Source organism: Elgaria multicarinata, chromosome 4 (assembly GCF_023053635.1).
Source record: "Elgaria multicarinata webbii isolate HBS135686 ecotype San Diego chromosome 4, rElgMul1.1.pri, whole genome shotgun sequence".
NCBI lineage: Eukaryota > Metazoa > Chordata > Lepidosauria > Squamata > Anguidae > Elgaria > Elgaria multicarinata.
In genome coordinates, this window is record NC_086174.1 from 121292479 (window position 1) to 121869194 (window position 576716).

At 41.0% G+C, this 576716-nt stretch overlaps 3 protein-coding genes across 5 annotated transcripts; all 3 read right to left on the minus strand.

Moving 5' to 3' along the window:
* Positions 1 to 238: 238 nt before the first annotated feature.
* On the minus strand, positions 239 to 111181 carry ARHGEF10 (Rho guanine nucleotide exchange factor 10). 2 transcript variants are annotated; one of them, XM_063125096.1, is made up of 29 exons: positions 111138 to 111181; positions 95784 to 95874; positions 85180 to 85350; positions 83332 to 83631; positions 81727 to 81793; positions 79140 to 79219; positions 77671 to 77727; positions 75083 to 75246; positions 73493 to 73609; positions 72126 to 72240; positions 70010 to 70116; positions 65948 to 66025; positions 65584 to 65763; positions 63809 to 63925; positions 62434 to 62526; positions 61158 to 61328; positions 58822 to 58967; positions 57362 to 57534; positions 46161 to 46276; positions 43558 to 43685; positions 42613 to 42713; positions 42139 to 42260; positions 40927 to 41013; positions 38208 to 38431; positions 36341 to 36498; positions 29462 to 29604; positions 16049 to 16223; positions 4843 to 4965; positions 239 to 1445 (listed from the first exon to the last, which is right to left on the minus strand). In XM_063125096.1, exons 2-29 carry the CDS (start codon positions 95821 to 95823, stop codon positions 943 to 945), a joined length of 4056 nt encoding a protein of 1351 aa, XP_062981166.1. In that variant the 5' UTR covers positions 95824 to 95874; positions 111138 to 111181; the 3' UTR covers positions 239 to 942. The 2 variants fall into 2 exon arrangements, with proteins under 2 accessions (XP_062981166.1, XP_062981167.1); XM_063125097.1 differs by lacking the exon at positions 73493 to 73609.
* A 14524-nt stretch (positions 111182 to 125705) lies between these two features.
* On the minus strand, positions 125706 to 136209 carry CLN8 (CLN8 transmembrane ER and ERGIC protein). Its single transcript, XM_063125100.1, has 3 exons — positions 136058 to 136209; positions 132561 to 133230; positions 125706 to 126882 (listed from the first exon to the last, which is right to left on the minus strand). The coding sequence occupies exons 2-3, from the start codon at positions 133101 to 133103 to the stop codon at positions 126559 to 126561; spliced, it is 867 nt and encodes a 288-aa protein (XP_062981170.1). The 5' UTR covers positions 133104 to 133230; positions 136058 to 136209; the 3' UTR covers positions 125706 to 126558.
* Positions 136210 to 171898: 35689 nt separating this feature from the next.
* Positions 171899 to 477438, minus strand: DLGAP2 (DLG associated protein 2). Of its 2 annotated transcripts, XM_063125107.1 has the most exons (14): positions 477361 to 477438; positions 402115 to 402147; positions 327613 to 327645; positions 287022 to 287087; positions 259282 to 260354; positions 250899 to 251110; positions 243022 to 243169; positions 237957 to 238176; positions 206442 to 206791; positions 195724 to 195809; positions 194767 to 195182; positions 183272 to 183363; positions 174279 to 174431; positions 171899 to 172117 (listed from the first exon to the last, which is right to left on the minus strand). In XM_063125107.1, exons 5-14 carry the CDS (start codon positions 260281 to 260283, stop codon positions 171899 to 171901), a joined length of 2898 nt encoding a protein of 965 aa, XP_062981177.1. In that variant the 5' UTR covers positions 260284 to 260354; positions 287022 to 287087; positions 327613 to 327645; positions 402115 to 402147; positions 477361 to 477438. The 2 variants fall into 2 exon arrangements, with proteins under 2 accessions (XP_062981177.1, XP_062981178.1); XM_063125108.1 differs by lacking the exon at positions 327613 to 327645.
* Positions 477439 to 576716: the final 99278 nt, after the last annotated feature.

The window sequence follows — 576716 nt, forward strand, 5'->3', positions numbered from 1 at the left end:
CTACCTCCATCCCAATGTTAATCAAAACATATATGCTATACACATAAATGGCATACATTCTGCTGCCAGCAACAGGATGTACTATAATTAAATGAGCATCAAGACATGAATCACTGACGGTACCTACTAAAATCTGCATTCAGTATAGTATTGGTTTTTTCCTTACTATTAGAAATGACCAAATGATAATAATAAAAAACCAAACAAAAACCCTACCCATGCACACACACACAAATGTCTTAATGAGTAAAAGGTGTAAAACATGTATTCCATGTTTCAAATTTTTAACATTTATTTTCTGCAACATTCATTTTTAAATACTGAACATTAAAGTATTAACTGTTTGCTTCAAAAGATATAACTCTAAAGTAGTATTTTTCCTAGCTACACATTTTTGTTTTATCTGACACTTCCTCAAGGAAATATATTGCAAGTTTATTTATGTCCTAGAATTAAGGTAGTACACAATTATTGGAATAATTATTGCTAAAAAATGTTTGGTAAAATGAACAGCATGTGCTTTCTATTGCACTGTAAGATTACTTAAGGAAGACCCATCTGTGGAATGCTAATTGATCTTTGCCCTTCATTTCGTGTTCCCTAGTCCATAACATTTGAATATAAATAATGGCAAATGGTAAAAAATACCTTAAAATAAATCCATATTTCAATTACAGAGCTTCCACTAACAGCTAAACATTTTCAAATACAGTTCTGATAGGAAATTCTTAGGATATCTTTAGGAATATTAATCAAGAAAGCCAGCCCACTGAATTCAAACAGACTAGTCTTACAAGAAGGCCTTTTCAAGAATTGACAGTTAACTGGGAACTCATATTGAGATGATACCAGAATTCTCTTTTGAAGGAGCTTCATCATAATGAAATTAGACTTTTTAAGCTAAAGTAGAGGTCTTTTACAAAGTCATAGCATATCATGATTTTAGATCTTTAATAGTGGAATCTGCCAAACCATCACAGATGAAACTAGTTCATCTGGTCGCTGTTGCTTAGACTTCTTGTTCACTCTTCTGTGTCCTTGTCCTCCAGAGATGACTAAGACAGATATTGCTTTCCCTTCTCTGGATTGACGTTTTCTACTCTGGTTAATAGAGACTTCTTTCAAAAGCTCATAGATAGCACTCTCCTCAGGCCTGTGTTCAGTTGTGTTTGATGTCACAGATCCAGAAGATGAAGACAAGTCACTTCTTTGAGCAATGGATCCTACTGAACCTCCCAGCCAAATAGCACTTTCATTTGGGTTGCTTAGAGAAGAACTGGGCCTCTCATTGTGAACAATGTTCTTCTGATCATCATCTTTCAATCCAGAACGAGGACGATTCAGACTATGCCTGGATTTGCTTTTACTTCGCTTGTTTGTCACAGAAGCCATTACAAGGAATTTAACAGGACCATTATGGGCATGGTAAGAGACCATTCCTCTTCCTGCAGCCAAAAGAAAAACTTTATTAGAAAAAAGAATTTATTACCTTTTTTTAAAAAAAGAAGGGATGTCTTTATAGGGAATGTCTGTATTGAGTGAACAAAAACATTACCAAGTTATAGTATCTTTTTTACATATTGTTAGATCACTAAGGTTTTAGGGACCAACTTCCTTGCTGTTGCACATCACTCTTTTGGGGGAAACTCAATGAGATGATCTACAATAGTCTTTCTCAATCTGGTGCCGTCCAGATGTTTTAGATTACAGCTCCCAACAGCCACAATCAGTATGGCCAATGGTCACGGATGTTGCAAGTTATAGCCAGAACATCTGGAGGGCAGGAGGCTGGAGAAGGCTGATCTATGTCGTGAATATACCTAAACATTATGGAAGAGACCTCATAACACAGAAATTGTTTTTGGCACCACCCTCATGGCAGATGTTTTCTGGAGTTCTTGGTTATCTTCTTTTGACTCCACGACCACTCATTAGTTCAAGCAGATTCCTGCTGCCCATAAATACTTGCAGATCACTCTCCTGCTCTTGCTGAACTACATGCAATATTTGTACTCCCAGCTCTCCTGCCATACCTGTGATACTTCCCTGCTACTACCCTTCCTTCCTGCTTGCCTAGCCCTCAGTCTACATATGCCATAAATTAAGCTATAGATTCTAAAATATCCGGCACTGCTTCGGATTGTAGGTGGCATATGTTATTTTTGAATGCTCCTCCATATAAACAAATTCCCAGCAGGCCGAGGACTAGCACATCATAATGGAGGAAGCCCTTTACCTGCTGTGCTGGTTTTCTATTTAAAGGATATAGGTAAACATTAAAAAAAAACCAATTTGCCATCTACTGCAGCCCATTTGACCACCTAATTCTGTTACATAAGTAGACCAAAGCCTTACTCCAGTCTAGATGGCTTCCCAAATTCTCACCTTGATCTCTCCCTTGCCCTCTCTCACAAGAGTAAGGCTTAGTTCAGACAACATGTTATTCAACCCAGTGTGAAAACTCCACTCAACGGCTGACCCCACACAACATGTTCTAACTCCACCATTGTGTGACTGTGGGCTACCATGGATTTGAGTAAAATTCATTGCGGTGTTTGATTGGCAGTTCCTCCATCCTCTCTGCTCTGCTGGTTTTCCCAATAGTATCCCAATCATCCTTTGCTGCGAAAACACAATCCCTGCAGCTCTCCTAGAGTGGCACTCCCTCCTTTCACCACTCTTGCCAGAGAACTCTGTAGCCAGTGGGAAAAGTCAACTCAACACAACGGAAAACTCCATGGAGCCCGTCACACAACACAACGGCTGTACAGGAACTCTCCTCTGCACAGCATTGATATTCTGCGTGGAGTGTCTTCCAAAAAATCTCCACCGTTGCGTGGAGTTTTCCCGCAAAACAACACATTTCTCAATGGTGGTGTAAAAACTTCACTGTGAAGTTCTAAAACCACCACTGAGAAACGTGTTGTCTGAACTGTGCCTAAGTCAAGTAAACAGAACTAAAAAATATTGGGAATGTTTTCAAAAGTAGCCTATTATACTGAAGTTACCTTCTGGCTCTAAAACAAATCAGCAAATATTAGAACATGCAGAGCTGAAGTTGACATACAGTTCATGCTTTGTTCTCTGTTTTCACAACAGTATGAGTAAGGGAATCAGCTGACTTGTTTTAGTTGGCTTTTCACGATCTCCACATTACTAGCTCTCTCCACAATTCATTGCCAAATATCTTGTTTTCAATTACACTTACTTCACATAGCATATATACATGTCAATGAAGGCAGCAGTGAAATAGATTATAAATTTTACTTGCAGGCCAGATAAAACGTTAAATAATTCAGGATACTGAAATGCAGTGACATTTTTTCTGTAAAGTATTATATTACTATGATGAAATAAAAAAAAATATAGCATTTTAAACAACAGGACATTTAGCAAGCTGCCTCTTTACCTAGTAACATATGGCTTGGTCTTTAAAAGCAGTTGACTAGCTCCTTCCTATCTTTCCTCTCTCATCTCACACTATTGCCCCGCTCGTGCTCTTCGCTCCTCTGATGCCATGTTTCTCACCTGCCCAAGGGTCTCTCCTTCCCTTGCTCGGCTTCGTCCATTTTCTTCAGCTGCCCCTTACGCCTGGAATGCTCTTCCAGAACATTTGAGAACTACAAGTTCAATCGCAGCTTTTAAAGCTCAGCTAAAAACTTTTCTTTTTCCTAAAGTTTTTAAAACTTGATTTTGTTCTGACTTTTATACTGCCTGTTTGGTGCATTCTCTTTCCCTCCTTATTGTTTTATTATGACTTAATTAGAATGTAAGCCTATGCGGCAGGGTCCTGCTATTTATTGTTTTACTCTGTACAGCACCATGTACATTGATGGTGCTATATAAATAAATAATAAATAATAATAATAATAATGTAACAACATATTAACAGAAAAACAGGGTTTGTGGAGGATCCCTACTTATTTGGAAACCTCCACAAGTATAGCTGTATGTGTGAATGCCTCCTCCCTGCAGATGCTTGCACTGTACGAGTGAACACTTGGGGATGGGCTACTTGGCATGGCCCCATTCCTGCTCCTGTGTTGAGGTAACTAGTTTAAATAATATCTGAATAGAGCTAATATGTAGAATGGATGGCAACTTGTATTAGTTAAAGCCAAGCAGATACCAATGTATTGGGGATTCCAAATTTTATGTGCACCGCCAAAAGATCCCCAGCTATGAAGTGTAGCCATCAAATAACATGTCTAATTAAGGTGTAATTACTGCCAGTCCTTTGAAGTTTCATAGACATGTATTATATTTTATTTTTAAACTCAAATGCTCAATTCAAAAGTTTCTGCAGCAATTACATTGAAGCACTACAGAATATTGTGTGAGGTGTGTGTGTGTGTGTGTGTGTGTGTGTGTGTATAAAGCTTTCAAGTATAGATCTCCAACCTTTCAGATCAGAACATCCACTTAATTTCAGTCTATCAATTTCTAACATACCCAGGAGTTCTGATATGAACAGGATCTTCACTAGTAACTATTTTCCTCATTCAGGTCACTTAGAAGGGGAAGAGGAACACATGAAGAGGAATGCTGATGCTAACCTCTCCAATGAAGTGGATGGGAAAGTTCATTTGCTACCGGGAAGGGCTTACCTTTAGATGGTGTATGTATGGCTTTCACAAGAGTATCAGAAATATGAGGGTGAGCTATAGTTTAAATAAAACAGCAACAAGAAGCTAAAACAATAGCAAAGACACTCCTATAAGCACCTCTCCACACACACCCTTATATGTATTATGTTGAAAGCGGCATGTTTGACTGAAGAACAATAGTTCAATGTATGTCACTGCTTGCTTGAATTATTTATACCTCAACTATTCTACTTACCAGTTACTTTCGGGATTCCCTGCAAACGAGGAACTGGGAGGGCTACTATAATCCCCAGATTTGTTCCAACCAGTAGTAAGCCATGGCATACCAGGAGGCTGGTCACAGAAACACGTTGCTGTCCTGCAAGATTTAGAAAGGACTGAATTACTCCAAAACCAGGATGTTTGTTATTATAAAACTGACCCTATTGCAAAGGATTTTAAATCTCTGCATTATTAGTGTTTTTTTTTAAAAAAAACACACACACACACACACCAGGTGTTTGAGGTTTTGTTTTAAACAAAACATGAACAATGAATCAACATTGCTGGTTACACGTAGCATCTGGTACACATAGCATCTGGTAAGGGCCCATCTAGCCAACCCTTAAGTTATCCAATGTTTATCGGATCTAGTTGATCTATACTTTCAAGCTGTTGCCGTATTAAGGAAGGAAACAAAAATGCTTTTACACATGCAATTAAAAAAAGGAAGTACCTACCACTAAGGTAAAATAGAAGAGGATATATTAGTATATTGTAAGAGATTCAGTTCTCTCTGTTAAATTTGCACACTGTCTACTACTCTATTATAATTAGCAGTACATATGGCATTCTGTAGACCAGCCTTCCCCAACCTGGTGCCCTCCAGATGTCTTGGATGACAACCCCCAGCACCAGGTTGGGGAAGGCTGCTGTAGATTAGAGCATGAGTGAGTTTCTTCTATTTACCGTACTATTGAAATTGTTCATTTAGGCAACTGCAAGATTATACCTAGCAGGCCAATCTATGCATGATTACTTGGAAATTAAAGCTGCAATCCTAAAGCAATTTATCTGGGAGTAAGCCCCACCGAACTCAATGGGGCCTACTTAGGAGTAGACATATAAAGGATTGCGCTGTAAGTCTACTGAGGGTTGTCTATATGCTTTGTATACCCTGTGGTGGCTGCACAGTGGTACTGTATAGTTTATAAGATGCAGCCGCCAACTCACACCCACCATCGGTTCCCCCCACGAAACTGTGCACTTAAAAAGCCACTGACTTACTGCAACTTTTTGCTTTAGTGTGAAGCCACCTTCTTCTTTGCTAGCACTATCGATGGTGACCTTGCTTTGCACTGAGGCTGGGGGCATTCCAGGGACAGATCAAGACCCACAGTACATCGGGGGATGTGTAGGAAGGCCAGGCAGATGGCAGGGGTCGGGGTCGGTGGCCGCCAGCACTGCCCAGAAGGCTTTCACTCCCTCCTGCCATGGAGATTTGCCACTCCTACTCCGCAGCTGTGATGCCACTGGGTTTTGAAGGAATGAGCAGGAAAGTGATACCATCAAGATGCCCCCTAGTTTAGTAATGCTTGCTCCAAGCATTGCAGCCTTAGTTGTATATGAACTGCAGAGCTCTCTGATTATTTTGTTTTTGTTTTTTAAAGTTTGCCATGGCTATAAAAATCCAGTAGCTTTTGGTCATCTCAAATACCCATGTTTCTACTTTTTTACATTTGCACCGAAGAACTTCTCCCACAGTACCCCTCCAAATGGCAACCTCACTTAGGGTGCTTCCATACAGAGGGGCTCCTGGTGGTACAGTTACAAGACATTGGGCACTATGTTGCAATTCCACCTTTCTCTCTTTAACAGATGTTCTGTGGTTAGAAAAAAGGCAGAAGCAGCAGCAGGAAAATATGGGAGAGTGATGAGTGGAAGACAGTGTTATCTGGACCCCCTGTTAAATATAATCCGTAAAGCAGAACAATGGCACAATAAAAGCCTCATCTGGAAGCATCCCCAGCCATCTTGTAGATATTTGGCAAAAATCCAGGTCTTTGCCAAATGGCTACTTTGGCTTTTATCCCGCACCTTTACTGCACCTTCTGCTTCTGGATTCTTTGTGGGATTAAGATAGATTCTTTACACAGCCTGTTTTTCTTTAAATGCATAATGCTACCTGCCATTTACACTGGTAGGTGGAACCTGGCTGGATGTTATATCGGATGTCAGCAGCGTTGTACACCTTCTGCCTACCCCCTCTGGAGTAGCCCCTCTCCACTTTCGGCATGAACTTTTCCATTTCCTTGCCTCTCCTTTTCACTCCCGCTGCCTCTGAGTTCTACCTCGGCCACTTTTATACAGAACCCACAGTACATTCACAACTTCAGAAGTCTGATCTACCCCCTCCCTCCCCCCCAGAAACAAGCAGTTACACTTTTCTCATTTGTGTGTACATCGGGATTGCGTAGAAAGGGGTTAAAGTTTTCTGGGCAGCAACTGCAGAGCAGAATGAAGCACCAGCTACGACCACCCCCCATCCCATTATAAAGTGCTCCAGTCTTAGCGGTCCCAGCAATCTCAGCCATGCTGCATTACTGCTGTGCCACTCAACTGTGCTTACAGAGTCCCCCATGTTGTGTTATGCAGGCCAACCAATAGCAGAATGGTGAAGAGGCAGGCTGAGGTGACACTCCCACCACCACACTGTCATCTTTGGCGATATCATCACAACTGCATCCTCAAGAACTGTCCACACAAAGTGGCTCATTGCACAATGGCAGAAGTATACGTGCAGGCAATGACAGTTTAATGGTGCGGCTGTAAAAAAATACTGCATTTTCCGCATTCAGAAATAACATGGGCGAAATGGAGATGGCACGGAAAAATAACTGGAGCTCCCAGAAAATATCTTGCATGAGGAATGACAATTGCACAATAAAACCCTGGTGCAGAGATCCCCTAAGAGTGAAGGGGAGAGAGCTAAAATAACACTACACCATAAAGCAAAATAAAATGTGTGAATAAAGACTTATGCTAACCTCCTACCTTAGTGACAAATGATGACCCAAGTAACATGTACCTATTTGCTATTTTTAATCTCTTTTGTCCACATTTTCTAGTTCAAAATAGTATACTCCAACCTACGGGAGGTTATTTTCCACCAGATTTAGTCAGTCTCCTCTCTCTCTCTCTCTCTCTCATTGCACAATTGAACAATTGTGTAAATGTGTGCTTCTTCCACAGTTGTATAATTCTGAAGTCATTAAAAGAGACAGAGAGGGAGAAAGAGAATTCATGCATCTTGAAGGACAATTACCTTAGCTGTAGAGGTATTTTAACTTTTCCCCTTCCTCCACTTGCAGTATCATGTATAGGAGTTCTAAAACTACAGATTTTAGCCTTGTTTCTGTTTAGAGTATTACTTATAAACTTGACATCATTTCATTTTGCGGTTATAGGAAATTTCTTATGCATCTCCAAAGGACAAATATTAAAACCAACAATAAAATATTAATGAAAGGCTCTGCATGGGGCAAAATGCCCAAGTGTTCCATCAGAACTGATCAGAGGGGCAGCCCTTGAGTAAAACTGAAAAGTCTGCCTTTGCAGCCACAGAAGGTGAATGACACTAAGAAGATCACAGCTGGAAAGAAGTAGAATACATCCATCAGAGGAAAGTTACTGGACCTCCCAAATAATGTCAGAAGCTCTAAGCTTGAATTGTTTGCAAAGGTCAAAATATATAAACATGGAATAATAAAATATTTCCTTAGGAAACAAAAGGCTTACACAGTGCAAAGGCCTGGTGAAGAAGTCATCATTCTGAATAGTAACCTGTCATTATTTCATTAGCATGTAAAAGTTTATACTTTTAATATAATCTATATAAATAATAAAGTCCAAATAAATAATCACATAAGGTGCTTCGAAATAAAGATTTGATTGTGTAACCAACTGCTTCTAATACAGAATTTTATAGGGGGCGGTCTAGATGACATCCACAGTTTCTAAAATAAAAATGTAAAATCATGCCATATTGTATACAAATCAGGTACTTAAGCTGGTTTTAACCTCTTCCCAGTATTCAAGGATGCACATGGGAAAAGATCTTGGTTAGACACATATCAGCTTCTGATTATGGTACTTCCAGATGGAGAGATCCTAACACTAATAATTGTGTTGCTATTATGGCTGGGTCTAAATTTTAAGGTTTAAGTTACTTAGACAAATCCAAACCCACCCGCCCCCATAAAGTCCTTCCTCTCTACAGCTACAGTTCTGCGTGTAGTTATGCACACTCAGACCCACCGATGGCCAAACTACATATTTATGAGAGTTCCATAACTTGATCTCTCAATAGTTTTGTTTTTGCTGTGACAGAGCTACTGAACTGCCAATTTCTTCAAAGCAGATGCGGGTCGGAAGAGATGTTTAATCCTTTCCCCAATCAAAATTGTAACTTTCTCCCAAGCAGATGTTTTTCCACTGAGAAAGAAATATCAAGGAACCTGTGTTTTTCCATTGCTGAGCAAATAGAAATGTGAAGGGGGCATTTTAACTGTAAACATGGCACAAGAAGGAAGAGTTAGGCTCCTGTTCTGCTGCACAGCTGCTTTGAAGACATAGGCAGCACACTATACCCACACCCTCTGCTGTTGCATTTCAGGAAAAGCAAATCACAATGCAAGCCTGGCAGGGTTGAACTTTGTATCCAGCCCTATTTTCATACATTTGGTGGCTGTATGAAGGGACCTTATATTCATACAGATGTATTTATGTAAGGCATTTTGGGCCTATTCGCTTTATGTCCAACTGCATGGCTGACAAACACATTGGCAGGACAACATATCGCAACTCCATGATCCCCTTACACATTGGGTGAATGTGTGAGGGAGAGTTATGTGTACACCCACCCATCCCCCAAACAATAGGGTAATCAAATTATGGATCTCCCATATAGTATGTAATGTGGCCCTAATTTTGATTGGACTAATTTAAAAACACACAAAAACACCTCTGCATAATTCCACACTCATATCCCTCAGTGTGGTGCCTGCCAAGTTCCCTGCCCACATCTGATTTTTTAAAAAACTTGAAAAAATGTTTGAGGCAGGTATGCTGCAACTGTAGTGCCAGCTTTAGTGCCATCTATATTTCCAAGAAACGTATTTGGGACACACATCAGCCCCGGAGGTAAACTTTTGTTTTGATATGTGCCCAGCCACCCAAAAGGAAAAGAGCCAGAGGTATGGTAGTAGGGCATTCCCCCACACTTCTTCTTGCTTTAGTGTTGCCCACTACTAGCAGCAGACAGAAAATTGCCAGTTGTTTCTGCAGCCACTGCCACTCAGTTCCTGTAAATTGGCAGGTTAGTGACAAGGAAACCCAAGCACCATAGCTGCAAATGTCAGCTGTTTGGACTGGAGGCAGTAATGGTAGCTGTGCTTTGGGATGCCAAACTGCTCATTTTCTCAGTAGGCCTGGTAGCTCCCCTCCTTCCTGCCAACGAGCAGTTTGGTTATAAAATTAAACACTCCTACATAATCCTTCTGTCAAGTTATATCATTTTCTGAGATATTATATTGTTCACATCTGTGGAGAGGGTGGCCTGTGGTACTTCACTGCCCACCTTATGCACGGCATATCAACACACGCAGTTGATAATCAGAGTTTACATGGTGAATATCTCCCTTACACAAACAGTTGGTGGTAAGGATTTACTATAGCTATCACACCCTCTCCATCAAGTTTTTGGCAGGAATGAGGCTGCAGCAGCTACACAGTAAAACTTTGAAGTTCTGCTTCCCCACAGTGCTCCCTGCCCCCCAGCTGCCAATAACTGAACTCAAAAGTGCAGACACATCTATCACACAAAAATGTGTGCTTGGCTCTATAGCATTCACTTTAGTATTTTGGAGACATCAACATCTTGGGGTGGGGTGGGGTGGGGAGGAAGACTCAAGGCCTGTCATGTCACATCAGGACTACAGAATGTCTAACTGGTGATTTGTACCAGTCAAATAACACTATTTCCACATGTGAAAATTGGAAGTGATTATCCAGCAATTTAACATCTTGAATGCAGAAGGCAAACTTGAGAACAAACAATAGGAAGTGAGGTCAAACGGAAATCCCCTGCTCTTAAAATGACGGAACAGTTGGGAAACAAGGAAACACCTGTTTTGGGATGTGAACATCTAAAATGTATAATTAATGTAAGATGGTAAATGCATAAGATTATTTCTTTGGATGTTTCCAGATAAGTACATATTGTTAGAGAGTATGCAGCTTTGTGAATTTTATAACTGCTATTCTCTGGAATGGTTCCTGAACGGTTCAGTTTATGATCTTCAGCAGTTCAAAATAAGCTCTTTTGGGATAAAGTAACACAGTATAGGACTTAAACAGTTAACTAATGAGAGTAAAACTCTCAAGGAGCCACAACCCTACAATACATTTTTAATGTTAAATTGTCTGCATTAATGTCATCTTTGACTCAGATGCTCCATTCACATAAAGATGGTCATGGTCATAAGTATGCACATACAATAATCCAATTGGATTTTTCAGGGAGAACATGAATTGCTATATGAAAAATGCTTATACTCTAAACTGAGTCTCTTCTATTTTATATAGCATAATTCAAGTGTTCAAGTTGCTTCACATGCATTTGCACCTTTACTCACTATACTGCACCACCTCTCACATAATTTATTGTCTTCTAGGATTCAAGTTAAAGCTTTTCTTCAGGCCTAATCCTAGAGAGACAACTGATGAATATATTCTGCAATCCAAAAGGTATCTGAAGGCAATATTGGGGTGCTACAAAATGCTAAAACTGTATTGATAAATCTTGCACAAAATCCTGTTTGATTTTCTTTGCAAAAGAGAACTCCCAATATTATTAAATTACATAACCTTCAAGTCTTTATGTTTCATTATTTTGTTCAAATCCACCCTCTTCTATAGACATATTTAAAATAAAGGCAAGTTGATATTTACAAGGGGTGAGAACTTATTACTGTTGTATTACTTTTTTCCAAAAAGGAGGAAATGTTATATTTTCCTAAGCCCCACCAGTTTCCAGGAAACACATGTCACACTACAAGATAAAGAATGGAAACCACCCTTTGTTACATAGGTAAGCTCTCATCAGTTGTTAGACAAAACCCAATTTTTTATTCCTGAGTCAGCATTGTTTTGAAAGGACACATGTTTATCAAATTTCTCTTTCTTTCTCACACAAAATCATTGGTGTTACAATATTACAATGTATACAAAGACAGCTCACTATATAATAAAAAAAAGATGGATTTATGAGAAGTCCACAGTGTTCATAGCAATATGGACTTGGCACATTCTTACAGCTAAACATGAGTTAGTTAGATCAGACTAACAGGCATGATTGAAAGGTGTCAAATTTATTGTAGCCTAGAATGATGTAACCTAGTCTTTCCTGCCTTGAGCTGATCTACTGGACAAATGGCCAGAATATGCACTACAAAGCATCCTATTTCCATAAACACGCACATTGGTGCACTTTTCTGCCTGTGCAAGACTTCCTGTGCCACTGCAGTGGTCATAGGATTGGGGGATAGGGGAGATCTACATTCGTGCAACGTATTTATTTATTTAAAGTATTTTTATCCCACTGCTCAGCTAAAAAGGCTCCCGGAGCAGCTCAAGTATAATCAGTAAAAGAAGACAGTCCCTGACTGCAGGCTTTCAATCTCAAAAGACACGACACATAAGGAAAAAGTAATGAGGAAAGAGATAAGGAAACAAGAGAAGGTATTTTTGTTGCTATCAATAGCAACATTGTTATTGGTTGTTAATGACTTATGGTGCGGGGGAGTGTTAGAAAGAGGTTTTAAATGTCTACAAGCTGAGTAAACTTGGAGGGTCATCAGACAAGCGTTTTATAGCATGATCGTTACTGGCCATTCATGGATGTTCACAGGTCCTTTTGATAATGCTGTCCACCTCCCACTCCCACTGCTCTTCCATCAAATAATATGACCTGAAAAATCCATATATTTTTTACTAAAACAATACCTGCCACCATTTCCTGCTGTGTGCAGGAGAAGTGGCCAGATAAAAACGCCCACTGAATGGGCCATGTGGTTGTTGCTTGCTTCCTCTCTCTTCTCCGTGTGAAGAAAGAGGAAGCTACTCATCCCTATTGTGGGACAGTAGCAGGAGGCAAAACAACGGTGGGGAAACATGATTCTCCCCCCACCCTCCCGTCTGATGAGGCTCTAGATCAAGCTGCTATAATGTCACCATGTTATATATATTTTTAAAAAATTAACTCAAGAACTCTGTAGGAATGGTCTGAAAGTACATGATGACACAGTTGTACAGCTGAGGTGAAGCAGGTCTTATGAGAGGCCTCCTATGAACTCTGTAAGTTAATACATAATTATTTAAAGGAAGAACGTGGTTTGATAAATAAATACTCTTAAGTATACCATGGTCACATTTACATGACTGCATGTCTCCTTGGATGTTTTCTCTAGAGACTAGTAATAATGTGTTACAGCTTAAGGAGCTCTTTCTTTAGCTCAAGTTTAGAGGAGATTAGACAGACAGGAGTTCTTCACTCACCATGTTGTTCCAAGGTCAATGAAACAGTCTGGGCTATTTTTAAGTTTTCCAATATTTTTGATTTTGCAGCTCCCCACTGGCTAGTTCTATTTCACCAGATCCTACCTTAAGCTCTTATTCTCCCCCTGTGGTGCATTAGCACAACAAAAAGCTAAGCTCACTGATATTGCTGCTCCATGGTTCTACTTATATTAAAGAGTGGTATTAGTAACACATTTATGGCTATAATTTCCAGATTATTGGGCTGCCTCAGGTTGAGCCTGCAAATATATTTCCTCAAAGATGTTCTGCTAGTGAAACAGAGCACATCACCGATACTGAGAGCCAAGCTAGACATGATTTGGCAATTGATAATAGTCTGTCTTAATGAATTGTGGGATGTTGAGAAAATGAGCACTGAGAAGTGAGCGTTCACTGAGTCAAACTTTTGGTTGCTTATTCCCGAACAACATGGAGTTCCAGGTTCAGATGTCACCAAAACCAATCCACAGTGGAAGCAGGCAGATGCATGGGAACCAGCACGCACATTCGCTGGCTTGAGCTTGTCTTCTCAACCACTCATAGTTTGTTAACCATGGGTTGTTACAATGTGCGAAAATGTGAAAAGCAAATTTCTGCATTCCTAGCAAATGGATTTTTTAAATTGTGATCCATGGAATAAGCACATCTAGCAATGCCACCTGCTGCTACCTAGCAACAGTTCCCCTTCTCCCTGTGTGTTCAATACAGCTACAGAGGTAGGAGGAATTGAGGTTTCATTTAGAAGCTTTTCATGTGATGATTATAAAATAAGATGTAAGGGACCACAAGAAAACAGGACAGGGGCCTGCAATACAGAGTTTTAGAAACAGTTGTCCTAGGAGAAAACTGCTTCTGTTTCGAATGCTGGAGAGGCAGAATTGAGGGGCATGATTTCCAATTTCTATCTTTGGCCCCTTTTCCAGAGTTAGTTTTAACAAAATAAGCCCATTAACTGCAGAACAATTATAACTGATCTAAAGGGTCTAAAGTGGAAGGAAAGGAATATTAAAAGCAATCTTAAGGCAGCTGGTCAATCTGGGTTTACACTCCATTTTGCTACAATCTGACGCAAAATGCTTACGGATTGATTTCTCTTGCCCTCTCCCTCCCCCCCCACCAATCTCTCCAAAATATTTTCTATAAACACTGAAAATATTTCAGTCTCTGCCTATTTTTCCTTCTACACTGAGGTACTTTTGCCCCTCAGCAAGTTCTATAAATTATCTGTGTATGTTCGCACCATATCCTATTGTTTCATGAAGAAGATCTTCTTTACTAAAGTAGCCTGATCAGAAGAATTAGCAAACAAAATATTTAGTACAAACGAAGTTCCACTGAATCCCCCACAGGGTCCTCAAAAGTGCAATGAATGCAGATGTGCAGGAAAACTACATTAATTCAGCATTGATGATCGTTCGCTCCTTTTCACAAATATTGTATATTACATAGAGATCAATGCGTATTTCTGTTTTTGTTTTCAACTTTCGCTGGCTTTTACCAGGGTACAAATGATTTCACAGAGAACTCCCAAATCTATGTTTAACATAAAATGAAACACAGCTGTTTAATCATTTTCGCACAGTGTCTATCTAGATATAAAGAACTCTACTAAAACTTTTAAGTAAACAGTCCGAATACAGTAAAAAGAAAAAAAAACATTCTTCTGACAAAATTGAAGCTGATGGAACATAATGTTAGTGACACCAGGGGATATATATAATTAACCAAGCTCTTCAACAGAAAGACACAGTTTACGTTATATTGTTTTATTGCCATGGCAATGACAGCTAAGACTAAATATTTTGCAACTACCGTTTTCTTCTTCCATTAAGCACACTGAAGTACTCACTTCTAACCACAATATAAAAACAGTTCACCCCTCAGAACACATATTAAATCCTTTTGCGCAATGAGAACAGACTGAATGAATCTCCACTAGAACTCAGGGCAAGGATAAAAATGATTGGCTGGAAAATAACAACCCAAAATGTAATTTTATTAAAATGAGAGCGCTAACATTTTGAAGTTAATAGAAAAAGTAAAAGCACTAGCAGTGGATGGGGATGGTTCTACCATATTTGTGACCAGTTAAGGACTGCCTGCATCTGCTGCTCTAAATTTAGTGGAAAACACACAAACTAGAAATTACTTTTAAAATGTCTGCTATGTTTCCAGCTGCAAATAAAGCTGGATAAAGTTGAATTTGTGGACTCCATACTATTTCTACAAAAATAGTAATTGTTGGTGACATCTAGGTTACAAAAATGAAAAAATGCCTGCAAATGCCCTTCAAGATTTAGTTTTACTAAGGAGACAAAGGAAATAAAAGCATCAGGATTATACATGACATGTAACAATCATGAAGGCTTTACAATCATGTTTTATGCAATGTTCTTAGCCTGGTCTGTTAATGAGATACATTTTTCCATTCCTTTGTCAAGAATTAAAAAGACATCTTAAAAATAAAACAACTGGTGCATTTTTGTGGTGTGTTGCTTTTATTGCTGGCTGGCATAAAAAAATGCCTTTCATTTTTAAATCGTAAATTATTTTTTGCGGGGAGGTTGCATGGAATTATATTACCAATTTTTCAACCTCATCATGCATTTTCCCTAAAAATAAAAAATAAAAAATATTTTAACACTCCTGTTCCAGCAGTGGTTTAGTTAACATCAGACCAATATTATGATTGAAAGAAAACTTGCATTTCTGATTATTATTTTCCTGTTTGGGTGTCATGTCCATGAAGTACTAGAGCATTGGCAAGAATTGCACAATCCAAACAAAACAGTGATGCCATTGCTAAGCATATATAATATTGGTACCTGACAACATATTGAGAACAAGAGTAGCAACGTTAACGTCTTGGAGATGCTTAAGGGTTTCGGTGTGGAAAAGGCGAAGTGTAGATCCTGATGTGAAGGCAATCCAGATCCCAACTCCTGCCACAGCCATATGAGAAATTACCATCCCTTCCTCTTGATGAGCTTCAAAATGGCACTGCATAACAGACAGAAGTCATTGAATATTATATAGTAGACCAAGCAATATCAGTAGTCAATATTTAGTTGTTTGCTTAGGGAAAAATCTTGTACCCATTATAACAGGGTCCCTAAAGTTTTTGGACCCATGGGCACATTTGGGAATTTGAGAAAACTGCTGGGGGCACCACCACAAAATGTCTAATAAGTGTATCTCTGCTTTGGCAACTACCTGTTGTATCTATGGATCTCAGGCTGCATCATATTTAGCAAAACTTTTTGTTTCATGTGTATTGGCACCAGAACGTCTCTTTAATAAGGAATTGTCTAATTCAGCTAATTGCTGGTTACAATTAATGGTTCTTTTAAACATGTTTTGGCAGTGTCCAATAGTTGCTTCTTTTTGTGAGATTATTACACAGATAAAGTTTGTACTGCAACTGTCTTTAATATTCACTGATGTACACGTGTTTAAATTGTTTACCTGCTTCATGGAAATTAACAAATGGTGAGTATAAATAGATTCTCTGTGCCCTTTTGACAGTTGCAAGACTGATATTACAACATTAGAAAGATAAACACCTCCTATAATGCAATGGACTGAGAACACTTTCAATATCTGAATGGGTGGCATATAGATCCCACCTTCAAATGGATACATATTTGGATATTTGGTCCATTATTGTTGAAGCCAATGTATAACTGCTAGAAAGCTCACATTTCATACAAACCCATGTACATATATTGAAAAATGGGGGGGGGATTAAATATTGAGTGTCCAAGGGCTCCATGTTGGGGACTGCTTTGTGGGCATTGTTTTGGGGACACCTGCATTATAAGCTATACACTCTTTTGCTCCCCTGACACGTATGGATTTTCTAATAATTATTAGAAAATCCCAAATGGTTGTCACTCAGTGCCTAATGAAAAATTAATTTGAATATTGAGATTCCGATACTCCTATTACAGGGTTGTATCTCCATGAATGAAACAGCTCCCCGCATTTGCACAATGGATTAGGATCAAATGGAATCTCCATGCTGGGGAAAGGGGATTTTCAACTATTTACCCTTCCCTCTGCAGGCTGCTCCCATGTTGTTCCACAGAAGATTCCCCAACCTTCCAGAGCATTTTGGGGGGAAGCCCAGGAGAAAGGAGAAATCAGCAAAAAATCACCTCTCTACTCACTATGAGCTAAATTACAAGTCTGGATCCAACTCTTAATCTCTTTCCTAAGGGCCAATTCACAGCTTGCTTTTTGATCTTGAGTATCAGCTTAATCTGGTTGAGGACAGAGTACTGGACTTTGACTACATGGCTGCACTCAGCCATGGAAATTGCCACCTTCTGAACCTGCCTCGGAGGAGGCACCTGGAAGAGGGCTTTAAGATGACGATATTGTAGGTTCACTCATCCCTAAATACCTTAACAAGTTGTGGAAAAGATGGCCTCATACTTGTAATACCAACCCATTCAAAACAAAAAACATGGATGCAGTGGTTCAAAATAGATCCCACGTGGATATTTTTCTGAAACGATACTGAACTTATCCAGATAAGGGTGTAAGCAAAAAGCTCCATTTGAAGGATTAAATGTGATAGCCTTCAGTTATGTTATCCTGAAGGCAACAAAACAAAACAGTTCCGTAGCCACTACTTCAGAACTATGGGAACAGATGGCACCCCCAAAGTAAAGAACAAGGCAAGAAGAGGTGGGGGTGGAAATCAATTTACTCACATTAATCATGAGGAAGTTCAATGATGGAAGAGTTTTTTTTAACCTAAGTCATGAAGGCAATTAATAAAAGTAATTTCTTTCCTGTTAAAAGGCATTTAAGATAAGTAAAAAAGAAAAAAGAAAAGAGCAGTACAGGGGGAGAAATGCTGATATTAGGGATAAATCTTTAAAAGTGGATTATTTTAGGATCGTTGGTTGCTGTGATACTATCATCGTGCGACACTGTGCAGTATTATTTCTTTATGATTAATATATGGTAAGAGAACATGATGAATGTTAGTACACTTCAAAGCTGACTTTTCAAGGGAAGAGAAGAGTTTGCTAGCCTAGGTGCTACTTGAAAAACGAATGACTGTATTATTCCAATGTAAGATACTAAGGGTTTGACCACATGGTAGCCTTCTTGTGGGTGCAGCTTGCTGTGTTCCATTTTTTTTTAAATGCAGAATTTTATGGTATTTATCACACTGCCAAAGTTTTCTTCCTGCCACCCACCTCAGTATGTAACACAATCTTTTCGTCGTCCCCCCACCACCATTTCCCTCCCATTTCTGTGTTCTTTTGTGGGATATTTAAATAACTGAAGAGGATTTATGGTGGAAGTTTACAAAATAAAAAGGGAAAACAGCCATGTTTGTACTACACCAATTGGAAATGAAATGACACAAAAGGGGAGTGAAATTGTGCTACATGGACAGGCCATTCAGAAATATCACAGTAAATAACACAACTATGTTCCCCACAGAAATACCAAAAGGCTCTAAAAAAAAATAAAAGAATCACACCAGTGATTCTTTGTGGTACTATGATGTGCCAGGGGGGGAAATAGGCCCTTTAAATTACTAGTTTCAGCTTTGTAGCCAGCACAATATATTCATTGTTTTTATTTATTATTCAAATATTTATTATTCCAACTTCTCTAGAAATGAAAATAATTGTGGGGATGCTCACGATGTAAATATAAAAAATAATTGAAGGGCCAACTGTGTCCAAGAGATACCACAAAATAACTGACTAATGGACCAGTGGCAGGACAGAGGAGTCACTTTAAAATACAAAATGTGGAAGAAGGAAACAAAGGGCCAGAAACTGAAAGAAACTGGACTTGACTTGTGTCTGTGGCCTTAGCTAGACCTAAGGATTATGCCAGGCAAATGGAGGGGTCATCCCTGCCTGCTCCCGGGATCCCCTGTGTGTTATTTGGATGTATAGGGATGATCCCAGGATATAGGCTTGGTCTAGCCATGGCCTGAGTCAACACATTAGGATCTTAACTGCAGTGATAGACATTGTGGGGATGTTATAGGGAATATAATGCTATATTGAGTGTCATGAGAAGCCACTGTTTCTATTTCGCTTCCAATTTATTGTGGAAGAGCAATGCCTCAGCAATGCTAAAAGGGACCTAGAGTGTCGTCAGATGAGTGTTTTATAGCATGCTCATTACTGGCCACTCACGGATGTTCGCAGGTCCTTTTGACGATGACAATGCCTCCTGAGCGCCTCCTGCTCCTTCTGCTCGTTTTCCCATTAAAAAATAAGACCTGGAAAATCCGAATTCTTTTACTGCAACAATACCTGCCGCCATTTCCTGCTGTGTGCAGGAGAAGCAGCATAATAAAAACGCCCACTGAATGAGCCACATGGTTGTTGCCTCTTTCTTCCCCATGTGAAGAAAGAGGAAGCTGTTCACCCCTATTGTGGGATAAAAGCAGGAGGCAAAGCAACGGTAGGGAAACACAATTTTCCCTCGTCTGATGAGGCTCCTAATTTGGTGATGTGGGGCAGATAATTTTCCAGTCCTTTATTTTTCTGCAGAACATTGTCTATGCCATAACTTCATTAGTAAAAATGAATGTATGCTAACTGCAAATACAATATTAGGAAACCTTGGCAGTTATACAATTGAAATTATTTTTTTCCAGGTGATAATTCCTAGAATATGTATATATGTCATTGAAATGCATACAAATCTCAGAGTGAAATGTAACTAATAAATAGTGATAGCGAAACTACAGGTACCTCAACAACCTTAGTGGAAGAGAACTAAACTCTGTTGAAATAGATGAGTGGTTGTCAGCATATTATGCACAGTTCTTTGGATTGCTAAAATTAGTGGGTCTACAGTTTTCAGTACATGCGATTTTTTTTTTTTTTTTAGTTTTGTCGTTTACTGAACGCAAGTAAAATAAGCATGCTACATTAGACCTCCCTAATTTTCATCAGAAACTTGTGACCCTTCGGATGTTTTGGCCTATAGTTCCTATTAGCTCTAGACAGCATAGCCAGTAGTTAGGGATGATGGAAGTTGTAGGCCAAGACATCTGGAAAGCCACAAGTTGCCCACCCCTGCTCTGGGGAATCAGAATTTTTTCCAATGCAAACTTCATTTTTCTTCTGCAAATTAAGGAACATTTTCCAGAAATATTTCCAATTCAAAATTTTCCAGAAAACCCACATCACTGGCCTAGTTAGAAGCAAACATTCATGGTATTATTTCAGGGCTCCACAAATGCATGTAACATGGAAGGGGAAGAGAGCAGGTGTGGGAATTTGAACCAGGGGACGCCCCCCCCCCAAAGAAAAACATATATCTGCTCTACAACGTAACACCTGATCCCCAGGTGTTTGGGTTGTTGTTGTTTTTAAAGGAAGGCATATAAGTACCTTAAATAAACAAAGAATGGTGTTGTCTACTTTCTATTTAAGATCTGCTTTCACCATTATTTAAATTACAACTAGCTAAGCTTTGACCAGCTCATTGGAATTATATGAAGTTGCTTCTAATTCACACTAAAGAGAATGGCACTAAAACAAAACAAAAGCCATTAAAATAGTTTTGCTCTGTGGGTTTCCACACAAATTATAGCTGGTGTTACTTCTTTTAAAAAACCTGTCAACCAGCAACAATGGAATTAATCAAAACAGATGTCAAATAAAATGGGGAGGTAAGAACAAATCTCAAGCAGGCTGTTTACTAACACATCTTCAGGCTAAAATCATATACTGACTTATCTGGAAGTAAGTCCCAGGGGCTTACTTCTGAGTAGACATGGATTAGGGCTGCACTGAAAAGCACATACATTTGCATGCAAACACACACACTCGCTCCAAAAAGCCCAGCTGGGAAGAATGTTTTAGAAGACAGAATAATATCATTTTTAAATTATTTGAGTGTTGTAAGACAATACAAATCAGAGTATAAAAAATCACAATCAAGCACCTTCAAAAATATGTAGGCTGATATAATAACTACGTTATTATAGCAGCTGTGAGGTTAGACTGACGTAAAAGACTCAGAATTCACTGAGCTGGGGAAGTTACATAGAGCTGCCATCCGTGGCAAAAGCTGAGAATGTGATCGTCAACTGGACAAGACAGGAATATGTCCCACTTTTGTAGAACTCTAACTGGAAGTGCATTTTATTTTATTTATTTATTTATTTATTTATTTGATATCCGGTGTGGCCTCCCCACACCGCCTGACCCAGCCACTAGAATGAATCTTCCCAGGATTATCACAGATGTCCCTCACTGTACTCCAAACACAACACAGACTTCTCCCTTCCCACTGACCCCTGCAATTATAGTTTTACCTCTCTTAAGCAGAGATTAAATAATTTGGGAGGAATGCCATGGCCCCCAGGTGGATAGATTAATGTTAATTGAAATATCTTGGTGTAACAAGGGATGGTAGTTTTCATTATAAGCATGTGTTCTCTGGTGCAAGTTGCCTTTCCACAGCTGTAATGGTTCTTCCCTTTCATCCTGCCCCAAAATAAATACCCCAGCCCTTGGCATCTGGCCTAGATTGAAAATGGAGATGAACTCCCTGAAGAACAACTTTCCAAGGCAGTGAGTTATTTTATTTAGATTCCTCTGTTCCAGGTTGGGGTGGGGACTTGTGCCATATTTGATACAATTCAGGCCCCAGCTATTGTCACATCTATCAGCAAACTCATACTAGGTTCTTATTAATTCCCTACCAGTAGCAAGAAGAATATTTCTCACTGTCTAGGCCCTTAGATGATTACCCTTTAGGTTTCTTCAGCAAACAAGCAAGAATCTATTCTGTTGGTACAGCTGCTAGCAATTTTTAAAGGCGTTTCTCTTATCACATGCTGTATTTACCAGCTAATTCATTATACTTCCAGACAATGCATGCTTCAGTTTGTAAAACTCTCAGCTGAAATTTCAAGGGAGATTGTAAACTGCCATGGACATATTTTAGGTAGATCTATTTTGCTCACTAGTTACTCTGGTCTCAGTGTTTTCCCTTGTCCCGATGTCCCCCCGTGCCTTAGATTATACTGGAGCAATGGGGATGGTCCTTATTTATTTATTTATTTATTTATTTAATTTTATTACGTTTATATACCGCCCCACAGCCGAAGCTCTCTGGGAGGTTTACAACAATTAAAAATGGTAAACATTAAAAGTATATAAAATTTAAAAACCATCAAAAACAGTATAAAAACATCAGTATCCACTTAAAAACAACAGTTCTGGGGTCCATTAAAAACAAACTTAACGTTGTTAAATGCTGTTAAAATGCCTGGGAGAAGAGAAAAATCTTGACCTGGCGCCGAAAAGATAACAATGTTGGCGCCAGGCGAGCCTCATCAGGGAGATCATTCCACAGTCGGGGGCAACCACTGAAAAGGCCCTCTCCCTTGTTGCCATCCTCCGAGCTTCCCTTGGAGTAGGCACTTGGAGGAGGACCTTAGATGTTGAGCACAGTGTACAGGTAGGTTTATGTTGGGAGAGGCGTTCCATCAGGTATTGTGGTCCCAAGCCATGTAGGGCTTTATAGGTTAAAACCAGCACCTTGAATTGGGCTGGGAAACATATAGGCAGCCAATGCAAGCGTGCCAGAATTGGCGTTATATGCTCAAACCTCCCTGTTCCAGCTATCTATCTGGCCGCCACATTTTGCACAAGCTGCAGCTTCCGGACCGTCTTCAAAGGCTGCCCCATGTAGAGGCTAAGCCACTTAGGCTAAGTGGCTTGGTTTCGCTAATCTGCCACCTTCCTAGGTTGCCATTCCTAGGTTGTCATTAATGCAAGTTTTTTGGGGAGGAACTGTGCTTATATTGCAACATAAACATCACATATGCACGTCCAGATAAATAACGTTGCAAAAAAAGATGTAGACAGTGTTCCCGTTTCTCTCTGGCTCTCTAATTTGGCAGTCTCCTTAAATCTGGAGGGCCTAGAAACCAATAGAGATTTCCTGGATGTCATACAAAAGAGCATCCTGTCTAAGGACATTCAATTTGATGAAGGGATTACTATTACTCAACAGTAATCATGTTAGAAACAATAATGCAACTATAACATATAATATGACAGAAAAACTGTACCACACTCCTGCCTTGCAAAAGCCATCTTGCTATCTATTATCTGTCTGAAGGCAAATGAGATGTATCGCTAATAGAAACCTTTTTCTGCACAAAAAGGAACACTGTTTCCTCACTGATTTGGGGAGACTCTCTTTCCTTCACTTTCCAGAAGAGAAAGTGATTATGGACATGCACTGCTATAGGCCCTCCACTTGCATTCTCATCTCTGCCCTGGGAAAACCCATAATAGAACATTATGTTTGTTGTCATGCTCAGCAAAATGAAGTGGCCCTAGCATTCGGCTGGTTTTCTACGGAATCCCATCTCATCTGTACTTTTCTCCTCCCCAAAGAGGCCTGTATTTCACTCCCAAGCTCTCTTTCTCTAGCTCTATGGCAACATCAGAGCTCTCACACACATTTTCAATGCGACAGCCAAATCCCAAGCCTCTTAACACAGTGGCGTCTGAGGTGACCAGCCGCAGTTTCAACGGCACATAGCATTGCCGCGTCTTTCTCTTCCCTGTTACTTACACCCAGTACAAACTCCTTTGTGATTCCTGGCCCAAAGAGCTGTGCCAAGGACTGAACTGGGCTTTCTCAAGCATAGAAAGTTCTGTATAATGGGCCCCATTGTTCAGAAGAAGTGACTGACTTTTACTACTTTTAAGGGGGAAAGAAAAAGCAGTGTTTAGACATGCTACCGAGGAACACAGGGCATTTTGTTTATTCAGACGGCTTTGCTTGTTTTTAAAATGAAGTTATATTTCATCCCCCACAAAAATGTGCAAGATGGTTTTACACATCTATGTTGTGTCACATTTTCTTCCCCAAATACTGAGAGGAAAGCCCATTTCACAACCCCCATGAATGCCAGTCTTTCTGTGCCCCAGACACCTAGAAGAAAGGAACTGCAACAACTCCGAGGAAGCAGATTTTTAAATGGGAAAGCAAGCGTGCCAAAGCTGCATGCTTAAAACACACATGGCAGGCAAGTAAATCAAGGACAGTGGAAGTAACAGCCTTGACCCAAGACTGCATTTTTAAATCTGCTTGCTTGTTAACAGCTTTATTTCGGAAAGAGAAATACCTTACACATACTGAAATTTTAATAATACTACAATACTAACATCCCAATCCTAGACCCTGCTGTGCTTGCACAGTAACCTTGAGGAATATGGACTGGAATGCTGATGCTGGAGCTTCTAGATTTGCATTGGAACGTGGCACCAGGGTACTTAAAAAAGCAGTCAAAGAAATGGCTGAGATGGGGAGGGGAGGGGTGTTCCTGCTGGAATCAGCAACGTGGTACCACAGCCTTCCCCAACCTGGCTCCCTCCAGATGTGTTAGACCCGCAAGTCCCATAATTCCAATGACTCTGCTGGCTGGGAATTATAGGAGTTGCAATCCAACACATACATCTTGGGGGAACCATGTTAAGGAAGGCTGTGGTACTGTATAAGGGCACTTGGACTTACTTCTCCCCACTCTTGCCAGTACATTTATGTCCTGGCTTTCTTGTGAGCAGCCTTTCAAGCACATTAGAATTACAGAGGTTGGTGTGACGTTACCCCACAATTGAGTAACTTGTATATATCTAGATTAATATGTCTGGTAAGTATGGAATGTTAGAACTGAGTGGGTGTGGTTTATGATGTAATAGGGGAGGAGTATATAAGGAGAGTGTTGGGAGTTTGTGAGGTATGTGAGTTTGAGTGTGTGTGAGGAGAGTTGTTTAGTTGTAGAGTAAGAAGAGTTTGGATTCTAGGGATTTAGGATTGGTGTGAAGAGAGTGAGGTGGTTAGTATGTGGAGAGTTTAGATCAGGCAGGATTGAAAGTATTACATTTTGATTTAAAGTTTTTAAATAACAATAAACTTATTATTTTGTTAGCTACCAAATACCACATGTCAGCTTGGCATTATTTACCTGCCTTACAGTTATTAAACACCAAAACCAGAGTATTCCCACAGTATAGCTTGAGAGATCCTATATTAAACCGGTTTCCCTCATAGCTAGGGGAAAGGTTTTATTTAACCCTCCCTCAGGTTTTCAAGTGGTGGTGCTTGGCCTGAGAAGGGTTTATGCGACGGGCCTAGTGTAAGTGTCTGTTACGTCACAGTTGGCACAACCCCAGTTCGCAGTAAGCATTTCTGGGGACTCCCTCATAAGGATAGTTCTTATGAGCAGTACAACATCCTGGTGGAGAACTATCATTCCTAAAAAACAAAAAAACAAAACACCTATTTCTAATTACACACATACTACAACAATCGAAATCAGGGATGGAATGCAGTTCTAAGACTGCTTAGACCAAGACATATTTAAATCCAGCCAACCTCAGCTTGCAACTAGGATTCCAAGAAGAGGATTCCAAATGCCATAAACACACAGCAAGGAAAGAACAGTGGGTAGGAAGCAACAGAGATGCAGAGCAATGTGCCAGCTACTTTCTTCTTTTGCCTTGAAAATATTTAATATGTGAGAAAAGCTCAACTGTGTTGCTGGTTTGTTTACCAAGGACTGCTGCCAGTCTTAAGCAGAGACATGGTTGCATCAGTGCTGGGAAGGCAAGGAAAATAATGATGGGACAGATATGAGTATGTGTGGTGCATTGCAGCCAAAATGGGTGCCAAGCAAGGCACCTGAGAGTCCTAGCCATGGGGCTTCTTCACATTTAGCAAAAATCCTGCAGCCTTACTGAGGCTTTGTCTTCCAGAGGCTTCGTGGATTTAACGATGGACACAATACCTCCCCCCCTCCATTTTTGCCTGTTTTTCCCCATGTTTCAATTATGCTGCCTGCAGATGGTGCTCTTTTATTGCATGATTTCGATTTATTACAGCATTTCCAGGGTTATATAAAATGGTAGATTCCCGCTTGAAAATGGCAGGACAGGCATTGTAGATTGCCGACATCAGGGACCCACGAACTTCCATGATGACCAATCATTCGCGTGCAATAAATCACTTGTGTGGAGAAGCTCACAGATTCAGGAATGTACTACCTTGGACAGGGCATAAGGGGGGTAGACCAGAGTGGAACTGCCATCTCTGCTCAATTGCAAGGGTGTGTAAAGTGTGGTACATGGACCTAAGGCATAGCTGCAGCACATTGTCCCATATTTTTGTCCTGAATTTCTAGCTCTCCTTTGAGCAGTGTTTACTATGGATACAGGACTGGCTACTCTTTATCAGCATCAGAAAGGTGTTTTTTTAAGAAAACCAGAATGACTAATTAGCCATGGTGTGTGTGTGTGTGTGTGCATGCATTTCATTTTTCTCAGTGAGGTTGGGAGAAGAGGGTTCTGTTCTTCTTGACACTATGCATTTATTTATTTATTTACAATATTTATATACTGCTCTCCATTCAAAATTTTGGAATGGTGTACAAGATAAAATACAATAAAAACAGAATTAAACACCTTAAAATAGATTTTTAAAAGAAGCAAAATGAAAAGTGAACCGTGAACCATGGCTGGTTATTAAGGAAAGGCTTCCTGGAACTATGTCGTTTTCAGGAGGCACCAAAAAGAATACAAAATTGGTGCCTGCCTGACCTCCAGACGCAGGGAATTCCATAGGACGGGGGCCACCACACTGAAAGTTCTTCCCCTGGTGCAATGGGTGTGTGACAAAATCACTTGCTTGTTATATTAATCTGTTTATTGTATTGATATTAACGTATTTCATTTTGCAGGAAATGTTTGTACAAGTAAGAAAGGGTTAACAACATATGCTGAGTTTTTTAACTGACCCCAGAAAAGCTGTTTTAAATGGATATTGCTGTTTTTATGCTTTTTAAATTTTTGTATGTTTTTAATGTTCACAGTTTTTAACTTCTGTAAACCGCCCAGAGAGCTTCGGCTATGGGGCGGTATATAAATGTAATGAATTAATTAATTAACTTTGGGCAGGATGGAGCTTGTGTGTGATTGGCCGTTTTAGTTCTACCTTCGGGGAGTGAGTGAGATCACAGGAGGTGTTTTTTTCTGTTTTGACATTTAGCTGGGTGGGTGAGAGAAGTTTGGGGTTTGGTGGAGCACCATTTTGGATGGGGAGGATTTAGAAGGGTAGGGAGGCAGGCTTAAGCTAATTAGCAACGTCTTGTAAATTATAAACTTTCATTTTCATTTTTCTGAGTTAAATCCACGTGCCAGCTTTGTCTTCGTTTACGCTACCTCATATATAAACACATAATAACCAGCACCCACTTCCTCAAATTAGAAGTAACAGTGATAAATTCAACACACTTGGCATTAATTGTGGGTAAAAGGTTAGCTAAGTCAATGGGTACAGCTGATTTGGCAGTGATCTCCCACTCCTTAGGCTTATTATTCTAGGAGCGAAGGGATAATAGAGGAATGACTGGGTAAATGAAGGGGCATAGGTCACAGTGTGCTTTTACATCAGGCATGGATGCTAGCAAAGAGGATTTGGGGATCTTAACTCATCTGGTGATTGGGAAGCGCCATCAGCACACAGGCAAGTAGTGGTCAGCCTGTGTTGACTTCTGCCTTACATTCATTCTCCTCCCAGCCCTTCCTGTAGCAACAGGAAGTCTGTGGTGGTGTCTCACTTGCAATCCTGTCCTCTAGTCGCAAAGCTGTTCATATCCATTCATAATATTTTGAGCCGAGTTTCAGATAGCTCAGCATATTGCCTCTGTATTCCTCCCCACACCCTCTGCAAGTACAACTTCAGTACTCCTTCCCATGCTGCCAGAGTAATGCAAGGAGTACTGATTCAGAGAGGAACCTACACACTGCATCCCCTCCCATGTCAGATCACACGACTTCAGAGGTATGGGAAGGACCAGCGGTACTGCAGCTCTCATGCTCCCAGGGCAATGAGTGTAGTAGACTTGAGCACTGCAACAGTTAATGTTGGGGAAAGGAGGGATACCAGTAAGTTTATATTCTGCAGCAAAATTGCATTACTTGTATATCAAATTGGTATGTCATCATCAATGTCCATGCAGGAAAAGTACTGATCATATTAAAAGCAATGTGATAAACAAGGCACACCCATAGCACAGAACAGCTAGAACCTGGGAGATCTATAAAAATCAATTACATTACTGCATCTCATCCAATCTGAATGGCTCAGTGTTGCAGATACCATTCAATATTGATACTTGGTCTAATAATTGTGAAATTAATGTTAATACTGCTGCATTATCTACCCCATCAAAATCTCATCAAAGAAACACTTCTTTGTTATTTAAGACAGAATGAAGAACACTCATACATGAAGACATTTTCATGCTGTATCCAATGGAGTCAGGAAAACAGTAGGAAATTGTTGGATTTCAAGTTCTTTGAGAAGCAGATCTCTTAGGTCTCATCATTACTTCAAAACTCATTTTAAAATGCCCTGCCATTATGAGATGCTCCATAACAATCTGAAGGGGCGGGAAAGAAACAGTGGCCAGATCTACACCAAGCAGGATATTGCACTATGAAAACAGTATATAAGAGGCAGGAGCCACACTACTGCTTTATAGCAGTATCAAAGTGCACTGACAACTGTTGGGGCCCGTTGACACAGACCATATACCGGTTTCATAGTGCTGCTATATCCTGCTTGGTGTAGATCTGGCCAGCGTCTCCAATGTGGCAAAGACCACAGGGATGCCCATGTCAAATATTTCAAATTGTAGAGAAGCTGCTAATGAAAAGCTAAAAACTGGTTTTCACATTATTCATCAAGCCTCAGCTGGGGAAGCACAAATTTCACAGCAGTGCTCTCTTCCTCTCCTCTTAGCCTACAATCAATTAACAATGGGAACAGGGAATACCAAGAGAGGGGAAGAGAAGGGTAGACATGAGAGCACTGCTTTAATCATGTATGATTCATGTTGGCATCCAACTTGCTTGATTCAATTTGCCAAGTGCTTACACTGCCAGTTCTAAAGGAGGAACAGCAAGTGTCGAAAGCATTCTGCTTGCACAGCCTGAAAGCATCAGTCATGTAAAGGAGTCCTTTCCTTATAGCCTGAGCCATGGTGCAGCATGAACAAGCCAAACCACCATAAAGTAAGACTTTCTAAAGATTATGTCTGCAGGCATAATGTCTGCAGGCATTCATCTCCATGAATGAAAAGCATACATTTCATGTAGGAAGTAGCTCTGTAAGTTACAATATAAAAGGCAAACATCTGGATAATATTCTTTTACCTCCACAGTATGAGTCTCGGTGCTAATTATAAAAATTTGTCCACCAGAAGCAGCCCAGATGGTTTCTTCCATGACAAGGAGACTTCTTACCGGAAGAACGCCCAGCTTCACTACTTTCTGAGGTTCTGAGTTCCAGGCTCCGTCTTTAGCAAGAAGAGACAAAATATATTAAAAGAAAATTGTGTGTGTCATCACATGAGGGAAAATCATGTTTCTTTACCATTGCTTCTCCACCCCCACTTCTGTCCTTCATTACTTCCTCTTTCCTCCCAGAGAGGAAAGAGGAAGTAAACAAAAACCGCATGGCCCATTCAGGGGCTGTTTTTATCACACCACTTTTCCTGTGCACAGCAGGAGATCGCAGCACATTCCAATTTTTAAAAAAGTCGGATTAAAAGGGGTCTATTTTGTGACAAAAAAACAAGTGGAAGGAACGGGAGGCACACAGGAGGCAGACGTCGTCATCTAAAGGATGTGCGAACATCCATAAGTGGGCAGTAGCAAGCATGCGATAAAACTCTCGTCTGATGACACCCCCGATGAACGTGTGTGTGTGTATTTGTGGATATATATGTATAAAATGAGACACACCTCATGCATACTATGAGATGGTCCTGCTTACCCAAATGCTCTCTCCTATTCTGGGACCTATGGTGACATTGATTTCATGAGTTTTTGTGTTGCTTCACAAACCTCAACCAGAGACCACAGTAGGGGTGAACAAATGAACGTATAAAGCCACAGGCAACAAACACAGCATTTTTGAAACTCTGAAGAGATTTTGTCTATCAACCTAAGTCAGGAAGTAAGTAAGCAGAAAGCATTTCCCAAAAGCCATGGGGAGAAAGGCCTTTGCATTATAAAATAAAAGCACAAGTAGTTGCCATGTGTTAGAGCACTAATCCTAGGGTCCAATTTACTGGAGACCGGAACTGTTCCACTAATTGGGCTGCCTTCCTTTGAACATTTGGCAGCTCCCTTTGCACAACACTCACAGCACAGAAAAAAGGAGGATCATATAAAATATAGGTTAATTCTTTGACATTCATTCATGATTTTTGTCATATACTAACTTCAACTAAATGTAATATGTCCCCACCCCAATTCTGCATAAGATTTCTATCCCTTCTGCTTTGATTTAGCTAGAACTAACATTCATCTTTATGTTCGATAGCTTCCTTTTTTCTCTCTGTAGCACCGCTGGTATTTCAACAGTGTTGCCAAAATAACCCTGCGAACAGCTGAGTTTAACTGAGTTGTGCAATGGAGCATAAACATTTGTACATTGCATTATCAAGACTGGTGACTATTGACTAATTTTTTTATGGCAAGGCAATGAGATTAAAATACAGGCAATGCTTAAAACAGTCTATTTTATTTATTTATTTATTTATTTATTTATTACATTTCTATACCGCCCAATAGCTGGAGCTCTCTGGGCGGTTCACTATATGAACCGGTTTAATATATTACCAATATATTAAAAAAAATATTCTACTGTCTACTTCTGGTTTGCTATTATCACCAGCTATCCAAATGATCCATGTAAACCAGGGGTGGGCACCTTTTGGAGGTCCAGGGAACACTTTCCCCTCCCCCTTCCTGAGGGACCTGACACACCACAGGTGCCAAAAATGGGACAAATAATAATTTTGTTTAAAATGGTGTCCAGAACTAATACAGAGTGCCAAAAGGATCAACATTAGCAAACAAATTAGCTTGTTTCAATGCTAATGTTGAACCTTTTTGGTATGAACATTTTTAGGGTCCCTCTGAATTTCCGGGGGTGTGGTGGCACATGGGGACGCTGCAGGGGGGCACTATTCAGTGCCTTGCTTCTTGAATCATTATAGCTGTTGTGGTGAAAATACCAGACAAAACACTGGCGACGTGTGCTGTTTTCACCTGCACTTCTCATATATGCTTCTTTGGATTATGACCACCTTCAGTAGAAGCAGCCTACAAAACCCTGTGCTGAAAAATAAGGTAAACTATTTCTGATATGTAAAAATGAGTTATCTACTACCACATTGAATTAAAATATTTGACTTTAAAAAGCTTCCATGCAGAAAGCTGAAACTAGACAAAGTGAACCCACTAAAATAAAGTCTTATTGGTTTCAATGGCGCTACTCCAAGCATGAATCCAACCCATTGAATTCTTCCACAGGGGACAGAAACCACCCCCTGAGTTATTGCTAAGTTTACTGAGGCACTGGAGAGGTCTTCAGAGTAAAGACCATGGGATCAATACTCCAGGATCAATTATACATGCTCTGTTATCCTTAGACTTAAGCCTTCAAGCGTGGTGGACATAAACAGGAACATTTCTATAGTGAAAGTAGCTGGGACAGACTTATTGCCTGTTCTTGTTATCAGTTAGCTGGACAGAGCGTTAAAACCAGGGGAGTTATTTTTTTCTTGAAGCATGGGAATGAATAGCTGACCATGCAACACAAGTGCATGGACTCTCTTACAAAGTTTCAAGAAATAATAGCATCCAGTACTATATTCCCACAGAAGTAGATGTATTTCACTTTCAACTCTATTTAAATTTATGCAAAAATTTCGAACACCATGAGCAAACTGTTGGCAAAGTGGAGGAAGAATAATTCAAGTTGTGGAACTAAATGCTGCAATTTCGATTCTCTGGTGATAACTTAACACCAATTATTATTAGGTCTAATTCTCTGTTCCATTACACTTCAGGTTTGATTTATGTATCTGGCAAAATAGGTCAGCACTTCATAAAACTGCACATTCTGAGATGATTGGAAAAGCAGCTTGAGGCCTACAAAGATTACAGTTACAAATTGGAAAGAAAAATAAATTCTTATGTTGGGAGGGGAAAAAAACAACCCCAGATGACTGAATATGCTTTGTAATAGACATAGAAAAGAGCTGCAATTGTAGCAATTTGTAAGTGAAAGGCATGCAAGCTGAGTCAGACTGACATACAACGAATGCACTTTGAGCTCTCTTTTTAATGTATTTATAACTGTGGCAAATCAGTAAATCAAGCTACAATATATGCTAGTCATTAGTCAGCTATTCTGTTGTTCCCATGTCCTCTTCCTGTTGGGGAAGGAAGTACCCTGTAGCCAACTGCCAGAGACCAAGAGCATCTCTACATTAAGGGAAATTGCGTTGTTTGCCCAGGGCTTTTGTGCTTCCTGGTTGTTTGGAGAGATTGTTATGGGCTACATTACATGAGAGGAGAGGGTCAACAAGGGGTTTGAATTGAATACTTCCCCTCTGTTCAGTTCCACTGAGTTCTATTGAAACAGTGCCATCTAGTGGTGGAGGATCCTGCTGTTTCCTAGCTATTGCCACTTTAAAAGTGTTTTTTTATATACCAGAATTTCCTGGAGGATTCGGTGGGAAGCGTCCTGGTTGTTCATGATGTCATGAAATCAACCCGATCATTTCCATGAGTGTCCTATTACGTGTGCAATAAATCATTTGCTTAGGGGAGCTCCAAAGGGAGGCTGCATTGCTTTCATCTCTGGGGTGCCTTCTTTCCAGCCACAAGACCAAGAGGCAGTGGTGGCAGCAATTTTGAGATATTTCAGATTCTATTAATTGCTTATCTGAATCAGAAACTCAAAATGGATATAAACATGTATAATTTTTTTTCACTGTTTATGTAAATATCATATTATAGGATTCTCTCCTTTATGGTACATATAAGGTGAATGTTGATCAATATTATATAGAAAAGATTGATTAGTGTATTGATATATGTTTTTCATCTGTGCTTTGTTATTTATCTTTTGTATATTTTGTATGCCTATAATAAAAGAATTAAATTAAAAACAGAAAACACTGAACTTTAACACTTAGAAGCACATTACAACTGATGCAACTCATTACATTGTTCTAGCACAGTGGTTCCCAAACCTTTTCAGGTAACCACTCCCTTGGTTACACAAACTCATGCCGAGTGCCCCCTATTATTATTCAGAATAGCAGTTTTCAACGACCCACTAATGAAGATAATAATAATAAAATTCAAAACAGTAACAATTTATTGAATATTTATTCAAAATCCAATTACATCTTTTCCCTCCTTCCCTCGGCAAGCCTGTGGCGGGTGCTTCCCATTTAAAGGGTCCGCGCTCCTTGGGATCCTGCTGGTCTGGGCGCCCGGGCTGAGCAGCGGTGGTGGCAGCTGGGTGCAGGAGCTGAGCTGAGGAGCTGAGAATGAAAAAGGGGCCACACTGCGCACAGCCCCTTTAAATGGGAAGCACCCGCCACAGGCTTGCTGAGGAAGGGAAAAGAGAGCGAACGCCTCTGTTTTGCAGCCAGCGTGGCAGGGCACACCAATCAGGTTATGTCTCTTCATTAGCGTTTTGGTGCTTTTGAAACATTTCAATTCACCGTTAAAAGGACTCTTCTTAAATGGTATTAATACATGTGTGGATTCTTCTCCTATATGGCTTGGGACCAAACTACCTTCTCCCATAAAAATGTCCCTGGGTTTTAAGACCTTCTGGAGAGGTGCTTCTCAAAAAAGACCACCTCAAGCATCCCCTTTGCCTCTTAATGCCCCCCTATGCAATCCCCCCACCCCCCCAAGGGGGCAGTACTACCCACTTTGGGAACCACTGTTCTAGCAGTTGAAGTGTGGATGTAACTGAGAGTTTCTATAGGTCTTCCAGCTGCTTCATTCAGATGCAACATCTCTTCTTTGCTAGATACAATTTGCTTTGGAAACCATTTCTAACCCTACCTGGGGATGCATTTGCAAATTTCAGCAATGAAATGAAGAAACAGTATTAGGGAGCTGTACATCTGCTTTGCATGCTTCTGATGTAAAGGGGAAACTGAGGACATAGGAAGCCTTATACTGAGTCTGACAATTGGTCCATTTAGCTCAGCATTGTCTGCACTGACTAGCAGTGACTCTCCAGGGTTTCAGGCAGGAATTTTTCCAGCCCTATCTTGGAGATCGCTGGGATTGAACAGCCTTTTCCAGCTATAGCATCCATCCTGTGCATATGCATGTGGAATTTGAACATCTTCTGGTGAGGCAGGAGGTGTGAAAGTTTCTCTCCCCCCCCCCCCCCATGAACTTTACTCCAACAACATGCAAGGCAAATGTGTAAGTCACTAATTTTTAATACCTCTTGTATGAGTGCAGCAGCGTTGAGATATGCCACAATATCAAACTACAACCTGCACTTATTGTAATAGGAACTTAAGAGGTCGTACTGAGCCGCTCCTGAGACATCTACCCACAGATGAAATTATAGTCATTATTTTGATCTGAATCTATTAAAAATTAATACAGAGAAGCAGCCAAGAATTTTTCATTTCTTCCCAGGGATATGCACACACCATATTTCTTCATTCAGATTCAATAGGGTGGACTAGTGGGTAAAAACTCAAATTTATACTATATTTCAGTTTATGCCACAGTAGAAAAAACAAACAGTAATATGTAAATACTTGGAACACATGATAAATTACAACTTAGAATAGGTATCTCTACCCTGTCTCATGGAAAGACTAAGTGCTACTTCACACACAATGCATTATCTATACTGATAACACTCCCACGTTGGAAAAAATGCATCAACCTGGTATGTGCACACAGTCACATATGCCAACACATGCATGTCTAACAGACCAGAAAGCTGCTGCCAATTAGGGCATTCCAACTCTATGCACATACATGAAACAGAGTCATTGTATTCCACGTACATGACAGCAGACACAGCTTTTCCAACATCAAAGTGATTTCCATGTAGGCAATTTGAGATGTCCAACATAGTTATTTATCAATAATTATGAAATGCTTATACTGAAATAAATTTCTAAGTGGCATAAAACACAATACAGTATAAACCCATAATAAATTACTGTATATTATTACCATTGTGGGAAAGCTTGATGGAACAAGTAAGTTTTCACTAGGTGCTGAAAACCCAGAAGACTTGGTGACAGAGTTCCACAGAGCGGGGGCTATGATACTAAAGGTCTTATTCTGAGCCATCATGGACCAAACCTCTAAAATATTGGGCACCACCAGAAGGATATCTCCTGATAAGCACAGCAGATGAACAGGCAGGTATGGCATCAGGCAGTCTCTTAAATATCCTGGTCCTAATTTATTTAGGGCTTTGGAAACAAGAACCAAAACGTTAAGCCTATTTTGGTAATATATAGGCAACCAGCACAGTTCTCTCAACATCGGTGTACTCTGCTGGAAATAAACCACAACTGCAGCTTCTGGACCAACCTTAAGGGCAGTCTCACATAAACGCACATTGCAATGATCCAGTTTTGAGGTTACCAATGCATGGGCCACAATGGTAAAGCTATCCCTGGTCCAGGAATGGCCATAGCAGCTGAAGTTGGTTAAAGGCACTCCTAGTGATTTAAGACACCTGTGATTTCAGTGACAGCACTCAGTCAAGGAGCACCCCCAGACCACACACCTGTTCCTTCAGGGGGAGTGAAACCCCATCCAGAACAGGTAACAGACCCAATTCCCAGATATGTGAACCACTCACCCACAGAGCCTCTGTCATGCCATGATTCAGATGCAGTTATTTTGCCCTCATCCAGACCATCACTGCATCCAGGTATCAGCCCAAGGGTTGCAGAGCGTCCCCCAATTCAGACATGACAGAGAAAGAAAACTGGGTATCATTAGCATACTGATGGCTTCTTGCACCAAATATCCTAATGACCATTCTCAATGATCAGTGGTAGTTGGTGACAGAAATCTAAAGGGCATACTAAAAAAAAAAGCCCTTCTTTATTGTCAATGTGAATATGAACTTAGAAAAAGGAAAAACAGAGCAATGAAATCTGCTTTTGCCAAAAAGCTTCAGAAAGCTATTCGTTGGAATAATGCATATAATTTCTGTACCTTCCAACTTCGTGTAGATGGTGATGTTCCCATTGACCAGACCAGCAAACAAGTGGTTGTTCTTGTACGCCAGGCTCATAACCGTAGACTTGTCAGGGGTGAAGAAGTGTTGAAGTCGGACCTTCTTTGAGCCTTGACTACTTTTGTAAACAGAGATGCTATTTAAAAGTAATAGGAAAAGAAGAAAACCTTTAACAGACGTTTATATTCATTTTTAAAGTGGCATAGTATCCCTTAAGAGAAACAGAAAGGAAAAAGCATTTCAGCATTACATTAAGGAACCAAGCTACACATTAGAAGAAGCACTGGATTGCTGCCTCACTGTCTGACTTCAGCCTCTCATTCTTATAACATCTTATACAAACATGTGATGTCACACCACTGCATTGAATACCTCTCCGCAGGTGGGCAATGAGACTCACTGTAATGCTGTCATACCATGTGTTGTTTTTACTAGATCTTACAAGAATCAGAGATTAAAGATGCAAACCTATGAATGATTAGATTAAAGCCAGTGTGATGTAGTGGCTAGAGTGTTGGACTGGGAGTCGGGAGATCCAGGTTTAAGAATCCATTTGGCCATGGAAGCTCACTGGGTGACTTTGGGCCAGTCACAGACTCTTAGCCCAACCTACTTCACAGGGTTGTTGTTGTTGTGAGGATAAAATGGAGAGGAGAGGGATTATGTACGCCTCCTTGGAGGAAAAAAGGGCGGGATCTAAATGAGATAAATATATATATTTAAAAATGACCATCTTGGCTGAGTATTGTGGAGGAGTCTTAGGAACTTCTGTTTAAAGTTGCATAGGATTGCACCCTAGAATGGTATGCTATTCTAGAAGTATCAGCCCATAACTTAATCCAAAACCCATTAAGGACGAGATAATTCTACTATTTCTGCATCACCTCAATGTTTAGAAAAAGTTATTTTATCAGCTACAGAACACAATGGCCAAATACTTTTTAGTACTGCTGCAACAGTCCAAGGACATGACAATTACATCAGCACAAATGTTTAGGGTCACGATGCACATTTTCATTAATTGTCTTTGGAACATGGCAGCATGAATGAGAAAAGGAAATAAGCGCTTGATACTGACACAATTACTAGTCATTGTCATGAAAAACTAAATGCTGCAATAATGGGTTTGTATATCTCTGTCTGTGTATCTGCCATGAAGTGTAGTTTATTTGCACTGGTAAATTAAATCTTTGAACTTGGAAAGCCATAACTTACTTACTATGCAGTATCTTTAAAACCTAAATCGACATCTCATATCAATAAGGCTTTTAAATAGATGATCTCTTCCTTTTCCTGCCTCCACAGCAGCTGTAACCATTGTGTGTGGAATTGAGGAGAAAGGCTGACGCAAAGTTTTAGGTGTTGAACATCTCAACATTACCTAGTTTATGTGCCTTTAATTCTGTGGGAGTACAGCCTTAATTGAATATTAAGCAGAATAATTGACAATATTGAACCAAAGAAGATAATTCTGTGGCAGTTCCCAGGGTAGATTCCAGTGCCCAAACAGAATGAGCAAGTTTCTCCATTTATTGCAATACTTGGGGCAGTACTTTGTACAGGGATAAACAGAGACAGTTCAAAATAAAATCCTTTTAAAATAAGCAGTTTTAAGTTTAGCAACTGATAGGTCTACCACAAGAAATGTATGGTCCAAGAGCAACTCATATTTTTAGAGGAATCTCTGCTCTTGCTCTCTCATGCGCATGTGCTCGCTCTCTCTCTCTCTCTCATACACACACACACACACACACTCTGACATGCACTCATACACATAAACCTCTACTGTAAGGACAAACAATTAATAGGCAATCAAAGGAAGCAATTGAAAAATGTGAAAAGCACCTTCCTTCTTCCATGCCCAGGCAAATAGTAGAAACACTGGAGGGCTTTGTTGGATTATCTTCAGGCTCTGGAGGCACGTTTGATTCTTTATGTTTCTCCTCTCCATGAATATAGACCATGCAGAGGATTCTCGATTCCACATTGAAGCATTCAATAACTTTTGGACTGGAGTTTTGAAATGATACAATGGCAATTTGGCCCATTTGATTAGTACAACTGCCAATCTGAATTAGGGAGAAACGATTAATATTCTTTCATAACCAAGGTCTCTCTCTGAACAATAATACATGCATGGCAAAACTAATTAAAGAAAGCTTCTTTAAGGTCGCAGCAGTTAAATAAAGATTTTCTGGCAACTGAAGGTTACACAGAGATAATGAGACGGCATACCTATTATACTGAATGAAAATACCGAAAAAGAAAAATACATGCTATCCCTAGCAGACAATCTGTGAGTGTCATTCTTATAAAACAGGGGTGCAGACTAAGGATGGGCAAAATCACTCGGGTCCGACTCAGAGGATACGTGCCCCACCGCTGCCGCTATTTGAACGCACTCACTTGCTGCATGAGTTTCTTTGACAGCTCACAAGCATCTGACAAGCAGCCAGCAGCCGTCTACCCCCATCTAGAGCCTCCATTGCGCACAGGGGAAATGTACAATTTCCAGAACCTCCATTCTTGCACACAAAGAAGGCTCCTGGCAGGGATGGATGGCTGCTGAGTACTCAACCCGCAGGTCCATGAATGTGCCACAGGCGCCTGATTGGGTCCGGGGTGGGGGTGGGGAGGTGGAGGTGCCCATTGGACTCCCAGACACATGGCCCAAGTCCTACCCTCTGGGGATCCCAATCCAGCCACCTAGGATTCCCCAGAAGGCCCAACCCCCTTTCCCCAACCACAAATCATTTTTGGGGTTTCCTGGCTTTTGTGCAGCTTTTTCTCTACTCTAAAAGGTCAAAATTCCTCTCCTAAGGCTTAGTTACTGGCAGTAAGAGGTTTAAGTTAAAATATGCTGGTATCAGGGAGGGGGGTTGGCTCCCCCTTTGCCCCCACTCACCATTGGAGTGTGGCCCCCAAGATCTCCAAAATTCAGCCCTTGGGCAGAAAGAGGTTCTGCACTTGTTCTAAAAATGGTCATTATATTCCTCGAAGAGCCTCATCACACAGGGGAAAATTGTATTTGCTTACAGTTACTTCTCCACCTATGCGTTTGTCCTTCATTACTTCCTCTTTTGAAAGAGGAAGTAAACAACCTACACGTGGCCCATTCAGCGGGCCGTTTTGATCCCGCTGCTTCTTCTGCACACAGCAGGAGATAGCGGCTACTTCCGTCTTTCAAAGTAAGTCCGACTTATTGGGGGGGGGGTTGTCGTGCAAAAGTGGCTAGAAGGGGCGGGAGGCGCTTGGGAGGCAGACAACATTGTGAGAGGGACCTGCAAAAAAACATGAGTGTCCACTAATGAGCGTGCAATAAAACACTCGTCTGATGGAGCTCTAAGAGCACTGATTGCAAAATGGACTACAAATATATATACCCAGTGATACTTGGAGCCTTTATTTATTAAGTCTTTGCACTTAAACATAATTTTAGTCTAGATTATGTTGGCTGTGAGAGTCACTGGAAATGAACAATAGTGAAGATGAGCAGGCTTTGGAAGAAGCATTCATGTGCCTTTAGCATCTTCTAGAGCATCTTTAGAGTGCGTTTTATCACACACTCATGACTGGCCACTCATGGATCTTTGAGGGTCATTTTGATAATGCAGCAATCCTCCTGCGTGCATCCCACTTCTTCTGTTGTTTCTTCTGCTACAAAATATTACCCAGAAAATCTATTGCTTCTTGGCTTTGACAATAGTTGTCGCCATTTCCTGCCCAGTGCAGTAGAAGCTGCACTACAAAATGCCCACTGAATGGGCCACATGGTCACTACTTGCTTATTCTTTCTTCCCTGTGAGAAGAAAGAGGAAGCTGCTCATTCCTATGTTGGGACAGAAGCAGGAGGCAAAGCAACGGTAGGGAAATGCGGTTGTCCCCCATCTGAAAATGCTCCTAGAGAGGCATGCAAATAGATGATGAATGATCAAGGCATGGGCCCAAGACCACTTCCTATGGTTGCTCCCTGCCCCACCCCCATTCCATTCTGTCCCCAAACTCCTGAAGAATTTGAATGTCCTCTAGAGGATGACATTTTGAGAACAAATGAAACTTACAAGAATTTCCAGGGATGGGGCAGAGGGATGTACCTAAACTCAAGCCTGCAGCACCGACTGCTACAGACTTTAGAAGAGCTAGGAACCCTGACAACAAAATCCAACTTCCTTTAACCTGAACCCCAAGGGGCAAAGTACACTAAATGTTGGGGGAACACTAATTTCCCATTGTTTCCTTTGTTGAAGTGTAAAGCAGCTACGGCACGTGTGTGTATGCACACATACATGTGGAGGTGCAAGTTGGGTTGGGGGAATAAGTGCTTAAACCTTTCCTGACCCACCCCATTTTCCCGGTATAATCCTCCTCCCCAAAGCTGTTCTCAGGGTAAAATGTATAGGATGCTCTGCCCAACAGGGCAAAAATAAGCTGGGGGTTGGTAAGAGGGAGAGCATTACATTAACAAAATGGCATGGAACGGGGAGTTAAAACACCCCTACCTCCATGCCAGTTCTCTGAGGTAATCCCTCCACTCAGTGGGGCTTTGAACTAAAAAAATTCTTACCCACAGAAAACCATGCTCTGTAGAAAGAGAATCTGGATCAGTTTCTTCACATGAGTATGGCTCAGGATTATAAGCTGCACATTCAACCTTAACAGACACAAAATAACATTTGTTAGCTCAAATCTGGTGCTCTTGGTTAAGCTTTATTGAAATCTAAGCCTAGAATTTAGTTCTAGCAAAACAAAAATAACAAAGTAGTTCTAATTATAACAACTTGATTTGGCGTAATCAAGATCTAGTTGCATGCTTTCAGATTTCACAGGAAGGTAAAAAGAAGGAAGTTGGAAGAGGAGGATCTCATGAAACTGTATTGGTGTGACAGAATAAAGGCAATAGAAAATCAATTTTGAGACATTTCAGATCCTGTTAATTGCTTATCTGAATCAGAAATTCAAAATGGATATGAATAGGTATAAAGTTTTTTCACTGTTTATACAAATATATTGTATAAAAATTATGAATTAGAGGGGTGAAGGTTGATCAATATTAAATAGAAAAAATTGATTAGTATATTGTTATATGTTTTCCATGTATGCTGTTATTTATCTTTTGTGTTTCATAGTTAATAATAATAAGAAAAATAAGAAAAGAGAACACAAAAGATTTAATCCCTCCTCCCAACTGTAATTGAATTAAAAATAGCTCCGTTACCCAGTGCGGCTGCAAAACTAGCACCCATGGAAACCTTTTTGGAAATTCACAGCTATGCTGGTGTGGAGGGGGTGATTTTCATCTCAATCACAGCTGCGGAGGAAAGGAACGAACCTCACATCCCTATATGACAGTGTGGTGTAGTGGCTAGAGTGTTGGACTGGGAGTCAGGAGATCTGAGTGCTAGTTCTTACTTGTCAAGGAAGCTCACTGGGTGATTTTGGGCCAGTCACAGACTCTAAGCCCAACCTACCTCACAAGGTGGTTGTTGTGAGGATAAAAATGGAGAGGAGGATTATGTACTCCACCTTGAGTTCCTTGGAGGAAAATGGGGGATATAAATGCAATAAATAAATAAATAAGCTACGGTTCCTGTAATAATTGATACCTCCATCACATCCCTGTGATTAAAGAAAGAACAAGCACTATGCATTCAGCTGAATATGCACTTGGGCCTCCATGAGACATATGGTGGGACACACCTGCAAAAACATAAAGTTTTTTTCCCCATGCATATTTCAGTTGTTACATTATTTCCCAAACAAAGTTAATGTTATTCACCTTAAATTCCTGTTGCTTGGCCATCATCACAGGCATATGCTTAACAAGAAGAGGATGCTTCTCTTTTTTTATCTGATTGCCATCGTCATCTATACAGAACCAACCCAGCAGATTCTCCTCAGCTGTAATGGCAAAGGGGGGGGGAAGCAATGTGTTTCTATTTGATAAGTTACTCCAATATGTAAACCATTTTCTAATATCAGTCTCCATTCCATAGCACAAGGCACTAATCAAAATTATATGCCTTTTTTTAAAAAAGCCACTTTTCCCATACCAACACACAGGTAGTCCCAAATGCCCAGGTTGGCTTTTGACAAGATAAATGGGGAGAGGAAAAGGTAAACACTGGGGATGGGCAGTGGAAAAGTCCAGGGTCACTATTTTAAATATTTTAACTTGAAAATTATTGAGAAGCCAAAACTCCATCAATTTAATATATAGCTGTTCTGAGCATACTAAAAAGGAAAATCTTACCTAAGCCAAGTTTAGCCATTTGTAGATTTTTGATCCAAGATTGTTTGATGGAAGGGGTAAACGTATTGAACACTGCTGTAAAGAAAGTAGGCCGTCCCGATCTGTTAGAAATAAAAGAAAAGATGTGATCCAACACATTCCTTTGGTGGGACGAAAACAAGGCTTTCTAGCTTGCACGGGTAGCACAAAGTAAATTATTGGAAATCCCATACAATAGCCTGTGTTCTTAATATTGAGATGAACTCATTATTATTATTATTATTATTATTATTATTATTATTATTATTATTTACATTTATATACTGCCCCATAGCTGAAGCTCTCTAGGCGGTTTACAAAGATTAAAGAGATTGGATTAAAAAGACTGAACATTAAAAATCAATATACAAAATTTAAAAACGTTAAAAAACACTGTTAACATTTAAAACAATTTTTAAACACTCAGCCAGGCCAAAGCTATTGGAGTCAGTTAAAACTCAGCATATGCTGTTGAATGCCTGGAAGAAAAGAAAAGTCTTAACATGGCACCGAAAAGATAATAATGTTGGCGCCAGGCGGGCCTTATCGGGGAGATCCACAATCTGGAAAGCAGTATTTATTTAATGCTAGTTAAAGATTTGTCAAGTCTGACGGTGAGGGAGGGATGAAAAGGCAATTTGCCCCTGTGTCTGTGGGACCAGGCCTGTTTTTCCAACACATGTCTCTGCTGTCTTTGCCCCGGCACAAATATGACCCTCTACACCCCATCCAGAAGCTGTAGGGTTTTTTTGTTCTGGCTTGCCTTCCCCCTACAAATCCACAGCTGCCTTCAGAAGGTAAGAGAGAATGAGAGCATTCCTCTCTCCTCCCATAGTACCCCTTTTGGTGAAGGCTCAGCCTGGGTGTTAGGCAGCCTTTGCCCCATTACAACATTGCCCTCAATCGACATGGTAGATTGTAACTAACTTGTCCTGCTTCCCTGGAAGCTGAAGTTGAATTCTACAGCGGTCTGCAGCTCTTATTTCATCTTCTTTTTTCAAAATAAGTTTTTGTAAACCTGAGGTCCAATCATGTGCCACGGACTGATTTAAATTCTGTCAAAAAGCAGAGGGAAGACCAAAAACAAGCTTATTTTAATTTCATTTTCAATCTCCCCCCACCTCCACAATAGTATGAAAGATAGTGCTACCCTATGTGACAATGCACTTAAAATACAACAGTGTTGTTTAAGATTGTTTAGCTTCACTGACAGCAATAAGACATAGGCGCTAGCTATACATTATGCACAAATGCTATTGAAGAAAAAGCAGCTTGGAGGGAGAAATTTGGATTTAGGATCAGGTCAAGCACTTCCTCCCTGCAGTCCTTTTCTTGGCCTAATCTACACCAAGCAGGATATTGCACTATGAAAGCAGTATGAAAGCAGCACATGGGTATGTGTCAATGGGCCCCAACAGTTGTCAGTGCACTTCAATACTGCTATAAAGCAGTAGTGTGGCTCCTGCCTTTTATATAACACTTTCATACCACTTTCGTAGTGTAATATCCAGCTTGGTGTAGATTAGGCCAATGCCTCAACTGCCCTCTCCCAAAGAAGCTTTTATAAAATGAGACATATTGTGGCTCTAGAAAGTCCACTGATATGGAGCAAATTCCATTAAACACAGTGGGAATTAGCATCATGCTACACAGCAGGGGTAATCCAAGTACTCTGAAATATAGGACTGTAGAATAAACTGAAAGTTGGATTAAAGTGGTACCATTTACTTTTGATCACGGGAAACTCAGAGTCTTGAAATTCGAGAACAGACTTTCAAATCTTGCTTCTACACAAACACTAGAAGTGGTACCTAACATATAAATCAAATTTATCTTTACCTAACAACATATAAATCAAATTTAAACCATTTTCTGTCCACAACTAGAACAGAAGAATGTTTCAGATGAATTCAGCAATGCAAACAGAAAGGGTTCTGGCATCAATATTCCACTATCTTGACTATATGCATCTAAATCTTGAAAGAAATCTGTCTTATGTAAATACTATTTAAAATATAACTCAGCTGTTGGAATCATTCAGAAATATCTCCCAACATGGTTGCAGTGAGCATTCTGTTTTGTTAATAAAAGTGTACTAATGGACCAAAGCCTAAAGTACATATCAGTTCTGTCTCAGTTGCACCTGAAGGAAAGGGGTGAGGCATTGCTAGGCACTTAAAAATTCAGGCCCCAGGCCCCATAATTACTCAAATAATTTGAGTAATTATTTATATTATTCAAGTAATATAAAGCCTTCAATTATGTATTAATTTATTTATTAAATTTATATACCGCCCCATAGCCAAAGCTCTCTGGGTGGTTTACAAAAGTTAAAAAAACAGTGGACATTAAAAAGTATACAAAATTTAAAACCATCAAAAATATAAAAACAACAGTATACAGTATCCATTTTTAAACAACAACAGTTCTGGGGTCCAGTTCCCCCTATCCCAGTTCATCCCAAATCAATAGCTTCTCTTCCATTACAATTAATTTGCAAAAAGCTTTTTTCGTGAGCAGTTTCACACACACACAAACCTAAAAATAGCAAAATCTTCAGCAAAATGTAATTTTAAAAAATGTTACAGGGTGCTAATCCAAAAGCACCCTATGACTGAGAGGTGTTGCAGCTGCAATCTCCCTTTCCTTCAGCATCTGCAATCTCCCTCAGAATCACTCCCACATGGCAATTAAGCAAATAAAAATCATTCCATTGGCACCAATGGGCACTCAGAGCTTTAGGAAATATATCCGAGGCCAGGACTCCATGGGCTCAGGCCTAGCAACTCCCTCGGTTGAGGGGGTGATTTAAAGTGCCAACAGGGCATGTGGGGGGGCATCTGCAGCTTGCTCCTCTTACCCCTAAGTTTCCTAGTCCTTTTTCTCCCATATAGGCTCAGATACCAAAAGCGAGTCCAGCTGAGAGCAGAGCCATGAGGGTGGAAGGCAGGATAGAGGCCTCATAGGGACAGACAGGAAATGGGAAGAGTTCACCCACAACCCCTTTAGCATGTCAAAGAGAAATGTACGTTTTAGAGGACAGGATCAGGGCCAACCTGCATTGGATAACATATGTCTGGTGCTGTTGTCATGAGTAGTTTGTGCCTGAAAGGAACACACACATGCACACACAGTCACAAACTATAGTAACGATCAAAACTTAAAGGGAGGCTAGATGGTACAGTACTCTGTGTTAAAGCAGTATTACCACCAACACAAGCTCTAATTTCTATGATAGTATTTTCTTCACATGCCATGCTATGGTCTTCCACAACAAATTGGCAGCTACTGAGAAGACGCTGTTATTATTGCACTGTAATGCACACATAAGAACTGTAGAGTAAAACAAGATCAGCAAGGCATCTATAATCTACTTACAATTCTAAAGTTAAACATTTAACTACAAATCAATTAGGGTATGAACAGATTGTATGTGCTTGGGCACACATTCTCACACTGAAGACTACTTTAACCATCAGGAAGCTTTAGACCTGGAAACAATTCAAGCTTTATTAGTTGTTATATGTTACCTGGTAGTTTCCTTTAAGGTTGACTATCAGTTGACTGATTTGTCCAACTACATTCAAGTCATGCAAGAGATTCTGCAAATCATGGTAAAGTTGCCCTGGTCCCATATAAAGCTTATCTGAAACACATAGAAAGATGCAATTATGCACATACAGTAGGGCCCTTTCTACATCTAAGGGTTATCCCAGGAAAATGGAGGGATCGTCCCTGCCTGCTCCTGAGATCCCATGTGGCATTTGGATGCACAGGAACGATCCCGGGACAATCCTGGGATATAGGGCTGGTGTAGACATGCCCTAGGTTAAACACAGCTAACTTTGTGGCCAAAAATATATGAACAAGCATCCTGTATTTAAAACTACGAAAATAAAAATTTTACTCATTCAACTTTACAATATTCAGACTCTCCTAAGGTTGACACAGAGCTGCAAAACAGACTGTTTAACTTAAAGGAGATTCCTTTTGTTTGTGTTCTTTTCCAGTTGAAATCAATGCATTATTAAATTGCATTTGAAATAAATAGATTAGTGAGGGGTGTGTGTGGAAACAATGTGGATAATGCTAGGTGGAAATCCTGCCCTTTCTTAAGTGTTCTATCAAAATTAAAACGTGATTGAAAAATTGCTAACTGCCACAGGACTCTCAGATAGTTGCTTTTTAAAACTTAATGGTCACTTGGTTTTTTTTAAAAAAAAAACCCTGAACATGGCTTGTTCTGTGGCCTGCAGAAGAAACAATAAGCAAACTCTGGTTGCATTCACGCCTGTGTCTTCAAGATTTTGGCTACAGAGTTTATTTTTCTACTAATGAAGTCCAAAATATAACACAGTAAGGGTGCCAGGGTCACAATCCAGACCAGTCTCTCTACACCTGTTTAATAAATTAATAAATAAATACACAGAATTGGTAATAGTATGAATGGTGTCATATCTAGTTTGGTCCTAGGTTATAGCTATTAATTGGGAGGCAGTGATCAGTACTACAACCAATCAGAAAGTACTTTTTTTCTGTTCAGAATTTGATTCAAAATGTGAATCCCACTTAACACCGTGTTTGCTATTATATATGCAATCATGTTCTTCAGAGAAAAACCGTAAAGACTGCCCTGATCTATCACAGTGTGTGTGTGTGTGTGTGTGTGCGCACACACACACACACACACACACACTCCTCTTTCCTACCCAGAGAAAGTGCAGTGGGGGGAAGCGTTCAGCCTCCTGACAAACTGTCAAATGCAAGTGGAAATGAGAAAATACTGAAGCAAAACACATACCAGAATGAGTAAAAACAAAAGCAAATTATTTTGCTTCAGAATATATACTAGAAAGCAATTAGAAGGATAACTGTACATTCTGGTTAAGCACACCAAGATGTTTTTAATTAAGAGCATTGTTACCCAATTACAGAAATCTTAATCAATTTAGCACAGTAATTTTAGTAGATTTAGAATTTGGATTAGTATAAAATAGCATGAGGCAAAACAAATTCTGAGGCAAAATGCATACTGGTTTTAAATTATGTATGTATGTGTCATCACAGACATCAACAGTGTTATCGCCTTTGATGTGTAAGAAAAAGGAAATTATTTTACAGTGCTGCTTTCTATCTGTAGTTAATAAAAATACTTATAAAACAATCTCCTTTTTTATTAAAATCAAATCTGCCACCTGATTAATCAGGACACTACTACATTTGCAAGGACTTTAAAAAAAAAGACTAATTTAACTGATTAAACAGTGCAGCTCAAGTAACAACTTAAAAGAAATAGATATAAAGACTTTAACATATTACAGGAATGGAAGATAACTCCTATTAATTTGTTTTAATATATAACAGAACAGTGCACATTTAGCAAGATTATCTGCATGAACGCAAATAATAATATCTACACTGGTTTTCTTTCATAATAAGTGGAATAAGTGGAGTAGCAATTACTACCTCAGAATCAGGGAAAGAAGCCTAAATCTGCTTTTTGTTTTCAGAAGTTGGTAATACTTATACTTATAAAAATGTAATAAATAAATAAAATAAATATTGATATTTACTCCTAACCTACTGGAGAAGTTGCCTGCTTTTTAAAATGAAAAATAAAAAAAATCACACCGGCTTTATAACACTTTGATAAGTCCCCAGTAAATGCTTGCAATAAAGATAACAGAACAGGATTCAAAATGGCATCCTTCAGAAATGTTAAAAGGAAACTACTGCTTGGAATCTAACAACTAAATGTTCATAGATAAAAGTGGAAGTGAAAAGCAGTGGAAGAAAACGTAAATAGCAACACATTTACAACAGTATAGGAATCTAAGGCAACCAAAGCCCACTTCATCCATTTGGATTCTGTGTACAATAAACAATATTGTGTACAATATTCTGTGTACAATAAACATGAGAGGAGGAGCCAGCTAGCTCCACCTTCCTCCATTACAGCTGGAGTGCAGCTTTCTGAAGGGGAAAGGCGCTCCATGCAATCCCAAATGCTGGAAATTCAGCTTTCAAAATTGCGAAGATACAAGAGACTCTCCCCTTCAGAAAGTTGCCCTCCACATGCAGTGGGCAATGGAGGGGGAGGATGTGTGCACAGCTACCCTTCCTTGTGCATTTATTGTACACAGACTCCAAATGCCTAAATAGGGCTCCAGTTTGAAAGGAAAACTTTGTACTGAATTTGTGGGCACGAACTGAACTTCATTAGGGACATGATTTAGTATATATCAGGGGTGGGGAATGTGGGGCCCTCCAGATGTTGTTGGGCTACAACTCCCATAATCCCTGACCATTGGTCATTCTAGTTGGGACTGATGGGAGTTAGAGACAAACAGCACCTGGAAACCCACAGGTTCCCCACCCCAGGTATAAATGATAATTTGAGTGCATGGCAATAAATAAAGCCAAAAGAAAAGTGGGGTTTCTTTCCTTTCCACTATTCCTGTTCTATATAATATAAAATAAATAAAGCCGTATTTGTACACGAAGGGAGAGAATGCTGTTTTCAGGAGGAGGAAAAAATCAGTAAAAATATTAGACGTTACCAGGGGATGGTGCTACCGTGTCCCTTCTGCCCTTCTCCATGGACAATCAGATGACCAAGTAGACTCTGGTTACAAAAACCCTGCCACAATACCTCTAGAGTGGCCATGTACCCTACTTTACAGAGGACATTCCTCTATTTGAAGGCATTCTCTATTTTAAGAACTGTCCAGTCCAAGTTCAAGTTTGGACAGGAGGGGCCTTGAAGCTGTCCATCAACAGAAACTGGACAGCAAACTGAGAAGGCACACAGGTCACCGTGTCAGTCTTCCCCACTTTGGTGAGATACACTACTGTATTTCTATTTAAATTATAGTAATTCACATTTATACATATACATTAGGAACATTTTATGCAGGTCTATTTCTTCTTTTATCCTCTCTTTTGATGTGCTTCCTCTTTTTTGGAGAAGCATGTGGCCACTCTCAATTCTTCTGTTTTATCTTTAAAGGACTTGTGATTTTTAACAGTTGAACCTACACATGATCATTGCGTAGCCACACAGCACTTATATAAATAGCATCAAAACAGAAGCAATGAAACCCTGAAGAGAAAGAATAATGCTCAAGGAGCATATGAACTAAATTAAGTGTTTCGAATTTAACCTTTTGTTAAGATGTGACACAATTTTCCTGTTAATAGATTTGACAATTAATACTCATGTGCTAAATACAATAGGTGCAATAGGAAGAGAAGATTTTCCTGACAATATACAGTATTATGGAGATGAAACACAAAGTCAATTGTATGCTTGAAGGTGATGTCAATTGTGAATAATACTGTGAAGGATGGTAGGGCAAGATGCGACAAGGCAGCTACAGTTCTTGCAAGGGCAAGTATGCACGTCTTATTCCGCCTACTGAGCCATCTGCTTCTAATCAAGCAACATAATGAAATATGCAAGAATTCAGGGCTGCAAGAATGAAGAAATCAAAAGATATGTGAATGTGAAAGCTCATAGGCCTATAGCGAACATTTAAGATAATGTATTATGTATTAAAAAATAATTGTATGTGAGAAAATGATGCAACTGGTATAAATCTGTACAAAAGGGAAGGAATAGCGCTACATAAAATACCTTATAATAAGATTTGAAGCCAGAATTTAATCAACTGAACTTCAAATATGGATTCATATTTATCTTGAGTTTTCCCAAATGGCAAGGTTAGTAGCACAATAGTTATGAGATGATCAGAAGAAAGTTTTAGTATATGCAGCAGTGCCCAAGGGAGGCAGCAGTGAAAGCTTTTCCATTATTTACATATTCTATATCTACACATACACATGTGACTAAGAGATGATCAACATGTTCAGAAAAATACAGTTGCACAGTCCTCCTGAGATTGTACTATTTCAAAATACAAATGGAGACTGCATAATTATATACTCTCCCCACCTCGTCATTTCCCCCCTCCGATTGAAAAATTAGGCTACTTGGGTTTTATTGTGTATGGGACTAGCCAGTCGCTCCCTTTGGAGGGGGGTCTGAGTAGAAATTTTTCCTCCCACTAAATGGTGGATAGGTTTTTGCCTACTACATACTTGAAGTTATAATGAGGATGGGGATAAATAGGTTGATTTGTTGTTGGGATGTGCAGGAATTTGCTCCAGCAGAATAGGGATGGTGACCACTCTGGCGCCTTCTGGTGATTAGCATGTCCAGAGGTCCTGCTCCTCGTGGGCTTCATGGCTGTCAGGATATGATATGCCTTTGGAGATCCTCCTGCCTCATCTGCTCAGAGTTTTATGGCTCCGAGTGGGGGTGACACAAGGCAGTCTCCCTACACTTACAAAAGTGGTGCATAAGAGAGGAGCCGGGTTTACCTGACTCCTGGCTTTGGAGAGTACTTGTCCATAATGCCAGGCAAGTAGCCTGAGGTAAGGACATTGATTCCCACACTTTCACATATAGATCCAGGGAGGGGTGAATCTTCCTTATTGTTTAAATTAAGAGGCCCTAGTTTATTCCCAAACTCTGGTATTCGTGTCTTTGTTCTGTTTCCTTCTCCACTCGCAAAATTGGTAACAAGATACTTCTGAATGCAAACTATGCTCTGAGAATATGGATCTTAGACTTTTGGTGGCCACTTTTCACTACATTCTCCACATTAGAAAGTGTCACACTTAAATGGTCTTGATTTTGTCTGTGTCATTTAAAACAGCATATTTAAGATTGGAATCAGGATTGGTTGGGATTTATTCTGATATGTGTATTCAAAACCATGCTTTAATACATTGGTTTCTACTTCTTAACATTTTCAGCATAGGCTAATGAATATGCTAAGTGGCATGTAACACACTCCTTGTCTGTGTGCACACATACACACAGGGAACAACATAAATACACAGGCAGGACAGCTCATGCAGGAGGTCATGCAAACTGCCCGGAACTTGAATGAAGGGCAATACGTTTCGGGTTTTTTACACTACACGTTAGAGGAGTATATTCCTGTAATTATTACTAATTTTATAAAATGATTCTCCAATTTCTATGCTTATATTCTCTTCTCCTGTCCCCACCCTTTGAACCTATCCACCATGGCTTATACTTTTGAATGCAACTCCTTAGTTATACAATAATGTATCAGCTTTTCACCTTATCAAGTGTCCTCAAACATACCCTTTTGTTATAAAGCCAGCTGTTCCAGTCAATAAAAAAGAAACCAAAAATCCCTCAGAGCTTAGCTAAAGAGAAGGAAAAGCTTCAGTAGTGATTTAGATGTCGATTTCTACTCCTTGGCCTTAAAGATTCATTATTAATGTCAAAGCCAGCGATAAAGCAAATGAGGTTTATTTTTAGCACTTGCTGCTCCACAAACTTCCTGCACATTTTGTTATGTAAGTGATGCTCTTTACATCTGTACCACCCCCAACAATAGTCATTTCAGTTGTCTTTCACTTCAGCAGTAGCACCATTGCTGTTTCCATAGCTACCTCTGAAAGCTTCCCCACCCCCATGACAACAGTTGAATAAGCAAACTGGATGCAGGAGGATGAAACCATATGAAGTTCTGGCTTTTGCTCAGCATGGTAAATCCACTTATGTTTCATAGGCTTATTTCACAATAAGTCCGAATGCTGAATTGGAAAGAAATATTGATGTGTATTAAACAAGCTCAGAATCAAAGAATGAAGTCTTAATTTACAGATTCAGGCCCACAGTTAGCTAACTTTATGAAATTAAAGTCAGTATCAAATTTGTTCAAATCACATTTACTACAGTTAAATACAATGGGTTTTAGCCAATGTTAGTTCTACTTAGAGTAGACTCATGAAACAAATGGGACTAATGTTGGCTACAACCCAGGGATTTAGGTGATTAAATACTTTTTAAATACAAAAACATAAGCAACATCTTTACACTAACCTGATCTCTCAAATTAACATATTTAAAACACCTGGAATACAGCAAAACAGCAAAGTATAGCAACAATGAAGCTAAATCAGATTTTCCAGGAACAAGTATTGCACTAAATGGAGATGTGGTCATGTTGAAAGTCTCTTTCTAGAATTCCACGCATCATCAAATGGAGCATATGTGCATGAAAATTTATCCTACTATGGATACTCAAGCACACATAATCACCATGTACTTGGACAATGCATGAGCATAGAGCATTGTCAATTACAATTAGGCAAAAAATTCTTCTTATTGCTGGGAGGAAAAGATGAGGGCAGCAATATCAACCTGAACAGAATCAAATGAAAGCTTCATCACAACATCTGTATCAATGCCACAAGTGACCTTGGAAACCCAGAGGGTAAGTCAATCAGAGCAGTGAACTTGGAGATGTGACAAACATAACATGTGCATATATTATTCCTGAAGATCTGCCATCACAACTGCAACATATTTTGTATTTGTATACCCCCACAAAAAGTCTACTCCAATTAAAAGGAAAGGAAGATTTTCTAGTTAAGTTAGAAACAGTTTTTGATTCCCCTTTAAGGATAAGAGGATTTAAGAGATTAAATCCTGTGTTCACAGCTAGTTAGGATAGTATTAATGCTTCCTACAGATTGCATTTTAAAAGAAAGTCAAATCAAGCCAATTTCATCACAATAATTCCTTTTGTTCATCGCTGGAATGTAGATTGGCATCATTCTATGACACAGTAGTTCAGCAGGACAGTTTTAAATTGTACTGCCTTTTTACCAAAAGCAAGCCAGCTACCACTGAGCTCCAAGTGTGTAATCAGCTTCTTAGAAAGCTACTAAACCACTAAAAGCAACAATCCTCTCAGCCATAACGAATATCTAAGATGAAGCAACGCAGCTCCACTATAGAAACCTTTACTGCAGGGGAGGAGGACCTCTTTCAGCCTACGGGCCGAGTTCCACTTTGGAAAAGCTCTCAGGGGCCATATTACAGTGAGGCATTGGGCTGAAATGTCAAGGGAACAGAGCCAAGCAATACTAGCATATTGTAGCTTAAAGCTCTTACTACCAGTCATCAAGCCTTAAGACAGCCAGGTCAACATTTTAGAATGAGGAAAAAAACAGACAAAAGCCAGGAATCCACCAAATGATTGATGGAGGTTGGATAACAGAAGGTAGGGCCTGGAGAGGGGTGTGTGGCCATCTGGGTACCCCCAGAGGGCTACGTTTAGTGCTCAGGCCTGAGGTTTTCCATGCCTGATTTACAGAGCCTTTGTATTAGCTTTGTACCAGTTACCTGTTTGATATTTACATGTCATTTATAGTATTTATCAGATATCTCTGTATTACACAACTATATCTACCTAATATAGGACTCCTGATCCCACATGGGGCTACTTTCAAGGGTCTTGAAGCCTTACACCGTGACACGTTCTTCAACTTCATTTGGCCCAACACATAGTGGTGGCCAAGAGCCTTAATTCACTCTATGGCAGGATGTCTAACATGTAGATCCTTCAACACACAATGCTGCAAACCCATGGGGATAATTAGTCTTTTGCTCCAAAGGACACAACCCTTGTGCACTGATAGTTCAATATTGTTTTGATATACATCACCTGGGTTTATCCTCAAGCTTCCCTAACAGTCAATCCCTCTGCACTCAGTTGAGAACGTGGACAAGGACTGGGTTGACAGAAACAATGGCTTGTAGTCGGCCAATAAACATAGATAGACCAACCATATATGTAGCCATGGAATTTCTTAACCTTAACTACAACAGCTAGGGGCTCCTTATTAATTTGAGCATAGTCCCATTCCATTGGAGATAAGGTTCTGAAGTAGAAAGCTCCCAATGTGAATATACCCAGTCACTACGTTCAACATCTAAGGTCCTCCTCCGGGTGCCTACTCCGAGAGAGGCTCGGACTGTGGCAATGAGGGACAGGGCCTTTTTGGAGGTGGCCCCCAGACTATGGAACGATCTCCTTGACGATGTTCGCCTGGCGCCAACGGTGCTATCTTTCCGATGCCAGATTAAGACTTTCCTCTTTGCCCAGGCATATGGCGGCACATCTTAATCACCCACATGTTTAGTTTGTTTGTTTTTAACGGTTTTTAGTGCTTTATGCGTGTATGTTCTGTGTTTTAAAATTTAAAATTTTGTATACTCCATTTTAGAATTTCTGTAAACCGCCCAGAGAGCTCTGGCTATGGGGGCAGTATATAAGTGTAATAAATAAATAAATAAATAAATATTGGGTTTTTAGATTGTTGGATGTTTTATTATGTTCTTAATGGTTTTAATTTTTGTGAACCGCCCAGAGAGCTTCGGCTATCGAGCGGTATAAAAATGTAATAAAAAATATGCACTCATGAGAGGAGTCAAGCTCGTGGCTCAGAACATGACATAGAGATGAATTACAGGTGAGAATCAGTGGCTTCAGCTTATCATGGTCTTTCATACAGGCAGAACTCTAAACCATAAGGATTTGTCCAAAATCTCTGAAAAGCAGTCTATAACTAAATTCTTCTGCATCATTGTAGCATTTGACATAACTAATGTAAAAGTAAAATGGAATATAGACTTGTAGAAGTCAGCTAAGACAGTGATACTATTACAACAGGGGCTCTCCCTAAATAAAGATTTTTGTAGATTCGGGATTAGGTTGTGTACAGGCGAGGAAAATGTGGAGATATAGGTGATTCAAGCTAAAGACACAAATGAAAAAAACATGTTCACAAGATTGTTAGTTACATGTTAATGTCTCTTTTATAAAAAAGGTAAACATCTCCCCAATCTGTCCTAGTCAAGGTAATCCTGAATATATTTAAATGCAATTAGAATTATTTCCGGTCTCCCTTTCTAGCTGAGGAGGTACAGACAAGGACAAATCAAGTGGTTGAAACATCTTCATGAAAAATAAAGCCTAACATTGTGGAAAAACTTTTATATAGAACGACTACTCAGGGTCACCCAGTAGAACTGATTAGCAGTAAGTTCAGAATAGACAACAGCCCTGTTCAGAAGACATCTTTAACCACGGCTTTAACCATGGTGAATAAGGCTTTTTGCCTTAGTCACCATAGTTAAAGCCATGAACACGGCCCAGTTTTCTGGCTTAACCACTGTGGTTAAAGCTGTGGTTTAAGGTGTCTTCTGAACTGGGCCAATGTATAATTAACTTAAGGAACTCACTACCACGAGATGCGCTGATGGCATACAAATTCTAAACAAATTCATGGAAGCTAATTACCATTGATAGATCCTGTTCACATGTTCACTACGGTGAAATGCACAAAAGCAATGCATGCACTACTTATTTAAGTAGAAGGAAAAGGCACATGGGAGATCTGTGCCAGACATCCCAAATGGTGTCTCTCTGTGTGTTTACTTCAAAGTAGCCAAGGGGTGGGAGTTGCTAATTAGATCATCCAAGAGGCACCAGGGAAAGGAGTGTTTAACCCCTTCTCTTCATTTTATTTCTGCAATCTAAATTGCCTCCCAAAGCTACACTTTCTGTTTCCCCACAAAAGGCTAAATAGCAGTTTCAGGAAGGAGGCACAATTTAGATCAGGAAAATAGAGTGTGTGTCTGTGAAAATTAGCCCCACTCCTCTTGGCTGATTTAAAGTAAAGAAAGCAAAAAGAAAGCAAAAAGAAGATACTTAGTTTGGCCCATGTGTTTTGTTTGAAAATCTGAACCTTTTCCACTGTAGGCAATACTCATTTATCAATACACCTAGTAAGATTTTAAGAACTGGATAAAGTTAGGAGGACTAGAAAGTAATGCTTGTTCTTTTTTCAGACAGTTTGCATCATGGGAAGGTTGTTGTTTTTTGCTTTGAGAGAAGGATGCCACCTCTCCATAGTTCAATCTTAAAATGAGAGCTATAAGGGTCTATTCCAACATATGTTGAGAAGGAAAGCAGGGCAAGGTATGCCAGAAGATACAAGCTTTCGTATTAAGTGGAATTATTCCAACATTAGTCTCAAACAACTTGCAGACCTTGCTTCAGAAGCTTTGCAAGTTCCATCTGTTAATTCTGATTCATGCATGGCTGCAACTGAGAAGATCAAAGCATAAGGGGCCCATTTTATATTGCAAGCTGCAGATTTAAAGCATTGCCCACATAGACCCAGTTCATACGTAACAGCAAACTGTGGGTTAATCAACCCACAATTTGCCACACACGAACAGGGGGAAGCAAGCACACTGACTCCTGCGCACACATCACTTCTGCTTTTAAGCAACAACCTACGATCATCTGGGTCTTAGGTTGCTAGGGTGTTGTACGAACATGGAATGCTGGTTTGTTTAGGGGCTTTAATTCCCTGTTTATCAGAATAAGGGAAAGCAATATCAAACCACTTTCAGCTCTGCTCTACATGAATAAAGCACCCTTTTTGAACTCAAAGGAATTTCTTGAGGATGTATGCCCTAAATACAGTTTCTAGCAATCTAAGAATAATCTTTTTTGGTCAGAGTGCAAATGCTTATTTCCTTCAAACTGTATTTAAACAGAGGTGAATTAGACATATTTCATGATTGCTCCTTGGAGCTTTTTGCTCAGCTTCCAGTCCCAGTCTGGTGTTAAATCTTTTACGCTAGGAATATTGCATAATCTAGGATTGGGCCTAGAAGATCACATTTTCTAAATTATGCTTTTCGAACACTAATAACAAAAGCATAATGTGCTATGACTGCATAATCATGCAAAGGTCTCATTAAACACTCCAAGTTCACTTAAAATGAGCAAGTAGTAGCCACAAATAATTATCAAGCAATACTTACTTGGCTTAGCATTAATAACGATATTCTCAGAGGAATGCTGTGAAGAGAATCTGCAGTTCTCGTCTTGCCCCTCGCTGCTCCCATACTCTATGACATCTACATGCCCCAGGGGCACACTCCATTTTAGTAAGTACCTTTGGCCAGTCACAATGCCACTGCTTTCATGGGAAGAACTGGAAGAAGGTCACAAAGGAATATTTTACATCAAGAAAGCCATTTTATCCATCGTTTAAATTCAGGCATATGCTTTTCCATTTCATAGTTCACAATTGTATATACAATTGTGTATATACTATACATACGTGGAAATAAGCCCTGTTGAACTCAAAGGGACTTAATACTAAGTAGAGACACACAGGACTGTACTGGTCTTATTTTTGTGTTTAGAAATTTGAAATTAAAAAAATCACAAAGTGAACTAGAACTCTAAAATGTTTTACTTGCTTAAAATTTTTTTTTCCTGAAGATGTCCCACTATTTTAAGCTGTTTCCTTAACAACAAAAAGTTTCCAAGGAAAAAGTTATTTTTTTTCTAGTTAAAGGACAGCATGCTATCATCCAAAAGGAAAAAGCAATTTACAGCCTTCCCTTCTCTCTCCCGTGTCCCATAGGACACTGTGCTTTGAGGAAACACCTTGTGGAAAAATTCCGAGATCTTTGTCATGGATTGCCTTTATGCTTTCCATAGCCCCATTTACCTCAGAGTATGCATATAAAACATTCCCAAACCACATAATGTATTGGGGAGTGGGGGATGTCAACCAAGAACGATAAGAAAATCTGTACATAAAAATGTTACATGACAAAAAGAGCTAGCAGAAAAACAAACAGAATAAGAAGAACCGCAAAATCTCTTATTTTTTTACAGACAAGTAACAGGACCTTAAACATTAATCCATACTCCTTCAAAACCCAAGCCACTCACAATGACCGTTCAGAAGACATGCTAAGCCACAGTGATTAAGTATTTTGACCATAACATTATGACATAGCACGTCATGTGAACCATTCCTAACCATGGTGGCTTCATAACCATGATTTAAACACACTCACGAACCATTTACTGCAAAAGGGTTACTGGCCTAATCATGGCTTAGCATGTTGTCTGAACAGGCCCACTAAGTTAGGTGTAAACAGGAAGTTAAGATAACTTGGTCAGACAGTTGATCCATCTAGACCTACTGGCAGATGGTCTCAAGAGGACACCTCCTCCAGTCTACATACACAGAAACTGAATATGGGAACTTACAAATAAAAATATGTGCTCTATCACTGAGCTAGGGCCCTGTATCACATTCACAGTATCAGCAGAACATAAAGTCACATAATAGAATGCAATTACTGTAAGTAAAAAATGAATGTTTCTGATCAGTATTACCATGCCTTCTCTCTTTCTCTCTCTCTCTTTCTCATCTTGTGTTCCCAGGCAATTACTTTAGAGAATGTGACTGGAACCTTACCGGACATTCACAGTAGCACACATTAGGACGTCATTTAACATGAACAGCCGCCGTTCTTTGGTTTTGACGATTTCTCCCTTGTCATTGTAAACAGTTTCAAGCATGTCATCAGTTCGGATGAGGTATCTGTTTCCGCTGCTAAGTAACTGAAGTTTTTTAAAAAACAAACCATTAGCTATGTCATGATATATAACACTCTTACAGCTACACCTTTAGTGCTTTAAAACGTATATGAATCAGCATCAAGTGTGGATAATGCTTTTGTCAATTTCGTTGACTTTTGTTGAACTCACATCATTTCTATTAAAAGCCTCTATTAAATTTACTGTTTCAGCACTATACTGTCTTTATTCAAAGAAGATAGCTGATGACAATCACTTTGAAAATGGAGGAAAGAGGTATTGGTTCCAACTCCAAGCCCTCTTAGTAGCCTGCTAACAAATCATGTTGCCATAGAAAACATTTCCTCTGCAACCTTCTTTTGCCTTATGTTGGCAATCCAGCTCCAAGGCCTTGCAGTTGTTGATTCCTATGATGGCATATTCTTAAGGAAAGAATAATGTCGACTCAAAGACTATGCAGCTTCTGATTGGTGACAGATGTAATACAAAAAAGAGGGCTCAGCACGGCAAGGCCATCAGAGGAGCCTACTAACCCTTTAGTTTTGCCCCATTTGACTGCCTCCCTTGCTCACTACTTCTGCTTCCTCTTCGCCTTCTGCCTGGGGAAAGCAAACCAAGTGCTGCCCAGTCAATGTGATGGTAGTGATGGCAACAATAGTGAATGAGAGTGCAAGCAGCCAAGGACAGGGTTGAACAGCTGGACTGCTGACCTGACAGTGCCACGGTGAAGGCAAGCTCATAGGACCACTGAAGAATGTGACATGAGCGGGCTTTTTAGACTGTACCCATTTTAGGAATGTAAGAGCAACCCTGCTGGATGAGACCAAAGGCCTACCGATTCCAGCATTCTGTCCATAGGCATGTGTAGCACATTTCATTAGGCTGTGCACCTGAGGGGGTTATTACGCACTTTCTGGAGGTCCAGAAAGCACGTTTCCCCCTCCTCCACTACAATAGGGGCCTTAAAGGGCCTGATTGGAGTGGAGGAGGGGAATATGTACTTTCTCCCCCTACTACCACCACTGGGGGCGGGAAAGCCCCACCTTCCGGGGCCTCCGGAAAGTGCATAATTTCCCCGGGTATGGTAATGATAGCTGGAAAGCACTTTCCCTCCCTCCTTAAAGGCCTGAATTCGAGCAGGGGGGAGAGAGAAGCGGGGCGGCCCCAGAAACATTAGGGTGTATCTGGGAACACCCGTGCATACACCTATGATACTGCTCAAACAGTAGCCAGTAAGATGTCTACTGATAGCCTACAAGTAGGACATTAGTGCAAAACCACCCTCCCTGCTCATGTTCCCCAGCAACTGGCACTAAGAGGCATCCTGCCTCTGATACTGGAGGTAATATATAGCCATCATTACTAGCAGCAATTAAAAGTCTTATCTTCCATGAATTTGTCTAGTGCCCTTTTAAAGCAGTCCAAGTTGGTCACTCTCACTGCATCTTGTGGTAATGAGTTCCACAGTTTAAAAATGCACTCTGTGAAGTACTTCCTTTGGCTGGTCCTGGATCTCCCATCATTCAGGATTTTATACATCGCTCCTACTTGCCTTTTTTATAAGCTAAGAAGCCCCAAATAGGGGGAGCTGCTCAAGCCTCTTGTTCATTTGGGTTGCCCTATTATGCAACTTTTCCAACTCCACAATAACTTTCTTTTCTTTTTTGGGGGGAGGTTCTATTTTAAATAGAAGAGCTGGGAATGTGTTTAATCTTTAAGTGGAACGTAAACATGTTTAACTTTAATGTGCTCATGCTATGCCCACTTATATTTATACTGGTTTACCACAGCATTTTTTAAAAAGGGGGTATTGAAACATTTCTAAACTTAGATTTTGCTGCTACAACATTAGGAGGAAATGGCCAAGGTGCCTTCTCCAGTTCAGTTTGAAACTTAAATGTGTTTCTGAAACTATAGGTTGGAAATATGGAAAGGGTAAATGCACACTTTTTTTAAAAAAAAAAATCTGCTGAGTATACAGAACACCACAATTGTGACCATACACCATAACACAAACTACAAGTAGTAGCTTTGGAAGATGACTTGTCACCATTACTATGCAGTTGAATCAAATACATCACCCCGAAATGCCATATTCCAGTACAGAAAGAATAAAATAAAATGCCCACATCCTCAACGTGGAAAGCCTCTGCTTTGTCTAATCCATTTCCTCTATAAGAGAAATCAGGAAGGAGCAAATGATGGTGTTCCAACCTTGTTTAGATAACGTTCATTCATGGCTTTTGCTATTTGTTTTATTTCACAGCGCTGATCTGCATCCCTTTTCCTTTCGTTTAATTTCTCTGCCAATGTCTCGAGCTCTGTGAGCGCCATCTGTAGAGGCAGCCTGTCATGGTGGCCTTTAGTAGTGTTCTTCAACATATCCTTAAGAGACCAAAAGAAAAGAAGAAAGAAAAAGCAGAATTGTCATGGTTTTCTTCAAACTTAATTCAAGATGCTTTTTTTCTAGTTCGCAACATACCCGGCAGGTCGTCTCAACCCTTCTGTCCCATCACCACCTTATTTAAAGTCTACCAGTATCATCCACTTGACAATACGATTGGTATATCAAGAAGGTACCCCACATTTACAAATCTCCATTCTCATGTACAGGTTCTCAAAGCCCAAGATGTGTTCTTGGGCTTACAGCTGTTCAAATGAATTGGCTTTTGTGGTAAAGGGGGCTGATATAAAGAGACTGGGGTGTTTTCACCATATTTTAATTAGATAATACTTTTCAATCAATTGCTCTTTAATACATTTGCACACACCCTGTGGTATCGTGGGCTGTACATCAGAATAATACAGAGCTTTTCTATATGAGGGTGTTAATCAGCTGTTAATCCACTGTATCTATTTTCATTTTCATTACAAAATGTGATGAAACTGCCTCTAGGCAGGGTATCACTGTTTTATTTGTATATTTTGTACAGCACCAAGTACATTGTTGGTGCTATATAATAATAATAATAATAATAATAATAATAATAATAATAATAATAATGAGATCTGAGCACTACATGAGTGTTTCCTTTCTTGGTTTTCTGCTACACAACCTCTAGGTGGCACTTTCAAAATTAAATGCCACATTTTCCTTGCTCTTAAAAAAAAAACTCACCAAAATTAACGGTTACACACAGAAGTAAAACTAGAAGATCATGACGTTGTCTAAAGAACCCATAAACAATCATGAGTAGGGAATAACATGCCCATGATAAATGCCCATTCAGAAAAGCACAAAGTTGTCGTGCATGAAATGGTGGGGAGAGGAGAAGAAAAAATTAGCTATATAATTCACAACTGAAGTAACTTTTTAGACACATGGTTGTAAAAAAAAAAGGGGGGGGTTAAAGCCTACCCTATGCTATGGGCCCAGACCCCCTGTGCTTATTATGTCTTCAAAGTAAGATGTAGTTTGGCTCAAAGCCTTTGTATTGCCTTTAGCCTTTGTATTGCCTTTAGCCTTTGTATTGTTAATACCATGACTTGCCTGTAGCAGGAGGATGAACTGAGGAAAGCGTTGTATGGGTTTCATCATTAAGCCATAGAGTGTAATTCTATCAGGACTAGATTCTTGGCATTGCTGTAACGAGAAAGTCTTAACAGTTTATTTATATTAGCCACACTAATTTCCCCAAAGGAACAGAGATAAAGTGCAGGTTTTTTAATGTGGATTTTGGCTAAAGCCTAGATTCCTATAGCTCACTAACCAATACTATGAAGATTTCACTATTACAAATGATCAGAAGGTCGAGGTAACATAGTAACGTATTTCCAGTAAGCAACGAGAAAATGTAGTTAAGCCCTAATACTGCAACATAAAAAAGCTGGAAATTAGAGAGAGTATGCACACACACACAGAGAGTAATATTATTATTTGTTTATTTATTCTTATTTTAAACAATTATACTCTGCCTTTCAGCCCTAACAATATAACATGGAACCTAAAACAGTGGGGGGCCCAAGGATATAGAACTTTAAACTAGATTCAAAGCTAGACCTTGTTGGATATTTTCAATTAAAATAGTAAAGTATTGCACATCGCATTGCTTCAGGTACCACAGATGTCAGTTCAATAAGCAGGAAGCTAGAGGAATTAGTAGGATGATGTGCTGAGAATCCTCCCTCCTGGCTCCTACACTCTCAAGTCGGCTGCCACCCTAGTCAGCTGAAGACGCCATCTCCACTCCTGCTGTACTATGCTGACATTACAGTACAAAGAGACAAGCAACTGACAGGAATATTTGGGATCTCGTGTACTACATGCCCTTGTGGCTAAGCAACTTCTGCAAAGATTAGTACCCATTGATCAGAGCACTAGCAACTGCTTCCAGGCAGAAGGTGGAAGCTTATGGCACCCCAGTTGGCTGAGAGCTGTTGAGACTGCTCAAACTGTAGCAGCCTTATCAGAGTGCCTATTTCCAGGGGCATATGGTATCCTATATATAAATGCAGATTTTTAGAACCTGCTGGCTATGGTGGTACTAAGTGAGGTCGTCTTAGGACAGCATGACAGAATATGTTAATCACAGCCTTTGTCAGTCAGGAAGGACAGATGGTAGACTTGTATGTTTCACTTAAAATAAATGCATAGTGACTAGCATTGTTTTAATGACCTATGGAGTAACACTGGTACTTTCATACCTACAAGTCTGACCTAAACATGGATTTTTCAGAATCTCTCAGATAATGGCCCTCCATAGGATGGAGAGTTCACATCCAGCCCATCACGGTTGCCTTGACAGCCCATAGAACTGAGCTGTGCAGCAATACTCAAAAGGAACCCATCAAACAAGTCAGTCCTCAGTTTGTGGACCCCCATTTTCCCCACTTACATAAAGCATTTCAAATCCAAATGCACTCACCTTTAAAAACTCAAGGAAGGAAGGCTTTGTGGCACATGTTTTTTTGAGAATCCCCACAGCAGTACTAAAATTGTTTACGTACTCACTGTAAGCATCAAGCACCATAGATTTAGAAAACTGAAAGACATTTTTAAAAATGCAATTAGAAAGTGTTCTAGATCCAAAGCAAGAGCTACAAGTCAGAGTACAAAGTTTCTATAGTTTCCAACAGACTTCTCTGCATAAATATTATCACCATCATCATCATTATTAAGACATTTGTATCCCGCCCTATATCACAAGGATCTCAGAGCAGTATTATTATTAAGTCAAATATGTGTGGTGTAGGGGTTAGAGTGTTAGACTGGGATTCGCCATGAAACTCACTGGGTGAGACTGGACCAGTCATTGATTCTCAGCCTAACCTACCTCACAGGGTTGTTGTGAGGACAAAATGGAGAGGAGGATCATGTGAGCTGCCTTGAGTTCCTTGCGAGAGGAAAGAAGGCAAGATAGAAATGTAGCAGTAGTAATAGTAATAATATAAGAATACAAATAAGAACTTGCATTTCATAACAAAAGGAATGAAATGCAAATGTGCATCACACATCACAATTCAGCCATGTTATGACTCTGAAACAAGGTTCTACCCAGTTTAGATCTGCCCTTACATTGACATTTGATATTAAGAATATGCTCTAAAGCATAATGGGCTGTACTTGAGGACTTTCACAATTCAGGAATACAGATGGGAGGGGAAGGTAGCATGAGTACAATCACTCCAAGAATTCCTACATAGGACGAGCGGTGTTGCCAATGTTTGTAATATGAACTTCAACCACTCATAACAATGCAGCACTCACGCTGAAGCCAAGCACGTCTGGTCAGTGCCTGGATAGAAGACAGCCTGTATGTGGCCTCATATTCCATTGGGGGGGGGGGGGGGAGTGGGATATAAACTGAACTTAAAAAAAAAAATTAAAACCCTGACCATTAATCTGAGGTGAGCATGATGTTCCTGCAAATTCTTCTCAGTTTTGATTTTTTATCTAAGCTAGAAAAGAATTCCTCCCACTTACTTGACATGGTAGCAATCAGTTAAATGTGGCAGTAGGAAGGTCTCACTGGAAGAATTCCAGCTTCCCTGCAACAGCAGCATCCAAAACACCATGGACCCAGATTAATATTATTTTCTTACGGTGCCCAAGTCCTTCGTATGGATATCAGGCACTTGGGGGAAATTATACTTTCTAGGGTCTCTGGCATGCTGCAACTGCGTTCCAGCAGGTGCTATGGAGGGAGGCCTCCAGAAAGATGCCCTTGCTGTTCCCACTGCCAAGCATTAGAGAAGGCTGGGCTGTACGAACACACAGGCAGTGATGGCGGCAAAATGCTGCAACCCTGTTTTGATGTTCTTCATGAGTGCCAGAGAGGTGTAATAGTTTGAGCGTTTGACTGGGACTCAGGAGATCCAAGTTCTAGTCCTCACTCAGCCATTAAGCTCACCGGGTGACTTAGGCCAGCCACTGACTCTCAGCCTAGCCTAACTCACAGGGTTGCTGTGAGGATAAACTTGAGAGGAGGATGACCATGTAAGTCTCCTTGAAGGATGAAAAAAGCCAAGATATAAATGTAATGATAAATAACTAATGAGCGCAACAGGGATCTGAACTGAGTTTGGAACAGAGCTATTTTTCCGATTTTTTTGCCAAACTAGCTGGGTTTGCTGAGCTGAATGGAGCAGACAGGGGCTAAGTTGGTTGGGCTATTCTACATAGATGTGATCTTTTACGTACTGATGCAACAAAGACATCTCCAATCATTTCGACAGAATCCCACTCAGAGACACGACTGGCCAATGCTATTTGAAACATTGAATGGCACTGAAGAATTTCCTTAATTCGATAAAATACAATCTTTAGTTTTCTCTCACTCAATAATTTGGGTTCCATCTCTGAAAGAGGCTTCTCATATTGCTGAAATTAAAAAAAAGAATATGAATTAAATAGTTGCATCATTATCGTAATGTCAAATTAAAAGTTTTTCATTATAAACAAACATATCAGTAACAATAAATCACACCAGTGACATTGGTGTCACCTTACTTCTAATAAAAAAAAATCCATTAGCTTTCAAAGGTGCAAAAAGGTATTTAGTTACCTCCAGAATCCTTTTGAGAGCATCCACATAATTTTTCTCACTGTCAACCACAGCACCTAAAATATACCTTCTCACTACCTGTTAAATAAATAAAAAACACAAAAATCACACTCAGAACTGTGATTAAGAGATAACTTTGAAGAGACCTTCAGTTAATAACAGTCAGATTCTCTCTCAACAGGTCTAGTTAGCCATCTTCAAACTCTAGCGAAGAGTTAGAGACAGGAAAAGGGAGGAAAGAAGCTGAGAGGAGTCAATGCACAACCGCGGGGCCTGCTCCTGCTCCTTCAGTCACAGCTAAGACACAGCCAGTGGCACAGCAGTGGCGCATGCTCTTGTGTCACCTGAGGTGGAAAAAGAGGTGCCTCTGATGCTACAGCTGCCACATGCTCCAAGACACCATGAGTCCTGCCTGCCCTCTGGCTCACTCTGAGTAGGGTGAGCTTTCTGAAGAGCTGTGTTGGCCAGTGAAAGTTGCAGGCACAGCTCTTCAGAGTCTGAAATGCCTGGCTCTGAGGGGGGTCCTTCTTCACAGCCAAGCATTGACTGGAAAGGTGTCCCAGGTAATCTCTCAGGACACCTCTGCTTTGGAACAGCTGTCCACCCCTGTTGCTCTGACTAAAAAGAGGATCAGGCGGCTGTTCAAGAGGATGGTTTCACTCCACCTCATAGGAGGGCCAGGCCTGCAGTATTACACTTGCAACATCCCCATGAAGAATCATCTAAAGCTGCCTCAGCTTGACACTGAAGTTATGGAAACTAGCCCTAGGAAAAGGAACCACAGATAAAACTTTCAGAGAGAGAAAGGAAAGAGTGCTCAACAAAAGGGGCACAAGATGATATCTGTGAGGCAAAGATATCAAAAAGAGAGACCATAGCTAATTTCCTTGCCTGCCCAGCTAATTGGTATAACTTTGTGAGAATTCAAAAGTTGGATCTTGGAGAACAACTAGAAACAGCTAATATCAAGAGTGCTACAGGGAGTCCAGACACATGCCCTCTCTGATTCCAAACTAGGAATGGGTGAGAATTTTGATCATTTTTAAAATATAACTTTCCAAAATTCACAATTTCTCCATAAATGCGATGGGAGGAAATGATTTTTTAAAAAATAAAATAAAATCAGATGTTAGAAAGCAAAACAGACTGATTTGCCCCATCCAGGCAGATGGGTAAATCCAAGTTTCGGATTCGCTCACCCTGGTTTTGACTTATTTTTAAAATTCTGGGGTTGAATCCTTGTGTATTTCACTAAGTTTGCGGTGCTGAATTAGGGGTGATACCTCTTTCTTTCAGTCTGTCAGGCTCCTCATATTTTTCTGACAGGCTGCTCATCTTTTGACAGTTAGATGGCAGGCAGGTACAACATGGTACTTAATGAATTTGGCCAGTGGCAGGCTGAGAATTTGATTCAGTTCATTTTTGCTAAAAATTTGAAAAAGTTTGCAAATGCTTTCATAAGCAGAAGATAAACAAACTTGAGATTTAACACACAAAAAATTATGAAAGAATGTAAAGCTGACAGATTTATCCATCCCTACCATAGACATAGGACTAATACAAGGTTATTTCTTCCTGATTTCATCTCACAACTTAAAGATGTGCATCATGTTAAAATAATTGTATGCCTGTGACCTAGTGAGGGACACATTAGTTCAATCAGCCTCAACAATGAAAGAGGCATGCATTTACCCATTCTAAAAAGATGCTCTCGCACATCTAAGCATGTTTTAAGATGTTCTGATGAACAGTAACCATAGCAGCCCATATTATGTTTCACATCATGCCACCCCAATTCCTTGGACCCAGAATTCCCTCAGAAGCCTTAATCATTAGCAATTTTAGCACAGGGCTGCAGCTGGACCTGCTGCTTTGCTGAATTACAGGTTGTTCTCTTTACACAGAAGATGACAGATGGTGGGATCAAAGTTCCAAGAACAGTGCTGGTACCTATTTTAACCATCTTTCAAAATATATTATAATGAGTGCCCAACTAGATGCACCACATTTTAACACAAATCTCACTTTATGTGTTCGGAGTTTCTATACACCTAAAACACTTAAAATAAAGAATCATATATCATGCATATAAACTAAAAGAGTCACAGAAAAATGTTCATGACTCTTGGTCATATAGGCACTTACAAGTACAATTATGTCAGCATGACCAAATAGTCTTAACTATTCCTGTTTGAATGTACAATAGAGATCAGGTTTTAGCTTATTATATTATTATACATGTGGATTTGGAAGTTCTCAAACAGGTGGATTTGGAAGTTGAGCTTGCATCCTGCTGCACCTAACGCAGGGTGAGAGGAAGCACTTCTTACGCCAAAGAAAGGGAGGGAGGAAGAGATGGGGAGAGGAAAGGGCTCTTCCTGCATTATCTCAACGAAACTGGGAGCATTCAAAAAATCCCCTTTCATGTTTTGCTGCAGAGGAGGAAAGTGCGCCCTGCATTTCTCACTTGCCCCAAAGCCAGCATTATCACAGTATTCATTGGATTTGGAAGGAATGAAAAGGGATTTGGAAATGAGCCCAGGAATCACTTTCTCATTGAACAGTTGAAGCATTTATCTATGAGACTTGGAGAAAGGGCAGCGGTGATTAGCCCAACAGATGATCACCACTGCAATAGCCATTTCTCTTCCTGTCTCTGCATCTCTTCCCACCAATAGCATACATCCCTTTCCTTCTCTGTGGCCATTTATGCCAACAGCTTTAACTTCTGAGCAATTAGAATGTTGGCAAACATTCTACAACAACAGAGAGCTTCGGCTATGGGGCGCGGTATATAAATGTAATAAATAATAATATGCCCCAAGCAATTCAACTAGTGGCTATGGGCACTTATTTCACTAAGCTGAAACAGGAACTTTCACAGGGAGTGTGTTTGGAGGTTTCAGAAAAAGCAGCCGCTGTTATTATTTTTCCCAATGTTTGTAATCTCTCTCTACAACCATGATAAATGCCTTAGCAGATTATCCACAGGCTTGATACGAATTCACTATTACTAATTCACTAGTCACATGGGGAAATGGTTAAGGATCTATCATTATGTGATTATTTGGGGTTCAAAAAACAAGGTTAGTTCACCAAGATCTTTCTGAACTAAAAACCATCCCAAGAGCCAAAACAATTAAGTGATCTAGCATTTCTTGTATCAGTAAGTGGCAAAGCACAAAGATATATAGTTAACCAAGAATCAGGTATCCTATTATGCCACCCTGTGGAAAGCAGCAGCATGTACAACTTTACATAAATTTCTTTTTTTATTCAGACCTTATCAACAGGGCTGGCTCTACCATTAGGCAGAGTGAGCTGGCTGCCTCAAGCAGCAGGTGCTAGGAGCAGGTAATGGAGGACAAAGCTGTCCCCCTTAAGCTAACCTGCAGTCCTTAGGTATGACTGAAGATGTTGTTCTATTAACTGTGTCAAAATAAGTGTCAGCTGTAGTTTCTGTACATAGAACGGAGGTAGGTGCACCATCTTGTCCTTTGCTTAAGGCAGAAAAATGTCTTGGCCAAGTCCTGGTTATCAAATACAAACTTGCAAATAGTCACTAGCTTGGTCACCTGTGGTGAATACAAATTAACTTAAGGGAAGATTTGGAAAAGGTTTGTTAATCCAGAAATGTCTAATATAGATATGAGTGGACAGATATGTTGGTTAATGAAGTGCTATGGAGGGACATATGGGGCAAATTATTTATTCAGCCAATTTTTGGGTTTGCTGTTTTTTGAAGTTTAGATTTCACAGATTTGTAAGAAACCACCACAGGAAATAAGCATGTCAAAATGTAATGTGTATTAACATGTTGTATGCATAGAGTTAAATAGAACTATAATTATTATAGAGGTTTGTGCAACTAAGCTATATTGTCATTTTCTTTTGAAGAACCAACCCACTGGCTTATCACATCAGGATTTTGCTTCAACAAATAGTACTGAACCAATTTAGTTTGCACATCCATTTTGTGAAAGGCAAGTGAACAATGTGTCAATGAAGAAAGAGAAACAATACCATTTTGTGTCACATTTCAACAACATCTAGTATACAAACCTGTTGCTGTGATAATCCATCAGGCATAGGAGTCATGATTGCCTCTGTATGCACACAGTCTACATCAATAAATAGCTCCTCTTCTTCCAGACAGGATGATCTATGATCTAGAAATAATTTACTTTGCTAGAATTTCATCCATATGTGTGTATATATATATACGTGACAATGGCATTTTTATGTTTTGGATCAGCATCTCTGCACTGTAACATCTCTGCATTTCTTTCAGCATTACTGTATATGATTCGATTCCCACATTCATATTTATTGTTCTAAAAATGACCATGGTGTAAATTTACCAATAACCTTCATGCAATAAAATTGCATAATTTTATTGCATAAAATTTTATTGCATAAAATTCTGAATATTCATCCATATGGAGAGATTTGAAGCTCTGAAAGCTACTGGATGTCTGGGATACCAGCTCACCATAGTGTGTATCTATGTGTACATTCAGAAGAAGCATTCACTACACAATAGCTATAGATAAGAAATCTCAGGGTGCCTTTTCTACAGGTGTACAGAAACTCTTTCAGCCTGATGAATTCCATTTCAGACAAGCTCTCAGGAGCCACATTCCAGTGGTGGGTGGGGCAAAGGCAAAAGGGGAGAGGCCAAAATACAAGCATAATTCCGAGTAACGCTCTTACTCACTAAGCCTTAGGAGAGGCATTTCAACCTTTTAGAATGAGAGGAAACTGCTGAAAAGCTGGAACCATCAAACAAGCAGTGATAGGGAGAAACGTGTGGGTCTAGGGAAGATGGCATGGCCTTTGGGAGAATCTCAGAGGGCAGGATTGCCCCCGCCCCCTGAGATTTGGCCCCAGGGCCTGAAGTTCTACATCTCTGCTTTACTAGATCAGAAATTAATAAAAGAAAGGGCATGAGACAGCTTTTAATGCCATGTTTGCTGAAAAGGGGGGCAAGAATTTGTAGAGCTACGTAAAACTATAACCTGGGCCGTTTTTACTCCTGCCTTTTTCCCCAGGATCGTCCCTGGATTGTTCCTGTGCATCCAAATGCCACACAGGGGATCCCGGGAGCAGACAGCGATGATCCCTCCATTTTCGTGGGATAACTCTTAGGTTTAGAAAGGGCCCTGGTGTCTTTTCTACACCTTCCTGCTGATTTCTCCATGTTAGAGAAAGGGTTACCTTTTATATAATCAGCATAGCTTGCAAGTCAACCAAAATGAGGGAAATTGGCAACTAAGGATATACTTAAGGCCACTCTACTCGCTGTGGATTTAGGACTGAGTTTATAATTTATATAGCAGACACAAGCACTACATGCACACCAATGTTTGCTGCAGTGAAGAACACATATGTGAAGGAGGGACATGCAAATAATCAAGCAATAAACATGAAAGAGAGTAACCAAGAGAGTATATCCCTGCTGCCAATCCACAGAAACACTTTTGACATTATTTTTATTAGAAGAGATCTTAGAGCAGTCTATGTCAGCTTGGGATACTTGTAATTTTAAATCAATTTCCTTTCTAAACCGCATATTCAAAATTCAGCTAAGTCCATGTCCTATGAATATTTGACATGAGAGATCACCAAAAACAAAACGCTGGATTTAGCAATAGGTCTGACTTTTTATGCTTAGTAAGAAAAGAGATGGACTGGAGCACATCACACTCATTTACAACAAGTGCATTTTAAAAAAAAACAAGCAGAAGTTACTTCAACCAGCACAACCCTGATCAAGCTAATCTTTATCTTTTTGGGTTCTGGGAGAGATGCTAGATAAACCACCTGATTTGGCTCACAAATGAACACAATATATTTTGCACACACTTAGGCTTTATATGATTTAATGCCTCACTAAAACAAAATTAAGCACTATTTGAAAAGTCAGCATTTCTGCCATTCAATTAGTCTCATCTAGAAAAAGATAAGAAACCGCCTTGATTTCTCATTACTACGTGGTACCTCTTGCCAAGGGCTGAGATAAATCAGCTTTCTAAAGCACTTTTGTTGATATACAGGTTACAGATGCAAGGAGGAAATAATGGCACTGGGTCATTATTCCTACAATGCTAGTTTTACCAAAATAAATTAGTAGGCACATTTATATATATATACATATATAAAAATGGTTAACACATACCTTGACTAATAAATGACTTGGTTCTAATGAATGACCGACCTTTCTTCACAGCAGCCTTCGTCTTTTCAAGTCCATCTTTGGTGCCTTCCCTAGCTGCCCTCATGAGCTTTTGCATCTGCAAGACAGTACCAAACACATCCTACAAATTCAGTGAATATAAGCGTGGAATTCAATGGCTTATTGTAACATTGTGGCAAATACAGCATGCAACTAGTTGCTCTTTAAAAGAACACTGTCAAGCCGTGAAGGCTAAAGACAATAGACCATGCTATGTAGTGATGTATGTCCCTTGTTATGCAAACTTTTACCCTTTATGGGTTGTTTTTTAATAGGTCTTCCATATTTTTCACATATGCTATGAATGCATGCATACAATGTATGCATGTTTTCCATTAACAATAAATTTTCCTCCTTAATAGAACCTGAATTTCATCCAACAGTGTTTTTTTTTAAAAAAATGAAATCTGATAGGCATTCAATACCATATTTTCAGCGCTCAGTTCTCTTGATAAAGACTTCATATCTACCGAATTGTTTTAAATGCACTCAAAGTTGCAGAACTGCAATACTACATTTCTGAAACAGTATTACATCTTCTAATTACTCCACACCTTGAGCTTCATCTGACAAAAATACTGTCTTCAATTTATTTTTAAGGAACGGTATTTCTCTTGACGTTCTCTAGTGGTGAACAATTAGCATAAATTAATCCAGTTCCTATTTTGCAAGAAGGAATCTCCCTGCACAATGGTACGGGATGGAGAGAGAGAGAGAGAGGGCGGATAATCCTCTAAGCTTTTGCTTACATTTGCACAGAGTTTCAAAATCTCCCTTCCCTTTGTGGAAACTTTTCTTTTCTATGATGCCTTTAAAAGTATAAAAATAATGTTGCATAAGAACAGAGCTTATATATCCAATTAGATATTAATTTATTTAGTTTTTACTAGAATGTGTTTGAGCTGAAAAAGAGAGAAAACAACTCAATTTATTACATCTCCATTCAAAATCCAAAAGAGCTAAGATATATACAGTCTTGCTGGAGAAAGTCGCCTTTGCCACCTCAGCTGTCTTGAGCCACAATGATACATCCATGTGGAGCAGCTTGTGATAGAAGAGCTAAAAATCAATACAGAAAATTGCTTGGTATCTCACTTTATAAGCATTATAAGCAGAAGGGCAAAGAGAAGTTAGCTGGCATAAAAGTCCTTGACAATGCTCTTTTAAGGCCAGCGGCAATGCAGACCGCTCAGTCTGAATACATACTGTCCAATTTTTCCCATCTGTTTTGTTTATTAAAACACGCATTCATTGTGTTTGAAGAACAATAACGTTAACATTTATCTTGTTACAAAAGTCAACTACACTACCTTCAGCTCATGTTTTTGCTTTAGTTGCTGAATCTCTACCGCTCCCACCGTGTTTGCCATCAAATCTTTCATCTTTTTCTCATAGTGCTCCTTTAAACGGGTTAGGTCATGAGAAAGCTATAGCATACAAAAAGATACAATCTTAAACTTTACTCTAAAGCGCTTGAGCTGTATCACGCATGCTGGTGGCCAGATAAGGAAAGGGGTTGTAACTAGTAAGAAGGTAGTTGCCTTCTGCTTTTATTAAAACTCAAATTCCAGAATCAATCTGTTTCTGCTTCACTCCATTCTCCCTTAAAGGCAAATAATTTTAAATAAATAAAAATAAATTCATAGACAAGACTAGTTTTCCAAGAGTGTTGAACATAGGTTTTTCTGTTCACCTGAACCATGATAAAAAAAAAACCCCACTATGCTACATTTTTTAAAAAAAACATTTTGTTCATATCTTATGACCATCAATTTTTTAAAACTGGAATTCGTCTATGCATCATTATTGAAAAGGTCTACACTTTAAAACACATCTAAACCTATCTTGTGTTTTGAAGTCTCCTGGTTGTTTATTTAAGGAACCCCTTTATTTATTTATTAAATTTATATACCGCCCCATAGTCGAAGCTCTCTGGGCAGTTTACAAAAACCTTTACTCCCTTTCTCAATCCTTTGTTCCTAGTTCTGCTGTCTACTATGTTTTTAAAATATATATAAGGTGAGGACTGTCTCTACTATAGACTTGTCAAGAATACAAAATTCTTGATATCTCCCTTTATAGGCATTCTATCATCTGCTATAAGTTATACTAACATATTATAGGTTCTAATCAGCTGGCTATTACAAACTGTGATAAGTTAATTAAGTGGACTAGATTTAATTTATAGAAAGGAAGGACAATGATACATTCTAGTAAGTTGGGGGATTTTTCCAAAGCTTGTCTGGAAAGAAACTTGTGCATCTTTCCAGTCTTGTCTCTTGAGTACAAGCCACATCTCTTAGACAGTGCAGCTCTGTGGATATCCCCAAAATAAAGTGAAAACTTAGTTTCCATAGAAGGAGGAAAGGAAAGGAACCTCTCGTGCAAGCACTGAGTCATTACTGACTCTTGGAGGGATACCAGCTTTCGCTAACGTTTTCTTGGCAGGCCTTACAGTGGGATGGTTTGCCGTTGCCTTCCCCGGACGTTATTACCTTTCCCCCAGCTAACTGGGTACTCATTTTACCAACCTCGGGAGGATGGAAGGCTGAGTCAACCTGAGCCAGCTGCCTCAGAACCAGCTTCCGCTGGGATTGAACTCAGGCTGTGGGGAGAGTTTCAGCTGCAGAAACTGCTGCTTTACTGCTCTGCGCCACACGAGGCTCTTTTCCATAGAAGATAGAGCTCATATTTTGAAATTCCACTTGCATGCATTTATCAACCTCCTTTTCTGTCTCACTTTGCCTCAGTTCGCTTTTCCTCTCTCATTTTAAATTACAATGTTTGTGGTTTAAAATCAGATGCATGAGAAAAACTGGACAACATAAAGCTTGGGCAACTATGGCACTTGGAAGCGTATCAACAATATGGTAGAAAAATGCTGTCAGAAAGTTACATACTTGTTTTCTGTGGTTGCCACGCAGAAAAGAACTGGGTATTCCATTTTTACACTCTGAGTCACTCTGTTCTTCATAGCTTTCAAACTCACTTGAACTCCACCCATATTCTAGAGAGCTATTTCCACCTTCATCTCCATTCTCAACATCATCGTAAATCATCTCCTCTGTATGCATTAATATGCAAAATATAATTTATTAATCTATGGAGAAGCTTAAATTTATTACAAATTACATGTGGTTATTAAACAAGGAATATCTCTCTACCATTGCCAAGTTGAAGAGGCAAAACCTTATAGGGAACGCTTACAATTTTCAGTCCAGGTGGTAAGAATGAGTAAAAGGATTTTTGTATTGTTTTTTAAATCAACTTATTTATTATCACATTACAGATTTTAGAATTCAGCTCTACGTTGGAATCTGGCTCAGTTCAGACGACTCGTTAGTCAATGTAGAATGAAAACTTCACTCAACAGTTGAGTTTTTAGGAGGTACTCCCCACACATGTTCTAACTCCACCGTTGTGTGACTCTGGGCTACCATAGGGTTGAATAAAATCCATTGTGATGTTTGATTGACAGTTCCTCCACCCTCTCTCCTCCCCCAGTCCTCCCTATAGTATCCCATCAGTCATTGCTGCAAAAAAACAATCCAGGCAGCTCTCCCAGAGCAGCACTCGCTCCTTTTGCTGCTCTTGCCAGGGAACTCTGTAGTCAGTGGGAAAAGTCAACTCAATGCAGTGGAAAACTTCACGGAGCCCTCCACACAACTTACAACATAACAATTGTGCAGGAACTCTCCTCTGCACAGCGTGGATATTCAGCATAGAGTGTTTTACACACACACACAAAACACCTCTACCATGGTGTAGAGTTTTCCTGCCAGACAACACATTTCTCAACAGTGATGTAAAAACTCTGCTGTGGAGTTATTAAACCACCGTTGAGAAATGTGTTGTCTGAACTGAGCCTCTCTCTCATATTATAGGTTCTGGAGAGTGTACTTTTCAAGTTTGTTTATTAAATGGGGAATGAACTTCACAACTTTCTAGCCTGTTTTGTGGAGAGACACTTAAAAACCATAAATCTAATATATTTATTCCTATGCACATATGGCCATAAAGTGTTTTAAGAATGACATTCTCTTTCTTTCCATTACTCCTTTTCTACATGTATTCATTTATAACGAGTTCCTAAAATCTTCTCTATTATGAACTGTAATATCAGGAAAACTGCAGTCATGCTTAAATTTAAAAAAATCAAACAAAACCCATGCATTCTATGAGAAAGAATTAACCACTGACATGTGAACCTCCCTTTCCTGTACCTTCTGCCATTTCAAGCAATTACTTTTATCATGTATGTTACAAAAATAGTTGAAACCAGGCTATCAGTCTAAGTGATCCATAGCAGTTATAAATAGAATGAAATTCAACAGGGACAAACATAGAACTTAAAACCCAGAAGGAAGGAAGACCTAGATAAATAATACCAACACATGGGATAAGTGGCCATGAAGCATCACTAATGGAAAAATAAGTATAGGTTACAGTGGACAAGAAACTGTACATGAATCAACATAAAGAGGCACACAAAACTGAGTTTGAGACAAAAGGGGTGGGGTTGCTTTTTGCAGACATTTCACTAATTTAACAAAAACCTTTTCAGGGATTGGGTGTGTATGTGGATTGGGATGAAGGAGATAACAATTATAACCTCCACAGTCAAGCACTAAATAGCCAGTTAGATTTGACAATGTGATGTTAATAAAGAGGTCAAACAACCTCACTTCAGAGTGAGGGCAAAACTTTCTGATCACATTGGTTACCACAGTGTCATGATGGCATCATGCTCACAACATGATCCCTGACTGGCTGGGATCAAATATGGAGAACTAGACCTTATGAATGGCAGCAGCAGAATCAGGAGAATGGCTGTGAATAGCCATGAAAAACAAAATGAAAAATGCATGTTTATGGGTTTTCGGGAGAACGTTCCCTACAACCATCGAAACCACTGCTTATGGTCTGATAAGTAGACATACGACCAATTTGCTGAACCCCACAAAAAATAACCTAAAATGGCATTGATAAGACAGGAACATACCTTGGGTTAAATCCAACATCACAAAAGTGGACTTATGCTCATTTAAACTTATGCTCATGTGACTTACTCCCCTTTCTCTCCTCTCCCCTGCAGCCCCCTCATGCATACCCCAAATCTGCTCCAGAGGGTTCCCCAACCTTCCATTCTGCCAGTGGTTTTCATTCCACAGGCAGGCAGCTAGCACTGGTTATAACCCTATACATTTGTAAATGGAAAAGTAGGAGTGCTCCCTTCACTTGAATACCACTTCCTTGCTCCAATTCACCCCGCAACTGGGTCTTCCACTTTCCATGGGGTGTGACCTGTATGTTTGTAAATACGTAACTGGAACACTATGGGAGGAGCTAACAGGAAGTAGGAAGTGACGTGGAGCAGGTAACTGTCAGGCAGGGAAAGGATTAAGCATCTTCTCTTTTTGGAATAGTGCTTTTTCCTGTGCATACTATTAATAATACCAAGTCTAAAAGGTCGAATTTAAGTCCATACCTGGTTCAGAGTCTGAATTTTCTCTTGGTACATCATCATATATTACCTCATCTGGATCTAAAAAATGATATTGAAAGACCTTAATACATTATGAGAAATTCCTTTAAAAAAGACTTTTAGCAAGACATATGCTTAAAGACAGATATGATAAAAGAAAGGTTAAGGAGAAATAATAGCTGCAATGCATCACATAATCTATTATATGAGAGCCTTCTTCACTAGATGGGAGCATGTAGTCCATTCTGATGCCACTCCACAACTTCATATGCAGGGCTGATTTATGCATGCTGGCATTTTATACGTACAAATGCATATTCTATACGGCTGGCTGCCCATGCCACAATCTACATTTTCAGTTCCATATGCTTATCGGTCCCTGCACAAAGACTGCCTAGAGCAACCCCTTCTCAACGGACAACCCCCTGGTCAGTTTCATATCTACATTGTTCTAGGAATGGATGAGCAGTCTCTTTCCAGTAGGTCACATTTGCATGTATTTACCCACAAGTTTGTTCTGTCTTGTTTCCCATTAATAAGTAACATTTAAATGTGAATTTTTGTGCAGATTTTAAATGCATTTTCATTCAAAATTCACATTTTAAAATGTTAAAATAGTGTATTTTCAGAGAGAATGCATGTATTTGTTCCTAAAACTGTTGAACATTTCAGAAGTGCAAACACTACTGGATAACTGAATTCCAATCCACACATTAATCCTGAAGGTGCAGATGAAGTCTGTTCATATTAGAATCCACAAAGATCAAATTCGTGGATGGCCATTTCCAGACTCACTGCAGAAGTAGTAGGAAAAGCATGCCAGGTACAATTCTGTACTTTGCAGCCTTTGTAAACACATCTTTGATTTTGCAACAAGATTTCCAACTTTATCTGTTTCTTTCCTCTCTCCAGCATGCGTGCAAGTTTGCACATTCAGCTGTTGATAAAATGCTTTTTCCCCTGATAGAAATTAAATGAGATGAAATCAGACATGTCATCTGGGATATTTGTCCATACCAGAGGAATTACAGGGCAGTATACAATGTAATTGTGATGTTGTGCTAGTGGAAACTAGGCTATGAACTATACGCAAGAGGAGAATCCAACTAAAGTTGCAAACAGTTGTGCACTACACTCGTGCAACCTGTTTTGCAAGCGGTTACACCACAGGTTGCACAAGCAAAATGCACAACAACTTGCTCAACCGAAAGAGCTCCACTAGAAATATTTGAGTATTCGGATACTGCTCACAATATTCACATTTGAAGTAGATTACTGCAGCATCCCTACAAGCAAAGAAGTTCTCGAATTCCCAAGTCTAACCTGAACAATGAGATCAGTCAAAGCATCCAGAAATGTGAAGGAATTCATTCCAAAATTAAATCCCACATTCTAATATAAGCAGGCATTTGGGCCATTACCTGAGGCTCACCAACTCATCATACAGAAGAACTGTGGTCACCAGTACTTACTCTCCATCCACTCAGTGTTTGCAGGATCAGCAGCCCATTTGGCCAAGGTATTATCAGCTTTATTCCCCTGATTATCTTCACTTTAAAAAAAAAAAAAAGCACACAGAGAAAAAGTAAATTTTAAGTTGGATTTACAGCATACATTGTCTTAGAAACCCCATTTACTTCAATGACGCTTTACTCTTTCTGAGGATGTGCAAAAGTTTGCAATCTTAATGCTAAAAAAATCTCTTTCTGTCTGAAATGCCTCCATACATCAGTTGCTGGGGAACATGAGTGGAAGGTGCTATTGCACTCATGCCTTATCTGTGGGCTTTCCAAAGGCATCTGATTGGTCATTGTGTGAACAGAATGTTGGACTAAATAGGCTTTTGGTCTGCTTCACCATGGCTCTTATGTTCTTATGGGCCTAGGATACAGTTTAGCCCTCAACGATTGACAGAATCCAATGCTGCCCCCTTGTGTGCGCGGCCAGCACTGCAATTTAACACGTCCCAAGTCAAGCCAAAACAAGTGGAAACACTCATTTCTGGAAGAGGACAGGTTAGCAGAGTTCATGTAAGGGAGCTCTTCCAATCTCTCCCCTTCCAGAAATGAGTGTTTTGGGGCTTACCTTGGGGCTACTTTCTGACTGAAAGAGGTAGGGCTGGCTGCACACAGATCAGAATCAGCAGTCAGCTCTGCTAGCGAATGAGCAGCACTGGATTCTGCCCTATATATGTTTATTATTTAAAACATCCTTCTTTTTTTACTACCATAACACATATTCCCATGCAGTTGCTCATCTAACATTCATTCAGTTTGTTTCTGAGTGACAAGCGTAAAGCAAGACGGACTCATTTTGATTACTGAAACCGAAGTCAATGCAGGAAAAAATAAAACACACAAAACTAGAGATTTCTTTTAGACATCTAAAGTGCAACTAATATTGGCTCCAGTCATGTACATGTACAGATCCCCCACTTAAGAGTATTGTGAGCACACGAAGCAGCCTGTCAACTGAGTGGTCTGTGCTTTGTTTCTGACTACTACTACTACTACTACTACATACTAACAGGTGCTAAAAGTTTCATCCACAATTCTACCCTTCCTAGTGTGTGCAGAGAGGCTGGAAGATGTTAGACACAGCTGTTGAGGATGGAGGGGAGGGATTGCACAATCACTGCAGAGTGAGTGGCTAAAAATATCCGGACACATCCTGGGATATAAAAGAGTTGAAGGGAGAGCAGCTCAGCAGAAGTCTTGTGGGTCCAGCAACCACACATCAATCACAACAATTGCCAGGAAGTTACTGAACCAATGGCCTCCCTACTGCTCTCCATTTCAGACAGGATGAGCCCAAGACATTTTGCTGCCCAAGGCAAAGAACAAGAAGGTGCCCCCTCCCATTCCATGTCCAAAAGCTGACTGGGCTGGCAATGGCATCATTCTTCAATAAGGCAATGGGACAGCATCCTCCACTACACCTGAAGGCAGCACGCTAGCTTAGGGGGCACAGAGCAGACTGTATGGCTCATAACTCGCCCTTTCAACACCTTGCTGCTGCCTCCCAGCATCTCACTGTGCCTAATAGTAGGGCCGGCTCTGGGTTCATGATACAGCCTGGTGATAGGGCAATCACCTCGGGCATGGGCTCCTTCCCACTGAACTGTGCTGCAACTGCATCAATGCTATTTTGGTCACAAAGCGGCAGGGCAAGGGGAGGAGGCCAGACTGCAACCCTTCTTTCTACTCAGGTTGTGCTTTCACTCCTTCTCATAGTAGAAACAGAAAAAAATATTCTCTCTAGGCAGGGTTTATGTCCAGTCACTGCAGGACTTTCTTCCTTATATGTCTGCTTGGAAAGACAGTCTGGGCATCACAGCTGGCTCTTGTTCAAATATGGTCATGTGGATTATTGCCAGTATGTTTCCATGGAAAGCCTAAACTTGGCTAGTTGGTTGCTTTGCCTAAGAAATGTTTCCCTTTAATCCCCCCTCCCCAAATATTTCGGTTTAAAAAAGCACCATATCCCAAAATGAGTCACAATGATAGTAAAATAGAAGCATAGCTGCAGGTAGGGCAAAGTTAAGCCGATTACAGAAGGGTTGAAGGGTTGGTGGGAACTGGGTTGACAGAGGAAGCAGCTGTTGTAGGAATAGGGAATAGGACTGCAGAAATCAGAGAAAGGAGAACTGCCTGCTTGTCCATCTAGTCCATCATACTCTTTCCAACAATAGCAAACCAAATGCCTCTGGAAGAGCCACAAACAGACCCATAAAGGCAGAAACCCCCAAAGGAGAGAAGTGTAGATTGGAAAATGCCCAAGACAAGATGAAGGAGCTGATTTCCTACCACTCTTACTATAAGGCAGCCTTCCCTGACCTGGTGACCTCTAGATTTGTTGGATTGCAACTCCCACCATCCCCAGCTGGCATGATGAGAATGATGGGAGCTGCAGTCCAACACATCTGGGGGGCACCAGGTTGGTGAAGGCTGCTGTAGGGGATCTGTTCCCATTTAAAGACAAGACAGGTAAACGAAAGGGCATTATTGCTCTACAGAGGAACTCTCAGACAAATACATTCCAGTAAGTATTTGAACTTACCAATTCTGAGGTTCTTCTGAACTCTGAGAATTCAAATGGCAATCCTCAGTTACTATGTGAATGGTTGCTGAAAGAAACAAAAGTTGATATTCCGTCAATGGCACCAATGTTGAAATACAATGATTTTGAATTAACATTTGCAAAATAAAATTCCCCCTTCGTAAATGCATTTCAGTGTAGTTTTTGAAGCTTCTGACAGTAATATAGCATTCTCTACTTTGCAATGTAGTATAGACAGGAAAAGAAAAGAACAGGAAGGCAAGCCTGTGAAGCAGGGTTGAGCAATTTATGGGCCCCCCAGATGTTTTGGCCTAACAATCCCATCATTCCTCACCATTGGCTCTGTTGGCTAGGGCTGATGGGAGTTGTAGGCCAAAACATCTGAAGGGCCAGAAGTTGCCCACACCTGCTGTTAGAGCTATGAACCAAACTCAAGCATCCTACATCTTCCATGTTTATGTATTTCTAACCACTAAAATTTTACTATTCCTGTTAGCAAGAGATATGAATATACAAGAAGTGATCTAACTCTAGGCTAGAGAGAGACACCATGTTCAGCAGTGAGAAAGATATTACTGATAATGAAGGCAACACATTTAAACTAGAAATATAAGACTTTAATTAGCGCCCCTCTCCTATACACAAACTATTTTTATTTATTTATTTTGAAAAAATGAAAGCTGGCACTTCAGAGCATCAGCAACCATATTTGACAGAGAGGGACAGGTTGCCCATTCCTATTGTAGATCACTCTTGGGGGCCAAAATAATAATTGTTAGAGTCTGATCCAGAGAAGCTGCATCTTGGAGTGCAAGAATAAAAGAACAAAAAGAATAATCTAACATGCTAAATTTTGGATTACACAAATTGCCTAACACAAAAAAACATAGTTGGTAACGAAGGAAACAGTGAGAAGAAAAAGACTGCTAGCTTGGTGCAGAAAAGGGCAACCAAAATGATTAAGGGGCTGGAGCATCTCCCCTATGAGGGAAGGTTACATCAACTGGGATTGTTTAGCTTGGAAAAAAGGAGGCTAAGGGGAGACCTGATAGAGGTGTACAAAATTATGCATGGTATGGAGAATGTGGACAGGGAGACATTTTTCTCCCTCTCTCAAAATTCTAGAACCCAGGGTCATCCCATGAAGCTGATTGGTGGGAGATCCAGGACAAATAAAAGGAAGTACTTCTTCACACAGCACATACTTAAATTATGGAACGCGCTACCGCAAGATGTAGTGATGGCCACCAATTTGGATGGCTTTAAAAGGGGGTTGGATAAATTCCTGGAGGCAAAAGCTATCAAGGGCTACTAGCCCTGATGGTTGTGTGCTACCTCCAGTATTCGAGGCAGTAAGCCTGTGTGCACCAGTTGCTGGGGAACATGTGTGGGAGGGTGCTGTTGCACTATGTCCTGCTTTGCTGGTCCCTGAGCGACGGCTGGTTGGCCACTGTGTAAATGGAGTGCTATAGTAGATGGACCCTTAGTCTGATCCAGCAAGGCATTTCTTATGTTCTTGGTCCTTTTCTTCTTGAATGTAATTGCCTGTAGAGTATCTGAACTATAATTCTACTTCATAAACAATACATTCTAAAAATACACTACCTTCTTCGTCTACAGACACACTGCGTATTATAACAGGACTAGAATATGCTGACAATATCAGTGGCAAGTTGGATGGGACGGCATAGCCACAGGGCACTGGAACGGAATATCCACTTGAGAGGGTAGGGCTTATACATCCATCTTGTGGACTTGGTTCTGGTGACAATGATGGCTCCTTTTCTTGCACTGGCGAAATGGTTATGACAGAGTATGGATTTACTCTTGGTAGGACCCCCTCTGCACTTGCTTCAGCTGTCTGCATTTTTTCAATTCCCTCCTGGTTTTCTAGATTTTCATTCCCTTGAATTCAACACAAAACCAAAAACATGTAGTGAAAATGAGCTCTCAAAACCAAGAAAAATAGAAGTTCCCTTGTAGGAAACCAAATGTGATGCTTCCCACCCATTTCAAATCCATCATCTATTCTTAATCCAGAAGCTAGACATAGAAGTACTGAGTGGAAGTAAAACAGACAAGCAACTCTAACATACAGTTTGCCTGATCGTTTGGATGCTCTGGGGCTTGGTTTGTAACTTATACTTTGTACAAACTATAGATTGGCATGATGTTCAAATACAGCCTTGCACTACTGGGCCTTGTACAGCTCCTAAAAGAGCATTTTCAGCCAACGGTCCCCTTCCATATCAGTCCCCCATGTCCCCTCCCAAGAGGCTTTCCAGGGGCTTGTCTTGACGGAGAGTTTGCCCTAGGGTGGATTCGGAGTGGCGGCAGGTTATCTACATGATGCAGCGATCACTGTGAAGCCATCCAGGGGCAAACCCCAGAAACTCCACTTTTAAAAAGTCGGGCATTTACCCCGACTTTTTTGGTTGTGGAGCCGATGGCACTCCCTGATTGGTTGCCTTTGGCTGGGCTGGACAGGGAAGGGGGTGGACCGGCAGCTCCAACTCGGGCTCCACACTGTAAATAAATAAATATTTTTTTAAAAAAAAGGTGGGAGGTGGGAGGAGAGGAATGGGGCAGCCTGAAGGCCACCACTGCTGCCAGGCTAAGCACCGAGGTGTGGGGAGGAACGGGAGCTGAGCACCAGGGAGGGGGAGGAACGGAGCAGCCAGAGCGAGGTCACAGGGAGGAGAGCCAGCTGCCCTGTTCCTCTTCCCTCCGAGGTGCTCTGTCTGCCGGCGGCGGCAACAGCAACTCTGCTTTGGTGCTCCTTCCCATGCAGATGCTGGGAAGGAGCGCCAATTCGGGAGCTCAAGGTCTTGTGGTGCAGACCCTCTGCTGTCAAGATGGGGGAGCAGGAGTTTTTGTTGTTGTTGCTGCTGCAGTCCTGTAAACAACAAGCAGAAAGAAGGAAACGAACCAGCGTATTGGCTGAAAAGAGTGAGAAAGGTCAACCATCTCAGGCAGTGGGTTCTATAAATGATACAGCTGTTAGTTGAATATGTGATAACAATCAAACATGCTTACGTGTATTTTAACAGGATTAGAAGACAGATGTGGCAATTTCTTATATATCATATCTTCTCATCTGTTTTGCATGTCAGCTTTAGCGTGTCTGTTCAAGTATTCATTTGGGGTAGAAATAAATACATACATGAAGGTGGGGAAAGAGTGAGAGTAGAGGATTGGGATTGCAATTCCTGGCTCTAGCACCATCCCTAATGCTAAATGCGCAAGGTTTCATTTGCACAGGAGTCTCTATGTGCAATTTGTGTCGTCCATTTTACCAGAATACAGATTACTTGCAGACTCCTGTACAAAGGACCCAATGAAGAGTCTGTGTGTACTATTCTGGTTTTCTCTCCCTGCATTCATTCTTCCATAGAATCAATCAAATAAAATATTAGCAATGCTCTCGTGGCTTATAGGCATGGGCACACATACCTGTGGAATTTGTCTCTTCTTGTTCTGTGTTACTGTTCAACACAGGATTAGGTGGCAAAGTTGTTTGTCTGTCTGCTTCTGGTATCTCATCTCCACTATCAAAGTCAAACTGTTCTCCTTCCTCTTCCTCTTCTTCATTAGCAGCACTGGTTGTTAAATCATTTTCTAAAACTAAAAGCAAACTTTTTAAAACCAAAACAGAAAAAACACCACTACCACCACCAATGGTGCAGTGAAATTGCTAATCAGCCATTCTTATAGCAAACATTCAAATGTTAGGGATACAATATCACAATAATAATAATGATAATAATAATAATAATAATAACAATAGTAAATTTATTTCTTACCCGCCTCTCCATCCTGATCGAGGGGGGTAACAACAATAAGTATAAAATACAGAAAACATTGATTAAAAGCACAGTATACATTGTTAAAACTTCCTAAAAATCGTACTAAAAATCGTACTAAAAGCATTCTAAAATTCCACTGGATAGGCCTGCTGGAAGAGATCAGTCTTTATAGCTTTCTTAAATGCCAAGACTGTTAAGTTGACGAATCTCCTCCGGCAGGCCATTCCACAGTCTGGGAGCAGCAGAGGAAAAGGTCCACTGGGTAATACCTGTCAGCCTAGTTATGGCTGGCTGAAGGAAGTTCTTCCCAGTGGACCTGAGTGTGCAGGGCGGACTGTACGGGAGAAGGCGATCCCGCAGGTAGCCTGGACCCAAACCATGTAGGGCTTTAAAGGTGATAACCAACACTTTATACTTATGCATATGTAAACCTAGATTCCGTAGATTTCATATAGCTGCCATCTAGCAACAAGCATTGAATTCAGCATCCTAATTAAAAAGATAAAATAACCTCATTTATACCTGTTGAACTGTGAAGTTAGTGCTAAAAGCATGTAGAACATGCTTGGTGAAATCCCTGAAGATGGCTGTGCAGCAATGCCACTGGTAAGTGAGCAAAGACTTTTTAAAATTAATTTCATTTAGGGGGGAAAAACAGGTTTATGAACAAAAACTTCTGTTCAACAAGGTAAAATTATAATCTGAGTTCCTTCCAATATATTATTAAAGCATTCTATTTATCCAACATGGAGACTAATATAATGAGACCATTCTTTTTTGTATTGCACAACTATTCAATTATGCCTTCATTAGACATTCTGTCATGGGTGATATTATTGGATTTTTTTTTCAGTAAAGGGCTACTACAATATTGGCAGCAAATCAAAAAGATTGAATTCCATCATTCAACATAATCAGTAATGCTCCAGAAGAACAATTAAGCACAATTTGATCTATTTATTCTGAAAATTTGCAACAAGTATCCCTGCAAGAAATCAAAATTCCACCAAATGGTTTTATAAATGAGTATGGGGCCACTGCCCACTTTCAAAACTAGAATTGTTCATTTGAAATATTTTTTTAATTACATCTGGAGTCAAGAACCACTTCTAAGCAATCTTACACTGAGGCCCTTGAAGCCCATAACATAGTGATGAAATTCAGTGCTTTATATTCACTACTGTGGTACTTTCATCAGATTTCTAAAGTGTTTTGAAAGAAATGGCTTCAGCTATCCTTTTTCTATACCTTGCCAAAAAAACCTCTTTCCATTCCTTCAGAAATCCCTACTGTTTAGAACCTGCAGAAACTTCCATGTAAATTTTTCTTGCCTGTCTCTTTATATATAGTGTAAATTATATTCCTGTTAAGGCTTTCAATGTGACTCCAAATGTAATTTGGGGGAAAACATTCCAGGCAGATATTTGCTACTCAGGTCATTTAACATTTTTCAGGTAAGATGAGGTCAAGGCAAACCCATATGAAGCTTATTACATTTCTTGAACTGTAAAAGATTTTATCAACTTATCTACCAGCTAGGACATGCTCTGCACATTCCTCATGGTGAAGCCCACATGAACTCACACCTTTCAGGTGTTCAGATTGTCACAGCAATAAGCATTTCTGCAAGATATTATATTTCTGCAGCCAAGCTGAGCCAGCATGTTTTATTACTGACATTGTAGTTAAACCTTTAATGCATTATTTGCATAAGGAAGTTAGGTTTCGTTTTGCCTTTAAGAACAAAAGGAATATTCATTACCTAGCTGGTGCATGTTAAACAGCTGAGTTTCCTTGTATGCTTTTTAAAAGCTTCAGCATTCCAGTGCATTTCAATACAAAGCTGAATATCCCCTCCCACAATCTTATGAGGATTGAAACAACATCCACAAAGGGCCAAAGAGAAAAGGCTTGTAGCCAGCCTAAAAGTTGGTGAGGCAAAAACGGGGACAGCTCATCTGGGTTGCTAGGCTTTTAAAGACAAAATTGTAAACTATTTTTTAATTATTTGTTTGTAAAAAAAACAACTAGGGGATGCAGAGAAAATTTAGGGGGGCAGGCCCCTCCCCAGCCCACTGCTGGCTACAGGCCCACATGACACGCTCACCATTTAACCCTTGCATAACCCTCAGTGGCTGGGTTTAGACAACATGTGCGTTGCATATTCAAAATGTCACCCGCAGGTGCCCCAACTCATCATAGGTTAAACAACCCTCCATGGCCTGCTGTGTCATGCAAACCAGGTCACTGTAACAAGCTGAGTAAACCAACTCCAAGAGACCATCAAGGAAACATATTACAAACTATCTGGGGAATATAGCAGATATTCTGCTGGTTGCAGAACATAATTTATCTTTATTCACTCTTCCTAACATATCTTACATAAGAAACTCCTTGTGGAACTGGGTCATCAAAATTGGCAGGTGAATCTAATCTTGTGGTATTGCATTTTAGGATATTTACAAAATTAAAAGAAAAGACAGATGTGTTAATGAGGCTTTCTGTACAAGCTTTACCCACACATTTGTATATGAACACAGATTTTGAATAAAAATCTTGTCGGATCTTTGAAGGTATTGTCTGTTAAACTATTGCTTCAAATTTCTTATTGCAGGTATCTCTGTGTCATGCAGGAAAAGTGGGATTTCTTGCATGAGACAGAAGGAGTTGCACCAAGCCTCTTTATAATGAAGCCCATCTGCTCACTGAAAAATCATGTTGGCTGGGGGTGATAGGAATTGTAGTCCAAGTTAATTTTCTACATATTTATTTCTGTTGCTCTACCATAAATAAAGAAGTTAAATGCGGACACCCCAAGAAAACAACAAGACTGAACCCACCCTGAATTCCACCCCTGCTAGTTCAAGTCAGCAGGTTTTGCAAAATTTCTCCTTTCACAAAGTATGTTAGATGGGCTGCACTGTTGACTTAATTATGTAGACTCACACTCCCTCACTGTACTGGCCTCCTTTCTTCTTCTTTTGATGACCCATAATAATGGCTTTTGTGGCCTACATAGCTTTCCTTTCAACTCGGGAGCTCTTTTCCTTTTACCTAACATTTTGACACGACATACATTTTGGCTTGGTTCTCATGATCACTAGGGTTATTTGGGAGGAATCAGGAGGTTGTTGATAGCAATACCAACTGCTTCTGGCCTGAGAAGAAAGAGGCCACGAACTGAAAGAGCACAGTAGAAAGCTTTGTATATTTAAAATGTAGGTAGCTGTGACTGAATACTAGACAGAAGAATAAACCGTGAGTTGACCAGACAGCAGTACCACCGTTTGTCCTTAAGGTGGTCCGGGCTATGAAACTGATGAAGGTACAATTCCAGAATGTAATGACGGTAGGTAGTGGAGTGACGGAAAATTCAGATGAAGCTGGAATTATGAACAGAATCAGATGGATGTGTTTGACGGAGATGGAGAGCTAGATGGAGTTTACAAACTAGGGATTGATACACACGTGTAAAGCCAGTTAAATCACCCAAGAGGAAAGTACCGGTAGCTTTAGTACAGCCGTTGACTAAATAGCTGCAATGTCTACAACAGTGGGGAATCATTCAACCAGTAGAGAAAAGTAAGCAGTCTGGTGATGATCTGGAAATCATTTGGGAAACTCAGAATATACATAGATTTAAAGCCCATAAATAAAGCACTGAGAGGAATAAATTTTCCATTGCCCACTATTAAAGATATATTTCCAAATCTGTCAAAAGCCAGACTATTTTCTGCCTGTAACGTCAAAAATGGATTCTGGAATATTGAGCGGGATGAAGAATCCAGTCATTTGATGACATTCACCACAACCTTTGAGAGATATCACTGGCTAAGAATGCCAATGTGCATTAATCCTGGTGCCCAAATGAGGAGGGGGTGTTAGGGTGTTATACCACCCTGGCACAAATGGGAAACCTGCAGGTAGGTGGCTAAGTTTAACCCTTTTCCCCGCCTCTATACAAAGGGCACAATCAAATAAGACAATTATATCCCCATCAATTCTCTTATACCCTGCCAATTCCATTGTACAAGAGGACCCCATCACTTGCACAATAGTGATTTAGCTCTTCCAGACAACCTGAAACAAACAGAAACAACCCAAAACAAGCGGAAGGCAGGTCAGCAGAACGTAAAAGAGCTCTGCCAACATTCCTCTTCCAAAAACAAGTGTTCCTGCTCAATTCAGGGCTTCCCCTAAGGAGTGCTAAATCTTCCTCATATAAGTGATGGATCCTGCTTGTGCAACAGAATTTGCAGGACCAATCAGCTGTGGAGGGAATCGGCAAGTGGGAAAGGAATTGGTGGGGGCATAAGTACCCCAATGGATTCAGCCCCATCTTACATTCAGAACTATATGCACCAATGGCAAGAGAGTTTAGTATTCTAGTTCCTCTTTTGTTCCTTTGTTTTGCGGAATAACCTCTATCCAAGAGGTTTTTAAAGCACCCTGTTTGATTCTGCCCTCTGTGCAGATGTTCTAGGTTGCACTTGGTGTCATGTGTAAATCACTGTTAATGACTTGCTAATATGCTTACCAATAGTGGTGGCTCTGTTCCATTCAGTTGTGGTCAATGGAACATTTTTCTCTTTCTTAGGGATCTGGACTGGGGTAGCTTAATTAGGATAGTGACTCAGCATTCAAAGATGTTTGCAGTTTACAGAATTTCAAGAGAGGGGTGTTGGTTAGTCCTTGCTCAGCTTCTACTTGCAATTAACTATGCTTTCCTCCCCTCCTACGCTCCTTCCCCAGTCTTCCTCCCTGCATCTATGTTTGTTATTTTTCTTTCTGTTTAGTCGGGGCTCCTATGAAATGTGCAACCTCATCCTTTCTCTCCAAACGTTTCCAACAAAATCCTTAGAACATGCAAAGGCTAAAATGACCTGTCAGAGAGCCTCACTAGCCTCAGTTCCCCATTGCATAACCACAGATGAACTATTCCCAAACCTGAAACTGAGATCCCTACAGAATTCAAAATCTCCTTTTCTATCCCTCCTCCTCTGGAACAGATGAATCTATGCTTTATACTCTCTCTCTCTCTCTCTCTCTCTCTCTCTCTCTCTCTCTCTCTCTCTCTCTCTCTCTCTCTCACACACACACACACACACACACACACACATACTTTCTCATTTTTCTCAATCATCTCAGTTTTGTTCCTCACAGTGACCAACCACAAGTTATTTACACATATGTAATTATAAGAAAAGCAGCTAAACAGCACTGCAATTACGTAAACCATGGAATCCAGAGGGATGCAACGAAGAAGACAGAATAACCAATGCCAAAACACTTTAATTCTAATTCCGACAGACTTTCAGACATGGCAATATTTCCAACAGAACCACCATTTAATCTGGCAATCCTTGAAACTAGGAAAAACTTTTGGATTTATATACAGGACACATTGACTCCAAATGGCATGAACGTGGAGGGTAACACCACTTCCTGGACTTCTCTTGCAATCTGGGAATTCCATCAACAGCAGTAACATTCTATAACTGTCACTCTGGGTAGAAACTGTGTTTCAGCTCATCTATTTGGTAATCTCACATATTTTGTCATAAAGCCTATATTCTTTTATTTCCGTCCATGTCTTGGTATGACTGGAAGGCGCAACCTCCAATGGCACTTCTGATCTCCAGTTCCGTAATCAACGGTTACACATTTTGGCTGTTTATACATGTACCATTGCATATCAAGGTTCACATGTGACTGGAGACACATAGTAACACTACAACACTGTCTATCAAAATTACTGTAGTTATTTTAATACAAATGAGTTGGAGAAATAGCTATATTTCAGGAAGGAAATACTAAATACAGAAATAGGAGACCACATTCTACTTCTCTGTCTTTGGGTAGATACCTGCTATTAAATAGATAGCAGCCAAAAGCAGCTTCTCTCCTGGAGCAAAACGCTTTAGAGGAGGAAATTTCCTTCATAATCATGTTGTAAACCACCCAGAGAGCTTCGGCTGGGGGGCGGTATATAAATGTAATAAAATAAATAAATAAATAAATAAATAATCATGGCACAGGGAAAGGGTTTAATTCTACTCTACTTGTACCATGATCTCAATTTCTTAAAAACACATATATACAAATACAAAGGCATATTTAATGTAGTGTATATTTGGGGACATGTTATTTTATGTATATGCACACCATTGACCCTGTTCAGACAACATGCTAGGCCATAATGGTTAAGCATTTTGAGCTAAACATTATGGCTTAGCATGTCACATGAACCATGATTTAGCGTGTCATATGAATCTTTCCTAACCATGCTGGCTACATAAGCACCGTTTAAACATGCTCACTATTTACTGCAAAAGGTTTAGCGGCCTAACCATGGCTTAGCATGTTGTCTGAACAGGCCCCATTGAATATTTACTGTACCGAATCTTGGTAGAAAAAATAGATTTTGGTTCCATGACTCTATTATAAAAGATTGCTGTTAAATAAGCTGTCACTTATTTACTTTTATCAAGTTTATTTTTCCTGTTATTTAAATGAAAATAACAGGATCTTTCTCTTTTTAAGGCATCTTTCTATCTGAAACAGAAATACAGACACCAAACAAGCTACTAACAGCTTCCCAACAAAAGACTATTGATGATTACAATTCAGATGCTGTTCTCATTCATCTCAAATCTTGGCTCCATTTTTACCATCCTTTGTAACTGTCTGTGTGCTTAAATTGGCATTTCTCACAAACAAACGCAGCATAGAAAAAGATCAACTCCCTTTACTGTTGCTGTTCAGTTCAGGCAATATTCTTACCACCCTTAAAGCATGCTTAGTCATGCAGACTTAATTTAGTTCTAATATAAAAGTCCTGATACTAGATGACATGAACTAAGAAAATGCAGCCCATACTTTACAAGCATAACATCCAGTGTATGCTTTAATTTTAATGAGCTATTTAGTCCTTTGGAATCATACTAGAATGCAATCCTATGCACACTTACCTGGGAGTAAATCCGATTGAAGTTACTTCTGCACTGATGTATGTAAGATTACACTATTGATCACTAACATGACTACTGTAGAAAAAAGTTACTTTTGCTTTATTCAGAAATTATTGAAAAGGTAACTAATGTATATACAGTATGTCCAGTTCTGTCTTCCTGGCTCTAAATATATTTTTTATTTAATAGCAATAGTAAAAATGCAACATCAAAGTAAATACATCTTGCAAATTCCATGAAATAGTTCAAAGTTATGGCTGCAGGTTATGTTCTTTCACCATCCCAATACAGTCCCTGTGCTGTGCTGTTTTTAATAACACTGGCGTCTGGCCCAGGACAAGGGCTTGGACTACCTCTTAGTGTCTGAGATATGGGAAGGAAATGTATATTACCTGCACAGGAGAAGACTGTACAATAAAATTATTAAATCTGACACTCTAAGATACTTATTTAATTATTTATTTATTTAATTTGTTTAATTTCTATACCGCCCAATAGCTGAAGCTCTCTGGGCGGTTCACAAAAATTAAAACCATGAAGAGCATAATAAAACAACCAACAATTTAAAAACACAAATACAGCTAGACATGATGCAGAAGATCAGTTAATATAACCGTCCATTCTTTAAAAAAAGAAGTTGAAACAGGACAACTTCAGGGGGGAGTTTCCTGTAATAGGTTATGTAAGCAGTGTTGGTGGGAAAGGTTTTAACCCCTCTCAGTGCCACATACTGCTTCCCCAGATCTAAATTGCTTCTCCCTCTAAACTAGCCACGTAAGGAAGACATAAAGGTAATAAGATACTGGCCTGGTTTGCACATAATGACAATCTCAGGGTTTCTTTAAGCATCCCAGTTTGGACATGAAGGTACCTCCTAGCTGGAAAATCTGGTTTGTTCCTCCCCTGACAAGACAGATTTTTAAACCAAGGGGATTTCTTCACGGTACCGGGTTGGCACTGTGTCCTCAAAAACCCTGTGCTTTCCCTCCCCCAGGGTGATTAACATAGACATCATATTAAGCACCAACAAGGTGCTTAAATCCTCACCAATTCCCTTCCACTCCACTGATTCCCTTTTGCAAGAGATGGGGCCCACGAATTCCATTGTGCAAGCGGGACCCACCACTTACACAATGGAGATTTAGCACTTCCGAGAGGAAGCCCCAAAACTAGCGGAAACACTTGCTTTTGGATAGGGGCAGGTCAGCAGAATTCCCTTTTGTGAGTTCAATTGAACTGCCCCCTTCCAGAAACTAGCATTTCCACTTCTTCCACTCGTGGAAGGAAGAAACAAGTGGCGTTCTGCCCATGGAAGATTTCTCAAGCCAAACTAAAATAACTGTTTACTGGTTATTAGCAAAGTATGAAAATTGTTTTCTAAGCATTGACAAAACAAGGCATACTCTTCTAAATATGTGTTACACGTGTATTTAACAAAGTTAAAAAAATGTATCTTTGTATAATCCTTCATATATATATTTATTTTTCATCAAACTGTCTTAGAACATTTAAACCTAACACTACTTCCTAACTCAGTTCCCCTATCCCCACTCCACTTTTTAATGCAGGCAATACCTTTAACAGATTCCTTGTGCCAAGTCTAGGTTGGTTCAATCCGAAGCAGCAATAGAAATGTACAATGCAGAACAATGCTTGCAGCTGTACCTTTCTTGGATGTTGAAGTGGCAATGGCTGCTATTGACAAAGAGACAAGCTGCTTTTTAAAATAAGCAGTGAGCTATCAATATGGAAAATATTACAATGTCTAACAATGCCGTGGCTGCATATATGGTTCTGCTTCAGGAGCACGCATTGTTTCTTTTAAATTGTGGCCTTTGTCTTCTGGCAGGGCCAGCCTAAAACATTTTGCTGCCTGAGATGAAGGACAAGATGGTGCCCCCTGCCCATTCGACATCGAAAAAAAAATCTTTACTGGCAGTTAAATATTAATTCAACGTCGGCGATTGAATAGGGTCTTTCACCACACCTCAGGCAACAGGGTGGTTTAAAGGACAGGCTGGGTGACACATAAGTTCTTTCCTCCAATAGAAAGGAACAGCCGGGAGGCTGTCACTGCTGCTCCCCAGCATCTTCTACCTGAAATGATTGCCTCACTCTGCCTAATGGTAGGGCTGGCCCTGTCTTCTGATTTCAAAGTGGCTGTATTTTGAATGTCCTTTCCACAAAGGAAGACCTTTTTCAACTCATGTGTTCACTTTTACACTATAGCAATAATATAGTAGTAGGAGTATATGTAACTCGGAGTGAGAAAAACATCCAGAACAGAGTTGTATCCATAATCTTCTTCCTAACCTATCAAGAACTCAAGAACAGGGAGGTTTTAATCATCTGTGTGAAAGCTGCAAAAGCACTAGCTTGAAGTCTTCCACGTAGGGAGTTAGAGGAGGTGCACCAGCTAGGTCATTCTTAAGCTAGTGCTTACTTGCCAAACCTTAAATGGTGGGAGCATCCAAAGCAAGGTCTCCTTGGATAATCTTAAACCATGCTGGAGAACATGGACAGAAATATTCATCTCAAGTTAAGCTGAGAAACAATACCTTGATCACGATTTTGAGTGTTAGATATTGCTGATCCAAGTCCAGGCCTATTTATTACACCACACTCTGAAAAACCAGCTACACAACAGGCATAACCAAAGAGCTTAAACCAAGATTCTCCAGAAAATTCTGCATTCATCACACAACATATATTCCTCTCTGCAGCTCTGTGCCAGCACATTTATTTGAATTGTAATCAGCTGCATAATCAGGCAAAAATACAATGGTGGACAAAGGGAAACTGCAGGATATAGATTCCATTTAAAAATATATTATGTTTAATACATTTCTGTCTACTTACAATAAAAACAACATATCCATTTAAGCAATGTTTTGCACTTAGTACACCACCCTATAACATCCCAGATAATAGGAACCAAATTCCAGGCTTCGAATAATACACAACAAATGGAAAAATTGTTAGCAACAAAGCTTCATCTTTAAAGGTTAGTAGTGCCAGGGAATGAAGTCACCAGATAGAATCTCATCAAATTCAAAACACATGCTATAAACAGGCCCTTATGCCTATGAATTCTTTAAAATAGATAAAGAAGTTAAAAAATAATGTAAATTAAAAAAAAATGCTAAAACCATACCAAGAAAAATGGCTTTATATCAAGAATAAGTAGACAATGGATATAAGCAGTTTAAAACAATAACTCCCCAATATTCTCAGTTTAAGAAAAGAAAGGAAGAAAAATACAATTTTGATATTGTATTACCTGCAGGAGGTGGCGGGGGAGGGAATCCTTCTGTGTCCATGCTATCGTGTTCTCTCACTAATGTGGCTTCTTTTTAAAACACTAAATGATCCTGCAATAAAGCATTTTTAAAAAGAAAAAAGAAAGAAAGATTAACATCTTTGAAATCTGTTAGAATATATTACAGTTGCTACTTAATAGCAAAATGGGTGCATTTTGAAGAAATAAGAGATTTGAGATTAGCGACGACAGAGATCTAGAGACATATTTTCAGTTTGTTATAGTCACCAGCTTATCTCCTTCTGCAGCTTTAAACAAGCGTGCTTGTTGCAGAGGGACTGTAACTCATTCGTTGAGCATTTGCTTCGCATGCAGAAGATGCCACATTCACCTGACAGCTCCAGTTAAATGATCAGGCAGCAGGTGAGACATCTGCCTGAGACCAAGGATAGGCAATACTGAGCCAGAAAGACAAATAGTCTGATCTAGCATAAAGTAGGTTCCTATGAAGTTCTATTGCAGCAGTGCAATGTTCTGAAATGCAGCGCATAAACAACAGGGAAAATATGTGGATGAGCTACCTACTTTCAGCCCAAGACACTGCATTGAAACATGCATTTAAATACCAACTCAGTGACCCTGTTAGATGACATGCTAAGCCATGGTGGTTAAGCACATTGAGCTAAACATGATGGCTTAGCGCACCATGTGAACCATGGCTTAAGAGTGTCGTGTGAGTCATTCCTAACCATGATAACTACATAACTGCAGTTTAAACACGTTCACTAACCAATTGCTGCAAAAGGGTTAGTGGTCTGGCCATGGCATAGCATGTTGTCTGAACAGGCCCAGTCTATACCAGCTATTTATCCTGGGACCATCCCTGTGCATCCAAATGACACGCAGGGGATCCCGGGAGCAGGCAGGGACGATCCCTCCATTTGCCTGGGATAATCCTTCGGTGTAGAAAGGGCCTAAGTGTTGGGCATACAGCCACCTGTCAATTCAATTCCCTGTATTAAATCATTATCATCATCATCAATTTTAGATGTGTGTTTTTTAAAAAAAACACCAAAATAAGGATAAGAACACACCTGCTTAGCATTTTTTTAAATAATTAAATATTAAATTATTGAAGAATGTGGTTTATGTGGTCAATAGCGCTTAATATGCTTCAACCTCCCTCCCAGGAAAAACACCAGTCGAGCGTTGCCAGTCTGATCAGCCTTCTCTACCTTTCCTTTCCGTTTCTCTTGTCTGGCATTTCTGTCATTTAGTTCGCAATCATGACGGCCAGGTCTGGGCCTTATTTTCATTTATGTACAGTGCCTGCCGGATACTTCAACATAGGAACATGCTACTTTCCATCAAGTTAGAGCATTGGTCCATATCGCTCAACATTATCTGCCCTCTCCAGGGTTTCGGGCAGGAGTCTTTCCCAGGCCTACTTGGAGATGCCAGGGATTGAACCTGGGACCTTGTGCATGCTAAGTATATGCTCAAAGTGTGTGCCTCTATTTGTCAGATGCAGCTACCCAACAGCTGGCACCCACTCACCCACAGTAACCAAGAACAGCAGCACACACCATTGCAGGGGTGGAAAACATGTGGTCCTCCAGATGTTGCTGGATTATAACTCCCATCAAACCTAGACAACATAGCCAATGGTGAGGGATGGGTGAAGCTGTAGTCCAATAATCTCTGTGGGGGGGGGGGGTAAGGGCACACATTCCCCACCACTGTGCTTAACCCTTTCCTAAAGCTGTATGTGGGGCTAATCCAGCAATGAAGAAAAAGACTGCAGTAGTCTCATTACTACTTTACAAGATACAAAGCCAAGCCAAGATGAGCCCTGTTTCCTGACAGCGAGCAACAGGGAGATTATACAAGTTAAGATTGTTGGGTGGGTGGGGAACCCATCACTTTCTTATTTATTATCCCACATTTATTGCATCTTTTTTCTTCTTATAAGGAGTACAAGGTGACTTACATAGTCCTCCTCCTCTCCATTTTATCCTCTCAATGACCCTGTGCAATAGGTTAGGCTGAGAATCAGTGACTACCCCAAAGTCATCTAGGGCCGATCTACACCAAGCAGGATATAACACTTTTAAAATGTTATGAAAACGGTATTTGTAATGTGTCCTGGGCCTGAACAGTTGTCATAACCATTATAAACCGCTATAAGCAGTAGTGTAGATCCTGCCCTAGTGAGCTTCATAGCCAAGTGTGGACTTGAACTGGGCTCTCCTGAGTCCAGTTCAACCTCTAACGACTACACCACACTTTGGCTTAATCTACACCAAGCAGGATATAGCACTATGAAAGCGGTATATAAAAGGGAGGAGTCACACCAAGGAGGATATAGCACTATGAAAGTGTTATATGGTATGTATCAATGGACCCCAACAATTGTCAGTGCACTTCAATACCGCTATAAAGCAGCAGAGTGGCTCCTGTCTTTTATATACCACTTTTATAGTGCAATAACCTGCTTGATATAAATTAGGCCTGGCTCTCTTGTGGGAATGTACCAATATGCTGATGCGTTATGTTTCTTCCAGAGCCTTGTGTGGTGCAGAGTGGTAAGCGGCAATTACTACAGCTGAAACTCTCCCCACGGCTTGAGTTCGATCCCAGCGAAAGCTGGTTCTCAGGCAGCCAGCTCAGGTCGACTCAGCCTTCCATCCTTCCGAGGTCAGTAAAATGAGTACCCAGCTAACTGGGGGAAAGGTAACTGTGACTGGGGAAGGCAATGGCAAACCACCCCGTTACAAAATCTGCCAAGAACACGTCAGCGAAAGCAGGCGTCCCTCTAGGAGACAGCAATGACTCAAGTGCTTGCATGAGAGGTTCCTTTCCTATGTTTCTTCCAGTTTAACAGAACTATTTCTGAACACTGCAGAAAAGCAGAGTCATTCCTCCCACCTTTACTTTGAAAAATGTTAAGCCTATTTTGCCAGTTTTCCCATCTTCACCATATATTTGGTCAGTAGTAGAAATGCATGTTTACAAAGTTTTGCTTCCTAAAGTTTTTAAAACACAGAAACAATCCTAGGGTTTAAAATATGTCTACTTTCCCTTATTTGCTTTTAAAAACAATTCACAAGTCAAAACATCACAAGTCAAAACATCTGCCATAAACCTTATAGCCTGTTTGTTCTACATTTCCAAGCTCTTTCTCTGTAGAATCCTTTTAGCACTGTGTTCACTTGTCCAACAGCTTTCAATTATAAGCAAGATGACTAGCAAACCCCCAGCATTTGTCTCTGAGTTGTTTATGGGGAGAAGACCAGAGCAGACAAATTCCCTTCACGACAGTATTAACAATTGTGGTCATTACTATATATAGCTCTTTCTTAATGAGTTCAGACTACTGGTGTACTAAGAATCCCATATGTGAATACTATGCAAGGAACAAACAGAACTTTTCAAAAGAAGCCAGGCTGCATGTAATTGGATTAGAACTTGCCAGATCACGTAAAATATTTCCCCCCACAGATACCATTTTCATGTGGAAAAAGCATATGCAGTGCATATACACAAACCAACTAAAAGAGAAGTCTATTCTGTTGTACATCTACATGCTGGAAAAGTACAATGCATCACAGCTTTCCATTACATATACATGGGTTCACGTGTATAATCTTCGATTACCTTTTCATTGAGGACAACCATGTGCATAAAATCTGCATGTGGGAACAGACCTTGACTCTCATACAACCGTAAAGCTTCCCTCAAGGCAATGAGCAACTGTGTTTTGCTTTTGCATTTGAACTACACAGGTACATAGCAGATTTTTTAAAGGCCTCCCTTGTGTCAACACTGGCTATTAAAAAGACATTCAAACTATATTTCTTTCCTGTGGGGCTTGTATAGCTGAAATCTTTAGTGGAAGTTTAAATTAAATATCTTAAAAGCTGAACACACTGAAGAGAAAACAAAGAACTACTTGTATTGTATCTTAGAACATCGTAAAGTTGTTCTGAGGCCTCAATGCAGAAGCAGACAAAAGGTGTTTCAACTGCATTTTACTCTTACAAAACCTGAGCATTCAACAATAGCATGAATGGAGATGGGTTGGGTAGCTTACAGCAAGGGCATAATCGTGCTAGTCTTTATTCCCCTCCCACCTTTTATTTTTGTCTGGATGTGTATTTCTGAATTAGGGAGACAAACTTCATAGCCAAGTGGTATATTTTTAAAGCCTCATAACATGGCAGATTAGCATGTGTGTGTTGATATGTGTCTATACATGCAGCAAACCCAAGAGGGATAATGCATGTTCAAATGTTTCTCCAGGGGGGGAAAAAACTGCAGCACATAGAAACTAGGATGTTAGGGAGAAGAGCTCTTAGCTAGCCTTCCCCCTGACATTCTAGCTCTATATACTGTATGAATGGAGATTGTCTCTCATCTCTTAAGCAGATAACAATTCTGCAGTCACATAGACTTGATGATTATGCTCCTAATTTGAATTTTGGTTCTATTTTGTTGTAAACAATTCTGATTTAACTGTTATAGAAGCCATTTAGCATAGTATGCTTACTTGTAAAGGAAATATAAAACAGGAGTTGTTTTTTAATTTAAATTCTTCTTTTAGTCCTTATCTACCATTCTTCATTCATTTTAGGCTTGTTCCTCTCTTCATTTATAAAGACATCTCTGGGCTCTCTGTATGTTTTTCCCCCTTTCCAATTTCTCCATAGTCTCCTTCTTGCTCTTAGTCCAATATACTCTCATGGCAAGATCGTGATAGTAATTCTTTAAGTTCTACTTGTTAAGCCTCAAATCCCTTATTCATTTTCTTGTCTACATTCTCACTCTGTCCAACATCTTGCTACTGTGGGGATTCAAAGCCTTGCTGCTCACCTTCCCCATGTGTCATGGCTCCATCTTCATAATGATTTCCCCTCTCCCATTTTTCCATCTTGTCCTTTTTGAGCAGCAAATGCTGTGGTTTTGTCCCCCCAACTCCCCTTAATCTTACTTTTTAGCAATGAAACTTCTGTAGCATAACATCTGCACCACTTCCAATTACTTTATTTTTCCCATTCCTTCTCCTCATCCTATTTCCTTGTGACATTATTTTAACTGTTATAAGCCAGAAGACTTGCTGAGTTTTTACTATTATAGCAGCACATAATGCAATTTTAGACAACCCTGTGAATAATTATTAAAATTGCATGACTGCCTTAAATGCATCTTGTATGTTCACCCTCCATGGCACCCAGTTTGGTTGTGTAAAGTAATCCTAGAACAACCTTTCTCAAATGGGTGTTTTACAGATGTGTTGGCCTGGCCATGCTGTCTGGGAACGATGGGATAAAACTCCAACACATCTGGAGCCTACCAGGTTGGGGAAGTCTATCCTAGAACATGAACTATGTTAAAAGCAAATACTGAAAAAAATAATCAATATACATTTTTAAAAAATAGAAATAAGGCAGTCATATTCCGGGGGGAAAATCCTAAATATTCCTTTAATATTAAAAGCTGTGGAAATCCAGAACACTCACTCAGCCATCTCTTAGGTTCATACTGCGATAGTCTTTAACCCTATACTTTGGAATAAAATAAGTGAATAGTTACCACCTATTCCTCAGTTTACCCGTTATAATGAACGTGCCTAAAACTGTTTTATATTTGTTTAGATTTTTCTATTTATTAGAAATATATGGGGGGAGGTGGAATGAAAAGCATTCCACACTTCTGGAAAACAGTTCAAAGTCACTCTTTATACTCTCGTTTAATGTATTCCCATCAACTTTAAGGAACAGAAGGCAGTGCAAATTCTTAACCTTGAAAGTTACCATAAAATATTCAGGGGTTTGTTTCAAGAAGCATAACCTTTGTACAATATAACAAATAATTGAAACAGATTTCTAAACATAGGACTTCTATTCATCATTAAATAAGTAGGACAGTGTTGCTTGGGTGGGTTAATAGCCTACCCACACATCTATCAGAATAGCTAATGTCTAGGCATGAATAATGGACTAAACACTGTCTTGCAATGCATTTTCATTGATACTGTTAAGGTTAAAATATTAATATAATGTGCAGATACATTCCAGTTCAGCATTGTTCACATTTGTAATTTCTAACAAGACATGTATTACTCAGAGGTCCTCAAGAACGCTTTGAGCCTGCTAGGGTCATTGTCACACACATGGCTTGTTAGTATTGTTTTAAATCAGCAGATAATTCAAAAAATGGAAAATCCCACTTTGTCTAGTATGTAAATTCATTTAATACTCTTTGGCATTGTTAAGTGTTTATACATGAGAGAAACTCAAACTTCTTTTTGCAATGTATGAAAATAACTTAATGGAACTCCAGTGGCTCAGTTTGGACATGCTAAACCATAGTTTAGTGTTACATGCACAATCCTCAGGCTTGTGTACAACCCATCCAGCGTGGCTGCAAGGAGGAGATTGGAAGCATTCACTCCCATTTTCAACTAATTGGAGTTTGTTGCTACATGCAAACCAAGACAAACTATGGTTATTGTTTACTGTGATCTAGCAGGGGTAGGAAACCTGATGCACTCCAGATGTTTCGGCCAACAACTCCAATCAGTCTCAGCTAGCATGTCTAATGGAAATGGATTATGAGAGGTGAAGTTCAAAACATCTGGAGAGAACCAGTTTGAGTATTCTTGGTTTAGGTTAACAAATCAGGATCATTTCATCACAATTTAAAATTAGCTCATTGCCATAGACTGGCTTTCCTCAGCCTTGGTCCTTCCAGAAGTGTCAGCCTACAATTCCCATCATCCCTGACTATCAGCCAATATATCTGGAAGGACCCAGGTTGGGAAGGCTGTCCTGACTATAGTTAACAGTGGAAACGTGTTTTTTTTCTCATATCACATAAAACAAATAAACTGCTGTTAATTGAAACAGATGCTTTCAATCTCCTCCTTGCAATCATGCTGGAAGATGGGGGAGCACACAAACCCAAGTCTCATGCATGCAATGCTAAACCCTAGGCATGCATGAGCTAGTTCACTGAACGTTCTATTAGCACCCTAAAAATGTTTGCTAACAGCTAAAAACTGTGTGACTACCTCAGCCTTCCCCAAACAGGTGCCTTCCAGAGGTTCTGATCTAAAACTCCCAGCATTCCTGGTTATTGGCCATGCTGGCAGGAGCTGATGTGAGCTGAAGTTCAAAACATCTGGAGGCCGCTCAGGCTACATAAATCTTGGGATTTTATTCTAATTGGTTGTTTCGGTTGCCAAGGGATGGTGGGGGTGACTACTTACAATGTGGAATTGCCGAAATGAAGAAAGGGATGAACCCTGAACCCGTTTACACTTGAACTGCCTGGAATTCCACCTCATACACCATGGTTGGTTGGCTTTTTTTTTTTTAGCAGCTTGTTATACAGGAGTGTGAAGAAAAATGGAGACCATTCTAGGAAGACATAGAAATGAAGTATGAAGGAAAACTGGATAAAAAGGAGGTTTGGAGATGGGTCATTACAATTTTTAACATGAGAGGTGGTGTGCTTTATAGTTACTCAGAACAGTGCCAAACAATTCAGCTTGAATGCCATACATAGCAATCTGATAGGTTTGCAAACACACACTGAATAAAATAGGAAACAGGAGTTCAAGATTTTAGTTCTCTTTAAGCTGCAGATTGCTTAGAGTTGTTCAGCTTTAGCAAGGCAATGCTCTTATTTTTCTACTGGGGAGTCATCAGTGCTTAAGCTGACAACAGCATCTGCAACTTTTAACAGCTTCAGAACTTCAAGTACACCTGTTTTCTGCCTGTGGCATGTTGCAGTATAGATCATGAAGATTGATTATAAGAGGCTAGTGGGTTGAGGGCCCTGCCTGTGGGCGCATAGTTTGGTTAGATGGCCTTTTGATCCCTTCTAATTGCATAATTCTAAGATTTCAGGAAAAGCTGTTCCCGTCTAGATTTGCATCACTACATCCTCTTATCCTAAGGAGCACATGCATGGGATTGCATTGCATAAGCTAAAATGTTTGACAATACTTAAAGAAAACAAAAGTACAAGAATATCAGATTCATTATGGTTTTAATAAGGTTTTTTTTTGGGGGGGGGCAATTTGTATTGTTTTAAGGTAGTTGAAAAGGCAGTACTTTTTTTGCTACCTTAACTCTGTTCTTCTTACACTGATCCAATCACTGTGAATTGACAAAGCATTAGCAGTTTTACAGTGCAGTAATTGAAAGTGCAAAATCCCTACTTTCAATCTCTCAGCCTTAGCATTCACCCCACCACCTCCCACACACACTTGTTATATAGACATGATAATACAGACCTTAGAGGGTTCCTCCCTAGGTTACTGAAAATATACCTGATACATTTTGAACACTCAAAATATCATGACAAAAACTAAATTAATAATAATACTACCAGTAAAGGAATTTATATTATTAATAGTACATTTTACGCTTTTTTTTTTTTGCAAAACATTAAAAATATTGGTTCCCATGTTATCTACCATATGACTGTATACAGCAGCCTTTCCCAAGCTCTGAAAGCTGTAAGGTTTAGTCCCATTATAAATGGCCATTCTAGCAAAGCATTTTCTTGAACTATAAGACTACTCCCGTCCAAATATATGGCTTTGTCTGTTTAAAAGTTAGAAAACCTATTTGGGAGACAGAACCTATTATGTGAGATCTGGCAAAGAGACTTCAGTACTCCTAGTTCAATCATAGGCAGTAACTACAAAAATCCTTTGGCACAGGGGGTTCAATCGACCTGCTCTTTACCCAACAAATGAATACCAAATGTAAATCCACAGCATGCCCACAGATTTAGGACATACCTAAAACCCACAGAACTCAGGCCCATATAGTTCAGTATCTTCCTTTTACCCAGATCCCACATATTCCCCAACTCCAGATCCATACTATACATGTTGTCAGCCGTACTTTCCCCATTTCCAAGGCTTAGCCACACCCAGCCCTGCAACTTCATGGGGTTGTCTACATGAGAATGGAATGAAAAACGTATTGGGGTATTATTATCCAGATTGGCTTTGATCCACCAGGAGCACACAAAGAAAGAAAAATGGAGCAAGCAGCACCAAAAAGCCTTCTTTCATGGGTCACATGAAAGCACTTCTCATTCCTGGTGGACAGAGTAGAACTGAATGTCATCATCAATGCTGCTAAGCAAATGAGAGAGGCTGGTTTCCTGCCCTTCTCCATGTTCCCCTCTGCTACTGAGGTCTGAGATAAGGCTGGTGAATTATCAAAACAATCCCTTCACAATTGCAAAGGGGAAAAACATCACTACAGCAATTCTATGAATGAGAAAGATGGGCAAAATACTCTCCTGGAAGTGCTGCGGGGAAAGGGGAGGAGGGACAGTCCCACATCTTGACCACATCACGGCCAGGTCGCAGCCACCTTACAGAGGCACGGCCAGGAGTTAGGAGGGGCACACTCCAGTGTAAGCGCCTGGAGCCACTTTAAGAAGTAAATATGGACTAAAAAGACTTTCAGAAAATGCCACTTTTCAAGAGGAAAGCTGTAGATTAACAACAACATCATGTGTCGCAATAGACTTCAAACTGCTCTCCCTTCACACTAAATGACTTGTATAGACACTTCCCATGTCTCCCAAAATTTCAGAAGCTGTTGGCTTGTCATCACGATAGACTTCTACTATCCCATGTTGCACCTCACCAAAGCTTCCCAACATCCAAAAATCCACACCACCACATACAAATGGCAACAGGCTTGGGGTTCAGCTCCTCCAGCCCTTCCACAGCCTTATTTATTTATTTATTACATTTCTATACCGCCCAATAGCCGAAGCTCTCTGGGCGGTTCACAAAAATTAAAAGCATAATAAAACAACCAACATGTTAAAAGCACAATTACAAAATACAGTATAAAAAGCACAACCAGGATAAAACCACGCAGCAAAATTGATATAAGATTAAAATACAGAGTTAGAACAGTAAAATTTAAATTTAAGTTAAAATTAAGTGTTAAAATACTGAGAGAATAAAAAAGTCTTCAGCTGGCGACGAAAGCAGTACAATGTAGGCGCCAGGCGGACCTCTCTAGGGAGCTCATTCCACAACCGGAGTGCCACAGCGGAGAAAGCCCTCCTTCTAGTAAACTTAAGACTTCCTTGCAGCTCCTGGCTTACAGCTACCCTCAGATATTGTACCTTCCAACTAAAATCTTCTACTGTCCTTTCTGTTGCTTGCCAAGAGGGTTTCACATTACCTTTATCACTAGACATCTTGAAATCCTCCAAACAATCTCTGTTGATTTTCCAAAACCACTAAAATCCTTGGGAGAGCCTCTAAACTCCCACCACCACTACATCACACTAGATAATATGTTGGAGGTTACCTGGCTCATTTACTCAATCTGGATACAGTTTAGTACCTGCAAAATGCACTAAGTCTCTCCACTTTGGCCTGCAACAAGGTATGATCCCAGCTGGAAGGCCTGATCTTTTGCATCAAATATTAGATAAATAATTGTAACTCTGCCTGCACTACTTGGAATTTTAAACCTTGGGTTTGACTGAGGTAACAAATCATTTCTCAGTAGATAGCTTCAGCACAAAGGTAGTTTCTACACAAAGGCTTTTCTTATTTTTCAAGCCTTAATTATTCTGGGAGTTCCCCAACAATTCTGAATGTTAAAGTAAGTGGCAACTTGTTAGATGGGATATTTTAACAAACTATCTATAAAAGGAACTATAGAACCAAACAGGATTAGCTTTGTTAAGCAAATATAAAGAGCTATAACGAATCTTGGTTGGGCATATAAATATGAATAACTTGTGAGCAATGCTTTTATTAATATTTAATACCCTTACAATGTATTTGAAAATAATTAACTTCCCAAAATTCTTTATCGAAAGGCTCTATACCCATCTTTCTATCACCTGATATCCAGAGTAGTTTACACAAAACCATACAATTATACATCCCTCTGTAATGTAATATTCTAAGTTTTATATGCTTTTAAATATAGGTGCACCATAATGGCTAAGAGACTGAGATATGAAGCTGAAAGTACCCAGTTAAAATATTGCATCAGTCATAACTTCTTAAATTGTCTTACGACTTAAGACAACATTTCAGGTAATAGAGTGTGGACTGTCAGGATCCTTCAGCAATTAGAGGAGGGGAAAGGGCTAGGACACATGTTTCCTGGATGACCAGAAGGTTTGAGAAGAGAAGATTCTGGGAAGAGTGTTAGTTTTATCTGATCAAAGCAGGTGCCAGGCCTGTGAAACACCCTTGGGCAGCAGTTAGGGGGGTGGGTGGGTGCGTGGGAGAGACAGAGAGACAGAGAGAGAGAGAGAGAGAGAGAGAGAGAGAGAGAGAGCAAGCAAGCTGTGAGAGCACTGAGTTGTATATGAACGTACACATACATACAGTCCCCCACCCCAGCAGATACCCAATGTGGCCCCTGGAGCCAAAAACGCTGTGCACTCCTGTATTAAGCAAACCATTGACTTGGTTTGCATGTAATAACCATCCATGAGTTAATTAACTAATTAATTAATTAATCCATGGTCAGGGCTGTGAAAGAGCAAGCAAGATGCCTCCCACCCACTTGCCCCTTTGCTTAGCATTCGGTTTAGAATGATCCGTTCTTCCTGGGTTGTTTGGTGTGAAGTTTCAACCCAGAATTCTTGGTGGTTAGGAGGAAACAACCCAGATTTTTAACACAACAGCAAACCATGGCTTTGCATTTCACAATGAACATTTCTAAAACTGATGCAAAGTGGGGGCAGGAGGAGGCCTGCTCACTTACTCCAATGCAACCCCAACAACCCATAGCTTGTCGTTAAATGCAAACAAGTAATTGTCTCTCAGGCTCGGATGCTCTGTCATCAATATAGAAATAATACTAATCTACTTTATAGGGTTGCTGTAAGGCCACTAGAAGATCAGAAGCTTTTGCCTGTTTTCAGTGAACTATAGTTTGCTGTTATGTGCAAATCCAAATACGTGGTTAGTCTTAACTACGGGGAAAACCCCAAGATCAGAAACCATGGTTCGAATTCAGCTTGTTTTCCTAAATAAGGAGTGGGTACCTTCTGGGAGTCATGAGGCCGTGTAGTTTCCCCAGGGGATTGCACCCTTGCTTGGAACTTGTGCCATGTTTTTAGGAAAAAGTGGCATTATACAAAAGGGATTATACAAAAGGCCTGGGAGATTACATTCAACCCATGGGCCATATGTTGCCCATCTCTGCCCTAAACCATAGTTAAGAATAACCAGTTTGTCCAGGTTTGCATGTAACAAGATGCAAATAATTGAAAATGGAAGCAAAAGCTTCCAATCTCCTCCTTGCACCCACTCTAGAGGAGCAGAAGAGAACCAAAAACCCTGTGGCTTGTTCACATACTCTAATGCAGCCAGTGTATGTGAAACACTTTGAGCATTTTACATTTGTATTATTATAGTATTTGGCAAGAGAATTTTATATGAATGACATCTACAACAGAACAGGTGAAGAGATATCATGTCAAGCTGATGGAAACCAGACCACCCCTTTTGAAAAGACTGTATTCTGAGGCCATCCTGAATAGCTATTTATTCATCATCTCAAATTGAGCTTGAGTAAGTGTGAGAATTCATGTCCTCACGTCAATATTTCAAATGGAACAGCTGAGTAATTAAAAGCATCCTCTTCTTTAGTTAAGCTAGCAGAGAGATTTTTCTTAAAGAAGATAAATCTTTCTGTTTCAGGGACAATCAATTACTAGTGGGTCAAGAGTTAATGGGTCAAAATTAGAAGAATGTAGTCTCTGTGATTATTCTCAGCCACTTTGTCACCTTTTCAAGTATCTTTTACTAATTTCAGTCAAACCGACTTGCAGCCTTTAGTGAAGCTATGGCTATACAGACCTATGAGCACTTAATTAAATAATCCACTTAACTCATGAGGTATTACTTCTGTGAGTTGGTTTTGACCAAATGCCAGCAGCTAGAAAAACTTGCCCATGCAACGGGCTTACTCAAGTAAGCAATGTAAAATCAGAGCTGCAGCTTCACACAGAGCCATGGCTCTGCTTCCATGAACAAAAATTACAACTTTTGCAACTGTTAACATTATACCATTCATTCAAGGAGACTGTCGATATGAATAGTTTTAGATGCAAGTCAGTTGCCAGCATATTATCAGAATCAGCTGAGTAAACATGATTGTGATCAAGCTCTTAGCATCTCATCATTCAATGCATTTATGAAATATTATAGAGATGTTAACACCACCAAGAAGAACACTATCTGCATATTGGACAAGTAGAATTCTGAACATATACTCAGAAGTTCTTAGTAAAGAACAAGCCACATTGTTATAAGAAGACGCAAACTTAGAAAACAAGCAAGAGGTAAAACAACAACAACATTTATTTTGTCTATAAGCTTAAGGAAACAGAAAGAACTGCATGTTGAGACCAGAGAGAGAATATAGTCCAATCCTGAATTTTAAGTTTATCTAAGACTGCAAGTAAGACAAAAAGGCTCAATCTGAGGAATATCAGATTCATGTACATATCAGAAGGCACCTGTCTGCAAAAGCCACTTAATTTCCATCATCAAACCAACCGCTTGAAATAAGAAGATGGATTATTATTAAACAAAACAGCTGTCATAGGCTTCATCAACACATTTCTATAGGGAAGACCAATGCAGCAACTTGTGGTATTACTGTGGTTTAGCATATTCATTCAATACAGGGAAACGTGGCAAGTGAATGAAACAGGCTCAGTGAATGAAACAGGCCCAGTGAATGAAAGAGCAGATGTATTATCTCACATAATCAAAGTGGGCATGGTTTTGTGAAGATTCCACAGTCCATGCTGGGCCCATAAGGGACCCCCTTTTTCTCTCTGTTCAGAGGTGAGGGACCTGGGAATATCTAATGTCAATGATTCATGTTATCAATATGCATGCTAGGTTAGGAATATGAGGACTTTGTAAAATCCATTCAGTTTGCATTTTGTGGATTGTCAGACGTCTTTCATTTGCTCATTGATAGAATTGGATTTTTTTCCCCAATTTCCTGAATTTGCACAAATTCAGACTTGGAAAAAATATTTATTTCATTTCTATGCTGCCCCATAGCTGAAGCTCTCTGGGCAGTTTACAAAGTTCAAATGCACAAATACCCCCCAAATGTGCATTTTCATGCTCCATGTGTACATTTTTTTCTACAACTAAATTTTCATAAAAGTTCCAGAAAGAAAAAACATAAAAAGAAAAAAGCCTGTCCACAGGTCTGTGGAATCTGTGTGACTCGAGAAAAGGTGGTCCACTGCAGAATCCACAGATCGGATTCATAGAAATCCAAAATCATTTATTCTTTTGTGGATTTCTCCGACATCCCCTATGCTGGGTACAACCAACGTTTCTGCAGCAGACTTGTCATAAGGCTGCATTCGAGACTATGGTTAGATGTATACCAACACTATCCTTCACATGTGTACTCAGAATTAAGTCCCACTTTATTAAATGGGACTTATTCCTCAATAAACATGCACAGAATTGCAGGCTGCAGATGATTTTAATGGGACTTCCACAGTTGGACCACAAGTCAGCACAAAGCTGGGAATGATTAAGTTTGTTAACTTCTATAGTCTTAAGCACACCCAACTCTATACCGGATTGTAGCCAAAGAGAAATGCAATTGAGATACAGATCAACATAAATAATTAGACATATCTTATTAAGCCACCAAAAATTAAACAAATATCCATTTTTAAAAACAACAACCAGAATGTGTTTTTTTTTAATTTAAGAGAATCCTTCCTCCAGTTCATTTTTCATTAAAGTTGCTGAGCAAACAAAACCCCATAAAGTGCTGTTGCTTTGGCATCTGTACTGTTGTGTATATACGAATATTTCTGCCATGACACCATCAGTTTCTGAATCCAGAAGAGGCTCCACACCCACTCAGAGTTTATGAATCACTGCTCCGTGGGGGGATTAAAAAGAAGAGGAGGAGGGAGACGAACAGGGAGAGGCTTCCAATACAAAGCCAACCTTAACTTTCCTCTTGGAGGCAAAGAAAACGCAAGCTGCATGCGCAAGACAGACATTGCTGATGAAGGTCTTTTGGCATCTGCCTTCGAGGGATGCAGCAGTTGCGTGTGGGGCGGGGATGGGGGGAAGCGACTGGAGGGAAAGCAGCTCAGGCTGAGCACTCCAGAATACAGACACGTCACTAAACTTTCCCCTCGCCTCCAACCCCTCCTTTCCCTCCAGACGCGTAAAGCTCTCGCATCCAAGATGCCCCAAACACCCACACACAAACACCCGCAGTTCAGCCCTCGGACAAGCCCTGAAAGACATGCGCTTCTTATCATAGGTTTTAACGAATAAGCAGCCTCTTTCACCTTTCGAGCCTCAAGCAGCGACTGCCACCTCCTCTTCCTTCTCCCGCTTCACTGACACAGGCTCGGACGCCCCTTCCAAAACAGATATGCATTCAGCATTTCTTACACACAGGATACCCTGCCTAGGCGAGGATGTCGTGTGGAGCTCAAGCTTCACGCCATTGGAGGATGTAGGGAGCAAATCCCAGTCTCCCGTTGGTTCTCCTGACTGCCAGTCTTCTCGTTGCTGCTGCTGCTGCCGCCGCTGCAGAAGAAGAACAAGAAGAATAGGGCAGGCACTGACTGTGGTAAGCAGAGTTGAAAAGCCGCCCTGGTCTTTCCCTTCCACCCCCGTGTGCTCATGCATCACATTCCTAAATGCCCACGTGACCCGCCTAATTGCTCTCTTTTGTACAGCTGTGCAGTGCGGAGCTGTCTGTCAGCTTATGCTATTTGAATCCAGTCCAGGGCGCTCCAGCTCCCATCTCTTCCCCTCCCTCCTCTCAGCGACTTACTGATAGACCAACCTGGGAAGAGCAGGCTTGGTTTTTCCCGTACTCAAATAGTACTGCTGCTCCAGACAGATGCACACAAACCCTCCATCTTACTATGCATTCAAACAGACACAAAACCTCCTTGGCTTCTTCACGGGATTCCAAACAACTTCCCAGGCTGTCTCTATTTTCCACTAGGTTTCCTATTAAGGTGTGAAGAAATACAAAAGGCATATGGATAGGGTGACCATATGGAAAGGAGGACAGGGCTCCTGTATCTTTAACAGTTGTCTAGGAAAAAGGATTTCAGCAGGTGTCATTCCTATGTATGCAGCACCCGGAGAAATTCCCTCTTCATCCCAACAGGATCCCTGCCCTCTTTTTGTATCTGGTCAGAGAGCAGGGCTCCTGCAGCTTTTACTGTTGGGATGAAGAGGGAATTTCACCAGGTGCTGCATGCATACAAATGACACCTGCTGAAATTCCCTTTTCTATGCAACTATTAAAGATACAAGAACCCGGTCTTCCCTGTCACTCTACATATGGAAATAAGCCCAGTAACATCCCATTCTTTGAGGTGATGCAGATGGCCCACCTGAAGGCTATACCTCAGTGTCAGCAGCGCACTCCCCTATTTAATATGAGCAAGGGTGACCATATGAAAAGGAGGACAGGGCTCCTGTATCTTTAACAGTTGTAGAGAAAAGGGATTTTCAGCAAATGTCATTTGCATGCATACAGCACCTGGTGAAATTCCCTCTTCATTGCAATAGTTAAAGCTGCAGGGGCCCTCCTCTCTTTTGTATCTGGTCAAGAGGGCAGAACTCCTGCAGCTTTAACTGTTATGATGAAGACAAATTTTCACCAGGTGCTACATATATTCAGATAACCCTTGCTGAAATTCCCTTTTCTATACAACTTTAAAGATACAGGAGCCCTGTCCTCCTTTTTATATGGTCACCCTATGTGAGCATCTGTTTATCCAGTTCTTTTGGCTAACAGGTCTTATTTCCCCCAAATCAAAAGCTGCATGGGCTGCAGGTCCCTCTGAAGACATTCCAGCAGTTGGTTGACTAGGGGATGCCTTAATGATGTTGCTTTGGCCACGCGTTCCCTCACAACTCCGCAGCTTCGCAGCTGCGTGGTGGGAACATTAAATCTCCACGGCAGGAGGGAGCACAGGCTTTCTGGTGGCCCTTCAGCTCATCGAGCCTGCCCTTTGCCCAACCTTCCTGCGTTACCCGCGGCCTATCTGTGGCGCAATCTGCCCCCGGAACGCCCCCAGCCTCATGCTGAGGTGAGGTCACCACTGACAGATGGAGGAAAGACAGTGGGGACTTTGGAGTAAAGAAAAATGTGGTAAGTCTGCAACTTTTTAAAAGTGCAGTTTTGGGGGAAAGCCCCATGGTGGCTGTGTCATATCAACAACGCAGCACCACTGCGCAGCCACCACAGGGTATACAGGGCAAATAGACAGCCCCTGGCAATATTTTAAAAACAGAACAGAAATTTATCTTTTTAAAAAAATAGTCAAGTAGATAATGTGCAGGATTTAGCCCTGAAAAGCGGCACAGTGAGGTAGGTTGCTGCCTGCAGCACTCACTATTTTTGCTGTTTCCAGCTCATAGCAACACTGAAGACTATTTTGGGGTACTCAGAGGTATTGCACAGAAATAGTAACAGGGTTGCTATCTTTCCCTCCCTAACATTTTTTTTTAATGAAGTAATATATTTTATTGGTCCATCTTTTGTGGTTTAGCTAGGAGCATGCAAGGTTTCAAATTTCACAGGATTCTTTATCAGGGAAAATGAAAACTAAAGCAATGTCAGTCTGGAACAATGACTCAAGGAGCAGGTCCATCATTAATCAAGCCAATTCCTAATGTGGCCATTCAGAACTTTTGAACAACTGGGAGAAAAGTGTTTAGGATCAGGGTCACTAATAGAAATGGGAATAAGGTTGGAGCACATGTGGGGAAGAGTTGGGCCTTTTCTACACCTAAAGTTTATCCCAAGAAAATGGAGGGATCATCCCTGCCTGCTCCCAGGATCCCCTGTGTGTCATTTGGATGCACAGGGATGATCCTGGGATAAATGGCTGGTGTAGGCATGCCCCTGGACTCTCTTGCTAGATTGTTTACTATTAGTTTTAGCTAATCTGCTCCTGTATTTTGTTGTGGTTGCTATTAATACCATATTGGATTTGTCTTTAACTGCTGCAATAGCTGATATTCAGCAGGCACAGTTTAGCTTTACCCCATTGCTGCATCCTTATGCTATAAAAACTACACCTGTTGAATTTCTGCATGCAACACAGCTTAAAGCAAAGATGTCAGACTCAGGCCCACAGCCACAGGCACAGCCAGCCCACCAAGGTTCCCAAGATGACCACCCTCCTTCCCCAGGCCCCAGACCACTAGTCGTTTAGTGGTTTCCTGGCTTTTGCACATTTCTTCCCTTTTATAAAAGGTTGAAATGGCTCTCCTAAAACTTCCTGGCGGTAAGAGCTTTAAGCTAAAATATGGTGGTATTTTGGTCCTGTCTTTGGCTCCGCCCACCACTGGAATGCTGCCCCCCTCCCCACCTTCTCCAAAATGGAATTCAGCCCCCAAGGTTACAAATGGGTCAGCATCCCTAGTTTAAAGGCACAGAATCTGTCAGGAAAAAAAGGAGCTTAGCCCTACTGATATTAAACCGATTCCAATTCTTTTGACATGCCGCTTTGTTAGGCAATAGAAACCATTTTTCATTTTTAAGCCAATTAAAACACACAGTGAGACTGCAGCCCTTGTCTTCTCGATGCGGCATAGACAAAGAGGCTCTATCATGCATAGTTGCACGCAAAAACTCAAAACCAATTTGCACAACTTGTTTTGTTGATAGCAGTTACGGTGCGTAAAATCAGCACATTCTTTATAACATCAGTGAGCAGCATGCATGGTTCTAAACACAGTATTTTATAGTGGACCTCGCATGATGAAGGAATGATAGTCAAACATAGAGCAGGAGACTAAATATGTTCTCACAAGTTTTTGTGGTTTGGTGATCAACATCTCTGCTGCCCGCAGAATGCTGGCAGAATGCAGATTACCACAGAGGTCTGCAAGAAAGGCAGCTGCTGTCAGGTTGTGCTGTGATCCTGAGGCTTGGAAACAGAATCCATTGTGTTCATTCAGTGTGCCAAAGTCACATTCAGAATGTTTAGCAAAGCCCTTCCCCCTATTAGGAATTACAAAAAACACCCCAGCTTTGAATCGCGGAGCAAATTTCTGCAGTTTCTTACATGGAAGTGACTTCCACATAACAATTTTATAAGTCTGTGATATGACCCTTGCTTGTCACATGTGATTTGCCTGACAGGGTTCTGCCATCCTCTATCTTGCTCAGTATTTCCTGCCCTTCATTGCGGGATAGGAGGGAGATGTTGGAATAACAGTGGTAGATTCCCTATCCCTGGAATCTACCACTCTCTACTGTACATGTGGGTAAGCTGTAGCTGCATACAGCCCTTGGAGGCCTTCTCAGGCGGCCCACATCACTGCTGCACAAATCATATTCTCACAAGCCTGATATTCAGCAGGTTAGGAAGAGTGATAGCGATGGGAAGGACAGCATGGGGAGGGAGTCATTCCCTCATACACCATTCTCCCCATTTAAATTGTGCAGTTCCCCACTGTCCAGCTGATTGGCACTGGGATATTTACCTACCCAGACATTAAGATAATCATCTAGTGATGCAGGCAAGTGAGGTGAGGCAGGTAGATAAGAGAGGGGGCCTTTTCAGTGGTGGCACTGTGTCTGTGGAATGCTTTCCCAAAAGAGGCTTGCCAGGCACCTATGTTATGGTCTCTGTGGTAACAAGTGAAGACCTTCTTATTCTCCCAGGCGTTTTAAGAACTGGTTCTCATGTTTTGGTACTCTATTATGATGCTGATTTTAATTTTGGTTTATGGTGTTGTAATGTAATGGAGTTTTTATGGTGTGTGTGTGTGTTTTGTTTTAACTGAGGAGTTTATTTATTGGACAGTTTAAAAATACAGTACATAAATAAAATAAAAGATGAGGAATGCGCTAATAATCTGAGCAGCGGGGAGGGGCAGGCATCCTGGGATTTCAGTGCAGAGAGAGGGGAGGTTTAAAATTCCTCATCCACATATGTTAAGATGGGGGTGGGCAGAGTGAGAGAGAGTGTGCATGCATGTGCATGTGGGGAAGTGCGCCCACGCATACATATATAAGTGAATGTGTGCTGATACATGCATGTTTATGTTTGAGAGTGGGGAAAAGGCTGTGTGTATGTGGGTGAGTGGAGGGAGGCAAGCTGTGGGGATGCTGCAGCCCACTACCACCTTTGATCACCCCAGTACCAGCATACAGCCCCCAGCACATCACCCATTAACCCACCTCTGCTCTAATAGTTTTTAAAAGTCACTTTTCTTTATTGTGCTTGAGACATTTTAGGCAACTTCCACCATTCTCCATGTGGCCTCTGAATGCTGGGGCAATCATGACTTAGTCTCTAGTCCCTCTCTGTCAGGAGCCAGTTCAGGCTCGGGCGTAAGCATAGTTCAGAACTACCCTTGCACTTTCGGAATTGTAAGAGCAGCAAAGTGTTTTTGGTAGTGTGCCAGGGCCACCTCCATTTCATTTCTAAATGTAATAGATGCAGTCTTGCCCACTCTCATACTCTTTGAAGTTGTTTTGTTTTTCTCCAAGTTCGGCAGACACCTGCAAAATATGGCTGTGATTGTTTTAGTTCAAGGCAGCTAGGTCTGCCCAGGGGAGGAATTGTAGTTCACCCTAAAGGAGAATCAGATAACAGATGACCTTCAGATACATTCTAGTAAAAATAAAATTCTATAAATTATGTATGGCTTCTCAATCAATATCAGGCTCAATGCCAGGGACCCCCCGCTCCAAACAAAACAATGTCACCAACAACAGTATTGATTCATTCATCTTTCATTTTTATCAATTAATACAGGATTTATTCATCCACTCCCCCCCCCCCCCCACACACAAAAGGACATCTTAAAATCAATGAGAAGGATACAGACTAAGTTAGTTACTTAGGTCCCATTTATTTATTTAAAAATGCTATACTACTTTTTAGCCCTCATAAAGGCCCCCAAGGCAGTTTACAGAATGAAACACAACTGATTTAAAACTAGGTGTTAAAATGAAGAACAGCAGAGTTACATCCTTCAAATTCAAACTATTAAAAGCCAGGTGGAACAAAAAAATGTTTTCTCTGCTTGCCTAAAAGTCAATAGGGATGATATGAGTCTAAACTCCCTTAAGGAGGAATTCTATAACCATGGTGCTGTCACAGAAGATACCCCATTCTATATTCTCACCAACTGAATACCTTTTGCTGATAGGACATACAACAAGGCCTTAGAACAGTGGTTCTTAACCTTTTTTTGAGTCACGGACCCCTTTGAAAATCTGGTGAAAGCTATGGACCCCCTCCCTAGAAAAATGCACATAAGCACATAAACACAACTTTGCATGCAATGAATATACTTTATTTTATTGAAAATTGATTGCCTCATACATACACAAAGTATGAATAAAGTGAACAAGCTTAACAAAAAAATATGTTTCTCACTCTTTTTCATGCAAAAATTAATGGCCACTCCATACAAAAATGGACCCCAGGTTAAGAACCCCTGCCTTAGAAGATTATCTAAGAGGCAACGAGTGGGGTACTGCAGGGCTCAGTCCTGGGCCCAGTGCTCTTCAACATTTTTATTAATGATTTGGATGAGGAGGTGCAGGGAACGCTGATCAAATTTGCAGATGACACAAAATTGGGTGGGATAGCTAATACCCTGGAAGACAGAAACAAACTTCAAAGTGATCTTGATAGGCTGGAGTGCTGAAAATAACAGAATTAAATTTAATAGGGATAAATGCCAAGTTCTACATTTAGGAAATAGAAACCAAATGCACAGTTACAAGATGGGGGATACTTGGCTCAGCAATACTACAAACGAGAAGGATCTTGGAATTGTTGTAGATTGCAAGCTGAATATGAGCCAACAGTGTGATATGGCTGCAAGAAAGTCAAATACTTTTTTGGGCTGCATTAATAGAAGTATAGCTTTCAAATCACATGAGGTACTGGTTCCTCTCTATTCAGTCCTGGTTAGGCCTCATCTAGAGTATTGTGTCTAGTTCTGGGCTCCACAATTCAAGAAGGACGCAGACAAGCTGGAGCGTGTTCAGAGGAGGGCAACAAGGATGATCAGGGGTCTGGAAAAAGCCCTATGAAGACAGACTGAAAGAACTGGGCATGTTTAGCCTGGAGAAGAGAAGATTGAAGGGAGACATGATAGCACTCTTCAAATACTTAAAAGGTTGTCACACAGAGGAGGGCCAGGATCTCTTCTCGATCCTCCCAGAGTGCAGGACACGGAATAACGGGCTCAAGTTAAAGGAAGCCAGATTCCAGCCGGACATCAGGAAAAACTTCCTGACTGTTAGAGCAGTACGACAATGGAACCAGTTACCTAGGGAGGTTGTGGGCTCTCCCACAATAGAGGCCTTCAAGAGGCAGCTGGACAACCATCTGTCAGGGATGCTTTAGGGTGGATTCCTGCATTGAGCAGGGGGTTGGACTCGATAGCCTTGTAGGCCCCTTCCAACTCTGCTATTCTATGATTCTATCACAACCAGCAGGTTCATATGGTAGGAGGGGGAAACCGGTGAGGGATGCGAGGAGGCTCAGTGGTGCTCATGCAGTTGGGAGCACAGGGCGGCAGTGACTCTTCTTCCCCGTCCCATTAATGGCTACAACCCCTGCACTCAGTCCTTGGCGTGGGGACAACCTCCAAGGAGGCCAGGCGTGGGGGCTCGCAGCACCAATGGGCCCTCAAGACACCCCCTAGAACTTCGTTAAACCAATGAAACTGGTGCTAGAGTCAGGACAGACAGTCAAAACTAAGTCCTTCTCACACAATGCATAATTGGTTTATGGAGTTTATTGTGATAGAATGTGGTGCTGATGGCTACTGGGTTAGGTGCCTTTAAAGGTAATTAGACAAATTCAGGAAGGGTAGGTCAGTTGATAGGTATATAGAACCTCTAGTCAGAGGCAGTTTGCCACTGAATACCAGCTGCTGCCAGAGATTTATTCAAGTCTTGCACAGCGGCTCCATTCTTGCATGTGGGCCTTCTGGAAGTTCCTGAGCGGCCACCATGGAAAGCAAGATGCAGGACTAAAACTTCTGGTGAGACTGTTCAAAGCACAGGATTTCAACATCAAATGCATTCGAGGAAAAGTGATTGAACTGCAAGCAATTAAAAGAGGGTGCTTTTTCATTGAAGGGCTAATAGGAAGCTCTTAGTGCGTAGCTATACAACTGACTACACAAATATGCCAATTATGTTGACTGCAAGCAATACATTGCAAGGCTTGTTAAGCCACTACCATTTTAAAGGAAGAGTAGAGAAAACATATTTTAAGGAACCGAGCATTACGTTTAGGAGGTTAAGAACTTCATCTTCTCTTAGGCATTTGGAAGTAGATGATGATGTTTTAAGCAGCTCCTGAATGTTTCTTATTGTTGACTGTTTAAAATTGTTTGTCTCTGTGTGTGCCGTTGTTTGTAAGTTTGCATGTAATTTTTTTTATAAGGTATTTTTAATGGATTTCAAACTTTGTAAACTGCCCTGAGAGCTTTAGCTGGTGGATTATCTAGAAATGCAATGAATGGATTAGTACAATCACTGATTGATGAGTGACCAAAACGAAAATAACCTCCCTCCAAAAAAATTACACACAGCCTAAAATATCAAATACTCTTTATTATACAATTATACTTTAAAAACATATTTCTTATTATCTTTAGGAGGCATCTTAAATTGGTGTGTCTACACATATTTTATAGGCAATGTCTCCCCAGGTAAGGAGCAAGTGACAGATAACAACTCAGGAGGAAAAAGAAGAGAACACAAATCATAACCTTTCAGTTGCTAATTGAGTCAGAGGTTGGGTATGGGATGCAGGAAAGAGGAGATCCATTACAGTTCAAGGGCATGAAACAGAGGGCAACTGTCTCATATTCAGTCCTATCATTACCATCCAGGTTCAGCATTCATATCAACTACCGTTTATGATGGTGCATATTTTCACAGCATTGGTTCACAGGGCTTGGTCCCACCATTGCATCAGCCACATAGTGGAAATAGTATATTGACAAACATACATACAAAGATAACTGGAATGCAAGGAAGGTTTGAGAAGAAGGAGAGGTGCTTAACCCCATCCACCTGCAAAGTGTCCCCAATGGGGCTCACGTCTTGTTTTGGACCCCACTTGCGGGGGGGGGGAATGTTTTAAAACTGCTTGGAAGCATTTACACAAGAGAATATTTATTTATTTATTACTTTTCTATACCGCCCAATAGCCGGAGCTCAGGCAGGCAGGAAAAGGATTGAGCACCCCTCCCTACATTAACAGTAAGAGCAAAACAGCACTGGAAACCTCGTGTCAACCTTTTGGGAAATAGTTGGATACACTAATTCTTTTGGTGCCAAGCAGAATAGACAGAACCTTATCCAGTCTGGCACCCTCCACATGTATTGGACTACAACTCCCATCATCCACAGTCAGTACATCCCATGACCATGCTGGATAGGGATGATGAAAGTTGTAGCCCAAAACATTTGGAGAGTGTTGGACTGGAGAAGGCCAGACCATGGTCATATAAAGCAAAGCTATGGGATATACTGTCTCTGTCCACAGGTCAACTGCAATGGCAGAGTATGGATTAAAGTCCAGATTCCTGCCTCTGCATGTTTTTGCATCATGCCAACCTTTACCCACTTTTGATGCAACACAGCTTGGAACCACACAACCATGATGTACACAATTTTCCTAGGTTTCTTTTCTTATGTAAGTCAAATTCAGCTTCTCTCTTATCTGAAGTAAGCTCATATGGCAGGTCAGCCTTTCAGGTCATTTCACTTGCTCCCCTTTAGACAAAGAGAGAGCAATCTCTGGGGCAAACAAAAACCCATGATTTTTTTTCTGACACCAAAACAGATCTCTTCACTAGAAAATATGATTTGAGATGTGAGCATCAAATTCCAACAGTGACCATTCATATTAGAAGGAAATTTAGGTAACTGTGTACGCCAAGAGAAAAAAACTGTACAATCATCTGGAGGTATGAAATTTTCCCCTGAGGGGCACCTAGAACTGAAAGGGGCGCTTATGCAAGTCTGAAAGGAAGTACCCTGATCAGAGTCCAGGATAGAAGCAGCCATCTTAACTGAACTATTGGACTGGCCAACCCAGTAAGCAGCATTTTAGAATAAATAAAATTGGAAACTGAGACCAAGATACAGCACTGCAGGACTGAAAAGTGACAAGCTTGCAATAAAATAAAATGTTTTGCATAATAAGCTACTCAACAGGGCAGAGGGACCAAAACATATGAAAGTATGCAAAAAATTAGCAAGTGAACAGGCATAATTAAATTGATTCATTAGAAGAAGCATTCACCCAAATTGCCTAGCATGTATCCAAAGTGGTTTTAAAACTTTCTATGCATTGCCGGAGTAAGCACTGTAAATTATTCCTGCATAGAGTAGACTTTTTCCACAGACTGAAGCATGAGTAAAACATTTCATACAGCATAGCTACAATTCAGCTTTACCACAGACTGGGTTCACACAACACACTAAACTATGATGGCTTATTTTCTGGAACAACTCATGATGGGTTAGCATGTTGTCTGTGGGATGTTTTTCCCTCACCAAAGTTGGTTATTTCCCCAAATAAGCAAGTCAGAGAACCTACAGTCTGTAACAAGGGCTATTTTACCTATGGTGGGTTAGCATGCTGTCTGTTGCAAAGCGTGGGTTATGGAGATCACCTACAGAGTTCTTGGCAAGAGCAGCCAAAAATGCTGTCTCTGCTCTGTTCCTCTCAAGCAATCTCTATTCCTGCCGCAAAGGAAACTGGGATACCTGACTGACTGGGTGGAGAAATAAACTGTGCTGTGTAGCGTATTGGCCCGATCACCTGACGAAAGCCCAACAAGTTGTTTGCATAACCACCTACCCAGTGTAGGTTAGTATGATGTGTTTCTTAAGTCTTCCAAGGTGGATTGGGTACAATGAGTTAAGGTAGTACTTGCTGTTCAGCATGCCACTTAGTTGCTTTCTCTTAGGTCAAAAATCAGAAGAGTTCTAATGTCTGGAAACATCACTGATCACAGATACAGTCATAAGTCTCTTGGTTAATTAGTAGCATTAGAATTAAACATTAAAAAAAAAAGCTTTTCCTGGAGATCTTATGCACATCTTCACAATTTTCCATTACTAGTGAAATACCAGTCACTAAGACAGGGAAGGTCAGCATTTTGCAATTAACTTGAGGAGGATGCAGTTACATCTCTCATGGGACCTGCTTGTGGAAAGCCAGGTCAGTCACTGACATGGCTTCTGTCCAAACCAGTGTTGTCTAAATGTGAACCTTAACATTCACACATATGGAGAAAAATAGACATTTACCGACAAGTCAAATTCACCTTCAACCTGCAACCCCTGACCTCATGCCCAACCTTTCTGGGTCTGTGAGTACACATGGACATTCTTGAAAAGTGTCAGGGGCACAACTACAAAATGGTTGCTGCAGGGGATGTGGCTAGTTACAAAATGGCTGCTGTGGGATGTGGCCAATAAAAAAAATTGGGAGCACCTCCCGCTCTTCTTCGGTTTTCTCTCTGCGTGTTGTTTTCTCTCCCCCCCTTTTTTTTTAATGACTGGACAAATCACTCCATTCACTTCCCTAGGGGTAAAAAGCAGTGGGAGGCAACAAGAACCCGGCAAGCACCTCAGCATGGATTCACAGCTACAGAGGTGCCCAAGGATGCAGTCTTGGGAATACTAGTCATGGGCCAACCTTTACCTGGAATATGTGACCTATAGTCATGAAAAGCTGACTAATGGCATCACACTGTCTAGTCACAATTATTCCATTTGGATTTAAGGACGCTATACTAAAAGCACTCTCTTATATTTTAAAACATTGCCATTAAGAATACCAGGAGTCAAAATTCTTAGAACTTTAATTTCTGTCCACTGCAAGAAGAATTAAAGTTCCTACCAATTGCCATCTCTGCTAGTTGCGTCTAATTTGAAATTCTATGGTTGTATTTAGGGTTCTCCCAGAAAGAGGGCTCTTCCTGCCTGTCTGCCAATCAAAAGACATTGTGCTGATATTCCATTTCTTTGTTCCTTAACTTTTGTTGTTGTTAAGACGAAAAGATGGAAGAGGCTGTGAGGAAAAATAGGAGGGCTCCAAATTGAAGACAGTGTCATCTACACACCCACCCCTAAAATTCCGTGTTTGAAGTAGGATGATTGTATAATAAAAATCTCATCTGCAAACACCCTGACACTACAAAAAAGACCTTCTTCTCTCTACTTTATTCCCTCCAAGTAATTATTATGGTAAATGTACAATACTCTGTCCATAGGACATTGCATGCTGTATGCTAATGTCTATCTACTGAACAAAGAGAAGAGAAATTTTTACATTTTGTATTTCTGCTCAGTCTTAACACTTTCCTAATCATGTGAATTTCCCCCTCACAAATTCCATGCATTAGTATATAGAGGATGTGTGTGAAACGATGTTTCATTTAAACCTTTACATCATAGGTTTGAGTGTAAAAGCACCAGGAAGCAAAGATTCTTATATACCCCGTATTGCTTTTCTCTAAAAATAAAAAAATACCAAATGTTATATTCTTTAGAGATTGTGCATGCATGTTCCCTATATGGTTTCAGATCCTGCTTATCAAAATAGGCCGGCTATACATCACAACAGCCATTAGGTGTCAGTGTTCTACAATATTCATCTGGAATATAGATTCTTTCCCTAAGACAGTATTTTGGAATCTTTACACTAGATCACAATTATTGTGGTAGAACCATTATGGGACTGCTTCCCTTTGGAACTTCAAAATTCCAGTGTATTTCAGAAGCATTTTAAGACTTGCCAGTTGAGGCTGGATTTCAGGGACTGGGGTTAAGAAGGCAGAAGGATAAAGCTCTTGTAATCTAACTTTATTTTGTCATAACAGGATTTTATACATTTTAATTGCTATCTCTCCAAAAATGTTGGGATATGGCAAGCTATAAGATCAATTCAGTTCTCATAACGAAGTTTCTGAGACAACAGAGCAGCTTTCCTGAGGTGCCACAGCTAAGATGAAACTCATATTTGTCATGCACTATAAAGGATCTTGCAACTCAGGTTTGGACAAATTGTTCTCCCTTCATGTATAAGCTGGTAACTAGTGTCAGGATCAAAAGCTCAACGCTGGACAGGAAGCAGCTACCCAGACTTTGCCTCCCACAAACAAAAGGGCTTCTTCAGTCTGTGCAAGGTTTTTGGTCCAGGAGAGGAAACACACTCACAGAACAGAGGAGGTGGTGATTTTCATTCACTCCCGGCCCCCCGCAATCCTGTATGCCCCCCCACCTGTTCTAGAGGGTTGAGGGACCCCCTGGTATAGTGTGGGTGGTGGCACTAGGGCCTGTATATCCCCCTTTGCCATGGGAGCATCCTGATCAGAACTCCACTCAAGGAACTGTATCCAATGTTAGTCCTACTTAAAATAGATCCATTGAAATGAATGGGACTTAAGTTAGCCTAACACTGGATACAACCCAGGGAGCGCTCCTAATGGCAGAAACGATGTCTAGAGTGAACGTTAGAGGGAGAAACCTATGTGAAAGCAGCCTGAGTTAAAGGAAAATATGAGAACATACCAGAGAACGTATCCTAAAGAAGAGGGGTGGTCTTAAGTCTTGTGTGGTCTACTTTTTACTGGGATACTCTTGGTGGTTTATATTTATAAAGGAGGAGTTAAGCACTCAGGATCTTTTAACCAGAACTAATCTGCGTTGAGTGCATACCTGAGGATCACTCTTTCCCATAAAATAACCCACTGCAGTGTTCTTTGCAAGAATCCCAGCAACTGCCAGGCTCTACTGCAGATTGGCCATCCATCCACAATCTCCTTTCCGCCCTCACCTGTGAAACAGGAGACAAATTGAAGAGGTGCCAAAGTTTATTTGAAGGTGATCCTGCTTCACAAAGTCTACCAAGACAGCGGCTGTGAGATGCAAGAGCATGCCTGAATATTAGATAATAAACCTTGCGGCAGAAGGAATGAAACCTGTAATACCAAGGCCGGCTTATTAGGAACTTCCTCTTAAGACTGTTGAGGGACAACACATTTTTTCCTTAGTATTTAACCTATATTTCTCCATAACATTTGAATCGGGAGAGGCCGTGCACGTTCTAAACCAGTGCCCGGATGCAGTTACAGCTGTATCAGGGGTAAAAAAAACTGAATCCTGACAAGATAGAGACCCTATGAGTGGGTAGTTCCCAGGTCTGGGAATTGAGATGTTCTCCTATTCTGGATGGGGTTGTACTCTCTCTGGAGGAACAGGTATATAGTCAAGGGTGCTTCTGGATCCATCTTTGTCACTAGAGACTCAGGTGATCTCAGAGCACCCATACCAGCTTCACTTGGTACACCAACTATGCCCATTTCTGGAAAGGGACAGCCCAGGCAGTGTGATCCATTCACTGAAAACTCACAGTTAGACTTCTGTAATGCTCTGTACATGGTGGGGCTGCCTTTGTTATTGGTTTGGAAGCTGACCTTGTGATGAGTTTGGAAGTTGCAGTTAGTTCAGAATGCAGCAGTTAGGATGCTAAGTGGAGCACCTAGACATACATATCCTATACCTGTGCTAATAGAACTGAACTAGCTACAGAGCCATATCCAAGGTGATACAAAGGTTATGTTACACAACTTGGAACCTGGATGCCTAGCTGACCGTCTTCCTGTATATATACCCAATTGACCCTTGAGATCTTCTGAGGAGTCCCTATTGGTCACTCTGCAGCCAATGGGGCATCACCCGGTAGCAGTACATAAGCCGGCCTTCTCCGTGGTGGCACCCCCTCTTCGGAATACTTTTCCATGTGTGATCCAAGAGACAGAAATGGTCGCAAATTTTAAAGGCCTCCTAAAAACACATTTGACCAGTGAGATGCTCCTACCACCCTGTTTTATTGTTATACTGTTTTAAACTGCTTAGGGGTTTTAATATATTAAATGGTATAGAAATATTGTAAATAATGAAATAAATTAAATAACAAAGCACTACTATATTTTGAATATTCAGCCACTCATCTAGCTAGAGATTGTATTTTATATACTTCAGCACTAGTGTATTCTATTTCACTTTCTAGGAGAAACTATTATTTCATATCTCTTCTCATATTAAAAAGTAAAGTGAATTAATGTTTAGTATCCATTGTAAGGCTGAGGCTCAAGTTACTAACCTAACATAGAAAACTGTAAATGGCATGTAAATCTGAAAGGCAAGTCTTGTGAAGATGGACAACTATAGATTTATGTTAACTTATTCAATTTATATCCCACCTTTCTGCAAAATATGGCACTCAAGGCAGTGATTGTCTGAACCAAATTGAGGAATGTCTACTGTCACTGTCAGCTTTTGAGACAAAAATTGGAATAATGGTTTCCTGGCTTTCTCCCTGAGCCAATGTCCTCAAGTGGTAAGTCTTAAAAATGGCAAGTTGGTCTCTGAAACCAGCCAGAACAGCCAACTTCTCTACTACATTTGCTTGTTTCCAGTATCTAGACTTCTCCAAACATATCCCAACATGCCCAAAATTCAAGATTCATCTGCAACATAGATAATTTAAATTAAGACAGAAACACCGCCTTTTCGTAATTAATACTGATAAGAAAACCAGAAAGAAGTGATAAATGCGATTTAGATCTCGTAATATGCCAGGTTCACGATGCTAGATGTCTACCTGTATTACATCCTTCCGACCATGTTTTATTGCTGCACAGGGAGACCCAAATTCAGCATCACAACGCTTTCTTCTGGTATGTTTCTCCATTTAGTTTTTTGGATGAGCCATTTCTCATTGTTCTATTGGTAAAATTCCAGTCAATTGGGCAGACAAGCTGCTGAGTCTTTTTGTATGTCCAGTAAGGATTAAGTACAAGAGTGACAGCGCTCATTCCTATGAATACAACTGCAAAATGTAAGAGTCCCAGGTTCTCCAGCACAGCGTTCCAATTGGAAATGCACACCCACCACATGTGGTAAGTAAGGATCATGCGGCAGTGAAACATGTGGATCATTACCCACTGGTTTGCTTTCCAAAATAAAGTTTTCGCCCAGCCAACCTGGAAAAGAAGAAAATTAAGAGTTTAGACAATGCAGTGTTTTTCAGATTTACATACAAAACATATTTTACATATAATGACCACCCCTATCACACTTGCTAAGTTAGACTCTGGCAATACAAACCCTTACCTACCAGACTGAGAGTCAGGTGTTTCAAAGGACCTGGAGGCATTTGAAATATCCTTGTTCTAACTAGGAGAGGCACACCCAGCTTGAAAGGGAATACGGCTGGTCTATGAGCAAAGACTCAGTCAAAGTACAGAGATCACATTCGTCTTCGAAGAGCAAATCCTTAGAATTAATTCTTCAGGATACACATCATGGAGGGAGACAGCCTTTTCTTCATTTTTTAAAAACAGAGATGCTGGGCTCCTCTTTAGTGCCAGAAATTCCACGTCTTTTGACCAGATGACTAGCAAGGATCACTCATGGTGGAACGGCACTATACACAATGCAAGGCATCCACGTAACACTTAAATGCCCTAGTGCTAAGTCACAGTACTGGAAAATATTGGAGGCTTATTCCCAATACACAAGTGAAAGTTCTAAGATTATAGTGAACAGCTGGCTCCAAATACAGAAGCCTATTAATTTAGCATTTATCCAACAACAGAAAAGCCATGTTTGATCTGACAGCACGTCAGTGTTTAACAAGTCTGCAGAAGTTACATTACAACCAAAGGCTACCACTTTAACTCCTTCATTTAGGTAAAAAAAGCAACACCTACTACCAGATTGTCTCCCGTTTGTGTCACTTGGATGTGGGATTAATTCTCCATTTAGTATTTCAAAAAGCACACTGTTAAATATCTTTGTGTTCTTCGAATTTCCTCCTCTCTTAAGAACATTGTAACACTTCTCAAGCTTTATAATTTGGATATCAACAGGCTCCATTAAGCTAAATCCAAAAAACCAGTAGCTTGGATCCTAGCATAATTTCAGGAACTTTACGGAAGCAGTTCCCCTGTCTACTCCTTCCACATAAACCCAATGTGGCCCATTCCATCTTGTTCAGGAGGGGGCTCAGGTCTTAAGCTTTTCAAGGGTGACAGGTGGCAATAGGGGGAAGGAGGGAATGGGAAGGGAAGCTCTCATTCCATCAACTTCAAGTTAACTTAGTATCCATACCTGTATCTCTAGAGAAGTCCTGGATGATGATGGGCTTAGTTTTCAAAGCTGCAGCTTATGTTATATCAAAGCAAAGTTGATGGTTACTATGCTCTTCCTCTGTAATAAAGGTGATTCTGCAATATCTAAACAAGCGACAACTTGGTGACCTTAAAGTGTATTCAAGAGGAAGCAAAATGACCTCCAATGCTTTCATTGAACATAGTCTGATTGTCTCTGTGGTATCTAATCTTTGCTTAGTTTCTTGAAAGAGGAGTAAATTTCCCTTTCCCTGAAAGTGTGGAAAGGTCACTTCCTTTTTCTCTCTCCAACCTATTAGGCAGATAGTTTTGAAAATATGCTTATTATTATTTGCATTTGTATACCGCCCATAGCTGAAGCTTTCTGGGCACTTCACATAAATGGGAGGTGGGGAAACTGTGGCCATTCTGATGTTGTTTGAGCACAAACCCATCAACTCCTGGCCACTGGTTATGCTGATCGGATGTCAAGTCCAACATCTGGAAGGCCACAGGATCCCCACTGCTGCACAAAATAATAAGCATCTTCTAGAAGAATTTGAAGAATGGTCTTTGACTTGGCTTTTAGGAGTAAAGCTTACAATGTTGCAGAATTTAGGGGAGTTCTTTTACAAGCAGTAATTGCACTATTGTAGAATCGAATTGCATTTCTATTATAAGTTTTTTACAATGCATTATATTGCTGTTTATTCAACTGGCCAATCCAAAAATATGTACTGCAAGTGGAACTCTGTCTCTTTAAACAGAGGCTGATGGAAATAACGCCTCCAGTAGGTGTGTGCACAGTGGGTCTTCTCTGTCTCGAAATTCGATCTGGAGCTCCATAGAGGTGATTCTCTGCCTCGATTTCGGAGCTGCTCCCCTCTTTCCCCCTTGTCGAATTACCTGTTGAAGTACCATTCAGCATTCGGGTAACCAGTATTAATAGAAATGCTTACAGCGCCCTCATTTTTAAAGATAAAGAGATAAAACTTGGCACAGTGATAGCTCTTAATGAGGGCTTTAGCCATGCCAAGTTTGAATCAGATCCATTCATGTCTTGACTTTTAAAGATTTTTTTATTTAAAAAAATCCTCACTCCAGCCTTCTCCAACCTGGTGTCCTTCAGATCTATTGGATGGAACCCCCCACCCCCTGCATTGCAAGCCCAGCCACTGAAATAAAGAGCCTGCCTGTGCCCGATTCAGGTGTAGAAGCTTTCTCATTCTTCATGCCAGCCAGCCCAGCAGCACTTTCACACTGTGGAAATGTGGATGATTGACTTCTATGAGTCCGAGCAGAAACATGCTCCCTCTCTCGCTCCCCCTCATGGCCAGAATCAACAGCCAGTTAGTGTTTCCCACTCCCCCAAACACTGCGATTGGAGGAGAACACGGTCAGGGACAGCGCTGTGGCTATTTCTTATTGGTTAGCCACGGAAGTCAATATTAAAGCTCCCACTCAGCATATTCCAAATGTGGAGATATTTAATTTAGATACACACACAGCAGGATAATTCTGGAGACTTTAGAAGCTCCAATTAGGCTATGCTGTCTGGGAGAAATGGGAGTTGCAATCAAACACAGCTGGAAGGCCACAGGATAGGGAAAGATGGTCTTAACATAGCTGGATAAAACGTTTGTAATATTACAAAATAAGCAAGGTAAGTTTAAAGTAAATTTCAATCAATGGATATTTTCTTAGGGACACATATAGCAGTTCCAATGAAAATAAATAAGAGTTATTTCCACATGATGGACTGGATGATTACCATTCAGACTTTGCTCTGCGTATCATACTATTCACAACACATTAGCTCATGTAATAAATGATTGTTGCCTACTATCTATGTTGAAAGACGATAGAGACACAGAACAAGTTCATTTCAAGGGTTGCTCAGGCAAACACATACATTATAGATGCCAACACCCAACTCTGGAAAAGAAAACATTCAACCTGACACTTAGAAAGATTCTTTCATATATTTTCTCTCTATATAGCACTACATGCCAGAAACACCTCTATACTGAAACTTCTTAAAGAAACAAACCTTGGTTCTCCAGCAATATCTCCACACATACGTGTGCTAACGCAACAAGAGCCATGCTAGATCAGTCCAAGGTACATTTAGCTCAACACTGTTTAGCTAGTTCAGTAATAATTTACACAAATAAAGATGGATTTGATAAATTGTTACTTCTCCCACAACTGGCATTATGTTTTAGAATATGCTTCCCTCCCCATAACCTTTTAATTTGAAGCACTTTTAAAACTATAACAATTCCAAATACAATTTAAATTACATTCCTAAAAGTTTGCAGGATACATTATTGAATGAATATATTTAATACTGTATTCTGGAAATATTTGGGTAGATATTCTAGGTTCTTCTTCCATACAGTAGTTGAATTTATTTTATAACTGAAATGTAGATTGTGAAGTATTTTCATTTCAATTAACTCAAAAAATATGCTTTTCTCAGCTGCAGCTATACCACAATTGTCCCAAATGTGTTGATCAGTTCTTACCTTCAAATGAACATGTGTCAAGGTATTGGGTACTGTGGGCAGCAGCTCTGACTTAGGGACCAGCCAGATCAGAAGGCACAGCAGCAAAGGCCACTGAGAGACTAAGATCAATTCTCCCCAACCTGGTGCCCTCTGGATGTTGCTGGATTCCAACTCCCATCAGCTACAGCCAGCATGGCCAATGGTCAGGGATAATGGGTGGTCCAAAACATGTGGTGAGCACCAGGTTGGAGAAGGCTGTTCTGGACTCAGGCACTGGCCTCAACAGTGATATGGTTCACACAACAAGCCAACCTATTGATGGGTTAACCTGGACAGCTTCTCACGGAGTGGGTTAATTTTTAAAAACAAGCCATGGCAAAGGCTTGTTCTAGGATTTGTTTTGCCCACAATTACTTGGCATGTCATCTGAACCTGAGTCACCAAATCCATTGTGGCTTGCGGGAAATGTTGAGTCGATTGGCAAGAATGGCAAAAACCTCAGATCAGGAAGGTAAGGTGGGACAGCATGCACTTCTCTATGAAAAAGAGGGGATGCTGACACAGGGAGGTGTGAACTACGAGAAGACGAAAACACATACACACCCTGGGGCAGGTGCCTTAGAAAAGTTGGCAATGTGAAGTGCTTTTCCCTTAACATGAAAAAAAAAATCTTTATGGCGCTATATCGCTGGAGTGACTCACAGCTGCCAGGGATTTCTTGTTCCTGCTCATTTCCCCCACATTGTATTGTACCTGATGCTTTCACTACTTTCCCCATTATGTCAATATCTTGGTCAGTTTCACCTCTGCTCTCCTGGACTGCATTTCTCCTTTTCTAAAAATTTCTTCATGGTGTTATATTCCGCCTAGGGTATTTTGTATATATGCAGGATATAAATTAAATAAATAAACAAATAAACACTATTCGGCTTTTGTGAAGAAATAACAACAACAGCCCCATTGAATGATAAGGAGTAGTGATCAGAGCAGGGAGAGGGTTGGGACAGGCAGACAAGAGGGGTTCTGCCATGTAGAGCCCTGGGATACTGGGTGAAGGACCAAGATAGAAAGAGGGGGAAGGAGGGAGGGGGAAAAGTCATGCTAAGCCCAATCATCTGTTGGCCGCACAAACTATGCACTACAGTTTACTTCTGGAAGTGCATAGCTCGACACCCACAATGGGCTGTATGTCATCAAATGTGCCCAGTCTGTCCAAAGACTTCTGTACAAGGATCCCTTGTGTGAATGGAGAGCAGACAAGAATGCAAGGCTGCAGGGCAAAAGACTGATGCACTCTCCAGGAAACAGGAAGAGTCTGAGGCCATAGCTAGACCTAAGGTTTATCCCTGGATCGTCCAGGGGTCAAACCTGTTCATCTAGGTGACACCCAGGGGATCCAGTGCTCAGGCAGGGGCGAACCCTGGATGATCCCAGGATAAACCTTAGGTCTAGCTGTGGTCTAGTTTGGGCTAAGTAGCATCAGAAGGCCTCATTTGGATTCCAGACCTGGCCAAAGCAAGCTGCTCCCTCAGACCTCTATGAGGTTTCGCGATACTGCCCTTTAGTCAGCTTCAGCTGGTGTTTTATACCGAAATGTTTCACATTTTAAAATCTTTTTTTTTAAAAAAAGGACTCTATAAATTTATACACTGGATGCACTACTGGTGGCCATTTACTTTGTTTTGGAGTGTTTTATCAGGCGCATTGTATTGCCTGCATAACAGTTGAAACACTCTCAAATTAAGCTGTTGGCTCACCTATAGCCTTAGTTAAGGCAATCTTTCCTATTTATATCCTGATGGTTAGAGATAATAATGCATTTGAAAGTATATTCTATAGTTATCAGTCTCGTTTGGATACCCATTCAGATACACGGACTGCTTATACTCATGTGAAAATCTCAGATATGACTATTGAATTTTTGTTCATGGGAACTGACACATTTTCCCTTGATTTTTTGTTTAGTTTGTTTTGTTATATTGCAAATTAATAAAAGTTAATTTAAGCTAAACAAAAGGCAATCTTTCGTTAATGTCTCACCTTTAAAAGCATCCATGATATGCAAGTGAAAGGTGTACTCATCTCAAGTAGCATTCCCATCAAGGGTATGTAATGTCCAGACTTTATGTTGGTTACCAGACCAAAAAAGCCACCAAAAGCAAGAAAATGGTGAACCACTAAGAAGAAGTCAAATGTTCTGAAGACAGCGTTGGAGACATGAACGGCTACATTTTCAAGCAAGAAGAAGCCAGAGGCTATGAGGCAGTTGAACCAGCTCCATTCCTGCTGGGAATACACCTTGTCAGCCTGAAAAACTGGATCCAGGAGTAAAGCCCACAAGCCAGCCACGCAACTCTGAATGCCAAATATACCTCGTGTAGCAGCGAGATTCCAGAAGACTTTTTCCTTTGCTGGCAGTGAACGGTAAGTACTGCTTATCCGTGAAGAAAGGTAGTGTGAGAGATAAAATACTCCCAAGTAGAGAAAAAATCCAGCTGCCACCAGTTTCAAGCGGACTTCCCACAGAACATAATCCCAGGCAAATATGGATTTGGATAGCACCCCATTATTTTCAAGATTCATTTCTTCTGCCTGGGTTGCAAACAACTCGGGAGAGGTGTTTGAGGAAGTCTCACCCACGTGTCAGGTCTATTTACAGATGTTGAATTTTTGTCCTTACATTGAGCGGGGACCAGATGCACATTGCCATCTGCAGAAAAAGACAAAGAGAAAATATATAGAAAACTGTACGCGCACATGGACACACCACTTATCACTCACCTTACTGGTAGCTCTTGTATGTCACACATAGGGCTGATGTGTGTGTTACTAATAGTATAAAGGAACAGCTTCTGCAGAAGCATCTGGATCCAATAATCAGGCGGGCAGAGTTGTTGATGTGGTTCCTTACCACCTAACATTGGACACACCAATGTGTTTTCTTAATCCTAATTCTATAATGTGTGAATGAGTTAAATTGTGGCACTAACCATGTTAGATATTATGGCAAAGGTAGGCAACTTATTTCCCTTAGGAAGTTTCAAACTACAACTTCCATCAGCCCAAGACAGCATACCAAATACTCGGGGATTTGTAGTCCAAAATATCTGAAGGGCACTAGGCTGTTTGCTGCTATGCTGAACATTTATTTATTTCATTTCTATTCCACCCACTAGCCAAAGCTCTCTAGGCAGTTCACAAAAACATGGCTGGCAGGCATCCAACTGTAATGTAAATATGCACTTGTTATATGTAAAAGCACTAGACACCACACAGAAGCCTAGAGCTACATGCAAGAAACTGGGGAAATTGGTAACGTGGATCCCAGGAAGCAAACTAGAGAGGGAAATGATATGGCAATTGCGCTACTCGTCTAGAGCAGAAGTGGACAACCTGTGACCTGCATGCACACCACCCTCAGCCCCTGGCCTGATCATACATGATCCACAGCATCTCCTGTACCAGCTACTGCTGCCATGACAGGAGACTGACAAACACACTCCAAGGCCTACCATCATGGAGCACAGTAGCGAGAGCAGTGTGGCATCCTCCAGCCACTGCACTTTGTGGTAAAGTCTTTGAATCCACACATGCACCTTCTTGCCTCCCAGTCTGTCTCATTCTCCTTGCTTCAGGAGTCACTACCAGGTAAGGAATATTGTAGATTTTGTTTGTTTTTTTTGGATCTGCCAGGGCTTGCCAGAATCGTACCACACTCATAGCCATTACACACTTATACGTAAGTGTGATTCAGATAATGGTCTTCATTATATGAGTGTGATTCAGATAATGGTCTTAAATGTATGAAGCTTAACATGTAGAACCTCGTCATAACCTAATTACTCAAACACATAAAGCCTTCAGACACCAAGTCTGAGACATCTGAAGATATATTTATCTATTTATTTACAGTTCTAAACCACTCAATAGCCAAAGCTTTCTGGACAGTTTACAAAAATTAAAACTCAACATGATAAAACATAATATAAAGCCTTGAAAGTTTAAAACAGATCTAAAACCACCAGTAGGGAGAGAACTAAAGGCACAATTGCATATCTAAAAACAAATCTGACGGACTAAAAGGCTTGGGGAAATAGCAAGGTATTTGCATGGCACCAAAAAGTGTATAATGTAGGTGCCAGATGAGTCACTCTGGGGAGATTTTCCTGTCAGTGTTCTTACTTCTCTTATTTCTACATCTGCAAACAACTTTTTAAAGTGTATTTTAAAGGCTTGTAGGAAACAATAACGATCAAGGCGGGCATGATGGTCATTGTTATCTGATGAACAAAAAGGGCAGATATTGCTAGAATTACGTTTCTTTAAAAAAAAGGGTTTTCTTATTTTAATGGAGCTCCTGTATACTCAAGTCCTTTTCTTCCCCATATCACATTAGGAAAATGCCTTCTACCAGGTCAAAGTATTTGTTGATTTAAGGTGCAATCCTACAAATGTTTCACGGACTCAACCATCAGGTTTACTACCAGATCGTTTCAACTTGGGAGGCACCAGGGATTGAAAGTCAGACTGTCTGGGTGCAAGCATATGCTTTAGCACTCGACTTTGATCTATCTCATAAAAGGGAATGCAATAAAAACACAACCCTGACAGCCTACTGACGAACATGCCACCCTCGGGTACCTGTCCCAACCCTCCCCTGCCTAATACCACCAGTTAACGCAGGGGGCAAGAAAGACCACGTAGCTTTGGTAGGCCATTCCCCTATTACAACAAAGGTACAATGAAGCTGAAGTGTCTTGCTCAACTCTTCTCCAGTTTAACGCAACCAGTCTCCAATGGACGCTGTTACTTGTAACTTAGCCCTGCTGAGTTCAGAGATCCTCACCAATTCCTTGAGGGAGGAACGTGTAGAAGAGAGAGTAAGTTTACAAGAGGGCGCCAGCCTCAAAGTTTAAGACACAGTCAGCTCCATTTAACACACACACACACACCCAGACTAATACTTTGCACCGAGGGCTTGACTCCTACTATAAGTTCGACCCACTCGCTCGTCTCACTGCTCTTTTCCTTTGCTTTAAATCGACACGAACTTTTACACTTCCCGAGAACAGCCCTCCAGACCTTAAAAACCAACAACACCAGAACAACTTTCTTATTAGGACTTACCGAAATAGCCACTAGCGGTAATTGTAACGCGTGTGCGCGCGCGTGTGCAAACCATTAACATTTGAAATGTTTGTTTACTTATTTATTTATTTATTTAAAACATGTGTATCCCGCCCTATATCACCAGGATCTCAGGGCGGCGTACAGATAAAATCATACAATACAAAACAATCAATATACACAGCTCATAACAAATTAAATAAACCCTGAATCGAGTTGCTACCCACTCATAGCTACCCTTTCGTTCCTCGCCCACCCCCTTTCCTTGTCTTTATTGCAACGAATCTAACAGCAAGAGAGATGCAATTCACAAAAGGAAGTGCCTGATTTCTGTGGTTTGGGGCGGCGGCGGCTGGGTGGGATGCAAATAGGCAAGCTATTAGCATTTTAATATTATCGGCTATACTTACTAGCTACCGATGTTGCAGGGAAACAGGCCCCAATCGCCTGCGCTGCTGCTGCTGCTCCTCGGAACTGTTTCTGTCGGCGCTGCTGCCTTCCCGTCATGCGCTCGAGGCCTCCCGGCTCCCGATCAGCCGACTACCCGAACCAGCCGAGTCGACAGAAGTCCCAGGCAGCAGGCTGGATCCGCCGCAAGAACGAGGCGCGCGGGCGCGCAAAGCCAGAAGAGCCGCTTCCTCCTGCCGCCTGGCATACTGTTACCGCTGCAATCTGGAGCGAACCATTTGGCTCCACCAGGAGGGGAGGAGGAGGAGCGGCGGGCACAGCCGGATGCTCCGTTCCGTTCTTCATCCCTGGAGGGGATCCTGCCTCCTTCTAGAAAGCCGTCCAAATATCCTCTTTTAAATCCACAATTGCCAGTTTTGAGCCGACGCGCCTTGCGAACCCCAATAGAAGCGACGCGCGATTTGCGGTCGAAAAGGAGCCCTACCTCAGTTTTAGCGATAATAGGCCCGCTTACGTGTTGTAACTTTACTTCCAAGTAATCGTTTATAGGATTTTCACGGCTGTAATCCCATGTATGCTTATCTGAAACTGAGCCCCATTAAACATAATAAATAATGAGACTTCATTGCGAGGAGTAAACACGCAGAAGATTGCGGCCTGATGCCCTGCGCATTTAGTCGGAAGATACTAAATAGAATGGGATTTACTCCCAAGTAAGTGAGGACAACATCAGGCAACACACCGGCGAGAACATTAACCACAGTGGAATTTACTTCTAGAAAACATGCTGCAAGCCTGTATATGTTTACTTGGATTCTGAGTCTTGAATTAAGATAGGGTGACCATATGGAAAGGAGGACAGAGCTCTTTAACTTGTCTAGGAAAGAATTTCATCGGGTGTCATTTGTATGCATGCAGCATCTGGTGAAATTCGCTCTTCATCACAACAGTTAAAGCTGCAGGAGCCCTGCCCTCTTTTGTATTTATTGTGACCAAGCGGGAATTTAACCAGGTGCTGTATGCATATAAATGACACCTGCTTAAATTCTCTTTTCTATGCAACTGTTAAAGATACAGAAGCTCTGTCCTCCTTTCCATATGGTCACCCTAATTAAGGACAGAGGAAGCACAGTACTGGAATCAAATCGAAGGTTTATCTAGTCTAAGGGCTCATCTACACCAAGCAGGATATTCCACTCTAATCCCCTTTTCAAGCTGTCTAAGTTGATGGTTATAACTTCATGCCCCATGGTTTTCACCGGGATTTACTCACTCCAAAGTACAATTTCAGCTGTGGCGTTACCCTACAATTGATTATTTTGTATATGTGCAGCTTAGTATATCTAGTAAGTATAGAATGTTAGACCTGAGTGGGTTTGGTTTATGATGTAATAGGTAGGGGGAGAAGAAGAGTATATAAGGAGTGTGTTGAGAGTTTGTGAGGGGGTTTGAGTATGTGTGTTATTATTATTATTATTTATTTATTTATATAGCACCATCAATGTACATGGTGCTGTACAGATTACACAGTAAATAACAAGACCCTGCCGCATAGGAGTAAGAGGAGTTTAGATTCTAGGGATTTAGGATTGGTGTAAAGAGAGTGAAGTGGTTGGTGTGTGGAAAGTTTAGATTGAGCAGGATTGAAAGTATTATATTTTTATTTAAAGCTTTTAAATAACAATAAACTTATTATTATTTTGTTAGCTACCAAATACCACGTGTCAGCTTGGCATTATTTACCTGCCTTATGGTTATTAAACACCCACACCAGGTTATACCCACAGTATATTTAGAGCAGATCCTATATTAAACCTGTTTTCCTCATAGCTAGGGAAAAGGTTTTAATTAACCCTCCCTCAGGTTTTCAAGTGGTGGTGCTTGGCCTGAGAAGGGTTTATGCAACGAGCCTAGTGAAAGGGTCTGTTACGTCGCATCAGCCTTTTTTGGGACTAAGCCCAGCTATTCAATGGCACTTATTCATGGGGATGAAGTTGCATGCTCTATATGATTCATATTCACCCACACACACACATCAAAACTACAGTGTTAACCACTCCTGTATTAACAGTACCACAGTGAAGCCTAAAAATGAGGCAATACAAGTGAATTAACAATTAGCAAATTACTTCAAATAGCAAGCACGAGACTAATATAATTTTATATAACACTTGAAGAGGAGAGCTTCCACGACACTCATTAACCATACTGGTGACCTCTCAGACTTGGTGCTACCTTTCTTAACCACCTATGGTATATATTATTGCTGAGTTTCTACCATTGTAGCTTTGAGTAACCTTTCTACTTCCTTTTTCACAGTTCCCTCATTTTAGAGATGTTTCCTCTTTTGAAGTCAAATATCACTATATTGAACATCTTTGACAATTTCCCTTTTAGGTATAAATTAGATTTGATAGCAGTGTGGTCACCATTTCCAAATTGGTCCAATAATACACTTAGCCCTGGTGGCACCACTTAGGATTAAGCCCAGGGTCTCCTACCCTCTGGTCAGTTCCTTGATCAACTTGTTTGTTGTTGTTGTTTTTTGCTAACAGCTTTTTTTGCTTGTTCAGGGGCCTTTGGGGCCATAGTTTCCATGATTACCTTCTTTTCAGAACCGGAATTTCTTACTCTGACCATATCACTTTGGTTTTTTAAGGCTGCAGTTTTAAGTTTTTAATCTTTTCTGAACTAGCTTTTTGAGGCTAGAGGCCTAGCTCCTGAGGAGCTTGGTTCAGTCTATCCTCACTGTTTTATTTTACTCACTGGTGAGTTTCAGGCCATGGCTTGACCAGGCCTATATCCCGGGATCATCCCTGTGCATCCAAATGACACTCAGGGGATCCTAGGAACAGGCAGGGATGACCCCCTCCATTTGCCTGGGATAATCCTTAGGTCTAGCTAAGGCTTCAGACTTCACCATTGTAAACATTCTCTTCACTTCCTACTAGAATTAATTGGGGGAGGCTCCTGGCTGGCCCCTGTGGGATACAGGATGCTGAGCTAGTTAGGGCTGATCCAGCAGCAGGGCTGCTTCTATGTTCAGCACAACTGATGTAACCGAGAGGCTCACATGCTCCAGAAATCTGTCCCTGTCAGCAGTCTTAACTGCTGCATTTTGTACTAGCTGCAGTTTCCAGGTGGTTTCCAGAGAAAGCCCCAAACATTACACCACATTAAGCCACTGGTGATGTAATGAGGACACACATGACCATGACCAGTTGGCACGCCAGCTGAAACTGGGCAACAGTATTCCTGGCCGTATGTTGCCTTCATGTATACGGTTTGTGTGCTTTAGGTAAATCGTTTTTAAACTTTATGTTCTGTAATTTTAATGTTTTAACCTTCGTAAATTGTCCAGAGAGCCTCGGCTACAGAGTGGTATAGAAATGCAGTAAATAAACGGTAATAACAATTGTTGCCTCCTGAGATTCTAGTAGCAAGGCTGTATTCAAGAGTATCCCCATAGTGCAAACCTGCTTCTTTAAAGGGAGTACTGACTGAGCCTCTACCTTTGAGCCAGAGGGGTTCTAACTAGGTGCTCTTCTGACTTGTGGGGTTAAGTTTCAATTTATTCACAACACCCAGTCTATTTACAACTGTCGGATATCAATCCAGGACCACTACAACCTTCAAAGAATAAGAAGGAAAAGAGTGGTAAAGAGAGGTGCCATTCCTTTTTCAATGGTACCAACTCTCCATATGATTTCCCCCAGAATTAGTGACGGAGCCGGTGTCAAGAATAGGCACAGTTGAGCAACAGACGAGGGAACACACCCTGGCGGGAGCCCACTATTCCCTTGGAGTTGCTCCATCATTGCAACCGGTTTGTTCACTTGTCTCTCACTCTGGCCCAAAGAACGGTGGTGATGAGAAAGAGTAGCAGTAGATGTTCCTGCCTCCTTGCCCACTGGTTCTCTGCCTTTCAGTCAAGCTAGTGGTAGCCAGGGCCGGTGCTACCATAGAGGCCACTCAGGCGGCTGCCTAGAGCACCAAGGTAAGGGGGGTTACCGCACCGGAAGCCGTTTTCCCACAGCGGTTCTGAGAGGGCAGCTTCCGGGCGCACCATTCCAAAGCCACCCGCCCGCTCCAGCGTCCTGGTTTCGCTTCGGCTGGGCACCCAGCCAAAGCAAAGCCACGCACGAACGCCCCCACTCCAGCGTCCTCGCTTCGCTTCAGCTGGGCGCCCAGCTGACGTGAAGCCAGGATGCTGGGGCGGGCGGGTGGCTTCGGAATGGCGCGCCCGGAAGTCGCTCTCCCAGAGCAGCTTCCGGCCAGGCACGCCATCCTGGCTTTGCTTCGGCTGGGTGGGCCTGCAGCTGAAGCGAAGCTGGAACACGGGGGGGGGGGGGGGGAGTTTGCGCGGGCAGGCGGCTTCAGAATGGCCGCCCGGAAGTCGCTCTCCCAGAGCGGCTTCCGGCTGGGTGCGCCGTTCCGAAGCCGCCCACCCCACCCAGTGTCCTGGCTTTGCTTCAGCTGGGCGGGCAAGATGGTGCCCCGCACCCAGGTACACTGGGATGGGGTGGGGGGTGAAAGCAGCTCACCTGCCTAGGGCGCAAAATAGTCTGGCACCAGCCCTGGTGGTAGCAAGGTTGAGAAAGAAGGTGAGGAGCAATAGCTGCTGGTGAGACTCACTGAAGCAGGGGCCTCACTGAGGGTGTCTTGCCTGAGGGCCCTCAAAAACCTGGAGCTGGCACCGATTCGCAAGGATGTTTGAGGCATGGAGGCCCACCAGAGGCACGGCCTCACAGCCCCTTTCTATCTGTGTTGCTTCATCACACAACTAAAGCATGAAGGGGGCTTAGACTTACCTGCAAGTAGGTTCCACTGAACTCAGTAGACTTACTTCCAAGTAAATACGCTTAGAATTGCACTGCAAGTCTAGTACTCAGCACAGCAGGAACTATTTGATATTCTATTCCAGAGGAATGCATATAAAGGAGATTCTTCCCCGTTTCAATTTCTGAAGTTGTGAAAGAGCAGGGCGTGCCTGTAAACCACCAAGCTTTTACTCATAAATCTAAATTAGCCTTTACAAAATGCATCGTCTATTCATTTGTTTTGTCATGTGTATGTTATTGGGCTGGGCAGGTGCTGCGTCCCAATCACCAATACACTGGTAGAAAAACTCAAGAGGAAATCTGAGATCACCGGAAAACTGATCAGGGCCTTAGCCAAATCTGTTGCAGCATGAAGAGCACATCACTTGCATGTATATATCCTGACCCTCCCATAGAAATTGTATGTTGTATGTATCCTGCCCCTCCCATTAAAGCCACTATAGATCTTTAAAATCCCCCAATGTCAGATTAGGATGCTTTTAGGATTTTTTTTAGGATGTTTTAACAATGTATACTATGTTTTTAATCAGTATTTTATGTATTTTATAATTACTGTTCCCTGCCTCGATCAAAATGGAGAGGTGGGTAAGAAATAAATTTTTTATTATTATTATTATTATTATTATTATTATTATTATTATTATTATTATTTCAATGTCTCTATTTATTAAAATATATTAATCTGCAGCAATCAAAATAAGTTTAAAACTTTCAAGCAGGCAGCCCTTGTTCTGTGAAACAAAGCAGCTATAATAAATCATTATTATGCATTAGAAAATCCTGAAAGCCTTACTCAACTGTACAATCCCAGTTTATGCAAGTTCCTAGAACTATTCATTTGTTGAAGGGTTACTCACACCACTATACATTTCCTCCCTCACACCTGTAGAGTAGCTCCCTTGCATCCACCTGTTCTTAATTTAGATTCATGTGCCAATACTGCAATCTTCTCAACGTGTTGCAGTCATGGGCATCTGCTCATTGGGGCAAGAGGGTTGAACGACCTTCCACCCCCAGATTTCAGATATAATACCATGCTAAGAGCAGCTACAGCAGCTGTTCCTATCCCGCCTGTCTCTACTTTCAGTTTCCAGCCACAGGCCAAGGCTCTGGACACAACAGAAGGTCAGTAAATTAAATACGGGGACAAGGGTATGCCCTCAAGTTTAACTGGTGCTACGGGGGCATCTCTTTGTAAGGCAAAGAGCAGGCAGCGGCATGAGCTCCATTTCGAGAGTGGCACCAGCGCCTCATGCTGTGCTAAGGATGGGCGAAGTCATCTGCGTCCAATTCGTTGGACCCTCACCCTGCCACTGGACCCCGCTCACAGCACCACACGAGCTTCTTCTGTGGCTCGGCGAGTGTCCAACAAGACCACGAGCCTGTCCGCCCTCATCCAGAGCCTCCGTGGGGCGCAACAATGGAGGCTCTGGAAATTATGTATTTTCTCATTGCAGAAATGGGCTGCCTTTACAGCTGCCATTTACACAACAGGGAAATTACGTAATTTCTGAAAATTTCTTTGTACAAAGGTCCCTCTCCCTTGTCAATGTAAGGGAAAAGGCCCGGAACAGAAGTTTACGTTTCATTTTAGACAGGGGGGAAACATTGTATGCAAATAATTGGTTGCTTGCTCAGATCGTCACAGCTGATCCTCCTCCCTGTTTTCTTGACATGCCCAGATGGGTGAGAGACCCTATTGACTTTGCAAACTCCATTATCACATGATTCCCTTAGTAATGAATCCTGGGACCTTCCTGTCATGTATTCCATTGTCTTTAACTAATCCCTGTCCACCACTCCCTCCCTGGTTCCTCCCACCTCGCAATGTCCCCTGGGACATTCCTGTCCCACCTTGCCTACGTGGCAGAAACCTTCCTGCTTCACCCTCCCTTGGTGCCTGACATTCCTTTCGATAGGCGAGCTTCCCACCTCTTATTTCTCTCCCTGGTTTCCCACTGAGCTGTGGGGAAAGGAAATAAGAGAGGTGTGTGTGTGAAGCGCCTGGTGATTTAACCAGCAGCTAGGGCTCATCCTTACCCCTGAGTAAGCGACCTTACCCAAATAGGTAAATGGGACTTTTCTCTCCTACCTGGGAGTGGGGGGTCTATTCTACTCATCTAAATCACCTAGAAATCACCCAAGGGTGGCATTTTGGGAAAGGGGAATTAGGGATCTTGGAAGAAGGACAGGAGAGAAGAGATGGGCGAAGGGAGTAGCGGGAAATCAGTTATTTTTCCATAACACGTTGTCGTGCACAGTGGAGAATTCAGATGAGGCTGGATGGCTGTCGGGCGTGCTTAACCTTTGTGGGTGCTTAAACTGCGGGCCTGCAAACACTCTGTGCAGGCACCTGACTGGGTTTGGGGGCCCCCAGCCATGGGGGAGTCCATCAGACTCCCTAGACCCAGTCATGCACCTGTGACATTCCTATGCTGCTCTACTCTCCAGTTCCCTGAAAGATGGGCAGGTGGGCGAAGCCCAGCCAAGGAAGGTAAGTAAATTAAACCAGGGCTGCGGTTCCATCAAATTCAGTGGAGAGTAGCTCTAATGCAAATAGTAGAATGTGGACCTGGAAGGGGAAGTGAGGCTGGCTCTCTGGCAGGCCCTGGCAGGCAGTACCCAGGGCGATTAGGCCTTCAGTTGGGTAGCCTGTGGGAGCACCTACCTTGTGAAGCATCCCTGACTATGACTACGCAAATCACTGTCTTGCCATCTTATTCCACTGAGCATGGAGTTCTGGCTGAGTTCACTTTAATCTAAAGAGAACTAATGAATTGTTTTCCAGCCCACAGGTGAGGTAAGGTCATGTGAGGTGGGTGGGAGGAATACATGAATGTTGTCCATCTGAGAAGTGTATGTGTGTGTGTGGTGGGGGGTTAGCTTGTAGGGACAATTTCTGCCAGACCCAGAATCACAAGGGAAGATGCACTTATTATGTACACTGACTTTTGGTGGCTTAACATCCCCACCCCTGCTTTCTAAACATGCAAAGGATTAATGTTGGTATGTGAAAGCACCTTAAAACCTTCTTGTGAAGGTACTGGCATCTCTGGTGGGTCGCCTGTAGAGCCTAGCCTGGCTATGGGTGCCTGCAGTGGTGGGTGGGGGCAAAGCTGTACAACAGTTTCTAGTTGCAATTGTTGGAGTTCATGATACTTCTGGAATATAACACTCTTCTGCATCAGTGCTGTTCAATTCCCAGGACCGTCCAGTGTAGGCTTCTAAATGTCATGGGAAGTGACACAAGGAAAGTGCACAGGTGTGTTGCAGCGGTTCATGCTATGTTTTCAAATTACAACTACAAACTGCTGTGCACCTTGGCCACCCTCCCCCCACCGGGAAAAATTCCTGCAGCCTCCCAGGGGTGGAGCAATATGACAGAATGAGGTTATTGCATCATTGGAGTTTGTCCTCAAGCATTAAGGAGAGTCAGATCTCTCCTTAATAGCATGAGCTGGTGGGAATTTCACCAGTGAAAAGCCTGATATAAATGCAACCACATGCTCCTCTAAGCAATTCATTAATTTCAGCCTCTGAAATCAAGCATTTTCTCTGATGTGGCAACTTTGGAGTTGTTAGCCATTTCTACGTGAGGCATTTATCCTGTGCTCATGACTGGAAGTTTGGAATCATGGAAGTTTGCAGGTCCTATACATGACAGTGTCATCCTCTAGAGCATGTCCTGTTCTTTGCAAACTTTATTGCTTTTTTTTCATGATGCCAAAAGTCTGGCAGTTCCCCTCCTCTTGCTATGAACCGTGGTAAACCTATGGTGTACAGATGAAATGGTGCTTTATTGCAGCAACATCACAGCACAGTACCATCTAGTGGCGTTGTAATAAAACATATAAGACTTCCCTAGAAAGAAAGGAAGGGGTGGGGGAGGAAAAAGGTGCCAGTCATAATCCTGGAAGGAAACCGGAAGCAGGAGCCTGATAAAGTTGTGCGATTTTAGCTTCATGTAGAGAAACCGTTTTTCATGAGACAAACCCCTTCCTACATAAAAAGGAGATAGGAAAGTCACCGTATGCAGAATCTGCTACCTTAGATACATATGTATGAACTAGACAACCCCCTATGTTATTATTAAAGACAAGAAAATAAGAGACATTTCTACCAGGGCTGCTACACACTGAGCCAGTTCATATGAAATGCTAAGTGCTACATGAGTGAGTCTAGGCCTTGCATGTGCTTAGATTAATTTAGAGAGTTCATGTTTAGGCCAAACCATTGTTTGCTATTATTTTTGAACTGATAAACAGTGGTTTGTGTTTGCCCCCCCCCCAAAAAAAACACAGAATTGCAAGATATGGTGCTGATTTGGCCTGCTAGGAGCCACAGAATCCAGCACACAGCAAAACAGCCATGATAGAATAAAATGGAGGGAAGCAGTACAAAATTCCAGCTCTTTGCAACTGCTGCTAAACAAAGCGATAGCCAGTATGAGGACATACCGTATTTCTTCGATTGTAAGACACCATCGATTGTAAGACGCACACTAATTTCAGTACCACCAACAGAAATGGGGTAGTACCCAGAAAGATGAGAAAAATAGTGAGCACAATACGAAGCTGCAGAAGATATTTTCAGCACAGTAGTTGCTGCAATATCATTGGTTTTGTTTTGAGAAAATGCTGTTATGAAATGTCTTTACATAAGAGATGCGACAATCTGCTTAATGCAAGAACCTTACATTTCCCCCCTAATGAATTCTGAGTACATATAGGAAGTTCAGCCTCTCGATTCAATTTCCTTCCTTCCTTTCATCTCTGCTCTCTTGGATCCTTAGACCCAAAACATTGGACTGGTACTTTCTCTTAAATTTAATACCCAAATGCCATAGCCAGAACAGCTAGTAAACTTAAAGATGCTTTTGGATTATTCAGACAGACCTTTACGCATATGTACATTCGTTATGTCCATTGTAAATATTGTGCAACTGGTTTAATTCATTATCACTTTTTGATTGATTCTTTGCACCTGCCTTGTTTATTTGTTTTTCCCTTTGTATTTTACTGCTGCCTAATATGTGGACATTTCCTGTGTTTTTGTGCCACTGGTGAATCCGTCCTCCTGAAAAAATAGGCATCCCTTTGTTATCACATAACCCTCCCTAACTCATCATTATGAATACTAGCACAAAGTCTCTAGACATGAATCATGTGTGGAAGTGTATCCAAATTACTCTTCTGCTTGCCAACATTTCTTTCCCATGACTGTATGGCCTGATGCGTTTTGCAGCAGTGGTATTACACGATTGACCTGAATCTTGAAGGCATGCCAAGGCCAATATGTTCTAAGGTAGGAGCAGTCTCAAGCCACATACTTCAAGGGAGGTCATGGCATCCATCACAGCTCATGTACTTTGAAAGCATCTCTGTCACTTATTAGAGGTCATTACTACTTGAATGACCTCTAGTATATAATTAACCTTGGGTTAATTTTATATTAGAGGTCATTCAAGTAGTAATTTACAGAAGTATTTGCCATTATCTAGAATGACCCTGAAGATGCATCAGTCTCTTTAGGTCCTGAAAGGGAACAATGAGCTCCATCATAACTACACGTTTGCCCTCAAATTATCTGTCTTCGTTTCCATAGCATATGAAAGCCTGAGCACTTTCACCTTTGCACTTTTACGTTTCATTCATCTTTATACCTCTCCGCTCCTGCGCACCATCGTATCGCTGTTGTTCCGTTGTGATGCACTCTCAGATCGCCTTTGTACCTCCCCCTACAGTTCATTGGATGGTGGTAGTTGGACCCCTCGCCCTCCCTAATAATTGACATGGGGCACTCTTGGTCTTGCACTGCTTTTTCCTAGGAAGTAGCTGCTCTTGTTACTGAACTCACTTTGGGAAAACTGTGTCTCTCTCCTACACACTTTCATGGTTATTCCTTGTTGCCTAGGCTACGCCCGTTTCCCTAACCCTGCCTGGAGGTTTTGGAGCGTGAACTGGAGAGGGTTGCAGGGTTGTGTAAATCCCATTGATTTCAACTGCATTTACATCCAATTCATACTAAAATCCAATGTATGCTTACCTTTGAGTAAACCCGATTGAACAGAGACAGACTTACTAAAATGGGGTTTACAAAGGTGATTTTAGTATGAATTGGATGTAAATGCAGTTGAAATCAATGGGATTTACACTTGAGTAAGGGAACCAGCAGATCACTATTTTATTAACTTGGAAATGCACAGTTTAGCATGATCAAAGGATCGATCCTTCAAACTTGTGGACTACCAGGAAAAGGGTTTAAGGGGGGAATTTAAAAAATCAAGGGATGGACCAAACTCATTCAAACTTGGCATGCTGAAAACTATATTTAAGAGCTATCACTGTGCCAATTTTGATCTATTTATCTTTAAAAATGAGGGAGCTGCAGGCAAGGAGGGGGCATCCACATTTCTTTAAGGTGAAAATGTACCCCTGGTCGTGCCTACTCAGAAGTAAGAACATAGAATTAAATGGGTCCTCTCTCCCTCCCCCTTCATGGTTGAGTGGAGGATTGCACCACCCTCCTCTTTTGTTAGTGAGACCGCCCTTAGACACACACGCCCCCAATAAAGAACGGAATGGTCAATAGAACACAACCACAGAAATACACAGGAGGGAGGAGAGCTTTTATTTCACAGGGAGAGAAAATAATCCAGACTTTCTGCGCTCCAAAAAGAAATGAAACATGGAGGATAAGAGCCAAAATGGGTGCAGGACGTGAACGATGTCATTTTGCCAGGCTGCAAAACTGCATGCCAAGCATGGGGAGTGTGCAATAAATCGCTGGTGTGATAGAGCCCAACATCTAACATCTCTGTCACTTGAGGCTCAGGTGGCCTCGGTGGCATGGAGTGCTTTTTACCAACTCCGGTTGGTGGCCCAGCTATGCCCCTATCTGGACCGGGATAACCTAGCTTCAGTTGTCCATACTCTGGTTACCTCAAATTAGATTACTGCAATGCCCTCTACATGGGGCAGCCTTTGAAGATGGTTCGGAAGAATGCGGTGGCCAGATTGATAGCTGGAACAGGGAGGTTTGAGCATATAACACCAATTCTGGCCCGCTTGCATTGGCTGCCTATACGTTTCTGAGCCCAATTCAAGGTTTTAACCTATAAAGCCCTACATGGCTTGGGACCGCAATACCTAATGGAACACCTCTCCTGGCATGAACCTACCCGTACACTGCGCTCAACATCTAAGGTCCTCCTCCGAGTGCCTACTCTGAGGGAAGCTCGGAGGATGGCAACAAGGGAGAGGGCCTTTTCAGTGATGGCCCCCTGGCTGTGGAATGATCTCCCTGATGAGGCTTGCCTGGCACCAACATTGTTATCTTTCAGGCGCCAGGTCAAAACTTTTCTCTTCTCCCAAGCATTTAACAGCATTTAACAACACTAAGTTTGTTTTTTAACAGACCCCAGAACTATTGTTTTATAAATGGATACTGTTGTTTTTATGCTTCTGATGGTTTTCAAATTTTGTATACTTTTTAATGTTTACTGTTTTAACTTTTGTGAACCGCCCAGAGAGCTTCGGCTGTGGGGCGGTATATAAATGTAATAAATAAATAAACAAACAACGATTATGGTAGAGATTATATTTGTGTAGTGCCTACAAGTGTTCAGGTGCTTTTTCTGTGGGGGTTCCAAGCATGGATTTTGTCATGCAATTGCCCTGCCTCATTTGTAGAATTTTATGGGGTAGGTGGGTCCAAATAATGTTGTGTCAACTTGTAGTCCTCCCACCACTTTTTCTAGAAGAACATCCACTAAGGAGGAAAATATGGAATATCTGTATAATGTCTCTTGGTTGATAACTCCAGGAGCCCTCTGTCCGTAAGCACCCTTAGTTATAATCCGTATAAGCCAGTATTACTATCCCCATATTCCAAGTGGGAGAACTGAGGCTGAAAGAAAGCAGTTGGCTTAAGGCCACCTAGTGAATTTATAGCAGAGGCAATATTTGAACTTGAGACCGGCTGATTTATAGCTCAGTTTCTTAGTCAGCAGCTGTAGTGATGGTGTGGAGGGGAGAGGAATCTGTGGTCCTCCAGATCAGGTTCGACTCCAGCTTCCATCAGCTGCACCCTGCACAGCCAATGGCCAGGAATGATGGGAGTTGTAGTCAAAAGGCCACCAGTGTTCCACACCAGACTGGACTCCTACATGAGAGTACCTAGGATTATGGTGGTGGTAGTGCAAGTCTTTGCAAAAGCAGGACCTTATCAAAGCAAATTAATAATAGAGTCTACATCAAGCCGTGTGTCAATTCCAGATAAGCCAGACAAGCTGAGGCAGCTCACCAACCGGAACATTCAGACTCATAGAGCTTCATCACACCTTGGAAGAAATGCTGGCTAATGCTGGCTACCGTCACTTCTTTGTTTTCAAACAGGAAGTAAACAAGGTGCACGAGGGCCATTCAGTCCCTCGTTGTGAACACACAGCAGGAGAGGGCAGGAGAGAGCAGCAACCAGATTTTTTTCTGTTTTTTCTTGCTGCACAAGGAAGTTCAGAAGGGGCGGAAGACGCGTGAGAGGCAGACAATGTCATGTGAGCTACCTCCGAGGAATCCATGAGTGCCAAGTAATGAGCATGCAATAAAACGCTCATCGGATGGAGTTAATAGTCTAAGAGCCATACCTCTTTGGCTGTTGTAGCTTTGGCTATAGGGCGGTATATAAATTTAATAAATAAATAAATAAATAAATAAATAAATAAATAAATAAATAAATTGTAGCCTCTATCCAGCCTTGAACGCTGGATAGCTATACGAGTATTCATAAAGGTGAGAGAGGGCCTTCTGCTTCTTGGGTGGGTAGGAAGAATGAATAGAAGTCTTGCTGCAGTTAGAGGAAGAGAGAGAGAGAGAGAAATTTGTACAACACGACAACTCAGAGTCTAATCTGGTTCACACAACAAGACAGAGTATGGGTTGTTGTTGATGAATACTGGATTGTTCTGTTGTGTAAACCCAGCTGTGCTAACAACCACAGTTTGTTAACAATGAGCAACCCATGAAGAAGCCCCATGGTTTGCTATTGGGTTGCGAACGCTGAGTTGTTTGTGATTAATAAGCCATGTGTTAGCATGTCTAGGTTCACACAATATTACAACCCATGATTTAATGACAACCCATACACAGGTTGTTGTGTTGTGTCAACCCAGTCAGAGAGAGGGTGGGCCTGTTTGCATGATCATGGGAGGGTGGGGAGGAAAACCATGACAAGCCCACCCCCCACACAATCAGCAGCACAGTTTCCTCACCCCTCCTCTACGGTCTTGCCACTGTTCTCCCACCAAAGCAGTCATATTTCCCAGTGGCCACTGTGGTGGGAATGGGGTTGCGACGGGCGCTCCAGACATTGCTCATGACCATAGAGGTCAGTCGCACAGGCTACAGCATTACCAGGACTTCCAGGTGCTCTAGGCAGCCATCCCTATGGTTGCCCAGATTTATCCACAGAGAGCCTGACAACCAACAGGGTAAGCCACCCTGGGGGCCTGTACCCACTTTGAAGAGGGTGGGTAGTGACGGTAGGTAGCAGACCTACTGTGGGCACAAAAAACCTCCCCAACATAACACACTAAACCCTCATGAGTCACTCCTGAATGAGACCCACAATGAACCCAGCCAGAGAAAAAACCCAGTTCAGATGATACCACCCACAACACACCATGGGTTGTTGTGAATAAGCGGGAGCGCTCTGTCATATGGTTGTTTAGTACAACATGTGAACCCGGAATTGTGGGTTGTTGGGGGAGCGACAACCAAGGGTCCCAAGTCACAGAGGGACGTGTTTATCACAGTAAGAGCAGAAAAGTGGGTTGGAGCTAGCATGCTTCCAAACAAACCACAGTTGTGTCATCTGAACTGGACAAGACAGAGAGAGTATGGATGGGCTATGGCTCACATGTGCTGCATGAAGAAGGACCCAGGTTTGACCCCCAGCACTTCCAGGTAAGGCTGGAAAAAATCCTATCTGAAACCCTGGACAACCACTGCCAGTCCGTGTCAACAATACTGGGCTAGATGGACCAAGGATCCAACTCAGTAGAAGGCAGCCTCCTATGTTCCTGTGTGATTTTTCACCTTAAAAAATATTTTCCAGATGTTCAGTCTAAAGCCAAAGAATGTTGGCTTTAAACCGCCCAGAGAGCTTCGGCTATTGGACGGTATAGAAATTCAATAAATAAATAAATAAATAAATAAATAAATAAATAAAACGTTAGCACTAGAACTAAAAAGGGGAAAACGACAGGTGTTCCTCTTCGAAAAAAAACGTTTATGAAGGACATCTTCAAATTCTTAGGAAATGTAGGCAGCCTCAGTCTGCATTCATGTAGCTTTTCTTTCTAAAACTGTTGCAAAAATGTTCCAGAGACAGGGCAGTTTTGCGCTGTTCCGGGCACTAGACAACCAAAGTCATACACGTAATTCTTGAATTAGCATTCGCCTCCTTCTCAGAGGAGAAGCTGCCTTCGTTAAAGCCGGCAAAACCAGTTTGTTCAGAGCTTGCTAGAACATAGAGGAAAGTACATGCGTATTGTGGCAGCAACACCATCATCCGCCCCACTGTCCTTAAAACGTTGCACCTGATTCCAACATTTGAGTCAGAGTCAACCCTAGGGCTGATAGGATGGGCAGCGGGGGTGGGGTGAGAATTAAATGGAGCCGGAAGCAAGGCAAGCAACAGAAGAAAAAATGGATCTTAAAAGGAGCCGTCAGTCTGCAAAATAGGGAGAGGAACTTTCACAGGGGGTGGATTTTGACAAAAAGGAGGGCTGGAATATTTTATGGGCCTGTTGGGAACATTTGGCCCCAGGAAGCATAACAGGCTTCAAGGGAAAGAGAATGAACAAAGGGAGCAGGTTTCTTGCTTTTGGAGGACACACACAAGTCTATTCTGTTATTCCTAGTAGTGCCATGTCTGCCTCTCTCATGGGGAATCCCTGATATAGTAGTTTCTTTGTTTTTTAATATGGAAAAGCATTTTTTTTTTTAAAAAAAAAAGGCACCTTCTTCTTCCAATAAAAATAATATAGTACGCAGCAGTCTACCACCCCAGGGTCAAACTAAATGTTACTTTAAAAATGTAGCTATAGCAGCTACATCTTTCATTTTATTCCTTACTCAAATGTAAATGTGGGGGACCCGATCCAGATCAGTGTGGGGGTAGGGAATCTTTAATCCTTAGCCTCCTGCTGTGGTCCCAAATCCAGATCAGCGTCCCCGTGCCTGGAATTTGTATTGCCAAAAAAGAATTGATCAAAGCAAGCAGATCCTTCCCTGACCATGAAAGTTGCAGGTGTAGACCCCCACCGCCCAATCTGGAACTGGGACGACACTGTTGAGGCAGACAAAGGTTTAAAGCTTCTGCCCCATATACTAGGCTCCCAATCAGGTCCTCCACACTTACTTTTCAATAGAAAGAATAAGAATAGTGATAGCTGTTAGGTCCATCTTTAAAATAACGTGTAGTTTCGTCATTGTTCTGTTGCAAATGTAGATTCAGGAGTCAAGCTACTCATTACATTATTCATGTAACAAGTAGCCCTTCTCTGCTTGTATGGAAGACCGAATCGATTATTGTAGAAAAGGATGTTGGATTCACATGAAGTTAGCTCAAATTGGTTCCCACCGAAATCCATTGGACTTAATTCATGACTAATTTATCCCATGGATCTAACTGAAGGCTGGCTAGAGAGGCTTGGAGTACTGGGCTCGGCTTTCCAATCCCTGCATTTCTGGAAATGAGGCAAGCATATCAGACTCTCACTTAGCTGAAGGGTTTGTTAGAGGGAAGAACGCGTTGGCTGGCAAGGATATATTTTCTTCTTTTGTTATGCCTAGAGTCTAATATCCTCTGCTCTTCCCCACCCAATGCCTGCCTATAGAAGCTTGCAGAAGGAGGTAGTCACTAATACTTGCCACACAGGTAAGGCACTGTCTGATTCATACCCTGATCCTATCAGTGTAGTTTTAGAGAGAGTATCAGGCTGACTGTCTTCAATCACTGTTTCTACACATCTCTTTAATACTCCCCCAGGTACATCCTATGAGCACCCATGCTAGTACCGACACATGAAGATTGGGGCAGGTTTCTAAAATGACGTTGCATGCAAATATTCAATGCAGTCATATATTCACTTAAGTCATAAGGTGAAAACTTGACAAGCATGTTTAAGATCTAGTTTTGCTGTGCAATATGATTGCTCCAGGGAGGATTTCCTTTTCATTAAATGTTGCCACCCCATAAACTCTTGATATGGTGATCAACGTTATGCTGTACAAACTATACGTTGTGCATAACCACAATCTGCTTATCCACTTTCTCACAAGCCATAATGACAGTAACTCTGAGAATAAAGTTTTGGTAAATATTTCAGATATTCAACATTTTAATAAACATTGCAATCAAAATGTATCACCTCCATAATATACAAGTAACCATTAGTACATTATTTAATGGTGGCAGCCACTAAATAATTATTAAGATCTAATGGTTTTGCTTTCTGAAAATTATGTGTTGCTTTTTTTACAGTAGGCTTTTTTAAAACTATAATCCTAAACATGTCTACTAAGAAGTAAATTCTGATTAGTTTAATGGAGCTTATTACCTCATATGTGTGTATAGGATTGCAGCCTAATGCTGCACACTTTCCTAGGAATAAATCTCATTGAATACACTGGGACTTACCTCTAAGTAAACATGTACAGGATTGCACTGCTGATCTCTTACTTCTCACTGTCTGGCTTCTTAGCTCTGTCTTCAGTAACAGTTAGCCAAGGTGCAATAAAAAGGAACAATGTATTTAATAGATGGATTTAAATGGGAGTGCTAAAGAACTGGGCATGTGAGAACCAATTCTCTTAATTTATAAAGTGGAAATGTATACATTAAAATAGCTTATTTAACAATGGAAAAATGATTTATTAGAAATAAAATTATTTAGAAGAATATTTGATTAGCCCACTAGAAAATGATTGTTTGAAGAATACAAAAGTATTGTACGACGTATTAAAAAAAAGTTGGACTGTGCATGGTTTGGGCAGAACAGTTTCTTGTTAACTTTGGCCTGGCTGCTGTTATGAACTTTCACAGGGGTGGTGGGCTAATTAAAACAGTCTTCCCCAGGAACTTGATGGGTCCAAATGGTTTCCTGAATATGTTTGGGGAGTTTCCTGCCTTATCTGCTGGTAGTGCTGTCAAAGCCCTGGCTCATCTGTAGAACATGGAACTGCCTAGGCAGTTAACACGATCCCTCTTTAAGTGCCTTCTCCCTCCTGATAGAGCCAGGGCCGGATCTACACTAGTCTTATAGCGTTGCTAGTGTCCCTTTCTAACGTGGTTCTCTGTATCGGTTCTCTGCAGCTGTAACGTTACTGCAGGGCACATGGTTCAATCCTTCCGTTGTTCTCCCTCCCTCTTCTCTGAGAGCTGCTGCATTTGCTCCGCCCACTGCCTGCCTCATTCCTAGCCAGCAGTGCAGGGCAATAGTCATAAGCACACACAAACTCCCTCCCTCCCAAATCATCTTAACACAAGTCCCAGGGAATTGCCTGAACACATAGGAGCCAGCCACTTTGCTGAAGCTAAGCAGGGTTGGGTCTGGTCAGGGTTTGGATGGGACACCAAATTGAAACGTTTTAGCAGCAGCCGCATTTAAGCCCCGCTGGTCATGAGTTTTGGACTGGGAGCAAGAGACCCTTGTTAATTTTCCTGCACGGAGTTTGAGCGCTCCTCAGCTCCTTTGCAAAGAGGGAGGAAATGTTTAAAAAAATCATTAAAAATCAGCCGATGTCCCAATTTGATTCAAATTTTAAGGCAGGATGCATGGGAGTACTTCACAATAAAAGCAGATTCTAAAGTGGAAACTTCTGAGTCCTTTGCATGCAATTGTCAGTGATTGCACAGTATAACGCTGGTGTGATTTATCTGCTGTAGCAGATAAGATAGCAAACAGGGCGAAGGAATGAGAACAGGAAGTGGGTGGAGCAAACCCAGCAGCTCTGAGAAAGGGAGAGGAGAATTACCAGTAGGACGTGGCACATGAACCTGTAGCCACGCTGGAACTAAGAAACAGAACCTGTAAGTAAGACTCATTTACAATGTTGGAGACCCAGGGTCACGTGATGCTATGCATCACAGTAACCCATTCAAAATGTTAGAATAACACCAGTGTAGATTCCCACCAGGTCAATTTCCTGGTTCAACAGGAAAGCTGAGGGCAAGAAAACAGCAGACCATGGCAAGAGTACCAATGATGAAAAATTGGGATGAATCAGACTGAACACAGACTAGAGTACGATTGGAGACTTGCTTCATAGTAGAGAAAGCAACAAAGAGAGCTTATTTGTCAGCTGCTGTTGAATAGCCCAGTGATGTCTTGTTTGCCAGGATGCTGGAGAAGGGGAGCCATAACAGTTCAAAGCTCATTGTAAACAATTTGCTTCATTCTTTGTGGATAAAGTCAGTTGGATCTGCCACTACTTCGGCTCTTAACATGGGGACAGGTCAGATGGTTCTAATCTTGCCATCCCAGTTGTTCTGGATTTTTTTTTCAGCTGGTAGATCTTGACGATTTTCAACTGGTGGAACTTGATGATCTGTAATCCTGAGGGTTACCACCTGCTTACTAAAGCCTTGCCCTTCCTATTAAGTCGGCCAAGGCTGAACCAGCCTTAGGGTTAAGGGAACTGATTAATGGCTCTTTGCAGGAAGGGTGTGTTTCCGCTGGCTTAAAGGTAGCAATAACAAGATCTTTATTAAAGAAAACCTCCTTTGATCCAGAACACCTCAGAAATTAAAGGCCAGACTTTCTTGGCAAAGGAGACTGAAAAGGTGGTGGTAGTGCAAGTCCAAAGAGGCCACGAACAACAGAGCAAAATAGTCCTTAACAACATGTACCATCAAAAAAGGCAAAGTTAAAGAAAATGTATACCTCTAAACAGTATTGTTTAATACAGTTGAATACAAATACTGCAATAATATAGCAATAACCAATAAATCAATATGAAAAAATTAAAACCTCAATGTATAGAACCTAAAACTGTATCATAATAAGCCAAACATGTTTCAACAGCAGTACCAGTGGGCTAAATGGACTTAAAAAAAAAAGGCCCATAACAAATGAAACTCAGCACTGGCAAACTGTTAGCAAGGTTTTGCACGATGCAGAAGCTAATCAACTTACATATTTGTATACCACAAATCATATCATTGCTCTATTGAAAGACCTTCACTGGTTGCCAGTTGCCTTCCAGGCTCAATTCAAGGTGCTAATCTTCTTTTTTTAAACTTTAGATGGCTTATTATGAACCTGTCCAGTTATTAAGATCTGCAGGAGAGGTCCTCTGGAGGGTACCATTACACACCGAACCCCATTTGTTACACATGTGTGAAAGAGCCTTCTCCTGCATCTCCCCCAAATTGTGGGATTCTCTCCCTTCTTCAGAATTAAGCTTGGTCCCCGACTCTCTAGGCTTTTCAGAAGACACACACCTCTCTTTAAACTGGCTTGTTAAATTGTGAACAGTGGTTTTAATGTTGTTTCAGCATTGTTTAATGTCTTAATTTGTTTCTATTAGTTTTATGTTTATATGTATTGTTATTGTTTTTTAATTGTTGCATACCGTCTCGATGATAGTTTCTTTATTTCTATAAACATAGAAATGAATAAATATAGTGCTGTTGAGCTATTTCCAAGTGGGAGCAGAATCTGTCCTCCTGTGCCCCCTTGCATTTCTCTTGCAGATTGTTTGAGGCTGTACCATTTGTGTTGCATGGTTGGACTGGTGCCAATGGAATGATTAACTTTGTCTTGATCATGTCTCCTGTTTGTTATGTGAGAACTACGTGTGATGCTTCTCCTGCTACATTCCCCAAGCCCCACCCAAATGCATAAGAAAACTGCAAAGGTCCTCTACAAAAAAAGGGCTTGTGAAAAAGCTCATGAATTGGCCCAGGGTTTAATAGGCATTCTGCACCAACTGCAACAGACACATGTTTTGTTTTTGTTTTTTTAAAAAAGCAGTGGTGGGGGCCAGGTTGACATGTTATACACTCGCTCTATTGTGTGAAAGGTAAATACAATTGACATTGCAGTGATGTTCAGATGATGTATAAAGCTCTCAATTCATCTACTGCAATTTGATATACATTGGGTAGAAATGTTCCAAAAGGAATTGACTAGTGCAGTAGTTCCCAATTGGTGGTCCGCGGAACCCACCCAGGGGGTCCATGGCACCATTCATTTCTGGAGTCCACTGGCGATGAATTCCTACCAGAAGTAAAACATAATATCACTGAGCACCTGTGTGATTTAGTGACTGGCTTCAGAGATTACTTCCCTGCGCCTAATCCTGAAAACTCAAGGAGAAGGAATCCTTTTGAATGTGGTGATGTATAACTAACAACTCTCTCTGTGGAAAAGCAAGATGCACTTGTTGACGTGACTTGTGATGGTTCATTAAAATCATTTTTCAAAGAATATAGACTGGACCAATTCTCGGTGAAGGTTTTTCCTGATTATAAGAAGTTAGGTGAAAAAGCTTTGAAACATCTAGTTCCCTTTTGTTCCACATATCTTTGTGAACAAACATTTTCGACATTTTGTTATGTGAAGAACAAGCATAGAAATCGGCTCGATGTTGATCCAGATTTGAGATTAAAAGTAGGAAACATTGAACCGGATGTGGAAGGGATTGTTCGGGACAACAAGAGGCATGATTTCTCCCATCACATTTAGGTTTAGTAGCTGCTAGACAAGTCATAATTTGTTCAATTGTAAACTAGATGTTAGTAAAATTAAATTCGTCTTTATATTCCTAACTAAATCATTGTCATTTTTGCGTGGTAATATCATAAATGTCACAAATTTTATGGTCTGTTTTTTAGTATACCTAAAATCCTTTGCTTATTAGGGGCTACCCCTTATTTTCTCCAAAAAATTGCTTTGCACAGGTAACTACCATAGAGATAACAAAATTTTCAAAAGTAGGGGGTCCATGGCTTGGCATTTGAAAAACAAGGGGTCCGCAGTACATAGCTAATTGGGAACCACTGGACTAGTGTGTCTCTATAAACAATCCTCCAAGAATTAAGAATTCAGTGACTGAAAGGCAGAGATGAAAAGTATTGGGTTTAGTGAGCCCCCATCTCAACAACTGAAAGTTGCTGCAAAGTTTTTACATTCTGGTTTTTATTTTCAGGGGCTGCTATTTCCTATTGTTTTCCATTGTGAGGAGTGTCAGGTATTTGATTTGAAAGTGTTCATATCTAAGTGGAAGTTTTTCTGGAACTGAAGAACAAAGTGAATAATTTCTGAGATAGCCATCTCAAGGTCTTTGAGAGCGGCCAGGATGTGCAGCTGGATGGCTCTCTGACCAAGGCTGTTTGCCCATATATTTTTTTCTTGAGGCATAGCAACACAATCCTGGTGATGCAATCCGGTGTTCATATTGCATGTGGACACTATGACTGGCTCACAAGGCTATTAATATGAGACATGTGATTGGAGAGTGTGGAGAGTTTGTGTGAAGAGCTATTGTGTAAAGTTCCTCAACTATGTTATGCTCTATGTAAATACTTGTAAAGTAAACTTAGATTAGTAGTCCAAAATGCTGTGTCTGAGTATTCCTTCACTTCGTGAACATCTGCCTGCTGCCAGTGACCTCTGTCTCTGCTGACGTGTGCTTGCACTCTGTGCACGCTCTGAGGGAGTACAATACATCAGACTCCTAAAAAAAATCTGTCAAAATGAAGGTTGTGATATCAAAACTAGGAATCAGGGAAATATTCAAATGTTCAGGATCATAAGAAATTGCAAACATTTATAACCTTGAAAAATATATGGACATTTATTCCATTTAAGAAAAGAAAATGGAGTTTGCAATGTCTATCAATGTGATGTGACTCAGGAGGATCCAGTTTATGCTTCCGGCACTTTCATCAGCCAGATGGAATCACCATGACCTTTGAGTTGGCCTAATAAAGGTATTTCACTAATATGGATTATGAAGTTAAACAGTTAGTGCTTTAGAAGCTCCCTCTGCTGGTCATCTGTATCCACAACAGCGGAAGCTGTTGCCTCTGTGCTCTTGAGTGTGAAATTCTTCTTTTATTATGCAGTCAAACAACTCTAAAACTTCAGGCCCGATTTTGGGACAGAATCAGCCTTGGTCACCCTGATGAATGACCTTCTTCAAGAGAGGGACAAGGGGAGTGCTACTTCTTGATCTCTCAGTGGCTTTTGATACTGTTGACCACCGTATCCTCCTGGAATGCCTCCGTGAGTTGGGAGATGGAGGCACTGTTTCACAGTGGTTTGACTCATAGTGGCAGAGTCAATTCCAGAGAACAGCTTTGGGGAACTGTACCTCTGCCTCATGGCAGTTGAACTGTGGGGTACTACAGGGCACCCTCCTCTCCCCAATGCTATTTAATATCTATATGAAGACTCTGGGAGTGGTCATCAGGAAATTTGGGGCAAGGTGCTACCCAGCTCTGTTTCTCCGTAACATCTGACTTGGGAGAGGCCATGCACATTCTAAATGGGTGCCTGGATATAATAATAATAATAATAATAATAATAATAATAATAATAATAATAATTTATTTCTTGCCCGCCTCTCCATTTTGATCGAGGTGGGGAACAACAATAAACGATAAAATACATAATACTCAATTAAAACATAATATACATTGTTAAAAACATCCTAAAAACATTTTAAAAACATCTTAAAATTCCACTGGATAGGCCTGCTGGAAGAGATCAGTCTTTATAGCTTTCTTGAATGCTAGTAGACTGTTAAGTTGACAAGTCTCCTCCAGCAGGCCATTCTACAGTCTGGGAGTGGCAGAAGAGAAGGTCCTCTGGGTAAAAGTTGTTAATCTAGTTTTTGCTAGCTGAAGTAAATTTTTCCCAGAGGACCTGAGTGTGCGGGGCAGATTGTACGGGAGAAGGCAATCCCACAGGTAGCCTGGACCCAAACCATGTGGGGCTTTAAAGGTGATAACCAACACTTTATACTTTGCTTGGAAACTAATTGTCAGCCAGTGAAGAGATTTTAAAACAGTTATGATTTGGATGAGAGCCAACAAACTGAAGCTGAATCCCAATAAGGCAGAGACCCTATAGGTTGGTAGTTCCCAGGTCCAGGAATTGGGGAGTTTGCCTGTTCTGGATGGGGTTGCACTCCTGGAAGAATGAGACGCCTACCCAACATGATTATCTAAGTTCTGCAAACCATGCTTGCCAGATTAGTAGCTATAAGGTCTTAATGATGATTGCTTTGTTGGTTGAGCGGAATAGACCTTTAATTTTACTAAAAAATACATGCTAGCCACAATTTCTATTATGCTTCCTAATTACTTTGTATATAGTAATGTATTTTGCTGCTTTTATCATTGCATGTTTTGTTATTCTCCAATAACTGCTTTGAGCAATAAATGTCTGTTTTGTGCTAACACTTCGTGTTACTTGGCTTAAGAGTGGTTTCAGGAACCACAACCCATGTATATTAATTCTTGATGCCCAGAACGCTCAGCAGGATTAATAAATCTGTCATTGAGTGGGGCCTGTCCTTTAAAGCTGTTGTGTTCTCTCTTGATCTGGTGAATCTCAGATACACTCGTTCAAATTAGGAAACAAGCTAATCAGACGTAGAGCTCTATCAGACTAGTGTTTTATTGCACGCTCGTCACTGGGCACTCATGGATTTTCATGGGTCCCTCTCACGGTCATCTGCCTCCCACGTGCCTCCTTCCCCTTCTAATCCTTCGCATGATAAAAAAAAAACCCACGCCATTAAGTCTGACTTATTTGTAAAGACAGAAGTTGCTGCTATCTCTTGCTGCATTCAGCAGAAGTTGTGCAATCAAAATGGCCCACTGAATGGACCACATGCACATTGTTTACTTCCTCTTTCAGAAGAAGAAATAATGACAGACAAATGCACAGGTTGAGAAGCAATGGTAAGCAAACACAATTTTCTCCTGTGTGATGACGCTCTTAATGGGAAGGAGTTACCTTGCACAGCCCTTTTGTGCTTTAAATGTGGTAACCCACTAATCCCTGTTTCACACACCATTCGGGTGCACCTTTGTTTAAAGACACAGCTCTGCCATCATAATGAATAGGTTGGCTATCCATATGCTAAAATTTCTAATAACCTCCAGCTACAAGAAAATATGTGACTGCGAGTGCAGGGCCCAATAATCTGTTCATATAGAATGTCTTCTAATCCGTTCCTTTGGATTTTAGGTATTTTTGCTTTACCTTTCACAATCACTTCTGTCACGTCTTCCATAGCAAGGAGTGTCAGTATTAGGTTTCTTCACAGATGCTCTACCCATTCCTAAATTTAGGAGACTTAGGCCATAGCTAGACCTAAAGTTTATCCCTGTATCGTCCAGGGGTCAAACCTGTTCATCTAGGTGACACACAGGGGATCCAGTGCTCAGGCAGGGGCGAACCCTGGATGATCCCAGGATAAACCATAGGTCTAGCTGTGGCCTTACTTGATGTTCTGAAGCAAGCAAGGAAGTAAACATATTGTTATATCATAGACGTTTACACTAAAAAGAATCCATGCAAAACTACAGTGAAATAGCAAGATGTTAATTCGTTTATATTGCAAAAACGAAATTTATCAAGTTCTTTGTATCAATTGGCTTTAAATGAATTATTCTCTGTGTTAATGAAGCACGGTGCAAATAAGATTCTATATTACTACAATATTGTTAATAAAATAAAATGGCATAACTAAATTGGTTCCACTTCCCATCAGATTCTTTGGTATTATCGTTTGCTCTGGATGCTCTGGATACTAAAATCAAACATTTTGGCAGGGGGTATCAGTGAGCTAAAGATTTCAGGCTACAATGAGCACATGGAAGGCTGGAGGCAGGCAGTTTTTCAGCATTGAAGACAGCTTGAAAGAGGGATCATGGGATGTGATGTTTGCATTTATTCTCCTTTGCCTCTGATGAACAGATTTTGCAGAGTTTTATATCATTTTAAAAATCCTAACCAACCTATTTGAACAAAGGTAACAGTGGGACAAAAAAAAAAAAAAAAAAAAAAAAGAACGCAGGTGTACGTATACCATGGGAAGCAAAGCCTCTCTCAAACCACTTTCTGTTCTCTTAGGCTGCAATCTTATGGACATTTACTTGGGAGTAAGGCCCAAGTAATAGACATGTAGAAGATTGTACTGTTAAAAATTACTGCTTGATTCCATTGCAAATGTGGTATAGAAGGCAGATTTTTTTTAAAAAAAATGCAGAGGTGTATGTGTGTAGCAGTCCCCATGTATACAATGGAGCCAGTGAAGCTGGGGTCATTGGGATGTCATTTATCATATAGGTGAAATTTTACATCTGATGAACTACAATTGGCAGACGAGCTATTAATTTTGGATTCGTGTATATTTTCACTGGATCAAGACTGTGTTAATAACGAGGAAAGGCAGTTTTCTCAAAAAATTTAATCGCAGAAGTATTTACAGAAGATGATCATAAACAATACAGGAACCAATTGAAAGAGGCAGCTTCATAAAAGAGCCGTGGGGGTGGGGTGGGGGAATTGTGAAGCACATTTTGTTTTTCTCCTTACAATTAGCTGAAGGCAAGTAGAGGATCATGGAAAAGAGTAATTCAACTCAAGAGTAAAACAATTTGCAAAGATGTTCCAAATAAACCAAACAACATTTTTGGTAAATAAGATATTACTGAGTAGCAAGAAATTATTGTAGCAATGAAACATTATACTGTACATTCAGTTTAGGTATCCTGCATGCTACTAAACAGAACTTCTCAAAAGAACCATAAAAACATGAGAAATAGAATTACATAAAATAGTTTTAACTCTAGTAAAGTGTAGATTTATACAGATGGCAAATATTTGGCACTCAATTCATCCTCATTGCTGATATGATTTCGTACGTGTATATATGAAATCATATTGTTAAAGAATGTTCTTTAACAATAAACTAAAGAACTAGTTTCCTGTTTCTAACACTCCTTGAAATTCTACAGGAGGCATTTAATTTAGTCCTCAGGCCACACTTGAATATTTTGGCACAATACATACTATGTGAACCTATGAATTGCTGTACAGTAATGGTGGCTTTTCATTTTTACAGGATAGAACAATTCTGGAGCAGTATTATTTGCACTGTTTCAAAGTGATTTTAAAAATAATAATAATCAATCCCCGCCCCAAAATCAATGGATGAAGTGGAGAGAATGCATACATGCTGAGCCCTTTAGAAGTGAAATGGAGACAAATATTAAATCTCAGAGGTAAATCAATGCACAGTTATGAATGAAGATTCCACAGGTAATTGATAGCTAAGAAGTGGAGGAAATGGACAGAGACACACAGGTGCAGAGTACCAATGAAATTATGATGTATCAGCAAAATAGTTCAGTATTGTGTACATTATGAGAGTTTTGCAAAACTTTTAATCCAGGAATTACATGACTGTGAAAACAGCTGTTTTATAGATATGAATCTACTTAAAACACACACACACACACACACACACACACACACACACACTTTGTATTGACTATAGCCTATTTGGAATGAAGGTATGGCTACTACAGATGATATGCCCTTGCGTCCAAACAAGATTTAGCTGGCTTCCAATCTTTGCCTCATATCGAGTGTGATGCCCTTTGGATATTCTGAAGGCTTCCCAAGCACTAACACTGGGGTAAACACTATTAAGGCCGAACATTTTGTTGATGCCAGTAGCGAAAATAGCATCAGACATCTATTATAGCTGCCATTTAAAAGGAAACAAACTCCTCAATTTCCCCCCCTTACATCTGCACTAAATAATTTACTAGTAGGAGCAGGTTGGAGTTGAAGAAACAATAGGGAACTACACTCATCTTTGTGGTTTTTGTGGATATTAAAATCAGGATATCCCCCGATTTTAACTAAATGGGCAACCATCCTTCCCCCTTTGCCATTTTTATCTAATGCTATACATTTTCTATAACAAGAGTTAGTCCACTCCATCTCGGAACTAGGAAAACCTCAGCAACTTGATAAACTTTCAGTTGACTTGTATATGCTTTGTTGATCATCTTGGTCTAAAAAATGAAGAATCATGTGTGGAACAAGCTTCCTCACACATTTTCCTTAGAATCATATCATAGAATAGTAGAGTTGGAAGGGGCCTATAAGGCCATTGAGTCCAACCCCCTGTTCAATGCAGGAATCCACCTTAAAGCATACCTGACAGAATAGAATCATGTCCTTGCTGATTTCCCTGGTTGAAATCAGCTTTCCTTTCCTCTGGAGAGCCCTTTGGCCAGAGAGGAAGTAGCATAGGTTCCTGGGGCTGAGGAATGTGCATGATAAAGGAATGATTCTGGGCAGGAAGGGTAGAAAAACTTAGGAAAAATGGTGCAAATCTTAGCAAAATTCAAGAAATGGCAAAGAATAAAGACAGAGGGTAGTTTCCAATGCAACACCAGCAGGAAAAGTAAAAGAGGTGGCATGATTGTAGGTCCCACTAGCACATGTGGAACTGGTGTATAATGGAAGTTGTAAGGAATTCTGAAAGCACTTGTGAAACTGAACATGCAACATGGGTACTGCCCGATTTCTGAGGCTGAAAAGAACCATGCAGCATCTGAGGCTCCAATCTGTCAAACCAATTTGTCATTAGTGCCAATCACTTGTACAGGGGAGGGGGAAGTATGGCAGAGCAATCAATCCAGTCCTCTGATTTCCCCTCCCATCACACAAACCAATGAGCAGCACCCTGACCAATAATCTAACTGTGACTGCTAGTTGAGATTTGCAGTCAGAGGAACCACTTGTGTCATTCTTTGTGTAGCTGGGATGCACATGCATAGGCTTGCTACCATAAATACATGCCCCTAGCTGGATCAGAGAAAGAAAAGAAAAAGGGAAAGACTGATAAAAGAGCCTTTCTAAAGGTGCAGGCACTTTGAACTCAGTCAAGCAACATGTAATCACACCTAAATCCCATTGAAAGCAATGGAATTCAAGTGCAGCCTTGAATGTTTAAATTGCTTTTTGTTGGGATTGAGGTTCAACTAACATTCTCTGAATGCATAAAGCCCAGCCCAGTACTGTCTATTCTAGCTGATGGTAATGATGCAAGGATTTTAGGCAAAGATGCTTCCCAGCCCTGCTGACTAAGATCCTTTAAAATGGAGCTGGAAGGGACTGAATTTGGGGCTTTTTGCATGCAAAGTTTGTGGTCTGCCACTGAGTTATGGACCTCTGGCTTGTGAACATTTCGCAAAACTCATATAATTTCAACACTATCAATAATGTTAACTGCAGCCCTATAAAACTGCACACAAAAAGAACTGAAGGCTAAAAAAGAATGAAAGCTTTAAAAATCTCAAGGTCACCTTTCCCTTTTGTTTTTGTAGTACAATAGATGGTACTGAATTTTATATACAGTGCAGTTAAGGATTTCATGCATTGCCTTTGCAAGTTATTTTTTGGGTGGTTCAAACAGCTGAAGTTTCTCTTTGGCACACCTCTTCTAGGAAAGAATTTCAGAAACTTCAGCAATGAAGGATTATGACAACATTATTTTTTTCCTTTCAGTAATTAAACTAGAGTGCACAGCCTCTGAGAAACATAACCTCTGTCTTCCATTATTGCAAACCAAGATAACTTCATAAAATCTGTGGCTGTATGATCCAGACCCATTATGTACACTGGTACTTTCAGTTGCTCTCTCCATTAGTGAACTTGGATGGTTGAATACCAATCCGTTTGAGAGTGAAACAGGGCTACCTTAGGATAAAATGGAGGTTTCTACAGACTTGGGGGAATCCTTAGGCACAAGGAAGTAGAGAAGTCTGTAAATTAGAAGCAAACTAAAAATTTAAAAAACATAAATGGCTTGACAAGGACCTGTGGGTACAATTGTAGTGTAGCCAAGGGGTCGGGAGAAGAGAAAGTTTGGTCAAGAGAGAGGAGGGAATTGACCTGCTCAAGTCCCCAACAGCTTAAAGTAAATATCCTGGGTCATGGTGGGAGAATGTGTGCTGTGAAGTTTTTTTAAAACACACCCACACACCCCAAAATCCCACCTTATTTCCTTGCATTATTCAGGAGGAAGGGAAAGAAAAAAAGATACCTTTTCCCTCTCTCCAGAATGCTACCCCTTCCCACCTTCCCATACTATACAGCTAGGGTGACCAACTATCAGGATTTCCTTGGATTTGTCCTGGTTTTGTTCTCTCCTGGGTGTCAGGGGGGATTTTCTGTAATTTTCTATAATGTCCTAGAATGACATGCGTTCCCCTTTAGGGCCACCATTAGTGTGTGTGTGTCTGGGGCGGGGGGGGGGGAATGATGTGCTTCCTGGAGGTAGTCATTCCCCCCACTTTTCCAATTGGGGCCTTAAAGGGGAAAACAAAACATGTCATTCCTTGGCATTATAGAAACGGCCCCAACTGAAGCAGTTGGGGGGGGGGAGTGGGAATGACATGCTTTCCCCTCCTCTGCCCCAATTGGGGCCTTTAAGGACCTGACTGGAATGGAGGAAAGGAAACAGCACTTTCCAGGATCTCCAGAGAATGTGTCATTACCACTGCCATGCTTCTGGGAGAGCCTGGAAAGTACATCCCCCACCCCCCGTATCCTCTTTTTTTATTTTCCAAATATGGTCGCCCTATATATAGCCATAAATGCTTAAATTCAGGGCTGATAACTATATAGTATATTGGGGAAGTTCTTGAGGGAAGGGAAAAGGGCATCCTTGTTCTCTTCTCTCTGAAACAGACTCTTTGACTTGAACAGCACTATAGGGTTCCTGTTCCAGTCTGTGTGGAGGACTGAACAGGAACACTCTTCCTGGAAACGGGAAAACATTGCAACATTTTGCAGTGAGTCCTACTTTTTCTATTAATAAAAGATTCTGCTTGAACTAATGTGAGCCCAAATCTTCTTCTCCCCCTTTTGTTTGTATGGAGGGACACCAAAAGAAAATGCCACCAAAGTTTGAGGGGCAGGTAAACAACTCAGCAAGATATGCATGTTAGCTTATTTCAGTTTAGATGAAGTGGATAATAGGATTTTAAAAAAAGCTTTAAAAATGACACTGCCACTTCTACCAGTGGTGAGACTGCCTACAGTCTCACGGCCATGTTTCCTGGCCCAAATATCTGTAGGAGCACTGTTAGTAAATATGGCAAGAGAGCTGCAGGCAGCCTTACCACTGCCACAAATCTGTGAGGTTCTTTCTTAAGTATAAAGGGAACTCCTTGCATGCATAGATTACAGCCCACATAGGCCATTTTAAGGACATATATCTATGTATACATAGATCATAATGGAACAGCCAATCCCATAATCCAAAATACTTCCTATGTATCTGCTACATAAAACAATCTTTTCTCAGTATTCTTTTTAGCTAATTCTGAAGTAGCTTTGAATTCAACATATGATAAACAATTATGTTGCTGTTGATGAATTAAAATGCCATTACAAAACACTTTTTGGTTTTACACTTAATGACATTTCATTCTTGCATATATACACAAAAAGGCCAACCAAGTAGCAAATCACACACACACTCACACACTAGTTTATTGTAAGCCACCCTGATAATGTATTTGAATTATCAGTTATCAATCTAAATAAAAAATAACTATATATATATGATCACACATGGCTGATAAAGAACGGAATTGAAATCATACAAAGTACAGCCAGGACCCTGGAAAGCAAGTCTAGAATATTTTCTGACTTTATTCAGAGAGGTTTTGTTCCATGCATCTGATCCTTTACATGTTTACTCAGAAGAAAGTCCTGCTGTTTTTAATGAGGTTTGTTCACAGGTATGCAGCATAGGATTGCTGTGTTGCAGTGCAACTCTAAGGATGCAATCCTATGCATGGTTAGAAAGAAAAATGTCCTATAACTCCCAGCAGTCCTCAGCCAACATGGGTGACAGGGCAATGCTGGCAGTTGTAGGATTTATTGTAAACATGCATTGGATTGGGCCCTAAGCCTGTTTACTCAGATGTAAATCTCACTGAGTTTAATGGAACTAACTACCTAGTGGTACATGTGCAATCCTATGCACACTTGCCTGGGAGTAAGCCCATTGTAAACAGCAGTGCTTACTTCTGAGTAAACACACATAGGATTGTGCTGTTAGTAAATGTAACAGCCTTGAGAATTGTTTATTACACTAGATTTTTTACAGTCAATGAAATAGCAGGTTGCAATCCCATGCTCACTTGGCCTAGGAGTATGCCCTATTAATCTCAATGGTACTTACTGCTGAATAGCTATGGGCAGTGTTGTGCTGTTAGCCTGTGTGTCCAATATTATTTTGTAGATTCTGGTTCCCTACATGGTTCTCATGTCTTGAAGAAGGAAGGATTCCGTTTCCCATGTCTTTAAAACAGAATATGGTTATGTTTAACTGGAAAGTGTGGATTTTCAGCACTATTGTAGAATACACTTGTATTATATATCTTAACCATATAAGAGACTTTAAATCTGAAGCATATCAAGTAATACTCTCTATAATATTTAGCATTTATTCTAGACTGGGGCTGACTGACTAGCAACATAATATTATAAACATTAATTTTGTTCTCCCTACACCCACCCCCTTCCAAATTAAATGTACAATACATGAGAAGCATGGCTTATTATTTGCCATTATTGATTTAATCTTTCCTGTACAAAAGAAATTGAATATATTGCACTTAAAACTTGACTTGTGAATAGGTAACATTTTATCAGAGCTAGCAGAAGGCATCTGGTTTACATTTTAAATATTTTTCTTTGGAACAGAAGTGAAACAAACGGGGACGTACGGAATCAAAAATGTACTGTCAACGTATTACTATCATTGCATGAACAACATGCAATTTAGCTTGCAACTTACTCACAAGAGCGTAACTTGCCCTGTATGAGTTTTGCCTTCCTTATTAATAAGAGTACAATGGAAGTAAAATAAAAGTTATTATGGACTTCTTCAATTCAAACAAGTTATCTGCATGGGAAGTTAAGCTTCCCTTTAAGGAATTTCCCTTATTAAGAACGGGCAACTTGCGGTTCTCCAGATGTTGCTGGATTGCAACTCATACCATTGGCTGTGCTGGCTAGGGCTGATGGAAGCTGCAGTACAATAACATCTGGAGGGCTACTGGTTGCCCACCTTAAATACTAGAGACAGGATAAAAAACTACATATTACTTTAGTTGTGTGTGTGATCTTGTGTACACACTTTTCCTTCTTGCATGGTTGAGTTGTGTGCATTGATGTGTGCTTTTACAATGTAGCATAGAAAAATGCCTGGCTGTTACGTTAACGTAGGTTGCAAGTGAACAAAACAAAATGCCTAATCCAAAACTCCAGCAAAAGATTTACTAGGATTTATGTGCAAATAATATTTGATGCACTAGACTTTACATTTCATAGGTATCAACTATTTAAAACTCTTTGTCTCTGTGTGCAGGATATGGTGGGAAATCAAATGCAGATTACCTTATTACCATCAGTCCTTGATCTACATAGGATTACTTAAAGGAGAAAATCACATTAAATAAAATGAGTTAAAAGCACAGCAGCAGCCATAATAGGGATGTAGTGGGACAAAGAAGAGGAGAGAAATATATATTTCAAATCCGCAGTCTCTAGGAAATGCATATACTTTTCCTTTGCTTTCATGTGGATATTTCTCATTAGCAGCTCCACTTGAAATAAAAACTCATTTTTAAAGATGCTTATACCTTGCATTTAAATAGAACAATAAGCAGCATTAATATTGTACACTACCCAGGAATCAGCTCTTTCCATGTACAGAAATTCTTTGAACACTTTGGGGAAGGGAATATCCTAATTATTACAGAATAATAGTTTAGGAGTATTATTATCATCATTTTTTTTTTGCATTTTAATGATATACATTCTTCTTGGTTTTTGTTGTTTGTTTGTTTTTTTTGCTTCCAAATGCAGTTTAAGGCTATTTGGTAAAATCTACATAAGAGATTAGGCTCAATTTACAGTATTTCCTCCTTTCTCAAACATTCAACTCTAGTTTCATATCTTGAAGCTAAACATGCTTATATCAGCTTTGCCCTAAAACAGAACGCATGCGTAACAAAATACATCGGAGGAAATGGGGGAGGGCGCAAGATGAGAAAACCCGACGTCAGATTTGCTTAGCCTCCTATAACTTCTAGCATGTTCAGTCATGTGACAGGCTAAAGAGCTTGCAAAGTACATATTTAAAGTGCTCATCAAGGTGAAGAACCAAAGTGCTGTAGTATAGTTTAAGTAGCTGTTCTGCCTATGGCTAAATACATATCGTTCAAATAAGACTGATAACAGAAATTTGTGTCATGGATTTCATTCAGTTTTGATCTCTTGTATTACTCAAAAACCTGATTTCACTATTTGTGGAATATGTTTTCTTCTGTCTTCACCTGAAGACATTCAGAAACGAGGCTCATAACCTTTGAGAAGGTAGATGACAGTAGAATAATGCTATTACAGTTTATTTAATTCCCGAGAGCATTATTTCTAGCTTTTGCCTTGGTGTTAATCAAGGGCTGAGAAATGTACTACTTTCCTTACATTCCACAGCTAGAAGCCACACACCTCTTGAATTCATGCTTTCAAAATCTGAAACAATCAAGAGAGCTTCCCTTATCTTTAACTGATACTGCATAGGAAAAAAAGAAATCTGGAAAAAAATTACAAATGTAAACCACAGTTCACCTTTTTACCTTAAGATTACCATTTAAACTGAGATATACTTACCACTCACATTCATATTTCTTAAACTGGTTACAACATCACAACTGGTATTTTAAACAAGCAAACGTGTTTTGTTTTTTTTGTGTTTTTTTGTATTTTGTTTTGATCTAAAGGATACCCTGGAAACTCAATTGATATAGCATTTTGAAACTTCAAATATTACATGTAGCATCGCTTTTGAATTTTTTTAAAAAAGTGTTTGTAAATTAAATAACTACAATGTAAAAGAACTGTTTAAAATGTAATGAATGTTCCAAAGGAGTAAATATAACTTTTCACGTCTTGCTACAGATCTAAATTCTTAAGGCTTCCTTTTTTTCCTTTTTATTCAAGTCCTTTTGCATTTTCCCTTTGACTTCTGCATGCTTGTCCAAACAGACATTTCTCTGGGCTGGACATTCCCAATATGAAAGGATTTCCTTGCTTCTTTGTTCCTGATGAATGTTGGAGTTTAATGGCTGGATATCCCTGTTCATCTCCAAAAACTCAACTCAACATGATATGATAGGCCTAGTGTTATTTTGCAGTAACAAAGATGAGCAGAATGGTAGAGCATATGGGTAGAAACTTTAGCCAGGTACAAGGCAAGGGAACCAGGGATCAGAGACTCTAGTGAGGTACAAGGCAAGGAAACTAAGGGTCACAGAGAGAGAGAGAGAGAGAGAGAGAGAGAGAGAGAGAGAGAGAGAGAGAGAGAGAGAGATGGGTTCTTTCTTTCTTGCACTTTACATTTGTAGCACCTTCTACTTGGATTAGCTAATGCCTCTGGTGAATGGTGAGATGCACCCATTTAAAAGTTTGTTATTCTTATCCCTAGTTATCACATCATTTATAAAAATATAAATAACAAAAAAAGTAAGCTGGGTTCCATCTCAAGAGGTGTTTCTTGTTGTCCTCTGAGAACATATTGGATAAGTAAGGTCTCAACAAGCCCTATCCATTGGAGCTGATTGTTTAGTCTGATAATAAATACAAAAAGAAAAGAGTAAGTAGTTCTTGCAATGGGCTCAGCAAATTCCAAGGAAATCAAAAGCATTCCACTGTGCGTATGGCACAAAGGACACAACACCAAGGGCCATTCAGTGGGGGGAAGTGTGACCAAAATGAGCAGGGAGGAGACAAACTGTACAAGCATTTTGCTTTTGCGTGGTTGTTGTTGTTGTTGTTTTAAAAAAACATGAAGAAACTATGCAGCATTCTGGTCTTTAAAGCCTTGTTTGGGCCTCTGGGATATATATCTCAATGCTGTCTGCACGCTCTGTGGCCGAATTCTGCCGAAAAGAGGCTGCCCTCTTAGCAGCCATTAGCCGTCTTCGAGCTTCTTGACGTTGTCTGTCGGGCAGGTCTAGGGACTTTTCTCGCGTAATAGGGAACTTTCCTTTAGGGGGCTTCTTTGGTACAGGAGGAGGAACCTTTCTTTCTTCCTAGAATTAATGTCAAAAAAAAGAGAGGAAAATATTAGAGTCAGATAAACAACAAGCACTTTTGTAGGGTCAATCCGACACACACACACACACACACACACACACACACACACACACTACACCATCCTAAGTTCATAGCAGGTTAAAGACATTGTGGATGAAACAGACTAAGGCCATGCTTAAAGACCTCACCATCAAAATGAAACAAATAAATAGACATGGGGACAAGTAATGATGGAATGTTAAAATATCGATCCAGATGTATCTATGTGACAGTTGTTCTGAAGGATATATAGGGGAGACTCAGGCATCAGTCCCAGATGATCTGGTAGCAGACATACCTAGGCGTTTCAACTTTTCCTTACAAATCTCACTCTTAAGCATTGAAAAATAAATACTTTTGGTGTTTTGATCACCATTAAGCACTTTAAGTATATTCCAGTTCTCAACATGTAATGAAGAAGGGTGTAGTAGACAGCATTATGGTAATATTTCTGCAGGTAGCTATCAAAAGAAGTGAGTTTTCAAGAAATGTTAATGGGGGAATTCAAGGTGTTGTACACATGGATGCAGTCTAAGAAGAGAAACTCTGCTAGAATTAAATGTAAAATAAAAGCAAACAAATTAAAGAGACAGATGAACATAAAGCACTTTTGTAGGGTCATCTCAGACATTTGCCAATAATTCGTATTTCCCCTGGAAAGCAGCTGCATGGAGGAAACGATATCTGAAGCCGGGTAACCCAGGGCACAGATGCTGCTTCCCCTTGGAGACTGGTGCATGCATGGCAACTACAAAACACACTGCTACATGTGCATCTAGTCTAAAGCTGCTTTTAAAGCATCAACATTCTCTTCCTTGATGTGCCACAGAAATATCAGCTGCAAAAGGTTGTCTTCTCATATCTCTGGACATGTTCACAAGTAAATACAAAGAATGCATCCATTATTAAAGTCTATGGAGGATTTTAGCCAAAGGGATTTTATCAACACTGAAAACCGCAAGCCATGTAAATGTGTTTTTACTTCCTCTGCAAGCAAAAATCCAAAATTCCACATATGCCACTTGTATCCCCTATTAAAATTATAGAAGCAAATGTTATCTTTGGGAACAGATGGTGCAATCCAGAGTAAGTTAAAAGTGCTTAACTCCCATTGAGTTCAGACAGATAGACAGAGAGAGAGAGAGAGAGAAGCATATTTGTAACTTTCCCACTGAAACCAATAGGACTCAAAAGTGCCTAGCTTTGACTGGATGGCACTCAGGTTTCATTAAACATTCCATAATTGAAGAGGTGAGGAAAAACTGCCTAAACGACAGGCTTTTTAGTTAGACCAGTTTAGTTAGATACCCTATCCAATGGCCAGTCAGTTTTGCGTTTCTGTACCTGGTGTGGGACACCTGAGACAGGATAGGGATTTTGTTGGTGTACTGCTCAGCTGACTGATGTGGTCTCGAGTGTGATGTTGAGGATCCCAAAGCTTATGGGTTTGGGGGACTTTAATATTCATGCTGTTGCTACTTTGTTGGAATTTCACAGCTGCCAGGTCAACCATGGCCTGTCTCAAATAATATCCTGCCCAACACATGTAATGCAGGTGACACTTTGGACCTGGTTTCTGTGCTGGATTGGGAGAAATTGAACTGTGGATGGTGGAGCCAGCAGTGACTCCTTTAGCAAGGACAGATCTGATCAGTTTTGACTTTCAGGACAATTGTAACGTCTGCAAGTGTGGGGGACCAAATTTGATGGTCTACCTGAAGAGGCTCATGAATCTGGATGGATTGTATGGAGTAAGGCGTTCAAGCCAAAAATTAATAAATTGAAATGGCTCTAGGTGGAGAGCAGGTGTCATGTGTGATTCTTCCTGTGCAGTCATCCCTTGAGATTACCTTTGTTGAATCAAAGACTCAAATTATCTTTTGGTCCTAATAAATGATTGTCAACACTAGGAATTGCCAATTGAGAGAGACTGGACAGACATTAATGACTTATATTGTGTTTTTCATTTTAGAACTGGAACTCCTTGTTTCTGGAGCATGTTGTCCCCAGTAACTAGCTCAACAGGGAGTAATTGCAGGATTGAAAATCAATGAGATGTAACACAAGAAGGCTGACAATGCAAACAGAAGTGAATTGTTCTGCCCACATTCTGCTTACCTTCCTTTCAGGTGATTCGATTATTTTCCACTCATTCAGTTTCAGCTGGTGCAGTTCATCAAACTTCATACTGACATCTTCAATCGAAAGCTGTAACAAGTCCCAGAATCCTGCTAGGTCCTGCGAAGTTGGCCGTGGCATAGCACTGGGGTCCTGACAAACACATATAAAAGAAGGGGTCATTCATTTGAGAGGCAGAATATAAAATATATTTGGTATAATGTAAAATGTTTGCAGAAAACAGCTGCTTCCCACATAATACAAAAGGTAATGTTTCTAACTTGGTTGAGTAGACACAAGGGCATAGCAGGATATAACCAAGGCCTCTATATGCTATATACTTCATGAGAGACTGGGCTTCCGATTAAATGAAGTACAAGATTCTAGCCTCATAGTTATGGCAACAAATTGAAAAGAGGAAGGTGGTGTCTTCTAATAGAAAAGGATGAAAAAGAGCTTCTACATTTCCATAGATCAGAGCTTTCCAAACTGTGTGTCGCGACAGTGTGTCAGCTGCAGTGTGTAGGTGTGTCATGCGAACGTAACGAGAAACCCCTGAGTCTATGTGAAATAAGCAATACCAACTTGCATGCATTTTTACGCAGCAAAGGTGCCGATTAGTATGGTGCACTAGTTTACTCCCCTTCTGTCGTATCCGTGTATGCACACCACGGTCGAGGGATCATACAGGTACTGCGCATGCGCAGTATGCATAATCGGGTCAAAACAGCTGATTCTGCGTCACTTCCAGTGACGCGGCTGCACCTGAAGTGATCCATTTGAGAAATTCCATGGGTCCAGTTTTTTGATAGAACACCATCTCAACCGCCAAAATTGACAAAATTGGTTCAATGTGAAAAGTCATGGAAATGTATGTGATTATCTTGCAAATCATATATTTTTAAAAATATAAATGAAAGGTTTTCATGAGATATGTTGTGTCCCCATACATTTTATTATGACAATTTATGTATGTGTCCATATCTCTTATAAGGGGTTAGTTTAACCTCCGGTTTGCTAGTAAAACTGAATTACTGTGTCACGAAATGATGCATGTCTAAAAAGTGTGTCACCAACATGAAAAGTTTGGAAAGCTCTGCCGTAGATCTTTCTTTCCCTTGACAACCTACATTCACAATCTCTCTCTTCCCTTCCTAACAAACGTCCTGTAGGGTCTGTATGTGAGTCTTGGTTCACAGTTTTGGAAATTTTGCCTTAAGGCTTTCCAATCAAAAGGCAACTCCCCCCCCCCCCCCCCAGGAAACTCTTGTAATTATTCAGAATTAACTTTGTCATTTAAGAAACCTTTAATGGAGGAGGATGCTTTTGAATGTTTACATTTACTTCATCCAAAATTGTATCAAAGTTCATACTCTGTGCCAGACCCCTAGCTGATAGAAATGAATGCAGTTCTGTTTATTGCAAAGGAGATTTAGAGCTTTATCACACCAGCGTTATACTGTGCAATCTCTGCGAATTGCATGCAAAGGACTCAGAGGTTTTCCACCTTATAATCTGCTTTGATTGTGAAGTACTCCCATGCACCCTGCCTTAATTGTGCAATAAAGCAAAAAGATTCACCGTATTTAGCCCCTACACTTTGAGCGCTGCCACTGGGACGCAGGGGCAGGATTTTAAAGAAATGCTTACATCTGCATAAGCTTTAACGATAAAGTCACCAAAATTGGCACAGTAATAGATATTAGGGAGAGCTTTAAGCATACCAAATTTGAATTGAATTGGGTCATCTGTTGATTTTTTATGATTTGTTACATTTCTCCCCTTAAACTCACTTCCTGGTATGCAAAGGATCACTGTCGTCCGGTAGCAAAAACAACAACAACCGCGAAAGCTTAGCGCTACGGGGATAATCCGAGGGAAGCAGGTAGGTGGGATGAAGCTCTTAATCAACTGCAGCATTTAATAGATATTTTGCCATCTGTGGGGCAGCCTACCTGGTAATGGGTATTCAATAAAATGTGTATATTTGTATTTCAGTTATTCTCCAGTCATCTTACAATGTCATGTTTTAAAAATATATGCAGTCATAGCTGTTGGAGGTACCCTATTGTGGTGTTCCACTCTATCCTAATTTAAGGTGATTGTACTTCTTTCCTTCGTGATCCAATCAGAAACAGTGAGTTGGCATACATAATATCCAGTGCTGCTCTTTTATTGAATGGACCTTGCTTTACAATCTCTGAGCACAAGAGGGCTGTCTACTGCTGCTGTATATTAACTCCAGGCCAATAACATCTGCCCCCAAAGCATAATAATAGAGATACTTCATCTTTAGGCATTCTTAAATTTGATCTTATTCAGGAGCTTATGTATCTTCTCTAAAACCACCACAACAGAGAAATGTAATTTTAAATAAATTGATTATGTCCAGTTGGAAAATAGCTAACAAAAAGGGCATGGATAATGTTTGCATATCTATATTGGCCTATAACCGCATTGCCTTGCGTTGCGATCTCATTCGAATTCAGAAGGCTAGCAACATCCATCTCTTTTAGGTACTTGCATGACGAAAAGCTCTAGTTTTTGAGAAGCATAACACACAGCATGCAATTCTTTAGAAGCAATATAGCCAGAAAATGTTAGTTTTTATTCATGAATGTGTAACTATGCTAGCACAAATAGTGCACCAAATTAACTTTTGAAATTAATCACTAATTGAAATCACCAATTGTTGCGGTTCTTTAAATTCTGGCTCATAAGTATAAATCAAAAGAGAATATGGTCTGTACTGCTGTAAAGTGGGTTTATATAGTCAGGTTTGCCACTGCACAACAATCTTAGAATCACCGCGCAAATGGATCCATAGATGATCAGGTGAAGATACTATTCTGTGATTGACTCTAAAGCCTCCTCCCACCTCTTTCGGTGAGTTTAAAAAATCTGGCTTGTGCAAACATAGTGGTCTTAGGGCCATTTAAGTCTTTTATTCTTTCAGAAGCCTGGTCTCTCCAGTAGACTACCGGTACAGTGATTAAACAACAGCCCTCATCCTACTCAGTTATTTGATAGTTCCTTAACAGCTATTTAAAAATTACTGCATGGTAAATGTAATTAGTGGTGTCTATGGCCATGGCGAGACCAGGCCTATATCCTGGGATTGTCCTGGGATCATCCCTGCGCATCTAAATGACACACAGGTGATCCTGGGAGCAGGCAGAGACGACCCCTCCATTTGCCTGGGATAATCCTTAGGTCTAGCTAAAGCCTATAACTATGTAGACAGGTAGTGTCTATAGTTGGCAATCTCCATGATTCCTTCAGGTATCCTTATCATAAGCAATACAGGGCTTTGAAGGTAAACACTAACGTCTTGAATTGTGCCCAGAAACAGACCTGGAGCTGTTTAAGCACTGGTGAGACATAATTCCAATGCCCTAAGCTTGCAAGGCTGATGGGTCAATTCTTTGGAAATTTCCAACTTGGAGAACTGTGTTCCATTAACCACTTCCTTCTTGCCTACTTTTAGTTTTGTTTATAAAATTATTGATGTTCAACATCACTCTATTAATTCCAGTCCAAATGAGAACTGCCACTGTTCTTATTCTAGATGATAGTGCTGAAGCCAGGAAATATGAACTGTGCCAAATCTGTGTTTGATTTATGCTTCATTCATAGAATAGCCTTTCTTTCTCTTCCCCCTTCCTCCAGCCATGTGCCTTCCTTGATTAGTCAGCTGTGAAAAAATGACGAACCAGATAAATGCTGACAAGCTTGGTTGCTAGAGTATGTTACTGAGGGCCAATCTAGAAGGGACGGTAGTTGCACAAATTGTATTGTTTTGGCTCTGACAAGACACACACACCACTAGCAGCTAGTTACAGTTTTAGAAAGCGCATATTAACTGCATTCACTCAATTAATGTCATACCTTCTACTTTGACCCTGACTCTTCTCTTCCACCTCTAGAAGTTGCTTGCAAGCTGATTTTCATGCAGATGTCCAGTGGTGGGAAACATGTAGGCCTCCAGATATTTTGGACTAAAATTCCCTTCAGCCCGAGCCAGCATTAACCAATGGTGAGGGATTATGGGAGTTCCAGGACAAAACATCTGGAGAGCCACAAGTTGCCCACCCCTAGTGTAGACACACATGCACTACACCATCCTAAAGTTCAGGGCAGCTTAAAGACATAGTGGATGAAACAGACTAAGGCTATGTTTAAAGGCAACAAATAAATGAAAGAAGTAGGCATGGGGACAAGTAATGATGAAATGTTAAAACATTGATCCAGATGTATTTATAAAACAGTTATTCTGTAGGGTGTATAGGGGAGACTCAGTAATCAGTCCCAGGTGATCTGGTAGCAGGCATACCTAGGCTTTCCAATTTTTCCTTACAAATCTCACTCTTACAAATCAAGCATTGGAATATACTTTAGATACTGTTGGTGTCTGGATCACCATTAAGCACTTTTAAGTATATTCATGTTCTCAACATGTAATGAAGAAAGGTGTAGTAGACAGCATTATGGTAATATTTCTGCAGTTAGTTGTCAAAAGGAGTGAGTCTTCCAGAAGTGTTAATGGGGTAGGTCAAGGTGTTGTATACACAGATGCAGTCTAAGAAGAGAAACGTTGTTATTTGTACTTTAGAATGAATGTGAGGTTTCTACACTTCTTGTCTGGCACTTTAGGGTACAATGTAAATTTGATACATAGCAGGTCCACAGATATTTTTTTAAAATAAAAGGTATAGTGCTATATCCAATGATTGTTTTGACTTGTCAGAGCATCAACACACGGGGGGAAATCGTGTTTCCTTACCATCGCTTCTCCACCTGCACATTTGTCCCTTATTACTTCCTTTTTGAAAGAGGAAGTAAACAAAGTGTATGTGGCCCATTCAGTGGGCCGTTTTGATTGCACTGCTTCTGCTGCACACAGCAGAAGATAGCGGAAGGTTCTGCCTCAAAAATAATTCAGATTTACCGGGGTCTTTTTTTGTCACATGAAGAAGGCTAAAAGGGGCAGGAGGTGCAAGGGACACCGACGACGTAGTGAATAGGACCCGCGAAAATCTGTGAGTACCCAATAATGAGCATTCAATAAAATGCTTGTCTGATGATGCCCTCAGAAAGAGCTTCTGCTAGTGGAAGTCACTGCCTCTGAAGTTTTCACTGATTCTCTTCCCCCTTTGTCCACTTAACCTCTCATTCCTCTAAAAGATGCTCCTGAAGTTTGGGGGACTGTCTGGAACAGAATGAAATATAGAATGGAGAGCTCCATCAGGTAGGAAGGATTGAGCAAAAATAGGATGTCATGTAGTGTGAGAGTGGAAGCACTTCCACTATGGTAAACCTGCTATTGGATCTAACCCATTTATTTATTTATAAACTATTCTATATCTAAAAAGACTCCTGAGTGGTGAGTAGTAAAGAAAACACACACAGTTGAAATATACAATAACAAAAATATTTTAAATCAATTTATGCCAATGAAACTATGGCTGGTCATTTTAAAATCTCTTCACAGGCTGCCGATTAGTTTCCGGGTGAAGTACAAAGTGTTGGTTATTACCTTTAAAGCCCTACACGGTTTGGGTCCAGGCTACCTGCGGGATTGCCTTCTCCCGTACAATCCACCCCACACACTCAGGTCCTTTGGGAAGAATCTACTTCATCTAGCAAAAACTAGATTAACAACTGTTACCCAGAGGACCTTTTCTTCTGCTGCTCCCAGGCTGTGGAATGGCCTGCTGAAGGAGATTTGTCAACTTGACAGTCTTTTAGAATTTAGAAAAGCAATAAAGACTGATCTCTTCTGGCAGGCCTATCCAGTGTAATTTTAGAATGTTTTCAGGATGTTTTAAGGATGTTTTAACCATGTGTGTTTTTAATCAGTTTTTAATGTGTAGTTTATATCATGTTTTTATAATGTGTTTTATACTTGGAATGGTTTTAGTTTTTGTGAACCGCCCAGGGAGCTTTGGCTGTTGGGCGGTATAAAAATGCAATAAATAAATAAATTAAAGAAAAGCCTGTTTAAATAAAAATGTCTTCAGCAGGCAGCAAAAACGAAACAATGTTGGTACCTGCCCGACATCAACTGGCAGGAAATTCCACAGAGAGGGAGCCTGTGTACGAAAAGCTCTGCTCAGAGTAGAATCTAAACAGATCTCAAGTCCATGTGGAACCGCCAGAAGCACTTCATCTAAGAACTTCAATGACTGGGGAGGCTGCTAAAGGCGAAGGCGCTCTCTCAAATATCCAGGTCTCAAGTTGTTTAGGGCTTTATACACCAATAACAAAACCTTAAACCTGGCTTTGTAACAAATTAATGTCAGGCTTCTACACTTCCTATCTGGTGACTCAGGGCATGATGTAAGTCATTTCACACAGGACTGGGGATTTTGTTCCACCCTGTGGACTGAATATTTGCTCTGATCCCATCACTCTGCTGGTGGCCTGTAGGGATTAGATTCAAGGCTCAAAAAAACCCTTAAATGTTTTAGTAAAAAAAAAAATACTAGCATGACTGCCCACAACCTTAAATCAGTTCAAACCAATACAAATGGCTGAGTAGCTGCAACTCATAGCGTTTCCAGATGCATTTCAAAAATGTTTTTCAAAACACTTGGTTGATCTAACCATACTGGGTAACAAGTCTCACATAGGCACACGCAGAATGAATGCCTTGTCATGTCAGTAAAGGTTAAGCTGTAAATATTATGGAATGATTGATTTAAAGCAAGACAGATTTATAGGTCACCTCCTGTAATGCCAACTCAAAAATGTATTTAGTTCTCTCATTCTAATAGGGGAAGTAAATGTAATGGAAATGCTGTCCTTTACTGGCAATGTATTCCAACAGAAGCTTCCCTCATCGCTAATTTAGAACTGAAACAGAAGTGGTAGGTGGAAGAAGTCATAGGGATTTTTTAAAACGGATATTGTTTTGGACTATGCTACCAAGACCAATTCTGCTAGCTTCTTGTCTGCCATTTGGGCTAACAACCATCACTTCAGGATTGGCACAGTCCATATAAAACTTGCAGTGTATCAGCATACCACAGGAATGAAACCACTGATTGGGATCCAAAACTCCCAAGGGGGCCTTTGGACTTCAGTCTTTTTTTAACAAAATGTCACATGACCTTGATGGGGAGGGAACTTTCAAAAACAGATTGTGATATGGGTGGGGGGAGAGGGAGATGCTGTTCAAAACACACACACAAATAAACAAACCCTCTGGGCATGTCCAGTCCAGTCCAGTCCCTTGTAACAGCTCTTGTGATTCCGTCCTCTGTCTAGAATTATATTATATAGCTTTCTAGTTGATATTCACAAGTTTCATGTTGTTGATTATTACTTGCAAGGGGGTGTCTATATGAGGGGAAAGCCCCAAGGTGGCTCCGCAGTGCCTTTGTGTCATTTATATGACGCAGCAGCCATTACGGAGCTATTCCAACCCCCAAAGCTCCAAATTAAAAAAGTTGGGGACTTACTCCGACTTTTTTCTGTGGAGCAAGGCGACGACGGTGTATCCACATCTGTTGCCTTGCTCCAGTGTTTCAGCGGAGGCTTGGGAGGCCAATGGTGACCCCTGATTGGTCACCATTGGCCAGACAGGAAAGAGGGAAAGGGCCAGCAAGCCGAATGGCTGCCTCCACACCTCCTCCAATGTGGTGAGAATGGCTTGGAAAACCCCGCAAGGTATGAGGGGGAACCAGTGAGGGACGAGGCTCAGAGGTGCTCATGCGGCGGAGCAAGGGGCAGCAGTGGCTTTTCTTCCCCCTCCCATTAGTGGCTACAAACCCCGCACTCGATCCTTGGCATGGGGACATCCCCAAGGAGGCCAAGCATGGGGTTGGTGTGTGTGTGCTCACGGTGCCAATGCATCAAGACACCCCCAAGATTACAGTCAATGAATAGAAATGAAAAATGGCTCAGGCATGCAGGAACTGCAGTGGGGAGGGGGAATCCATTCCACCATTGGTGTTTATTCCACTGGCAGATGGACACAGTTGGATACAACCCCAACTCTTCAAGGTAGCATTCATGGGAGATTCCTCCTAGTCTTAAGAGGGTTTCCCTTTAAACAGGATTCATTGCATGTATTGAGGGGTCATGCTGTATATTTTTCTCCCTCACCTCTATATTTCCAGGTGAGGGGAGTTTGTACTTTTACTATAGATAGAATGACATGGATTTTTAAAAAGCGTAATCTATCTGTCTATCTATTATTTAAAAGATTGTTTAGGCTGCCTTCGAGGACCGTGCCCCTTACTAGGTGATTTCCAACATATAAAGCACAATACATCCACAAAATCCAAATCCAAACATCCTACTTTCATAAAACATCATTTTAATTACGTTCTTATCATATTGTTATCTTGTTTACAGTGCTTCCAGACCGACAGCTCCTAGTGCTACCAAGCAAAACACATTACTCAGCTATTCTGTCTTGCCTTGCTCAATAGATTTTCTATGATAAAAAAAAAGATGGGAGAATTTTTTGTATGTTTTAATCCCTGTTGTAAGATGCCTTGAGTTTTCTGAGAAAAGTATCTAAGGATGATGATGATGATATGGTGGGGGTAAAACATGGAAGGGTTCCAAATAAGGCAGAGTGATTTCACAGTAAAAGCCTCATCTGGAAGCACCATTACTACACACCAAGCACTTAGGCAGGTCATGCTGAGACGTACTGATTTGCTCAAAATGAGTTAATAGGTTTCATAGCTGAATTTGAGTCTCCACATTGAAACCTAACTCTCTAGCTATTGTGCAACACACCTACACAAACACACACACACACATCCTATGGGAAAGTGGAACAGGTTCCAACCTATATTGTGTAACAGCATGCTCAATAGATTGTGGTGGAAGACTACAAAATAGTCACATACAGTTCGTTACATAGTTGCACTTGCCAAATAGGTTGCCTAGTATTTAACAAAATAGCACAAAACTTTTGAGGTAGGACAATAAATGACTTCACATCTACTGAGAAATGTTTAAGAAGGTTGACTTACCAGATTCTGTTGACATAGCCAATAGAATTGCTGGAATTTTTGAGACATAAGTAGCTGAGCACTTCCCACGGCACTGCGGATCTTACCTAGAACTGAACAAGCAGGGCGATTACCACCACTTCGTGTTTTTTGAAGCGAAAAACAAGGCACGTATATATTTATGTGACAGAAATGTTAAGCTGGAAAATCCTATTATTCCATCATTTTAGCAACTATTCAATTAGGTGCGAAAGCTTTTCGTTGTCAAGCTGTGTTCAAGGAAGACGGAAACTCAAGGACCAGATCAGCCTTTCAGATCCTTAAAAAGTATTAGAAAAAAGTGCTTTGGAAAAAGCTTTAGAAAAGGAAAGGAAATTATTTTCTCCGCTGCTAAAAAAATAAAAGTGAAAACACATTAGCAAAGCTTGATGGAATACAGCTAGGTATTGTTTTGTTTTCAAAAGAGCACTCTTTGTTACCTGGGTGGCTCTCGTATTAGCTGTTTTTTGTCTGGAATTTCTATTCTTTGTTCACTCACTTTTTACGGAGCATCCACATGGCATCATCATTAGACCATTGCATTCAGGTATTTATTTACTTTTTTCAGATCTAATTTTGTGGCATTTTTTTAATATACTTAAAAGGAATTGCAGCATCATTCTTATCTAGCGTGGATGATCAAAGTTCTATTGAGAGTTGTCATGGAACTGTCTTTTTAAGTAGTAGATTCCTTCCCAGGTCTAGCACATTAGCCACTTAATTAATCATTTCCTGCATTTTCCAGTTCAGTAGAAGCTAGCTTTTAATTAGCAAATTTCTCCCCACTTTCCACAGCCAAGCCCAATGTTGGTACCTGTCCTTTGATAAGAGGAAGAATCCTTTGATAAAGGATAATGACTTGGTACCCATCCATGTATTCATCTGGTAAGTCCAAATAAGATTGGTTCGGTTAAAACTATGGACCGAGCACCCCCTTCTGCATCCCTACCCAGAAGTTATATTTCCTATATCTTCCGGTGCCCCCCCCCCCCCACTGCCCAGCAGAGCACAAGCGAGATGAACTAGGCTTAATTGAGATAGGAAGTCTGAGGCTGCTGCCACTTCTTTCACTGCTGCTTCCAAACTCCTCGCATCTCCTAATGGAATCCCTGGCTGGCAGAAATCCCAGCCCCCGACATAAGAGCTGCTTCCAGCTGCACCAGTATTTTGGTACTTTGCTAGTTCAATAGTTAAAGCATTGTGATGCTAACAACTCAATGAATATAGCTCTGGTTTTCATGATTTCACAGCTTTAATCCTGGTGAAATTTCCTGGTTACTTGGAGCAAGTAAGAATTTTCTCCAGCCAGCCAAGATAAAAAATTGCTACAAATGATTAATATAAATATATTTATTAGGGGGCTTTAATAATTTAGGTGGACTACCAGTGGACTGCAAGTCTGGTGTAATGAGAAACTCTTTACGAACTTTTGTCATACTGGCCAGTAGATTACTCTACACTAGTAGAGTATACATGTTTACTCAGATATAATCCCCATTGCTTTCAATGGAACTGATTCTGTGTATAGGGTTGCAGCCATAGTCATAAAGTATGTTTTATTGGCTTTCTGATTTTCATGGCATTCTGAATTGTTTTAATTATACGAATGTATTAAAAAATAGTTCATGATATTTAACTAGGCCATATATCTTTATATGTTCTGTGGACCTGGTTCCTACGGGCAGAATTGGGGAATGGTAAAAGTAATGGAATATTTGCCAGGAAATAATATTCAGCATTTCTTAATCTTCATTTTCAGAATATATTATGTCCTGTCAATCTAATGGATCTCCTTGAGGATAAAGTGTGTGTGTGTGTGTGTGTGTGTGTGCGTGCATGTGTGTTTGGGGTGGGGGGAACAACAATAACAAAAACTGAACTGATTACCTATGTCCAAAATTGTGACTTTTAACTTTACCCATGACTTAGCATGTTTAATTGTCATTGCAATGAGCTAAGAAACTGGGAGGGATTCCATCAGCAAAGACTTAAGTAACTTATAGTAAGCGTCTATTTTGCGGTCTTTGGTAAACCTGTTAAGCTTTGTTTTTTTCAGCAGGACGTAACAGGATCCTCAATGACTTTTTAAAACTTTGCACATCATTTTGCAAATTTAGGCTGCTACAATCTAACAAAACCTAGTTGTGACTAAATGCTATTGAAATCACTTAATTTTGAATATCTTCCATTATGCTGTTTTCAATGGGACTTATAGCATTTCCACTGTATTCAGTGGGGCTTATCCACAGGTAAGCATGCATAGGATTTTAGCCTTAAGTCATGGCTAATGTTTGCTGGATTTTGCCCATATGGTGTGAGTTTTCATATGGAAACTGCAGACTACCAGCTTCAGCTATATCCAGATGGGGAATCTGTGCCCCCCCCAGATGTTGCTGGACTCTCAACTCCTCAGCCCCAGCCACTGTGGCCAACAGTCAGGGATAGTGGGAGTTGTAGTCCAACAACAAATGGAGAGGCTCAAGTTCCCCAGCACTGAAATACATAAGTAAACTAGATAAGAAAGTGTGGCTGATAGGCAAGCTGGTTAGATCATAAAACTCTTACTGAATTTGGGATGGTTCATTGGTTATTTCAACTCAGTGATGTTGAAACAAGGAAGGGCCACTTCACTTGTTATATCTTCTAGGTTCACTCAATTATACTTGCTTAATTTCATTAATTAAAAAGGTGTAGGCTTGTAGCCAATGTTTTTTTTAATGAAAAATATTGTTCATTGGAATGCGTTTGCCCTTGACCCAGTCTAATGAACAAATGCAGAGAAATTACTGAAGAGGAAGAAAATGGCATGAGAGGATGGAAGAGGTTGGCACTGAAATGGCAGATGGATGATAATAACAAGGATTTCTAGTGGATTTTTTAAAAAAAACATAAGCAGCACTTATGTGCATGGTTAAATATCTAAAAAGTAAGGAGTCATCATTGGACACTGAGTTCTGCTTTATTAAATGTAGACCTCATTCATATTGATTCTCAAGCCAGTTCATCCTGAAAGCCCTAGCTGAGATTGACCCTTAATTAATTAATTTATTTATTACATTTCTTTACATTTCTATACACTTACATCAAGCATTGTAACTGTTTCAGTTGTAATGTAACTTGTAGGACAGCGTTAATTCAGCCCAAATAGGCATTTTCTTTCTATTTGAATAAGAGAGGTAGAGGCCATTTTCAAGTACTGAAAAGGCTGGATCCAGATTTAGGCTGGATCAACTGCCCTGTTGGTAATGGACTTCCCCACACCCTACTTCCCACCATAGCCTCTTCAACCCCCTGAAAAAGCTACACAGAGAGTGAGAAGACCCTACTGAATGAGGTGAACAAGTATGTGGAGGAGGGGTGATCCCCCCAAATTGGGGGGAGGGATCTTCCATGAGAAGAGCCCTTCCTCTTGTGGAAGGTCCCTTCTGTTCATGGAATGCAGATCCTGGATCCAACCCCATGTGTTTTCCTATCCAGAATTGGCATGCTGTGCCTAGAAAATTACCTGGTCCTTCTCAACTTGTCCCAATGAGACACTTCAGAATCTGGGAAAAGATTAGGAGTGTCATCACACGGGGGAAAATCGTGTTTCCTTACCGTCATTTCTCCATACTTCCTCATTATTCCCGGAGGGGAAAGAAGAAATAAACAAAGACCATGTGGCCCAATCAGGAGCTGTTTTATTCATGCTGCTTTTCTTGCATGCAGCAGGAGATCATGGCAGATTCCGTTTAAAAAATTAGTCTGATTAAAAGGGGTCTATTTTGTGACAGAAAAACAAGCAGGAGGCACGCAGGAGGTGGGCGTCGTTATCTAAAGGATGTGCGCACATCTGTAAGTGGGCAGTAGTGAGCGTTTAATAAAACACTCATCTGATGAACCTCTAGAAGAAGGCCCAGTCTGGCCTAGTTAGACTGTATAGTCATAGCAGCAGTAAAAGCACAGGCTCATCACCAGGATTAGGTGACAAGGAGAAATGGCCCACACTTTTTCCTTGCTCCATGAAAATAGTTCAGTGGCTAGCCAAAATCGGCAGCAGTACAGAATAGTAGCACATGCTTTTATTTTCCAGTCTCAAAATCCTGTAATGTAAAACTGGTTCCAATACAGCCAGAGTCCTGACATTGGGTGACATGCCACATTGTGTGAGAGGATTACCCCTTCCTTCTCAGCCTGTTGCACTTTGAACTGATTGCCTCGAAGTTTCTTGTTTTTCTCTGTTCTCACTTGGACAGCTTTGTCAGCACTTGCGCTAGTGATAAGAGTCTAATTGGCTTCAATGGGACGGCACAAAGCTCCAATCAATGTTCTTAGCTATAAATGGATTGTGGGTATTGCAGCATAGGTAGCATGTATGGTAGAAGTAGAGTGCATTGATCTAAATCAAAAGCCTGATCTAAAATGTTGGAAACATCATATTGATTTTCCTTGCGTCAAAAGGCTGTAGCTGTATAGTCTGGGCGACTGTAGTTTTTATAGTCAAAACAGCCTGCTGGTATTCAGAATGGCTGAAGAATGGCCCAAAGGGAATGATGCTACATCACGGGGGGGGGGGGGGTTGGAGTGGGATGGCGGTGGAGGAAGGATGGCAGCCAGGCATGTTACTACATGATGACACTGTTTCATCCTCATTTGATTATCCTGCAGCAAATGGGAATGTTGCCAGACTGCTTTGACTGCAGCACTACTGTAGCAAACCTTTTTATTATTATTTTAAAGTAAGTGGTAAAAGGATAAAGCCCTCTGCCACCTCATCTTAAATAATGGTAAACACACACAGCAGTTAAAATTAATGGATGTCTAATAAAAAGTGTTGTCTTAAACCAAAAACAAACCTGAAAGCAAAATAGGTTTAAGGAAACTGGTAAAAACAATATATCAAAATTTGGTATAACTATGCCTGTTAAAATAAAATCATGTATTCGTAGAAAATACATTTAATCTTAAAACAAGTATGTACACTTAAAATTTAAACAGAATGGACCACATTTTGTTGGTCGGCTTGAGGAAATTCTGTCGGCTTGAGGAAACGAGAATGATATGGTGATAAACCCTGGTGGGTTCCTTTCTAATTGTGTAGCCGTGGCTCCTTCTGTAAACTTAGTTGCGTCATACTGAGGAAGAATCTTCGAAACAGCAATTAGTACTGGACTACTGTTTATATAAAAGACGCTTCATGTGAATAGTTCACTACATGTATATTAGATGTTGATATTGCAGGCTTTGTTGTGAATGTTAGTGTAGGGTGACCATATTTGGGAAACCAAAAAAGAGGACACCTAGTGTGTGTGTGGGGAAGCATCTTTCTGAGTCCTGCAGAAAGTACGTTATTCCCCCGCCACCTTAAAGAACCCGATTGGAGTGGAGGAGGGGAAAGGATTTCATTCTGCACCACCACCATCCACTCCAATTGGGGCCTTTTCTATAATGTCCAGGAATGACCTGCTTTCCCCTTTAAGACCTCAATTGGAGCTCGGGGTGGGGGAATGACGTGCCTCAAGAAAGCATGTCATTCCCTCCTGCCATGCTAATGGCAGCCTTAAAGAGGAAGGTGTGTCATTCCAGGACATTATTGAAAATTATAGAAAATCCCCCCTGACACCATGGAAAGAACAAAAACCAGGACAAATCCGGGGAAATCCTGACAGTTGGTCACCCTATGTTAGTGTGAACATCCTATAAATATTGTTGATGTGCCTGTTCTTTATTTATTTATTTATTTATTTATTACATTTTTATACCGCCCAATAGCCGAAGCTCTCTTTGTACATTTCTAAAGTTTCTGAATTATTCATCTATGAAAGTTGTTTTGATGTCTTTGTGGTTTGAGTGTTATCACTCTTATTATGTTGTTTTTGGTTTAAGACAACACTTTTTATTAGTCTTCTGTTTTTGGGGTGTGTGTGTGTTAACCCCCTCTTGTTTGAAGGGGTTACAATAGCAAAAAAATAATAATGGATTACAGACAATAATGTTTGGGGACTACTTTTGCCCCCCCCCTCTACCCGCCCTCCCCAACCAATGAAGAAGCCTGGGGTGAATATTTGCATTAAAACAAGCACTTTGAATTGTTCCTGGAAATGAACAGCAAGTAACTGAAGTTGTTTCCGAATTGGTGAGATATGTTCTGACTGACCAGGTCCAGTCAATAACCTTGCTGCTGCATTTTGAACCGCCATTTTGATAGTAATGATTGCCATGGTAACTTCAATAGGAATGGGAAGCACATCTGGTCTGAGTACAGCACACTGAGCCATATAAAGAATGCCTGGTTTAAAATGAGTTAAATGACATTTCAGTGCATTGATGTTAGCTCTTCACTTTTCCGAACCTGGTTATAATGGCTGGGCAGGGGATGGAATGGCCTGAAATCTACATTTAAATCTTGTAGGGTTGTTTTTAAATGTCCATTTGAGTGATCTGCTGTCTGCTTCTAGCAACTGAGGCATTACCTGGGTGACAAATGCCTTATAGAATGAATTGCATCTTAATGCCTACTGGCATAAATGTTATTCAATAAAGTAGAATGAGATACTGCAGATTTATCCCCCTGTGCCTACTATTATGCTGAATTCAGAGGTCTTGCTATATGTTCTATTTGATTTTGCATTACTGTTTTCTAAAGTATCATTTTCTCAGAAGTACTTTTTAAATATATATTTGACTTTAAATCCTAATTACTCCGTGATAGATGTTTAATTTTAAAAGATTAGTTAATTAAATATATACTGCCTGACATGCACAGTGTATCCTGGTAGTGTACAACAATAAAACCATAAGAGAAATGCAATATACTACAACATACTAAAACAAACCAAGGCCTTCAACTAAAAAATCAAATGGCAGCCATCACAAATCATCAAATGCAGAGGAAAGAAAGCTCCTTTAATATATATCCGGGTAAATTGTGTGAAAGTCTTGTGTGAGTTTATTGATGGATATCCTAAATTATGTATTGATCAAGGATTTTATTGCAGGCAACACATATTCAATTTAGTTTAATTAGAAAAATTAATGACTACACTATTATACAGTGTACTTTGCAAAGTGTGCAATATGTGCTTCTAACCTGTCAGTCACAAAAGCACATCAGGCACATTATTCCTGATCCTTTCTTGCTTTTTGATGCTATTGCCACTAGAGATGTATGGAAAATTTGTTTCAGTTCATTTTTTACCAGAATTTACCAAGTTTGCATCTCCTGGAACAAAATGCAGACCCAAATGCAAAGTGCAGTTGAACTCCCTACTACTCTGGGGTGGCAATGCAGTTCGCAGTACAAAAAAAAAGCATAAAAAATGCATCAAAAATGCAAAAAATTGCAAAACACCTGTGCAAAAAATAGTACTTTTAAAAAATGTGCACAAACACTCTTGAATCAATGGCAGAAAATGTGCATAATTGATGCGTACACTTTTGGGAAAATACACATGAAATACGCACAAAATTCCATGCAAAAAGACCAAAAACAAATTTTGCAATCTGATACAAACACAAGCTTTAAGGTGGAATTTGGAGAAACTTCACGCACTTGAGTTTTTCTGACTCGTACATCCCTAACTTCCACCAAGCTGATTAAAGGACCATCTTCTTTAGAACCTGTTTTGTTTGTGTATCTACACAGAAGGGGGGGGGGAGTTAGTTTCTGTACTCTGTTATACTATGCTATGTTATAGACTAGAAGGAAGCAAACCTAGCCTGTTCCTTTAACATAACAATGGGTATGAATATGTAGGTAGGAAAAAACAACATTTAACATGGACACAACTATGTGTGCATAGACTCTTGCCATGTGACTAGCGGCCCTACAAAAGGTAGGCTTCCTAGTCACATATAATAATAATAATATATTTATTTATTTATTACCCACCTCTCCTTTTGGATCGAAGGGGGGAACAACATTAATACAGAATCAATACATCTTAAAAATTCTTGATTTTACATTGATCTGGATAGGCCTGCCGGAAAGGCTAGTCTTTAAAGCTGCCTTAAAATTACACAGAGAGTTAATTTTACGAATCTCCTCTGGCAGGCCATTCCACAATCTGGGGGCGACAGAAGAAAAGGTCCTCTAGGAAACTGATGTCAGCCTAGTTTTAGCTGACTGAAGTAAGTTCACCCCAGAGGACCTGAGTGTGTGGGCTAGATTGTATGGGAGAAGGTGATCCTGCAGGTAACCTGGACCCAAACCATTTAGGGCTTTAAAGGTAATGACCAACACTTTGTACTTTGCCCGGAAACTAATTGGCAGCCAGTGGAGTGACTTTAATGTTGGATCCATTCAAACCTTCTATTGAATTCCAGAAGTCAGAAACAGAGTCAATCAGTATGAACTGGACCTTAACCAAGTGGAAATTCCTTTTACAGAACCAGTATACCTCAGTCACCAGAGAGAAATAGTAATGGCCTGCTGCCCTCAATGTGCTTGTGAGTTTCCCAGAGGCATCTGGCAAGTTACTGTCAGGTACAGAAAGCTGGACTAGATAGATCTTTGGTCTGATCCAGCCAAAATATTCTCTGAAATTGTTGGATTGTAGGTATGGATTGTTTCTGCTTTGAGATTAACATTGCTTTTCACATCCTAGATATAAATTTTGGAAATCCACATACATTTTAGCAAACATACAGTCAGATTTTAATGTCCTTCCCTCCACAATATGAGCTGCCTTAAAACATCCCACTATTTAGGGAATAAAGAGCAAAACACATGAACCAAATGAGTTAGACTGTGGGTCTGTTTTCATTAATTTTGGAAATCATTCTCTTCTAAGAATGCAGAAAAATATGTTTGTGACCAAAAGTGAATTAACTATACATTGCAGATGAACTATTACTGGTGTTGCTTGGCTGCGTATTTAGAGCCCTGGAACCTCATTGTACAAATATGCATTCAGAGAGCAGCCTAGTCTTTCAAAACATATTTCTGCTTTGACAAACCCTTTAGTGGTAGAAATAAATTATAAAAGGGTAACAGCATAAATGTACTATCTCTTAAATATAATCTAGTTATATTTTAGAAAAGATCTTCTTGGGCTGCATTAATATATAGAGATGAGCAAGCATTGACATTTTAAATATACAGATTCTCCTATAAAAACCTGCTGGAAACCATATTTCACCATAGAAAATGGTGGCAGTGTAATAGAGTTGCCTTGAGTCAAAATAACTTGCTCTCATCCGGGAGTATTCATATCACGCATGTCGATCAAGATGCATTTCAAGCTGTGACAAAATCCAGAGTCTGTCACAGCAAATGACAATAAAGAGACCACGATAAATCTGTTAGCCTTTAAGATGTCACAGGAATCTCTGTTATTTCAGGCTGCGATTTCACTACCATATCCTGGTACAAAAGTGTCAAACTGTATGTGATAACACTCCCCCTACCCACACCATGAAAACAGGTTTTTTTAACAAGCTTAAATGGATTCAGAGACCGCATCAATTTATTTCCCTACAGATGAATTCACAATTCCTTTAAGAAGTCTTCCTTCTGAGATAAATAATTTTCTATATTTTGGTTGCAGTCATACGTACACTTAACTCATAGTAAACCCCACTGAACACAACGGGAATGACTTTTGAGTAAATGTGAACAGGATTACGTTGCAGAAGACGAAAGGAATTCTTATGTTAACTGGTTATATATGTTGCATACATAACTGACTGAAGTACTGCAACTGCCAACAGCAAGATTTTCTTCATACAAAAAGACAAAATAGATATTTGAATTGGAACTAGATTGAGCAGATTTCCACAACTTTATTCATCCACAATTCTGATATTCCTTGGGTTTTGGCCCACTTGTCTTTATTTATTTATTTATTTAATTAATTTATTGCATTTATATCCCACCTTTTTTCCTCCAAGGAACCCAAGGTGGCGTACATAATCCCTCTTACTCTCCATTTTATCTCTCAACAACAACCCTGTGAGGTAGGCTGGGCTGAGAGTCTATGACTGGCCCAAAGTCACCCAGCGGGTTTCCATGGTTGGGGGCTAGAACCTGGATCTCCTGACTCCCACTCCAAAACTTTAGCCACTACACCACACTGGCTCATCTTCAGGCAGGTATTGAACCTTTTGGAATGCTGATCATAGCTTCTGCACACCAGGCAGAATTCATTTAAAAAGCTAAAATTACCTACCATTTCCCCCAAAATATTTATTATTAAAATATGTTGTAATTATTATACAGAATGCAATTGCACTCCTTCAGGAAGTAAAACACCCATATTTAAAAACATACACATGCATCCATGCTCTTGTAACTTGCAAAAAATGTTGGTGTGAGCAAAAAAACCCAACCCATTACATTAACAAACAAACAACACTTATTCTGCGTGCGCTTCAGTATTTTTTAAAAGGTATGTCATTTATCTTTTAAAAATGGCAGGAACACAATTCATCTCCTGTGGGATTGTTGTTGTTGTTTAAGTAAAATAGTAAGAAATTATCTTGGGTCACTTGAAGTTTTAAAAAACTGTGGTAGAACCCAACATCATAAGTTTTAACTAGGCTTGCTTAGCTTTAGATTGGATCGAAATAATTTTCCACTGATGGAAGGAGCCGTTTTCTCCTCTGATGGAGGAAACTCCTTCCAACAAAGGAAGCGCCACTGTTACCATCCCATTGTTTTTAGTAGCAAGCAAAGCTTGGCTTTCCCACTTCCTGTTCTACAGAGGCAAAGTGCCCTCTCTCGGGCCTTGTGCTTCACGACATTTTACAGGGAAGGAGTGGATGTGTCTTATAACTATCCATCTGCAACAACTCTACTAAATTGCTATATCAGGTTTAACACTGCGTTAGATTCTGTTGCTGTCGGTTTGAGTCGATACTTTGCACTAGGGAGGTCCTGACACTTCATCTCGTGCTTCCAGTTTTCCACAAAATGCTGTGTATATAGATATATGATGTACAAATATATTACTGTGCAAAGATTTCAATGTGTAGATATATCGATTTACAGATATATCGACATTTGGCTAGTTACAGGGAAGCGTTCTTGGGATACCTCCCACTATTGTTTAGAGGGAAAATGGGCTAGCAAAATTGTTGGGTGGGGAACTGGCTACTCAAGAAGGCTATGCTCTTTTCTGAGGAGGCCTCATTTCCTTTTCCATGGAACAGGGAACAGAGGGAGGTGGGAGAAGAAGGACCCCAGGATGACGTTCATGTAGGCTGCCGGGACTCTGCCCAGACCGTCGGAAAATAAAGCAGAGTAGAGCGCTGTGTGACTACTGTAACTGCCTGATTTGGGAGAAGCATAATCTGCTTTTTCCAGCTCTGTGGACAAAGGTCGGATCAGAGCCAAAATCAGAATAAAGCAGAGAAAAGGTGGAAGCGGTTCTCACTGGGTTGCTGTGAAGACAACCCTTACCCTAGTGATCACAGCAACAATATAAAAACTGAAGTTTATAAACATCTTAAAATAAAATTAAGAAGGGATGGCATGAAACATATAGGTACGCTCTTACTTTCTTCTGAAAGATCATTTTCTTCTGCTTCTCTCTCCATCTCTTTACACCATCCTTCCATCCTCTTAGTCTCAGTATGTAGCAACTTCATAAACCAAGATCCATCCCGTCGACATGGAGACATCCGTCCTGTTTCAACGGCCTCAATAGCTGGTTCCAACCAGGGCTCAGGTGGTGGGAGATTGGAGGTGTCTACCTGGGTCCTATAGTCTTCTCTGTAACTAAACAGCCCCTGTGTCCGTACAGTTCTTACCGCACCATATTGAGTAGGGGTGCTAGGTTCTGAATGCCTCTGGAAAGAGCCGCCAAACTGAAGTCCCTTATCTTCCATTGTTATATGTCCTGGAAAGCCTTCAAGTTCCAGGTCAGCTTGAACAGCTGCTGTGACACTATTTGAGCGCTTAAACCGTCCATGTCTAGGGAGGAATGGAAAACAACATATAAATTGAGATAGAGACAAAAATACAGAAAATAACACAGTCGCTCCTGCTGCTGTTCTGGAATCATGATAATTCAGAAATATTAATAAAAACGGTCATGACGATTTGAACGAAGTATATGAATGAAGCACAGTCCACATAGGATAGGTTGTTACTATTGATCTAAAGAAAGGTATCAATGAAAATCATTCAAATCACATTTGGAAGCAAATATTGATTTCTTCCCACAATACTAAACACAACACATCATTTTGTAAGTGAACTGGAAAAATCTTGCAAATGCTGCAGTGACTCACTTTATCACTGAATTTAATAAAGGCAAATAAATGAGTTATAAATCTTAAGGTTTAAAATAGAGGGTGGTGCTGAGAAAAGGTTGTTCATAGTTTGTAACAACAGTAAAATACCAACACTTAAACACACTTGGGCATGTCTTCATACATGTGCATACATATAGTACCTCATACATATTATATATCACACACACACACCTTTTTTGGTTCTTTTCTTGACATACCTCTTATCATCTTCCACTTGCACTCCAACAGAATGATACTCCCGAAGGCCTCTGCTCTCTGTATCTGAATCAGTTGCTGTTTCCACCTAGTTCAACACAAAAGATAAATCTGCAGAAGTGAACATTGAAGATCCGGAATTATTATTATCACACACATTTAAACTAATGTTATATTGTTTCCTTGTGTCTAACAAACAAGCATGTTTACGGATAAGGGTGTCATGCTGATTTCCATGCAACTTACTTGCAAGTAGGTGTGCTTTTGATCACAGCATAGGAACTGTCTCATGAAGTACAATATTTTGAAACATTTAGTGCCTGGTGTAAATAGTGTGGTTCTTTCTTTTACAAAACTGCAAATAACCTCTGTTGTTTTGCTTTGTAATTTTTTTTCACAAGGTTTGGAAACTGTGTAGGCTGAACTCATGGAGTGGGATTGTGGTTGCTATCTGCGCTCCCAACCTCCACAGGTTCAAGGGCCCTGCCTGTAAGAGAGCCTACGCATGCACAACGGATATGCACAGAGGCACTGTCTTCACATTCTGAACTCCTGCAGAAAAAGGGTGTTGGATCCACATGTTCTCTTCCGTGAATGGAAGGGTGCCTTCTATTTCCCCTCACAGCTCCCAGTACCACCTCCCATGCTGTTCCAGAGAATCCCCCAATACTCCATAACTGCGTGGGAAGTGGCACTGGGACTTGCAGGGGCAAAGAGAAATCTGAGAAAATTGCCAGCCTGGCTCCTTCCTCCAGCAGCATCAGAACTGCTGAGCACAAGTCTGGATCCAACTCTCGGTTTCCATTTACATGAAAAGGACCATCACACATACAACTTGCTCTGTACACCCAGAGCCCATGAATACGTGGAGGTCATCAGAGAGGATAGCAGGCATGATTTGCTCAAAACATCATTACCCCAAGAATTTCCAGTCTTGTAGTAGCTGATTAAAATTGAATTTTAATTAATATTTCAAAAGTTCTGAATGTTAAATTCTTGGTGCCAGAAAACCAATACAAGAGATGTAGTTATCATTTTGTGCAGCTTGCCAATGCTGACACTGACTAAATACCCCAATGATTACTTCCACATTTTAATACCTTTCGTTTGCTTGCCATGCCTAGAAGCAGAAACCAATGCCAAATGAGGATTTTCTATGCAATTTGGCAAAGTAAACATTTTAGTGCCAAGTGCACAAAAATAAATCTGGGCAGTGAAGAGAGAAGGAAAAACACTAAACAATATATGGAAATGGGAGCTTTTTCTTTCCAAGTAGAAAAAGGGTTACCTATAATGGTCACAGGTTAAAAAAAATCATGGTCAACTTTGCAATAATCATAATCATAGTAATAATGATGATGATGATGATGCAACACTTTAGAGTGTTCAAATCAAAGTGTTCAAATATATTACATTGTTGTAATTATGCTTCACAGACATTCCCCTAGATGTTGTATTTGAGAAACTGCTATTTGGATTTAGAGTTTGTCCCATCATCTCTATCAAATATATCAAGCTGTCTTTAAATCTACAAATGCTTGTATACCTTACTTAATGTTCCATATTTATTCAGTAAATAACATGTAAGGTCAAACCAATCATCTGCAGTAAAGTAGACTCATCTAAAGTAGTGTGTGCCGAATAATTCTTTCACCTTTCTAGTCTAAACCAGTATGCACTGAAAATTTCTTCCACCGTTCTGGTCCATTCTCATTCATTTTGATAGAAAATAACGTGTTTTCCAAAAAAAAAAAAAAATGTTTAAGGAGAAGAAAATTTCAGAGAAATTCTGATGGGTTGGGATTGGGATCCTTGTGCTTACCTTATTTGTGAGGTGGCTGAGGGGTGTGTGTGAGTGTCCTGTCTTTCCTTGTACAATCATCGCTCCAGTGGTCTGCAGCCTCCCTGGCTTCAATTAAATCCAGGGGACGTTGTCATGAGGTAATTCCTCCCATGGGCCTTTTTCCGATCAGGAAACACGGGCAGCTGGGGAGGCTGCAGAGTGATAGAGTGAAGTGTAGTAGAAAGGAAAAAAAGAATACACACAGCACCATTGGCCACCTCACAATGATAAGGTAAGCTCAAAAGCAGCACCAAAAAGAAGTCTAAACTGCCCTAAGACTGAGCCAGAAAAACAGTTGTCTGTTTCATGGGAGAACAAAACTTTCAGGAACCTGGAATACAAGTTTTGGCACTCTTCTCTAGCACTGAACACAACACTGTCCCCCACAATACCCAGTACAGCGCTTGCAAGGAAAGAGTGGCATTATAAGCATCTGCATTAGACACAACCAACCCACAGAAATATTCAATGTTAGGAAGACCAGGGGGTTGGTGCTAAAAAATAATAACTAGAGCTGAGCCAAAATTTCTCAGAATACATTTTTCTGAGAAAGTTCTGAGTTTTTCTTTTTCTTAGAACTGTCCCCCAAGTAGAAGGTCACTTTGAAGGATTTTCTCCACCGTGTGTGTGTGTGTTGGCTACCTTCAAACCACACTTCTCCCCACTCTCTCTCTCACACACTATACCCTGGAGCAATGCTAGGTATGGGGAATTGTGCGGGATGCAAAATGGTGGCCAGGCTGCCAACACAAACCCTTAGGAAAAAAAGAAAGAAGCTGTGTGCTACAGTTACTGCTAATGATGAGCCCCACTTCCAAGAAACATCTGGAACATTTTTCCTTTCCCTGGAGTACTTTGGTGAACTCCCCCACATTTCTTTGTCTACAAATAGGATGAGAGTTGAAGTCCTTGGTTTATAACATACATACATTCCAGGCTGTTAGGCCATTTTTATAATCCACTGCAAAGGGTTCAGCTTGTGAGTCGGTTCTAGGGCTTGGATGCTGTAGCTTCTGGTGGAAAACTATACTTTCTGAACCCCACTGGTACTGTGTGTGAACAAGGCTTCTTCACTAATCTAAAATATGTCATGATGTTATTATATCACATTCTGTACATTGTTGTAATCTCCCCATCATCCAGGAGTATCATTTTATTACTTGCACTATTTTGCAACAGGAAGTCTAAGTCACTGGCATATATTGTGCTACAGAATGAGTACTAATTATCTAATAAACTATTCATAGATGCCGTGGCAACCAAAGCTTTAGTGGGCTCTGATTGTATTTCCCCCTCTGCAATTTGAAGTTCAAGAAAAACTGGAAATAATTTGGAAAAGGCAGTGATAAAGGAAAGGTGGATACACATTTTTGCAGACAGCCTACTATATTCTATTTCTGCTAGTGTGAAAGATTACCAACACAGTTATTTAACACCATTAAGACAGGAAAATATACTGTGAATTATCAGACTGCTATTGGAAATATGACATTGTATCATAATAATACATTTAATGCATTGTTGGTAGAATTGTAATAATATATCTGTTCTTTGGCAAGATTACTAAAAGGGAGGTATGAAATGACAGGATATCATTTATCACTGGAAACTCTAATTCATTTTGCTTGATTCCTAGAAAAAATGTACTGAAAGTATTTGACATGTATTATTGACCATAGCTAATATTAAAACGGAAGTGACATAGACATCTCTAGAAATATGGTTGTATTTGTGTTTATTACATTTGTAATATCTTCCTTAAACAATATTCAGAGAATGTCTAATCCTCACAGTAACCCCGGTAGTCATGTCAGGATGACAGAGAATGGCACATCAACCGCCATCCAGTGAGTTTCACGCTGAAGACCAGCCTTGAATTTTCTGCATCCAAACGGCTGTACTTCAGCCCTTTAGAGTGTAATAGGCAACTAAATTCATTAACAAATTCTCTAATTAGTTAGCAAAGTAAGAAATCTGTAGGAAGATGAAAAGGATGGCAAACAAATTAGTCGTGAAAAAAATGACTTAATCCCATTGGAATGGATCTTGGAATTGTAATCCAAAACATACCAAGTTGGGGAAGGTTAGTCTACTCTTAGAACACGATGACATTGTCTTTTAAACGAGCCCATGCCACATGAGACTTAGGCGTGTGGTGACAGTCTCAGTGCAAATGGCAAGGTAGTGGTATGAATCCATGAATGAAGTCTTGTGACCTTGCTGTTGGTTGCCCCCCCCCCCAATATAGTGAAGAATAAAATGAAGCATTCAGTGTGGATCCATAGTTTAGCAGAACGGATAATAACACATATGTATTGCGTATTATGAAATATTATGGTCTCAGACCATGGCTGCAACAGAACTGCTTCAGACTTTATATGGCAGCTGGGTTACCCTAGTATCATCAATTCCTACAGTGAATATATAAGATGTAAAGAAGAGGTGTACAACCATTAAGCAGCTGACTGCAACTTTTTTTCACGTCCCCTAACTGTTTAGAGGTCTGTTTAGAGCATCAACTTCATGCTTCACATGATTACTGTAGGAAAATACCAGCAGAACCTATCTCCCATGTAAATTGTGAAGTGTGTCTAAGGCCATTTCTATACCAGCCCGAAAATCCAGGCTGGTCACGGCCGAGTCCCTGTACATCGAAATGATGCACAGGGATGTCCGGGGTCAAGGGGGGATGAGCACGAGTTTTCCGAGGGATAAATAATCCCTGGGAAAACCCAATTCTTCCTGTGGTCTTGGGATCATTCCGAGACGATGGGATGTGTGGGCGCCCATCCCAGCTTCTTTCTTCCTCCCCGTGAGTAGCGGGGGTCAGTAGGGGGAAGAAGCCGGGATGGGAGGAATTGGGGGGGGGGAGCTGGGTCGGGTTTTTTTCTCTTTTCACTGGGACTCAAGTGCTCTCCAGCTCTTCTTCTTTTTTTAAAAAAAGGTGGTCGCGACGGGTGTGACGCCTGGGATGTCGCATGGCCGTTTGGATGCACGGTAACAATCCCAGAAGCAGGTAAGTCCAAGTTCGTGTCCCCTGTGTCCCTCTACACCCTTATGGTGTAGGAAGGGCCTAAGATAAACCTTAAACTAAAAGGAAAATAGAGGTGGCTGGGAAGAAAGCTCAGTTGCAGTGTTACAGATATTCCTGGGTGGATCTTTAAAACAGAGATAACATTTTACTTATTTTTTCTAGTTGACTCTGAAACTATAATGTGGAACAGCGTTGATGGCACTATTCCCACTGTCTTGAATACTGTATGCATGATCGCTTATTCGTCTAAAACTTTTGGTTCTGTAACTGCTCTGTACAGAATTCCTACTAGACACAGTAGGTGATTTCCACTGCATCACTAAAAAGTTTAAATGAACAGTGTCACAGCAGCTTATTGCCTTAAGTTAAGCTGCATTCCTTCATACTGTGACTGTTGGTTTGCAATCCGGAATATAATTTTTATAATTCAGTAATTAACTATCCTGCTATGAATGGAAATATATACAGATGCAATGCAGTGCCACTGCACAGCCATCTACTAAGGAAGCTAGCGGTGTCGTTAATCAAATAAATATGTAAATAAAGCCATTTTCTCAGGTGTTTTAAATGCAGGCTTCCCTGGGAAACCAACCAGGTTTATGATACACCTGATTCCTGCATTGTAAACATTAAATGTCACACTATGCTTATCTATTGCAGCCATGGCAATACGTATGGCAAAATATATTTTCTTTCACAAATGGCATAGCTATGTAGGGTTTGGAAGTGACTGCAGGAATGATTTATCTGCAGATAAATAATTTGGCTAATTTTGTACTTCTAGTTTTGTGGGCTCCGTATTCTCAGTGGGATCCGCCAAAGGAATAGCTGCAGGAAGTCTTTGTCCTACTGAAAATATACAGTTCAGCTCGTTGTTCTATTTTTAAAGTAAGCCTATACCTTTGACAAATAATGTTTGTAATTTGCTGTACTTGAAAGCAAGCCATAAGGGCTGAACATTAGATGCCTTGTTGCTATAGAGATTCAACTGTGTCTGTGTAAATTGCTGGACAAATATATTTGCAGATTTTGTAAGTATATAAAACCAAACCAGCTAACAGAAATACCGATATAGCCTTTGTAAGGAGCATCACCTTAAAAGGAGAAGGGGGGGGGGAGAAAAAGCATTAAATGATGAAATGGGAATGTCAGTGTTAATTGTGCTGAAACAGCGATGGACAGGAGATGCTGGTCTGATCACAGCTTAGGACCCAGCCACCATACAAAACAGATGAGAACAGCTGTCAGCATTTTCCCTGTTTGAGCAGGGAAGTCTGAACAGTCCCTGAGAGTATCAAGCGATCCTCTGAGCTTTTCATTATTATCTGTCAAAGCCCTCCTTCTTTAAAAACAAAAACAAAACCTCATTGCAGTGTACTGCAGCGTGAATCGTTACAGCTCCACACTTAATTACTGCCTAGGCATACAGAAAAGAGCTGACCTGATCATTTTATGTTTATGCTAAATTGCAAGCCCTACATTAGCTGTAGCAAAGTCACCTCACAGAGGTAGAGACATGGATTTCTATCAGTGGCATTTTATAAGTCCAGGACGCTGAATAAAATTGTACATTATGAACCCCTGGAATGTTCATTGCAGAAGTGCTTTTAGAAGATCTCTCTTAAATGAGACATATCTAATCATGGTGCTTTTTCATGGCATCTCTTTAAACCCAGCAATAATTATTGTCAGCAGAATGGCTTTTGTTTAAAAGGGACAGTAATTCTACTTAATGAGGATGGTTTTTAACAGGGCAACCACCACTCTCCATTACGTTTGAGACAGAGCAGAAGATGATTGTACTATCTTGGGACCTGCATACAGTTTCAGCATTTACAATGCTGCCATATTGTGATCAGGAACAAGGTCAAAAATGCAGGAGCTGAAACTGAATCAAATATTTGGGGTGCATGTTTATTATGCAGCATCAAGGATTGCCCTCCTGTTCATGCTTAGGAAGACCTTGAATCTTTATATAGGTCACACAGATGACTTTTAATTAATTGTTAATTATTTTCTACAGCCTTTCAGTGACCATACATCTGATATTGCGACAGCTCCTTAAAAAACCCCACCCTACTTTAAATTGTAGGTTAGCATATCCAATCCCTTGAATTTATTTATTTAATTTATTATTACATTTATATTAGGGGTGTGCACAGACCCCCCGCTCCACCCCGTGGGCCGATCCGAAAATTTCGGATCGGCCCGCTCCGCACCGCTCCGCCCATACTCCGCTCCGCGCTGCTCCGCGCTCCTCCGCCCATACTCCGCTCCGCCCATACTCCGCTCCTCTTCGCTGCGGAGCTCCGGCTCCGAATCGGAGCTCCGCAGTGGAGGGGAGTGGTGCCAGGTAAGGCCGGGAGAGGAGGGCGGGGGGGGGGTAGCGGGCCCTGCTGCCGCCGCCGCCTGTGCGGCGACGGCGGCAGAGCCTGGTAAGGGACCAAGGGGGAGGGGGGCTTTACCTGCCTCCGTCCGCGGTCCGTCGGCTTCTTCAATTGAGCCTGTGGTTCAACCAGGAAGTCTGGGCCGCAAGTGCGGCCCAGACTTCCTGGTTGAACCGCGGCTCAATTGAAGAAGCCGACGGACCGTGGACGGAGGCAGGTAAGGGAGAGGAGGGCGGGGGGGGGTTTACCGGGCCCTGCTGCCGTCGCCGCCCGTGCGGCGATGGCGGCAGAGCCCGGTAAGGGACCAAGGGGGAGGGGGGCCTTACCTGCCTCCGTCCGCAGTCCGCAAGTGCAGCCTAGACTTCCTGGTTGAACCGCGGGCTCAATTGAAGAAGCCAAGGGACCGCGGATGGAGGCAGGTAAGGGAGAGGAGGGGGTTTACCGGGCCCTGCTGCTGTCGCTGCATGGGCGACAGCGACAGCGGCAGGGCCCAGTAAACCCCACTTACCTTTCCGGCGGAGCTCCGGATCGAGGCGAAGGATCCGCCTTCACCTCGATCCTCTTCGCCACGCTCCGCCGGCCCCCCAATCCTCTTTGCCTCTGCCTTAAGGGGAGGCGAAGCACCCCGCTCCGCTTCTAATTCACCGGTCCGATTAGAAGCGGAGCACATCCCTAATTTATATCCCACATTTTCCCTCTTGCAAAGAGCCCAAGGTGGCTTACATAGTCCTCCTCTTCTCCATTTAACCCTAACAACAGCCCTGTGAGGTTTGTTAGACTGAGAGTCAATGACTAGCCTAAAGTCACCTAGTCAGTTTCACAGTTGAGTGGGGACTAGAACCTGGATCTCCCAAGTCCCTGACTGACACTCTAACCATTACACCATTAGGTAGACATAGGAGTTTTGTACCAGCAATGTTGTCCACTCCTTTCAAGAGTATACAAAAGTAGTTATTAGCAGTAGTTATAACTCTTCTGGCCCATGAAGCATCATATCTATGATGCCTGGTAATTTGTCACCTGTGCTAAAGGAATCATCATTCCCTCCATTTCTGATGTTCAGAGGTGAGTGCTGGTGTTTATGTAGTGAAACCAGCACCATCCACACACAGAAGTGATGTATTAGCAGGCTGTGGGAAACCCCTTGATTTGCAGAAGGCTTTAAGGGGGGGAAAGTACACTGTGTGGGAGGAATCCCGTCCCCCCAAAAACAAACTAGTGAGGACCAAGAGTGCTCTTTATCTACAGAATGCAGCCTAACTGTTGGGGGAGGGGACAGAAAACCAGGTGGGAGTGGAAATGGAATGGTCAATCAAGGAAAAGCACATGGCTGACTGGAACAGTGAACAGGGGCACTTCATGCTGCATCACTTTGTTGCAGACAGGGTTGGCATCAAGGGTAAGCATGATTGGGCACCTGTTGAGAGCCTACATCTAAGTAGGAAGCCCACTGACAAGTTCCACCTGCACTTGCTCCTCCTCTTCACCACTGCAACCTGCTTGTTCATCTGCCACTTGCTCTGGCCCAGACAATAGTAGTGATGAGGGAAAAAAGCAGAAAATGTCATTGCCTACTTGCCCACTGGCTTTCTGCCCGTTAAGCAAGCAAGTGGTAGCAACAATGGGGAAAAGGATGCGAAGCAATAGCAGCTGGTGGCAGTGGGGGTGAGAAGGTAGACTCAGTGACAGGGCCCCCCATTAAGGGTGTTTTGCCCAAAGACCCCCCCAAAATCTGAAGTGAACACCAGTTGCAAGTCCCACTTGTATGTACAAAGAGGAGCAATAGCAGCTGGTGACGATGGTGGCTGAGTGCGTATTAGTTTGGAAGCAAAATGGGGCCATCTCAAAATTAGGTTGAGGTTTCTACACATTTGGGAGACTAGGTGCATAGAAGTATATAAATTGGTAATTTAAAAGCAGCAGTAAAGGGGACAGAACATCCCAAAGAGCCCAAGGATTACGCACGTCCAGTAGTCTCCAGGAGCCACGGGATGCATCAATTGGAAAACAAAACCAGAAAACCAGAGCAGGTGTGGCTGGCCTGCTGGAATTATCTAGATTACTCTCAATATCCTGGAAAAGGACATGCCTGGCTGGAACCCTGAACAGGAATGCTCCTGTTAGATAGTGAAGACATATTGCAATGTTGTGTTGCACGTCCTATTTGTAGTGCCGTAAAACCCACCAAGTATAAAAAGTATGATCCAACTTTTAATAATAACTCCAGTGTGTTGAGTATGTTGATAGCCATTCACTCTGTTTATCAGTGTATCTAGGGTGACCATATGGAAAGGAGGACACGGCTCCTGTATCTTTAACAGTTGCATAGAAAAGGGAATTTTAGCAGGTGTCATTTGCATGCATGCAGCACCTGGTGACATTCCCTCTTCATCACAACAGTTAAAGCTGCAGGAGTCCTGCACTCTTTTGTATCTGGTCACTCTAGTATAGCTCGTGCAGCTTTCACCTGGTGAATTCCCTTTTTTATGCAACTGTTAAAGATACAAGAGTCCTGTCTTCCTTTTCATATGGTCACCCTAGAGTATCACCAGTGGTAACATTACCATTTTGTGCTAAAGAGCATTCTGAGGCTTGATTCAAATATGCAGAATGGGGTGGCCCAGTCCTAACATGGGGACAATATCATAAGTTTCAAGCAGGGAAAGCATTCATTTGAAAACAGCCACTTTGTCAACAATTCAGTATGTCAGAGCTGGTGTGGAACAGCTTCCATACAGGGCTGTTTTCAAAAAATTGTCTGAATGCTGACGTTCTCAGATTTTCATGTGGGTGCTATATTACCTCATTGTGAACATTCAGATATGTTCTCTTTTTCTTAACCAATTACGGTCGGGGGGCAGAGAGAGAAATGTCACAATTAATGTTCTCTTTTCACCCATGCCTTCAGTAGTGTATATGGGAACATAACTGCAACAAACATCCTTAAGTATCAGCCTACAATGGATATGTACTTAAAACCCTACCATAAAGGACATACAGTGCAACGCAGTGTTCTTCCTTTGGTGGCGAAACAGGGAAGAACAATCCGCATAAGACAGGACCTCTCCTTCAAGGTCAAAAAATAGGAACCACTGACTGTAGTCAATGACTTTACTGCTGGCAGAACTCTATATAAAGGACTCTGAATTGAGAGTGAGAAAGAGAGATGAACATATTGTTCACCTGTGGCTGAGCAGTATAATTTTCATATCAAGCATTAATGACAGGTAACTCGCCTAGAGATATATTCATTCATTTTATTTCCAGGCACTGCACACTGGCTGAACCCTGTTCTGCATGGCTACATAGCCATGATGAGAATTACAATTAATGCTAAGCAGCCTGGGATTGTTGCTCAGGTTATTAGGAGCTGCTGAAGCCGAATGACTCATTTGGTTCTATTTACGGAGCTAAGGTGAACAACTCATCACAGAACAGATGTTAATGGCAGGCTACCTGAATCCCTATAGACGAACGCCGACTCCTAAGGAACTCCTCAGCTTTTGTCACAAGGATGGCCTTGTCGCTGGTTCGTACAGAGGTGCTCTGGCTCTCAGACAGGTGGCGTTGTGCAGCTGCGGTTTCCATGGCAAGGTTCATGGCCTTGTTACTGTCCAGACTGTCTGTAGAGTTGTACATCCCTCGACTGTCTTGAGGCCATGGGGAAATCCTCTGAGTCCGGCTATCATGATAGGCATCCTGGGTTGATTCTGTGCTGCTCTGTGCTGTAACTGAGATTAGTGGCTTAGAGGTGGTACGAGGGGGTACAGGCGGCGGTGTTTTTTTGTAACTCGTGTAAGTTACAGCTATGAGAGAAATTCAGAAAAAGAAAGAGGAGAAAAAACATGATTAATAAAAGAAGCACCGTTGTGATTTATGGGAGGGGGGAAATGGTCACAGACTGACTATGCTACTTAAAAGCTAGAGGCAATTACAAAGTATACTCATCTGTGGACCTCACAATCAGCACAAATTCTCATATACAGAATGGGTAGCCATAGCAACAGGTTCATTTCATTTCAAACAGGAAGCAATGACTGTGAATGTTCCTTTTGCTCAAATGAGAACCCTTAGCCACGATGAACATTAAAAAGAAGCTATTCTGAAAATAAGTTTAAAGGTAAAGGGAGGGCCAGAAATACGGATCTTGAAAACACATGTTGTTGATTGATGCACCCTTGGGCTACAAATAGTGTAATTCTCTTCCTAACTCCATTCTACAATAAATTAATGGATGAAGGAAAGTTTGTGGCAATACTCTAATGCACCCAGCTTCTCAAGACTTGGAGCAATAGAAGATAACTTATGTAACTTTTTCCACTATGGCAGGAATTAAAGTCTCTATAGAAACCTCCTGCTTGTACTTCGACTTAAGGAAGAGAATTTTTGCAGGAATTAAAGTTGGGGATGGGGACACAACAGTAACAAAAATTTTCTGTGATTTGACAGGGGGAAATGGTCAAAAATGGAATATCGTACTTAAAATCATTTTTTCTCCTGCACTAGGAACTGTTTTGCCCCTAGTGAGAAGGATGGCTTGATCAGTTTTAATTCTCCTTGTTTTGGCGCCATAATAAAGGCCTGGGAAAAACTGTGCAAACATTTGACCAAGTGGCAAAACATCCATTACACTGCAATCACTTGTAATGAAGCCCCAGTGTGATTCCTTCTTCACTACAAAGCCTCTACAGGAGGAGTGAAGAAAGAGTGGAAGAGAAGGGAAAAACTCCCCGCTGTAACTTACTTTTGCCTCCACTCCTTTTGGGGCTTCCCCCTCTTCAGAGAACCCCCACAAGTGCTTTGCAAAAAAGAAGAGTTAGTCATATATTTGCTGTCTAAAATTTAGCTTGTCCCTGGGAGGAAGCAGTACTGGAAGCCTTGAAAAGAAACATCTGTTGTTATTGTCATCCATATAAACCAGGCTTTTTGCTCTTGACATCTTCACTTCATTCACATTTCAATAATATATTGCCCAACTAGGGAACAGACTCAGCTTTACATGGGTTGGAATAGTCCTTAGTTTGATATAGTGAAGCCTTCAAGCAAACTTATCAGGTATCAGTTGGACACATTGTGCCCACCCTGGGTGTAGGCAAGCCCAGTAGCACCCCTAGGCATAGACCCTGCCATGGTGCACCCCCATAGTCCATAAGGGTTACTCCATGTCATGTTTATAGAGTCTTATCATCCCTGTCTGGGAAGCTGGCCAGCAGCAATGCTCCTAGTTGCCAGGAATAATGGGCAGAGATAGACAAGCTCCTAGAACAGTGCACCGAGTCCCAGCAGCAGAGATGCAGAATCAAAGTCCGAAGTCAAAGTCCCGATAAATCCCAAGGTCAAGAATGCAGGAAACACAGCATAGATAGTGGATCACAATGGTTGTTGCCAATGCTGAGTGCTTCTTCGAAGCTTCCTTTTATACAGAGCCTTAGCCTGGACCTACCCAGCTCCAGCTCTAGCTCATTAAGGAAACTTCCATCTCAACCAGCAATATAAGAGCAGTGTTCACAGAGCTGAGTTTCTGGCCTTCAATTGATGACTTTTCCTTGCAGGCCAAATTTGCTCTCCACGCCTCAGTCGCTGTCTTTCCCAAGGGTTGGGTGGATGACTTGCTTCTGGCTCAGAATCTGCAGCATCAGAGACTGGAGGAGGAGGGGAAGGGCCTTCACGGGGGGGGGGGCATCGTCCCCCTAGGGGGCCTGCATCCTCTTCAGCTGCATGTCCCTTCTCTTGCTATAATGCTGCCTCTGGAATATTCTCGGGGGAAAAGAGAGTCCACAACCTTAGGTAAGTCAGGTTCCTCCTCAGAAGAAGACTCCTCAGGAGGGGGCATGACATTCCAGTAGTAGGGAAAAGGCAAATGTGTACCTCTGTCCTTTCATATACTAATATCCCTTGGCTTCAAACTGTATCAACAGCGAAGCTATGCACTGATTAGGAAAGTTTTAATTTTTGTGAACCGCCCAGAGAGCTTCGGCTATTGGGCGGTATAGAAATGAAATAAATAAATAAATAAAGTCTGTCCCAGTGACTGAAAATGTTGCTACATGTTTCAGCCACAATTAATTAAAATCAATTAATTCGTTTAAAAAACAAAATAACCCAAGGTGTACACTCCACGGGTCTCCTTAGTATGCACACCAAGTTTCAGGTGTTTAGGTTTCATAGTCTTGGTGTTATGGTACTGACAGACAACCAAACACAGAGCCTCCTTTTTTATTGTTGATGAAACACAATATGTTAGAACAATTCGTAGCAGTATATTTTTTTATTGTGGAAAAATATCTTAGGTTTATTTGAGCAGAACGTTACGAGTCAAAGCAGCACTGACGAAAGATATTTTTCTGTCTGGGGTAGAACTGCAAAGTACATCCCCACTCCCACCCTATCCCAAGTCATGGTGCATAGAAGCCAAGGCCAGTCAAATAATTTTGGCACCTGAGGCAGACAATTCTACAACCACCAATTCTGGAAATAAAAATACAATAGTTACATATCTATCAATTTGGTGCCCTTTCATGACACCCAAAATCAGTTGCTTGAGGCAGCTGCCTCATTCTGCCTATTGGTAGGGCTGATTCATGTTTAATCGCACAAATATATTATATAGAAAACTAGACCCAAGTTGTAAATAGACCCTCAGCTAGTTTGGAATTATTGAATTAGACCCAGAGCTTTGCAAATTGAGTTTAAAGAGTTTTTTAAACCAATAGAATAATAATATAAAACATTATCCACTAGCCTGTAGCATTACCTATTTTTACAGGCAAATTGCAAATGGTGATTTTCAAAAAGCATGTGCAAATGGTCACTTTTATTCTGAAGAAAAAGCAGCAAGGGAGTTTTAATCTAAAATGTCCTCCTTATCTGGATCATGTGATGGTTTCCTACCAAAAATCCCACCCCCCAAGGATTTGTCCCTAAAGATGCTTTTTAATGAGGAAAAGCACTTTCAAGAGCAAATAGAACGGAGGGAAGTTTTGATGGAAAATTGGTGCACCAATGATTGGGAGATGTTGCTCTTTAATTAAAACACAAGTGGACATTAAAAAAAAATACTTTTTTAAAAACTGTATTCATCAGAATGTGTACTTTGGACCTTCTTTTTATCATGTTTATAGGATTTTCATGTGGCCACACTTGGTTTATTTAAAGGTGCCCCAAAAAGGGTTTTATCTTTTTGGTTTTTTTTTTGCTTGAGTGATAAACTGAGCACATGCAAACCTGTAAATCTAGAAGTTGAACTTGAGGACGATCTTTTATTAAGGCCCATTTTGTTTGTGATGCACTGCTGTTCTGGTATTTTTTTCAAAATGTAATTGCTGCTCTGGAGGCACATAGTAACGGATATAATGCAGTATCACCTGTTTTTATAATGTGATCAAGAGCACAGTATTGTATTTGTGGGAAAAGTTGAAAATGTTTGAATGGTAATGTGTGTTTTATTTTTTGTGTTTATAGTGTGAGCACATGCCACAAGTCAGAGAGCCAGTGTGGTGTAGTGGCTAAAGTGTTGGACTGGGAGTTGGGAGATCCGGGTTCTAACACCCACTTGGCCATGGAAACCCACTGGGTGACTTTGGGCCTGTCATAGTCTCTCAGCCCAACCTACCTCACAGGGTTGTTGTTGTGAGGATAAAATGGAGAGGAGGAGGATTACATATGCCGCCTTAGGTTCCTTGGAGGAAAAAAGGCAGGATATAAATGTAATAAATAAATAAATAAATAAGAGTAGAGTGCTACAACTGCAGGAGAAATAGGAGAGCATGCGACCGTTTGTTTGCTGCTTTTTTTTTTTAAAGTCTGCTAACACCATGTGCACCTGGCAGTTTAAAAATGAAATGTGTGGTTATTCACTGCTGTGTAGGTGCACCGTGAAAAATAGTTAGAAAAATCAATAACCTTGTGTTTCTTTGTTCCTCATTTTTCCAGGAAATGTGTTTTTTAGTCATGGAGGATAGTCGTAGGCTGGCAGTACTGCTGCATTTTTCAATTGATCCTGCATAGTGTGGTGAAGTGGTTAGAGTGTTGGACTGCGTGTCGGGAGATCCAGGTTTTAGTCCCCGCTCAGCCATGGAAACCCACTGGGTGGCTTTGGGCCAGTCACAGGCTCTCAGCCCAACCTACCTCACAGGGTTGTAATTGTGAGGATAAAATGGAGAGGAGGAGGGTTATGTACGCCGCCTTGGGTTCCTTGGAGGAGAAAAGGCGGGATATAAATGCAATAATTAAATTAAATAAATAATCTCAGATAAGGACATTTTAAGTAGGGGCTGGGTATTACAGGTTTGCTCTTCCCAATTTGGGTTTTTGGTCATGATCCTGAATGCTTGTTAGTCAGCTGTGTCTTTTTGAGGGGGAACTTATGTACAGCAGTTGCTGGGGAACATGAGCGGGAGGGTGCTGTTGCACTCATGTCCTGTTTCTGGGTTTCCAGTGGGCAGCTGGTTGCACTGTGTAAACAGAAAGCTAGACTAGATGGACCCTTGCACTGATCCAACATGACTCCTCTTATCTTGTTATGACTCTGAGGTTGAAAGAGTGTCACTTCACGCAAGGTGGCTGAATTGGAGCTAGAAGCCTCTTTGGGGACTCAAGAGCACAGAAAGAGAGAGAGAGAGAGAGAGAGGTCTTAGCTAGACCTACCTTATAATCCAGGATGGAGGAGGGAAGATCTCACATTGCGATTAACGTGAGATCCTCCCTCCGTTTACATGTGAGGCACGATGACCTTAGGAAGAGAGGCGTTGCACCCACCACTTTTAATTTTTAAAGGAGAAGCAGCACATGAACACTCGTGTGCTTAAGGTAGGTCTTTTTTAAAAAAATTAACTTAAATTTCCCTGCTCCCCTCACCCTACTCCCAATGGGCGCAGCTCCTGGCTCTGCGTGAGGAATCGTGCAGAGCTGGGTCAAACTGCGGCAACGGGCCACACGTTCCACGGTCTCAGGCTCAGCCCGAGACTTCGGAAAAAGCAGGCCCAGAGGGGAGGGCTGATCCCTCCCTGATCCCGGGATGCACAGGGACGATCCCAGGGTTTGCCCCGTGATAAAGCCCAGTCTAGCTAAGGCCAGAGAGACCATTGAGGACACATTGGCTCACCAAACAGGACTTGTGGCCATCCCTTAAGAAGATGGCCAGCTTCCAAGTGGCCTGCCTGTCCACAAGCCTTTATTCTGTTCATGCCAACTATTGCAGTACCCAGAAATGGAATTGCCTCTTCATGAACCATGTGAGGTTGCTACCATTCGTAAAGAACAAGAAAAGGATAGCAAAGGACTTGGTGCTTGCATCAGCCACTGTGGATGCAAGCACATCCTTCTCTATTGCTACAGATGAAGAGGAGGTCCCAGAGGAGGTCCAGGTTAAAGGAAACGGCCCAGAGGCAGAATTACATTCAGAAATGGGGAGAATACCAGGCAAAGTATTCCTTGATCCAGAAATAACCTTTCTTTCTTTCTTTCTTTCTTTCTTTCTTTCTTTCTTTCTTTCTTTCTTTAAAAATGGCAGTAAAAATATTAGCACCATTAATTATACACTAAAATAAATTAATTTAACCTTGCATTTGAAATAGTTGCATTATGAGCATAAAAAAATAAAATAGGTATATTTAGTTATTAAGAACATTGGATGGTTAATAATTATTTTTACATTGCATCATAAATTATAAATAACCACATCATAAATTGTAACTTACACACGTTGAGTTATTCTACTGGATAGATTTAATATGTTAGCATAATTACTTATCTATGACCTAAATCAAGGGTAGGCAGACTTCAGATGTGTGGGATCTATGGTGGTTTTTTTTTTATTACAACCCCAAGATCCATCAACTGGAACCAGATGCAAAAGACATACATTTAACGAATCCTTAGATCAAGGATTTGTGCATTGTTGTTGTTGTTTTGATGTGGTTGTTGTTTTAGGAAGAGCTCACAATCCTTTCACACAAAAACTTATTTCAGCAGTATAATTTAGGGTGTGAGGGGTAATTTTGTCATTGCTATTGCGAAATAATTGGGAGTTGTTGTTGTTGTTGTTGTTATTAATATTACATTTATTTGTATCCCGCCTTTTGCCCAATGGTAATCCGTGCCCAGTCTACTGTCAATAACCCCTGACCTAATGTACCTATCCATAAAATAAATACTATTTTCTGTAAATAAAATAAGTAACACAGTTTAAAAGTTTTTTTTGAGGGGGAGGGGACAGTAAAAAGCAGTCCACAGCATGAATTTCCACTTTTTTTAAAAAAGTAGTTCACTTTTATTTTATTTTTTAAAGTCTTTCCTTCACCGGAACAAAGTGAATGTCTTTTGTGCTGCTTTTATGAGTGTCTTCTTTGTCCCCTTTGTGGAAGTTCTGTTTGGGGAAAAACAAATGAGAAACACTATCATTTACTTATATGCATGAAACAATTGTTACACAATCTGTACAAAATGACGTGGAGATAACTTAAAGATGCTCAGAGTGAAGTTGCTCAACATTAACTGTAATTTGCTTGAAGTTAAGTAAAGGCACACCTTTAAAAAGGAAGGTTTAGGGTAAATATTTCCTAAACTGTATTAATGTTGGTGTTCAAAATATATTTATAGATATTCAATCAAGTTAAATCTGGTCAAAGTCAAGTTGTGTTCACTATGCGTTCAGCATAGTTACAGTTTTTCGATCAATAAAGTTACAATTGTATAAGTATTTTTCAAAATAATAATAATACTCACATTGATGCTGAGTGTGTCCAATATGCTGAGGGGAATCCTCTGGTATCGCTGGGACAGGCTACTGCAGAAAGGAAAGGGTAAAAACTACATAATTTCAAATGAAGGATTACCATTACCTAAGCAGTGTAAGGGACTGTCTTTATGGTGGTAGGTTGCCACCGCAATGGTCCAACCCCCCGCGCTTTCGCTGCTGTGGGGGGGTGGCAGCTAATCTTGATGCCACAGGGAAAGCGTGGGGTTTCTGGCACTGGTCCCGTCCCCTGCCTGGGCAGACGGCAACCATTCAGTGGTCACCATCCCCCTGACTGTGCCTCTGCTGCAACTCCAAAGCGAGGCTTAAGGGCTGGCTTGATGTCATCTTGCACATTCTCATCTTGCTCTGGAGAAAAAAGTTGGGGTAAGTCCCTGACGTTTTTCCTCCGCAGTTTTGGCGGAAAGCCCCGGGGTGGGTGCGCAATTGCTACTGCATCCCATAATTGACCCCGTGCCACTGCTCACCCACCCCAGGGTTTTCCAAACATTTAGACAGCCCCTAAGACAGATATAAACCCACTGATTTTCCAATAATCTAGGATTAGACTTCTAACATGAAACAACTTCTAATATAAAGGTATGCTCTCTTTCAGCCTGAGGGCCAAATTATATTTCAGAGGAATTCTCCACGGTGGCGGGGTGGTGGTGGTTTACATACCAGTGCTGGATGTGATTGAAGGCAAAAGGGGTGGGGCTGAAATACCAATAGAGTTTACCTTAAAGGTTCTTGCTGTCTGTAACTAAGAGCTCCATCACACCTGGGGGAAAATGCTGGCTACCGTCGCTTCTCCATCATCGCTCAATTACTTCCTGTTTGAAAACAGGAAGTAAACAAGGAGCATAAGGCCCATTCAGTCGGGTGTTGTAATCACGCCGCTTCTCCCATGCACAACAGGAGAAAGCAGCAACCAGACTTCTTCTGGTTTTTCTTTCAGTGCAAGGAAGGCCAGAACGGGCGGAAGGGGCGCGAAAGGCAGACAACATCATGTGAGGAACCTCTGAGAAATCTGTGAGTGCCCAGTAATGAGCGTGCAATAAAATGTTCAACGGATGGAGCTCTAAGCCTTAGGAGAGGTGTTTCAACCTTTTAGAATGGTGGAAAAACATGCAAATCCAGGAAACCTTCACAGGATTGTTGATTGGGGGTTGGTTTTATATGCTCTTTTATTTAATTTTATGTAGTTGATTTATATTGTATTGTTGTACTAATGATGATGATGATGATGATGATGATTAGGGAAGGGGGTGTGAATATTGGGGATCCAAGGAGGGCCAGATTGGGATCCTGTTCAACCACCTTCCCTAGAGACAAAGCTCTAGCCTGAGCAATTGCTCAGCTCTGGCAATGTGCTGTCAAGTCCCCTTTCCTGCCTCTGGCTGCCTTGAGCCTTTGGGTCATGCTACAACTAATGCAACTACCGATGATGGCTGCTTTTGGTGGGGTGTCTTTAAGGAAACAGTGATGCCTTTCAGTTTCCTCTGAGAACATGCAGGACACCGCCTTCTTGTTGGCCTCTTTGCTCAGTAGAGAATGGTTTCCATGCATTGGCAGCTTGTGCACCAAAGATGTCTGTGCCTCAGCAGCATTGTGCTCCTTTCACCTCTTTTCTATGCAGCCATCGTGGTTGGTTGGGTGGTGGAATGGTAGGTGACTGTAAGTAGTGTGTCTCCCAAATATTTATTTTACTTTTGGAGACACACACACACACATCCCCAGATACCATCAAGGCTAAGAATTACTCCCCCACCCCTATTCCCAACTTCCCCACCTCCCCAACCTGGTGGTGGTGATGGGGCAAAAATATATGAAGCCAGCACTTAATATAATGGAAATAAAGAACTGAAGTTAGTGAAATTCACCTCACCAATTGGATCCAATTTCTTCCCTCAACTCACCTAGCCCTTAATTCGCTAGCTGCCAGGCAGTGTGCAGTGAACTCCTTGTGCATGTGTGTAACACCAGAAGGGGATATAAGATCCAGGTGCGGTCTGGATCGTGAAACAAGTGGAGCTTTCTCCTCCTTACTGGCCAAGACAAGAGTGGCTTGACTCTGCTGTAGCGGAGTGTTCTGATTCAATGTGGTTTTGTGGAGATGCCTGCTCCCTTGCTCACCCCATCATCCCAACATGATTTGGGAAGAGTTGTTACTTTGTTCTGGTGGTGGTTTTGTGCATGCCGTTTTAGGAAAGGCCCAAGCTCAGAGTTTAAGGCTGTCCAGACTCCATCCTTCTCCATACAACCTTCCCTAATTGCAAAAAGGATTTTGCCCTCCCAACCTAGCCACCATTCTCTTACTCCCAAAGAGGCATGGGCTACTTTACACCCACTATGAGCCACTCATCCCCCTATCTCTGCCCTCCCAAAATTAAACCCATGCATTCAAACCCACCTCCAGGTGTATAGCCTTCCGAGCTGCTGCCACTATCCACTCTGCTGCTGCTTTGCTGCCATGCTGCCAATCTTGCCATTGTAGCAGCTGCCATAGGAGCCACCTGCCATGGGAACAGACACCATGGCTTCTGTGACCCATGATGTTAGGCTGTGAGGTATAATGTTAAGCTTTGTTGCCAGAAGTAATCCTGGAAGCAACGTCGCATGAAGCCATGAATATGTTCAGCCACTTTAAAGCCCAATTCTCCAAAACAAACAAACAAAAACTTCAGCAAAATAGGGAGGCCTTTAATATTGGCCAAACACTTTCATGAAATGTGACATCCCATTTCAGGTCCATACTATTCCCAATTCATTTCCTAGCAATTTTGCCTATGAGTACACAATGGCATCCAAGCGCTTGCACAAGTGACATTTACCAAATGTTCACACCAAATAGCTTAACAGACTATGCATGGTTCTTCTTCTTCCTCCCTCCCTCTGTCCATCTGGGGAAAAAAATATCATATTTGATGTAGTTCTGTGAAGTGTAAAGTTATCACATACAAAGTATGCATGCTCAACACAGTTCAACTTCACTTAAGAATAGAGAAAGCTGTCTTATACCAAATCATGCCATTGATTGAACTAGTGCAACATTGTCTAGAAGCTCTCCAGGGTTCCAGACAAGGCTCTCTCCAACCCCTACCTGGAGATGCTGGGGACTGATGCTTAGAAACTTCCCCCCAACATGCAAAGCAGGTATTATACTACTGAACAATTATTTGTCTAAGCCACAACAGAAATCAAGATTATAAAGTACATTAACACATATTAGTTGCAATATATACAGAATTGCAAATTCACAAAAGAAACAATGCAACCATTGACCGCACATATAACATTTGCAATCTATTGCCTGGGTGGGTTCAAAAACGGTCAAAGGGTGAATCCCAATTTAGTCATACTTCGGTATGAAATCAATGAGATAAGTTAGTCATGACCTGGGCCCTTTCTACACCTAAGGATTATCCCAGGAAAATGGAGGGATCATCCCTGCCTGCTCCCAGGATCCCCTGTGTGTCATTTGGATGCATAAGGATGATCCCGGGGGGAAAAGGCAGGTGTAGAAATGCCCCTAGTAATTGATTTCTGTGGGTTGACTCTGGGTAAGTCTGAATCAAATCCAAATTATCAAGAAAGATCATTCATCTGTGCAGTTGCTTTGGATTGCAGAGAAGATGGTAATACAACCACCACTGTGTTTGGTCCAACTGGAATGATATCAACAGGACTATGTTATAGTAACCATCTTTGAATCATACTCCAATAACACTGAGTCTAAGGCTTAAGCATTATTACACTGGCATTGCTAGCAAAGCCAGTAACTGAAATTCTGAGTATCATGTTGGCAGGCTGCTTGTCATGAAAGCCTGAGAGAACCCCTGCCCCAATATTTTGTGTGACATGATGCTGTCACTTTTTCAGCCTAGCACCCAGTGTAGAGACAGCCCAAAGGAACTTCTCTGGTTGGAATAGGTGACACAGTCAAAAGAGCAATTGCCTCATAGGTCACAAGCATCTGAGCATGTACTCAGGTCAAGATTCAGCAATATGACTTAATGACATTAAGCCTGAGTGCTTCATGATTAGATTAGGCACAGTAATTAGGAGGCAGGCAAGAATACACTCCAGCAAAGAGTGGAGATTTGAGTGGAGATTCCCTGCTCTTAAGCACCACAGTGTTGAAGGGCTCCCAGTTTGATTGGATTTTGACAAATGACTGCTGAAATGTAAAAAAAAAAAGTATTCTTGCATAATTCATTTTGCCCAGAGATATGGTTCTTTTCCAAACACTATAAAAACCCTGGTTTTCAATGCCCTCCTAAGGGCCTAGAACTATTTCATGGCAAGTTCCATTGATCACTGGCCGTCCCAAAGGTGGGCTACCATACATTTCTGGTACGTGGGAAACTCAGTGTATCTAGCTGTGTCCATTCACTCCCACTCCTTATGCTGAAATCAGTCTCAAACCACCAAAACCAAAGTTCTGCCAGAGAGCTTTGTCAGTCCTTCTCCCCAAGAACACCTGGTTCTGGAGGCCTAAGTTCACATAGTCCAAAAGTAGCAAGTTTCCAATGGGATCCCTGGAGAGGTATCCTTTAAATCCTATCCTATCTTCTGGAGATCTTTCCCCTAGAAATTATAATCTCCATCCCCTTTATCTACTTCCCTATCATGTGCTTGCGTTAAGTATTGAGCAGTTAGACCCAGTATATTGGCTAGCTCCTGGATTACACATGTGGATTACACATAAACAGCTGAAAATTCCTTTTTATCTCTTGAGTTTGCAGTTCTCTCTCTCTAATCTCCCCCCCCCACACACACAAGCTTTAGAACCCCATTTTGCTTAGCCTGTACCCACAATAGTGCTCTTGGAACTGGAGTGAAGGCCATCTTAGGTCCAGACTCACCATGCATGTCAATGGCCTCAGCTTCCATGCACGACATCCTTTGATTTAGACACTAAGTGTATGAGTCTTTGAGCTATTCCCATCTTTCGAACTCTATGCATGTCTACAGTATTCATTTTGTTTTCTCTTATAAGCCAAATATACTTAGGTTTGTTTGTTATATATGAACTAATAAATTCCATCCTGGAGTTCACATAGTGTCTAATACCAACTAGCTAATTCCCAAAGCAATTATGTACGTTTTTGTTCCTCTGTGTTCAATAAAATAATCCCCTTTTGGAAAAAATGTGTGTGTGTCCATCACTGGGACAAATCTACTGAGACATGCTACTATCAATATTAAAGGATCTGGGAAAGTATTATACTTATTCACATGTCAGAGAGGACATTAATTAACAATCGGGATGGTATTCTCCTGGCAACCCTTAACTTATCTCATGCATAACTTGAGAATGTGATATCTATACATGCATTTCTCCCATTACATGGGTTGGATCCAGACTTAGACATGCTTAGAGTAGACCCAACTGAACTCAATGGGGCTTAAATTAGCCATGATTAACAAGTCACATTGATTTCAGTAAGTCCACTCCAACCCAATGCCTTTAAAACAAAAAATGGGGGAAACATTTTGAATTTTTTAAAAAATCATAATCATTTGACTACTGATGAACACCATAAAAAGAAAAGGTGGGATATAGTAAGATTTAAAACCCAAACACAAAATAATCTACATTAATTCTAGCTTAAATGTACACAGACTTCTTCTCACTCCCTTAGTGAGAATTAAAGTAATCCTATCTTCTGGAGAGTGCTAAATTTTGTAACTGGTAGCAACTTAATGTAATTTAGGATATGTTTGCTGTTTGAAAAGGGCACAGGTTAGGCTCCTGGTTCTTGATAATCCTGCAAACTGTAAATGCTATTTTGGAGAGTTGAAATTCATGGAATTAATTTTGCTGATATCCTTGCAAAAGAATCATTCACAGGAGTCCTCTCCGATCCTGCACATCTGAGATGTGATGGGACACAAGGTCACTCTTGCACTCGTACTTGTATAACATGAAGCAGAACTTTATCCCCTGCGTTCAGTCTCGATTTCTTGACTGCCTCAGAAAGCACCAGACTACTCTCCCCAAACATGCATTTTGCAGGTATTGCTCTTTAAATTGGGGATTATAATGTAGCTCTGTATAGGTTTATCTGAATGCATCAAAATATCCACTGATGAAAAGGAAAAGCTCTGTGGTAGCAGTTTTAATTGGAATTTTAGCCAAGCGGAGGTCACATTTGTGAAACCCTCAAAGGCATGCTGCATTCTACTAATCCCTCTACTAAGTCCCTCTTATTTGAAAACAGTAATCATCCCTCTTCCCATGAATCAATATAAACACTATCCTAAGTGGAAAATATCTAGGCTGACAGAGATAAAATTTCACTTGGATTTCACTTACTCCCTATTGCTGAAAAGGCACGGGAACATATTGCATTTTCTGTGTAACAAGCCTCATTCATCAAAGGCTCAGTCGTGCTTCGCCTTCGAAGTGTAGCAGCCTTGAAATGGGGTGGGTGGGGGGACAATCTAAAGCAAGTATCCTTTATGAGACAGTCAGGAGGATTTGTGTTTCAGCCAGAGAGAATTTACCCTCCACCCCAGATTAAGTTGCGACAATCAAGAGTTTTCAATTAATTTTCCATTTTCTTGGCAAGTTGTGAAGGAAAGGTGAGACAAGCCCGTTCGAGAGGTTAATAGTGCCTTGGATCTTATGTGCGGCTTCTCTGAATTCAAACTCGCTGCGTTTCTTGGATTATCAATCTTCATCAACAAAAATGGAAATGAAACCCCCCCACACACCAATTCATGCCTCAGCAAAGATCAGTCCTAAATAGTTGGTACCCTCATTTAATCAAATTTATAATTCAGTGTACTTTACGAGAAAAAAATAGGGCATTTCCAGACATTTTTGAACACATCTGAGGTAAATAGGATTTAGCTCACTGATTTATAAATGATTCATGTTCAATACAAATATGGAACTCTCTCTGTTCTGATTTATGGCTCTTTTAGAAAGCAAATTCAATTTTGAGTTATGACAGTTTTAGCTGTAAATATTTCATTTTCTAATTAAATAATGGCCCCCTTTAAGAATCTCCTCTGACGTCCTGTCTCATTTTAGAGATTATACTGTCATGTTCTACCAAGACATTTGTAAAATTTAAAAAAATAAAAACACTGTGGCCATCTTCTTTCACAATCTGATTTTTATGAAAAGGAGGTATAAAAAAATACACATAGAAAGACTGGAAGAACATGAAATATGTTTTATATTTTACAAATATAAATTCTTCGTTTTGTAAAAGGTAGCCTAAATGTGATATCTAGCTATTTCTTTCCTGTATTATGAAATCTCTGCAATAAAAAGAAATAGACATACTTTGATTCTCATCAAATTTCATTCCTGGCAATTTAAACAAAATGTTATGTATGTAATGCTGTATGGACAGCAGGCCCAGCTCTACCATTAAGCAGAGTGTGGCAGCTGCTTCAGGCAGAAGGTACCAGGGGCATTGGCACCAGCCTCCCACCTATTCCTCCTGCCTTGTTCTCATCCTTCCAAGATGGCACCATTTTTGTAATGGTTGTGCATTTTATTTATTTATTTATTGCATTTTTATACCGCCCAATAGCTGAAGCTTTCTGGGTGGTTGTCCTGGGCTGACTACCATCACATCCAGTCGCTTTCTCTCACCCAGCACATAACAGACAGTGCCATTGGGAAAGGTCCATTACTGAGCAAGCAGGCAGCCAGCCCAAGCCACACACTCTAGCAGCCACCATGCGTGCACATGTCTCGCTCATGACCCCTCCTGCCACTGCTGCTGCATTGCATCGTTTGCTTGAGTGGACAGCAAACAGGTGCAATGCAGAGTGATGAGTAAGTGCTGGCAGTATAATGTTGGAGGAGAGAACTCTGTCTGCAACATAGGCCTTAGCTAAACTGGGTGAAATCCCGTGGCAAACCCTGGGATCGTCCCTGTGCGTCCACATGATCCCTCCCTTGCCCCGGGATCTTGCCCTCCCCTTTGAGCCCACTTTTTCCACGGTCCCAGTCCCGGGCTGAGCCCAAGACTGCAGAACATGTGGCCCATTGCCGCAGTTTGACCCAGCTCCATGCAGAGCTGAGCGCTGAGCCCATCGGGGGTAGGGTGGGGGGAGCGGGGAAATGAAGTATATTTTTTTAAAAAAACTACCTTTAGCGCATGAGCGTTCATGCACTCTGTCTTCTTTAAAAATTAAAAAATGGCGGGCGCGACACCTCTCTTCCTGAGGTCGTCGCTCCTCATGTGTAAATGGAGGAGGGATCTCGCGTTAATCACAACGTGAGATCTTCCCTCCTTCGTCGCGGACTATGAGGTAAGTCTTAGCTAAGGCCATAGTCTACACTCTACTTTGCACCTCCTAAGCTAGCCTGCTGCCCTCAGGTGTCCTACTGCAAGTTCTGAAGTCAGAATCAACTGTTAGTGTATGTAGGATGGGGGTGGCTATCTTGTTTTTTGTTTCAGGTGGTGAAATGTCTGTGGCTGGCCACAACAGACAGAAAGGCAGTAATGCATGGCTTTCTCTTGGCCACTGTGATTCCACCCTCCCAAGGAGGCTTACAGCCACACATAAAACAGTTTAAACATTAAAAGCATAGACAGTAAAATATTGTTAAAAACAATAAAAGCTAACAGTGAAAGGAAAGGAACCTCTCATGCAAGCACTTGAGTCATTACTGACTCCTAGAGGGTCGCCTGCTTTCGCTGATGTTTTCTTGGCAGACTTTGTAGCGGGGTGGTTTGCCATTGCCTTCCCCAGTCGCAGTTACCTTTCCCCCACCTAGCTGAGTACTCATTTTACCGACCTCGGAAGGATGGAAGGCTGAGTCGAACTGAGCCGGCTGCCTGAAACCAGCTTCCGCTGGGATCGAACTCAGGCCGTGGGGAGAGTTTCGGCTGCAGTAACTGCCATTTACCACTCTGCGCCACACGAGTTAGTAAAAACTAACCATAAGAACAAGGGCAGTAGCAGCAAAACAGTATTCATTTATGAGAAGGCTGTAGTAAAATAAAATGTTTTTAAGGCCTTCTTGAAAGCCTGTAAGGATGATGCATGGCGGACTGCTAGTGGGAGTTTGTTCCACAGGTGTGGGGCCACATCTGAGAAGGCCCTCTCCCATGTGGAGACCCACCTAATTTCTCTCACTGGTGGACAGGTCAGAAGGGCCTTTCTCTTTGATCTTAAAGTGCAGGCAGGCTGATATGGGTGAAGGGGATCTTTCAAGTAGCTTGGTCCCAAACTGTTTAGGGCTTTAAAGCTTAAAACCAGCACTTTGAATTGGGCTCGGAAACACACAGGTAACCAGTGCAGCTGGCGCAGTATAGGCATTATGTGGTCAAACTGCCTCTCCCCCACCAATACTTGGGTGCCTGCATTCTGCACCAGCTGACGTTTCCGAACCATCTTCAAAGGCAGCCTCACATACAGTGCATCATAGTAGTCCAGCCTGGATGTACTAGTGCATGGATAACTGAAGCAAGGCCCATCCTCTCCAGATAGCTGGTGTACCAGCCGAAGCTGGTAGAAAGTACTCTTGGACTTCCTCAGTTAGCTCAGAGTCCAAGAGGACTCCCAAACTGAGGACTTGGTCTTTTAGGGGGAGTGCAACTCCATCTAAAACCAGTTGTAAACCTCCATCCGAAGTAGTTGCTTTCCCCACCCACAGCACCTCCATCTTGTTTGTGTTACTGTTTTTCTACAAATTGAGAGCCAAACCAGGGATTACTTTAAATCTGTATCTAGCATGGGACTGGGTCAATAGCATGGGAGGGGGAGCAGGATCTTTTAAGATCTGGATTGGAGCCACTGCATTTACTCCAGAATAGAAAGCAGGGAAAATATGTAGATGCTAGATAGGAATTTAAAGTAATGTCTTAACGATGAAGCCCAGAGTTTATACATCGTTAAAAATTAACATGAAGAAATCTTACCTTACGTACGTGTACGTGTGTGTTTGTGAGAGAGAGAGAGAGAGAGAGATTGAGACCATGCATGTGAGTACAGGACTGTCCCTATCATTAAGCAGAATGAGATAATGGCCTCAGGAGGCAGATGCCCGGGGCAGCAGCAGTATTCCCCTAGCTGTTTCTCCTGAGTGCATTGACCCTTCCTTGCTGTTAGAGGACAGATCTGTGTGTGCCCAAATGCCAGTCCTAATCCCCTAAATTGGCCTGCTGCCCTCAGGTGTGATGGAGGATGCTATCTCATTAAGAATATTGGAGTAAGTATCAACTGGCAGTCTAATCAGCTTCTGCATGTGGAATGGGGAGGGGCAACCATGTTGTCTTTTGTCTCAGGCAGCAAAATGTCATGGGCAGGCCCTGTGTGAGAGAGATGTCTGAATCTTTACAAGCAACGCAGCTTTTGGATGGAAGAAAACTTTATGTAGAGTGTGGGCGCAAGAGATTGTGGGCATAGAGGACTATGCATCTTTAGCAGGAAGCAAGGACGTTGGCCAAGTACTTGGAAGATGGATGGCAAAAGGGCTTTGGAGTTAGGGGTTTAAGAAGCAGGAGGTGAAGTAGCTGAGGCATATGATAGGAATACAAAGCAGTGCCTTGAGAAAGCAGTGGGTAGAGGAGGCAGGGGTTTGTACAAAAGAGGGCGAAGGCCATCTTAAGGCATCTTTATGACTCAATACAGGATGAAGCCAGTCCTAGCTGATGAGTGCACCTGTGTGATATATTCATACATGACATTCTAAAGTGTATATTTCCAATGTTTTGGATGTACAACTATAATGAAGGGGCTGTATGCACCACTGACAGGAATCCAAAATGAAACTACCCAGGACATGAAACCACTGAATTTAAAACAAAGGAATAGCATGAAATGGATTCCTCTTATCAAGACCAGGAAGGCATAAGAAGGAGATGGAACCCTTGCTTGGGAACTCTTTGCTGGCTAGAGGCTCATTGTACTGCTGCCCTTCTTTTTGGGGCTGGGGGGTTGTCTTTCAGAGCAATATTTCACACCCTCTTTATTCCACAGAGCCTTTGAAGGGACTAATTAGACAACCATTTGTTAGCTCTGCTCTAGCAATGTGGAGCTTTTAGTTATGTGTGGTTTTAATTGTGTGTTAGATAGTTTTAATTGTAATTGCATCAGTGTAAACTGCGTTGAAGTCCTTTCTAAGGGCAGAATACAGTACATAAATTAAGAAGCATTGCCTCCTTGATGGAGAAAGAAGGTGGAGAAAGAATGATGCTATAGATTTGTTTATAACAGAGGTGTGGTACCTCCTGATGAGGACCATCAAGTTGGTTCACTAGCTTATCCTCAACACCCACCCACTCTCCTTGGATCCCCTTCTTCTTAGCCCTGTTTTCCATGCTTCTCAGCTGTTTCCTGCAGAGTGGAGATCATAAGGGAAGGGAAGGTTCAGCCCCCACTGCTCAGTTGATCTGTAAGAAACAGCTTAGAGGGGAGGGAGAAGCAGATAACAACAGAGGAGAGAACAGAGAAGGTGGGAGAGAAGGAAGGACAGACAGATGATAAAGAGATAATAAAGACAAACAGGTGGATGATAGATATAAGGGGAGGTAGAGAGAAAAAGACAGAAGGAGGGAGATTGGGGAAAGAACAGGGGACAGAAAGGAATGTAAAGAGTGCAAGAGAAAGAGAGAGAAGTGGAGAACCAAAGCAAGGGGGAACAGAAGATAGAAAAAGAAGGGGAGATGCAGAATCTTGCTTTGGCCTATATACTTTTAGCTTTGGTCATGCCCATCACTGGCAATTACACATGAATGAATGTGGCTGGAACTCGTTTCCACCCCTGGTTTATACAGTGTAGGTAATGATACTTTGCAAAAGCTGTAAATCAAACAAGACTCCAAGGTCACCCACTCAAACACTTGTATTACAGTTAGAGAGATGTGGGCAACACTGAAGCCAAGGAACGGCTGACGGACGACATACAAAAGGTTCTATTTTAGTTCTTTTAATTAGCAATAAATTATAGTATTGCAAGCAGTTATTTTCCTGAAGACAGCTAAGTATTGACAGCGGCTCCATTGTTTCCCCCCCCTTCTCTAGACAATCCCTATTTCCATCTGATAGAAAACAGAATTTACAGTTCTGTGCACTAAAAGCTGGCATAACATCAGAATCCATAAACATTGTGCCACACATGCTTTCTGCAGAGGATGAAGCATCAAATAATTCCTTAGAGTTCTGGCAGTATTAATTAAGTCAGTGCAGTGTGGATCATAGAAATGGAGACCATGGCATGTATTTATATTATTGATTATATATATATATATATATATTTGACATGCACACCTACAGTGATCACTATGATATCACCAATTTTAAACAGCAGCCCCAGACAACCGCATGTGTATGTGTAAAATTCCCTTTTCTGAATTTGAAAGTTGAATATCCTCCAGACACTCTTCCTATTTGCATATTTGTCAAATACTAGATTCTGTATTTGACACACAATGACATTTCATTTCAGTATTTGGTATATGGCACTTGATTTTTGACAGTACTTGTTGCAAAATGTGGCATGTACCAGTGCATGGTATTGGGATCATATTACAGCTGTCTTCAAAAACTTGCTCTGGTTGCCAGTTGCTTTCTGGGTACAATTCAAGCCCTAAATGGCTCTGGACCTGGCTGTTTATAGGATCATCTGTCTCGTTTTGAATGAGTTTAGGTATTACAATCTTCAGGAGAGACCCTTTTGAGGCACTATTTGTTAGGCATATGTGAAAGGACTTAGTCTTAGGTTGGTCCCTAATTGTGGAATGTGCTCCCCCCCCCTCAAACTACAACTGGCCTCCATTCTCTTGGCCTTTGGAATTGGTGTGAAGACAGATGTTTTAGTCTAGTCTTTTAAATTACGTAGTAGTTTTAATATTCTGATGTTTTACAATTTAAAATGTTTTGTTTTTATTGTGTTACAGTTGAACTATCTTAAACTGTTGTGCATCTGATAGGTTTCTTAAGCAAATAAAGTGGTATATAAATGTTAATAATAAATAATAATTGATAGTTGGCATGCAATGGCATTTAATACTAGATAGTACTGATATCTGATGTAGCAAAACACAATGAGCATCTCTATATTAAACCACAATGAGCATCTCTACATTACACAACCCCCACCCCACTCCATTAATGAGCTTCCTTCTTGTGCAGCCATTCTGGGATTACAATGGGCACAGTAAACATGGCTCCCCATTTTCTCTCCCCCACCCCTTGGCAGTTCCTAAGGTGGGGAAGTGCCATATGTTCCATTTAAAGAGCCAGCAGATGGCACTGCAACATTACAGGAACATTTTGCTATCCAGGAAATACACCAGCTCTTTCATAGCAGTACTGTATATATTTATTACAGGATTTTCCGCAAGTTAAATCTCAATAGAATGAACTTCAAAAACACTGGAAGAGGCACCCAAGGATGACAACATCATTAAAAGGATCCGGAAACTTCCATGAGTTACCAAACTTGATTGCACTCCATACGCTCCATGTGAAGAAGCTCAATGATTCATCTTTCTGCCTTCAAGGAGCACTTTTTACATTGATTGGTCTGCCATTATGGATCTCTGCACATTACAGAGGATTCTATGTGCACACTCAATTCACCCAGTCTTTCCATCGCAAAAGATGATTAGTATGTCTTCAGACAAGTGTTTTATAGCACACTCGCGACTGTCCGCTCATGGATCTTCGCAGGTCATTTTGACGATGCAGCAATCCTCCTGTGCATCTCCTGCTTCTTCTGTTGGTTTTTATGCTACAAAATGAGTCCTGGAAAATCTGTTTCTTCTTGGTTCTGAAGATAATTGGCACCATTTTGTGCTGGGTGCAGGAGAAGCTGCGCTATAAAAACGACCCCTGAATGGGCCACGTGGTCGTTGCTTGCTTCCTCTTTCTTCCCCATGTGAAGAAAGAGGAAGCTGCTCATTCCTATTTGGGGAAAGAAGCAGGAGGCAAAGTGACAGTAGGGAAATGCGATTCCCCCATCTGAAAATGCTCTAGAAGTAGTGGTCAAGACCAGAAGACACGCTACATCCAAGAAGGCTGTCCAAAAGACAGTTTAAAACCTTAAAACATTTGATACTATTTGATGGTTGCTGGGGTCTAGTATTGAACACTGAACAGTCATTTAAAAGTTGACATGTAATAGTATCCTTAAATTCTGACATTTGATAGGTAGCATGCAATGGTAATTAGCATATGACAGCATTTGATTTGTAATAATGGTTGACAGTTGGCAGCTTCTGAGATTTTTCATCTGAAGCCTGCCAAAAGAATAAAGAGGCACCAAAATCTCAAGTGTTCAAAATTTTGAATGTTGAGGTGAACCCGGGGAAGACAACAGAGAACAGCACAATCTAATTGTTATGAGCTGGCTAAATGTATAATGAATCAGATAATTCCAAATTTGATTATCATTATAGTTTTGTGTAGGTTTTTTTTGTTTTTTTTTGTTAACAGATTTATATGAAGCTTACTTCAGATGAATAACAGAAAGTATTGTTGCCTGGCTTTGCCTTAACTGTGGAAGGAAAGAAATAGTGCTTCCCTTAACATAATGAACCATATTAGGGATGCCAAGACCTCTCTCTGACGTAGGTGCTTTGGGTTGTCAAATTCAATACAGGAGCAGATTCTTATGCAAAACATTTTTCTACCACTGGCAACCCACTACCACCAGTGCAAAAAAAAAAAAAAGTTTGGGTTCTTAACCTGTGCTTTTAACCTGTCTGGTTGTTTTATTGTGGTTTTAATTTTTGTGAACCGCCCAGAGAGCTTCGGCTATTGGGCGGTATAAAAATGTAATAAATAAATAAATAAATAAATAAACAAACAAAATAAATTAAACAAGTCCTCCTCCTCCTCCATTACATTTACATCCCACCTTTCTTCCACCATGGCACTCAAGATGGCTCTACCTGTGGTTCCCAGGTGGTCTCCTTTCCAAGCACTGACCAGACCCAGACCTGTTTAGCTTCAACAAGATGGCTGCCTCATGTGCCTTCAGACCATGTCCTGGCACTTCTTTCTTGCTCAATTATTGCAGATCCATTTAGTAATATCCTATATGGAATCGTACTTTGCCAGATCCAGTAACACATAAAGATAGACACTAACCATTTTGTTGCAGTGCAGTCTTCTGAATGAAGCGGCTAGGACCCTGGGGGCTAAATATTATGTAAATCTTCTATTTTTGTTAATGACAGACGTGTGTTTGTTCCACTTCGTACTTTAAATGTGTACACAATGAGGGGAGGCGTCTCTCTTTAGCTCTGATAAGAACATAAATATTCCCTCCCATACAGCTAGGGGCTTTAGGGGGGAAAAACCTAACATTTCCTATTTGCACTATGTGGGAGGAGCAGTTTCTCTTCTGATCAGGTCTGGAGAAGCAAGCCTCCCCTCCCTGAGCGTTAATAAACAAAAAATGAAGGGACAGATACATGCTACAGAGAAAGCTTAATGTGTGTAATTTGCCCTGAGCTGGTGGGAGTGGCCCCCGAGTGCAGTATTTGCAGGGGGAGGATTATTCCTGAGAGTTTGCTCCAGAGGGTTGGGGAAAACTTTGGAACAGGCTGGCTACCTGCAGAGGGAAGGAGCTATCAGCGAAAACCTTCTCTCACACCTTTTACCAGTGGGGTCCTCCTCTGAATCTCAGTCCCATCCATGAATGGAAGGAAGTGGATTTTTAGTAATATGGATATACTTTAGGCCTCACTAGCATCAGTGTCACTGGGAACTTAGCAACATCCAATACTTTGCATTGCAAGTGACCTTGAAGGAAATATTTGAAGGCCTGACGATGCTAGCAGCATTGTGTTTCTTCCTGCCATGTGAACATGGTTGAATCAACTGTATTTAGAAATACAGGCAAATATATATATAATTGCATTTACAAGATCTGCAGTAGCTAAAAGTGTCTGCAGCAGGGCTGCATGTTGTCGTTGTTTTTAAATGATCCCTGCTATTCACCTGCAGTTAGAAGAGACTGACTCCCCCAAAGAACTGACCTCCTAACAGCTGGTTTTATGGGGTCAGCAAGAAGACTGATTGAAACTGATCTGCATAATTCCACGGGGCACGACCTTCCAGAATGCTATCTTGCTACTGCTCACTCTATCAACCTCAAGAGCAAAGGGTCCTGGCTCTTTCTCAATAACCTTTTAACTGCAGTCAGAATGGTCAAGGATGTTTGTTTTAAAGAGAGCCTTTCAAGTTGAATCCCACTAATGCAGCTGAAATCAACTGCAAAGCTCTCGTTACCAGTCCCCAGGATCCAAATTTAAGAAGCCAGAAACTGAGCTTTTTCATTTGGGGCTTTTCCTTTGGGACTCATTCCTCTTGATGGTCTGCCAGGACCGCTTTGACAATTTTCAGGATGTACTACAAGATTCATTTATTTCCTTTAGTACCAAGGAAGGCTCTTTAGATTTTATGTTGCTTTCACTTTGAGCTAGTAAGGGCATTTTATTTTTGATTTTGGCTGAAATCCCAAGTACATTTACTAGGAATTAAGAAAAAAAAGTTGTAATATAAAAAAGGAAAGTTGTTGTTGTTGTTGTTATTATTATTATATTTGTATTCTGCCTTTTGCCCAATATTGGGCCTCAAGGCGGCCAGCACTCCCAACCCCACAAATATTTCTTGCTACCCCACTTGCTCCTCCAGGTTTCAGTCTGAATATTCCAGGGTCTTATAGCATGTATTAAATCTTTGCTCCCCTAATAATGTTCTTTGTCACCTCTTTCCCCCCAAACTAGTTCCCCCCCCGATAAAGATGATTTACTTCAGTATGAGGTGGCATCAAACTGATAATAAAATACAACCTGCTAGTCATAATGAAATTTCAAATAATGTGGGCATCATTTATTTTGTATATTTCTTCACAGAATTTGTAACCCCACTTTCTAGTTGAAAACAAACTATTCTTTGTCATTTGCAGTTGAATGACTCTGAATTCCTGCATAATGTTCTTCTTGAGCAATTGTATTAAGTGGCAATGTTGGTTATAGGGCTTCTAGAAATGAGCAATTTATTGCATGCTTGTGTTTGGCCACTCACGGAGTTTGTTGGTCCATTACACAACGTCATCAATGTCCAGGATGTCTCCCACACTATCCCCCAGTAATCTCAATTTTAAAAAGATAGGAGATAATGCAGTATTCAAAGTTATCGCTGGGATATTGTAGAAACGTCCCAGTGTGTAAAGTTGACATTGTGTTATAATTCTGCCACTAGATGGCACTGTTTCATTAAACACAATGGAGGCTTGGGAAGAAGGGATGTTTTCTATTCAAAATCATATGGTCACATGTAAAGAAGCATGTCATAAACACGGAAAGACTGTGAAAGATGAAAGCCCCCAGTAAGGCAGTGGGATTTTTCCTATGTGTAGAGAAGTTCATAGTATAGTATGTAAATGAAAGCTTCCACAGCATCCAACTGAAGAGCAGCAGACTGATACAATTTTGTAAACTATGATTATGTAGAAACGTACTCAGAAAGTGCTTTAGCAAGGAATCCTAATTTTAAAAAAGGCTACTATGGCACCATAGTTTCCATTTACTTCCTGTGTAGAAACCCTTCAAACTTCTGATCAATCAAATACAGCTGCCTATATATTTTTTCTGACTAAACACACACACACTTTATATATGCTATATAATTTAAATATCCAATATTTAATTAGGAAGTGAGCTTCTCCTTAGGCTATTTTATTCTAGCTGATCCACAAACTTATCCATCTCTACCTATAAAGCGGAAAGTATGTGTGTGTCACATATGTCTACCCACTTCCACATATGGTACTGCCTTAATGCTGTTCACCCAGACAGGACTTCGTGCATATGAATCAGAAAAAAATCTAAAAACATGAATTGGGGGGGGGGGGGTTAAGTATTTTTAAAGAATTTAATAAAAAACTAGGTTTATGCCTACAACTCCCAGCATGCCTTGGGTGGAACTCCCAGCATACCTTGGGTAGGAGGCCAGACTTACTGGCCTTTGGTGGCCACTGTGATTCCTAAAGTTAGATTGTAAATCTGTGGGCAGGGGCTGTCTTAAGAAATATTTTTGTAAGCCGCCTTGAGAGCCTTTTTGGCTAAATGGTGAGATAAAAGTGCTAAATAAATGTCACACAAAGCTACCCTTAAGAAAAGCCATGGTGGGTTGTTTTTTCACAGGATAATCCATGTTACTACTGACAGATGATTGGGCACACTGCAGTTTTCCATGGGCTGTTTCCTCCTCAGTCCTCCCATCTGCTCTCACCAGGCAGCTTTACAGAAGCACTCTTGATTTCCTTGTTCCCTAATATCAGCTCCCTTTCTGCTATTGGTCTGCTAGAGTTGCCAGCTCATGAGGGACCCCCACACACACATACACTGCATCACATTTGAAAAAGGAAATAATTTGCTGAACCCTTAATTTTTTCCTGTTGGTCTTGCACAAGTGTGTAGGAGCGCAAGAGGGCCTATCTGCTGTTCCCAGCATAGTAATATACTCCACTTGTCAATGTCCTTGTCAATTTCATCTTCCATTTTGGCACTTGCCTTGCTACTGAACAGCCTCTCACAACAATCCACAATGAAAAAAATGCTATGGGTTCAGACATCATTACAAGTTACCCTGAAACAACTGACCAATGCTGTATGAACCAGGTCGTCGTCTGGCTCAGGCATAATACCTTGAATTCTCTTTGCTTTCTTGAGATGTACTGTTAACACACACACACACACACTTTAGAATTGATCTTTACTTTCATAACTATCATTCCTCAACTATATCACTGAAGGCTGCAGGAGGGAGTTACAAGTTTGAAAGTTCTCTCACATCCTAGACTCCTTGAATATAAGAAACTAGCATTTCCTCATGCTGGGAAGCATTCCAATTTGTGATCCCTCACTTGCAATCTAAAATTAGGTAGTCTAGGAATGGCTGTGGTATTTCAGAACATGCAATCTGATCCTATTTAGAAACGTATGTCCACCAAATATGATCATGGAGCGGAGCACATAATTCTGTGCTTTTCCAGCAAATTAAGTTAATGATTCAAATGACTGAAGTTCCAGTTATCCACATCAGACTTCAAGCCAATGTAGATGGATTTAAGTCTCTTCAACTTTTGAAAGCCCCTTTAGAACCTAACACTGTTCCACAATCCCAGATAGCCTCAGTTAACATGATTTAGAAATGATAATTCCTACCCCTTAAATCTTCTGATGTTGAAAGTTTGACCTTTGCCTATTGCGGCAAGATAGAAATCAATACCACCATAAGGAATGGATAAGGCAGAGGAAGGCACAGGGGAAGGCAATCAGATTTCACGAACATCGAAAAGGTCATGATAGCAGTTGGCAATCAGAACATGGTCGCCTTCCTGAGCATATTAGACCAATGGTAACTCCTAAAGCCGTGTTCCTTCATCATTTTGAACTTAATGACTCTGGCTTACTACATAAACACCTTCTTAAACAATTGTATGCAACAGCAAAGTCATGTGTACAGCACATAAATGGAAGTATCCCAAGCAACCTTCTAAACACTAGTGGACTGATAAAATTTGGGAGATCATGATTATGTACAAACTTACTCAGCAAATACGGTAAGCCAAGAACCCTAATTTGAAACAAAAGTTATTTCAAAAGATAATTGGAAATAAAAAGAAATACAAGATTTGAAATAAAATATAGAAGTTCAAATGCCAGTCAAGAACAGATGCCTATATATTTTTCTGATTATGAAGACACACAGATACATATATAATTTCTATATACAAGGTGTCATTAGATAATAACTTTCTCCTTATGCTGTTGTAGTCTAGTTGTTCCACAAGTGTATCTGTGATATATTAGGGATCATCTTCAGGTTTTTTTTAATTTCATTAGTGACCTTGTTGTGTTGTTATGTGTGTTCTTTTGTATTGACTCTATTTTTAATTTTATTTCAAGATAAAACAAAGTTCCAGGGCAATGGGGAAGGCAACAACTCTCTTATGCATTGCAGCTAGCTTGGCAATCCAGCTGAATCCCACATAAATCAGGAAACAAATGTGAGCAAAACACTTAATTGTCTTCTGGGGTTTGTTTAAGCACAACCAACTAGGGTATTTTGTATATAGGCAGGATATAAAGTGAATGACTAAATAAATAAATACCTGTTTACATGGGACAAGATAAGCTACAATTGGTTAATTGTGGGATTAACTGTGAGTTGTTTAACCCCTGACTAACCCATAGTGTACAGGTTCAGATATCATGAACTACTTCTGAGCGGGCCAGTCGGAGACTGCATGTGCAAAATGGCAGTGGCATGCCCAGCAAATCATGGATTAATTAGCGCAATTAATCATGGATTAATTAACCCCCAATTTGCCATGGGTCGTTGGCCTAATCTACACCAAGCAGGATACTGCACTATGAAAGTGGTATATGATACTGCTGCTGTGACCCTACTCATTTTATTGTGCTTGGGGATCCACTGCTAGTGCAATAGTGAGTTAGCACTTCCTAAAGTAAACCTGGAAATGAGCGGAAACACTTGTTTCCAGATCAGGACAGTGGAGCTTCCTTCTGCGAGCTTTGCTGATCTGCCTTATTCTAGAAATGAGTGTTTCCATTAGTTTCTGCTTGCTTTGAGAACTGCTAGGTCCTTTTGCACTAGCTCACAGGAAGCATGGGAGACCACCTAGCTTCAGCAAGCAACAACATTACTTTTCTAAGAAACCTCTTTTATCACTTGCTATATTAGCAAAAAATAAAATAAAAAATTAATCTGACAAGTGATTAAATTTTCTAAATATGAAAAGCAACTCATTTTCAACAAATTCCAAAAATTAAACTCTGACCTTCCTGCCTTTTATATAAAAGACTCGATACATATCCAATTTATTTCTAACACACTGCACTATATTTAATTTGGGTTGCTTCAAATTAATATGTTAATGGTCATTTGAAGTGTGAAAATAATGTGCAAAGAAACTGCTGTCCACAGCATTTGGCGTGCAGAAATATTAAATAACTCTTCCATCGTTTCAGAAGCTAATAACGTAATTTGAAAATTGAAAGTTTCACTTAACACTGTAGCATATAATTGTTACAATTCTTTTGAGACTCCAAAATATATTGCCATTTGAATATTTTACTCATTGTAGTACTCCCACAGAAGCCAAGAGCTGAATTGTGCAATGGTATGGATAATTTATGTAGTTACAAGTTACAGCGCCTGCAAGCAAATCCAGATTTTCAGCATTCTAAATTTGGAGATGTTTGGAACGATGGTCCCACTTCTTCCTCCATAGTGTTTACACTTAGTTTAACATGTCAGAGAGATGAAGTATTTGAGCAAGAAATGACTTGATACGTTCAGGAGACAAGAAAGATATCTTTCATGTGTGTAATGAGAGTTAGACATATTTCAAATTCAAAAACACTTCATTTAACCAGAAAACTGCTAATCACAGTTGCACAATTTCTCATGAGGCATAAAAGCATCAAGATAGGAAAAAAATGAATGAGATTTAAATGTGCTTAACTTTGGATGGATGGCGCCTTATATGATTTACAATGCCTCGCCACAGTTCAATCCAAACGTTTAAGGGCAGCAGCTAGGGCTGAGTCAAAATGCCCCCCTCCCCCTCCCCCATTCATCACTGCATTTCCAGGCAGCAAATCTGGATCAGATAATTTTAAAAGGTTAAGGAAGGGCTGCTGGCCGGGAGCAACAGTGGGGGCAGCCCCTTTCTTCTTTGTTAAATAGAAGGTGACAATGTGGAGATCCTCTCAAGTGAGCAACAGGGGGCAGACACCATTCACCCCAAATGTCCCCGATGGAATGCAATTCCAGGGTAGGGATAGAAGAATCAGTGAGTTCATCCAAATTCCACCTTGCAGCTTGGTTTACCTCGTTCCCATTCCCAAGTTTCCCCCGCCCCCCAGTTTGGACAGGGAAAAGTTCACATTTGGGTGCATGTTTCTTTTATTTTTAAAAAATGCACCAAATGAATACTCCCCCCCCACACAATAGACTAAAGTGTAAAAGTGCACATTTTTAAACTGTGCTTTTTGTGAATAAGTGTTGCAAACTAGGTCATGTGTGGTCTATGCCTGCTTAATATGGGCACGAATGAGCCAAGTTCTGGTCTTAAATGAAAGGAAACAAAAGCCTCGTAAATCCCTTTTCCAGGGTGTTCTGATGGAAATGGCAGCCACCCACTGGCAGCCACTATTATTATTTATTTATCATATTTTTACCCCACTCCACAGCCAAAAAAATGCTCCAGGAGCGGCTTACAATCAGTCAGCAAAGAAGACAGTCCCTGCCCTCAGGCTTACAATCTAAAAAAGACATGACACACAAGGAAAAGGAGGTGGGGAGGGAAGAGGGGAAAGGAGATCTACTACTACTGCTGCCAAGTGTACCCCCTTCCAAACTTATACCTTCAATATTTCCCCCCCTGACCCACCCAAGTTATCTAGAGGTCCTGATTCCCCACCCCATCTCCAACACTGAGCCAAAAAATTAGAGAACTTTGGTGTCCACCTTACTATATATCATAGTTATTTCACATTATAAATTTTATTTATTTATGTATTTAAGAAAAAATATACTACTATCCATTTTTAAAATAATAATAATAATAATAATAATAATAATAATAATAATAATAATCCCAAAATGGTTCACAAAACAAAAGCACAATAAAATACCCACACATACACACAAAAACACGCACACCAGCCATATCTACACCAAGCAAGATCGAACACTTTGAAAACGGTTTGAAAACAGTATACGTAATGTGCCTGGGCCTGAACAGTTGTGAAAACCATTATAAACCATTATAAAGCAGTAGTGTAGATCCTGCCACCAATGAATAAAGCAGTAAAACTGTAATAAAACAATAAAATGTTGCATTAAAATAACAGTGGGTCACGAGCAATACTAGCGAAAGAAACACCTGGACAAACAGATGTGTTTTTAATTGTTGACAGCAACTAGGAGCCTGCTTGAATCTGATCTCAACAAAGAGATCATTTCACATGACGGGTGCCCACTGAGAAGGCCCTTCTTCGAACCAAGGCCAAACGAACCTCAGTAGGCCGCATTCTGATCAGCCAGCCCCCCCTTTCACAATGCAGAGAATGGTGTTGCCAATACAGGAGAAGGCAGTCTTTTAGAGACGAAAAGGTTGTCGAGATCTATGGTTTGGGGTAACATTTTTCTGCTTCCACTGCATGAGGTAATTTGAAAGAAAAAGTACCACAGCAGCAAGGCCCACCCCATCATCACTCCATTAGATCAACATGCTTATATTTGGAACAGGATAATAATAAACAAGTCTACAGAACATACCATTTATTTATTTATTTATTTATTTTAAAGGCAACTTGCAAAACAAATAAATATCATATAAAACCATCAACAATACACTAACAAATAAGACAAAAACAAACAAAAAACAGCATCAAAGTCATCATCATGGACTACGTAGTAGAGAAAACAAACAACATTTAGGTAATATAAAAAGTTAACAGTTTATAATAGTTCTTATTTGTAGCTTTCTATTTTATTTGGGAAAGTTTTCATTTTCCTCTTCTTGCTGTTGGGTTCTAAAAATAATGAAATCAATTTCCTTTACGAGCAGTTTCTAAGGAGCTGTAAAGGTATCTAAAGCCCCTTTCCCCCAATGAGTGGTGTAAAAATGTTAGTTAATAATTTTTGACCAATAATGGATAATATGATACATTAGTCTCTCCGGCTAAAGACTGCTTGCAGGTTTGCTTAGAACTGTGCTTTCGAACTCTATGCTTGGTATCTCTTTCTCTCCCCCTCCCCCAGCAATTTTATGAAAACAGGGCCTATAAAGCATTTGGTGTCAGCAAGATGTCTACTTCAGACCATCAGGTTGTTATAATTCCTGGGCTAAAGGGTGTAAAACAGCAAACATAAGCAAAGTAAATATTGAAAATGATGACGGTTTTTTCTAAGAAATGTACTTTTGGAGCAAGAGATATCCATCACTGAATAATGCTTGCTATCATTTGCACTCACCGTACTGTGGAACTGACAAAGCAGCCCAGGCCTAAAAGATGGTTGAAGGTTGGAAGTCAATATTAGGGCTAAACCCTCCCCGGTGTTGTTCAGTTAAGGGCTTTTCTGTACAAAGAGTCATGGTTGTGTAGTACACATAACCTGCAGTTCATGCACCAGCTTTTGCATTTTCATCTTTTTGTATCTAAAACTGCTCACTGTGAAGGGAACAACGTAGAACATCTTACCTGTGGTTGACCTGATTGTTGAGGTGATATTGGAAGATGCCATTGCAGGGATACATTCATCATCTTGAGAGTAACCTGCCTGAATGGCACGCAAGTAACTGTGGCTTCTGGTTCGGAAACAACCTGGCAGGTCGAGGGCGTCCATTGCCTGAGCTTCAACTTCACTAAACACTGATTCACAAACAGATTCAAATTGCCCATTGACCTCTGCTTCACTCATCTAGATAAACAACAACATTGCATTTGGTTTTGTTTGTTTGTTGGCTTGCTTTCTGAGAAACGGACTCCGCTGCAACACTTCAAAAACAGGCACTACCTAACATTAACAACCAACCCCTCTTGACACTTCTATCATGTAGCAAAATGCATCAAAGTAACTGAACTGTGCACCTTAGCTTTGCTATTATCTGTGTTGCAATGTTAGTTTGGGAGGAAATTTTAAGAGACAGATTTTTATTTAGGAATGGTAAGTAAATAGTAAAAAAGAAAAGGAAAAAAAAGGAACAGATACAGAATCCCCTCAACATTAATTAGCAAGATCTAGGCATTATAATAACTGGATAGTTGAGGCTAGGCCTGACCTGTTTTTCTCCCCCATCCCCATATTATATCTTTTTTCCAGGAAGCACCTTCAAGGCAAACAGGAATATAGCTTTTTTTAAAAAAGGAACATAGTTTTGCTCACACCCTAATAAATTAAAAGAATAAGCAGCTTTTGGAAGTAGACATATCAATTAATCATGGTTCAACCATGGTTTCCTGTCATCAGAACACAACAGTGAGCCATGAGCTCATGTGTGCCCCAGTCCCCCTCCTTCTTTCATTGCATGTGAGGGGAGGAAGTTCAGAGCCTCCACTGGTTTAGAACAAATCACACTTTACTGTTACGTCCAAAAATACGACACTAGTTTGTTCAAACCATAGTTGGTTCACGAACCAAAATCTGAAACCAATCTGATCCAGGTTTCTTACCATACTGTGGTTGGACAAAACCAGTTCCTCATACCCACATGTAATGAAAAATGTTTTTTGTTCCAAACTTTTACTCACTAATGCGCAAAAGAGGAGGGGAACATGTGCAAGCTCAATGCTTGTGGCACATCCTCATAATAGGAAACCAAGGTCTCTCATTACATCTGACATGTTTAATCTCTATTCCAGCTTTCAAGTTGTTAAGTCATGTATCCATCAAAAGTTGCTTATTCAGTACATGGGGCGGGGGGACGACCAGAACTCAAGGGAGTGCACCTATGGAGCAAAATTGGATTTCATAATAGGGAACCACGTTCTAGCACCATAGTTTGAGGCAGCTATACTGCTGTTGCTGTTCTACCCTATGTATTCAAAATTGCTCACCCTTGAGATTTCTGCTTGTGTTGCACTGTATTACCAGAAGAGCAGGATATTGTCACAACACTAGATGTGAGGTGCAAAGAGGGGGGCTGCAAGAAGAAAGAAATTGTGTGTTGTAGCCCCAGAGTAGCAGACTAGAGGAAATGGCCCAACCCCTCAAAACCATGTTGGGATTCCCCATGTACATTGTTACAATTGCTTTCTCATTGGGTTATATCTTGCTTTGCCACCATACTGTATGGGTGTCTAGAAGCCCTTAAGGGGATCTATTGACTGTGAAACAGGGAAAAATATAAGTGATAAACAGAAATAACTGCCTAGAGAGCTTCAGCTATTGGGCAGTATAGAAATGCAGTAAATAAATAAATAAATAAATAAAATTAAATAGCAGTATGCCAGGGGCAAAAAGTTCAGCAGGGAATTTATTTCTTCAGAGAGAAAAAAAGCAGCCCTGCCAAAACTCTTGGCACTGGGCACCAGAACTGTCTTTGCTTTAGAAGTTGGGAACTATCTAAGGGTCATAGCAACACCATCATCTATCCCATATTTTTCAAAATTAATATGGACAGAAAGTCCTGGTATCTCAGGTATTGTTATCACGTAAAACTACTTATGTCAGTACTCGGTATACAGCACACTTGGTTTGCCTGCAAGCGTGATGGAAAGTGCCTAGACCTTTAAAGCTTTCCTCAGGTTCTGGAGTAGCATAATTTCTCTGTGCCATCCAGCTGCCCTCGCCGGATTTGGGGCTCTGAGTGTATTACTAACTTAGTGCTAGTTTACACAATGCAGTTTTGTTCATGCAAACGGTTCCAACTGTCCCCAGGCACACCCTAATGCGAAGGAATCTAGCGTGTGCCTACAATTCCACAGCAATGCCTACGACTGTTATGGCACTTTCCCGAGGAACTGCGAAGACCAGAATTTCTAAAGACTGTGTTTCATGGGATTTCCTATAGATTGCATCCCAGCTGACAGACATTTCATTTGCTCACACCAGTGCGTGCCCACAGACAATTGTGACTCCTTGCATATAGCTCCTCTCACTGCAATGGTTCTATAACCTCGGCTAATATAAAAATGAAAATAAATCCAGTTGAATAAATACAGATTTTTTTTATTTTCAGTGAAGAACCCCTGTCTGCATTGAAAGGCTTATCTATCATTTTCCATGAATACACTCCCATAATTAAATTAGTCTGAAAATAATTCTTTCTGACCCTTGTAATTATTATTTCATTTCTAATCAAATTAAATAAACTAATGTAATAGAGGAAGACAAACACGCCTATTCTCAATGGCCTTATACTAACAACATTAAGAAAGATGGGATAATAAAGTTATAAGTATGATGAAGATTTTATTTGCTAATTGCTAATTACAAACCCAGTTTGCTGGCAGAAAGAGTGACAGGAGGGTTGGGGGGGGAGGAGCAGAAGTTGTATATACATTTCCCTTCTGTAGCATAAATTAAAGTTTAGAGAGGCATGAAGAATGCATATGCCATGCGTTAATTGCGGGTGGAGGGCCCATGTCGGAGGTGCATCCCTCAAACCTGCCCTACCCTCAGCTATTCTGCATGGAGTGGGGGGATGGGGTGAAGAGACATATTTAATATGAACTAGAAGCAATGTGGACATATCATCCTCTTACCCCGTCTCATCCCTGATCCTAGGAGGAACAGTGCCTTCTGATCCCATTTCTAGTACTATGAAATAACGTGGGAAAGTGCAACGTTTCTCTGCAGACATATCTGGCCAGAACTGGACGTTATTAAAGATGCATTGGAGCCCATGTCACCTTCATAACCTCCTCCTCCTCTGTAATGTCTATTAATACAAGATGTGTGTTGTGATGTTATGGGACTCAAATGCTCTCCTGCACCATCCACTTCATTGGCTGCTGCATGCAGCACAAAGCTCTAGAAACACAGGAGGCAAATGTGAATACGATGATGTTGTATTTGGTGTTTCATTTTACTTGATATTTAATTTTATTCAACTTTTAGTGCAGAAAGGTAGAGGAAGAGGTGAAGGGTTGCTGTTTTGGGGGTTAGCCCACACATCTTCTATAATTTATAATTATGGCCAGAGATGAACCCAGGAGGTCACGCATGGCAAGAAGCCTGTTGCACAAATGCACCACTGGGATTTGATTGGAATCTCTATCAGCTAGCCTCAGTTTTGTCCTTTAGGTCTTGTTATATAGGAAGGAGTTCTACAGAGCTCATTAGGGCCTGTCTTTCTTTTCCTATTTAGGACTCATAATTTGCTAGGGCTGAGACAATCAGTAATTTTCATTGTCTGGTCTTTTCTTTTTCCTAACTGTGACTCTTTGATATGACAGTGGTACAATACTAATGGATGTTCAGACCCCCTTATAACTCAATTGCAACGAATAGAAGATCTGATTATATTGGAAGGCTCATTGAATGAAATAGATTAAGAGCTTCTTATTCCAATTTAGCTGACATTCCAACATTCCTCACCCTTGAATACGAGAGACATCAGCATATTCAGAAACCAGAATGATCAAAACTTGATACTCAATAGCATAATATCCCACAGGTTTTTAATGCAGTGTAAGAAATAGAGTTAACTGTTCAGCTAGTAGCTGCCTCTTCCTATCTCACACTGTCAAAAGATGAGATGTAAGATGTGTGCATGCTAACTACTCCCAATTACAATATTATTTAACAACTTACACTCAGTGCAACACAGACACTGATTTTATGATGGGCTTATTGAATGGGCCATTCCACACATTATATAGGGCCTGTTCAGACAACATGCTAAGCCATGGTTAGGGCTGCTAACCTTTTTGCAGCAAGTGGTTAGTGAGCATGGTTAAACTGTGGTTACATAGCCACCATGGTTAGGAAAAACGCCGTTCACACAACATGCTAAGCCATCATGGTTATCTCAAAATGCTTAACCTTAATGTGTTGTCTGAACAGGACTACAGTGTCAAACCAGTGTTTGAATCAAGCGTATACTCGGCATGGACGGGTCAATGAAAATCCCCTGGTAAGTCATCCAGTGTTTACAAACCAGTGTTTGCCATTTTTATATATCTTATGTTTGAAGGTGTACAGGTAAAACATTTCAACGATACACCTTTCAAACTGCAGTGTGTAAGCAGGCCCCAGATTCTTCTTGTTTTAGTTACAACACAGGATTAATTTGCACATAAGCAAAGCTTCCAGCTTAGGGAAATGATGGTAACCACAGTTCAGTATTTTTCTTTAGGGCATTTAAATACCTGAAGTCCTCAATGCTCTACTTGGTTGACTTGGAACTGCTCAAATTCTCTGGTGTTAATAGCCCTCTTCAGGCATTCTTCCTACCGTGTTCAATGAATACGAGTGCTGCAGCCCCTGCCTCCTCCATCACCGCATCCGTCGCCCTGTAGGTGTGGAAGGAGACAGTCTGAACAGGAGAGCCTCCTGTATCCGCGGAGAATCTCCATGTGTTTAGTAACTCCAGAAAATCAGGGGCTGGAGGGCTCCTTGTCTCACACATTCATTGAACATGGTAGAAAAAACACCTGAAGAGGGCTAATTAAGAAATACAAACTGTTAAATTGCTGATAACTAGCCTGGGATATATGATCAAGTCCAGGGTGGTGGCGGTGGTAATAATAATAATAATAATAATAATAATAATAATAATAATAATAATAATTTAAAACCTTAAAAAGAAAAGTTTCCAACCTGGCTAATGCAGCTGGCCTGACTGAGCATGCTCACTGCTCTCATATAGCTCTGATTCCTTGATCGGAACTTGGGGGAATTGTAGTTTGCTGACGGATCCAGGTTGTGACCACCAGGCACATCACTTGCAGCTTGCAGGTAGCTCTGACTATTAAGAAAAGATTGAGGGAAACAGAAGTTTGAAAAACAATGGCTAGGAAAATTAGGAGTTGGTGAAAGAACAGTCTGTAGAGATAGATACTCCTCATTATAAATATATCTTAGTAAATAAAACAACACTTTCCCCCCATCATGGGATATTTACTGTTTCACTGAGATAGCAAAACGTCACTGGGAAAAATGGATTTTGATTTCTTACTCATACTAGAGAAACAGGTCCTGATCCTACTGGTCACTCGTCTGCACTCGTCTGCTTTCAGCTCTTCCAGACCCAATCTCTTATATGGAAAGGAGCTTGGGCTAGATCTAGTCTCTCCTACTCTTAGGCATTATTTATTTATTTATTTATTACATTTTTATACCACCCAATAGCCGAAGCTCTCTGGGCGGTTCACAAAAATTAAAACCACAATAAAACAACCAACAGGTTAAAAGCACAATTACAAAATACAGTATAAAAAGCACAACCAGGATAAAACCACGCAGCAAAATTGATATAAGATTAAAATACAAAGTTAAAACAGTAAAATTTAAATTTAAGTTAAAATTAAGTGTTAAAATACTGAGTGAATAAAAAGGTCTTCAGCTGGCAACGAAAGCACTACAGTGTAAGCGCCAGGCGGACCTCTCTGGGGAGCTCATTCCACAACCGGGGTGCCACAGCGGAGAAAGCCCTCCTCCTAGTAGCATGTGATTGGCACCATCAATACTAAGAACTCTAACCATCTGGTCAAAGTGGGAAAATTGCTGGATTGTGTCTTCAGTGCCACAATCTCTAACTGCATGAATGGAGATCTGAAACTCTCAAATCGATTAGACTCCTCTCAGAGTTGCTAACATCTTGCTTCAGGACATACTTGAAGTATGGCTAAGTGCTCCAAATCTTACCCAGTGCTTACAACAAAGCCAAGAACCATCTCACTTACATGTTTTTGTGCACTGTGTAGCACCCAGTTGGCAAAATGGTAGTAACAGAATATATACTGTTATAAAAGTAACCGTTATAGCAATAAAAAACAGCATTAATTTGTTATGCCTTAACGCATCGGTAATTCTTGCTTGGTTTGCCACTGCCCATAATATCAACCTTGGTCCCAGAAATACTATCTGCTAGTTCTCTCCTGACTTATGCTTTGCAATTAGGATCTTTTTTCTCTGTTGTGTAATACTTACATTTGAGGGCTGTCTATATGCGGGGAAAAGCCCCATGGTGGCTGCAAATCTGTACTGTGGCAGTTATATGATGCAGATGGAGCTTCACAGCCACTGTAGGGCTTTCCCATGAATCTGTGCTTTGAAAAAGTTGGTGACTTAACCCAACTATTTCATTTGGTGTGTGGTCAGTATGGCTCTTTTGCTGTCTGACTTTGTTCCTGGGGCCAATCACGGGGGCGGTCCTGGCGGTTGGCAACCAGCAATTGGTGGCCTTCCACCAGGAAGTGGGCGGGGGTGGCTCTGGCACCCAGATGACTGCTGGAAACTCCATACTCTGTCCTTGGTGTTGGGATTACCCGACACCACCCCAGTTGAGTTTTGAAGGGAGGCAGCGCCAACTTCACGCCGTGAACACAGGGCCTTTAATGTGTTGAACATGTTTTCAGTAGACTTTCCAGTATACTGAGATCATTTTTTAATTCGTAGTCTATCATTTTAATCATTTGCAATGTTTCCCCTGAGATACGTGCTGCCTATTTTATTAATGAAGATGTTAAACAGCATCAGACCCAGGGCTGATCCTTGTTGAACCCAAAGGACACCTCACTGCAAACTAATTTAAACTGCACACATATATTAAGTGAGATATATATTAGGTATTCCTGTTTAACTTGTCATCAGTAGAAATGCAGTCTCCTGGTTTAATTAATAAACTTCTTTATTGTCCTGCTTAACAGCATGGGGTAAATAATTTACTCCCACATTTAAACTGTGCCAACTGTTTCTTATCAAACTGTAATATTGCCTATATGACCCATTCAGACATAAAAATTTTCCAGTACAGAGACATGCACTACTAAGGCTGAATTCCCATACGTACTTACTAGTAACTAATTATGACTGAACATTGTGCACCTTATATCCAAGTAAAAATGTTTAGGATTAGGCTGTCATGAAGACCTGGGCCAGATCTACACCAAGCAGGGTGTAACACTTTGAAAACAGTTTGAAAATGGTATATGGAATGTCCTGGGCCCCAACAGTTGTCAAAACTGTTAAAAACAGTAATATAGCAGTAGTAAAGACCCTGCCCTGTTGTCAGTATAATACAGTTTTAGCAAAGATGGGGACGGACGGACAGGGAGTTAAAGCCAGACATAGATAATAAATCACTTTTAAGTTCCTCAATGGAAGAATTAAGTATTAACTCTTTTCCATGCTTAATTATTTTCCAGTGACATCAATTGGACCAAAAACTGCCTAATTTTGGTAGGACTGTGCCTACATACTTCAGATTATAAATTCTAGTATTTCTGAATCTCTACTACATCGCTGAAATCCTAGCAGTCTGGTTAAAGGGAACTTCAATGTACATATTTAAACTTAAATTCGAAAGTACAAATTTTAAATTTTAAATTACTTAACACTACAAAACAAGGAAGGAGCTTTGGAAAAGTGAAAACCTGAGCAACAGGTCTGACCAAATGACTAACATGATTCATAATTTTTAAAAGTTGTTACTAATTTTTGGTCTTATTTCAAATTTATTACATCACAGAATAACATCAAATGCCTTTCATTTAATATCCTAGATTTTCCTGATTCAGTCCACTAACAAAGCCTTTGATAGTTAAATTCACTAAGATGGCACATTGTTTTAACTGCTTTTAAATTATATATTGTTTTTAACTTGGTTCATGGTTTAATTTGTTTTTAACTGTGTGTATTTATTGTTTTATATTGTTTGCTTTTATCTGTACACTGCCCTGAGATCTTAATAATATAGGGCAGGATACAAATGTTTTTAATAAATAAATAATAAATAAATATAGTGCATGAAGTTCAATATAGATGGATACCATACTTAAGAAAACTTTCAGAATAAGTTTTTGCAACTTTATCCACATGTGATATATCAGAAATAATGAATGCTATTCTATTCTTAGACATTCTTCTGCTTAAAATGAGGATAAGAGGAATAGTATGTAAAAGTAATCTGGTGGAGAAAATTGGCAAACTCACGTTGAGTATGCCAAAGGAGCAAATCACATAAGAATTGTGAATATCTCTGATAATGCTGCTTAAAGGAATAAAGTTTATATCCCCTGTATTAAAACGTACCACATATTCATTCTGGAAGTTGAATGCTGCAATAGATTTATTGACACAAAATGTCTTAATTGAGGTCATATCATCTTGACACTTCATTCCTAATTGCTTCCATTGAGCTCAGCAAGAGCTGTTTGTGTTCAGGCATCACACAAGAAATGAACACATTTCTGTAGCGCTGGGCCCATTCTTTAACTCCATCAAAGCATGCTAGAATTAATATTACTATAAATTATTGAAATTAAATTAAATTGATTCACTTTATCCATAAGCATGGCTTAGCATTATTAAGGTCAGTTGAAATGATACTGTGATTATACCAATTGCATTGGTAGCATCGCAAGATCTTCAATTGCACAGGACTCTTCTCCAGGTAAGTCGCTAACTTCCTAACATAGTTACAGTGCAATCGTATACACGTCTACTCAGAAGAAAGTCCTACTGAATTCAATTGGACTTACTCCAAGGTAAGTGTGTGTAAGTGGCTGCAATCCTATATCCTCCTAACCAGGTGTAACCCGATTGAATTGAACCACCAGATTCCTTGCTGGAACTTTTTTGCAGATACTAGGAGATATAAACTATTTCTTTCTTTCTTTATTTATTTGGGCATTTTTATCATGCATTTCTATGATCAAACTCAATACAACTTACAAATAAATATTAAGGGCAGCAGGATTCACTGTTAGAGCAATGGGGAGCTAGCAAGTAAAAAAAAGCAACCCAAAATGAACATAAAAGCTGGTTTCTAGAACAGGACAGGTCAGTGGGGGTTGTAGAAGGAAGCTCGGCTGGCCAGGCCTGATCTGAAATGAAGTGTTTCCATTTGTTTTCAGGGTTGCTTTTTGACCAATTAGTTTTATGTTATGCAAGGAATGGGTCCCAATTGTGAACCAGAATGAGCAGCACCACAGTGACAGAATTGGATACTATCCATAAATCACAGAAAAAAAATAAAATCAAACTTAACAATAAAAATAATTAGGGCCACCAAAACTCTAGAGTGGATTGTTAAGTCTGGAGCAGATTATGCCATCTGGCCTTGTCTCCACAAAGAGTTTGGAATTTCAACTCAGATTCTGATCATGGTGTCAAAGCTGCAAACACATCTTGAGCTTTATCTTAGCATAAGCGAAGCCATGTTGATACTGGAGTTGAACTGTTCATTAAAAAAATCTTGTACGGGCGCAGAAATAACATTCAATCTGGGTAAGCTTTGAAACGTTCGATTCTTAAGCAAGCTCCTCTTACAGGACAGACAGGAAAGTTGTGGTCAGCTAGAATTTCCATCTTTGTAATGCTCTATTCGCTTCTGCTGAACTGGCAAATAAAATAGGTAGCATTCCCAGCAAGCCTCAGAGAAGGGTGCTCCTTGGCAGAGGTACATCTCTCCATTGCAATGTGAGTTCCTTTCTATCAATAAAAGTGTGTTGGACCATAAAAAGCATCTTCGTAATGTTTGGGCCACAACAATGGCAAAATTCAACAACATCCTGTTATACCTGCCTTGGTTTGGGACTAACATGCCAAATACTTTATTAACAACAAGTAACTCTGATATAACAGATGAGTCGATGGTAATGATTACTGGAGTTTCCAAACATAAATGGCATTAGCATACCACTGCAATCAGAAGGCAATGCTGATAGAATGTGCATTTGTCAATTTACATCCCAAGGTTAATCTCCAAAGATAGACTTAGCTCCTAGTGGATTCCTCTTCAAAAGAAAAATAACTTACATTACTTTTTTAAAAAATCTTTTTATCCCACATTGCTCCCACCAGTCATATTAGTATAGAAGTGACTGCTTGCTGAGATAGATAGTTGATCAAAACTCTAAAACCATAGGCTTTGGTACTCTCTGGTTTAATGTCCTTATTAGCATCCCCATCAGATCATCAAAGTGTGAGAGTGGCACATTTGCGGGCACCATTTTATTATAATAGATCATTCAAACAAAGCAACAGAGATTGCAATCCCATAGAACTCAATAAGATTTACTCTAAGTCTCATAGAACTCAATGAAGTTTACTTCTGAGTAGCCATGGATAGGATAGTTTATGATCTCCAAATACATATCTAACCATTCACAAGACCAGTATGAACCACCCAGGGAGCTTCGGCTACTGGGCAGTATAAAAATGCAATAAATAAATAAATAAAAATAAATAAATATGGTTAGATATGTATTTAGATAAGAACAGAATATTAGTCTGTCCTAGGGCTATTTATTTATTTAAAACTTTGTATCTCGCCCTGTATCACTAGGATCTCAGGGCGGTGTACAGATAAAATTATACAATATAAAACAGTAAATATACGCAGCTAAAAACAAATTAAACCATTAAGTGCTTGCAATTCAGGATAACTTATCTACAGTCTAAACTTTGGCTCCTGTAACTGTCATTTTTGGTCTGACTTGATGAGATCAGTTTTTTTTTGCCAAATTAAAATGAAAGTATTTAGTACCTAGAGAGCCAGCTGCGGGTTTCCCTTTTCTCTAAAATAAATAAAACTGTTAGTGGGTGGTGGGCAATTAACTTAATAAAATCAGATTGTGTTAGGAAAGCAGAAGTGTTTATGTTTTTCTTCTCCTTCTATGAACATAATCATTGAACTGCGACAGGCACTTTTTCTGTTAATTTTTCCTCTTTCAAAGAAATTCAACGTTCCTCATTTTATATTAGTATCCTTATAAAAGCAAATGCTTGAGAAAGATTCCATTAGGATAAAATGAAGGGATGGCAATTCTGAACATTAATTTAGACAGAATTAAGTTTGGTTTTGTGTCATACGACACATTAAGCAATCAACATAATCTATACTGGTTTTTTATATATATTATTGCAGTATTCAGGTTACAATGAAAACAATTACGTTTGTTAGTGTATTCAATAATTTTGTTTAAAAGCATTTGCCTTATTCATTCGATATACTGGGATTATGTTCCAAATTCCCTAAAAGCTGTTGTCTTTACAAATAAATAGAACGGGGGCTGTTCTTAAGTTCTTATATTATCTTCCAAGCACTAACGATTTACAACAATATCGTCTCCACACACGGGCTAATGTAAGAGCTAAACAATACTTTCCCTCAATCTCTTCTTTTTTTAAATAACAAAAAGCAGCTTCAGGAGGCTGTTTTGAACTGAATAATGGTGAAAATGGTCACCCTTTCCCTTGGGCCATTTTCCCATTCAGAATTGCCTCCCAAAGCAGTTGGGGAGATAATTTTGAACAGAAAAACATCTGAAGAGGAAAAACGGCCCAAGAGGAAAAAGTGTTCTTCCTGTTGGTGATTTGCTCAACATTGCATTGAAAGGTTGGGGTGGGGTAGGGTGGGGTGGGGTGGGGTGGGAGGAGGAGAAAGTATGTAACGTGTTGTTTGGATCTAAGTCAAACCACTTGTATGACAACCAATTTCTTTTTAAGCTAATTTAAAAAGAAGATATAGTAAAGTAAAGTACATGTAAACATTAAGGCGGGGTGGGCAACTGGAATGGGTTGGGAGATTAGGGCCATGGCTAGACAAGGGGCTAAACCGCCCAGAGAACTTCGGCTATTGGGCGGTATAGAAATGCAATAAATAAATAATTAATTAAATAATAAAAGGCCGATCTTGCGATTTTCTGATCACAAGACCGTTGCCCTCGTTTACACGTGGCGCATGACATTTGCAGCCACCATTTTGTTTTTGTTTTTATTGGAGGGGGCACGCACCAGCACTCGTCTGCAAAATGGTAAGTTTTTTCTATAAAAAAAAAATATTTCCCCGCTCCCCCTCCACCCCTGATGGGCACAGAACTCCTGAGGTGCTCTGTGGCCCGTGCCCGGCTCCCAACTCCTCGTGGTTACTTGTGAGGAGCTGGGACAAACCATGATGGCGGGCCACACTTTCCGCGGTCTCAGGATGATCCTAAGACTGTGGGAAAACCATGAAAAAAGGGTAGGGTGATAGCCTTGGGAAAGAGAGGGATCATCCCTCCCTGCTCCCGGGATCCCCTGTGTGCCATGTGGACACCCAGAGACGATATCGCCCTGTCTAGCTATTCCCTAGATCACACACACACACTGATCCTACTGCTGGGTCCCCAACTGACGCGCCAGCTGGAGGAGTTTCAGCTGGCACTAGCCAGGGATCAGGGGGCCTGGCCCCACCTACTGATGTTATCTGGCCTGTGGAGGGCTTCAGTTTTGTACGCTGCAGGTAGATACTGACATTTTCCCTTAGAAATAAAGTGAATTGTTTTATTTAACAGGCTTCTTACTTACTTAAGAAATAATTCATTCCCCCCACTAACAATAGAAGTGTCCACTTAAATTGAGAAAGTAAGAGTATGTCCAACTAACATTTATTTGAATAGTATCAGAATTTTGGCTGAATGTGATGAAATTGCAGAAAATTCTTGAGATTTATACCAACAAAGCATAGGAAAAAGTTTTGAGAGGCTTACTTTTGGTGGTCTCCAAGAGCTCTTTGTCCAAGAGATTTTAACAATGACTCCGGATGGACCGCTACCTTTGGCGATGTTTTGGGACTAGTGTCAGAATCTCCGCTTTCCTCATCTCCCATGGCTTTAATATAACTTCCACTTCTCATTCTTCTGCAGGGAATCTCCTCATCTTTACCGCCGGCAGGGTACCCTCCCCATTCATCTTGAGGCACCTAGGAGAGTATATTACAATAAGCACAAAACAGAAATAAATCTGGCGTTGCTATGGAACCCTTTTAAGAATAAACAGCTATGACCAATGATGAGTAAGCAAGGCCATTGGCTGTGTCTGACCTGTGGTGAATTACAATTTACCAAGTGATAACATGTTATGGTGGCATATAGCCACCATGTGAGTGAGAAGAATCCACCATCCTCTGGTTCCCCCAATTGTTTCAAAACATGCAGATGTGTAATAAAAATTATGTTTGTCATATTGATGGAGATGACATATAATAGGCTCTCGCCATAGCTATACGCTCACCTTATTCACCCTTTAGCAGTCTTTCAGATATGTGCATTTAGATACATGTTTAATATAGAAACTGACAGAAACTAGAGTGAAGGCTAACACAATTGACAACTGAATTTCACAATAACACAGTGAATGAAATAACCATAGTCATGTGAGCATTTTGACTTGTGACTGTCCAAGCTAAACAGAATTTAAGGCAAGAAATGAAAAAAGAGGGAGGGGGGAAGCTACAGATGGTTTATTCTGGTCTTACCTTCTATGTTACACCTTTTGTGGCACTTCTGTGAATATAAAGGTCAGGGCAGAGGAAGATCCCCCCCACCCGATCTTTTTACACTTCCTCTTCCATCTCGTTTCTTTGCCCTGAATCAACTAAGGAGATCCACTTGCATGGAAGGAAGTGTGTATATCACTCGTTGGGCCACGCACATAAATCAGACATGCATCCAAGGATAGATGCTGTCTCTCTGGACTGCATTACTTTAAATGAGATACACATTCAGAGGCATACTGATTTGCCAGGATAATTTGATTGTTCCTCGGTATGAAGGAACCCACCATTGCAGCTTCCTCAGGTCTCACCTTTTATTAATAAGGGGAGTGTTGTTAATTCTCCCCAATAATCAATTTTGCTGAATATATTATTCAGTTTGTATTAGAAAGCCAGATACACAAGTCATCATGTATATATGCCGTTTTTAATAGTAATAATAATAACTTGCATTATGTTTGGAATCAGTGGATGTCAGCCAAGTTTCCAACTTCGTACCCAAGTGAAAATGTGTGTGATGATATATGTTATCTATCCAGTATTTATGACTGTCACACCCAACCTCCATGCACTAGTCATGCACAGAGCCTACAAGTTATACACATATAGATTTTGTACATACTATCAGGGACTCTGCAGTTTGCAAGGTCCCTAAATTGTGTGGAGAGAGCCTAAGCATGTTCAACTTGTACACACATAGGTCCTGGGCATTACAATCTACATGTGGGGGAGAAGCCTGTGACCACAATCCATTCCTTCCTCCATGTTTAAAGTGTGTCCTACTACAAGAGTTCTGAACAGGGCAAGTGTTTGCACTGTCGCTCATCTGACAGGGAATACCCAGGCTACTATAACATTGTAAACCAGTGGTTCCCAAACTTTTTCAGGTAACAGCCCCTTTGGTTCCTCAAACTCATGCCCAGTGCCCCCTGCACACAGCCCCTTTAAATGGGAAGCACCCACTGCAGACTTGCTGAGAGAGGGAGGGAAAAGAGAGCAAACGCCTCTGTTTTGCAGCCGGCGTGGCAGGGCACACCAAGCAGGGTATGTATCTTCATTAGCATTTTGGTGCTTTTGAAACATTTCAATTCATTGTTAAAAGGACTCTTCTTAAATGGTATTAATACATGTGTGGATTCTTCCCCTATATGGCTTGGGACCAAACTACCTTCTCCCATAAAAATGCCCCTGGGTTTTAAGACCTACTGGAGAGGCGCTTCTCAGAAAACACCACCTCAAGCGCCCCCCTGCCACCCCTTTGCCTCTTAGCGCCCCCTGCCTCCACCCTTACCTCTTAACGCCCCCCTATGCAATCCCACCGCCCCCAAGGGGGCAGTACTGCCCACTTTGGGAACCACTGCTGTAAACCTATTTACCTAAGAAAGCCAGATTCTAGGCTACTTTAAGCAAATAAAACTGTTGGATTGTAGCAAAATAAATTAATAGCAATACAACAAGAAGTCAGCTCATGTTAGGAAGTCTTGCTTTAGTCAACTGTTGTATTGTATCTCTCTCTACAAACATTCCTTTGTAAAACACAGCCAACTTTGAATGGCCTTCATCAAAATGGCCTTTGTACAAGCTATTTCATCCTAGCCTGCTTGCTCTGGAAATGGTTCCCTTTCTAACTCGTCTATATCTTCTCCCACACACCACACCACACATTTGGAACCTTCTCTCCTTCCCACCAGTATGGGAAAAACACACATATAGGGAAGCACACATGATCAGGACAATGAAAAATAATATAAAAATGCAAGTATAAGAAGTGAGATTTTGAATCCTCCCAACAATGATTTTCTGAAAATGCTTCACCAAACACAGGACCATAGAAACCTGCCTTGGTCCAACTAGCCCAGTACTGCTGACACTGACTGGCAGCAGCTCCCCAGGGTTTCCCAGCCCTACCTGGACTGCCAGAGATTGAACCTGGGAATTTCTACATGCAATACATGTGCTCTGCCACTGAGCAATGCCCCCTCTTACATGTTACCTGCATGAAATATATGGAGTTACATATTACAGGCGTAATTTAAATTACATGTTTCAATGAATCGACTGAAAAATGTTGATGAGGGAGCAGGGACTGATAGAGGAGTGGGCAGAAGCTTTAAAAATGTGATTTACATTATGTAAAGTCTCAGAAAAGAAATCCACTGTGTGGTAGTTACCGGTTGATAATATAAAGATTCAGGATGCAATCCACATCCCACTGAACTCAATGTTAGAGCTTCCATTGATTTTAATGGATCTTTGGCCATGATATAAGGGGACAGGTTTGTTTTTCCTTTGGCACTTGATAAAGGTTGTATCTCCAGTTTTAATGTAATTAAAGTACAATTCTATTGGGCTTTCTGAATGATACTCCCACTGCGGCAAGGGGTGCACACTGGACGCACGAAATATCAGAATTCCATATTATGGACACATGTAAAGGTAAACATGAAAGAAAATTTCCAACAAAAAGTGACATGAGTGGGCAACAAAATAAAATGAAAACAGGGAAGAATTCCAGTTTATAGAACAGGCACCTCATCACATTATCTGAATAATAGAATTAGAATATAGTTGAATAAATGGAAAACATTTTTTCCTGCCAGAATCTATTAACCTTTTTTTAGAAGATACAATAAAAGGGGAAAGTATTATCTGAGTTTTAAAAAAATGAATACGACCCAGCTCCAAACTTAAGTGAACATTTAATATATTGATTTGTAGCTCGTCAATGTTGGCCATCAATGTCTGATTGAAGATGAAAGTGGAAGAGTAGGAAGATGTCATAAAGGCTTTAAAGAAAAATATTTCAGAGACTGCAAATGCATACATCTCTTCATTTTGGAGCAGCATGAACAAAGGAGGCCTTTGCATTGAAATTTCAATTTAGTATCTCACTTGATCATGCTTATGTTGCACAGATTAATTCGTTCATTAATTTGTCCACAGCTTTATAATGATTATTTACACATCTGAAATGTAATCTTAACAGCCAGCCTCTCTGATATGCCTTCCTTTCTCCCTTCAGAAGGCTTCTACACTATATAAGTAAACATCTCTTTCTTATTCATTCAGATCACTAGCAAAAAACTATATATGTGTACTGAAAATCATCAATTTTGGTTTTATGGCTTGTGCAAATAGTTATTGGTGCCTGAAATTCCCATCTGCAGAGTTTGCATCTGCTAATTGGGAATAATTACCCTAATTACTTACTTGTAACAAGTGCTGTTACTTTTAATTTTTAAAAAGCCCCTTTCCTGTTCTTTATATTAAATCCTTGTATATGCCTTTTTTAATACACGGAGGAATTTGTATGTCCATACTTCAGAACCTGAGTCATGACAGTAGTAATGCCTACATAAGAACAGAGACAAACACTTGGAAACACAGGACTGATCACCAGTTGAATTCTGTAGGTAAATCACAGCAATTTATGTAGGCAAATACCCTTTATTCAAAAGCAGGATCTATACTATTGCTTTATAACAGTTTATAACGGTACTGACAACTGTTGGTACCCATGACACATTCTATATACCGCTTTCAAACTGCTTTCAAAGTGTTATATATCTGGCTCAGATATGCTACATGCATGTATTTTATTCTCAAAGATTTCAAACTGGGTATAAAATGTCTGTTGAGAAGCAAAGTACATTTGAAAGAGTTCAAGAAAATTATTACCTGTCAGACCCATGTGCACGTAGACATACGCACACACTACTCGAGCATCTGCAACAGGAGGCATAATAATATTGAACTACGATTCTGGGTTGTTGTAAGAATTACTGAGATAATGATGTGAAGTGCTTTGATTGTTTTAGAAAAGCACAATGCAAATACTAAGCAGATGATGATGATGATAAACAGTAATATAATTTAGAAAATACATTTACTATCTTCTTATTTTAGGAGAAGTACAATGCAACTATTTGCATTCAAACAGCGTCAGCATAAGAACAGACTGCATGTTATTCTGTGTTGGCGGCAGTAGAGCTAGGAAAACGTCCATTTTTAGCAGATGTGCTTATTATTTAATCACTGCAGCATGGTTATTTATCTTTGTTTTGTGGCATGTCATATGGGAAAGATGACTTTAAAAAGAAAGCCGATAATACATGATCATTATATCTTCTAAGTAGTAGTGGGAGTAGTTGTGTTTGTACCTATGTTTGTACCTTTCTTGGAAGCCTTAGTTATTTATATGCTGCAAACCATATTTATATTTACTTTACCTTTTGTGGCAATAATGTGTTAGCTAAGGCACTTTCAGCTGCTCTTTTCACAATCATTTGTTTCTCAGATGAGAAAAGTTCACATTCTGAGCATGCCTCCACCCTAACTAGCCATATTGGCTGTGTTCAAGTGTAACACTAAACTACAGATTAGTGGTATGTGAATAAGTCTCAGGTTCTTCTGTCACGCCTGTGGGAAGCAAAATACCTCTATATTTGTCTGGGTGAGGATATAATGACAAATCAGGTAGCTGAAAATGGAAGCAAAATACAGAAATACTCTCACAACAAAATACCCTCATGACAGCCCCACAAAGTAGGCTTATGCTAGGCCTGTGAGGTAACTTTAAAACAAATTAAATTCTTTTCTTTTCTTTTTCTCTCTCTCTCCCTTGATGCAGGCCAGTCTGCTTTAAAGCAGCTGCTCTCCTTGGCCCACTTAACCATCTTCTGCTCGGGGCTCTTGGCAGGTGCCGGGAAGCCTCCGAGGGCGGCTGGGTTGAAGGCCTGTGCCTGCCTTGGCCCGTGCTTCTCACCCACTAAGTGCTCCAGCATGAGGCTGTACTGAAGTGCCGGGGCCAGCAAGTCTGGCCGAGCTGGTCCATGGTGTCCATAGGTAGGCCATGAGGGAGCCACCTGGCTGAGTGACTTACAGTTAGCTCAGTCGTTGCTGTCAACGAAGGGGCCAGAGCTGCATCTTCCCGCTCCTGATGGTGCCTAGCGATGAAGTCAGCTGGCCCCAGGCATTCTCCCTTCAGGTCCAGGATGGCAAGCCACTTCCATATGATGGCTGCCAAAGCCCAGTAAATCTTCCCTCCCACCCAAGGCATGCTGGGAGTTGAACACCATCTGAGGGGTGGTGGGAGACAACTGGAGAACGGGCCTCCTTAGTTGTGGCACCCTGATTATAGTTTTTTTTTTCCCCAGGCAGGGTTGCCTAGTGACCGCATTAATGGCTTTCCAGTGCCAAATGATTTTTTAAATTGTTTTTATTTTCCAAGGCTTTTTAACTAGATGAGATTTTTTATGCTGCGTTCCCCCACTTCATAACTAAACCACAACATTCCAAGACAGATGCAGGAATTACTGAATAAAGTGTATGATTTTTAGGTAAACGCCATTGAGACAGAAGACTGAATGGAGGAATGACTGACAGCTGCGGCTAGAATGGAATAGTGGGCGGGGTTAGTGGCAGTTGGCAAAAAGGTAAACAAAGACAGTTAGTGAGAGGTCAGGGAAGTGGGAGCTGAGTTAGGATTGAGAGATAGTGACCTGGTTTGCTAATCCATACTTAAGTTTAATTCACTCTACATGCCAGTACTACACCTCCCAGCATGCCTTTGGCAGCCCACAGGTGCCCACATCCTTTGAGACATCCTCTTGTCACCAATGCTGCTCCTCGACAGAGCATTGAGGAGTAGCATTGCCAAGGAGGAGAGGTAAGCAGCTATCAGTGAATGTGCCCAGCTCCAGCCAATCCTGCTGGGCCTGCCTCGGCCTATGCTTCTCGCTCACCAAGTGCTCCATCAGGAGCCTGTACTGAAGGGCAGGGACTGGGCCAGGCACTTCCCCCCCTTTATCAGGTCTGTTTCTGGGCATACGCAAAGTGCCTCCCCTTCCTCCCTCCCTCTTAAAGGTGAAGGCTTCACACTTGCTTCCCCCAGATTCTGAGAAAACAGTGATATCAGTGATAACAGTGCCTTTGAACATGTTCGCCCCCTCAAAGTCATGCTGCTGTATCTAGTTACGATTTTAAAACCACGAAAAGAGCGGGAGGACGCAGCCCATTTATGTGGGTTGTTTCCTTTTATGTGGAATTGGGTTGCCTGCTTGGGACCAACCTTAGGAGTTGGGGTTGTGAAAGAGATGCAGCGGCAGCCTGCCCATGCACTCACAATGGCCATCAAATGCCGGTAAGTCTAGCCTCCCACACAAGGCAGGCTGGGAGTTGTAGACATAAGTCGCCACTAATAAATCAGTGAAAGACATTTGTTGTAAAGAAGAACTCTGTAGACTACTTCTTACAACCCCCTGAGGAAGGCCTAGAAAAAATACAGGCCAAAACGCATCGAGCTTCTCAACCTAATATAAAAAAAATTAAAGAGTTCAGCATCTTGAGAACTTGTTTCTCCCCGTTTTTGCACCTTTCTAGGATGCTTCTCTCCTCCCATTTTTGCCATAAATAAATAAAACAAACAAGCTGGTGTTTTGGGTATTTTGCCTTGCCCCCTTTCTCCTTTAGCCCCGCCCACCAGTGGGATGGGGCCCCTGAGAACTTCTCTGAAATAGAATCTGGCCCTCAGGCTGAAAGAAATCCAATGCCCCTGGTTTAAAGGAACCTTTTCCCACCATACCACTTCTTTACTCTAAATCCCCCCCTCCTAAAGCTATCTTTCTTTTAAAGAAATAACATTGGGTTCTATAACATGTGCAGTGTGTAGGTAGCTGAAACAAAGGAGTATCAGTTGGATCCTTTTTGATGATCAAGCATGGCAAAAACTAAATGCACCTACTATTCAATAGTGGAAGATCCAGGATGTAAACATGCTCCACCCATGGAACCCAATGGTATACTCTCCCATTTGGTTATCAGGCAATGAAGGGGCAGGAGTGGCATTCATGAGTCTCATCACCACTTGTACTGGGTAGGAGTTTGTGAATGGTCCAAACATGAAATAGCAACTGAAGATGCTAGAAACCAGGGAGGGGAAAACCAGGGATGCTCAAGCTCGCTGAAATTCTTTTAACTTTACTTAAAAGCTTGGTTCAGCTCACCCCTGTTCTTGTTGGTGACTTGTTTTTCAGTTTGTTTGAACAGGAAAAGTTGTGCAGTTTTTGAAAGTTGTGATTTTTTTTTAAAAAAAGTTGCACTTTTTTTTTTTTGAAAGTTGCACATTTTCAATGTGAATGCAAATTCAGGACTTTGGAAATAGTTCTGGATAACTTGTGTTTTTGTGTTCAGAGCAACTGGAGCCACTTTGAGTGATTTGTGAACTGAACTGAAATTCCCACACATCCCTACACTGAGCTCAAAGAAATAATAATGAAGATATTTTTGTGAAGTGGTTAAAGCCATAAGATGATGATGGCATCTGTTATGTTTAAATTATGACCTACTACAATTCTAATTTACATGGCCAATTTCATTGCATTTTACTTTTGGATTTTACTAAACATCTATCATTGATAACGTATTAATAAGAACAATTCCCTTTCTCTCTCTCATGTTTTATTTCCAGGTACAGATGGGCTGTGCAAAATTAAGGAACTGAAAAAATGTAAAGCATGCAGCTAAGACACCTCTGTGGCCAATTTGATAATAGCTTGTTCCTTTCCAGTTAATAATAATTAACTACATTTAGCTCTTACCTGAAGGTAATGGCACGGCCTCAGGGAAGGTTTTATTTCCTGATGAACTAGAGGCTTATCTAGGTTAAGGGATGACTTGCGATAAGCTTCTTTAGCCTGGCTTACTGTAAGCGTGGACCAAGAACTCCTTTTCATATATTTGCCATCAGGGGCCATTGCAAGCCCTTCACAAGCTGAACATTTTACATCATTGTTACTTTTTGAAGTCTTTAATGAGAGATCCCCAAAGTGTCCCTGAAGTGCTTCCGGGTAGCAATGAGAGATATGGTCCACATGATGCCTGTTTACAACACTCGGTGTTCGGTAAGTGCTATCACTGTCCAAATTATCATCAGAGCTCCACCAACTGCTCATTCCAGTTTTATGCTTACTCTCCGGTTTCCGCTCTTTGCTTTTACTTCTTTTGCTATGTTTAGAATGATGGCCATGATGATGGTCATCCCCCCGGCTATCTCCCTTTGTCCCGTTTACATTGCTCTTAGAAGATCCTTCCAAAGAATGAGATTTCGTGAAAAGTTTTTGGACGGAATGGACAAGGTGACGTATTCTCCCCGGGCTTTCACTGCGTTGTTCAGCGGCCGTTGAGGTCCTCTGGTACTGTAAAGTATGAAAGCCATCCCTGTGGAGAGGAAGTTGCTTTTCAAACTGATCCAGCAGATTCGCAGGGATCCGGTTCATCTTTGTGTTGGTGTGAGACATGGTGCAATCGTCCCGAGTATCGTAATGTGAGGTGTAGTGCATTCTGGGGAAAGTGCTACTGGACATATGATCGCCCATAACCATGGGCACCATCATGCATTCTGAATGGATGGAGCTTCGCGGTGAGCAGCGATGGTGGTCCATCGGGCAGCTCTCCGTTGGGCTGAGAAGATAGGATTGCCTTGACTCCTGGCCATGGTGAATAAGATCGTGGGCGTGTTCACAATCTTCAGGGGATGCTAGACCACACGTGTGAGCAGAACATAGCTGTGGTTGATTGCGACTGCCAGATAATCCTTTCATGTTCCTTGAAACAGGAGAGTAACTTTCCTCATTGAAGTTCTGCTGAGTAGGAGACCATGAGTACGGCTGGTCTGTTAACAGAATACACAGAGACATTAGCTAGGACAAATGCACTGATAGTCTTGAGCATAATACCAAGAAATATTGCTATTTGATTTCTGGCGTAACTACAGGTTTTTACTTAATAGGTAAAAATTACAGTTAACTTATTTTCCTCCTTAGCAAACTATTTACCAACTGTTTATGAGTTTCTGTGTCATTCTGCATTGAACAAATACAATTTTATCAAAAATGAACTAAAATCAACGACATTATCCAAACATTTTGTTGTCTACTTTTGTTTCCAACCCACTGTCACTCAGGCTATCATCTTCCTCCCACTGTTCACAAATATCTCCATAAACCGCCATTCCTTTTCTGAAAAAGACTTTTGAAAATGGAATCAGTCCAAATCCACAATCCTATTTCTACCTTTGCACTGGCAGAGGCTCAACTTCTAACCAATCATACAAATGTAGCAGTGAACATTACTGCTTCTATTTAATAATTATTACTACCCATGCTGAGCCTAATGGAAAAAGATGGGTTCACGTGTAATATATATATAATTCTTGCCTTCTCACTAGCCAAAGCAGACACATGCTATGGAAGTTGCAGATTCTGCTAAATTTATTAACTTTTCCTCATGACTTTCTGGGTGAAGTTATGCCTAACAAACAAACAAAAAGCCTTCTAATTAAATGTCTCTTCTATAGAACGCTCTGTTGTTTTTGCCATTGGATGAATTCTTTTGCTCAATGTTATACAAGATCTTGCAGCTGTGAAATTTTGCAAACAAATCAGGGAAAGCAGAGAACGCTTCAGTTTGATTTAGGTATTCAGAGACCTTCTCAAATTTCAGTTTATTAAACTTTTCAAAAGATGAACATCTGAAATGTAAGAGTACTGCTTTTACAGGAGCAGAGACACATTTCAGTAATTATACTTTATATTGGCTTCTTCCCAGCCTTTTGACATGTTTGCTCTAGAAAACATAGTTATTGAACGTTATTACAAGTGCACAATACTAATAAGTAGTAGATTTCAAGGGAAATTGAAGCCAGAGAATGCAGTCCTTGTCCTACAATAGCTTCAATGGATTGACTCTGAAATAGCCTCTGATGGGACACATAGAATTTGATCTAATGGATGGCATCTGCTCCTTGACTACAGTGGAAATGGCAACCTTCACAAATCTAGGATGCCATTCAGATAGGGGATAACTTGCTGAAAATGTAATTTGGACCCTTTACACAAGGCTGAAGTTCACATAGTGACTGAAAACAGAAGTGATGCCTTCAGACCTCTATTCCAGAGCAGAACAAAAATGCAACTTGAGATCTTTGTGAAATACAGGCACTGAGCCCTAAAGTGAAGTTCATTATTCTACTAACAAGTATGTTGTTTATATATAAATATCTATAGATTCCTCCATATCGAATGTACTTTAATACAGAAAAAACGCATTACAGTTGGGAAAACACACATTGTATACACAGGAGATGGATAAAAAGGCAAGTTCTTTGCTTTCCTGTTGCTCCACTTGCTACTCCTTTCAAGGCCACAGCTAGACCTAAGGTTTATCCTGGGATCATCCAGGGTTTTCCCCTGCCTGACCATTGGATCCCCTGTGTGTCACCTAGATGAACAGGTTTGACCCCTGGACGATCCAGGGATAAACCTTAGGTCTAGCTATGGCCCAAGTCCCCAGTGCAGATAGGGACCTGGTGGGATGGTGATGGTTGAAGCAGGGAGGAAAGACTATGGGTACAAGGGCAGCAGCATTGCATCTGTCTGCCCTTGTGATAGGGGAATAGGGTGGGATCTACCCAATAGATCAAGGAAGGATATTTTCCACACTTCCCTTCTACCTTTTGCTGGTCATCACTTGCTGTTACTCCTGCAAGTAGTTCAAGAATATTCAAGGATGAACAACAATCAGTGGGCACTTGGGATCTCTTTGTGCCCTCCAAAGAGACAGCATGCAAGGGGAAGAGTCACTCAGCAGCTACCATTGACACCAGACAGTCCAGTTCCCATGATCATGTAGAGACATGCCCCTTTGCCAGGCCCTTCACCATAGAAGGCAAACAGAGGGGCTATGGGATCTGGGAATTACTGCACCAGCTTAATATAATGAACCCCCTTTTCCCTGCCTCATTGGTCTATTTCTAGTTTGTGTGCTGCTAGGGCCCTCCCTCTGACCCGTAACTAGCCTGCATTACTATCTATTGACTGTCAGGGGACTAGGGATGGAGACTAATTTTGGAAACGGGCAGGCTTTGAAAAGGACCCCATCCACAATTAAGAAATCCATGGGCCATTATGAGCTGAGCCCAATCTTCTACTCCAAATTTCAAAGTGCCAGTGCTTCCATCTGCCAGTTTCTCTCCACCCCCTTTTCCCAAGTCTTATCAAACTTAACAAGTTGTGGGTTGAAGGGGAGAAGGTTGGGTGGGGAAGGTGGGAAAACAGTATTGTATTTATTAGTTACGGTCACAGACCAACCACTAGAAATACAAAATATGAAATTGAAACTAGCAAATACAAATATACATAGAATCATAGATTAGTAGAGTTGGAAGGGGTCTATAAGGCCATCGAGTCCAAACCCCAAATTGCAAATACAAAAATGTACATAAAATATGGAAGTCAAGATCAAAACTAACTTCAGAGAAAGTGTCTATTAGTATCAATTAATGCTAGAGTGGATTATGATGGATTTATTTATTTGATTCCTAATAGAACATTTTACTCTGTACAGCACCATGTACATTGATGGTGCTATATAAATAAATAAATAAATAAATAATAATAATAATAATAATAATAATAATAATAATAATAGGTGCAAAATTTTGCCACTGGTAGAGTCTGAGAGAAGAAGAGAGGAATAAAACTTATTAGATCTGCCTGGGAATGTTAAAACTGGAGCAATTTAATGGGATTAAACGTAGTATAATACAGACAGTATAATAAGTCATGTTCAACTGTTCAATCAGCCATGCCTGATTGGCTGGGGAGGAGAGCAAATAGCAGTCAAGGCTAAACCTCCGGTTCAAATATCTTCTGCGTGGACACTGCATTGCTTCTTTCCTGCTTTAAGTCACCCCACACTAAGTCCCATGTGGGTTCTGGGAAGTGTAGCCTTTAAAAAAAAACCTTCTGGCTAATTGAGGAGGAGGACTAAGAAACTGGAGCTGGAAATTTAGAATTTTTTTTTTCCAAAATTCAGAAAGATTCAACCAATTTCAAATTGTGTGTGTGTGTGTGTGTGTGTGAGAGAGAGAGAGAGAGAGAGAGAGAGAGAGAGAGAGAGAGAGAGAGAGAGAGAGAGGATCATACCCCTCTCCACTGGGGATATCAGCTGCAGGGTCAATCCACATTTAAGTTTCTCTTATTATACTGTTTATATGATAAATAGTCACCATTGCCAAGCAAGAATTACTTCCAGGTGAATAGGCAGGAAGACTTTGCAACTCTTTTTTTTCTTTTTAAGCCATAGTTACTCACTTAGGTTGGTGGGTGGCCTAGTAACCACTCTGGATGTTTGTGTAAGGCGAATTTATTGTAACTGTACTAAGTCTATTCAAAAGATGAGGATTTCTCCCATTTGCAGATTCCTCAACACTCCCCCCGCCCCCCCAGAACCCCCAAACAGCTTTAATGATGCAGCCTCATAAAATAAATAATCGCATAACTTCAATGAAATCATTTTCATCAACAAATCAAACAGCACTCATGTAATAAGCAATCAAATTCAGAATGGTTAATTCCAGTACTTTGTACTGTGGATTTTAAAATGGCTAGCTACAATTGGGGTTATGGGAAACTTTAAAAACAAAAATATATATCACTAAACATCACTGGAATGGTTCTTTTGCTTCTGGGTAAGAGTAGGCCTCTGCAATCTGAAGCAGACAGTGAAGGCCTGTTTAACCTTGGATAGCATCCCAGTGGGGTGGGGGGCGGAAAGGCCTATAATAACTCACTGCTTACCCACTAAGGAAAGAACAAGGCTCCGTCTGCAGCATCCATTTGATTATTCAACTGGGAGAAACATTAAACATTTAGAGCCACTTCCCATTTTTACTCTTATGTTGTGTTTTCCTTAAAACGATTGAAACCAGAAACAATTTTTAAATGATTTTATTATAACAAATGGATTGCCGCCTGCCCTTAAACAGCCTAGTTCTTTCTTGCGCAGGCTCTTTCTCCTAGGCTTGCTGGCTCACACTGGCTGCTGCATGTATTTTGTTTTTGTAGAGCATCCAGAGCAATTTTTGCTCCAGGCCTTTAAAATTAGTGGTTTCCCCAATGATTGTCATCCCATTTGATGGGAAAGTCACTGCTTTCAAAAACGTTTTCAAAGGAGGGAGACAACTTTGGTCTTGTGTGTCTTGGGCCAGATCTACACTAAACAGGATATAACACTTTGAAAGTGGTATATGGAATGTGTCATGGACCCCAACAGTTGTCAATACCTTTAAACCCTGTTATAAAGCAGTAGTGTAGATCCGGCCTTGTTCTTGCACTTCATTTAGTTACAAGGCGGCTGAGGTGTGTGTTTATATACGTAAGTGACTTGTCTTTCACTGTATGTTGATCTCTCTGATGTTCTGCACAGCCTCCCCACTTTCCTGCACTTCAACTAAAACCCCAGTGAAGATGTCATGAGGCAATGCCTCCCATGGGCCTTTTTCAAATCAGGAAGTGTGGGCAGTCGGGGAGACTGTGGAGTGATGGCAAGATCTGCAATAGAAAGTGTGTGTGTGGGGGGGGGAACCATTCAGCACTCTCAAACACCTATGACCAATAAGCTCAAAAACACCAGCAACTCTAAAACACCCTGAAAATGTGACAGAAAACAGGAACTTCTTGCTCCGGGGAAGAAAACTTTCAAGAAAATGGGGGACAGATTTCAATGCAGCAGTCCCTAAAAGGTGGGAATGGTTAGGAAAGGGAGCGGACCAGTTACTTCAGGCAGTGTGCTTTTACTTCTGCACTGCCTTCCTTTGTTATCACTTGACTGACCCATCCCAGCAGGACTCATGTTTGTAATATTCGCCTCTGTTTAGGAACTGTAGGGAGGAGAGGAAGCAGGGGGATGAGAGAGGGATGGGAAAGAAGGGAGTAGATTTGCTAAAGCAGTTTTTAATCTCCACATGAGTCCCTTCAGTTGTCCATTTGTTCACCCATTGGTCATGTTCATGTTGCTCTAGACTACATGTTCTGCTAATCACACATAGTGTAGCTCACAAAAATATCCCTAGGGAGCACCGTCTTTGTATCTGCGGCTGTCAGGCAATAGAGGATACTATACATTATGCCCCATATTGTAAATTTTACAAAATCCCCAGAGATAAACACCTAATGAGGCACCTGGCCCTGACTGCTAATCTCACAGATATGGGTAAAATAATATACCTAATACAAGAGAGAGTACAACCTTGCTAAATCTGGCAAGGTTCGCTGCAAATGCAGCAAGAATCAGGGAAGCTCTAGAGGGTTTGGACGGAACCTGAGAAAGGAGGTTTATAATTTGGTACCCCATAAATTACTCTGGTTATGTATATGTCTTCTGTTCTGCTCTATTATGTATAGCTTGTACTGTAAGATGTAATTGTGAATTTTGGCTAAAACCTATTTTGGTGGCCTCAATAAACTTTGACTTGACATAGGCCATAGCTAGACCTAAGGTTTATCCCTGGATCATCCAGGGGTCAAACCTGTTCATCTAGATGACACACAGGGGATCCAGTGCTCAGGCAGGGGCGAACCCTGGATGATCCCAGGATAAACCTTAGGTCTAGCTGTGGCCATAGTGTAGCTATACACAATAGTTTTCCTTACATTTGTATAAACACACATGGTCCCAGTTAGGATTCCCCCCCAAATTCTACACACACACATCTCATGGTTAAAAAAAGAGGGGGGGAACCTCCAATGGACACCTTTATTTGTTCTAACCTTCTTTGGGGCTTAGGTTTTTAGGAAAAACAGATGGGGAGAGTGACATGGCCCTGATACAAATAGGAACCATGCATGCTTACTCAAGAATAAGGGAAACTATCACGCATACTACGTGTGATTAGCGGAACATTAGTTTGGCCCTCGGGGGTGCTTTTGGATGAGGCTTTTACTATGCAATTGCATGTCCTCATTCACAGAATATTAGGGAAGGTCAAAACAATAACATCTTCAATTTGTAGACCTCTAATACTTTCCCTCTACTTTCCCCATATTTTTTTCTTACGAGGAAAAAACAACAACAACAATAAGGAAAAAAAATGAGATGGAATAGCTGCATGGTAAAAGGGGAACATGCTAGCAAAACCATGTTCACGAAAGCTCAGATACAGAGCATGTGCTTTGCATGCAGACGCTCCCAGGTTCGAACCCCGCCATCTCCTGGGCCAGATCTACATTATTGCTTTAAAGCGCTTTATAGCAGTTTTATAGCGCTTTAAAGCAGTTAAAGCGCTTTATAACTGTTATAAAACGCTTTAAAGCAGTAGTGTAGATCCGGCCCAGGTAGGGCTAGGAAAGACTCCTCCCTGAAAGCATGGAGAGCCATTGCTGCCAGTTAGTGTCGGCAATACTGGGCTAGGTGGACTAGGAATCTGACGCAGCATAAGGCAGCTTCCTATGTAAGCCCTGGGTGGACAGCAGAAAAGGGTAGAGCAGATGGGAGACCATTACCCAAATGAAAATGTGCTCCCTTCTACAACAGTGGCTCCTAATCATAGCTGGCTAGAGGTTAAGAACATAAGAAGTGCCCTGCTAGGCCAGCATTCTCTCTGGTACTGCGGCCTGCCAGATGCCTGTGGAATGCCTCAAGCAGGGTATGAAGTTTCTCCTCAACATCTGGAGATACATGGCCTCTGGACATATTGGTTCCGTTTAGCTGTCATGGCCAGACATATTCTTGATGGTTTTTTCCTAATCCTCATAAAAGCCATATTATAAACTAGGTTTTAATGAGCCCCTGAGGAGGAAGACTTCATTAGCCCCACCTCAAAGGAAGAGTACCACTTTTCTTGCAGCTCAGTGCTGTTTTGCACTAAGAAAATTCCCCCACTTCAGAATTTGACTCTGAATCCTTGTTCTCTCAGTACTAGTCACCTCTTGGCAGTGATGGGAAAAAAAGAGAACAAAGGCCTCACAGATGCAGCTGAAGTCAGAGTTTGCTTCTGAGGGTGGGGGTGAAAGTGATGTCCTTGATCATCACAAGCAACTGGAAACTCACGTGAAGGCAGAGGAGGAAGGTACCGTTTGGAAAACGTGCCTCTGCCACTGTCTCAAAGCTTTACAAGGTTATACAATATATCATGTCAGTGCCTGTCAGCAACTGCTGTATGGAGCATGTGCTTTCTCTCTAAGGGCTAATATTTGGACAAATGAGCAAAACTGTCTTTATTTTGATATAGTTAAGGCAAAGCACCAGTGCAAATTACTTTTTCCTTCTTTTTTTCTTTTTACACAACCACATTTTCTTGTATCTGAAAACCAGTTACTCCAGGCAGCTTCTTCAAACAAAAAGAATATATAAGCAAAGGATTGAAATTCAAATGCAATTATCATGGAAGCCAGTGTGTAAAAATATGTAACTTGGCACCATTTGTTTTATTTGAAAGAAAACTAACATTTATTTTAAAGGAAACTGACCCACCCACCCACGCCCGGTTATGGAACAATCTCCCCACTGAGGCCTGCCTGGCACCAACACTGTCATCTTTTTGGTGCCAGATCAAGGCCTTATCTACACCAATCAGGATATTGCAGTATGAAAGTGGTATGAAAGCGGCATATAAAAGGCAGGAGCCACACTACTGCTTTATAGTGGTATTGAAGTGCACTGACAACTGTTGGGGCCCATTGACACATACCATATACCACTTTCATAGTGCTATATACTGCTTGGTGTGGCTCCTGCCTTTTATATACCGCTTTCATACTGCAATATCCTGCTTGGTGTAGATGAGGCCTAAGACTGCCCTCTACTCTTAAGTAGAATCATAGAATCATAGAATAGTAGAGTTGGAAGAGGCCTATAAGGCCATCGAGTCCAACGTGGCTCAATGCAAAAATCCACCCTAAAGCAAACCTGACAGCTGGTTGTCCAGCTGCCTTTTGAATGCCTCTAGTGTGGGAGAGCCCACAACATCCCTAGGTAACTGGTTCCATTGTCGTACTGCTCTAACCGTCAGGAAGTTTTTCCTGATGTCCAGCCGGAATCTGGTTTCCTGTAACTTGAGCCCATTATTCCGTGTCCTGCACTCTGGAATGATCGAGAAGAGATCCTGGTCCTCCTCTATGTGACAACCTTTGAAGCATATGATGGGCATTTATGTCAGAGGTCTAGTATCTTTTTGATTTTTTAAAATCTATTTACATTGTTTTACATTTTGTATGTTGAAATATTTGATGGGAGTTGTAGTCTAACCCCTTTGGAGGGCACGAGGTTGGGGAAGGGCTGCTCTAAACAAAAAAAGAGAAGTAGGCGGCTCTAAGTTGTTCGTCATCAGTTTTCCACAACCCCACAGTCACCTCTGCATATCCTATTCTCCATCTTGTCCTCATGGTTTATATCTGCTTTGGGAGAATGAGAATTTCACTGGTACTTTCTGCCTTCTTAGGGAGGATGTGGCATTAAAGGCTTGTGAGCCTTAACTCCCAATTTCCCTGCTTTTTGGTGCTTGGTTGAAAACTGTACAGTCTTAACGTTGTTTTGTAAACCGTAGGTTTTTTATTGAATATAGCCATCATGACTAGTAGCCATTGATAGCATTATCTCACCACCACCACCCAGCTTACATTTGCACAACTCAGAGAGCTTCGGCTATTAGGCAGTATAAAAATGTAATAAATAAATAAATAAATACTCTCCCCACAGTCTTAACATTTTAAATTTAATACTATATTTGTTCACAATGAATTTCCTAAGATTTGAGAAGCTGTGCTATGCTATGTTTCTGATCAGATTTTTGGAGTGGCAGGAAATAGTTTTTTGGAAGGGCAGCTGTTATTCATTGGAGTTATTTCTGATTCAAACCAAAGATGTTCAGTATTCAAAATGTCTATTAAATTGTAGGTAATAGTTTTGCTCCCACTTCCCTAAAAAAGAGAAGACTATAATATGTACAATTACCCACACACATGCACAGTACATATTTCTACACAAGGTGGCAAGGCTGTTAATCCACTATATCAACTTTTGGTTTCGTTGCAGAATTGAGATCCGGGCTCTATGCAAAGTGCTGTTCCTTTCCTGCTTTTCTACTAGATAACCTCTAGGTGGCACTGTGCTATAGCATACTAACATAATTTTACAATTACGAAAATATGTTTTTTTCACTTTCACAAATAATACACTATTTCCTCCACTCAACCACCCCCACCCCTGACTGCTCTTAAAAACCAGAAGGGAAATAAGGATTAATTATGTCATCTAAAGAACGCATAAACAACTGTGAGTAAGGAATGACAAGTGTACAGTAAATGCTTTGTGTAGAAAAGTTCAAGGAAAGTTCAAAATATACAAGGATTTGTTTCCAACCCATCAGATTTTAGTTGACTTTCATTACTATTCCATGTGAGATTTCCAAGGTAATTTACCAGCCTAATGATGAATTCATTCAAAGGCTTCCATACTCTTCTCCTTTCTCACATGAGTGGTCAGAATTCCGCAACTTCTCATGTGTTGCCCTTTCCCTGTGGTTTTGCTAATTTCCCCCTCACTACCTTTATATCCTCACTATCCTGCACTCAGTCCCCTTGCAAATGTTTAAAACATGACTGCAAAACTTCAAGTGGCTGATACGTCTCATTTCTTTTTCAGTTACTCAGTCTGCCTTTGGAAAATGTTTGTTATGCAGTACCACAAGTAAGTAAATGATGTTTCCGATGAGCTTTAATCACTGAAAGCATGGTTTGAAAACTGATGTAGTTCAGCTAACAACAGAGAAATAATTTCAACGCTATTGGGGAATTCAAAATTATGTTTCTTTAATTATTAGCATGGATGCCCTAGAACGCAGCTCGTGGCTAGCTGAGAAACCGTGAAAATAACTGGAAATTTTGAGGCCATTCAAAAGAAGTTTGCAGTTTCAATCTGAATGCTAAAACCAAGCTCTCTGTTACTAAATAGAAAACATCCATTGCACAGACTAATTGCACCACCTAGTCATGGACAGCAAACCCATGTGTAATATATTTCCAAAATGACTCTAATCTTGATAACATATGTATTGGACGCCAATATAACCTGGCAAGCTAGTTGTCTATGTTATTTCAAATGCAGCATGCTAATAGAAGAGTTCTTTAATTATATCATGACATTAATTCAAAATTGTAAAAACAAAAACTTCAAGGCATAAAAATCCAAAGTTGTTTTTAAGCATAGTTTTTTATCTCATCTGCAGACACAGCTACACACACTTTTTTGTGGATCTGAAATGAGTTTCTGGCCTTTGTAAAATTCTTCCTTGATTTTATATTCATTACCCAACCAGCCCTTCACAGCCTACCCTGAAAAATAAACTTTATCCATGGGATTCAATATAGATGTTGTGGTATGACTTGGAACATTAACTGCTGCAATTTATATATGACATGCCAATTCATATAGAAACATCATCTCATCAATGAATGGAAATGTACAACTAAGAAGTAATGGTCTCAATGTGCTGCCCTGCAGAATTTCAGAACTTGAAGAAAGGAAGGGGAATATGAACTGGAAGCATCACAAACAAATGCTTTCCTAACAGGATGCCATCTTCTCCCTAGTTACTGGCCAGTGCTCCTGGGTACAGGATGTGGCACAGAATTAAAAGGTGTATGGGTCTGATTTGTCCATAACTCCCATAGGGGATTGCACTAATTAGCTTATGGGTTAATTAGCATGGTATGATTTCTTCTCAAGAAGAGAGAGAGAGGGGGGAGAGAGAGAGAGGGAGGGAGGGAGAGAGAGAAACAAATCTGATACGTGGTACCCATTTTGTAAAAAACAAACAAACATATGAAGTAGTCTTATACTGAATCAGACCACTGTTCTATCTATTCCTTTACTATCTATTCTGTTCTGCCTACTCTGACCGGAGGTGCTTTCAGATGAGGCATTAGCTGGCCTCATTTGCAGAATTTTATGGTGTGGGTGTGTCCACACAACGTCTAATCTGTAGCACTAGGAGCCTTCCATCTGGAGCACCCAGGCAGAAGTTCTCCAAGGTTCTTCCCTATGTTCTGCTACCTGATCCTTTAACTGGAGCTGCTGGTGTTTGAAGCTGGGACTTTCTGCATGGAAAGCATGTTCTCTTATCAGTGAGCTATGACCCTCTTTGTGTATAATGGCTATTTGCTAAGACACAATAAATCTCTCTGTGTGTGAGAGAGACAGAGAGCTATGGCCATCCCCTTTGAATTTCTTGTGAAGAGGTCAGGCAAATAACACATTTGAAAAAATATATTTTACCACACACATGCCTCATGTTAATTCTATTTTCTCAAACACACCTAATATTATTTCCAGCGTGAGCCCTGCCTTCATTCTGGCCTCTCCTCATTTTTGTTGAGGGGACGTTGCAGGCACAATTTGTATGTGCAGAGTCACCTTGTCACTGAAATAAGTGGTGAATCCTCCTGCACGTGGAGAAGTTTCAGATGGGCCTCTGCCCGTACAGTGGCCTCTAGACTGGAGCTAGGTAGGGTGACCATATGAAAAGGAGGACAGGGCTGATGTATCTTTAACAGTTGCATTGAAAAGGGAATTTCAGCAGGTGTCATTTGTATATATGGAAAACCTGGTGAAATTTCCTCTTCATCACAACAGTTAAAGCTGCAGGTGCCCTGCCCTCTTTTAAATCTGGTCAGTCTAGTACAGCTCCTGCACCTTTAACTGTGGTGATGAAGAGGGAATTTCACCAGGTTCTCCATATATACAAATGACACCTGCTGAAATTCCCTTTTCTATGCAACTGTTAAAGATACAGGAGCCCTGTCTTCCTTTTCATATGGTCACCCTAAGCTAGGGATCTTGGAGAAATCTGCAATGGAATCAAATGAGGTCAGATTTCTATGAATCTGACCCACAGATTCTGCAGTGGACTGGCTTTTCCCATATCTTGTAGATTCCATAGATGTGCAGACCAGTTTTTAGTTTTTTTTTTTTTACTTTATGGGATTTTAGGCAAATTTGGTTGTAGAAAAATACATTTAAAAAACTGGCTAAAAATGCACATCTCCCCTTCAGCTAAAGTATAAAAATGCAAACTTTTGGCGGGATTCATGCATTGGGGGTTTTGCACATTACCTCAAGTGTGAATTTGCGCAAATGTGAATTTGGGAAATTTGAAAAATCTGATTCAGTCAATGAGTGGACAATGGAACAAAAGGCACCTGACAATCCGCAAAACACAGATGGAATGGATTTTACAAAATCCATACTTCCCTAATTGGAGCACAAGACTTTCTAAGACTTAGAAATGATGCACAATCTAGTTATACTATAGGCCAGCCTTCCTCAATTGGGCACCAGATGTTCTGCCATCAGCTCTAGCCAGGATGGCTAATGGTCCAGAATGGTGTGAGTTATACTCCAAAACATCTGGAGGGCACAAGGTTGAGGAAGGATGGTAAGGATTAACCAAAAGCCCATAATTTCATATAGAGACGAGTTTGGTTGTCCTCAAATTATTACAAATGAAATGTCTGAGCATTTTATTGATGCAGCGTACCTTTTATTTATGACAATACTAGTCATTTAACAGGCAATTAGTATCTCATGTATAGCATTTCTTGCAGAGTTACATTGCTTACAGACCTTTGCACAAATAACTGCCTAGTCGTCCCCTTTGAGAGTAAAAAAAAATCTACTGTGTGGTCTCCAATCTCAAAAGATCCCCAAACCAACTGGATAGTTTCTTCACAAATATGTGGAAGTCAAGGGATGTAAGAAGCCAACATTTGGAAGAGTTAACTAAGGTGTTCATTTAAAATAAGAACCTTCAAAGAATGTTTTCAAAGATTATGCTGTGGGGTATTAAACGTGAGTATTTTACCAAAACAAGGTACTGGAATTACAATTTTGTTGCTCCTGCAAGGCCTTAAAAATGTAGAACTTCAATGAAAATTGCTGATCTTTTTCATATTTTATGTACATAAAATCTAGATTGAATCCAGATTTAGGCACATGCAACTGGGTTGGCAGAAGCAGACCTTCCTGCCGCCCCTCTCTATAAGGAACCCCCATAAATGGTATGCAGATGATCAGGGAACCCTACAGAATGGGGTAGATTGTGTTACAGGGTGTAGGGCGAATTCCTGAACATTGGGCAGAAGCTCTGCTAACAGAAGGGCCTTCACCTGATCTGGAGGGATCATTCCTTCAACTATTATGTCTCCCCCTATACACCAGAGCCTACTCTATTCTGCAGGGTTCCCAACTATGTAGCCTTTTGAAGGGTGTGTGGAAGTTCACTTCTAGTAGCCTATTTTCATGTGCCTAAATCTGGATCTGACCCACTGACCCTTTGCATACCCCAACAATCAACAAATCCAGCAAAACATCTCATGTGAAGTTTGTGAATTTGTACTGTAAACTATAGGACGTCAGCACATGGAAGGATGTGAAACACTGCCTACTACTTGCAAAGTTAAAAGACATTTGTCTACAAAGCTAACTGCACTACAAAGCTATGGTACATTTAACTACAGAAGAAATATTACCTTTTCAAAGAGGAGGCCCCCAAACTCCATTTTTATATGAAAAATTGGATTCCATAGAATACAACAAAATCTGTGAAAGTAATAATAATACTTAATGCTTAGTGCTTTGGATAGTGACTAACAATTTTCAACACGCTACATGTTAACATTTCATCAACCCATATTTCAACACTGCAAAGGAAGCAGAAAAGCAAACCAGAAGATACTACTGACTTTCCACATCATGGCCTTGTTCGGATGTAATGCTAAACCAGATTTTGCCAACCTGTGTCAGACTATAACTCCCATTATCCCCAGTCAGAATGCCGGCTGGGGACGGTAGGAGTTATAATCCAACACACCTGGAGGGCACCCAGTTGGGAAAAACTGCACTGAGCCATAGTTTAGTGTTAAGTACTTGAGCCACAGCAAATCTCACTTTTAAACTAGAGTTCCTCATTCTGTCCTAACCCCCCAAAAATTGGATTAGTTCAAATTATAGTTAGTTAAAACAAACCTGGAACAAACTGTGGCTTACAATCCTGGTTTGTTTGCTAACAAAGTTCCCTGAGTTCAGACACTATGGGGAATTATGGTTGGTTTAAAACTGGAAGTGAATGCTTCTGATATCATCCTCTGGTGCATACCAAAGGAGAAGAGGGGAGGGAGGCGAGGAGAAGTGTGCACATGTTATGTGGAGTTATAATTTAGCATTATGTCTGAGCCAGCATAGAATGTTAAGTCAAATATTGGACATTCGTTTGATTAACTCAAATCTGGGACATTCAGTGGCAACATTGCACAAGTAATTTTTGTGAACTGCCCAGAGAGCTCCGGCTATTGGGCGGTATAGAAATGTTAAAAAAAAAAAAAAAAGTAACTTGCTTCCAGTATACTTAATTATTCTATGGAAATATTCCTGTTGTCTTAGATTAGCTAAGAACTACTCTGATGACTCTTATGACCTAATAATGGCATTATAGTGTGTGTGTGTGTATGAATGGGAAGCAGTCTGGAGATGCTGGAGATACTCAATTGTTCACATTGTTCCTCTATTCGGGTGACCATATGAAAAGGAGGACAAGACTCCTTTATCTTTAATAGTTGCATAGAAAAAGGAATTTCAGCAGGTGTCATTTGTATATATGGAGAACCTGGTGAAATTCCCTCTTCATCACAACAGTTAAAGCTGCAGGAGCTATACTAGAGTGACCAGATTTAAAAGAGGGCAGGGCACCTGCCGCTTTAACTGAGGTGATGAAGAGGAAATTTCACCAGTTCTCCATATATACAATTGACACCTGCAGAAATTCCCTTTTCAATACAACTGTTAAAGATACAGGAGCCCTGTCCTTTTCATATGGTCACCCTACTTCTATTAAACATCTGTCAGTTTTGCTAGATACAGCTTTGTATCTGATTTTACAGGATGGGAAGTATAAAACCTGCACAATTATAGAGTCCTAGTGTTGAAAGGTTGAGAGTCCTCTTCCTGGGTTATATCAATCCAGCTCCTTTGATTTGTGCAAGCTATATGTATCATGGGCTGCTCTGTCCAACTGCAAAGATGGAAAAGTTCTCTTATTTGGGAGGATCACATGAATATAATTGTTTTGCAGTTCTCTTACATTGCCAAGAAGAACCCTACAATAAAAACATGCAGCCTTACTGATGTCAACTAATTTGAGTTATTTTGGTCATTAATTTCATCATGAATCTCTACAAAACAAGAAAGGAGAGGAAAGGAAAAGGGAAAAGAAAATAGGAAAAGCATGGGTGAGGTGAATTATAACAAACTCCACTAGAACATGTACTTTACTCTCCATATAGGTGTTTACCAAGGAGAATTTCAGCTGCCTTGAAGGACAATGATGATAACAACAGAATCAACTCTAGGTAAGGGATGGATGCAAATATACCACAATGTGCTCTTGATGAAAAGAAATATGATAGCAAGCAGGACAAATCATATGACATAGAAACAATCAATGCAACAAACCAGACAAATACACGAAGCAAGTAAGGCTCGATTCAAATGAGTGTGTTTGAGATTAAATTCTTCACATTGGGACTGTAACACCTAATATTTAGATGAGGAATCTTGTCTAAAGCATCCATATGTGAAAATCATGTCCCACAAAAGACAACCTCATCATGTTAAGAGAAATGGTGTCTGGTGTTGGTGTTTCTCAGATGCAAAATACATGACCAGTGGCAATGTTATCAGTTGCTAGACTGTACATTTCAGACTGCAGGTGGAAGATCTCATAGAAGAATGCTGCCTCCTGTAAACAAAGAAAAGCAAAAGCTTCCTCCAATACAGAACTAGCATGTTTTGTGAAACAGTCAGCTAGTGACTTCTGCTTGAAATGCTAGTTTTATATGCCCAGATAATAGAGTCAGTGTGGTGTAGCGTTTAGAGCATTGGACTGGAAATCGGGAGACCTGGGTTCTAGTCTCCACTCGGCCATGAAGCTCCCTGACCCTGGGTGACTCTAGGCCAATCACTGACTCTCAGCCTAACCTACATCACAGGATTGTTGTGAGGATAAAAGGGAGAGGAAGATAATCATGTATACCACCATGGTTTCCTTGGATGAAAAAGGGCAGGATATAAACAAATAATAAATAAATTATTGCCACAATCCAGCACAATTTTAAATATGTTTAAACCTTCTTTGTTTGTTTGTTGTTTAAAAAAACTTAACTCTGTGTTGGATTGTGGCCAAACAGTAACATTTGTTGTATGACATTTATACTGGAGAATCAGATCTATGCATGCTATAATTCCCCCTGCCCCCCTGGAGGAATCCCATTGCCATTGTCATGTAGGCGAAGTAATGGATAAGCTGACAAGACCATGCAATACTGCAGCAGATTTGTGACCTGCCATGTCTATGCTCACTATCACCAGGAAGCCATGTGGTTTCCTCTGTTTATGCATTACTTGCTCCAGGCAGCTGTGGCTTTGGGATCACTCTGTGGGGATTTTAGCATATACGAACGGGACATTGTGTACATAGAGGAATGAACTAGAAAAGAGTGAACAAAATTCACTTCTGATAACGGGAACTTTTGATTTTTTTTTTATCTATATCAAGGAAGGCAACCTAGAGTTGTATCCAATGTTAGTCCTACTTAGAGTAGACCTATTGAAATGAACGGGACTTCAGTAATGTTGGATACAAACCAGACGTTTTTGACTACAACTCCCATGTTTATTGATGAGTCATCTGGCTGGGGCTGATTTTAGTTCTAGTCTAAAATCTCTGGAGGACACCAGGTTGCCTAAACCTGTTCTATACTTTATGAGTGGCAGCCTATTTTTGTTAGCTCATTATAAGAAGCAGTGACTCTTATTCTGGACAATACAAATTACTGGGCAACGGGAAGATGTTAGTGTACCAAAAAAGTAAATAAAAGCAACACAAGACACTTTGTGGAAAGTGGTATACAATTATAAATTCAAAAAGTGACACTTTAAAAAAAATCCACATTCAACAGCATGTTCAGAGACTCGTAAGAAATTATTAATGGCATGGTACTGATAAACATGACAAGGAAAAGCATGACTGAATACTGGTTCATAAGAAAAGCCATGCTGGTTCATAAGAAGCCCTATCTAGCCCAGCACTCTGTTCCTTCAGGGTTCAAGGAAATGCCCTTTGGCAACCCACGAGCAAGACATGAGTCTAATAGCACCCTTCTACTCATGCCTAATCCCTTTTTAAAGGTGCCCATGGCTTTAAGTGGCACAACAGACCCCTTTCATGAGATTCCCTCTACTTCTCAGGCTCCAACCCACCCACTGAGGATCAAACCAGAGGTGATATTTATGCAGCCAGCCCGTTGTCCTTTAAGCTGGGTTGCTGTTGAGGGGAGTTCTAATCTGCTTGGCAGTTATGAGCTCTTCTTACTGATCTGCTTTAATTGTGTTTTTAATCTTCTTTTTTAATGTGTCATTGTGTTTTATTGGACTACTGCATGTTTTTTTAGCTGCCTTGAATGCCATTTTTGTCAGAAAGGCAGCATATATATAAAATTAAATAAAACAATAAAGAAATACATAAAGAAATATTGCATGAATGCAATTAATGGGCCAGGTTTAAGGTTATTGTACTTGTGTACAAACCCCTAAACAACTTGGGACCAGGATACCCAAGAGAGCACTTCCTCTCCTACCAAGCTGCCTGGTCACTGAGGTCATCCGAGGGGCATGTTCCTGGTGGTTCCACATAGACCCATCCTACGACTGGAATCCACCAGGGGAAGAGCCTTCAACGTGGTAGCTCCCTCCTATGGAATTCCCTGCCTCTGGAGGTCAGGCAGGCGCCAACTTTGTATTCCTTTCGGCGCCTCCTGGACCAAATGTCATTGTTCCAGGAAGCCTTTCCTTAATGACCAGCCACGGTTCACTTTTTGTTTTGCTTCTTTTAAAAATCTATTTTAAGGTCTTTTATTCTTATTTTATTTTATCTTGTACACCGCTCCAAAATTTTGAATGGAGAGAGGTATATAAATATTGTAAATAAATAAATAAATAAATAAATAAATAAATAAATAAATAAATAAATTTATATCTATAAACAGCAGCTCAGGGGATGCCTGAGAACCTCAGGACCTCTTTCTATCCCTGTCACAGGAATGCTCTGACAATTGTGGGGGAAAAGAAGCCATTGCGGCATCTCCCCCCACCCTTGTGCATGCTGTACCTGCATCCATCCTTTGCATAATTACCCACGCTGCAGCACAGGTTGACGTGTCGTTCAAACCCAGCACATGGTACAGCGGAGTGGCTTCATACTCACTCTACAACCTCTAATACAATTCTTGAGTAGTAGGCTTGGTATGAAGCCATCCTTGCTGTACCATGCACTGGGTTCAGACGACACACCAACCCACGCTGCAGCACAGATAATTATGCAAAGTGTGGGCACGTCCATAGCATGCATGGGAGCAGGGGGAGAAGCCACAATGGCTTCTTTTACCCCTGTGATGGTTCAAATCCTGACAAAGTCTGGACAACCTCTCCAAAGCTGCTATTTACATTTCAAGGGAAGCTCTTCTCTCTGGGACACTTCCCTAGAAATGCAGATAGCAGCTTCAGAGACGCTATTTTTCTCAGGACCATGGCAGGGAAAGAAAGAGTGAAATCCCCCCTCCCCCAATTCTGAGGTGGTTCACGCTACGCTGTGGCTGCTATTTTCATAACAAAATTATGAGCATTAATTGCATTCATATAGTTAATGCCACACAAATGTCTACTGGCTTTATGAATAAGAAAAAAAAATCTATAAACAAAGAAGTGTAAATGGACCAAAAAGCACAGCACTTGTGGCATATAGTCAGAGATGCACACAACTGGGTTGTCATCGCCAAGGAGTTCACACCTGTGGCCTTTCTCCCTGCTTCCAGAAAGCCAGAAGGTTGTGTAATTTCATCTCCTTAATAGAAGTTCACCTGGAAATTCTGACATCCTCCTCTCAATAGAGGGAAGAGAACAAATTAATGAAATGTTCACTGTCAAATAAAAAACCTCAGATATTTTTAAATAATTCTTACTAATGTGTGGTTCTTAGTGTCAGAAATTATTCATAAATTTATTCAGACAGGCCTTAGACATTTGTGCAATCTATTTAAAATACCCATAATAAACCTGAAAGCCGACCCTGATAAAATCTCAGAAGGCAGCAGTGAAAAAAAAAACACCGGCAATTAAAGCTGTAATCCAAAACAGCCTTAATGGTGAGTAAGCTCCCTTGAGAACAGCAAAGACTTCTTCTGAGTAAACATGTATTGGACTGCACTGCCCTTCACCAAAACTCTTCATTCAGGGGACATACTTCATTTTAAAAATATATGTTAAGCGGGACCTGAAACAAAATGTTGGGGTGTATCCAGGGGTGTAGTGATCAATTTTGAAGTGCAGGGGCTCATCGTGACAATCCCTGTAGCTACATTCCCAAGGAGAATCCAAGAATTCAGGTAAAGTGGTTGATCCATAGCAACCATCAAGTTCTAGAAGGGTGGCCCATACTACCAAGCCAGCTGGTTACTGGGCTTCCACGGTGTCATCTGATAGGAACTGTGGGAGTATTCTTCTCATTTCACCAGAAAAAAAAGAGATGGTGACCATAGTCTGCCAGCAAGGGCAACCACCACTTTCAGTGACACTCTTGCCACTGCAGACATTTTTTATGGTCGGCAGTCATTTCCTCCCCCCACCCCACTTTCCCAACAGAGTGGTTGCCAGCTGGCATATGGAAGATGGTGGGATGCACAGTTAAATTGCACTGCAGTAAGTGATCTAACCATGGAGGTGGGTGGGTAGCAGAATTACAGGCCAAAGCGTGATTCCACGATTGGGTGGCAGGCCTGCTTGTTGTAGTTCCATCACCTTCCCCTCTCCATGGTTCCCTTACCCACCCCCCTCTGTGCATGTCTGAACAGGCCCTATTTCTATTTCGGTAAACCACAGAGATCTCAAAAGCATGCCCCCCTCTTCTTCCACAGTAGCTCTGTTTTGTCTTCATTGCGGTCAGCACTCATCAGCTGAGTTGGCTAATAGAAGGACTGACCACAGTGCCCAAAGGTTCCAGTCATCATTCTTAGATCTATGCAGGTGTAGACATATCACAAAACAGATTTTCTCTAATCTATGGCTCCATGTACACTTCAAGGCGCACACAGAGCTTGAGCATATGAGTCTTTGACAAATTGTTGAATCAAAACAATTGAACCAGCTGGAACATTTTCTACACAAATTCCAGAGAAATGAATGGAATCACTCAATGGAGCACTTCAACTAGCCTAGTGGGGCAGTTTTTGTGGTTTGTGCCCATTAATGGTGTCCTTTGAATGCTGTTTGACTGGATACTGCAGGATTCAAGGGTTACTGCAAGCTGATTTGGATTGGATCCCAGAACCTTTGCGTTCAAAAAAATCTTCTTTTCATACTCTGCAAAATCAGATGAAATCAGATTGACAAAATCTGTTGCAAAAGTGTATTGTTGCAGTTAACACATTCCTATTCTGAAGATGAATAAACAAAAGTTAAGATGGGTAATTATAATGATTTCACATTAAAATCCTTTCAAAAGTATAATACTTGACTGTCAGGAAAATGACAGCAGAGGGTGTATCATTAATAGCCATATATATCTAGTCTTGTAGATGTTCTTTTGAGGGGGGGAAAATCCATGTATCGAGGTTGTTCCCTTTGTTAAAACAGTGTCCCTTTATGATACACCTGATCAAAACAAAACTATTACTGTCCTGATATTATAATGGAGGAATGACATTACATAAAATTATTTAAAATCTGCACGATAAACTATGTAATTTAAGGGTGTCAAGACTAAAGGGGCTTGTGTTGTAAAACAAAACAAAACAATGTAATGTTTCAGCTGATCGATATAATCCAGATAGTGTGTTGGCCAGATTCTTCTACAGGTAGGTTTTCTTCTTCAGTTCTACATTCACAGCAGCCGATACATGGTTCTTTACATGTTGCTTTCAATAAGACATAGAGGGATGCTCCAATGAACAAGGAATGAAAAAGGTCCACCTCATAATCCATCTGTAGAGATGTTAATGGACTTGCTGGTTTGTGGCCTAAGTGCTGAAGAACAGAATGAAACAACACATGGTCCCCCTGCCTCTTAAAAAAATAACTTTCAAATCCAAATGTGTAAAACCTATGATGTCTCAAATAAATTGCTAGAAGCTGCCAAGGTAATTTACTTCCTCAATTATTAATTAAGATATTTTAGCTCTGCGTTCACTAATTAGAAATCAAAACACGCCACACAAATATAGAAGTGGATCTTTAGCGCAAAGGGAAATGTTGTGGCTAGAAATAATTCTTCAATACACTTTAAAAGGATTTGAGGAATACGGAGACAATATATTAGTGGGCCATTTTCTTGCCACACAAACCTAAAAACAATAGCTACAAAAGAAGCGAACAACAGATTGAAATTCTGCAAGGAATTGTGGAAATTCCCAAACTTGCCTCATTGAGCAGCAAACCCTGAAACCGAGTTCGACTGTGTTCACTTTAATGTGAGTAGAACAACCTCGCAGGATTGAAGAACCTGCATTGTCAGGGTCCTCGAGCTCATAGAGTGCTCTACTCATGTTCATGCTGCTCAGTGCAGAAAGGTTGGGGATGGAGGTGCAGCAATTACTGTGCACGGAGATGGAGGAGGAGGGGCAGCGTGCACAACCCTGCCGCCCTGCACACTTTGAACCAATACAGGAGAATACCTATATTAGGCTAGTGTCTTATTTAGGGCCAAATTACATGTGATCACATAGTTTGAGTTGGTGTCGAAGGAGTCCCACCTTTATTTAGTGTGTGTGTGTGTGTGTGTGTGTGTGTGTGTGTGTGTGTGTGTGTTAGAATGTAGGGGGGAAGCAGTTGGGAGGGAAGATTTAACCCCCTACTAATGCACAACAGTCCTGATCCAGAAAGGAAATTTTTGAGCCAGGTACCTGGTTTCTCTGAGAAATTGTCCCCCTTTACACCAGTGGCCTCAAACTCCTTAGTGTAGGGGTGGGCCAATTATGTCTCGCCAGGAGTTTTAGAGCTTTGATAATCTCACCTAGGGGACTGATGGGAGTTTTAGGTCAAAACGTCTGGAGGGTTCTCCACCTGTGCTCAACACCACAGGCAATGCACAAGGCAAGAGTTTGGGGACATAAGAATCTGCCTCATACTGACCTTCTGCGTGAAAGCATGTGCTTTATCACACTGAGCTAAGGCCCCTTCCTGTTTCCTGAAGGGGCCTATATTCTAGTTGCGTTTCAGTTTATTGAACTCTATGCTCCACGACAGAGGGCTACCCTTGTAAGGCTCTTCATGATTCATGAAGGGGCTGGGCCTGAAGAGACAGTCTAGCCCAAGTTGCTCAGACCTTATTGGAGTAGGTTGTATGCCTGGAGAGATCCAAGGTTCTGCTTCTTGCTTTTTATACTGTATTTTGTATTTTGTGTTTTTAACCTGTTGGTTGTTTTATTATGGGTTTATTTTTTGTGAACCACCCAGAGAGCTTCGGCTATTGGGAGGTATAAAAATGTAATAAATAAATAAACAAACAAACAAACACATTCAACTAACTCAGGTGTGTTATCCTCTCATGGACAAGACGCCTACACAGTACAGAACTTAACCTATCCTCATAACAAGCATACAAGCTGTATTTTGTCCAGTGGCTTTAATTCAGAATTCCGTGTCATACACATGGAGTTCTCAGATGTTTAACTGTGGGAAAGGAAAGCATCTCTTCTGCTCCCAGAGCTGCTATGTGGATCATAGTCTATGGGTATAAGAAATGCTCAGGACCAACGTCATTGTGCAGTTGCTGAGGGTCCACACCCCAGTAGGGGCCCTAGAATAAGAGCCCTTGGAGTCGTTCTTCCTCTTCACTATTGCAACCTGTTTGTTCATCTGTCTCTTGCTCTAGTCCAGGCAATGGTGGTGAAGAGAAGGGGGAGCAGTAGATGGCACTGCCTACTTCCTCACTGGATCTCTGCTTGTCAAGCAAGCGAGTGGTACCAACGATGAGAAAGTGGTTGAAGAGCAATAGCAGCTGCTGACTATGGGGATGAGAAGGGAGGCTCATTGAGGGACAGGGTCCATTGAGGGTGTCTTCACCAAGGGTCCTCAAAGACCTGGAGCCAGCACTGGACCGAAATGAACAAAAGGTTTAGAATGCTGAAGTGTTTTCCATTTTGCTATTCACTAGCGTAAACAATATGTACTGGAGAAAGGTATGAAATAGTACTCTGGAGAATAAAGTGGGTGTGAAAGCTTTTGTAACCTCCTTTAAAGAAATCCAATACAATCTCTGCTTTCTTAACTAATAAGCTATTTTAAGGAATCAATACTGGAACAAAAGTTCATCTCCCTTGATAGGTATTTCCCCTGGTAGCTGTTCTTGGTTCAGAAGGAAATTCATGGACTATTCTATCAGCTGGTTTCTGTGAAAATGAAAATACTCCCAGTTAGTATCTTTGAGCTCCCTGATTTCATAATTGTGGCCACCTGGAAGAGTTGGCTTATGTCAACTCAACACACAGTTGCAACATCCAATGGTGTTCTTATTGTTTGTTGTCAACAAAACACCGATAAGTGTCTGGGCTTGAATTTACTGATTTGCCTACAAAATAATCCTACAAGTTCCCCCCTCCCCCCAAATTAGGATGCTGTAATACTGATCCACCCAATACAACATATTCACACAAAAGCTTGCTTATTGTTTTACATATTTTACACTAATTAAAAAGAATGAAAGAGTTTTGTACCTGATTATATATCCCTATAGATGATGTTCTTTCTCTCACCCCCACCCATTGCTCCACTCCACTGTCTGTAATAGAATTAGTACTTTATATATTTAAAAAGTATATACGTGAAATTTGTATGTGTAAGCCACCTCAGTGTTAGAAAAATGAAAATTGGTAGGGAGAGCTTGCTGGAATAGAAAAGAGCAAGGGGAATGCATGTGTTGTTTTAATTTGCACTGTAAACTGCCCTAGGATAGGTGCATTAAATATATGAATTAATGTGCAGGTTTCATCAGCAAGAGACTTAGTAGTAGAAATTCAATCAATCGTTCACAGAATTTTTACAGAAACAGGAACATCTTTATACTGGCTGACAATCATGGGGGAGTGGATTGCCTGGAACCTACAATAAGTGAATATACTCCTGTTGGAAAGTACATGAAGTTGAAAGAGATATATGTATGTATACCATATATCAGTGTGAGAAATATCCAGCCAAGTTTAATCACCTTTATATTCCATTGGTTACAGTTAAAAAGTTAAAGATATGCTCAACTCTCGCCCATAAAAAGAAACTAGAGGCCTGCAACCAAAGGTTCAGCCAGATATTTCAAATCAATATGCAGTTTCCCACCTCTGCAAGCATGACCTACACATCTCACAATATGCAATTCCTCTGCCTGTTCCCTCTCCCACTTTTCCTTCGCCTCTTAGATGCCTGCCTGTGGCCTTCTCTTCCCTCTTCCAATCTTCATTTACCTCAGCCTCTGCTTGTTTGGCTCCTCTTTTCCTAGAACATTAAGCATCAGCCCAGCCCATCCAATAGCAAGCAGAAAGAGTCCTTAGACTCTGTGACAGACAGACAAACAACTGAGGCCATCCCTGCCAGGTTTGTTTTTATCTCTTTCATCACATTATCACACTACAGCAACCCTAATACATTACCCTAATGACTAAAAATGCCGAACTTTGCCTCAATTGGCCCAGTGTGTCCTTCCAGATGTTGTTCTGACCACAATGTGCAACATTTAACTGTACTATCATCAGTAGCATAGAAAAGACCATTGACTTTCTATATTTGCCACTCCTGCAAATATAATACAACTATTGTGTAAGCCGTTTGAACATTTTAAATGAAAAAAAAAAAGATCCCACTACTTGAATGAAGGCTATAGTGTGGTGAAATTCTGCAGAAATTCTCCAATGCAGCCCCGCTTCATTACATTTTAAGTGATAATAGCCAACTCACAGAAATATTATGTTACAACATATACATGCATATGACTGACAAACAATGTATACATCTTGTACTACTTCAGTGGATACATGTATTTAATGGTTCTTTGAAAAATTAAAAAAGTGATTCTTTTAATTTTTTAACATGTAACTCTGAAAATGTAACTCTGTAAAGTAAGGGCTTTTTCATACTTAATACATTCCTGTGAAGGAAACAGTAGATACCATATCATGTGAGCACACCATCCTATGAGATAAAAGCACATGTGCAACCTCAGATGGTTGGCAGGTTCCCACGTAGTGCACATGTGGGAAAGTAGACATTTGGGAAGCACATCCCATGTGATGGTGTACGTGAGGGAACTCCTTATGCCAATGTGAGAAATTGATCCTATAAGAAATGGCGCTGAATCATTAGGTTAGTACTCAAAGTGTTCCAAACATCTGTGCTTAGGCAGTGGCACTAGTTAAATGTCCCCCAGAGTGATTCTGCATTGGAACACTCTTGCAAAATAGAGTAATGAATTTTGTCTATGTAGAAAGAAATTTACTTAGAACTGGGTTGGGGAATGTGCAGCCCTCCAAACGTTGTTGAACAAAACTCCCATCATCCTTCACCACTGTCTATGCTGGCTAGGGCTGATGGGAGTTGCAGTCCAACAACATCTGGAGGGCCACACATTCCCCACCCTAAACTTAGAGCATTTCTTTTTAAATCCTCCATTTTTTAAAAAAATGGCCTGGCATTTTTGGTTCAGCTTTTCTGTGGCCCTTACAAATAGGGAGAGAAGATGGGGAGGGAAGAGACCAAACAACTTTTGGAGCATGTGAGAAGTGCAGAAGTTCAGCAGTTACCTTGTAATTATACTACTGCATTACCTGATTCTGGATTAAAACAAAATGGTGCATGTCATCTTACACTAGGTCTATGTCATCACCCATCAATGAATGAGCGATATTCGACGTTGAAGAAATTCTCCAAACATCAGCTCACTGGTCATCTCTTCTTGCGTTTGCGCTTTTGAGAAGAGATGACCAACATGTAATGGGGAAACTGCTCAAAATGAATAGCTATCAAATGTTAAAATTGTGTAAATACCTCAAATTTACACACATTTCTAAAATTGTGCAAATTTCCCCCATAGACTACAGTGGGGGTTATTTAAAATTTGCACGCTTTAAGAACATCGTGCATATTGAGAACTTTGTGCAATTTTCAAATACGCATTTTGTGGACACAAATGCAAATTTGCTAAAGATTCAAGGATTTGGACACTATTTTAAAGAAAACGTGCTTCTGTTTGTATTCAGGATTGTGAATGGGGCATTTCTGTGTGATTTGCAAATTGAAACAAAATTCTCATACTGTACATCCCTATTATACACTCAGTTTTAAACAGTTGAAGGATTGGCTGGCACCTAACATTTGTTTAAAACAAGTTTGTTTCGATAAGAAATAACATCTGTACCTAGCTCTTCATCTGGCGTTCCTGGAAAACTGATCCCCGTCTTGAGGAGGTCACCACCGTCTTCCTCTGAAAAGACAGAAACAAAATAAACAGCACAGATATTATCAGGTTCAAAGATATGTACCATTCATGCACTTTCATGAAACTCAATGCTTTTCAAATATCACAGGGTAAAAATATTTTTTTGTTTATTTTGACTTCTTTCTTAGTTTCTTTCTCTTCCTCCTCCTCCATTTTTGTTTACCTTAATGCCTGTTGCCATTTGGAACATTAGACTTCTTCTTGTTCATGTCTTGCTAGTACTATTACTTTAATTTATTCCAGACAATTTCCCCCTGATTTTCTTTTCTTTTAAACACTCTTTATTTTAGTGGGGGGAAACCCATTACAGTTTTAATACAGTCCCTCTTATGTGGGATGCAATTTAGAATAACATAATATAAAAAGGAAATCAAGCTTTTCTATTAGTGATATTCAACATGTAAGCTGCTCTGATTAAGAGACTTTCAAAAGCGAACAAAAATTGAATCAGACACATTGAAGAAACCATAATCTACTCCACAGAGTAATGGTTGATAAAACAGGCAAGTGTTACACTCCAGAGCTATGCATGTCTACTCAGAAATCAGGTCAAATGAGTTCAATAGAACTTATTCTCAACTAAAGAGTTAGTTATTCTCAACTAAGACTGCATCCTTAAACACAGTGTGAAAAGCAGGCTGAACAAAACATTAAGCAGAGTGTTGGGCCTGATATAATCTGAAATAGGCTCGTGGTTGCCACAGAAGCCAGGGATAGTCATATCTGGCTGGTGAAGATTAGGAGTAAGGAGCAAGTACCAGTGTTATACCAAAAGACTGCCCTAAGGTCTTGTCAAAAGAAGGTTATACAAGCAGGCAGTAAAAACCCTGATAAAATGTCCAAGCAGCTAAAAATACAACAGGACAAGCTTTGGTGTGAGAAGAAGACTGTAACCAGAAACCGGACCTGGTTGTAAGGGTATTTAGCTGGGGTGTAGGTTTAGAGAATTTGGCCAGAGGTTAAAAAAAAGTCCGTAGAGTCTTGTAGGAGCAACAGTGGCCTTAGCTAGACCTAAGGTTTATCCCGGGATCATCCCGGGGTCATCCCTGTTCATGTAAATGACACACAGGATATCCTGGGAGCAGGCAGGGACGACCCCGGGACGCTCTTGGGATAAACCTAAGGCCAGTGTCTCTTGAGTCTTAAAGAATAGTCACTAAGCAGCCCTTTGAAAATCCCAAAGATAATATTAGTAATCCCTTATGTAAAAAATATCTCTTTAATCAATTACTTGTTTAAGAGCTCATCTTGTCTCTAGAACCGCACTAGCAGGAAGTTTTAAAGTATTCTAAGAGAATTGGTGGCAGCAGAAAAGTGTCAGTTTGTGGAACTTTGGGTTATACTGGTTGAGAGTTCCTTAGGCCCAGAAATATAAGCATTTGCTATATATAAGAAATCCCATGACTAGGATTGCCCATTAAGGGAGCAGTTTCCCCATAGGTGGTGGCAGTGCTGGTGATGGGAAATCCCCCACAGAACATGTTGAAGGGGTGGGGGTTATAGATCTAAAAGCCTGTGCTCAGAGTTTCTGGTTGTTTAAACACACACACACACACACACACACACACTGATATGATATATGCAGCCTTCCCTAATCTGGCACCATCCAGATGTGCCAGACTATAGCCCAGTATCCCCAGCCAACATGGCCATTGGTGACTGAGTGTGATGGGGGCACATTCTGGGGAAGGCTTCCCTAGCACTTTTGTCTAAATTGCAACTTCTGCTTTTGATTTACTTGATTTACTTGAAACAACACATCTGTAAATGCTAATTCACACTGTTTTGCTTCTAGCAGTGACATACCCTGAAGGTCAGCTAACATGATTTAGGTTATAAAAATGGGAAACACGGTGCAAGGAAAAAACAACTGGTGAAGAGCATATTGTTATTTCTTCTGTCTAAAACCCTTTCTGCATATAAAATGAAACCTCTTGGAAATCCACTCACTCAATTTGCAGATTAGGTCTAATGAATCTTTTAAAATGTGACTGGCACATACATTCAAATTAAATTCTATTTGGAGATGTAATGGACAACTCTAATTAAATACAAACATAAATCAGGCAGTTTCCATAGAGATGGTGCATGTGATCTGTCTACATGTTAAAACTCACAAGTCGAGCCTCTAATTTGGCTTCACAATAAAAAGTCTAACGATAACTGGGGAGGGGGGCACACAATATGTATGGCCTGAAATCCTAAAAAGAAACTAAATTGGAGCACGCTAAACTTTATATTAAAAAGAAGAAGATAAAATGGTAAGCAGTGAGCCAGATAGATCCGCTTTTATTTCTGAGAATAAAAACTATTCTACCTCACAGGGGTGTTCTGTGGACAAATATAACCAAGATTATAAGGTTCCATGCAGTTTTGAAAATAAATAGGAACAAGTGGTGAAGGGGCGATTTAGCTATTATTTTCCAAGATCAAGTGTGTGCCCCACTTCTAGAGGTGCCTGGTATACCTAATTCCCATTCCCACAATTTCCTCATTCCCTGTGGTATTGGCGAAATTTGCTTGATATGAGCTATGTGTGGAGTAGAATTCCACCTTCCTAGCCCGTGAAAGCCTAGTGCCAGTATTGCCATGTTTGGAACAGATTCATTTCAGTCTTATATAGCATAACTTATGGGTCACCTTGGTAACCCTTGGGGCCAGGTTTAGAGCAATCTGTCAGTTTTACATTCTCCCACATTTGATTTTTTTCTAAATCTCAAATTCTCTTTGTTCTGTTTGCAAATTTTAGTAAATTCTTACCAAAAACAAAGCAAACAAAATTCTTACTTGTTTCCACCAGCCAAATTCAATTACTAAAGCTATTCCCAGCCTGCAGGATGCCATGTTATACCTGCCTGTCATGTAGCTGGTAAAGCTGAGGACCCTGCCAGAAAAACAGGTGACACAACCCTAGTTCAGCACCACAGAGTTTTAAAAGTTAGACAGAGTCCTGGGCCTGGACAGATAGATGTCAGTTTTGCTTCCTCCCACATTCAACTTTTTGATGGTCATCATCATCTTTATTTTTTGCTTAGCCCACAGTCCATTCGCATACAAAACAACTATGACAAAATAAGACAAATATCTAAAATGCTTAAACAAAATCTAAAATGCTTAAGCTATAATAGGTTCATAATGTATTGTTTAAAATTCATTTAAATTAAACCACACCCATTGTTGAAAATGGATAATTATAGTCTGAAAGTTAAAACATCTAGCGAGACCATTAAGTCAAAGCATCACCAGGACAATCAACTGCATTGTCAGAGATAAATTTTGCCCAAATTCTTGATGCTGCCAAACCCTTATAAGCACAGTAAAATCTAATTCCGACTAAAGAGAGGGGGGAAAGAATTGTCTGGGACAGTATTACCATACAGATAGAACAAGATAGAACCCAGAAATTTAGACAGCGAATAACTTTTTTAAAATATCAAGTTATTTGCATTCCATTTATGAAGAGAGTTGCTAATTCTGATAAGTCATTATCAAATACTGAAACTGAACAATTTTTTCACCCATCTGATTGCAACTATTTGTCTCATTGGAGGCATAATAGCTCCATATTCTGCTGTGTGTTAATAATGTTCTTCAGTCCACATATCCTGTGACTTGCGAAAGTTTTTTTAGGCAGATAGATGGATGCAGGTACCCTAAAGACATGCTCTGGCAGTAGCAGCAGAAGGTTTGGAAGTGTCAGCTCCATGTGATAAGCATGAACCATAGCAAAAAATATTTTTCCAATTAACCAATTCCAAGTGATTTCCAAAGTCCCAAGACAAAAAGGACTGAGATCATTAATGAAGCATTTTTTATTGTAAAGGACGCTCAGTTCTCTTGCACATACCTATGAAATCTTACTCTTCCCGCTTAATGATCATGGATTAGTACAAAGCAACATCCAAAACATGCCCTCTGGCTCTCATTCAATCTATCAAGATTTGCTGCAGTGTCAAAAAGAAGACACACAGAGAGAATAGCCATGCTTAATGAAAATCTATGGCTGTTTGTTTGCTTTGCTGAAATGTAAGATTTAGATAAAAGGATCCTGTAATACTGGGCTTTTCAAATATCGTGCTTTTTATAGACCATTGCATCCCAGGACTTCCTTCTTTGATTCACATCTGCTCATTACACCAATTATTTTCATTGCTTACCCACAGCACACCAAACAGATTCTGTAGCTTTTCTTTTTAATAAAAAATATGCAGGGTATGCTATTAAAAGTAAACCTGAACAGTTTGCAAGTTAACACAGATTTCTATCACCACTGCAGAAAACTGACTGAAAAAGCAGATGAGCCAAAAGTCCCCAATCAATAATTTATTGTTTTCTTTGCTTTTTTTTGTTTTTGTTTTTTGTTGAGAAAAGTAAAACGGCTTTTTTAAAAAAAGTGTTTTATCTATTTTTCATGGTTCCATCTCCTTTGAAGTCTGAAAAATGCTGAGGGTACAACTCTTAGGATCTCCTTGGTGTTGGCTCCTGTGTATCTGTACTAATCTAGATTAATATGCTCAGCTGAGAAGGCAGTTCTGCAAGATATTTAAGAAATCTCAGTCTGAATTGGTGCACCAACTATAAAAGACTGGATTGCTAAGGTTTGGCATGTGGCACAAGTACCCAAACTTTCTGAAATAGTGACACTGTAAGGTGGTAGACAAAAAACAGAAAGTGTTGTCAATATGTAGTGCCATTAGGAATGGAACCCAGTTTCTATGGCTCCTCAAACTTTTACCAATTTAAATTAACACACTGGAAAAGGATCTATTTTGATGGGATATGACCCTTTTAATATGGTTTTAGTAGGTTTTCCTAACAGGGTCCTTCCAACTCTTCAGTCACATATATGTATAACAATAGCACTAGCAGGTACGCAAGACATGGCAGACTCCAGTCAGAAGATTTCAGAATGTCCAAGGCAAACCAGTGATATAATAATAACCACATCTATATATTAAGGAAGTAGAATACAGACAAATGGAGTAGCCTGAATGCTGTGTTCTAGCTCAGTTGTTCTTGTTGTAGTTGTTTTCCTAAGGCTATGACTAGCCTTGGAGCCCTGAACTCAGTGTGATTTCAAGAGAGCAGCCTTGCTCACAGCAAACAGTCCTACTGACTTTTAGAAATGCCTTGGGGTGCCCATTTCTGCATCCTATCAACCCTATCTTTCTTATTCATTGAAGCCTTGCCATACTTCAGGAAACATGCTCTTCCTGCCTTCTTTTGGACCCACCAAAAAGCTGATGAATCCCTTGCCCTTTTATATGTTTAGAAGGATAGGTTTACAAATGAGACATCCTGCTTGTCCTACATTCCCCAGATTTCTTTCCTCAATAGGAAGGTCCCGCTCGATCAGACCAAAGGTCTATCTAGACCAACATCTTTTTTTCTCACAGTGGCAACCCAGATGCCCATGGAAAGTCCACAAGCTGGACACAAGGGCAATAAACTTCTCCCACTATTGTTTCCTGGCCACTTGTATTCAGACATAAACAAAACTGGAGAACATCCAAATTGCCCAATAAGTAAAGATTCAAAGTCTTAGGATCTTGAAAAAATTGATGCCATTTTATTGCAAGAGGTTGCCCTCCGCATTTCAATAACAATATGGCCAGTCACAGGATTCATCTTTCTCAGAGATCTTTACAGGCACTTTTAGAAATATACTCCCTTGAAGAAAGCCCATACATATTACTCAGGACCAAAACACATAAGGCAACTTATTGGAATAAAACAATATCGATTTTTCAACATCCTGAGACTTCATCTCTTTATTGCACTGGTATTCAGAGGCATGCTGTCTCTGATCCTGGTTCTTCTTCCCACCTCTCTCTTTATCTCTAGCTTTTAATCTTCCCCCACTTTTCTCTGTACACCAAAGCATCACCAAGTATCTGCTCTTCTCAGTAAAATCTCCTTTCTGTTACTCCCACCTGACACTTTGCTATCTAAACCAAAAATTCCTAATGTTACTTATCCTATGTTCCTGTGTACACATCCCAGCCCATTCTCTGAAAGAACATAGTCAGGGCCACAAAAGGAAGAAGTTCCTCTAGCTACTCTCTTCACCCTGGGTATTTGAGTTCTAGAACAGCTTATCCTCCAAACATGGAAATGTTGGTTTCAGGCATGAGAGAGACATAAGTCCCATGCAAGCATGAGACAGTATTGCATCCAGTTCTAGGTACCACACTTCAAGAAGGATGCAGACAAGCTAGAGCGTGTTCAGAGGTGGGCAACCGGGATGATCAGGGGTCTGGAAACAAAGCCCTATGAAGAGAGACTGAAGCATGTTCAGCCTGGAGAAGAGAAGATTGAGGGGAGACATGATAGTACTCTTCAAATACTTGAAAGATTGTCACACAGAGGAGGGCCAGGATCTCTTCTCGATCATCCCAGAGTGCAGGATACGGAACAATGGGCTCAAGTTAAAGGAAGCCAGATTCCGGCTGGACATCAGGAAAAACTTCCTGACTGTTAGAGCAGTACAACAATGGAACCAGTTACCTAGGGAGATTGTGGGCTCTCCATTGTTAGGTATGCTTTAGGGTGGATTCCTGCATTGAGCAGGGGGTGGGGGGTTGGACTTGATGGCCTTATAGGCCCCTTCCAACTCTACTATTCTAGGATTCTATAAGCCAGGAAATCCTTGGTTGAAATGTCACTTGCGTTATGACCCCACAAGGTAACCTTTAGCAAGTCATTTCTCAGCCAAGTATTAAGTATCTGCAATATGAAGATAGCACTACTGACCTTGCTGAAGGGGTGTCACAAGGATTACCAAGAAAATGCTTCTGAAGCACACTGAGCACACAAATATGCTATCTGAATGTTAAGTATCATTACCCTCTTATTGTTCCTCGCTTATTACCTATTACCATGCTACTGTCTTAACTTAAGCTTGTACAACTTGTGACCTGCCATGTGGGGCTCAATGGGCAGCACCCAATGGTGGCTGTGGACAGCGAGACCCTCCACTGGTGAAACAGGAAGTCAGCACTTCCTAAAGCAACCCAAAATGAGCCCAAATGTTCATTTCCGCTGACCTGTCACATTCTGAAAATGAGTATTTTGGCTTGTTTCTGGGGTTTGTTCTAGGAAGTGCTAACTTCCTGTTATGCTGTCGGTGTGACACAGCAGTGTAACACGAAGGGGCAGCATTGGATACTGCTCAATAACCCCTTTTGTTGGCAGCTGCAGTAATGGGAATTATCAAGCACCTGCCAAGCCACAAAGCTTTGGTTGCAGAAAAAGAAACTTGCACCTATCAAGGTATATAGAGTTAAAAAAAAAAGATGTCTCTTTGCAAGAAAAGAAATACAGAGGGAAAACAACCTCATACACAGCGCAAATCTGTCTTTATGTTGCAAACTCCAGCAGACTAGCCTTTCAAGGAAGCTACAATATCTTCCATTCAGTCAAAAAAAGGAAAACAAAAACCCTAGGTACCTCTTCATTTCTACAGCTTAGTTATATTTTATGCTACTTCCCCACTCCTCACCGCTCCAAATCAAAACCATTAAAATAATTTAAAGGTGTCTTGAGCACAGCTGAAAAACTCAGGATAATAATAAGAATAAATGCGAGTCAAATGACTCCATTTGAATGGATATGAATGTAAACTATTCTTTAAGCAGCCTGTTTAGCTACTATTTCATTATTCTATTCTGCATCATTTTCTTCATGAGAGAGCAAAACATTCTGAAGGCTCGCTCCGCTTTCATTCAGACTATACACTCCATGTAAGTTCTAACTTAAAGGATTTGCAGGGAGAGGGTCGGAATGAGGTATTGTGGCCTTTACATCTGCTCTATTCATTCAAACACAGGCCAGATGTTCACGTCTATTTTTCCCATCACGATAAAGTCATGACAATGAGAGTTATAACCATCATTTTTGTGTAGTAAACATTTCTTTTCAATGGACCGACACAGACACAGGTGGTAGCATATGAGATTTAGTATGTCCTAGAAAACACTCGAGAAAACTAATGCTCTTCATGTCATGGTAATGCTCAGACCTCAATATATAGAGAAAAATATTCAAAAGGAAACATTGGACAAAAAATAAATGAAAAGGGGGGGGGGGAAGCAAATCTCCAGTTATGATTTTTCCATGTATCAATCATTCTTTTCATTATGATAAATTCTTCTTTGTGAATGCCTCTTCTCCCAGGCATTTAACAGCATATGCTGAGTTTTTTTAAACTGACCCCAGGATAGTTGTTTTTAGATGGCTATTGCCTGTTTTTGTTTGTATTTTATGCTTTTTATGGTTTTTAATTTTGTATATTTCTTTTTAATGTCCACTGTTTTTAACTTCTGTAAACCGCCCAGAGAGCTTTGGCTATGGGACAGTATATAAATGTAATAAATAATAATAATATGTAGCGCTATCGGTAAACCTGGTAATTTACAGTGCAGAACAAGCAAAAGACAGGTAGGAATAGATGAATCTGTCTGCTCCACTCTCTCCTGCATTAAACTGTTTAAAAACTCAAGTTTTTTCCATCACATAAATGAAGAAATTTGCAAATTTTGGTAAATCCTTATAAAAAATGAAATGAAATGTACAAGCGAAGTATCCTCCTTGAGGTTACGTATGTAGTGCCTGGCCAATTAAACAGAAATAGGGGTTTAGATAAGCACACAAGGGAAAAGGAAAGGCTACTCTTATAACCTTTTGTGGATATGGTACCCATTGTTTTCACTGAGCCTCCACAGGCACTCGTCTGCTCTGTCACATGGAAAGAACATTATGGGAATGGCAGCAATGTGTGCTAAGTAATATGGACCAGATGTCCATCAAGGTTGCAGGAAGCTGCGTTGTGCTCTAGCATATTTATCAGGAGCAGCTTAACTTTCAGGAGAGTGTTTTCAGAAATGGCTGAGAAGTTGCCTGCACAGCAAAGTTCAATACACTCCCCTGCTGTGTTGAAGTTGCTTTAATCCCTTTGTTTACTGTGCTGATGTTTCTGAGATCTAAATGCCATTGCTGAATGCACTTTAGATAAACTTATCTGTTGCATGTGAGTATTTAAGGGCATGTCTGCACCATAGGGTGTAGAGGGAGGGAGGGGGGACGATCCCAGATTTCCCTGTTTACAGGATCGTCCCTGGCCATCTAAACAGAAGTGCAACATCCCGGAAGGAAAAAGGGACATCGTGCCCGCCATTGGTTTTTTTGCTTCAGCGAAAAAGTAAGTAAAAAAAGAAGCCCCAACCCCACTCCCTCCAATGTTCCTGGACTCGCCCCAGCCTGGTTCCTTCTCTCTGCTGACCCTCGCTACTCGTGTGGAGGAGGGAAGAAGCTGGGATGGGCACCCACAACACCTGCAGTCCTCATGATCATCCCAGGATCGCAGGTAAAACTGGGAAAAAAGTGGTCCCAGAAATCCTGGGGAAATGGAGGGACGGTCCCAGGGAAAAGGCCTTAAATGGGTAGACATGCCTTAAATGGGTAGGCACACTGTTTTCAGATTTTGAATCTGAATCCCTGCAACTACATTTTTTGGTCTCTGCTTGTCTTTTCTCCAAAACTGAATGAGAGCAGTACTAATGCCCTCTTTTGCCATTTATAAAAATCAGCATATTGCCATTTGGACTCTGGACCTGAAAAGAACATTTTATCTGATAAGAAGTGTTCACACAGAGACTACTGCAATCAACATGGCAGTGGAGGTCTGAGCTTTACATTTGAGAAGAACTCTTATTTAAATACAATTAGTATTAAATACGATTAGTAATAGTGAATATTACTTTTATTATTCAAGTGACATTTCATTTAGCTTTCTTGCTAGTCAAGCTGTCTACATTTCATTTTGAAGACAAAGGCCTAATATTTCTCTTGGCATTTTTTTTATACTATTTGAACAAAAGCCACACCAATGGTTTTCTTAATCACAGTCAGATCTCCTTTATGCCTCTTCTTTTCCTGTGCACATCTGCTGAGAATTAAATTTGTTTTTAGCCCATAGTCATGGTCAGCTTCCTTTTGATAATTATTTCATAGTTTGTGTGTAAAAAAAATGCTGCCAATGTGACCCTCTTTTATAACCTGTCAAAGCTTTTGAAGGAGAGGGATCTAGAGCTGTTTGACCTTTTTTTAAAAAAAAAATACCTCAAAATTGTGTTAATTTGCTTCCCTTGATTTTAGCTGCTGTCTGTTCTCATGCAGACCTGTTCTCCTTATCTGTTGCTAGGAGGTTATCCTAGGATTTCTCTTTTAACTTATTTTAATACTCTTTTAAACAGTGTGGTATTGTGGTAGGTGAATTGCATACAGGTAATGCCGATATACATGGCTGTATTATTCCCTTTGCAATGTTCTATTCAGAAATCAGGATGGCAGCTTTACTGCCAAGAAAATCCCATTTGCAATCAAGAGTGGGAGTTGAGCAGAGCCCTGGATGTACAGCTGTGTTCCCAGCGGAACTGAAAGTCAAGATATTACAGCTAATCACTGACATTGTCCTGCTAGAACAGAAATGGCTCATTAATTGAACATCCCTCTTGTCTTGCCATGGGCAGGGGAAAGAGATCATGTGCTATAAACACATGATGCCTTAATTCAGGATGTAATGAGAACTAGAAACAAAACAGAGACATTTACATGATTTTGAAGTAAATGCATTGTCTGTGTAGAGCCTCCAGATGAAAGGTCTGAACCGATTTCTAAAGAGGCAAAATTGTTCCAGTCCTCCCAATTCTTCTATATGCATGTGGGTAACTGATAAGAATAATTGCCTGCTACTGCGTGCATTTGTGTATGCGTATACTTATGTGCTGGCAACAACTATGTACATATACACCCTATATGCAGTTGCATTGCCAGTCTGGATACCTTTAGTACATCTCGACACACATAAATATACATTAATAGCTTAATAATAATCCAGTTCTTATGGAGTCATATAACTGAAAATGGCCAAAGGTCCTTTACTAACCACTTCATGAAATCCTTGCTTGAGTGTGCCCTAAGCAAGGAGACAGTGTCCTGCGAGATCGACTGTGAACCCAGCTAGGAAGCAAAAGCATCTTTGAATAAGCTGATACATTATTGGAGAAAAATGTAGCATAATAATCCTCTTTCCTATGCTGCTGGAAAATAAACAGTTAAAAAGAACTTTAAGTGACCATCTATCGATATATTGATGACAAATATTTAGAAAACACTGACTAAGGGCTATGAAATATTTGTCATTCTCACCTAATAACATCTGGCAGGAACATATTTTAAACCTGATGGACAATGTTATATATTGATAATATGAAACAATCACACATTCTGAAGTGCTATAAGCAAGTGCAATTGTGCCTAAGGACGGGGACGAAATTCACGGAGTTCACGTTTTGTCTGAACTTATCTAATTTTGCCCTTTCAAACCACTATGTGGACTGAAACTTAATTATTCTTCTCTGAATTTTGGAATAAAGTTCTCCAGTCAAAGAATGCACACACACATACATACATATAGGGAAATAATAATGTGTATATTAGGAAATGATATGTACAAAAATGCATGTATTTGGAGTAATGTTATTATTATTATTATTATTATTATTATTATTATTATTTATTTATATAGCACCATCAATGTACATGGTGCTGTACAGAGTAAAACAGTAAATAGCAAGACCCTGCCGCATAGGCTTACAATCTAATGTGCACAAAAATGTTTATAAATTTTCATGTGAACCTTAAAAAATAACGATGTTTGGGATACGCCAAATTTAAGACTTCAGAAATTTTAAACATTCATCTTCTAGACAAACTAAATGTAAGATTAGAAGAATGAGAAACAGAGAGAAACTGAAATTGGCAGATTTGTCCAGACCTAATTGTGTCTTCTATAATTTATTCATTTAAGGATGCTTAAATTCTTAATTTGTAGCAGGCTTCTAATACATGATATTTTTAAAACATTGTTTCACAATATGTGTCAAAACATATTAAATGAATTAATATGACTGGAATTCAAAACACCTACATTAAAAAAAATGAGAATAGTATTTAGTTCTTAAACTACCTGGAATAGCATGTGTGTCTCTCCAGTTCTCCTATACTTCACAAAACCCAAAGTGTATTACTATTTGGGACAATTATCCAACAGCATGTCATTTCTAAAGAATCAAGTGATTTCTATTTGAATTTCAAATAATTTTAAAACTGATTTTGTCATTCATTGATGATATTGCAAAACCTAAAAATCAACAGCAACAGTCAAAATCATGAAAAACCTGACTTCTAACAAAAACTTTTGTTGTTGTTTTTGCAAATATAAAGTATCAAACACTATGAAAATGAAAGAAAGAAACCTAGAACAATTCACAAGTTGTTGTTGTTTTGTTTTTTACCCAAGTTTTTCATCTGTTAATATTTCACAAGGTTACTAACTTTATAGAGGCATGCATTCTTATGTAATGCAGAGACAGAAGAACGTGATTAGCACATCAACAGTTTCACTAACAATATATTTGCCTTCAGCAATTTATGTTGTAGAGAATGAGAACCATTCCACTTGGCACAACATACTCAGATATTATTCACAGCAACAAGAAGATAAATATTCTGCCACTAATGATGCTGCTGCTTCCCACCATGTTGACACGCTCTCAGCTGTGGTACAGCTGATACTAAACTGTTATTAAGAAAAATCAAGCAACGTAAATAAATAGCTTGGGTGGGAGAGGTGAAATGGGACTGTCAGAATGTGTTAAAGGGGAAGGGGCTTTACCTGGGATTCCTTTTAATATCTCAGAGGGATGGCCAAGTCCCAAGTGAATTCTTTCTGCAGCCAAACACCGACCTTCCTTACTGGTTCTTTTTGAAAGCTTGCTTTATATTGTAGCCTTACGTATATATTTGGAAATGCATAAAGCTATAATTAAGGGGAGGTTGCAGACTTTCTCTGACTGAGCCCTCCCTCCTACTCTTGTACTGATACAGGAAGGAACCCTCTGTAATTTCAACTTGGGTGCATTATTCTCTTTCTGTTTCAACTCGGGTGCCTTATGCTATAAAGCTATATTATCACATTCTTGGTGGGAAAGTGCTTAGAGTAGCAATAGTTTTAGCATAGTCAATGAAGCAGTGTGCAATCTAAGAGGTGCTTCTCAGAACCCCTTATAATATTAATGTCACTGTGTAATGGCCCTGGCCTCAGACTTCCTATGTTTGTGGAATGATGCCATGGACTCTGAGAAGGTGATGGGATGGAGTGGGGAATTACCCTCGGCATCAATCCTAGATGGCCCCACTGCTTCAGATGTCCCAGTGAAACCCACAGTGGTGTAGTGGAGCTGTGAAACCACAGGGATGCAACATCAGCACTTCTTTATTAGCAGGGATGCTGACATCGTCTGCCACCCCCTCCACCCTCAGACTTCCCTACCTTCATAACATCCTGTTTAGATTACTGCAATGCACTCTGTGTGGGGCTTCCGATGATAAGCGTTTGGAAATGGCATCATTGCAAGATGTGGCGAGTGCTTTGATGACAACATTATACTGATTCTGTACCAACTGCTCTTGCTGCCAAATTGGTTCTAGGCACAATTCAAGATGCTGGTAGAGATATGTGAATCAGCAAAACGTGAGTTCATCAAGGTTTTCCTAATTCCACCTCAAAGCTCATTCTGACTCATGTCTGCATCAGTTCACAAGCTTTGTTGTTTCTTTTAAGATTAAAATGTGTATTTTTTTCCAAATGTATATATCCATTGTGTGCCTTTTTGAAATGTATGCATTTTTCTCCCATCGATTATAACGTGTTTGTGCACATTTCCCCCCCAAAGTATGCATTTTTCTTGCACGTTTTTCAAATGCACACATTTTACTAACACATTTTTTGTGAACTGCATTGCAAGCTCAGAAATGTATGGACTTCAACTTCAGAATGCATTTTGGGTCCATGTTCAGTTCTGGCAAGTGGGAACTAGGTAAACTCTGGTTAAAAATGATCAGAAATGAATTTCTCATACATCCTACATATTCACCAGTCTTTTACCAACTGTTCTGGCTCCCCATTTGTTTCTGGGCTTGTGCTTACTTATAAAGCCCTAAGTAATTTGATGCCAGGATATCCAACAGACTGCTTCATTCCCTTGAACTTGCCAGTTATTTAAGATCTGTTTTGAAGGCCCTGTTGTGTGTCCCACCACTAATAGTGCTGGAGCACTATCGTTTGGCCCCCAGGGTCTTTGGAGTTTCTCAAGGCTCTGAAGTAAGTGTGCATAGGATTGCAGCCCCAATGAATGAGCCTGAGTGGCTAAGATGATATGAATCTAAGGGAAAGAAGTTCATCTCACCACCACCATGTCAACGAGCCTTCTAACCTTCATTACTCCAGTCTTACTCATATTTATCTTCAACTGGGCTGGTTGAACCTAGTCCTTAGCCATGGCTAAGCTCTTAGTAAGCCTCAGAACAATAGGGAATGAGTTAAGAGGCACAGCAGAGTATCATCAGCATGCTGAAGTTGTGTAATGCCAAACCTCAATATGATCTATTGTAACCCAATACAAACATGAGAATGGAACAGAAATGATTTTGGATGAGAGAGACGAAGGGAGAAGAATGTGGGAAAACATATTAACCATCCCATCAGAATGCAAAATAAATTACTGAACAGATTATAAGCCTTTTAGTACAGAAAGCTAGTGCTCAGTGGTCAAGAAAGGTTATATTATATCCGTTGTTTGAAATCTTTTCTAAGTGTATTCTTACACATGCCTCCACAACATAACAGTGTTCTAAATTGTCAAGTCATTGCTAATATTAACCAAAGGAACTATGCTATTTTCTGTGAAGTTACATACTATAAAAGCAGCCACTCCGTCCTTTTCCCTTACACTGAGCGGTAACCAAAACATCTTCAGAAACATAGTTCCATGGAGGCCCCAGCTTCTGTAAAAGGTGAAAGATTTATACGATCTGAAGAGAAACTGTATACTTAAAAGGAAGGCAACTTTTACCTTTATAGTGAATGTCTGTGTTACACTTGGGGATTTTCTTAACACCCAAGTGCAAACATGTATGATTGAGCCTATGACTAAGAAAGGATCTTTGGAAGCTCCTTCATCCTTGCTTTATAGGACTACTTTGCAGAGACAGAGCTATATATGCCACTGGCATATGGACTGAATCATCCCTGTTTGAATGGCAGCACCAGGGGGGAAAAAGTGTTCTTTCTTCTTAAGAAGGGAGGAAGGTCAGGACCACTTCAGTGGGAAACAGGAAATATTTTATAAATTCCATCATAACCTTTACCACCCTCAATATCTCAGGGCCTGCTTAGAGATTGTTTTTTTCCTCTTTCAGGCACCATAGAAATAGAACAAGTACCAAGTGATGCAATGGTTGCCATGGAGAAGCTGTGAAGTTTTCTTTATTTGGAGTTGAATAGCAGAGAACTGTAAAATACAGCAGCTGTACAACTTGCTAGGAAATAAGCAACTGCCAATCAGTGACTACAATAATTGGCAACTTTTAAAAAAAACAGTTAAAAAAACCTGCATCTCATTTTTTCAGGCCTACTCCTTCCAATTCTTTTGAAAATGAGATACAGCCTTAGGAGGGTGTTGAATAAAATATCCACTGAAACATAATTAAGGCTTTGCCTGCATTAGATTTAGTAAATATTATTTATGCAAAATAAGGGCCATTGCAAAATTTGCTCTGTGGCCCATCAATATGACCTGTACACAGACATAGAGCTCATGTTGTTAGAATTTACAGGTCTCCATTTCATATGGCACCTCTTCTGATTTTCCATAGACTATTCTGTTTCATTCATTCATACACACATTGTGGAGATTTACAAGCAATTCTTGTGATTTTAACAGGCCTAGAGAGAAACGCCAGAACTTTCTCACATTTAACCATATTTATTTATTTTATTGATACCCCATCTTTCTGCCAAAAACAAGTAAGTGAAAAACACAATTATGGTTCCTGGGAGAGTGTCCCATGGTCCATAGGATATGCTGGATTTCCCGTCCCAGGGCCGTAGATACTCTGGCCTCAGAAGCGGGTATCAAGGATCAGATCATTCCATCATCCCCCTCTCTTTTATGGTGGCTGCTTTCCGAAGTCATACTGGCAACCTTGGCTTACCTCATAAAGGTCACAAAGGGGGCATTCCAGGGAGCGGCCATGATCTGCAGGATCCATGGCCTCTCCTTCACTCTGCCCATCTACAACAAGGTAGGTTAGCTAAATGGGCTCATCCAACTGGAGTTGTTATTTTTAAAGAGGAATGGGAGGTGAAATGGTCTCTGTCGTCCTCCCACCCTATCTGGCTCTTGCCAGTAGGGCACAGGACAAACAGAGGCCTCCAGTCTCTGATAGGAATGCTGCCTGCCCGAGCACTTGTGAGCCCCCGGCAAACACTCAGCTGCCGCCTGCCCATATGCCGAAATGCTGCATTCATGCCTTTACACTTGCATCAATGGGGCCTTTAAGGCTACCATTGGGTGTGGGGGGGAAGTATGCAATTTACAGAGGCTCCCAAAATTGTGGAATCCCCCCATTGCATCAATGCCAGCCGCCATTGATGCAGGAAGGAAATGGTGTGATTTTGGCGCATGGGTGGGTGGCTACAAACCGAGCGTCACGCCTACTCTCTGATCTTTTATTGTTGTATAAAAATAGAACAACAAATGATGATAAGCAGCACCAACCAATTCTAAAATCCCTTCAGCAGCAGACCAGCTTATATGCCAAAGGCCTTCCTGAATAAAAACTTTACACTCAGCTGAATGTCTTCAGGAAATGGAAATAAGTGTACATTGAGCATCATTTACAATTAACATACATTTATCATGGATGTACCTATGAAAAAGCAAGTTGATATCTGACATTTCTCAGTGATCCTAGTAAAATCTTAAGACATGCATATAAAAATTGACCACATTTCTGTCATCTTCCACTGTTTGAACCCCCCCACCCCCCCGGAGAGAATTATCTTGCATAATTGAAGTTGACTTTTGTTCTCACATACTAGCAGGAGTCATAGGACCTCTTCTCGGGTCTATTTAAGAGTGTGACAAATATCCAAATAAGGGGGATATTAACAGGTTGGCCAGGGCTAGGGAATAGAAATAAAAGTCAACTATTTAGAGCAGTACAAGAATCAATTCACTGCTAATCACTTGCCAAATTACAGTAATTTGAAGACTACATGGCAAAGGTAAGATTTAAGGGGGTTAGCAGTACAGCATCTAATGTTAACTGTTAAACAGTGAAATCTATAATTGCATTTTAAAATTGCTACAGTTTTACTTTAATTATAGATTGGCACTGTGATCATATAGCCTATCTATCAAAGTATGATATTTATCCAAGCTCTGCAGGCTTGGAAGTGATTCATGACCTTATTTTGATTTCATATGTTAGTTGCAATTATTTCAGAGTAACTTAGTATTGTGTTGGCTTTCTCTTCTATGGTATTAGAGAGCCCAAAGGTGGGGTGACCAGTTGGAGAGTGGGGGAAACCAAGGTACACTGACACTTCTATGGTGTTTACAGTGCCAGGCTAAAAGCTGCCCCTGAATGATAGTAGGGGGAAGCCAAGCTCCATTTGAGAACACTCCCAACAAAAGATGAGAAGAACTTGCAATCCCTGATGTGCCAGCAGTTGAAATAGCATTCTGGGTGGGTTGATTTCCTTCCGTTCTGCTGCATGACAGTTGCTATGCCACTATATACATTAAATGTGTGGGTTTCTATCATTGCAGCTGGCTCTGCACTGGCTGAGAGGGCCTTTACGATGATATTTATGTAGCAATGCTTCCATTGTAGGCTGGAGCTTGCAGTAATGCTATTGCTAGGCATGGCAAGGCAAAGAACAGGACAGAGAGCTCACTGTGGGACTGGATTTAAAGTCAGGCGAGATACAACAATTCCTTACAAGCAGGAAACCTGGAGAGTTGCTGCAGCAGCAGTGGTTTGGAGAAACTTTTGTTTGAGCTAGTCTTGTATGAGAGGATGTGTGAAGCCTCTAGATGGAGCTTGCTGGCTTCACAATTAAAGGAACTATGCTCTATTAAGTAGATACTGTATGTTCTCTCCAGCAAAGCTGCTTATTTCAGGCCCTGGGCTTAGAGGAGTGAAGGAGAAAGTCTGCCAAAGGCACAGTGGTCTAGGAAGCAGTCATCAAAGTCTGAGCAGAGGTACTCCTTCAGAAGCTGGAGATGAAGTCCCCACTGTTCCCTGGAGTAGTGCTTGGCTGACTGCCTCCTGGGATGCTCCAGTAATCCAGTCCTCCCCATATTTTTGAATCTGAAAAGCCCTCCTCTGACCCACAGATGGTGAAGAGGAAAGGGTAGGTTCTTGGACCATGACAGTAAATAATCCTCTGTTGTTTCCCTTTCCTGACTTATCTTCAATCATTTCTGTTCTACTATCAGCTTTGTAAGGCACCACACTGCTATATATGTTGGTAGCAGTTGCTCCCAGTACAGCAACATCAACCAGGAGTCTGCAAGATAAGATTCTACAGTACTCTAAACTTAATGCTGTGCTGAAAATGGCCTCCACTTTCATAGGTCCCTTCCATTAAAATGGAGTGGGGACATTTTCCACATCTGTTGAAGGGAACGGGGGGGAAATATTATCACACTTTCAGAAGGGTAGACAGTTTTATCTTACCAGGGGTATGGGAGAATTCAGAGAGGACAAATTATTTTAAAGGGTTTCAAGAGGCATAACTACAATTTGCAACTTGGCACTATTAAAAGTTTCTGGTTCCAGGGCATTCTAGGGGGTGGGGAGGGGGATAAAGGCAGCTGACACTTACATTCCACTATGTGGATATGATAAGATGTTTATAAAATTATGCATGTGTGGAGAAAAAGGAAAAGGAGAATTTTTCCTCCCCTTCTCATAATTATAGAACCTGGGGTCATCCAATGAAGTTGAATACCAGGAAATTCGGAATTGCCAAAATGAAGAACAACACATAGTTAAACTATAAAATTCACTACCACAAGTTGTCAGAATAGCCACTACCTTGGGCATCTTTAAAAGGGGATTAGACAACTTCATGGAGAATCATGGCTACTAGTCATGATGACTATATATGCCTCAGTATACCAGTTGCTTGGGAACATGAGGAGGAGGAAGCTATTGCATTCATATCCTACTGTGGGCTTCCCATGGGGAATTGGTGGGCCTCTGCGAGAACATAATACTGGACCAGGTACGCCTTTGGTCTGATACAGCACAGATCTTCATAGGTTCTTTATGATCACAGAAGTAACTGAGATCCAGGGGAGGCTCCTATTGAATGCCTCCCCCCACTCTTCCAGGGGGAGTGTTCCAAGAGTGGGAATTCATAGAAATCTTAGAGTCTCTGACTACATTTCAAGCAAAAGGGCATATTTTAATTAACACACAGTATCTTCAGAGAGATAGTCTATATTCAGGGATGTGATAAAAAGGTTAAACTAAGCTTTGATTACAGGGGGCACTACTAGAACTTAAAGTTATGTACAAAATGGATGTAAGAAAGAATATAATGGAAACCAGATTGATATTTCAGCTTTTGTCAGAGATATTTCGCTAGAACACACACAAACTCATGCAAAAGCCACATTTTTAATGAGCTCTCCACTATTACCTCATCTTCTTTCATTTTGTTTGTTTCCCCGGGTAGCTGTGTCTTCTATCTATAAAATAAGATCTCTGAGGCAGGGATTGTCTTTTTTATGGTCTGTTTTTACAGTACACAGCACAGTGGTTTTTATGGATCCCAGAAGGCAAATAAATAAATAAACAAATAGCATTTGAACTACAACCATTGCTTGAGTTACATCTTTTGTACCAATGGAAAGGACTGTAGGATAAACACCCCCCATCCACCCAAGACTGACAGATGAAAGATAAGGCAGTATATTTCTGATGACACAGGCTTCAGCCTTAGAAAAAGTTACTTCAGAGAAGTCCCACTGAAGCAAAAAAGACATTAAAGAAAATGTGCTGTACTCAGCTGATCATTTCAGATGGCCAACAGAGAGGAAGCAATTCTGGTAAAACTTCTACTATTGTAAATGAGAAAGTCATTGCTTGTAAATAAGGTCAGTAAATAATTCTGAATCAGATGGTCAGAACCATTTGTTTTATGGGCCCTCATTCACAACTTTTTATGTTGTTACAACACCAAAGATGCTGTCAAGGCAAGACAGCAATTAAGAGTGACACTGTGGTAAATAAAACATGACATTGTCTTTACATATTTGGGGTGAAAGCAAAATGTTCCCAAGGGCACAGTCTGCATACTCATTTATAGAAGCACCATACTCTGGCAATGGAGTGGGAAAACTTCTCTTCCTCTATTTTGCCAGGGAGATCAGTTCTCTCCATTCTTTGTAATTGCACTGTTATATTTATGTTGGTTTTAAGGCAAAACCAAGCCCATTCCTTGTATCAGGATACTTCTGGTGTGGAGGTTTATTTCAATAGGGCTTCCGGATCACAGCTCTGACAGCATGTCAGTCTTCTGAGCACCTCTCCAACTGTGAATTAAAACGAGTTTTTGTTTATCTCAGTTTAGTCCCATCAGTCATGTGGGACTAAACTGAAGGTAGGGAGAAGGTGCGCCACAAAACTGGGGAAACTGAACAGTGCTAGCTCTCAGTTTTGGGGAGCACTTGGATAAGTTGTCTGGCATGCCCCCCCCCCTCTCTGCATGCCTCCCTTCTGTGTGTGGGCCCAGCTCCTTCTCCCACTCACCTGCCCTCTCCCTCTGGCCTACTTACACACTGATCAAAAAGAGGAATTACATCGCCAAAAAGAAAAAAAAAAGAGGGGAGGGGAAGGACAACAGGAGACCCCAATATACATTATATTTGCATATGCACATTTATATGTACAAATGAAAATTTAGAAATAATACCTTTATTTTAACTAGAAATACAATACATCTCACCAAAGTGAGGAAGTCTGACTAGGTGATGTGTGTGCCTGATGAGTCTGCTGCCCAGGTGCTAACTGTAGATGGGCACTTTCAAGGCTCTTCCTTACTCTCCCTTCTTATGGTTATTTTATTTATTTATTGCATTTTTATACCGCCCAATAGCCAAAGCTCCCTGAGCCTTCCTTAGCGACCTGATTTTCAATCAGATCTCAATTGGGCAGCCCATCAAATAGAGAATGCTTTCAAATAGAGGACTGTCCTCTGCCACCTCTTCAAAATGGGGACAGTCCTCCATAAAGTAGGACACCAGGCCACCCTACATGGCCCTAGACTATACAACTGCGAAGAGGGAGAATGCAAGTCAAGTAGAAGATGCTCCTCCTGCACCTCACTGCTTACTCACTTTGGGAGGGCAAGTAAGGCAGAGGAGAGCCGGAAGATCAGCCCTGGGGCGGCCCTGAAGAGGTGCAGGCCTCAGCAGGTCCCCAGCAATACTGACCTCTGAGGCTGGCCCTGAAAATGAGCCCAGAGGAGTTCCGTCTGAACCCCATTTTGTGGCTGTGGAGCTGTTAAAGAGAGAAACAGGCTGCCCAGGTTGCAATCTGACAGTCCTGTGGTTTGAATGAATATGTTCTCTCATTTTCTCTGTCCTGAATAATGTGCATATCTGGCTTTTTCCAGGAAGATGAGATTCTCTCAAGAGCCACAGAGCTCCTAGAGCAGCCTCTCTCGTTCCCAATCCACACACCGGCTTCCCCTTTCCCCTTCCTTTTTTCATTTTATATGCTGTCTGCCTTCTTCAACAGTCAGCACTCAAGCAAGCTGCTGGCTCAGCCATATCGTTGCAATTCTACTTGGCCAGAATCCTCTATTTAATCATCAACAGCTGTGAGGCAGTTGTTGTTTTTTTGGCTATGGGCATGGCTGAGCTACCACTGTTCTTAAAGAGATACACACACCCCAAGAAAAAACACCTTGTATTCAGCTCCAGTTCTGTTCATCTCCTTTGTCCCTAATTAGTAAACAGATTTTTGAATTTTCCTTATCAATTACAATATACACTTCTTTCCCTTTTCTTTTAAAAATACACTCTAAATGAGTGCATAAACACTTGTTTAGGACAAAGTGTGTTTGGGGGGAACAGACACTTTGAGGGTGTTCGGATGATAGTGAGAAGCCACTGTGGGTTCTCCGCCCCCCCCCCCACATCACGCCATGCCCACACCCGTTGTTTATATAATAACAGGCCATTGCATGCCAGGTTAGCATGTCCTCCAAATATGGCAAGCAGCATGGCAGGGGTGGGTTCTTATGCACCTTACAACCTCGAATGCAAGTCTTGGGTTGTAGGGTGGATATCTGCATGCCACACACTGAGTTCAGACGACATGTAATTATGTATACAGTGGGTGTGCACACAGCACACACTGACGGGGGGAGGGGGGCTTTTAACACAATTTTTAATTACTTCAATTCTCCCTCCCTCCCTCTCTGTCCCTTTTTCCTCATGTGTCAAGTTTTAAATCCAGATTGTAAGCCTAAGGGCAGCAGCTGTCATGCTACTTAATTTTGCAAGCCACTCTTTTGGGCTAATGGATGGGGAATAAATAAATAAATAAATAAATAAATAGTCTCAATTAACGGCAGGAAGAAGTGGTGTGTTTTGTTTGTCTGATGGGGTGGGAATTCTTCATTCATACCACAAATGAAGAATATATATATATATATATATATATATATATATATATATATATATTTCTCTTTCTGTCTCTGTAAATAACAATTACACTATCTTTGCATTGCACGCCTGACATATTTCTTCAAAGCACTAATAAATTACTGTTAACCACTTTATTTTTTTTATTAGTGCACAGGTTATAATGCGTAAGTCAGCTAAAACTAGGTGGCACCTTACACGTCAAACACCAAAAGGCACTTGTAAGTACATCCTACTCACAAATGATCCATTTCCTGCCTAACACATCATTTGCTAAACCAATCGCATACAATCACTTTACATTGTGTTTACAGTGTGTAGGATTTGCTTGATTAATTGAATGAGTAAGGTTGTTTCCTTCTTTTCTGGAAAGCAGAAAGTATCAAAAAGGGTGGTTTAGGCTTAAACCCTACACACACACACACGGAAGTAAATCCAATTGAACTGAGTCAGACATACTTCTATATAGACCTACCTAGGAATGTGTTACTTAATACAAAGCACCTTGGTTCTCAGTGCACAGATTTTCTGTCAGATTTTACACTGGTTAAAGAACAATGACTTAGTTCAGATGAAATGGCAGACCATTCTGCATCAATTGAGCCTTGAGGAGCTGAAGTGCCAGCCTGCCATAATTAGGAATATGCAATCCCCAACTGAGGGCTGTCAGGGGCTGTTGTGTCATGTGAAACTGGTGGTGGAGCTTGTTTGAGGGTAAAACAACCCTTCTATAACCCAAAATCGGTTGTAGGATTATGCAAGGCTTGTTTATCCATCAAATAACCCCCACCAGCTGGGTTCAGAATGATATGACAACCACTGCTTGGGGGTTGCACATTCATAATGGTGGCCGACACATGATGAACCAAAGGTAAATTAACCCATGATGGGCTGTCGTGTTGTCTGAACTGAACTAATGTTAAATCAACCCTTGGGGGAGGGGGTACAAAGCTGCTCCTGCCATGCTGTGCGCTGGGTTCAAATGACATGCCAAGCTATGCTGCAGCGTGGGTAATCATGTACATGACAGGCATGTGTGCAGCACATGGGAGGTGGTGGTGGTGTAAGGAGAAGCCATGATGGCTTCTTTACCCCCTGTGATCGTCTGAATTCAGACATTAACATTGACTGCACCGCACACAGTTTGAATCAACCACTTCCCTTTTGAAAGCCAACTTATTTTCTTACGCCATTGTTCTCCACAAAGAAAGCTTATTTAATGGTGTTTTCCTTGAAGCAGTACTTTTAAAGAACCCTATGGATTTTTGCTAGCTGCAGACTACACATGTTCCTGGGCTTTAGTTAACAGCAAACTTATAGGTTTAAAGAGAAATTTAAACCTAAATTTCTGTCGCATGGAAGCGTGGTGTAGGTTGGAAGCTGTAAAGCCTGTTTTATTGTTGTGCTGATGTAATGTTTTAATTGTTTTTAACTGTTTTTATTTATTATTTTTATCTTGTTTTTATTTTGTCATGTTGCATGTTAATGTATACTACTTAAGGATTTTAATATATTAAGTGATATAGATGCATTTTAAATAGGTTTCTTTGTTGTAAAGATATCATACACATTCCTGCTCTAGTCAAGAGTACCTACATGAAGTAGCAAGCATGGGGGTTATTTCCTGCCCCATCAGAGTAATCTTCATGTGTGACAGTGGGTAATATCCAAGTCCCAGTACTAGTGCATGCAACATTGCACTAGCATCAAGTAATGCTTTAGCAATGTAACTAGTGTAATGAGAAAAAAGCATGGTGGCAAAAGTTCAGTGATTTTTTCTTCGAAATGAAGCACACACTTGGCCACTGTCAAAACTTGGACATCCAAGTTCAGGGCTGGGTCCAGGAGCACACCCAAGCCTGAGTCTTCAGAGGGAGCATAACCCTACTGAGCACAGGATGGGTCCTGTAAGGATTTTCTTCACTTTGTTTTGCTCACTTAGTATAGATATATTATGAGAGGTTTGCAGAGATGGGGAGGGGGCTGTAGGAACTTAGGTCCCTGGAATTTTAACCTCGTTTCTCCCCCCCCCCACTTATTCTAAAGCTCAGCTTATAGCCTAGGTGTAGGCAACTTTAATATATGCAATTGGAGCTAGAATTACACAGCTGCTGGCACCATATTTGCCCTCCAATAGATCATTGTTAAAGGATTTAAAGTGTCCTCCTCCATGTTGCAGGGCGTCAGAAAGGTGCCCTGTATTGTAGGAAGGCCCTCTTTACTGGTAAAGTACTTGTGAAAGGCTCTCTTCACCAGTAAAGTGTGAGTGGTAACCATATAGCTTCTAGATTTGTAAGTATCTCTTATCTTTGCTTGGATGGCTGAAGGTTTTGTGCGTGTGTGTGTGTTAAATTTTCTTTATTTTAATAACATGCATTGAACCAACCTAGGCCATTGTTTCAGTTTTGATTGGTATGATCTGAGTGAATATAATTCTATTTCAAGTTCTTGAAGGAATCTCACCGATATTTGGGCCAAACCAGGGCTGTTTGAGAAGAGTTTGCCTGAGTAACTAATACCAGGGACCCTGGGGTTTTAGCCTTGGGTTTTTCCATTTACAGTCCCTATTCCCTCATTTGCCTTTTGACTAACCAGGAGCACCCAGTGCACTTTGATGAAGCAAATGATGACCATGATGAAACAACCGCTACCTTTCCATGGGTGATTGGGCAAGGTTCCTGATTGCATGGAGTGCTATACTTCAGAATAGGTAAGCTGCTATTTTTCTAGGCCCAAGACATTTTTCTGTCTGAGGCAGAACAGCAAATGGTCAATGTGCGTAGTGCCCAATGCTGATCCAAGTTATTTTGGTACCTGAGGCAGAAAATCACACAAGTACTTCTTCCCATTCCTGGCAGTAAAAAAAATGACAAGAATAAATTAAACAATTAACAATTTTCTGCATTTTCAAGACACCCAAAATCTGTTGGCTGAGATGGCTGCCTCTCACTGCCTACTCTGCTACCTCAGGCCAGCCCTACTGTGTAACTGAGAGACTGGGGCACCATTTCTTCCTTTTGTGAAGTTTGTTTCTTGTCATTTCAAAACATCCCCATATCCTGCCAGCTATACATATGGCAACATCATTTAATTGGGATTTCACAGACTTACTTTCCCTGAACACATGTCCAAATTCAGAAATACATAAATATTCCAACAGCAAAAATAACTTAACATCTGAACAGTCAGTTTCTATGGAGACTGAAATAAAAGTGAACAGTCTAATGTGAGTTTTTTTTTTAATTCAACCTGATGTCTTCGAGATTATTAGGAGTACTTCTTAATGCCTCAGGGAGAGTTATTATTCTGAAGAGCGCCTTTAATATGTGCGACTGGCTGTTTTCTACAGCAAGGTCTTCTCCTCTAACCCTGTTTACTGAAAAGCAGCTTCTGCTACATCCTAATAAAAATGCTTGCCTTAGGATTGCCACTCGGCTTACATAAGAATGAGTGACAGACAATTCCCCTTCTTTTATGCCAATCACATGCCATCTTTGCAGACTACGTTTTTATTTTTGGAGCAGAAGAAATCAGGAATACTTGATGCCAATACTCTAATACCAAAACTTTTGCCAGCACATAGAAAAAGTGGAGAGAGAGAGAGAGAGAGAGAGAGAGAGAGAGAGAGAGAGAGAGAGAGAGAGAGAATCAGGACTCTTACATCTTTGGGCTACATTCCCAAAATTTCAGTTCCCCAGGTAAGAGTGAAATCGACAGAACATGTAATGCTGTGGGCCATAAACTAGCATATACTACATGTAGTGCCTGATCTTTACAGGCAATAGCAGCAACTAAAAGTCCCTCAGGGGAAAAATCAGTGTGGAGATCAGAGCAATTGTGGGCTTCCTGAAACTTTTTGGAAGATAGCTGGATAGGAAGGGGACCCTGCCTTCATTTGAAGTTAACACTTTTTCAGTCTTAAACCATTATTTTAGAAGCTACTGTTCCTGCCTATGCTTGGCCTATTAAATCTTAATAAGTCTGGAAAAATCTAAGGGACCACCAATCTTTGTCATAAACCTTCCTGAATATTAAGATCTACAGGAGAGGTCATCTTGAGGGCAACATTGCCCAGAGTGGTCCATAGTCACCCTCAAACTATGGAATGTGCTCCCTCAAGGATTACAATTGGCCTCCACTCTAATGGCTTTTAGAAAGGGTGTGAAGACACATTTTAATTTCGCCTTTTAAATGTCATAGTTGTTTTAACATTTATTTAAAGTTCTTTTTTTATTGTGTTAAGGTGTTACTGTTTTAAATTGTTGTACACTGCCCTGATGGCTTTTTAGCAGATAAGGAGGTATATATCAATGTTAATAATAAATTAATACAAATAAAAATCCCAGGTTTTTATCACATGGAATTTGTGTGATGGAATTTTTCTGGTAAAATGTGGCTGAATATCATCATTTGTCCCTGTGGACTGTTATATGTAGGAAAAACAGCATGTAGCATCTGAACACAGGTCGTAGAACACCGTTCAAAACTAAGCTGCCAAGTTCTGGATGCACCCTTAGTCCAACATTTTATTGATTATTCCCACCATTATAATGATCTCAGATTCTTGGTTATTGATGGAGTCTATGCCCATAGATATAACTGGTGTGACTATGACAATCTTCTTCTAAGGAGGGAGGCTGAATGGAACTTTAAATTATACATGGTACAGCCCAAGGGTTTGAACACGAGCCTTGAACTTGCGTCATTTTTGGGAAGGTAATTACCTTTTTGAATTCCTTGCAGTTAGATAGATGTGGCTTTAAGGAAGATATATAAAAGACACGAGGGTAAAATGCTTGAAGAAAACTCACCACCTCTGAAGTTTCTCAAAAAAACGTGCCTGGGATTTGAGGTCAGAAGAATAGCTAATTGTTTACAATTGTTATATTTCTTTGATTAACCTTGCAATTGGAAGTTCATATTTTTCTTTAGTCAATCCATCTTGGAGGACAATTAAAGAACAATTTAAGAATGGCCTCACCTTTTCTCCCACAGCACATCCTTATTAGTGGTGGTGAGTTGCAGATGTTTAGCTGGTATTCATATTACCCTTATCTTCAAATTCCTGATGTATAACCTCAGTTTTGGGATTTATTTTCATTTCTATTATGTTATGTTTTTCAGTAACTATAGTGAGTTTCTGAGGAAGCTGCAGTGAAACAGGTGTAAAATCTAGAGTCCTGTAAAGTTGTCACTCAGCATTTCAGTACTAAATATATGAAACTGATTTTTTGAATCTTTGCTATGTTACGAATATATGTAATTGATTTAAATGCACCTATTCTGTTGTAATTTCTTTCCTGCTTATATATTATATCAGTCCTTTTGCCCCATTGTTTCTGGCTTTTTCAGATTGTTGTGCAATTGTGTGCTGTTTAGCATTGTCTTTATCGGTTATTTGCAACTGCTGCCTGTTTTGTGCTTCTGAATAGTGATGCAGCCAGCCACATTTTACCTGCAATTATTTACTATGGTAATTTTTCCTGAATACATATGCAGCATAAACATAAGCATTCTTACAGTGCAATCTTATACAAATTCAAATTGTTATTTATTACGGCTGCAGACCAGCAAAATTAACACCAAAACATGCAAAGGATAGATAAAAAGTGACATAAAAACAAAATACAGCTTAGTGAATTACTTCTCTCAGAAGGATTGCAGCGTTATTTTTCTAATTTGCATTGCGGTCATGAGAAACTTAGAGACCCTTTCAGTAATATGGGAGGGAAAAAGGTTCACTGATTTCAATGGGGATTATTTTCAGGTAAATGGGTTTAGGAATGCAGCCTTAGGGTTGAAAATAAATCCTATCAAATTCAACGGGACTTCTTACTTCTGAGTAGATGTGCCTAGTATTGCAGTATGAAGGTCTTTTGACACAATCAGGCTTGGATGTGTGTGCGCGCATATATTTTTGTTGGGAGGGGAAAAGTGTTACAATAAATTGATTTATTTTTACATACTCATTTGTTGTTTCCCATTGCTAGCATTTTTGTCATGGGGATAGTACATTTTCCAAGCACTTTTGTAAGTGCTATTACAAAAGGCAAAAACATCTCCTGCCACACCCTGATATGCATCCATTGCTGTTGCGCTAGTAGAATTGTGTGGAATATGGTTCTGCAAATGTTTTGGGGTAGGCTGTCATCTGCACAATAATTACTGAGCAACATATCTCCCCCATTCCGACTGGCACCATTTTGCAATTGGTAGTGATCTCTTTGTTATAATTTTAATTACTTTAAGTATTTGGAGGTACCCTCTTGCTAAACAACCACATTGTTGTCATATCATTTTAATCAGGCCTGCAGAACTTGCAACTAGGTTTTTGGTTTTTTTAATAGAAAATATGTTTAGAATGATGATGATGATGATGATGATGATGATGATTTATATAGCACCATCAGTGTACATGGTGCTGTACAGAGTAAAACAATAAAATAGCAAAACCCTGCCGCATAGGCTTACATTCTAATAAAATCATAATAAAACAATAAGAAGGGGAAGAGAATGCACCAAACAGGCACAGGGTAGAGTAAAACTAACAGTATAAAAGTCAGATCAAAATCAAGTTTTAAAAGCTTTAGAAAAAAGAAAAGTTTTTAGCTGAGCTTTAAAAGCTGCGATTGAACTTGTAGTTCTCAAATGTTCTGGAAGAGCGTTCCAGGCATAAGGGGCAGCGGAAAAAAATGGACGAAGCTGAGCAAGGGAAGTAGAGACCCTTGGGCAGGCGAGAAACATGGCATCAGAGGAGCGAAGAGCACGAGCAGGGCAATAGTGTGAGATGAGAGAGGAAAGATAGGAAGGAGCTAGACAGTGAAAAGCTTTGTATGTTAACAGGATAAGTTTATATTGGATTCTGAGGTGAATTGGAAGCCAATGAAGAGATTTCAGAAGTGGAGTAACATGGTCAGAGCGGCGAACCAAGAAGATGATCTTAGCAGCAGAATGGTGAACAGAAACCAACGAACTGATGTGAGAAGAAGGAAGGCCAGTGAGAAGAAGGTTGCAGTAGTCCAACCGAGAAATAACCAATGCATGAACAAGAGTCTTGGCAGAAGAGACAGACAAAAATGATCGAATCCTGGCAATATTATACAGGAAAAAACGACAGGATTTAGCTACTGCCTCAATATAAGGAATAAAGGAGAGCGAGGAATCAAATATAAAGCCAAGACTACCTTGACTGGAGTAAGTGTAACATTATTGACAGTAAGAGAGAATGAGAGATGAGGAGAAGGTTTAGGAGGAAAAGCAAGCAATTCAGTCTTTGCCATATTAAGTTTCAAACGACGGTGAAGCAACCAAGCTGAGATATCTGAAAGACATGCCGAGATACGATCGTGAACATCAGGAGAAAGATCCGGAGATGAAAGATATAATTGTGTATCATCGGCATACAGATGATATTGGAGGCCATGAGATTGAATAAGATTACCCAAGGACAACATGTATAAATGATGTATTTTGTGTGAAAATGTGTTTACAAATATGTATTTAAATGTGAGTTTTTATGTGGATCTTTAAAAACAACAATACGTGTTTTAATAATCTGAATCTGAAAATGGAATGGAACAGATTCATAAATGAACATATCTGAAAGTGATCTGAGCCAGATCTATACCAAGCAGGATATGAAAGCGGTTAGAAAATGGTATATGGAATGTGTCATGGGCCCCAGCAGTTGTCAGTGCACTTCAAATCCATTGTAAAGCGGTGGTGTAGATCCTGGACTGGAATAGACTGATCAGTCCATCCCTATTTTGACCCAGCAACCTGACTACAGTCCACCAACCAGTTTACAGTTGAGATTATATTATTTACAAGAGAGGTGAATGACTTCTGGCCCTCCAGTTGTTTGGCCTAAAACTCCCATTCTCCTTCACCATTGGCTGTGATGGCTAGGGCCAATGGGAGTTGTAGGCCAAAGCCTTTGAAGTAGCTCACCTGTTGTACAATTTATTTTGCATAAAAAGGAAAAACCTCCTAGTGACAGTTATTACAGGTGTTTTAAAAAAGAAAGAAAGAATGTAGAAAATAAATGACGCTGCATATTTAGGATTTCGATGGCTAACAGTCTTATACATGGAGTATTTGTGTGTATGTGTGTTAACTATAAAGCTGCTATTTACTTTCCTATTACATTTCCACGTTAAATAGGCTTTATCTTTTCATGGCATATATTTTAAATTTAAAACGTTTATTTGCTTATACTTGTTTTCCTATAAGGAAAGGAAAACAACAAACTCAAAAGCCGCAGGACCGGTTAATATTTGAAAAAGATGCCATATTTCAGCTAAAGTTCTTGCATAATTTTTTTGTGAACTGTGGTTCCCATAGAAACAGGAAGCATGCTTTAGCTAACATTGCTAGTTTCCATTCTAGGCGCTCCATTGTCATCTTAGAATACACATACAGAACTGATTCCCCTCCACTCCTGAAGAAGCTGCTATTATGACAGATGTGACACCAGAAAAATCTCATGAGTGTTCACTGAAATGTTTCTTCCTCCATAACAACTGGTAATTTGTTCTCCCTTTGCTATCTGTTTAGCTTAGCATTGTCAGTCCTGCCCCACCACAAGGAAACATGTTGGGTCAAAGTCTACGTTCCAGCTAGAAATGAATCTCACATGTAGGCTGAATTTCTCAACGCCTCCACATTGCCTCCACCTACACATCTGGCTGTAATAAAAGAGTGAGGGCCAAACTTCAAATGACATTAAATCAATGTATCTTCACATCTAATGTGCAGGGTTTTTTTTTTTAAAAAAAAATGCAAATTGCACCAGATGTGTGCATGTGATAATAATTTATGGGATCAGAGTAGGCATTGTGGGTAAACATAATCCTTTTAGCTCCTACTGCGGTCCTGAGGAAAGCCCTTCTTCTGAATCTCTTGGACAAATCCAGTTGAATCTGTCTCATTTATTTATTTATTGCATTTATAACCCTCCTTGAAAGGAAATTCAAAATGGTCAAAATCTAAATGTGTTTTAAGCAGAATTGCTGAGGATTCTCTATAGCCGTTTCTACACCAGCCCGAAAATGCGGGCTGGTCACGGCTGAGTCCCTGTGTGTCTAAATGATGCACAGGGACTCCTGGGAGGAAGGAGGGACGAGAACAGGTTTTCCCAGGGATAAGTACTCCCAGGGAAAATCTGATTCTTCCCACAGTCTTGGGATTGTCTCGAGACTGCGGGAGGTGTGGCTGCCCATCCCGGTTTCTTCCCTCCTTCCTGCGAGTAGTGGGGAGCAATAGAGGGATGGAACCAGGCTGGGGTGGGGTGGGGGTGGGGATGGAGCTTTTTTAAAAAAGACCAAAAATCTCACGTTTTGTTGGAGCACACGTGGACTAAGGCGAGGAGCTCGTGAGATCTTACCCCTCCCTCCCACTACACTGGGCTGGGGTAGAAATGGCCTCTCTCTCTCTGCTGAGTTTTAGTTATGGTAAATTTCAAGTTATCTGTGTATTTTCGGCGTATTTGTATTACTGTATATATGTATGTATGCTTTCTTTTGATGTATTTGTCAAAGTCTTTGGCTAGTACAATAAACTTTGGATTGATTGACCTCAAGCTTTATAAAGTACTAAGTAGTGCTGTTCTGAAAATACCTCTCAATTTTCTTGAAACTTTTTGCCTCCCGCGAAAGGGGCAGCTCTTTTTCTCCCATTTTTGTGCGGGTGGAATAGGAATTTCACTGTGCTGGAATAGGGGCAAGCTATACGTTCACAAATACTGAGGGTAATCTTACTTATTTTGACAAGTTGTAGTGCTTTACCGCTGGAATCCTGAAGGGTGTTTGGGAACCAGCGTCCGTTCACTCTCCTGGGAGTAAGTGCCATTGAACTCACACGTTTATTCCCCCTGCCGGCGATAGGGACCTTAAATGCCCTATTACCACTTAGGGCTTTAAAGGCCCCATGGGCAAGGAGAGGAAACGTGTGATTTCCACAAAGTTGGGGAAATTGTGTTTTTTTTTCTGTTGCATTAATGAACTTAGGAATGTAGCAAAAGTCCACTGGGTATTGCATAGTCCTTCTGCTGTGTCAATTGCACACTTATCCTTGCGTTAATGGGGCCTTTAATGCCACCATAGAATCATAGAATAGTAGAGTTGGAAGGGGCCTACAAGGCCATTGAGTCCAACTGCCTGCTCATTGCAAGAAGAGTAGGGAGCCTACTGCACCCGGTATTCCCAGGCAGTCTCCCATCCAAATACTAACCAGGCCTGACCCTGCTTAACTTCCAAGCTCAGAGGGGAGATGGTGCATCTCTCACCAATGGACCCATCAGCATGGGGTGGGGGGAAAGCACACTTTTCAGGGCCTCTGGAAAGTGCACAATTTGCCATGCTGTGGTAATGGTGGCTGCCATTCATGCAGTGGGGAAAAGGGGCTCACAAATCTCACAAGCACTCTACAGGGGTTCACAAGGCCTGGCTTGTGGGGGGCAGACAGCATGAGCGCTCACAAGATGAGCAGTTCCCGGCTTGCCAACCACTAGGTTCTGCTAGGTATTTTGGCTAGAAGAACATGAGTACAGGTTGTTCTTATAGTCATAATATTTTGAAGCTTTGTATATTGCGATTGAGCCACTACGTTGAAGTGGCTGTCATTTCAAAATAAATGACTGGGATAGATTGAGTGGAAAGAAGATATGTTAAAAAGGGGCATAATCCTTATTTTTTAAAAAGGAGGAGCAGTTAAAAAGGGGCATAATCCTTATTTTTTTTAAAGGAGGAGCAGTAACAACCTACGGTAAAGGTTTTTATGGATGTTTTCCCATCAAGCAGATAACAACATATGCAATTTATGCTGCAACGCAGCATTAATATATGAGATGGAATTTTAAATATTTTCACTGAATATTTTTCATTTGACATTCATTTTTAATGTAAGGCAGTGTAAGAAAATGAAACACTGCATATCTAAAGCACCAGGGTGTAAATGACCATAGCATGGTCAAAATTTTAATTTAACAGAACAATAGCAACTTTATAATGATGAAGCACTTGAGAAAATGAGGTGTTAACCATGCAGTACTTTCTTTTTCTTTATTCATAGTTCAGAAGATTTCATATTGAAGGAAAAATAATGTGTAAATTTAGGGGTCTAATTAAACTCTGTAAAAATTAACACTGGGGATCATTAGAGACACCAGCTACCATCAATGTATAGTTGTATAATTGTACCATCAACTATAAACAATAGCCCATATTATAAGTTCACGTTCATATTTAAAAGTTCACATTCATATTTGAAGTCCTGTCAACAACATTTATTTTAAAATTATGACTAAATTGAGGTCTATTTGACCCTGATATCTCCTTAGTAAAATGCTTCTTACAACTGTTGGAGGGTTAAAAATCTGAGATCTTCTCTAATGTAGCAAATACCAAGAGTGATCACAAAAATGTTATGATCAGTTGTGGTCTACATTTGCATGATTTTTATTAATGCTTAAAATAATTGCCCCATATCTCTTTGTCCTTCCTCTACATTGGTTGCAACCAGAACTAATCAGGCCAGATGTTAGCACCTGGAATACTGTGGCATTTGCTAAGTCCCATGTAGCCTGGCAGGGGCAGCAAGGACTGACACCTTGCCTGTCCCCGCCCTCAACACCCACTGCTAATTGGGCCCCTTCCATCTGTGTTGACCTGGTAGTAGCACTCGAATGGGTCAGGAGCCATTGCTGGGCCAGCCCACTTGCAAATGTGAAGGGAAGTCTGGCATCGGACCTACCTGCTTGCACACAGGGATGTACATACACACAAAACTTGAGCTTGCCAAATTTCTCCAAATTCTACCTCAAAGGTCATTTTGTCTGTATCAGACAGGGACCACATTTGTGCATATATTTGTGCATATTTTGTCAAATATACACATCAATTGCATAAGCTTTGAAATGTGTGCATTTATCCCCAATTGATTAAAGCGTGTTTGTGTGCATTTTTTAAAAAATACACACCTTTTCATGTGCATTTTTCAAATGTATGCATGCTCTTGAACGCCACCGTTTTGGTCTGCAAATTGCATTGCAAACTCGGAAATGTACGGACCTCGACCGCAGATTGTGTTAGAGTCCATGTTTGGTCCTTCTCAAAACCCAACTGAAACTAACTTCTCATACTTCCCTACTTGCATAGGAACTTACCCATAGACAGTGGTGCTGTATTGGGCAGGGAAACACAACGGTTGCTCAGTTCCCCAGCCCAGTACAGAGCCGTTGCCACTGAGTAAGCCAAGCTTGTGAGCAGAATGGGGATAGTGATGGCTAGTCCAAGAAGTGATGGGCACTGGTGTGATCTAACAAGAGCATCTTGTCCAGCCACCCTCCCCACCACAGAATCTTGAGGCAGGCTTTGCATTAAGACCATAAGAAGGGCCCCGATGGATCAGACCAAGGGTCCATCTAGTCCAGGACTCTGTTCACACTGCGGCCAACCAGCCATCAGCCAGGGATGAACAAGCTGGACATGGTGCAACAGCACCCTCCCACCCATGTTCCCCAGCAATTAATTCTAATGAGGGCAACTGGATGATGAACAATTAGCCAAAATTTATTGCTGCTAACTAAAGAAAAAGACAACAGCAAGCACACCAGAATTATACTCAGATTTCCCAGTCTGTCAAGCAAATCCTGAGACAATTTAACAAATGGAACACATTTGTAGCTTAAATATGCCTTATTATAATAAAAGTGAAAAAATGGCATATGGTCTTAAATCTTTATAACAAGCAGTATAACAATTATAGGCTGTGCTGTATCAGTTTCTTTATAGTTTTGTGTTAGCAATTCCCCCCATTTTATAGTTTGGGATATGTACAAGTAATGGCTGCAAGCCAGGGTTCCAAATGCTCTGTGCAGAGGCAAGGGCCCACAGTTGTGCAAATTTGCCTGTAGAAAAACAGATCTTTGACAGAGACATTTCTGAAATTGTCACTTGAATTTCTTCCCTGATTTTAGGGCACCGAATTCCCTGGTCTTGTTTCCAATGGAGAACTGACACCCTAGGAAATCTCTACTGTTCCATACACCAACAGCTTTTCATAGCTTTCAATGCCTTCGATTCATTTGGGTGCTTTCCCTCCTCTGCATTGCTGATGCACACTTGCACATTGATAGAAGACTGCCAAAATACCACCTTGGTGTGAAGCAGACTTCTACTGTTACTTTCTACTGTTAGTTTTTCCCTACCCTGTGCCTGCTTACCCTACCCTGTACCTGTTTGCATTCTCTTCCCCTCCTTATTGTTTTACTATGATTTTATTAGATTGTAAGCCTATGCGGCAGGGTCTTGCTATTTACTGTTTTACTCTGTACAGCACCATGTACATTGATGGTGCTATATAAATAAATAATAATAATAATAATAATTCTTAAGTACAATTACAACAACGTTTCAGGAGAGATCTGGGATCAGGATCTCTTTTGGGGTTTTCTTGTTAAAGCATTCAATCTGTCTGTATCTCTGTGTGTGAGTGTGTGTGTGTGTGTGTGTGAGAGAGAGAGAGAGAGAGGGGAAAGGCTGATGTGTATGTGTGTTTTTGAGAGAAAGAAGGCGAGAAAGAGAGAGGTGGGGGTATTGGCCCTGGTCTCCTCCATGAATGCCTTCAACCATAACTGCTGGTGACTCTTGGGGGCAAAAAGGTTGTCTATCCCTACATGAAGCTATGGCTTCAGATCAAGCCAGGATCTGAAGCCATAACTTAATACTGGGTTGTTTTCACTTCACCATAGTTTAAACAAAACAGAATTCTTTGAATCTGGACTTCATCAGGGGGGATTCTGGTTTGTTTAAAATCAAAAGTGGACACTTCTGATCTCCTTCCTGGAGGGGTGAAAGAGGAAAAGAAATGAGGTCTGTGCAAGCCCAAGATTGCTATGTCTCATTCACAGAGCAGGAGATCATGGTTTTCCATTACATCTGAATTAGAATTATCTATTCTTAACCCATCTCAGTCCAAGGCCTTGAAGATGCAGCCGTTTTTCACATTGGGGACCAACAATGAACACGGTCACAAGGAAGTTTTTAAAAATACTGGAGCTTTAGTTACCAAGGGAAAGGAAGTGAGTTTCACAAGGTTCCATGGAAAATGCACTTCTGTGCTTTGCTGGTGTAATTCATGAATGGTTCACTTTGACAGGATCTACACTACTGCTTTATAACAGTTTATAATGGTATTGACAACTGTTTGGACCCACAACACATTCCATACACCATTTTCAAACCGCTTTCAAAGTGTTATATCCTGCTTGGTCTAGATCTGGCCTTGGTTTGTCTAACTGATTATATTGGGGCATAGGAGAAATGAAATATAAGAACTACATTCATTATGCTTAAATTTTGATGAAGACATTAGATGCATTAAAAAAAATCCTACGTTGTCTGATCAATGACAGTTTTATGCCCTTAGCAAGACAAGTTGACCACTTCTATGAGCTTTAGTTTAAATTACCTTCTTTACAGATTTGCTCTTGGCTATAAAATCCAATTTCATGGAGCTATGTGTGACATAAAATTAGCATGCAAAACGTGAATATATATTCTTTTAAGGGAACGCAAAGAATTTTTCACTCACAACCATGGGATTCTGAGGCACTATCTTTCTCCTCCTTTTGTTGATTTCTGGTTCACTTTGTCCCTTTCTGCCTTGGGGGCTCTCCTACTTTCTATTTGGAATTGTCATCCACCCTGTCCTTCATTCCCTCACTCTTTAGTACACTCTTGGACTTCTGATTTGCAATCATGGTTTTGGCTATTATCTCTATACTGGCTACTCCCAAGTCTATCTCTGAGCTTTCAATTTTGCCCACTCCAAGTCTTTCCACCCAAACTTTCCTTCCTTTGTCTGGCATTTTCAAAGATTTGCATAGAGCCTTTAGGATACTGGCTCACCAGTCCTTTTCCAACTTCACTGGCTGCCAGTCCAGGTCCGATTCAAAGTGCTGGTATTAACATTTAAAGCCTGAAACAGCTTGGGGCCAGGCTATCTGAAGGAACACCTCCTCCCCTATGTACCTGCCTGGGCCCGAAGGTCATCCTCAGGGGTCCTTCTCCTGAGCCCCTGCCAAAGGAAATGCTCTGCTGTGAAGGAACGCCTCCTCCCCTATGTACCTGCCTGGACCCAAAGGTCATCCTCAGGGGTGCTTCTCCTGAGCCCCTGCCAAAGGAAATGCTCTGCTGTGAAGGAATGCCTCCTCCCCTATGTACCTGCCTGGACCCTAAGGTCATCCTCAGGGGTCCTTCTCCTGAGCCCCTGCCAAAGGAAATTTCTCTGCTGTGAAGGAACGCCTCCTCCCCTATGTACCTGCCTGGACCCTAAGGTCATCCTCAGGGGTCCTTCTCCTGAACCCCTGCCAAAGGAAATTTCTCTGCTGTGGCACCCCAGCTGTGGAATGAGCTCCGTAAGGAGGTTCGCCTGGCATCTACACTATATTCTTTCAGATGCCTTTTTATTCTCTCAGCATTTTAATAGTTTATAAACTTAATTTTAACTTTGCTTTTTTAAATATGTATTTCTGAATTGCTGCTGATTTTATCCTGGTTGTGCTTTTATATTGTATTTTATATCATGCTTTTATACTGTTTTATACTTTGAATGGTTATTATTATTATTATTATTATTATTTGTTACCCTCCTCTCCTTCTGGATTGAGGCGGGGTACATCACATAGGTTTTAATTTTTGTGAACTGCCCAGGGAGCTTCAGCTATTGGGCGGTATAAAAATGTAATAAATAAATAAATAAATAAATATGATTTCTCTCTTTCTTTGTGTCTACAAACATCTAAGCCTCTTTATCCTCGTCATCATGTCCACAATCTGTCATATCCTTCCTGTGTCTAAATCACCTGTGTAATTATGTGATGTCACTTCTCACTGAGTTTACTACAACTTCCTCCTGCTTGTGCTTCCCTCTGACCATCTCTGCGAAAATCACTCTGATCATACAATCCTTCAGTCCTTGTGGTTCCATATTGCCATCCACATCAACTTTAAGATCAAAGTCTTTACTTTAAGGCTCTTCTCCCTGTCTTTAGCTGGGAGCCTTTTCTCATCACATAGGTTCTCTGTGTGATTTAGAACCTGATCACAGTTCTAAATTGCATGGGAAGCCTACACAAGTTCAGCAGGCTCCATGCTGGAAGTGTCCATCCTTGATTATGTGGATGGCAATGAGGACGTGACAGGGGGGTGGGGGGTTGAGGCTGCACTTGTCTGCACTCTCTCATGCGGTTCTAATTGTGCCAGAGATTTTAATGCATGACTAGGGTCTCTCCCTCTTTCATCTGTCTTTACTTTTCTTCTCAACGTCTCCATTGAAAGCATGGCCACCATTTGTGTGTCATCAGATAAAGAAACCCCCTTCATTTTCTGAGCCAAACAGGAATTTTAAAGGCACATGTCAAAGGAAACAGCTCCCCAGCATTAAACACAGACATACACAGGCACAATGGTGTTTCTATGATAATGAAATTAGAGCACACCCTTATATTCCCTAACATTTATTTATTTATCACATACTTAGCTTAAGGTTAAGTCAGCTCTATTCAGAACAAAAGGGTGGGATAATTCATGGCATCGATATAGCATTTAAATAGGGATGATTAAAACATTCATTTCATTTTGTTCTTGACCAGAACTTACCCAATTTGCACTTTCCAGACGTGAACGCACAATCAAACACAATCTAAAGTTGATACATTTCCAAGCTTGTGATGTGATTTGTGCAAGAAAACTAAGCACAGGTACTTGAAAAAGGTGTTCCCTGCCCCCAGGTGCATACATTTTTTTTAAAAAAAAAAATCCATACAAGTACACTTAATTGGAGAAAAATGCATACTTTTGAAAAATGTGCACAACTGATGCATACATTTGAAAAAAAAAGTGTTCAAAACTACTTTTCATGTGAACCCACTCCCCCACAGTTCACTCTCTGATTCAAGTCTGATATTGGAGACCTTGATGAATACAGGTTTTGTTTATTCACACATCCCTACATTTGAAAGGTTCTGTTCTGAATGAGTTTCAAGTTGAAATAATACAAATATGAGTTGTGGGGATTTGTTTGCTTCCCTATCCAGATCATCTCAAAAGCCATTTGGGCTTTTCGTGTATTCCTGTTGAACTCAAGAGGTTTTTCAAGCATTTCCTACGAATGGTCAAAAAGCACAAATGGGTGAAGCACAACGGTCTTTTCCCTGCCAGCCACCACCTCTCTTATGGGAATCTATTTTGAATCCAAAATTAGCACTATCACAGATAGTAATACACAAGAAAGCCAAATAATTATAAAGGAAGCCAAACAGGAAAGCCAAACAATCTTAACTTCTGTCCACCTCTTTACAGATTAGATCATGCCCTATTGAACACCTTTAGATGTGACCCAAAAGAACAGTTCCCATACAAATGCCACTGAAATGACTAAGGAATTGAGGTATTGTCTTTGGGGGACTTCATCCTTTTCAATGGATTTTATATACTTATTTTGTTTCTTACTGTCCTATGTACTGTATTTACTCATTAGAATGTCCTAATGAGTAAAATGGGACTTACTCCTAGGTAAATGTGTGTAGGATTGCAGCCTTATAGAGTTAATTTTGAATCTACATGTGTATAATAAAATATCCATATATTTTACTAGATGGAAATCTATATCCAATAATTTCAGATGGAATCGGACTTTAGTAGTAAACACTTCAATTTTGTAAGACATCATATGGAATGTTTTACTTGGTTAAACCCTGCTTTCAGGCATTTGATAGGTGATACAAAATGCATGATGTTACATACACATACATAAACTCACAAACACAGTATACAGTAGCACACATGTACAACATAATTCCAGTCTAACTTTACCTGAAAATGCATGCCCTGTTAGAGAATCCAAACCTGAAATTAAAACAGTAGAAGTATATAACTTTAGCACTAGTTTGCATCCAATCATAACATCCACTTCTGCCATGACCAATAATAATTAGGACATCAAATGGATAAGAACGTGAACTGCAGTTCCTTAGATCAATGCATAATAATTACACATTAAGAAAGCTAAGCGGTCTTATTTTAGTTGAACAGGTTTTAGAAATTAATATCATCACTTCCATAGCACTTTAAAGAAGCCTAACAACCTTTGCTTCATTTGTTTTCCATAAAACCCTTGAGGAAGGTCACAAGTATTCACAAGTTATAGATGGAGAAGTGAAAGCATGATTTTTCAAAGGCTGCACAGTGGATGGATTTGAACCCGATTATGGTATTAAATTAGTAGAGTTCTAATTGTGGCTGGTTTATGGAAGATTTTCCTCCATACAGTAGTGCTCCCATACCTGTCTTTTGTGTGTTTATGTTTGAGTGTGTGTAACAGTTTACCCCTCTATCGTAGAAAAAAAGTTCGCTTCCCAAGCCTCATGTAGGCTGGCTAAGCGGGGGTGGGGGAATTTATTTATTTATTTTATTTGTTACCGCCCCGCAGCCGAAGCTCTCTGGGCGGTTTACAACAATTAAAAGTAGTAAACATTAAAAGTATACAAAAATTTTAAAAACATAAAAACAGTATAAAAACAACAGTATCCATTTAAAAACAACAATTCTGGGGTCCATTAAAAACAAACTTAACATTGTTAAATGCTGTTAAAATGCCTGGGAGAAGAGAAAAGTCTTGACCTGGCGCCGAAAAGATAACAACGTTGGCGCCAGGCGAGCCTCATCGGGAAGATCATTCCACAGTCGGGGGGCAACCACTGAGAAGGCCCTGTCCCTTGTTGCCATCCTCCGAGCTTCCCTCGGAGTAGGCACTCGGAGGAGGACCTTAGATGTTGAGCGCAGTGTACGGGTAGGTTCATGTCGGGAGAATCATGTTATCATGGATTTAAAACAGCCGTGTCTTTCCCCAAACAGTTAACAGTACACTGGCAGCACCCCCACTTCCATCAGAGCATGGAAATTATTTAAGAAATTTCTTGCCTGCTTTTCATCATAAAATAATCCTAAAGTGTGTTAGGATTATTTTATTCTGTCGTGTTATATGGACTCAGTTGTTGTTTATCTATTTTTTTATCAAACTGTTTCTGTCTCACCTTTCCACTGTGAGAGACATTATGTCCTTCCCCATTAAACAGCTTTAAAAATAAAAGTGGTGGTTTCAGTGTTGGAGGAGGGGAAAAGACTTAGGGAACTTTGGTGAGCACACTGAGGCATCAGAAAGTATACCCAAACCAACATCTCTCGGCTTTCCAGAGAACCAACATCTCTCGGCTTTTTTCAAGAGGTTCAGTCTCAGGGCTGAAGACCTGACTGGGTTTTCTGTGGACACTTCTCATATGTGGGGGATAGTGAAGAGTAAAGGCCAGCTACAATAGTGGCTGGAGCTAGTTGAGATCACTCACACAAGGTGAGTAGCGGGAGTGATTCTATGATTCTATGTGCTCCCTCTGGTACTAAGGCGGGGAAGTTCCCTTTAACTTGTTATTATGTGGCAGATCAAGATATGATATGATAAAATTGGGGGCCAGAATTCCACCTATTTATGGCATCTTGTGTCTCCGTCTCAGGGTGTGTGGGGCCGATAGGTATTTTATACTTCTTAAGACCATACAGAAAGTTTTCACACTACTCCAGTTCAATGTCCAGTTGGGCCTCATTGTGCCAGATCGTGATGTGTCCCTCAGGTTCTTTCCCACTTGTGACATATCCCCCCTCCCCCCACCCAATTGTTTGCAGTAGGAAAAGCCTAGCCGTTCCACTTTTCATGCAAGGCAGCCTCCTGGCATCGTATATTTCCCCATGGCAAAGAATCTGCTTCCATCTAACCTTATGAAGATCCAGCTACCATGGGCTACATCATAAGGCTTTTAAAGGAATCCAGTGCAAGGAAAAGATGGATACACTCTTTTCTTGCCAGGTAATTTTCAGGGAACTTCACAGTGTTTGTGGCTCAGTGTTGATAATGCACTTAGAATAATAAGCCAGAAAAGCACAACTGCTCTTGCATAATAATCAGTGTTTCTGGCATCTGGGGAAAATGCTTTTACTACTCTACCTCTGTGTTAAAATGAAATCTTTCCCTCTCTCTTGGAGACCAGAAAGCAGATGTGTCATGACTTTTGCTGCAATCTTTCTTTCAAAGAAAGTTGATTGTTGCTCATTTGGACATGTGAACACTTCTAAATTTGTACACATTTAAAACTGACAGTAGAGTGCACTTGAGAAACATGTGGGAGATACAGAAGACAAAATGTGTTGGACAAAATGTGCTAAGTCAATCTAGCCCTTTCCTGACCTAGAAGTATGGTAGAGGACCTGAACTTGTTCCTCAATTATACATATTAATTAGGATTGTAAAAGTAAAGGGCCAAACATTTTTAGTTTTAAAATATGTGATAAACCACTTAACGCCAACCACATCTTTATACGTTTATAAAATTAAAGAAATTAAAAAGTTCTGAGATTTCCACAGTGTAATATGATAGGTATTGGTAGAAGGTATTTGAGAATATTGAGTTCATTAATACCTACCACTGCACACACTGAAATAGAACAGAATCATTTTAAATCTGTTGTTAACTAGGCATTCATAATATTCTCAATATTATGAAAGATGAAAGCACGCAATATCCCTGCTCTAGAAATGGCACCTTTGCAAAGTCACATACAACGAACCAGCATGCTAAAAATGAGCATAAAAATTTTGGCACACAATTTCAGTTTACTTGACTATAGTACCAGTAGTGCTGAATCATCCTCATGATTTGGGACAGGTTTTTGCAGTGGCTGAGAAAGATGATCCCAAGTTGCTTGTGGGTTTTAGGGTAAGCACAAGGAAAATTCTCATCATGTGAGCCCTTTTCAGAAGTTATTGGGGCTTAAAAGGAAAGCAAACTTCTTTGGGAAGGAAATAGAAAACATCTTCCTTACCTCTGTGCATTCATCACCATGTGTAGAGACACCTGCACATACATTTGTATGCACAGAAGGATCCCTGCACATGTACATGATGAATGTGGCCACATAGGTCGGGGAGCAGTCGGTTACTACAATGTTTTCCCCACCTCATATGCATTCACTTAAGATTATAATATCTGAAATGAGTTTATTTATTTATTTATTTTATTTATTACATTTTTATACTGCCCAATAGCCGAAGCTCTCTGGGCGGTTCACAAAAATTAAAACCATAATAAAACAACCAACAGGTTAAAAGCACAAATACAAAATACAAAAGCACAACCAGGATAAAAACCACATTCTGGTTTATGTCTGCTCTGACTCATAATTGCATGAAAAACATTGGTACCTATTTGACTTTGGCAATTAAGGGTGCTTAGAAGAACTCAGTTTCCTGGAACTTTTTTACCTGGAACTTTCTACCATTTCCTAGAAGACAGAACTAATCTTCTAGACTAATATTAAATTCTTTCTTTCTTTCTTTCTTTCTTTCTTTGATTTGTACTCCACCTTTCTACCCAGAAAAATAGAACTCAAGGCAGCTCACAATCATAAATAAAACTTGATTAAAACTGTAATAAAACAATGCATTGCACTATTTGTAGGTTTTAACTGTATATGTGTTAATTTGGTAAAACTGCCTAGTGGCCCAGCACTGGGCAAAAGGCAAGATACCACTACTACTACTACTAATAATAATGCAACAACAACAACCAAAACTCATCCACAGCAACAACAGAATAAAAACAGCACCCAACCCAGCAGCTTACTGTATACACCTAAGGCCAGCTTGAATAAAGTGGTCTTTGCCTGTAGTGCAAAGACAGCAGAGAGGGAGTGAACCTAGCTTCCCTTGGCAGGGAGTTCTACAGCCTGGGAGTGTCCACCTACAAGGCCCTCTCTTGCAGTCCCACAAAATGTGCCTCTGAAGGCAGTGGTATTGAAAGAAGAGCCTCTCCTGAACATCTTAAGTCATGGGCAGGCTCATATGGGAGAAGGTGGGCTTTCAGGTAGCTTGGTTCCAAGGAGTTTAAGGCTTTATAACTAGCACTTTGAATTCTGCCAGGAAGCAGACAGGTTGCCAGTGAAGCTACTGCAACAAGGGAATCACATGCTCCCTGTAACCAGTCCTGGTCAATGCTGTAGTGTTCTGGGACCACCTGAGGTTTCTGAACAGTTTTTAAAAGCAGCCCCACATATAGCCCATGGCAGAAGCACAATGGGATGTATCTAAGGCCTGTGGGACCATGGCCAGATCACACATCTCTAGGAATGGGTACTGTTGGTGCACTACCCTCAACACTCTCAAAGGCCATTAGCAGCTTATGCTCCAGATGCTGCAGCGAAAGAACTTTGTGTTTTATTTTAGTCATGTATTTTTATCTTAATTATTACTCCAATAATTTTTAATACTTATCTTAAATATTACACCAATTTTAAAATAATTTCACTGGCTGCCAATTAGTTTCTGAGCAAAGTATAAAGTGTTGGTTATTAAAGCCCTACATCATTTGGGTCCAGGTTACCTGTGGGATCACCTTCTCCTGTACAATGAGCCCCACACATTCAGGTCCTCTGGGAAGAATTTACTTCAGTCAGCCAAAACTAGGCTGACAACCATTACCTAGAGGACCTTCTCTTCTTCTGCTCCCAGGCTATGGAATGGCCTGCTGGGAGAGATCCGCCGACTTAACAGCCTTTCCGCATTTTAAAAAAGCTATAAAGTCTGATCTCTTCCAGCAGGCCTACGGAGTCGAATTTTAAGATGTCTGTCTGTTATTTTAATAATGTATCAGTTTTATATATTTATATGATGATGATGATGATTTTATTTATAAAGCTGTACTGAGAAAGTACTGCCTACATGTTATACAGATGAAATAAATATAAAGGAATTCCCTAGCGAGCAAAAGCATGAACTGAGGAAAGAAAGTTATACACAGAAATGCTGTGCTCATACTACACATACTGAGAGGGACTGGCAACTTATTTGCAGATAGTGACTGAAGAAAGAGCACACTGCGGTGGCCTGCCACTCTGTTTACTCAGGTACGAGAAACCCCCAGGAAAATCTCCATGACAATGTCTGTGCATCAGAAAAGATGGAGCTCAGGTGTATATAATGTAAAGCGGCAGTCAGACCCGGCATCAAAAGTAGGCCTTCTGAGGCCCCACACTCCAGCTGTGGCCCACTGTCAAAAGCCCTTCATTTTCAACACTGCAACCTGCATTGCTTGCCTTTTGCTCTGGCCCAGTCCATGAAAGTGGTGAGAAGGAGGAGCAGTAGACAACAGCGCCACACAATCCTTCTACCCTCTGAGTAGTGGGGCTCTGGAAATGGCACGGAGCTGCACGGGGGCAGTCCTTGCCCATCGGGGGCAGCAGTTTCAAGGTTGTTGTTTTTAACTTACTTGCAGTGGAGCGCAATTGCATTCTGTTTCTGGGGGTGGGAAATGGTGCCCACAATGTCCCTCTTGATTTCTGGGATGGCGCTCTCAGGCATGTGCACACAGGGGGACGATTCCAGAAGCTGTAAAGCCTGGGATTCTCCCCCTCCCTCCTCGAAGGCTCATAGGTGTAGATGAGCCCATAGTGTAGTTTTATTTACTTTCATGTAAGTCCTGATTTGGATCAGGGCTGCAGCTCTCCACCTATTTTTACCTGAAATTCCACCCCGTATTGGGGGGTGGGGGCGTTGTTAAAAAAGAAAAAAGTCTTCAGTGGAGTCAATTGAGGCTTTTTTCCTTTTCTTTTTAACCCCATGGGAGGAGGGCATTTTGGAAGAAAAAGATTTGAGGAAGGTTTAACCAACTGAAATTGGGATCACACACATGCTTACATGCAGGTAAATAAAACTATCACTCATAGCTACACTATGCATGATTAGCCAAACATTTCTTTTGGCTCTGATTCTGTGAGTACAGGAACATTCTCTCACATTTGTGACATGGGCTCCTAGCTCAATGGTTATGCAAGCATATGTTCTGTCCCTGCAATCTCTGTTTAAAACAGCCTACATTGGAAGGCGTAGAGATCTATGTTTGGAGAGCCACAACCCATCAAAGCAGGAAAAATGCCATGCAAGATGGATCACTGGGGTGACCCTGTGAACTAGTTTAAAGGTGATACCATGAATTAAAACAAACACACAAACAAGCCTGTGGCAGCTTTCAGGTGGTTGTCATCTCATTAAACTGAGTTGCCAACACTTATGCATACAGGATCCATTGCTTAGGTTCCTGAAGCATGAACTTCCTAACACTGTGTATATAGGTGCCAGGGATCTGGTTTAAATGTGAGGCTGCTTGCCTGGAACTCCAAGTTTATTTATTTATTTATTTACACCAGGTGTCACATTTTAAACCTGATCAAGACAACTGCCTAAATGTTATAATGATGAAATAATTATCTCAGCGAAGAGGAGGGAGGTGAAAGACAAATAGTGGCCATATGGAGGTTGAAAAGCAATGTAGCTGAAGCCCTTAGTTTAATGAGTTCTAATAAGTCTGATGTCAAGATAAAGTAGGGGTAGTTCATTACACTACATGCATAGTTAATGCAAACACCTGCATGTTCATTTCCTGGAAACTAGATTTAATGTTGCGGGAAGTGGGGAAGGGATAAAACGATAGTCACCTTTATTGCAACACTCCCATGTGAAGAATCAACTGACCTTCTTAGCTGGTTCAAAGCAGCAGGATCTGTGCAGCATATTGGACCCACAAATCATGCTACTTCCCCTAATTACTTTCACATACAAAAATGGATGCTATTTGACACCACATGAGGAAGGCATTGGAAGTTTCCCCCCTTAAATAAAGATAAATACAGCCTGATACAGTTCCCAGCTAGACTTCAATATATGCAATTACCACAGTTAACAACAAAATGAAATCTCTGCTGTGACTATATATTAAGTGCTTGCTTTAGGGATTCTAGCAGCCTCCCCTGAGAGCCGACGGCCAAGAGAAGAGCAATATTCCTAGTTCTTAACCAAAAGCTGTGCATTTGTTGGGCTGATTTTCAATTAAGGAAACAGTGTCAAGCAGAATACCAGTGCCTGCAATTCATTTTGTCTAATATATGACTCCAGTTAAGCATTGTTCACTACATTCTTTATATGCAGAATCTGATTTGGGTAGGTGTGTGTGTGGGGGGGGGGGGGATAGAAGAAGACAACAACCAGCAACAGGGCTTCAAGTTTCAAAAATAATAATCTCACAGCATGCATAAGGATGACCATGCCAGTTGTAACATTTCAAATTGCAATAACTAAGAAAAAGAAGCCATGTAAGGTGTTTGATAAACTGCACACCATGGTGTCGTTGTTTTAATAGTTATTTCATATAGCCATGTAAGGTTTTTCCACAGAGGTCATCTCTGTTGCTTTCTGGGGAAGAAGGACAATGCAATTTTTAGCTGATTTTGAGCATGAGGACAATGTATTCTGCTGTAGTCAACAATTTCAACACCATGGTTGAGGAGGTGAGAGCTTTCCGAAAGACTCTCCTGTCCTGATTATAAATCCCTGCCAGTTGCTTGGGTAATGGTCCTCTAGCAGCAGGACTGCTCTCCGTGGTCCTGAAACCACTCCAACTTCTGGGCTTGTAGCAAAAGCGCTCCTGTTCCAGCCACCTGCCCTATGAGGACAGGTTGAAGGAACTTGGGATGTTCAGTCTGGAGAAAAGAAGACTGAGGGGCGACATGTTAGCAGTGTTCAGGTATATAAAAGGGTGCCACAGGGAGGATGGCCAAGAACTATTTTCCATGGCCACAGAAATTAGGACCCCAAATAATAGGTAGAAGTCACAGCTATCTAGATTCTGATTAAATATAAGAAAAAACTTCCAGAGGGTAAGATCTGTACAACAGTGGAACAGTCTACCTACGAAGATTGTGGGATCTCCATCTTTGCACATGTTTTAAGAAGAGGCTTGACAGCCACCTTTTGTGGATGGTTTAATTGGTTTTCCTGCATGTTGCAGAGGATCTTATTATTATTATTATTATTATTATTATTATTATTATTATTATTAATAATAATTTATATAGCACCATCTATTTTCATGGTGCTGTACAGAACAAAATAAAACAAAATACAAAACAACCTGCCATATGGCTTACATTCTAAAATCACAGTAACAAACAAACAGGGAGGGGAAAGGCCAACCAGCGTGGGGACAATAAAACAAATAATAAAAACTAGTATTGTCACACTACAGATTATAAGCTTTTGAGAAAAGAAATGTTTTGAGAAAAGAAATGCTGGAAGAGAATCCTTGTGGTCCTTTTGGTCCCTTGCACCTCCACAATTCTATAATTCTGTGATTCTATGATCATGCCTGCTTGCCTCTTGCCCAAAGTATATGATAGAATCCCAAATCGAGCAGGACAGAAAGTGGATGACGTATCTACAACTGCTGGTTTCCCAGCCACATTTTAAGAACAGCTGCTGGAAAAGAAACTTTATAGAATGTAAAAGGGGTGATGGCTTTCTATGTTACATAAAGTGGCAGAGTACGATTGTCATTAAAAGAACAGCTCTGCAGTGTCTGCCTATAATCTTGAAAAAGTATTTGGAATCTAACATTAAGCAAAATAACCTCACTTCTGCAATGTGGAAGCACAAAGAGCGTGTGCTGTTGCTACTGTAAAAGCTTTGCTGCAGATTGCAAAGATGCCTGTGCATTATTCATTAAAAGAGCATTTCTGAAGCAGCAGCAACAACACTTCTTGCTATCAAGGCAATTCCCACACCAAGTTTTAATCAGCACTGTAGCCTACTCCTATTCATCACGATTCCACTTCTTGCTGCCTAAAGGTGCTTGCCACAGATAGTAGTTTTGGAATCTTTAACACTAAGCCACAGGGATTTCATTTGTGCTTGCAAAATAGGCAGACATGCCCTTTTCGCAACCTGGAACATGAGCTCAAGCAGGAGAATATGTTCTCCAAAAATGTTCACAAATTCTTGAACATGCTCTCACATTTTAAAACTGCACGAATTTCAGAGAAAAGCAGTTCAAAATTGTGCCATTTGAAATATACATAATTTCATGCTTTAGTCTATGGGGCACAACTTTGAAAAATACTCAATTTTGCACAATTTTCCCGTTTGATCATGCTCAATTTGTAGTTTTTCTGTTCATGCAAAGTGAAAAGTGACTGAAAGCACTCAGGGAAATTGAAGGAGAGATAAGCATCCCAATTAACCCATTTATTTGCTACTTTTTTGTCTTTACAATGTCCATGTGGATTCCTTTTCTTAAAAAGCTCAGCTGATGAAAATGAATGAATATAAAAGGATTTAAACTCCTGGAGCATAGATCCAGGAATGCCTACTAGCTGTCATAATTAAATGACATGTTCAGAAGCAGTGCACCTCTGTTTATGAGATTCTGGGGACAAAGCAACAAGGGATGGCTGACAACTTCATGACTGTGAGTTTCACAGTGTGTCTTTGATGGCCGCTGTTGTACTGGACTAAATGGATCTCTGCTCTTACATAGAAAGACTGTTCTTATTTTCTTAAAATCACATTGAGTGGTCTAAAGAAACTTTATTATGTGCAGAGTTCTATCAAAATCCATTATCTTACCTCTTGGAAATAATTCTAGAAGAAACAAACTGAAATTGATAATTTTGAAAACATGAAAAATCAGTTAGAATCAAATTGTATTTACTTCTGCTTCTTGTGTCTAAGTATGAGCAAACAAATAATTAAAAGGGACACAAAAATAAGTAATTAGTTAATTACTTCTAGTTTTTGGAGTTGCCTGGAAATTGCAACAGAATGTGGTTATGGTTCAGTTAATAGTAAGGTCTATTTGTGAAGGCTAGTTTGGTTTCAGATTAAATTATGATCTTACAGAACAGTCTGGACAGCTGTAGCATCGGAGGCAATTGAAAGGCTACTGGTATTAAAAGCCCTAGTGGTGGAAGGAGGAGATCCAAAAAATTCTATGGACCCTTTGACATCCCCCGAAGGACCATAACATTGCAGTCTTAATTATCTTAATTTAAATGTAAGGACAGACAACAGTGGAAAACATTTCCCTTAAAAGGTTGTGGAGTCCTTGTGGATATTGTGGAGTTTTTCCACAATAGTGGAAGAAGTTTCCCTTAAAAGATTGTGGATAAGTATCTGTTGGGAATATCTCCAGTCTAAAGAGACTGGCCTGCTATCATAAAGAGGGAATTAGATAACACTTAAGGTGCCTTCCAATACTTTGATCCTGTAAGGAATATTTATTAATAGTTTTACTTAGTCTCTTAGCAGCACCTTTTTGAGCAGAATATTTGCAAACCTCTGAAAAACGCTACTCCTAGAGTAGTTACTGAACATTACATGCTGTCATGTTCCTTTTAATCAAAGAATTACTTTTCCAAATCAGAGTAATTATTTTATCAACATACTCTTGGTTGATGATTATGTGTGGGGAAGCATCATATTTAGGACATCTTTGAAGTTCCCTGGTGTTCACATCCTCATGGGAAATAAATGGGGCTTTAGAAAATTTCTACTGCTATTTTAGCACATGATCAAAGGAAGAGAGCTGACAGAATTGCTCAGATTTCTTTTTTCCTTTGGTCATTGAGAACCATTAAGGGAATATGAACTGCCACATATACTAGCACCTGAGAAAAGCATTTTAGCTATTGCAAATCAAACAGATATGTGAAGGCTCATTCCCATATATTGGTTTTGAGACCACTGCAATGCTACAAGTCCCTTCTGTAGCTAAAACTGTAGTTAGAAGTGTGTGTTTTAAAACTATATCTATGGGGTGGGGGACTTATAGAGAAGACTGGGCATGTCACTCCCAGATTGAGGTCTCTTTTTATTTTGTATTATAAATCCACAGAAGAAAAAACATTACATGTCTTAAATACATACATTTCATCAAATCTGGAAAATTAGGCAGACAAATGTATGCTGTACAATAATAGGCTTTGCTTAGCAATTTAACCTTTACTTATCAATTTAATAATTATCTCCTCCTTATAAAAGAATGCATGACAACAGTCCAAGATGACAAAGTAAAAAATAGCTTAGATGATCCCAATCTTGTTGGCCACATCCAGCGCATCGTAATCTGGAGCAAGACGGATGAACCTTTAATCCATGGCTTTTATCTTGCTGATTGTTTGTTTGATTAATTTTTATACCGCTCGATAGTTGAAGCTCTTTGGATGGTCATAAAACCGATACTCCTGCAAGTTTGGTAATGCCCCAAACTTTAGCCATTATTTTGTAAGCATAGGTGTGTGCAGATAATTTCATTAGGGTGTGCACCTTAAAGGCCCCAATTGGAGCAGAGGAGAGGAAAGCATGGTTTCTCGCCCACCCACCCCCACTGTCGTAGAGAAGTTGAGGGGCTGTGGGAGTGAGACACAGGGATGGTGGCCAGGATGTTAGCAAAGAACAGAGGGAGCGAGGAATGCCACATCATTGAGTCCGCTCCTGAAGCTGAAACCTGCCACACATCTCTCCCCCTCCCCTCCCTCAGCTATGCGATCCCTTGCCCTCCCTATTGGTCTTTCTGCCTTCAGGATTTGCACTGCATGGATCCTGAGCAGAAAGACCTTACACAGAGAGGCAGTGTGCTGGTGATGCAGGCACACATGTCCCTGCTAAGGAAAACAAAGTAAACCAGCTGGCTGGCATGGTCGGGAGGCAAAGCCTCTCCTTCGTTCCTGGTAAGTTCAACCCTGGAAAGTGCACCAATTAGAGCAGTAGGGGTGGGGAGAAAAGTGGAGCCCCCCCAAAAGATATTAGGGTGTGCCTGAGTACACCTGGCACACCCCTTGTGCACGCCTATACTCGTAAGTGGGATTGTGGCAAATTTCCACCACTTGTATTCTTGTATTGGCACCATTTAGAAAATTCATTGTACAGGCCAAACTACATGTTCTCCTAATCATGTAGTAGAAGTGATGCAATTAACTAATTATTTATTTTTCTATCCTTTTTAATTACCAGTTTGTTCATACAGAAACTTCTTGTGTCTAAGTATGAGCAAATCACTGTGAGGTGGTTGGGGGCACTGTCTGTATTTTTCCTTCTATTACATATCTCTCCATTGCTCTACAGCCTCCCAGGCAGCCTGCACGTCCTGATATGAAAAGGTCCTATGGGAGGAATAAATTCATTATATTTTCTTCTGGGTGAGAAGTGAGGGAAGCCAAGGCTGTCAGAGAGATGATTGTTCAATGAAAAACAGGACACTCTCACACACACTCTTCAGCCATCTCATGAGTAAGGAAAGCACAAGAACCCCTGAACCAAAGCCGTGAAAATTTCTCTGAAATTTCTTTTCCTTTGAATTTCTTTCCAAAAGCAATTTCTTTTCTATCAAATTAAACGAAAATGGTCAAAATTTTCATGGGAGAAATTTTCGGCACAGCAGTAATTTTTACTTCCCCTAGTGCAGTAGGAGTCTTCTGCTGCCTGTTGGGCTCTTTCAGCTGCCCCTTCTCCTTGCTCTTTGTGGACACCTGGAATCCTGCTGGTTCCAGTGGATAGGGAAGGAATTATACAAAAGGACCAAGTCCTTGGGAAGGATGGAAAAAGAAGTAGGATAAGTCATGACACCTTCAGCTCCCCCTGCATAAAAAAATTCAAAGGAACACTACAGATAGATTTCTGGACTGAAATCTGATAAGTAACTCTACCAGTGTCACTGAAAGGTATTTCATTGGGAGGGTCAACCAGATTTTTGGTAAAGCCTCTGTTGAAAAAATGTTGATGGATATGAACAAATAGAACAAAGCAATGTCAGTACAAGATTCGTGGTCTGTGTTTTTGGTTTTCAGTTAAAGCATGCCCAGAAATAGGCCCAACAAGTAGGTATGCCAGCCCTGACTCTTCAGTATAGGCTCCTGATGGAGCACTTGGTGGGCAAGAAGTGCAGGCCAGGGCAGGCCTGGCAGGATTTGGCTGGAACTTGGCATGTCCACTGACAGCCGCTTGCTTCCCCTCCTTTGCAATACTCCTCCTCAATCCTCTATCGAAGAGCAGCATCAGCAATGAGAGGAGGGAAGTGCTTCTCAGAGGACATGGGCACCTGCGGGCCGCCAAAGGCATGCTGGGAGATGTAGTACTGGCATGTAGAGTAGCTGATTTAAAATAAACTTTAAAAAACCAGGAACTTTCTCCCAACCCCTAAAATTACAGCAGTGAAACGGAACAACTGGGTTGGGTACACTGGTGACAATATATGCGGTGCTAATAACAATTTGATGACAATAATGATAAAACCATTTTAAATTATTTAATTTTTCAATCTAATTAAAAACTCAATAGTATAACCTTTAAAAACTGATACCAAACGTGTTTCGACGAATGGTCTTCTTCAGTGGTAAAGTAAACATACTCTTATAATAGATAGATAGATAGATAGATAGATAGATAGATAGATAGATAGATATTCACAATACATACAACACAAATAACACTAAGCACTATTGAAGTTGCAATAGTATTTAGACAACACAGAAAGGCTCTTCACAGTCCTTCCTTCCCTTTTAAATCAACCATCATTTTGTAGGATCACTGTGAACACACTTGATACACTGGATTAAAAAACAACAACACTTCTGTTGAGGAAATGAGTAGGTGGGCTGTTTTATCTGTGCCCACCCTGTTTTGCTATAAGCCCCTTCTATTATAAATTAAATCTTCTGTAGCAATTTGATCAAAGCTGTAACTGAAAATATATTGCTCAACCAACAAGAAGTGTTCACATTAGTCAGAGTGTGAGCCTCCCGGTGAGGACAGGAAAAGTAGAAACTGCAAAGAAACAGGATTGCAATACCCATCAACGTTTTGTTTTTCCTATCCTTAGAACTCTGCACATGCATATCAATCCTTGCCTATCATTAGTTGAAAAGCTTACCTATTACTTTATTATGACTGGTTTATTATATGAGGAAGTTCTGCCATTGTTTCTGAGGATGTTACCCTATAAGTACATTAGCTTTGCCTGAAACTAGTGGGCAGTCCTTCAGATCCTCTAAGGCAGGGGTCCCCAACCCCCGGGCCACGGGCCGGTACCGGTCCGTAGCCTGTTAGGAACCAGGCCGCGCAGGTGAGCTGCTTTCACCCACCCAGCCCCACCCCAGCATACCTGAGCACGGGGCGCCATCTCGCCTGCCCAGCCGAAGCGAAGCCAGAACCAAAACCATCCCCTCAAACCCCCCCCCCCCCCGGGTCCGTGGAAAAATTGCCTTCCATGAAACCGGGCCCTGGTGCCAGAAAGTTTGGGGACAGCTGCTCTAAGGGGTTGCCACCTTGAAGCACTGCAGGCTGTTCATAATAAACTTTTTCTAAAATTAGAGAAACCGTGTCTTAGAGTTTTTGGCTGCCACTCAACGAATCCCAGTTAGAAGGAACCTGCCTTTTCAGTGTTCCTCCACAACTTCCAAAGCAGAAGAATTCTTAGTAGGAATAATAATAATAATAATAATAATAATAATAATAATAATAATAATAATAACCCGCCTATCCCTCTGGATTGAGGCAGGGAACAACATCGAATACAAAAATACATGCTACACCCAGCAAAAAAGAAAAGAAAAGGGTATATTCTGGATCTAACACATGCTGTCAAATTTGAACTTAATTACATAGAAAGTTATGAATTATTTTTAAAAGGTAGAGCATGCATCGTTCAGGTTAATTAATTCTGTGATTGAAATAGAATGTCAGGTGAGATAAAAATATGCATTGATCAGCATAATTGAATTAATCCATATAATGTGAACATTAGTCAGTGAATTTTGTTGAAGGAAGGGCAGCAAGATGGAAAAATGGGAGGCTAATACATTTTTGGTATTTGTCAGTGGCATATTTTGGGGACCAAGCATTTTAACTTTAAAAAGCAATTTAAATGTAATGACTTTCATGGCACTCAGTTGAAATACTGATTAAATTGAAGATCATCTTCATCTAACAGTCAATGTGGATGTGTTTCAGTGTGGAAACTTGTAGGACACAGCTGGGTACAATTCCTAAAACAGGATGCTCTTTGAGTTGCTGTGTTGCATGCTACAGTTGTGTATGTGTGTGTTTTAACACTTCAGCTTCTGTTTATTAATACGATCAAGGTGGAAGACTCATTTACATGGGTACCAACGAGGAATAGTGTTCATCTGAGCTGGACTCAGATTTTAACCCAGGACATTCAGAAAATGTATGTCCAATCAGTACATCATTGTAAGAGTCTTCAATGAACTATCTTCCCCCTTTAACACTGGGCAATAAGGGAGAGAAAGTAAAGAAGCATTGCCTCTCCTTTCCATCAGTCCTGTTAAGGATAAGAAAATTTGGAAATGGGAGGGGGAAAGCAAAGTGTGTGGACAGTGGGAGGGTGGAGATGGCTTTGGGGTGACAGGAGGGTGATGGATGAAGGCAGCAGGCAGGCTGAGCCCCCTCCAAGCACTCAGTTTGGCTTGTGGGGGGTTGTGGCATCACCAGCTTCTGGGATGTGTCCTTAAACCTCTCTTTCACAGCCACCACTCTAGTCTATATATTCTAAAAGAATGAAGGAACAATAAACCTCCTTTTAAGTAATTATTTGTGTGTGAGTGCATATTTACTAAATGAAGTAACGCATATGACTGAGCAAACATGGTTGATATAACAAAAGATGAATGTACTTTATTTATAAAGGAAAATATTTTAAAAGACACTTTAAGTTTGTTCCACATTACACCCATACATCTACTTCCCTGAATCTTCCAGGGAATACTAACCACCTCCAAATCATTCCTACCCTCCCTAACTGTTACTTTACGCCCCACCCTTATTCTCTCTCTCTCTCTCTCTCTCTCTCTCTGAAATCAACCAACCAATCAGATGACACCAGTCACACAGCTCACTATTCTTAACTCCCCCCTCCGACTTACTTACCATTTCTTGAAAAAGAAAAGAATTGGCCACAGCAAATCTAACCTTGAACCAAACACTTAAATATACGCATATAAACAATAACATATAATAACATTTTGTCACAGGGGTGCTTCCAGTTTGTCATGATTTTAGGGAGAGAAACTCAGAAAGTGACTAAGCCAAATCTTGGGAGAACCTCAGGGAGTCTGCCCAGCAATAGTACAAACCAGGATTAGAAAGTGGTATTTCCCACTTCCAAAACCTCTTGGTCGTGTTAGTAGAATTTCTGATTTGCAGCTCTATGCTTATCTATAATTTGTGAAGGAATTTCCCCCGCCCCCATGAAACTTGCCAGCAAATCTAGGAATATTTTTGCCTCTCCTACAGTGTAAGGCAGGAGAACAGAACCTCAGGACCAGGTTGGGGGTGGGTGGGCAAATCTGTCCCTCCTTGGAACCTGATCCATCCCTCTGGGTTTCCCCAGAAGCCCCCCCCTTCTCCCCGGCCCCACCCCTTCCTCCCAATGACCAATCTTTCAGTGTTCCCTGGGGCTGGATCTACCCAACAGTTGTCAAAACTGTTATAAAGCACTTTAAAGCAGTGGTGTAGATCCTGCCCCAGTTTCTGTGCAGCTTCTCCCCTTTCTAAGAGTTTGAAAGGCCTCCCCTAAGGCTTAGTTACGAGTATTTGAGGTATTTTGAGCCTACCTTTTTCAACTTTGGCTCCTGCCACCACTGGAATGCTACTTTGAAATGAAATTCGGCCATTAGGCTGGAAAGAGGTTAAACATCCCAGGTGTAAGGTCTGACTCAATTACTTGCCCCCATCTTATTCTTGTTGCTTGTAGGTACCCCTCACACCAACACAGGGTAACTTCCACTCTCCTCTCTGCTTGTCATAATGAATAACCTGACGGATGTGGACTGGCTCAATTTTGCATGCAGAAAAGCAGATATTATTATGGCAAGGAGCTGGATAAGATTATCTTAATGTCTACTCCAGCCCTGTGATTATCTGATTGCTCTTTCTTAACAGGCAGGCGATTTTGTAATGTGGAAGTAAAGAAAGGCATTCAAAAGGCCCTTTGGGCCAGTAGCAGCTGTGGATTTGTTTTATTGGTCATACTGCACTGCTTTTCAGCTGGGCTGCTATAGCTGGGCTGACAAAGTGACTTTTAACTCCATAAATCTTTAACTCAGCACAGATTGTTGCATTTCAGCAGTTGCCATTGGGTGCCAAAATCCCATTGGGGAGCAGTGGCAGTCATGTGAGTAGCTCATCCAGAGGCAATCTGGCTAAAACCCAGCATAAAAAAACTTCACCCAACTAATGCTAGTTAGTTTCATTTAAATGATATTCTTTAAACCTGTAAGGAAAAATGTATGAGTAAAGAGAGTGAACTAAAAAAAAAAAAAGCCCAGCAATTTTAAGAAATGTGTCAGTGTGGCTTCTAATGTAGGAGGTTCCATTTTGATTTGACTAAAATAACTTTTAGTATATGACCAAAATATAATTTGTGACTCTTTTAAGTACTAATTTCCTTACTGATTTTGTCAACTGTGTTATGTGATCGTCCATGCTGGTTACCTAGCAACCTTAACTCAGTTTCTAAAGAGGAAGACTTTTAATGCTGGATTTAGAGTGTATAAACCAGTACAGATATACTCAACTCTACAAATATGTACGCCATAAGTAAAAATAAAGCAGGCTCAAATATATTTGTGAAGGCAGCATGTTAAAGCACTCTGAAAAACAACCAGTAAGCCTGCCCCTAAATCTTTCATTAGCCTTTTGACAAGCGTTTTGCTTAGCTTTTACTGTATGTATTACTGGCAAATTATACAGCCACACATTCTAGTTGTGAATGTGCTAAAGTATCTATTTCTAACTGTATGTTCCACACACCACAAAAACATTTCTTCTAAATGTATTTATTTGGCTAGAGGAACACTTACTTTGTTATTTCACTTATATTTAGCAAGTTTTGAAATTCTGGAACTTTGTAGAGCTTTCGAGCCAGAGTTACCTAAACTACTGAAAAATATAGCTTTGCAGTATTAAAATGTTTAAATGCGTAAACATTTAAATGTGTAAAGATAATATCTATTTTGAAGTTACAATTTCCAAATTTATTTTGATGCTATGTCAGTCAGTAGATTAAACATGATCTGGCTTACTCCAACTGCCCAATCACTTACATTTCTTGAACCAGTATGCTGTCTTTGGCCATTTCTACACCTACCTTTTTTACCGGGATCATCCAAATGACACACAAGGGATCCCTGGAGCAGGCAGCGACGACCCCTCCATTTGCCTGGGATAATCCTTAGGTGTAGAAAGGGCCATCCTCTCACAAATGCAGAAGGTGATAACTGCAGTTCAATACACCCTGACTTTACCTTTGAGCAAGTCCCGTTGAATTCACTCCAGGCAATTCAATGTACTTTTACCAGAACTTCAAACTTGAGCATTTCCCCCCAAATCTATTTATACAGAAACAGTGTCCTTGGATAGTTTCAAGCAAAGGATAACCAACCAAGGCCGATTTCAACAACAAGGGACAAGTTTCAACTTAGCATGGTTGTGGCCAACTTAAGGAATATATCACATGCTGTGTGATTTATTTTTCTTGTTTGGAGCTAACATTACATAACTAACATTACAAAAGGATAGTTAATATCACAATGTCTTCTCTACAATAAAAGATGGGGCAGGAAATACATGGGGAGTTTAGAAAAGCAAACATTGAAACAAGATCTAGTTGATTTTGGCCTCCTTGAATTGGGCAAAGGGCCAATTTGGCCCCAGGGCAACAGCATGGCTATTCTGAGCTTTCCCTGATAGTAAATCAAACCCATGTTAACATAAGGGTTTAATTCAGCTTCAGAAGAATTGCACTTGCTTCATGAAGAAGCATTCACTCCAAGGCTAAGTGATTGATTGATGCTAGCCTATACTTGATGCTAGCCTATGCAACCCAGGCAGATCCTCATTCACAGGTAAAATGGCCTCACTAAGGTCAGAAGTGCTGTTTCCAGAAAATTCACAAATTTCATCTTTCCTGTCATGTAAGCAGGCACTGCTGGCATCCTACGTAGATGATTTGCTTTGCCATCCCTCATCACCGAGGACACAGTTTTTAATGCTTTTTAACCCCCCACCTCACCCTTGCCATTTTATTTCTTCCGACACATGATTGCTACCTCTTTCCCTTTAAATGCACCACATTCATTATAGACAAGGCTATAGAACCTCTTTGGCCCCGAAGGTCACATGGCATTCTAGGTCAGGGTACACACCAGCAATCCTAACACAGATAACTGTTTCCTCACTGTAGCAGTAGCAGGGAGAGAGCAATCTGTATGAAGACCTGTGGTGGAGAGATTGGAGAGTTGGAAGCAGGGTGTGTGTGTGTGTTAGAATTAGTGGTTTGGTCAAGGCATCCTTGGGGGCTGCATGCAACTCTTGTGTGACCATCTCATAGCCTACACACACACACTAGCTTGGATGTGTGCATATCGGTGCATATCCAAGCCCCACCCCCTACATCTCCATGTGCCTGGCTGCCAGTTCAATGTGAAGCTCTCTGGAACTGCATTCTGTTGAATCTTCTTGTAGAGCTCCCATAATCAGAAATCCTGATAGGGCAGGGTTTACAATCTCAGCATCTTAGAAGAACACATCTAAAGGGCCCTTTACAAGCCTTCACACTCAAAATGCAAAGGTCTAACTGGAAACTGGGCATGCGGGGCAGGTGTATACACATGCTGACACCACCCTTCCTACTTTAGGCCTACACTTGAGCAGGTAAAGCTCTGTATAGGGCTTCTTTCATTCTAACATGTGGGGGAGGTAAGATATCACAGGCCTCTGAGATCTCCTGACACCTGTGAAGTACAAGGTGCCTTTAATCTGGTTGGAGAAGGATGCTATAATCCATTTTAGCTTTCTGCTCCACTGACACAGAAACAGAAAAATGTGTCCCTCAAATGTTTACATCTCTGGAAAATTAATAAAATGCACCCTTTAATTCAGTCATTGGAAAATTCCATATGCTATCGAGGTAAATTAAACAGTCACTTTAAAAAAAGGGGGTGAAGCAAGTTATGTTTCTTCGCACACAGCACCTGGAGCAAAACAAATTTTCCCCCAACTATAATTATGTGGGCAAATTTATTTTCTGAGAAAGCATTTTAAATTTAAATTCAGGGGTCAGGGAACACAGATAGGGCAGCATATTCCATTTCCACTAAGTCAGCTTTTGAGACTTCCATTTTTCCACAGGCAATATGGCCACAGCATGTTTGCTTCCCCTCTTGAGACAGATTTTGATGTAAAGATAATCATAGCGATCAATGTGTAGGACTAGAAGCTGGTTTCTCTGCATGGCTCTGTCGTCTCAACTTGGAGTTGCAACAGTATATGTTGGGGAGGCCTCCCTTATGTAAGATTAGGACTGTGAGGAGCTTCAGAACAAATGCCTCATAGTATTGATCAACTCTAAGACGAAGTAGGAGGATTGGACAACTGATAAAAGCCATTAGATTTAATTCAGCTGTTCCATTCCTGCTCCTCGATTCCCAAATCATACCATTAGTTCTATGAGAGGCTTCTGAGATCAGAGATACACGTTACAAAGAAAACCATCACAAAAAATGGCCACCCTAAATCAAATTCCCCACTCTCAGCGAAGTGTCTTTAAATGTACCCCAAGGCATCACTTTATTACAATGTGAATTTCTCTATGCTCCCTAGTGCAGGGAGCAGGGAAAGACACAGTATGAGGATGTCAGGATATGGATAAATCTTACTCAGCCTTCTGACATGACCCCACCCATAGGTTATGATCATCAAGAAAGGCTTTCCTCCAGGTGCTTCCTCTGAGGGAAGTTCAGAAGGCAGGAACAATGGAGAGGGCCTTCTCAGTGGTGGCCCCCAATTATTGATTTCCCGATGAATCCCGCCTGGCACCAACATTGTTATCTTTTTGGTGCCAGGTTAAGAACTTCTTCCTCTTTTAAAATATGATGACATTTTAATCTGATCCTGGATTTTTCTTATTGTTGATTGTTTAAAATTGTTTTAGAGACATGTGTGTCTCTATGTGTGTTATCTGTTTATATCTTTGTATGTAGATGGTTTTTATAATGTATTTTTAAGATGTTAATCTTTGTAAACCACCCAGAGAGCTTCAGCTCTATTAGGCCATATAGAAATGTAATAAATGAATGAAATAAAATATTATAGAGGGAATTAAATACAACATAAGACTGCCATTGCTTCTGAGAACCCCATATTCTTTGTAACGTGTGATTCTGCCCTGATGGGAGCTGCTCACTTGTTGGGGTGGGGGGGGGAAAGGGGGCAGCCAGATTGCACTAAGTCACCTTTGAATGACTTTTGAAGGCTTTGGCTCTCAAGCCCTGATCACAGAAAGCCACCCTTCCCCAACCTGGTGCCCCCCAGATGCGTTTGACTACAACTTCCAGAATCCCTGGATTTGTAATCCAACACATCTGGAAGGCACCAGGTTTGGATGGGGGAAGGCTACAGTAAGTGCACAGTCTTCTGCATCACTCATGGTTTCTGGATCAGGAATGGATCAATGACTGGAAGGAAATACACAGCAAACGGCCCCTTAGTCTTATTTGTTTTAATGGACACCCTGCTAGGCAAGCTCATAGAGCTGGTATAATTCAATAGAATTTAAGCTAATAGAATTGGCATAATTCAATAGAGTTTAATGCTTGTGATGCAAGTTGCTGAGCAAGGTTTCTGTGTGTGTGTTTTTAATGCACAAACCGCTACATAGGTAGACAGAACTTAATTACAAAATTTCCGGGAGAGTTCGCCATCAATATGTTTGCTTTGTAAGATGTGTTCATGTCTCAGCAACCTCGTATTATTTCCCTGTACGCCCCTGTTACAACTTTCCTTCTCTTCTTTTGTTGTTTCCCCTGTCTTGAATTTTAGTCTGTAAGCTCCTTGGGGCAGGGTTCTGCCCTTTTGCACTCTCTAAAGCACCATGCGCATTGAACGTGCTGTTATACAAGTAATAATTAGACAGCTTGAGCTCTCTTGGAAGGTCTTGAATTATACTGATGGTGCTTGCCATCTCAATAAAACCAGCACCGCGACTCAAGCAGCACTTTTTCCAGAGCAACTGTCTAGAGTTCACTAATGCTCAGCATGTGTTAATTGAGACAGCATGCATTGAGCCACATGGATTGTGATTTATTCAAAGTGATGGCTAAAATGGGCAGCACCCAAGAAAATATAGATTGCTACTAAAGCTCCCTGTCTTGTGGTGCAGTTACTGCAAGAGCTGATAACTTCAAGCAGGATGCCTGGGTGAGAAAGGCAGCTAGTTAGTCTTTCCGAATTGTAAAATCTGTTCCTGCCATTTTGTGTAAGAGACTGAAAAGAATCTAACCACACTCTAAGGACGTCTGCAGTTGTCTGACATCATCGTAGGCCAGGGACTGGCTATCCATATTTGAAATGTAAGGAAAGGCTGCTCTTTATTCAGGCATAAGCACTGGCACTGAAAAGCAGTTATAGAGCTAAGCCAAACTGGTCACAAAATAAGCTCTGTTGGCCATCCACATAGCAACCTTGGGGAACCACATAATGTAAGCAGCATGGGAGATAATACAAAACCACTTTCAAAATGACACCATGGGGGAGAAGGTTGTTGCTTCCTAGGTTTCTAAACATGTTGACTGGAGCTACAACCACATTTCACAGACATTTCAAAATTTGATTTTAAAAAATTCCAAATCCAACTTTTTTTTTCTTTTTAAAAAATAACCATTTGCTTTTGAAATTTGATTTTGAGATATTCTTTGAGAAATATGAGCTGCTGGTGATAACTTCTAAGGCAATTTTTTTAAAAAACAACAACCCAACAACACTAATCCAACAGCATCCCTAATTGGAAACAATGTGTATGTTTGGGGGTGGGCATTGGAATTAAAAGGATAACAGTTTTGAATTTTTGGTAACAAATTCAAGATAGGAGAATTGAGGTATTCCCTTCTCCTCCCTACACTAGTCCAGAGCGGTGTGTACATTGCCCTAATGTTAAGCAGGGAAGCATATAGAAGAATCTGTTGAAACACTAAGCAGCAGTTACACAGTCCGTTCTAAATTAGTGGAAGATTTAATATGGGGAAGCAATATCCTTCTAAAGCATTCTTTTCACACAATTTGTGAAAAGTTTCCCCAACAATCAGGTTTTTATCATAGTCTTACAAACCAAACATCAAATATGGTTTACTATTTCCCCATGCTCATGGATACTGTGAAGATCCATGAGCATGGATCTGTAAGTCCCTTTCAATACAATATACAGCTCTAGGTAAAGAAATAAAAGGCACAATCCTATGCATGTTTAGACTGAAAGAAGTTCTACAACTCTGAGCATTCCCCAGCCAACACGAACGTAGTTGAAAGACACCCCACCCCTCTAAATATGCATAGGATTGTGCCTTAAGGCTGCAATCCTATGCATACTTTCTTGGGAGTAAATGCCATTGAATACCAAGCACTATAATTCTGAATAATATCCTTAGGATTGTACTGCAATCCTAAAAGAAAACGTATTAGGGAATAAGTCCCATCAAATTCTACGGCTGTTACCTCTGAGTAAACATGCTCAAAATTATACTTGTAAACAGTATGCAACGAATCTAAGTCACACTCAAAGCAAACCAGACCCTTTGGGTAGGATCCTTCTCCTTCTCCCAGAAGTAAAGGTATCAACAAAACAGAGATGTCTAAAAACATCCCCACACTGCCTGGAAATGGGCAACATCTGACATTCTTACAATTTTAACTCAAGCGTCACAACTGGACTCTATTTTAAAATGCTACACACTTCTGAAACCTGTAAAATATTTTTAAACGATTAATCATTTTCCTGTGGTCAGAGGGGAAAAAACCCCTAAAATATATGACTACGTGATTTTTATCTCAAAATGCAAAAGCTTTAATTGATTTAATCAGTACATTAATCCTCCCTATATTAATCGTTTGACCAGCATGCTGCTTAAATATCACAGAATAACATTTGCTTCCTCTGGATTAACTAGTGGAAATGAAAGAGAATGGTGTGCAGCCATGCAGGATGCACAAACACTCTGTCTTCTCCTTGTGCCAAATATAATGGGCAAACAATTTAAAGTGATAATTTGTCCTACTTGTATCGTGTATTTTAGGAAGCAAAACACAAACTATTTCCAGTCCACATCTCAACAAGCCTTAACAACAGTGAAGAAAAAAAGTTGAAAGGAGAGGCGCTGAAACTGTGGGTAGTTTTGCTTTGGTTTGAGCAACATTTGGACTGGGACAATAATAAAGGTTGTTCAACCAGCAGCTTTTTTGTTTCCTGTGTATCTTTAAAATCCTGATCATCCACAATATTGATGGAAATTGGAATATGTTCATCCTTCAACCAATTATGATTCCAGTATGTTACTGTAATATTCTGTACTGCATATTTTATATTACAAATGGATAAGGAAGATGTTGATCAAAGGTGGCCTGTCCTAACAATAACAGAGAGATTACAATTTCTAGGGTGACCATATGAAAAGGAGGACAGGGCTCTTGTATCTTTAACAGTTGCATAGAAAAGGGAATTTCAGCAGGTGTCATTTGTATATATGGAGAACCTGGTGAAATTCCTTCTTCGTCATCACAGTTAAAGCTGCAGGAGCTATACTAGAGTGACCATATTTAAAAGAGGGCAGGGCACCTGCAGCTTTAACAGTTGTGATGAAGAGGAAATTTCACCAGGTTCTCCATATATACAAATGACACCTGCTGAAATTCCTTTTTCAATACAACTGTTAAAGATACAGGAGCCCTGTCCTCCTTTTCATAGGGTTACCCTACAATTTCATCAACAAAGGACAGAATCCTGTGTGGGACCCATCATTAGCACAACAGGGCTAAGCAACTGGAAATGAGAGAAAATGTTCATTTCCAGAATGGGGCAGGTCACTGGAGCTCACAGAAGGGAATTCTGCTGACCTGTTCTCATCCAGAAATAAGTGTTTCTAGTCATTCCTTCAGGAAGAGCTATCTCCCCATTTGGTAAGCGGTGGGGCCCATTGCACAAAGGAACAAGTGGGAGTTCAGTGGCAGTATTGGATACTGCCCAAAGGCCATATTTGCACATTAAGATAAGCCAAGGATCTTTGCTTAATAAACCATGATGTTTATTAAGTATATTATTCTGTATTGGTATATGCAGCCTGTGTACCACTGCTTTGCCCTTCCCTTTGTATAAGCAGGTAAACCAACCAGGAAAGGGATAGCTTCAAATGATGTCTGAAACTTGGGTTATGGTTAATTGCACCCAACCAAGCCAGAAGCCTAATGCTTTAAAGCAAGATTTTGTAGTTGGTTTACAAATCCTGGCTTGTTTGGCCAAGGCCTTACTTGGTAACCCGAGGACTCTCTTCCCTCCCCCTCTGACAGGCCCCAGCTAGACAGGCAAAAGAGCCCATCTAGCTGTCTTCCTGCATTGCTTGGAGGCTTATGAGCATTGAGGGTGCAATCGATAGGATTGCGCCCTACATCAATTACAAATATTTACTTTGTTGTCAGTACTATTCTTTTATAAGGTCTCTTTCTTTAAAGTTACCCTTATTATTTTTGAGGCTAGAATATTGACTTTTAAGTACTGGAGGTTGGCAATCTTGACTATAGGATGATAAATCATCCATTGCTACATGCCTAATGAATTACTTGGCAGAGTTCTTGCAAGCTAGCAATAAATAGAAAATGAGGCTTGAAGGAGGCGCTTTTTTTTTTTGCGGTTACGTGTAGATATTTTGCGGCAATATTTTATCTTGCAGTTTAAATTACTGCATACAGTTTCATTTTAATTTAAAGATTTTGAAAATAGATTGAACAAGGAATTATAATCCATCAGAATAAAGGCAAGGGAATGGGAAGGCAGCAGTTACAGCAGCTGCAAATGCGGTCTTGTATTACTAATTAGCTCCTTGTTGTAGCCTGGACTAATGCAGCTGCTATTTTTGCTAATCATTAAAGCGCAGAGATACCAAGGCAGTGAAAGGATGACCTTCTATATGTCAAAGTAAATTGCTGAAGGCATCTGAAACTAATGGCCCTATGCTTGAGCTTCCTGAAAGAGTAAATAGGTTTATTAGCTTACTCAGCTGGAAAATATTTGGCAGCTACTGGTCATCTAACAGCAAATTCAATTCACGGATGCTTTAGGTATAAACATGAATGTGATCTTTCTATGCAATTATTCAAAGGTTTTGAAACAAAAACTTCTATATTCAGAATGGTGAAGACAGCAGCAATCTTTAAATACTGGAAGCATAGAACATACTCTCTTCAGTGCCTTGCATTTTTGCAATGCCCTAAAGGGATATTGGTTTCAATTTTTTTAAGTATACAGCTTGATTTTATATAGCATAATTGGCTTATGCTTGAGCGAACAACAAAAAACAGAGGTAATAGAGGTTTGTTATATTTGAATCAATATTGTAGTACTATGTTTTCTTCTTGCACTTTAGATGGTACAACCAGAAATTGGCACTTAAGATGGTTTAGCACCTTTGGCCTAAAATCAATGCCTTAAATGGAACCCGGAAAGTGTTTGTCAATTGAACTAATGAATGTAAATGTAAATATGAAGATAAACATTAATATTTTAGAGTGAAATTGTTATGAAGGCATGCTTCATGGATCTTCAGAGCTGTGATAGCTTTACTGAACACTTCTCATTACTTATCTATTAGCCTTAAGCATTTGAATGAAGGGACTTAAGTATACGAATAGAGCTCACCCCCACACCCAAAATATCCTGGCAGCATGGTAAATGTGTAGAACCCCTTTTGGAAAGAGATAACACAGGCATAGAGAATATATCTGCTCTCTCCTTCAGTCTTTTATGAAGGTCATGGAATCGCCAAGTTGCAAGTGAGAATAAATGATAATCTGTCTGCCAACCTTTCTGCTTCGGTATCAGCCTGTACAAGGCAGACCTTGATACACTTTACAGTGGTGTGGAAGCCACTAACAGAAACATTTCTCTCCTCTGCCATGTTCCATAGAAGAAGACATGAATGAAAGGGAGAAGATATGAAAGGCAGAATAATGGATTGAATATATGAGGACCACATGTATCTTGCCTAGGGTGGTTACATGAAAAGGAGGACACGGCTCCTACACCTAATAAAATTTGCTCACAATGATGACAGGTGCAGGAGTTTGGTCCTCTTTTTTTACTTGGTTATCAGAATTTTACCACCTTTACAAGAGAAAACGATAGCTGGTATTCCAGTGAAGCTGGAAATAAGGAAGCTGTGCTTGAGTACACACAGTTGTTATACTTCATCTAGATCCACCTTCTCATTGAAGTTTTTCTCTGGAAAGTACTGACCAGGGCTGGGCAAAGCTGGTAGTAGGCCTGGGCCAGATGGGAAATGTAGGCCCCATTTCAAACGTCTCATTAAGTATTTTTAATCAGTTCTAAATACATATGAACTAGAACGATTGATAAAAATGGTAATGGCAAGCATTTTTAATCAAGATGTATATAAGACATCACTTCTTCACATTCAGAAATGCTTTACGTTCTTTTCTTTGGGCAAATTCATCATCAACAACAGAAAAATCAAGCAACTTTGCCGAGGGGGACTTGGAGTAGGGCCCCTCAAAATTGTAGGCCCATGCCAACTGGCCCCACTGCCCCCCCCTCTGCCCAGCCCTAGTACTGTAAAATCTTACAACAGATGCAGTGATCTTGCCATTTTAACTTTGACATTAGAGAGGGATGGTTGAGGGAGGAATAACAAGAATATGAGCAAATGTATTGCCATCCATCTAACAGAAACAACATTCAGATTTGCTAAAGGGAAAATAAAGGACTTCCTTTCATGGACATCATGCAAGCAAGCTCAAGGAGTACAAGGGCAGCAGGGATGCTGCTTGTGCTACCGCCAACATCCATATGTTGAGAGTGGATATCTGCAAGAAGCAAACCTATGCACAAAGACCATTAAGCTTGCAATTCAGAAACCTATGCGTATCGACCGCTGTAGGGAAGCTGATGCACATAGACCACTAAGCTGTAAAATAACTAAGGAAATGGAGGTCACCTTTATTTAGTTAACCCCCTTTTTAAATCAAGGGTCTGATTCCCTAATATCATTCCATCACAGCCAATACTTGCAGAACCAAGGTGGTTTCTGGACTGAAGTTTTCTCTCAGTTCAGACTTCACTTTGCTTCTCCTTTGGCTTGATGGATTTTCAACTAATGCAGAAACCTGAGGCCTCTGCAGCCTCCTTCCCTCTCTCTCCAAGATGCTCCCTCTCCCTCTTTATTCTCTGCTGGCCACAGCCTCTGGCCAATGACATGCCACCTCACAGGACCCTCTTCTATTGGTATAAATCCAAGGAGCAATAGAAGGTTTTAGAGAGAACTTCTAAAAGGTATCAATTGGGCCTGATCAGATACACGTTTAACTCATGTTTCATTTCAAGCAGAGGTGTTAAACATTCAACAAGACTTATAACCAATCTTAAATCTAAACACTGTACCTTTTACATTAAACAGCAATAAATAGTAAAACAGGGGGGGTTTTTAGTCTGAAACATCTAAAGAGCCTGAAAGGAGGTAATGAGTCAGACCACTGGTCTATGTAGCCCACTAATGTCTCCTCAGATTGCCAGAAGCTGTCTAGCGTGTCTGGAAGAGGTCTTTCCCACTGAGAGGGAGAAGATTTGAAGGTGGACAAAGATCCTTATCCAAAGTCATACCGATCTCATAATAGCAAAGTGGAATGGAGGGAACAGAGCCATTTTTCTTTAACCCCCCCCCTCTTTTTAAAAAAATTCTTAGGATTATTTATGTCAGCTCCACAGCTAGCATGTATTCTCCCAATTATGGGGAGCAGGGTGTCATGGAAATGAAAAGGTATGGATCCAGTTCTTCCCCTGATCTGCCCCTAACACAACCAGTGAATGTCCCTTTTTTCCGCTCTACTGACATTGGAGATGGATGCTGACATGGAGGTTGTGAGGTCAGATCTCTCTCTCTCTCTCTCTCTCTCTCTCTCTCTCTCTCTCTCTCTCTCACTCTCACTCTCTCTCTGGTTGAATCTCCCTCTTGCCTTGGGGTGGGGGAAGATTCCCAGGGCCCATAGGATACAGCATAACTGGAAACCCAGGGATTGAATTTGAGACCTCATGCATGCACACATGTGCCCTGCTAGTGAGATAAGACCTAATCAATGTTATTTGATGACTCCTCTGTGTAGTCTATAACACATATTTGATTGTACTGAGACCACAGGATGGAGAAAACAAAAACAAAGTGTGAAGAACTGTGAAAGAGGAACACACAGGCTGAGAAATCAGAAGTGCCCATAGAGGTTAGTAAAAATGAAATTGACTCTAGGGCATGGAACAGTATATATTAAATTGATTTGCTCAATCTGCTTTTTGTGACTTTAGTGGAGTACTTTTGGATCAAGGAATTGAAAACAATCCTGCACCTGAACACCCACATTGATAACTTTATTAAATTGCTAAATGAGGGAAACCTCTCTCTCTCTCTCTCTCTCTCTCTCTCTCTCTCTCTCTCTCTCTCTCTCTCTCTCTTTGCAAGTGGAGTAAATTGGGCTGCTATAAAGGCTGTTTTACAATACAACTTCAGAACAACATGGAATTAGTTTTGACATTAATCTTTTATCAAATTGAACTTCTCTTGATGCCAGTGTCAATTTATGGGAAAAGTGTGGTGGTACTTTCACAAGAACCACTCAAACCATAATGGTGACCAAAATGAAATATCATTTAAGAATAGAGAGAAGAGACACTTTGAATTGTGTAAACTCTCAGAGATTCAAGGGCTTTTTCAACTTGCCTCTCCCTTGAATTTACCAGTGGGCTCTTCGGCCCCAATTATTATTTAAGTATAGATGGCAAAGCAATATTGAATAATGTCAACCCACTTACTGCAATGTTCAAGTAACACTTCTAGTGAATTGCATAACTGATAGCGCCCCCCCCCAGACCACACTCTTTCTATTGCAAAATCCAAATTGGTGCATTTTATGTTCCTAGTTCACCTAGACTAATGGAGCAGCTTAGACATTGCAAACAGAGGGAAGAGTGGGGATTTCATTTCAGTTCATAAGAATTTCCCAAAATTTGCACATCTCTTCATATCTAGGATGGAAAGAACTTGAGATTTAAAACATTCAAAAGTGGGAGGAAGTGAAACTGACAGATTCAACTATCCTTACGCAAATGTATTTTCTTTTGTAACACAAATCATTATACAGTTCTGATTATTTTATTTTGAGTTCTTGCTCACTGTGTCAACAAAACATGGCAGTGACTTTTAACAAATTTCTGCCATGTATGTGGAACAGCCAAAGAGAGAGCTGAATTTCAGTTTCTCATGTTTAAGAAGAAGGAAAGTCAGGCACAAACGGCTGTTTGTAAGCATTTGTGAACCAAAAGTCCAGTGTATCATTTTGAGATGGAGGAATCACTCTATTTCTGGACTATGTCAGCTTACATGAGTTCAGTTGTAAGTCTGATCATGCAATTTCCACATCAGCTTGGGAATTCTAAATTTAAAAACGTTGCAGAAAAATGCACGTTTATTTCCATACTCAACTTTCCCTATCATGCATTTTTGCAACATTCCCTAATATGCACATTTTCTTTGTATGCAATACTTGAGATGAGGACTATATCTCAACATTTGGAGAACTGCACAGTCCAAAGGATAACTGTGCTCCATTCTGCATATTAGTCCAGAAAATTAGAGACAATAAATATTTTGGCTGGGAAGAGCCACAAACTTATTCCATGCCACCAAATGATGATTATTATTTTTGAAGATTAGTCCCTTCCTCTCAAAACAATATGACAAATAGCTTTTCTGTTATAATAGTTTTTAATTTTGTACCTCCTGGGCAGCCTTCATTTAACTATTTAATTGCTGTTTATTATTATCCTTCCACAAAAACTTCATTTTCTCGAAAACTCTGGCTTGTCTTGGTTAGTCCCAAGGAGGGCACTTTAGGAGGGCACTTCACCTCCCTGACCTAACTATCTCAGTTACATACATTTTGGCTAAAGATTTTGGACTACTTTCACTGTAAAGGCAATAGCTCACATTCTAGCAAACTAAACCCAGAGTCACATTGAGAATTGTTTCTCTGGCACACATTTGAGCTCACTGTCCTCACCATTTATGTTCTAGAATGGCTTATTCCTTGAAGACTGAGAAGTAGTCTGCAGACACGTTTAGAGGCATGTGTATCTGAGCAAGCATGGTAATAAAGTATAATTGAGTACAGATATATCAGTATGTTAAAAAAAAACTACTTGTTGATGTGGGAGAGAGAGAGAGAGAGAGAGAGAGAGAGAGAGAGAAACTATATTAAGGAAGCAGAACAGGAATTTAACGTATCATGATACGAAATTCTTGAAATCTTTCTTTTTTTTGTCTGCCGCTAGTACTTGTGTGTCTTTGTTTGTGTGTCCTGATTCCTAACTGAGCCAGAAAACAACATACTAATACCTTCTTTTTACCCCCTTCACACTCTGACTTCCCACAAATCCATGCTAAATTCCAAAGACACCAAACCAGTATTAAAAACCCAGTCTATTCTCACTCCATGTTGTTTCATTTGGTTTAGATCATTCTCTGGGCATGTCTAGATGGGGCGATATCTCGGGGATTGTCCCAGGATCGTCCCTGTGCATCCACATGACGCACAGGGGCTGCAGGGAGCAGTGAGGGACAATCTCTCATTTGGTACGGGATATCACCCTACCCTTTCATTCCGATTTTTCCCACAGTCTCAGGATGATCCTGAGACTGCAGGACATATGGCTCACCATCGTGGTTTTGTCCCATCTCACGAGTAAATGCGAAGAGTCGGGAACCGGGCATGGAGCTCCTCAGGAGCTCTGTGTCCATTGGGGGTGGGGTGGGGTAGCGCAAGGTGTTTTTTTTTAAAAAAAAAAAACCACACAACTTACACTTTCATTGAAGCGCTCATGCGCTCATTTTTCTTTTTTTAAAAATCCCAAATGGCGAGCGAGATGTCCTTTTCCTTCTGGGACGTCGAGTGCCACATGTAGACGAGGGGGCGAGATCATCCCCCTCCACCCCCCTCATCTAGCCATGCCCTCTGTCTCTGTTGGCCAACAGCAGGCTCTGTGGGCCAACCCCTGGATATGTTTGGGCCCTGATCTCCTCCAAAGGACCCACACACACCGCTGCTCAAAGCATGGCAGCCACTTTGAAATAAATAAATAAATAAATAAATAAATAAATAAATAGGTTTCTCATAGGCCAGGAGATGGGACAAACAGGTAGAAACACTCAGCCTTTAGCTGGCTGAAGTGGTAGAGTTCTTCACTAGGCTTTGACATCATAAGGCTGTGTCCTGATGTAAATCTCAGGATCTGGATTGTTGGAGACCTGGCAACCCAATCCCTTAACCATCATTGCCCCCCACCCCAAAATGGAGCAAATCTTATATGTGTGGAATAACCACTATATACAACCAAATTATGCTTCCCCTTCCTTTAAGATGAAACACAAGAACTTTCTATAGTAGATCCAGTCTCTTAATGCAGCAGTCTTGCAGTTCTATTTCTTATAAATTGTTGCATCAATTATAAAAGCAAACACTTAAAGAAACTAGATTACAAATCATGATCTTTGTTGCAAGATTTTGAGATTTATACTGCAATTCATATCTGTAAAATTTATATGCTATCTTAGAAACTCATTCCTGCCTGTTTTATCCTTTCTCAATATCTTCCTTGCAGTGAAATGTAAGATTCAAAAGGCCAGAGCAGTTGCCTTCTGTATGCAGACTGTCAGATCTAACCACCCCCACAAAAAACAGCTTGCATGTGAATCACTTTCTGCAACAGAAAAGACTCACTAGGTTTTCATAAGGGACAGATGATTGTTGTTGTTTTTAATTACCTTAAACATAACCATGTATTTGTTTAAAAGTTTCCAATGCAACATATAGATTTATAGCTAAATTCTGCTGCTAAAAATGGAAACTCCTATTTTTAAATAAATAAAAACAAAAGATCTTTATGTTTTACTAATCCCTGATGGAAAATAAAAACAGCTGTAAAATGAACATATATTTTCAGTTGTAGAAATTTCCCATCTCCCGTGATCAGAAATCACAGATACATTGACCTGGTTCAGACATAACACTAATCAATGGTTTATTTAAGCCGTCATTAATCCAGGGTTTGTTGCCCTACTCAGGGTTTGTCTGGCAGGCAATTGAACAAACTGTGGGTTGTTCTTTTAATCCTTGGGTTGTTTCCTTCCTTCCTCTGCTTCCCTGTATCCCAAATGTAGTACTGACATTGTATGCACTTTTTTAAAAAACAAACAAACACTGGAGAACTCCATTGCAAAATTGGAAGACATGCCAGTTTTGACAGATAACTGAGTTTTGGTTTGCATATTGGTTCAAAAGTGTTAAATTCGGTAAATTTGCATGCAAATTCAAACTGAAAGAACTTCTCTCCCATCCCTAGCTGTGACTAGTGTCCAGGACTTGTAAAAAATTAAGCCCTGTAATATGAGTGGAGATGAACAGAAGCAATGCATTCTTTAAAATAATCCAGAACCGTGGATTGTTCTTAGGTTGTTTCACCAGACTACAGAAGCATCAGGCAAGAGTAGTTAAAATAAGTATATTAGGGGAAATTATGTGAAAATGCATTACATTACTTGCAAAAATAATAGGCAAAAAAGCATAGAAAATGTATGTATTCAGAGAAATGTGCACATGAATGGTTATTTTCTTACAAACTTAAAATTGCTCAGGGTTCAGGATGGACTGAAGACTAGAGAAATTCTCAAAGTTCAAGATAAACCAAACTTAAGTTTGGAAAAAATGGGAAACTGCGGGAAAACAACATTGACAGTTTCACCCATCCTTAGTCACAGCCCATACAGAGCTGTTAAAAAGCCCCCAGAGTTTTGTTTTAAGGTTCCATGTGTATGAGTGCAAAGGAGCTGTGCAATTCTTAAGACAGTCTGACCAAGCTCCAAGAAGCTTCACAACCTGACAGGGTTGAGGCAGCCTCTCTTTATTATATCTGAAAGCCCTTTCCTTGCTCAAATGGTTTTATTTACAGCTGGGGGGATGGCTATGGTGGGCCTTTTTCGGTCTTCTATATTCCATATTAGTGATCATAAAGCCTCCATAGGATTGATGGGTGTACTTGCTAGCATCTCTCCAGAACTATGGAAACTAGCAACTTTAAAAATAATATCCTAATCAGAATCCTATGAACATTATCAGATTATCAGTATTCAGAGACAGAATCACTGCCATCTAGGTATTCAATACATGCATGTGTGTCCACACATATTAATCCTTAACAGGTGAATACATGTCATGTAGGTTCAATGAACAGTTGAAAGACAGGAAATCTAGAATGGTTTGGGGCTCAGCCCTCTTGACTCAAGGTGGTTGTGTATTTTATTCAAGTGGCAGTACACATTTGCTAGAACCAGAAATATGTCCCAAAAGGAAGGGCTATAGTGATTTAAACATCTGCTATTCCTTGTATCCATATTATAGACAGCACTAAAAAATTTGTATTCTATATTAAAATTCAGCTGTACAACACAGAAGGTTTAAGGTGATCAAAGGTAACATATCTGTTTGTAAGCAGAGAATCCTCTGTGGATTATGGTTTGGTTAAATGCCACCATCACCAACCAACAGCCCAAAGAGATTAGGAGGTTGTCAGAAAAATGTAAGTGATAGGTTCAGAGGCTGCCTTCAGAAGTTGTTTGAAATAATGAGAAAACAAATTAGCTATTTTGCAAACCTACTAACTTATGTCAAGTGGAAGAGAGAATCTAAGAATGTATATGCATTAAAAGTAGGGTGACCATATGAAAAGGAGGACAGAGATCCTATATCTTTAACAGTTGCATAGAAAAGGGAATTTCAGCAGGTGTCATTTGTATATATGGAGAACCTGGTGAAATTCCCTCTTCATCACAACAGTTAAAGCTGCTGCAGCTTTAACTGTTGTGATGAAGAGGGAATTTCACCAGGTTCTCCATATATACAAATGACACCTGCTGAAATTCCCTTTTCTATGCAACTGTTAAAGATACTGGAGCACTCTCCTTCTTTTCATATGGTCACCCTATTAAAAGAGCAAATAATGCATTGTTCTCTTCCAATATAGCTTCTCTGGACTTTATTTCCAAACTTTCGTTTCTAATATTGTCATTACTATTAAGAGTATCCTTGTATGTTTTCAATCTAATGGAGGCAAGGGCAGAACATGTGTCAGCAATAGCCCTGGAGCCAACACACAACTACTTGTCCTGTGATTTGAAGTCCGTGTCTTTGGTGCATCATTTAGGATAGCACCACTCAGATCATATTTGGAAAACTTGTGATGGTAGGTAAGAAAAAGGGAATTTGTGCTCATGGTAAGTAATTCAAATGATTCCTCAAAATCAATTTGCTTGAAAATTCTTCACCAGAAAGGGAGCAGGGAGCAGCCAACAAGGAGAAGAGCACTATGAATCAGCCCATAATTAACACTTTTTATGGCAAATGTTCAAATGCTCCCCAAAAGCATATACAAGTATTATTGGAAGATACTGAATATTAAATATAGGCCCCATTCAGAATTTGACTCCAGGAATGGGGTTTGATAAAATCAGGTGAAATTCTTGGCTGCTCATAAGAACTTAAGAAGAGCCCTGTTAGATCAGAGCAACAGCCCATCTACTCCAGCATTTATTTCCCAGTGTCCAAAAAGATGCTTATGGCAAGCCCATAGGCAGGAAATGAGGGCAATAGCCTAGCCCTAGATTAATGTTAAGTGATGGAAAAGGAAACAGAAAATTAAAACTGAGAAGCTAAATTCTAATTCATGCTTCTGGCTTATCCCAGAGTCCACCAATCTACTTTCATCTGATGTGCGGAAATGGCTGCTCAGGTATAATTGGTGCTAAATCCCTAGCAATTAGAACCTTCTGAATAGGATGCTAATTGACCCTTGTTATAGCTTGTTGCTAATACTATGTGTTTTACTGCCAAGTCTTGCTAGAAAGCATTCTTTTTATCCACCTTGCTCTATGATCTTTATGATGAAAAACAAGGCAGCTGGAAACACCTGGCAAATGCTACTTATTCGCAAGGTATTGGATTGGTTAGAAAGTGGAGCACCCTTGCCCAGTAATCATGGATAGGTGAGAATATCTTGTATCTGGAGGGGGCAAGTCACAAAAATGAATAACTTTTTCAAGTACAACTTGAAGGTCGCCATAATCAACCATGATCAGCCACTAGGATACAAATTACTGAAGCGATAGTATCAGATTAAAGCTGGGAGCATTTGTTATTACGACAACCACTTCTTTCATTCATTAGTGATCTGTACTGAGAAATTGCTTTCCAGAATTCACAGAAATTCATTTCTGATTTTCATTCTCGCTGAAAATGTGACTGTATTGCAGGAAAGAGCATGAAGAGCAAGCTTAATGAGACAATAATTACTTCTCATACTATCTTTCCCAAAGAAATTGGTGTTGTGATACAAATTACAGTGCAATGAGGTTATTAAAAAAATATTGTTTGAAACATGGCACACTAATAGAGCCAGCCAATTTCCTTTCTTCCTCACTAAAATTCAGGACATAAAAACAATTCTAACCCGCGTAATGTAGTGATAGTTTGAGCTGTAATAGTTTTGCATAGCCATTTTAAAATACATTTTTTGTTTCCTCCCTGGAGATATATCTTAACATTTAATAGAATGAACCATAGTGCTGAAAAGGAACAGGCAGCATCTAGTAGGACTCTTACACCTTCCTTCCACAACTTGGCACCCTCCAGTTGTGTTGGACTACACAGTAATCTACACATAGTATGCATGAACACCCCCTACGCTCAGAGAGGGGGGGGAGGGAGGGAGATAGATAGATAGATGCATGTGTTAATGTCCCTAGAGTCGGGACTAGACCTTAGTCATCTTGATCCTCCCACGAATCTCCTGCTCCTTTTGCTATTTTTTCCATCACAAAGTAAGACCCAGAAAATTCTTTTTTGTTGTTGTTTATTTTTGGCTGTAACAAGAATTGCTGCCATTTTCTGCTGTGTGCAGGAGAAACTGTGTGATAAAAACACCCACTGAATGGGCCACATGGTCACTGTTTGCTTCCTCTTTCTTCCCCATGTGAAGAAAGAGGAAGCTGATTGTCCCTATTGTGGGACAGAAGCAGGAGGCAAAGTGATGGTAGGGAAATGCGATTCCACCGCCACCCCCCATCTGATGATTTTCTATATGTGTCAGTAGCAGAGAGAACAGAAGATATAGGCATGTTGCCCCAAAGAGAACTCCCCCTTCTCCTAGCTTCTCCCTTTACTCCTGAAACATATAAGAATACCCACCACACCGTATCAAGTGACATCCCATTGTGACATTTCATCTCTTTGACCTGCGACACTGCAATGGATGGAGAAAGTCATTAGCATGATGACAGTAGTGAATATTATAACTATTATGGAAGAAGAAGCCCAAGGGATGCTGTTTTCAATGCCATTCCCATGGCAAGCGTGTCTGCTCCTGCTCAGAGAAGGATCAGAAACTCCATCCTTTTAGATGAACTCCAAGGCTTGCTTGGCATGCTGGAGTGATTGAAACTCTTTTATTAGAAAGCACTTTAACATAATAATTTAGGTGCAGCCAAACACTTCAGTTCCATCAGGAAGGATGTTTCCTATCCCAAAACACACCACTGTTTTAAAGTGATACCCATCCATTAAGTTTGCCTAAGAGAATATTATTTCTCCGAAGGTACAGGTGCATTCTGCCCACCATCATGCCTCCCACTGTGGCAATTTATTCAGATGTATCTTATGCCCTACACCTGAACCCTCCGAGTCATTAAAAACATTTGACAGTTTACAAAAAAGCACTGAAAAATGAAAACATCCTATCTTCTAAAAATAAACTGCTACAGTGTCTTCTGCTCATTGCTAAATCTTCGCCACGTTTTTGTAAAGTAATGCATGGCCCACATTTTTCATCAAGATGGCTTTATGCAATGTTTACCTTGGTATACTGAATGCTATTTATTTTGCACAGGAGCCCAAAAGTCATGAGACTAGTCTGACACATTAAATGTGTTTGGGGACTTGTGTTTCTCTAGCAGCAGCCGTCTATGCCACATGCACGCAGCAAATTATTGAAATACAGGGGAGTTTCAAAAACACTTTGTGTTATGCTATGGGATGTCGCTGTCTGCAATTAAAAGAAAAATTAATCCCAGTGGGCATGTAAAGAATCCTTCAACATATCTAAAGGGGACCTTTATATCCCAGTCTTTATGCATTTTAGCTTGGATCCAAGGAATACAACTAGATACTGTAGATATACTGAGGAAATTTGGGACTCTAGTTTCTTGATTAGCAGCCCCTCTCCATGCCATATGGCCAAACCACTTCTGAAGCTGAAGGCCGTTCCAAAATATAATAGTTTGTAAAATGAAGTGGGCACCTGCTGCTCTTCAAGTATCAGTGGTAGTAAGCCTATGTACACCAGTTGCTGAGGAACATAGGTAGCAGGGTGCTCTTGCACCCGTGTCCTATTTGTGTGTTCTTGCTCTCCTTTCTTCTCATAATACACAGGATGAATATTTCAAAGTCCATACATTCACACCAAAGCATCTGAATTGTTTATGGAAGGCTGTGGTAAACTACTGTAGATTCTGGAACATTACAATGGTTGGGAGACATGCTCTCACGTTCTGTAATTCATTCATTCATTTTATTGCTATAATACCCATAGCCAAAGCTCTCTGAGCAGATCACAAAAATTAAAATAATTAAAAAATACCTTGTACAAAGTACAAAACCATTCACATAAGAACATGTAAATAGACAGCATACACAAGAGGGGTGTGCTCCACTCCGTTTCGGATCCCTGAATCCGAAGTGGAGCGGGCTGATCCAGACCTCCTAAACCCGGTTCCAGAGTGGATTGGGGAAAGTCTGGTTTGGAACGGTTCGGACCATTCCGAAGCTTCAGAGCCAGGTAAGTGAAGAGGGGCGCTTAGCTGGCTTCCCATCCGCCACCACCGTGGTCCGTGTGGCGACGGTGGTGGACCCAGGTAAGTGGGGAAGGGGGAGGGGCCTATTTCTGGCCTTAGGCATGAGCGGCAGTTGAAGCCGCCATACAGACCATGGCGGCAGCAGATGACGGAGCCAGGTAAGTGGGGGGGGGCTTATCAGGCTCCACCGCTGCCGCGGTCCATGCAGTGACGGCGGCGGAGCCAGGTAAATGGGGGAGGGGGCTTACCTGGCTCTGCCGCTACTGTGGTCTGTGTGGTGATGGAGGCGGAGCCAGGTAAGTGGGGGAGGGGGCTTATTCGGACACCATTTTGTCCCCCCTTCCCCACTTACCTGCCTCTGCCGCCCGCAGAGGCAGATAAGTGGGGAAGGGGGGGAAAATTGTATCCGAATATCGATCCGGAGCAGGTTGGGAGGGGGTCTAGATCAACCCAAAGCAGTTTGGGCCCAATCCGGAAGGTCCAGATTGGGATCTGAAGCGGTTCGGGGGGCATGCACAGCCCTAATACAAGCATAAAACTAAGAATTCTTTTAAACTATCAACCAAAGACAATCCAGGACCCAATTAAACACTAATTGTTTGCTCCCAAATGCCTGAGAGAAAAGGTCAATTTTAACTTCGCACTGAACACATAAGAATGGCAGCACCAGGTGGGCCTTATTGGCCCTATGAAACATAAGAGCAACAATGACAGCTATTTTTTTTAATGTGAAGAAAAGGAAACATCAGTTAAAGCAGGGCTAGAGAACACAGCAGGATCTACACTACTGCTTTAAAGCAGTTTATAACCATATTGACTACTGCTGGGGCCCAGGACACACTCCATATACAGTTTTAAAACCATTTTCAACGTGTCATATCATGCTTGGTGTAGTTCTGGCCCTGGTTTTTGCTGGGATGGGGAGCAAATTATCCCCACCCAGCCCTTTGTGGGCTGAATTACATCAATACGGTGGGAATACACTTCTGTCAGTGAGCAGAGCCATGGCCCCTGACATCATTTGGTCCCTGGCTGAAGCACTATTGGAGCTCCTTCAGGGCTCAACTTCACTGCATGATTGGGGGGGAGGGGGGAGCAGCCTGCAGGCGAATCCTTGCTGTTTTCTATGATCACTGACAGTGGGGATTCCCTTCTCTGCTTTGGGGAGAGGCCTTGTCCAAGGCCCCATGGGCTGGAGCATCTCCATCCCTCAGTTAGAATGCTAAATCCATTTATGCTTACCACTGCCACAGTTCCTTGAAGGCTGGAAGATTCCAAAATTGTGAACTAAATGATCAACAGAGACCAAATCCCCATTATTGACAGTATCCACAAATCCTTCCAGGTCAAAGCGTCTGCTAACCATTGCTATTCCTACCTGCAACAGAATTCTCAGAACAATTCTTCCAGTGCATTAGAGCAAAGAATGCTGGGACTGATGAAAGTCTGTGGCTCAGTCATAGAATACAGGCTTTGCATGCAGAAGGTCCCAGGTACAATCCCTGGCATCTGCACTGACCATGGATTACTGTAGACAACACCATGATGGACCAAATAGACCAAAGGTCTGACAAGGTACAAGGCAGCTTCCTACGTTCTTGCAACCATCATCAGAGGCGGTATTCCTCTCAATCCCAGTTGCTATTGCATTCATGCCGTGGTTGTGGAATTTCGATAGGCATCTGGTTGGCCATTATGGGAACAGAATGCTGAACTTCATTGGTCTTTGGTCTGATCCAACACAGCTATCTTCTTATTTGCATATCAATTTGCATATTAAAAACCTCCCACTGAAGCAAACGGGGCTTTCCCCTATGCAAATTACAAGCAAGGGCCCCCAATCTGGTTTGGGGAGCAAAGTGGGATACAAAGGTTAAAGGCCACTAATTGCTCATGTCAGGGTCTCAAACCAGATGATGTCCTGTGCTTATTTTTGAGTAACAAACAAGCAGTGACATAGCTGAATGCTATGTGTTAAAGGTAAGGTGTAGTTTGTCTCTTCAGTCTCTCTCCCACTTTTCCCCATCTAAAACTTTTGTTAGAAACTTCCCGTGATACATTCCAGATCAGGTTCAGTCAACTGGCATCAGTAAATTCTATTCCAAATTTACAATAAGCATTAAATTTGCTTTAGAATCCGATTTCTGTGAGAGCCATTTTAGAGATTATAGGAAAGACTCTTTGAAAACACTTCACTGTTATACAAGGATCGTTTATTACCATCAATAGGCAATTTGTTAACAGAGAATATTACACAGTACATTACTTGCAAGCATTTGATTTGAAGGAGTGAAAAATGGCAAACTATTATTGCATCAATTTTTTATTACATTTGTTCAGTCCACAGCATCTATGGCAAGCTGAATTTGTTACTAATTAATGTGAAAATGTCACTGCTACAAACCACTGCTTGAAAATGCAATGGGACCAGTTTTGCTTTAACTATTGACCCCAGACATTTAGCAAAATAAGGTCTGATAACACGCCTTCCAGATTTATACTAAAAGGCATTTATATATGCTGTAACACTTTTACTTACAGCATCTGCGCCTTTCAATATATTCAATTTCTGACACAGCCACATATTTGATCATTTTTGCAGGCCTCATTTGTTAGCATGAGACATCTTCTTAGGCATATCCTCAACAAATTTGTTTAGGGATGGCTATTGCCCATGACAGTTAAACCTATGTTCACGGGCAGTGTACTTCTGACTACCAGATGCTGACAAGAAATAAGACTACCATCTTCTCGTCCACCTACTCAGGCATCTGGCTGGCCTCTGTTGGAAGCAGTATGCTAGACTACATGACCCTTCATCTAGTCCAACTGAACAGTTCTTATTACGGATGGGTGAGCAATCTCCCCCCCACCCCAAAATCCATCAGACCTCTAAGCATTCTTATTAAACCCTTGAAAAGCCTCCATTAGGGATGGGAGAATCAGTAAAGCTCAAGCTTATTGAGGCATTGTGATATCCCCATCAAAGGTCAATTCGCCTTGTTCCAGTTCCTAAATGTAAGCATTTTTGTATTGTTTCCTAATAGGAATGTCATCACTGGATACAACCCATTCCATCAGTCATTGATGAATACCTACTTCAGTAGCCAAAGTGCTTCTCTTCAGGCTACTGCTGCCTCATTTCCTGATATAACTGCTATGTTTTCCACTACTTCTTGCTTAAGCAACAGTAAGGGAGGAGTGTTCAACCCAGAAACCATCAATGAATGCAATTACTTCACAGTTGGACAAGACTTATTCCTCACAAGGATCTTCTTCTAATTTGTTTGCCAGCTCCTATTTCTTTAATGCAACATTCTTGGGGGAATAATTAATCAACATCCCTTTTCCCAGATAAAGTAGGAAAAATGAAAAGGAGGACAGGGCTCCTGTATCTTTAACAGTTGCATAGAAAAGGGAATTTCAGCAGGTGTGATTTGTATATATGGAGAATCTGGTGAAATTCCCGCTTCATCACAACAGTTACAGGTGCAGGAGCTTTACTAGAGCGACCAGATTTAAAAGAGGACAGGGCACCTGCAGCTTTAACTGTTGTGATGAAGAGGAAATTTCCCAGGTTCTCCATATATACAAATGACACCTGCTGAAATTCCCTTTTCAATACAACTGTTAAAGATACAGGAGCCCTGTCCTCCTTTTCATATGGTCATCCTAGATAAAGTCTCATTGTTTTTTTAATATGAGGGCTGGTCAAACATTTCAAATCTGTTAGGCTGACCAGAATTAATTTATTTATTTATTAAATTTAATTTAAGGGCTTCGCCCCATAGCCGAAGCCCTCTGGGCAGTTTACAAAAGTTAAAAACAGTGGACATAAAAAAAAAAGTATACAAAATTGAAAACCATCGAAAAATATAAAAACAACAGTATAAAACAGAATCTATTTTAAACAACAGTTCTGAGGACCATTAAAAACAAACAAACTTAGTATATGTTGTTAAATGCTGTTAAATGCCTGGGAGAAGAGAAAGGTCTAGACCTGGTGCCAAAAAGATAACAATGTTGGCGCCAGGCGAGCCTCATAATTGGGGGGCCACCACTGAAAAGGCCCTCTCCCTTGTTGCCATCCTCCGAGCTTCCCTCGGAGTAGGCACTCGGAGGAGGACCTTAGATGTTGAGCACAGTGTACGGGTAGGTTCATGTCACGAGAGGCATTCTGTCAGGTATTGCGGTCCCAAGCCAAGAATGACTACATCACATCCTCCATAATTTAACTATGCATTGTCAGCAAGGTCACAAGCCTAAGGGAAATGAGTAAGGAACAGGAGGGAGCAGAGAAAAAGAATGGGAAAGTGCATATTATGAAAGAGGGGATTTTTAAAAAAAACCTGACTGAGAGTATAAAAAACAGCTACTTTATGCATTCCCTGAATGTTGATTTTGTACACATAAAATCAATTCAATAGTATAATATAATAATGTACACAGTTAAAAACATGTTAAACCATTAATCAAGCTAAAATCAGTCGCAAATTTAAAAGCAATAACAGCAATTAAAACAAGCTTTAGGCAAATTTAGCCCTCAAAGGCTTTGATAAAAAGCCACATTTTAACTTGGCGCTGAAACAAAGCAAGCATCGGTGCCAATCAAACTGCTAATGGGAGGGCATTCCACAGTCGGTGTGCCATTACAGAGAAAGCCCTGCCTCATGTCCCACCATAATGTATGTCTCATGTTGGTTGGACGTAGAGAAGGGATCCTCCAACAGATCTCAAAACTCCGGCAGGCCTATAGAGAGAGAGGTGCTCCCTCAAGTATCACGGTCACAAGCCATTCAGGGCTTTAAATGTCATTGCCAATATCTTGAATTCCAACCAGTAGCATATAGGCAGCCAGTGAAATTCCTTTGGTGTTATATGGTCTTGTCATGATGTTTCAGTCAGCAGCCTCACTGCTGCATTTTGCACTAGCTGCAACTTCCCAGTCGTCTTCAAGGGTAGCCCCACGTAGAGTGCATTGCGGTAGTCTAATCGAGAAGTTAACAGCACATGTATTACTGTGGCTAGGTTGTCCCTGTCCAGGAAAGGCTGTATAATAAATGATAATATCTTTTCGAATAACGTTCCACATGTATGCAAATAAACGTGTTTCCTGACTGACACTGCCTGAACTATTTCACCAGTGTGGACGGGAGGGGTAGTCTTAGACAACAGAAAGGAATGGGTCAACAGACTCTGGCCTAGTTCAGCTGAGATGGTAACCCTATGGGGTGTACCATTTGAGACTGCAGATGAAGGCTCAATTGAGTGAATCCTCCTCTATATAAAATGGAAGGAAGGGTTCCATTCTTATAGAAAACTACACATCAGACATAGGGTAAGGCTAGAACTCTTCTGCCTGACATCTAGTTTTCAATGTGCAGGGTTTTGGGTGGGTGGGATGGTGGAAAAGTATTCACTCAGTTGAGCCCTTACCTGCTATCTCAAGTGGTATAGCTCAGAGTTTACCACCTTACTGACAACTAGGCCTGAGTTTTAGGGAACTTTGATGTTTAACGCAAAACATGCTCCCAAAATGCAACATCACCCTAGGAAGAGAGAAAGGCAAGGCTCTCGTGATGCACAGTTTGAGTTATTTTCCCATGTGCAGCCAACAAAACAATCTAATAATAATAACAACAACAACTACAACATATTTATTTGTTAATAATATATTGATTTGTTACCCGCCTCTCCCTCTGGATTGAGGCAGGGTACAACACAAATGCAAACACCATAAAATACATATAACTGATGAAAACATTTAAAACTAATACATCATTAAAAGCAGCACATTATTAAAAGGCAGCTTAAAATTCAACTGGGTAGGCCTGCCGGAAGAGATCAATCTTTATGACTTTCTTAAATTCTGGAAGACTGTTAAGTTGATGAATCTCTCCCGGCAGGCCATTCCACAGTCTGGGAGTGGCAGAAGAAAAGGTCTTCTGGGTAATGATTGTTAGCCTAGTTTTGGCTGACTGAAGTAAATTCTTCCTAGAGGACCTGAGTGTGTGGGGCGGATTGTACAGGAGAAGGTGATCCTGCAAGTAGCCTGGACCTAAACCATGTAGGGTTTTAAAGGTGATAACCAACACTTTCTACTTCACCTGGAAACTAATTGGCAGCCAGTGAAGAGATTTTAAAACTGGTGTAATATGGTCACCCCTAGGTGTACCAGTGACCAGCCTGGCTGCCATATTTTGAACTAGTTGAAGTTTCCAGACTAGGCACAAAGGTAGCCCTGTGTAGAGCGCATCTTCATCCCCTCCTTTCCATTTCCATGTTGGAAAGATTCCAACAGTGTAGTTATCAGACTGCTAGTGCATAGTAAAACCCAATAATAAAACTAGAGAGTAAAAATATAAATAAAAAAATACAAAATTTGTATAGCATTTCATGAATAATGTGTTATCCACCTTTTAACATGAACAACATAATACTAAGAAGAGGGCCTTTTCTGTTGTGGCGCTCCAATTGCAGAATTATGTTTGGCTCTTTTCGGCACCAGGTAAAGACTTTCTTATTTACTCAGGCATATTATAGTGCAATTCTATGGGCTGTGCCCGTGTTACTAAGAAGTCCCTGAACTTGGAGACTTCCAAGATTCCTGTGCCCTACTGGGCTGATATACTTCACTATCCTCCATCTTTGGCAATTTTCACTAGAAAATCAGTTTTTCAGATGAGCACTTCAGAGGGAGAGGGAAGGAGGAGGCTCAAGATTCTCCTTCCCTCCCCCCAGGAACAGCCACTTTTCCTCTTCTCTGAGGTTGGTTTTCCAACCTTGGAGAGGCAGCTTGTATGGTTGTCCTTGTGCCAGCTGCAAGTGGGCGGGGGGCAGACCTATAACTCCTCCTTCCGAGGTTGGAGTGCTGTCTTCAAGCTTAGAAGGGTTTTTAGAGCCATCCTGAGATAAGACCATAAGATCGCTATCTCTGTCTTTCTGTTGTTTTACATCTGTTACTGTACTTTAAATCCTTGCAATGCTGCTAGGCTTTATTTTATACTGTAGTTTTAAACTTTTATATAATATTTTTCATTTTGTATTTTATGTTTTTAATTGTTTTGAACTGCCTAGAGAGCTTTGGCTATTGGGTTCTATAGAAATGTAATAAACAAATAAACAAATAAATAAATAAAGCATTTATATAGTTTTCCAGTACTAAATGTACAGTAGTCATACAGTATCCCACCATAAATAGTTTATGGCTTTCATTCCTAACAAGAACAATGGGAGAAGAAACCAAACAAACAATAAACAAATGTGAGTATTAGAAAGAAAATTCAAAAGATACTTATTCTTTGACTTGAGACTTGATATCCCATTAAGCTACGCATTTGTACACTGTCAAAACTTCAACTTAATATATGACTTAGGTTCACCTTAGGTTCATCACATCCCAAGTTCCTGCCTCAGCTGTCAAAAATTCTACTGTGATGTTTCTAAAGGTCCTTGGACTGGATCCTGAATGCTTTAGAGAAATCAATGTTATTCCAATACAAACTGGTGTATCACAGTTCACCACTTTTCTTAAGAAGTATTCTTTCATGCCTTAACTGGCTTTTCATCCATCTTTAACATAGCAAATAGGTGACAAAATGTGGATGCAATATTTGAAGTGGGACCTCAATGCCATGTATAATTGTAAAAGTACATCTAATACATGAAAGCTATGAAACAAAACAAATTATCTTCTAGAAGGAATGTGGATTGCTCATTCATGGTCCATTAAGCTGTTTCTTGAATAGCCAGGAGCATTTAGCATAGAAAAGTAATTTATAGCAATGCCTGAAGATTTCAGAAAAAGTATTGTCGTGCTACTACTTGTTGATTACACTGGATTTAAAATTTAATCACAACAGGTAAGAATAGCCTAAATCCTACATTGATTTTAAATGCTACTACACATCTGTGCAACATGCATTTTATGATTTTTATGTATTTAAAGCAGGATAAATTTTAAGCTCCTGCTTCCTTCATTTTCCTTGCAGCGCTTGGCTTATTATTTGAGATACTGTCTAAATATCAGTGTTTCTGTATTCCATTTTGTTTTCTTTGGAATTAGTATCTCATTGTCACTTGATTGCTTTTGTGCTAATACGTTTTATACGGAAAACAATGGAAAATATTGTAATTTTCTCTCTCCAGAGAATTAGGTATGAAACAATCTTATTACTAATTAGCTGCACATAATAGAAATATTTATTGTAGTGCTGCATAAGAATTCATGATACGAAAATTGCTTTGCTCTGAGTACGCATGCTTATCTATTAAATAATGTAAAACCAGTGCAAAATTGGCTTTTGGTCCTAGGAATATATGATAGTCTGCTTAGCCTAGCATATCTTGATTGTCTTAAAAGTGAATATTCCATGAATTATTTCCTAAGGACGACTTGTGGTAGCACTACTTTTACAAGTTTTGGCTCTTATTGGTAATAGGCCTGTTCAGACAACATGCTAAGCCATGGTTAGGCCGCTAACTGTTTTGCAGCAAGTGGTTACTGAGTGTGTTTGAACCGTGCTTATATAGCCACCATGGTTAGGAAGCTTCAGCCTATTTGTGTCTGCTCTGGGGTCGGTGTCAATTTCCCCCTGTATTGGGCGCATATTTGGGGACTGGGAAGACTTCCCCTTTGCAATTACACTACGCATCCCTCATCCACTGACTTTGTTCCTCTCCCAAGATCTGGAGCTCGGACACCAGGAAGGAAAGGGCTGTGGATGTTTCCACAGGGGCTGTGAGGGAGATCCAAACAGTCCTATGGCCCCTGGGATGCCCTCTCAGACATCCTAGGGCTGCAGCCTGAGCTGTGTTAGATCCTTTTCTCTGCTGCATGTGTCTCTATTTGTTTTAGTCCCTCGTTGTTTAGTTTTATTGCTATTATTAATTTTATTTTTGATTTTCATGTTACAAGCTGCACTGTATATTGCAATTGCAATAGGAAGGTGGGATATAAACTAGCTTAATATAATATGAATAAATCAATAAAATAAACTGAAGGTGTGCTGTAGTGTTTTGTGGGCTGCACCCTCATTTCTACACATGTGGCTTTATACTTCAAAGTTCAAAGTTAATTCTTCATTAAGAAGCATTTTAATTAAAAGCACAAAAGATTTTGTTAAAATCCCATATAAGATTTAGGGCTGATCAGGAGCCTAAAAATGTTATTGAGCAAGGAATTTATCTCCTAGGCAACTGAGATATGATTACTGTGGGAATGCATCCAAACAAGAAAAATACAATTAAAATTAAAGAAACTACATGATACTCAGCAACTGCTTCTAATGTACAATCTTAAAAATCCTTAAGTAAAGATTGGGTCCTGCTTTTATACCTATGCCATTCCTAGGTCAAATAAAATAACCTATGTTGCTGTTTGCAGGAGAAGAAAGCATCAGTTTATTTTATTATTTTCAAACTGTTATCACCTTTAAAAAATAATAATTAAAAAATCACCCTGGTTTGCAAGGTAAAGAACTTGCATGGATTGTGATGACACATAAGGTTTTTTTTATAACTATAAATCTAAATAATTATTTGCTACGTTAATTTATAAAAGATACTAATTCTGATTTCTGCAGGAGTGGAAACAGATTTTAGCTGGTGGTGGAGGGGCATGAGATCCACTTCAGATTACCAGCAACCACCTCTTTCACAGACCCAATTGTTGAAAACAGCTAAAGGGAAAAGTTAGCGGGACTAGAACCTGAATCTTTTGAGTCCTGGTCCAACACTCTAACCACTATACCACACGGGCTCTTGGTTAGAATAATGCTTTCCTAGAATAAGACTTGGAAAGTAGAATACCTAGAAACATTGTAGGTAGGAATGGTCATTTTCTAGGAATGTCAAAGATGTATAGCAAGTTAGGGTAGCAATAAGAGGCATGAATATCGTCAGTCACTGATGTCTCACATTAGCAACTGGCAGTTCATCTGGAACTAAATAGTACGCAACAAATATGGTTATTAATGATATCAGCAGCCATGTTTCTCCTGCTCACCTCTCACCTTTAACACATAGTACAAAAGTCTGACATGCCATTATCACATTGTGAGTTTCCTCCACTCAACTTCATTGGCTGGCACATATGGGGAGAGAAACTTGCAATATGGTGATGTCACATCTACCTTTATGGTAGTAGACATAGCTGTACTAGAGGGATGGGGAAAAGACCTGGGCTACCAGCAATGCTCTAGTTCCAGACTTTGAGTTTCTGCAGCTGGATGGTTTTCTTGGTCAGCAAGAAACCATGATTTCTCCACTCTAGAAAATTAGCTGTCATGAGAAAGGGATGTGGAGCTAAATAAGAATTTATTCACTGTTTTGTTTGGTAGCTCTCATTAAATTATGAGCAAAATTACCTTGGTTTATTGCACATTATAAATACAAATATCCATAATAATATTTTTATGAGATAGAGATCAGAAATAAAACAAAATGCCTGTAGATAGTTGTTGAAAATCTCATGATTTAAGACATGGTCACATATGTTTGTTTTTAAAATTGCTTTGAACAATTAATAGAGGTATTGTTTTCATCATAATTATATTTTGTTAAGAAACAGAGTAAGGCTGCCTCTTGTTCTGCATCCTCAGAAGAAATAATGTTCCAAAACTATGATGGTGGGAAGAAATAATATAAGAAGTCAATTGTGCAGATAAGCTAGGTTCATGCCATGTTCTATCTTTTCCCACATGAGTATTATGTAATTAATAAAGTGCAGAGTTTGGGTAATTCTAAGAACAACAAATGTTTAATCTGAAGGCGCATGAGGTTAGATGGCAGGAATGCAGTGAAAATGGCGCAAAACCCCATCTGAAAATTATGAAGACGTATGCGCCCAGATCTCTGGTGGGCAGCTTAATCAATTCACAGTAAACAAATTCTGAAGGCAACGTGGGAGCGGAGAGCCAAAGTGTTGGCATGTGCCACTATATTACAATCTAGAAGGTGATCATTAGGTACTTGATTTAACTAAAGAAAAAAGACAGAAAAGAAGCTGGTGGAGAGATATGGCTGCAAGTTGACATGCAAACAAAATAATGAACAAGCAAAGAATGTATTATTTATTTATATATTTTATAGAGTTCTATACCACTGAACATATTTTAAAAAAATCTTTAAGTGTGAAGGAACGTTGAATTGAATTGGTAATGCTTGAAAAAATTGGCCTTGTTGCCACAGAACATATATGTCAGTATAGCAGTGTGCAAGGTATGGATGGGAATGAGCTGTTAAGTATCAGGATTATGGCTTTTTATCAAATAAGGCAGTATATAAATAATAATAGACAATAAAATATATGTATATATAATGGATATAATAAGAATGGTATGTACATTACTAAGAGAGCAGTCCCAGGGACCCTAGATAGCAACCCAGGATGTAGTGGGTCTCTCCCTCTGAGGTGGAAGACAGAGCTTTGAACTGAGAAGAGGAAATGGAGAAGAGGGCCGAAACTCATCAGCCCAGCATGGCGCTCTTATTGGTAAATGGCAGCCATTATTCCATTCCACCCCCACAAACCCCTGAGAATGATGCTATACGATGATGGCGTGTAACTTTGATAGGGGCTTCTGGGTAAACAAATACGTCAGCTCAAATTAGCATATTAATATGACTCAATAACAGGCTGTTACCTGACATGCCAGCTCTGTTTTGCACATACATAAAACAGATGGGTCAAGCAATAAACAGCAAACACAAAGAAATAAGCCATACTACACTGCTGAGGGAGGGGATCTACGAGGTCTGTTTCATATGCTGTACAAGCAGCACAGGTCCTTCCAAAACCAGAAACAAAAATAAAACCACTCCGTGTGATATAGGCCTTAGCTAGACCTAAGGTTTATCCCAGAATCGTCCTGAGGTTGTCCCTGCCTGCTCCCAGGATCCCCTATGTGTCATCTACATGAACAGGGATGACCCCGGGACGATCCCAGGATTAACCTGAGGTCTAGCTAAGGCCATAGTCTCCCATAATATAAGGTGCTATAATGTACATGAAGGCTTCACCTCATGCACCTATTCAAAAGCAACTCCATTCAGGAAAAGATTTAACTGTTGCTCGATTGGGTCATTAAAGCATCTGTCGATCTTTAAATAATGGCAAACATGAATTTGCTACAGTGTATTTTCTTTCCAGTAGCGTAGCTACTTCCTTTTGATCCAGAAATGCTGACAGCCAGGTACTTCAGAATGTCTCCAGAGGTCTTCTTGAAAGATTTCTTTCATTTTCTCTTTTATTCTCCTCATGGCTCCGTCAGTCAGCAGTGTACTGTTAGAGTGTTTTATGATAATGATCCCCTGAGTAGCTCACAGGCCTACCCACTTTAAAGTATGGCATCAACAATGTTTTCTTTGCCGTGATGCTGCTCATCTCCTATGAAACAACATTTTGATTCCCCTCCCTTTTCCACAAAACATCTCTTTTTTTAAAGAAAGTTTCATTATACCACCCACACCACCTCATCTTCCCTAAGAAGATTTTGATTTTGTTTTCTCATTTTGGGCTATAGGGGCATAAACATTTAAGTAGGCAATCCTTCTCCCCTCATGTGAAGGACTGGCTGTCGAGGCCCATGTGTGTGACAGATGTGCTATGCTCAAAGCCACAACATGGCAATCCATATTCTTCTTAACCATCCTGTGGGGGGGGGGGGAAGGTGAATTTCAGCAGAAAAATAGGAGAGGGGAAAGTTTAAATTCTCGCCCCACCCCGGTCATTGTCCTGAACTGGGGCTGCACTTGCTTACCCAGAGGTAAGTCAATAACGCACACATGCATAGCTGTGCTAACTTGGCTCACAAGGGTATAAAGCCACTCACTGTCAAATAAAGCCTTGAACTGGAGGAGGAAAGGCAGAAGAGGGCTCTTCAAGGAGTGGTTGGGTGTTGTTGTTTTTACCACTCTTGCCAGGCATCTCTGTAGGCCTTTCAAATAAGCCATGCAGAACCCATCCTGCTGGGTTCACATCCTGTTTCCATGACAATCCAGCCTAAAAAACAAGCTGGTTTTTTTAGCCATGGGTTCTCAGGTTGGTTTGTGCATGGTCAACAACCCATTCTTAAGACATATTGCAGGATTCAGACAACATGAGAAGCCACTCTGAAACAAACAAGGGTGACAACCCATGGTGGATTGTCATGTCATGAGAACCAGGTCAATATATCGAAACATATGTCCATACAAAAGTTAGGATAGCAAACCCATTCTGGGACAGAGCCAGCCAAAGACATTTTGTTGCTTGAAGCAAATAATAAGATGGCACCCACCCACACCATACAATGTACGAAGACTGACTGGATTGGTGAATGAATCTCTTCAACATTGATTACGGGATAGCATCCTCTAGTGTATCTCTCTTCAACATTGATTATGGGATAGCATCCTCTAGTGCACCTGAAGGCAGCAGGCTAGTTTAGTAGGCATAGTACCAACATCTTTCTGCTACTTCCCAGCACCTGCTGCTCGAGACAACCGCATCAGTCTGCCAAATGGTAGGTCTGGAGGCCCTTGGCTAAGATCATGCCTCCCCCTGAAGATTTGGCAAAGGGAGAATCCAAGGATATTTTGGAAATGTAATGATTCATTTCTGGGGGTGGCTTCATAATTAGGGCTTAACTGGTATGGAATTGGGATTTTAAAACTTGTCAGGTTTTATTTATTTATTGCACTGACGTTTCTTTGAAATATTTTCTTTCATAAACATTTGGATTGTGCAGGTTATAAATAAAAATAAAACCCTACATCTGCAGTTCTATATTTGCATGCACAGAAATGTTTACATAAGGATACTTTTGGACAGGGATGTAGTGAATCTAGATTAGAAGGATTTTCGTTTACTGGAGTTAGTCCCTCTGTATTCTTATTACATTTCTTATTCTCTTTCAATAACCCAAAGGTAAGCAGAGTCATAGCTACCTTATCTAGGAGTGTATGGCAATTTTGTTTAAGTTTGCAAATCACTCAAAAATGCCATGTTCTAAACTGTGAATGCAAACAGGACTGCAAATGTTTACTAATTCCCAAACTTGTATTTGCAAAATGTGTACGTTAAAAAATGTGCACTTTTATAAATGCCCAACTTCAAAAATGCCAAATACACACAATTTTTAACATGTTTAAATTAAAGTGTTCATTTTTTAAAAAAAACGAACATTTAAAAATGCACACTTTTAAATATTTGCATTTTATGCTTTAATGGGAGAAAAGTGCACACTTTTAAAAATGCACACTTTAAATTGTGAATTTTTAAAGTTGTACATTTTTATGCTTTTGTCAATGGGGTGCATTTGGAAAAGTGTGCACTTTTCCCATTCAAACAAACTGAAAAAACGAGTCAGAAATGAGAAGAGAAAGCTGAACAAAGCTCTGAAGTAAAAATTAAGAGAATTTCAGAGAGCTTGAGCATCCCTGGTTCTCTCATCCCTATGTATAGCACTTTTCTGTGTGCATTACGCTCAAAGAGGCTCACAACAAGGACTTTTTACATCCCATTCATTTCCATGGGAGAGAATGAAGCACAGACTGAATTTTCCACTTTCAGTCAAAGTGCTTTAAATGAGTTGAACATTGGCTGCATCATGCCCATTGGTACTTAGCATATTAGTATTTGCACCACAGCTGAAAACATCACATGCAGTTAGCTCTGATCTTTCTTTCTTATTAATATCCAACTACAAAACAAACCCTAAACCTTTGAGGACAAACAAGCCCTGGAGTGAAGCACCCGGTCCTTAATAGGGATGACACAGTTGATCAAACAACCGCCGATTTCCTCCGAGCCTTGTTGCACGTTTCATTCATCAGCACGCTGCCCAAGCCATTACGAGCTCAAGGGCAACAATGTCAACTGTCATACTTGAAGGAGCAGAAGAGTTGTGGTGTTGTCATGACTACAATGCCAGGGACGCAAGGTAGATTAGCTGGAAGGTAGATGAAGGTGACTGTATTTTGAGCAGGTCCTCTAAAGAAAAGGGGTGTGCGTTTGTACTGAAACTTTCATCCTAACATTTATTTTATTTAACTCATTTCAGGCATTTATTAGAACCTGCTTTTTCAATTTAAACCCCAATTTCATAGCAGTTGACAATATAACTGTACAACACAAAATTAAAATGTCACAGTCAATAAATGTAATATCAAAATGAATTAGCAGATTGGAAGAGTACTACAAAGCAACAAAAATAAAGCAGTAAAACAGTGTTGCAGAGCAATATACTGGCTGAAAAGGTTAGGATGGGGGAGGAAATGTCCCCTTGTTGACAGAGAGGAAGTCTGCCAGCACTGTATGCTCCTGCAACACCCTCTCTGCAAAGAAATGGGGCAGGGAAGAACTGGATAAAAATAATAATGGTAAGACTGCCCCTCCCCTCACCGGCTGGCAGGGCTCTGGAAGTGACAGGTGATCCCCTTTCACTCCCTTCTCCACGTAGGATTGCTTCATCCGTCAATCCAATCCATACCCCAGATAAAACAGCAATCAAACTATTTGTTGTAAAACTTCCTATCAAGTCGCTGTTTACTAAAACGATTGGGCAATCAATAAAAACAAAGGATACTTATTCTGGAGCCTGAAATTTAGTAAAGTAGCTGCGAGATGTGTAGGCCTTCACTACCACAGTGTTCAGCATCTGAACTCCAATGGAGGCAATATTTTTTAATTTGTTAAGGACGCAGTCATGTATGTTTAGATAAGGGGGGAAAGTCTTACAACTCTGAGCATTCAATGCATCTAAACATGCACAGGGTTGCATCCTAAGACATGTCAAAAAGAGATGGCCAGTAATGTAGTGGCAACTACTAAGTTTGTGTATCTGAACTATCTGGCACCATTTTGCAAGCCATCCTCACTAGAAAGAATGGTATGGGCTAAGATTCAAATTTCCCAAAGTTGTAAAACTGTTCAGACCCAGGGAAATTTATTTATTTATTATATTTCTATTCTGCCCAATAGCCAAAGCTCTCTGGACAGTACATAAAGAGAACACAACATATGGGTTTTTTTTAGATACAGACTTAGGAAAAGAAAACCAGTACTATTCATGTGGGCAGTACATGGATATAACAAGCAGCAGCCAACAGCAACTCCTGTGATAACAACTGCTGAGGAGGAAATTTGCCACCAACTCCAAAATGGCTACCAGCTTCTAGTGGTCAGCACAGCTCAGTTAAACCTGACTTTTCTCCATGTTGTGGTACACAATTGTGTGGTTCAGGATGGCGCAAGATATTCACAGGTCAGAAGATTGTGGTATTTAGAACAATGTTTGTATTTACATAGAGTAGGGTCCAATAGTGCCAGTTCACAGCCATTGTTTCTGTTGCACCAGTGGGACCCACTGGTGCAATGTAGGAAAGAAGCCAGACTAGAAAGAACATGGTCTTCACTGTCTATATACTAATGTCCAGAGTATGGGGAACAAACACAACGAACTTGAACTCTTAATACGTGAAGGCAACTATTTATTTTATTCCACACACAGTGCAACCAGCACTAATAGTAGTCAAGATACTGAATGGACAGTCTTTTACGTATTTGTTTGAAATGATGTGTGTATACTATTTATGAGTAAAATCTGTGGATCCAGGCCTTTGTTCTGTAATGTAAAAACAACAACATAGAAGTCACCAATTAAAGTGGTGTTGGTGTCAAATAACTCCAGCTAAGCTAAATCTATGTTTCCTACTCCACTAGGTTTCAGCATTAATTAGAGGCACGTTATCAAGCATTTAATGACGAGGCTTGCTTGAATAGCAGAGTGTAATTTATTCTAAAAGGTTACATTTCAAATGAACAAAAGTTGAAGCTGAATGTGAGAAACACATTAGACTTCGACCTTAAACTGCAGATTTTATATGGAATTATTTGTGCATGTTACAATGACAACAATCCCTCGCCCAAGACATTTTGCTGTCTGTGGCAGAGCAGCAAATGATCCCCTGCACAGCCCCATCAAAGTACATCAAATTTGAGGCAAGACAAGTTGTACTTGAGGCACAAAATCCCACAAGCCTCTCTCCCCCTCCTTGACAGTAAAAAAATACAATAATAATACATGAAAAGCATGATCCTATTCATGTCTACCCACTGAGTTCAATGGGACATCCTCCCAGGTAAGAGTGTAGCCTAAGTAACACAATTTTCTGCTCTTTTGTGGCACCCAGAATCAACTGTCTGTGGTGGCTGGCTTACTCTGCTTAATGACAGGGCCAGGGGCTGTCTTTACAGTGGCGGGTTGCCACCATGATGATCCAAATCCTGTGCTTTCGTTGCTGCAGGATGGTGGCAGCTAACCATGATGCCGCAGGAAAATTGCAGAGTTTCCAGTGCCGGTCACATCCCTTGTCCTCTGCCTGGGCAGACAGTGACCAATCAGGCTTATGGGCTGTCTTGACATTGCCTTGCACATCTTCACCCCACTCCAGTGAAAGAAGTCAGGCTAAGTTCCCGACTTTTTTCTCCACAGCTTCAGTGGAAAGCCCAGGGGTGGTTGCACGATTGCTGCTGTGTCGTATAATTGATGCTGCACCACAGCACACCCACCCTGGGGCTTTTTGAGCTATTAGACAGCGCCCCCCAGACACCACTGCCCATGCTGAATGACCACGAAACAGCATTATGGCACTTGATCCAATCCTGCATTTCATGAACTCCGCAAACACGGATGAGCCACAAGGTCCAAATTGCATTTCAGAGAAACTCTCAGGGACCACATTCCAGTGGTGGGTGGGACTGAAGGCAACAGGTGAAGGGCCAATTTACCAAATACACCAACAACGTTTGGCATTATTTATTTTTTATTCATTGCATTTATATACCGCTCCCATAGCCAGGGCTCTCTGGGCAGTTATTAAGCTCTTACAGCCGGTAATTATGCAACAGGAGAGAATGGGGTGGGGGGAATACACAAAAAATGGAAAACCACCAAACAATTGAAAGTGGGGTGGGGCCAGAGGAAGGGAGCATGGCCATTTGGGGGACTAAGGAGGGCCAGATTGGGACCCCAAGTGGGCCAGAATTGGCCCGTAGGCCTGAGGCTCTGCACCCCTGGTCTAAGAGATGTATCTTATTATTTGAATACATGCTGGGATACCACATTTGTCTCCTAGAAGCCCCAAGAGATGTACACAAGTCAATGAAACTGATGATGTGACTTCAGCACATCCAGGGCCAGATCTACACCTTTTGTCAAATTATTATGAATGTGGAATAAAAAGTAGGATATAACACTATGAAAGCAGTATACAGCATGCATAATGTTTTCCCAACAGTTATCACTGCACTTCAATGCTGCTATAAAGCAGTAGTGTAGATATAGGGCTCATCTACACCAAGCAGGATATTCCACTATGAAAGTGGTATGAAAGTGGTATATAAAAGGCAGGATCCACACCAAGCAGGGAACTTCAGCTGTTGGGCAGTATAAAAATGCAAACAACAACAACAACAACAACAACAACAACAACAACAATATGGCATGTGTCAATGGGCCCTAACAGTTGTCAGTGCACTTCAGTAATGCTATAAAGCAGTAGTGTAGCTCCTGCCTTTCATACTTCTTTCATAGTGGAATATCCTGCTTGGTGTAGATTAGGCCAATGTGTCATGGGCCCCAACAGTTGTCAATGTACTTCAGTACCACTGTAAAGCAGTAGCATAGATCCTGCAATGCATTTCAATACTGCTATAAAGCAGTAGTGTGGCTCCTGCCTTTTATATACAGCTTTCATAGTGGAATATCCAGCTTGGTGTAGATGAGCCCCCAGCCCAGGTAGCATCTCAAGGGGATGCTACACACACACACACACACACACACACACACACACACACACAGAGAGAGAGAGAGAGAGAGAGAGAGAGAGAGAGAGAGAGAGAGAGAGAGAGCAGATGCTTGCAGTAAAATTAGCTTCTGGACTGCATGACTTCAGTCTACAGGTATGATGGGAAGGAAGATCGCCCTGTTTGATTGCTCCCTCGTTGTTTTAACATCATACATGGAAAACTAGGAGAAAGTAGTGCTGCATCCCTTCTCCCAGACATCTGGTTTTCTACTGTATAGAGAGAGACTTTGTAGGGAGCATTCATCTTGCTCCCTATAAATTTAAATGAGGGCGCATTCATCTTGCAGTCTCCATCTACAGAGTGAAGTGGTATGATCTAGGAATGGTTTTATCACATGATCTACTTTTTGGATACATTCATTCCAGAACAGGCTAGACATCCAATTCTATCGCCCCTTCCCAGTGGAGACTAACACCAATGAAATGCTAAAGGGTCATCTGGGAGATCATACACCCTCACATTGTGGCAAGTGAAGGGTAACATCTAGGACATGTTAAGAATGATTGTGGGTTTTTAAATATAGTGATGCTGAAATGCCAAATTCTCAGTGTCCAGTTAGACAGTTCCTATCTAGAAGCTACTGTGCAAAAGTCCAGCCATGAACCAACTGACTGGACTCACATGTTTGTTTTCCTCCTTCCCAACCCACAGCGCAGCAGTATTCAATGGCTAAATGTGCTTTACTGTATAAGGCTGCAGGCACAGGAGTAATGAGAAACTGCAACAGTGTCATCAGTGCTTGAATTATAGGGGAATCTAATGGGGTGGGGTTAATTCAATCCACAAGCCTGATTGCCCTAGTTTTACCTAAATCATGTCCTCCCCATGATTCTTCTAAAAATAGTAGATAAGGGGACATCACAAAAGGTAAGGGGATGGAGCCCTTCTGCCCTTCTTAATTTGATCACTCTGCTGGCTGGCTTCACTCACTATGTCTCTAAGCAAATTGTTATGACTTTCATATACCACTTTGCAGTGGGGCATCTTAATTGTTCTATATTGACAAGAAAACATTGAATAATTTAACATTGTTTTTCTTTAATAACTCTGAGTTTATTGCATGAACCGAGACACTGATTTTCCTCCCCTGTCCAGTTTGCATTTGAGATAGATGCCCCTATCATTCCAACTGAGCTATTCGACTGCTGTATATAATAAACCAGTTTTCCCCAACCTGGTGCCCTCCAGATGTGTTGGATTGCAACTCCCATAGTTCCAAGCTAGCATGGTCAATGAGGTAGGCTGCTATAAAGCATGAGCCTGTGGTCTTACCCTATACACAGCATTGCCACTAAAAGAACTTTCACATGGCTAAATTAAAAAGATGCCCCTTGGTATACTATTACCATAATGGTAATTGGTCTCACATATTACAAGTTTGTGTATTTCAAAATTAACCTTTAAAAAACTACTCTATGACTGTTACACCTCAGTATCTTCTGAGCTGTAAAAGAAAAGAAGGTATTTTGTGAGCTATTTTAAACCCCACCTATGAAAAGGATTTAAAGGATGCTGGAATGTTTGCCCAGGAATCAAGCATCCAGAGCAACAATATTTTCTATAATTACTCCAAACAGAGTTTCACTAACACTGAGTCATTATTAGTCTTTTAATTTAATTTTTGTGTTGTCCAAATTCTGTGACACACACATATATAGCACTAGAACTCTGGGATTTATACCAAAACATGCTTTTTCCATTTGTTCTATCCATGCCGCTATTCATAGAAAGCAAACATAAAGAAGAACAACAATTTGAGGTTAGCCAGTCATGACAAAACAGAACAGTTTGCCAAATCAGTTACCTTCTCTAAATAAATATAACAGTTCTAAATCATAATTTGTTATCCTTTATCCTCACATTTTAAAATAAGGGTCTAGGTGGCTATAGAACAATGATCTGGTTATGTATTTCCATTAAGGGCCATGCATCTGTAGTGGTGATATAAGAAACATCTGTGCTCAAGATACATTGATGTGCATGGTGGTCCAAAAAGCCATGCACTCTAAGGTAAATGGCAGTAAAGATGTACAAGCTGTTGATAGTGAAGTAGGAAACACTTTTCTATTCACTTCCACAGTCCAGAGATCATTCTGAATGAGTTGTTTCTAGGGATGGGTGAAAGAGCAATGTTCGGGTTTGCCATCAGCTCAATGATCATCTCTCTGGGAAAGTTGTGCAAAATGAACAGCTTTTGAATGTGAAAGGTGTGCAAAAAATTCTCAAATTTGTGCAAATTCCCAACATTTCCCACAAAGTTGTGACTACATAGGCATGACAGGAATTGGGCTGGTGAAGGGGGTGGAATTGGGTTCCCTGCTCCTTCACGATGAGGATTCCTGTAAGGGATCTCAGAGATGTGGTGCCAAGATGAGATGAGCATGGGGGCTGCAAGCTGGCCATGTCCATGGTGGTAGAAAACGGTTCACATTAGGGGTCTGCACTATGGGCCTTAGCTAGACCTAAGGTTTATCCCGGGATTGTCCCGGGGTCATCCCTGTTCATGTAAATGACACAGGGGATCCCGGGAGCAGGCAGGGACGACCCCAAGACGATCCCGGGATAAACCTTAGGTCTAGCTAAGGCCTTTGTGTGCCCCTGGCCCTTCCAACTGCCACCAGTGCTCCTGATGCGGGCCAGGAAGGGGAATCGGTCAGCAGGCAGGCAGGCAGGCCGATTACAGCATCCACGCCCTATACCACTGCAAAGCCTATTCAAGTGAATCAATAAAATTGTGGCCAATGTATTATCCCAGCTATGCCTGTGTGTCTATTTGTTCTCGTCCCTTCACCAGCCGAACCTAATTACGGCTGCCCACACAATCAGTATCCAGAAGTATCAGTCTGATGTGTCCAAAGTTGTGATTGGGTTGTAGGTGAAAGAAGATATTTACCCAACAGCTTCCTTCTCTGAAGCTGGTGCCCAATCAGGCTCATACTATTCAGATTTCCCTACTATCAGTAGTGAGAAAAAGACAATGTGGTAGATCACAGGTTGAAATACTTGGAGAGGGAGCAGAGAAACAACTCCCAATTTCTTTTTTCTACTATTTCCACCCACTCCCATTCACAGGCAAATATAAAGCTATGACCTTAGAATGAGTAAGAAAGTTCACAGAATAAGCAATGGAACAGACCTCTCCAGAACTGCAGATTATAATGCTATGGTATAATGCCTATGTAAGCAGCAAAAACGGTATGCCCACACTGCAGGGATCAAGACTGGAATTTACCTGAAATGCTGCCAAAAAGAAACTTCTCTTGTTCAGTCTGCCTATATTCTTTACCAGTTTTCTTTAAAAGGTCTTTTAGAAAGCTGTTACAGGCTGTATGGCCCACCACAGATGTGGAGTTTCCCTAGAACAGTCCCTCGTTAAGGACCAAAAAGACTTCCTTCTGAAACATTTTTCTAGTCGCAGTTGAATTACCATGCTTTGGGAAAATATAAAGTATGCATGAAGGTTATCACCCTAGCATTGGAGTTGTGCCACAGCTGATAATGAAACATCCAGAAGCAATTATATTTTCCCAAGGCAGAAATGTTATGGCCTTTGTTAAGTGTACCCTGATGGCAGAGAACCATTAAAAAGTAACCACTGGATACCAGTATTGGTGAGGCCATATTGCAGCTATAAGTAAGTATTAAATGCATGTGCAAGAAAAAGAAAAGAAAGCACTGCTTTTAAAAAGCAACAAGGCAATGAAAGTTTTATATGCATTCTGGCATGGATGCCAGTCCAACGGGATTTACACTACATTGGCCTTTAATATTGAAGCAAGATCAGATTAAAGGGAAAAGAGAAATTACCAAAGATGCACATGGGTGAAACAGCAATATCAAAGTCTAAACAGGCTGGATTGACAGCAATGTGAGGAACGCGTGATACCTGCAGCTTTACATGTACACTTTGGCTAGATGCCACCAGAAGGGCAAATACAGAAGTTGCTGCTGCTTCATCATTTTGAACATAATGACCCTGGATTCCTGCAGAAAGACCTTCTTAGGAAATTGTATGCAGCTGCAAGTCATATGCATAATTGGAAGTCTCCCAAGCAGCTTTCTAAACAGCAGTGGATTGATAAAATTTGGTAAATTATGGTTATGTACAAGCTTGCTCACCAAGTGCAGCAAACAAGGAATCTCTATTTATATTTTAAAAGATACCTTGGAACTATTTTCTATGTGCAAGCCTTTCAAACATCTGATCACATTCCAATCAACTATACTTGTATATTTTTTCACACACACACACACACACACACACACACACACACACACACACACACACAGCCTTTATATGTCCTATATAACTTAAGTATCCAACCTTTTATTAGAGAGTGAGCTTCTCCTTAGGCTGTTTTGCTTGAACTTTCCTACAAGCATTTGCATGATACACTAAGAATTATAATTAGTGTCTTTCTTTAATTCTTTAGCGATCTTGCTATGTAGTTATGTGTGTTCTTTTTTGTTGTCTCTCCTTTTAATGAGTGAATATTTTTGGCCCTTCAGATTGCAATTCCCATCGTCATTCACCATTGGCTATGCTGCTTAGGGATGATGGGAGTGGTAGTCCAACAATATCTGGAAGGCTACTTTGCTCCCTGCCCCCACTCCTGGCCTAAAATATTTTATGGCAGTATGGATAGTTTACCAAAGCAGCATACATGAATATCTCAACTTAATAATGATATGGCTGCATTAGAAGTGCCAGTGAAGATTCCAGAGAAGCAGATCTGGTAATTAACTAATTGGCAAATTTAGAATAATACAAAAGGGTCAGAACAAGGTTTCCCAATGCCATGGAAAAGGACTGCAGCTCTATGTCCTAGAGAAGGATGAAAATACAAAATGAAGATGTGATTTCAAGTGAGATAATGGTGAATAATGACAGCAGTGGTGCAGTTTGAAGCGCAGATGTTCATCATGACAATCCTCATAGCCACACCCCCGAGGAGAGTCCAAAAGTGCAGGCAGCTGTGTTGATATATATCCACAAATCAGTTCTAGTGGTTTTCATCTCCATGAGGAGCAGGTTTATTTTAAAGCTAATGTCATACTGCTCTAACAGTCAAGAAGTTTTTTTCTGATGTCCAGCCAGAATCTGATTTCCTGTAACTAGAGCCCATTATTCCATGTCCTACACTCTGGGATGATCGAGAAGAGATCCTGGCCCTCCTCTGTGTGACAACCTTTTAAGTATTTGAAGAGTGCTATCATGTCTCCCCTCAATCTTCTCTTCTCCAGGCTAAATATGCCCAGTTCTTTCAGTCTCTCTTCATAGGGCTTTGTTTCCAGACCCCTGCTCATCCTTGTTGCCCTCTTCTGAACACGCTCCAGCTTGTCTGCGTCCTTCTTGAAGTGTGGTGCCCAGACCTGGACGCAATACTCAAGTTGAGGCCTAACCAGGGCTGAATAGAGGGGAACTAGTACCTTGCACGATTTGGAAGGCCCAAATACATTGCATTACAAGTGGGATAGCTTGCAATTATATATTGTTATTAAGAAAATCTATCCCTTTCCCACCCCCAGCTACTGTGAGGATTGCAGCTAAGCTCAAGGGAACAGGGAAGTCTGAGGGAGGTGCCAGATGATATATCAGTGTCCTTGCTAATAAAAAGTGCCAGTGCTCCACTACACCACTGCTAATAGATGTAATAAATATCCCATGAACTAACCCAAGTTTTTGCTCAGGTTGCTGCTAAATTAATCCTCAAACAACATACATACATGATGGCATTTGGAATCCAACAGTTGATGTCTGTCATTCTGAACTGAGATTAGGACTGCCAAATTTAGGTTAAATTAGGTTTAAAAAACTAATTGGGACAGAGTTTGGGGTTCTGTTAATGTAGCATTCTAACCAGTGCTTGTACTTGAAGTACACAACTGTTAACTGTTAAGACAAGCTGAAGTTCAAAAGGTGGCTGGATTTTCTGCAGAAATCAAATGCTTCATTCAGGGGGGGAAATGGATTCATGGTGACTTCTTCTCCTCACATCTCAGCATTGTCATGAGTTTAAGGGTCAGTGTAAAGGTCAACCTAAGATCAAAAAGGCATTCTTTTAAAAGAATCCTTCCTGGCCATTAAAAAAAAATGGTTCTAACGTGTATACTGGAACCATAAATGAACTGCTTTCGTGGAAGATGGACAAATTTTCACTTCAGCTTGCTGGATATCATGTTTTAGAAGGGGAAGTGGATTTGGGTTGACACCTTCTTCACAGTGAGACAGTAATGGCCCAATGGAAGATGCCTTCATTTCTCAATTTCTGTGGGCAGCTGGCAGTGCTGGCCCCTGACATTCTTCAAGGAAGTAACTGGTTTGCTTTACTGAAACCAATTATAATTTTAGAAAAGGGGTAAATGTGACTATTAACTTCTGTAATGCTTGACAGGTGTAAATAAATGCATCCAGAACATCTTAGGATTTCTGAATGTATTTCTGTTTAAATCATGTAACAACTTTGCTAATGGGTTTCTTTCATAGATGACAAGTGAAGACAAGTTAATTCCATTTAGTGAGATGCCATACTGCACTTTTTGAGACTGGTTTTCAGACTGATGCATCTCCTAATTTGTCCTCCTTTTGACATTTTCCCCAAGTTCCTGGAGATACAGAACAGCTTTGAACATTTCAAAGAAGCACCCACCACAATTATCACACATTCTTTTAACTGTCAACAGTTCTTTGTAACCTCCACTCAACTAGAAGAAACGCAAGAGTTAGAAGTAGATACTTTGTAATGTCCACAGCCATTCACAGTTTCATAGATGGCAGTTTCTAAAACGTTTGGTCCAGCTCTTTTCAAGATACCAGGAAATATCAGAGGTTACTTCCAATAAGTTTTCCTTCATAGGTCTTTTTGGAGATGATTCCAAGGAGGAACGCATCACAAGCATTATACTTGAGTTGAAAACCAATATTAGCAAAGACCAGTGCTGGCTCATGTCTACAATCTTACCAAAGAAATCCATGCAATTTTTAAATTCTCGCACAGAATTTTCCATAGCCATTACTACCACCACTGCCAAAATCAGCAGTCAAGGACAATAGTACTTAGCCTCCTGCAAAGAACAATTTGTATAAAGACACAGGTCAACAAATAAAGCATGTTAAAAGGTGGCCAAATTAATGATTACGTAGTGAGTGTTCCCAAACTATTTGTTGGAAAGAGGATGTCACAGATTTTCTGGCTAGATCTGGCTAAAATATAAGGCATTTGTTGATTATTGCACTTGTTTCCATATTTGTACATACAAAGCGCTGTGGTTGGTAGCACAATTCTATAAAAATAAAACAAACAGAAGGACAAGGATTGAACTGGAACACTGTTTCTACTATCCAAATGTCAAATATTGCTGCATGGATATAAGAAGCGGGGAATTTTGGCCTTTTACTAACGATTACCCTCCAGCTGCTCTGGGCTTCTCCACTGATGCAAAGCAGCCATTAACCTGGTTTACAGAAGCGGTTATGCCAGGTTTACAGCTGCTTTGCGTAGACAGGAAAGAACAAAATGGCATATCGTACTAGCAAGCCCAGCCCACAGTAAGCAATTTATATGCAGCTGTCACAAAGATTTTATTCAGCATTTTTGTGACCATGTGAGGAGCTAAAGGTTTCTGAGGAGGAAAGTGGAGAAGGTAATAAAACTCCAGGATTACTGAATTTCTTCCGAAATGCTGAATTAAGGCAACACACAGGCCCAAATTCAGCATCTAATTAAGAGCTCACCTTAAAACTATAATCCAGTCGCTGTAGATTTGAATTGTTTCTTTGCAGAATGATCAAAGAAGGGTCTGCTGGGAATAAATAACCTGAACCCACTGTAATCTCTGCAGGGTGTCTTTCATGCCAGCAGTACAGTAATAAAATGAGGAGTTGACATGTTGTTAGGCCTGGCTTGCTAAATAATGAATTGAAAATTGGAAGATTTTTTTAAAGAGATAATACTTCGGAGAAATAAAAGCATTCTGAACAAATTAAGAAACCCTTTTGGAGCTTGTGTATATGTGCAATAAAACACGAGATGTCACCAATCCCATGTGCCCGTTCCTCTGAACTCACGCCATTGCCAAAGAAGAGGAAACACCTCACCCCAAAAGAGAACAAAGGAGGACACCAATTTGCATAACATTTGCATATATTAATCTATATGTAGCGGTGCAAATTTAGCAATAAGAGCTATAATTTAAATAGAAATGCAAGACATCTCACCGTAGTGGAGAAAACTGACCAGGTGACCTGTAGGCCTGCTCAGCCTGCTGTCCAGATGTTGATGGGCAACTTCTGGCTCACCCTCCTTCTTATGGCTCTTGGACTTCAAACCAGACTTAGACTGGATACCTCTGAAAATAGAGGATTGTCCCCTGCCAGATCTCCAAAATAAAGGACTGCCTTCCGTAAAGTAGGACACTGGCCACACTACCTAATGTTTCTTTCTTACTGCAGAAAACATTTTTCTCTGATTTTCAGAGCAACATATGTGCTCTAATGTGCCTGTGAGTGCATGTGTGTACACACTCACAGAGCGATCTTATCTTCATAGACTGCCCCATTCATTTCAATGCATGTGCATGAAGGAATTTGCAGGCTGAAATGATTGGGGAAGCTGTTTCAAACTGAAAAGACCTAGGTGCACCACAGAGATTGTTGCAGCTGTGAGAAATTGTTGTATGGAGGCAATTTAATACAAGGAATTGTGTAATTCACACTCACCGAACTAAGAGCAAGGAGGCATGGCTCTGCATTAAATAACAAGCTTTTTTAAAAAAGGTTTTAATTTAACCTGTATTCATTAATTCCAAACAATACTTACTTTCCATGAGGAATACAGCTTCCCACAGAGCTAGCAGTGACCACAAGATCTTAGATTTTCTCCTGCAGATGTTACTGGCCACAGCTAGACCTAGCGGTCTAGCACGACGGAGGGGGAAGGAACTCACGATTTTATGATCATGAGTTCTCCCCCTCTGTCTACACGTGGCGTGCAACATCCTGGGAGGAGGAGGACATCGCGACCGCCATTTTGTTTTTTCTTTAAAGGGGAAGGAGCGCTCGAGCACAAAAGGTAAGTGGGGTTTTTTTACAACCCCCCTCCCTCTCCCCCATCCCACCTGATGAGCACAGAGCTCCTGAGGTTACTCACGAGGAGCCGGAACAAAACCGCAATGCCCGGCCACACATCCAATGGTCTCGGGATCATCCCAAGACTGGGGGGGAAAAGCAGGAATAAAGTCTATGCTGATATCCCGGGGCAAGGGAGAGATCATCCCTCCCTGCTCCCTGGATCCCCTGTGCGTCATGTTGATGCACAGGGATGATCCCAGGGTGATCTCTGGGATATCAGCAGGTCTAGCTATGGCCACTGTCATCAGTGCACTGAAAACATCCCCAAGATTGTGTCTTTAACAACTAGTCAAATATGATAACCCCGTTTTTTCACTGACTTGGATTCCACCCCCAATGGTGACCTAAAAATAATTGTAAATAAAAATAAAATTGGATTTTAATCTGACCCAGAGAAGAATTCCCTGGTAGCGAAAGGGATGAGAGAAGGGGAAAGGGTATATCTCTCCCCCCATTTCCTCTCACTGCAGTAGCCCCAGTATTGCATAGGGATTCCATGCAGCCTTGTGGCATGGCATACCGCATAGTGATATGCTAGACGCTGGAAAGGAGAGGAGGAGATACGTCCCTCCCTTCTCTTGCCACTATCGCAAGAGCACAGGTGGTGCCGCCAATGCCAGGCCAGCACCAGGTATTGGGAGCTGTGAAGCCTCCTCCCCCAAATGGAGGCTGGGCAGGTTAGGAGAGGCAAGGTACATGGAGACAGGGTGGAGGGCCCTCCAGAGGGCTCACACCATTGGCAAATGCCCATCAGTGCCAACATGTGATGCTGCAGGAGAGGGAAAGGGGAAAGATTGTCATTATTTCCATCTCCCTACAGCGGTGACGGACTCAACCTTGGGGGAGCTAGGGGTGGTGACAGGCGACAGAAAGCTCTCACAGGGGATCCTGGGAGCAGGCAGGGATGATCCCTCCATTTTCCTGAGATAATTCATAGGTGTAGAAAGGGCCCTTATTGCACTCCAGCTGGGATACAAAGATCCCGGCTTGCATTAATCCACACTTCCCCATTACATCTGAACCAGAGAACTCTGGCTTAATGTTGGTTCAAAACCAGGGAAATAAGCCAGGATGTTGGTTAACAAACTGGAACCATGGAATTTGGTTGCACTGGTGGCAGTATGGTTTTTATTGCTTAATGAAATGAAATGAAACCTTTGACCTGAGGACAAGGTCTAAGTTTTTGTCTAAACTTAGTTAAATGAATTAACAAGCTTTCAATACTTAGCAAACAAATTAGATGGTCCATAAACAAAAACACTCTCCACTCATAATGCCACATTTAGGTGATTTCTAATTGTGCTCTCAATCATCCAATGCAGGGTGAGAGGAACAGTGAACACAGTCTTCACCTCCCCATTTTCCTGCCTTACATATTTTGCTAGATGGGATTTTTAGCCCATCTAGTGGCGGTGCTTCAGAGGGAGAGGGAAGGAGGTTCTGAATAGCTTGTATCCTGGCCTCTCTGTTCTCCTCCCCTCCTTGTCCATTGGAACGCCCACTTTCCCCCTCTCTACGGTTGATTTTCCAAACTCAGAGACCAGCTGGCACAGTTCTTTCCATGCCGGCTGTGAAATGGTGGGGGAGTGGAGTCAAATCACTGTCTCCGACCTTGAATGGGAAATCACCAGTATCATGTGGCCCCTTAGACAATGTCTAGTGACTAGGGAGCATCGGACTGCTCTCTCAATGATGATTTTAAATTAAGCAGTAGCTTTGTTAAAAGTATCAAGATTTGTAATCTTCATTTCACTATAACATTCAAGAAAAATTACTGAATAAATGGCTAAGAGATTGCAGGTTGCCAAGAATTTTGAAACATTAATCCATGCTTCAGTAATCCATGCTTGTAAGGTTTTACTGGGGCTGCTTATGTCTCTGCTTAACTTCTTTTAGGCATGGAGATAACACCACAGAACCAGGACACTTTAGAGCCACTTTAGTGAAAACCAAAGACCGTTGAGAACAATCTATTGCATGCTTAAGACAGCATACTTGAACTACTGCCGAGATTCTTAATTTTAAGATACCAGATCATAAAGTTGTTAAGAAACATCAGGATTACACTAGGCACAGATGGCATGAAAGTTGGAGTTACCTGAAATAGCATAGTTCTACTTTCTGTCAATCTATTTTAGGACTAGAATACAAAATATATGGGGGGGGGGGAAGCAGCAATATGAAGAGTTTAGCCTTCTGATTTTTCTCCCTCATGCCTCTAACATCTATACTTTCTGACATGTTTTCCAATCAACCACAGGCTCATGGGTATATTTTGAACAGAATGCTAATATTAACTGAATCAAAATAATTTTGTAACCTTCAAAATACAGTAATTATCACAAACAGCTTTTAATTTAGACATTTCCCAGCTTGAGGTTGTCTCATTGCAGCCATTAAAATCTAGACTTATATTGACAATGTTCTTAGTATGATACTTTGCTCTTTGCATCAATTTCTGATGTTAATACCTTCTTTTTTTAGTTGTAAGAGTGTATCTGCATGCTTCTTAGCTGGATATTGTCTGCTTTTATTTATTGATTTGAACTTATATCTCACCTTTCCACTAAAACAGCACTCAAGGCATTTATTCCAATCCCAAACACTGCAGATATAACACTTTTGGAAATCATTTCACATTTTCACTTTTAGCAAATCTTTGTAAAGCTTCCTTGAAAACATATATCTCAGTACCACATTTTAAAGATAATACAAATCTCAGTAACTTAGGGCTCATCTACACCAAGCAGGATATTCCACTATGAAAGCAGTATGAAAGTGGTATATAAAAGGCAGGAGCCACACTACTGCTTTATAGCGGTATTGAAGTGCACTGATAACTGTTGGGGCCCATTGACACATACCATATAGTGCTTTCATACCATTTTCGTAGCGTTGTATCCTACTTGGTGTAGATGTGTCTTGTGCCCTAACAGTTGTCAGTGCACTTCAGCGCCACTATAAAGCAGTAGTGTAGATGCTGCTGTGCACTTCAATACCACTATAAAGCAATAGTGTGGCTCTAGGCTTTTATATACCACTTTCATACTGCTTTCATAGCGGAATATCCTGCTTGGTGTAGATGAGCCCATAGTATAATCTATGGAGCCAACATTAATTTGTCAAGAACAAATCCTGTCAGACTAATCTGATCACATTTTTTTGATCGGGTAACCTCCCTTGTGGACTGTGGGAATGCTGTGGGCATAATATATCTTGACTTTAGCAAATCTTTTGACAAAGTGCCCCATGATATTCTGATTAACAAACTAGCTAAAAGTGGGCTAGATGGAACAACTATTAGGTGAATCCAGAATTGGCTACAGAGTAGGACTCAAAGAATGCTTATCAATGGTACCTTCTCAAACTGGGGGGATGTAACAAGTGGGGTACTGCAGGGCTCAGTCATGGGCCCAGTGCTCTTCAAAAATTTTATTAATGATTTGGACGAGGAGGTGCAGGGAACACTTATCAAATTTGCAGATGGCACAAATTTGGGTAGGATAGTTAATACCATGGAAAACAGAAACAAACTTCAAAGTAGTCTTGATAGGATGGAGCACTGGACAGAAAACAACAGAATGAAATTTAATAGGAATAAATGCCAAGTTCTACATCTAGGAAAAAGAAACCAAATGCACAGTTGCAAGCTGGGGGATGCTTGGCTCAGCAATACTACAGTCAAGAAGGATCTTGGAATTGTGGTAGATCACAAGCTGAATTTCAGCCAACAGTGTGATGTGGCTGCAAAAAAAGCAAATGCTATTTTGGGTTGCATTAATAGAAGTATAGCTTCCAAATCATGCAAGGTACTGGTTCCCCTCTATTTGGCCCTGGTTAGGCCTCACCTTAAGTATTGTGTCCAGTTCTGGGCACCACACTTCAAGAAGGATGCAGACAAGCTGGAGCGTGTTCAGAGGAGGGCAACGAAGATGATCAGCGGTCTAGAAACAAAGCCCTATGAAGAGAGACTGAAAGAACTGGGCATGTTTAGTCTGGAGAAGAGAAGATTGAGGGGAGACATGATAGCACTCTTCAAATACTTAAAAGGTTGTCACACAGAGGAGGGCCTGGATCTCTTCTCGATCATCCCAGAGTGCAGGACATGGAATAATGGGCTCAAGTTACAGGAAGTCAGATTCTGTCTGGGCATCAGGAAAAACTTCCTGACTGTTAGAGCAGTACGACAATGGAACCAATTGCTTAGGGAAGTTGTGGGCTCTCCCACCCTAGAGGCATTCAAGAGGCAGCTGGACAACCATCTGTCAGCTATGCTTTAAGATAGATTCCTGCAATGAACAGGGGGTTGGACTCGATGGCCTTATAGGACCCTTCCAGATCTACTATTCTATGATTCTATGAGTTGACCTGGTCATCACAACATACAGATCACATATGGATTGTGTCTCTTTGTCTAAATATTTGCAGGCCCAGAGGAATTTCAGATTTATTTATTTATTACATTTCTATATTGCCCAACAGCCAAATTTTTCCACTGATTGTGGCCTGTCTCTTTGATCTGCTGTTCCTTTAAGAATTGGAAATGGCTCTGTGCACATGCGCACATGGCCACTCTTCATTGCCCAGTATTCCACAGGCAAGCAAGGAAGTTGACGTGACAGCAGCTTAATTTGGCTTAGCGCTAAAGCACACATTAAACTGCCAGTTTTATTATTTGCAGAAAAGCATCCATGTGGGCCCTGATCCAGAACTTATTCCTGACCAGATTAGTTTCTTATTAAAAAATTCATCTTAGCACCTTTTTATATCCTCACATCAAGTACTGTCCATTACTGGTACAATGAAAATGAAAATCATGCATGCTCTGAAATTTATATTTCACATTTTCAATGTAAAAGGACAATTCATCTTAAGTTAAGAAATTCTAAGACCTCTGAGTTCAGTGAGATGGTTTAACCATCAGTGAGATGGTTATTATTGAAGAGTCTACTGTCTTTTCTGAATGGAAGTTCGGATTCAGAAAAGGGATTCCTTTCCTGTTCAAGAACATTTGATCTCTCAAAATCCAGTTAATGTTAAGTGAACTCTTTCCCACTCGAATAAAATGGAAATTAAAAAATGCTTTCAGAGTGTTGGTTGGCTGATTAATTTACTGTAAAGATTTATTATACTGCTTTTCAGATATATAACTTTCCAAAGCAGCTGACACAGTTTTAAGGGCATACACTAGGAGTAAAAATTAACAGAACAGAATATCATAACAGAAGAGCATTCAAGAATCCACACAAAATTTATTTATTTATTTATTTATTACACTTATATACCGCCCCCATAGCCAGAGCGGTTTACAGAAATTCTAAAATTGAGATAAAAACAAGTATACAAAATTTAAAATTTTAAAACACAGAACATACACAAATAACACATTAAAATCAAACTAAGCATCCAAAAAATCTTATGTAGGGGGTGGGGGGAATATACCCCCATGGCACCATAAAGAAAAAGAAATGACAGAAGCAAGCTTCCCTGGGGAACAAATTCAGAAGGATTACACTCTGAATGGCATAAAGATAAATGGTTTGTCACCTGTGCAGTATATTGGCTTGGCTCTAAACTACCATGAAAGGAAAGAGAAAGCATATTAGTGCTATCGTGTGAATGCTTGTGCAAAGCTAGCAAAAGACGCCTTGCACTACAGCGTATTAGAGGTTGGCCTGTTGTATAAGAAACAATAGATAAGGAAAATACACATGGTAGTGTATAAACTCCAGAGGCTCATAAAAGCATTTATGTATTTGTTTGTTTTATTTGTACCCTGCCTTTCTACCAAAAAATGGCACTCAAGGCAGTTGATAGAGAATGAGCTTATGAAATGTAAAAATTGACACAAAAAGAGAAACTCCCTAACCCTAAACCCCTCATTTCTCTATCTCTAGGATTTCCCTTCTGTCCAATCAGTTCTACAATGATTCTTATTAATATGCAGCTGCCAACAACCTGAGCAGCCACTGGTCTCCCCTTCATTTGGCTGGGCTGGATGCTTACCCAATCGTGTGGGTGGCATTCAGGCAGTTGCAGTCAACGTCCTCTTTCAGGCAGATGGTTTGCTGCTGCTGCTGCTGCTGCAGCAGCAGCAGATAGCTAGCAAAATGGAGTTGAGTGGGTGCACAGCTCCCGAAGCTAGGTGGCTGCCATTTCTTTATTCTCCACGCTGCAATGCCCAGTGCTTGACTGCTTTTTCCAGCTGATTAGGCCACCACAATGGTAACCTGCCTGGAAGAGGAGGAGACGGGCAACAGCAGCAGATGAACACCACCACCAGGCGAGTCTGACTGCCAGCCCTGAGGAGGTAATGTGGAGGAGAAGGAGGCTGGTGGTGGGTGGGTAAGTGCTGCCATCATTTAGAGTGGTGGGGAGATGGGTGCAGAGAGCCCATCCAAGCCCGGTGCTGGCCATGAATCTAGTCAAAGCTAAGCACGTTTCATTCCAAATAGATCCGAAGAGGAAAGTGAACCACAGGCTTAAATCTCCCACACTGAAATCAAAGAGATTTACCTTTGCCTGAAGATTTACCTTTGCCTAATGAGATCTCATCAGTATTCATATGTTTCAATATGTTGGTGCCATGCTTAATTATTCTCATTTCTGAATAACAATGCAGCGCCAGTGTGGGTAATGGTTGAAATAGTGGACTAGGAAGACCCAGGTTCAGCTCTCCACTCAGCCATGTAGCTGAGATGACCTTGGGCCAGTCACCATCTGTTCACCTAGCCTACCTCATAGGGCTGTTGAAACTGCCCTGCACACAACCACCAAAAGGCCACCATGGATGGGCATGTCTAGCCTGAAGTCAAGAGGCTCCCACTTCTCTTTGAAGCATTTCCAGCTGCTAGTAAGAAAATATAAGAATATTTTAAAATAAAAATTGGGAGGAGTGGGGTGTCTCAGTAATAAATAAATCAAATTGAAATAGTATGCCTGCCCCTCTAATAAATCAATCAACTTAAAAAAGGAAGAACTTACCAACCAAATGTCAACTGTTTGAATTAAAATCTAACCATGCTCCATTTCCCTATGGCCTCAAATTAATGCTCATGCTCATTCTTGCTTCTAATTATACTGACCAATGCTCAAGACTCAAGTAAAGGACCAAATATTTCCATTTTTATTGCAGAAGAATATTAGTCTCCTGCTGCTGCCCGAAGCATGTACTGTGCTTTACTCAGCACTAATTCAATCCATTTTTATTTTTATTCTTTTGGCACTAACACATGACTATGTGTTTTCCCTTTTCTTAGCATCACTTCTGATATTGTGTTCAACCTACTGCCATGAGAGAAAAAGTGCTAACACATAAAACAAATCATGAAAGTCAAGCATCACCACTATTGGCTTTGAAAATAAGTAAGCATAAAGATGTACAACTCACCTTCAGGTTCACCACAGAGTGTACACTGAGACTCTGCAAAGGAAAAGAGAGAAAGTAGTCAATAGAACCCTTTCCTTCCATAGATCATTGCTGTTAAGCCAGGGATGCCTCATTATCTCCTTGAATTCTCCTGGGTTACTGTTGTTTTTTGTTTGATGTATTATATCTTAGACATTCAACACCAAAGGGAAGATCTCTCTCTCCCTCCCTCCCTCCCTCCCTCTTTCTGTCTACAGTAATTGTTTGCACTGACATACAGCCAGTCAAGAAAGAGAAGAGAGAGAAATTATAATGATACCAATAGACATTATTTTTATATGCATAGAGAGGGGCACCACCCCATCCCCTGTATGTGGCCATGGATTGGTCAGAAGCTCTGCATATGGCTCTACATATGGCCCCCCGACTGTGGAATGATCTCCCTGATGAGGCTCGCCTGGCACAACACTGTTATCTTTCAGGCGTCAGGTTAAGACTTTTCTCTTCTCCCAGGCATTTAACAATGCTAAGTTTGTTTTCTAACGGACCCCAGAACTGTTGTTTTTAAATTGATACTGTTGTTTTTATATTGTTGTTTTTATATTTCTGATGATTCTTAAATTTTGTATACTTTTTAATGTTTACTGTTTAAACTTCTGTAAACTGCCCAGAGAGCTTCGGCTATGGGGCGGCATATAAATGTAATAAAATAAATAAATAAATAAATACATGGGGAGGCTCCAACCGTGAGATGTAAAGGCTCCAGCCATAAGACCCATTTATTCTAGTGTACAGATCACATAATTTGCATCTCTACACATAGGCCATAGCTAGACCTAAGGTTTATCCCAGGATTGTCCTGGGGTCAAACCTGTTCATCTAAGTGCCACACAGGGCATCCAGCGCTCAGGCAGGGATGAACCTGGGATGATCCTGGGATAAACCTTAGGTCTAGCTACAGCCATAGTCTCCTAGATCAACGTTCTAGGTTGAGTGCACAGGTAGGATGGGCCTGCTTCTGTAATTGTGATCCTTCCCCTCACCATGCATACAAAAAGAACCAAAAGAACATCTGCACGTGCACACAGACACACACACAGATGAGTTGACATGCCAGCCTTTCTGCACATCTTCTTCCATACCTTTAATATAAGGCTGGGCAACTTGTGGGGCTCCAGAAGTTGTTCAACTGCAACTCCCATCAGCCTGTGCCAGCATAATCAATGGTGAGAGATGGTGGAAGATGCAGTCCAGCAATGTCTGGATGGCCACAAGTTGCCCACCCCTGCTTTAACAGAGGTGAAGAAATTGGAATTTCAAAAGGTGCATTCCCCCCACCCCCATTTCAGAATACTGCAGGAGTTCTGAAAACTGCATACAGCCAAATATCTCTACAAGTATTGAAGGTAGTGGAAGCCAAATGTGAAACATTCAGCCATCACTGACAGAATACATGATGCACCTGACCTCAATCAGGAATACTACTACTATTTAAATTTTATGTTAAAATTTACACCCCACCTTTCTGTCTCAAATGGGCTCTCATGGCAGCTCCAATGAACATTCCCAACTACTTCTAATTTTACTCTTTATTTACTGCCCACAGAAAGTTAGATATTGACTGTAGAAAAAAAATATTATGATCCCGCCAGGGGAACTTATTGGGCCTGTTCAGACAACAGGCTAGATCACGGTGAGGCTGCTAGCCCTTTTGCAGCAAATGGTTAGTGAGCATGTTTAAACTATGGTTATGTAGCCACCATGGTTAGAAATCATTCACATGACACACTAAACCATGGTTCACATGACACACTAAGCCATAACGTTTAGCTCAAAATGTTTAACCACAATGACTTAATGTGTCATCTGAACAGGGTCACTGACTACTTTAAATAAATAAAACAAGTAACAGCACATCATGAAGCCGAATTTTTTTTCACTATGTCATTGACAAAATGACATTGTAGTAGGTAGTTACTAAACATTCTGGGCTTCTTCCCATGTGGACTTCATTTCACAAAAGAATCTACAGGGCATGTCTACATGGGGTATATTTACTCCATCATGGCTGCAAAGTTGCACACCCTTGTTTAGATGATGCAGCCACTAATTTATAGCTGTATTGTGGCATCCGTCCAGAAGCTGTGCATTTTCATAGTGCCATTTTACCATGTATTTTAATTTGGCTCCATCATCACCATGCATGTGCATGGGATGAATGTGGTTTAGGATGAGAGGCGTACTTTGGGCACGGATTAGCAGAAGGGAAAGTCACATGGTGTGTGTGTGTGTGTGTGTGTGTGTGTGTGTGTGTGTAGAGTAGAGGTCTAATCATGTCTTCTTGGAAGTAAGTCATTCAATTGCCTTCAATTGGTACTTTGGGTGTACAGGAGCAGAGGAATCTGGAGAATTCTGTTGCCAGCCCGTTTTCATTAAAAACCGCTGTGTTGGGAACGTAGACTCATCACTGCCTCTTGCTTTAAATATTCATTGAGTGCTTATTCTGAAGTAGGGATGGGCAAACTGAGCCTTGGGATGCGTGAAGGATTGAAGGATCACTACTTTGTAAACACTCCTCTCTTTCCACCCCCACCTTCTCGGCTGCTTCTCTGGGCTGTAGCCACAGCTAGAGGGGCAAAAGACACTAGCTTCTATATTGTTGTTGTGTTGTTGTGGCGGCTGTTGCTAATGCTGCTCTCAGACATTCAAGACTAAGACCAGGGCAGCATCTGCTATTATTAGTAGTAGCAGGAAGGATATGTGCTTTATAAACATCTCTCTCTCTCCTCTTCCTTTCCTGCCAGCCCCCTCAGACAGCCATATCTACAGTGGGTGAGAGAAAAAGAGATGTGTAAGACCAGCTGTGAGTCTGATATTATTATTATTATTATTATTAGTAGTAGTAGTAGTAGTAGTAGTAGTAGTAGTAGTAGTAGTAGTAGTGCTGCTGCTGCTGCTGCTCAGTCATTCATAATATTGGGCTTAGGGGCACCCCTCCCACTGCAGGGAAAGAGACCGACTCAATGGTGGATGTTTATGTGTCTACTCAGAAGAAACTCTTCCATTTCACTTTATGAACTTGTGAGCTGGGGTAGGGGAAACCTGTTGATTCAAAACTATGAAGCTATGATGGAGCACAGCTGAGATAGGGTGGCTGGCTGTTGATTTGAAGCTGCATAGCTTCATAGGTGTATGGAGTCATTCTTCCATGGCTATGTAGTTGAGCAGGGGGGAAATATACTTTCAGAGCCCCATAAATAGTTGCTATTTGCTGTGCATGTAACCTTGATCCTGCAAAGTTTCAGGGTGGAAAATTCCACATTCAACCCCGACCATGTATCATGGTGGTTGCCACTTCACAACTGGGATGCTGCGGGTTTCCTGGGGATCAGCAGTGAAAGCGGTACCATGTTACTGGTCCTCACGACTGTAAAGTTTGCACCACAAGCTTTACCATGGTTGTAGTGTGTGAATACGAAGAACGCTAGAGGTTCTATCGACATAATCATGCTTGTAACTATAAAGTACTTAGAATGGCAATGGGCTTTATTTTTCAGCTTTCCTTTGAGGGCCTGAAATCAGCAATACACAACCATTTTATGTCTGTATATCACATCACTATAAGAACAGAGATGGGGAATGGAGTTATTTGAAAAGAAAAATGGGCACAGCAGTAGGAACAGAGAAGTGTGCATGAAGAGAAGGCTCTAACTTAATCACAGCACTGGAGAATAGAGGTATAAATCTCATGAGCCACAAAAGATTCCTTGGGAAAAAAATCTCTGTGTTGGTAATTCAAAATATGGCATTGTTTCCTTTGAGTCAGCATCATCTCAGCATGATTTCAGGAGCCTGTCTGCTGTTGGGAAGTGCCATCTTTCAGCCGAGAAGTAAAACAAAAGGCACTGATCATTCATAGTAATTAAAAGATACTGTGCCGTTTCCTTCTGTAAGCGGCAGTTTACAAATCAGCCTTCCGCATTACAGTTGTTTACATACTGAAAAATGGTTGTGGTTGGGTTTTTTTCTCCAAAAGGCACTTAAACTTCCAGTGTGCTTCATGCAAGGACCACCTGTCAGCATCAGAGTGTTCCACAAATTTGCTCATCTATTTATTTCCACACCTTGTCAAACCTCCGTGATAGCCTCCAATTCCTAAGATGCCTCCGCCCGCATAGGTGGCTGCAAGGTTCTGGAAGTTTTAGCTGAACACATCCAGAAGCCACCAGGTTGGGGGAACCTGAGCTAAAGTAGGGTGATCATATGAAAAGGAGGACAGGGCTCCTGTATCTTTAACAGTTGCATAGAAAAGGGAATTTCAGCAGGTGTCATTTGTATATATGAGAACTTGGTGAAATTCCCTCTTCATCACAATGGTTAAAGCTGCAGGAGCTATACTAGAACGACCAGATTTAAAAGAGGCCAGGGCACCTGCAGCTTTAACTGGTGTGATGAAGAGGGAATTTCACCAGGTTCCCCATATATACAAATGACACCTGCTGAAATTCCCTTTTCAATACAAATGTTAAAGATACAGGAGCCCTGTCCTCCTTTTCATATGGTCACCCTAGCTAAAGTCTTTTCTCCCTAACTCTACCAAGGACAACCTGAAAATGTCTGCTTCTCTTCCCTCACCTTCCCTCACAAGGCTGACTAGGGGCCCTGGCTCTTTTGGCATTCATGAACAAATTAACAACTTCTCCTTGCATTTAAGACCAAAAATGCTAGAGCAAATGAATTTCTAAGAGTATGGCAAATGAAATCTGAAATGTTGACCAACTGGCAATCGTTTCTTTAAAAGCCCCCAAAACCTTGACCTTTTGCCACTCTCAACGTTGGTTAAGATGTTACTAAGCCCTGGGATTCTACCTTGGGCGAGGGAAGCAGGCCTTGGTCTCCTGTGCTCCTTTCTCCCACCCAGCCCACCACGGCTTCCTCCCCAGCAGAGAGAATATAACTAATTTGTACAGGAGATTTCTCTAACCTTCAGCAATAAAATCTAACACAAATTAACACCCCAATCAGCATGGGATCAAACACACTTAGACAAATATTATACTTCTTCAGGCTATATAAAAACATATAGCTAATTATGATCTGTCACCCCATATTTCCAATGCTGCTATTGTTGATTAGCAAATTTGCCCAGCCATGTAGTTATTCAGGTATTCAGTTATTTTAATAAGCCAATCCATTTAACCTCTTAATTAAGTTGTTTTCAATTCCTGTCTTGGAAAATAAATTGCATGAGGTAAAATATGACAGGCAGAATGTACATTTGCACTGAGAATGTGGATACACTTTGACCAAGATACGAGTCTATGTCAATAATTGCTGCAGTAGCAGTTTTAATTAACACTGTTCATATTAAAAATGTACTTAGTCTTCAACCCGCTGTCTGCTCAAAGCTGAATATTCTCTTTGTCTACAAACTTCTAGTGCCCATGATTATGTTTCCTGAAATCATCTCATATTAGTTGACAGCCACCCTTACATTGCTGGTGTCCAGTGTCACACTTCTGTTCCTTAATTTCTTAATTGATATCAACATTCTCCGCCTCCTCCCCAACGGCTGTATAGAAAATTTCTTTCACTCAGTAACAATCTGTTTTCAACAACTGCAGTGTCGCTGTTTCTCTACTTCCATGAGAGAGGAACTAAGTCAATTAATGACTAAGCCATGGTTAGGCCGCTAACCCCTTTGCAGCAAATGGTTAGTGAGCATGTTTAAACCATGGTTATGCAGCCACCATGGTTAGAAATGGTTTACACGACACGCCAAGTCATGGTTCACATGACACACTGAGCCAGAATGTTTAGCTCAAAATACTTAATCACAGTGGCTTACCATGTCATCTGAACAGAGTCAAAGACAGATAGAGCATCACATTGCATCATACTGCATGTTATAACTTATTTGTATCATTCAATTCAGTTGACCTGTGCAAAAATTGGAAAAATGGGATGACATGGAAAAATGCTCAACAGTAAAAGCTTATAGACACAGAATTTAGACCAGAAGCCAGGTCCATTTATCTATATGACTGAGCCCCAAAGCTCTGTTTATCTGTTTGTTTGTTTAAAATATTTATTGCCCCAACTTTTCTTCCAGTGAGCTCAAGGTGGCTATCATCAAGGATAAAACTATCAGCAAGTCCCTAAGAGAGGGTCTCGGGGACTATAGAATATAGTGGACTCCCCTTCCTACAGCACTGGATGGGAAGAGAATCTAGGGTTGGGCTATTTAGTGTAAATTTAGTGAAAATATTGTATTATTCTTTGCCTCTGTGCATTTCCTGGTTGAGGTCTTCAGTTCTGCCTCTCTTCCACTTTGTACGAGGGACAAGTTTCTTTTATGGTGTAAAACTCCACAGACTAGGTATTTGAGAGCTTTCTTAAATGAACATAAATAAATGATGCAGAAAAATCTCTTGGTCTGGTTTAGCCTAGAATATCTATGAGAAATTAAAGTGCAGCATCACTCTGCTTCCCTCTCTTCTACTGTTCAATACCTTTGATTTATGAAATTGTGCAGCATTCAGTGATAGGTGGAATCCTCTTTGGGGGATTACTGCAAGCAAGAGAATCAAAAGTTGTTGCCACACCCTAGAAAGTTGTTGTAAAACCTACTCTTAGATAGGAGACAACATCCTTTGAATTATCATCTGCTATGCTTGGGCTGTACAATCTAGAGGATGGAATTTTCACAAATTCTTTGGAGGGCACCCCTAATTCATTCATCATGATCACAACACCATAGGAACCAGCAGCTGTGAAATCAGACAATGGCCCTTTAAGGAATACAGGCAGCTCTTCAAAGGGGGTGGGATTAACAGTAGATCCAGACCAGGCAGCATTCAGAAGCCATCTGCATGTTGCTGAGACAACAACTCTCCTTGGGTGAGTTCCAATCAACACCTGCCACAAAAATCTGTTCAAGGTCCTGATTGACTATACCTGCCCTTGCCTGTTGTGATCGCACATGGCCTGATGTAACTCTGCTCTGTTAAATGTGATTCTGCCCTTCCAAGAATCTGCCTCCACTGGGGTTCTTGAGCCAAGCAAGCAAGGACAACATCCTTCTGAGAAATCACCCTTCACAATGACCTACAGACCAGAATTGCAACTTTATAAAACACTGCGACAAAAAGTGTTCTGAAAATCCAAGTCAACAATGTCTATTCAATTGCCCCTATCCACGTGGTTGTTGGCACTTCCTTTTCTTTTACAATTTTTGTGCTGTTTCAGTATTTGGAGAGGATATTACAGCTAAAATGTGCATCCATGTGTAACATTCTTCAACTTCCTCTACTACCTATTTCCTTTTTAAAGAAGAGACTGGAGGGGTGTCTTCACAGCGCTTCTTTGCTGCTCCTTCTCGGCAAAAACCCACGGGATCACAGCTGTGGAGTGGGGGCAGGAAATCCCCTTGGCAGGAGGGAGCGCAGGATTTCCAGGGCCATGAGCCCACCCCCTGTCCTTTGCCCAGCCTTCCCGTGCTTCTGACGGTCACGGTCCAACCCCCAGCGTAAACTTAAAGCAAGGTCACCACCGACACACGGAAGGACAGTGGTGACCTCACAACAAATGGAAAAGTCGCAGTAGGTCCATGATGTTTTTAGTGCACGGCTTTGGGGAAATGGCTGACGCAGCACCATCATGCAGCCAACACGGGTTAAATAGGGCATATAGACAAGCCGTGGCAATGATAGTCTGGGTATTTATTTTATTTTATTGCAGGAAGACTATATCCCCCCACAACAAGAATATTTTCTCTATCTCCCATGACATGTATATATCTAGAGTGACCATATGAAAAGGAGGACAGGGCTCCTGTATCTTTAACAGTTGCATAGAAAGAATTTCAGCAGATCATTTGTATATATGGAGAACCTGGTGAAATTCCCTCTTCATCACAACAGTTAAAACTGCAGGAGCTATACTAGAGTTACCATTTTAAAAGAGGGCAGGGCACCGGCAGCTTTAACTGTTGTGATGAAGAGGGAATTTCACCAGGTTCTCCATATATACAAATGACACCTGCACCTTTTCAATACAACTGTTAAAGATACAGGAGCCCTGTCCTCCTTTTCATATGGTCACCCTAATATATCACACAACAAAGAACTTGTGAAATCATTACGCTATTAGTTAGCTGCAATTAGGCCATGGAAACACAAACACAAACACACACACACACACACACACACACACACACACACACACACGGTAGATCTTATATGTTTTCAAAAAGCAGCAAGAAGCCTAAAATGAAAGCAGCAAATCTAACTGATGACAGAATGAACTTTGAAAATTTGTTCTAAATACTGCATTTCATGCTTCACATTTTCCTCTCATTTATGTCAATGTAAGGTTACTACGGAATATTTCTCTGTCATTGTTTGTCTACATAATGCTTTACTGATGTCAGGGAAATAGAATTTACAGTCTATTTTCTGCCATTTAAAGAGACATAAAGTATGTATACATTATCATGGGATTGAGTACAGCTGGGAGTCAAGGTATAATTTAGAGCAATGCTCAGAGGCTATTAGTCATTTTCAGGATTTTGCTTCAGTATTTGTATCTAAATTCAACTATGTGTCATGGCCATAAAAACTGTCTGTGTTATGAATTCCGTTTAATTTCCATTCCCCCTTTTCATGTCTCTCTGCAATTCCCCCATCTGTGTGCCTACGTTTCTGTTAAATCTGGCACTCGCCTTACTAGAACACAGCACCTCCAGCTGAAAAATAAATGTGGCAGGTCTATTGGAAAACTGTGGGGTTTAGTAGGATCCCTCAAGGCTCTATCACAACAAAGTCATCACCTTCAATTCAGCTCTACTATAGAGTAAGTCGTCTTGACAAGCTTCTAGTTGTGAGACAAATGAACCTTGAAGGAAGGCTAGGTGGAAGAAACCGACACCTCCATCCCCCTCCTGCCAAAAAAAAAAAAAAGGGGGGGGAGGGAGAAATGGGAACTGCAAAACAAAAAACACGCCAGCCCAGCCATGAAAACGTTGTCTTTTGTTTCACAGAAAAGGTTGCCTGTTGTTCACAGAAAAGGGATACAGGAAGTGACAACAGTGTTCGGCAGACAAAGGGGCTGACAGAATATGTCTGTATTCATCCACCATTCTGTTCACACAGTGGCCAACCAGCTGCCCACGGGAAGCCCACAAGCAGGACGTGAGCACAACGGCATTAAATACAATACCTCTCAACAAAGTATGGAAGATTGACCAGGTGACCTGTGGACCTTGCCTGCTCAGTCTGCTGTCCAATTGCTAACAGTGGGTGAGCAACAATTCTTAAAGTTCTTTATCTTTAAACCAGAAATGGACTGGATAGACCTTCAAACAGAGGCCACCTTCAAACAAAGGATGGTCCTCTGGCAGTCCTACAAACAGAGGACTGCCCTCTGTAAAAACGGCAGATGGCTGCTCTTAGTGGTCTGAAAGGCAGCATGTGGTTAGTACGTCTGGGCTCGGCTTGCCATCCATTGCCTACAGCAGTTTCATAACACAGGTTCAACTCCCTCTGATAGAACCTGGGAAGGTGCAAGCTGCCCTAGGCCTCGACTCACCTTCCTCCTTCAGGGTTCTCTGATGGGCCTCAGTGGGGCTTTGGTCCCAGAGTTTTGGATGACGTTCAACAGCTTTGTTGTACATGCATACACGAACTGCACACTACATAAGAACTACGTGTCTTGGCGGGACACAATTTTTGTTGTTCAGAGATGTACGTTGGTAGTAATACTTGTGTCATGGAAAACCAATAAAGTGGAAAATTACAGAAGAATATCTTTTCTTAAGAATTCACTAAAGAGAGAGGGGGGGATTGTCCACTGTCCATCTTCCCACTGCTTCTTGCCCTAAATGCATTGATCATATCTTAGTACCTGTTGATAAAGTTTATACCATGTTACAGCTTCTATTATTCAATAGTATTTACAGGTGATATATATTTTAAGTCCAATGGGTAGCAGGTTGAACTGAAACAAATTCAAGTGGAACAAAATGCTGGAGAACATTTACCAAATGAAAATTTGCTTGCAAAAATTCAAAATAATATAAGGATTGTCCCTAGCACAAGAAGTTAGTGAAAATGCCAACAAATTCAGAACCGATGATAAACTGATGATAGATATATGGCAATAAGTGATGTCGGGAAAAGAGATAATTTGCAACTGAAGGCACTGGCGTGCGCTAGGGGTGTGCCAAGTATGCCCAGGCACACTCTAATGTTTGAGGCCATCTCTGCTTTCCTGGTTGCCCCCTGTTCGAATCAGGGCTTTTAAGAAGAACGGGAAGAGTGGTGAGTTGTACTGCTTTTCCCATCCCGCCCCTGCCAGGAAGGGCAATAATTTTATTTGCAGGCGAGGGCTGGAGCCGGAGCCACTGCCGCCAGCCCGCTCGCTTGCTCAGTCAACCGGCCACTCTCTCCCTGCCCCAGCCACATGTGGAGTTCACAGGATTTAGCTGGACCTCTTGTGATAGTTGGAGCACAAGGCAGGAGCAGCAGCGGCCACGCGAGCAGGAGGAAACCTGAAAGAGAGCGGGAGATGCTGTGTATCTTCTCTCCTCCATCCTGCTGGAGCTGCTTCCTCTGCCACACACCAGAAGGACTGGGAGAGAAAAGGAAAGGGCGGGGAGGAGGGGAGAGAATTGCAGTGCCCCCAGGCCTTCCCTGGCTGAAGAGGATTCCTCAGCGTTTTTCTGCATCCAGCTTCAGGTTTGCAACAGCGCAGGAGCGCTAAACCAATGTCCCTGCTTATTTTAGGTAAATACAATGCCCTTCTTTTTTCAAGTAAACATGATGCAGTAACCAGCATTCCTAGATATGGTTTGTGTGTGAGAGTGTGTGTGTATCTTGTGCCACCTTCAAAACAGAGTTGCAGCACAATCATAAGTATGTTGAGTCAGAGGTAAGCCACACTGAGAACAATAGGACGTACTCTGAGGTAAATGTGTCTAGAATTTCAGCCTGAAAAGAGGGTGGAGAAAAGGCAGGAGAGGAAGATAAAGATGAAGCCATTGCAGAAATCGAATAGACAACTGAGGGCTTTTTAACCCACAGTTAAACACTGTATTAAGTACAGCAATGATTAGTGTCCTTAAACATGCATAGAGTGCCTCTCCTTCAGTCATGCATAACTGCATTTCAGTCCCAACAGTGAACCAGTTAGGTTTTCCATGGGAAAACTCTGTACATAGTGACAAATACTTATTTTAAATTTTAACTAGTGTATCCTTTCCTATAACAAAATTGTGCTTACTCCTAAGTAAGTGTGTTCAGCAGCAGGGCAGCAGAGGGAAATCATATTTTATTCCTTTAGTTATGCTAGTGTGACATGAGTTAAAGGCGCAGTCCTATGCATGTTTAGACATTAAAAAATCCTACAACTCCAAGAATCCCTTAGTCAGTATGGCTGGCTGGAGCATGCTGAGAGTTGCATGACTTTTTTCTCCCCAAACATGCCTAGGATTGCACCTAAAGTGGGTTTAAAATGTGAAACTCGGCACATGTGTGAAACTGTTTTTTTTTTTTAAAGTATTTTTATTGTAGCATCAGGAATGTAGCAGTTATGCAGTGTGGAAAGTATACTGAGCTTTCCTCTCCTCCGCTCCAGTCGGGGCCTTGGGTGCACATGAAATGAGCTGCACATGCCTAAGACTGAAGGTTAAAATACAGCATTTGTTGTACTGTACTTATGTTTTCTTCCCTGCCCGTTAAATATTTTGAAAAATATTACGAGCAATCTGTTCCTCTAATGCAGTGTAACTTGGTAATAGGAAAACCATAGGTCAGAATCTGACCTTTGTTTCTTTTCTATCTCTCCCTTTTTAAAGTCAGGCTAGTGTAATTCCGTCCCAAAGCTAAAACAGCATCAGTCTAGCTCAGTTCAAAATAACCAGACAGAGATCATCCAAGAAGAAAAGACATAAAAAAGGGTGGGGTTTTTTTTTTTTGTTTTTTTTTTTTTTGAGGATCATCAGTTTTTGGGGGAACAGATAGTTTCAAAGAAATGCTGAGAACTAGAGTCTGGGGATAGAGATAGGGAGACTTTTTGATTTCTCCACATAACATGCTTTCACATACCTCACACTCAGTACTTTAAAAATGTGCATATACACATTTCCTTGCTATTCTTCACTCTTAAGAAATAACCCTCCGTTTCTCCTGAGGCAAAAACTAAGAACCAAACTACGAGCAACAATACAGCTGCCCATGATTCTAGCCCAAGTGTCTCGTAAAGAAGGGGCTCTTGTCACTGGAGAAAGGGCAGAGAGAAGTAGGGTACTTAACTTTTCATGGGCTTCCTCCTGAGAATGTCCTGAGCCGGGCATGGTGGCTGAGGTGGCCCTGAAGACCACCTCCAGAACTCTAGCTCTGAGGGGACGCAGTAGCAACACGGGGGGGGGGGGTAGGGGTGGCCAGAAGTGGCAGCAATGGAAAGGGGGAATGATGGACCATATTCTGTTGTTTCCGGTGGTGGGACACATTACACTATACAAAACGAAAAGGACAAGGTCCCCAATAAAAATATCAGTACAAACACTCCAGGTATGACAGACCTACCACACAGCACTAGGACAGTTAGTTACCTCATTTATAATAATTAGAGGTACAATTGTGCCAATTGGTTTACAATTATAAACAGTCAGTCAGGATTTCAAAACCAACTATATCAGTTATGCTGGTCTATTTCAAAACAACTATAACAGTTTCTAAGAAACCCCGCTGTATTTCTGTTTCAACTCTATGAAGTCTTCATCAGATACTCCTGTAGACCTAACATGTTCAGTAACAATTTACAATAATTGTTATCGTTGCAAAAATAATAATAATTACACCTCCTCAATGGGCAATTTCTTACAGTGGTATACTGGTCACGATAAATAGCCTCCTTTATTAGTGGGTTAAGGGTGAGGTAATTCTTCTGATTTTTTCAGCTCACCCTTCCCAGAAATTATAGAAACTCTCAAGTCTAATCACCAAACAGTAGATGCTGCAGCCTTATTTTGCTATTTTGCCTTTATCATGACCAGTATACCACTGTAAGAAATTGTCCATTCAGGAAGTGTAATTATTATTTTGCAATGTTATCAGTTATTGTAAATTGTTACTGAACATGTTAAGTCTATGGAATGTCATACACTGCCACTGGAATACACGGTGCTATATAAATAAATAATAATAATAATATACTGTAATAAGGCCCTGACAGTGTTGCCACTAGAAGAAAAAGAGGAGGGGTGTTTTGCTCTAGCATTTTCTGATTGTTGCATAGCTACAGAGAAAGTTGCAAATGTGTTTAGAATACATTGAAAGACTAGCTGGCTCTAGGAGCTATTTTTTTCTTTACACAAAATTTGAAAAAGGACTTGTATCCAATTGAGTCTGTCTGTCAGTAGAATAGACACAATTGGATGCAATGGCCCCCTAGAGCCCACCCCCCAAAGCAGACATGGAGATGGCAACAGGGGAGCTGCATGGGGGAAGAGGGAATGTGAAACTCCTGCCACGTAATTGAGTTGAAGTCTGCTTATGTAAATCCACCTTGAGTACCATTTTCTTGGTAGAAAGGTGGTGTACAAATCAAATCAAATCAATCAATCAATCAATATTGGGTGTAGCCCAAAGTTCATTCCACCCATTAGATTTTGCATCATCCATTCTGAATCATTTTCATGATGCTCCGTTTAATTATTTGAATACATTGTGGATCTCAACCAGTTATTTTGAAGCCTCTCTGGCCCAAATTGGGGGGAAGGCATGAAAGTTATAGCCTCAAACTATTACACTAGCTTGATAGAAAATTTGATTTGTTCTTTTAAATGTGTCCTATCAAAAAACTGCAGGTGATTTTGCAGAGAATTTTTAATCAAGGTCTAGGTGGTGGTTGCCTACAAAACTGCAGAGATTATCCTGTCCCCAGAGGTTGTCACAAAATGGCACCAAAATGGGCTTCGCCTCATGACCTACCACCATTTCAGCCTCATTGCTTCACGGTCATGACATGAATGAAAAAAAAATTAGCAAGTGAGTAATATTTTGGTTATGCGGATAGCTTAATCTCTGAAAGGAAAGAAGCAAAGCAAAATAAAGTATGTTGTGAAGCATTTAACAAAAAATACATTTTGTATTTATTGACGTAGGTCAGATAAATTTGCTTCGGCTATTGGGCGGTATAAAAATCTAATAAATAAATAAATAAATAATAAATAAACGTGCAGTTCAATTCACAGCTATGTGTATCTTCTTTCACATATAAATCCAGGTGGCATAGCAAAAAAGAAGCATGATTGTCAGGCTTCCCTAAGAAGGTTAAACAAGCAGAAAGTAAAAACCCAGATAAACAGTACAAGCAGCCAGAAATACAACAGGAGGAGCTTTGGTGTCACAAAAAGATTGTACCCAAGAGCTGGACTTGGTTATGAGTGGATTTGGCTGAGGTGGAGGTTTAGGGAATTTGGCCTGAGGTAAAAAGAAGCCATTAAGAGGCTTGTAATAGCAACAGTATCTCTTGAGTCTCTAGGAAGTGTCAGCAAGCATTCTTTTGAATCCCCAAAAGTAAATATGAGTATTGGCTAATGTACAAAATACCCCTTTCAGAAATTAAATTGACTAATAGTTCATCTTGTCTCTAGTGCTGGTGGTGCCCATCTCATGCCTGAGCCCCTCCAGCTACGAGGAGGTTTTAAAGTATTGTAAGACAACTGGTGGAAGCAGAAAAGAATCAGCTTTTGAAACAGAGAAGCTCGTAGTCTTGGCTTTATATTTGATTCCTCGCTCTCCTTTATTCCTCATATTGAGGCAGTAGCTAAATCCTGTCGTTTTTTCCTGTATAATATTGCCAGGATTCGATCATTTTTGTCTGTCTCTTCTGCCAAGACTCTTGTTCCTGCATTGGTTATTTCTCGGTTGGACTACTGCAACCTTCTTCTCACTGGCCTTCCTTCTTCTCACATCAGTCCGTTGGTTTCTGTTCACCACTCTGCTGCTAAGATCATCTTCTTGGCTCGCCGCTCTGACCATGTAACTCCACTTCTGAAATCTCTTCATTGGCTTCCAATTCACTTCAGAATCCAATATAAACTTCTCCTGTTGACCTTCAAAGCTTTTCACGGTCTAGCTCCTTCCTATCTCTCCTCTCTCATCTCACACTATTGCCCCGCTCGTGCTCTTCGCTCCTCTGATGCCATGTTTCTCGCCTGCCCAAGGGTCTCTACTTCCCTTGCTCGGCTTCGTCCATTTTCTTCTGCTGCCCCTTATGCCTGGAACGCTCTTCCAGAACATTTGAGAACTACAAGTTCAACCGCAGCTTTTAAAGCTCAGCTAAAAACTTTTCTTTTTCCTAAAGCTTTTAAATCTTGATTTTGTTCTGACTTTATACTGTTAGTTTTACCCTACCCAGTGCCTGTTTACCCTACCCAGTGCCTGTTTGCATTCTCTTCCCCTCCTTATTGTTTTATTATGATTTTATTAGAATGTAAGCCTATGCGGCAGGGTCTTGCTATTTACTGTTTTACTCTGTACAGCACCATGTACATTGATGGTGCTATATAAATAAATAATTAATAATAATAATAATAATAAGCAATTGCTATCTATCTATATAAAACGCTTGGGTATGCAGGTATGTTTCCGTGAAGGTTCCAGCATTGCTAAGCAACCACAGCCCCGCCCCCAACTGTTACAGCTTAGCAACTCAAACGCAGGTGGGGAGTGGTGGGGGGAGCGAGGGATGACGGTTGGGACTTTAAGACCTAGCGGCCAATCAGCGACCGAGTTGAGGCAGGCAAAACAAACAAACAAACCACCCTCCCCCACCCCGCTGCATCGCGTGCCCTCGTGCTCTTTTCCCGCCCTCTTCGCACTTGAGCCGGGAGCGGCTCTCCAGCCTTCGCCTCAACAAGCGAGCGAGCACCCGGGTGGGCGGAGCGAGTTGCCCTCGCTTAGGCTGCCCTCCATCGCCTGCTCACCACATTCTGGCCTTCCTTACTACATATCCCCCACACACATAAAGACAACGGCGCTCGGCCTCTGCCTGTCGCCATCTTTCGAACACACGCCGGGCTCTCGCACCCTCACTGGCTGCTGTTGGCTGGGAAGCACGCAGGCAGACGGACGCTGAGGCGGAGGAGCTTGAGAGGGAGGGGAAGAGGCGGCCCATCATCCGCCAATGGCCCTTCTGAGAAGGGAGCGGAAGGACGACAACGGCGGGGAAGTGGTGGCTTCTGCTCCCTGAGTGAAAGCTTTTGCCCAGTTGGCCTGAGGTAGTTGTATTCTTATGTTTGTTTAGCCCATCCCTGTGGGGGGACAACACCTATAAGCACAGGTGGTTGTGTTTTGCTTTTTTCATCTTCTCTTCCAATCCCTTTTCCTTTTGTCGCCTGTCTGTTCTATTGGAAGTCTGAGGGCAGAGACTGTCCCATGGTTTAATTTTTGTAAGTCGCTCTTGGAGCCTTTTTGTCTGTTGGGGGGTGGGGAGGAGTTAAAAATGCTGAGGAGGGAGTTAATAAAAACCAAAAGCACCTCATATCCTGAAGAGTTTCTCAACAGCTTAACACCAACCGGAATGCCTCCTCACAAGTTAAAACTTAAATTAGGTGCTGTAATTATGCTACTACGAAATCATATGCCATCACAGGGACTCTGCAATGGAATAAGATTAACAATTACACGTCTACAAACACACGTCATAGAGGCCCGTGTAATAGATGGATTAAACTTAAATACTATTCTTATACCGCACATTCCTCTAATTTTATCTGATACAAATATGCCTTTCAAATTCAAAAGAAGGCAATTTCCTATACGTTTAGCTTTTTCAATGACCATTAATAAGTCACAGGGACAGACTTTTGACAGAATCTGCCTATACCTTTCGAAACCTCTATTTAGTCACGGACAACTATATGTTGCTCTCTCAAGAGTTTGATCATTGAGCTCATTAAGTGTTGTATCTGAGAACAACGAGATTGTAAATTGTGTTTACAAAGAAATATATGACTGAATAAAGAAATAAAATGCAATGCTATTTAACGGCGTATGTTACCAGGTACAGCTAGTAAATAAGAAGCCCTACAGTTGGGACTGCCCAGTGAAGGAACAGTCCCACCTTGTTGGCAGTGCTGGGGAAGAAAATCCCCATACCACTCACAAGTCCATGGAATCCACGTGAACTGGAAAAAGGCTGTCCTTACTGCAGGTCAGATTCATAGAAATCTGAACTCATTAGAATCCATTCTGGATTCCCTAGTGTAGAGCAATTTATATTGCAAGAATTCAGGGCATGCCTGTTTGCTTTGCACACTAAGTCGTATACTCTGCGGAATCCCTATCAAGTGAGGGCCAACCACCTAGTTTCAGGGCTGATAGATAAGCCATTCTGCTTAAAGTAAAATAAAAAGTAAAGGAACTATTCTTGAAGACACCATTGGAGAAGACTAGAGTAGCTCCCTGCCCCTGCTGAGCAGCCATTTTGGAATTGGCACAGCTTTTTTGGAATTGGTCAAGTAATTCCTAAACTCTGTGCCAGAGTTCACAAGTGAGATTTTTTTTTGGGGGGGGGGTTGTCATGTTCATTAAATCATCAAAAATTCCTGCGAACCTAAAGGATGCATCCACAAAGGTGGTTACTTACTATGTCTCAGCATGATTTACTGTTATGGCCTTTCCTTTCCCAGTCAGCCGCTGCTGGGGGTGGGTAATACTGATGTGTCTCTGTTTGGGGTGTGATGAAATCATCCAACTATTCCTGGTGCAAAGGAACAGTCTGAGAATGCTACTGCCCCAACAAAATCCTACATCTACACCTGCCCTGGGCCTTCCAATCAGTGCCAGAAGAAAACCATAGCATCACTCCCGAACATTGTGGGAAATTAAAATGATGGGCTACAGTGATGGTTGTATGTTTCTGGGAACCTCCATTTTATTTTCTACAATGCCAAAGAGTAACATGGCATCATGAGAATTTTGGATTTTTCTAATGGACTAATACTCCTGCCTACATTCCCCGATTGCTGAACTGCCTTTCCTTAATTCACAAGCAAGTATGACATCAAAACTGTGTATTGACACAAATTCAAGACCAAAAGCCTCAGTGTTTCAACGTGTTTCTAGCTCTCTTATCATCCAGTCCCCTTTTATCATTATTTTTAATAGTTATTTATTATAATATATGTGTCCCTTTTTTAAATTATGGGACATTGGATTATACTGTGTAATTATAAACGAAAGTTTTCCTAACGTAAGGCGTATATGTATAAAAAGAACAAATTGCACAAAAAAAGCAGTATTAACATGTTACCAACAGTGTTTCCTTAAAAATATAGGACACACAACCACTACTGCCCTTTACGTTTCTATGATTATGAATCAAGTGGGGTGTGTGTGTGGGTGTGTGGGTGTGTGTGGGTGTGTGGAGAGAGAGGAGGGGGGAGGTCTTTGTAAAACTTGCACCAAGGACCTGGAAAACTCTCACTTGTACTGCAACTTCAGTTCTACACAACCTTAATCTGTTACCAGACTCTAACAATGCTACTAGCTGTGTAGACAAAATAAAAGAAAAAACCGCAAACACAACTACCTTGAATTCCCAATATATCTTCATTTGCCCTATCTTGGCCCAAAAATTGCTGTCAAAGTAAATATGAAAGAAACGTCTGTTGAACATAAGCAACAAAGTGAAATGTAGGTCGTGATACATTCTCAGGTATCACTTGTAAGGGGCTTGCCCAAAGTTTGATCGACCAAGCCAAATGCAGCACACCAGCCATGTTTGGCAGCTCAACAGAGGCCAAATAAACCTGTTTTTGCTGACTGCCTGAGACTGCAAAAGGGGGAGGCTGTCAATCAACTGGCAGGACACATTATATAGCGACTGTGCTGCAAGTGACTCCGTGAGTCACAAGTTGTGCAGCTCTGACAAGTTATGAACTAAGAACATATGCAGCTAGCGATGTCGATGAAGTTTGCAAAGGACAAACTCAAAAATAAATGTTCACTGCTTATAATTCTTGGGCCTAATCTATACCAAGCAGGATATTGCACTATGAAAGTGTTTTATAAACAGCAGGAGCCACACTACTGCTTTATAGCGGTATTGAAGAGCACTGATAATTTATTTATTTATTTATTTAGTTATTACATTTTTATACCACCCAATAGCCGAAGTTCTCTGGGCGGTTCACAAAAATTAAAACCACAAAAAACATCCAACAGGTTACAAACACAATTACGAAATACAGTATAAAAAGCGCAACCAGGATAAAACCACACAGCAAAGTTGATTATAAGATTAAAATACAGAGTTAAAACAGTAAAATTTAAATTTAAGTTAAAATTAAGTGTTAAAATACTGAGTGAATAAAAAGGTCTTCAGCTGGCGACGAAAGCAGTACAGTGTAGGCGCCAGGCGGACCTCTCTGGGGAGCTCGTTCCACAACTGGGGTGCCACAGCGGAGAAAGCCCTCCTCCTAGTAGCCACCTGCCTCACTTCCTTTGGCAGGGGCTCACGGAGAAGGGCCCCTGTAGATGATCTTAAGGTCCGGGTAGGTACATATGGGAGGAGGCGTTCCTTCAGATAACCTGGCCCCAAACCGTTTAGGGCTTTAAATGTCAATACCAGCACTTTGAATTGGGCCCGGACCTGGACTGGCAGCCAATGAAGCTGGAAAAGGACTGGCGTAATGTGGTCTCGTCGGCCAGTCCCTGTTAGTAAACGGGCTGCCCTATTTTGTACCAGCTGAAGCTTCCGTACCGTTTTCAAAGGCAGCCCCACGTATAACGCATTGCAGTAATCCAAGCGAGAGGTTATCAGAGCATGGATAACTGTAGCTAGGCTATCTCTGTCCAGATAAGGGCGTAGTTGGTATATCAACCTAAGCTGATAAAAGGTGCTCTTTGCCACTGAGTTCACCTGTGCCTCAAGTGACAGTTCTAGATCCAAGAGCACCCCCAAACTACAGACCCGATCCTTTAGGGAGAGTGCAACCCCGTCCAGGACAGGGCAAACATCACCTCACCGGACAGATGAACCACCCGCTAACAGTACCTCCATCTTGTCTGGATTGAGTCTCAGTTTGTTAGCCCTCATCCAGTCCATTACCTTGCTCAGCACTGGTTCAGAACAGTCACTGCCTCACCTGGGTTTGATGAAAAGGAAAGGTAGAGCTGGGTATCATCCGCATATTGATGACACCTCAGCCCACATCTCCGGATAACCTCCCCCAGCGGCTTCAGGTTAGGGAACTCATTCCCACTTATCTGCCTTTTAAGCAGCTGAAATTGCCTGTTCAGAAAGCAGCTGGCATCAATTTTAGAGGAAATCCGCCCTAGACTCTTGCTCATTTTGGATATAATGCAACATCATAGTTTAAGGATAACGCAAATGAGCATAAACATGAAAGCCTTGGGTTTGTGCACCCCTGCCCCAACACAGCTAGAAGGAGGTGATCAGAAGCATGCACTTCCTGATGCAGAATGCAGCAGCCAGGAGGCTGAGTGGGGCGCCTGGCTGCGTGCATATTTCGCCAGTGTTGAAGCAACTGCACTGGCTACCTACGAGCTACCAAGACATTTTCATAGCCTTGTTGCTCCCATATAAAGCCCAAACAACTTGGAACCAACATACCTAGCAGATCCTCTTTCCAATATAGTCCTGTACAATCACTAGGATCATCAGAGGAAGCTTGCTGGTTGTCCCATCACCAGCAGTTTGCCATCTGACAGCAGGCCCTGTCTGTGATGGCACCCATCTTGTGGAAAGCCCTCCAGCCTGGTATTCAGGAGGTGCAACTGTGGCGTGCTTTAGGTGACCATTAAAGACCAACCTCTTCACCCAGGCATTCCTTCATTGAGTCTGCAGGTCAATTTCCTAATTAGTGGTTTTTTAAAATTTTTATCTGTTTTATATTTTATTTTTTGTATTGTTAACAGCTAGAAGATATCTTTCAGATGTGGTGCTCGGTTTATAAATTGATGAAATAAATAAATAAATAAATAAATAAATAAATAAATAAATAAATGCACAGTCCATCAGTCGGCCTCCCACAGCTCTGGGATAGCAACAGAAAGGGCCCTGCATCTTGGGGAGGCCAATCTTCCTCCTGAGAGTAAAGGAGCCTCAAGCAAGGCCTCCTCAGCTGAAATCAAACTATGGGGAAGTTCATGTAGAAGCAGGCCCTTCTCAGATAACAAGGACATTTTGAATTGGACCCAGGAATCAGTACAGGTTTTAAAGCACTGAGGTAACATAACACCAGTCGAGTGGCAATGTTTTATACCAGTTGCAATTTCCAAAGCACCTTCATGGGCACCTCCAATACACTAGAGCAGGAGTCCCCAACAGTTTTGGACTCATGGGCATATTTGGAAATTTGAGAAACTACAAAATGCCTAATCAATAGATCGCCACTTTAGCATTTACCTGTCATGTCTATGGATCTAGTCTGCATCTTATTCAGCAAAAACCTTTCTTTCGTAGCTTTTGGGAACTGCAACATCTCTTTAATAATGTATGATCTAATCTGGCTAATTGCTGATGGTGCAATACAGTTAATGCTTCTTTTAAACATGTTTTGGCAATGTTCAGTATTTGCTTCTTTTGGGGAGGAAGTTACTACACAGATAAATTTTATACTGCAACAGTCTTTAATATTCATTGATGTACACACTCTTTTTAACTGTTTACCTACCTCATGGAAATTAACAACTGGTCAGGGTAAATGAATTCTCAGGACTCTTTGGACTGCTAAAAGACTGACGTTACAAGATTGGAAGGATAAACTCTCACCTCCTACCTACAATGCAATGGATTAAGGACCTTACAAAGCTTTCAATATTTGAACAGGTGATGTATAGGCACTGCCTTCAAATAAATACTTATTAGGATATTTGGGACATTTTTGTTGAACCCTATGTATAATTGTTAGGATGCATTTCATACGTTTTCATTGCCATGGATATATACAAATCAATGTACATTTTTTAAAAAATATGTACATTGAGAACTTCGGCTATTGGGCGGTATAGAAATGTAATAAATAATAATAAATAAATAAAAACGGATGGGGGAAGAATATTTTTTTAAAAAAATGTTTTGTGGGTACCCACATTGGGGACTCCTTCATGGGTGCCAATGGAGGTGCTTGTGGGTGTTACGACACCTGTGGGCGTCACATTAGGAACCCCTGCTCTAGAGTTATTGTCATTGTTGACAATACCTTGTCCTGAGTAATTTGTCCTTATTTTGTGTGAAGCTATGGTGAAACAGTTCACTCTGAAATATTCCTCTCTTTAACTAGAATTCTGCACTTTTAGGGAAGGAGCAACAGTGCACAGATAGTTTCACATTGTAAACAAGCAAATAATCACAGAGGTCACTTAGAACCAAACTCTCTAACTTCATCAGATTGGTTCTGGGAAGATTCCCCTCTGCTGGCATGATTAGTGCTCTGAAACAGACACGTATTTAGCTTAGTGGGGGAACTATTGACCTGGCTGCTTCCTTGGAGCTATAATGAAGTCACACAGTTCTTGTCACTTAAGTGAGAAATCATTCAAGAGACTTGAGAAACAAATGTTTAACAAGTCATATCAAATAGCAGCTGTTCTTAACTTCCTTCCTCAAGTTTGCCCTTTTAGAAAAGGAAAAGGGGAAACAAAGCAAGACACCCAGACCAAATGCCAGGTTTCATTTACTTTCTTTTCAAGAGGACACAGATTCTCTAACAAGTTACACAAGTCATACCAATTGGTGTAAAGCAAAATTCATTTACTTATTTATTATATTCTTAATCCGAATGATAAAAAAAAACGTTCTCTGAGTGCATTACAAACAGTTTAAAGACTAAAATGAAAATATTTTAAAGAATACAATATAATGCACAATATCTGTGAATTAAAAATCTATACACGTATCTTGAGAACTTGTTTCTTATGCATAGATAAGATTCCAAGACACTGCAATATTAAGAGTATTCTTAATAAACCTTTTTGCTAGAGGTCTCATTGGCAAATGGCATACAAATGATTGTATGGAGTAGCACATAGTGGCAACCTTGCCACCAGTGTAATGTATGAAGTGAGCCTTTTAAAAGAAGAATGTTGCTTTTTAAGAACTCCGGAGTACATGTCTCTCTCTCCAACACGCTCTCAAGTGTGTTGCCATTTGTAGGCAATGATGTGTCTATTGGAGAAAACTGTATGCTTTCGGAACACAACTGTCAAGAGATGATGTAAATAAGCAAATAAGGTTTGCATGTTAAATCTTTAAAATTGTAGAGGGAAGAGGATCTAGATAATTAGTGATGATGTTCTTGCACCACAATATCTTGCTAGCATTTGCTGGCATCTAGTCTTAGCACAGGAAGTCCACTCTGTGGAATAAGAAGTCCAGATGGTGATCTTTTATAACGATCAGACATCATGGTTTAAATGTAGCATGGTTTAAATTTAAACCATGTCATAGTTTCTAACACTGCTGAGTTTACAGCAGTCTGCGCCTGAAATAACTAAACAGTTTAAAAACAAGACTATAACATTTATATACATATGCTATTGATACGGAAAGCGTGGAGTGAATTGGTTTCAAGGATATGACTAAGTGTTCTAGCTATTGTTGAACTGTCCCTAAACACTCGATTTTATGATGTTAAGTATGTGGGTTTTCCTACCAAAAAAGAAAGAAAAAGAAAAGACCAGCTTATAAATTACAAAAGGACTCTGTAGAAAAGTACTCCTGATGCAAAATGCAGCAGTTAGATTGCTTACTGGTGCAATGGTGCATGGTAATAGGACCCTATAATACCTGAAAGACATGCTCTGGTTGCCAATTGCTTTCCAGGCTCAAACCTTTAAAGCCCTAAATGGCTTAGGACCTGGGCAGGATCTACACTACTGCTTTAAAATGGTTTTTAATGGTATTGACTACTGTTGGGGCCCAGGACATACTCCATATGCAGTTTTCAAACCATTTTCAAAGTGTCATATCCTGCTTGGTGTAGATCTGGCCCTGGCTATTCCAGGGACTGCCTGGCTTGTTATAGATCTGCCTGGTTATTAAGATTCACAGGAGAGGCCCTCTTCAGGGCACTGTTACCCACTGAGGCCCATTTTTCAGGCACATGTGAAATGGTTTTCTCTTGTGTTGTTCCCAAACTGAGCAATGCACTCCGCAAGAACTACAATTGTCCTCCGCTCTCTCTTGGTTTTTAGAAAGGGTGCAAAGACACACCTTTTTAATCTAGCAATTTAAATTATGTAACACTGGACTGTTAATGTTTTACAGTTTAAATTTTATTTTTAGTGTGTTACGGTTTTATTGATTTAAATGTCCCTCTGAGACAGCTGCAGCTTCTCGGCTCCACTTCTAGAATACTCAGTTCACATTTGTGATTCACCATTTCAGTGTGCATCACATTGACTCTTTTTCATAGTGTGTGAAGTGGACAAAAAAAAGGGATTCCCCCCGCCCCATATTTATGCCTCGTCCTTTCTCCAGAAAGCTTAGTATAACATACATTGGGTTATCCCATTTTCATTTGCACAACATCATAAAATAAAATAAGCTGAGAGATAGTGATCGAACCTACATCACCTAGTCAGTGTAATGTCCGATTTGAACTCAGTTCTCCCTAAGTCCAATGTTCTAGTCACTATACCACACCACTAGTAGTTTCACAAACTGAAAGCAGCCTTCTGTGAGCCCTTAGAATATTTGTCAGAAAAAGGTACGTCTCTAAAAGATATTGGGCCTGTTCACTAAGCCACGGTTAGGCCACTAACCCTTTTACAGCAAATGGTTAGTGAGTATATTTAAACCGTGGTTATGTAGCTACCATGGTTAAGAATGGTTCACAATCAAATAATGTCAAGCTGCACACTCATAGGGACCCCTTAGTATGCCTGCCAATTTTCATGTGTTCAGGGTTCAAGTTCTGTGGCACTGACAGACACACATCCTCTTATTCACTAAGATGGCACGTTGTTTAAACTGTTTTAATTGTTTTTACTGCTTTTAAATTATATATTGTTTTAACTTGGTCCATGGTTTAATTTGTTTTTAGCTGTGTATATTTATTGTTTTATTCTGTATGCTTTTATCTGTACGCCGCCCTGAGATCTTAATGATTTAGGGCAGGATACAAATGTTTTAAATAAATAAATAAATAAATAAATAAATATTCTCGATGGTTTACTTCAACATTGCTAGAACCTCCCTCCCTCTCTCTCTCTCAATCCCCCTCTCAGATTGAGAGAGAGGGAATTAAAAATGGAAACTTATTCTGAGGGCAAGATGAATCTAGTCATAGAGTTGAGGAGATGCAGTGTATGATTGAACCCCCCTCATACCTCGGCCCTAAGCATGTTTACTTGGAAGGAAGTTCTATTGTTTCCAAAGGGGTTTACTCCCAAGTAAGCATGTGCAGGAATGCAGCCCAAGTCTTTTATGTCCAAACATACTTGGCACTATACTTGATGGACTCTGACTCTGAAACTGCTTAAGCTCCGGCTAACCGCCCAGAGAGCTCCGGCTATTGGGCGGTATAGAAATGTAATGAATAAATAAATAAATAAGCTTAACACAGGCAATGGCCCTACCTTTGCCCACCATAAACATTTATTCTTTTCAAACGTATAACTTTTATAGGCATTAGTTATCAACCTTTCAAGCTGAATGCATTAAAGTGAAGCTAATTTTGGCACCAACATTACAATTCATTATTTTTTAATTAAAATACCATCTTTGCATTTACCCTACAGCATCTGACAATAAATGAATAATAGATTAGATCACTTTATCTTTGCAATATAGGGATTCTTTAATCTAAATATTCATAGCACTTTGAAAATCATTAAATAATTAAGCTTGACAATATTACTGAGACAAGCTCCTTTAACCTTCTTCTTGGTTTTAGCATACAATAAACATTAAACATGGGAATATAATTTTCTAAGGCAATATAAGCACAGCTTTCTTCTCTGATTGTGTTGTACAAATAGTAGGACTCTCTCTTCCATACAAAATTCTGAGGCTGGGCTGAAACCCAAGCCATTTTTCATTAACATTTTCATTCCTGCTAACAACAAACACTTTCGGGAATTGCAGTGGGGTGGCGGGGTGTCTTTGGTGCAGCTCTCATACTGAAATCCATTGAGTAAGTAATGCTTACTGCCCTCACTCTGAATTGGTTTTGTGATGTCATATGGTTATATCTGATTGGCTGCATGCTGATGAAAATATCATGCTGGTTAGATGATCCTGATTGGTTAGAAAAAAACATGAAAAGGTTTGTCTTAAACAAGAAAAATAACCCATAAACTGATCAAGTGGTGAATAGCCTTTGAAAAACAATAAAAAAGGTGTACAGGGGTGCAGCTTGTGTGTGGGGGTCTCTCCTGAATTAGCTATATATATATACACTAATGCTGTGCTGAATCCTACCTCCCTATTTTGGGGAAACTTTTTCTCTTCCTGCAAAACAGGCATTGTTGTTTTTTCTGCCTCTTTCAAAGGCAGGGGAGAACTCCTTGGGGGGGGGGACAGCATTTCCACATACTATTTATTTATTTATTTATTACATTTATATACCACCCCATAGCCGAAGCACTCTGGGCGGTTTACAAAAGTTAAAAACAGTAAACATTAAAAGTATACAAAATTTAAAAACATAAAAACAACAGTATAAAAACAACCTTTTAAAAGTGTAGCTGGTTGTTTAAGAGTCTTCTTTCTATTTTATATTTTGCTAAAAATAACAATACTCCAGCACTTGGAGGAGCCAAGCAGTTCTTCATGAATGTCTATTAGAGACCTCATAACCTCACCCTCTCCAAAAGGCATTCAGGAAGAACTCCTGGGCTCCTGAAGGTGCTGGGGGTGTTTTTTTTTTTTTTTAAATAAAAAATAGGAAGAAGATCCCTCAAAACTTCCTACACTTAAAAAGGTATGTAGAAACCATGTCCCTCTCCCCCAAGTAGAAAATTCTCACCTCTCCCAGCCTCTTTCGTCAGAGTTTTCATTTCCCCTTTACCTTCCATGAAATGCCAAAAATGGAATATCAAAATTTTTGGCTTTGTCACCTAACTATAACGAAGGAAAAGTGAAGCAGCATATCTGGCTCAACGGCTATGAAGATAAGGTGGTCAAAATGTTGGAACGTCAACATAAACCAAGGGACTGGTAGCTAATGGTGTGTAAATAGATAATTGGTCAGAAGGTTCTGGTTGAGAGCATATAAAAAGACAGTCCCTACATGTCCAGGGTCAGTTGGAACAGTTCAAGCGGAGAAGAGCCTAAGGAAGGCAAAGACAACAGCACTGCCTAAGGGAAGAGGCTGAAGAAGGGAGCTAAAATCACAACATACAAGATTCCCACATTCCCCCTAAAGTGAAAAAACCATCTGGTAATCTCTACTGGGTGAAAGGCTGCAGGATCCTGGTAACACAGTTTTTCATCCTGGTCTGATTTCATGGAAGCCCATTTTGTAAATGAAGTCATGGGGTTTCTTGCTTCTGGGTTAGCAACTGAGGGGGGCTAGGCAATACCCTCAGGATTTAGCCCAAGGGCCTCCGGTTATTCATCCCTAGTCTCTTGTCATCCACTTTTCATTTTTCCAGTGGTTCTTCCCTCATCCATTTCAGTAATGTGGTTCAGGTGGACAAGATGGACAAAGAGACTGCCTTGTAGATCCTTGAGACATGATTACTGAAAATGTTGAGAGCTGCATTTGCACTTGTACATTAGGTTCTCTTCCCTATAGCCTAACGTCTGGATTCCTACTGACATGACCCAAAATAACAAAATTGCATTATTATGAAACATTGTTTTGACTCTCAAAACAAGGGAAGGCAATTATAAGAGAACAGCCTCTGCTAAATTGCTCAGTGCGAGAGGTTCCTCCTTCATATGTAAACTATTGGCTTTTCTAAAACACAATCTGCAATGCTAGCCGGTCCATGCATGCCTCTTGTAACTGAAGAGCTCTTCAGATTTTGATTTGAACAAAGCTGATGCATCCTGGAAATGTGGTTTATTATTATTATTACAGGCAGAAACACATCCAGACGACTGACAGGTTTTTCAGACCTCTATTAACTTACAGCAAGCTAAGAGGTACTCTGTTGCTCTGGCAGCAGGAACATCTGTCTATTGATATGTTGCCAGCCGGCAATTTAATTATTGCAAGTGCATTTTGGCCAACATATCTTATCTCCCAAACACTTCCTAGGAATGATCGAAATCCTGCTAGCAGCCACCTGGGAGGAAGAGGCCAGTGACTCCCATAACTTAAACATATCGCCTTAAAAATGTATTGCTTATGATATCACGAAACTCTACAGTATCCAGTCAGCTCTGAACTTGCAATTTCATGATATGCCAAACAGCTGAAAATATCAGGCCTACATTTATTTAATTTATTTTTTTACCATTCACAACCCACAACTACTTTATTATTAAGTACAACAAAATCTAAAATCTTCAGTAGGGCAATATATTAATTAGGTCAAAATTAATTAAATCATTTTCATTGCCAAAAAGTTGCAAAAGGGAAAATAACTCTGTGTGTGTGTGTGTGTGTGTATATATATATATATATTCAAAAGGCTAACACTACAGATTCCTGTCAAATGGCATACATTAAATATCTTGTGTAACTTTAAAAAAAGTCACTTACGTATACATCCGTTGTGCATTTGATCATTGTTATTTCTAACAAAGCTATGTTATTATATTTATATTATTGAGATAATAAGTTATATTCTCCTCTTCTATCCAACTAATGCGCTCAGATCAGCTTTTTAAAGAGCTTTCTTTCAGTTCTAAGTAAACAAACTTTCTCCAGTGAACCATCAGGGAAAACACTTTAACCTGCACGTTAATAGCTAAACATTTCAGTCAGTGAGAAAGCTATTCTGTGCATGCAGAACATGTCCCACTGTTTCTCCATTGTAGTGGCACATCCCAACAGACACATTACACCACCACTGATCTCCAGAGAGAGCCTTTTCCCTATTGTTAATAACTAGAACAACGCTTTTGCAAATGTCCAGACAATGACATTTGCCTGGCAGGCACATTGCAGCCTGCAGTTTAAAACATTTTGCTGGTTCCAAGGCTTTAAAATCCCTTTTCAAAATTACTTTTGTTCCTGTGCACAATATATAAATATAGAACTGTTAGAGGGACTTGTGGGAGTTGGGGCAGAAATGCTTAATCTAGAGCAGCAAGATATTAAGCAAATAAATGTTTCCCTTGCATTGACAATGCTTGCAAAAATGCAATCTCGCCCTTTCCATGAAATAATAAAACACTTTCCCTTCACCCTGAACCTTGATGGTCTTGGAATATTTATGTTCTATCACAATGTTAACTTCCATTAGCTGATCATGAACAACCAACAGAGAAAATATGTTCTGGATTTGTCCAGAAGATATTGAAGTAATTTACTAGAAGGTTGCGTGGAAGACAGAAAAGAAATACTTTGTTATTTACGGCTTCCTTCATGGCTGACCAGTTTTCTTTCCTTATTGGAACATTAATGTGTTTTCTCCTGAGGATGCTACTATCAAATGGGCCCTGTCTCAGCATCTGCCTTCTCTGCCTTGATATTACTAAGTTTACACTGTGTGTCTGTTCCCTTTAGATCAAGAGGTTTCATATATTAAGAACAATCCTGCACACAAGTACGGACATCAGAAGTGCACATTTCAAAACAGTGGTCATAAAGGATCATACCAGCACCCAGAGTTGCTTTACACTAATCTCTTCCTGTATTTCCATTTCAGCTAAGAAAACCAAATGTATTTGTTTGTTTTTCAGATTTTTATATTCACTTTAAAAACAAAATCCAAAGTGGTGTACAAAAACACATTTCAAACACACATGTTTACGTGGTTTACCCAGCTGAATGGTTTTCCTAACTTTACAAAATTCCATTTACGCTCAGATGCCAACTTCGTGAAGAAAAATGTAACTTTGTACAAAACACAACAGTCTGAATAATAAAATACACCTATCGCAATTACAAGGCATTTTCCTATGTGTTCCATACATATAAGCCTTCAAATAATCCAGTAAGGTAGACAATATTATCATTCCCATCTTAGCAGGAATATTATCTGCCCTGTTTACTGTAGTGATAGAAGGAGTGTCAGATCTCTCTCCTCTACCACCACCACCACTCCTCTCTTCTCTTGCCTGGAATGCTATTGTATGGAAAGCGCTTACTTGTATCCAGGTGGTGAAGAAAGGGGAACAAATTAGACGGACTAGGATGGGATAATAAATTTGCCACAGCTTTTTTCTTTTTGCTTGAATAGGTTTGGTGGCAGCATAGGACAGGTATCCTGTCCTCAACCAATCAACCTGCTCTCTAATACTGGTACTGGTAGCAGATGGCAGGGCCAAGGGTTCACCATGATGTAGACTAATAATATCATCAGCCTTTCCTCCCTTTGCTACCAGCCTGTGTGCCCACACTAATCACAGTTTCCCAGTAAGCAGGGAACTCAGTGTATGGCAGCATCCCAGTTTCCATGGATAAGTACATTTCCCAGGGACCCTGAATCCTGGGACACTTGCACATTTCCTAGGGACCCTGAAGAAGGGCAGAATATAACTGTTTGTAAAAAAATAATAATACTGCATCTGTGATTTCCAGATCTGGTCTGGGAATCATAACAGTGACCTGTATAGAAAAAGGGAGTAGTTAATCTGGATTTACTGCCTACTTCATTCCCACATAGAAAACAGCTAATCAGCATGATTGTGGTGTATTTCACAGGAATATGTCCTTTCATTATCCAGATTTGCTTTTCATAGAATCATAGAATAGCAGAGTTGGAAGGGGCCTACAAGGCCATCGAGTCCAACTCCCTGCTCAATGCAGGAATCCACCTTAAAGCATCCCTGACAGATAGTTGTCCAGCTGCCTCTTGAATGCCTCTAGTGTGGGAGAGCCCACAACCTCCCTAGGTAACTGATTCCACCGTCGCACTGCTCTAACAGTCAGGAAGTTTTTCCTGATGTCCAGCCGGAATCTGGCTTCCTTTAACTTGAGCCCGTTATTCCGTGTCCTGCACTCTGGGAGGATCGAGAAGAGATCCTGGCCCTCCTCTGTGTGACAACCTTTTAAGTATTTGAAGAGTGCTATCATGTCTCCCCTCAATCTTCTCTTCTTCAGGCTAAACATGCCCAGTTCTTTCAGTCTCTCTTCATAGGGCTTTGTTTCTAGACCCCTGATCATCCTGGTTGCCCTCCTCTGAACACGCTCCAGCTTGTCTGCATCCTTCTTGAATTGTGGAGCCCAGAACTGGACACAATACTCTAGATGAGGCCTAACCAGGGCCGAATAGAGAGGAACCAGTACCTCACGTGATTTGGAAGCTATACTTCTATTAATGCAGCCCAAAATAGCATTTGCCTTTCTTGCAGCCATATCACACAGTTGGCTCATATTCAGCTTGTGATCTACAACAATTCCTTCTACAACTTTTCCATAAATGGAAGGACTCCTTCTGCTTATGCGAAGGACGGAAATCTAGTCTGCTGGAGGACGGGAGGGGAACGCACGTTTGTTTGTTTGTGCTTTTCTGAAGATTTCCCTCTGCCCTGAAGTTCCCTATGCAATCTCCCACACTAGTCCAGTTGGTCCCCCAACTGTCTGGGGCAGATTTTAAGGGGGCTTAGGGGATCAGCAAAAATTGCCTCCCCACTTTGTTCAGTAAGAGTATTCTGTACACAGACTCTGCTAATGGGTACTCTGGGTGCAAACCGCCATGTATGCAGCCTCTGCTACTCTGTAGAGTTATATGGGAATTTTGAGTTTGCTCGCAAAATATGCAAATATGACCTGTTCGAAGCTTCAATCACGAGCACATGCACATATTCTCCAAAAATATTCATAAACTGTTGAATACATGCTCACGTTCCACTATGGACTATATCAGCCCTGTTTTAGTCTATGGAGGGAAGTTGGAGAAATGTGCGCAAATCTTCCATTTGATCACTGCTCGAGTTGTGCAAGTTTTTCATTCACACAGAGCGAGCAGCAATTGCAAATACGAATAAGAGTTGGGCATGAGATGAGGTTTGGAGAATCCTAGTGATCCCGAACATCGCTTGTTCGCCCATACATGTGTATGTCCATTACTGGACTCTACAATTTGGTATAATAAAGTGCCAAATAATGTGGGAGAGGCTCTAAAGAGACAGGATGGAACTGTTTAAATCAGTGTGTTTTTTAAAGATGAGATATATTTTACAATGACTCCAATTAAAGGTAAAACATGTACTTATTATACGGAATAGAGAGATTCAACTATACAGAGATAATGTCTGGGTTCTGCAATGGCCCCAGTGTTAACTCCTATGGAATCTCACAGAACATGGGTACCTTAATTTGCTTTTCTTTCTACTTAGCCAAAACATTGCAGAAGTATGCATTAAAAGGCTGAATCTTTAAGACCTCATTGGTTGCCTCTGTACAAAAGTAGTTATTGTCATGTTAAATAAGAGTTTACTAAATTGTGCTTGTTAAGACACTGAAACCTTGGGTGTGCAGGATTCCATTTTTTCTTCACTCATTTTAACTCTGAAACTTTCATCTTACAAAAACTAACACACACACACACACACACACACACACACACACACACAAACACAGAAAAGAAATTGAACCACCAGAAAATAATTGGCCCCCTTGTTTTCGAAGTATGCACAGAAAAAAAGGTGGCAAGGTTCTACATATTCAGTGTACTCTTTGGGGCTCAATTATGACCCCAAATCTCTATAAGGTTTAAACAGGTATTTAATTTTGGGCAATGCAGATAATTCACTTAAAGTAGGAATCCATCTGCTAAATATTTGCTTAAAACTTTGCTTGAAGAGGGTCACATCACAAAACAACTATACTGAGTAGCTGGACCTCAAAGTTAGTTAAGCATTTTCCTTGGTACCATTAAAATTGGATGAGTTCTATAGCGAAAGCTTTTCTTTCTTGCGCCTGAGGCAGAACCTCAGGATAAGCGTGTCTACAATGAGGTTCTTGTTTTAGTTTTCTAACTCTTCTGGTACTGAGGACCTTTTTCAGATGTGCAGCTCATGTAAGGTGTCTTCCTTTATATAGTCACAGAAGAAATAATGATTTCCAACAAGGTATGAATTTTTCAATCTGCCTTAATTAATGTTCATTGACAGAAATCTGGGGTGACTGGCCTTGCCTGTCAACCACTTGAAACAATTGATAGAAAATGATATAATATCCACATGCACAGAGAGAAAAAGTAGGCATGTATTAAACCAAAGTAGTGCTGAGTTGAAAATGGAAAGGATGTTTTGTGAATGTCTTTATCCCCTTTTCCGGTGATTTTTAGAACACCTTTGCAAAGGATGTGAAATTGTTTGCAAGGCCAGATCTACACCAAGCAGGATATAACACTTTGAAAACAGTTTGAAAACTGTATATGGAGTGTGTCCTGGGCCCCAACAGTGGTCAATACTATTATAAACCATTGTAAAGCAGTACTGTAGATCCTGCCTAAAAGACAGAGAAAAAGAGGAAATGCTTCCCTGTTGCCCAGACAATCAGGCTGACATTCCTTCACCTTGATCTAGTTATTTGCAATTGACTAGTTGAGGCAGGATTTCAGTAGGTATGCATGGTTCTAGTGCTTGACTAGAGCAAGATCATGATGAACATCTGGTAGCACAGTGCTGGAGCTCTGTGCAACTGCCAGTGTGGTGAGGCAAGACTTTGGCCTAGTTGGCTTGACAATGGCAATGCATTCCTTCGCCTTTCCATTTGAAGTGAGGATAATGGGAGAACTTCATCAGCCTTCAATGACTTCATCACTTAGCCAAATTGGATTGGTTAAGTGGCACCATGACATCATCACGTTCACTGTGATATAATGCAGCAAGTGTTGTTTGTTCTTCAGAAACCAGTCTCCTAGGCTATGTCTTAGCACAGCACTAGCTAACGAGTAGTTATTTTGAAACAGGGGAAAGCTTATGTTGCCCAACATATTATCCAAGTCTATAATCAATGCACTCAAACTTGTTCCAGTCATTTCCTACCCTCCACTCAATCCCCCAAAGGGAAACAGAATGAAAAATACTATATTAGCCTCTAATCTCCAGACACTTAGGTAAGGTATCATACAGTAACATTAAAATCTCTAAAGGTGTTGGAGGATTCATTTATGTTTATTTTGCTTAACAACCCCTAAATAATTAACTTAATCTTTCTATCCTTAACACACCCTCTAATTGCAAGAAATGCCTGTTTGAGAAATACCTCTGCAGGCGGTAGACATACAGACATTGATTGACATTCCCTCAATCTATCCTGAAATCCAACACACTTTCTTTAAAGCAGGCCATGTGAAAGTTATGCACATTGATTTAAAACAATTACAAAATCACTTTCCCGTAAGTAAAAAATCAAGACTGACAAATTCTCTTTATTAGAATGTAAGCCTATGCGGCAGGGTCTTGCTATTTACTGTTTTACTCTGTACAGCACCATGTACATTGATGGTGCTATATAAATAAATAAATATATATAATAATAATAATAATAATAATAATAATAATAATAATAATAATAATAAATCAAGGCAGGACTGCTTTGAAACAGTAATTTCTGCCTTGCTTCGGATGCAAGTCTCAGGACTAAAGCAGACATGACATGGGAGCAACCAGAACTGGGACTGGGTTGGAACTGAAGCACTGGGGTGGGTGGGGCTTGGTTTGTTAATCCTTTCCCCATTTTATTTCCTCAATTAACCCCCTCAGCTGCTATTAGCCCCAGAGGGGAAGAAAGGCAAATTCGAATAGGAACTTTTCGGTAAGGGGCGATTTATATCAATACCTGACAAAGCGTCTCTGCTGGCATGAACCTACCCATATACTTTGCTCATCATCACAAATGCTTGTCATGTTGTATCTGTGTTAATGTATATATGTATTTGCTGTGTTAAATAGATTCCAGGCAAGTTTGGGTTAATTGTTTGGTAGAGAATGAGTAAAAGGTGGGAGGGGCTTGTGTGTGTCTGTGAGGAGTCTGAGTTTATATAAGGGGAGAGTAGACAGGACCTTAGGGATTGATGAAACTACATCTACTTAGTGCGAGTTAAAAGGGGTAAAGTAGGCAGGGTAAGACCAAGAACTGAATGATTGGTTATATGATATAGCATCTCTTGTATTAAATAAACTTTAATTTGTTTGTTTTTAAAATATAAAATCCCACATGTTGTTCATCTTTCTGCACTACCAATAGTGTTCATATTTCCTGAGTACTTCTCCTGTTTGGGTAAAGGGAACCGATTGGGCATCTGTTATACCTGGTGAATATAGGGGCTGAAGCTTGTGGAACAGTGAGGACAGCTGACCCAAAGCAGAGGCAGACAGGCCTGAGGACAGGTTGCTATTGCATCAGAATCTCCCCCAAGAACATAGCAGAAAACTAATGCAGCCTGGTGTGGTTACATCTATTTTTAATTTTTCTCTAGTGACAACATTTGTTTATTCATACAATGAATATATCATCTATATTTATGCTGGAGATGAACTATGACAAGCTATTGGTTATGCCTTAGCTAGACCTAAGGATTATCCCCAGGCAAATGGAGGGGTCGTCCCTGCCTGCTCCTGGTTTCCCCTATGTGTCATTTGGATGTACAGGGACGATCCTGGGATATAGGCCTGGTCTAGCCATGGCCTCAGTATTTCCTGACATCCAACATCTAAATAGGAATCAACCTCAAGCCTGCCTAGTAATTTCTGAAGGCTGGCTTGCATCGATGCCTATGAAATTCTCCTAAAATCTACAGACTTATGTATTTTTGTAGCTTCATTCCAATCTGAGGGTATGAAAAGATTTCTTTTCATTTTGCATTTGCTGTGAACATCCTTGCTATGTTATATGCCCATGGGTTGAAACTCCCCCTATTCCTCCATGCTAGAGGAATATTTATTTATTTAACTTATATACCGCTCCCATAGCCAGGGCTCTCTGGGCGGTTTACAGAAATTCTAAAATTAAGATTAAAACGAGTATACAAAATTTAAAATCCTAAAACACAGAACATACACACATAAAGCATTAAAAACAGTTTAAAAACTAAACATGTGGGTGATTAAGATAACTTATGTTTTCTATTCCTTGTATTTTCTCCCCCTGCCTCTTAAAATGGAACAAATGACCATAGTAGTACACCTTCCTCACATTTAGCGTGATTAAATTCATCACATTATCTAATTTCAGTCAGACACCTGAGAATTCTATGCTGTCCATTGAAAGAGCTCAAAAGCTTGGAAGATTGATCTTATCTACTTACTTTCCTCTCTCCCCTCATCTCTATACAGAAAAGCTACATGTTCATTCTGTCAATAAAAATGAAAAAAAAATCCGTCACCCTTTCCCCAGGACTCAGAGAGGAGAAAAAGTTGAATTGTTGCTTCAATCGAATTCTTCACCATACCTTTCTCTGTGTGTGTGTGTGTTTTTACCTCACAAAACATTATTCACTCCAGCAGCTTTCAAAGTTTTAACAGTCTCATTCTTTCATCTAACAGTGTTTGCCGTTCTCAGTTTTGTGGAGTCAGCTCTGTATCGCCTAGGTGGGAGTTTGTGGGGTTAGCAGTGGCAGTACACTATCAGCCAGTTGACATATTCAGTTCTTGCTCAACTAGGATGAGCCATACTTTTATTTGTAGATGACAGAAACCCCAAGCACTCACCCAGAAAGGGAAACTGATCTGCTGGAGGGAAGTTTCTTTATGTATTTAACACCTGATGCCCTCCAGTTGTTTTGCATTTTGACTCCCATCAGCCCAGCCAGTATTGCTAATTGTCAGGGAGCTGTAGGTGAAGGGACTGTAGTCCATTTAGGGTTGCATTCAATGTTAACCTAACGTAAGTCCCATTCATGGATCTACTCTATCATGGATCTACTCTAAGTAGGACTAACATTGGATACAACTCCTGGAGGGCAGCAGGTTGGGGGAAAGCTGATTTAACAGATGATGGCTTTCATGCAGTATCTATGTTCTGTGGTAACACTAAAATGACATGCCAACATGGGCAGAGACCAACCACATGGATCTTTCCCATGGAATCAGGACCCTCCCATCCCAGTGGAATGCTGAATTTATGCCTGGAATCTGCATGATCAGCTGCTATCCACATTTAAAAACTACCCAACCTCACTGTTCAGAGAAAAGTGTTTCCCTAGCAGCTTAGGTAACATGGAAGAGGCCTGTTTGTTTGTCACTGAACTAAATTCTTTTAATCTATCCATCAATTGAACCTTGTTAGTATGCAAGTGATCCGAAGCTATGGGCTAGAAAGTCAAGTATCACATCTCGGTGCTGCTGTCAACTCCATGGGTAGCCTCAGGCAAGTAAATATCCCTTAGCACCCCGCCTCTCAAATCTACACTAGAGGAATAATAATACTGTTCTATGATACAGGGGGTGTTGTAAGGACTACTGAGATAATATATGGGGAGTATTCAGTAGAAGCACTATATGCATGTTAAATATTATTCTTGGCTTCATTGAGCACAGAAAAGATACTGTAAGGCAAACAGCAGTAAATCCCAATTTGTGTGCCACAACCAATTTATAGTAAATAAGAGAATGATCCTATGGCCCCTAGACAGAGTTTAGGTGGGGCCACAGGATAGTTCAGATTCCTGGATCCAAGGTTGGAGACAGCGCTCTGACCTCAGACCTTCTCACGCCTCCACTGGATGTCATGCCCCCCCACTAGAGAAGTTCTCTTCAGAGGAAAAGCTAGAGGCCCTAGAAACCCAGGGCACCCCAGACTAAGGACTACCATGAGACTCACAGAAGCTGGAGCCTTCAGGGAACATGGTTGCATGGCCATCCCTGACAGGAGAACAGGACTCCGCCTCTGAAGCAGAGGCTGAGCAATCCCCTGACCCCTGGGAATGTCATCGCCTCAAGAGACAGGTTGATAGGGCACCTGTGTGAAGGACTGCTTGCCTTCAGGAAAGGTCTACTCAGTTGAATGTGCCTCCTCAGGCATAAGACTCTGGAAAAGGAGACTTGATCACTGCAGCTGAGCTCTGGGTGAGGTCCAGCAGGAAACCCAGCCAGCATTGGAACAACTTTATCCATCCCATCTCTCCGATGAATATTGTCTCCTGTACTGTGATTGATGCTTTGTTTCCTGACCTTTTGGACTGCCTAGCGGCCCTATTTCTGGACATTCTGCCTAGCGTACCTGACTGATTTACCGTGTTTGACGTCTTGCTTGTTAACATGACCACGCCTGCTGTTGCCTGATCCCCCTTGCCTAATTACCTGCCTGTGTTCTGATTTCTGCCTGGATTTACAGTATACCGCCTCTGAACCCCATCGGATAACCAATGGTAGGCTTGAATGTTGGCTGACTTCACTGCAGTTAGAGTTTGCCAGAGCCAAAGCAGGACAGACCCAGGCGTCCAAGCTCCCCTCCTCCTCCCAGCTAGTATGGAGAGAACCATGCCAGCTGCCTCTCTGATATCTCAAAGGCAACCTCAGAGGGAATGGACAGGGGGTGTGCCAGTGGGCAGGGCACGAGGGGATGACTTATGCCATATCCCCAGGCTTCCCCAACCTCCTTCCCTCCCCGATGCCTCAGCTAGGCAGGCAAACAACAACAACAACACCTTCTAGATAAATTGCCTCCACCATGCCTCCGGCTTGTGAGTATCAAGGGTGAATCTGATAAGATTGCACCCTAAATGGCTTCTGGGCTCCCCCAACCATCACCCACAGAGGTCACTGCCCATTCTCTATGATGCATACTAGGAAAGGGCCACAGATCAGTGGCAGAGCACATGAGATGCAGGCAAAAGGTTCGATCTCTGGTATCTCCAAGTGAAGCTGGCAAATCCTCCTGTCTGGCATCCCTGGAGAGTCTTCATGTGGACTAAGATAGACCAATGGTCTCATTCATTATTGGGCAGCTGTTCTGCTTCTACAGTTCACTGCTCTGACCGTCCCTCCTCACAATTACTTGGGAATTCTGCCAAGTCCCTACACTGGATGTGATTAGGTCACTCCTGACGCACCTTCTCAACAAAATTGCCCACCCTCTGAAGAGGCTTCTTAAGGTATAAGTTGCTGCTCTAGATAGGGATTCGTGCAAAATGTGAAAATGTCATCTCATTAAAGAAATCTTATTTATGTCCTTCTTTGGCCGTTTTTCTAAATGTTACTAGTATGGGTTTTAGTAGTTCCCCAGCAACAGTTGATTAATCTAACAAATTCATCAATAAAATGTTGCAGACTAGCAAAAACACAATGCTATCCGAGGAAAAGTAGTTCTGACTCTAAATGTGACACTTTTCACATGTAAACATGCTGTGTGCCTCTAATGTTCCAGAAAGAGTCCCTCAGCATAGATATTTTTTGAGCAATGACACCACTGACGGCTAAAACCGACAGTGACAGGGTTCAAACAATCACCGGGAAAAAGAAGCTACCATGGTTCTTTTCTCTTTCCTTGAGCACACTGCTCATGTGCCATCCATTTGCCTAATCGCCCACGATGTGGCATGTCTGTCATGTCATGCAAACCTGGTGAGGTGCATGGCAGGGGTGGCTTCTAAACCACCCCACAAATCATGGCAATCAACTATTACCAAGCCAGTTTTCAGGTCTGAGGCTCCATCAAGCTATGTCTATTTTAAAATAGCAACTGGTTCCTAGCAGAAAGAACTAATTAAACCTATGTGAGTTTGGATTCTTAAAAGGCACTGGGCCAGTTCAGTTGTAATGGTTCACAGTAAGTTCACAAGCCTTGGTCTTGTCAGTGCTCCCTCCCCCTCTGGACAGGAGGAGACAAGTTCTTGCTTTGTTAAAAACAACAACAACACACCCACAGCTACTCACTACATTTGAGCTCATAGAACTGTGGTTTGTTTAAACTCTAGTTAATTCAAACACGCCAGGATCAAATTGGCTTATTCAACACAAAGACATAACAGAGAGCTGTGGTTAGTTTCAAACTTAAGCTAATAACAGCAATTAACATACCACTCATTATTGTATACAATTCCAATAAACTTTTAGATATTTACTTAAATTTATCAAGGGTGACAGAATGGCTTTCTATTTTGTTCTAATTTACCTTTTTTTTCATAAATGTAGAATGACTCAGTTTCTTGCATATCACTTGCAGCAGTTTTTATATGGCATGTGAGGAAATACTTATAATACCACAAAGCATCAGCAACTTTCTGCTACAATCCATTTTACAAAACCTGTAAACACTAACAGCTTAAGAATTTTGTTTGCTTTAGCTGCACACATTTTATCTTCAGGTTTATTTAATAGCACAAATAGCTTGGCGAGTTATTAAATAATTCTACACAATTTCATAAAGTCTACAGGAGTATCCCCCTGCTTGTAATGATAATGGATCCAAACACTGCTCTATTTTAGGAATGATCATAACAGTTCCCAAATATTATATGATGGGGATCTATCTATATTTGGGGTTTTTTCAAAACACACCTAATATGTCTCACCCCTGTTGAACATAGCCTGTCACATTGTAGCACCCTTGGATTTGTCAGGTTATTGGTTCTTTTCATATTTCTTTAACAGCAGCCTGACATGTAGAAATTAGGAAGATGAAACCTTCACCATCAAGTAATCTCAATTCTAAGGATAACTTCAAATTGCTACATCTCAAATATCTGTCAAAGACATAAGCGCACGACCAGAAGAAGTTACAACCTACTCAGAAAACTGTGACCACAAGATTATTTATTGAGTATGTAAAATGTGACCAATTCATACACAATGCTAAGCCATGTTTTAGTTTGAGGAAGTCTGGCTTATCCTTTTGTCTGAACACGCCCCTGCAAACAAACCATGGTTTGTTAACCAACTAAAAACCACAGATAGAAGCCATGGGGTAGTATCCAACGCTGTCAAAGCACTAGTACAAACCAATACTAGGACAACATCATTAGTGTTTGCTGGGCAAAAAGAAAAAGTGCATTTTGCCCCTGAATTTCAGCAGCAAACCATGCCAATTACTCCCTTTGCCTAGCAAGCATGAGTGATGTTGTGCTAGTAATAGTTTACACTAGCACAACCTCATTAGCACTAGCATTGTGACATCATTGGATACTGCCCATGATTTATTGTTAGCTTATGATGTTTGGCTTGCTGCGATGTCTGAACCCAGAATTGTGGCTTATCCCTGGCTTGTTTGTGCTGCTGTCCACTCTGAAACAGATATGCCCTCCTAGAGCAGCTTGAAAATGGAACTGCTCTGAAGACTGGCAAAATGGGTGGAGAGAAACAAGCCAGAAATAGGCGAAACAATCTGTAGTTTGTTCATCTGCAAAATGATTTATGATTAAAGCCATGAACCATGGTTAACAACCATGGCTTAGTGTTATGTGAGAATGCAATCAGTGGGCCTGTTCAGGCAACATGCTAAGCCATGGTCAGGCCACTAATCCTTTTGCAGGAAATGATTAGTGAGCATGTTAAAACCGTGGTTAGTGAGCATGTTAAAACCGTGGTAGCCACCATGGTTAGGAATGGTTCACATGACACACTAAGCCATAGATCACACAACATGCCAAGCCAGAATGTAGCTCAAAATGCTTAACCACCGTGGCTTAGCGTGTCATCTGAAGAGGGTCATTACATGATGCATGGCGACTTGGAATTAAGGGCACTTTCAAGCTTAGCCACAATGGCACAGGAATCATTTTTCCATGCAGCTACTTAAGAATGGCACAGCCATGTGAATGTGGCCAATTGGCTCTCAATCAGCACCTGTCCTGAAGGGAGGATACCAACTACATGGGAAAGACCCATCTTATCTATCATGCCAATATGGTTGCATCATTCACCCATGGCCTGCAGTCACGTGGGATCACCCCATGGGGAAATGGCTCCCACACTGCTGCAACTATGTGCGAAGGCAGCCTAAGACACATTGGTTTCACTGGCACTTACTTCAGTGTTACAAAATGTGCTTGGGATCAGACAAGTAGAAAAGGAGGGCATGGTCCATTAAAAGTTGCATAACAGAAAGAATTTCATGAGGTACAGTTTTTCTCATGCCTGCAGCACAAACTGCAGCTGACACACAAATATAAAAGGAACCGGATGTTTGTCCTGAACGACTTGCACTTTTACAGGGGCTAAGCAGCAATTCAAATGCTCCTGAAGACCAGCCTGGTTGCTGTGGTTCACAGCTCTTTGGCCAACAGAACAATTAGCAGAAGCCCAAAGCTGCTCAGTGGACTATATAAGAAGATTCCCTTTTCTATACAACTGTTAAAGATACAGAAGCCTTGTCCTCCTTTCCATATGGTCACCCTAAGGTTGCTCATTCTTCCCTCCCATGCAAAATGCAGTTATCTATCAAAGAAACAGTAGCATCCAATGCTGCTCATGAGTTAGTGGGACCTACTACTAGTGCAACAAGAAGCTAGTTGTTCTTGAAGCAATCAGAAATGAGGGGAAACAGTTGCTTCCGGAGCAGGTCAGTTCAGCTGAGCTTGCAGAAGGGAGTTCCACTAACTGCTCCTGTTTAGGGAACTAGCATTTACACTATTTTCCAGGCATGCTTTAGGAAGTGCTAGTTCCTGTTGCACTTGTGATTGGGCCCAGAGGCACCATGGCATGAGCAGAGGCACAGGCCGTTGCTAGACGAGGTCTTAGCCAGGTGTGAGTCCCGGTCTCCCTCCTGTGCATCCAGATGACGCACAGGAGATCCTGGGGTCATGCCGGGCTAAGACCTCCCTTAACCTGGGATAACCAGATGCGGTTATGGTCTGGCTTTTCCACAACCCCGGCCTGAGGCCGGGGCTGCGGAAAGTCTAGCAGGGTCTGTGGCTTTTCCCGGCTGCTCACTCGCGAGTAGCCGGGAAAAGCCACGGACTGGGCACAGCGCTCATAGGAGCGCTGTGCCCATTGGGCTGGGGGGATCACGGGGGGGGGGAATGGGGGCCAGGGGAAAGACCGGACCCAGCAGGAGAGAGGGGGGAGAAGAATGAGGACGGGCATCGGGGACGGGGACAAGCCTGGCGAGCGGCGACGACGGGCATCGGGGACCGGGGGGGAAGAAGGATGGGGACAGGGCCTGTTGAGCGGCAACGGGCACTGGGGATGGGGGGGAAGGAGGATGGGGACAGGGCCTGGTGAGTGGCGACGGGCATCGGGGACGGGGGACAGGGCCTGGTGAGCGGCGATGGGCATCGGGGACGGGGACGGGCCTGGTGGACGGGGAGGACAGGGCCTGGCGAGCAGCGATGGGGGATCAGCGGGGAACCCTTTATTTTTTTTAAAAAAAAACTTACCTTCTTTGGCGGTGCACTCCTGCGCACATATCCCTTTAAGGGGGGAAAAACCGGAGCACGTGACGGGGCTTTCCCTTGCCCCGTCACGTGTTGACGTCTAGAAAAGGGCGATGGCGTGCGCTAACTGTATCGCGCCGTCGCTCCTACTCCCCACCGGACTATCTGGTAGGTCTAGCAAGGCCCACAGTGGCACTATTAAATGCAGCTTGATAGCATGCTATATTAAAAATGTCGCATTAAACTACCAGTGCAAGTTGATTACTTTAAACTTGCCTCTTACTTTACAATGGGGTGGGTGGGGGACTTGTGGACCTCCAGATTTTGTTGGACTGCAACTCCCATCATCCCTCCCATTGGCTATGCTGACTAGAGCTGCCTGGGAGTTGCAGGCCCTGTTTAATGGTGAAGAATTTTTCTTTCACTTCACAGATATGTTCCTTGCTTCTTGGAAATACAATGGTTTTCTTTATTCCCCCCCCCCCTTATTCCCTCTCCCATCAATCTGTCCCTTATCTTTCCAGGGAGATGTTTACACTTTATTAATCCCAAAGTTGAATTAAAAAAAAATCATTTTGTAATTAGAAGATGGTTTTTCCTCACTTTGACTGAAACATTTTTGGGAAATTCATCTAACTCTTTTGAGGCAAACAGATTTAAGAGGCTGCAGATTATCCTTTAAATAGGATCCTCTCTTCCCTTTCCTGAAACAGGGTCACTATAAGTAGCTTCGACCTTGGCAAGTTGTTCAAGAGCTGGGCTTGGAGCACCAATGTCAAAGCTGGGCTGGACCATTAACAAAAGTGAAGATAATAGCAAATGCCAGGCATGATCTGAGATTTTGCAACTGTCTGGTTTTGTGTGTGTCTGTGCGTGTGCACATCATTTCAAGAGCCCTTGAAGTCCCTTTACAGCAACATTTTATTTGAGTTAGAAACTGGCTAAGTGACTTTTATATAGTGGCCCTTCAATTACACCACAAGTGGAGTGACAGAGTGGGAAGGGGGAATGATGCTAGCCAAACAGGAAATGTTTTCTGCATTTTACATTGATACAATGGACAGGAGGACTGCAGTGGTGATTTTCCCTGAATGTGGATGGTAATTGGAGTGATCCTTGCTCCTTCAACATTTGAATTTTAAAATTTTATTCAAACTCTACAGGAATAAGGAACATTTCACAGTATCTGTTCAAAGTGTATGCATATGTCCTGATTTGCAGTAGTTTGGATATTGGAATTTCCCCCCCCCCCCCGATCTATGAAGTCAGTAAATCTGCCATGTCAACCAACAACAGACTGCCCTTGTATTTTGAGAACATGGTGTTTATAACAAGGTTGCATATGCTTTGTCTGTTCTTATAAACCTTGTATATTCCTGAAATGTTGGTTCAAAAATGGCTTTTAACTTCCACCTTTTGTCCTGCAATTTTAGCTGAATTTGATAAATTACCTTCATAAATGTTTTATAGTGTTTTACAAATTTTATTATTATAATACTGCTACTTGTGTGTAAAATTTGCTGGGTCTCCCCCCCCCCCCCTTCCCGGTCCCTTATTTCTCTTTGGTCTCTATTGGTCAGGAAATTATCTCTGTGGTTTGACTTTAAATCTTTAAGGTGTTACAAAACTCCTTGATGATTTTGCCACACTAGTCTAACACAGCTACCATTCCGGAAATAGCTACAAGGAATTCCCAAAACTGAGATTAAATTCTCACATCCATTTTGTCTGTCAAAGTCCAAAGATTCTTCTAGGCATCTTATCCCACACCACACAACTTTGCACAGTAAAATGCATACAGGCACCTTGCCACTAAAATGCCTTATTTATTTATTTATTTATTTATTTTTATTACATTATATACCACCCCACAGCTGAAGCTCTCTGGGTGGTTTACAACAGTTAAAAATAGTAAACATTAAAAAGTATACAAGATTTAAAAACCCATCAGAAACATAAAAACAGTATTAAAAAACATCGGTTTTGCAGTGGATACCTTTGTAAATGAACCCTTGTGAATGCACCTACATGCATCATTCATTCGTTTCATTTCATTTCTATACCACCCCATAGCTCTCTGGGAAATTCACAGTGGGATTAAAGACAATACAAAACTTTTAACATTCAAAATTTTTATAACACTTTAAACAATTGACAATAAAACTACCAAGACTTGAAAAGAAATGGAAATGCCCCATCACAGGCTGTCGAATGCTTGGGAGTACAAGAAAGTCTTTACCCTGCACTGAAAAAAATGACAATATTGGAGCCAGTTGAACCTTGCTGAGTAGTGTGTTCTATAATTGGGGGGATCATCAAAAAGACCTTTTCCATTGTTGCCAGTCTTTGAACCTCCCTCGGGGGAGACAACGAGTCAAAGCAACTATGGTAGATTTGAGTATGTTACATAGATCATGTTCTAATTCACTTTATGTGTTAGTAATTCCATCATCCTGAGGTCTCCCACTCCCTGAAAAGACTCTGCCTTTTCTCCCTTATGTTTGGAACTACCTGCCAAAAACATCTGCATAATGTCACCTCTCTTACTTCATTCAAATCCCTCCTCAAAACCCACCTATTCCATGAAGCCCCATAATTCCCATGCCCTATTGCAGGGGTAGGCAACCTGGTGACCTCCAGACGTTTTGGACTACAATTCCTTTAAGCCTTTATCATTGGCCACCCTCTTGAGGCTGATGGGAGTTGTACATGGGGCAATCTTTGAAGACACTTTAGAAACTTCAGTTAGTTCAAAACAGAGCTGCTAGGTTACTAACTGGGACTGGCCAATATGCTCATGCGATGCCAGTGCTTTGTCAGCTAAACTGGCTTCCGGCCATTTCCAAGCCAAATTCAAAGTGTTGATGTTGACCTTCAAAGCCCTAAACGGCTTGGGACCAGTATATCGAAAGGAATGTCTCCTCCCAAAGAGGACCTAAGGAACCTGCCTGGATCCTTAGGTCCTTTGGAGGCCCTCCTCTGGTTGCCCTTCCCAAAGAAAGCTAGACAGATGGTTACATGAGACAGGGCTTTCCCAGTTGTAGCACCCCACTTATGGAATGAACCCTTCAAAGAGGTTCGCTTAGCACCAACGTTGTTATATTTTTGGCACCAGGCAAAGTTCTTTTCTCCCAGGAATTTCACAGAACTAGTTCTAGATTTCGATGGCTATTGATTCCTATGCTATTTGTGGTTTTACATTGTTGTATTTTATTCCTTTAAATATTTATATTGTATTTTATACTTGTAATTGTTCTATGGCATTTTAGTCTTTTACCTGTTTGTAATCCAGTCAGAGAACATTAGTTACTTAGCAGATTAGAAATGTAATAAATAAATAAATAAATAAAGTCTGCAACATCTGGATGGTGCATAGGTTGCCTCTCCCTGATATATGATAACTCAGCCTGTGACAAGGCCTAAGCACATGCAACTGGAACAGCCACATATTCCTTCCTTATTTGCCCCTACCACTACTTTCTTCTTCTTGCTTTGTTTTCCCTCCCTCTAATATTAGATTGTACACCAGTAGCGTCCCATGAGTTCACTGAGCCCTGCTTGTCTGGCCCTGTTCCAAGGAGCTGGGCCGGACAACTGCTCGATGAACTGCACTTTTTGGAGGCCCCGGAAAGTGCACTTTGCCTCTCCTCCCCCTTGTGCCAATCGGGACCTTAAAGGCCCTCTAAATGCAAGGTTTTAAGAGGGACTTTAAGGCCACGATTGGCAGGGGAGGGGGGAAGCGATTTCCCCAAGGCTGACAAAATTGTGTATTTCCCCCCGCTGCATTAATAGCTTTCTCTCACACGTGTACATATAAATGCTGTGTGTAGATAAATTTCTTGCTTGCTTGCTTCAATATATGTTTTTCACTTAGAATTCTCAACTCTTTCATAACTGGTGCAAATTCAGTATTTTCTGGTGTTAGATTTCATTGCATCTTCTACCTACTTCCCTCATTATTCACATTTAGAGAATCTAATTTTATATCTCTGTATCAGAGATTCCTCTAGCTGATGTATTCACATCATCAGAGACAGGTGTTGATGAATGCCGGATGTCGTGATTTTTATGTTTATTGTGGAGGGGGGTAGTATCCAAAGCAGGTCTACACAGATATAGTCCCATTGACATCAATGCACCTTGCTCCAAGGTAAGTGTGAATAGGATTGCAGTCTTACTGTCTAAATGGTGGACTGAACTTTATTGGCACAATTTTAGCTATTATTTGTAGTTACGTACAAATGGGAACTGTTTTGAGAGAGACTAGCATGTTATAACTATAAAAATAAATAAAATATAAATAACTGAAGCCTAGTTGTTATTTAGGTCTGAGCAATAAATAAACTATCTAGCAATCAACTGTAACATCCACAAACTAACTTAATTAAATATCTTCTTAAGACTTCCTTTAATGATAGATCTAACGAGATTCTTAAATGATGATGCTATAACCCATCGCTATCATAGTTTGCTTGGCAACTGACATTTATCACCACCTTTTACATATAATTTTTCAATTTAGCTTTCAAGACAGCTAAAAAAAATGTAGCCAGGACACTATTAATTAATTTTGAGAATGAATTATATTCACTTTTCATACATAATTGATTTTGGGAACCCTAAAAGAAGGAGGAAATTGATCATCACATTTTTGTAGAAGAGCCCGATAAATCAAGGTGTAAAAGTCACATACTTCAATAAATTGTTGGAGCATTGATTAAGGTTCAATTTACAAAAACGATTATTACAATCCATTAGAATATCCAGGTTTTAAAAAACTCACAGTGTTTGTATTTGTCATTTTATCTAAATCAGAACAGAGTTTTGCTTTTTAAAGAAATTAAAGCAGCCTTCCCAAACAATATTGCCCCTCAGAGTTGTTTAGACTGTCTGGGGATGATGGGAGTTATAGTTTAACACATTTGGACTAAATAAAGGAAGACTGAGTTCTAGTAAAAGCAAGTGACTATAGCTTGGATCCAGATTTAAGTGCATGTGCCAAGGCTAGTGGAAGCTGACTTCCCCACCCCTCATTCCCCTGGCAGACTGCTGCCCCTCTATCACTTGAAAAAGCATCTCTCAAGGATCAGGAGGCCCTGCTGAAGGAGAAGGGCTGTGGCATGAAAGGGGCTGAGGAGGAAGGAGGGACCCACCAAAATTGTGGGTCCCTCCTTCCTCCTGTGTTAATCTCCAACATTCAAGATTTCAGAAACTGGTCACCACACTTAACAAAAAGGTACTGTAGAGCTGTAAAAGTGCAGAAAAGGGCAACTAAAATGATCAAGGGGCTGGAGCATCTCCCCTATGGGGGAAGGTTACAACAGCTGGGATTGTTTAGCTTGGAACAAAGGAGAGTGAGGGGAGACATGATAGAGGTTTATAAAATTATGCATTTTGTGGAGAGAATGTGGATAGGGAGACATTTTTCTCCCTCTCCCATAATACCAGAACCCGGGATCATCCCATGAAGCTGGGTGGTGGGAGATTCGGGACAAATAAAAGGAAGTACTTCTTCACACAGCCAATGATTAAACTATAGAATTCACTACCGCAAGATGTGGTGATGGCCACCAATTTGGGTGGCTTTAAAAGGGGGTTGGGTAAATTCCTGGAGGAGAAGGCTATCAGTGGCTACTAGCCATGATGGTTATGCACTACCTCCAATATCAAAGGCAGTAAGTCTACATACACCAGTTGCTGGGGGAAATGGGTGAGCAGGTGCTTTTGCACCGTGTCCTGCTTGTGGGTCCCTGGTCGACAGCTGGTTAGCCACTGTGTGAACAGACTGTATGGACTAGATGGACCTTTGGTCTGATCCAACATGGCTCTTCTTATGTTCCTATGCTCTTACTTGATAATAAATTATCCTGGAGATTGCATCATATTGGGGAAAACAATTAATACTTCATGCAAAAGTGTTCTTTAGGTTATCTATTTACTTTTAGTATTTACAGGATGCCTAAAAAATAAGTCCTTCCAAGTGGCTTACATCACAAAATGCCCCACATACTCTGTCTGTCATCAGTATGAGTTTTCCATTCATAAAAACAAAACAACAAAAATCAAAACCCTGTTAAAAGCAGATAAAAGCATGGTTCAAAATAGCAACATTAATTTCCTTGCTTCGCCAGTTCTTTCTTCCAAACCTTACATGACCAGCAGTCTACATCTCCAACACAGTTTGTCTGACTTACTATGTAGAAAATTACATCACCCACACTTATTAGGACTCCATAAAGGATTCGAATTTGCAATCTTTCAGAACACCATTCCTGGCATCAAAAACTATCTGTATGAATAGATTTGTGCTGTGAAAGCTTCAAAGGTAAGACATCAGCAAATATTGTTTTGTGATGAAAGGTTCTTGCAGCCACTTCATTCTATGCTGCTGCTATTTTTTCACACTATTGCTACCCTCTCTAGGGGGGGAAATCCTATCAAGCAAATTCAGTCAATAACAATCTTCTGAGAGACGGAGGGAGGGAGGGAGATGCTGGATCAATGGAATACACATCCATGCTGTACTTTAAATCACAGCATCAATGAACTTGGAAGAGGTTTGGATCAGTTGGGGGAAAGATCAGAATCCACATTATGGGACTTGGGAGGTTAAGTATGTGACCAGGGCAGGGTGCATCTTTGCAGTACACAACCAGCTACTTAGGGATGCTTCCAGATTTTTCCTTATGCAAACTTCTCCCCAGATTGGGATATCCAAATTACCTGGTTTTGTTTCCAAAGTGGAAGTGATGCATTATGAATTCTCTGTTGTTCCTTTATTTTAAAATAGATTGTTTTCCTAGAGCATTGTGTGATGGGTGTTTGTGGCAACTTCCAGTTAATTCCCTTTCTACATTACCAATGATGCATATGTGTACATTGCTAAAACACTCCAAAGAATCATGGCTCCTCAAACCTTTGATTTATTGCATGCTCGTGATTGGCCACTCACGAAAGTTTGTGGGTCTTTTAAATGACATCATGAATGACTAGGACTTCTTCTGCAGCATCCGTTGAAATTCCACCATGAAAAGAATCACTTTTAAAGAACTAGTATCTGGGCGGGGGAGGGGGAGTGGGATCATCCGCCACTGGATGGCACTGTCTCTATGGAAGTGAACAGAGCATGCTTAGGGGGGAAGTATTCAATTCCAACCACATGGTAAGCAACACAATTCCCCTTTAATATAAAGATACCCTCAGTTCTAATGTGACTGTGTACATGACTGCATTGGGACTATTTCTGTGTGTAGTTTTAATTTTGTGCATTGATAAACCACCAATACACATAAACCTAGTTCACACAACACAGCTGGATCATCATAGGATATTTAATGCAGCCATTTCTTGGTTGTGGAACGGGCTCCCCAGAGAGGTTCGCTTGGCGCCTACATTGTTTTCCTTCTGTTGCCAGCTGAAGACCTTTTTATTTTCTCAGTATTTTAACACCTAATTAAACTTAAATTTAAACTTTGCTGTTTTAATCTCATATTTTAACCTATATCAATTTTTGCAGTGTGGTTTTATCCTGGTCGTGCTTTTTATATTGTATTTTGTATTTTTAAATTGTTGGATGTTTTTATGCTCTTCAAGGCTCTAATTTTTGTGAACCGCCCAGAAAGCTTCAGCTATTGGGTGGTATAAAAATGTAATAAATAAATAAATAAATAAATATGCAATCCCTGATTGGGGTTGCTCCATACCATGTAAACCAGGCATGTGAGGGCTATTTAATCCTTGAATAACCCATGATGGCTGGGTTCACACACCACACAGCAGCTCCAATTGTTCCAATTGGGCATTGTATATTTAAAATGGAGGCCACACATGTTCAGCATGCACCAGAGCTCATTATGAGTTAAATAGCCCACAATGAACTGGTTGTGTTGTGCATTCTGGCTCATACACACACACACACACCAAACTTGATGTGGTTTTCATTTTACATATGTTTGGACATCAAGATTCTTTTTGCACACTGTTTACCTATGTGCAGGAGCAGATATGCACAGAAGTAAAACATCAGCCAAAAAGAAACTTGATATGATTTTCTCTAGGTAGTAGGATAGCATTACAATTCTTTTTGTGTGGTTTGTGCATATGTGTGCATCAGTAATGCAGGAGGGGGGAGATACAAATGAACTGAAGGAATGAGAGTTGTACTGAACTGCACATGCTCTAATTCTGGAATTTATATTGCAAGGTAGAGTGAACCAGAGGAGCAATAATGGACAAGAACAGGGGGGAATCCTATCCTCACTATACCAGGGTATAGGTTTTGCATCCTGTGAAGTGCAATCCTATGCATGTTTACTCAGAAATGAGTTGCACTGAGTTCAATGGTGCTTACTCCCAAATGTATATAGGATTGCAGCCTATTGCAGACACTCTAGTAAAGGCACAATGGTGTTTCCATTGAAACAGCATACTGCAAAATGATCACTTTTCTGAATCAAATGAAATGCTTGGCTGAAGAATATTAACACACAGGGTAGTATCCAACAATAGGGTGACCAACTGTCAGGATTTCCCCGGATTTGTCCTGGTTTTTGTTCTTTCCATGGTGTCAGGGGGGATTTTCTATAATTTTCAATAATGTCCTGGAATGACACACCTTCTCCTTTAAGGCTGCCATTAGCATGGCAGGAGGGAGTGACATGCTTTCTTGAGGCACATCATTCCCCCACCCCGAGCTCCAATTGAGGTCTTAAAGGGGAAAGTGGGTCATTTGTGGACATTATAGAAAAGGCCCCAATTGGAGTGGATGGTGGTGGTACAGAATGAAATCCTTTCCCCTCCTCTACTCCAATCGGGTTCTTTAAGGTGGCGGGGGAATAACGTACTTTCTGCAGGACTCAGAAAGCTGCTTCCCCACACACACACACACACTAGGTGTCCTCTTTTTTGGTTTCCCAAATATGGTCACCCTATCCAACAAGGTTGCTGCATTTCTGCCGAAAGTGGGATTCACCACTTCCGCAATGGGGATTTACCACTTCATGAAGCAGGCCCTGAAATGAATGGAAACCTTCATTTTGGAATCCGGGCAGGTTGGCAGAACCCCATTAGGTGAGATCTATTGACCTGCTCCATTCCGAAAAGCAATGTTTGAATTGCTAAAACTCTGTTGTGCAAAGCGATGTATTCTGCTGTTGCTTGGATAGCATCAGATACAGCCCATATGCATCAAATTGTCTATAACAAAATTGGCACACTGAAGGGTTCTGGATTGTTAACATCTACAGATAATCATGTAATGTGATTTTAGACTGTAAGCCTCTAGGCAGGATATCACTGTTTTATTTGTATATTCTGTACAGCACCAAGTACATTGTTGGTGCTATCTAAATAAATAAATAATAATAATAATAATAATAATAATAATAATAATAATAAATGAAGTGCTGCAGCAACATGCTAAAAAAACTCTCTCAAATGTTTTTGACATTTTTGTTCCCTATTTCCGCTTGATGACTTTGCATCTGTTCAGCTTTTGTTCTTCTTCTTTCTATAATAAATCCACATTCATTTTATTTTTATTTGATAATGCATCCCTGTACCTACGCTTTTAATATGTGCACACATACATGTGGACATTGGGCATCTCCCCTTTTCAGTTTTAGCATTTCTTTGCCATTTTTTTTAATACTTCAGCTTTTTAGATATAACCCACTATAACTCCCTCAGTAACCATCTGCCTACTGTACAAAATTTCAGTATGGCTACCTATCTTTACTGTTTGTATGACACAATGAACTGCCCCAAAACTGAAAATAAATTGAACAATTCCCCCAACACGCACCTTACTATCTTTGCTTTATATGTTGGACAAACACACACTTGCAAGAGGGAGAGAAAGCACCTTTTTATATATGTTTTTCCTTTACCATGTTCATTCTATTAACTTTCTAAATTGCTAGCTCTTGCTTTTCTTCAAGGTAGCCACTGCTCTCAATAGCTTTTTCTGCTTCACAGAAGATTTATTTTTGTTTTTTACATTTTTCCTTATTTAAGTTTCTACTGTTTCTCTCCACACTGCTTTTTTTTTAAAAAAATGCTGCTCTGCAAAATTTTGCTCTTACCTATTTATTTGCACTTTAAATTTAAGTATATCCCACAGACATTTGCCTGTTTTGAACAGTCCTACATTTCCCACCTGTGGTTTAGTCTGTAACACTCTCTTTTCTCACCAAGTCTACAATGGCTGATAACAATGAACTGCAGTATCATTATTTTTCAATCTAAATTACTTTCAACTGCCACTGAAAGTTTCCAACCATTATTTGTTTTCCTTGCATTCCATTTTGAGCCTCTCTCTTCATCATCCCCTGACATTTACTGAGACTGGATCATTATGCCCCATCTTCACTTATTTTATGATGTGAAACTCCTCCTTCTCCTTCAAAAAACACAATTCCATTGCAAACTTCCAAATTCTGCCCCTGCTATCTCCCCTGGATCCTTTTATTGCCCATACAATCCACACATAAGGCACTCACTGTATCAACAGGGGGAGTGATATACCTTATATCTCCTGGGGCCTCGGTAGACGGCAGGTTAGCCTGGTGCGAGGCCCGGGCTCATCCCTGTGCATCCAGATGACGCACAGGGGAGCCCAGGCTCAGGCAGGGGTCAAACTTCTCTGGTCCCGGAGTAACCTACACCACTTTTGGCCCGGTTTTTCCCGCAGTCTCGGGCTGAGCTCAAGACTGAAGGCATGTAGCCCATTCCGCTGCTTTTCCCACCTACCGCAGTTACTCCCAAGTAGCTGGGAAAAGCGGTAGATGGGCTGCAGTGCTCCATAGGAGTGCTGCGGCCATCAGGGCTAGGATGGGGACATCGGGGGGGGGGAATCGGAGGCCAGGGGACGGGAATCGGAGGCCAGGGGACATTGGGGCGGTAAACCAGAGCCAGGGTGGATGGGGGGAAACCAGAGCCAGGGGGGGTGAGTGGGTGGGGGGGATTGGAGATTGCGGCCGGGCGGGGGATTGGAGATCACGGGTGGGCAGGGTATCAGAGATCGCGGGCGGGGGGATCTGAGATCGTGGGGGGGAAATCAGGGGCAGGGGGAGCGGGGAACCTTTTTTAAAAAAAAACACCCTTCCTTTGTCATTGTTGCGCTCCTGCGCACATGGCCCCTTTAATCTAAAAAAAAAAAATGGTGGACACAACGGGTCCTTCCAGCAGCCCGTCACGTCTTATGTGTAGATAGGGGCGACAGCCCGTGCTACTTTTAGCGCGGGCTGGCCCCTCTTCCGAACTGGATTCAAAGGTAGGTCTAGCAGGGCCCCTGGTCATGCTATCCAGGTCCAAGCTCCCAGCTCCTTGGCCCTCACTCTACCACCAGAGCTCTATAATGGTTTGTTTGGCTAGTGGCTGCTATTTATATTTAGCCCATTCTGAGAGGCGGTGGAGGGCAGGGGAACAATGGCTACCACACAAATTCATTAGAGAATTGAGTAAGTGTGGTATAGTGGCTAGAGTGTTGGACTGGGAGTCAGGAGATCCAGTTTCTAGTCCCCACTTGGCCATGGAAGCTCACTGTGTGACTTTGAGTTAGTCACAGACACTCAGCCCAGCCAATCGCACAGGGTTGTTGTTGTGAGGATAAAATGAAGTGGAGATTATGTATGCTGCCTTGGATTCCTTTGAAAGATATAAATGTAATAAATAAATAAATAAATAAATAAATATCCTGTTGAGTTTGACCCCAATTGACAAGTGACTTCTATCTATGTCCTACTCAGTGCTTAACAGATTTCCTCTGCTTTTCTCTCCAGAAAATTCTTGCCCTCCAACATGTTTGGAAGTTATAGAATTGATAAAGACAATCAAATTCCAGAAAATTTGATAAATAATAAATAATAAATTTGATAAATAATAAAATTCCTTCCAGTGCACCTGTGCCTTTGACATTCACATGCTGGTCTACTATAGTGACAAAGTGACTAAACTATAAATCCCTGAGAAGTTCCCAGTTAAAATTTTGTTTATGTCAAAAAATCAGTAGGTTGCCTTAGGGAAGCTACTCTCTCCAGCATCTGCAATATAGAAATAATAATAATAGCAGCCTAAGTTACAGAGTTTGTGTAAGAATTATAATTTACATAGAGTAAATGCTGTAAAGCAATGCTGTAAAGCATGCTATAACTGCTCCTATTATTTATGTATAAAAGCACAGAGCAATTATGTCCCAGGTGCCATGACAGGAAAATGCACATAATCTGAGTCAGCTAACAGCCTGGGAGCATCTTTTATCAAATACTGGTTGACATTATTGCACCTTGTAGATCAGCGTTGCCTAACCTGCGTCCCTCCAAATGTTTGGAACTACAACTCCCACCAGCCCCAGCCACCATGGCCAGTGGTCCTTGATGACGGGTACTAGAAAAAAATTAGAGACCATTTACAAAAATCAAAAGATGCCCCCTGGAAAAAAGGCAAAGATATATATATATATATATATATATATATATATATATATATATATATATATGGAAGCAGACACACACACTGAATGCAAACACATGATTCTCTGATAACAGATGAAATGAAAGCAGAGCTATTAGAATGTTCATTGACATGGAATACATTGACTCAAAAGGTCAATAGAATCAATGGCAACTTTTCGATTAACTCTGGTTAGCACTTGAATGGATGGGCACATAGTACCATATGGTATGATTTAGTGAGTTAGCCATGTGTCCCTTTTTGGCCATTAAATGCAGAAGGACAGGGTTCTATCAGCCATAGGTTTTTGTTTTTAAATCACACTAGATATGTTAATTGGCTTACCACTGCAATCAGTTCTGTTATCACCCAACAACCTCTTGTGAGTGGCAACTGTTCTGGTAATTATCACAGTCTTTCTGCATTTATATTCCTTCCAACAACAGTTTACATCTACAGCAACAACAACAACAACAACAACAACATTAGGGTGACCATATAAAAAAGAGGACAGGGCTACTCTATCTTTAACAGTTGCATAGAAAAGGGAATTTCAGCAGGTGTCATTTGTACATATGGGGAACCTCGTGAAATTCCTTCTTCATCACAACAGTTAAAGCTGCAGGAGCTATACTAGAGTGACCAGATTTTAAAGAGGGCAGGGCACCTGCGGCTTTAGCTGTTGTGATGAAGAGGAAATTTTACCAGGGGGGGATCTACACTACTGCTTTAAAGCACTTTAAAGCGCTTTATAACAGTTTTGACAACTGTTGGGGCCCAGGACACACTGCATATACAGGTTTCAAAACATTTTCAAAGTGCTTTAAAGTGCTTTAAAAGTAGTAGTGTAGATCCCCCCCAGGTTCTCCATATATAAAAATGACACCTGCAGAAATTCCCTCTTCAATACAGGAGCCTTGTCCTCCTTTTCATATGGTCATCCTAAACATCACCACACACACACACACACACATATAAATCTGGCAATTTGAAGTTCTACTTCATGCATCCGATGAAGTGAATAGCATCCAGGAAAGTTTTTATCAAAACAAATTTGTTAGCCTTTGAAGTGCCAAAAGACACTATTGTTTTTGCTGCCACATACTAACAAAGCTACTTCACTGGAAATATACCACCATTCATTTCTTCAATATTTCAGGTTCAGTTACCTCCATGGCATTACTGGGATTTTTGAAGTGCCTACAGATCATTCATACAACAACAGATGTGCAACCCATTCCTATGTAACTTTACTTGGAAGTAAGTCCAATTGAGTTCAGTGGGGCATTTTCCCAAGTAAGTATGCACAGGATTGCAGCCTTAGCTACCGATGAATGAATTGTTTGAGCATTAGACACCTGGGAGATGGAGGTGGTGATGGAGTCTTCTTTTCTCCTTTGCTTGGTGCTGGAGGGAAGGGATATTTCATGCCTCGGGCCTTTTAAAGAAGAAGTTAAAATTAGATAACACACACCCTCCTTATTCAGGGGACATTTCTATTTGAATTGAGTCAACGAAGTGAAGGCTTCTGAATCCCCACCATTTTCTATTTATTGGTGTAGCAAACTACTTAAGGCTCAACTAGACAGTGGGTCGGATCCTGATTAAGTTCATCATGCTTAATCCCATTGAAATGAATAGAACTATCAACTTGTTCCATTGGTTTCAATGGGGCTAAAGTGTGACCAACTTTAGCATGCAATCCTATCCCCCCCCCAAATGTTAATTACTGGAGGGGGTTAGGATGTGGCAGGGAGGTGCCCTGCCACAGCAGAGACTGCTGCTGTACCCATGAAGAGCTCTATGGGCGGAAAGCAACAGTTTATGGGTTTTTTTGTGCTTGCCAAAAAGTGTGTGTAAGGCCCAAAACAGGTCATTTTGGGGGCAAGGGATGGAGCCAATTCCTCTCAGAGGGGGCCAATCTGGAGCCTTCAGCTTGGAGTTGGCACAGGAAAATTCTCTCACAACAAAGAAACTAAAAAAAACAAGCTTCCCTGAGGCAGGCGGGGACAAGGAGAAGTGGAAAAAAAAAACACCTTCATTCTTGACCTGTTTCCAATATCCTCTTTTTAATGAAATAGTGGAACAGGTGCGTACGTGTGTGTGTGTGCGCACTTGTGTACGCATGGCTTTTTTTTTTTTTTTGGAACAGCAGAATTTAACCCTTACACGGGCACCATTTCCCTATCGAAATTGTCCTACTGGGGCTGCTGTTTTCATACAAAAAGACAGATCACACACATTCACATGAGCATGCATGAAAACGAGTGGGGGGGGAGAGAATCAGATAATTTGTGGGACAACTTTGTCCTATGACATGGGTGGTTTTAAGAAATATTCATTACACTTGTATCTCTGCTCTTCCTTTAGACTACTCAGAACTGCTTACAAGGGCCTGATATGCCTCCAGTGCAGGCTATGGATTACCTCTCTTTATTATGCATCATCATGCTATCTAGAACTTCCATGTGTTCAGTGGCAGGCAGGCAGCCCATGAGGGGCTGGCTTGGAACTTTCTTAGGCTTTGACTTCCTTGTGTATGTGCCGGTTCGTCCATCCCCATCATTCCTTTCAAGGGCTTTTTACATTTTATCCCATTCTTACTCCAAAAGCTCAGAGCCCTCTCAGTCAGGCTCACGGCCCATAGGATACGTGGGGTGGAGAAGGTGGCTGTGCAAGGCTGTCTTTGCCTCTCAGCAGCCCTTTGCCATTCAACAACAGCACCCTTATTTCCATCTTCCTTCTCCATAACAGTGAAATTGACTGGACCAAAATCTGCTTGTGATCAAGCCTAGTGAATTTAATCACTCCACTGCCTTCAGACCAAAGCAATTAATATAGCAATTTACATGCTTCCCCCACCCCTATGGGTGCAAACGTCGCCCAATTATGTTTGTACAGATATCAAACTACCAGCATTAGCACGAAGGGAAAAGTCACTGCTATCTCTCCCTTCAGAAACAATCTATACACAATCAATTTGGATGAGCTCAAATACTTATTAAACTGTTCTTCCCAGTCTTCTGAGGAAACAAAGCCTTTCTGGAAATAATCGCTGTGACACTGATTGAGGCTTCTGGATTCCAATTTTAGACTAATTATAAAACACATCAAGATGGTCAGTTTACCACACAACGAATAATATCAATGTGAGTGTTAATTCTATTGATTAATGTAAACCATTTTGTACCAGATAATAAAACAACATGATAGATAGTGCATGTGGGTGGGTGGGGTGGGAAGCCTGATTTTTTTTATTATTAAAAAAAGAAGAAGGAAAAAAGGGAAATAATCAGCATATATGAATCAAAGAGGCACTCAGTCAGTGAACGTGAACAGACTGACACAGCTTGGTATAACCATTATGTCCACATTCTGGTAGTGCTTGCTAGTCAAATCTTGGCAAGTATGAATTGCAACCATATGTTCCCCTTTAAAATTTAATTGTTTGTATGCTTCCTATTAGCCCACCTTTGAGATTGGCCTTCCTAGCAAGTAGCTGGTTGTTCCACATGAAATATATTCATAGCTGCTACCAATGAAATACTGCCATTCAACATGATAATTAAAGAGAACTCCCACCACGCATATACCATAAAATGAGGTAACCAGGCCAGGCAGCCCTGTGATCCCAGAGAGTTGGTGGCCATATTACAGCAGGCTATGCTGACATAGGGTCCCCAGTGGTAGCATCTGCCAGTGCCGCTGGCATCCACCAACTTCTACGGCTCTCCAGCCACTGGTGGAGAAGCACAGGAGTCCCCTAAGGCTACCACAAACAACAAAACCACTGCTAGCAAAGATTCACTGCAAAGGAAGCGTGGATAAACAGTTATTTGGGACTTGCCAATTTGACACTTCCATGAATTTGTTTGCAGTTTAAGACATTATAAAAGATTATATTTGTTACCTAGTTTTTAAGATTAACCACTTTACAGCTCAGTAAAGTATGTCATTAAATTATTGCTTACATTTGTACCGCACAATTTCCCCAAGAAATTCAGGGTGGCCTATAGGGGTTTCCCCACTTTTTATTCTCACAACAGCCTGTGTGGTACATTATGCTGACACAGAGAGAGAGAGAGAGAGAGAGAGGCCCAAGGTCATCCAGTTCTATGAAGGAAATTGGTTTCTCCTGTCCAAATCAACACTCTTTCCCGCTACACATCCGCATCAGACAAAATGTCCATGGTAGCTCTAGATGGATTTCCTATTGAGCAAAGTCCTTTGTGATGAGATGGTATGAAGAAGGGCCACCTTTGACCTAAGGACTGGCCCCAGCTTCACTATTCTGACTCAACTTTTAACCAACGTACTGGGTAGAAAAAGATAATCAGTTCCCATATAGAGTCTCTTCCTCCTTACTAATGGAGCCACCTAAGAGGAGAGGTTAATTGGTGCTTCCAGACACCCACCTAGCTCTGCAGTTTCTGCTGAACAAGCCCTCAGCTCATTTCCACTCCCTGCCCTCTGGACATATCCCATATCATGGGGAAAGCTGTTAGCTTGTCGTGGGAAGGTTCCTGAGCTTCTAAATCACTAATTAAAATCCAATTCTCCAATTATGAGATCTGTTAGTATTAGGAGAAAGGGATAAATGGAGGAACAAACAGCATCAATGGAAAGCAAAACATAGTATGTAGCTCACATTAAAAAAAATAGCAATCTAGGTTGGTCCTCTGCATACTCACGAGATCAGATGCAAATGCAAATTCCTTAATAACAATGTCTAAGGAATTGACACCTTACATGGAAAAACATCCTCTTTTAATGGTTTTGGTGTGCAGAAAGGACATTATAGTCATTGCTTGGGAAGAGAGAAGAAGGCATGTATTAACATGCGATGGAGGAATCTTGATAATCATGAGATAAAATGAAGTAAGAAGACCTATGGATTATACCACTAATAAGTTGTTTGGAATGTCTTAGGCTGTTTATTAATGGAATACAGACCTGGAGTATGCTGGTTGGTTTCTGGTTAACTGCAGTTAATTTCTAGCAAAACCTGAAGGTCAAGAATGGAAGAATTTTTCAGACAATTGAAAAAACCCAAGATGTTATTACTAGCACCATCCCTTGAATGCCAATGTGGGGTAATATCAAACTAGGATTGTGGGGAGGAACAGGTTTTAAATCCCCTCTAAGCTATGAAGGTCACTGAGTGACCTTGGGCCAGTCACTATAACCCTGCTGAACCCAAGTAGGGCATATGTGTGAGTAGATGGAGCACTTCAGCCTTGCCTCCCTCCATCATTGTATTTATTGCCCTCTACTCGTGGCAGGTGACTGAAGAGGAGAGCTTCCTGTATCAACAGAAAGTCTTGTTGTGTGGGGAAATGTTGCTGGGAGAGAACCATATACCCCACTAAAGAAGGACAGAAAACATAATATAATCCCCAATGCAGTGTCATGCCGATAGCACAACGTTCCACCCATCACCGCCACTCATGTAACAGATGAGGGAAATCGAGTTGCTACAGCGAATTAGCCTTACAGTGAGTGCATAGCCATTCATGGGGAAAGAGAGAAAAAACAGGGTAGAGATGTACACTTCAGTACTGAAAAATTCTTCAAAGAACTGAGCTAAAAAAATGGGGGACTAGATGGATGCCCACTTCTAAGAAGGGGGAATGCTCAACCTCTGTACTAATTTTAACACATGTACACTGTAATTCTATGCCCACTTATCAGAGAGTAACCTGCACTGAACTCAGCAGAACTTACTTCTAAGGAGATTTGTATAGGAGAAGTGTTGTGTCTCATTATTATTATTATTATTATTATTATTATTATTATTATTATTATTAGGTGTTCATGACATACAAACAAGTCCACTTTTCAGTCACAATAGCATTCGATGACCTAGCTAGAGGGGAAATTGTATGCAGTTCCCTGACCCAGGTCTGCTAAGCCCTAGTGGACTGTAGATACCTGCTCGGTGTCTCTGAGATGTAGCTCCTTCTAGAGTCTTCATAGCACTTAGCAAGCTATCGCAAGTTAATTAACCTTTATTTCTGGAATTTTGCCACTTACTGGAATGGGGTTAGATTCCTTCAGCTGTTCATTAAACACCAACTGTATTTCTCTAATCTATTTTCTATAATTTGCTTCACTGCATTTATCTTAGTTATCCTCCATTCAGTGAATTTCCAGTTATAACTTGTAATTTCATTTTAACTATTCAGCAAAAAAGCCCTCCCCACCCCCTGCCAGCACATCTTTCCAGTTCATCAACTTAAGTATGGCAGTAACACAGAAGCAAGGAATGAGAATCCTTCTGAGCTGTTTTGCAAACAATCTACATTTTCAGAATGGTGGCTGAATCCTCATAGGGCCCAAAGGGCCCACCCCTCCTCCTCCCTGCTTTCACAGCAACCTGCCCCTACCTCCTACATCCCCTCCCTGCCCCCTTCACTCACCCCTGCCCCCTTCACTCGCCCTTCTCCCTTCACTTGCCCTCACCATTCACCTGTGCCTCCTGCCACATCTGCTCCCCCACCCCACCTGTCCCCTCTGTTCACTCCCGGCCACCTCCACCTGCACTTTCCTCCTACCACCTCCCCCCTCCACTCACCTGTGCTGTTGCTGCTCGCCTCTCTGCTCACGCCCAGCCCCTTCCAACCAATCACCCCCTCCTCTCACTGCCATCCACCACCAAATGCCTGGTTCTGAAGTCTGAGAGATTACCTCTGCCACAGATGGTCTGCCAGGACACCTCTCCTCCAGAGAAGCTATCCATCCTTTAATTCTGGCTAAACACAGAGGCTGGGCAGCTGCTCTGGGAGGAGAGGTGTCCCACAAGATCATCCATGACACAGGTGATCACCTGGGACACCTTTCCAATCTCCACAGTGCCTGGCTCTGAAGAAGGACCCCATGAGATCCAGGCTTTCAGGATTGGTCCACTCTCTATGCAGTTTCTCTTGCCTATGTGGCTCTTCAGGGGATGGGTGGCAGTGGCAGCAATGGTGAAACAATAGCTAAGGACTTTGGGTTGGCACGGAAAGGCCCTTCCAGGACCATGGGCTTTTGGCAGCTGCGCAGCCTTGCCACCCTCTGACACAGTCCTGAGTCCTGGCTGTACAGGAAAACTAGAGTAGTGTTTAGAGAAAATTAGATGATGCCACAGAGACTGTCAAGAGGCGCTAAACTTTACAATGCTACAAGAAGTATTATATCTTTCTCTCTAATCAGAACTCTTAGGAGTTTGTATTGGTAGTCAGGTACTTGACTGTATCTTGGTAGGACAAAACCTTACACACAGATCTAAGCCCAGATTCCCAACTGGATATTTCATGATTCCAATTTTTTACTTCCACATTTGAATACACGTTTGCTGTAACTAGATACAGGTAGTTGCAACGAAAGGACATGTTCATAGGAATTTCACGTGCTTCTACTAAGCTATTGCAAATTTCAAAATGTTACTTGTATTATTTACTCAGACAATGTTGCGGGGAGAGCAAACAATCTCTTTGTAACAAAACAATGTCATGTTACACTCAGGCTACTTCCATGGGTAAATAGAATTCATCTTTGTAGGATTCTTTAACTTCAGAATTGAATGTTTAATTAATTGTTTCTACAGAGTGTACCTCTTGCATTTCGTAGCCTTTTGGCCCCACTATTTACAATTTTCTCTCTATATACCCGTGTGTGTGTGTGTGTGCATGCATCTGTCAGTTGCGGATAACTTCATGCATCTGATAGCCCTGTTGCACAAAACCTTATGCTACAATAAATATGTTCCTTTTTAAGGTGTCACAAGAGTGTTTTGAGATGCTTTCTCCCTGTTTCCAAACCTTAACAGTTTAGTGCTACAGAGTCTCTGTAGACAAAAGACACACTGCACTTGCCCTCTTCGGTTTCAAAGTTCTGCCATTGCAAAGGTATTTCTATCAAAACCATTTGGATATTCAAATTATTGTTCCAGAACTCTTTCCACGATGAAGACAATAAAAATGCTGGAATGAAATTCTTGTCAGAGAAAAACCACTTTCAACTGCATGGAATTGGCCTAGAAGCAAGCAATAAAACCAACAAGGACAGCCAAATTCAAAGAAGTGCAGGCATAATTCACCTGCAGAGGGTACAAAAGTTCTAGGATGTCATTCTAAACTAGTTTGATGGTAGACTATTAAGATCAATGCACTAACTATGCATAATGCTCTCAGTGCTGTTTTGTGCATCGCTGCATACATCTGCCATCTGATCAAGAAGGTCAGCAGTGCCAGCTCTGAGTGACTCCACCACCCCATCTCTTGAGTCTTGGCTGGACTTTGACCCTGGTGGACAAAGCTGGGAGAGATTCATTCCTCCAGTTTCACCCAATTAGCGGCTCCTCTACACCTGCAACCCTTTGGGGAGTGGGGAAGGATGACCACAGAGTTTTCCATTTCCAGGATCGTCCCTCAGGGACCACACATCAACGAGTTGTCCCGGAAGTAAAGAGGGACGATCCGGGGTGACTTTTTTCTTTCTTTAAAGAGGAGACATTTCCACAATTGCACGGGCATGATCCTGTATGAAGGTGAGGTGTTTTTTTTAAAAAACGACAACAACCCAGAAAACTCGGCACTGGAAGATGCCAAGTGCCACCCCAAAGATGGTGAAAATGCTCTCCCCCTCACCCCCGATGTCCACAGATTCCCCCGCACCTCTCAGTGCCCGTTTCCTGAGCCCTGCTACACATGGGAAGGAGGACCCCAGGAAGGAGAGCCACACCACCCATGGAGCTCGGGATGGTCCCGAGACAGTGGGAAAAATTGGGGATAGCACTCCCAGCTATCCTGGGGGAACTGAGTGCTTGTTCCCAGTTCACCTCAGGATCAGCTGTGCATCACTGGGATGCGCTGGGATGACTTCCTGACCACCCTGGGATAAATGGCTGGTGTAGATTAGGCCTAGGTCTCCATAATATATGCCAGGTAGGCTTGCTCATCCACGATCAAGTCCTGGATGGCCACAGTCTTATATTACTTGACTTGGCATTAACTAACAGCACCATCAGATTCAAGGGTACCCAGCATGCCTACTAAGCTCCTCAAGACTGGAAGAAGGAACAGTCATCCAATTGATCACCCTTCTTCCCCGGAAATGGCCTGCCCAGTTACTGGGCTACTTATGAATTGTCAAAAAAGTAGATACCAATGGCATGAAATGTACATATTCTAGTGTATATGTACAAGCACAAATGTAAACATAATTATTATCCTTTAAATAGTACAGTAATGCAATATAATTTAATAGTACAGAAATACAGTACATCTCATCACAGTGTGGAAGATGGTGACCAGAGTGCCTTGCACAGTCTACTGTCCAGGTGCTGTTGATGGGCAACTTCAAAACCTTCAGATGGCTCTTTATCTTGAAACTGGACCTTCTTTTTTTTGGGGGGGGTCCTTTTTGATAGTTACTCGCTACCCATCAGAACAGGAGCAAATATTGTCCCGACCACAACCTTATCTTCAAGCACATCTCTTCACATTTTATCTGAAGGAAGGAATTTCAGCTCCTGATAATGGAAAAATCAAGGGCTTGCAGGAACAGCATGAATGGCAGAGTGGATAAACTTGCCTCTTTTCTGCCTTTGTGATATCTGAGTCAGGAGTGAGGAGAAGTCCTCTTTGCCTCTTTTCAACTGTGTCTCAGATTGTAAGTTGTTACTGAATTTAACAGGAGCTACTGAAAATCGAGCTGGCAGGTTTGCCGAAACCAATGTTTGCCCCTGGGTTAATGTGTATGGTGGCGGGGAGGGGGGATCATGCTAGGATATGGAAGAATATTAGAAAAGTGGTATTTAATGTTAAGTGGCTTTTATATGTAAATGTGTATCATATGCTCTTTTAAAAAACTGCCTAGCTCAGTTATTATCAGTTCAGCTATCTGACTCGGATGCTTTCCAGGACACCGTGCTGCTTGCAGGCATGTAGAAAGAGCTTCTGCTGCACTTTCACACCAGATGAGGAATAGCACATGGGGTGCCTTGCCATGCAGACGCAAGCCATAATGCATCAATAGGCTGGGATGATGGCTAAAAGGAGCATTTGCTTTTCATTAATAATAAGCTGAGTCTGCTGCATTCGGTGCAAAAGAGAATGCATCTGATGACCTCTTCCAAACCACATTTTTGTGTTTCATCTATTTGGATGAACTAGTGTCCAATATTTAAAGCAGGAATGTGGAACACTGGCCCTCCAGCTCTCATGAGCGGTAAAGCAGCAGTTTCTGCAGCTGAAACTCTCCCCACGGCCTGAGTTCGATCCCAGCGGAAGCTGGTTTCAGGCAGCCGGCTCAGGTCGACTCAGCCTTCCATCCTCCCGAGGTCGGTAAAATGAGTACCCAGTTAGCTGGGGGAAAGGTAATAATGGCCGGGGAAGGCAACGGCAAACCACCCCGCTATAAGGCCTGCCAAGAAAACGTCAACGAAAGCTGGCATCCCTCCAAGAGTCAGTAATGACTCAGTGCTTGCATGAGAGGTTCCTTTCCTTTCCTATGTCTTAGCATTGGCTATGCAGGCTAAGGCTGATGGGTGTTCCAGACCACCAATGTCTGAAAGCCCAGACATTCTCCATTCCTGGTTTATGGCATTGTGGAGTACTTGTTGGAGAACTGGATTTCTCTCAGTGAAGCTATTTCACAAAGACGATTGCTCTTTCCTGCCAGATTACTGCTGTCTAACACATAGCTAAGATAAAAGGGGAGAGGTGGGATGGGGGGAAATAATTGCCAAAGGAATGAATGAATGAATGAATGAATGAATGCAACACATCTATGTGAAACTGTATAATGGCTGGTTGCTAAATACAATAAACTTGACTTGACTTATCTTAATTAGACCACATGGCTCTGTCAGAAAAAAACTGTTAAGCGTCATACTTCCAGACTGCCTTCACAAAAGACAACATGAGGCAAGCAGGATGGGCAACATGGGATTAGCGTCTGGTGTCTGAGCCCCTTCAGTGACTTATAAAAGTCCTGTAAATGATTGCTGGAAAGCTACACCTCCCATCATGCCTCTCAGGTGCCTCTCATTGTCAGGAACACTCCAGATCGGAATCTGGCCTTTAAAACTGCCACCATTGACCTTGACTACTGTTTCAAAGTCCTTGTTTCCCACCATGTGATTCTGTTTTGGATTGCAGTAGCCTATCGCTGCCTAACATTCACTCAAAACATGGTAGCAGCCACTCAACCAACATGGTGCCATAGGCTTGGCTCAGCTACTTCACCATCCAGTTGCAACCCAGGGAACAGCAGCAGAACCAGCCAAATCAGACAATCTGTAGAAGCTTAGCATACAAAGTAGAAAGAATGGCGTGTTGGCACCAGCATTTCTTTAGCGTGTCAAACAACCACCAGCATCCCTTCTAACATCAGAACTCTCAGACTGTCAAAGCGTTCTGCTGGCTCTTGATAGGCTGTGAAGCCCCTGACATTTCTCTTGTCTCAGGAGTGTAGGATTATTTGGAACATGGCTAAGAAATTAGGAAGAAAAGGTCAATGCCTAAAGATTCGATGCCTACTAATTCCAATGGCTGATATGCTATATCAGCCTTCCCCAACCTGATGTTCTCCAGATGTGTTGGACTAGACACTCCCAGTGTCTAGTCTAACACAGCTAGAAGGCACTAGGTTGGGGGAGGCTGGTCCATGTAACCAATGTACGAAGTGCCAAGATTTGCTGTTCAATTTCTATCATCACTCTGGGTTCTGCTGGGTTCTCTCCATTGCTTACCAGAGCAGGGTACAATTCTTAAATGTAAATTACTACCATCTTCCATAATCTGCATGTTATGCTACTGATAAGCAATAGATCCAGGTGCTCTTCCAATTTTTCTGTGGGAGATAGAAAAGGCAGCACTAGCTGTCAGGAACACAAGTGCTGCTTCAGCATATCCATGCCCTGCAACTGAAAACCTGCAAAGTCCTCAAGCCTCTACTGGACCCCCTTGATTTACATTGCTGACAAGTTAGTATCCCAGAGGAAAAGCTTGCCTGGCCTAGGTTCAACTCCCGGCTTCTCCAGGTAGGACGAGGAAGAAATCTTGCCTGAAAGGCTGGAAAGCCACTGCCAGTCAGTGTTGACAATACTGGGCTAGATGGACCCATTGTCTGACTCAGGATATAGAAGCTTCCCATGTATTACAGTGCCCAGTACAGTCTACAGGACTACCTCCTGGGCATTCCTGACGAACGTGCCTGGTGGCCAACACCCCTAAAACACTGGCACCACTTCCAGATCTGGATTGTGCTGAATACTCAATCAACCCATGAGCCCTGCTCTGCATGTATGGTAGATTTTGACATCTATTTCTACACTAATTAAGGAATAGTAGTAACAGTGGGTTGCCGTAAGAAGCATCCTTCCTCTTTAAAATTGGGACCTTTCCTCAGGAGTCAGTTTGTCCCATGACAGCCAACACACAGCTATAAATATTTAAATCAAACTGGGGGGGGGGAGAGATCCATGCTTTTCAACGCAGAGAGTACAATTGTTCCACAACACCTGTCAATGGTCAGTTGGGGGCTTTGTATTTCTCAGATGGTAGCCTTTTCCTTTGTGCCATATGGCAAATTACTTTTGAAATGGAGAGGAGTTTTGAAAGCAGTTTGTGACATGGAATGGTGCTCTACTGCTCAAAGTGGGGGGAGTCCAACTTTCTACTGGGGACTCTAAGCCCTGCACAGGGCTGTACAGCAGGCTGGTGGGTGGTAGGAGCCTGATTTTCCTGTGAAACGAAGTGTGCTCTCCCCGTGCACTTTACCTCCTAGCAGAATCACTGGGATTTCAACCACACTGCCACTTCCAGTGCTGGCAGAGGAATGAGGCCCCTGCATGAATCTAGGAAGATAACGCAACCCCTCCCAGATTCACAAAGCTGACCACCCCTTGTCTAGTGTAATGCTTTGAATCCCAGCCAATGCCTCTATTGTCAAATTGAAACAGACCAATGCCAGTGCAGAAGAAGGCTGAAATCACTCACAGTTATCAGTTGAAGATACAGTAACATGGCTGGATAGCCTTTTGCACAAGACACACTTGTAAAATAATCCCTCTACAATGCTAGAGGAAGCTATTCTCCAATTAATCTAGCCAATTAGGAAGCAACTGGTCCCCCACTTCCTATTTTTAATGGTATTCAGTCTTGAGATGATAACTTTACGAAAGTTCTGCATAAATGGGAAAGATTTCAAGAGGAAAAAGCAACATTGACTTCCTTAATATTCTCATTATCATTTTAGGTGGCATTTCTTTCATCAGTAAGAAAACTAAATCAGAAAGAAATGCACTTAATGTCACACTGGCTCCTGAGAGAAGCTTTTCCCCCCCCCACCCCAAAAAAGTGAGTGCTAGTATAAAATCTGTATAAAATCCTGTTCTTTAGAAATGGCCGAAAATGAACAGGCTTAGTCTGTATTTGCTGCATATGCTCATCTTTGCTCTTGCAAAGGACCCCACAGAAATGTAAAGAGCATTTCTATCATAGTTTGTAAACTTAGTTGGTCACCTAAAACATCCAACTAAGTTACTTAGGTTTTAAAATAAAAACATAGAAACAGAAATGGACAAGAGGTCAGGCTCTAAACATACAAAGCTGAGTCTAGGGATGTGTAAGAAATTCATTTCAGTTTGTTTATGACCAGAACTTGCCCTGTTTGAACCCGCAAACATGAACATGACCACAAGCGCATTTTTCAAGCAAAGCTCACACATTACTAAACTTGCAATGCAGGTTTGAAAAGTGTGCATTTTTTTTAAAAAAAGTGAGTGCTTTAAGAAGTGTATGCTTTGACATTTAGTCAATGGGTGAAAGGTATGCATTTCAGTGTGCACTTTAGAAAATGCTTACCCAAATGCACACTTTTCCCAGACAAACAACAATGAAAAGTTCATGAACAGAAATGAGGTGGGCCAGGTGGAACTCAGAGAATCTTGAGGAGCTTGAGTTCATTGATTTTTCCCATCCCTGGTCCATCTAAACAAGCCTTCCTCAACCCGGTGCCTTCCGAATGTTTTGGACAACTCCCATCATCCCTTGGCTACACTTACTGGGTCTAATGGAAATTGTAGTCCAAAATGTCTGGAGGGCGCCAGGTTGGGGAAGGGTCTTCTAAATAATATCCAGAGCTCTTTCCCAGCCTTAATACTCAAGATCGTTTTGCTGAAAATGTCAGGATTTGAACTTGGATCTGATGCATGCAAATCCGATACTCTGCCATTGAACTATGCTCCTTTCCTTCCTAAAATATTGTTGTATTTTAACATATTACTGATGTGGCAATCCACTCAAAGAATATTGTTAATGGGAGGCATCTCAATGTTGTAAATAAATAAATTAAATTACCTGAAAGTCCCCCATCAAAGGCAACTCACCGGCTGTGATAATTCCCTCTTAGCAGTATGGTTCCTTTGAGAACTGTAGATTTTGCCTGAACTCCCTTGTAGTTGCACAGCAGCATCTACAGAGGCCACCCAGAGGGACATAATGTTGTTTCATGCAGCAGTTGCATCTGATTTGGTTTGCACTACCAAGTACATAGATTCACCAAGAGTAATAAGAAAGGATAACTCTTTCCCTGATCAGCCATCCCACAATTTGCCAGAAACCTAGACTCACTGAACTGCAGAAATGCTCAAGTGCCCATGCATAACGATCCTAAACATCTGCATTACTCTGTACCAACGACATGGAAGATCTATTGGATAGGATTCCTGAACTGCTACAATGGGAGAATATCATCTAGCCCTTTGTTTTGCTTCACAGAATCATCTGTCATGCTGCTGTTTGTTCATACAACAGAATGTTGGTTCTGTAATTTCTTTGCCTATTCAAAAGCACTGGAAAAATAAAAATAAACCAGAAGATCCTGCTTCTGAAGAAGAGAGAAAATACTGAAATACTGTATGTATGAAATAATGCATGTATGTCACAGAAAAGAGGGCCCAATATGTTCTCCATCCAAGAACATAGGACATGAAATAGCGGGCTTAAGTTATAGGAAAACAGAGCTTGGTTGAACCTCCTAAGAGTCAGAACAGTCAGACAATGGGACCAACTGCCGAGGGAGGTGGTGGGTTCTCCATCACTGGGGATATTCAAGCAAAGAGCGGGCAGCCATCTGTCAGGGCTGCTTTATACTGGAATCCTATCCTGAGCAGGGCATTGGACTCAATGGTCCCTTTCAGGATTCTATGAAGTGGTGCGCTGGGGCTGAACTCCAGTACCTAGTCCCTTAGTGAATGTATATGGGACATACAGTTCAAGAATGCATATTAGTTCTGCTGACGTTTACTTTTTAAAAATAATATTCAGTGTTACTTTAAAAAATATGGCAACCAACCAAACATGAGTTTCTATTTTCATTTTGACAGACATCTTGACCAATGTGCTTCTTGTATGCTTAGTGGAAACTGATGTAATATGTAGGGCCCAGTTCTAAGAATACCTGTTTGGCAGAAGACTCCACTGTACTCAGTGAGAATTGCTTCTGAGTTAAGATGCTGAGGATTACCCTGGACTTCAAACTATAGCATTCAGTCAGCCTTACAGAATTTTGTATTTAAGGTTTTGTAAAGAAATTATATTATAATCAAATTTACTGTTCAGAGTTAAGCAAATACAAATATCTGTTGTTTCATCTGTCTGGTACTGCACAATGAAAAGATGATAAAAAAAACCCAATTTTACTGAGGGCTGCAATCCTATGCACACTTGCTTGGGAATAAATACCAACAAACTCAGTGGGATTTCTGGATGAGCATGCAAAAGACTGGGCTTCAGGTCATGTAGCTGCATTTCCCCACATGAGGATACACACCTTCCTACAACTCCATTCCTGCCCACTAACTCTGAATTAAAACTTTCCAGCACAATAAAATGCAACATGGTGGGTTTTGCACTGCACATGGGTGTACGTAGCAGTTCATTGTCTCTCTTTCACCGACCACATCCAGGAAAATATATAGCTACATTAAGCTGTCATCGTTAGAAGTAATTTGTAATAAATGACAAAGATACCAAAAATACAGATATACTTCCAAAACCAACTATTAAAATGAATTATATCAGATAATACTTCCTAACTCTATCATCACTTTAAAAAAAAAAACATACAATTTTTCCAGCTAAATCCATACTTTCCCCCAATATTTTATTAACCTGGATCACTTCCATTATTTGAATAGATTTTATTCTTTCCTCTGTATATTGGGCACAATATGTCAATATGTTAGTTGAAGTGCATAGAAAGCTGCCTGTTACTGAGTCAGAGATGACTGCTTCGTCTGGCCCAGTTAGTTGTCCAGACTGACTGACAGCCAATCTCCAGGATTTCAGATAGAAGGCCTTCCCAGTCCTATGTAGAGATAATAAGGACTCAACCTGGGGCCTTTTGCATGCAAATCATGTGCTCCACCACTGAACTAGAACTCTTCTCTAGTTTTAAAGGACTTACTATATATCTGCATTTCCCTAACTACTAATGGGTTGAAGTTGAAATGTTTTGTTTCTGGTTCCATGCTACTAACATATGGTTAAATCCAATGTAACACCAACAGGACTTTCTCCCCCTCTCCTGCCCACTGCAGCCCTCCACACCATTCCAAGGTCTGCTCCGGAGGGTTCTTGAACTCACCAGAGCAGATTTTGAGGGCTTATGAACAGCTGCAAGGGAAGAATCAATCCCCTCCTGGTTCCACGGATGGAAGCAATTCAATCAGCAGAATAATACCACTGGATCCAATCCATTATTGCTGCTGTTAGTAGGTTGCATATATGTTTACCCTCCTATTTACTCATAACATATAATGGAAGAACAGAATAATAGCCTAATCCTATGCAGAGGCTGGCACACTTAAACTTACTGTAATTAGGTTAGGGGGCGTAAGCACACCTAACCTAATTCTAGATAGGATAAGGCTATAAGAGAACATTGTTTTGATCATTCTGTATAATATTATTGTCTCAGACATGGGGTCATATGGCTTCTTCATCTGCAAGATGCCAAGAATAGGTATTATGGCCAGAACCAATATTATCCCAATTTAATGTCAGCTTAATTAAATTGAAGTCAAACTTGATTTCACATGATAGAAACAAGTCCCAATTCAGAAGCTAATTTTCAAAGATGGCATTTGTATTAAAAATTGTATCAAGTGTCAATTGCTATTAAAATATTAAAGGATATTTTCCTCTGAGTCTTAGAATAGACTCAAAGTTCCAGAAAATGTGGACAGTGTTTATTTTTGTTACATAGTTTCCATTAAATAAGCATATATTAGCACATTAATTGGTGTTTTGCATGATTTATAATGGTTTTGAAAAGTGGAAAATTTGTCTCGAGTTACTATTCCTGTATCCTAATATCTTCTACATTAACTTTGTACTCTCTGCCCCCACCATGTTAAATCAACAGCATGCCTTTAAAGAGTTTGATTTCCATTGAAACAGATCATTTAACCATTGATGGCAGTTGTCTGGAAGAGGAAAGGAGAGGCTGAAAATATTCTCTGAAAGCTAATTTATGCAAACCAGATTACAGTTAAAATTCAATCAGCCAGAGTACATAAAAAGCTGCACGTCACAATTACAATGTAGTAACATATACGGAATTCAATGTTTGAATGAAATCTTAGCCTTCATATCTATGGATTCCATATCTATGCTTCCATATGCAGAAACAAAGTTTTTCTGCTTTTAAATGTTATAAATAACTTGTCCAAGTATATTAAGGGCACATACTGCATACATGTTTTTTAAGTAAGTATTCAATTCAGTTTTGTTTAGAAAGTCAAGGGTTCAATGCCCAAGAGTGCAGCCTGTTTAATGTTCTGATAAGCAAAAGTAATTTCTTTTGCCTCCCAGCATTTCAAGAAACCACAGAACGCAATGCAAAATTGGGAGCTCGCAGTACCAACTGTTTGCATGTAGATGTTCTGTAAACTACTTATAACCAGCGATGCACAGATTAACATTTTAGATGTATTGTTCTGCATGGTGATATTATCTGATCACTTGTTGCTAAACAAAGAACATACAGGCTGTACATATGGCCAGAAAACATGCTGTCTATGGAGACTATGAACTACAAAAAAAGATGTAGTGTTGATTAAATACATAGTTACAAATTATTCATGCTGATAATGCAAATCCTAGATCTTCCTTAAAACTTACCATAAATTATACACTAAAAGGCATGTTACCAACAAAGTACAAGTGACAACCATTCAATTATTATGCCTTCTTTGAAGGAATGTGGGGAGGGGGGAGAGAGAGAGAGAGAAAGGTAAGGAATTTTAATTGGTTGCTTTACATAGATAGCCAATAGTTCACTAAGAGTCTGCAAGAATGATTTGATGAATATCTCATAATATTATATATTTGTGTGTCATTGCCAAGAATCATTTACCCTTGAAAATCACATCACATGGAAAAGGCACTTAAGGGAGGCAACTAAAGTAAGCCCAAATCCATGCATTTCAAGCCTTCCTAGGTTCTAATACAGAGTTGTTACAAAGTTGTCCATTCCAATAAAGACCATCACAGGTGAGCCTTAGTGAAACAAATCAAAACAAAAACCCTAGTAACCTACTGAGACAACAGACCCCTTTCTTTGCATTCCTTCTCAAGCAATTCTTACACAGCATGAAATCCTCTCTGTATAATTCATAAAGTAGCAACCTCATTATTACCGGAATTTCATCTGAACGCTCCTCAAATCACAGTGCTAGTATTATTATTATTTTTTTAAAAAAAACGTTTTCAGCAACGCTATCATGTCAGTACAACAGCAGCAATTTACAGCCTTTATCCCCCCTCCATTTATCACATTTAATGCAGTTGATAAGAGGTACTACTGAATCATCTTCTGCACCCTGCATTACAAAGACGAGCTGCCTCTTTTTTTCCTTTTTGGTAAGGCTTTTTAATACTCCTGCCTTCACTTCAAATGAAGGCGAATGCTGCCGAAGGTGCCCCATTTACTAAAAGACTACAAACAGCAGTAATATATCTGACACACATTTGCAGTAAAAGAAATACAAATCCTAACATGAGTCCTGTCTTACAAATCACATATTACAAAGGTTAACTGTCGGCTGAACTTATCCTTTTTCACCCCCTGCATCACCTGTTAAGTTCAACACTTTTTCATAATATGCATTTTTTGCAATCTCCTCCTGCAATTAAGACATGCCATGCAATTCAGTAAGGATTAAATAAGACGGTACAGCTTATTGCTTTCTCTGAAGAAGGGGGGGACATGGTGCAAAGTACAGGGGGAGGGGAGAGAGGGGGGAGAGAGAGAATGCCTCTGTTGAAAATTAATGAGCTGGAGGGCTAATTAAGACAGTATTTTTGTCTTCATCATACTTACTTGCATCGCAGCATGGTATAGAATTGAAGTATACACAGAAGGCAAGAGAGTAAGAATTGAGTCATCTTTGACTTACCGTATTCAAGGCTCTTGCTGTACTGCAGGCAGCATCCAGGCACAGAGCATGAAGCCTCACACAGATCAGGAAAAATATGCAATCAATGAATGATTCAAATTCATTGTTGTTGTTTGGAAAATCTCTCTCTCTCTCTCTCTCTCTCTTTATATATATCTATTCAAGACCAGACACTGAACTATGTATCCAAGGAAGAACCTGGTTAGTGTCACAGCTTTGACTAGCCTGCTACACAGCTCTGCAAAACAACTACACTGCAGCAGTGTGGCAAGCATAGGATTGCAATGCATGTCCCATATATTCAAGCATAACAGAAAACATGGTCTGGAGCGTATTCCATGTGGATAAGGGGCTTTATGGCTCAGGCAGGAAAAGGAGGGTTCTTTCTCCCCACATAATCAAATCACAGGGGGTTGGGGGAAGAGAAGATCTGTCTTGATTACTGTAGAGCATTATTCCCCAGGATATCAATTACATAAAGCAGGTGCCTCTGCCTCCTGTTTTCCAGATAAATGCCTGTAATCTCATTTCACAAATGATCCCTAGGTAGAGAGGAGCCACCTATTGTGATGATATCATTTGCTCTAGTCTCCATAAATGGGCAACTTCCTGCAAAACGTCATGGCCACTGACGAAACAAATCTTTATGATATTTGAGTGGGCAGGGCGGTGGATGGGGTCCCATCCATTTACAGCAGCATCTTCTTCTAGTGTTGTGATCCCATGAATCCTCCTTCATTATCAGAAGAGCAGTACGTGGAAAGCTAGCACAGAAAACTGCCTGGCATCGCTCAGTTGTAAAAGAAAAAAAAAGTCCTGCTACAGATGAGAGAAAGGCACCGAAGAGCAAACCACATAAAATGGCACCTTTGCAGTTGTTGAGGATTTCAAGGAATCACTGAGCAACAGCTAGGCTAAATGAAATTCATCATCAAATAGGATGTATAGCTGTCATGATTTTTCCAGTAAAAGAGGAAAACTATTCCTTGTGTATTGCTATTGCAACAGCTGGTGCAACAGCAAAACACACAATGCTTTCCCCTGCGGAAGTAGTTTATGCTGTTATGTGTGAATTTATTTGACGTTTGCAATTGTAAAATGTATCTCAGTTATTCTGTTTGCTGCTATTATTATTATTATTATTATTATTATTATTATTATTATTATATTTGTATCCAGCCTTTTGCCCAATACTGGCAGCCCAATTGACTTTAAATTCTGATTTCAGGTAGGCCAATATTCCGCAGCACTAGCTTGCTGTGGAATATTATGTTTTAATACTGTGTTTTTAATTAGCATTTTATGTATTTTATGCTTGCTGTTGTTCCCTGCCTTGATCCAATTGGAGAGGCGGGTAAGAAATAAATTATTATTATTATTATTATTATTATTATTATTATTATTATTATTATTATATAATTTACCAACAAAGAAGGGGGGATTTACTTGTTTGGACTTCCCACAAAATTGCAAATTTTACTGAATAGTATATGGCTTAGTTCCATAATGAGCCTGTTCACACATAGCAACAACCCACTGACTTAGAAGTTGATGGGTTGTCATGCACGAGCAGACACAAGTGGGTGCACTGCCATTAAACAACAACCCAGCAGTTTGGGATTACACATCAGACTCTACAAACTACAAGGGAGCTGATCGTGGATTATGCACCTGCTCATGCATGACAACCCATTGGTTTTTAAACCAATGGGTTGTTGTTACGTGCTAATCAAGTTACTCTCTGATCTAGGTTGGAAGTCGAGTAAGGAGGGGACATTATAGAGATGTACACAAATTATGCATGGTAGGAAGACAATGGACAGGGAGCTATTTTTCTCTCTCGCTTAAAATACTATCACCCGGGGTTATCTAAGGCAGCTAAATGGTGGCCGATTCAAGATAGACAAATGGAAATACATGTTCTCACAGTGCAGAGTTAGGCTATGAAATGTGTTACCCCAAGATGTAGTGATGGCCATCAATTTAGACATTGTTAAAACAGGATTAGACAAATCTATGGAGGATAAGACTATCAACAGCTACTAGTCATCATGGCTATATATCATCACCAGTAATATATTACCTCCTTCTCATAGGGAACATGAGTGGGAGAGTGCTATTGCCCTCATGTCCTGTTTGTGGGCTTCCCATATGTGAGAACAGAATGATGGACTAGATACTTTGGTCTGATCCAGCAGTTCTTATGTTGTTATCACAACTCCAATAACAAAGGAAGGGCTGTTTTCTAAGTATTCTGTTTGTGCAAATTCAGTAACCTTCAGTTCAACAGATATAATGTTGAATTAATAAGTCAAATTTCCACTCTGGCTTTTAAAACTTTGCTAGGAAGTTTCTTCTCTTTTTGAAGCAACTATATACTAGTGGATAGTGTAGAAGATCTATGGTCAAATTCAGGCTGCACTGAATGTTCACCTGTTTTGTTGTTTGAGACAGAAGGAACACTGGGGAAGGCCAAAATATTATCTCCCTAAAGTGCCCTGTCACTGAAAATATTTGCCACCCTTTGTGCCTGTCCTCTGCCATTGTTTGCTGATTTTCTGCTGCTTTGATTCCAAAAACATTTTGAGGTCCAAATAAATCTTGCTTCACTGTTCTGCTAGCTAGATTCAAAAGGCTAGAAAGCAACTGAAGCATCATCAACCAAATGTGGAAGTGAATCTATGGTCAGATACTTATCCCCATCACTTGATGACTGCAACATCAAGTGATAATCTGCCTACATGAAACAGCCATTACCCATCAACCCACTCATATCACCTCAAAGACAATACTAGAAAATAACAGAGGCAGTTGACGTTTAAAGCTGAAAGCACTCGAGTGATGAGATGTCAAGTGATGTTGAAACTGCCTAATTCATGCACTGTGCGTTGTGTACAATGTTGATCAGACCATTCAAGGAAGAAGAAGAAGCCTTATAACCCAGACCTTAAGGACTTCATGGCAAATACCATGTTGAAATAAACATCTGAGCACCAACACTTCATTCTCTCTTGGACTTCTTTTTAATACCATTGGATGTGATTATGCCTTTCAACCTTTTCCAGCAGTGCAGAGGAAAACAGCTGATACAGCAAGGAGGGGGCGTAACTCAGTGACAGAGCACATGATTACATGTGTAACATCCTAAATTTAGTCCCTGTTATTGGGATTGAAAAAGAGGTGTGCCTAAAGAGATCCTGAAAAGCTGATTCCAATCACATGCTTCCTTGGAAGTGTTGGTTCTGCTGGATCCCTCACTGACTTTCAGTATAATTGACTATGGTATCCTTCTGGGCTGTCTGACTGGGATGTGGCAAGGGAGCATTATTTTGGAGTGATTTTGGTTCTTCATGAAGGGCAGATGCAAGTGGTGGTGCTGGGAGACTGTTCTTCATGATATCATGAAGGTTTCCATTTTGACTTCATGCTCATATCTACATCAAGAGTGGGGAACATGTTGGGTGACTGTGGCTTCCCACATGGCTGGGTGTTTTTTGAGGCAGGGGCCTTCTCCTGCACTGAATTTGCTGCCATGGCAACAATTTCAGCAGCAGAGGGAATTTTTGTGGCAGTGGAGGTGGGCTGTGGGCCTGATGGCTTCTGATTGGAGCAATGTACCCTCTCAACCAACATACATTTTTACTCTACCCTGTGCCTATTTGGTGCATTCTTTTCCCCTCCTTATTGTTTTATTATGATTTTATTAGAATGTAATCCCATGCAGCAGGGTCTTGCTATTTTATTGTTTTACTCTGTACAGCACCATGTACATTGATGGTGCTATATAAATAAATAAATAATAATAATAATACATGATTTACCCCCGATCTACGTTAAATAACTGAGGGAGGTCATCTCGAGATTAGGGATTGATGAATCTGTCAATTTCAGTTTTTCTCAGTTCCTCATTTGTCTAATCTTAAATTCAGTTCATCTTGGACTTTCTCCAGTTGCAAGTGTGGTTCATTCCAAACTTTGAGGATATTTTTTTAAAAAATGTTTGCATGAACATCCATAAGCATTTTTGTGCACATTTGGCTAATACATACAATTCTGTATACATTTTTGTCTAATACAGACACTTTTTGCAAGCAATTTCCCCATTTCAATGCATTTTAAACTTTATTTTATCTAATATGCACCTTTTGAATGTATTTTTGGATTGGGGAGCTCTATTACAAAATTCAAAGAAGCGCAAATTTTGAAAGATAACTGAGTTTCGGTTTGCCTATTGGTTCAAAAGTATGAAATTAGCTTACCTTGCATAAAAACATGAACTGATCTAATTTTTCCTTGATCCCTACTGGAAATTTGGGCTGTGGCATCCTCAAAATGCACATGATATACAGTTCTCTCTATTCCCCACCACCAATATATATATAGCGAGAGAGAGTGCATGGAGATCTTAAACCAGCCTTCTCCAATTTGGTGCCTTCCAAATGTTTTGGAGTTCAACTCCAATTGTCAGGCATCCTGGGAAATATAAGGAATGGATCTGTTGGAAGAATTCTGTGTGAGTAAATATGTCTATAGTAAGGTCCAACAAAAATACTATGCAGTATATGATCGACATGATCCATTCATAGTGCTAAGCTATTAAATCTTTTTTTAAAAAAAGATTCATGAAAGCATTCTTTCTGTCTGGATATAATGCTTAGTCCAGAACATTATACTTTTGTTACTTTTTAGCCGATACACATGTCTAGTGATTTCATAACCATCTTTGCTTGTAATGCTAAATACTCTATTAGTGAAGAAGAAATGAGTAAAGATGGGGAAATCTGTCAGATTCGCTTTCTCCTCAATTTGAATTTTTAAAATCTCACATTCTTGCTCCCTTGCATATGAAGAACTTTTGAAATATTGATAAATTCTTAACAGAAACGAACTGAAACAAAATTCTCATCCATCTGCACAGTCCAAATGTAATAGGTATAGCTATTCCCAACATGGGAAGGGGCATGATGTTCCAGCCTGCCATATAGCTGTTAAAGGTAGGGAGCTTGTCAGAAAAAATAGGTAGCAACTCTAATAAAGCACTAAAATGTTTGAATACACATGGGATTCAAACACAGCATCTTAAGAGCTAAGTACTCAAAGCCCTGGGCCTGGATTGATGAGTCTGATGACTTTGGTTTCTGCCATACTCATTTTTTAAAAAAAATCTCATGTACTTTTTGTCTAGAATATGGAGCACTTTGTGAATTTCAGTATTTACTTATTTTATCAAAACTTAACTGAAATGTAATTCTCACTGATGCTTGCAACTCAGTACTACTTGGGACTAGAGAAAACCACCAGCTCCAGCTGTCCTATATTCTAAGAGGCTGTGAACACTTGTAGCCGCTTCCCTGGCCCCTTCGATTTCCAGCCATAGCTTGTAGGGAAAGAGGGTGACTCATAGGTTTATTCAAACTTCCAAGTTGCCATTTATTCTGGATGCAGTGTCTGTCATGACAGGTTCTGACGTGTCAGCTCTCTGCACTTGAAGCCTTCAGCCGTAGTCAGAAAGAATAAATGAGACTATTTCTGGGCCATGTCACTTTCACATATGTTTCTAAGTCCATTCTATCCCATTTCTGCATTAACCTACACATTATTATTAATTTGTACAGACATTTGGATTTAAATATGTGTTTCTGAATGTATTTTCTCTCAAAAGATGCCCTTTAAAACAAATTTTGATCTCTCTCTCTCTCCCTGAACCAAAAGCTACATCAGAACATTCCATAAGTGCAAACACTGGTTGGAAATGAACCTCTAGTCTGCACATTAGTTTAGGAACTTCAAGTCTGCACATTAGACTGCACGTTCAGCTCAGTTCATATAGATCTAATTCCACAAAATCCCTAGGCAGAGTCAGCATATATAAGGGAAAGAGCTTTCCATCCATCTCAGTCAGCTCCAGAACCCAATGTAAAATCATACCCCAAACCTGGTGAAAGTGGGAAGACACAGCTCACCTTTTCAGCAGGCGGAACCCTGCTGAAATTAGGACTGCTCACATCGACCTCTACCAGTTCCTGTCCTCCATGCCAGTCCCCCACCCCCATCCCGCTTTCCCCCCAAAAAAGTCTTACTTTGGAGAAGGGATAACAGGATGGGAAAGGGGTAGAACAGGCAGAATAGTGCTCCAATCAGTATAGTAGAGGCTTCATAGGACTTCTCAATGGAGTCAAATGAGAGGTGGCTCATATTTTCCCAGCCTCTTGATTCACCTCTAGAGAAAATTATGCTCCTTGCAATTTTTCCCACCTGAGGAACAGGCTCTGTGAGTCTCTTCTATGTTGATGAGAGGCAAAATCTATCTCCTTCACTATCTTCTAGGCAAGGCTTTTTTGGCTTGGAGAAATGGAGGACAAAGGGGTATATTGGGATGTTGTTGTGTTCATATCAAACACTGGAAAAGCCCCTCAAGACTTAGTACAGCTTTGCCAACCCTACTGATGTGTTGCAGCAAAACTCCCATCATCCTGGGCCACTGAAGTGATGGGAGTTGTAGCCCAACCCATTTGGAAGGCGAGAATCCTAGATTAGAACATTAGAAGGAGAAAATACCAATTCATTTGGAGGGCGAACAGGAGGGTGTCCAAGATCTTTGATACAAATGTGATAAATAAACCAGAGTCAAGAAGCATTTCTACTAGAGTGCACACACAAACATGTTTGAGGTAAAAAGTGGGTTTTCACAGGGGGACGTAAATTGGATTTCTTCACCCAAAAGGCCTAAAATGGGAATAAATTATTGATTTTTCTCCCTTTTTCCCAAAACAGATGTCTCAATATTTATACTGCATACTGCAACTATATAATACAGTATGGTGATGGTGGAGTAATCAGCTGATGGCTTCAGGACTATGGCTGATTATATCATCATCATTGGAGTAAAATAATGTGGATCACTGGAGTCCCTTCCCCTAGAATGGGTTATACTGTTGTTTTTATGTCTCTGATGGTTTTTAAATTTTGTATACTTTTAATGTTTACTGTTTTTAGCTTTTGTGAACTGCCCAGAGAGCTTCGGCGGTGGGGCGGTATATAAATGTAATAAATAAATAAATAAATAAATAAAGGTGATCTCTCTAAAAAGGTAGTCAATTGGGTTGCTTAAATGGTAGAATAACTGGCTGATTTGGGTCACTGAAAGGATTGCTTGGATGGTCCAAGTCCCGTGGTCCATGAAGGACCCAAGAGAAATGAAGGAATGGGGTAGACAACTAGGGTGCATATAGTGCACCAGTTAGAAACATCTGTAAAAAAAAGCAAGCCAGAACATACCACAAGAGAAACAGTAAGAAATAAATCCTTCCTCTCCGCCATCCCGTCATCGGCACAGTGCCTTTCAGCAGAAGTGTTCTGAGGAGTAGTTGGCCTCATGAATCCAGGTTGTCTGTGCCTCACAGCATCCTCTGCCCACCATGAAATATTTGCTCATCATTCATATTAAGGGTTGCAATTGAGTCAGAGTTCAAGGTGTGGGCGGATTGGCCTTGTCCTATCCTATTTATTTGGATCAACTTTAGTATCTTCCTCTACCCATGTGAAGCAAATGTAAAAAATGATGTTCAGAACTGGCTGATGGAAACAATGCATCCTTTTGAGAAGAGAGGGTGTTGGGTGGCTTATGTCTGTGCTCATATAACCCCTCCTTAAAATCATCTTGACAGGAAACTCCTAAGCCATTGAGAGCAGGGGTGGGCAGAAAGTAGATCTTGAGATGTTTTGGACTCGGCTATGCTGGCAGGAGCTTATGTGAGCTGAAGTCCAAAACATCTTGAGATTTACCTTCTGCACACCCCTGATCCAGTATAGCCACAGACACGGCACTTGCACATGGAGGTAGCTACCCTTTCTCTATATTTAATAAAGCTCTGTTTTCCTCTTCCCCTGACCTATGTATGAGCATCTTCCACATCTTCATCAAACCCTTCCTCTTGGTTCAATGCAAAATATTTGTGCTCCAGAGCATGGCTAATATACCAGTGAGAGGGAGGGCTAGATGGGGTTATGGGAGGTGCACAGACAGCCTAACAACTCCTCATGCTGCCTGCCCAGGCATGTGTAGGTGGGAGCTAGATGGGATTTATTAAGACTGTGGGGATCTCTATGGGGTCTCTTTATCTGTAGTGCACTGTGGGTCATGCCCTATATATGATGGATATTGTACTGAGCCTACATGTGGGGATTTGGTGTCATACTTATGCTTAAGGGAGAGAGAGCAACATTGTGCCATATTATCTCTGAAATTGTGTTGAGACCTTTGCTACAGTTGATTGACAGGTGTAATGATGGAACTGTGGGGGCCTGGCAGGCATTCACAGGAAAATCCAATCTCCTCCTCAGGGTGCCAAGCACAGCTGACTCTTCCTCCTCTTTCCCTCTGACTTATCATTTGCAGGTGCCGTGCTCTCTAAAGGTTCAACTCATGGTTGGTAACTGATGGTGCAGGTAAGCAGATGGAGAAAGGAAAACTGAGCGGGGCCTGAAGTAATGAAGATGTTTGTCCTTATAACCTGAGGAACTAGGGCTCCACCATGGATGCAGACAACCTAGCACTGAGACTTGCTAAAGTCAGAGCTTTCATGTGTTTTGGGATGATTTTTGGAACTGGAGCTTCAGCAGGACACATAGTGCTGCTGCTGGAGAAGAGGAGGGTCCCAGGACCAAGGATTAAATATCCATCTACGCAAAGAGAAACCATCACCAGCAAACCTAGAACTAAACTCTGCTCCCCACCTAACCTAAGCCCATTACTTCTTTAACAAACAGAAGAAGAGTACTTACAAAGAACACAGACATTTGTATGCCTTTTGGACTGATTATTTATGGTGTAGTGTGATTAATTAAAAAATAAAATAGATAGTATATTTATAGTAACATCCTTATTTTATGTGGCCTTGTACATCTCCCAAATAATCTGGTTTCCTTAAACTGGGAGCTACTTGAGGACTGAAGAACTGCCAGTTGTTTTGAGCTGAAGGGATCATATAAATAAATACACAAACAAACAAATAACTAAAGCACAGTATCAATCCAAATATTCCCTTAGAGTGACATTTCAGGAAGAGAAGGGGGCATTTTTATTGATTTCCTGTCCCCTCTGAAGTTTCTTACACCTCCAGTAAATCTGTTCTGCAGGGTTTGAAGACTCTCATAGAATCATAGAATAGTAGAGTTGGAAGGGGCCTATAAGGCCACAGAGTCCAACCCCGTGCTCAATGCAGGAATCTACCTTAAAGCATCCCTGACAGATGGTTGTCCAGCTGCCTCTTCAATGCCGCTAGTGTGGGAGAGCCCACTACCTCCCTAGGTAACTGGTTCCATTGTCTTATGGCTCTAACAGTCAGGAAGTTTTCCCCTCTCCAAAACAATGTGGGAGATGGCATGGGGGGCTGCAGAGGAAAGGGGGAATCAGTGAAAACCATTTCTACCCCTTCCTCCACTGAATCTCAGTCCCTTCCAGTTCTGGAAGAACTCTTCCATCCACAGAAGGCTGAGTCTGGATCCCACCCATAGAGTTTTAATGTACATTGTTGTTTATAGGACTATTAGGATGGCTGTCTTGCATCCCAATCCTAATGCTTTGTGCTTGCAAGTAATATGCCCCAAGTTCAACAGGAGAGAAGAACACCAAAAGTCTGCATGGTAGACGCACAGGAGAAACAAGGAGGAATGCTTTACCTGTGTCTTGTCCTGCACTGAGCAGGGGGCTGGACTAGTTGACCTTCAAGGTCCCTTCCTACTCCGTCATTCTATTGGTTGCTAGTTGGATACTTGTAATGTGTAATGGTAGCTCCAGTTGCATAGACTTGCATGTGTCTATTCCAGTGAACAAAGAAATCTGGGACTTGGATCCATCATGCTGCCACTCACGGCCATCCAGCTCCAAGTTAGTAGAGAAACTGGATCTAGCAATGGCACAGGATCCCATACGATATGCATATTGCCTATGTAAGGCATCTGTTAAGGCCGTGATCCTGAATGGCTGTAATTTCTCCATGTTTTGGAGCTTGAGTGAGCATGGAAAGCCCTTAAAACAACATGTTAATCCCAATATGGTTTACTGATATAGTAATTGTATATATGGCAAGAAAGCTCTCATTAAACTATGTAAGTGCAACTGCAAATCATGAGAACAAAATAGATCTCCACATGTATCTTTCAGACAGCAGTAGGTTCTGTCAATGTGGTTGAGTGTCCTTTCACAGTGATTTAAAAAACAATAGATAACAGGTTCACAAAAAAATCATAGGCATTATCCTGTACATACTCTGTAAAATATCCACCAATATCGCCAAGGTATCCCACTGTTTTTGTTTTTTGTCGGAACAGAATCAGAAACTGGTGCTTTGTTAAAAGTCAGGCAGATTGATACTTTCTATGCTGAGTTGCATGCAGATACTACAATAATAACAAGATCCTTCTGATAGGCATTTCTTAAATAGAAATACAAGCGAGGAAGCCAAATCCTCCCAAGGCCCCTTGTCCAGTTTAGTATACAAAAGAACTCTGAATGAATAGGCTATTCCTGTGGTTGAATTTTAAACAAATGCAGTACTACTCTATACATTAAACAGCAAACAAAAGTGAGGTGAATTGAAGGTCTACTTTCATCGATGGAAACAACATTACTTCAGTTGCTCTATTACCCCATTTACTTTCCCAATCCCCATCCTGATCCTTGTGTATACAGTTTGCTAATACATACAAGAGCAAGCTAGAAAACTTTCTGCTTTATAAAATGTTTTCCCCAGTCCCCAAAACCCACCAATTACAACAAACTGCAAGGAGTGCTGTTTTGTTCTGAACATAAATACAATTGATGAGTTGTGAAGTCAATAGAATATAGAACAGTGTGAAGCAAAAAGAAAGTCACTATTTCTCATATATGCAACAATACTGAACACAAAAGGGAGAAAATGGAAACACGTATTTCAATTTCATGCTCCATAAGAACCAGTGGGCAAAAATAAAAGAAGAATCAATGTTCATAGAATAAAAAAGTGATTAAATTTGATGGGAAAACATTTCCCCAACTTTTGCATGAATATTAGCAGAGGAATGTACAAAAATAATTAAAATTAGCTGGGCGATATCCAACACTGCACAAATGGACTTCCACTCACATATCAGAAATTTCTCCTCTTCTTCTCGCCTCTGCAGTGCACCCCCATCCTCAAAACCCTTCCAGAGCATCCTGCAAGTGCTCCCCACCCCACAAAGTACGTTTCTGTGGGCGCAGTATCTTGCAAGGCGGATGAAGAACCTATTCCTCTGATGTTTGCTATTCTGTCCCGAGAAGGTGTTTGGTGGGTATCGCATTCTGGGTGGGGGGAGTGTTTTGCATTCACAAAATTATTTTAACTGCCCATTTTTTGTTCTTCAAAGAAATTAACAGAAAAAAACTTGTCTTTGATCCTGCCTCTCCAAAAGTGTAATCCTAAATATGTTTACTTGGAAGTTTGCCTCACTTTGTTCAATGGGGTTTACTGCCATGTAAGTGTCCATAGGATTGCAGCCCAAATCTTCTAGTTAGTGTCAAGGATAAATATCAGTAAATAGTCAGAGAATTCCTTTTGTTCTCAAGAGGCTATTTCACACCTAAACTGCAAAAAAGCTGATACGAATAGAATCATTATAAATGAAAGGTTCTGTCAATGATGGACTAACATTGATTCACTGTGGCCCAGCCCAGCATCCAAACACCAGCCTAGATTCATTGCTAATTCACCCCAAAGGTCTGTTTAAGAGATCATAGCACTAAAACATTGCCAGGAGGACAGCCACTTGCATTCTTGAAAAATGAAGACCTACATACAGCAAAATAAAGGCAGCTGCAGATATCTCATTTCCCTTCAATGATACAGCAGAGGTCGGCAACTCGTGGCCCTACAGATGTTTTGGCCTATGGCTCCAATGACCCCATCACTAGCTATGCTGGCTAAAGCTGATGGAGTTATAGGCCAAAGCCAGTCAAATTATTAAGATACATATCACATAGTTAGTTATTAGTGAAGTATCCATCATAGGCAGAGGGATTGATGCAATGAGTTTGACGCAAATATTGATTAAACAACTGAATGTATTTATCAATGCTTTGACAGAAAATTGGTTTCAATCAAAGGACATTCTCTAAATGTGAGCCATTGTTATATCTTCTCCACTTTCTGGTAAGGAGCCACAATTAATCAGGTCATATAAATAAAATAAAAAACATTATTATTATTATTATTATTATTATTATTATTATTATTGCACCAACAATGTACTTGGTGCTGTACAAAATATACAAATAAAACAGTTCTTCCTTGAACTTCTGCCTCTTGCAAATTGCATATTATGACATGGGGGAAACTCATCCAGGGAGGCAAACTGATCCTCTTTTGCACATTTCCAGCACAGTCTGCTGTCCTTTCCTGTGACATCTAAGGATAAAACCATAACTCAGAATGCATTCATCACAAAATCTGAAACCCCTGCCCTAATTCAAAATGAAGATGCATCAGCCTATTAGATGTCTGGAAATCATCTTACGTTGCTTCATCACTGTTTGCTTTGTAATTTACAACCCCAGAAATAAGGCCCACCAAAGGAATATTGTAGTGGACACAGCAACCTCCTAATAAATTCCTAATGGCTATAACAGCAATGAATTGATGTCCTCTCAAAGAGATTTGATTGGGTTTCCCACCAAAAAGGCCAAGACCTATATTAGTAGTCTGGAACCAACAGTATTTAAAAAGGGCTGGAGCAACTCATTAGTTGTCACTGAAAGCTCTCCAAAGGGTTGCATGAAGGGACGTATGGCTATCTCAAGGTTCTTAACGCTATCCTCCATCTTCCTCATACTCAACACATTGGATTGTGAAAAGTGCCATGACAATGATGAACGTGTGATCATGGGACTTCAATCCAGCAGAATGCGCAACAATTTATCGGTTGTTGTTATTTGTTAAAAGTTGCAACTGCAAATAACTCTCACAGCCCTGACATGCAGTCTGAGGGATTTCAGGCAGGTATTCCACTTGTGTGCTGCTATCCCACAGCTGTGACACAAAGAGGCAATGACATAAAGACAGTTCTGACCAGCAAGAGACCACTTTGCTTCTCCAGCAGTGGAAGCTCCCTGGCCCATTACAATACTCCTGACTTCCTCTATAATTTGGCAAACTCAATGAAAGTAAAAACACACGACAAAGCAAAAAAAGAGAGGCATTCATCAGTGGAACAAAACAATTATAGCATGTCATGAAAAGCAAGCATATTCCACATTATTAAAAAAAAACCATTAAAAAAACCACATTGGCTGTGGTCGGATTGCTGAATTTACTCAAGTGAACACCTGAACAGTCTTAGGTTAAAAGCATTACAAGAGAGCCCATTGTTGCAGAGGATTTAAGGAGTCAACGTCAGGCGGCCTTGCCTTTTGTTGTCCTAGGAACCAAAAAGAACTATATTTAAATAATGCCATACGTGCTATTTCAAGGCTTGCGGGAAGCAACACACAACTTTTGCAATTCCAGAGCTGAGAAGGCTGTGATTTATTTGTCCCATTGTTGTAATTTGAAAGAAAAAATAAATAACATACCAACGGAAACCTTTGACAATGGAATCCCACATTTTGAGAGGTTGTTCCAAACAATGTGTGTAGGTTTTAGAGCAAGGGTGCAGAACGTTTTTCAGACAGAAGGCCAAATTCTGTTTTGAAAAAGCTGCCAGAGAACACATCCCAGTGGAGGGCGGGGCTAAAAGGAAAAAGGGTGGGGCTGAAATACCAAAACATCCAAGTGTGTTGTAGCTAAAAGCTCTTACTGACAATAACTAAGCCTTAAGAGAGGCGTTTCGACCTTTTAGAATGGAGAAACAAAACTTCACAAAAGCCACATGATTGGTGGTGTGGGGAAAAGGGGAGTAGGGCTTGGAGAAGGGGGCCTGGCTGCTCAGGGAACTTCAGAGGGCTGGGCTGGAACCCCAGGTTGGCTGGATTTGGCTTCCAGGCCTGAACCTTGTTTTAGCGAGTTTTGCCCCATGCAAAAATGCAGGCTTTAGATTAGGCCACCACTTTAAACCACAACCTATATCTGAAATCTTTATAAAAGAAATGGCCTTTTGCCACTCTTTTCTCACAGTAACGATGGGTATGGACTTTTGCAAGCCGGTATGGATATGAACGACCCCCAGAGTAGGACTGTCACAGCAAAGACCACAACATGAATGTTCAAGTTACAGCCTTACCTTAATCCTATGTGTAGATTGCTGAAATAGAGTCCAGACACTTCAAATATAATACACATGACCTATTCACATAAAGGCTATTATGTGAGAAATGGCATCCCTTTCAGTCCGGCCTCAGTATGCTACAGAGAGTGCCTCAGATCCATTGAGAGGCTCTCTATTCACGGCTGTAGCCATGCTGGTTCCAATCTGTGTGCTGGCAGCCTTTGACACGTTTGATTGTCGAAGAGGCCAACATTCCCAACAAAGCAGGAACCATTCAGCAATATGGGTATGATTCCAGGACCTCATGGAAAGGATATTTCTCCAAATAAATGCATGATCGATTCTGTCAAGATTGCCAAAAAGCCCTCATCAAGACAGACAACTCTTGCTAATGGGAAAGCATGTTCCACACACTCACACACAAGAACTGGAGTACGTTGGCAAAGCTCATATATGCAGAAATCACTATGGTTACAGTCTGCACTCACAAAGCTTAAAATGAAATGCTTCAGTTTGAAAAGCATTGCAATTCAGCCAGTAGCTCGAAATATTCAAACACAGGCACCCAAATTTTAAATGTGAGGCAAGCCCTTTGATTTAAGTCACTTATTTTGAAATTAAGCCCTTTGCACACGCACACACATAAAAAAGGAGAAGAGACCCAGCTACCTGTATATTCAAAGCCAAAAGACTAACATTAGAAAATGTGCCTTTTAAACACCTCATTAGACGCAAATTTCAGCACTCAAGGGATGAACAGCTCCCAGTTACTGTCAAAGGTACAATCTGAAATCTAGGAAACATTTCATACATAATGCTGAACAGAAAACATTCATTCCGGAGTGTGAATGCCAAACACCTGCAATGGTACTGAAATGCTTTCATGCAGATCCTCTTATTAAGTCAATGGGGGCAAAAGCTTACAGTTGTATAATGTGACCATCACATGTAAACATAAAGATGCAAACTTGGAAACAACAAAATCCCTCCTTAATGTTGGATGTATTTATTTCAGTTTCCCCCCCTCCTTTAATCATTAGATATATCAGTTTTGCTACCTAGCAGGAGTGCCCTGTGTCAATTCTGTTTGGTAGCTTTAAACAGCCACTTTAAATAACCACTTGATTGAATCTTTTATTGCTGCTAAGTGACTTACTTGTGTGCTCTGCTCTTTCTAATGAGGGTCCTCCCTCCCATTACCAATATTTTCTCTGTCACCATGCTAATTTATTTCAGCCCACCAGCATTCTCTCTTAATCCTAAAGAACAGCTGCCTCAAGCAACCACCGCCACATCCCTTTCCTATGACTCAGGAGCAGATCCTCTCCTTCATACCCGAAATTTTATTTTTAACATCTTCTATAAAAAGGATGGGTTCAATATGGAATCAAATCATTGTGTACTAAAATTAAGTATAAAAAAAAACAGCTTTGTGGATGGTTCCTCCTTCGCTCTAATTGTTATTCCAACTCTGCCACTGCATTTTTCGCACACAGTTGTTAAAGTATGTTCCATAAAAGGAGCCACATTTCATTGGCTCCATTTTACAGACTGGGAAAGTGAATCAGGACCCATTAAGGTGAGATTTTATGGTCTGTGCCCTTCAAAAGGATGTGTGCTATGGTCCAGGTATACCATTGCAATGGGAGCTGTAACTGAAGAGAGAATGTAAAGAGGTAATTTCATAGAACCTAAGTCTGGGGTCTCCAGCATAGTACCAATGTGCCCACAGACATCTCTCTTGGTACCCACCAGGTTCCCTGTACTACCTGATTTTTATTTTATTTCTTAAGATTTTTTAATTTTAATTTTTTGAAGAAAAAAAACCCGAGAAGCGAACTTGTGGCAAAGCAAGGTGTTACCCTCCAGCACCATCTTTATATGGGGTCAAAAGAGTGGTTTTGTGTTTTGGAGCTCAGATTCCACTTCTGCCTTGCATTTCGTTTCCTGAGCAACTTACTTTTCATTTAGTCCCACCACATTTGGCTTCTGGGAAATGAATGTGTTGTAACTCGCCACATCTCCCATGGCAGCCATTTTATAAATGGGCAAGGCACCCTGTGGCAGCCATTTTGTGAGAGCATCCATGACATTGTCTCAAAATCTGTCCCTTGCCCTAAAAAGGTTAGAGAGCCCTGACATAAGTTGATGGTAAGCATCGAATGGAATGGAGGAGGGGAAATATCCAAACCTTGTCTATCAGACTATCTTATAGCTACTATCAGTAGCCCCATATTCTGCACAAAGACACTTGGAGTACATGCAGGGGAGGGGGGAGGGCATGATGCCAGAAAGCTTGCAGACAGGCAGCACTTGTGACGAAGTGCCATTTGTGAGCACCTGCAGTGTCACTCCTTCTCTTGTGTGTGCTCTCAGTGTGCTCTCAGGCACTCACTGTCACTCTCTTTCCTCAAATAAAACATCTTCCTTTAAGTTGCCAGATTTTAAATAGGGTCAGTAGCACATAATTCATTCTTCTGCTGCCAATATTTCCCTAAGCTTTCTCCAAGTCCAGATTTAATATTAACGTTGAAGTCGCAAGTCAATATCTGGCTCACTGATGCCTTTGCGTAAGAAAGTGCTGAGACCAAGGGAAAACGAGCTCTAAAGTCCCATCTGAAAGATATTAATATGGTCAAGTGATGAATTGGGCCAGGGAGGAAGGGGAGGGAATCCTAGCAACAATTGGAAAGCAGGTGGGAAATAAAGCACCTATACTGCTGAACTTTCATGCTCGAGGGTGGGTGGGAATAAGGGCCATGGGTGGGTGAAGGAGGGTACTGAGGAGACTTTCTGGCACACTGAGAGCATTACTGATAACTAAATTCAGAAGAGTACAAGGCAGTTGAGTAGCAAATGCCAGGGTCAGATTGCTAAATCAGTGGGTGCTGAACTAGCAAAACCTGTTTAATTATGTTAACAAAACTTCTATCATGCCAGGGGAACTGTCCAAAACATTAAAGATGACTATGCATACCTGTCAGGCAACCTGCTTTATGCACAAGTAAATCTGGCCAAATATTCTTTGTCCCGCCCTTTCATGGGACTATTCATCCCTTGCAAAAAGGGGGATATTCAATGACTACAAATTGTCAAAGGGGTTACCTTTACGAGGTGGCCAAGGGTTTATCTATTTTTTTCTCCATCCCCACCCCCAAAAGACCATGCCACCATTTCAACCTTGCCACTTTTAAGATGGGCCTGGCCCTAAAAGGGCCTATGCTTTGACTTTGTTGCTACCCTACTTAGTCCCCTCTGCCCCCAAGCAAAACAAAACAAAACAAAAGCATGGAAGAAGGGAGAAAGGAGCAGTGGAGGGGTTTTGTGTTTTGTGTGTGTGTGTGTGTGTGTGTGTGTGTGTGTGTTTGTTCTTTGGCTTGAGGAAGGAAGGGAGGGACTTACAGGTAAGAAGGATTAAAATGTCCATAGAGATTTGATTTGATTTATTACATTTATATACCGACCCATAGCCGATTGCTCAAAAACCCCAATGGATATTTGGGGTGACTTGGAGCAGGCTCACCCATGCCTGTTAACCTCAGTCATGCAAAGTGAACCCAAACAAGAAACGTCTTAAGCTGCTTACAAAGATATTCAGGCTTGGACTTTAGAGAGTCATTGGGAGAGAGCAGCATCCAGCAGCATCCCTCCAAAGGAGGGTTCCCCAAATGTTTTGGGTCAATGGTCTGTTGAAGAAAAGTTCTTTCAGAAGCTTTGGTCTAAGTTCAAAGCTTTATTGAAAAGGGGAGAAGGGGGAAAGGGAAGTATTGAGCGCTCAGGAGAACAGGCTTTCCAGTAGAGGGCTGGTCCAAGAAGTGGCCGAGGTTTTCATAGACAAAGGTTAGCTTGCATGTAGCTTAGAAGAAAATTCCATCAGCCAAGTATCAAGTGAACTATTGCCAACATGGGAAAATTCCTAGTTCTACTAAGCATGTCCATCTCCAGGCAGGGTAAGTGGGCTATGCCCCTTGACCAACTTTACAAGTCTCGTACACTGGCTATCTTATCATAACATGTACACAGTTTTCTTTAACAGGGTCACAGTTTGCTCCGTCAGCAAGTTGGCTCTGTCAGGTCGGGGTGAAACATTGTGAAGGAGATGTGGGAGGGGGTACCATCCTTATCAGGTCAGATTTGGATTTCTGAGACAATGTCATGGGTGCTTGCACAAAATGGGCACGATGGGGCACCTTGCCTTTTCATAAAATGGCTGCCATGGTGGACAGGGCTGGTCACAGAAAACCTACTTCCCAGAAGCCAAACTGGTGAGACTAAAAGAAAAGTAATTTGCCCAAAAACCCAAATACAAGGAGAGGTGGGGGCGGAGCTCCAGAACACAAAACCATGCATTTGAAACCGAATAAAGATGGTGCTGGAGCGCAGCACTTCACTTTGCAACAAGCCAGCCTCCCAGTTAAAAAGGAATTCTTTTAATAATAAAAAAATCATAAGAAATAATATAAAAATCAGGAGCAGCAGGGAATGTGGTGGATGCCAAAGGCAGTATCCAACAATGACATTCTGCAAACTCAAATAGTGCCAGCGCGCTACTGAAACTTTCTGTTGTGCAAGCAGTTGCCCATTGCGCTTGTACAAGTGGTTGTGCAAGCAGCTGCACAACACATTGCACAATGGGTTGTACGAAAGTCATGCAAAGCCACTTGCGCAATGTCATGTGCACAAGCGCAACTTTAGTTGGATTCTTCAATTGCCCATAGTTCAGAACCGAGTTTCCACTAGCACAACGTCATTTATGTTAATAGAATGACACAGTTGGATACTGCCCCAAGAGAGATTTTGTGGGCACATTGGCACCCATGGGCACCACACTGGAAATCTCAATTCCAAAGCTGCCTCACAAGGCATGAAGAGCTATCTCAGGAAGTGCTTTCCACTCACAGCGGTTCAGGAGTGTGGTAGATCCCTGTCAATAAGCTTTTTCTCTGGTATTAGAAATCTGGCATACTTCACAATTCACATTAATAACCCTCAGCAAGATGAGAGAGAGAAAATAAACCAAAGTCTTGCGGGAATTTAAAGACTAACAGATTTCCTGTGCCATTAGCTGTTCATGGGCTAAGTCCACAAACGGTGATGAACGTGAGCCAGGGGGTCTGGGATGGGCCTGGGATGCTCTTCCCATAAAAACAAGCCCAAGCAGAAGCAACTCTTTCAGGAAGGCTGTAAAAAGCTCACACGTAAAATGAAAAATACTAAGCCAGGGCTTTATTGCAGTTTGTGATATTCTTGGCACTGCATTTCCATGACTGTCTTCTTTGCAGGGGGAAATGACACAGTATAAACCAGGATGTTCTAGACGGCAAAAACGATACGTCTGATCAAGCATCTTGTGACATCTTACAGCTTGTTAGACACATCCGTTTTTACTTACACGAAGGCGCAATGCTATAAAAATGCTGAAGCTGCTGGCTATTTTTTTTAAGGTTATAAGAGTTGGGTAATACGCATAGCACATGACTCAGATGCCAGCAGATCTGGAGGCTGCAAGACTTCATACAACTGATTAAGCTTCCTGGGGGCTTGAAAAGCGTAATATGAAGTATGAAATATATTCCATCATGAAATAATCTTTGGGACAAAATATACCAAAAGCTCCCATTTCACAATGAGGAGTTATTAATGCAGTACTGTACAGTTTACAGCAGTTGTATGAGTGTATCATAAATACAGATCAAACCAGTCATAACCTTCAGAGACAGAATATAATAATATATGATGGTAGAATGAATGTTCTGAGATTCATTTTACAGGTTTTATTTACTTTATAAAATACAGCTGTTGAGCTGCTGTCATGGGGAGGGAGAGGAACTTGTTAATCCTTCCCTTAGCACTGTTTCCCTGCCCCAGGGATCTTCCCACAGTTGAGTGGTGTTTTTTTTTTTAATATACAGCTACCCAATACTGTAAGTTTTCCTTGGCAGGAAAACAGCATGAAGAAAAGGGTTAAGCAGCCCCTTATCCCCATGGTTCAGTTTGCCCCTTCAATTGGAAGCCTCAGCACCTGCATCTTGTAAAATGAAAATGTACGTAACACAATCATGAACTGCAGGATAAGCAAGAAGGGAAATGTAGGGAAAGGGTTGGGTGGCACAGCAAAACAAAAGGCTAGTGTGTGTTTGGATAGAAAACGTCCAACTAATTCTATCTCTTGTGCAGAAGAACAATTGAAATCTCTTTCTGCAGGACTTCCTGATCATACAAAATATTGCACCAATGCACCAGGTATAGGTCATAAAAGAAATTCATAGATGTCTTTGAGAGCTCAAACAACAAAGAGTTTTGTGGCACCTTAAAGACTAGGCATAAGCATTTGTGGGCACCGTCCACTTCTAAGGTTGATGGCTTTCCACTCCATATGGTTAATATGGCTTCCATATGGCTCCATATGGCTTCCATTGTAACTATTTCCAGAGGGATAGCCATGTTAGTCTGTTGCAGCAAAAAGAACAAGGGGTCTTGTGGACAGTGTCCATGAAATGCTTATGCCAAAATAAATGTGTTAGTCTTCAAAGCGCCACAAACTTTTGCTGCAACAGACTGGCATGGCTATCCCTCTGGAAACTGTTTCAGAGCTCAGTTTAAGATGTGTAAATACAAACTTTGTCTCTCCGGTGTGTCTCTACCCTTTACTTTTATGGGGCAAAAAAGCTTACCTAGATCTTTAAGCTGCAAATTGGGGGCCCCCAAAGAGGGAAATAGCACCCCAGCCCAAGTTTAAATACAGAGGTTGTGTGCATTGTTTCTCTTTGTCATACAATAGCCGAAAATCAAATATTTGCTCAGGTAAGTGAAAACGTCTCTTGGAGTCTTGGAAAGACAGGCCCTGACTAGAAGCGTCACAGTGGCTTGAAGTCCAGTTTTGTGGCATTTTCTTGCACATTTTCCAGTTACATTCAAGGAAGCATTCCGTTTCATTTTGCTATAACTCAAGTGGAGGGCTCCACCTAGAGGGCCAATGTCCGCTTTAACTAAATTTTATCATATACACAGGAAAAGAAGAACAGTCATCCTAAGCAGAAGTGTTTCCCAGGCCACCTTCCGAAGCTTTTATGTATTTCTTTTTACACTAGAGATAGCAAAGAGCAATTCTGGAATATTTCACACGCAGAGAGCATGTCCTAGGCCACTGAGCTACGGCCCCACAGTTCAAAATGAAATTGCTATCCATATCTCATCGTATGACATTTGTTTCTCGCTAAGTCACGTTAAGAATTTCTTTTAATTACTGCTTGATTTACTCTTTATGTATAATTTACACAATGCATAGATAATGAAAAAACAGCAAAACTGTGTACTTGTTCTTAAAGAATTGAGTGCTGTGAGAGACAATGTCTGAAAAGTAGGATAGAAATACAGATCCTCATCCTCATCCTCATCCTCATCCTCATCATCAGAACTACCACCACCACCACCACAAACTGTGACACCTCAGAGTCAAACTATGTTTTACATTAATTGCATAGCATGTAGCTCAGCATTTTTTCCTTTATTTTAGAGTGGGGGGGGCACCCTCCACCACCCCTGCTCTCACCACACTGCTGAAATGTGACAAAACAAAATGGTAATTTCCCACCAAATTTCAACAGCAAACTGCTGCAGAAGATGAAAACCGACAAATTTAGCTTGAAAGCAAGCTAAATTTGTCTGTTTTACCCCTCTGTGGTGGCTTCAAACCACCTATTAGTTGCCACTGCTGAATTCAGGTGTGTGGCCAGCAGCGGGGCCTGGGGGTGGGGAGTGGCTCCTGGACCCTCCAAAGTTGCTCACACCTGCTTTAAAGTAACTGTGTGTGCAGGGGGGAGGATTGAACATTCTTCACCTGTTTGCTTCCCCCACCCCAAGAGATAGGGATTTTAAAAAATAACTGGATGGATTATACCTATACATTCCTGTCTTTTTGAATTGCTGTAATATGGCCTATTATTGGTTTATTTGTTCATATGTGCTGCTCTGATTGTATTCTTATTTCTTCTGTTGTGATCTGCTATTCAGCCTATTTCAGTGTACTACGACTACTATGAAATATTCATATGGATTCATTATGGTAAGGAGTTTTAGCCGGCCTATTAAGTAAAACTGAAAGAAAAGTATAGGGATTTATCCCCACTAGCTGTTTTTTTCATAATAGGTCAGTATGCAAACAGCTAGTACACTCTGCACCCCTTTCTGAATGATGTCCCTGATTATTTATTTTAGTTTCAATATTTCTATACTATCCAGTAACAAAGGTTATCTGCGTGGTCATGGCTCTGCTTTATAAAAGGATAGAAAGATGAAAGAGAAGCAAGATGTACAAGAAGGTGAGTGTTTTCATATTTAGGGCATTGCCGAGCCATCTTAACATTAAAAAATACTGGTCTGATCTTACCAGCTCACTGGAACATAGGAAGCTGCCTTATGCAGAGTCTGACCATTGGTCCGTTTAGCCCAGTTGCAACTGACTGGCAGCACCTCTCCAGAATTGCAGGCAGGAATTTTTCCAACCCTGGAGATACCAGGTATTGAACCTGGGACCTTCTGCATGCAAAGCAGCTCCTCTACCACTGAGTCACAGCCCTTGTGAAATGAAAGAGAAATAAGAATGCTGTTTCCCCACTGGGACCAGTATAGCACTATTAGAGACCCCTCAAGTTAAAGCAGCTGGCCGTGATGATCTGTCCATCAATGATAGGTTCTAAGAATACATTCTCCCCCCCCCCCCACACGCACACACACACACACTGCAACCCCAGCATTGGCTTAAATCCATCCAGAATTAAATGCTATGAAATGCTGGCATTGCTGTCACATTTTTGCCATGCTGACAAATTACAGCAACTCTGAACTGAGATCTATAAGTTAAAGCAAATTAGTGCTGACTAGTAAAATACAAACATTTTCAAGTAGAATGGGGCTGTTCTGATCATTCTAAATCAATTTTACTTGTCTATACTCACTACCGGCTTGTAATACTATTACCTTCTCCATTCCCATCAAGTTAAACACACAATCCTTTGGAAACTGTAACAACAGTCTCAACAGACAGATATATGGCCTTTTAAAAAGGCCATATATACCCCCCTCCCTGCAAAAAAATAACAATAACGTTGCAGCAATGCAGGGAAATATGATAAATATCATATGATAAATCCACAATCCACACCCGAGTCAATGGCCTTTGATAATCAGGGCATAGAGAGGCACCAAGGGTACAATCCTATGCATCTTTAGACAGAAAAAAAAATCCTACAGTTCTCGGCATGCCCCACCAAGCATGGCTAGTTGAAGGGATGCTGGGAACTGTAGGACCTTTGTCTGTCTATGCATGCACAGGATTCCGCCTTTAGCTATGCGTTAACCTCAAATTTGCAGATTATTTTTATCTTTATAAATGAATTTATTTGTTAGTCTTTAACGTGCCAAACGATTTGTTGTTTTTTAAGATGAGTTAGGGCATGTCTACACGGGGCGATATCCCAGGGATCGTCCCTGTGCGTCCACATGATGCACAGGGGATCCCGGGAGCAGGGAGGGATGATCCCTCTTTTTCCCCGGGATATCGCCCTACCCTTTAATTGCGTTTTTTTCCACGGTCTCGGGATGATCCCGAGAAAGCGGGAGGTATGGCCTGCCATCACAGTTTTGTCCTAGCTCCTCGCAAGTAACCACAAGAAGTGGGGACCCGTGCCCATTGGAGGTGGGGTGGGGGGAGTGGGAATATTTAAAAAAACACCTTACTTTTGTGCTCGAGCACTCACCTTCATTAAAAAAAATAAACAAAATGGCGGGCACGACATCTTCCCGGGACATCGCATGCCGCATGTAGATTGAGGGGGTGGATCTCACGAGCATAATACCACGAGATCCTCCCCCCTCCCTCCCGGAAAACCGGGAGGTCTAGACATGCTCATGAACTCTCATGGTGACTTGCATGGACAAGGAGAGAAGGAGGAAGAAATTCTCCAAAGCAGTGGGCCAATGTCAGCTCCTAATCACCTGAAGTGTGGCTCTCCAGCCTCCTCTCTCTCTCTCCAGTAACTGTTCACTCTCAGCAAGGGATCTCTAGCTTTGCTTTGCTGTTTGCTTTAGCGAGGAGCTGGCTGCTGTGATCTGGGCTACTGGAGGAGACTTCAGGGGATGAGAGCCAGGAGACCTGCTGCTCATCAGCTGTAAGGCGGCTGTGCAGTCAGAGGAGAGGAGAATGTAGAAGCAATTAGCCAATTAGCTGTTTAGGGGGAGCATTCCAAGAGGCAAAGAGCAATGTGATTGGCTAGCCACAGTGGTGCGCTGCAAGGCCCTGGAGATAGTGGGGAAACTGAATGTCTGGAGGAGAGAGAAAGGAAGGTGGATCAGTACTGGTAACTTTTGAAGCACTGTGTAGAGCAGAGCACTCTCGCAGTGACAAGAAAAAGATCCATCCCAATCTAAGGACCAAGGCCGTAGCTAGACCTAAGGTTTATCCCAGGATTGTTCTGGGGTCAAACCTGTTCATCTAAGTGCCACACAGGGTATCCAGCGCTCAGGCAGGGACGAACCCGGGATGATCCTGGGATAAACCTTAGGTCTAGCTATGGCCCCAGAAACAAACACAACATTAAAAACAAATGACTCAGTATAAGGCAAGTGCCTTGTGTTCTTATAAGACAATGGGCTGGAAGAGAGCTGCAAGGGATGAAGTCCCCTCAGCTTGTTTGCACGGCCAGAGAATGGCTCTTCAGAATCAAGACCAGACATGACACAGCCAATTCTCTAAGAGCTAGGAGAACTGCAACAGATCCAAAGAAACAATTCAGCAGGAATATTTTTTTAATGAAAATGTCAGTGGCGCACATATAACTGCAGAGATTGCGAATACTTGACATTTGGTTCAATATTAGCTTAGCTGCACAGAGATCAAGCTGTCTATATGCTAAAATAAAAAAGGAAATAATTAGATTCATTCCAAGGTTTACCAAGATTAATTTGTTTTGTTTGAAATATACATATTTACACATTTAGGAGGAGCATGCACACATGGTGAAGACAGACAGACAGTCTAACGTATAGAAGAAAGGAGGAAGTAGTGTGACCATTCCTGAAGAAGCCCACTCTGGACCCAACAGTAACAGGCAACTACCGCCCAGTTGCAAATACCCCTTTCTTAGGGAAGGTATTGGAGAGGGTTGTGGCGGAACCACTGCAGACGCTCTTTGAGGACACTGGTTATCTAGACCCATTCCAGTCTGTGTTTCAACCTGGTTACAGGACTGACTCAGCTTTGGTCACCCTGATGGATGACTCTTATCGAGAGAGGGACAGAGCAAGTGCAACCCTGTTAATTCTGCTTGATCTCTCATGGGCTTTTGATACTATCAACCATGGTATCCTCCTGAATCAACTCTGTGGGATGGACATTGGAGGCACTATGTCACAGTGGTTCCAGCCCTACCTGAAGGGTCAATTTCAGAAAGTTGGGTGACCATTCCTTGGCTCCTTGCAATGGAGCTATGGGCTACCGCAGGGCATCAACTTGCCCAAATGTTGTTTAACATCTCCATGAAGTCATTGGTCATTAGGGGATTGGGAGCCCGGACCTTAAGTTCATCTACAGGGCCCTTCTCCGTGAGCCCCTGCCAAAGGAAGTGAGGCAGGAGGCTACTAGGAGGAGGGCTTTCTCCGCTGTGGCACCCCGGTTGTAGAATGAGCTCCCCAGAGAGGTCCGCCTGGCGCCTACACTGTACTCCTTTCGTTGCCAGCTGAAGACCTTTTTATTCTCTCAGTATTTTAACACTTAATTTTAACTTAAATTTAAATCTTACTGTTTTAACTCTGTATTTTAATCTTATATCAATTTTTGCTGCGTGGTTTTATCCTGGTTGTGCTTTTTATATTGTATTTTGTATTTGTGCTTTTAACCTGTTGGTTGTTTTATTATGGTTTTAATTTTTGTGAACCGCCCAGAGAGCTTCGGCTATTTGGCGGTATAAAAATAAATACATAAATAAAATAAATAAGCAAAGTGCCATCAGTACATTGATGACACACAGCTCTATCACCTTGTGACATCTGAATCAGGAGAGGCTGTGCAAGTCCTCAATGCCTAAACTCAGTAATGGGCTGAAGGACAGCCATTAAACTGAAGCTGAATCCTGGCAAGAAAGAAGCCCTGTGGGTGAGTGGTTCCAAAGTCTGAGAGAGAGGCTCATTGCCTGTTCTGGATGGGATTGCACTCCTTCTGAAAGATCAGGTTTGTAGTTTGGTACTGCCAGATCCATCATTGTCACTGGAAGCCCAAGTGGCCGTGATGGCTCAGAGTGCATTTTATTACTCTTCTGGACAGGGATAGCTTGGCCACAGTGGTATGGGCATTAGTTACCTCAACACTGGATTACCACAATGCGCTCTATGTCGGGCTGCCCTAAAGGCTGCTCTGGAAGCTGGAGCTAGTGCAAAACGCAACAGCTTGGCTGTTGTCGAGAGCTGCCCCTTTTTAGCATGTAACTTCCTGGCTGAGGGAATTGCACTGGCTTTCTATTGGCTACCGGGAAAGGTTTAAGGTTTTGGTACTAGTGTACAAAGCCCTAAACAACTTGGGACCAGGATAACTGAAAGAGCGCCTTCTCCCTTACCAACCTGCCCAGTCACTGGGATCATTAGAGAGCGTGCTTCTGGTGGTTTCACATGGACCTATGGCCCAATTGGAGTCCACTGGAAAAGAGCCTTTAGTGTAGTAGCCCCTTCTCTTTGGAATTCCCTGACTCTGGCAGTCAGGCAAGTGCCAATACTGTGCTGATTCCGGCGCCTCCTGAAAACAGCTCTTTTTCAGGAAGCATTTTCAACTGATCTGTCACCACTTTTATTGGTATTCAGTTTTAAATTGAACAATTTTAATACACTGTTTTAATCTTTTTAATCTTTTTACTGTTTTATTCTTATGTTCACTGCTCTGGACTCTATTTTAGATATGGAGTTGTATATAAATATTGTAAATAAATAAATAAATAAATAAATAAGAAGTGGTTTGAATGTCTGCTCTGAAAACAAATATCTTCAAAATGTACCAAATATGCATCAAACCTACTTCCATTACATGCAGGGGTAGGCAACCTTTTTGAACCATGGGCACATCTGGCGATTTGAGAAACTTCCTGGGCACCACCACAGCAATCCCAGCTGAAAGTAAGAAAATCTATTTAATAAAAATGAAGTGGGAAATGTAGGGCACCTTGGCAGATTCCATGAAAGGTGTCCAGGGGCACATTCTAATGGAGGCATCTGAAGAAGTATGGTCCAAGATCTTCAAGGAAGGGTGGGATTAAAATTTAAGAGATAAGAATAGTAAGCTTCATAAGCAAGGACCACTTTGTTTTGCATGAGATGCTCACAGAAAAATCATAAATGAGTCATAATAAATACTACTATTCTTTATAAGGTGACTGAACATCCTGAATGAAGAATGGAACAACCCAAGGAGAAAGTGTGTGGGAGGAATTCAATTGACTACCTTACATGAGTTCACACAATAAGCTTCCTTTCTTATTAACAGCTAACTTGAAGAAATCTCAGCCAATTAGTGTTAGCAGTTGCAACAAAAATTATAGGACTCTATCAGAATTGGACCAGTCTTCCATCAAAAGTAGCGCCTCTCTCTCTCTCTCTCTCTCTGGAACCCAAGGTAGACAGGGATTCAACAATTTGTTTGGAAAGCAAAATAATTTGTGTGTAAATTATTGTTTTGTAATTTCCGGAGAGCTCTAGGTATATGAAAAGCTATAGCTGTACTTCTGTCCATGAACAAATACTTCCCCAAATGTCTCATCTGGCTACTTCATAGTTGCATAGCATCTACCATGTAGGCTTGGGAGACATTCTTCTGTTTGTGTGTGGCCAGAGGAAACACCATCTTATGCTTTAATCCTCTGTCACAGAATAGTCTTTCATTAGACAATAGTTTTATCTCACGCTCACTACCACCCACTTATGGATGTGCATAGACGACAATGTCTGCCTCCCACTTCCGCTCATTTTTCCGTCGCAAAATAGACCCCTTTAAATCCAACTTTTTTAAAAAAAACACCCAGAATGTGCCGCAATCTCTTGCTGTGTCCAGGAAAAGCGGCATGATAAAAACGGCCCCTGAATAGACATGTGGTCTTTGTTTACTTCCTCTTTCCCCTCCAGGAAGAAAGAGGAAGTAATGCGGGACAAAAATGGGGGAGGAGATGAGACAGTAAGAAAATGTGATTTCCCCCCGTGTGATGACGCTCCAAGAGCTCCATCATACCAGCAGTTTAATGCACTCTCGCCACGTCCGGTATTGCAGTGCGGGACTCACATGATACCGTCCCTGTCCTGCATGCATCTCACCTCTTTTCCTCCATTTTGTGTATTATTTTGGTGCGGGGAAAGTCTGGATTATTTTCCCCAACCGGATTTAATGTGCCCTTAAGCGTATTGTTGTCCTTTTGCTTTTTCCTTTGTTGGGGGCATGCGCTTTTGTCCGTCTTGCTGACAAAAGGGGAGGGCGGGGCGCTTCTCCTCCTCCAGCACACTGCGTTGAACAATGGAGACTTGTGCTTAGTCTGTTGAATGGACTTTTTACTGCTCCAACCCCGCTCTTATTGCCCGCAGAAATGGAGCCCAGCTGATGAAATGTTAAATCAGTAAATTGCTAGACAACAAAGCCAGGCTGAGGGAGGGAAGGAGCCAACATCCATGAGGACTCAGCAGATCTCTATTTTTATGAACTGGAGATGCACAGCTGCACATTATCAAAGTAAAGGAAAACAGATCCTCCACAAATGAAAACTGGTGGAATTTCACATTGGTGGAGTATCATGAGAATGGCTTCGGGAGGGGGAACGGATCTGATTCAAACTTGGTATGGCTAAAGCCCTGCTTTAAGAGCTATCACTTTGCCAAGTTTCATCTCTTTATCTTTAAAAATTATGCAGATGTAAGCATTTTTGTTAATTTCCATTAAAACTTCCTTAAAACCAAGGCATGAATAGATCTGATTCAAAATGGCATGCCTAAAGCCCTCCTTAAGAGCTATCATCGTGCCAAGTTTGATCTCTATCTTTAAAAATTACACAGATGTAAGCATTTTGGTTAGGGGACCTGACCACCTTTACAAAAGAAATTAGTTTGAATGCTTGTTCATCTGCCCACCCTTTGGAACGAGCAAAATAAATAAATTAAATAATTAAAAAAAATAACTGCAGGGGGAAGGAGAACGTAGGTGGTGGGGCAGGAAATTTCACCGGCTTAGTAGTGACATAGGTGAAAAGATACATGAGCACAACAATGCACAGATGTGAAAGGGCCCAGTGCTCAACTCGCTAAGGAAACGGAGGGGAAAACAGCAGAAGCAAACCGGGGGGAAATGTAGGTTCTACTTCCAACTTTACATCATTGTATTCAAAATGGTCTGTTTCTTGCTGCTACATTGAATCCTTTGGGGGGAAAGAATGCCATTCCTCTTAGTAGCTAAGCATACAGACTCTTTTCTTACTTTATGGAGCACATACACATTTGTCTTTACACCTGGGTAAGGTCTTAATGTTCAGGATCTTAACACACAAAAGAAAGCATTTTCTTCATTGAAAACTTTTGGCAGCATGCATAGCAGCTCGCTACATATATTACTCTTAAAATACTGGTCTTTGAGGCATGAGGTATTTCTTGAATCTAGCCTCTCCTCTCCAAAAATGAGCACTTCACATCGTTCTGTTGAAAGAAAGGGCCATTAATGTGAAGGAATTTCCACTTGAGACATCCTAAGGTACAGAACGAGAAACCAGGCCTGTGTCCAAGACAGGATCTATAAATAACCTTGTGAACATATCAGAATAAAAATACTACCCAACCATACTGAGATTAGCCTGGGATGTAGATATTGGTGCCAGTTTTTCAAACCACTCAAGAACATTTGATTACAAAAATACTATTGTTATTTGGCAAGAAATCGTTCACTTTTCCCTTTGGGATTCAATTTAACTTTTTTAAAGGATCTGCATATTAATGTGCAACAAAAATAGTAGTTTGTGCATGTAGAACTGCTGCGTTTCTACTCAAGACACCTCCACTCCCTCCTACTGAACAGCTGCCTTTGATAATATGCTTCAAATACTTTTCATTAAACCATAAGAAGGCTTGCTTACATCTCAAAAGTTCTGGTTATCTGGAAGGGGGGAAGAATATGGATTTTATTTTTCACCGAACAAAATCATGCTCTAGAAGTGCATGACCAAAGTAAGCGTCAGTATTTATATTAGATGCCATCCTTCTAATATATGATTCCCGTGGGCCCCAAACAGGGCTGGGCAGGAAGGGACTAATTGGCATGGGCCTACGATTTTGAGGAGGCCTACTCTGAGTCCCCCTGGTAGAGGCAAAGGGGGACCTGTGGCGTTACACCCCACAAGTCAATTCCAAATGTATGTCTGCAGTTTGTAAGTCTGTGGTTTGTAGAATGTTGGCCTGAGTGGGCGGAGTTAGAATGTCTTGGGAGGGGGGAGGAGGGATATATAAGGGAAGGACTGAGGGGATGGTGAGTTCTGTTCTTGTTCTTGTTCTTTTCAGGAAACCTTTTCAGAGAGACTTATTAGGTACTCTTAGAGTCTGTAGTGCTCTCTGTATTTATGGTACTTAAGTTCTGGGAAATTGGAGAGTCAGTGTAGTGAGTGGTGTCTTTAGAGTGTGGTGTGCACGTAGTGGAAGTATATTAATCAATACTGATAATAAAGAAAGTTCAAGAGTGATTGTGTGAGAAAAAGGAAAGCGCAAATGTGAGAGTGACAGGATTGTATGGAAGGTTTCAAAAAGGGTTTTAAATGTTGCTATTTGAAACAAAGCTTATGAACTTTTAAAAATAAATTTTGATTGTTTTGTTTTAAAATTACCACAAAAATCCCACGTGTCTGTTTGGCATTTATCATCTTAAGTTTACACATTTAACTCCCACTCTGACAATCATTCACCTAAGCAGATATAACTCACAGCGCATTATATATTATATATTAAAATCCATTCTCCATTTTAAACCCCTTTCTCCACATAGTTTGGAGGAAGGTGGGCTTTATCCCTTGCCTCAGGCATATCAAGCGGTGGTGCTTGGCTTGAGCAGGGAGTAGCCTCGGCCGGATCTGGTGTTCAGAGCCTGTGTTGTGGCAGGACCCTTTGGTAAAGATTTGTTACAAAGTAGCTCTCCTGTGAGTAAGCAGTGCTAACATTGACAAGGCAAAGTTGCTTGATTTTTCTGTTGTTGATGATGAATTCGCCAAAAGAAAAGCACGTAAAGCATTTCTGAATGTGAAGAAATGATTGTTTGGTTTGGTGGTTTATTTGTTTTGGTGTGTTTTGCCGGGGTTTTGTGTGGGCAGTGAGGAAGGACGGTGTTTTGCCAGGGTTGTCTTTTGGGAGAGGTGGTTGCTGTGGGTGGGTGTTTTGCATCTCTCTGTGAGAATGTGTTTCTCCAACCTTCCGGAGATTGGTTTTTCTTTCTTATGCCATGGAGCTGGTCCAATATACCCCACAATTTTAGGTAAGAAAAGTGAGTTTAGGAATCAGAGCCCCTTTTTTAACAGAATGAGAGGAAACTTTAGCTGCATTTTATTTGCAAATTAGTGCAGTTCTCCAAATATGGGGTGAAATCTAGTGGGGACCCTTCATGAAATTCACACATCCAATCCATGACTCTCCCAAGTTTCGTGTAATCATGCCTATTGCTGTAGTATTCTAAAAGCATTAACTATGGGGGCATTGCAAAAGGTTAGAGGACTGGGCTTCATCTGTGAATACAGAGGGTTAAAGTATGTTATTGTATTTTTTAATTGCATTTCTAGTCACAAAAATTAAAAGCATGAATTACAATTTAAGGTAAATTACATAGCTGAGTCCTCTCTGGTTTTTCCTCTAATGTAAGTGTGTGTGGCCTTGATTCAGATCTGGACCACAGCACACCAAAGGAGAAGATTAAACTCCCCCCCTCCCCCATTTGCTTCTTGAAATTAAACCCACACAGCATCAGTATTAACAGAAAGAAAAAAACCCTTCATTGCTGGCAATGGAAACTGTTGTATTTCTATTTAAACTATAGTTGTTATTTGTAAAGTGCATATCGATTAGCATATGAAAATATCATCCAAACTGGTGTCCCCTTTCTTGGCAAGGTCTAAGTGGCCACCCTACAGCATCTGGGCAGGCCCAGTGTGGGGCTTGATGAGGGGGGGGGGCTGATTTAGATCCAGAGGATCTCCTTTTTGAAATTCAGAGAGTCCCATGTTCTTCGCAAATTCTGAACCTTCGCATACCAGACAGATTTGCCACCGGAATCTGGATTTCTTCCTCTTCCCCTGAAACCCTGCAACATTCCTATGCCTTTGTTTTGCGTCTGTAGGAAGCCAAGGTGTGAATGGGGTAGAAAATACAGACAAGTATTTAATCAATTATGAAGGGGAAATGCTTAGATCTGTGGCAGTGAGCGACTCTCTGAACTGACCCTCCTGTGCACAGTTTATGTGACCCTGCTTAGCTTCCCAAATTCTGCCTAAGCCCTACTGCAGGATCTGCTTTAGTACTTTGCCCAGTTTGGGTTCAAGTCCTGCCAAAACTTATACTTTCAGTACTCTGCATAGTTGGATGCTTATAGCCTACAACTAGAAGCCAGTAAAATGCCAAATAGAATAGTGTGTGTGTGTGTGAGTGAGTGTGAGAGAGAGAGAGAGAGAGAGAGAGAGATGGAGAGAGAGAGAGAGAATGTCACTCCCTTGGGCACAGACCTGAGACTCATACAGTATTGAAATTCGACTATCAAAGTGTATATACTAAAACATTTATGTCCTACATAACTCCCAAGGCAACACGGACCAAATGAAACAACACTCGTAAAAACAAAAGGTTTATTCCTTTGCATGTCAATGCAGAAGTTACAAAAACACCAGAAATCTCCATTGCTTTTTCATCAAAAGGGAATTAACCCTGCAGAAGGCTGCCCTTTGGAATTTCCTAAGTCTCAGAAATGCAGAATAGGAAACATACAACTATTATTCCTTGAAAGAGAGAGAAAGAATAGACCAGCCTTCCCAAGCCTGGTGCCCTCCAGATGTGATGGACTGTAACTCCCACCATCCCCATCAAGGATGATGGGAGTTGTAGTCTGATGCATCCAGAGGGCACCAGATTAGTACACGTTTGTTCTCAAGGCTGTTAATGCCCTCACTGATTACTCTTTGGATTGGGGTGGCTTTTTTTTAATTACAAAACATTCCTTTTTTATTGTAAAACATTTCAAAGTGATTCCTTGACTTTTGTTCCTTGCTTTCATCATGTATGTGAAGAGAAGGATTCATTATGCAATCTATGAGCATCTCTTGCCTCAAAGTGCATTTTCTCCTTGAATCAAACTTTCCCTGATATAATGTAATTCCAGAAAATGATCAAATAATAGCGTAATGGCAGATAAGAAATGAAACAGGAGTTGTTTACACTTTCCTCCAATGGCTTTAGACCCAATGTAGCAAAAATGTGACATTAATCCCCTGTATTACCATATTTCTTTGATTGTAAGACGCCATCGATTGTAAGACGCACACCAATTTCAGTATCACAAACAAGAAAAAAAAACCTAAGACACACCCGCAATTCTAAGACGCACCCCATTTTTAGGGATGTTTATATGGGGGGAAAGTGTGTCTTAGAATTGAAGAAATAGGGTAGTTGAAGTAACAGTTCCAATATGGCAGGGCAGATCTTAAGATGTCTAGTGACCTTAGTCGCTGAGAATCAAGCTTGCTTCTACCTGCCTGGTGGCATCTTGGGTTCTGCTTCTTGATCATGCTGAAGTCAGGATGGAGTGTTGGAGACTGGCTTTTCAAGGTATGGATGCAGATGAAATTAGTGATAATGTGCAGCACTGGTTTTTGCCAAATTGATGATACTAGTGAGAGGCAGATGCTTCTATATCTTTGAATTAAGCTGGTAGTTTTCAGAAAAGGGGCTTTTCTCTCTCATTGATCAATAAAATAAAGATATGTTGGTGGATTTCTAACTGTACAGTGGATAATCATTTCAGAGTATATGGTGAACATTCTGTGAAACTTACTCAGAGTTTCAAAATGGATTTTTCTATTCATCACTACAGCATCAGAGACCTCAACCAGTTTAGAAAGCCATGGCAGAATATTTATTGCCAGAACACAATTAGGGTTAGAACTCAACCACAAAACCTCACATTTAAAGTGGAAAATAAATGAACATTTTAAAATATTTCTACTGCGGGTGAATCATATTTGCATCAACCCTACATATGCTGCCTGAAGATACTATTATATAATGGTAACAATCAAACATACAAAAACATATGCTCCTCTTTTTAATACACAACCTTTAACACATAGTAATAAAGCTGCTGGATCATTGCTTTAACAAAGTAAAACAAAGCCTCCAACAAGGCAGAAGCCTTCAATGCGTGGGTAAATCAAAAGATCATACCAGAATAATATACAGTGTATCAGCAAATAAGTATCAATAACAGCATTTTACAGAACAGCATGAGGAAAACTTTTTTAAAGTACAATGTTGTACCACCCAACAAGTTCAATATTGTAGGCGTCTAAGTGAAAAGCAGACAGGTGTCCGGTACAATGCCTGTTTCAAAATCTCTTCATCAGCAGGACTCTTGTTCATAGAAGGAGCCGTGGCAGAATATTCACCCTAACCCTCAACCAGTTTAGAAAGCCATGGCAGAATATTTATTGCTACAGTGTCTGAAAGTCAGGCCATTTATATTTTAAGTTCTTGCTTTTTTATTTTAGTTTTTATTTTGATACAGGTTTGTTGCAGGCAATTCCAGGAGCATTAAGGATAGGGAAGCAGCTGGGAAGCCAAAAAACCAAACAAACAGCAAGACTTTTTTTTTTAACTGAAGGAAAAAACACCCTCTGATATTTCATCTAAAATAAGGTAATTCCAATCCCTGTATCCTTCAAATTCTGAGAAATCCCCCTGAAAGTAGGCAAATTCTCCCCTGTACTTTTGTGGAGGACAAATGTTCCCACAAAAATGAGGGTAGGAATTTTCTTGAAAGTGCTATATGATTAGCTTTTATATTATTATTATTATTATTATTATTATTATTATTATTATTATTATTATTATTATTATTTGACCCTTACTTCCAAGCAAATGTAGATTACAACCTTAATGTAGACTTCCAGGACTACTGCTCCATTTCTTATGTGAAAGAATTTAAAAGGACACATGTTCAGCAGGCAAAATATTATTTTACCAATTCAACCATCTGTTCTCCATTTAAAATATATAGGGCTGTATCCAGCTACACTGGTCTACCAGTAGAACAGTGTCCACTAGCTGACTGGATTCCCCTGTCTGCCGCTGCCTCCCTGCTGAGCCAATTTTGGGGGTTGCAGGAGGGAAATCCTGTTGCATAAACATATAACATTGGATGAAGCCCATAGATACCTAAATTAGAGGCACAAACATTATATTTGAAATTGTAAATCTTTAAGGAATGCCATGCATATCCTACAGAAATTAAGGCAGCATGTACAATTTTCATGTGAACATTTTTGGTGTGAAAGTAGTTATTTTGGGGAGCCAATTTCCCCCCCCCCAAACTTCCCCTTTGTTGCTTTTGGACTGTTTTTCATAATTTGTTTGCTGCCTAATTGGCAGGACTTTTTCTTGCAGCTGATGAAAACTTTCATGGAAAGTACTCATGGAAAGTACATGGCTCATCTCTAATAGAAATCATATTTGTTCATCACCTCACAAAAGCAAAAGGATTATGCACACCAGAGACAGTGTGCAATCCAGACAGATTTAAGCACCGTTTAAATACCATTAATTCCATGCACTTAAAGGATAGAAATTGACAAGCTCTTACATATTTTTTAATTTCACATTTAATTCAATAAGATGTTGCTCAGGGGCATATCATGTTTCGTTCATTTTTAATGTGCAAAATGAATGAGTCATGCTTTAAACACAGTTGTAGGCATTAGGATAAATGCTCAGACAAGCCACAAGTTTCCTCTTTAAAATCAAATACAGTCTTCAATAATCAATGTATAACCCAGTCCAAAGCTGAAGGAATTCTTACAGCCAACTTTGGATCAGTTTAGATCACCTGAGCAATCTTCTTCCATAAATTTGAATCCATATGCGTAAATATTCCAATATAGATTTATAGAAGCCAAGATTTGATTTTGAATCTTACTGGCTTCCCAATTGTTCCCAAAGTTTGAAATGCTATAGGATATTATTCACTGGAGTTTCCATATCGACAAGACTACATAAAACATTACCCATTACACTGATATCTCAACTAGCTTCCATGCTGGAACTGTAGGCAGCATATCATCCAGAAAGGGACTCAGACCATGCCCAGGACTTAATAAGTTAACAGCCTCATAGAATCATAGAATAGTAGAGTTGGAAGGGTCCTATAAGGCCATCGAGTCCAACATCCTGCTCAATGCAAGAATCCACCTTAAAGCCTGCACAAAGCCAGCTATGTTTTCTAGCTTGATAGGCATTTAGTAGGGTGGAGGTGCCACATTCAGCTTGGTGGGTCATCTGCTATAGCTGCTTATCCATGTGACCTGAGCAATCTTTATAAGGTCTGTTTTCTTGTAATGGACACTTAGGCCTTAGCTAGACCTAAGGTTTATCCTGGGATCATCCCAGGGACGTTCCTGCCTGCTCCCAGGATATCCTGTGTGTCATTTACATGAACAGGGATGACCCCGGGACGATCCCGGGATAAACCTTAGGTCTAGCTAAGGCCTTAGAGTGCTTTTGTATTCTGTACTTTATAAACATAATGCAGAGAATATTGGAAGTAAGCATGTTTCTAGAGCAGGCAATGCAGTTTTAATTTTATTTATTACATTTATATCTCACCCTGCTTCCACTTGGCACATTTTATTTGTGCAAGAACCCTGTGAGGTCAGTTAAATTCAGAGAGAGTGACTAACCCAAATTAACACAGTGAGCTTCATGGTCAAATGAGTATTTGAACCCAAGTCTCCTTGCTCCTAGCCCAACACACAAATCCACAGTTGGGGAAATTTCTGATTCACAGTCCAGATTCAACCAGACCTCCCCCATCTGGCCCACAACGGCCTCAGAGAAGGGAGAAAGGGTGTGAGATGAGCTTCTGACTGATTCATGGCCTCAAGGAGCATGCCGTAAGGCTGCAGCTCAGTTGACTTTGACCCCCTGCCTTTCCCTGCTCATGAAAGGTGAGCAAGGAGAGAAGCCAGCTCTGGGACTGAGCCACTCCTTTGCCAGCCCTCACCTTTCCTGATCAGCCCACATGCTGAAAATGGTTGCCATCTACACTACAATGACCTATCGTGCATCAGAGCCTCAAATAATAAACCTTGCAGCTCCACCCCATCAAGCAGTATCACAGCTAAATTTGTCACAGCTATCTATCTATCTATCTATCTATCTATCTATCTATCTATCTATCTGATCTATCTCTCAGCAGTGTAATTCTCATGTCTCTTCATTGAAAGAAAAGCATCAAGAAGTGTGCATAATTTTACCAGCTCACTTAAGAGTAGGGCTGTACAACTTGGGGACATAGACATGTAGGCACAGCTAGACCTAAGGTTTATCCTGGGATCATCCAGGGTTCACTCCTGCCTGAGCACTGGATCCCCTGTGTGTCACCTAGATGAACAGGTTTGACCCCTGGATGATCCAGGGATAAACCTTAGGTCTAGCTATGGCCATAGTCTGTAGACATAGCCTACAGACTATATATGTTTGCCCATCAGATGCTTAACAAACCTGCTTTTCCTGCCTTCATGAAACAGCAAAATCAGGAGATTATCAAGCACCTAACACAGGGTTGGGGAAACTCAGGCGCACGGGCCAAAGCCTTGAGTTGAAATAAGTTTCCCACATTGGGCTTAGTACAAGAGTCTCCAATGTGGCACCCCTGGGGACCTCCAACAGTGTCCACAAAGCTCTCCCCTCCCTGCCCCCTTAAAAAAGTGTTTTTTAAAAAAACCTTGGGAAACATTAGGGCAGTCTTCTTTCTCTCCCTTTCTAGCTTCTAGCCTTGCTCCTTCTCTCCCCTCTATCCCTTTGCCTTGCTATTTCCCCGTCCCTCTCAGCCTCTAGCCTTGCCATTCCTTCCCACCAACACCAACATTTTAGCTTACTTTTGACTAACGAGCCCCCCACAGCAGCCATTATGTGGCTGGCAACATCCACCGTGGGAGCCATTTTGTGGTGGTACCCACAGCAGTTTCTCAAATTCCCAAGTGAGCCTACAGTTTCAAAAAGGTTGGAGACCCCTGGCTTAACAGGTATATTGAGCAAGCCAGATTATTTTTATTTTTAAACTTTATTTATTACACAGGTTTATATACTGTTTTCCAGTGAACTATTAAAGCAGTTAAAAATAAGAATATTACCATAAAATAACTACAAAATACACTAAAATAATCAGTAGTTCACAATAAATCAGTAACTATGGCTGGGTCACACTTCAGGGAAATCCTGCATGAAGAGGTGGGTCTAAACCTAAAACACCTAAAACACCTGCCTAATATCAATAGGGAGCATATGCCTCAACACTAACTGCGCTATTAGAGCTTCATCACACCAGGGTTATACTGTGAAATCACTGCGAATTGTGTGCAAAGGACTCCGAACTTTTCCAGTTTATAATTTGCTTTGACTGTGAAGCGCTCTCATGCATCCTGCTTTAATTGTGCTATAAAGCCAAAAGACCCGTCCTATTTTGATACCCCTTTAAGAGCGAATCATTTCTTGTTTTCCGAGTGGCCACTGGGGATGCAGGAGGGGGATTTGATAGGTTTAAACTACCAATTAAACAAATGCTTACATTTGCGTAAGTTTTAAAGATAAAGACATCAAAATTGGCACAGTAATAGATACTAAGGAGAGCATTAAGCATACCAAATTTGAATCGGATTGGGTCATCCGTTGATTTTTTAAATGATTTTTTACATTTCTCCCCCTTAACCCCTTTCCTGGTATGCAAAGGATCTTAGGAGCGCTGCTGCCCGGGGTGTGATTTAGCTAACAACAACAACAACAATAGCTTTATGCTGTAGGGGATAATTCGAGGGAAACAGGTATGTGGGATGAAGCTTTTAGTGTCAGAAGTGTTTGTTTTGAGGATTAAGAGGGCAGTATCCAATGGTACCCCTGTGCTAGTGGGGCCAACCACTAGTGTAGCAGGACGCTAGCAATTCCTGAAGCAATCAGAAATGAGCAGAAGGTCTTGCTTCCAGAATGGAGTAAGTCAGTGCAGCTTGCAAAAGGGGCGTGGGGCTGACCTGACCTGTTCTGAATATGAGCTTTTCTGCTCATTTCCAGGGTTATTTTAGGAAGCTCTAGCAGTCAGTCCTGCAGGTGCAACAGAACAAGAAGAGGCATCACAGCCTCAGGGTAACTCTGCACTTTATATGGCAACGTGTTTTTATCATTAGCATTGTTATAATGGTGAAATATAATAAATTTATATAGCACCTTTCCACAAATGTTTACCATTTGTAAACATATATGCAATCCTATAGCCATTTACCTGGGAGTAAACCCCACTGAACTCAATGGGGAACATAACTTCTGAGCAGACATGTATAGGATTGGGCTCTAAAGTACCTCTCCTGCTTATTGTGACTGTAGCAGAAGGTCAGGGACATTAGATACAGAGCTTTATCACATCAGCGTTATACTGTGCAATCACTGTGAATTGCGTGCAAAGGACTCCAAAGTTTTCCAGCTTATAATCTGCTTTTATTGTGAAGTACTCTGACGTTTTCCAGTTTAAAATCTGCTTTGACTGTGAAGTACTCCCATGCATCCTGCTTTAATTGTGCTTCAAAGGCAACAGAATCGCCCTATTTTTGACTACTTTTGGAGCAAATCATTTGTTGTTTTCCGAGCAGCCACTGGGGGCACAGGAGCAGGATTTGATAGGTTTAAAGAAAAATTAAACAAATGCTTACATCTGCGTAAGCTTTAAAGATAAAGTCATCAAAATTAGCACAGTAATAGATATTAAGGAGAGCTTTAAGCACACCAAATTTGAATCGGATTGGGTCATTCGTTGATTTTTTAATGATTTTTTTTTACATTCCCCCCCTTAAACCCACTTCCTGATATGCAAAGGATCTTGCCGCCCGTTAGCAACAACTACAACAACGCCAACAGCTTAGTGTTGTAGGGATAATTCAAGGGAAACAGGTACGTGGGATGAAGCTCTTAGTTTGCAGTTACTTCGATATATCTTTGCAAGAGGCTGGTTTATTTTTAAAGGTAAAGTTATTCCAGAATAATGTGGAATAATTATCAGCTTTCTCTTCTATACTTTTGAACAGTGTATTGAACACTGGATAGAATTAGACTCATTCTTTGATTTGGGGGAAAATTACCACTCAAGCTACCGCTTCTTATCCCAACTACAGGGCACATAGCTTTACATCACCAGATGCATCAAGATGTTTTAAAGAGATGTATCCTGTGTAAAAAGTGGCAGCAACCCTAGCTACTACACCAATGACATTGGCTATGAATAGTAAAAGGAGCTTACTGTGTGAGTAACTAATCCATCTTAACACAGCTTCATTATGCTACCTGAGTCACGCAGAAACAAATAGAGAAAGGGGGAGGTGAATAGATGGCCATGGCAACACATTGGGAACCTCAAAGAAAGGGGTTATTTTTTGACGGGGCATTGCTAATAACAGTCTTTCATGTTTTCGATGCTTTTCATCTTCTGAAATAATGGTACGAATATAAATCTTTAATACACTCCAGTGAAAGAGGAAAAAAGCATTAGCACACCCCAATAGCTCACTGTGGCTGTTATCTACTAATGGTTTGCAAGGGTGATGCATGCTTCTGCAAAGTATAAGCTATAAAAACATTTCAATGCCCATAACTGGGGCAAGGGGGATGCTGTTCAAATGGGTGCAACACCAAAGTTCAAAATAATTTGGATATTAATACAATACGTAACCAACAGAAGGAGGCACACATAATGCAGCTCATCTGATTAACGTTTCCTTCTTACTATTGTTGTTTCTATAGCAACAAGTTTGAATGTTATAAAATTTTAGCACTAAGAAACAAATTCAAAAGATTCCCCCGTCCCCCAAGATGCATTAGAAACACAGCATAAACACACAAAATGTGTCACCATACAAATTAAAACTGTGTTATGCATTTATCCCTGAAATAAAAACTTATTCACACACACCCCTCACCATTTTGGAGCAGGAAAAGGATTACATAAATCTAGGTGTTTTGTTTTTCCTTTAAAAATTATTTGAGAAGCTTGGGCTTTGAGAGGAATTCTTTACGAACATGAGAGTAACAGGGGCAGTTCTAGAAAGTTATATAAGATCAAAAGGAATTAATGAAAAACGGGAACCAAGACACAATGGCCAGCCCTTATTTTCCAAATTTGTCTTTGTTAGAGGCATATTTGATTTCACCTTAGTTACATTTGGCACTTTCAGTGTAATTCTAATATATTTTCTTTTGCATCGTACCTTAATTTCAGTGAGTCGTACATTCCAAGATCAAGTCATCAAATGCAGATCAACCACTAGAGCCTTCTGCATTGTTCCAACTACTTCAGCAAAAGAGATTGCAAAACTTCATGTGAAATTTTAACGGCAGGACCCAAAATACTATCCATGATTTGTTTTAAAACTATCTGCAAGATCAATAGTTGACTCAATTGTTAGTATGTCAAAATGCTTGGTTATTTTCTGAAAATAGCTTAGTTATTTCCAAACCCAATTCTGAGAACTTCTTTGGACCCTATTCTGTTTTTGAAGTTATCAATAATACAAGAGGGGGTCCGAATCCCTTCCCCAATCCCCCAGAGCTTTCCATCTCTTCCCAGTGAGGCACCATTCCTCTTCTCAATCCCTCTCCCAACTTCCTTACCTAGCTGATGCTGCCAAAGCAGGAGGTCTTTGCCCTTTTCTCTTACCTAGTCAAACCAATTATCCCTTTGGTAGGAAGAAGCAAGAAATAGATCTACAGTTCCTCTCTCTCCTCTGACATAGGGACAGCCACTTCAGCAGTTACCACTGCCTGGGTCACTAGGAAAAGTAGCTATTTTTACATATACATATTTTTATGTTTTCCAGAGTCCACAGTATCCAGGTCATTGTTGTAGCAGCCATCCATATATATCAAGCATGGAAGAGAGGGAGGGAATTATGGAAGGGCACACTATGTACTACTACCACAGCCACAGCCAGGTGAAAGGAATGGGAAGAGTCCCAATCCTGTGGAGGCTCCCACTTCAGACCTTTGCCAAAATGTGCAGAGACCAGGGGGCAGAAGCAGCAAATGTTGGGGGGTGGCAAGAGAGACAGCCCCTCCATATGTTCAATGAACATGTGGAGTTCTTAGGTTATAATTTACAAGGTGCCGCATATTGCAACACAGATGATCTACAGTTTTGATCGCCAGTCACCCATGATGCCAAGAAGGCATGTTTCTCAACCATTCTGAGTGTTTTCTCAGCGCCTTGACTCAAATCACTACCATTTTGTTTTGCCTGGAATTTGGGCCTCCAGATGTTGGACTGCAACTCCCATCAGCTCTAGCCAGTATAGCCAATGTTCCCCAACCCTGCTCTAAAGGAAAGTTTACATGGATTTAGCTGCATAGATCAATATCCAAATCTAAGTACAAAACTTCCCATCAAAACCTTGGGAGGCATTGAAAACACCCTCTACTCAGAAGTCATGAGACCTTCAGAATGTATACACATCTTACTCTCCACTGGTCCTAGTCACAGTTCACCTATTAATTGACTCCTTAAAGCCGTCATATGGAAACACCATATGAAAAGCACTGTGAGATATAAAGGATATACAACACCATGAATACTTCAGCACCAATTAAGACTAGGAATTCACACTGAAAGAATACACATTATTCTTTTGCACTCAATGTATCTATTTTACACTAGGTACCCATGATGGGAATTACAAATCCACTAGTACCACCTAAGGTCTTTTGCATCCCCTTGAGCACTGGAAAAACCTCTCCCTCTAGCCAACTTTAGAATTGGTGGTCTAATCTTTCATCTTCCAAGCCCAAAAAGAATGCTCTTCCGTGTTCCTTTCTTTCCTAGACTATTTATATATGATTTTGGAGGACTCAGGAGGAACCCAGGCTCATTGGTGTGGAAACGTTCCATACCCTATGGGGCTCAGTCATAGCCTTGTTCCACCGATATAGCCGTAGATGTTCATGGATAACAAGATGTGGTTTATTTTCTAAAAGCTAATGTGACTTAATCATCAAAAATTGTAAGAAATAACACGTTTCCTCAGCCCCCAATGAGAAGGATAATTTCTCAGTCCATATAGATTGCACAAGGAAGGGTTTCCTTATACCGCCTTTTCATTGGGATCATAGAATAGTAGAGTTGGAAGGTTCCTATAAGGCCATCAAGTCCAACCCCTTGCTCAATGCATTAATCCACCTTAAAGTATAGGTAACATTAAAGCTTGGATCTCTTTTTTCTCTCCCTCTCTCTCCATTTCTCTCTCTGCCTTCCAGTTTAATGTGGCAGAGGCACATTAAGGGAGGCAACTTGGCAGCGTTCACATGTTTTGAACTACAATTCTCAACAGGCCCAACAAGCATAGCCAATGGTCAAGGGGATGGGAGTTGTAGTCAAAAACATCTGGAGGTCACTAGATTGCTTACCCCTGCCTTCGATTAATGATTCCAACACATGTTCCTTGAGTGTACATTAGGGATAGATGAATCTGTTCATTTCAGTTGCTCTCAATTTTCCATTCGTCCTATCTTGAATTCAGTTTCCCCCGAAAATTGTGATATTTTTTTTAAAGTTTGCATACACCCATATCTCTTAACCCATGTATCCTTGTACGCAGTTTTGCTTGGCATTCACATTTTTGGCAAGGTGTTTCCTAATATCATGCATTTTTAACATTATTTATTTTTTGGCTTATTTCCCTCCCCCCTGCATATTTTAAACTTTGTAAGGCCACCTTGAGGCCCAGCATTGGGCAAAAGGCGGGATACAAATAATAATAATAATAATAATAATAATAATAATAATAATAGTACATGTAGATGTATGTGCAGATGAAGACACAGGATAACATCTAGTACAAGATATGTAGCCCAAACAAAGCACATGTAAAACTCAACTGATTTCAGTGAAAGAAGTAGGGATATCCTTTTCTCCCCTGGAAAATAACAGGGACGTAAATGTGCTTAACTTGGTTTTCATTTATCCTTCACAGTCTTTAGACTGAGCATAAAATTGAGGAATTGTTTTATTTTATACCCTTTATTCCATATTTACATCTGTTAAGTCCTTCCACTAGTAAGGATTGCCACTAGTAACTGCTGTTAGTTCTAGGAATTGGAATCTCTTATCAAGTAACAATCAGCAAAGTCTGTATGTTTTACCACCACATTTACAATGGCTATAACATGGTAGTTAAAAATAAGAAGCACAAAATTCTTGATTTTAAGAGCTCCATCACACCAGTGATTTATCACATGCTCACCATGCCTGGTATGCGGTCCATGTCCTGCACTCATTTCACCCTCTCCCCCTCCATGTTTCATTGCTTTTTGGAACGGGGAAAGTCTGGTTTTTTCCCCTCCATGCAAAATAAATGTGCTCCTCCCTCCTGTGTATTGCTGTCGTAGCATTTTATCCAACCATCCCATTCTTTGTTGGGAGTGTGTGTGTCTAAGGGCGGTCTTGCTAACAAAAAAGGAGGGTGGTGCGGTTCTCCACTCAACCATGAAGAGGGAGGGAGAGAGGTCCCATTTAACTCTATGTTCTTACTCCTGAGAAGGCATGACCAGGGCTGCATTTTCACCTTAGAAGAAATGCGAGAAATACACCAGGATGAGGTGGGTGGGTTTCACCCTGCGTAGCTTCGCAGTTAAAAACTTGTGGACTTTTTAGAAATGGAGCGAGGTCCCTGGGGAAATGTTGCTCTGATCGTTCTGTACAGTTCTCCTGCATGGAATTTAACAAAACAGCTATAAACAGTGCTGTGAGGAAACTCTGGCAAAAGAAAATTCCCCAGATGACAAGGGGAATGTGTCTAGGGATGCCAGATGTGATTTAAATCCTCAAAGATGGTCTCTGCTGCCAGAAAAAGACAGCAGCTCCACAATAGGGTGAGAGATCATGGCTTTTGAAGCAAGACTTAAAGAGAATTTTTATAAGATGACGTATAGATGGCATATGTCGCCTACAAAACTGGCTAAAATGTACAAGCGAACCCCAAGCAAATGTTGGAAATGTGGAGAAGAAGGAACCTTCTCTCACCTTTGGTGGACATGTAAAAAAGCTATGGCATTCTGGACGCAAATACATTATTTAATGCGGAAAATATTAAAGACTAATATACAAATGAAACCAGAAGCCTTTCTTCTGGGGTTAATGGACAATGAACTAAAAGACAAGGGGGAACTTTGTTCTTGTATATGATAACAGCAGCGAGATTATTGTATGCACAGAAGTGGAAAAATGAAACAACACCAACAATGCAAGAATACATACTGAAGATATTAGAGTTAGCAGAAATGACAGCGATAATAAGAGACAAATCAACAGTCGCATTTATATCTGAATGGAAACCTCTGACAGAATTTTTACAAGAAAAAGAGAAAAATGATGTATTTGTTTGTGAATTCAATGTATGAGATATAGTTAACTTAGAAGAAAGAAATGAATTTGATTTTGTTAAATGTATTAAACAAGGAGAGAATATAATTCACATCTCTGACGTGTAGAGAGCCGAAAACATACTTTAACCTCGGTTTATGTACTTCCCTTTTTCTTTTCTTTTCTTATTGTTTTTATTGTCTTCTTTTCTTTTTTCTTTTTCTTCTTTTTCTTTCCTTGTGTGTTCATTTTCCTTAGATGTAATGTCTTTATGCAATGCTTTTATGTCACGTATGTTTATGAAATAATAAAAAATTGATTAAAAAAATTAAAAAAGAAGAAATGGGGCGAGGCAGGGCACGTTCGGTCCTCCTCCCCTGTAGTTTGCTGAGTCAGTCCATCATACTTTCAGTCCTCCAACTCAGTTTATAAGGATCCTAAGGAAAGCATTGTGTGTTCTTTTTCTCCCCCTCCCTTCTCCTAAGTTTTACAGTGCAACAATAGTTTGTTGAAACAAGGATATGTAGACGAGTCTGTGGACATGCAAGGGGTTGACTTTCCCTCATCCCTTAGGTTCACAATAGCATCATTACACCATTTCAGCCTACCAGAATTGCGAACAGGTGGACTTTCGCATTGGTGGACTATAGGGAAAGGGTTTGGGGGGGGAATAAAAATCCCTAAAAAATCAAGTGATGAAGCAATCTAATTCAAACTTGGCATGGCTAAAGCCCTCCTTAAGAGCTATCAATGTGCCAAGTTTGATCTCTTTATCTTTACAAATTACACAGATGTAAGCATTTTTGTTAATTTCTATTTTAAAAAATCATTAAAAGCAAGGCATGAACAGAACTGATTCAAACTTGGTGTGGCTAAAGCCCTCCTTAAGTGCTATCACCATGCCAAGTTTGATCTCTTTATCTTTAAAAATTATGCAGATGTAAGCATTTTGTTTACCTTGGAGCTAACGGGGGGACCTGACCACCTTTACAAAATAAATTAGTTAAAAAGATTGTTCATCTGCCCCACCCTTTGAAACGAGCAAAACAAAGGTTTGCTCCTCCCCCCTGTAAACCTTTCCCAAGCCAAGGGGTAGCAACAGTCTCGGCCCATGCACTCCCTCCTGCTTCCTACAAACAGCCTCCCTTCCTTGGAATTTGTTTAATATGATCTTAGGGGGGAAGGTAGCCTGTTGTTTTACTGTGATTGCAGTTTCAGGCTGTTGCATTATTGTATTTGCGCAGAAATAAAGAAATATTTTTTAAAAAATAAATTGCAGGGGAAAGGAGAACATAGGGGGCAAGGTGGGAGATTTTGCCGGCATAGAAGTGCTCCAGGTGAAACGATACATGAGCTGAAAGAGCGCAACAACGCACAGACATGAAAGTGCCCAGCGCTCGACTCACTAAGGAAATGGAGGGGGAAACTGGATAAAAAAGTAGGTGTGATGGAGCTCTAAATCTTCTTCCCCCAGTCCTGACCCTTGTGAGTGGCCTTAGACAAGCCACCATCTCTCAGCTGCAATATGGAAATCATACTGCTCTACTTAACTAAGGTAAAGCACTTAGTGTTCTGGAAATTGACTTATAATAGCTGCCACAAACGATTCTATGCACTTTTGCCATATCAAATCTTCAAACTATCCTGCCCTTGGTCCTTCCTCTTCTCTGGAGTAACCTGAGTAATCTCAAACCCAGAAAGCTGTTCCCACCTCATTTTCACAATAATGAATTTTAAATAGCTCAGATGTCAAGGAGAGTAATTTATCACTGTCCCTTTTCAGATGTGACCATTATTCCAACTCTTTTGTTTCCTAGCTTTTAACCATTAGCAATGTTCTTTTGTGAGCTGCTAATGGCTGAAAGGACCTTGCTATCCACCACATGGCTATTTTTTAATGCTAGGCTGAAGAACAATTCTGAATTATTTGTAAGCCAATCTACCACATTGTGAATATTTGGTGGCATTATTTCTCTGTTTTTGTGGATTTTGCTGTGACCTCCTATCTTAGCTACCTGATTGTGATCTATCTTTTTAGAGGGAATCATAATTACACTTCCCCTTAAATCTTTTCCTACCAACCAATAATTGGATGGCCCTTCTTCCTTTTTTAAGTAAAAAAAAATAACCTTCAGGTAAAGAAAGATATATTTGTCACTGTGTTTTTTGGCTAGATTGTGAAAATGATCAATGTTCATTCCCTTTGTGGACACAGTTGATGAAATCTTCGGGGGGGGGGAATCCTTGGAATTTGACATGATGCTCTCTGAGCACACATAGAGGACATTTCAGGCGCTACTAAGGTATCCTGTTAAACAATAATTTCATAATATCACCACCATGGCTCGTAAAAAATGGCAGGTCTTTGGGAATACTCTGGGCCTGTGTTAATGTATTGGATTTTTTAAAAAATTGTGATTTGCTTCTTAAAATTTTAATTTTTTAAAAAATATATATTGCAGGGGTTTAATCCTATTTTACATTTTGTAAATTTATATTTATAAGATTTAATAGTATATGTTTTAATCTTGTAAACTGCTTTGAGTCCCAGCATTGGGGAAAAGGCAGGATATAAATATGATGATGATGATGATGACAAGAATAAGAATAATAGCCTTTATGCAGTATATTAAGAGCAAAACTGGTTAAATGGCAATCTAAGGCAGGACTGAGAAACTTGTGTTCCTCCAGATGTTGTTTGACTAGAACTCCCATCATCCCTCAGCATTGGCTATGCTGACTAGGACAGAGTGGGAGGATTTGTGCTTCCTCCTGTTCTGCCAGCAGCAAGCCCAGCAGGACAAAGATCGGAGGCTTCCAACTAAAACCTAGCCATGTGTCTGCAGGGTATCACAGACATAATTCTTGGTAACCTGGGGGATTCCTCAGGCTCCTTGAAAATTCAAATTTACCTTCCCTCCTACCCTGTAAGCGCTTATTGTAATTTCAAACTCTTCTTTTTCCCCAACAGAACAAAAAAAATAGTGAATGGCACCGGAGAAGAAACATGTACAGACGGCTGCTGCAGACTGCTGTGGAAGAGAGAAGAATCATCCATATGGAAAAGTCTGTCATGAATGTGCCTCAGATTGGTCTCAAGGTAACTGCAAGGAACTCTGCGTTCCTACAAAGGCTGGCCTTTCAATACATTATGCAACCATGTTCAGCCATTTTCAACAAGGGCCACGTTTAGAATTGAACAAGAGCTGAAGGGCTTGCAGCATTGACTCCAGTCCACTACTCCCTCCCAAACAGATACAGGGACAAAGGGAGGTTTAACCGTATCCTGACCTGTGCGCAGCAACAGTGGTGTTTTGGATGCCTCAGCTGGCTTGCACATGGGAGGTGCATAATAATAATAATAAGGAAAGAGCCTCGCCAAAGTCTCTTTTGCTTTCACAATGCAGGACTGGGGTTTAAGGAGAGTCCTTTATCCATGTCTCAGCTTGGGTGGAAGTGGCTGCATCACACTGTATTTTGAGGATGCAGGTTGGAGATATTTGCAGTCAGGGGAGCTGTTAGGGTCCAGTTGGAAAGCCGTCGGTGAAAGAACAGCCACTCAGCTGCCTATCCCTGTTCTACAAAAACAAGAAGAACGAGCACTTATAAAGCCGTTATTTGTCAATAGTCCTGACAGCCATAACAGTTAAGCTGATTCCCAAACATCCTACCCACATATCAGGGTATGATGCAGAGTTAGGAACAGTACTGAAGTAGGAGATGTGTCTCCATGGGCCATTCCGCCTCTGTTTCTAAGGAAGAATCTATTATGGGCAAAACAGACAATGCTTTAAATTTGTATGTAGGAGATGAGTGTCTCCCCACCCCACTTTTACTATAGAGAAGGCACAGAGGGCCCTAATCCAGAACATAAAAGCCCCTGCCCTCTCTCCCACTAGAGTCCTAATCTGATTTAGGCAACCTACATCTACTCTTAGAGTAAAAATGAAAAAAGAAAAGAATTATCTGCTACCTGTGGATTTAAATTAATGCCTGTGTTGGCCCTATACATAGCTAACAGCTACGAGTCATCTCAAACGTGCCTCTTTCCCTCTAGGAAAGTCTGGGGCCCCGTCTACACACAGTCTTCGGGGCGCCCCGAAACTCCTAGTGTAGCTACCTGGTCAGAAGAGACGGAGAAAGAGGCGGCGGCAGCAGCGGCGGCAAAAAGTTCCCAGCACTCGGCAGCTTCTCTGGTGAGTCCTTGCTGCCGAGCCCAACTCCCTGAGGCCTCCTCCTGCTGCCGGCGAAAGAGCCACCTGGGGTGGAGAGCTCGGCGGAAGAGCCCACCTTCTTCTGCCGAGCTCTCCAACCCGGGTGGCTCTTTCGCCGGCAGCAGGAGGCCGGCGGGGAGTTGGGTTCGGCGGCAAGGACTCACCAGAGAAGCCGCCGAGCCCTGGGAACTTTTCGCCGCCGCCACCTCTTCCTCTGTCTCTTCTGACCAGGTAGCTACACTAGGAGTTTCAGGGTGCCCTGAAGTGCTTTCGGGGCGCCCCGAAGACTGTGTGTAGACGGGGCCTGAGATTGCCTTGCTCCTCCATGTTTTATCCCCAAGAATGGTTCAAATTTAGGTTGCCCTTGTTAGGACAATTCACAGATAACAGACTTCAGCAGAAAAGTCATCATAGTCACACCAAGCCTATTACTCAATTTTTGTGGATTTCCTTTGTACCCTTCAAACTATTCCCCAAATGAATTTTCCTAGAAGCATAGAGCTAAGGCAGCTGTCTCCTGTCCTGCAGCTTCTGCCCAGGATGTAGAGGAGGGCTTTTATTTCTAAAGCAGGAACAATTGGTATGGATCTCCAGCAACACCAAGTTATAAATTACCTGCCTCCTATGTCATTTAGGGAATATACTGAGTTAGAAAATAACATTTGCTTTTTTATTGCAACTTTATGTCTCATGATAAATCTAACCTCTTGGATAAGTAAATCTGCATGTCCTGAACCCAAGATATTCTAACAGCCTTCTTTTCTTTCATGACAATGTTCATGTCCTTCAGATAAAAATACTAAGAAACCCAAATCATCCTTGGGGGTGGGGGGAGGAAGTGGGATAGGGAAAGGAGAAACTGGCAGAGGAATAACTTGAGAACGCAGTTAACTCCCTAAACAAAAGTAATTTCTATTACTCTGGCAACCCTATGTGACTTGGGATTAATTTAACATTAAATTAAATAGAATTTAATCAAGTTTACCAGTAATCCCTTAGGGTGTGGGGTAAGTAGAGGAGTAAAGCCCCTCCAAAAGACACCAAGGATGTCCCACAGGGCATGCTGTTTTAAGAATGCACTCTTGTTCTCTCCAAAATCTCTTATAGTGCAATCCTATCATGTCTATTCAAATGTAAGTCCCACTGAGTTCAATGGGGCTTGTTCCAGGTAGGTCAGTATAGGATAAGCCCGTGTGCACCAGTTGCTGGGAAACATGGGTGGGGAGGGTGCTGTTGCACCATGTCCTGCTTTGTTGGTCCCTGGCAGAATGCTGCTTGGCCACTGTGTGAACAGACTGCTGGACTAGATGGACCCTTGGTCTGATCCAGCATGGCACTTCTTACGTTCTTATGACAGCAACCTTAGTCTTAACACAGGTTTATACTTTAGCTGTAATTACTTATTGGATGTTAATGCTTTTGCTGAGCTAGATGTGTTTTTGGTATTGCTATTTATTTATATTTATTTATTTATTTATTTATTACATTTTTATACCGCCCAATAGCCAAAGCTCTCTGGGCGGTTCACAAAAATTAAAACCACAGTAAAACACCCAACAGTTTAAAACACAATTACGAAATACAGTATAAAAAGCGCAACCAGGATAAAACCACACAGCAAAGTTGATATAGGATTAAAATACAGAGTTAAAACAGTTGCTAGTTATTATTTGTTCATTTTTGGTATTGTGGTTTTATTGTTTTTGAAGCTCGATAGTGTATTGATTGTTGCAAATCACCTGAGGGTGTGGTGGGGGTTACCCTATAAGGCAGCTTATATATTTTAAACATCTCTCTCTCTCTCTCTCTCTCTCTCTCTCTCTCTCTCTCTCTCTCTCTGCGAAAGAGAGAGAGAGACAATTACTGAATTTGGCACATCATGTTTTAGGCTAAGCACTTCAATGTTATGTTCCCCACAACTGCATGTCAAAAGCCCATCCATATAAAGTAGATGCTTCAGTATGATTTATATACTGCCTTAGTACCTATTTACGAATTAAATTGAACCACTAAACAAACAAACTGTGGCTTTTAAATAAAACATCAATCATTCTTGCGGTTTCCCATCTTCATTTAGCTTTGTAGTTAATCAGCATCAACACAGGCTATAAAACCTTAATTGATGCAACTTGTGTTGCTGACAGTGTATATTAGTTTTCTTTTTTAAAAACAACAACACAGTAATACTTCAGAGGCATAGATACACTGATTAATCTGTTTCAAGACATTCTCAATCTTTTGAAAATGATCTTCTTTAAGTTAAGAGAAATTTGCCTTCATTAACCTTGAGATTCAAAGGAAGAAGAGGTGAAGGCTTGGTATTGGAGAGAGAGAGAGAGAGAGAGAGAGAGAGAGAGAGAGAGAGAGAGAGAGAGAGAGAGAGAGAGCTCCCTATCATACCAGTTTTGAAAATAGACAGGCTGAGTAGCCTCTTTGCATGACCAGTTCAGCCCAGGTCAGCCATGGGTTTCAATTGGTCCATCCTGGTTTCAAGCTGTATCGCAGGCAAATGGAGGAACAATCCTAATGCCACCTCCTGCCTGCCACTACTACAGAATCTTGTTTCTCATTGCAAGCTGCCACAGTTGGAAAATTCCAACCGTCACAAGCTGAGATGGTTGTGATACTTTAGATCAGGGGATGGGGGTCGCTTCTGAGCCTCTGGGGGCCAATTTCCATCTCCTCTAAACTAAGCTGCCCCTGGTGCCACCACACACTCAAATAGCAGCCAACAACAAAACGTTAGATCTAAACAGATTTCTTCAAGAAGCACCTAGTACACTCCTTGACATCATTTTCTCTTGTGAAATGTGAAACTGCAACCTAACTTCCTACCAGTTTGCCAACGGTTAAAATTGAATGTGCTTGGTGATGCACTAAGATAGTCCTGTGGGGAGATATTGTCAAAAACTCCTTCCACATTCAGATTCCAAAGGAAAAAAATGAGACAATGTTACATCTTTCTTGAGCAAATTCCATCATTTGGCACCAGTTGCTCTTAAGGCTGAAAGACCTATGCTCAAAAGCTTCTAATCAATGTCAAACATTTTCAGAGTTCCAGTGAAGCATGGCTATTCTGGAAGGTCATGGTCTTGGACAAATACCAAGACGAGCAGGGTCAGTAACATGCAGGGCTTTGAATGCTAGATGAGAGATGTCCTGGAGTGGAGAGTTTGTGCACTGAAGGAAAGAATGCAAAGCATAAGGCAAAATAGTTGTAACAACAACAACAGCCACAATTCCCTAGATTAACCATTACAAAGCCAGGAACTAACAGGTTTATTCATCTTAACCCTTCCCTCTTGTTGAAACTAATGTCAGTTAATATTGGATCAAGGAATTGTAGAATTTCAGTACAGGGAGGGTAAAGGATAGCTAAAAGTCATCCACAATCTTTCTGCACCAGTGTGTAATCCCTCAACAAAGAGTGGCTCCCATTTTTCTTACCAGTGTTATGACTGGCCCAAGGTCAGCCACACTCACTCAGCCTTCTCCAACATGGTGTCCTCCAGATGTTTTGGACCACAATTCCCAGCATTCCTAACCACTGGCTATGCTGATTGAGGCCTATGGGAGTTGAAGTTCAAAACATCTGGAGATCACCAGGTTGGGGTTTGCCTGGCCTAACCCATGATAAAAAATGGGATAATTCCACGTATGTCACCTTGAGCAACAATAAGTGAAACCTGCAACAAAATGTTGTAGTGTAGCATGCTCCTGTTAAGGATGCCAAGCAGCCAGTAATGTCCTCTTCCAGGATAGTCTATTCCATTCTCCTCCCACTCCATGTTTTTCTGTGCCCCCACCACCCCCGTCCATCAACATTCTGTACCAACTGATCATCCTCAAGTCCTGTACTTGGAAGACTCACGTCCCAAGCCTGCTCATACCTCCCTCTTGTACATGGCTGGTGCCATTTTGGCTACATGAGGATTCACACTCAGAGAATGAGTGTGTTATTAACATATAGGTTAACATACTGATGACAGAAGTTGTTTGCGGGGCAAACTCAATATTAGATATACGTTAAATACTTCAGTCATGCGACCCATAATTTTATGACGATCCCCACTCTCAAAATAAAATCTGAAGGGAAATTCCTTTTCAAATAGCAATTCATTCAGTCTAAATCACCTACCAGAGTTCCTTAAAATGACCCCCTCACTTTTTTACTGTAGCACCTGTCCACCCAAATCAAACTGCCTAAGGCTCAAAATACACAAACATTGTTTTAGTTCTAAAACAATGTTTTAGAACTAAATGTCAGGGATGCTTTAGGGTGGATTCCTGCATTGAGCAGGGGGTTGGACTCGATGGCCTTGTAGGACCCTTCCAACTCTGCTATTCTATGATTCTGATTTATTCTCTCTCTCTCTCCGCCTAACTCCCTTCCTGCTTTTTCCACGTTGCCTTTGGCTCATCATTTTAAAACTCATTCCCAAGCATAACCGAGATTTTTAGGTAATGGCATTCAACCATGTTCTCCCCACCACCACTACCCACATTGGTCCCTGACTCTGTTTCCCTACTGTATATTTTAGATTGTAAATACCCTGCGAAGAGGGATCTTCCCTTCTTGCCTCTGAGACTCTGTAAGGCACCATGTACCTTGCAGGGAAATATTATTATTATTATTATTATTATTATTATTATTATTATTATTTGTTGTTGTTGTTGTTGTTGTTGTTGTTGTCAACAGCAACAGAAGCAGCAGTTAAGGCTAAGTAAGAAAGGTAAATCCAGGTGAAGTAGTCAGCTCTTTATAATTCTTATTATCCTCTCCACTGATCACTTGGCTAGTGAATGGTATTTTCTGGATTAGATGAAGATTAAGAGGCTGTGCCATCATTTCTGTCGACTCAACAGCCCTCTTACTCCATTTCCATAGAAACAGTGGTAGAAAGCTGCAGAACACAATGGGCAGCTATGCTTCTTCATAGTAACATTCTGTAAAGACTGAGCAGCCAGACACTGAAGATCACAAAGACCTGTATTGCAAGGGAATTGCACTGCTAAAATAAATGGCTGAATTGTGAATGCTGGATCTGTCCCTAGAACTTTCTTAAAACTTTTTAGTCATTCGTCTGGAGTCAGGCTGGGATTTCCCCCCCTTTAATCTAGTGAAATCAACTACCTTCAAAAAGCCAGTTACAAGGGGGAAGGCCAGTCGAGAGAATAGCACTTCAGAATGCTGGTGGAAGTTTTTTAAATGCTCAGTCACAAAATTCACTTCTTGCACATAGAAAATGAGCATCTCCAGAGGACAATTAAACTACAACCCTTCTCCCAGACATGCTAGCTTTCCATGCACAGGGAACTTTTGAGGTAGGGGTATATTCAGTCATGCAAGCCTCTCACCTGCAACCTCAGGAGGGACAGTGTAGCCCAGGAATGGGGAACCTCTACCCCGCAGGGCTGGTAAGGCTCACGGGGATTCTCCATCTGGCCAGGCAGCATCTTGTCCTGGCTCCATCCCCTCCGTCACTGAGAGAAAACTTCTTATCTCCAAACAATAGCTGACCAGACAGTGGAGGCTCGTCACTCCGATTTGGGTGGTGCTGTGAATCCATTCTGGGTATCAGTCAGAACCAGCCAGAACTCTGAAGGAGGTATCCAAGGTGCTGGACCTGTTTTGGGATAGGATTCAGCACCTTGCACAGCTCCTTTAGACTTCTGACTGGTTACGACTGAAACCCACAATGGATTTAGAGCCCCACCAAAATTGGAGCCCCCAACCTCCACTGTGATCAGAGGTAAGCGTTTTCCCTTACTTAGCACTGAAAAAGGCTCCTGTTCTTAGTGCCTAGCAGGGGAAAGCACTTGTATCTGATTAGCTGCTGAATGGTGATAAGACCTTTTTCCTGCAGGCCAGAGAAGGTGGGACCAGGGAAGGGTTACTGCATGATGCAGTCCTGCTTCCTTCTGAGCAGATATGCAAAAGCTTGGCCTGCTTCCTTATGGATAGATATGATGCTCATCCTTACTTCTGAGTGGACATGCTTCCAACTACAAAATAGTAACAATGGAATGGGGTGTGTGTGGATTTTTCACCCCTGCTCACTTTTGACAGAGTCCCCCACCCAACATTGCAATGTAACCTCCAAAAAGCCTCTCTGAAATGGAATCCAGCCCTCAGGCCAAAAACAAAAACAAAGAAAATGGTTCCCCATCCTTGGAGTCATTCTTGCAGCCTCACAGAGTAAAACACAAGGATGCTTCCCTGTCAGAAATGGCGGCATCTAATCACAGCATTTTGGTTACTTAGGCAACACTGGCTGAAGAACCGTTTGTTACCCAGCCAGATCAGTTCTTCCCAGCTAACAAGGCAGGGACCTACCATGCTTAGAACTTGTCTTAAGTAACAAATCATTTTGAAGCTATTATGCTTATTACCTGTCTTTTTAAGTGCAAACTTATCGAAAAATCATACCTAGTGGCTGGTTAAGGGATCTATTTATGCATTACTTAATGAAAACATTCTTAGCTCACCTTCCAGTCCAAATATCCTGCAGATGGTTCACAATGTACATTGCAGCAATACACAATAACACACACGCACACACACACACACACACACACAAAAGATAAAAGGAGAAACAAAACAAAACTTGACAGGATAAAGCAGAGGCATAAAACAATAGGGGGATCAAAAGGCACAACAGAACAAAGAGTTCTTAATAATCAATTAAAATGCCAAAAATGGGGCCAACTGGAACTCTGAAACCAGGGGATTCTACAAAGCGGGTGCGGCTACAGAGAAGTCTCTGCCCCTCTGATGGCAAAGGGATATGAAGCAAGATATTTAAACTTGCAAAATACTATCAGACGAGAGGAAATCTCCAAGAATCTGGGGCCCTTCCACACGCCGTACTGAAGGCGCATGCATGCGCCCCAAGTACGACCCCAAAACGATAGTGTGCACTACAGCCAGAAGAGACGGAGGAGGTGGCGGCTGGGGAATCCGGGCGTGTCCTTGCCTTGCCGCCGCCTCCCCGCTGGCCTCCTGCTGCCGGGGTAAGAGCGACCCGGGTCGGAGAGCTCGGCTTCCGCCTCCGCCAAGCTCTCTGACCCGGGTCGCTCTTACCCCGGCAGCAGGAGGCTGGTGCGGGGGCGGAGGCGGCCGCAAGGACACGCCCGGATTCCCCAGCCGCCGCCTCCTCCGTCTCTTCTGGCTGTAGTGCACACTATCGTTTTGGGGTCGTACTTGGGGCGCATGCATGCGCCTTCAGTACGGCGTGTGGAAGGGCCCGAAGACACCAAATAACAGGGAGAAAGTGCTTCTCAAGGTTTGACACAAGTGTGGGATGGACATTGGACTAAAGTAACAGTGAAGGTGGGATAACAGATTTGGCACTTTTGAAGAAAATCATTAAGGTAAGTAATCAGGTTGAGTACCTAAGAAACACCATACAGAACAACAGGAAAGGATTTTAAACACTAATTTATACCGTTTATGTTTTGACTGTGCTTTTTACTTTAAGAACGTAAGAAGTGCCATGCTGGATCAGACCAAGGGTCCATCTAGTCCAGCACTCTGTTTCCACAGTGGCCAACCAGCCATCGGCCAGGAACCAACAAAGCAGGACATGGTGCAACAGCACCCTCCCACCCATGTTCCCCAGCAACTGGTGCACACAGGCTTACTGTCTCGAATACTGGAGATAGCGCACAACCATTAGGGCTAATAGCCATTGATAGCCTTTGCCTCCAGGAATTTATCCAACCCCCTTTTAAAGCCATCCAAATTGGTGGCCATCATTACATCTTGTGGTAGTGAGTCCCATAATTTAACTATGTGCTGTGTGGAGAAGCAGTTCCTCTTATTTGTCCTGGATCTCCCACCAATCAGCTTCATGGGATGAACCCGGGTTCTAGTATTTTGAGAGAGGGAGAAAAATGTCTCCCTAACCACATTCTCCATATCATGCATAGTTTTGTACACCTCTATCCTGTCTCCCCTTAGCCTCCTTTTTTCCAAGCTAAACTTCCCAGTTATTGTAACCTTCCCTCATAGGGGAGATGCTTCAGCCCCTAAATCATTTTAGTTGCCCCTTTCTGCCCTTTTTCCAACTCTATGATATCCTTTTTTAGGTGTGACCAGAGCTGTACACAGTATTCTAAATGTGGTCACACCATAGATTTGTATAAAGGCAGTATGATACTGGCAGTTTTATTCTCAATTCCTTTTCTTATAATGCCCAACATGGAGTTTGCCTTCTTTACAGGGGCTGCACACTGGTTTGGAGGCCTCCCTGATTTCATTCTCCATCTCAAGATCACTCTGAGCATTTTGGTCTAGGGGACAATAGCATGTTCCTAGCACTACATTAGTTTTGGGGCCCTGCATTGTCACCCACAGCACTTCTGTGGAAGAGTCTTCTCCAGTTAGGTGCTCTAGTCTACTTGACACAATGCCCTCTTTGATGTACAGAGCAACACCGCCCCCAGTACACCCTTCCCTGTCCTTCCTGTAAAGTTTGTATCCAGGGATGACCGAATGGTTCTCTGTCATGCCCACTTTGTATTATAAGCCTGGAAGTTTATTTGAAGGCTGAGATATAAATTCCTAAATAAATAAAGATTATCTCTAGCAGGAAATGTTTTTCAAAATAGTTTGCTTACTGGAGATCTCAGTTACCAGGAAGATAGATTATTATTTGAAATTCACAATTCATTGAAACAACTATTTGAAGCTTTAGTAAGTTCCTAACAATCCTCTTTCTGAAATAGCATCACATTGCAGAAAAGGCATGCAGAAAATAAAACTGTACATCATCTAGCTACTGGTATTAAATGCAATGCATCTTATTGATAAATCTACATTAGAACTGGGAAGACTGGAGGTATGACCACGCTAAGGGGTTCCAGCTACAGAAGCATTGTAGTGGAAGCATTATCATAATATATGAGGGGTTGCTAAATGTCTACTTCAGTTGTGGCAGCATTTCCAAGTCTGTCTATTCAGCTACCTATTTGCTAACAGGCCAGGTGTAAGGTTTTGGTACTAGTGTACAAAGCCCTAAACAACTTGGGACCAGAATACTTGAGAGAGTGCCTTCTCCTACTTGCCTGGTCGCTGAGGTCATCAGAGGGCATGCTCTTGGTGGTTCCACGTGGACCTATGACTCAATTGGAATCCACCAGGAGAAGAGCCTTCAGTGTGGTGGCCCCCTTTCTTTGGAACTCCTTGGAGATCAGGCAAGCACCAACTCTGTGCTGCTTTCAGTACCTCCTGAAAACAGCTCTCCTCCAGGAAGCATCCCTTAACTAACCATCCACAGTTTTAATTGGCATTCTGTTAAAAGAACAATTTTAATAATTGTGCTTTAATTCTTTTTATCTTTTTACCTCTTACGTTCACCACTACAGAAATCTGTTTTAGAAATGGAGCAGTATATAAATTTTGCAAATAAAATAAATGAAAATAAAATAAAATAGCCTTTTAAAGTTATTTATTTAGCAGCATTAATAAATCACTATACAGTACCAACTCTCACTGCCTTCACCATTGTTTCTTACCCACTGTAGCCCAATTGCCAATCTGCTGTGTAACAGATTGGGAATCATAACTCATATGTTGGAGGAACAGTTTTTGTAAAACCTGAAGGGTAAATGTTTAAGCAGCCCCTCTCTTTGAACTTGGTCAATAGCCTTTTTATTTACAGAAGTAAATGCTTAATTTTTTAGGCAAGAGCAGACAAAAGCAAAGAAGCCACAATTCAATTAACCTTTGAGTTACAGCTGATAACACAGTAGGGATTTAAGATGACATTGCGTCCTGCAATAAACAGCACATACACATATTGGCAGGTAATAAACTCAGTTTGTTTATGAATTATCAAGACGAAACAGCATGCCAAGTTAATAATCTGCCATGGTATAACATGTACTCATAAGCAATGGGCAGCCAATAGATGCAGGCAGGAAGCAGCTCATTACTCTTGATTGAAACTAACATATAGAGCTGCAATGGGTGCCTGTTAACTTCTGGGCTCAACTTAGTATGCCATTTATGATTTTTATAGATCTAAACAACCCTTGCGAGCCTCGTGTGGCGCAGAGCGGTAAAGCAGCAGTTTCTGCAGCTGAAACTCTCCCCACGGCCTGAGTTCGATCCCAGCGGAAGCTGGTTTCAGGCAGCCGGCTCGGGTCGACTCAGCCTTCCATCCTCCCAAGGTCGGTAAAATGAGTACCGAGTTAGCTGGGGGAAAGGTAATCACGGCTGGGGAAGGCAACGGCGAACCACCCTGCTATAAGGCCTGCCAAGAAAACGTCAGCAAAAGCTGACGGCCCTCCAAGGGTCAGTAATGACTCAGTGCTTGCACGAGAGGTTCCTCAAGCTGAGTCAGACAGGTTCAAGTTGAAGTAAGCCAGGGCGAGTAAGGTAGGTCAGGTCGAAGTCAGTCAGGATGAGGGAAATCAAGGTCAATGACACATTGGGTCAAGGTAAGTCAGTTCACAGTGGTGTAATCATGGCAGTTTTGCTGATGAATGCCAATCAGAGCCCTGCATTAATACCCTCCCTAACCTGGTGCCCCCCAGAAGTTTTTGACTACAACTCTGAGGTTCTCTAATCATGGGCCATGCTGGCTGAGGCTGGTCCAAAACATCTGGAGGGCTCCATGCTGGGGAAAGCTGCCCTAGAGCGTAGAAGAGACTGAGTCAGATGAATAGTTTCCACACATAGTCTGATTATATGATAGATGATATCGGTATTAATTACAATTCGGAATTAATTCTTGGACCATTAAACAACCTAATCATCATTTGATTATGTTTTTTTCATTCTGCTAATGCCTTGCAATGCTGTCAAAGCATTCATCCCCTCCTTTCAAACTCCAGTTCAGCAACACTGTCCCCACCCAACCATGCAGGCCTGGTGGAAACATGGCCACATGGGCACAGCTGCACAGAGGAGCCCCAAACGTCCTCAAGCAGCAACATCCAACTTTCCCCACCCACCCTTCCTGCTGTGGAGCTGAAAAGGCCAGCGAGCGACGGGAGCACATTCCCGGTTTGGCCCTACATGACTGGCCACTTGCCACACTTGTCAGAGGTTGGCACCACGCTTGCCACGAGAAGCAGATTCAGAAAAACCCATGTATAAAATCCTGTGGGCATAGGCTAACACTGTACAGCTGGTTCCCAAATTTTCATCCAGAAAATTTGCTGTGCAGTATTGGTCTATGCAAACAGAACGTTACACGCCTGGGCCACCATTGCAGGGACGGTTCTGAGGCAGGGCTGATGCACCAGCTCAAAGATCAAGCATTTCTAGTATCATCTAAGCCAGCCCACAGACAGTGGTCCAGTCTCATTTTTTGGGTTGGTGTACCCAAAGTAGCATCTCAAACAGAGATATAAGTGAGCATCTTCACACTCTAGCTCTCCCAAGTTTAACATCCCTGCCTCAAATGCATGACTAAAAAAACCCACTTCTCTTGAGCAAGCAAGTAGTAGGACGCACATTAGAGAACTCTACTTGGATCTAGGTATTAAGCCAGCCTTCAAACTAAATTCAGGCACATGCCTAGGTAGACTATTACTTCAATATCAATTGCCCATAACATACTAGAAATAGCTACATTATTGGAGTACTTTACAACTTCAGTAATTAAGTAATCTTAAAACTGAACCTTTACAATCAACATTCTGCCAATTGAAATGATTCCTCCTACACAGCAGTAGGAAACCATTCAATGAAATTGTGAACAAGATCTACAAAGTGTACACACACACACACTAATTTTGTAGATATCTAAAATTCATTACAAATATATTTTCCTTTGTTCAGAAATATAAGTTAACATCTAATCATGCAGCTTTAAAAAGGAAGACCCTGAAAGTAATCTTATACAAAATGATACATAATTTGTAAAAATGTTTTTGTTTTTTAACTGAAGAAGCTAATCTAAATTCAGGGATCGGATTGTATTAAATAACCCATTTCTTTCTGCTTCTTTTACTTTGAACTCCTTCATAGGGAGCAATGAGAGATCTTCTGATCCCTGTACAATTTCAATAAACAAATTAAGAGAACAGAAAAAAACTTAGTGGTTACCTGTATTCCTGTCTGGCAAAATACAGCAATGCTTCTGCAGAATGCCGGGCAAAACCTATAATAGCAGATACAAAATAAACATATGTATATGTTATTATCTGAGACTAAAAAGGCATATGCAATTACACAAAAGTCAAGAATATTCTTTGGTTGAGGCAAGCTCACATGGTACTTCTGTGCATGTGTGACACTTGCAATAATCACTTTAGTCACATGATCATGGCTTCTTCTTTCATTGGGTCTGTACCCTAATACGCTTGCTAACAGTCACTGAAAACACTGTTTTTCATTCAGGATTAATACCAGGCCTTGCAGACATTCATATCAGTCCATGACAAGACAAAGATAAGATTGTATTTCTCGAACTTTCCTTCTGGCAAGCCTAATAACTACTGATCCTTTCCATCCCCCAAATCAAGAGGGAATGGCCGACGGGGCTTGGACAAGACATTTCTGCCTGTGGTGAAACAACACTAGGGTGACCATATTTTGGAAACCAAAAAGGAGGACAACATGGTCGCCCCCAAAGGGGCGTGTCAAGTACCAAGGGGGCGTGCCCACCCGAACATAGCCTTGGTCACATGTCTGATTTTACAGCACACATTTAAGACAAATCTGTGCTACATAACATCTTAATGTTAAAATCACTGAAATAAAGAACAAGTGAGAGATTCAGTGTATCTGAAATTAACTTCACTCACTCCTACTTTTGTAGGTTTTTCTGTACTCGGAAGCTTTTGCTATACTCTGTGTGTTACATTCTCCCCTTCCCTCAAATATCTTTTCTGACTGTATCTTCACTCATTGCAAGCTGCTGTTGTTATTAACAGGGTTTGCTACTGGCCCCAGATCTGTTTCAAATTTGGTATGGCTAAAGCTCTACCTAAAAGCTATCATAGTGCCAACTTTCAGCTCTTTATCTTTTAAAATGACAGTTTTAAAAATAACAATTTTAAAACCTCATTTTGAAAAAAATTCCTAAAAAATCAATGGATGAACGGATCTGTTTCAAATTTGGTGTGGCTAAAGCTCTACCTAAATCCTATCATGGTACAAAGTTTCATCTCTTTATCTTTAAAAATGATGATTTTAAAAATAATAATTTTAAAACCTCAATTTTTTAAAAAATCCTAAAAAATCAATGGACGAACGGATCTGTTTCAAATTTGGTGTGGCTAAATCTCTATCTAAATCCTATCATGGTACAAAGTTTCATCCCTTTAACTTTAAAAATGACGATTCTAAAAATAATAATTTTAAAACCTCAATTTTTTAAAAAAATCCTAAAAAATCAATGGACAAACGGATCTGTTTCAAATTTGGTGTGGCTAAAGCTCTACCTAAATCCTTTCATGGTGCAAAGTTTCATCTCTTTATCTTTAAAAATGACGATTTAAAAAATAATAATTTTAAAACCTAATTTTTTTAAAAAAATCCTAAAAAATCAATGAATTAACAGATCTGTTTCAAATTTGGTATGACTAAAGCCCTTCCTAAGAGCTACCATTGTGCCAAGTTTCATGTCTTTATCTTAAAAAATGACGGAGTTATAAGCATTTTTGTTAATTCCCATTAAAGCTGCTCTTTGAAAAAGAATCCGGATTTGCCATCAAAAACCCAGACAAATCCGGTCATATGGTCACCCTAAACAACACACACATACCATGTACAGAAGCTGACAGTCCAGTGAGGTGAATTTTACTTCACTACTGGTGACAAAACTAGGGTGACCAACTGTCAGGATTTCCCCGGATTTGTCCTGGTTTTTGTTCTTTCCAAGGTGTCAGGGGGGATTTTCTATAATTTTCAATAATGTCCTGGAATGACACACCTTCCTCTTTAAGGCTGCCATTAGCATGGCAGGAGGGAATGACATGCTTTCTTGAGGCACATCATTCCCCCACCCCAAGCTCCAATTGAGGTCTTAAAGGGGAAGGTGGGTCATTCGTGGACATTATAGAAAAGGCCCCAATTGGAGTGGATGGTGGTGGTGCAGAATGAAATCCTTTCCCTCCTTCACTCCAATCGGGTTCTTTAAGGTGGCGGGGGAATAACGTACTTTCTGCAGGACTCAGAAAGCTGCTTCCCCCCCCACACACTAGGTGTCCTCTTTTTTGGTTTCCCAAATATGGTCACCCTAGACAAAACACCACGCCAGAGGACATCAGACTAGCGGAGCAGATGGTGTGTGGCATGCATTGCAAAGCTCTGTCTTCCAACATCTCACTGCCACTCACAGTCAGTACTCCACCTGGGGCCTACTTGCTGTCCATTCCGTGGTGTAGTGGTAAATATTGATGCACAGGCACCCATCTTAGCAGTCCCCGTAGGAGGGCCCAAAAGTGCAGACAGCTGTGTCAATCTATTTTAACAAACCCATTTTAGCTGCTTTCATCTCCACCAGAAGCAGGCCTGGAAAGTGAATAAGCCTCAGTTGACCATTCAAGGCCAAGCCACCTCAAATTTTACTTTACATTAAGACAAGGAACAAGATACTGTTGCTGGGGGGATTCATTTCTCCCAAGCAACTGTGGGGATTTCAGCTAAGCTCAGAGGGAACAGGGAAGTCTGAAAGGGGTGGCAGATGATGCCATGGTCCCTGCTAATAAAAATGTGCCCATGCTGCATCCCTGTGAGGCCTGGCTTCACTATACCACTATATCCATTCAAAGGAATACTGCAGTGCTCAGAGAGGAAAATACAGAGGGATGCATCCGACAGCTAGCGCTGTTGAAGCTGCACGATTGGAAAACAATGCTTGTGGAATGTCAACAGCACTTGCTAGCATGAAAGGTTTGCCAGGAAATGAAACCAGCATCTGCACAACTTCAATAGCACTAGCATGCACTATTGACATTGCGCAAGCAGTTTCTGCTAGCACAATGTACATAACACTAATGGACAGACCGCATAGGATCCTTCCCAGAACATCTTATTACTTCAAAACGTTTAATTAGCAAGCATTTCAGATATAACATTTAGATTTTGAATCCCTCAATAACTTTCTGTCTATTCAAGGAAAGTAATGCTATAGGCCATGGCATTTCAAACTGAGTTAAATCTACCTTCAGTCCTACTTACAGTAGACCCATTGAAATAAATGGGACTTCGATTAGTAATGACTAAGTTAAGTCCAATTCATTTCAGTGGGTCTACTCTAAATAGGATTTATTTATTTATTTATTTTATTGTATTTCTATCCCACCTTTTTTCCTTCAAGGAACCCAAGGCAGCATACATAATCATCCTCCTCTCCATTTTATCCTCACAACAACAACCCTGTGAGGTAGGTTGGGCTGAGAGGCTGTGACTGGCCCAAAGTCACCCAGTGGCTTTCCATGACCAAGTGGGGACTAGAACCTGGATCTCCTGATTCCCAGTCCAACACTTTAGCTACTACACCACACTTACGGTGGATTTTACCTACTGATTCCACTAATTACGCTGAGAATCACTGGTTTAAAAACAATGGTGTGAATTCAGATTTGGTGAACCTATTTAAATTATAAAATAAATTGATGGGAGTTTCTAAAGGACATAATTTCATAGCTAAGTGATTTCTAAATTTAAAAGTGTTTCCTTTGATGGCAAAAAAGAAGTAACAAGCCATTTCCCCCTAATCGTCAGCAGCCGCTCGACATGTAACATCAGTTTTGCAAATTCCAAAAAAATATGTTAACTGCTCATGAGTAATGGCATGACACACACCTTTACAAATTAAGATTGCATTTCTTGTGACACTGTTCTCCCATCACAGGATGATTCCCACAATTAGCCATGACAGGAAGCGTGTGATGTATCACTCAACAAACAACCTGTCCCTGAAGCCACATTAAGAGGAATATTACAAGTTCCTTTCTGACAGCCACATGACTGGAACCCACCTCTAGAGAATCAGTTTATGCAGGCAAGAACTGAGGGCTGAAGTACATCCTACGTAGTATGCAGCTGACCCTCAACTTATTTACCTCAAAGTAAGCAGGTGGGTCCCCAATATAGAGAGGGACCAATATAAGTGGATAGGGGAGATTTAAACCTTCCCATTCAGCCATTTTCATCCATAAATCCCACACATGTTTTGTGGTCATCATTTTGTACATCTAATGAAGTAGACCCTAGTGCTCAAAAGCTTATGCAGTGCAAAAATTTGCTTCTTTTCTTAAAGACAAAACAACACAGAATTCTTCGGGGAAAGTGCCAAAATGCATGTGATGTTAAATGTTCAAATGCACTTCAAGTGCCCACTTTTCCTTTTAATAATGGTGGCAACGAGGGTCTCCTGAGCAGGATTGAGACTATGACATGTGAGGAGATGAGATTAACCCTCCTCTCATACCCACACAGTGCAGTTCAAATGAAATTCCCCACCTTATACCCAAAGCTACTAGTCCTCGGTGTGATGCTTTCTTCTGGCTAATGCCAGCTTCAGGAGGAGGGATTTTTGTCACAATACTAAGGAGGGGGAAGCAGTAAAAATAACTGTTCCTGTGTACTACAGTTCTGATCCACCCCATCCTGCCAGAGCTATTCTTAAAGGGGGAGACCCAAGTGTGTTAAATTCATTTTTGTGAACCGCCCAGGGAGCTTCAGCTATTGGGTGGTATAAAAATGCAATAAGTCATCATCATTATCATCATCATCATCTATTTTGGCCCACAGAATCCAGCGCTTGGAAGACTTCTGACATCATAAGCAGCTTTACCCGATCTGATGTCCTCCAGATGTGTTAAAGTAAACTCCCATCATCTCCAACCAGCCAATGGCCATGCTGGCTGGGGGATGATGGGAATTGTAAACTAATACTATTATTAGATTGTAAGCCTATGCGGCAGAGTCTTGCTATTTACTGTTTTACTCTGTACAGCACCATGTACATTGATGGTGCTATATAAATAAATAATAATAGAATCATAGAATCATAGAATAGCAGAGTTGGAAGGGGCCTACAAGGCCATCGAGTCCAACCCCCTGCTCAATGCAGGAATCCACCCTAAAGCATCCCTGACAGATGGTTGTCCAGCTGCCTCTTGAAGGCCTCTAGTGTGGGAGAGCCCACAACCTCCCTAGGTAACTGATTCCACCGTCGCACTGCTCTAACAGTCAGGAAGTTTTTCCTGATGTCCAGCCGGAATCTGGCTTCCTTTAACTTGAGCCCGTTATTCCGTGTCCTGCACTCTGGGAGGATCGAGAAGAGATCCTGGCCCTCCTCTGTGTGACAACCTTTTAAGTATTTGAAGAGTGCTATCATGTCTCCCCTCAATCTTCTCTTCTCCAGACTAAACATGCCCAGTTCTTTCAGTCTCTCTTCATAGGGCTTTGTTTCTAGACCTCTGATCATCCTGGTTGCCCTCTTCTGAACACGCTCCAGCTTGTCTGCGTCCTTCTTGAATTGTGGAGCCCAGAACTGGACACAATACTCTAGATGAGGCCTAACCAGGGCCGAATAGAGAGGAACCAGTACCTCACGTGATTTGGAAGCTATACTTCTATTAATGCAGCCCAAAATAGCATTTGCCTTTCTTGCAGCCATATCACACTGTTGGCTCATATTCAGCTTGTGATCTACAACAATTCCAAGATCTTTCTCGTTTGTAGTATTGCTGAGCCAAGTGTCCCCCATCTTGTAACTGTGCATTTGGTTTCTATTCCCTAAATGTAGAACTTGGCATTTATCCCTATTAAATTTCATTCTGTTGTTTTCAGCCCACCACTCCAGCCTATCAAGATCACTTTGAAGTTTGTTTCTGTCTTCCAGGGTATTAGCTATCCCACCCAATTTTGTATTATTATTATTATTATTAATAATAATAATAATAATAATAATAATAATACATCTGCAAGGCACCAAGTTGGGGAAGGCTGATTGTAAGTGTCCAGCCATCCTTTTCCAGCAAGAGAAAACTCAGGGTGGGGTGGGAGGTCACTTAGCAGAATGTGCAAAAAGAAAAAGAAAATAGAGGCCTTGATAGAGAATCCAGCCATTGCTGAGAATGGCCTTGTAAAACCGTAGCAAATACATTTGCAGTCTGAAGCCTTCGTGTTAACTAGCATGAGTCACATAATTTGAAAAGGGGTTGGGCTAGCATATTTCCCCAATTAATTCTCTAAAATCTTGGCCTGTTAAACATGGACTCTAAGAGCTTGATAGAAGGGTTGGGTTTTATAGATTTCTATGCTAAAACTCTGCAACAAAAAGCCTCCCACTTAGCATTTAGAATATGACAGTCAAATTTACATAGCTTGGCTCAGTTTGCATACTTCTTTGCATAGCTTGACTCAATTTGCATGATGAAATGGCCTTCAATATCTGATCTGTCTTGTTCCTAGGGAATGAAGTACAGTCCCTTTTCTTGCATCCTACCAGTAATTTCTCATCTACCAACAGAAACCACATGCATTTGTTTCTCTTCAGAAGCAATAGACTCTTGTTCTTCTTTCTGCATATTGTTCCTGAGGATCTCTCTGCTATACTCTCCATCTCACAAATGGGCAATACTGGGACAAATAGTACTACAACCAACCAAGTTGAAAAGCACATTCTGTTCAGTCCTTTACAACCATCTAGAGAGGCACCTGTCTTTCTAAGCAGTTTATATTCAAAGTACAAAACCGATTCTGAGCTGTTAAGTCTAACAGAAAAGGTGTAGAAAAGAAATAGTTTGCCACCAGCCATCCCCTGAGCCTCCATAAAGCCCTTAACACACTGGCTTTATGGAGCAGCGAACAGGAAGCCCATGGTTCAAATCTTCCCTCTGTCATGGGGTCAGTAGGTGGTCTTAGCTACTTTCTTTCAGCCTAAACCCCACCGCCTCCCTTCTTCCACCCGAGACTGACCGTGATCAGCCACGATCCTGCTTCACCTTATATGTGTGTTCAATGTAGCATATGAAAAGGGCTTCAATAAACGTGATTAAGTACTTCAGCACAAATGCTTAAATATAAATTATAGCATGTCAGATCAGAAAAGCACACAAGCGTAGAAATAGCTGTTTCTCAGATTAGAAATGTTTCTGGAACTCCTGTTTCTGGGGGCTCAGGTCCTATTTTAATCTTAGCTGGAAAAGAATTGCCCTCTTACTCCCTTTTCACAAAAACTGCCTGCAACACTCCTCAGCCCTCTTCTTAACCACTGATTCCCAAACACACACACACACACACTGCTTATTGGCATCTGACTTAAAACGTAAGAGCCATGCTGGATCAGACCAAGGGTCTATCTGCCCAGCACTTTGTTCACACAGTGGCCAACCAGCTGTCGACCCACAAGCAGGACATGGTGTAACGGTGTCCTCCCACCCGTGTTCCCCAACAACTGGTGAATACAGGATTACTGCCTCTGACACTGGAGGTAGCACCTAGCCATCAGGAATTGCTGCTGCCAGAGCATAAATAGCCTCTAGAAAATGTAAGTTTCCCCAAGGGCTAATACAATATCAGTAGCCCTGAGAAAACGTAAGTGTTTCCTAGGGGCTACGTAGAATGCTGGGGAGAGGTCTCTTTTTCCCTGCACTCTCCATGCCTAACACAGCTTGCTGCTGCTACCACCACTGTGCCACCAGTAGGTATGGCGAGAGGAAGGTGGGTGGATTTTGAGATATCGATGGGTGACAGTGAGGGGGGCTGGCATCAGGCCCTGGAGATTTGAATTCGTTCAAAGAAATTAGGTACTTCTCAATCTCAAACTGCAATCCTGCCCCTTCAGCTTGTACTTCACTTTTTCCAGGGGGGGTCATAGACCCACTTTTTGGAGAAGACTGAGCCAAAGTAGGAATTGAGCACTTTGGCCTTTTCTTTGTCATCTGTTATCAATTTGCCATCCTCATTAAGAAGTTTAATATATTCCTTGATGGTCCTATGGAATGCAACTCTTCCACGGAGTTTGGTGGTTGGCAAGGGACAGAAAAGTGGCTTTACAGTTTGAGAGCTCCATCACACTAGCAGTTTAACACACTCCCGCCATGTCTGGTATCTGGTTTTGCAGTGCTGGATTCACATGACGTCGTCCCTGTCCTGCACCTATCTCGCCTCTTTACCTCTGCATATTATTTTTGTGTGGGGAAAGTCTGGATTATTTTCCCTAAGCATCCTTAAGCCTCTGTGTATTGCTGTCCTCTTGCCTTTTCCTTTGTTGGGGGCATGTGCTTTGAATGGAGTCTTGCTGATGAAAGAGGAGGGCGGGGCGGTTCTCCTCCTCCAGCACGCTGTGTCGAACAAATGGACTTGTGCTAAGTCAGTTGAATGGACTTTTTACTGCTCCAACCCCACCCTCATTGCCCGAAGAAATGGAGCCCAGCCGATGAAACGTTAAATCAGTAAATCGCTAGACAACAAAGCCAGAGCGAGGGGGAGAAGGAGCCCGTGCCCATCAGAGGAGTCCGTGCCCACCACAACCAATGAACTGGAGGTGGAAGGAGAAGGGGCGCGATGGAGTGGAAGAGCAAACAAGCGAAAGGGAGGTTTCACGGTGCAGCGCAATACTACAAACCCATGTGAAAGGGACCATTACTTTGATGCGCTTATGAAACGTTGGTAAAAAACGGAGGCAAACCAGGGGGAAAATAGATGTGATGGAGCCCTGAATTTGGAGTCAGAGTCAGATAGAAAGCTGCGAGCTTCAGAAAATTAGCAGGGGGAATCTGCACGTCGTTCTCAGGGCGCTTCCATCCGCCCGCAGTGCACCCCGAAAACGATTGTGTAACTTGCCGATAAAAGAGCCGAGGAAGAAGCTTCCTTGCCAGCACCGCCGGCACCCAACTCCCTCCTCGCCAGCTGGGACGGAGAGCTCAGCAGAAGAAGGCGGGGTGGAGAGCCTTCTTCCCCTGAGCTCTCCGTCCCAACTGGCGAGGAGGTCTGTGGGTGGCGGCGGCAAGGACGCCTCTTCCTCGGCTCTTCCAAAGGCAAGTTACACGATCACTTTCACGTCGCACTGGGGTCGCTTAGAAGCGCCCTGAGAACGACGTGCGGATTCCCCCCTGGAAAACAATGGGGAATCTGATGCAGGACCTGTCTCTGGGCACCTGCTTGCTTCTCATAGGCTCTCCTTCTCCTTTTAATATTTGTAAGTGCTCAAATATTGCAGACACCAGAAATCTCCAGTGCTCTCTGTCATCCAAAGGAAACTGCCACACTTGATAGAATTGCTTCTGAAGTTCTCAATGCTCAGGGAAGTGGGGGGGGCACTTAACAATGCAACGAAGACACCAGAAAAGGCCCATTAAAATAATTCTATATTCTCTTCAGTGTGTGGTTTTCATTGTTTAGTAGAGCAGGATTTTAGATTGAAGGGAAAATATTAGGTATGGAGGTTTCTTGTTAGCCTGGTGAACAGCAAGTCCCTGGATACCTTTCTGCATGGGATAGAAAAGGTTCCTGCTACAAGAAATGACAGGATGCATTGCAGTGGACCAAGCATGGCAGCAGTGCACCTGGCTGAAGGCTGGGTGGTGGGTGGGGGTGGGGGGAACTCACTGTAGGACTGCGGAATCCACTCCTGCATCTGCAGAGCTGCTTTTGCACTGAGGCCTGCATGCATTAGGGGGAATTGATTAGGGTGCAGTTTTCTTAATTTTAAATACAAAAAATAGGGGGGTGGAGAAAGAAATAAGAGAGCTGCTTTAAAAAAGGATGCCAGGTACATAGTTACTTTTTCAAAGATTTTTTAAAGGTGCCAGGCACATGGTCTGCTGGAAAAGGACAGAGCCGAAACAGCCCAGACTCAAAATTTGCCACAGGTAAAGAGCAGAATCTAAAAGCATATATAGCAGGAGAACAAATCTGCGTCGCCACGGCCACCACGTCACCATTCCCTGCCACCCTGTGTCACAGCACCACTGCACCCCCCACCCCACCTGCACTCTGGCTCCAGCTGAGGATCCTCTCAGAGCAAGCCAGAGGGCAGGTGCACAGGCTTTCTCCAGAGACCCAGCCACAGCCAGGCCCAAATGCCTAACTTTCAGTCAGGTCATTGAGGTACAGGCAATCTCCTGGGACACGCCTGCCACGATGCCTCAGAGCCAGGCATTTGGGCTCTCTGAAAAGCTGCTCTTTCGGGCTGACGGCCCTCTTCAGAGAGCCCCTGCTCTCACACTACAGCAAATGCCACAGCAGGAGAGTGGCTGGCAGGACTCCCTGGAGCACCCACTGTAGTCCAACCATACTGGAGTAAGAAGCCAGGGGGGAGGACCATGCAATTTGCCATTCCCCCTGCTCTACCATATGAGGTAGGGAATTCACCCCACCTCATGGGAGGACTGGTGATCCCCCGTTACACCCAGAGTCCAAAATAATCTAGGTGCACCACTAGATGGAGCACATGCTCTGTTGTATTTATTTATGTCTTACATTTTTATATTTCTCATTAGCCTAGGGTGACCATATGAAAAGGAGGACAGGGCTCCTGTATCTTTAACAGTTGTATTGAAAAGGGAATTTCTGCAGGTGTCATTTGTATGTATGGAGAACCTGGGGAAATTTCCTCTTCATCGCACCAGTTAAAGTTGCAGATGCCCTGCCCTCTTTTAAATTTGGTCACTCTAGTAGAGCTCCTGCACCTTTAACTGTGGTGATAAAGAGGGAATTTCACCAGGTTTTCCATATATACAAATGACACCTGCTGAAATTCCCTTTTCTATGCAACTGTTAAAGATACAGAAGTCCTGTCCTCCTTTTAATATGGTCACAATACCATTAGCCAAAGATCTCTGCAGAAGTCTCAGGATTCAATCCCAGACATTTCCCAAGTAGCGCTGGGGAAAAGACTCTAATCTGCAACCCTGGAGAGCTCTAGCCTCTAATTATAGCCCAGGGGTGGGCAGAAGGTAGATCAGGATCTCCTTGCAGATCACAGGGTTATTTGGTTATTTGCAATAGGTCAGCAATCTATTGCAGACTCCCAGTCGCCAACATCAAAATAAACCCCGACCCTAACAATTCTAAATTATACTGACAAAATGAAGAAAATTTTGGGTGACCAGGAGTGGATTTATGTGTGGAAGTTCTGTGAGCTCTATTCAACTTTGGTAACTTAAAAAATAGTACTTAAAATAGGTACATAAAACAAGTTTCTGGGTTCAGAATTCTCTTAACAAGTTTGCACCAGGTTCTACCTGGTAGGTTGAGACATGTGGTAGAAAGTATGATAGGAATAGGAGATTTAAATTGGTTGGAAGCTAGAAAGGGAGATGATATAGAATGGAAATTAGAAAATATATATTTTTAGAGAGTATGCTAAAAAATGGGGGGAAGAAATAGAGAACCCCCCTTTTGAAAAATCACTGGGAAATTTGGCGAATATATCAAAAGGACTTAGTCCCGAGTATATCTCCAATAACAACAGTGATAATAACGAGGAACATTCCTGAAAATTTAAAAAAAAGAGTTGGGAAAAAGTTTAAAAGAAGGAAAGGTAATGAAGTTAAGAGACTGGTTAGAAAGGATGAAAACTAGGGAAGAAATAAAGGAGAGATTAAAAGAGGGAAATATATCGTGGATAAATTGCCTTCAATTAGAACAATGGACGAAGATATGGTTAAAAGATAATGGAGAGTGTAGAGGAATTACTAAGTTTGAGGAGTTGGTTTTAAAAAAAAGAAAATGTGAAAAGAGAAAATAAACCAATAAAAGGTCTAACAAGTGAAAAATATAGAATATTAGTGGAAAAGGGAGAGACGGAAAGCATAGGTAGGATGGCATGGGAAACTGATTTGAAGGAACAAATTGGGCAACAGAGTTGGAAAAGGATATGAAAACAACGAGTGTTGAGAAATACGTCCGTGAGGATAAAAGAAAATTATTACAAGCTTGTCTGGAGGTGGTACCTAATAGGGATGTGCTCCGCTCCGATTAGAAGCGTAGAAGCAGGAGCGAATTGGCCTGCTCCGCCTTGCCCAGAGGCTGAGTAGAAGCGGACCGTGGACCCCTAGAAGCAAGGCGAAGAGAAGCGCCCATTTTCAGAGCGCTTCTCTTTCCGCGGACCGATCCGATCGCCATTTTGAAACATTTCGCCCATAGGATTGCATTGCGGAAAAGAAAAGGGGATAACTGTGTTGTTTTTGAAGCTATCTTTCTGAAACTTCTTGTGCTTAGAGAGTCATGGCTGGGGGTCATTTTGAGCCTACTCTCAGCTCTCTGCGTGGTGTGGTTCGCTTTCTAGAATTTTAAAAAAACCAGCGGGTAAAATACCTTTTCTGAAGGGCTGAGGGGCAGAGTCAACTCCCGGTCATGATCACATGATCCCAAAGTTGGAGGAGGGGATAGGCAAAATGGGTAACTTGGGATTCTGGGAACTTCTCTTTCTTATTCTGAACGGACTTTTCCCAGTGTTTTTTAAAACAGTAGCCCCACCAAATGCACAAACACAACCTGAAATCATATACTAAGCCAATAATAAGAGAGCACTGCTACCCACCCTAACTTTGGGGAACAACTGAAAAGATGTGGTGCAAGGGGATGAGCTCCCCTAGGGCATCTCATTGTGGACATGCCCCCACTCTCTCCTGTACTTGGAGGGCCATCAGAGCCCTCCAAAGAGAGTAACCCGGTGGAGCAATGCCTATCATGAGTTGAAGTGAGAGCTTTGCTTCTTAAGACTGGGTCTCAGAGCCCTCGTGGTAGAGAAATGCCTTTCATGAGTTGAACTGAGAGCGTTGCTTCTTAAAAGACTGGTGTCACTAGGACCAGTCAAATTGGCAGATGCTTCCCCCTCCCCTGGGCACGTCCCCCTCTTACTGGTAAAAGACAGATATAGCCTTTTTTAAAAAGTTTTTCTTGTTGTTTATTCAGCAACACTGCTGCTTTTAATTCCACCCCTCCTTCGTTTATTTATTTATTTATTTATTTATTTATTCCATTTTATATGCATTACTGGCTTATCCTTGGCTCACTTCCTTATGCCCCCAGAAATGTCTGCTGCCTACCTGCCTTCCCTCCCTCCTCCCCTGCCCGCCTCGCAGGGATGGTTTGTGTCTGGCTTTGACTCAGGGGAGAAGTCCTTCCTGCGCTCACTTGGAGTTTTGGAAGTTCCAAATCCATTTTTCAAGTGTGGAAGAAGATTCATATTAGGTTGATGATCTCTACTCCCCAATTCATGGCATGTTGGGATTTCCTTTGAAATGGCCCCATTGAGCTGTCTGCAGGTTTAAGCCCCACCAAAAATCAGGGGATGATGGGATTGCCTTGTACCTTGGCATGATTGTGAGTCTAGATGGCATCTGTGAGTGTGCCCACTTCCCTTTTTTTATCGGTCCAAATGTCAGAGAACAGTCCATTTCTGCAAATGGGGTGCCCGATTTTCATAAATTCCCCAAAAATCAGGGGATGATGGGACTGCCTTGAGTCTTGGCGTGCATGTGTATCCCTGGATAAGCTGTCATGGTGGCGAGTTTGAGGTTTCTAACATGTAAATTGACGGAGCTATCGAAAGGGGTGTGAATGGGGTGCCCGATTTTCATAAATTCCCCAAAAATCAGGGGATGATGGGACTGCCTTGAGTCTTGGCATGCATGTGTATCCCTGGATAAGCTGTCATGGTGGCGAGTTTGAGGTTTCTAACATGTAAATTGACGGAGCTATCGAAAGGGGTGTGAATGGGGTGCCCGATTTTCATAAATTCCCCAAAAATCAGGGGATGATGGGACTGCCTTGAGTCTTGGCGTGCATGTGTATCGCTGGATAAGCTGTCATGGTGGTGAGTTTGAGGTTTCTAACGTGCAAATTGACGGAGCTATCAAAAGAGGTGTGAATGGGGTGCCCGATTTTCATAAATTCCCCAAAAATCAGGGGATGATGGGACTGCCTTGAGTCTTGGCGTGCGTGTGTATACCTCCATGAGGTGTCATGGTGCCAAACTTGAGGTTTCTAACTTTCACAGAAAAAAAGTTGTATACTTTTTCAGCTTAATGCAAGCCTATGGGGGGGAAAAACGGAGCTCCGATCCGGATCCGGAGCTCCACAGCGGAGCGGAACGAGGGCGGAGTGAAGCAGCCCGATCCACAAATTGCGGATCTGGAAGAAAAGCGGAGCGGGGGGTCCGTGTACACCCCTAGTACCTAACCCCAGTGAAATTAAATATGATAAATAAGATGAACTCAGCATTATGCTGGAGACGTTGTCAAGAGAAAGGATCGTATTTACATATGTGGAGGGAATGTGAATTTGTACAAAAATTATGGAAAATGATGTTTAATGAGATCAAAGAAATTATAGGAATGGAGATAGAAGAGACACCAACTGTGGCATTGTTATCAGTGTTTGGAGAACTGAATTGCAATACAGAGACAAAAGAATTGATAACGAATTTGTTAACAGCTGCAAGATTAATGATATCCAGGAACTAGAAGGTTCAAGGGGTTTATCATATAGAAGATTGGTATAAAGAAATATGGGATATTGCTATTAATGATAAATTAACATGTAATATGAGAGTTAGAAGAGGAATGATAAAAACGAATGACTTTGAAGAAATATGGAAACAGTTTTTAGATTTTGTATCATTAAAGGGGAGAGGGAAAACACCTCCAGAGGAAGTAATGAGATTTTGGAAATTAGAATAAGATCCCGGGGTTGGGGGAGCACGTTAATGTTAATCAATGATTATATTAAATGAAATTAAGTTAAAATATATGTTTATTAAATTGTTTAGTATGTATTATTGTGTATTATGGGGTAGTGTTTTATATTGTATTGTTTATATGGTTTGAAAGTTTAGAAAATAAAAATTATGTTTAAAAAAAAAGGTTCTACCTGGTAGATCTCAGGGTTCTAGTAAACCAAGTAGATCCTGCAAGCTTGAAGTCAGCTCACTCCTGCTACAGACAATGCTGAGCTAGCAGACAAAAAGTCTGATCCAGTATAAGGCAGCTTACTATGTACCTCTGAGCATGAGCAGAATGCCCTTCATTCACCACTGAAGGAATGCTGTCGCCTGTTTTCCCACGCATGGCATTCAGGAGGAGGCTGCCTCTGAGCACAAACTTAGAGCATCTCTTCATTCAGGGAAATCATATTGTTTACCTGGGGCTATTGTGCTTCCTGGTTCTTTGGCACCCTTGATATGGGATATATTACATGGGAGGAGAGGGGTGACAAGGGGGAAGATCCTGCTGTTTCCTTTAAACAGCAGAGATATTTTGAGGGAGCACCTCCCTCCCTCCCTAGCATGCCTGCAAAGCAGTGGGGTGGGAGGGAGTTGTGTACTGTAAGTCTGCAACCCTCAGCACACTTACTTCGGGGTAAGCCCCGCTGAACACAATGAGGCTTACTTCTGAGTAGACACATAGGAAACTGCTAGCACTAACAGAAAGAAGAAAATATAAAAAGACTCAAAAGCACACCTCTAATCTAGCATAATTAAGGGTCTATCTTACTTGGGAATAAACCAGATCTGCCTCCCTTTGTTGCAGGGAGGCATTTTACCTAGGGTGATTTGAAAAGGAGGACAGGGCTCCTGTATCTTCAACAGTTGCATAGAGAAGGGAATTTCAGCAGGTGTCATTTGTATGCATGCCGCACCTGGTGAAATTTCCTCTTCATCACAACAGTTAAAGCTGCAGAGCTATACTGCAGCTATACTGTGACCAGATTTAAAAGAGGGCAGGGCACCTGCGGCTTTAACTGTTGTGATGAAGAGGGAATTTCACCAGGTTCTCCATATATACAAATGACACCTGCTGAAATTCCCTTTTCAATACAACTGTTAAAGATACAGGAGCCCTGTCCTCCTTTTCATATGGTCACCCTATTTTATCCTCTTCTTCCTCAGATAGCATGGAAAGTCCTTCCTCCTCTAGTTTATAGCGCAATGTCAGCTTTACACACTGCTGATTTCACACCATTAGGGTTTATTCCATCTTATCTCTGTTTTTTTTTTAATGGAATAAGGGGGGGAAACCACAGGAGATGTCCTGTTTGTTTTCAGCATCATGTAATCCACCTGGAAACTTACATGAATGGCCACTCACATGTGTGCTATAAGTAGCATGTTTAGAGAAGCCCTTAGACATGAGGGCAGGAAGGGCGGAATCAAAAATCTTTTCCCTCCACACCACCCTTTCCTCACTTAACCAGCCTTCCCTTGTTCCAGCCAAATTTTCCCTATTTTTCCCTTTGCATCGTCCCTCCCCCACCCCACAACTCCTTAACAACCTGCCACCAGACTTCAATAAAGGACTGTTATTTTTGATCATCATAACGCTTTAGCAATAAATTAAAGGAGAAGGAAGAGGGAAGTCAGAACACATTTCTCTTCCTCTTACGATAAGACGTAAATTTTGAGGCAACAATGGATGAAGGCCAATGCACCACAGTACAGAGAACAGCTCCAACAGTGTCCCAAAATAGTGTCTGCAACAAGGTAGGAACAAAGCCAGACTATAAAACACATGGTCTTCGATGTCTATATACTAATGCCCAGAGCATGGGAAACAAACAGAATGAACTTGAACTCTTATTACATGAAGGCAAATACGACTTGATAGGTATAACTGAAACTTGGTGGGATGACTCCCATGACTGGAATATAGCAATTGAAGGATATAACTTGTTCAAAAAGAATAGAAGAAATAGAAAGGGAGGTGGAGTTGCACTATATGTTAAAAATACCTATCCCTGCACAGAAATACAGGCGGATGAGACTGGGAGCCCTGTCGAGAGCGTCTGGATTAAAATAAATGGGGCTAGGAATAAAAAGAATATGATAATCGGAGTCTACTACCGACCACCCAATCAAGGAGAAGACGAGGACGAAACTTTTGAGAAACAAATTGCCAGTGTTTCAAGGAAGTGTGATGTAGTAGTGATGGGGGACTTCAATTACCCTGATATCTGTTGGGAGACCATTACTGCCAAAAGTGGCCCTTCCAAGAAATTCCTGACATGTATGGGTGATAACTTTCTCCTACAGAAAGTGGTGGAAGGAACTAGAGGATCGGCAATCCTTGACTTGTTATTGACCAATAGGGATGACTTAGTGGATAAAGTGGCAGTTACGGGAACTCTGGGGAAAAGTGACCATGTCATACTCGAATTCTTGATTATGAAGGAGACAAAAGTCGAACGTAGCCATACACGTACTCTGGATTTTAGGAAAGCTGACTTTAATAAACTCAGAACTATAATAAGTAAGGTCCTGTGGCAAGGGAGCCTAATGAGAAAAGGAGTGCAGGATGGGTGGGAGTATTTAAAAAATGAAATTTTAAAGGCACAGTTACAAACAATTCCAACAAGGAGAAAAGATAGAAGACAACAGAGGAAACCAATGTGGGTCCACAAAAAGCTTAGAGATGACCTGAAAACAAAAAGGGATACATATAGGAAGTGGAAGGAAGGCCAGGCTACAAAAGAAGAGTACAGACAAGTGGCGCAGAAGTGCCGAAATGGCGTCAGGAAGGCTAAAGCTGTGAATGAGCTGAGATTAGTGAGGGATGCTAAAAGCAATAAAAAGGCTTTCTTCAGATACGTGAGTAGTAAAAGACAGAGGAAAGAAATGGTGGTTCAACTGCTTAACGAGGATGGCAAATTGATAACAGACGACAAAGAAAAGGCTGAAGTGCTCAATTCCTACTTTGCCTCGGTCTTCTCCCAAAAGCGGGTCTATGGCCCCCCTGGAAAAAGTGAAGCAGAAGTTGAGGGGGCAGGATTGCAGTTTGAGATTGATAAACAAATGGTCAAAGAACACCTAATTTCCTTGAATGAGTTTAAATCTCCAGGGCCCGATGAACTGCATCCTAGAGTAATGAAGGAGCTAGCAGAAGAACTCTCAGAACCTTTGTCTATTATCTTTGCAAAATCATGGAAGACGGGTGAGGTGCCGGACGACTGGAGGAGGGCTAACGTTGTCCCTATCTTCAAAAAGGGCAAAAAGGAGGAACCTGGGAACTATAGACCAGTCAGTCTGACATCCATCCCTGGGAAAATTCTGGAGCAGATTATAAAGAAGTCAATCTGTAAACACCTTGAAATCAATGAAGTGATTACGAGAAGCCAACATGGATTTGTCAGGAACAAATCCTGTCAGACTAATTTGATCTCAATTTTTGATAAGGTAACCTCCCTTGTGGACTGTGGGAATGCTGTGGACATCATATATCTTGACTTCAGCAAAGCTTTTGACAAAGTACCACATGACATTCTGATTAACAAACTAGCTAAAAGTGGGCTAGATGGAACAACTATTAGGTGGATTCACAGTTGGCTACAGAATCGGACTCAAAGAGTACTTATCAATGGAACCTTCTCAAACTGGGGAGAGGCAACGAGTGGGGTGCCGCAGGGCTCAGTCCTGGGCCCAGTGCTCTTCAACATTTTTATTAATGATTTGGACGAGGAGGTGCAGGGAACGCTGCTCAAATTTGCAGATGACACAAAATTGGGTGGGATAGCTAATACCCTGGAAGACAGAAACAAACTTCAAAGTGATCTTGATAGGCTGGAGTGCTGGGCTGAAAACAACAGAATGAAATTTAATAGGGATAAATGCCAAGTTCTACATTTAGGGAATAGAAACCAAATGCACAGTTACAAGATGGGGGACACTTGGCTCAGCAATACTACAAATGAGAAAGATCTTGGAATTGTTGTAGATCGCAAGCTGAATATGAGCCAACAGTGCAATATGGCTGCAAGAAAGGCAAATGCTATTTTGGGCTGCATTAATAGAAGTATAGCTTCCAAATCACGTGAGGTACTGGTTCCTCTCTATTCGGCCCTGGTTAGGCCTCATCTAGAGTATTGTGTCCAGTTCTGGGCTCCACAATTCAAGAAGGATGCAGATAAGCTGGAGTGTGTTCAGAAGAGGGCAATCAGGATGATCAGAGGTCTAGAAACAAAGCCCTATGAAGAGAGACTGAAAGAACTGGGCATGTTTAGCCTGGAGAAGAGAAGATTATTATTATTATTATTATTATTATTATTATTATTATTATTATTTATTTATTTATATAGCACCATCAATGTACATGGTGCTGTACAGAGTAAAACAGTAAATAGCAAGACCCTGCCGCATAGGCTTACATTCTGAGGGGAGACATGATAGCACTCTTCAAATACTTAAAAGGTTGTCACACAGAGGAGGGCCAGGATCTCTTCTCGATCCTCCCAGAGTGCAGGACACGGAATAACGGGCTCAAGTTAAAGGAAGCCAGATTCCAGCTGGACATCAGGAAAAACTTCCTGACTGTTAGAGCAGTGCGACGGTGGAATCAGTTACCTAGGGAGGTTGTGGGCTCTCCCACACTAGAGGCATTCAAGAGGCAGCTGGACAACCATCCGTCAGGGATGCTTTAGGGTGGATTCCTGCATTGAGCAGGAGGTTGGACTCAATGGCCTTGTAGGCCCCTTCCAACTCTGCTATTCTATGATTCTATGATTCCCTCCACCCCTCAGAGGTCCATTACAGCGCTGGGAAAAGCAGAGAGTGCCTGCTAGGCCATTGCCAATAGCATTTGCTTGGCATTAGGTTGAAGGTTTTTAGGAGGAAAGTTCAGGGGGGAGCAAGGGGGGGCAATCATTAGCAAATGCACTTAAAACACCACATTTTATGCCTCTCCATTTGCTGCAGAAAACAGTTACGATTTTGGCATAACCGTAATCGCTGGCATGTCAAAAGATACGGGGTTATAAATCCCAATCTGATCAATAAACTCTTTGTGCTGGCCTATCAGCTCACAACCACCAAATTCGGAAAATTGGGAGGTTGAGGTTTTTCCCAAGGACAAGGCTCCTGCAAAGTGTGGCTGAAGAAGGTCAGTTGGAGGACAAGGAATATCTCTCCTAGCAGAATCAGAATGACTCCATAAACCTAAAAAGTAATTTCAGGAGCTGCACTCCCTTCTCTGGCTGTGAAATGAGAAGGGCGGATGGAATCAGTGCAATACAGACATCGGAGCCAAGATCTCTCCAGCAATTCTGACAAGAGGTTAAATAGCAAAGTGGATAAAAATGGTGTCCAGAACTCATATATTAAGTAAGAGGTGAACCCACACAGTCTATTTAGTTTCATTTTCACTTTTGCTATCATCCAAAAGCACCTTCAATTCTTCTGGTACATTTTAGAGAGCCACTGTGAAATTCCATGTCTCTTTCCTTGGAATGAACGGGAATTCAAAACAAGTGCTATGGAACTGCCCTCTCCGCTGGGTCCTCTTTAACATCCAGTGCCTGAATATTCCACAGGACACAGCTCAGGACAGCGCATGAGCCTTGAAGCAAGAGAGCTGTGCAATCCCTCGGCTTGTCTGAATAAACCCAGGGAAGCTCACCCACCTGACTGATGTAAAGCATAGCCAGAGAGTCTGTGTATCTGAGTGGTAGGCAACCATTTTTTATGGGGTCGTCACATTAAAGCCCATGGAGCCCTTCAGAGGCTGCATGGGGGGGGGGGCGCAATACACACCCATTCACACATACACACTTGCACCCATTCACACACAACCCATTTGGGATGAGGAGCTGAGGGTGGTGGGGGGAGGCTAAACCTTCTCCCTCCTCTCTTGATGAGGACTGCTGGGGTAACCTCACCTCCACTCACCTCGTGTTCCTGATGCATTCCCCTTGATTAATAGCAGGGGGGAAGATATTTTTTGCCTTTATCAAGATCTCAGGGTGGGGGAGGGAGGTTAAAGCTGTCCCCCACCCCACCACCGATCTTGCCTGCATGGCAAGACTGACAGGGAGTGAGAGGTTTTAACATACCAGCAAGCCAGGCAAGCTCACTCTCCCAGTGAAACTGATTAAGACTGCTGTTTCTAAGCTGCTAGTAGTGGTGATTTGTGTCCCTGCAGCCCAGCTGAGAATTGATCAGCTGGGCTATGGAGAATAGTGGATGGGGCTTCTAGGGTCTACACAGAGGGCTGCAGATCCCCGATATGAGCTTTCTATACGTCCTATAATTCGCTCCTCCTAGACCATATGACTGGTAAGAGTTCCACTCTAGCCCCACTGTAGCTCTAGCAACAGTCATAGAGGCTAGGGGGTGGGCCTACAGGAAGTACGTAAAGGAAATTGGCTTAAGCTTTATCTTATTTGGGTAGGGGAGCTTCCCCAGACAAGGTAAGCTATCTTTTGCCTAATGCTCAGGAGGTTCCCTGGCTTGCGCTCTGGGACAGCAGCTCAGGGCTTGCACAGTTGCACAGATCTTTACAGTGAACCTTCAGAAAACCAAGGAATCTTTCTGATCCAACGCAGCATAAATCAACACAGTGAAATCATCCACACAAAAGAATGTATCATTTATTAACCAGAATTATTATCCTACAGAACTCTTCACCCATTCCTGCTCCTCCCTCATAGCCTCCTCATCTCTAGAGACATCTCCCCACACAAACCTCAGTCCAGCTTCCTCCACGTACCTGTCTGCCTGTCTTCCCGCCCACGTTCTTGTCAAACATCCTATCCAGGGACTTTGTGACAGCCACGCTGACTTTTCATTTCTCTGACAATACTCGCACCATTTGTCAACATTCTACCACTGAGCCTTGCCCCACAGCAGTAATAATTATTACACACTCCATGACATCACTGCAGCTTAGCCAATTACTATTGTTTAGGCAGCACGAATCACTGAGGGTTTTTTTAGCCTATTACTTAATGTGACTCCTTTGTTCATTACAATATTTTTAGTGTTGACGTGCCATGTTTACAAGATGATAGATGTTCAGAGTCCCAGTTCTGAATTTGCTTCATCAGATGTCTTGTAATATAGGTGTGTGATTAGAATTAAACAATATTGTTCTACTTGCTGGAAGAGCCAGCTGTTAAGATATTCAGTGTCGTAAGTAAATTGCTAAGGTTAAGTGTTTAGCACACTTGAAACTAAAAGAGGGATCGCCCATTTGGTTCAACCACCCAGCAGAGATAAAGTTGACAGCCACCATCAGGAGAATTAGCATAAAAGTGGCCCCATCATCACAGTTATTCTGTCACTATGAATCATGACATTACATAAAAGCTACATTCTTTATTTTTAGGTAATGACAATCTCCCACCATCCCTTCCTGTATGCCTTTTCTGGAATATTACGGATGCACTTAGTAGCAGAAGAATCTATATCGATGCCATTTTTTCATTTAAAAGGTGACTATGGAAACCGACAAAGAAACGGCAGCTGTCATTTTGCAAACGAGTCATGATCTCAGAAGTTACTGCTTAATTATAGTGCTAGCTGCTATCAATAGGTTTCCTCTTCTTGCATAATCACAGTTTTTTTTCTGCCCAGTTCAGAAATGCTCAATGTTGTTAACAATAAACACCTGAAGTGGAAGTGGAAATCCGAAGAGAAAGGGCTGGATTCAATAGTGTCTTTGCCTTAGTGGAAAGGGCTTCAGCAATTCAAGGCACCCGATTTTCACTGATGCCCCTTATCTACTGCAGCCCACCATGCCACATCCTATTCTGTTCTGAATGTTCCCCCAACCCTCAAGAACCTTTTGGGGACAGAAAGCTTAAAGGAACTTTGTGAATGACCCATATAGCTTCAGCTATGGGACACTATGGAAATATAAAAAATGAAATTAATGAAAAAGGTGATAAAATCTGCAAAGATGAGGTATGCCAACTTGCGCAAATGGATGCACTTTACACTAAGACAAAGCCACCAGTGGGTACAACCAAACATGTGCAACCCCATTATTGATACACTGATTAGAGGACAATTGCAGATGTAGATTATAAAACGAAAAACCTGTACAAAAAACTGTCAGGCAATTTCAATTTTTACTCCTAGGTTTCTCTCACATCATCTTTCATAAATGTTGGTTCTCTCAGAAGACAATATATATGATTTATTTTTATATCTCTGAAATGTATGAAAGGGGAGGATAAACTGCTTTTTAAAATTTTGGGAATCATGATAGAAAACACTCACACACGAGAGAACTTCCCTTACCAGGGGTGGGGCTGTCTTCAGGGAGCCTGGTTGGCACCGTCTCCCTCTCAAACCCTGTATTTTCCCTCCCCTGTGGTGGTGTCAGCTAATCCCGACATCAAGGAGGGAGTGCAGGGTTTCTGGATGGCCATCCGGGGACCAGAGCTGCCCCCACCCTCTTCCTGGTGGAAGGTGACCAATCGCAGGTCGCCTTACACCAGGTTCCGCCCGGCCACGCCTTCACCTCAACTCCAGAGAAAGGCTTTGGGACTGTCTTGATGCTGTCTTGCGTGTCCTCGCCACGCTCCGGAGCTTTGTCGGAAAGTCCCAGGGTGAGTGCACAATTGCAGCAGCATCATATAATTGACACCGCACCACTATGCACCCACTGTGGGACTTTCCAAGTGTTTAGACAGCCCCTGAATACCTGTATCAATTCACCCTGTTTGGCTCAATAACATCCCATCCAAGTGGAGATTAATTACAACAGAAACCAGCCTACCCACTACTCATGGGTGGATTCAAATTTCTATAGTTTCCACAAAATTAATTATTACATTAAATTCTCCAACCATAGGTCAGGAAAATTCCAGCATAGGTCAGGAAAATTAATCTAGGCAAGCTTGCTTCTGCCAAAATATGGAGCACTGCAGGAACAGAAACTGCAGTTAGAAAGAGAGTGTCACAGATAGATGTATTAAAGTTTATACAAGAGTAGCTAAGCTATTTTGTGCCAGACACTAGCAATAAAGAGTTAGAAGCCTTGAAGTATCTTAGGGCAGAGGATGACTCCCTCTCAGGATCTGAGGTGGGTTGGCAGAGCTGCTGCCTGACAGGAGCACACTGCTGCACACCTCCACCTGCGTGCTACTTGTAGATGTTAAAATCAACCCAAACATTACAAAGAGGCCAAACGTCTCCAATGATCTCTCCTCCATCAGAAGGCAAGCCCAAGTGGTTTTGTCCCCAGAACTGCTCAGGGATGGGGGGATGTGGAGAGTATAAAATGACAACAGAAATGCAATGCATAAAATACATTAGCAAGTAGGGGTGTGATCCGCTCCGATTAGGAGCGTAGAAGCAGTAGCGGATTGGCCTGCTCCGCCTTACCCAGAGGCGGAGTAGGAGCGGACCGCGGACCCCCTAGAAGCAAGGCGAAGAGAAGCGCCCATTTTTCGGAGCTCCGAGTTCAGGCGGAGCGCTCCGGTCGCCATCTTGAAAACATTTCGCCATAGGATTGCATTGCGGCAAATAATCGCGCATAACTAGGTTGTTTTTGAAGCTATCGTTCTAGAAATTCTTGTGCTCAGAGAGTCGTGGATGGGGGTCATTTTGAGACCACTCTCACCTCTCTGCGTTGTCTGGGTCGCGTGCTACATTTTTGTGAAAATCGGGTCAACCGCGCTGCTCAAACGGCGTTTTTGGCTTTTTGCCCATAGGATTGCATTGAGGGAAAGAATCGGGGATAACTGGGGGGGGTTTAAGCTATCATTCTGAAAATTCTTGTGCACAGAGAGTCGTGGATGGGGGTCATTTTGAGACTACTCTCAACTTTCTGCGTCGTACGGGTCGCGCGCTAGAAGTTTTTAAAAAATCGGTGGGAAAAATACCTTTTTCAAAGGGCTGAGGGGCAGAGTCAGCTCCCGGTCATGATGATCCCAAAGTTGGAGGAGGGCATAGGCAAAACGGGTAACTTGGGATTCTGGGAAACTTCTCTTTCTTCATCTGAACGGGCTTTTCCCCGTGTTTTTTAACACAGTAGCCCCACCAAATGCACAAACACAACCTGAAATCATATACTAAGCCAAGAATAAGAGATAGAAACACAGCACTGCTCCCCACCCTAACCTTGGTGAACAACTGAATAGATGTGGTGCAAGGGGATGAGCTCCCCTAGGGCATCTCATCGTGGACGTGCCCCCACTCTCTCCTGCACTGGAAGGCCATTAGAGCCTTCCAAAGAGAGTAAAACGGTGGAGCAATGCCTATCATGAGTTGAAGTGAATGGTCACTTTTCAGTGGTGGAGCAATGCCTGTTATGAGTTGAAGTGAGCGTTATACTTCTTCTCAGAGCTGTTGGTGGCTGTCTTGAACTGGCAACTACTTCCCCCTCCCCCGGGCACGTCCCCCTATTGCTGGTAAAAGACAGATATAGCCTTTTTAAAAAAATTCTTCTTGCTGTTTATTGAGCAACACTGCTGCTTTTAATTCCACCCCTCCTTTGTTTATTTATTGATTTATTCCATTTTATATGCATTACTGGCTTATCCTTGGCTCAGTTCCTTATGCCCCCAGAAATGCCAGCTGCATGCTTGCCTGCCTTCCCTCCCTCCTCCCCTGCCCACCTCGCAGGGATGTTGTGTGTGGGGTGCCCGATTTTCAAAAATTCGCCAAAAATCAGGGGATGATGGGATTGCTTTGAAACTTGGCGTGCGTGTGTATATCCCCATGAGGTGTCATGGTGCCAAACATGAGGTTTCTAACTTGAACAGAAAAAAAGTTGTATAATTTTTTAGCTTTCAATGCAAGCCTATGGGGGGGGGAAAACGGAGCTCCGGATCCGGATCCGGAGCTCCGAGCGGAGCGGAGCGGAAGTGGGCGGAGCGGGGGCGGGGCGGAGCGGCCCGATCCAGAAAATGGCAGATCTGCAAGTGAAGCGGAGCGGGGGGTCCGTGCACACCCCTATTAGCAAGCACTAGCACAGGCCATTGAGAAAGACATGTTTTGCTAGACCAGTTACAGCAGTGCTGTATCCTGGTCTTCTTGTATGCAGGGAGAAAAAAACAGGATTTGAGATCATTGGCTACAGAGGAACAAGAAACACAGACCCCACCCCCATCCCACCCTCCCAGGCCACTGAAATGTCCTGCAGGGCTGTACCCTCTTCCAGTATGCTACTACAGGACCTGAATTCTCATTCAGCACTTTCATCTTTCTCTTTCTTTCCTCCTTCTCCTTTCTCATACTTTCCCTATGTAGGCAAAGCTATTCCTGCTGCTTCTCCTCCAACTTTTCAGAAATGTAACTTGAATATATATAATAAAAATAAATACACACACACACACACACATTATATATCAAAAATCTGCTGGGTGTGTAAGCCTAGCAGAACTGGACTGCTCAGACAGTCCCATTTTTCACGTCAGTACCCACGTACACTGACATTCCAATTAAATTTGGTTGCAATATGGAACCACAGGGGCACTATTAAGACTTTCACGAGTAAAGTGTATGTATGTACGTGTGTGCAGCAGTTCTGGCCCAAGACAGTATACAGCCAGCCAGTCACACCAGCGAGGACCAACACTTTAAAAAGATATCTGCACGGTTTGGAGACACAATACCTGCCTTCATCTAATTCCCCCCTTCACCATTCATGGTGCCATCTAGAGCTGGTTGCTTCACCCTGATATATGACAGGGTCAACCCTAGGGTAAGAGTGGGGACTGAGAGAAGGAGCTTGCAGACCTTTATGTAATGGCATGCCGTTTTTAGACAGGATGGTTATGAAATCCTCCTATCCTGAATTTGTCCAAGAATTTCTGTTGGCTTTCAGGTTTCCATACCAGTGGAAATATTTACAAGAGTAGAATGCATAGAGTCAGAATCTGGGGTCCTTCTGGAATTTTTTTCTGGAGTGCACACATTTTATTTTATTTTTAAAAAGTACACACTATGGGATGTGTAGCTACTTATGCATGGCCCTGCCTTCACAGCGCCAAGTTTGGTACACTCCGCCTCTAAACCCCATGGTATTGCTGCTGCAGGGTGGCGGTGATTAATCTAGATGAAGGGAGGGTTTCCGATGGCCACTCAGCTTGCTGGGCCCACCCCCGTCCCCGGCTTCTGGTGATCAATGGGAGGTCACCTTCCACTGGGAATGCCCCGTGGCACCACCGGAGGAGATGGTGGAAGAGCCGTGTCGACCTTGCTCCGGCAGGAAAAGTCAGGGTAAGTCCATGACCTGTTCCACTGCGCATCATCGTCTCTTTGCAGTGAATCGGCAGCCGTGTCATATAACCAATGTAGTGCTGATTCAGAGCCACAACAGGGCAAAGATGACATTTAGACAGCCCCCATGTTGACTGGGCAATGCACAGAATCTCCTATGAAATGCTGTCTGAGTGAAAAAATACAATTGTTGGCGCTTCTGTACAGCCAACTCACATTAATGTCAATGTATTCACCAGAACTACCTTCTAATTCTTTTTTAACTTCTCTTTTGTTAGGTTTTGGAGTTGTTGAGCATGAAGAATAATCCCCAATACTTTTCATAAGGGGTCTGTCAAATTAATCACATTTTGTAATAGCAACAAATTGCCCTTTTTCTTTTCTCCCTTCTAAGTCCCGTAAGGAAGCATGACTAGAAACAAACATCGCTTTTGATAAATTTTATCAGGAGCATTGCTGAATGAACCATAGATGCAGCTTATGCAAGACACGTGGGTGGCAGATCAGCGAAGAGACTGTGGGGGAAAGAAAAATGGTTGATATAGAAACACAGAATAGATGGAGCGTAGAGAAGGCAGAAATGAGCCAAGAGATGTAATTGCTGGAATGTTAGTGTATCCAAGAGAGAGAAATTTCAGTTATGTTGTACCTATTATATATATAATGAAATATATTTGTTTCTGTGTTCAGGGAATTCACAGATTATCTAGGGAATAAGAGAGTATTATCCTCTACTTTAAGAGAATATTATCCTATACCTACAAACTTTCCAATTATGACTATGCATGCAATACTAATTAGCTTTCCATAACTAGGTTTAAATCACATAAACTGAAAGCATAAATGCATGAGGGTTGCCATGTGGCTTAAATACACACACACACACACACACACACATACACACACACACACTTTTACACACCTAGGCCACCAGTAAAACAAAGGTTTTGGAGAGCCCACTTGAACATATCATAAGAACATAAGAAGAGCCATGTTGGATAAGACCAAGGGTCCATCCAGTCCAGCATTCTGTTTACACAGTGGCCAACCAGCTGCCCACGGGAAATCCACAAGCAGGACATGAGTGCAACAGCACTCTCCTTTCCATGTTCCCCAGCAACTGGTGTATATACTGTAGGCTTACTGCTTCTGATACTGGAGGTAGCACTTGGCTGTTGGACTTCATTCAGCTTAGTTCAGGGATATAGAACCTCAGCCCCAGGGACCAAGTTCCCCAAAATGGCACAGTTCCTCCAAAATGGCATAGCCCCTTCCCTTGGCTCCACCCCTTTCCCCAAACACCAATCATTTGGTGATTTCCTGCGTTGTGTATATTTTTCCCAATTCTAAACATTTAGAATACCTCTCCTAAAGCTTTGTTGCTGGTAGTAAGAGCATTAAGAGAGCTTCGGCTATTGGGCGGTATAAAAATGTAATAAATAAATAAATAAATAAATAATAAATTAAATGAAAATATGCTGGTTTGGCCCCAGAGTGAAAGAGCCAAACCTGTTATTGCAGTAATTCCAGTACTTAGCTATAAGCCTTGAGAATCCCAGTAAAGATCCACAGTTAACTGATCCCAAGTAGTTCCTTGGCAAGAGCCTCACAAGAAGAGACCAAATCAGTCCTGGGTTCAGCACCAGAATAAATCCAAATAAGTTCACAGTTCCTATGAAACCAGGAAGACTTACAGGATACCAAGGCATTGCTTCAAAGCAAAGTCTACTGCCAGCTGCTCTGCTTTAAATACATGGGACTGGCGGCTAAAGGGCACTATCAGACATTCAATCCTGACAGCGAAACCTGGCTCTCAGGTGGTTGCTGCGGCACCTGAGATAAATAATAAATAATTTATTTATAAATAAATTGGACCCCTCTGAACTGTCCTCTTTAATTGATGATGCATCAAACGACACCCCCCTGAAACTTCCTCTCCTGCAGGGACCTCTTACCGCTGCCCTGTTCCCATGGAAGATTGGGGGGCAGAGGGGTCTTACCTTTTTCCTAAGAGCAATCCTAGGGTCCCAGGAAAGCATTCCAAGGGCCATAGGATTGTCTATGAACAACCCTCCTTCATCTTAAAAACCCAACTTCGGAGTTGTTTTTAAGTCAGGGTCCCCTCCTGGCTCCTTCTAGCCACCCTGGAGATTGAAGAAAACAAACAATTGTTGACCCCTGTTTTGGAAAATATAAAATGCAGCTGTTACTCAGAATGTCACTTAGGTCCATTCATTTCAATGAGCGTTCAGCATAGTTCACCTTCTCTGGATTATGACCATTCCTTTCCATTCCATCAAGAATGATCCATGCTAGGATTATCCACGGTAAATCTCATTGCAGTATTTTAAAAAAGCTCCATGTTTTTACTTGGATGCTAGAATTTAAGTAGCTCTACAGCAAGTAGAGAAAAATGAAAACACATTCACACCAGTGTTCAAGCTGGATTTATCATCTAGAGTCCCTTTGTAACTTGCAAATTTTTAGATAATGACAGAGAGAGACTAATGAATTGCACATTCCTCTATAAACCATTGACTCAAAGCAGCTTTTCAGCAGCAGCATAGTAAGAGACTCTCTCTATTTGCAGCTCCACAACAACTGCATAATTAAACATTTGGAGTAGCAGGTAGAAGGTCACTGCTGTTGAATATTGTCAGCAAATAAATGCCCCGGGCTTGGAAATAAACCTCTTCCATTTGACGTTTGTTTTCCAATAAATGTCTCCGCATAAGGATGGAGAGAACCATGTGAAAAACAACCCTAGTGGCAGCTTTCTATTCCTCTGACCTTATCTGCTAATTAAGTGCATTAATATTAGGGGCAGTTAATATAATAGACACAATAGTGCCCTGCCAAAGGGACAGATGGAAGGGGGAGGGAGATGTGTTTGAAAATAACTATGTGAGGATGGTGCATAGAAATAAGACCTTGCAAAGTTCCTCATACAAAATAAACAATTAAAAATGTAATAAAAGAAAAGGCTGTGGTACACACACATATTTTGTAAATCTCAGTTGCAGGTGGGGATTCCCTTTACTGGTCTACTTTGTGATGGAAATTGTATCTCATGCAATTGTCTGATGTACTTTTTTCCTGCTGCAATTTAGTTCGGGATGGATAAATCTGCCAAGTTCAATTCCACGCAGTTTCTCATTTTTCCAACATTACATTTATTCCATCCTGTTTCCACATCAGTTTGATTTCCCCCCCCACACAAAGTCCACGTGAAAATTGGTTATTTTTGTGTTCATTTCTCATAATAGACAAATTTTGTACACATTTTTCCAAATTTTGTACACATTTCCCCCAAGCTATTTCCTAAATGCAATGCACTTTTTGACACACTTTCCCCTCATAGATGCATTTTGTACACTCTTTTCCCTGTTACATCCATTTCTGTGCACATTTTTAAATTTGCAAACTGCATCACAAAACTCAGGAAAAAAATCAAATATCACCAAAGTTTGCACTACACTTCTCAACCATCCCTAAATTTTGCAAAAGTACATGTCAATTAAATACCAGTCCCATTAAATATGCCAGTCCCATTTTCCTCCCTTCCCACTGCATTGAATTAAAAATTATAAACCCTTTGGGGCAGGAACCTGACCTATTTTACTTTGAAAAGGACTACGTACTTAGATGTAAGTATAAGTAATAAACCAAATCAGAACAGTACATTAGAAGGAAAGGAAAGCCACGAATTCATTGCAAACAAGCCTAAATCAAAACATTAGGCCAGAATGACAGAGGCTCCACCGTTACTACAAATGGGAGTTTCAAAAACAGAGTGGTTCGTAGATCACTCTTAAAACCATTTGGGCAGACTCAGAGAGGGGTGGAATGGAAGGGGGGATCCTGAAGGGTAAATCCCAAACTGCAAAATTTAAGGATAATTTTGCTTATGGGAAGATGCGGTCCCCTTTCCCCCTCTCCCCCCACCAAAGATGGTCAAAGTTGCATATATGCAGCCCTGTCTTTTCAATTACCTGTTATGCTTCCTACTTTGATGGCTGAAATATAGAAGGCAATAGGCAAGGTGAGCCTATTTTTGACAGCCACAATTGTGCACCTCTGCAATTGTGAAAAACTGCCCCCCCCCCAAATACTGATGATATTTGTGCACATTCTCAGGGCCAAAAAATAATATATAGATATACATGTATTGGCCCTGTATGCACAAACGTTGGGTGCAAAACAACAACAACTTCCAAATGCAACTGGGATCGTGATCAGAGCTGGGATGGGGGACTTGATGGCAGATAAGACATCTTCTGCCACCAAGTCCCCTGGGATACTGGGTGGAGCCAACTGGAGGACTGAGGGGGAGATCAATCCACCATAGGCCCAATCATCTCTAAGGCTCACTGGGGGTTGTTTTGACGACAACCCAGGCTGTGTGGCTTATTCTCCAGGGTGGGTTGTCATGTCATGCAAATTCACCCAGAATTTCTGGCAATCCCTAATACATGCCATGGGGTTCAGGGTTCACTAGTTGTGCACTTCTGCAAAACAGGAAGTCTTTAGTGACTGGAATTCTATATACTACATATTCTGGCAGGCAAATTGGCTTAGAGCAAAAGTGAATAGTTAAGAAATATTACAAAGTTAGTACCATACCATGCCAATTATCTTATTCAAAATATCTAAAGTTTTACAAAATCACTCATTTTCAGAGCATTCTTTAAAAAAAGAAGCTTGAATTATAACTTAATGGAGCATATCCCATTACACCTCAAGTTGCACACACTACTTCAAAGGGTGTTTAAGTCCACACATTTTTTGGTTTTTTGTCTATACAAACAGTCCTGACCAACTGCAGAAATAGAATTGGCATCAGGGCACACAACTAGGCTGGGGAAATGGGTACTGTTGGGACTATTCATTGGGGCAACAAGACCTTTCTCTGTTCTTCAGTAGGGGTATATGTTGGTAAGGGTCCATTGCAAGAAGAGTGGGCAGGTTGCCAGACCAAGCCCCCCTAGGTGCCATTTCTTGATAGAAGAGTGGCGTACAAATCAAATAAATAAATTGCTGTTAAATCAACAGATGCGCTTTGTGGAATTTTACAATAGTGCAGTGGTAAATTTTGAAGTGCAGGAGCTCATCGTGATAACCTGTATACATTCTCTCTCACACAGCAGCAGCAACAATGCATAACATTATATCTAATTCATTAAGATCAACAGAACCGTTCTATGCATAGTTACTTGGGAGTGAAATCCAATGTACTCAGTGGTGCTTACTTCTTACATAGGTTTAACTTTTAAAATACATTGAGATATAATAAAAGATCTTCAGTCAACTGAAATACAACTTCTTGACTTTTAATTATAAGTGCAAACGTTCTTGCAAAGACATGTTACCCTTTGAACTGCTCGTGTGAATTAGGCATCCCATCAGAGAAAAGGAAAGAGAAATTTAGCCTTTGTTTTAATTATTTTTGCAATCTATGACTTCCTCTATGCTAATCTGCCACAAACAGTTGCAAAAATTGAAAGCTTCGTTATCACTTCATTCACTTGGTAGAGCAAGGAGACTTCCTGAATTACTCCAACAGGTGTCACTGCTCCTGTTCTGAAAAAGTCCCGGACCAGTTCTTCCCCTCCATTACATCACTGGATATTTATGTGACCTTCACAGCGAGTTTAATCTACTGCTGAAGATTAAAGTGAGACATGGCTTCATTTACTCCTGATAACAATCTCTGTGGTAGCTCTACAATATTATTAGTCTCCCAACAGAGAAAAACATATAGTGACATAAAATTAAGGGTTTTAAAAAATATGTCAGCGATAAACTACTCGGAAAAGGGAGTAATGTAATGTGTTTGCTTAAAAGCACAAAGTGCTTTCATTTAGAAAAGATTATAGATAAGTGATTTATTAAAAGTGTGACAGGATAGGAAATATTTGAGCCCCAGTTGGTTATTTCAATGACTGGAATTGTTAGCCAGTTTAATAATAATTCCCTCTGTGATGTATATCTTAGATACCTGTTAGAGAAGGCCATGTATCCCTTAATTTTGCCTCACTGACTAGTGCAACAAACCTTAATTGCTAGTGCAACAAACCTTAACCGCTCTAACCTTAATTGCAATGCTATTTTCTATCATCACAATTTTAAGTATACAAATTGTGCTTCTTCACGGACAAATTTCTGCATATTTAATTGTTAGTAAGTCCCATTCAGTTCAGTGCAGTTTATGCATAAGACTGCAGCCTTATAGTTCATACACACACACACGCACACACACACACACACACACACACACACACACGTTCCACAATTAATGGAGCTTAAGTGGGCATTTTATATTCTTCTCTCACAATACTAGAACCTGGTGCCATAAAAGGAAGCTGAATGGTGTGATATTCAAGACAAACAAAAGGAAGCACTTCTTCACATAGCACATAACTAAACTGTGGAATTTGCTACCATAAGATGTGGTGATGGCCACCAACCCGGACAGCTTTTAAAAGTGAATTAGATGAAGTTATGGAAGATAAAGTTAACAATGGCTACCAGTCATAATGGCTGTGAATTGCCTTCCATATCAGAGGCACTGTGCCCCTGTATGGCAATTGCTGGGAAACACAAGCAGGAGGGTGCTATTGCACTCATGTGCTACTTGTGAGCTTCTCATATGTCCACAAGTAGGTGGTTTGCCACTAAGGAAACAAGATGCTGGATTAGATGGACCTTCGGATTGATCCAGCAGGGCTTTATGAATAAGAGAAATGTGTTTGTACACAAGTGTTTCAGGAGGGAAGTGGAGAGACAGGTCTCAGATCCTTGTCAAGAGGAAATCCAGCTTTGCAGCCAAATCACATGTTGAACAGCCTTGAGGAAGCATGGATTAATTATGTATGTGCCTGATGCTGCATATTAGGATCTTCTCCACCCAACCCAAGTATATGTCAGTTACCCTTTGGAGAAGATCAATCTTTCCCCAAAGAGGTGATGACTGCCATCAGAATTGAGAGATGCATGTAGATCCAATGTGAGAACCCCATTTACAGTTCTGTATGCAAGACACCTCATTTCCACAGCAGCTACTGGCATGCCCACTATGAAAGATTTCCTATGGGAAACCTTGCTGAATGGAGTTTGGGGATTTCAAGATTTATTACAGTTCTGGTATTTGGCCAGGCTAATTTGGTAACATTGGGAAACATGGAAGCTACATGGGCTGTGGACCATTCTCATCTGATCATTGCCTTATCTCCTAGTAAGGCAACAATCAAGTGGGAAGGATCCACACAATTGACCCTGTCCACATGGTTCTGAACACTGATGTTACCATGCCACTCCACACTAGCTTAAAGTTCCATTACACCTGGGGGGGAAATGCTGGCTACTGTGGCTTCTCCACTCCTGGTTTCGATGCTCAGGTACTTCCTGTTTGAAAACAAGGAGCACGAGGCCCATTTAGTCGGCCATTGTAATCACGCTGCTTCTCCCACACACAGCAGGAGAAAGCAGCAACCAGACTTTTCATGGTTTTTCTTGCAGCACAAGGAAGGCCAGAAGGGGCGGAAGGCACAAGAGAGGCAGACAACGTCATGTGAGGGACCTCTGAGAAATCCACGAGAGCCCAGTAACAAGAGTGCAATAAAACACTCGTCAGATGGAGCTCTTAGGGCTCATCTATACCAAGCAGGATATTCCAGTATGAAAGCAGTATATAAAAGGCAGGAGCAACAGTACTGCTTTATAGCGGTATTGAAGTGCACTGACAACTGTTGGGGCCCACTGACACATTCCATATACCGCTTTCATAGTGTTATATCCTGCTTGGTGCAGATGTGTCAATGGGCCTCAACAGTTGTCAGTGCACTTTAGTACCACTATAAAGCAGTAGTGTAGATCCTGCAGTGCCCTTCAATACTGCTATAAAGCAGTAGTGTGGCTCCTGCCTTTTATATACCACTTCCATACTGGAATATCCTGCTTTGTATAGATGAGCCCTTAGACTGTTTTCTGCTTCACTACAATAAAGTACCATCATGGGTTAGCTGAAAGCAGCATATAACTGTTGTATAGAACTAAAAGATTGTGAAATACTTCTTGCTAGCTGTAAGGGATATTATGTGTTTAATTTAAAGATACGAAAGAGGTCAGTACGTACTATCCCAGGCAAAGCATTCCAAGAGAGTGGTGAAAACTTGTTTTCGTTTATACCTAATTAGAGCTGTTGCAGGAGATTGTTGAACAAATCTAAGAAGTATAAATTTAGAGAAATTTATTTATTTATATTTATTTATTGCATTTATATCCCACCTTTTTTCCTCCAAGGAGCCGAAGGCGGCATACATAATCCTCCTCCTCCACTCCATTTTATCCTCACAATGACAACCCTGTGAGGTAGGTTGAGCTGAGAGTCCGTGACAGGCCCAAAGTCACCCAGTGAGCTTCCATGGCCAAGTGCAGACTAGAACCCGGATCTCCCAACTCCCAGTCCAACGCTTTAGCCACTACACCACACTGGCTAAAATGTGTTTGCATCTGTCTTTCAAGACTGAATCAAGATGTTATGGTACCTTCTTGAAGGACATCCATGTGGCCAATGTGACTGACTCCATGGAAAGATCCAACTGGGGGGTATTAGTAATGTAATCACCAAAAATTATGAATTTTATGGTATAGTTGTAGAGTGTTGGACTACAACTGGAGAGGCTTGCATTCAAATCAGCCATGGCGCTCACTGGGAGACCTTGTGCTAGTCCTTCTCTCTCAATCTTGCCTAACTCACGGGGTTGCACTGAAGATAAAACAGGAAGGGAGGAAAAGCCATGTCTACTACCCTGAGCTTTTTAGAGGAAGAGCAGGATTAAAATATGACATCAGAAGATTTGGGGCAAGGTCTCACCAGTATGTTGAGGACACCCAGCTCTATTTCTCTGTGACATCTATATTGGGAGAAGCCGTACATGTTCTGAACCAGTGCCTGGATGCAGTAATGGCTTGGATGAGGGTGAATAAAATTAAGCTGAATCACAATAAGACAGAAACCCTATGGGTTGGGGGTTTCCCAGGTCTGGGAATTGGGGTGTTTGCCTGTTCTGGATGGCTTTGCACTCCCTCCGAAGGAGCAGGTTTGTAGTTTGGGGGTGCTCTTGGATCCATCTTTGTCACTGGGGTGATCCATGCACTTGTAACCTCACAATTAGACCACTGCAATGTGCTCTATGTGGGGCTACCTATGTGCATGGTTCAGAAACTAAAGCTAGCATAGAATGCAGCAGCTAGGATGTTTAAAAAATTGCATTGGCTGCCTAAGAAATTGCCACTGAGTCATGTACAAGGTTGTGTTATGTCATACAAAGTCCTAACCATTTTGAACTAAGATAACTAGCAGACTACCTTCCTTACCCTTTAAGAACATCAGAGGAGGCTCTGCTGATCATTCCAAAACTAATGGAACATCACCATGCAATGCCCCAACAGCAAGCCTTCTCTGTAGCAACACCCATCCTTTCGCAGTGTGTGGAGGGGAGGGAACCTCCTGCAGTTCTGGAGGCAAAAATGTGGCATCTTTCAAATGCCTCCTCAAAACACACTTGTTCACCCAGGCTCTCGCTGAGCTGTAATTAAATTAATCGTGCTGCTGCTCCACCTTATTGCTCCTTGTATTGCTTTTATTGTAATTGGAACTGTTTTTAATGTGGTGTTTGTAATATTGTATTTTAAATGTGATTTTAATATTTATATGTGAACTGCTTAAGGATTTTATTATATTTAATTGTATATAAATAACACAAATAAGAACACTAACAATATGACCTGCATTCATGTGCTCCTTTGCAACCCCTCCCTCACTCTAAATCAAGATAACCTATAATATCATAATAAAAGGCCTTGACAATTGAGTACAATTGAATTTTCCTGCTAATGAAATTGGTATAAATGGGTGGTGTGTCTTTCTGTAAATGAATCCTTAGTGTCAATGAATATGACCATTGGCACACAGGGCCCTATCTTTCAAGAGGAAAATGTATGTTCAAAGCTAAAACTATCACTCCTCTGATAGTAATAGACTGTGTGGACAATGCAAAGTTTTGATCTTGGGTGCTCCATTATGTTGATAGCACTCTAATAAATGAATGCCACCAACTGAAATAAAATTAATTCAGTCTCCACCATGCCAACTGCCAAAATTCTAGTAGTAAATTACTCCTAATAATATACTACCTTGAAGAGCTTTTTATAAATCTGATCTTTTTAAGTTTTATGTAGATAATATGCAAGCATAAAAGCGAGCAAATTTGAAAATACTCTTGAGCTAAACATCTATAACAAAAGCAATCCTAAAATGCGCTAGACTGTTCATCAATATTTATTATGATTTGCTCACTTGAATGA

Excerpts from the sequence above, each read along its gene's own strand:
- ARHGEF10 (XM_063125096.1), bottom strand. The coding sequence starts at position 95,823 with ATGGACACAGAAGGATTCCCTCCCCCGCCACCTCCTGCAG. Across the intron at positions 79,220-81,726 it reads TCAGAAGAACCTCAGAATTG|TGAAGATAATCAGGGGAATA; the intron begins GTAAGTTCAAAT and ends TTTTTTTTAAAG. Across the intron at positions 75,247-77,670 it reads AAATTCAGACTCTGAACCAG|AGGAGATGATTTACGATGAT; the intron begins GTATGGACTTAA and ends TAATGCATACAG.
- CLN8 (XM_063125100.1), bottom strand. The coding sequence starts at position 133,103 with ATGAATCTTGAAAATAATGGGGTGCTATCCAAATCCATATTTGCCTGG. Across the intron at positions 126,883-132,560 it reads TATCATGGATGCTTTTAAAG|GTTGGCTGGGCGAAAACTTT; the intron begins GTGAGACATTAA and ends CTTCTTTTCCAG.
- DLGAP2 (XM_063125108.1), bottom strand. The coding sequence starts at position 260,283 with ATGAAAGGATTATCTGGCAGTCGCAATCAACCACAGCTATGTTCTGCT. Across the intron at positions 238,177-243,021 it reads AGGCCAGCTGCATTAGCCAG|ATGAGTGAAGCAGAGGTCAA; the intron begins GTTGGAAACTTT and ends TTGTTTATCTAG. Across the intron at positions 206,792-237,956 it reads AACAATCAGGTCAACCACAG|CTGTAACTTACACGAGTTAC; the intron begins GTAAGATGTTCT and ends TTTCTCTCATAG.